Source organism: Leptinotarsa decemlineata, unplaced genomic scaffold, assembly GCF_025532065.1.
Source record: "Leptinotarsa decemlineata unplaced genomic scaffold, Ldec_3_MD MMD2_tig00001064_RagTag_RagTag, whole genome shotgun sequence".
NCBI lineage: Eukaryota > Metazoa > Arthropoda > Insecta > Coleoptera > Chrysomelidae > Leptinotarsa > Leptinotarsa decemlineata.
In genome coordinates, this window is record NW_027412558.1 from 14224581 (window position 1) to 14669518 (window position 444938).

A 444938-nucleotide genomic window follows, 5' to 3' on the forward strand; every position below is an offset into this window, starting at 1 on the left:
ATTCGAAACGTTGACAAGAAGACAATTGTTTTTCTTGAGATAATTTGATCCTGCTATCCAACAAACCTTTTTAAATGTAATTATATAATCAAACAATCATATTCAAAATATTGGTCTATTATTACCAGTAAAAATTATTGAATTTCTGACAAAAATGTGATTTTAAATGAAATTTAAAATAGGTTTAATTCAAAAACTACAAAATGAATTGGGAGTTTTCCAATTGAATCAGGCCAATCATGGGCAAGAAGTAACAGAAAAAATTACACATAAAAATGAAGTTGAACAAACAAATAGAATGTGCAGAAGTAATCAAAATGAAAATTCAGTCAAACATAGCAATTCTGTTAAAATATTGCTTTTATGTGATCAATTTGGTCATAAGTTAGGTGAAATGTTAAATCGCCAACTTGAAAATCATAATGTTTTGTCAATTATTAAACCGTTTGCTTGCTTGAACTGCATTATTGAAAACTTACCCCATTTAGCAAAAGACTTCACATTACATGATTCTATTATTATTTTAGGAGGATCAAATGACTTTAGAAATAAACAATATCCACTTTTTAGAAAATTAAATGATAAGCTCAAAAGCTGTCTACATACAAATTTGCATGTTATATCAGTTCCTTACTGTATGAGTAATGAGTATAACAAATTAATTTACAAATTCAATTACAAACTGAATGCATATCTATATAAGTTGAATAAATGTACACAAAATTTCGTTAATTTTATAGATGTAAATAATGATAAGGGTAAATGTTTAACAAAAAATGAATTATCTATTAAGATAGTCGAAAATATTAATTATAATGTAGTTGCAAATCAAAATTTAATATTTGTTTCATGTGACCAGGAAAATTTTCCCATGAGAACTCCAGAAAAATCAGATCTGTAGCAAGTGAGAGTGTGGATGTAAATGCTCAAGTTGAGGATAAAAATAAAAATAAGCATAGTTGGCACATTTTCTATACTAATGTACAAAGCCTTATAAAAAACTTGGATAATTTGTTGCACTGTATCTCGTTGCATAAACCTTTATTAGTATGTTTATCAGAAACTCATATTACATATGATATTGCTCTTCATGAAATTAACAAATGGATACGAGCTAGTACTTTATAATTCATCCAGCAGACATACGGGAGGAGTTGCCATATATATCAAAAGTGGATTGAAATTTGAACTAATTTTGAAAGATATTATTTTTATGAATGTTTGGTTTGTGGCTATCAGGGTTGTTGTAAATAATACTGTATACGTAATGTGTGTGGTGTACCATTCTCCCGGAGCATCACAAGCAGATTTTTTAGCATTCTTGGAAGAAAAACTAGAAGAGATAGTAAGTTGTAATTGTGATATTATTATAGTACGCGATATCAATCTAAATCTTAAGGGCACAGAGAACACTTGCACCCGAAAAATCAAAGAACTGATTAAATTCACGGGACTGTACCAATTAGGATTCATCCACATGATTAGGATTCATTCACCAAGGATTCATCCACATTAATCGATTATTTCATAACAAATAACAAGTTGTTGAAATTTAAAGTATCTCGTCTCCAAAGTGTTTCAGATCATTCTAATATTTTAATATCCTTAGTAATGTCTTTCATACTAAATCAACTTCCACTATTATAAGTAGGAGAGATTATAAATACTTTAATGAAATTAAATTCCAACTGTTCCTAATGAATACGTTATGGAATAATGATATTACTGACATCAATGAAATATCAAATTCATTCATCAATAATATTATTAGATGCCTGGACATACATGCACCATTCAAAAGGAAGCATAATTTCAATAATTTCAAATTGAAAGTGTGGTTTACAGACGAAATCATGGCAGATTTTAAAAAACGCGATTTTCTTCATAAAAAAGCAAAGGAAACCAAACTACAATGTGATTGAGATAAATATAAAATAAGTCGTAATCTCGTTACCAAAAAGATACGAATTGAAACTAAAAAGTATTATGAATCAAAGATTGACGAAAATAAAAAAACAGTAGGACTATGTGGAAAGCACTGAAAGGTTTAGTAAAGGGAAATAGAAAACAAGAGCTCAAAGGTATACAATTTGATAGTGTTCTTGTAACAAATGAAGCAAAAGTAGCAGGATATTTCAATTCATTTTTCGTTGACAGTTTGAAAAATCTAACCGAAAGTATAGTACCAATAAATGATTATAATCATGTTCTCAGTTATATTATACCAACAAATGAGATACTTGGGGAATTTGAAACATTGAATATGTGCGAGTTAAAAAAGATAAATTTTTCCCTCACGAAAAATAATACAGATGACAATGGAATTAATCTGAATATAATCAAGTTGACATTTGAAAAACTGGGAAATAGGTTTTTGGACTTGATAAATTTATCGTTAACTACTGGAACATTTCCTGATGGTTGGAAAATTGCCACCATCGTTCCTATTGAAAAAATTTAGGATCTGATTTTAGACCCATAAATACCCTGCCAATTTATGAGAAAATATTAGAAATCACAGTGAAAGAGCAATTGATGAAATTTATAGGGAAACATAATATTTTGATTAAAGAACAATCTGGCTTTAGGAAATCCCATTCATGTGAAACTGCACTGCAATTTCTAATCTCTTTGTGGAAAGTTGAGCTATCTAAAAAACGTATTATAGGTGTTGTCTTTCTGGATTTCAAAAGGGCATTCGAGACGGTCAACATTGAGTTACTTTTAATGAAATTAAATAAGTATGGACTAGATTATAAAGTATTACAATGGTTCACAAATTACCTCACATATCGGAAGCAGCTAGTTAAATATAATCAAGTGACATCAAGTACTTTAAATGTAATTTCTGGAGTCCCTCAAGGGTCAGTATTGGGTCCACTGCTATTCTTGCTGTACATAAATGATATTGTGATACATGTTAAAAGGTGTAAGATAAAACTGTTTGCCGCAGACACTATGTTGTACTGTTCTGGGATGACTAATGAAATCTCAGAATGTTTAAATGAGGAACTATTAAATATAAACGAGTGGTTATGTGACAAAGGCCTCAAGTTAAATGTTAATAAAACAAAATGCATGTTAATGGGTAGCAAATATCGTTTAAAACAACTGCAAGATGAACAGCTGTCATTGAATCTTTATATTGATAATGTCATCATTGAAAGGGTAACAACTTTTAAATATCTGGGAGTGGTATTAGATCAAGAATTGAACTTTAATGCACAATGTATGCAATGAAAATCTAAACAGATTACAGAAGCTTCAAAACAGATCCATGAGGGCAATATTAAGTTGTAATAAACGCACATCTGTGGAATACATGTTGGAAACACTGTCTCTTATGTCTGCTAAACAAAGTATAACACTAAATATGCTAATATTTATATTTGAAATTAAACACAATATGCTGCCAAATTATCTGAGTGATCAGTTGACCTACACAAGTAGTATTCATACACACTTCACTAGAAATAGAATAGGAAATTTTTATATCAACAGAGAACATATAGGTTGTGACTCGTTGTATAGTTCTGGTCTGATTGCATTTAATAATCTGCCAAGTCATATAAAAAGCTGTGATTCATTAAATTCATTCAAAAGAAAATGTAGTGAATATATTTCAAGTAATTGTCATCAATAATTCGTCTTGTTTTTTAGTTTCGTGTTTTTAAAATGTGACTTGTCTCTAATTTTATATATATATATATATATATATATATATATATATATATATATATATATATTTATTGTTTTGTATTTTTGCTAATAAAGAGTAATAATAATAATAAAATAAAAACTTCTAACAAATTTGGAAATTTGCAGTCCTCAATAGGAATTGCAAGTTGAAAGATGAGACTTCATAAATCTTTAGTTTGCACAAATTTCGATTTCTGAAGGTGTCGATCATAAGGGGGAGACAGATTTAAAAAAAAAATTAATTTCCATACATCATTTAAATGCATTCATTAAGAAATAGATGTTGATTGTAAAAATTATATCACAGATGGCTTATTTCCACAATTTTCATAATATATAGTTTTCTAAATGAAGACTATTGTTTAGATAAAATTATATATTTTTTCTTAGAAAATTTTATAGACAATAGAATGTATAAATAAGGTAATCAAAAACATCTATATAAAGTAAAAACACAGCACTAGGTGAAGATAGATTTCAAAAATCAATCAAGTTGCTTAATAACAATTATATCTTTCATGAAAGTAATATGGAAGTTAAAATTTATCTCAAATTCGAATCACATGTCAAATCAATTTTGTATCACTATCGCTTATCAAAAAAAGATGCTATGAAGGACAGGAGAACATTGCTATAGCAGGGTCTTCTGTCTCATAAGTTATCAGAACATCTCGAAATTTGTCTAAAAGTTGCAATAATTGGCTCCTTCTCAAATTTTCCAAGTACATGATTTCCTCAATGTGATGATTGCCTTGAAAATATTCTTTCCTGCACAATCTTGCGAAGAGTTTTAGGTCTTCAGGAGTATTGGTGGCAGGAATCTGGAATAATAGTCAGGACAAATATGAATTACATAAAATATAAATTAAATACCTTAAATATGGACGTTCTTTCCTCATCTGGGAAATCCAGAAGAAGCTCTTCTTGATAGTCCTGTTTGTCTTCTTCCGTGGAAGCGAAACTTGCACTTTCTAAACTAAAATTCAGTTCTATTATTTTCAAAATGTTACAAAATAAAGTACATGAAAAAATGTAAAAACATAAATTGAGAAAAACAGAAGGGTTCACAAGTATAAATTTTCCTGAAGATTATTGACTTTTTTATTGAATATTTGAGCTGTGAAAGAAGAAGAACTATAATGAAACTGTGGAAAAATTGTTCAACATTCAAATTAGAACTAGCGATGCGGTCCGGATTCGCACGGATGCAATGCTGATACTAAGTATACATATACACCCGTGCGATCGCTGCTATAATCATAAAGTGCTGCGAAGCGCGGCCTTCGACGCGCTATTTATAGGAACGCGCTGCCGGCCCGCCGCCGGTATGTCCCTGCATTTTTAATCTGTATAATTTATTTAAATCATATGCTGTGAAGAATCATATTGATCTATATCAAATGCACAATGTATTTAAGGCATTAGTCACAATAGTCCTATTCAATTTGGTTATCAAATTGAAAACAGACTAAAACGGGTTTTTGAAATTCGCGATTTAGAAACAGTCATATTTGATCATCAATTGAATTTTACACATCATAAAAACAGATTTTAAACAGACAGATATTAACTCCGTAGCCAGTAAATCTTTTCAATTATTGAGTTTCATTTCTAGAATTACTAAAAAACTATCTGTTATGTCTTTTAGAACATTATATCTATCATGAGTATATTTGATTACTCAAGACGCCTCATCAGTTGGTCAACATATTATCGAACTCACATCGATCAAATAGAAAGAGTGCATAGAAAATTTCTGAGGTGTATAGCATTTAGAATGAATCTGCCATATGGTTATATACAAGTTATGCAATATTTGAATATTACCAGCTTGGAAAGTAGATCAAGATCTGACTTGATTAATAAGATACTATCAAGGAGATTGATTGTCTTTCATTGCTCCATTCGATTTATTTTAAAGTTCCAAAAAGACCTAATCAAAACTCTGAGTTATACCAAGTTCCCTACCATCGCACAAATTATAGTTATCATAGTACTTTGTCACATTTTGTTAGATTGGGTAATGAATATTGCAATAGAGATTTAGAATTTATTGGATAAACATCAAATTCATTCAAAATCAATTTGAAAAGGTTATTACTATAAGTGTCCATCTATTACTGTAGTACTGCCAATTTGTTCATTTTTAGTTTATATTTAGTATAAGTATGTATATGTATTATATTTCATATGTAAGAAGGGGAAAACCCGTGTATAAAAATTAAATTAAAAAAATAAAATAAATGGATAAGGATTCTGGCTGTATTGCTTAAAATCGCTTTGTAAGCAAGCCATATATATATATATATATATATATATATATATATATATATATAAAATGGTTATTATGGGTAATCTCTTAACTCTGACAGATAGACATATTTCATCGTTAACTTTTTTGTAGACCTTTTGAAGGTGTACAATATCACGTAGGGTGTATCTATCACGTAGGGTTCAGCTAGCGTTTACTGGCACAAAAAAAAGGAGGTTAATTTACGACATCACATCAGAAACCTCTAAAATTATCAGTGTTTCTCTAGTAAACTATACATGTCATATACATATAAACTTTCCTCTAGAATCACTCTATCAAGTAAAAAACCTGCATCAAAATCTATTGCGTGGTTTTGAAGATCTTGGGGACAGACAGCGGGAAGCGACTTTGTTTTATACTACGTAGTTAGGACAAATAAAATTTGCAAATTACCAGGCAATTTTGTAGAAGACAATAAAGACACTTTATTTAATTTTGTGAATCGCTTTGGCGATTGCACATAGAAAACATTTGAAAACCAAATATTGTGATACATATTCTTCCATTCGTAAAAACGGCAGCAAATATTAAAAAATATCTAGGTTTCCCAAAAATCAAAATATATGTTCATATCACATGAAGTTCTATAGAATGTTTTGAAAAAATTTCTCTCGATATCCCCAAAATGCGACACCAATCAACACTTTATCTCATACAGTTAGTAGTAACAAATGCTGAAGGCAATACTAAGAAATAATTGAATTAAAAACTCACTTCACAATTTTGGAGGCAACTTCCAAAGTTTCAGATACAGTTGAAGCACCACTTTCTGACTCCGCTCTAGAATAATCATTGCTTGTTTGTTGATAATTTGACATGACAGTACTGCTTCTTGGTGATGGAGATGCTAGGTGTTTTTTGTTTTCATCCCTATAATAAAGAACAGGTCTGATTGAAGAAAATCCAAAAAAAAATATTCATTTCGTTTTTATAAAACATGATTATTTCTTTGAAAAGAAAGTTTTTGGCTTTCTACTACTCCATCTTGATACAAAAAAATAAGTATCTTCTGTATAATTCAGTGTTCATATAGAATTTTTTTCTTTCGTATAATTCAATGTTTATATGAAAGTAGCTGTTTCAGGAGGACTTTCTTTCAGTTTGTGTCTGAAAGTTACTTCTTTGAATGATCTACACATTCATGTATAGGGTTACTTATTTTCAAATTGATTACTTCCTTCCATTCTTTGGAAGATTCCTTATCCTTTTTTGTATCAACATGGTGTAGTAGAAAGCCAAAAACTTTCTTTCCCAAAAATTAATCACTCCTAAAAATATAACCCCTTCAATTCAAATGATTATTCCATTTCAACTGAAAAATTAGGATTTTTAAAAATCAAGAAAATTGGGTTACCGATTCATTACACTAAATTTGAATGATTAGAGTTTCCCAGTAAATCACCACTCTAACATATGAAGCATTACCCCTGCAATTTGTGGAATCTAGCTACCTGCTGTACCTGCTAGCTACCTACTGTAGCTGCCTCCGTGGTGATGTTGGGATATCCTAGAAATTCTAGGTTTCCCAATTGAAATCACAAATGTGCGGTAGGCTCCTGTTGGTGACTCTGTTCGTTTGTGCTGTTTTCCCGTTTTTGGCAACCAAGTGTTGACCATCTCTGCACATGGCTACACCACGCTGATGAGGCCAATAGCCAGAAGCACGTGTCCGTTGCCAATAATTTTTCTTGAGTGCTGTTCCAACTAATCTTTTTCTTTTTGAATTAAATCATAGACACTCAATAACACCTCCTCTTTTATATTTATATCATGGATCCGGAAGTCTCGCAGGTAGCTGTAGCTGCCTCCGTGATGATGTTAAGATATCCTAAAAATTCTAGGTCTCCTACTGCTCAAAGGTTTTGGCTTTCTATTTCTCCATCTATGATTCCACCTTATAGTGAAATTCAAATAATATTCATTATGAATAGTTATAAATGGTAAAATTTATCTCCTGAATAGGCCAATTTGAATTATGGTTCTTGCATCGATAATAGTGTTGCAGTTTTTGTGTGTGAGTGTTTTGTATACAGAAGGGGAAAAAATGTATAATAGGAACACTGAGCATCTCAAGAGAAAAAAACATCTGTGTAAAATCTGTTTTTCCGTTAACCAACTGTCGCACCCCTACGAACGATAACACTCAGAAGTTAAAACTTGCGCGAGCTAAGGATTAACGAGATTTTACCTTTTAACGTGTGATTCCTAACACGAGTTGGACGATAGCAAGTAAAAATTGATCGTTCAGACTAGGGCTTGAACCAGCGACCAACACGGCAGTCAATTCGAGTGAGTGAACAAAGCACCCACTGGAACCGCCTGGCTACTTGTACTTTTTTTATCAAGTATATTGTTGTTTGCAATGCAACTATTTTCATTCATTATAAGTGATCTTCATGAAACAGAAAGGGTATTTTCTGAAAAGTCTGTACTTATTTGTTAATACTAAAAACCAATGAAAAAATTAGTTCTCAAATTAAATTTGAATTGATTACTATTAAAATTCGTCATTTAGTGATTGTAAATATCTAAACTTTCCAATTATATTATAACCCTTGTCAGGACATAAGTGATTTCTGGTTCTATTATTTAAAAATCCTGTGTTAGTGGTAGACTTAGGGTTGTTTCTGATTTTACTAACAGTTTTACCGTAAAGCCTTCATAGTCTTCAACACAACACAAAATTAATTCAACATTATAAACAGAGGTGTATTCAGTTACTGTGATATTTGTATTAAATGCTAAAATCTGTCATCTACTTATATAATAATAATTTCTACTGAGCCAATCTTCAAGTCGGCCAGAGTGAACTTTGTCTGGACTATTGCAGCTCTATTAAACGAATAGTTGAGTCAAAGTTTTCAGTTTTCACTTGAATAATTTTGTGCTTCTTACCGTAGAAGCAACGAGCAGATATTTTTAAGGTCATAAACGGTAAGGAAATCAAATACTTCTACCTGTATTGAAAGCTTCAAAAAAGATACAATATTTTTGAATTATTTGAAGAAACTCACATATTTCTACGCAACTGTCCATTTTCCGTAGGCATATACTGAATGTAGGTGTGTAACTGAAGCAGCAGATGATGCTGTAACATCCAAATAATCGACTGAACCAACTGTGATTGTTGTGAGGGATGACACAAAGGGTTACATTTCTGTCCCAGTGAAGTAGGTAGCGAGTATTCGCTCATTACTCTAACCAGATTAAGGCCAGGAAAGGTATCACTGAATTTTTCTACCAGAGGCGAGTTCAGATGAACAGGGGCATTGGGGGATATAACGTATTTGTTTGTAGAACATAATGGAAATATAACTGTTGCCTTTGCCCAGTATACTAGATGTGCTGTGAGTTCAAAAACCTACAATAAAAAAATCAATTGATTAAAGTGCTTACTTTCAAGATATAACTGTGATACTATTCAATGAATATTCAACAGAGTTCAAATCAAACTGTGCTGTAGCTTACATGTGATAAAGTTAAATCCGAATCTACCGCTAAAGTCTGTAAATTTTTCAAAGGTGAATACTGAGATAACATCCTAACTAAAGATGGAGAACCATCTAATGAAGAGAAATCGTTCATTTGTTGCAATGGGTGGAGTAAAAGTAAACTGTGATATGGTCTAAGGGCATTCATACATCTGAAATTAGAAAAATATAAGAAACATTTCATTGCATTTAGTTAAATTAGTAAAAATTATACCTGTCAATATCTTCCGGTTCAACAATTTTTCCTCTCATATGCCATTGATGTACCTTTTGTGGTAAACAAAAGCTCAATGGTATCCATTTGTTTATCCTTAAATTCACCAGTCCTTAAATTAAAATTTAATATTCACTAATGATTAAATATAACATATCTCCTCTCTTGATATTGAACATACTAACACAGAAAATTGAAAGTAATCATTTCCAAATTGTTTTATAAATTTTTATTTTCGTCAATTGGCACATAAATCGTTATGAAATCAAATTATAATTCAAAAATGAAGACAACTGAATAATAGATAATATTAAAGAAAATTTATTTTTTGTGAAGGAATTCATAGTTTTTATTGACCTTCTTTGATTTGATTTGATTTGAGACATATATTTTCTTTGAGATTCAAATATTAAGTAGTTTAGGTTTTATATAACAATTTTGAAACCTGTATTTTATACAGTGAAAACAAATCAAATATTATTTTTTCGTAATCACTATATAAACAAACACTATTTTTGTAGTATTATGTTAAGTATGAATTATTAGAAAATCGTTTCATTTACAGGTCAAATAGAATGCATGCCTAATTTTCCTTAAATGATTGTAACCATGTTCAATGTTATTAATATTGTTTAACTTCATATTTACAAAATATTTTTTTGAAAAATTTTCATTAGGATTTCTTGCTTATATTTATTGCAATATAATTCACCAGGGATGATTACCAAAGTACATCTATATATCTTGGAAAACGATTCAATCTGTACTACTGCTTGAGGTCTGGTTAAATAGAAGATATCATTTTTTGAAAAAGTTGAGAGCAACATAAGAACAAATTGAAAATAGGATCTGGTTGATTTTGATGTAATGGGTACAGGTTTGTAATCTGGTTGATTTTGATGTACTGTGTACAGGTTTCAAGAAAGCGCTAGAAGCAACAGCCTGGTTGTTCTAAGGAAAAATGAAACACAAGTGGTCTGAAGTTTGGATAGCAAATCAGTATTTGCTTCTGATTTTTATCAATAGAAGTTGAATCGATCAAAAACTAAAAGAAAGGTCTGATACAGCTGTAAGCAGATGATACCAAAAATGAGACATCAATCAACCAGTTTTTGCCATGAATATTACATAAAAATGAAGACTAATAGAGCTACTATTATTCAATCCAAATTACCACATCGAACAAAGTTCACTCACCTGTGTTACATAAATCTTCGTACATCTTCTTGATGTTACTAGCTAGGGAACACTTCTCCAAAATAATTTGAAATGCACTTCCTGGTCCATTGGTATATATGTCATCATGTGCAGTTGTCATCAACTGTGTTTGTTCAGACACATAACCACATCTTTTTTCTTCGTATTTCAGAACTATTCCCATCCTTTTACTCAAGTCATGATAACATTTAACTGGAGAAAGGAAAAAGTATAAGTGTAATGGTACTCAATTGGGTGAAGTTTATTGAGTAAAAAGTAAAATTTGGTGTTTGCCCAGCAAGTTTCGTGCAGTTTCAATGGATCTACCTTAGACAACTCTCTGTCCTGTTACCAACCTCAGTTCTTTATTCCTCAGAAAGGTTTGGACTTAGAGACAGCACGAATACTTTGTTTTTGGGCTCTGGTTTCTACTAGCCTCAATTGCTTTGAAAAGTAGATTGAAACTATTTTAATCATCTTACAATTAGGTACAAGAAAGGCATATTTATTTTTTATGCTTTTTTCAAGGGAATGAAAGTTCATCTCCTCGAGATAAATGTGGTCAATATATCAAGGTAAGTAAAGAAGATGGATTGATAACCTTACCTACAGAATGACTAGCAAGAGCCTGCAAAGCAAATACGATGTTCACTAACATAATACCAGAACCATCCTCTTTTTCTTGTTTATTTCTCAGCTGCAGAAGGGTCGGATGGCTCACGAACCTCACGTCATTAACTTTGAGTTCGAACTTTTTGTTGCACAATTCCTTCTTCACCACAAACAAAGAAGAAAGGACTTCGTCTGTGAAACCTGTAAGATTTTCTCTGTTTATATTTGAACATAGCTGCGCGGGACTTTGGAGTAAATCTTCTGTTATCGGTAAGGTATACGGATTTTTTCTTTGTGAACTAGAAGTTTCCCTGTTCTTCTGTATGTGAAAAGGATAACGAAACAATAATCTGTCTCCTTTACTGTCTGACTTAACCAATATTATACTTATTGGGCTCACTTCCATATTTTTGGTTGTTTAATGTGGAATTTGTTCATTAAAAGGTTTCATTATTCAAACTATTTTTTATTTGCAGAGTAAGTTATCGGTATTAACTTTCAATTCATATCATTTCAAAATTAGGTTACTTCGATGTGACACATTTGTCATATTTAATAATATTTATTATTAATTTTTCTCTCTCTTCATATTTTCAATGGTGTGAAGCTAGCTACCATCTTCTAAATCCGCTAAAAGATGTCACCATAGCACAGAACATCTTCACCTCAAAAGAAGAAAAGTTATGGAGATGTTACAACTCCAAATAAGATTCATAAATATTTTATCACTGACGTCTTACAGCTTCTGCAGTATAATACAAATGCGCAGCATAATCACAACGAGATTTTGTTGCATGTACAGCAAAATTTTCAACTGTACCTGCAAAATGGAAAAATCGGAGAATTTCATCTTTCACGCAGCAAAATGTCTCATTCGTTATTCATTAATATCGTTATTGAATATTGAATGATTCATGAAAGTTCAGAAGAAAGTAAATGTGCCTGATAGGATTTTATTTTTTTTTAAACTAAGTGTTTAACAATTCTGGTGAATTTTCAAATAGGAATGAATATGAGTTTGAAAAATAGGTAATTTTCTGCCATAGCATTGATAACTGATGATTGATTCATCATCTTTGTGCTTATTGAATTATTAATAATATTTGACAGCTCATAAGCTCAAGCTAAATCCTAATAAATCTGCAATAATGATGAACGGAACCAAGAAGAAGAGAAGCTCACCAACTCCACTTTTCAAGTCCTCATCGAACATAAAAGAAAACAAGGTGAAAAACTCAAGATTGTGGTTTGATCTGGAACTTTGCTTCACTAAACATGCCAGCTATCGTCAACCTGATTACTTACTGAAGAGGCTTAGAATATTCTCAACAATAAATAGTTTCACCACAAGGAACAGTTCAGTTTTAGTTATCCCCAAACACAAATCTTCCATTTTCACGCGCTGCTTCTCATATAATGCACCTAAACATTACAATCAACTACCCCATGAGTTTAGATCTTATACAATAAAAAACTTTATAACAAGACTAATGTCCTATTCAGCTGTTTAGTCTCTTGTCCGTCCCGACCTTGGCATACAAAAAAGGAATTTTCTACAGTGGTTGCATACATTTTCTGATCTCGTCATGACAGTATCACTGTTAAGTCGACGTCTTTGTTATTATTTAATTATTGCCATTTCCAGGTTGAGTTGAAAAACAGCCTTGGCTGATACTCCGTCTATTCACCTTCATACTGAAAGTTTTTTTTCCTCTTTTTGTTTGTTTCAATTGTACTTTTATTATCATTATTATTATAATTGATGATCAATCCGTGTTAAGAATCACACGTAAAAAAGTAAGATCTCGTTAGTCCTTAGCTCGCACAAGTTTCTCAACTTCTGAGAGTTGTATGGGGGCGACAGCTGATTAACGGAAAAACAGATTTTAAAACAGATTTTTTTTTAAATTATAACCACGGCTGGTGCTAGTATTTGGGGGCAGTAACTCAAATATTTGAAAGAATAAAATATGCATGCATGTTCCCCGTTCTGGAAATTTTCCACATACGACGAAAGATCGAATGACGTCATTTCTCGAAGAAGATATACGAGAGTAGGATAAATTTTTTTCAAAATTATTTTAGGAACAAATTATGGCTATTGTTCAAAAATAATTTTGAAACTTTTTCTATATTTGACAGATGTGACGACATCGACGAAATTATTTAAAACAAAAATATTGAATGAATGTTTTCAATCAATTTGAAATAATTTCCCGCCAAAATATGACTTTGATCATGTGACATTGTCACTTGTCAACTTGTTTGTGTATGGCGAATGACAATATGTCACAATAGTAAAATGGCGAATGTGCGTGATAGTGATACTTCTCTGTGGCTTCATAATAAACTCGGAATTTCTAATGATTCTTGGACAGGTGGCTCAATATGCTCACAGCTGAATGCAGAAGTGTTGAGAAATATAAAAGATTGTTTTCCAGACCTGCAAACACAGGTCAAACTGAAGTTGTTATTAAGCTTCTTTCATATCCCGCGCAGAAACCTGGAAGAGGTATGTTTATATTGTTTGAAAACATAAACAACCTTCATAAGTTCTCATCTATTTGATGAGATAAATTTATTTAATTTTTTTTTCAGTGGAAAACTGAATTGGAACAAATTCTAGAAGTTGCTGTTGGTGATTCTGAATTGTGGGTAGCCATGCTAGCAGATGCTTTAAAAACATACCCATCTAGTGGGTCCTTGAACACTGAAATATCCGATGTTGATGAAGTTCGTCCAATATTCACGGATTTAGTAACAGATTTGCGAAAACTGGTTCGAAAACAAAATGAGCATACAATGCTTCCCATGGAATGTCATTACTTGAATAAAGCAGCTCTAGTCTCTGTGGTTAGTGACATCATATCTTAACAAATGGTTTTGGAAATATTCGTTTTAATGGCTCGCGATAATGTTTCAAAAATCTTCAATTGGAATTACTTATTTCTATATGGTGATCACAAATCTAGAATCAAAACATGGTGCTCTGGTTTACTTCTGGAGATATGGCTACTCTAAACTAAAATAAAACGATTATTGCAGGAACTCACTTCATATGATGACATATTTTCACAATCGCTTGTTGGTAACATTCATTCTCAAACTATTTTTTTTTCTGATGAAATGTTTAATTTCCTTAAATTTGTATCTCTGCAAGCTACATCATACTTGTTTGTGAAACTAAATGACACCTTCGACACGGGACTTTTTTATTGGTTCTATTGGCAAATGCTGTATAATTAAACTTGAAATAAATGCCATGTCAAATTTATAGGGCTATTGAAAAGCTAAGAATTGACAAGTTGTATGTATACGGGAATACACAATCATGTATATTCCTCTAGGCAAAGCTAAGTGTAATTTTGGAAATTTGACGCCATTTTCATTTATTGACTCAGACTTTTTGTGACATTGTCAACAAATAATAAAAACAAACATGATTCTGAAAATTAGTTAACGTTAGTAAAATTGAAGCTTTTTGATCTGAAAACACTAGAAAAGGCTACAGTTTTTACTACCAGAAGTGACTTCGCGAAATGGACAATTTTTCAACAGTTTCGATTTTTCATTTTTAGTTGCCATATCTTTGAAAGTAGATCGCAGCGCAAATTTTCTACTTTAGATTCTTGAAACCAGTCGGCAAAAATGCATAAGCCTGATTACAAATTTTTCAAAAACCAGTGTGAGCTTTGGAAACTAATATTTACAAATAGTTTTAATCTATTCTTGTTTCATTTCTAGGTAGGGCACAAACCTGAACCTCTAAAACACTTCACCATTAAAAAGAAACCAAAATCAGCTTTACTTAGAGCTGATCTTCTACAGAAATCTTCTGATGCAGCATCAAACTTGAACAAAAAATCATCTGCTCCTGTTATTCCTGTCAGATCAAGGGGTATGCCGAGAAAGATGACTGACACCAGTAAGTTTGGTACGATAAGCTTTGCTTTTTTCTTCTTTAATGCTTCTGCAACTTTTACTAATAGTATTCATAATAAGTAACCATTTCGACATGGTTTGGGAAAAATTACAGTGGAACTTTGGTATTGAAGCTTGCAAAAATTTCACTTTTCAATTGTTATATTTTTTTAGAAATATTCGTAGTAACGACTCATAATTTTTACTGAGAATACACTACAAAAACACACGCTTGTCTATTTTCCACGATATTTCTTTGACTAGTTTCAGTTATTACACCATTTTCAATTTCTAGTTTTGTAAATGGTGTAATAGCCGAAACTAGTCACTCAGTCTCTGTAATAAAAACCTTTCGTTCACCTGCCTCATCTACACAACTTCTTGAAAGTGGAATCTTCTACTGCAAGTTATGTCAAAATTGTTTACGAAACTAAATTAAACTTTGCTGGGAACTTTTTCATTGGTTCTGTTGGCAGTATTGCAAATTAAACTAGATATGAATACAATGTTTTCAAATTATATGACAATGGAAAAGATAAATATCATCTATCATATGAGTAGTCTCAGAACCTCTGTATAACCACAGATATATCAAAAACAGTTATGTCAGATGTCAAATGCAATAGATCAATGAATAAATCAACAACAAAAACCTTCTTACACCAGCAAAAATAAAAACATAGATGAAAATTGGTTTTGTAAGACTTCCTGCTCCTGTCATTTGAAGGTAACCTATCAGAGAAGTTCAAAAGGTTCAAAAAACATTTGGAAATATACCTTGTTGCTAGTGGCAAGGATGAGGAAGGAGACAAAATTAAGATTGCCTTTCTATTGAATCTCATAAGTGAGGACGGGATGGAGATCTTTAATGCATTGAATTCAACTGATGATCAGAAAAGGCCTATAAAACTGTACTTCAGGAGTTGGAAACATATTTTACGTCCAAGATAATGTGGTAAATGAAAGATTTGTTTTCTATGATAGAAAACAATAAGAAGGTGAAACTCTCGACCATTCTCTGACAGATCTTGGGAAGCTGGTAAAACTGTGAGTTTGATGAGTCAAATTCAATAATACAGAACAGAATCATATTTGGTATTTGTAGCAAGGCGTTGCATGAAAAATTGTTACATGTGGATAATTTGAATCTAAAGAAAGCCAATGAAATTGCCAGTGCAGTAAAAAATGTTCAAGTTATAAGCGGCAAAAGTAAAATTAAATCATCTATATGAATAATTCATTCTGGCCAGTCTCAACTTTCCTACACTGTAAGTATATGGACTGGCACCTATCAGAAAACAACTACTCCCATGATAGGTGTCAGTTCATATACCTACAGTGTAGGGAAGTTGAAATGGGCCTGAACGAATTTTTCCTATGATGATTTGATTTATAGCCAGTATTCAAGTATGCACACTGACTATATATGAAAAGTAAAATTGTTTCTGTGACTAGGAAGAATCTGGGATCACAAAGAAGCATTAATCGAATAGAAAATAAACGAGACAATACACATGTAAATGAGCCAAAAACAAAAAAAAATGGTGTTGACAGATAAATATTTTACCTAAAGATTTATTCAGCTTAGTAAAAACTGTAAATAAGAATATTGAACTGCAAAAAGTAAAATTATTCTTGAGGTTTATGGCTGTTGTAGAATTATACTCTTGAGGTATGTAAAAATAGACTGCTTCTTTGAAAACAATAAATTCAATATAGATTTGTTGCCAAATGCATAACTTATTTTTGATTTCATCTACTTAGCATCGTCCAAGTCCCAAAAATATTTACATGATTTTTTTGCCGATTCAGCTTCTAGATGATATTGTTCAGCTGTCGACATTGAATATTCATCACATTCATGGTAGAAAATTACCAGATGTCATTTAAAAAAAAGTTGATAGAATCCAATGAACAAAACATCGCCTTCAAAATTGGTTCATAACAGAACATGTGTAATTTTTCTTGTTTTTTTTGCTTGAAGTGAACAGCAAACATTTTTTTTTAATCAATGTATTTCCTAAAATACAAAAATAAACATAAAACATACCAAATAAACATAGGTTGCTTCATTGCAAAAAGGAATATGTAGTTTACATATATAGGGCTGATGTAACCACGTCAGTGACTTTAGAAGTATATGTTGAAACTTTGATAACAGATAAAAAAAATTACTCAATGAATTATTATAATAATTATTATTATTTGTACTGTCTAGAATAAGTTTAATGACACTTCATCCACATTTCTAATGAAACGGATTTTACCATGTAAATGGGCCAAAAGACAGGCCCTGGAGAAAAATGCCTCTGTTTTTACCAACCTTACAAAAAAAGATTCAACTTTTTGACCTACGTTTTTTTGGGTATCTGTTTATTGTGATATTGAATCAGTACAGAGCTATCTTTTCCTATTGTTGTTTCACATGATATCTGTTTTATTATTGATGTTTTAAATCTTCAAAAATTATAATATTTTCACTTCTTATAAACATGTTGTTTCCAAATTGTTTACCTAAATTTAATATAATATATGTTTTTATGCCTATCAAGTACATTTCATTTAAAATAACAGGGCCATAATGTGACAGAAATATCTGGTTATTAGTGTTTCTGGGAAAATACTGACTGTTTGATTTGGTTCTTGCTGCATGCCTTTAATAACACGTGGGAAAAATTTTGAATGTCATTTAATGTTCAATATCTTTTTTAGCTCCTCTCAAAGGCATTCCAAGTAGGGTGCCAACATCAGGATTTCGATCTACTGTCTCCAATAACAACACAAACAACCGGCCTCCCTTATCACGAGCACCGGCTGGCAGAAAGGAAGGAGGGGTAAAATTATTGGACATTGCTGATCAGCCTCTGGGATATGTTGCTGCAAAGAAAAGAAAGAAGATGCAAGGTATACTACTTCATTAAAAAAAGGAAATATGAATACTTCAACTCTGAGAATTAGACTCTGAAGTAGCTTTGCTAATTTTTTATTGATTGATGTATTTTCATTTTGTTGTAGAAATCGAAGATGCCAAAAAAGCTACAGAAAATGCAGCCCTACAAAGTCCGCCACCTGCTACTGGTACACCTGATTATGCTGCTGGTTTAAATTCTACCCCAGGATATGCTCCACCTACTCCACAACCCATAACAACGGCAGGTATGTATAGATTCACTAATTCCTCATATACATTTCTTTACAGATGAGAATACATTTAACTTGAAACTTTTTATGCTACTTGAATCCCGCAAGAGGCCTATAGTATTCATTAAATAAAAGCAAAACGAATTCTGAACAAGACAAAAAATAAAAGTTCAAGTTTTTCTTCTTCGGGAGGTTGCAACAATATAGGGAAAGTTCTGTGAGATGCCTTTAACCTGGTATAGCAACTCATGTATAGAATTTTCATGTGAATCAAATGACCAATATGATATACTTCATTTCATTCAGACCAAGTGTCGCGTTTTGCTATCACCTTAACTTCATCCACCAAGTATTGGTCTTCACTTTTTTGAGAAATATCTGACAAAAATTGTATGTTTTTTTTTTGGAAAATGTGAGCTATTCAGAAGGGTCACTAATAGTCATGATCTGAAAAAACATAGATTAATTAATTTCTAGAATATAAGTATTAAAATGTATAATATTCATTATAACTAAAATGGATTGAATCATAACTAGAATAAGACGAGAAGTCTAAAATTTATTAATTTAGCTGGTGATAACTGCAATAAAAAATATGCTGGTCAGTCTAAACATACCATCAAAGAACATGATACTCATCCAATCATAAAATAAAGAAATATGGTTTGAATCTGTTAAAAGGTTCCATTCTGAACTGCATATTGTTCACTCTTCAATAAACTACTGTCCAAAAATTAGTGGGAACTTTCCTGGAAAATAAATTGTTGATGTATGATTCAAAGTTGTTGATAAAAAAGATTGAATTAGAATTAGTGCAGATCATCTCCTAATGATGCCATGTTGGTTGTTGAGTATTGCACTTTTGGTGTGAGAGAGAAGTATTTTCATTGGATGCATCATACATTAGCGGTTCCAATCTACCTTTCACTTCTATTTTATTTATATCATCATATACATACACCCTTTGACATAAATAATTAATTTTTATGAAGTCATTTAAGTTTGGTTATTTGTGAATTGATTGGTATCGAACTATAGTAATTTGAAGGATGTTCCTATGTATAGAGTGCCAAATTAAAAACCTTACTTTGTTATTTATAGAAGTGCATGGATGTCAGTCAGAAATTGTTGGCATGCCTTCAGTAATGTATTTGTAGCAACATATTTCTTGATCAGAACTCCCGGCTGTGAATAATAATAATGATAATGGAAATGCCCGGAAGTGGTAGTAATAATTAGAACAGTAATAATAAAGTACACTTTGAATTTTATTTTCAAAGAGTATTGTCTAAAACTTCTTGGAAACTGTATTAGCAGTTCTCTCATAACAAGACAACATTTCAAATATGGTATTAGTAGATACCAAAAAGTGCATTTTTTCTCCGAAAAATTGTTATATCTCACATTCTTGATGTCAAATAATATTGACTGTTCAGCATTAATTGAAAAAATCAATTTCAATGTAGCAGTATGCAATAGAAATTCTTGGTTGTGTCATGTCTATTTTCATTTAAGAAATTATCGCTGTTTTAGCCCGATTTCTAGACTGATGAAAAAAGCAAAGCATCCACTTGATAGCTTGGACTTTAAGTACATTTTGAACAACTTTCAAATTGACGTTTATATCAACTTCAAATTTTTATTTTTCATTTCATACATTTTATTACTAACAGAGGTTACCCATTATAAATATATAAAAAGCCTGAATTTGATAGAGATGCTTCCCATTAAAACGACTAACTTGATTTATAAAATCATTCTTTTTTTCAGCACCTTCCGCTTCAGTTTTGTCTTCTCCACAACCAGCAGTAATTCAACCCCCTCCTACACCCATTGTCGCACCACCAACTCCTGCGCCAGTTCAACATGTCTCTCCACCTACACCGGCTCCTCCACCGACTCCGCAACCCGCCATCACTCCTCAGTTCATACAGACCATGCGACCCGTACCACCGCTATTGGCTACAACCCCGTCTGGACAGAGGGCCATCATCACAGAACAACCTCAGCAGGTGCAGACACAGCAAATCATACGAACGCCGGTATTGGTAGCTCAGAGACCTGTTCAGCAGACTCAGCAGACGGTCACACATATCAGAATCCAACCCCAGCCGACGACAAATGTATTACAAAGGAGGGGTTTGGCACTCACAGTAAGTTTCTTATATTATCTAGCTAGCAAATGCCAATGTGTCCAATGCAACAGTTTCATCTTAATAAAGATTTTGAATTATTTGGATATGTTGAACGATCCAGAGACAAATTTTCTATAAATACCTTCAAAACATTGTATTGTTCATTGGTACACTCGGTCTTGGAAAGTAATTGTGTAATATGGAGTCCTCTTATATCTGTGTTAAGAATCACACGTTAAAAGGTAAGACCTCGCTAATCCTTAGCTCCCACAAGTTTCGACTTATGAGGGTTGTTGTTCGTAGTGGTACGACAGGTGGTTAACAGAATAACATTTTTTTTTAAACTATCAAGCAGATATATTTAGGATTGTGAAAGTACAAAACAAATTTCTGAGATCGTGTGGATTTAAGTTCTAATATCAGAGATTCGATTATCAGTACTCCGCTACTCAGCTACTTTTGAATTTATCTACTTTAAAGCACCACCAAGCTGAAATTGATTTAAGATTTCTTTAAGACTTCAATGTAAATTCAAGAAAAATCGAAGTGTCGGAATTGTTCAAAATTTCTACTATTCTACTAGCTATGGCTTAAATGAATCCATTACTAGAATGCTTAGGCTAGCAAATAATGGCATCTATATTGATTTATTTGATATATCCTTATATTCTTTCAAAAATCAAGTTGATCGTATTGACCTACTATGAAAAAATTTCTGATTATTATTAACTAATTGATATTTTGTATTCTCTGTATTCTATATTATTTTTCAATTGTTTTTTTCTCTCACCATTCATGTTTATTGTAGAACACAATTCCTAAAATTCGATATCCAATTACCTTTTCTATTGAATTCATCAAGACATTGAGTTTAAATTTTTTCAACTCTGAAATATTCTTAGAAGAGATATTATGTTGCTGGTTTATAGCGCCTTGGCTGAGTCAATCATACACTATTGTATCATTGTTTGGGGGGGATTATTCAAGACTTACACAATTTAGATATGATTGAAACACTTCAATTAAAATAATGTTTAGAAAAACTTGAAGATATTCAACTGAGTCCTTATATGAGGAAACTGCCTATTTAACATAAGGAAAATATATGCCTATGAATGCTTACTATGGACAATGAGTAAACCCATTGATATAATTTATCACATGCAGAATACACGAATTATGGCAAGCCAATCTATAAATATACTACGATGCAGATTGACTCACAACCAGAAATTCGTCACTTACCTTGGTCCTAAACTATGCAATCAACTACCTACAAATATAAAAAATATCAATAGCCACAAAAAATTCAAAAAAGAAATAAAACTATTCATTAAAAACCATTATAATCAACTGAAAAATATCTTTGAGAACGACTGAATCAGAAACCTTCATCAGTGTTTACTCTACCTACATATGTCTCTACTCAAACTGTTTTCTAAAACTAAGTTAGCTTTTTAGTTAAATAGCATTAGAACATTGGTATATACCTACATCTTTTATGTTCAGATAAAATTTAGCAGCCTGAGGGGCACAATACAAGCTTAACTTAGGTGACCTCAGACTGCTAGGAATAGAATGTTCTAAATAAAAATCTATCTATGTATCCAGAATCTACCCATTACTTGTCGACAGACCAATAGGAATTTTTTGTATAATAAATATTTTTATACGATGGAGCAAATAATTTTTTGGCTCATTTTACAAAGAACTGGTATGTATAAAATACAAGACAAAGTTTAAATAGATCTTTGCAGCTACTTTTTACTCTCTGAATATTTCAGACAGTTCTCTCTTTTAAAATAGACATCATCTGTGCTTCACTTGTCAAACCCCAAGCTGATATGCCATATGAGATTGTAGAGTAAAATTGTGCATTACAGTAATGCAAATTTATCAACAATTCTACTAAGTTGGTAGTTGCTGATTTTAACAGTAAACCTCTTGTGGCATAACTGAATCTTACAAAAGATGATTTTTGTTGTTACAGATTAATTTATAGTTGAAAACCTGTCTTGCTTTCGGTATTTCCCATCCATCCATCTTTCGATATGAATGATATGAAATTACCAGATGAAATTAACTGCATAAGCAGTTTCATCAAATTATCTTCATATTATCTCCATATCTTCGTTAAAACCCTATTCCACTTTTATATTTTATGTCTTGTAATGTGCAGAGTATTTCTGTGAAAATAAATATGTAGTGACAATGGCGTATACAGACATTTTATATGGGTATTCTTTTATGATTTGTGTAAATTTAGAAAATAAATAATGAGAAAACGTATTATTTTACAGAGAGAACAAATGTTGGAAGCCCAGGATATGTTCCGAACTGCCAACAAAGTTACTCGACCAGAAAAGGCTCTCATCCTTGGATTCATGGCAGGATCAAGGGACAATCCCTGTCCCCACCTGGGCAATATTGTAACAATAAAGCTATCAGAAGATCAGGAAAATGTCCTTCAACCTGACGATACATACCTTACTATGTTGGTAGAGACTCATTTCCAAATGAACTACAACAATGGAGAATGGAAAAGAATCAAAAAGTATCGCCATGTCGAAAATATGGTTGAACAAATAACGCAGAGTGCTCCTACAGCAGCTTTGGTATGACAAAATGTTCATAGGTAGTCGTGAGCAGCAGCAAAATAGATTTCATCTTCCTGGCAAAACTAACAATGCAAGTTTTTAGGGTATTTGGGGAATTTTCAATATCAAATTGGTTGTTTATTTTTTCAAATGTCAAGTACAATTCTGCTAGTGTACTTTGAAAATTTTCAACCCCAAAATTGGGGAAGAACAAGAAATTTGCTAAATTAATCAGGATATTAAGAGAAAGGTATTTTTCTCATCATAACTAATTGAAAGCCTGCTTTAGATTCTGAATGTAGACTGAGGGGATGTGCTTTTAAAGTATTTAGTTTGTAAGATAATGAATTCTCCAAAACATATATACTGAATTTTTTGATGAATTGAGAGTACTTTTAGAGAAAATGTATATATAATAATATGATATATTATTTATTGTTTTTCTTTTCGATATATTGGTTAAAAAAAAGAGCTTTTTAGAAGCTATCGTTTTATTTGATAGAATGATTGTTACAATCTTTTGTGTACACTTTTGTATATATTGTTAAGATAATAAAAATATAATATTTTTTATTTCATTTTTTTCATTCACAGACTTTCTATCGATAAATTGAGTGAGGCATTAACGATAGGGTTTTCGGGAAGAAAGTTCACTATGGTTTATTCCGAGTTGAGGAATTCGCTGAGAATAAACGGCAGTCGACAATCCCAAGAATAACTTCTTGTGTGTTAACTGCTACAATACATATCTCTAAAGTTGTTTATTGAGAAAGAAAATTGAATATTCAAATGTGCAAAATTAGGTGCTGCCAGGAAGAACATAGCTATTAACATTCAAGTTGTCTACAAAAAAATATTCAAGAACTAAAGGAGGGTAATATGGACAAATCCAATTTCATCTTAAAATCAAGTACTTCTTCAAGATGCACAAGAATCGGAACTTGAATCTATTAATGTAATTGAAACTCAACGTAAAAATCTTCAGAAGCAATTGGCATGGATGACAGTGGAAACAAGTAAGTGTTCAAACAGAAGCGAAAATCAAAATGGGCAAGTCTGCTTCAACTTACTCTTTGGTATTAAAACATTTCTGGTACTCAAACTGCCAGTGGGATAAGAAAAGTCGATAGCATAAAAAAGGTCTTGACTCAATCATCACCAAAAAAATCCGTCCATAACTTCTCCAGTCATAATAACTCCCATGAAAAATTCCCTGTAGACGGGAATAGTAAAATAATAATTCTAGTTAGAGATATTTGATTTTTTGCCGTCTATATCCAAGAAAATAAATATCTGCACACAGCTTCTACAGTAAGAAGCACAAAATTATTCAAGAGGAAACCGAAAACATTGACTCAACTATCCACTTAATAGGACTGCAATAGTTCATCTCATTCATTTAGTGACATCTGAGCCCATCAAATATCTTTCAAAAAGCATCTAAGAGTATTTTCAAGGAATTTTATTAACACAATGATATGCATAATGAACTTTGGTGGTCAAGTTAGGGAATTTAATAAATTTCTTTTGTATTATATGATTTGAAATCTATGAAAGAACAAAAAAATTAGAATGAATAGCTAAAATATCAATTATATCAAGCAATAAAACCTGAAATGAAAAAACAATACAACGAATAAAATAAACAAGATACAAAATGAAAATGACTACAGAGTAGAGAGAATAAAAATATAAAAAAGAATTAAATGAAAATGAGCAGTCATCACTTGAAGACGATTGTACATACTAACAATCAAAATGTCGTGAATAACTTAGTTTGAAATCTTTTTTAATTTTTGCTTATTTTCATTTTATTTCATTTTACTTTGTAGTTATTTTCATTTTGTATCTTGTTTTTTTTCATTTGTTGTATTGTATTTTCATTTCAGGTTTTATTGCTCAGGTTATATAATTGATATTTTAGCTATTCATTTTGAAACATTCTCAACCACTTTCAAACAAACTTAGGGAATTTAATATTCTGTACAACCAAAATAAAAAAATGATATGAAACTTTGTGATAATAAATAATTATTGTCTTTATATTTCAATTTTACCATGAACACAAAAAAAGGTATTGAATATCCAGTATAAGGACACTTAAAAAACAAAATATCACAGTTAAAATACTTTTTATTTCCATATCACTATCAACACTTTTTTTACACAAAAAAAAGATTCACAATAAAAACTTGTTTTCATAATGCTTTATGAATTAGTAAATAATAATTTGACTACTGCCATATGGGTCCTACAATAAAATTCAATTGGAGTGAAACATCGAGTATGAAATTTAATAAAAAAGTGTGGTGTTTCACTTAGCTGATCTATTTTGCAGTTTCTTTTGCTCTGTACAGTACTGAAAATGACAAAAACAAAATAATTTTCAACACAGCATTACAGCTCTGCAGAGATCATTGATTACTAGAAAAAAATATTATAGGAATTGGCTAAACAGAAAATGAAAGTTGAAGTTTGATACTTCTTTACAGAATCTTGTCCATCTTTATACAGGTTCAAATTTAATCTATCACATATATTATGTCTTTGATCATTTGAGAATTGAATTTCATTTCCAAACTTTAATGACTCCATCATTAGATGAAGTAACCAAAAAGCATTTCGATGCTTTACACATAATTATATCAGAAATGCAATCTCTGTGGCCAGTAATTGGAAGTTCCGGGCCTGACCTAGGAGCCTCTTCCCCATTATCAGTTCTGACTGGACCATTCTCTTCGTAAGTAACCAGAGAGCCTAAAATATTATAGAATAAAAATAATAGTATATATAGTGTGCCCCGCTTTTCATAAATACACCCCTATATCTATGATGTTTAAAATGCAATACGAAACAGAAATCCGTCAAATTGACCAACTTATTTTTCCTTTAGGCACGCTGTTTTATGGGGAGTAATAGGGTCAATTATTCACGAATATTATACTAGGAAACAATGAAAACTGTTTTCAAATTGGGATTCAGCATCCACAAAAACCCATGTGCACAAAATAATTTTGGAAAGTGAAAAATCATCTCAATTCAAATCTTAGGTTAAGAGAGTTATTTTACTGCTTGATATACTTCACATATTAATCGATTTTTCATAGTTTAATTTCCTCAATTGAAAACTTGGGTTTTATGAAATAAAATATATTTACTGGAGAGAAGGGTTATAATTTTTATCAGTTCTTTCAAATCATATAAGGTGTATTCGTTTTAAAAATCTGAATTCGAGCGAGCAGATGCAGATTTGATACCACGTAATTACAGAGTGGACCGAGCGAAATATATTTAATGAAAGCTAAATTCATCTGAATGACAACTTAACATTTGTGATATTATTTTTCATCAGAAAACCTCTAACATATGATATATGGAGTTTTTTTCTCTCATAAATACCGGCAACAGATCTGCATTATTGAACGCTTGCCAATCGAAGCAAGCTAATTGAGTGCTCAGATTTGTATCAAACGAGCACACCTATATAAGTCGTGAATAATTGGGCTAGAGTGCATTAATTAATTTTACAATTTTGATAAGATTGTTGATAACCTGAAGAAGGCCAGCTCTAGAATACTACTATTGAAAATAAGGTTGTTACTGTAATTTCTCAACATCTATCTGGTACTTTCAAATTTTTCCTAGGTTCTAAGCATTGAAGAAAAAAGTTTTCTGAAAATTTTAAGCGTGTCATGTACATTTTTTCATAGAGCAAGGTATCAATTTCCAAAAATATTTTATAACACGTCTTTTGTTATATTAACAAGTTTTTAAAAAATTCAACATTGAATTTTATAAATTAATCTTTAATATCAATTCAAATTCTTTCAGTAAACTGTATTTGAAACTGTTGAATAATCAAGATGTTGAAATTGTGTTACATAAGCTTTCAAAACATTAATGGTAACAGGGCAACATCATAAAATCTCAATGGACTATCACACTGATATTTGGATAACCACCTTGATTTGAAATTAAAAAAATTGCGTGTTACTTCCTGACGAATGAACCATTTTCTTATAGAACTAATGAATAATATTGATTATATCATTTTTTTTTATTGTTAAGGTGTGTTGTCGACAGTGTATTTGCAAAAGTCACTCTACTACTATGTTAGAAAAAATATCTGTTGAAAACTTAAAAAAAAAAAATTTACCATCAATAACTCGACTTGTGTAGGCTAAAGTTATTCCTGGAGGATCAGTAGCAGCTGGTATGGCTAAATATGATTCACTAGGATTATCCAGATTCCAATATCTCAGTCTTTGGTCTGTTCCACCAGATAGCAGGTATGATGAGCGATCAATGGTACCTCCATGAAGAGCACATACAGTGTTCGATGTACCCTGATGATTAAAAAATTGCGATTGATTAGAATTAGAGTGGATAAGTTTTTTCAGAATCAAATCTTTTTTGAAGAATTTATATGACCTACATCCATTCAGTTTGCCTATTATCAGCATAATTGGTTTCAATAGAAATGAGTATGTTGAACCATTGTTATTTTTATTTATATATGGGGTTAGCCATAGAAAAAACATTAACCAGAAGTACTTTCAATTTATACCTGTAAATTTCTCAAAACTATCATCGGTTACAAATTATGTGAATATTATGACTAAACGTAGACTGGATAGTAGTTTCATTACAATTCATTATGAAATATTGCTCAAACTATAATTGCAAACAATAATGTGAATACTGAGACCACGTTTTCAAAAAAAAAAACATTAAAATTGCTCGATTTTTTACAAAAAATTAATTTGATTTTTTCGTTTGTTCTATACAAACAAAATGGTCCCATAAGATTTTCCCATATATTCACTTTTTAGTTTCAATTCGTCTCGGCAAAATTTTCCTAGTTATTACAAATTTTTCTTTCTGAAATAATTCCTAAACTATAGCAAGTACGGAAAAACTAGTGTTGTTAAATGTTTAGTATTGTTCTGTTTTTATTCTGTTATTCAGGTTGTTTAGCCTCTCAATAGCAACAAAAAAGGTTTTTAATTTTTTTTTTGGTATCAGTTTTTAGTTCCAACTTGTTTTCTGTAGCTGAAAATTTTCAAAGTTGATAAATTTTTCCTAGCCCAGGAAGTACCTATTTTGAGGCATTAATTTATAAATTAAGCATTTTACGGGTTAAACTTATATGATATTTTCAATGGGACTCGTTGAGATGAACATAATTTGTTCTATAAAATTTTTGAAATTTCCAATCAAAATGAGATTTTCCAAATTTTGACCAATATTTCCTGAACTACAGCAAATAGGGTAAAATAATGATGATGTATAATGTTTATCTTCTTGTGGCCAATAAATGTCCATATGTTTTTGACATTATTAGTTTTTAGTTCCCACTTGTCTCCCAATGCAAAAAAGTGGAAAAAAAATCAAGTACAATCATTGAAATCTATATTTTACCAAATAAATCCAGAAATATTACAGTTGCAAAAAAATTATTTGAACATTTTTTATAGAACTCTTTGGAGGTGAACAAAATTGGTTCTATGGAAAATTAAATTAGTTATCTGCAATACTGCAAATACATAAAAATATACTTTTCATATAATCATCAAGATTATCTGTACTATTCAAGTTTTAATAAATTGTATCAAACGTTCTGCAGTTTGTTGAGGGAAACAAAACAGGTCATAAAATTTTGGACATTTAAAATTTAAACAAAAAAAATTTAGAAAATTGTTCTTCCGTTTCACGAATTTTTCAAAACTAATCATTTGGAGATATAGAAGGGTGTTATGAGTATTGAAAATTTCAAACAAATATCTCAATTCGTTCTTCATATATTGTTGGCAAAAATGTTTAAGGCGGAAGAGCAGACTGATGGACAGATGACACATTTTCAAGAAATTCATTTTTGTCTACTCAAGAGATATTTCTCCGAAGCAATTAGGTTCATATATCTTCAAATAAAACAGTTTTAGTATACTACTCCTATAGATTGTAGTACAAAAACTGACAAATAAAGTGGCAATGCTTGAATATTTGCTACATTCCATACTATATAAATGGATTTATTTTCAATTACTGACCTGTTTAACCAATGGAGGCGATACACTGCCCCATAACGTCTGTTCTCTATAGCCAGTTTCAATGTTCCACATGGATATTTCATTATTGCCATGTACGCTAGACAGCACCCAAGAATTTTTTGTCGGGTGAGCTAACACTTTCCTAATCTTCACATTACCTACAATATTTTTGAAATGAGTTTTAATCGTGATAGACTTTTTTCACCAACCTGATGGATGATCGAAGTTCATTATAGGCAGCTGAAACCTCAAGTCCCAGGCAATATGGTTGCCAGTATTAGTTCCCAGTACTAACCAGTTCTGTTGAGAATCCAAGCAGAAAGTAGTGAGTACACTTCGTTTCAATTCATTTTCCAACTTGAAAGCCCTGCCGTTAGAACGAAGATCCCAACCAATCAAGTCTCCATACAAGGTTGAATAAACAATAATACTTTGAGACCCAGATTCCATGCACTGAACATCCACGGCATAACCATCCAAATCATCCACTTGCCAGGACTGCAATAATCTCATTCTGAAAACAAAGTCATTGAACTCACTCAACAAATATTTTAGTTATCCCACATACTTATTGCTACTTGAATCAACTCTAAGTATACTGATTGCACTGTTGTGGTAGGTTACTCCTAAAGATTGTCCCCCATCACATACAGTAGTTCCTGTAATCCTTACTCCATCAGCTAACTTGTAATGTTGCCTTGCTCGGTTAGCTATGTTTTTACCCTCTATTTTTGAACAATCCCATAACCTAAAAATATTTGTTATAAATCTTCGTTTTAACAAATGTTGGTATTTTAGAGTACTTAAAAATATTATTTAACTAGATAGACAGGATAAAGATAAGTGATGACAGCTACATTTTTTTATACTGACATACCTACCTTAGTGATACAAAAAGGTCATGTGATCTATCATAGATAATTTCAGAAGAAATAAAAAAGAAATGTTCACGATTGTGTCAATATTAGTACCCTAATAAATAATAAGTTTGCTTCTCAATATGGGGCCATCACCAAATTGAAAGCAAAATTATTCGATAAAGTTTCAGAACCTCAACTACTATTATGAACGAGGTAAATAATAAAAAATGGAGTGACCTAAATATCATTTTTATAGAGGTATCGTACCCAATCTATGGGTACGATACCTTTATAATAGGTACCACCTATTGAAAAATTACTCGAAGTGGCTGTATACGATCAGTTATTACATCATGTTGAGTCAAATTGTATTTTAATAAATAATCAGTCAGGATTTCGAAAACAGTTTTCATGGTCAGTCGGTAGCCAAGCGGTTCGGTGTGGGTGCTTTGTTCACTCACTCGAATTGACTGCCGTGCTGGTCGGTGGTTCAAGCCCTAGTCTGAACGATCGATCTTCACTTGCTACCGACAACCCGTGTTAGGAATCACACGTTAAAAGGTAAGACCTCGTTAATCCATGGCTCGCACAAGTTTCGACTTCTGAGGGTTGTCGTTCGTAGGGGTGCGACAGCTGGTTAACGGAAAAACAGATTTTAAACAGATTTTTAAACAGTCCGCGTTACAATTAACTTTATGCCATATAAAAACTCAATTGGATAATAAGAAATATGTAAGTACTGTGTTCCTTGATCTGAAGAGAGCATTCGAAACCATTGATAGTAAAATATTGTTGGTTAAACTCAAGCAATATGGGATAAGGGGCAAGGTATACCAATGGCTAAATAACTACCTCCAGCAACGTAGCCAAAGGGTACGTTTCAAGTCTGAAGTTTCGTCTGAGTTAGATAATGATGTTGGCATTCCACAGGGAAGTGTTTTGGGCCCATTATTGTTTCTATTATACATTAATGATATTAACCTCTTTGTGGAATGCGAATTCATTAACCTCTTTGCTGATGATACCTTAATTGCTTGTAGTGACGTCTGCCTAGATACGGCTATTCAAAAAATGGATAATGTTTTACAATCAATTAGCAAGTATTTGAGTTTGAATAAATTGAAATTGAATGTGTCTAAAAGTCAGGCTATGATATTCACAAGTAAATACAGATATGATACCATTAATATTAATAGCCTTAACCTAAACATCAATAATGAACAAATTGAAATTGTATCGAATATCAAGTATTTGGGCTTCCAGTTGGATGACTTTCTGAACTTCAATACCCATTTCAATTATATTCATAAAAAAATTTCAAAAAAACTTTATTTTTTCTCTCGTATAGCCCAGGAATTATCAACAGAAACAAAAATCACGGTATATAATTAAATTATTCAGCCGCATTTTGATTATTGCTCATCAGCCCTGTTTTTGTTTGATCTTACTAAGCTGAATATGCTACAAAAACTTCAAAATCGTGGCATGAGAATAATTCTGAGAACTAATCGTCTCACCCCCATAAGATCTATGTTAGCAACGCTTAATTGGTTCTCAGTCGAAAAAAGAATATATTATTTCACAATGATTTTTGTATATAAAATATTGAATAACCTGGCTCCTGTTTACTTTCATACATTTATAATATTGAATAGAGACATTCACACTTATAACACTCGGGGTAAAAATGACATTCACATTAGCAGCACTTCTTTTATCGCAGTACTATGAACTCTTTATTTTTCAAAGGTTTCCAAGAATTTAATAAACTACCAGACTTCATTAAAACATCATCATCGTTGAATTTGTTTAAAAAACAATTGAAAGAACTTATTAAGATGAAATAGATATCATTCTGAAAGCAATTCTTGTAATTCTATTTTTAAAATTGTGATTTCCGTATATTATTGTTGCATTGTATTTCTTTTTTTGTGTTTGTCTAATGTTGTATATATACACCGTTGATTTAATGGGGATATATATGTATATTAGGGTTACCTATTTTTAAATAAAGATCTATCTAGTAAATGTGGTAAGGTCACCCCCATCTTTAAGATGAATAGTCCATTTAGTTAAAGCCCATAACTAACCCATCTTGTTTTTCAAAATTATTTGAATATTATTTTCTAGGCATATTCTTAAAGCATGTCTTGGTAGAAATATTTTAACTAAATAATTTTCGTGGAAACAAATCAAATTCAACTGTTGTTTCTTCATTTTTGGAAAATAATTAGTATCACGTTAAGGTGGGGTAGTGCCCTGTTGAGATTTTTTGTGACCTCATTTATTTAATATTCACATCACTGACAATATTCATTTCATACTTCACAGTAAATAATTATTAAATAAATAGTAAAGGTTACAAAATATGTCATTCCAACAATATTTGAAATTCTAGTGAGAGCTGGTAAACCAATCGATATTCGAGAGTCTTTACTGAAGTTTACAAAACTGCTAAGGCTATACCAATTCATAAAAAGGATTCACATAATGATTTTGAAAATTATCGAAAAATATAAATATTGAGTGTTACATCTAAACTTATTGAAAAAAAACTGCAACTAATAGAATCATCTAGTTTTTGGAGAAATGTAAGATCCTAATGGATCATTAACATGGTTTTAGAACTTCTAGATCAGTTTAGACAGCTACGGTCAGTAAATTTGAGTGTATTTACAATGAAATTGATGACAGCAAATATGTGGTATCAACTTTATTCAAAGTATTTTATTATGTTCGTACTGATGTATTGGTTAGTAGATTATATAATGTTGGAATTGAAGTTTTTCTCCGCCAATGGATTAAGTGTACACAGAATCCCCCAATAAAATTGTAAATTTAATGAAATTTCTATTGTAATTTTGAAAAAAAATTAAATCAATGTAATCTGATATGTGCTAAATAGCCAGGCTCCATTAATGTTAATGCATAGTAATGAAAAGACCTAATATTGAAGTTTTTTTTTTATTTTGATGACGGAGACGAATTTTGGTCTCTGAAACTTTAGATGAGAACTTATAATTAATTACATAATTTTTTCAGATCTTGAAAAGTATAAGTTCTCAAAACGGTTAATAAATACAAGACCATAATCTAAATCATAGTAGTTTGCCATTTTTTCTGTGGTAGATGTGACTAAGTCAAGGAAATTTATTTAGGTTGAAGAAAATAGCTCTATAACTGATATATAAATAGACCTAATGACATCATTGTTATTCAAATGAAAAAAATTACCTCTTTTTATTTGAGGTGAATAATAACTTGCGATAAATAAACTTCATAGAACTAGCCACCATAACATTCACTATTACAAATGAGAAGAAATGAAATATAATATAGAAATATGATAACATAGAAAAAAATGTCTAGAAGAAAATAATAATTCTATACCTGACTGTACCATCTGATGAGGAGCTTGAAAAAAGAGGGGTATCGGGGAGTGCACATAGCTTAATCACAGGTCCTTTGTGGTCATGGAGATGACCTACCAAGGTGCCCCCTAACCGCCAACCTGGTGGCGGTAACTGAGGCCGCCATGTTGCCTGTTCGACCCATTCCTTATTCCTAAAATTAATTAGAATCAATCACAATTACTGGGCATAGACTGAAAGAAAATACCTAAGTACTTCATAGTAGAGGTCTTGCTGTCGTTTTTTCAAAATTGTGAGTTCCTTGTAACAGTTCGACTTGCGATCTATAAAATACAAAATTTTTTTAAATCCAAAATAGTTGAGGAATTGTTTGTATAGTCAATATAATCAAACATGCTTGCAGGAACTTCAAGTGTGGAAAAATTCTGGAAATATATTCAAGAAAACAACTCGACATTCATTTTACATAATGCTATAGAAATAAATTACATAAAAAATATAAATTTTACAAAATAAATTTTATAACTTTTATTTCACTAAGCTTATACAATAATACACTGTTATTATTCTATTAAGTTATGAATATACATTTTGAAGAAATGCAGGATATTTTGAAAATTTGAATCAGAAAAATCTATTTTGAATAAAAAAAATTTTTTTCAAAATTTTTAACTTAAAGATGTTGAACCCCCAAATGAAATTATTAAGTCCATTAATTATTCAAACTTTGCTTATTCGGGCTGAGTAGCCGTGTTCCAAGAGAGATATTAACTCCGAATGTTTCACCCATAACTATGATTGGCATCTTCAGTGGTCGCTGCCAAGTACTTTTTCTCGCGAAAAATGGTCAATCGCTCCTTGAATAATATACTATTATTCTACAGATGAGTCAAAGAAGTTGAAGCACTAAATCATTTCACCAAAGAAAAAAATTGATTTCAACGTTTTAACCTCGAATTCTCTTCATGCTCATGTTATTTTTTATTTAGATAGGTATAACTTTCATTATGACAATGTCTATAAAATAATTTTTTTGAAATTAATATCATTAATATCGTATACTCTTCCTCTTAGCCTTTGATGTTTTCAGACTATTTTAAATTTTTTTGTCTGATTGAAAACAGTTTTCGAACCTTCAGAATAAACGCCTTATTTTAAAGGTAGCCTTCGAAAGGTAGAAAAACTATTCATGGTCCCTAATACATTATCTCTAATTGTGCTTTTTTAATCGGAAAATCCCATCAATTTCAAGATCAAAATTATTATTATTATTATTATTATTATTATTACTAATCTCACATTGAAGTGTGTTTTTTAAATATGTTAATATATTATTTATTATCAAGAATCCGTTAAGTAATTAGTTAGTGCAAAGAGCAAAGATATAAATGAAATCTAAGGGAAAGGTGAAACTAGTTTTTTTTTTACTTCTGAAGATCTCAACCACTCGTGTTGGTGAAACGTTGAGAATACTCAAAACAAACGACGTTCAACAATTGCTGAAAATTACAATACTATTTCCTAAATTATCAACACTTCCTTATTTATTAGAACTCATTGGAATAAACAAATATTTACCACGGTAATTTTTGATATTTTCAGTATTTAATAGAATCAGTGTAATACGAAAAGTTCTCTGCAATATTTTGCTTTTTTATCAAGTATTTTTTTTAAATATTCCTCGAAAACACTTATTATTTTCCTTATTTCTCAACACGGAAAATAACAAGTAATCTGTATTTGATTTCGTTTTGGAAATAGAACCATCGAACGTATCAGCTCTGTACTATAGCACAAAGCTTATTGTACAAAATTTTACAGTTTTTGATTTGCACTCCAAAGATGGCTATTGTTTTCTCTGGCATGAAGGTCAAGGGGAGCTCAGTGCCAATTGTTTTTCATCAATAATTTGAAACTTTTTGATAAATAAAGTAATTCCCCAGCTTGAGCCAATCTGTTTAAAACTGTTTTTCCGTTAATCAGCTGTCGCCCCCATACGAAAGACAACTCTCAGAAGTTGAGAAACTTGTGCGAGCTAGGGACTAACGAGGTCTTACCTTTTAACGTGTGATTCCTAACACGCAACAATGCAACAAATATTGTTATTTAGTGACGGTTGTAGCGCTCAAAACGGTAATTGCACTTCAAGTAACACGTTAAATCTTGCACTCGAAAAAACATGTTTGTATCATCCAGAAATATTTAGAAAAGGGCCACACCCAAATGGAGTGTGACTCTATGCATTCTACCATAGAGAGGCAATTAAAAGGTAGAACCATTAATGTGCCAGCTCCTTATGTAAATTGGCTCGAAAAAATCTTAGACCGTATGAGGTGAGCTATTTAGATTACACTTTTTTCAAAAACTTCAGTAAACTCAATTTAATAAAATCAATTACACCTGGATTTGAAGTTGCTGATCCAACTGTTAACAATCTTAGAGCACTGAAGTATAATCCAGATGGTAAAATCGAGTTTAAGATTAAACATTCTGAGGAATTTCAAGATACGCCTATAATTCTAAATTAAAAGTATATATCAATTGAATTTCTTCCCTTATTGTACAAAGAATTGAAAATTAAATAAATAAAAGTTTGAGCATCTTATGTTTTTGAAAAAATATCTTGCCAAAGATTATCATAATATTTATGACAATATAAGACATGAATATCTTAACCATAATAATTACCATTTGATTCATTTTCAATATTATAATTTATGTACTCTTACTGAGCTTCTTCCAAGTTCTTCATGTTGTTTTATTTGTACTTATTTTCGATTCAATAAAAATAAAGTCTTAGGTATGTAAATATTAATGTTGTTTTGTTAGATGAAATCTGCATAAGTCCCTCTTCGTACTGGATATAACAATGAATTTTGCATAACTCCTTTATTTTTCAACAGGTAACTATTATAAAAAGAATCAATACTTGATAGCAGTTCCCTAAATGTATTTTTCATCCAAATTTCATTTTCACCCAGATTATATTATTTTTAAAGAATTAAAATCGTTTTTTATTCTCCTGTAAAATTTAGGTTCTTGGACTTGTGCAATTTTCACATTAGGCCGACATATAGCTATCTCTCTTTGATGTATTGTGTGCAGGCCATCATCCAAACAAGAGTTCGTGCTGATTGAATAAAAACTGTTTTGTCTTATTCACTTGTAGTGTATAATTTACAAACAAAATAATTTAAAAAGTAACTTACAGTGTATGAAAGATCGCTCATGTAAACTGGCATTTGACGAAGGCTCGGTGCTGTTATACTGATTATTTCCTTCGGGATGGGGTGATGAAGGTCTGCTAGAAGTCGATCTTGAAGGGGGTCCTCCGGAATTGGTACTTTCTGAATGTCGTGTCAACACTTCCGAACTATAATTCCACTCAGAATTAATGTTGGTTTCTAATGATCCAGAAGTGTTAGTTCTGTGCAGATTTCTGGATTCGGCAGGGTATTAGTTGGAATAGTTAATATTACTCAGGACAATTGGTTCAAGTTGATGCTTTGAGATAATAATAACTTAAATACTCACCTATGCGGCATGAAATCTACTTTTTGTGGTTCATCAAGATATATAATCAAACTTTTAACATTGCAGCTCAATGGGCTGAGTTCAAGTTTTCCTTCTGACTGCTTGTTTTGCTTACTGTCAAGAGCCCTTCTCGATTTATTAGTTTTTTTCAAAAGATGCCCCATTTTCAAAAAATAATTCTCCATGCTCTCATTCATGCCATTTGCTTCTAGTCTTCGAAACAACTGAAAATCCCTCATTTGAAGAAGAGGTGGTCACTAAAAATGTTAAGGACTTACACTTTTCAAACTGGTCTGAGAATCTCTGTGTAACCCAGTATTTGGGACTCTCCCAGTATTCACATAATTTCTAACTGACATTCTTTCTTTCATCACATCCAGAATAGCATCAATTTCTTCATGACAAATAACACTATCGTACACATTTCTTGGAATAGGGGTGACAAGAGAATCCATAAATTGTACATAACTGAAAAAATATAACATTTGAGAATTTTAAAATTCTGACCAAAAAAAAAATTTCCCCACATATTGAATACAGAAGCTCTTAATGAATGTCATGTGGAACATAGAAATTTTAATGTCAGTAGACAATACACGTCAATAGACAATCTGTAGATTCGAATTTTGACCTATTTGGCTCTCATCAGTACATTGTAGCCAAGCGCAAGGGTGAGTGCTAATTGGTTGCATGAAACACACATAATAAGTTAGAAACATAGTCGCAAGTTCGTCACCAGATTGCAATATTTATTTAATTATTCATTTATTGATTTACAGACTTGCGACTTTACACATAGACGCACATAGAGAAGGGTAAGAGAGAAAAAAGAGAAAATATAGGATGGGTATTTTGAAAGGTATGCTATCTTCTCAAAATGGGTATACTGAAATGTGTGATATCAAATGGTAAATGATTGTGAAGCTTGAAGGAAGATCTCACTCTCAATATAATAATTTGAAATTATATATTATACTCACTCCTGCAGTTCACATAACTCATATTTCATGTAAGGTCGCAATTTTGGCAACATCTTAGCTTGTACATCTAATGTTGACATCACATTTGCTGCTGAAGAAATAAAACCAACAAGAGCATGTCTTATCCATAAATTGGGATGCACTAGAAGATATGAACACTCAGTTATCAGTTCACACAATGCAGGTTTCGCGATCAGTCCCAGCTCTGTTATGGAAGACATGGCGTCTATGCTCTTTGCAATGACAAATTCAGAGGAATCCGTTAGACCCTGTGAAAAACTGAGTCGAATAACATCTTCACAGCATTTTGTCAACATACCTGTAGCAAAAGTGGGATCAGGATAGTAGCACAGTGCCAGCCAATATATGATACCAACCCAACAATAGTATCAAAGAAATCCTCACGTACTTCCTTATCCTCCTTGTCATTCAAAAATGTGATCATATGGGAAAGGATTAAATCACATGCTGAAAAATAAAATTGAATGAAGTGAATACCAGAGAGTGAATCTGTTTAACTTAAAGGATTAACAGATTTTTATCAACTGTAGCTTTTTCGCCAGATTCATATTTTTGAAAAAATCATTTCAAATTAATTCAAGATACTCGCTCTCTCTACAGAATATTCCAACAAAAAACTTCAGATTTCAAGATAAAACAGAAAAATTTCCCACAGACCCAATCAGTAACATTTTTCTTGTAATTATAATCTCCTAATTATGCCTGCCGGTCTCCAAAATGTGTTCTTTCTTTTCATGTAATCCACTTGTGAGCTTTTTATTTTTCTACATTGTTAAATATCCTATTTTTGTATTTAGGGTGTCATCGACATTGACTGCATTGGTCATGTCCTGGGTAGGCAATGTTAATAACTCCCCGAGCCATCTAGGGAGCATCATAGCTATTCGCAGTTCGTCAGCCATGTAACGTTGCAGAATCCTCCCAGCTTCAACTAGATAAATTCTCTCGAGAAAAATATCTGGTCTAGGTTAGATCAAACTCACGACTTTCCAATCGTGAGTCGGGCGCGCTACCACTGCGCCAATTCACCGCTTGAAGACATTTATTATTATTATTAAACTCAAATAAATTGTTCACAAGTTAACTTGATATTTTCAGTTGTTCTCGGGCATAACATAAAATTTGAAGAGTATTGAGACATTTTCAAAACCCAACAATGGAAAATGGGAAATCTGATTTTAAGCACTTTTTGACATTTTTTTCTTCTATGACATTTTTGTTTGTCCGCAAAGAAATGGCGTTGAAGACCATTTAATGTTTTCAATAATAGGAAATATTTAACTTATTCAAATCACATTGATGGATGAAGCCGTTACTACGTGGTAGGAAATCATAATGGAGAATGAAACTTTCTATGTTTTTTACAACTTTTATTTGTAACTAACGTTACTGCAGTTTCGTTTGAGTTTATTGTATAAGTTTGAAAATGTCCGAATAGGACGAAACTGCAGTAACATTAGTTACAAATGAAAATGGTAAAAAACATAGAAACTTTCATTCTTCATCATTCAAAGTACATTTGCTTAACATTTAAAATACCCTTATTACTATAAAATCAACACTCATATTAGTATGTAGGTATATATAAAAGAATTACATCAGTAAAGTATTCAAAATCAAGAACTAATATAAAAACATAACAAAATACAAACTAAAAACAATACAATAAACATATAAGGTCTTACTATAAACATATACACATTCAAATTCAGTTGCAGTCAACTTATTTCTCAATAGCATTTGGTGAACAGCTGAAAATATCTACATGGAAACACATTTCTATTTCTCAACATTTGAGTAATTGGTATCTCCATTGCTATCTCCAGTTTGTAGATTCATATTGAAACTAATTAAGAATACAATTTCATCAGTCAATATTACCTGTAGAAAAGCACATTCATTAATTACTGTCTGATTTTCTAATGTTAATAAATTGTGTTGATGAGGATGAGTAATCCACCCTTCGTAAAAAACCATCTTAAATGAATATTATTTGATTTTTATCCCAACAGCAAACCGTTATTTTAACATCTTCAAAAGGAAGAATAATCTTCCTCTTTTTTTTTTTAATAAATAAACATGAAAATAAAAATTGAGTGTTATAAGTCAGTTAGAAATTCTTCAACACTGTAGTACGTTTTTGCAAAAAGGAGTTTTTTAATTTCTTGTTTGAACCTAACGGATTTTTTGCATTCTTTAATCAAATTAGGTGACTTGTTGAAAAGTTTACATCCATTGTAATAAATACTTTTCTGGTAGAGACTTGTTAAATGCTTCGGTGCTGGTTACGAGTTTCGTAGATGTGATAAATTTTCTCTGATTCAAAAAACTTCCTATTTTTGAAAACGGAAAAGCAAACTTCATAGATGTAGACTGATGTCATCATTAAAACTAGGAAGTTTGCAAATGCTCTCGACATGCATCAGTTGAATTTAAATTTGCCAAAATACGAAGAGCTCTTTTTTGCGAGGCAAAAACTCTAGAAGCAAGGGGTGAAGTCCCCCAATGCATACAGCCATATTTAAAGTTGGAATGAAAGCTTTATTTGCTTAAATACTTCTCAGATGGGTGATGTTAGAAAAACGGACATTATATACTTATGTAAACTTGGTCTATACATCAAACACAAAATAATGTTTAATACAATTTGATATTTGATGTAAATTCAGAAGTATAAATGTAATATTTTCTGGTTTGATAATGAACTTACATGACTTTATCATGTGGTGCAATGCTAATTCCCTGATATTAAAACAAGTTCTCATTTGATATTTCACATCACACAAGGGATGAAACTCCACTTACCTTTAGTATTTCCGAAAAAAACACAAAGTTTTATGATACTGTACTCCATTAATGTTCTTTTTACTGTAGACTCAGTATCAGTGAGAAGAGCGGCGACAGTATTGGATACCATAGAATGAAGAGCATGTAGTTCCAACTCATAATTGAAAGTATATTCATCTCTCTGGTTATCAATATTGTTTTCATACCAGTTCTTTTCGATTTGATCCAAATACCTGTCAATTAAAAAGTTGAAGCATTATGGTACACAAAAATAACTAGGTATCAACTATTTTTCGAAATTGTGAGAGCTAATATCAAATAAAAATGATGATTTTTTCCTAATTATTTTTTGTCTGTCTCTATATCTACAAACCATATTAAGAACACTTTCTTGCACAGAACTGCTTTTTATAATTTTCAACATTCAATCAACTACTCTTTATTGTCCAAGAAGGTTACCGTGGGTGTTACAAGATGGCAGTGTTTCATTGGCTATTAAAAAAAGTTTCAATCTCTGCAGAGATTGGCTTCTCGGCTCATACCATGGTTTCACCAAATGGTGGATTACACACCACAAATTTAAAATGTTAGTTAAAAACTTATCTATAGAATAAAAACAGTTTTCCAGTAAATACACCTTTGTTTTTATTTTCAATTGGACATAATCATTCATATCTTTCAATAACTGCAGCAGTTTTTTATAAAAAAATACCTATGCAATTATAGATAATAGATGTTTGGAATTTTGCGAACAATAACAACTACCACTCTGAGACTATATCAATATAAAAAAGTGTATACCTTAAAAACTCACCTGATTGATAATTCAGCCAGAGTAGAAATATGTTGGGCGTATGCTGCTCTGACACTATAATCTGGATCGGTAGCTAATGGCGCTAGTTCAGGGAGAATGTACTCTGGAAATATATTCTCTTCGGATCTTGGAACTGTGTCAATCAATTCCAGACATTTAGTAATTGTTTCCAATGCTGCTATTTTCACTCTAGAAGAATTGTCTCGAACAAAGTACATCTGAAGAATGACAAATTTATCAGAAACCAAAAAAATATTTTTCAACAAATGTTGAAAAGAATTGGCGAAAGAGAAAAATAAAGAATATATCTTTCTATTTTTTTGGGAAAGAAATTTTTTGGCTTTCTACTACTCCATCTGATACAAAAAAAAGGGGATGAGAGAATCTTCCAAAGAAAGGAAGGAAGTAATCAATTTGAAACTCTATACATGAATGTGTAGATCATGCAAAGAAGTAACTTTCAGACACAAACTGAACACTGAATTATACAGAAGATACTTTTCTCTACTCAGTTTGTATTTCAAACATTTGTTGTGGAATAAGAATCAGATATCATTCACATGAGTTCTACCATTCTTATTCCACAACAAATGTTTGAAATACAAACTGAGTAGAGAAAAGTATCTTCTGTATAATTCAGTGTTCATATAGAAGTATTTGTTTCAAAAGAATTATTTTCTTTCGTGTAATTCAATGTTTATATAAAAGTAGCTGTTTCAGGAGGACTTTCTTTCAGTTTGTGTCTGAAAGTTACTTCTTTGCATGATCTACACATTCATGTATAGAGTTTCAAATTGATTACTTCCTTCCTTTCTTTGGAAGATTCTCTCACCCCCTTTTTTTTGTATCAGATGGAGTAGTAGAAAGCCAAAAACTTTCTTTCCCAAAAAAATTAATCACTCCTAAAAATAGAACCCCTTCAATTTAAATATATTTCTAATTTTCTACTGTTTCACTCACGAGATTTAAAACAACTTAGATGTTTAAAAATTATATCTCACTGACAAAGTCATTTATAAATTTTAAAGTAAAAATATAAAATGTTTAAATAACTTTCTCACCATGTATGGCAAAATTCTGTCTAAAATTGTTTCATTACTGGCATGAGATGCCAGTTCAAGCAATATCCAAAGGCTGTCTCGTTTCGACGAACAATCTTGTAACCCTCTTACACAGGAAGTGACCAATGATATTATAAGGACGACACCTTCACAATCCCGATTATCCGATTTGGAGTCCTGGTTTTCATTATTCCGATCTTGCTTTTCTTTCCTTTTATCTGAATCTGGGTCAACACAATTATAAATTCCTGCTATGTCATTCTTCAATCGCTTAATTTTCTCATCAGAAGTCAAGATTGGACTGGAGGAAAATATCAACATATAAGCCTGAAGAAACCCATAGAAATATTCTGGAAACAAAGTGTTGCGATATTCGTTGAGGTAGGTCTCAGCTGATTTTCTCTGTGTTGGGTCTTTATTTATCATACTTGAGATTAGAGACCTTAGGTCTGGGTTTCCTAATTTGTCTAAATGCTGATCTGGAGAGTATGTACCAGAGCAGTAGGATAAAAGCTGGGAGTATTCAAATGGGACATGAAGTTCATTCCAGAGTTCCAACAAAGCACATCTAAAATTTAAGATTGAAAATTGTCATTAATTTTTGTTTTCATTATCTAAAAACTATATATTTTGGACTTCTGGATCTAACAAATTTGAGGACAGTTTTAATACTTATACTATATATACTTATATATATTATACCCCATAATGATAATTTTATTCTTCCTAAAAGTTTAAACACAATGTATAGAAATTAATGTGCAATACTTATTGAACAGGTAAAGATATAAAGAAGGTCGTTTGATTAGAAATGATAAATATAAAAAATGAAGCGACTTTAATCAACTTACAAAATTGGATATATATGTTATTTATAGGTCTTCTCCAACTTGTCTTTATACTTTTTATTCTGAACTAAAAGTTTCTCGACAAAAATGGGTAAATTGGTAATAAAAACACCACAATCATAATAAATTACATAATTTATTGAAATAAGTCAAGGTTCAACACGACCAACCTGAAAAACTTCGAAACCCTTAGGTGACTATGGGATGCGGTAAAAAATATATAAAATGAGTAACAAAATTGACTGAATTTGTTGAGAGAGAACAGAAATTTGTTTAATTAAATGTATGCAGAATGCAGAATTGTGTGAGACACAGAATTAATCCAATACATTATTTTATACATACATGAAAATCATGAAAATAAAAGTTTTTTCATATATCTTGATCACCAATATTTTTTCAACACCAAAAATTATGCAAAGTTCCATAAGGACAACACAATTGAAAATTCTAAGATAAATTCGATAACTTACCCAGCTGAAAATATGTCCATAGCAGGTGTAAGAACTTCAGTATCACAAACAGATTCAGCAATCGAACTGTTACTATCTATAATTGTTGTGTTGGGATATAAGAACCTCTCGGGGGCAATGTAGCACACCCTTCTTCTTGACGTATCAAAGAAATATGAATAGTCTGCAGGATTGTCCACAGGAAGGAAGACAGGTTTGAAAGAGGCAAAATCAACAAGTAACACCCAGTTCCAAGATGTGACTGTGATGTTTTCTAACTTTATATCACCATGACACACCCCAACTTTATGGCATTGTGTCAAAGCCAACAAAATTTGAAATGTAATCCACCGTTTTTCAATGTTAGTTAAAAATGGTCTGGTACTCAATCTATCGTAGAGAGTGTATTTTACATATTCTCTCATTATAATCCCAGCTTGTTCTGTTACTATTATTCTCTGATAAGGAAGACAGTTGGTAGTAGAACTTAATTTTTTCCTAATTTCCTCTAGATGATCTTTATATTTTGAGAGAGGTAGAGTAGGATCATGTATTGCAAATACCTTGACTACTATCCAACCTTCTTGTGATTCAGCTCTTGCCACTTTAAGAAACCTTGTGGCCCCCAAACTGAAAAAAATTATGATAATCAATGAATTGAATGTAAACAGGTAATGAGGTACAATAAAATGTGGACATACCTTGCATCGAACTTCACATGGGGAAGATCCATAAGGTATCTATCAACAGGAAAAATCTGGGATGGGGCAATGCCCACAAGCTGATTTCCCATTTTTGCTTAGGAAAGTTCTTGTTTTTACAGAAAAAATATAGGTATATAAATCTCTTGTTACTCTGGAATAAGAATAAAACAAAGTAGTTATGGACCTTGTAGCATACATATTTTCATTGTTATATGGAAGTCCTCCAAAGAAATGGAAATATTACTAACCATTTAAATTGTAATCACATAAATCACACCAAATTTAACATAAAATCTCTCTAAATACTTTAATATTTTCACAAGACCAAATATGTAAATCTTGATCAATAAAACTGCAGTTGCATAAGGTAATCCATTTTAATTTTTTTTCAGAAAGAACTCAATGTTATAAAATAATGCTAAGTTATCAGATTTTTCCAAAATTAGCAAGCGAGAATAAGAAATGATTAAGACATCAAGAAAGGTTTGACTTCATTTAGTGATTCTAGTATATCATTCATTACTTCATCCTATAAACTATATTTACCAGAAATCAACTTGTAATCGATTGGACGACTTCAGTTATTATTATATGTTATGAATTCAGTTTCCTTCAAATGCCATCTTTAGAAAAGTGATATATATGAAAATTTGTATGTGGCTGGCTCAAGAGTTTTTTATAAGTGAGGTATACAATATACTAAGTCGATAAAATAGCATTTTTGAGGTGAAAAACGCTTCGCTAAATGAATAAAATAGTGGGAAATATTACTACAAGGCTACTTCACCTGTTTCTTTGTAAAAAATAAACAGTAGATATTGTGAATTGTATAGTGGTTGAAATTGATTATGCTTGTTCCAATCACTTCACCAAAACCTAGATGGTAAATGAAAAATAAACAGATACTTTCAAAGCCACCTTTTAGAAAACAAAGGATATAACAATATTTTCCAATGCTTCTTTGTTATATTTGTTTTGGTTATGTTCACCTTCAACAGGAATATAAAATTTAATGGAAATAGTAACTCAAATACCTTCAATGACTTTCATTATTCCATACTAGGTAATCCCCATGTATTTATTTCACATTTTGCCCATTTCCGTCTGTAAACCATTCATCATTTCGCTAAAATCTAAAAACAATAACAAACATTTTAGAAGATGTTATAGTGGCAATTGGCAACTTGCGCCGTCCAGCCAGGAACTAATAAAATTATTTTGTTGGCTAAACTGGTTACCTGTTTCGTTGTTTATGAAGTGTGCACTACGTTACACTGAAAATGTATCTATCTTTTTTTGCGATAGATACTTGCTCATATCCTCATCTTTGTCTTTGGATTGTATGTGGAACCTGATTTTGAAAATAAAGTCTAGGAAGATGTAAAAGTCATAAATGTCAAACGATCTTTAAAAAATCTGTCAGCGGAATTACAAGTTGTTTTTATCACTAATGTGACGGAAATTTGCCAACACCTCTGTAATTCCTATCAGACCAGCAGATACCACTGAAATAATTCAAATCCACATTGACCAGACGAAATATGTCCAACTGGTGTTTTCTTCTTAACTGATCCATAGTTGGAAAACTACATTCATTTCAGCCTCACCTTCAAATTCTGAAATGTTCAAATTAGAATCCTATATAACTCCGATTCTGTTGAGTTATGTCAATCGATATATTAGTAATTTCAAACTAGAAGATTCCCAGGTAAGCTGATAATAATGATTTTCAGTTTGGTATACCTAGTTGCAATTTTAGGTATCCTTGTGGGGTGGTGATGCATCTTTTCACAATCTAGAGCTAAATTTACAAGTTTTAGAACAGGAACTTCAGCTACCATTTAGTTTCGTGTCTGGCAGCATAAGAGAACTCTTGATACATGTACCATGGACGAAGTTAGCGTCCGAACCTATTACAATTACCATAAATACCATAGGTATAGTTTTGCAAAGAAAGTCATTTGGAATAATGAACATAATTTTTTTTTTCAGAATGTATTCTGAATTTGAAAGGAAGGGATAGTACTTCAAGAGCAGAAAGTTCTCAGTTGAGAGAGAAGATAAAGAAACCAACTAGTCATGGGTAAAATATGTAGAACTATAAACACATAAATACTTTTACTCACTAGTAAAGTATGTTTGATTGATTGATATTCATGCTGGCATAATTTTGGCATTGGGCATAATTTACTTTAGTGTTACCAAATGAATATCTAATCTTAATCATATCATTTCAGAAAAGAAGTCGAAGCACCGCAAGGTTACGTGCAACATCTCATCAATAAAATAGTGAGCAATATCAGAATTTACTGTAACAATGTAATTCTCAAATATGTTGAAGAAGATATAGTGCTATCTATGAATATCAAACTCTTGAAATTTGAGTCTGCAAATAGTAAATGGGAATCTGCATATACAGGTAAATAATTTGACTTTAGATACATCAGAAATGTACAAAACTAGATGGGTTTTTTCGTAAAATATTTACAGCTGCTTGGGAGTTTGTCCGTTTCTTGCTAGTCATTGAGAAATACTACAGCTCATTTTTTTCATGGCAACTATTCCAAAAATATTGTTCCCTGCATAGTTTGCACAAGTCACTTGTAGAAGTCTTTGTTTAGTAATATTTCAATACAGGTTTTTTTCAGATCTCTCTCCGGCAGAGGTGATTCTTCGAAAAGTTATCACCGTGAATGATTTGACTCTTTGTCTAGATAAACGGAATGCCTCAGGAAAAATTGAGGTTTATCAAGAGCCCATGCTATACAGATGTTCAATGACTATGCATTTACTCAAACATTATCATTCTGCTACAGCAAGTCGTGCATCAACAACTAGGCTTGATATTTACTGCAACAAGTGAGTAAAGTCTGTTTCGGATAAGAACTATCACATACTCCTTGTACATTGAATTTTTCAGTAATGTCAAGACATTTGAGAAATTTAGAAAATATCAAATCATCTGAACATTTACTTTATTTAATAACTTTAATAATACCAAAAAATATGCACCAGTAGAGTAGACTCATTATGTTGGTCAATGCAAAATAGTTGTCTTGAATTTAGTTGCAAAATTATATTTTATTCTTGATATATTTAAGCAGACTATTATAAAATTGTAATACCAGTGTAGTACAGCTGATTTTCTCCAAAGTTTTCAAACAATGTTAATTTTTGTGAGTTCTTCATAGCAAATAAAAACGACAATGAGATGTATATTTGAATGTTAATATTTATATTTTGTCAAATGGATAAAAATACAGGAATTAATATTGATCAAGTTTTTAGATTTGAATCAAGATTCGTATAATCTGTTTGTTGGTTCTAGAAATGGTGATTGGTACATACATATTAGTATACTTTTTTGTTCCTACAACAAGAAAGGTCTCAACTTAGATGAAGTTCAAATACTGGTGATACTTTTTTCAATTAATTTCAATAAAATACTATGTGGTAGGAGATCATGAAAAATGAGAATTAAAACATTCATACCAATAAAAATAATAAAAAATTAGTATTTATAACTTACTGCAGTTTCATCTTATAAAGACGTTTTCAAACAAATACAATAAACTTTTGAAAATGTCATTGTAGGACAAAACTGCAGTAATGTTAGTTACAAATACAAGTTGTATAAAATATAGCAAGTTTTACTTCTCATTTTTCATGATATTTTTTCCTTAGATTTTGAATATGTATGCATACCTACTCCATTATAAAGTTTAGTCATTTACTCTTTCTTTCAGAGCTTTTGAAATTTTTAAAAGATGGAATGATTCCTTTTTTGAATAGAAAATATATTTACCAATTGAGTAACGAGTGGAGGTAACAGTTATTTATATGACTTTACTACATATACTGGTATACCATCCAATTCCATAGATTTTCAATCATCTAATCCATTGATTATTTTTTAATATTAATAATGGTCTTTATCAGTGAAGTTCAAAATTGCCGTCTAAAGCACTACAGTTTTGTTCTACCACTTGACCTTTCTTTTCTTTTATTCAGATATTTCAAAAATAAGTAAAAAACCCATAAGATAGAAATATATAATTAGAATGATTGTAAATAGTCATTTATAAACTTTTTGTGATAGTTGGTATGATTTTTCATCTACTTTTCAATTACAGCTACTACTTTAGTTGCTCAGATATAATTTACAATTCTTCTTATCTCATTATAAAGTTAATGTTAATGTAGGCTTTCACGGCTGTCGTTAATGTTTTGGATGGTTTCCAGATTTTGCCATGGTCTTCTTTGGTTATAATCTCCAAACGTTTTGACTGCAACTGCGGTAGTCATCTTGCCGTGGTCTTCTTTGGTTGTCATCTCCAAACGTTTCGACTGCAACTGCGCCAGTCATCTTCAGTGGCGTGGTCGAAGTACTCTTCTTGACTATCAACTGAAATAAAGCTGCCTGCCACAGTTGCAGTCGAAACGTTTGGAGACTATTATGTGAGTGTACCGTATGATAGTTATTAAATTTTTCTAGTATGGAATTTAGTATGACAGAACAGCAAGTACCAATGTTAATCCGTCTCTTGATGCTGTTGTATGCTCTACAGCAAAGGCAATTGAAACCTGAACGTGGTGTTTCTCATGATAGTACCAATACCACAACTGAACCAAGAGGTAAGATTATTCAACATTTTCTGGATAAAAACCATAGTCTCATTAAAAATTCATATTCATCATAAATAATATTGAAGTAACCGGAGTACTTCTCAAAATAATCCCCATCCCATGATTCCAAAGTTTTTGTAATTGTGCTATTTGATTGAAAGTCAAGAAAAAAATTTTTGCAAACGTCCATTTATTATAATAGATTATCTTTAGAGGAGAGGTGCATGTGACATGATCGAATTCAGGTGAAAAACACCTTACCTTTGCCACTCATGTGAACCTACGACTTGATAGGTACGCGTGGCAGATACTTGACGAAAAAATAGCAACTAACCCAGCTAATGCCTCTAGGAAAACTGAAGTAAAACCATCAGGCACCTGTGCAACGTCTTCCATTTGGAAGATTTGTCACAAATCGCTTTCTATATATGAAAAGTAGAAATAAATTTCACTTGGTAGGGATGACCACCGATAGACCGGTTTCGGAGTACTTGCTACTCAGTACAGTACTGCAGCTACCCAGGCACTTTCCAATAGCGAAAACCCACCAAAAAGACCACGGTTAATGTATGGTGGTAAGCAGCTGGTGTGATTCACTATAACTTTCTGCAAACAGGCCAAAACATCACAGTAGAGGAAATCAACGAAATGTACCGAAAATTGCGTCAGCAGCAGGTTTGATCTGTTCCAAGACAACACCCGTCCGCATGTTTGATAAATCACCATCCGAAAATTGAACGAATTGAGCGTCGCATTTCTGCCTCACCCACCATATTCACCACACCTCTCGCCAACCCACTACCATCATTTGAAGCACTTCGATAACTTTTTTATTGGTAGAACCTTCGCCAATCAGGACCAGGCAAAAACGGCCTTCGTTGACTTCATCGAATCCGGAGCACACAATTTGTATGCTGATGTAATTTATCGACTTATGTTATGTTGGCAAGTGCACCGATTCAAATGGCACTTGTTTCGATTAAATTGTATAAGAATTCACTGATATATTACAGTTCAACGTAGACCCCTAAAACGGACAAATCTTTTGAAACAACCTAATACAAATAATATTTCATTTAATTTTCAATATCAATCGTGTTTCATAATTGTTTCTACAGTATCTGATAACATTTGTCGATTACAGAAAATCAAGAAAATGCAGAATCTTGGACTGGCTGGGCGTGGTCTTATGTTTCTTCAGTATTACCTGCACCCTGGGATGAGGAATGGAATGACGAACAATTAGAACATCACAAAGGGCACACTCTTCATTTCGGATTCTATGTTGACAATCTCTCCATTACTTTCAAGGTACAAAGTTATCCTTTGGGCCCTATTCCGTTTTATTGATGTTTTTAACAGTTTACTCATTCTCAATAAATAAAACAAAGTAGCCATCCGTCCTGCAAATAATTATTGAAGCACAATACAATGTTGATAGTAATATCAAACAGTGGAGTATATTTTCAGATTTTTTTTTATTGACTCTGCCGTTACTTGATGAGGATCCATGGTAATTTCACAAACTACACCGGAAATGATTTGATCTTCAAAAACTTTATGATAGCAAAAAATGTTGTGAAATTTTGATAATGAAGTTTCTTAAGATCGAATCGTTTCCGATGTAGTTTGTGAAAAAATATATTGTCAAAAAAACTCACCCTGCTATGAATGAATATATTTGAGTCTCCAATATTATCATGAGGAAAAGTGTAAAAAAACCCTCATTATTTTTTAGGTTTCCGAAATTAGTTCTGAGCGCAGCAGCTACTATACTCACAAAAAATTGCGCTATATGCCAATGCTTTGTTTACAACTTCAAGGAATCTATTCTGAAACTCTTATTCATGGCTTGAAATGGTTCAACTGTACAGGAGGAGTTAGCGAAGCTATTTTATTGCCGATAGGATTGTGTAGCTGTTCTCATATAGAAATTGTAGATGATATCAACCCTATACATTATTTGAAAATAGGTCAGAATTTTTTTATAACAATAATAATAGTTTTCTCAAAAGACATTATGAGCTTGATATAAAGACGATTTTAAATAAAAAAATTATTCAGATACTACTCCTGTATGTCACTGTTTTCTCATGTATTTGATATCCACTCGGACGCTGTCAGATAAATGGTTTCTTAATTAGCTTTTCCTAAAGCAGTAGAAATCTTGTTTCTACTATCAAAAATCAAATCCGACCAAAGGCATGAGGCGGCCATTTTGGCTTATCGTGTCTCCTCAAAAAACTTTCTCAAGCCCAATGATCACTCACAATTTGAGTATTGCAAGTGAATCTGGTACATTTTTTGATAAAAACTGAAAAGCGATAATGAAGAAGAAGTAAAAATTGTATATTAATATTCTTGCCAAACTTCTTCAAACTGAAATTAGTGGAAAAATTCAATAAAATACACGTTATTGGAAAAAATAATAACCTAATCAGTCAATGAAACACTTGAAATGCTAATAGTTGAAAGCTGTTGAGTATTTATCTATTTTTTTCCAGGTTCGGTAACAAGTTCACACAAAACAGACTGTCTTTTTGATGCGGAAGCTATTGAGAATAAAGGAAAACGAAGGCAATATAATACTTCCTGGGACTACCACATGACAGTTTTCACAGAATCTGTTCTCTTAGAACGCACACCTGCTTTTGCCTTTGATTACCTTTATCACATGGAGGTACCAAGTGATGTTTCTAGCGATAAATTATCAGATATGGGTAGTAATTATGAATTCAGGTAATAATTATAAATTATAAAATGAATTGATATACTTATATACAACTTTTTTTTCTTCAGTAATCTGTCAGAAAGGTCCTGTATCAGAAATTGCTTTGGGCCATTCAAACTACGTTTGTGCTCTGGATTCTTCCACAGAATGAGTTCCTTGCAAGTAGCAGGTTTGTAAATACAATGACAATGACCTCAGTAAAGTTATAACATTTCAATTACCTAACTCAGATTTTCTCTCTCTAAAGCAAGTAGCCTTGATTATTTCAAATCAATTTTGATATAATGACACTGTGCTCAGGTGAATTACTTTTTTTATCAATTATTATTGGAAAATTATGTTTAACCTGAACATTTGTCGTTTTATTTTTCAGCTTCTTACTATGATTATCCTCCTTACTATACTCTAAAACCTGACTTACCATTACAAGATCTGTTACCACCTTCTGAAGAAGATTTTGATGCTCTCAGTGAATTTATACCTAGTAGAAGTATGAGGGTTACATTCTTTGCTCCAATTATTGAACTGGAGCTCATGGATCATCCATTTTTTCAACCTCATAAAGGATTGTTATTCAGAAAAAGAAAGGTCAGTTTAGCAAATAATGTCTTTTGTAAAATAATTTTTCAAGATTTGGAATTTGAGATTTTCTCTCTTTTTCCTTTCCCTCTATCAATCTCTCTTCCACTCTCTCTCTCTCTCTCTCTCTCTCTCTCAACCTCCCCCCCCCCCTCTCTCAACCTCACTCTCTCTCTCTCTCAGTATACTTCTTAGAAGTTCCAAAAAGAATTTAATCTTAACTTACCATGTCTGTTAAATGTTGTATGTTGTGCGAAGATCTATAAAATGGAATGAAAAGATCGAGTCTGAAACAGACATGTAAAAAGTCAATTCTATATTTGTTGTTATTCGAATAGAACGCACATCTGTTCATCCAATTCAAAGAGAGTTTTTTAATGTATTTATTATTACAGAAGATGTCAAGTTCTGCTACAAATGAATCTCCAGTTGACTTACCGAAACTTACTTTAGAATGTCAGTTTCTTGACATTAGTATTAATTACCCGATGTATGTCAACCGTCTTGTTCATACAACTTGTCAACTACCAGATCCCCCTAAACAACTATTTGATGCCTGCTTCTCCAAACAAGATATAAAAATTTTGGGGGTTTGTAGTCGGTTAGTTCTCAATTCCCAACGCCATACAACAATACTGACACCGTCCAGCATGTCATACTCGAACAGGAGTATCTTGAAGCCTCAATATTGGACGAATCCGGACATTCCACATGACGAAACAACGTTCGAGTCTGAAAGTATAACTTTGAATGGCACCAATGCCAAAATGATGGTAATTGTATACATTATCGGAAAGTTGATGAAAATGGACTCAGAGGGAGCAGTAAACATTATGAATAATACTTCTATATTGTCGGATGCTTCTATAGATTACGGTTGGTATTATATTGATATTTTTTGAAATTGAAAAATTTTCATTTTAAATTTCGAGCTGTAATGTGACATTAACAATAATAATAATAATAATCTTCTTTAACATAAATTAGTTTGTATCATGAATACATTTTATGTTGAACAAAAGTCGTTTTTTGAGGAAAATCAGTTTTTTATTGATCTTCTTTGGATATTTTCACCTTCCAAAAACTGAAAAATATGTATAAAGTTCTTCATTCCAATTTTCATATTTTTCAGATTGTGGAAGGTGAAAATACCCAAAGAAGGTCGACAAAAAAATTTTTATATATTCTGATTCAGACACAATCTACAAACAGTTTGATCTTCCTATTGAAGATGATCACTTGGTGATCAAAACACGTGTCGAGGTGTTGAAATAACTGTTTGGTGTTGGGAAAAAACTACAGTAATATTCATTACTACACCAAAGGTTCCAAACAGTGCATCACAAGTACAATGTACAATAATAATATTATTAATATTAATAATGGATGTACACATTTTTCAAAAATGTAGACACATTTCTATATATCTATTTATTTATTCAAAGTAAATGCACAGAATCATATACAATTCCAAATGGCATACAAACAATTGAATAAAAAATAGAGAATATAAAAAAAGAAAAAAAAAGCATAAAGCAAAACAAAACAAATTAGAAACAAATTGAAACTAGCAACTGGGGCAACTTAAGAGTATCAAAAGTAATTGACATTCCAAATAACTTGCTTTTTGAACTTGCAATCTTGTAGTGGAAGCAGTGTTTCCATAATTGGTTTTATGATTTTGCATATAGAGAAACCATCTTTGACAGGTAACTCTGACACTGACATTAACGAACAGCCTCTTTAAAATATCTGAACAATCGATTGAATTGTTCATAATCTTGTGAAGGAAATATATCATGGAAAGTTTACGCCTATTCACAAGAGTTTGAAGGTTGACTATTGTAAGCCTGGTATGAAAATACAATCCCATTTTCCAAATTGAGAATTTTGTGAAACGCCCTTGTACGTTTTCTAACCTTTCTTTATGACTTATATAATGTAGTCATCGGACAGCAAGCCATGATGGTTAAACCTCTGAAGAAGCTAGCCACTCGCGCCAGCGAAACGTCAGGAAGAAATTCCAAAAACCCACAGCTTTCAAACTCGAAAAGCAACGACACTGAAAACCTCAGCCGTGAAAGTCTAAACCATTTTGTTCGATATCTGTCGATGTTTCACTTGAATAAAATATAAATAGTATTGGGCCTAAAACTGATCCCTGAAGTACACCTGAGGTCGTTTTTCTACTAGTTAGACTTCATTTCAATTTGAAATGATTCCAACTAGTTGTGAGTCACTATAATATTTGAATAACTGTAAATCATTTTCTCATAAAACTTTTTAGGTTTACCATACATGGAATTATGCGTAGAGGGTATTCGTTTCAAGAAGGTAATAACAAATGCAACAGTTTCCATGGACGTGAGTCTTGGATCTATAAAGGCTTTTATTTTTGAACCCGTCGATGTTATGAATAGCAGTAAATCACCCTCCAAAGACATTCAACAAGTATTATTTATATCGGGACCAGAACCTAAAAGTTCCACAGAAACCAAATCTGACACGTAAATTTGATTCAACTGTTGTATTTGAAGAGTTTTGCTACATTTATATTTTTAGGATGTCTGAAGAACAACCTCTCTTCACCGTATCTCTTCAATATCCCATAAACCCCGATGTGCAGAAACATCCTCCAATTCTATTGTTCAACCTCCAAGAAATTAGAATTTGTGTAGATCCCCTTCTGTGTAGATGGTTGCTTTACACACCAAAGCAATTTAAACCCAAAGTTGACCAAATAGGTACGTTTTTTTCAGTCACAATTTAAATGATGATGATTATATTTAATATTTATTCAAGATTCTTCGTATCATAAAAACAAAAACTATTCTGAAGCGAGCGGTAGTGCCATAGAAACTCCACGACGAGTGAGCAGTCAACTAGAATCCATACACAGTAGTTCGGATAGAGAACTACCTTTATCTAAAAAAGTTGAAGTATTGAAAGAGGAATCTGTCGATTTACAAGAAAAGGTTTATAATCTGCTGAAAAGATGGTTTGATGTTTGGAAGGGAATGTACCTTCACGGAGATATATCACAGTGTACTATTTACTTTCCTATGGTTTCTTTGTCGGCTGTAGGATCACAAGGTAACAAATCCTATTAAATAACTGTTAGAATCGCCTTTCTTTGATATCTCAAAAAGTATTTTTTATATTTTCCACAAATGTGTTGATTAGTCAATTTATTGATGATATATTTTGAAATATCTCATGTATAAGTTGAGTTTGGACTTAGGAGGTTTAATGATTATAAGTTACATGAAATTTCAGTCAATTATCTTATGCTACCATTCATATAAATATATTCAGTTCAATATTCATAAAGAGTAAACACAATTTATAATGCATAATCTTAAAGCTCATTTATCATCACAAAAAATTAAAATGGCAAAGGCATAGGTCTTCGGCTCAACCTGATACTGAAGATGTATTACACAAGTAATTAGAAATGTGATTTGGTAGTTCTGAACTCACCAATTATGTGGTACTAATGTAAACCCGAATAGAAATAAAACACGGTTTCCTGAAAATTGGTGAATCAAACGTCAAATTTTTTTGTAAGAATAGTGATTGGCAGCTGACAAGTTTGAGTTTGGAATATTTGAATGGGTATTGTTATACGATAGCTTAATGTGGTTGGATAATGAACAAATTCCACATAAATTTGACATTCTACTGTTTGAACTGCGGTTAGAAGTGGACGGTTCCCAGCTGCTTGCTCTTCAATGCCGAAAAAGGCCCTTTCTCTTGAACGTATAAGGTTTTCAGCTTATCCAAAAAGGAACAAACCATCAGAATAATGAATCCCAGATTGATGAGTGTTTTCACTGATAACACACACAGAATTTCATGTAAAACAAATTAATACATAGCCGACACAGCCGAAGTGATTATCCTGAATGGTTGATTTATGTCAAATAAGCATAAATTTTGGAAGTCAGAGTTGTCGACGGTTCGATTCAACTCGCTTGATTATATTCTATGTGGTCAATCCCTGCAATTTCTCTCGAACATTTTCATATTGAGGAAAATAAAAACCACATACGGCTTTCCTCAACAAACAGGTGATTGTTGAAGGGTACCTCTGTCACTTTTATATTGTTTTGAGGAAAACAAAAAATATGAACCAACTAGTTTTGTATTTCAATAATAAAAATATTTTATATATTACATATCTAGATGAGTAGAATCATATGATTTTCACAGCATTTAATCACTTACATTTTTTTTTTCATTAAATCATCAAGAAAGATATCCTAATAAACCTAACGTAAAGCAAGTAAGAACTTTGTAACTTTAAACTTTACAAACTCGATTTACCCGTCCGGTTCAGCTAAAGTTCCATTTATTGTGGGCCAATGGACGCAGGTCCCTTTTTCCACTTATTTTAAACATATAGATGGAAGAAAACACATAGTTATAATGAAGAACTGAAGTCCCTTTTTACACCAAAAAGTGCATCTCCCCATAGAGAACAAAACTGATTTTAACTCAAAATCTCAAAAAAGACTCGGTTCCCTTTGGACAATCACCTATTCATTTGTTTTACTGAATGTGGATGATAACACACCGGAGTAAAGAATAGTAGAGAAATGTTTGTGTGTTAGGGGCCCTCTGTGATTTTAATTTTTCTCCTCCAAATCATCAAAACTTGAAAGTAACTCTGAGAAGAATCGGCCAATTTCAGTATACATTTACTTTGATAATATATTTTATTTTCATCAATGAGATTAATTAATTGTAAAATGTATGGTGTCCAGTTTTTTAATCAAGTATGATTCAACTATTGACTCAACAATAATACACTTTTATTCTTATAGTATGTGGGCATACTTGAAGACTGGCTTTAAATCAAATTATCCAAAGAAACAATTCATACATGCCAGTCTTCCCTCACCTACACGACAGGTTTATGGACTGACACATATCAGAAAACAACTACCCCCCTGGGTAATAACACGAAGGGCGTTGGATTATATCCGACAGGTGTCAGTGTAGGGGAGTAGTTGTTTTATGATAGGTTTCAGTCTATAAACCTACTGTGTAGGTAAGGGAAGAACGAATTGTTCCTTTACATACACTTAACACAATCGTCTTGATTCAAAAGTAATCAACAATAATATTCTTTTCAGTTAACAGGTGTCAAAAATTTGAGTTAGTAGCAGTCAGGAAGTGGTTATTTTTGGAACATATTTTCAATGACATGATTTTTTAATAATATTTAGAGAATCAAAAGTGATCAGAATCATTTACAAAATAAGTGTGTTCATAAAGTATGAAAGCTGTGAATGCCATGAGGAATTTTCTAAATTTATGAATTGTTTAGTATATTAGTTACGAATAATATTTTATAGGATTAGGGCATTTGACCTGCATTCACTTGAAGTCTCTTGGATCATTTACTAGATATTTGTCTGAGTTAAGGAAGCTGTAAACATAATCGACTGAATTGTGCATTATCAACAAAATTGTCAATACTAAATTAACCGTTTCACATAACCAAAACAATTGTTTCATGCGAATAACATTCAGAATTCTCAATAAATTTTGAGATCTGTGATTCCTAAGAATTAGATCAAAATTTATATAGTAGACAATTCGTTTATTTTTCAATAATTTGTGTACCGTTTAGATTCTTTTTTACTATGATAATATTTCAGGAATACAGGAGGCTGTAGACGCAGCTGTGAACAAAGAACATCCTCCAGATATAATGGTTATAACATTACCTTTTGCCAATATTCGCAGCGCTCATAAACATAATATAACGAAATATTTGAAAACACTTCCTGTCACTTTACCGGAAAGCATTTGGTCTCCAAGTAAATCTAGTTTTCCTTGGACTATTTCTATATCTGATTTGAGCTGTTTCACCATACAATATGGAAATAAATTAATATTTTTGAAACCTGTGTCACTGAGTGCAACAGTTGGTTTATCTACGAGGCCTTCCAAGGTGGAAAACGAAGGATTAGCAGGTAGTTCAAAGACGGATATAGCTTATCTGGGTATTTGTGTGCATATCGATATGACTCCTATATTGATATCCACTTCAGAAGTTCAAGTATATCTTTTCGCAAGTATTTTGTATGGCCTGATGGAGGTGGCTACCAACCTGATGCCAGAAAAAAATAAACTGATGTCTAAGACTTCAGATGTGATTCCTCCCATTTTGAATAAGAATAGCTCAACGTTGTCGCCAACAGTTATCAGAGAAACTACATTGGATTCAATAAGTGAACAAACTCCTCCAAACAGTTTCATTCAAGGAGAAGGTGTAGATGATAGCGTGAAGCTTACTGCTTGGGTGCAGTGGACTATCACAAGGTTTACGATAGAGTTATTATCGAGTGAATATAAAAATAAAGCAGAGGAAGAATTAGAGTCTCTGCAGCCAAGATTGAAACTTGTGGTAGATGCAGAGGATATAGTGAGTTCTTTGGATTTTCAAAGCATCTATCTGAAAATTAAAAGTAAAATCGGGTCGATGTCTGTACAACATTACAAGAGGTTAGTAATAAGAACAATGGTGATATCATTAAATTATGTGATGGAATCTGCTGATACTTGAAAATCCATAAAGCATTCAAAAAAACACTTTGGTTGTGATATTTTCACTACACAGTTTTACAAAAACGCAACATGTGTTTCGCTATACAATAGTTTCTTCAGGTGTGGAAGTTTATAAATACATTTGTTAGATTTATTCTGGAGTTTAAGGATTGCGGTATTTGCAGATCCCCATATGAAAATTGAATATTTTAATCGAGAATATATGAAACTATAATATATGTTCATCAAATTTTTTCAATCAATATGTTTTCGTGTTCTATTGAGAATACCGATAATTGGTGAAATTTGTTTTGTTTTTTTTTTTTTAAGTTTGTCAATATGTTCATTCCAACAAGATTTTCATCGAAATAGAGTCCTAAATGTTATGTGTAGCTTTTGTATATGACCTCATTACTTTCAAATTTGATTGGGGGACATAATAGTTAGTTATTCTAGTAATGAGTAATAGATTTATACGATTTATAGGTTAAATCCTAGTTCAAAGTGGAAACCTGGTGCATTTCTGGGAATTGTGATGAGACTTCAAGAAGATGCTGGGTCCAGCCAACACCACGAAGATCATGGTTTCATAAACATCACGATAACTAGGGCAAGCTGTCAACATACTCATACGTTATGGGGTGCAGTGCAAAAACATCACAAACAGAAAAAAAGCGAAATTCCAAACCCTCAGTTATTATCTCAGTCCCGCTATATCACCGAAATTGTGGTCAACATACAACCAATAGGTTAGACTAGTTTTCTCATTCAAGAACACATTTCATCTGTATAATATTTTTTAGATTTTATAATATCCCCCAGTACATTGCGCAGCTTCTACTTGGTGATTGTGCCACTGCTCCAAATTCCCATAAATGAAGAGCCCAAAATTTCCAGCTCCAATACCACTCTGAATTTCAATAATCAAAATCTGCCATTGGCATATTTGGAATGCCAAGATATAAGGATAATCATGCCTTCCGTTGAGCTAGGAAACTCTGGAGCCGTACATGATGTAATTGTTTTTCAAGTGCAGAAGATTTGTTTGACTCCATCCGCTGTCAATCCTATTTGTAGATCGCCTATAAGGCCAGATATTTATGAACAAGCTGCTCATGCTAGGATTTTGAATATACCAGGTACTTAGAGTTATCAGAATGTGTTATCATAATCTTCTAACGTGACTTCTTGTATTAAAATCAAACAAAATCAATATCAGCATTGTTATTCTGCTAAATAAAAAACAACAAAAGTGGATTTAGTGGATGTAGTTCTAATAAAGGCTTCTAGATGGTCTACAGAATTAGTGGCATAACAAAGAAGGAAGGTTAAAATATAACAGAAAAGTTGGAACAGATGAACTGAAGTTATTATGACAATAAAAAAAATAATTTTTTAAAATAATTTGTTTATAATATTTTGTTCTCAGTATATTTAACTTATTTTCTGATTATGATTTGATCATACACGTTAAAATGACAGTTGTTAAAATAGATTTTTTGATATTTTATTGTTTCAGATTGAATAAAATCCAAGTGATTTGAGAAACTCTGTATCTTCTTATTACTTTTTAACATTAACATTCTGAACTGGATTATCAAATTATTGGGTGGGTAATCACTAAAAATATATAATAGAAAGAGTGTATGTTATTCATTTGTTCAATCAATCTCTTCTGTAAGTTTAAATTAATGGGTACTAAAGTCAGAGAAGAAAGGAAAATAATTGAGAAATCATTTGAGTCATGATCCACAAAAAAAAGAAACATAACAACAGCTTTGACTAACATATTGTATGTCTAAAAATTGATTTGAATGGATTTTTTGTAAACTACATGTACTCCTCATACAGGAAACTCCCAAAAATGCGAGTTGTGTCAGCTAAGGGTTAACATACCTTTTAACGTACGATATGATAAATATTGTAAAGCAACCATAAGTATTGCCAGGCTGCCATCGGTATTTTTGTTTTCAAACCTTTTCTTCATTATTTAAAAGTTTCATACCAACAACTTTTCAGGTAGTGAAGTAGAAGACAGGCAATACCAACTTGATCTAATTGGTATTTCGGTTTGTACAAGTACCTGGAATGATATAGTATCGATATTCACTCCTTTGGATACGTCTAATTTGAAAAGCATCAGTGAGAATCCAGCGTTGGAATGGAATAATCTGGAACATGGTCAACCTAACTTAAATCCAGTCTTGAACTTATGGCACATCACTGAAAAATTTGACATATCGATCATTGCAGCTCCGGCTATGGTTTACAAAGAAACCCATGTCATTTGCGGTCATTCTATAGAAGTAAACTTCATTACAGATATTATAACTAACTTATCGTTACATCAAATGAAGCTAGTTTCGGCTTTGTACGGCGAGTTTGTTATGTTAGTGGAACCGCCAATTCTTGACAATGGCTCTTTGAAGAGACCGAGTGTCAAATTTCCTTACTCTAGATTTGATGTGCCTTTCGAATTGGGAGAAGTAGAACCTCTAGAACTGTTGCGTGATTCTGGAATTGAAACCTCTGATATGAAAAGCCTAATGTCGTCCAAGTTTGCGAAAACACATATTGAAGTTGAGAAACGTGTCTTTCCAAAGCTTCTCAGTCCTCTTCCTCAAACTTCTGTCTCAATTCCATTCGATGTACTGATTACTGCCGGTAAAATTGGGCTGGCTGTGTATCAGTACGATAACACCAGTATGACATCAGTTTCACTTTCTAAGCAGAAAGGGAAAAAAAAGAAAATACCCAAAATAAATAAAGCTGATTTGGGCTATGAGGCAGAAGAAGAAAGTTTGGACGAAAAGAGTGAATCACACAAGAAGTACATTCCTTTAATTTATTTCTATATCAACCAGCCCAATGCCTTCATTTCATTGCATCAACTTGCCAGAAGATTCAACATTTCCTGTTTTGATCTGAATTTGAAATTGAGTGGACCAGAATATATTCCTATTGCTCGCATTCCTACCGAAGATGATTTTCCCATTAGTATTTTGGAAACCAGGTCTGGCGAACCGGATTCAAATACAGGAATATTCCCAGCTTTCTTTATCGTTACGTTTTCAAAGTGTCTAGGCAAAACTGCTACCCTGGACATTGAAATATCAAAACCTACTAAGGTTTTGTTTTCTATCGCTACTTGGGGATACTTGAATAACGTTAGAGATAAGGTTCGTTACTTAAAAATTATTGTCAATGTGAATAAATATTAATATTTTGATTCTGCAGATTATGGATGCATTTAAGGGAACCCAGAAAAATATTAATGTGGTCAAGGAAAGTGTACCTAAAACTGATGCCTTGCCAGTTATAAATTCACCCATACCTTATATTAGGAGTAAAGTAGGGGACACTTATAGTAAATTTCAAGAAATAAAGGATATTCTCAAGGGCACCAACAATGTAAACCTCAAACTCAATCAAATAATATTTTCAGTGAAGTCAGATTCAGGTCATGAGGTTAGTTGTGATGTTCCTTTAGTCTTTTCAGCCCATTGAAGGCTTTTACACTTTCTCATTACAGGTGAACCTTGGAATGGAAAAACTTGCAACCATTTTGATCCTATCTAGCCGACCAGAGAAGCTTTCTATAAACACAAAACTCAGTTGCCTAACCCTGACGGTGGTCAACGAAAATTATAGGAAGTTACTACTAAATCCCTGGACATTTTCAGTAGATGTTTCGGTTTTCTGGGAATCGTGGCAGAGTTTAGATAGTAACCCACAGATTCAGTTCAGTGCAGAAAGCGATTGCATCTCATTAGATATCAGTCCAGAGCAAATTCAATGTGTGGCGATGGTCGTTAAAGATATCAACGAGTTTACTTCAAGTTCACAGCTCCAAACAAGAAAAAACGATGACTCGTTATATGAGCCTATCCAAAGGAGGGGTTCAGAAAAAGATCAGCATTACAAAGACGATCTTAGAGCTGGGGCATTCCAATTTGTTGATGCGAACAATGAGAATTCAGATGAGCAACCATTACCTTATCAGGTATACAAACCTATGATAACTATTAAGGTCAAACATATATATTTTGTAGGCACTTTCAAGATTACCAGGGCTCTTTATTTTCAAATTTTTCATTCAGATATCCGTGAGGTCTGTCCAATATAAAACCATAAAACTTATTTTGTTCAAGTATGGAATATAAACTTGATATGAGTATTCAATAGAAATTAATTTTTTGAAATCACATGTTTATCACTTCTTTTGACTCATGTTTCATGAACCTAGAGATGATCATAAGTAAAACAATAATACTGATTGAAATCCTTTCTTACAGGTTATGTTTTGGAATAAGAATATTTCAGCTATGGCGTGGCGCTATCCTCAGCCTAGGGCTCTGACAAAAGTTCGGATATTTCCTGTACCCTATAAAATATCCATGGGCTTTGATGAAGACCTCCAGGTACTCTGCTATCTGGAATACTGGTCAGAATGCAGAAACTGCTTTCTCCCTTTTACACAGTTTCATTTATCTGAAAGTGAAATTTGTCACTTGGCATTACCTGAAGGAAGTCTACAACCTATTGTAGCTGCAACTTGGAGAGTGGTAATAATAATTATAACAGTAGATTGCCAGACATACAAAAATGAATATATAATGTAAATTTACATATACATATATACAGTGTCATCCCCAAAGTATGCACCATATGGGAAACTTATTTATTAAGGGTTTTTCGATAAAAAGTTATTCTTGATAAAAGTTTGTGCATCCCCTAAAACTGAACATGCACCAACAAAATACAGTACAACTCACGTAATATATGAGGAGCTTTCAAATATTTGATTTTGTGACAAGATAAAGTACTCTCATTTTGAAAAATCTCAGGAGATGTTATTTAGAAAAGTTGTTCAGTATTAAAAAATACATCTGGATTTGAAGTTATGGCCATCTAAGTGAAGTTTCATTTTTTTGACCATTTTTTTCAATGGGGACTACCAAAGAAAAATTTTGCTAAAATGATAAATAGACAGCATCCTGTATACGACAGTTCATTTTAAAAGCCTGTGATATTACAAATTACACAACTATGGTGTTGACCACGTTCAATTGTTTTGAAAAGTAAATTAATTTTCAAAGTTTTTGGTGCAAAGTTATTTTTATTTTTTGTGAACACCGAAAATTACTCAAAATTATACACTACTAGTTGTTGCCCGCGGCTTCGCCCGCGTAGAATTTAGTAGTTGTAGTACTAACTAGTACTATGTTGCTGTATCGCTGCTCTTCCAATGTTTTGACAGAATCAGAATCAACGAACTTGGGCGTGCGCAGCGTTATAGAACAGTGCTTTCAAAAAATTGTTCTACAGCGCCATCTAGTGGCGAGTTACAGAAAAACTGATAGCCTAAAAACCTTCTCTATGAAAAATTACTTATACATGTCAAGTTTCATCATGATCGATTAAGCGATGTAGAAGTTTATCACTTACCAACCAACCAACAAACATCCATTTTTATATATTAGACTAGTTGTTGCCCGCGGCTTCGCCCGCGTAGAATTTGGTAGTTGTAGTACTATTGTTGAATTTCTTATATGATACGCCTCTGTCATGTTTTATGACAACTGTCATGATGACAGAAGAAGAGAGATTGTCAAACGACAGTTAGAAATGTTGGTTTTTGTAACTCCGTAAATATACATTCATTAAATATATGCAACAGCATTTTCAATTACCAGAACCAGCACAGATTCGAGTGGTAGCGATAGGAGTACAGAAATAAGATACAAATACAGTCCACTTCAACAGCAAGGCACTCCAGCACCACAAAATTATACAACTATGTTGCTGTATCGCTGCTGTTCCAATGTTTTGCCAGAATCAGAATCAACGAACTTAGGCGTGCGCAGCGTTATAGAACAGAGCTTTCAAAAAATTGTTCTACAGCGCCATCTAATGGCGAGTTACAGAAAAATTGATAGCCTAAAAACCTTCTCTATGAAAGTTTCATCACGATCGGTTGAGCGATGTAGAAGTTTATAACTTACCAACCAACCATCAAACAATAATTTTTATATATTGGATTGTAACAAGAACTTAATATTCAATAATATCAATTCACAAAACATCAAAATAAAATAGGCATTTCGGAACAAACTCATTGATTTTCTGGAGATTCAACTTAAAACACTTATTTTGGACAAGAAAATCTCCAGGAAATCAATGAGTTTGTTCATAAATACCTATTTTATTTTGATGTTTTGTGATTTGATATTATTGAATATTAAGTTTTTGTTACAATACTGTATAATTTTGAGTATTTTTCGGTGATAACAAAAAATAAAAATAACTTTGCACCAAAAACATTGAAAATTAATTAACTTTTCAAAAAATTTGACAGTGGTTAACACGACAGTTGTGTAATTTGTAATATTACAGGCTTTTAAAATGAACCGTCGTATACATTTAAAAAAAATGGATAAAAAAATAAAACTTTACTTAGATGGCCATGACTTCAAATCTAGATGTATTTTTCAATGCTAAACAACTTTTTTATATAACATTTCCCGAGATTTTTTAAAATAAGAGTACTTTACTCTTTTTACAAAATAACACAGAACATGGATCAAAACCCGAAAATTAGTTCAGTATATTCCTGTCCGTGAGGACTTTAGATTCAACCAAGAAAATACTTTATTAAAACAGCTGCGTAAACGCAAGCGAAACATAAGTGGAACCACCTATTGGTATGACACCCAAGTCAACTTGCCAAGTTTTTATGTCAGTGTTGGTGGTTTGACCAATCAACCGACAACTGCGGTAGCAGAAATTTGGCAAGCTAACCTGAAATGCCATCGGAAAACGAATCCACATGATACTAGAAATGATATGAAATCTAGAAAAGTTAATGCAGTCAAGCTGCTGTAAAATAATTCCATGAAAATCAAAAAATAAATAGATAAGTACTTTTTTGATCATTCCCATATTGATTTCAATTTAAGAGCCACCGGTAGACAGCTGTTTCAGCCTATTGGGCATCGTCAGTACCGGGCAGGCGGTCCTCGATTGAAGACAAAATGAGAGGAAATGAGGAAAACATTAATGCGCAGAGGTTTCTAGAATTTTTAAACACAGAGTTTTGGGATACTATTCACGAGCTGCCAATCAATGAACGATCAAATTTAATTGTCCAGTTAGATGGGTGTTCAGTTCATTATGCCAGAGCTGTGAGGCAATGGCTTAACGAACATTTTCCAAACCGATGGATAGGCCGTGGTAGTCCGTTTATAAAGTGGCCACCCAGATCTCCAGACCTCACAGTTTTGGACTTTTTTCTCTGGTGACTTCTCACACAAAAGGTTTACAAAAACCGCTCAAGAGATAGAAATGAACTTTGTGCAAGAATTCGACAGGTATGTGCAGATATTAGCCCTCAAGAACTAAGGAACGTAATCAGAAACATTCGTAAGCGCTACGACACATGTATCGAAATACGTGGTGGATTGGCTTTCTCCTCTGGAATATGAGTTAGAATTAATTGTTGCACTGGATCGAAACATTTCAATAATTACTTATTAGTTTATATAGTTTATTAAAATTTTCTGCTTCGTTGTTAGTTGAATTGTGTGAATGTAATTCCGTTATTTTCATTAAAACGATTTACGCTATTTTTTATTTTTTTTCATCTGGCGGCACCTTATTATTGAAATCATAAAAAAATTAATATATTGTGACTGTTAGCTGTGTGAGTTTTCGAATTTTTGAGTTGCCATAACTTTGTTAATAATGAATATTTTTTCATGAAATTTTGGTCACACCTATTTAGAGGCACTCTGAATCCAGTGGCGTAGTGATTTTTTCAATAAAAAATTCGCTAATAAAAAATCCCGATTTTCGACTAAGAAAAAATATCGTAGTATGCCCTGAAACTTTAATAAACATTTCAAATTTTGTCCCAAGGTAGACCTTTTAGTACTTGACATTGAAAAAAAAGTATTGAAATCGATTTACAATATATATATATATATATATATATATATATATATATATATATATATATATATATATATATATATATATATACTTGGGAATTGTAATATTTTGAGGTTAAACAATTTTGTTGAAGTTTTTGCACAGTGAATATTTTCAGGTTATTACCATGGTCAACGACAAGGACGACCTATCTAGTAACAAGCTCATATCCCCCAGGGCTCTAGCCGCATGCATGAGAATTGACTCTTACTTCAACAAAACCCTCATTCCGAATATCACGGCAGCTCTTTACATAACTAAAATTGATATTTCACTATACAACTATTTTGACAAAAAATCACTGTTGAAATCACCAGACTGCTTGAAAAACTACACTTCTGATCTGCTGTTTCCCGAAAACCAACGTTTTATGACACTTACTTGGTATAACCTTACTGGTTATTTGTCAAGCTGGGAATTTGATGTTATTTCGACTGAGCTTAGCTCTGCTGTAAAGTGCAATGTCTTGGACTACAGTTTTTTGACGGAACAGTCATTTGTGGAGCCATTTACCTGCAAACTTGAGATCAACCTTGGGACTACTGCATGCTGCAATTTCATTTCCAGGCCCATCCAGGTAATTTAAAACAAAATAAGTATTTCATTTTAATATTTATTTATTTAATTTATACACAGAAATACAGAAAATAAGAATAAAACCCTAACGAGACAGATATAAAGACAGTAATTGCAGTACATAAAGTAAAGATTGTGTATAAAATAGCATCTAAGTGACTTAACACTTGTGTTATGCTACAAAGTAATACTAATTTTTGAAGAATTACAGTTGTGTACAGAGTCTTAGGAAACAATTTAGTGGCAGTGTATCTATTGGTGTTCTAATATTTTGATAAATTCAAAGTAATTTTCGAAGATAAATTTTTTTGATTCTATAGAGAAGGTTTTATAATTTTTAATACATTTTATCCTTAGGTATGAACTATTCAAGAACCAATTAGTACTTCATTTTACTTAACTATTCAAAAAGCACAGCTACTTTTTCTCTACAGAATGTATTTTTTGAATATCCATAAAAACTGATAAATAACAAGATATGCATCAAAGTTTGAGATCTAAGTAGTTTTTCCTTATTTCTGCTATTCATTTCTTAATCTCTTCAGTAATAGAGCTCGGTGTTATCGGACCAATTTATGAGAAGGATTATGAGGGTAATTACCCCCCCTCCTGACCCCAACATACAATACCAGATATCATCTTAACAAATCTCATATTATAGATATAAACAACTACAAAATGAACAAAAAAGTATTTATTGGCAGTTTTTAAGTGTCTCGTCCAACAGAAAATAGACCGTTCTCAGATTAGAAAAGTGATGAGATATTCTTTTCACATATTACCTGAACGAATTGTTCTTTTAGATCAGGGGTTTCCAAACTACGTCCCGCGGGCCAAATCCGGCCCGCCAGTGTCATCAATCCGGCCCGCGACAGCCAATGATTTACTGTCATCAATCTGGCCCGCGACAGCCAATGATTACCTAATTGTTGTTACTATTGCGGTGATAAGTTGAAGAAGAAAACACAGAATGACAATTACTCGGTTTTATTTACTTGCAAAGTGAAACTTAACGACAGAAATGATGACAAAGAAAACTTGAGTATCTAAGTTCAAGCATATTAATAACTAACAAATAATTGAAATGAATCACAGTAAAACAAAAACACTAATGAGATTTATGTAATTGTGATTTTCCACCGACAATACTTTGTAGTTGTGGATCAATTTTACTTGTACCAATTATCAAAATAGATTTAAGATGCTCATCGGTTAATTGAGATCTGTAAACATTCTTTGTGTACTTCATATTGGAAAACGTTTTCTCACACAAGTAAGTAGTACCAAAAACAGAAAACAACCCACGAGCAAATTTATGCAAATTATCAAATTGTTCCAGTGGAAGACTCTTATGAAATTCCAACAAAGATTAATTTTAATATTTGTTCTTAAGCATATCACTGCACCGTAAATCAATAATTTCCATTTGGACTTCTGGAGCCAGGGTTTCAATGTCAGAATCAAAAGGATTTTGAAAAAGCTTAATTTCATTCGCAATGACATCAAAATCTGAAAAACGAGTATCAAAATTTATCTTCAAAGCACTCAAAGTTTCGATTGCAAAATTGACGGGAAATTCAGTCTCTGTAGTGTTCATGTTTCAAAATGTGTGAAACATTTTTTACGTAATTGCGATTGAAATAGTATTATTTTCTGCCTGAAGGATTTGATATTGGTGTATACATCAGGGAGAAGCTGATTTTCTCCTTGCAATCTCATTTAAAAAAAATTCGATCTCTGCTCGAAGTTCAAAAAAGCGCATAAGGACTTTTCCGCAACTAAGCCAGCATACGGCAGTATGATATGGTAAATCATTTTCTCCAATCTGTTGAATAAACTCGCGGAATTGTCGGTGATTCAGCCCAGTAGATCTGATGACTGATATGACTGGTTTTAGAACTTCAGACATATCCAAACATTTTCCGCACAAGGACTGTTGATGAATGATACAATGTAAGACTAATGGTTTTGAACCACCATCATTTTCTACAGACTTTGACACAAGTGCAACCACTCCTTTATTTTTACCATACATATTTTTGCCTCCATCAGTTGTTATAGATTTCAAATTTCTCCATCGAAGGTTCTTTTTATTAATGGCATTTTCAACTCCCTTAAAAATATCTGCCCCAGTTGTCGTGCCGTGAATACTATCAATATCAAAAAGTTCTTCATACACTTCATAGCTTTTATCTACTCCGCGAATAAAAATCAACACCTGAGCAGTATCTGACACATCTGAAAACCACTCATGATGTCCATTTTTGTCAGACAGTTGAGATGATATATTTTCGGCGATGTCTTGCACCCTCCGAGCCACGGTGTTTGCTGACAAACTGACACTTTTAAGTAAATTTACCTTTTCGGAGCATATTTCTTCGGCTACTGCAATCAAGCATTCTTTTATCATTTCTCCATCGGTGAATGGTTTGCCACGTTTTCCGATTTCAAGAGCCACACGAAAGCTGGCGCGAGTTGCAGACTCTTGTTCAGTATTCGCTTTGGTAAACAAAGACTGCTGCGATTTGAGTCCGCGTTTCAAAGCTTCAAATTTTTCCTTCCGCAAACTTCCTCTATACTTGGAGTAATTTTGAAGATGTTTCGACTCATAGTGTCGTTTATTGTTATAGTCTTTGAGAACAGCTATGGTTTCATTACAAATTAAACATAGCGCCTTATTACTAGACTTAATCTCAAAATACTGAAAGTTCCATTTTTCTTGGAACCTTCTGCATTCACTGTCGATTTTTCGCTTCTTTTCCATACTAACAAATCACACATAAAAACAATAAGTCAAATCAAAATACTTTTATTGACGGGCTTACTTTATTTCACAATAGACAGTTTCACTTCCTTCGCCTTTCCTACGCAGAATAACTCGCAGTTGCGCCGCTAGCCTTTTTATATGCAATTATTACTGCCATCTCGAGGTGATCGGAATACACTAGCTAGAACCAGAACTTTCTCGAACCAACGCGGTAATTCCAAATATTTAATTACGCCTAATGCCACCTAGCGGGTAGCTGAAAAAGATAGTACATAGTACCACTACTCGCCACTAGATGTCGATAAGTGTCACAATACACAATAATAATTGAAATGCAATAAAGCGTAAGTTTGCTTAGGTCACGCACTTTGCGACTATCCTAGTCTAGAAATATAATTAAGGGCAGAAATTGGCCCTTGGAACAAACTGAAAATATCATTATGGCCCGAAGGCATCAAAGTTTGCAGACCCCTATTCTAGATGAAGATATTTTTTTGGCAAATTTTTGCACCGACTCTATTATCCCGGGTACTTCTCTCAAATTTTTTTGTACCTTTGAAATATCTGCACTTATTTATAATACCTACATGAATAAATTTTAATTTCAAGGTTAAATTTGGACCAAGTATAGCTCACACTCTGGCCATAGCAAGTCAATTATGGGACGAAACTTACAAAACAAATGATAAGGACAGAGATTTTATCATAATGACACGTTTTGTTATTTGCAATAACACAAATTCGAACTTGAGATTTGGACAAACATCTACTGACGAAGACATTCTGCTTTCGCCCAGACAATTTCATATGTACAGTTGGAGGTCACATAAGAAAAAGCAGCAGTTGAAGGTCGCCTTGGAGGAAAACGAGTGGGTGTGGTCTAATTCTTTCACAATTTTCGAGGATGGTATGCAAACAATACAATTCAATTCGGAAAAAAATGTTTCCATGTTCATTAATGTTGAAGAATTATCAGCTACTCAAAAAAAGGTGACAATTTCTGGGCAATTGGTTATAAGTAATATGCTAATGGAAAATTTCGAATTAAAAGTTATGGAAGCTGTTACCGAAAACAAGGAAGCTGTGTTCAAGAACACACCCACTCATATAGTTTCGGGAAGAAATTCTACTTGTTCTATTTTTATCAACAATAAGAAGAAGTACTTCTTGCGATTGCGATTTTATGGCCTTGAATCAGCTTGGACTGGTGATATTCCATTGAGAGAACATTCAGCTGGGTCTCAACCATGGCTAGTGAAAGGTAAAAAATATATAGACATAATTTGAATAAGTTGAACATGGGCCACATTTTTTTCAGTACCATTGCAAGAACGAGGTCAGTTTTTGAGCATTTGGTGTCGTATCATCGTACAAGACATCAAAAAAACTAAGAGAATGCTAGCTATGTTCTGGCCTCTTTTCACCGTAAGATCGAATCTTCCTGTCAATTCAAAAATTCATATTGAAACCCCAACTCTGAATGTCCATCTTGATTCCGTTGTGAAGGGCAAGGGAATATTGCAACAGCTGTATTGTCCAGGAACTATCGACCATTCTCACCAAATAACCTTTCAAATTGAGTAAGTATTAATTTTTTTGTCCATTGGTGTAAATATTTCATCAAAGTGATTTTTTATTACAATTAGTATTTGTTGGTAACCTGTATGTAGTTATATGCATATTTACAAAAGACTAACGCCTGACGACACAAATACATTTTCTATTTATAATAATTGCAGTATTAGATATGCAAAAAAATTGAAAATTTTTAGATTTATGTATTGATCGAACTATGTCATAGAGTACACATATTCAAAATATGATAAAGAAAATATCAATAGTCAAAGGAATTTTAAATAAGTAGAAATCTTTCTTATCGTTGAAATATTTGAAATTTTTTAAATTTCATTTATTCAAAACTTCAATATTTGTTTCCTGTTTGTGGCATTATTGCAAAATCGATTTTGAAATCCTTGAAAATTTCACAAAAGGAAGTGATAAATTCTATTGAATTCTGTTTTTCCAATAACCAGTTGTCGCTCTCCTACGAAAGACAACTTGTGTGAGCTGAGGATTAACGTGATATTACCATTCAACTTGTGATTGCTAGCACGGGAAAGTATTCACAAAAAAATATATTGACAAAATATAAAAATTATATTTCAAACATATCTTATACCGTCAATTCTGTTTGCCATGACTACCTCACAAGAAAATCAAACTATATAAAAACTCTTCAATTGAAAATCAAAGTAGGTGAGAATTTATTATTTTTCAGCAGAATAACAATTTACCTGCCTGAATATGTAAAGATCACAAACACTAAATTAAAAAAATAATTTATCAAAGAATTTCATATCTATCAAAAAAATATTAGTTTTATGACTAGGAAATACTTTAGTATTTCATCTAGTTTCACTGTGTATTATTTGTTATCATCTTAATTATCTCTATAAACATGTATGTTTCTTATGTTTTTAAAGTTATTACTAAATTATTTTACCTTTTGACTTATTTATTTTTCAGCAACAAAGACTCATCATCAAATCCGTATGTTCCCCTCAACTATAGTCTGGTGGATCAGCAGAAGTTTTTCAAAAAGTCAGAAAATGAAAACATAGATGGAATATTGGAAGTTTTGAGTAACTTCAATGATTCAAAATGGCCATATTTCGGAGAAGATTTAGAAGGTATTGATTGGGTGATTGAAGATCAACCTTTGACACATGTTCAGGTATGGTAGAACAGTATAAAAGGGAAAAATAAATAAATCACAATTTTTTTTTTTTATATTCTGACGACTTCAACCAGACCATTGTAAATATTTAAAATACTAATTTTCAATTTTCTTATACATTTTTCATTTTTGTTGTATTTTTCTCATTTATATTCACACTAAAATAATCTATTTCAGGTTAAATATGGGAATGCTTGTGAATATTCATGTTCCTTGTTGGTAGAACTTCTGCCTTGGTGTCTCACTGTAAACAATTTAGGAGTACCGATATCCATTATGCTGAATGGTACTGAACTTTGTAGAATACAGCATCACGGGATAGTGGCACCACCAAAATTAGAGGTTAGCTTCTTTTCAAATGTAGATTATGAATTGAAAACGATACATTTAAAATAAACGCATTTAGACTCATAAAAGATTATCTCGGGTAAGTAATTTAAGCTAATGTTCTCTATTATATATGCTTCTTGCAGGAAAATTTCAACCTAGGTATATGCACTGGGGGCTCTTGGTGCTTTTCTGAGCCTCTTCAGCTCGCCAAATCTGATTGGAGTCAAACCTTTTACATGCCAAAGATAACAGGTACCATTCCTTTGGAAGGATCAATAAAGACATCGGTTAAATGTGATCTTCATATTTGCATGATATCAGTTACCAGCTCTATTTCAAATGAAATCAGATTGTTGAAGGTGGAGTATGAAATTGAAGTAATTTTGTGAATGTAATGTTTGTTTTATTCAAGGTATCTTCCACTCATGTTCTGTCGAACCATATGTCCACCCAAGTCCAAGTTATTTGCTTTGCAGTCCCAGATAGAGATGATATCTATGATTTTCCTAAGAATATAGATCCCTATTGCTTCACTGTAGCTCCACATTCCCATAAAAGGTGAGATTGGTTATTCATTTAGCAAGGTAACCGCCATGAGTATTCGGTGATTGACCTACTTTGTTTCCATGTTTTTACAACTTACGACACTGATCCATAGGGGAAAATGAAAATTATTTGCTTCACACAAAAACAATAATTGCATTTGAATAAACAAACACGTGTCATTTTACAACCAATTCCATATGTTGACTAAAATGAGTTCTTTCACATCAACGTATCGAAATGTGTTTAAAAAAAATAGTAATTTATAGTAATTTTTGTAATTAATTTATTCATTTCATGTCATTCAATCATTCAGTTACATAATTTGATTTCCCTGCGATTTTAAATTATCATTAATAATTCTATCGTAGAACCATTTATTAGACAATATGTAGCCACCTAAACTAGGCTTGTGTCGTGGCTGTTTCAGACTGATATTGGTTGTGTTATATAATATATAATAAAATAATTACATAAAAGCTAAAATAGGTCGTTGGTTATATATTACTGCCACGACACAAGCCTAAACTAGGCTTGTGTCGTGGCTGTTACAGACTGATATTGGTTGTGTTATATAATATATAATAAAATCATTACATAAAAGCTAAAATAGGTCGTTGGTTATATATTACTGCCACGACACAAGCCTAAACTAGGCTTGTGTCGTGGCTGTTACAGACTGATATTGGTTGTGTTATATAATATATAATAAAATCATTACATAAAAGCTAAAATAGGTCGTTGGTTATATATTACTGTGCGAGGTAATAAGAGGAGAGAGAGCAGATAATTTAGCTCAAAGATATCCTGCAGTTGATCATAATGATTTTTGATGCAAAACTTTCAGTTCCTTCTTTAATGTACAGTAATTATTAATATTTTTTATATGGAGTGGTAGCTTATTTTATAATTTTGGGGCCAAAATAAGTTACAAATTTATGGTTATGACTCAATCTACAGCGTAGTACTGTAATTGCTCTGTTGGAGGTCATTTGCATATTATTTTTATGTGTAATGATGTTAATGGGGTTACTACAAAATCCATAATAAACATTGATGAGCGTATAATTTTCTGACTTTGAACAAACCACTTTGTTCGTAGAGTAACTCTGTAGAATATCTCCTATCCTTTTTCAAGGCGATTTTGATCAGTGTGTTTCGTATTACGTCAAGATTATGTAGTGATGTTTTAAATAAGCCACCCCATACTAAGATGCAGTATCTAATCATTGACTCCACCATAAGTCAGGATTTGTTGCTTGGATAAAACCAATAAAGTATTTATGAAACTTTATGCATAAAGGAAGGTTTCATATTGGACAATCAACTGAACTCATATCAATGGTTGACAAAAAATATTTTAACTGTTCTAATGGCAAGTCGAAATGGCACTATCTGGTTTTGGATTATGAATGACTTGGTTTTTGGCTCTGGGTTTCAATTAGTTGCCTGACAGTGAAAGGCAGGATAAATATTGTTCGGCGGTCGATGTCAAAGCTTGGCTTTGATATTTATGGATTCAGTCTTCTCTCGATTCCACAAATGGTGTCTTTGAGAGAAGAGATGACATCACCTTTACTCACTCATGCTTATCCTTCAATAATAAAAAAATGGTTGCAAAATTCAAAAAATTAAAATGTCAGTTTTGTAGTTTCAAAGTCTCTAATAAGAATAGTGAAAATTTTACGGTATATGGTTCATTGAATGTTTTAGTCATATTTATTTTAAGAATGTACTAATTTGTTATACTCAATTAGTGTTAAAGCAGTTTTAAATCTAACCTAAGTGATGTTACATTATCATGTGAATGTCTTATTTATTCATATGTTCAATGTTTTAGTAATTCTGGTATTTCTATCATCCAGTGGCATACGTTGAATCAAGAATTGGAGGGAAACATAGACTACGCCCTTTACGTATCTTTCAGTATCCAACCGCATTTAGGATGGTCGTGTCCTTTGAGGGTTGACAAACCGTTTCTGCGAAAATCAACGTGCATAAAATCCTCCAATTTCCCGATTCCTATTGTTTTAACATGTCAGGAATATAAGGGACAAACATTCATTGCTATCCATAACGATACCCGACCTCAACTTTTTATCGAAAACAGAACTGGAGCTACACTGTTTTGTGCTCAAGGGCTCGGAGAAGGAAGAGTTGCAACCGAGGTCAAGCATTTCAGATGGCACTGTAAGATTGAGAATTCGTCTTGTCAGTATTATACTATGCCGTTTTTATCCGAGAAGTTCCCAGAGTTACCTCAGAACAATTTTTCAGAGAAGATATCAATTGCTTGTGATCCAGAGAGTAAGTTATGAGAATATGTTTTTATTATTATCAGGGTTTTTTTCAAGTTTTTTACAAATAGAAGGGAAGCATTTTCTATAACAAAATTTCTTTGTTTTTTTCAAAATATTCGTTTTTTCAATTGATACACTTTTGCATGTATTCAAACCAATTCACGAAATGCCAATATTGATCAAATTGTACAGGATCCACGTCAAAGAGGTCTTTTTCTTACTTAAATGTTGATGCAAAATCGAATATATTACAATTTTTGATATGCCTAGGCATGCTTCTATCTCAGCGTTCATCACATGTCGACTTCCTTCAATCATCTTGCTTAATATGTATTTCAATATTTTTTGGAATCATAATCGATTTTGATCGCCCTTTCAAAGAGTTCCACTGACAGAAAATACTGCGAACAAATTGTAAACAATTTTTTCTTATGATGTTTCATTCCCAAAATTTTAACGTGACAATTTAATACATTCTTGTCGAGTTAGTCCTTATCCTAGCACCATAAAAAATGAAATTTTTAAAAGACATATAAGAATTTATGATCTTTGCCTATATAGGCCACTTTACTGAAAATGAAAATTTTTCCTATTTTTCTGTACCAATTGTTTGTATGTCGTTTTGTCAGGAAAGATTCTAGTCCTAATTAGTATCTAAATTTATAAAATCACAAGAATATAGGACACATTTCCCCCTCTCCTGAGTTGTGAATAAACACCAAGTTATTTAATTCAAGAAGTATGTTTTATTTGCCCATTCTTCAATTGAAATGTAATGTAATATTTTGATCATTTCTGGATGAAAAGTGACAGATAAAATTTTCTCTGGCTTATCAGAAAGAAAATTGTAGTAAAGCCACAATTGAAATATTGTCAATTGTTTTCCAAAATGGTTGGATTCATTTGCAATAAAATTACTGTATTGTCTGCATATATTGTATACTTTCACAATAATTTAAGTTGACAAATTTTTTTAATGTATGATATATATAAAATGGGACCCAAATATAATATTTGAGGAGTCGAGTTTTTTATGACATCTAGTACAAACTTTCATTTTTAAATATTTTTCAGGTGATTTAAACGATTTTCAGTGGTCTGCTTCCTTGAGCATCATTCATGATAACGAGCAATTTCTGAGAATCCCTTACTATGGAGATATCAAAGTTACCATAGTAAATACAGCTTATACCACTTTTCTAACATTGGATTCGGCCAGTCAAGTAAGTTGAAGACTTCAAATGGTTCTAGTTCACCATGTATTTATAAATCTGAATTCTCCAGGTTGAAATCAGTGCCAAAGATATAAGAGTAAGGTTATCCATGCATGAAAGTGAACAGCCAACGAGATTAATTGAAAAATCTTCAGTGAGTTTATAATATCTAAAACTTTCCCTGTCATATTTTTATTTTTTTTCATTCTATTATATATTTAAGCATATTCGTTTCCAGGAACCAACTGCTGTACTGGTGTCAGAATTGTTTGAAAATGAAGATATCCCTCGTTCTTTCTCTGACACATCCGTTAAAGGATCCAGCCCGATCCTCAAAAAAAAGTTTCCCAAACATGTTCATCGTTCATCATCCACCCTGGCTCTTGACAAACGCAGTTGGTCAGAAACTAATTTAACAAAATTATCTGTTACAACAAAGTCTTTGCTTGTTAAGACATTACCGATGAAAGAGAAATGGAATTCAATCGATTTATATGCCTTTATAAAAAGTTTTTCTGTTATATTCATATCCGATTCAGAATCTGAAGGAAATGAGAGGTGGGAAATTGCTAGTTTTGTGTGCGATAATATCGTTCTTTGTGTAACACAGGCAGAGGTGAGTGAAATATTTGTATGCTCCCAAAAATAAGTAAAACCCTTTGCTTTTGTTTCAGAATATGAAAGTTAAAATATCCGCATCTGATGTACAATTTGATAACCAACTGTGTTCGAGAGAATCTTATGATTTTCCAGTTGTTCTAATCGGGCAGGAAGTGAAAGAGATTAAGAAACTCTTAACCCTTAATGTTCCTATTAAAGTTTTGATAGAAGGTGCATCGGAGAAGGCATTAGTTATGATGGACTTCACATTAGAAACTTGGAAAGACCATTCTAAGACAAAGTTCATCACAGGTCAGTCCCAAGAGTTTTTCCTGAAAATTTTCACCTGAATCAATCAATCAATCAAAATCTGTTTTATTTTCTCATGAAGATTTTCCATAAATTGAAAGGGGTATATTTTTAGGGGAGATTAGTTTTTAAGAAACATTAAAATTATTTCTGGATGGAGGTATTGAATCATAAACTCTGAATTTTCCAGTTGGAATGATATGGTTGTATGGTGGAACAGGGCCTACCTTGTTGGAGTTGTTTTTCCTCATCTTCATACTTTTTCCTCAGTAAAATTAACTTACGCATATGATACAAATGCTGTAGGTTTGATGACACTGAAGATAGCATATCATTCACTATTCCACACAGTTATTCCATATGGAGTCTTGATTTGGAGGCATTCCACAAACTCAATCACAATTTCAGATGTCAGAAAAAAGCCATGAGAATCATGGTAAACGTAGGATGTAGGGAACACTGTCGCCCGCTTTTTATTCAATTTGAAAACATGCCACTTCCACATATATATATATATATATATATGTGTGTGTGTGTGTGTGTGTGTGTGTGTGTGTGTGTGTGTGTGTGTGTGTGTGTGTGTGTGTGTGTGTGTGTGTGTGTGTGTGTGTGTGTGTGTGTGTGTGTGTGTGTGTGTGTGTGTGTGTGTGTGTGTGTGTGTGTGTGTGTGTGTGTGTGTGTGTGTGTGTGTGTGTGTGTGTGTGTGTGTGTGTGTGTGTGTGTGTGTGTGTGTGTGTGTGTGCGTGCGTGTGCGTGCGTGCGTGCGTGCGTGCGTGCGTGCGTGCGTGCGTGCGTGCGTGCGTGCGTGCGTGCGTGCGTGCGTGCGTGCGTGCGTGCGTGCGTGCGTGCGTGCGTGCGTGCGTGCGTGCGTGCGTGCGTGCGTGCGTGCGTGCGTGCGTGCGTGCGTGCGTGCGTGCGTGCGTGCGTGCGTGCGTGCGTGCGTGCGTGCGTGCGTGCGTGCGTGCGTGCGTGCGTGCGTGCGTGCGTGCGTGCGTGCGTGCGTGCGTGCGTGCGTGCGTGCGTGCGTGCGTGCGTGCGTGCGTGCGTGCGTGCGTGCGTGCGTGCGTGCGTGCGTGCGTGCGTGCGTGCGTGCGTGCGTGCGTGCGTGCGTGCGTGCGTGCGTGCGTGCGTGCGTGCGTGCGTGCGTGCGTGCGTGCGTGCGTGCGTGCGTGCGTGCGTGCGTGCGTGCGTGCGTGCGTGCGTGCGTGCGTGCGTGCGTGCGTGCGTGCGTGCGTGCGTGCGTGCGTGCGTGCGTGCGTGCGTGCGTGCGTGCGTGCGTGCGTGCGTGCGTGCGTGCGTGCGTGCGTGCGTGCGTGCGTGCGTGCGTGCGTGCGTGCGTGCGTGCGTGCGTGCGTGCGTGCGTGCGTGCGTGCGTGCGTGCGTGCGTGCGTGCGTGCGTGCGTGCGTGCGTGCGTGCGTGCGTGCGTGCGTGCGTGCGTGCGTGCGTGCGTGCGTGCGTGCGTGCGTGCGTGCGTGCGTGCGTGCGTGCGTGCGTGCGTGCGTGCGTGCGTGCGTGCGTGCGTGCGTGCGTGCGTGCGTGCGTGCGTGCGTGCGTGCGTGCGTGCGTGCGTGCGTGCGTGCGTGCGTGCGTGCGTGCGTGCGTGCGTGCGTGCGTGCGTGCGTGCGTGCGTGCGTGCGTGCGTGCGTGCGTGCGTGCGTGCGTGTGTGTGTGTGTGTTGTCGTCAAAACACTCTCACAATCATGATTATTAATCAAGATCTGCAATGTTTATCGAATAATACAAGACATAAGTTAGCAGTAATATCAAGAGATATATTTTCAACCACAGTTTCTAAGCAATCCAAGAATATGAGTACGATGCTGTAGCTGATTCATATTGTAAAGCTGTGATAAAGCTTGTTCTTATGTTTGTTGACTTTTTATATTGATATCTTTATTTTTATTACTATTCATGTGACACTGTGATCATTTTAAGGAATTTTGATGTGCCAGTTTTATTTTTTCATAAAATTCATTACTTTAATCTAGAGACGTTGTTGTTCATTTTAAGTGTCTGAAATAGTACCTATAGTATATATGACTTGCCATAAATGTATTTTTGTATATAAAGTGGTCAAATAAATTACTCTACTCTACTCATTGAAGCAGTGATGCACAGTACAGTGAAGTTTTTACATGATCTGATATTATTGTTGTCAATTTAAAAAAAATTATAAGCTCTCATGAGAACTACACATGAATAACTTGTAATCCATTTTGAGAAAGAAATGTTTTACTTTAAAATTTGTATTCTATAACTTATATGAAAACAGTTAATCAACGATCTGCTGTCGATATTAACTCTCATTTGTAATGACTTATAGTCATGGGCGAGAGCTGTTACACTTTTGCAAAGTTTGTAATCAAAATCATAGCAGAATTGCAGTGAGTATAATCTTGCAGATGTCCTTGATAACCTAACTCCTCAAGTATCTTGGATAAATTAATTTTATCATTGCCACTTTGAACTATCTGTCCATGTTTTATTCATTTGATTGTTTTCACTTGACAATTCCCACGAAAGGAATAAAGCATATTATTTTTTCTGACATAGATAAGAAATCATGGGAAAATTTACATTCTTTTGTTTTTTTATTTATTCCAGGAGTGAAATCGTTGAAAGTAAGGGTGAATCCCATCTCTTGTTACATAGAGGACACATACATAACTAGGCTGATGAATTACCTCAGTGTTTTCATTCCAACAAGGCTGGTTTTATTGCCGATTAGAAAATCAATATTGAAACTCAATAATACCTCAGGATGTGTAAGGACCCTTATAATTTTCAGAATTTTTGTTATTATCATTTGTTTCAGGTGAACGTCCCTGAAATTGTGTCTTGGCAATGCGCCATCTTAGCCAGACCATTAACATTGCGGAAAATCCTCATAGAGCCACTGTCGCTCTTACTGTCTGTTCATTCCTCTGTCAAACTTTATATAGCTTTGGATCAGTCACCATTATATTTTGGACAATTTGAAAGACGAAGACTTCTTACTACTCACTATAGGTATGCAGGTTAGATAGTCATGTTTCCTTTTTTTTTTTAATTTTGCTCAATTTTTATCCTTCACATTTCAGAAATAAATGAAAAAAAAAAATAATGCACGAACTCTCAAAGTATATTTAATCATCTATTTTTTTTAGTTTCAGTTCTGATTTGTTTTTTGTTTTTTTTTTCGCTTTTTTGTACATAGTTATATTATAGTTTTTTATTATTGTTTTTTTGCCTTTCACAGTGTCATCCCCAAAGTATGCACCATATGGGAAACTTATTTATTAAGGGTTTTTCAACAAAAAGTTATTCTTGATAAAAGTTTGTGCATCCCCTAAAACTAAACATGCACCAACAAAATACAGTACAACATACGTAATATACAGTCGGTAGCCAAGCGGTTCGGCGTGGGTGCTTTGTTCACTCACTCGAATTGACTGCCGTGTTGGTCGGTGGTTCAAGCCCTAGTCTGAACGATCGATCTTCACTTGCTACCGTCCAACCCGTGTTAGGAATCACACGTTAAAAGGTAAGACCTCGTTAATCCTTAGCTCGCACAAGTTTCTACTTCTGAGGGTTGTCGTTCGTAGGGGTGCGACAGCTGGTTAACGGAAAAACAGATTTTAAACAGAAACTCAGTTCTCGCTTGGCTATTTACGAGAGGATTTTTATTTGCTGTTTCACCCATTCATTCATTCATCCAAAATAATGAAAGAACTCATTTGAAACTTAATTAAATATTTATTGTGAAGAAACAGAAAAAAAATAAACTCACTCAAATGTTAATAAAAATAATACATTAAAACAATCAAAAAACTTACATTATACTGCCACCCAGCAGGATTGAAGAAAAGGAGATGTGCTGCATTGCTGATGATTAATCGATACTCAAATGAATACTGAATACTGTCTGTTGACTGTTAACTATTAACTATGATCCATGATCTTGACCTCCCTCAATATTTATAAAGAATTATACGCTGACATTGCGACTTTGATCCGGTCACTGTACTGAGGTAAAATGCACAGCATGCAATCTGTGCCAACTTTGCGTATTTGGAGATTGTTTTATATTCTATATCCTGTGATCGGATCAATTTCGATGTCTATGAACTTGAAATATTAAAAGATGTAATTCTGAATACTGAGTGTTCTTGTGTTAAAATATTGAAGTGAGGTTGGAACATCTTTCAATTCATGTATTTACTTAAATGAATCTGAATTATTTCATGATTATTTTCTATATTTGACAATACGAGGAGCCTTCAAATATTTGATTTTGTGACAAGAGTGTACTCTTATTTTAAAAATCTCGGAAAATTTTATTTAAAAAAGTTGTTTATCATTGAAAAATACATCTGGATTTGAAGTCATGGCCATCTAAGTGAAGTTTTATTTTTTTACCCATTTTTTTAAAATGGGGACTACGAAAAACAAACTTTTGCTAAAAATTGGGTAAAAAAATTAAACTTCACTTAGACGGCCATAACAAATCTAGATGTATTTTTCAATGCTGAACGACTTTTCTAAATAACATTTCCCGAGATTTTTCAAAATAAGAGTACTTTACTCTTGTCACAAAATCAAATATTTGAAGGTTCCTCGTATATTACGTGTGTTTTACTGTATTTTGTTGGTGCATGTTTAGTTTTAGGGGATGCACAAACTTTTATAAGGAATAACTTTTTGTCGAAAAACCCTTAATAAACAAGTTTCCCATATGGTGCATACTTTGGGGATGACACTGTATAAACATGAAAGTTTCTAGCCGAAATAAATCGTTGCTATAATTTTTCAATGGTCTTACTTGTCGAGACCTGAAAGAGATAACGTCCAATTATTTCTGTTCCAAGGTTAGGACATGCTATGACCATGCATTACCTTTCCGGAGCAATATTTGGAGCAGGTTGGGTGGTTAGCTCGCTAGAACTACTAGGAAGCCCAGGAGGTTTAGCTCGAGCCATGGGCACTGGTTTAAGAGATTTTGTGAGCCTGCCTTACAGAGGTAAGAACGTAAACTTCATTGATCTTCATGGATTTAAATTTTTGTAATTTTTTTTTAGGTTTGGTGGAGGGGCCAATGGCCTTCCTCAGGGGTATCACCCAGGGCTTTGCCTCGCTAATGAAGCATGTGACGGCGGGAACTCTCCTGTCATTAACTAAACTGGCTTCGAGTGTGGCGAGAAACTTGGATAGGCTGACTTTAGATGAAGAACATCTCAAAAGGGCGGAGGAGCAAAGACGGCAAAGACCGCAGGGTTTGGCACAAGGTTTCATGCAGGTGGGTTGATGATGTAAAAATATTTTATTTGATAATTGATTATTTCATTCACACAAAATTAAAATATTATTTCGAATCAGTTTTAACTTTCATGACATTATTTCTATTTAATTAATTTTAATAACAGTCATAAAAATTGAAACCAAATTACTTGATTTTACCAAAAGTTCAAATAATTTATATCAATGTTTTCCAGATTATGTGTGATATTTTGAAAATTCAATAAAGGATCCATTATACAACCAAACTTTTTTTCAGAGTGTTAATCGAGATGAGTAATACAATGAAAAATGTGCAATAATTGCAATTTAACAATTACTCAAAAATCTATTCATTCAAGGAAAAAAGTAAATTGTCATGTTTCTAATTCTGGATTCTATGTTGATAGTACATACAATATGTCACATTGTAAGTGATACAGTTTTCAGGTAATGTTCTTGCTACAAAGGACTGATTAAAATACAGCTTCATTCATTGAATAGTAATTCATTTTTATAGTAATATCTGTAATAAATATCTGAACTAACTGGTCAACTATTTAGATTTAACAACCTTCATTTGTTTGTAGGGCTTGACCGGACTGGGTATAAGTCTTCTCGGAGCAGTGGGAGGCATAGCCCATCATTCCCTTCAATCTGTGATAACTGATGGAGCCTCGCCAAGGTCATTCGTGGCAGGGGTTGGTCTTGGGCTCGTGGGAATAGTTACAAAACCTCTGAGTGGAGCTGCAGAACTTGTTGCTCTGACAGGACAGGGTAAATAATATGTTGTTTAAACATTCCCTTCTACAAATCCGGCAACTGAATTTACTCTCAATTGTTCTAGAACTGCTATGTCCTTAGCATCGCTAACATTATGCATCATTAAGTGAAAAAGTTGGTTATGCATTTGGTTTTTTGGGGTACATGTTGTTGAAAACAGAGCTATCAGAGCAAAATAAGAGGGACCAATGAAGGAATGAATTGAATGTTACAAGTTCAGACTCACATTGTCTAAAGAAGGTGTTGATAATGAAATGAAAACGAGTTAAATTTCAAGGTTATTGTAAATATTAAAAAATACCCGGACCAAAATATTGTAAGTTGACACAGAAAAAGGGGAAAAATCAATAAGCAATGGGTGTAAGAATTCAAAAAGTGTATCAGCGCTAATTTGAAAAACATTGTATTGTGACCTGAAATGAAAATGAATTATGTAATAAATGTGTTAACAATAAATGAAATGTCAAGCTTATACAAACAACAAAAATTAGATGAAAATAAAATAGAATAATCAAGATAAATGATGAAAAAAGCAAAAAAAACAAACAAAGAAAAAATTTCAAAGCAAGTTACTTCACAGCGTTTTGGTTTTATTAGTATCCACAATCGAAATATTTTCTTATTTTGCATTTTTCATGATTTATGTTGATTGTTTTATTTCATTTCTATTTGAATTCATTTTTTTTACATATTTGACATTTCACTTAGTGTAAATTTTTGTTCTTACAATTTTTTGAATTTCTATACTCATTGCTTGTTCATTTTTGCTCATTTTTTTTGTATTTCAATTATCTAATCTGAATATTTCAGTTCGGTAATTTTTTAGTATTCTCAAAAACGTTTAACATTTTATTCATTGTCATTTTATTTGTTTTCCACATATTTCAAATCTGTTAACACCTTTTGCAGAAATCAGAACTTGTTACATTCACTAGAAATATTGTCAACCACTCTCAAACAAACATCAAATAAATTAATATTTGTTTATTATGGCTCTGATAATAGTAGGTAGAGTCCAAAGTAAAAGGATCTATTCGAGTCTCCACTGCAACCCCATGAGATTTTATTGGAGATTTTCACACACTCCTTTGTTGAATCGTCTCAGGTCGCTGTTGAGATTTGTGTGATATTCAATGTTTGTTTACTGTTATTGTCCATTTAGTGTCATAATAATTAGCGTTGGTCCAATCAACTTATATAAATGAGAAAGAATTTAATAAAAATACAATCTACTTCACAATTTTCACTCTTCTCATATTAACGTTCAGATGGTCTTCAAGAAGCAAAACACTTCTGAATGATAATGTAGTTCACAATGGGTGACTTATACAGTAATTATGTAATTATGAGCGAGAGACATCATGTGAATGATTAAAAGCTCCCTCATTATGGTTAGAAAATATAATAGAGTATATTTACTTGCAATATAAAATACACTGTGTACAGCTGCTGGACTGAGTCATGCCCAGTGAGAAGCCTCTCCCTCAATACAATAAGTATGTATGTACGATTTCTCCCACCGGCCATGACACAGTCCGGTAGCTCTACATGGCAAGTCGAACAAATGTAAAATACATCTACGTTGACTATATTTTATATAAATTAAACGTTCAAAACGTAAGAAAATGAATTTTTGAGTTATAAAACTCCTCCAAAGTATAGAAACTATTTTTGAATAAGCATTTGTCAACTCCATATTTGAACCTGAAATAACAGCTGATTCTCTGGATACAGTTAGGAAGTGCATTAAACAAAGTAATGCAATTGTAATAAAAACATTTTTTGTATATTAAAGTTTTGAATTTTGGAATTTGTAACTTATTACATCTTGTTTCACATTCATGTTGTTTAACTGTTGGATGTACTCTTTCATACGACTCTCTTCACAAAAGTTATGTAATAATTATCATTTTCCATGTACACGTGGGTACTTCCATATCGTTTCTTTCGTCAATAATTTAGTTTTAGGATTTTTTTCTTCGAAAAATACTTAAATTATCATTGTCTTCATCTAAATTATAAACGATAATAAAAATAAATCTCCATTTCTGGACAAAAATACTGTAGCAGATGCTGATAAAAGTTCATAGTGGTTTTAATTTCATGACTAACAACAAATATATGGGAATTCTCAAAATATCATAGTATACCTTTCTAGTATATGAATAAAAAAATTAATTATTCTTTTGACTATATCAGTTGATAATGTTTATCTTTCACAGGTCTGCTGCAAGGGGCTGGTTGGAACTCTCTTCCAGAACCACGATCAGTTCCCTTAGTATACAAAATTGAACACGGCACAAATTCACTTCTGAAATATAATTGGAAACATATCCATGCCATGTCTCCGTCACAAATACTGTATGTTGCAGAAGCTACGAACATCTCCAGTACCTCTCAGTATGAATCGATTGCTCTAATTCTGACAGTCGATGCTTTGATAATTGTCAATTTAGACGAAGATGAAACGCAAAGAGTAATAAGCCTTTCAGACTTAACTGTTTGTCCGAATAATGATCCTACTTTGCTTGTATTCAAACTGACTCCTCCTTTGGTTCAAGCAAAGTCTGAGGATGAATGTGCTGCTGAAATGGATCCTGTAAGTAGGGCCAGAGTAGCAGATTATGTGAAAAGCACAAAAGGTTTGTTGAATTTGCCAGAATCAGAAAATGGGGCTGAGCACTCAGAAATCGACATATCCCCCCTATCTTCACCTGGTGCCACAGAGAATGCTTCTGAAGAATCCACAGTATTAACGTATTATGTAAATTTGCAATGTAGAAATTATTTCCTTTGTTTGCTGGCTCTTGCCAAGCAGCAAAGACTAAATTATAATTTTCCAGTTTTATAGAAAAATGTAACTTTTTTACACCATCGTGATGAAATAAAATATATTTATTGTTGATGATTGTTTTTGATCTCGTTATAATTTATTCTAAAACAAATTAAACAAATACATCATTCTCTTTTGAAGGTCTAGTAACCTTGTTGCAAAAATGGTTTGTAAAGGTTGGTTGATGGAAGTTAATTGTTTGAGAATTCACGCGAAGTGAATCTGCAAATAAAATATATTTTAAGCTTTTATATCATATAAATTGTGCAATGTGATAAATTGATAGGTTTCGGTTAATTTAAAACTGTTCTTTTGAGAACATGTAAATAAAAATGTGGCGGAATCGGCCAATACTTGATGAAAATCCATTAAGTATTCAAGAAACACTTCATTGTGAGATTGTCACTAAACAGTTTTTAAAAACGCAACACTTGTTTCGCTATACAATAGCTTCTTCAGGTCTCTCTATTATACTATTGACATATTACACATTAGTGAAAATCCTGTCAGTTATAGATACATCATAAAAATGAGAAAACAGCGGTTGAAGTTGATTGGTTTTGACGAAAACCACGCTAACATTTTGTTAAACTATTTCTATCACCAAGATTCTTTGAGATCGGACGTGAACGCGAAAACAGCTAAAGACGAGTTTATTGAAAACACTTCCACTCGTTCTGGTGACTCAATGCTGACAGGATTTTTGTTCTGATGACAAAATGCTCTTAATGCTGACAGGATTTTTGTTCTGATGACAAAATGCTGCCAGGATTTTTGTTATGATGACAAAATGCTGTTAATGCTGACAGCATTTTTGTTCTGGCGAGGGAAAAAGGGCTTAACAATAGATCAATTTCACGCCAGTTTCTAAATTTATCAAGTAAAGACGAGTTCTTCAATTCATTGACATTGACGAATACTTCGTTTTATCCGATAAATTCATCTATAGCTCTATTTGAAACGTTAGCCCGTTTCTATTGGCTGAAACAACCCATCAGACATTTTCTGGTCAATTTGAGAACTCGCCCTAATATATTCCTGTCATATGTCAGAATTCACAGTCTTCAGTGTTATTCAACTATCAATGTCAAGTAGATGTCAATGTCAAATTGAATTTTTGTTGCTTGTTGCTGAAAACGTCAATACAAATATTGCAAATAAAAGTTCAACTTTTTCATATGCTTGATCAAAATTTCATTTACCAAAATGGGTGATGAAGAAGCCCCAATTTTATATGTACTTGTGGTAGGTTTTCATCACAAGAAAGGATGTCAGGTAAGATAAATGCCTCTCTATCACTGATTCATTGTTTGATTGATATAATAATATACAATCCACCCACATTTTCCGGTGTAGGTGGAATATTCGTTTCCTGAGCTTGTCCCGGGGCACCCAAATGAATGTCCACCTGGATGGAAATATTTGCCAACATTAGCACTTCCTGATGGATCTCACAATTTCAATGAAGACACGGTATTCTTTCATCTACCAAGTTTAACTAAACCCATTGAAACTGTATATGGGATCTCCTGTTTTCGACAAATACCTGTAGAGGTAAATACTAAAGTTGCTCATGTCTGGAGATAACTGTGTCGAAGCTTGTTGGCCGTATTCTGCAGTTTTTTTACAACTCACGCGTTTCGTCTACAACCATGGTATACGGAAGATGGTAAGGCAGTAAACACAGTTTTCTGTTTGTCCTTTTAGCATATATTACATTGTTCAGAGTACTGATTTCTGGTTTCATTCAATGGTCTGTGACATGACTTGATTCCTATTGAGTTAATTGATCTGAATCGTGTACAGTTCAGTACAGGTAGCCATAATTCATATGTTAATTTTCTACACTCTCAGATTACATAGGGAGGTAGAAATTCAGAAACACAGAAACGATTAACTGAAAGGTAGAGGGAATAAAAATAAGTCAAATTTGCCTATATGCACTAAACTCTACCTGAATTAGGCCATTTAACCCAAGATGCAGAAACGAAGCTGCACCACCGCCCATGGCCAACAACCCAAATCCCAAACAACGTAGTATGTGTTGTAAGGATGACTAAAATACTAGGTCTTTTGTCTTATCACCTTTCATAATGTCTAGAGTAGGCAATCAGGCTTAAAAATCTGCAGCCTTTGGTCAACATAGCTTTTGACATGATATACTTGGTTTGTGTAGGATTCCAAATAATTTTGTTTTTATTTTAGAAAATAAAGAATAAAACTTCAGATATTACAAGAGGTACTGTACAAAAGTCAGTGTGTGTTTTGAGTAGGATACCATTGTTTGGGCAAATACAGGTTAAAATGTGTCTTATAACTCATGCATATTTTGATGAAGGGGATTTCAGCAAAGTTTCGATATTAGAGGAAACTTATCATCATCTGAATTCTGTTATGCTTCAAAGTGATACTTTACAACAAACATTTGTGGGTAGGTATAGAATTTCATTTATATAGCATTCCAGCAAGAGTATTGCCGGAACTGAAAATACCTGTTAAATATGTTTAAAACAAATCTGTTTAAATCTTTTCCACTTCTCCATTATATACAAATAGGTAAACTTTTGAAAGAAATAAAAAAAATCTGTTCGAAATCAATAAAATTCTTAAATTCATCACAAATATGTGTTGATCATGCACAGAAGTTTCATAATGAGTAGCCAATAATTCAATACATTCCAACTTATAAAACAGACATCAATAAAAGTGTTCATTTATTCAAAACATTTTTCAAATTTGACGATTCTTTACTTTTTCAAGTCATGGCTGTACTTACTTTTATGTATCAACTGAGAATGGAATATCTTTCTAGCAAGCTGGGAAAAAAATTCATCCGAAACATCTACTTTCAAATTTATGAATTACATTGAAATTACTTTGTCTCGTTTAGTTTCTACTCCAAACATTCACAATGGAGTTAAAATGTATATCATACTTAGGCATTCTTGGATACATAGGGTAATATGAACGTGTATTCATATAAAATTTCACCTAATAGGGAATTATCAATTTCCAAATGTACTTTGATGATTCCGGTGAAATTATTAATAATCAACCCTCAACTCTACATCATCTTTTTTTTTGATAACTTAGAAAGTGTTTTTACCTGAAACTTTTAAGTACTTACAATTGAAAGTTTTTCTTGTGAATGAAATTTGATGTCATTACTCTTCCATATATTATGTTGTGTATCAGTTCTGTGAACAATATTTCAATTCCAGTATGTATGAGAAAAAGTTATTTTCATGTAATTCAATGTTCATAAAAAAGTATTTTGGTTTTCTACTTCTCCATGATACAAAAAAATGTGTTAAACTTCTAAAGAAACAAAGAAAATAATTAACTTCAATAAAATCTCTTAACTGAGATATATAGATCATGTACAGAAACAGTACACTTACATTGAACCCTGTTGACTTTGTCACTGGAAAAGACAAATCTGCTTGTGTCACAATGAGAGTTTTGTTGGAACTGTAAAAGAAATATTTTTAGGAAAAGTCAAGATTTGGGAAGTTACCTCCTTTATTCTGATGTATTCAAGTTTTTCTTCTTTTCTGCGGAAGTTTCTCAATTTCTTTGTAGTAATAATAATACTTCATTTATTGCACTAAGATACATTGAAGGGAAAATTTACAAACAAGTTAAATATAATGAGTAGGAAGCCAAAATGTTCTTTCCAAAAACTAATATCTGTAAAAAATATTCCCTTTTCATTTGAATTTATTTTACAATTACAAGAAAATATAATTCTTTTATATTGTGAAATCATAATTTTAACCATTTATAAATGGTAATTAGCACATGCTTCATATACTTCATATTTTGCCAAAACTAACATTCCTTCTAATCTTATAGTTGTGACGTTTGTTTGAAGGTGATTGACAATGTTTCGTGATGAATTTCACTAGTTCGGACTTCCATTGTCTACTATATAAAATGATTTGAAATCCCTGAAACAAGTAAAAAAGAATAATTAAGAAAGAATAGTTGAAAATAACAATATAACAATAACAAACAGATTTAAAACAGTTCGGACTTCCATTGTCTACTATATAAAATGATTTGAAATCCCTGAAACAAGTAAAAAAGAATAATTAAGAAAGAATAGTTGAAAATAACAATTATATTAAGCAACAATAAACCTGAAATGAAATGATAGTGAAATAACCTACAAGTAAAAATATAATAATTGAATAAATAAAAATTAAAGGAATGAAAAAAGAAAATAATAAAAAAGTGTAGAGATTCCAAGTCACGTTAGTTCACGACGTTTCGATTGTTGGTATCTACAATCGTCTTCGGGTGATGACTGGACTGATTCCTCCGAGAGATGACTATTTTATAGGTCGTTGAAATACTTTCACTTTCTCTACTTTCCATTTTCCGCTTCACTGATTCCGTGAGAGATGACCGTTTTGGCGGGAGTTGGTCATTTTTCGTTTGATGATGGGTTTCCATATGTTTCGTATATCTACGCTGGCCTGGCTGAATACGTTGTTGGACAACATGTATGCGGCTTCCTTAAATTTTCTCCTGAACCAATGTTCCTCTCTGTGCAAGATCTCAGCTTGGGACCACTCGATGTTGTGTTGATGGGTCCAAACATGGTCTGCTATTCCTGATTTGCTGGTTTCTCCTCGCTGTGTGTGCTTCTTGTGCTCGGCAATGCGAACATTCAATGGCCTCTTAGTTTCACCAATATAGGATTTTCCGCACTCACAGGGTATCCGGTAAATGCAATTCTTGGAATCGCAGTCCGCGTTTGGGGGCCTGGTTTTCGTGAGGCTGCTACGGATAGTGTTACCGGATCTGAAACAGGTTCTAATGTTGTACTTGGAACCAATTCTTCTTATCCTCTCCGATAATCCTCTGATGTAGGGAAGTGCAAGCACTGGTTGTGACGGCTTCTCTTCCTTGCGAGGCTCCTGCTGTCTTTTAGCCAAAGTCTTTTCTACCATCGCTTTGGAGTATCCATTCCGCTGAAGATCATTTTTGATGATGTCTAGTTCCTTCTCGAGACCTTCCTTTGTATTACAGAGCCCAAAAGCACGGTCTAATAGAGTCTTGATGATTCCTCTTTTTGTCGATTGATGGTGGTTGGATTCGTGGTTCAGATACTGTCCCGTATGAGTGGGTTTTCGGTATACAGATGTTTCCCACTTAGTGTCGGTCCTCTTCACCAAAACGTCTAAGAATGGCAATTCATTGTGGATTTCCTTCTCCATTGTGAAAGTGATGGAAGGTCTCACGCTGTTGATGTGTTTCAGAAAGGCGTCTAGTTCAGTATTCCCATGGTTCCATATTATGAAGGTGTCGTCAACATATCTCAACCAGACTCGAGGTTTCTTGTGGGCTTCTTCAATGGCCAGAGTTTCAAACCACTCCATATATATGTTGGCTATGACTGGTGAAAGTGGCGATCCCATTGGCAGTCCCTCATCTTGTGTAAAGAATTCGTCCTTCAGTTGGAAATAACAGTTTCGTACACAGTATCCTAGTAATTCCATAATTACTTCTATAGGTAGATTCGTTCTCTCATTCAGGTTCCCGTCTTCGGATAGCTTTCTCTGTATGATTTGGAGTGCTTCTTCGACCGGAACATTGGTGTAAAGGCTTTCCACGTCGAAACTGATTAGTTGATCTTCCTGTGTGACTTCAATTGACCCTAGTAGTTCGACAAAATGTCTTGAATTCTTCACAAAAATAGACACCAAGTCTATTTTATATAGTAGACAATGGAAGTCCGAACTAGTGAAATTCATATAGTTGTGACGTTGTTCTTGACGGGGTTCAATATACTTTTACTTGTGCATTTCTTTGTAAGTTTTTACTTATTTCGGACTGAAAATAAAGATTTTCGTTGGATATTGACATTTTTAATAATATTTTCTATGTTTAAGGATTGTCTGCACGAGATTTTATTTTACACTGGAAGCACAAGGCAATATTGTTATTCAAATTGCTACTTTTGGAAAAACGAGTTATTTTTTACCAGTCCCCAGTACATCCTCTCTGTTCCACCATACTCACCTTGATTTCTTTATTTCCTGAAATGATTGAAAAAGGATTGAGTCAAGCTGCTTGTATCAGGTATGTTCACACAGGTATTTCTTTTAGTTAAAAATGTTGACATAATGTTGTGAATGATAATTAATCATGTTAAAATAATATTTAGATAAAAATTAAAATGACTTTCAAAATCTTTCTTGTTCACAAAATTTTACAAGGAATGAAAACATCTTTACTATAAATATGATTCATATACTGGAATTACTATTTTTTATCTTTTTATGTGTTTTATTCCTCTTTCAATTGCTACTTTTTATTCTGTCTCGTTGGAAATGGATTAGTGGAAGAACTCGAAATCAACATTTAAAAAAAAATTGTTATTTATTTCAAAAGACAAGAGAACATACAATTCATTTTACAGATTATGTACATATGCTTACAGAATTTAAAATCTCATAGATTGTTAACTAATCATTTGAAAAAGAATGAGGATGATCTCAACAATTCTAAGATAGAATGTTTATGAAAGAATATATGGTCACAACACTATTTATACTTTGAATCCATCTTATTATAAAATATAATGTGAGTAAACAATGATTTTCAAAGTTATGACCAATGAATATGACAATGGACTAGGCTGATATTGTTCGCAAGATTAATTATGGAAATTGTGATGCCACATACATGAAACAAACAAAAAACCATCTAAGAGCCTGTTTGTACAGAAACAAAAATTGTGTTCTGATGCTTCTGCTTTAGTTAAACATTTGCTTGAAAATGCTCATGATTTTGAAAATAGTAAGGTTGTAGCTTCTGAATCTGGATATCAGGAAAGGATAATGCTGGAAATGCTTCGCATAAAAAAAATATTTCTGAAAGTAATCAAATTAACATTATTGGTTTATATCATATTTACAACCTGAGAAAGTTAATCTTCTTACATTTCTGTTTTGTAATTTTATTATATCTTAGAGCCTGGAGATAGCAAAAAGGGTATGTCATATAATTAAAAATGAACATATATTTCTACAGGGTGTTTCAAATTCTATCCTCACCATTGGGATCTCAGAAACTATGAGAGATACGTGTTTCAATCACCAAGTCATCATCTCCAAGAGGAAGATTGTCCTTATTTATACCATAGATACCTTTGCTAGGTACCTGCGTCTTCATTGTCTTAAAATGTATATCACAATAATGCTTTATCTACTAGTCAAGTAAATCTGATAACTAAAATTAATATTTCAACAAGCTTTTTTAGACAATTAAGACGCAGGTACCTAGCAGATGTAAAAAATAAAGGTTTGGTTTTGGAATAGAACCCCAGTAATATTCATAAAATGATTGTTCAACATATTTTTTTTCTGAAGCCTTTTTAAATATGTGATGAAATTGGCCTGTGCTCGATGGAAATTTCTTATAACGTAATTAGGTAGCATACTACTGTTAGTATTGAACAAGATTGAAGGAGCTATTGTGAAGTGAAACAAGTGTTTGGTTTTGTAAACTGTTTGGTGAAAGTCTCACAATAAAGTGTTACCCAAACTCACCTTTTTAAATTTACTTATTGTTATTTATAGAGTTGATTCACATAAAATTTAACAAAATCTGGTCCTATATTGGGTTCTTACTTTCAGGTTGTCCAGACCCATGTCTCCTATGCCAGAATATTCAGACGAAGATATGAGCCCTATTAGAACCAAAAGTTCCTTCAATGGATATTCAACTTCCAGTGGCATAGATAATACAAATCTTGATAAACTCGAGTTGCCTGACGAAGTTACCAAAGATTCCAGTATTGAAAATGATATACAAGTTAGCGAAAAGGTAGAAAATATAGAAGTTGAGGAAATTCCTGAGAAACAAGAGAACGGATTGTCTAAATCAGAAGAAAACTCTGCCGAGGTTGGTCTTGAACTGACAGAATCTATAAAAGTTGTGAGTGAAAATCAGTCATTAATGGCTTTATTAGCCTCTACAGTTTTTGATGACAAGTTTCAAGAATAAAATTGTAAAATCTTATTAATTTTTTATTTTTAGAGTAATAAGGATCCAACTTTGGAAAATGGTGAAAAAAACAATAGCCTTAAGAGGGATTTGAGTTCTGATACTATGTCCGATGTTGTCCAGAATAATATGACTTACCTCACCCAATTGAGCACTGAAACATGTGGGTTTCCCCTGGCAATTTTTACTCAAGGTTTGATTTAATCTTCTTGCCATTTCTTTTTCTACATAAGACGCCATTTGATTATTCATTTATTTTAGGTTCCTTATGCTTGCCTTACTTATCATTGCCATACTTAGATTTATTATCAGACGTAAATGTTAGGAGTTATGTGGTTGGAGCAACTAATATTCTCTTTAAACAGAAAAGGCAACTTTATGATATATTAGTTGATATTGAAAGTGGCAGAATTGAGTGTCAAGATTTGAATTTGAGGAAGTATTTACATTTAAGTACAGAAGATCTCAGGTAACTAATAAAACTAACATATTGTGTGGTTAGGACTCCAATTTCCCCCTCAATTAACCTTTATAATATTCTCAAAATTTTGATATGGTTTGATGAGCCTGCTCAAGACATACTAAGCAGGTGGTGGAGACATGCTATATTTCATGTTTATTGCAAAATAAAATTTTTAAAATCGTCAAATTCCATCCATACAAAATAAAAATTGTTCCGGAGTTATAAGAGATGGTCCTGACAGACAACTTGAATTTTGTAAGATTATGTAATGCTTAACAATAAACGACAGATACATTGTATTGAAGAAACAATAATGATGGAATAAGACACAGTTTGTTTGAAGGTGATTGATAATATTCATGTTGCATTTCATTAGTTCGGACTTCCATTGTCTAATAGGATATAAAAAATGATTTGAAACCCCTGAAAGAATCAATAAAATTAAAATGAATAGCCGAAAATAATTATATTAAGCGACAAAAAAAAATGAAATGAAATTGCAATAAAATACAAGCAACAATTGAAAATTGAACAAGGGATTTTCAAATAATTTTATGTAGTATTAGACAACAGAAGTCCGAACTAATGAAATTCAATACACTGTTTATTTTTGTAGTGAAATATAGTAATTTAATATCTCTCAAACGACATAGAAAAACTATTTGAAACTGGGCAGATAGGTATAACTTGTGCTTTAAAAAATCACATTAAAAAATTGGGTTCTGATTTAAAAAAAACATTGTTACCACGTCATATCTCAAATTTGGAGAGTACCAAGTAGATATTTTTTTCCTAGAAAAGTGTGTGACTCAAAATACTAATTGATGTGTTTGAGCATTTTTCCAAATAGGGGAAACCCGGGCAACGTGAATACCTTAAGCTTTTCTTGATTATTGTCGTTTAGTTATAACTGGGGAAATTGAAATGAGTATTTATATTAACCTCTGGTAGAAGTCCATTGTATCTCAAAATGGAGTGCAGTAGATTTGCGGAGACGACTTTAAATTTTATTTCTCGCAAATATTTATATTAAGTCTTCATTTAATGAACTCACTTAATGTAATAATAATTGTTCTTGATATCAATTAAACTATTAGATATAATGCCAGTTTTCAACAATGGCGTGAATATCTACTTTGCTCAGCACCCCGGGTAAAGTGGATTCAGTACTAGGGCAAAGTGAACAACATTATTTGTCATGGAACTAAACATTGAAAATAAAATAACCATCAAAAATTAAAGGAACATATAAACAAACCTTTTTTTTTCTACAATACTAATTTTTGTAGTTATTACAAACAAAGAAATTGAACTCATGAATAAATAAACATTGAAAATTGAAGGAACATATTGAAGAAACATTTTCTGCTACAATATTTATCATTTCAGTTATCACAAACAAAGAAAGTTAGACTTAAAATAAATAAATATCGAAAATTAATAGAACATATTGAAAAAACATGTTTCTGCTACAATACTAATCATTGCAGTTATCACAAACAAAATCATCACTTCGCGGTTACTTCGCGGCGATTAAATCCTTTTGCCCTTTCCACAGACGTCCATTATGGTGTTCTTAAAGTCAAGTTTGTATGACGTGCTTTGTTATGTTTATTTTACCTCTCAGGATACTGTAAATGGTTGCGTTTTGCATACTCAAATACTAGACTCATAAATTCATCCCGCGTAGAGCCAAAAAACACTGCGTCCATATCTTGTAGATAGGTCACCATTTCATTTTCTTGAACGACCTAACTGTGGAGAAGCAATTCCACTTTTGACATGTTGATATAGTGTGGCATAAGCTAGCCCATATTTTTTTGCTGTCCCTTTAATCGATCCTCCCGCTAAAGACAAATTTATTGCGGCCTGCATGTTTTCTTTACTCCAGGATCCTTGTGTTGTCTGTTTTTAAATTTATACGCCATCTGCAATAGAAAAAAACGCTATAAAGTACATAATTCCATAAAACTCTATAACTTGTCGTGACCGGTCAAAGTGAATACGGATAACCTCTAAAATACATTTTTGAGGTTATCCCAAATTACTAAAAAAGTAGACAATCTAAACTCGTCTACGGATAATTGAAAGCTACATAATTATTCATTAAATCCTGCTCATAACAAAGAACATGTCGCAAATAGTATTATAGTTATATAAATGAAACACTTACCTCTGTAAATTAATATTTTTTTTCCAAAACACACTCTGTCCGGTCACTGGCGCAGCGCGATGTGAACTCGTCCCGACGTGTTTGCCGCGCACGGAGTGGCAACTAGCGACCGTTGCTATGACAATACGGCGGCCGGTCAACGAACTATTTGGGAGTTATAGGCAATATTCGCTTTGTCCGGGGTATCTTCTTTACCCGGGTTTCCCCTAACTTGTTTTATTTGCTAAATGCATTGCAAGTCGTATTGTAAATGGCATCTTTCAGTTATGTTTTGAGTATTTTTAATGTAGAGTATGTTGTGGAGTAAATTATAAACTCGCATCGTTTTTCTTAAACTAAAGGTCAATTTGGAGTTTATTAGAAAACAAATATGGTTTCATTTCAGGTTTGCCGATTACATAGTGAAACATGTTTCAGAGGAACGTCATGACATATTCCTAGATGGGGTGGGTTGGGAAGGAGGAGACGAGTGGATCAGGACACAGTTCCGTGTATATTTGTTATGTCTTCTGAGAACTTCTATGCTGCAAGGTGTGCATCTCATTTACCTTTTTCATTCGTTTTATTTTATATTGGAATCCATTGATATTTTTTCAGATGGGTCAAGAGAAATAGATCATTTCAATTGTAGTTTTGTGAGTACTTGGAGAGACAGTCACAATTACAAAATGTGGTTAAGTGGTATTAATCCAGGAATTCTGGAGGTTCACCCTGGTCATCCTTTTGCAGGACAGCTGTCTGTTTCAGATATGAAGTTACGCTTGGCACAGTGAGTTAGTTTTCAAATATGTTCTCAATTACTGATAAAGTATCAGTACTGAAATTATATGAATTTGATATAGTGACAACTTTCTTGCTAGTAAAAAAATCGAATTATTTTTTCCAGTACAATCCAGAATACTGAAAGTGGCAGGAAAATAAATCAAGCCATGGCATCTACGGGAAAAGCTGTGGCAACCACTAGTAAAGCAGTTGGTGAGTGAAACAGAATAGATGGTTTTTTTGGTTTTGCAGTCTATAATTTGTTACTTCACAAACTTTTGAAAGAGCATAAACTAATTAATTGCTAGAATCTTGACTGGATTAGGGTTATCCACACAGGATTTTATAGATTTCTATAGGACTGTGAATTTGAGAGAGCTTGGATAATGAATAAATTAACAAAAATTTCTGCTCTACAATTGAAGTTTCTGGTAAGACTAGGAAAGTACATAATATTTGAAAAAAAATTGCTTCATAGGATTTAGATAGTTAGAATAATTTTCCAATCCTTTTGACACAAAAAAAAACAAATTGAAGCCATTCAAACCAAAAATTCTTCATAATCTAGAAATCACGAAATGATAGATGCATTGGCTTGAAAGAAGGTTTGGTGGAGGCCACAAAAATTAAAAATGTATTTCAATTTCATAACTTCTCCGTTCATTTCATACAGTTATTGAGAATGAGCGATTGATTTTTCCTAGTTCATAAATAAAATTATTTCAATTACATTGTGGTGGATATTATTCCGAATCAGCCATTTAGTCAGGGTTTTACTTATTTTCCATTAAATAGTGTTTTTTTAAAACTTCCTTCACCAATAATGAACTAATTTTACTATGTGAATCCAGTGTTGTGATCACATTTTATTTATTTCATTTATTTATTTATTTATTCAGACGGGAAATAACACAGCTGCAAATGACATAAAACTAAAGTATTTAATTACAATTTGTGTTCTATCAAGCAGATAGCTTTCCGTCCAACTGGCACTGAAAATGAAGCCTCATTCATGAAATTGGGTTTCCTAATAGACTTTTTGAATCTCTACCTAATGAAAAAAATTTGTTCCTATTGGTTGAAATATATATAGTGCTTTCACACTATATTAAACTTACAAAAAGATATTCTCTAATCTTCATATATTAGCAGAGAAATAAAAAAATTAAATAGGTATTTGTAGGTGAATGTAGCTGCTCTCAGCCAAATTTGCAATCATTTTTAACTCAGTGAGTAACTATTTAGAATGATTTTTATCTGAATTTACATCCAATCGTCAAAAATGTTTACAACCACCTTTAAATGAAATTTTTGCATATAGGTGGCGCCTTGAACCAAGCTAAAGGAGCATTCTCAAACTGGTGGAGTAATTTCATGGTTGGTCCAGAGCAAGGTCAAAAAATACCTGACTCCCAGGCAGAAGAAATTTGCAGTAATGATTCGACTGATAGTTTAGTGAACATTCCAAAAAGTATTAGTAAGGATAAACCCAATGGAAAAATTGAGAATGCATTAGTTTTAAATGAAGAAATATGCAAGGTGAATGGTGAGTTGCATATGGACAATGATCACCAACCAGGAACGGTACATACTGTCTAGTTCTTGGACAAAAATCTTGATAATCAAGATTGTAGCAATTTTTTTGGTGATACACAGATGAACAAATGCTAGTAGTCAGACAATATGAATGTTATAATTCAATATGAGTATATAACACGAATGTAATTGTGTTACGATGAAGTTGGTGATGAATATTATTTGATAAGAAAAATAGAATATACCAACTTGTGGGTATTTGTTATCACTACTCATTCTTGTCTTTTTTGTTTTATTTTGACATTCTATTTAATTTTATATTTTTATTATATATTTGTAATTTTTTTAAACTTTCAGATCAAATTTTATTTTTATATTGCTCAGTTATATTAAGGCCAAATAATATTTAAAACAGAAATGATATGGAAAAACCCAATGAAGTAAAAATATGTATACAAATTGACGCATATGTATCTAGTGCACTCACAATCAACGGGTAAATGTTGATACACATTTGTTATCGATATAATTTGTTTTTTAGTGGTCAATAACTTGAACATAACTTTTCCAAAACGTTGGTAGACTTCTATAGTAGTACATCTTGTAATAGATCCAAATACATTCAGGCAACTTGATTTGGTGTTTGATATGTTGTAAAAAAATTTGAATTTGAATAAAAGAAACGTAAATTAATGCATTTTTCAATATGGTAGTAGGAATAAATTTTATTGAAATCTTCGAGTTGAAAATCCGAGCTTTTGGAATAGTTTGGAGGGCTGGGATGATGCTTTCGTTGAAACATTTTTAAAGCACAAGTTAATTTTTACCTCTTAAGTTAATATTATTCTTTAAATTAAGTGGTGTTTTCTGGTTTATTCAATTATATTGAATATTCTGAGGAATATGTTTCCATTCATTTCAAAAATATACTTAAATTTATTTCAATTCATTATTTCAAACTTATTTAGTTCATTTTCAATACAAAGGTTACATCCAGCACAGTTTAACAAGGTTTAATCGTGTGTTACATTTTTGTAACTATAGGAGATTTCAGAGATCGATAAATTATTATTGAGGGCGACTTACATTGAAAATTAAATACATCATGAAGTAGTCAGTTTATTATTTGTTGGCATTAATAATGTCACTGTTTTTTCAAATGACTTGGTTTTCAAGTTGCAGAACATTATATGTGATAGAACCTAGATTTACGTTTAATGAAAAAACCTGATGTTTTTAAAGACTCTACCAGTTTCTGTAACAACTTCTATATAGTTATTCATTCCTTTCAATACATATTGAGCAGTACTTACCTATTATATTTATACTATAGTCTATTGTAGTTACCCTAGCTACTTGTTGTACTTTTATAATAATTCTTGATACCTGTGCAATTTTTCAAAAATATATTTGGGTCGCAGAAATCTAAAGTTACCAAACAATTGCTAAACATTAAATTATTAGCTCTTTGCGTGATTTATGCGACTCATTTATATTAGTATTCTGCCGACCAACTAATTTTTTTAATTTCCAGTTCATTAAATTATTAATGTTTTGTTATTTGTTAATTATAGATTATAAACTGTCAAAAGGCTGCTGTTTTTTTTGTTAGAAACAAACCTTAAAAAATTAATAAAATAGTATACTCAAGACACCTTAACAATACCTTTTTTTATTCAAGTGGTCGGTAGATTTTCGAGTGATATGTATGAATTTCGTTCAAATAAATGTTTTTGTTTCACAAAGTATATCTTTTACTGAAATATATCCATTTTACGAAAACAATATTCCCAGTATTCAATATAAATTCCTTGTATTATAACAGAATGACTTCCATTGTGTCTAATATTATGTAAAGTGATTTGAAATCCCTTAAAAAAACCAATACAAATGAAAAATTAAAAAGAATACCCGAAAACAATTATATTAAGCAAAAAACCCTGAAATGAAATCACAGTGAAATAAAATACAAGTAAAAAATAGACCAATTAAAATTAAAAAAAGAGTATCCAAGCCAAGTTACTTTACGACGTTTTGGTTGTTAGTATCCACAATCGTTTTCACCCGAAGACGATTGTGGATACTTCATAATGGAACATCATCATTATCAATCATCTTCAAACAGAATGACTGATTCTTCAAAAGAGTTGCTTCACACTTTTTCATACATATGAGGGAGGTCATTGTCTTCAGTATATTATGTGGTGGAATCGATCTATACTTGATGAAAATCCATAACGTATTCAAAAGACACTTCAATGTGAGATTTTCATTAAACATTTTAGCAAAAAGAAACACTTGTTTCGCTATACAATAGTTTCAGTTAATATGTTTTTGTAAAACTGTTTAGTGAAATTCCACAATAAAGTGTCTCTTGAATATTTGGCATTATTTACTCTAATTTTTTCAAAATTCAAATCACCACTTGGATATATTCCACTTATATTTTGGTGAAGAAAAAAAATGAATTTCAATAATTTACAGTGGTTCCTTTCACTGAATAACAAAAATGATGATCCTCAAATAACAAGGAAGTAATTTACTTGACCACACTTTCATTTATTGAACCTCTACGGGTAATCCATTAGTTGGTGCTCGATACAAACATATTTCATTAAAACATATACATTGAAAGGGGTATATTGTGTATGCATGATATACACATCTTTGTAAAGAGCTTATTTTGAAATTAATTGCTTTCTACTTCCTCTGAAAATATCCCACATTTTTTGTATAAAAATGGAGAAGTAGAAAGCCATAACCTTTCGTTACCAAAAACTAATCTCTCCTAAAAATATACTACTTTCAATTGTGTAACAGAAGCTATCCACCAGGAGAAGTCAACAACTCCAGCTCTGTGAGATTACGTGATTTCAAATATTTGAAATAGTATCATTAGCCATCACAATTCAACTGTAATTGAAATGAAATTACAGAAAAAAGAGGAAGAAAACCACAGAAAAAAGGGATAAAGCCACAAAAAATATTCTTAAATACAATTCTGACAAGCTACATGATAATAGTAATAAAAAAACTACCCTTAATAGGAAGACTCAACAAATTGTCTTTAGTCTGGATTGGCACATTTCAAAGCCAGTGCCATCTCTGTTTTAAACAGCAAAGCACATACTCTGCTGGACTTATTTGGTAGTTTGAACAGGTGAGAGCCTGTTGCTGGAACCCACGCGGGTTCCAGCACTCTTTTGACCTACTCCTACCCTTCTCTCTTTAGGCAGGGTATATTTGTGATCAATAAACATTATTGAATAGAATATTACAATTAGGAAAAGTGATTTAATGCAATAGATATATTTGCAACATTTTGGACTGCTACAATAGAAATATCTCTTCTTATATATTGAGAAAAATGTTTGAAACCTTTGAAGCTTTAAGGAATTGTTATTCACATTGAAATTAAATTATCAACAAAAATATGTGAAATGTAGAGTAAAATGGAAAATGAAAAGCATCTTTTTAACAACACAAGACTAGTTTTTATTGTTAACCATAATTACACAGTATTGAAAATATAAAAATTACTTTATTCTGAGATCGAACACAGTCCTTGATGTGCAAAAAAATGTGTGAAAAATCTCCGTGTACCACGTAAAACCATGACAAGCAGCGCATTTTTCCTAAAAGCGCATTTCTTCTAAACATCTACAAAAAGTACACAGATTTTTTCTCCTAGCTATATTGCAGAACTCATGAGGGATTCTGCTAGACAATTTTAAAAATAAGTGCAAAATTCTATAAGACTCATGTCCTCTGTAAACCACACGCATTTAAGCACATGAATCGATATAAATATTTGTGAAACATAGCGACTATTATACAAAATTTCAACAGCACACTTATCTGTAAATACAAAATTTATATTATCTTGATATTCACAAACGTATGTAATCGTATTTTCGTATGAGGCAACTTTAGTTACAAAAATACTACTCACATTTTATGAAAAAGATTTTTGCTTTAAATTTTATATGCAAATAAATTGAATGAATATTAATAAAAATCCCTTTCTAAGAAGATGCACTGAAAACAGTCTACAACTGAAGAATGTAGAGATGTTGTTCTACAAATCGTTATCAATCTCGAGGAACCACATTAATTTTTTGTGGTATTTTTAACTTCTACAACCTGAATAAAATACAAAATGGTAGTGGAGAACTTTATACAGGTGTAGAACAAACTTCTAATCACCCCGATAAGTTAGATGAGTACATTTGTATTTTATAAATTTATTCTACAGAAAGAGCAGCCTCTGCATTTACAATTAAAAAAAATTGAATGTATACCGTATATAATCTCCTTTTGAAACCTCCTAGACATGTGTTACATTTCTATCCTCTGAAACCTCAAGATGAGTATCAATGTGATTCCTAATTTTTTTTGTACAGGCAAAATTCTTAAAATACGACAAGTTACTGATAAACAGAACATTTTTCTTTGTGAAAAATATTTCGAATTTACGCAATAACTTATCGGGGTGAACTAGAAAATTGTCTTTTGTACACCTGTTCAAAGTTCTCCAATACATAATTTCTTTGAAAAACATTTTTTGTGGAAAAGAAGGTCAATGTTTCTTATTGTCTTTTAGGTTTATACTCTTCAATATCTGAAAAATGAAGCTAAGTTAAGAATCTGTTGAAGTGTAATAGAGAGCAAAAAAAGTTCACCCCAAAAAGTTACTGCATAAAATAAGAGACCACTGAAGAGACCAATTAGTCAGTAACTTAGCTTTCCCTAGATGGTTAACATTTCGAAAAATTATCCTTTTCCGTTCTCTAAACCCAATAAATACGTTAAGTACTAATTGAACTCGGTGGTTTATATTATACTTCAACTGATTTTCTAGCTTTGTTTATTTTTTATATTGTGGAAGGTTAAAAACCAATAAAAAACTCCATTATAATTATTTTTGCAGATTGCGGAAAGGGAAAATGCCGAAAAAGTTAATGAAAAAAAAGAAATCCTTTTTAGTTAATATCAGTTCTGATTAAAGTTCGTTCATTTGGTCTCTATTGTACGACATTTACAAATCAAATAAGGCGAACGACAAAAAATGCTGTTCACAAACAGGAATATACACAGTAAGTTTCTGAATTCAAATTCTGGTGATACCAAGATCATTGTCAACAACACCTCTGACATATTGGACTTCACAAGGACTATTGACCGTCATTATATTTTGATAACAACTATTCACGGAGTACACTTATAGTTACGTTTGAAATTTGTTTCTTTCCTTTTATTTTTGATAGAATCATCTATTAGAAATTGTTCAGTAATGTTTTTATTTCGCATTTGTTTACGAAAAATAACTCCTTCACTAGAACCTGAGAGAAAGCAGTTAAAACAAAAATAAGTACCCTGTGAGTTACAGATAGTTAATTTTTTATCAAGCATTCATATCTTAGAATATAATTCTATTTTATATTACTCATTTTTCGAAAATCTTTCTAACAATAACTTCCAAGAAAAAATACAATTATTATCATACAAAAACACACCTTTCTAGAGAAACAAAAAGAATTGTTTTATAACTTATCCTGCATATTCATAAAGACAAGCTCAAGTCGAATACCCATTGAGAGATTTATCAATCCACCAAATAATTATTTGAATAAATTGTAAACAATTTCCAATGTGAGCAGTACTTTTTCTAAATATGTATTTTATCAAAGCAAGTTTACATATTCAATACACTTACTTGTACTGGTTAGAGGAATATTTATGTACCCTGCGTATTCTGTTTTTCAACTATTTTTTTAAATATTCATAATGGATGGATTACACTTTTGAGCAATTAACGTATCTACATGTTGTAAGAAAATCAAAATTTGATGAAAGAAATTCAAAATAAGAACATAGGCTTTACGGCCGGAGCCACGATTAAAGAGAACAAAATCTGGCCTACTAGACAAAAGTTACATCTCGCAGTATACGCTGATGATGTTTGTCGCAGTAGCGTACTACTTGCCCGGATTTTGTTCTCTTCAATAGAAATTCAAAAGTCAAACAACTGCAGTATTTCTGATTCAAAACCTTTTGATGGAGTACAAAAAAAGTTTTCAAGATTATCGTTCATGTCAATCTTATACATATTTATTTCTGCACTACCGCAATAAATATTTCGACAATTACCCTTTTCTGAAATAGTTCGATATTTGGCCAATTTTCGTTAAAAAAAATAAAAATGCATGTAAAGTTTACATCATCATGCCCAATGCAGGAACAATTCAAATTACTTGGAAAATGCCTACTCGAGAATATTAAACAACATTTGGCGAAGATTTTCAATGAAAAACAACCAAATTTACTAAGAGAAATGAGAATTCCTTGATATTCACTAATAAAAATATACTCCTCAATGTTCTACAATCTCACAGCCAACTTCAGTAGGAAGTTCTGATGGGGCAATTGGCTACACCTCACTCACACTCACAAATCTAGGGTGCTACATCAGATAGACTGACAAATGCATTGATTGCAAATGGGAAGTGAAGGGGGTGAAACGAAACATGTAGAGGATGCTTACTTTTTGGATTTTTTATCTCAAGTTTCAGTGATGGAAAGCGTTAAAAACAAGGTGAACTTCTTTTATATATCCTTCTGTTCAGCTGAAAATAGTAAAAAAAAACCCTGATGCATTTCATCATTGAAATAAAAATTGGTTTACATATTGTATTGTTATTCAACCACAAAAAACTTCAAATGATGGAGAAATGAAAAGTAAAATTCAATTCATTTTTATCTAGAAGCAGAAAAAAATAACACTTGTTCCACTCAATCTCAAATAAAATTAACGTGAAGCATCAAGTTTCATCGGATTGTTCACTAGTAGTCCTATTTTGCCAAAGTATTGAAAAGAGTGGAATGAAAAATGATAGTAAATAAGCGCTGAACTGTTACTTGAAAAGTTTGCTGTTTACGCCTTTTTTCTAGTGATTTTGTTGGTTAGGTTGGTGGACTATACAGGGTGTAACTAAATAAGTGTAAAACATTTAAGGAAGTGATTCCTCATCGAAAAAAAGATAGGATCTTTCATATAAAGAAATTTCATTGGAGCATCCCTTGTTAAGATACAGCCCCTTAAAGGGGGTACATAATATTGAAATCAACCTGACGTTTTGTACTACCAAAAAGACACTTAGCCAGAAATTTATTTGGTTTACCCCATGGTTGTAAGGGGTGGAAAACGCAACCCCTAAAAATTATTTTCAATGTAACTTTTTGTCTCATCATTTGTTTACCAATTAAAAATTCATTTCCGATAGCCTGTTTTATCCTAAACAAAAAATGTCTCTTGGGTTTTTTGCCCAAAATAAACCAGTTCGCACCAAAAAATTATTTTACGAACAACTACAGAGATACATCGTCATAAATGCGAAAATACAAAACTAATCTATCTAGTAGGTAGCTATTAGCGATAGTGACAATTAAATTGGTATGACGCTGTCTGTTTGTGAATTTTCGAAATTGAATTGATACTAATTGTGTGTTTCTGTTCTTAATTGGTTACTTTAATAATTCACTTGTTATTAAAATGGCATACACAAATGGGGAAATGGCTGATTTGCATTACGTTTACTGTCTGTCGCAGGGGAATGGGTTAGAAGCTTCTTGAAGATATGCTGAAATGTATCCTCAACGGCAGCATCCTTCACATAGAATATTTGCTCGACTTCATCAACGAATACGAGAATATGGTTCATTCGACAAAAGAACGCAGGATTGTGGTCGCCATTGAGAAGTACGAAGACCACAGCTTGAGAAAGCAGTACTTAATTTGATTGAAGAAAAACCTACTACCAGTACTAGAAAGATTGCTTTCCAGCTAAATGTTGATCATATGACGGTATTTCGAATTTTGAAGGAACAACTCTTATACCCTTACCATCTGCAACGAGTACAGGCACTGTTACCGCGATATTTTCCGAACCGTCTTGAATTTTGCAATTGGATGCTGGAAATATCTCAATCCTCTCGATTTCTCTCTCTCCAGGAATATATATGAACGAATACGTGGCTCAATGCGCCGACGTCTAGACGCATGCGTAATGTCTGAAGGTAGACAGACATATTGAACATTTACTATGATTTCTACATGTGGTGTGTTATTAATGAATTAGTTTTATTTATTACCCTTTAATTGTTCAATGCAGGTACTAACTACAAAATAAAAATAAATCCAGTTCGCATTTATGACGATGTATCTCTATAGTTGTTCGTAAAATAATTTTTTGCTGCGAACTGGTTTATTTTGGGAAAAAAACCCAAGAGACATTTTTTGTTTAGAATGAAACAGGCTATCGGGAATAAATTTTTAAATGGTAAACAATTATAAGACAAAAAGTTACATTGGAAATAAATTTTAGGGGTTGTGTTTTCCACCCCTTACAACCATTGGGTAAACCAAATAAATTTCTGGCTAAGTGTCTTTTTGGTAGTACAAAACGTCAGGTCCATTTCAATATTGTAACTTTTTCAGTGCTTGTGAAAAAAATTGTTATACAAATTTTATGTACCCCCTTTAAGGGGCTGTATCTTAACAAGGGATGCTTCAATGAAGTTTCTTTATATGAAAGATCCTATCTTTTTTTCGATGAGGAATCACCTCCTTAAATGTTTTACACTTCTGTCCAGAATGTTACTGAAATAAATAATCAGTAAATTTCAGAAAACCAAATGCTTCTTACAGACAGCCATGCTGCACATGGGTTAATTAATGAACCCAAGCGTGATATCGAGACTGGTCTGAGAATTCCATGAAGAACTGGCAAACAAAAATAAATTTACTCTGTATTGAGTGTCAGGATACATATGACAAAAATGCTGATGAGCTAGAAGCAGAGTCTCAACTCTTTATATCAGGAGATGGGTCATTAAGCTCCATATACTCGGAAAACCTTTATAAAGAAACTACTCCTACAGAGCAGGGATCAGCTCGCAGGTACAGGGCTAATCACAAGACACTGTCCACGTAGTATTTGGTCCACCTGAAATAATAGGGATGTATGACAGACCAAAGGGATAGAGGCAGCTCATCATGTTTTATGTGAATGTGAGCCACTAGATCACTAGAGGCAAGCAGTTAATTGGACAACTTCAATGATATCCAAAATATATGACAATTATCCCACAAAACTAAGAAATAACTAAAACACAATCTAGTATTGAAAAATATTTGCTCACAAAAGGGGTAAAGCAACATATTCCCTCAACATATATGGTTTGATAACTTCAACTCAACTATTGTTCTCATAAAAGTCAGGTAGTGCAAAAATTCAAAATTCAATTTGAAAAATTTACTTGTTATCTTTTCTTGATGAACTTTCATCATCCTAGATATCTAGTTACTTTCCTGAATTATTTATAATGCATTTTCAACTGTCACATTATTTACTTAACAATATTTATTTTATACTGTTTTTTTGGAAATATGAACCTTAACTGAACTGAGTTCTCAAAAAAAAAATCCAGTATGTGTGTTCATGTAGACTGTCGCGTGTGACATCTGGATATTCTATTCTTTTTGACTCGTGCCAAAAGAAGTTAGAACTATCATGGTTAGAAGCGAGATTTTTATAGTGACTACAGCTTTCGAAAATGGAAAAGTATCATTTTCCGAAACTTTAACCACTTGAGAAAGCTAAGTATCAATTTTCAATTTTTTCAATTTGTAGTCAAGTTACTGACTAATTGGACTTTCCAGTAGTTTATATTACGCAGTAACTTTTCAGGGTGAACGTTTCAGTTTGCCTTTTAATACACTTCAACAGATTCTCTTTTGATTTAGCTTTTATTTTTTCAGATTGTGGAAGGTTATAAACCCAAAAAAACAGTATAGAACAATATTTAATTTCATAAAAAAATCAGTACCACAGATGCATGAGTTTTTCAATTATTTCATCAAAATGTTTAAAAGAAAAATGAAAAAAAATAAATATCTGTTGAAGAAAATATATGTATCATTTAAAAATCATACCAATGTTGTTAAAGATTTCAAATTCCTCACAAATAACTTGTTACGCCCATATTTAAATTCCATATACCTACATAAATATTATAGAAAAATATTCAACATCAATTATACAATACACCAAGCAAAACAAAGTATGTAATGTATGGAAAACAAATGAATAACAAATAATATAAATTGAAAATCAACAAAATTAAATTCAGTCGACTTTAAAATTCTGTAAATAAATAGAAATAAATAGAAGCGTCCATTGGACAAAAAATAATACAATTCACCTAGTGCCAAAAATATTTACGTATTTAATCATATATACACCTATTATTTGTCACACAAATTTGACGGCACTTACATATGCTTTTGTAATAATAAACGATTGCACAAAGTAACACTTAAAACTCTTACACATTTTCATTTCCTAATTTGAAAATTCATACAATGAAACGATTGACTGGTAGTTAGGACTGACAAAGTAAGAAAGTGGTCCCAATGTACTGCAATAAAAAAAGCATAAAAATTGTCAACAATACAGAAAAAATTGGTTTAAATGCAACATATTAGGGTATTAGCGACAAGAATTAATACATTTGGATTTACTTTTAAGCTAGCTAATTTTAGGGCGTTTTGATAAGGGTTCTGAGGGACTGCTGCAGACCAGTTTGGATGATGAGAAGTTGTCATTATTTCCATAAATACTCAGACTGTTTTCCATTATATCCTGTTTCTGAAAAATATGAATATAAGTTTATATGTTGAAGGAAGAACATTTTCAGTAGGCAATACATTATCGTAGCAGATGCTACTCTTATCAAAGAAGTGTAAATAACAAAAAACTATCTTCCAACACTCTTCCAAATAAATTAACTGTCTGTTTAAGATAAGGATAAGAAAATTTGAAATTGTCCGAGTCAGGTAAATTAGAAAAAATGACTATTTTAGAGCTTATTTAAATGACATTTCAACATTTAGAGCATTCCTATGGGTTTCAAAAGTATTCCAAAAGGACCAGAATTCACCAATTTTGTTTTTTTTCTGACGTTATTTGAAACAATGAACATTTTCCCATTGCCACTTTTCAAGTTGTATAAGATTTCGTCTACAGATTTACAATACAACATTTCGTCTCCAAAAAAAAGAATCACCCGTTATAATCGACAATGGCGACAATCGAACATTTCTAAATTTTGAAACATCGCTTAATCTAACTCTGAATGAAAAATGCATATTTTCTTCATGGCATATATCGTTCAAGTTGGTCTTCTGTACCTTTATGATGTTTTTTTTTTTCAATCATACTTCACTTCACAAAGAGAAAAATGTTAAGTATCACTTTATAAGTGAATGCATTTCAAACCGCTGTGATTTTTTGCGCGATCAATAATGATGTATTGTTGTGTGCTTTCTGGATTTTTGTTCTGCTGATGATCACAAACCAAAAAGGAAGAACACAAGTTGCAAAATCAGTATTTGCATGTTATGGATTTATTGTTGGTGTTGACCCTAGTATACACTGTGCCCTGAATTCGTAAGAATCGTAAATATTGTCGGTATATTTTGGTATGACAAGTTGAATGACGACAGGCTCCATGTTTCACGTTTCATGATCTTCAAATGATGAAAGACATTTTTAGATAATTAAAATTAGATACATAGACTGTGGCCATAATTTATTGTGGTGCAGAGTTCACATATATTCAAAAATATTTGCACCATATGCATATTCCTCATTAATAAGATATTGTATTGTATAATTAAAATGAAAGGATTGATATTCTATTATTATAGCTGTGCTGTCTTCACTAATATAATATAATAATAATAATCTTCAAACAAGAAACAAGAATGTTTATAACAGGGATAAAATTTAAAATAATGATTAAATAAATTATTTCAATATTAAATATCAGTTACATCTACAGCACATAAATACATAAATACAAACACAAATATACATATATACATACATATTTACATATATACACACATACATATATAAATTTCAATATTAAATTCTACAAAAAGGATTTGAAGCTTTATATCTTCTATAAATTATCTGCGAGAGCTTTCGACAGTTGGTAGTACTGTCATCTTCTAGGCACCCTTCAAACAGTTTGAAGTTGGTAGTACTGTCATCTTCTAGGCACCCTTCAAACAGTTTGAAGGGTGCCTAGAAGATAACAGTACTACCAACTGTCGAAAGCGCTCGCAGATAATTTATAGAAGATATAAAGCTTCAAATCCTTTTTGTAGAATTTAATATTGAAATACTCAAAATAAAGGAAAATTAGTTGCATCAATAAAAAAAAACATATATTTATTTTTGAATTATAATGGTAATTAAAAACAAAAAAATGTAATATGGAGATCAGAATTTCAATTAGAGGAAGAAAGCAGAAACTTTTTCAATTCCGATTTGAATTTTGTTTTTTGATTCATTTTAAATTTCTGTGGAAGATTATTATATTTTTTAACTCCTAAATGAAATATTGATTTCCTCCCAAATTTTGAGCGATATGTTTCAACTAGTAGTTTTTTGCTTGTCTTGTATTATTTGTATTTTGTATTTATTTGATTGAATTCCAAATTCGAATGTTTGTGATTTTTTCTAACAGAATGAATGAAACAACAAATTTTCAATTGAAAAATAGACTGAATATCTAAAAGATCACGTGGTATATATAAATTTGACGTAGGTTCAAGATATGGTAATTTGAATATACATTTTGTTATTTTATTTTGCAGTCTTTTGAGAGGATTTATTATTGATAAACTAGCTGTTCCCCGAATTGAAATTAAATATTGTAGATTTGAATATACCAAACAGAAATATATACATTTAAGATATTTTAATCGAATGAAATTTCTAATCCTAAATAATATTCCTAAAATTGGTCCGATTTTCTTTTTTAACATCTCAATATGAGTATTCTAACAGAGACTTTCATCAATGTATAGTCCTAAAAATTTTGTGTTTTGACAATATTTGATCATTTTGTTGTTAACAGTCAAATTCTCTTTGGTTGTGATTTTGTTCTTAGTTATTAAGATTAAAGAAGACTTTTCATAATTCAAACTTAATTTATGATAATTTAACCAAAAGGTTAGCAATATAATGTAATTTTTCATGTTATTGTAAACTTCTTTAGTATCACTAGAAAAGTAAAGCAATGATGTGTCATCCGCGTATAACTTAATATTTCCTTTCAACAATAATTTTGAAACAGAATTTATGTAAATCAAAAATAATGGCATAACCTTTTTGGGTAACAGCACTGGTTTTGAGCAGAAACTTGAAAACATGTAGTGAGAAGTATTTTGTTCCAACAAATTTCAAAACACATGGTATACCAACTCTGTACAATATTTTCTGCAGCTTGTCGTGAAATCAATAATTACACTACAAGAAACGTTAGTAAACTTTATATTCCTTCTTTCTCATTTGCTTGATCAAGAAAGATTCAATAATGAGAGAATTGAGAAAACCTGTTCTAGGACAGCAAGTGAAAAGGTTGAGCAAGTTTTGTGATTTCATTTTAGGTTAATTAGTTTAGTTTAAGTTCAAGTTTCGTTTGATTCAATCCAGATAATTTACATCTTGACAATTTCAATTCCTGTTAACACAAGTCTAATGAGATAAATGTTTTGAATGAAACTTACGATTCCTTCCAAAATCACAGCGATTGGCACCACGCCAGTTGCTTCGGCCACTTGATGTTCAATCAGATAAAACATGTATTCATCATAGAGCAATCTAATCAGATGGAACGACCCGAAACTAGCTGCAGATCTCAGCGTCAGATCCCTGATGACCATTGAACTGTAGAAACTCCACTTCAGTAAAAATTGTCTGGCGGCCTTAGAGAAACTGGGCTTTCCTTCGTACGGCTTCAGAGCACTCTTGACGACATTTTTCAACCAAGAAGCCCATTGCTCAAGCGAATTTTGCTGCTGCAAAGTCAACTTAAAATCGTTCTCGAAACGAGCTACGATCTCGTTGTCACACTGACACACCCAAGACGCCTGTTCTCTGACGCTGTGGAAATCGACGCGGTTCAGATCGGCCAGCATTTGACCTATTTGATTGCTGTTGTGCAAAACTGCTCGAGCGGCTTGAGCCAAGTGGTTGAGGGATGTGTAACGTCTCAAACTGGAGCTGAAAGCTGATACGGCCGTCAGTTTGATCTGCAACATTCCAGAAGGAGCACCCGCCATTGCCGATGTTAACCAGCTTTCCAAATCTGTCAAAGAAAATTTGGGTGAAAAGAGGGACCCTAATTTGAAGCATCAATATAGTTATATTGTTAGTGGTTAAACTTACATGGGTCGGTGAAAATTTTTTGTAGTTGAATTTTGACAAAAAAGTTGTATGAGTAAAAAATCAGGATGTACATAGTTATAGTTTTGAATTTGGGGCAAGAGCCCTCATAACATAACAAACTTCAATACATTTCACTGTTTTTTGGGTATATAACCTTTCACGATATGAAAAAAAAAACAAGCTTAATCAATGGAGAATCTGCTGAAGTGTAATGAGGAGCCAACTAAAAAGTTCACCCCGAAAAGTTAGTCAGTAACTTGTCGTATTCATAAATTTTGCCTACAAATTGAAAAAATCAATAAAAAAAATAACTATTTATGTCATATTTATGCGATAGACTACATGAATACATACACTGAATTTTTTTTGAGAATTCAGTTAAAGTCCATATTTCTATTTTCAACCTCTCTTTTTAGTACTGGCAACCAGGTATCATCAACAAAGCTATTTGAAATACATTTGTTACATGCTAAAATAATATATACAGATTATTTGACTTTTCTAATATTTTCGCGAGTATCTTTGGTGATAATTTTTGTTTCATTCCATTCTATGGCGTGATCACCAGATTATTTTTGAATATGCTTCGCTATTCCCGATCCTGCCATCTGTCTTCTCCTTATATATTCACGATGATCATCTCTTGTCGCATCTAGGGGTGTTGAGGTTTCACCTTATAACTCCTTCCACAGCAACAACGTATATTGTGAATACAATATTTAGTGTTTTCAACCATATTTTCAGGTTTAGTTTGGGTCAAAAGAGATCTTAATGTGTTGGTACTTCTGAAAGTTGTTGTTACATTATATCTAAATAGAACTCCAATTCGCTTTTACAAAATCCTTGACGAAACCTGCTTGTCAAAATTCAACTACAAAAAAACAATCCACTGACACATTATGTGAATACAAAAACCTCTTTCAAAGTATCCCCTCGTTTACCTGTATATTTTACCTTTTAACCACTAATGATATAACTGATGATTAGCCCCCGAAGCATGTAGGGTCCTGGTTTTAGAAATAAATTTTTTAGTATTCTTTATTAGAATACCTTCACTCCACTTCGAGGATGGACTACCTCAACATCTATATTTCTTTACCAAGCCATTACAAATTTCCTAAATATGTCTGAGAATGTAGTAATTTTATAAAACAGTATTTTGCATGACTATGCTACTAGGTACATCATCACTAACGTCATAGAAATCGTTCAACCAAAGGAGGTTTTTACGGAATTTCAAGTGTTTGACAGTTTATTATCCAAAATTTTGAAATAATCGCACATTCATTAAATAAGAAAAAAAGTATAATACTATTTTATATTATTCATTTTTTTAAAAATCTCTCTAACAATAACTTCCAAGAAAAATACAATTATTATTATACAAAAATGCAGCTTTCCAGAGGAACTAAAAGATTTCTTTAAAACATATCCTGCATATTCATAATATCACGCTCAAGTTAAATACCCCTTGAGAGATTCATCAATATACTAACAAACAAATATATCAACAATATAAAACTTCACAATTTTAAGCAAATGGGTATTAATCAATGATAATTATAATAGTTACTTATTTATTTTTGATATACCGTGTGACACAGACTTATGGTACACCCCCCTTTTTTTCTTTATTCTTTCTTCTATTTTTACGGAACTATTAATATTGATTATGCTTACAAAGAGGCATTTTTTGACGTAATTTGAGATTTTTTCAACTTCCGGTTTTTCCGGAAATCTCATCAACGTTTAATTTTTAAATAGAACACCCCGTATATTATTACATTTTTGAAATCTGCACAATTTTCTGAATTCAATGATACCCCATACTTGATATTTTAAGTGTTAAGACGCTCGGTTTATTTTTCGATCTAGAGAGCCATGAAAAGTATTTTCGCAATTTAATAAAGGTAAGTTAATGAGGTGGCTATGAATTACAAACAACTTTTGACATTTCTATAAGCTGACATTGTTTGTTAGTTACTGAACACATTGTTGTCAATCGGATTTCTAACAGAAATAAGTTAAAAATGCCACAAGTGTATAACAGAAACGAGAAAGTAGATATACTATTGATTTATGGGGAATGTCGGCAAAATGCAGTTGCGGCTCACCGGTTATACTCGGAGCGATATCCCGCACGACAATGTCCGGATAGAAATTATTTCAAGCGTCTTGAAGAGGAGTTCAGACGTGAGCCTGATCATAATGAGGGTAATGAAAATTTTATTATATCTGAAGAAATGGAAATAAATGTCCTCATGAGGTTGGATATCGATAAAACAGTATCTCTTAGGCAGCTGGCTTTTGAGTTGGATATCAGTCGTGAAAGTGTAAGAAGTATTGTAAAAAAACACAAGTATCGATCTTTCAAATATCAACTTCACCAACATCTGTATGACGCCGATAGCGTAAGAAGGGTGGAATATTGCAGATGGATTCTACACAATAATGTGCAGCCCAATAATGAGTTTTTGAAAACAACTGTATTCTCAGATGAGTCAAGATTCACCAATTTTGGTTTCTTTAATAGACAGAATACCCGATATTGGGCACAAGAAAATCAGAATTTGTTTTGGTAGGGAAATTTCCAAGAACGTTTTGGATTCAATCTCTGGCTGGGAATAGTAGGGGTTAGGATAATTGACCCCACAATATTTGATGGTCCTTTGAGTGGTGATAGATACTTAGGTTTTCTCAGAAATGAAATTGAAGGATATTTAGAAGATTTACCGCTTAATCTGGCAAATCGACTGTTTTTTCAGCAGGATGGAGCACCTCCCCATAATAATAGGATAGTGACAGAGTACCTTCGTGATAGATTTGGGGAGCAATGGATTGGAACACATTGTCCTATTAGGTGGCATGCTAGATCACCCGACTTAACCCCGTTGGACATTTTCATTTGGGGTCACTTGAAAAATATTGTCTACGCAACGTCCCCAACAACCCGCGAGGACCTGGAAGTACGAGTAAGACAAGCCATTCAAAATATAACGCCTCAACAATTGGCAAGTGTGATTCAAAATACCGCCTGGATGTTGACAGTCTACATTTCGAACAGCTGTTATGATTTATTAGTGTATTTTAAAAAAGTTTTGGTTCTTAAATGAATTACAATATGAGAAAATGAATGTCCAAGTTTTATTCCATACAATGATGTTGATTCGTTGTGCTGATTTAATTGAAATAATATTAATTCTTTTCACGTTCATGTCCCTCTAGATCGAAAAATGAACCGAGCGTCTTAACACTTAAAATATCAAGTATGGGGTACCATTGGATTCAGAAAATTGTGTATATTTCAAAAATGTAATAATATACAGGGTGTTCTATTTGAAAATTAAATGTTGATAAGATTTCCGGAAAAACCGGAAGTTGAAAAAATCTCACATTACGTCAAAAAATGCCTCTTTGTAAGCATAATCAATATTAATAGTTCCGTAAATATAGGTGAAAGAATAAAGAAAAAAGGGGGGTGTACCATAAGTCTGTGTCACACGGTATATATTACAATTTTTTCTTGAATGATAACAATGAACAGCTTAATCTTTTTTCATATGGTAATTTATTGTACTCAATCAAACCTTTGATTACTAATGATTTCATGGAATTGCGCTGGTTAGTTCTGTTTACATATAAAAGATCAAGATTTCTAGTATTGTGGTTATGTATGTTGAATGTGATATTAATGAAGGATTCAAAGTAGGATGGTGGCATTTTATTGAGAATTTTATAAATAAAAATCATAATCATATAAAAAAATCTCTGTGATACTGCAACAACTCCAAAATAAATGCAATACTAGTAACTTTAGGTAACCTAAGAATGATCCGGACTGCACGGTTCTGTAGTTTCTGTAACTCTGGTGTCTGATTGTCATTTAGGAAGTAAAGAATGGAAGAGCAATAATCGAAATGCGGTTGTATTATGGATTGGTATACAAGTATCCTGGTTTCCATAGTCAAATCTTTACTTATTCTTGAAAAGAAGTAAAGTTTCTATGAATTTTCTAATTAATGTAATTGAAGTGTATATTGATATAGTACATATATATAATATATATAGGGTGGTCCAATCATAATGCACGATGTAAATTGTGAGTCACACCTTAAAGCCAAATTTTTTGCCCAACTTAATTTGACACTTCTTTGAGTGTCATTTCTTTTCGAGTTTGAAAGCCGTGGATTTTTGGAACTTCTTCCTGACGTTTCGCTGGCGCGAGTGGCTAGCTTCTTCAGAAGTTTAACCATCATGGCTTGCTGTCCAATGACTACCTTTTCGGCTTCGTAAAGCGTATTTATGCCTTGTCAGGTAATCAGTTGTATTTGTACCTGTACTCGTTCCTGCACTTGAACTTGGAACATTAACAATCTTGTTTCCTGTTGTCCTGTTCGTTATTCTCGAATTCCTTAAAATGGGGTTCCGTATTTGATTGAGGTGCACCGCTTCTTCTTTTCGGTTGAAATTCTCCGTGTGTTTGTGGATCTCTATTGCCTCCCGTACCAGTCGGCTATGGTATCTCTGGTTGGGGGCAATTAGTTCTGTGTTTTCAAATAAAATTCTGTAGTCTCCTTCACTAAGTGCGTGTTCTGCCACAGCTGACTTGTCCGTTTGGCCTAGTCTACAGTTCCTTTTATGCTTTTTTAGTCTTGTTCCCATAGATCCTTTGGTGGTTCCGATATATACCTTTCCACAAGTACACGGTATGCGATAGACCCCTGCTGCTGATAAAGGGTCTCTTTCGTCTTTAGCCGACCTGAGACTTTGTTGTATCTTCCTCGTGGTTTTGAAGACTGTTTCGATGTCGATGTACGCTTTACGAAGCCGAAAAGGTAGTCATCGGACAGCAAGCCACGATGGTTAAACCTCTGAAGAAGCTAACCACTCGCGCCAGCGAAACACCAGGAAGAAATTCCAAAAATCCATGGTTTTCAAACTCGAAAAGAAATGACACTGAAAACATCATCCGTGAAAGTCTAAACCATTTTGACACTTCTTTTTTCCAGTATTTGACAAATTCAACCATGGAGAGGTACACAATTATACTTCTTCGAAAATGAGGTCGGCCAAGCAGTTACCGTAAATGGTTTTCGTTACCGCGAGATGATAACGGACTTATTGTGGCCAGAAGTTAAGGATATGAACCTGGACGATATGTGCTTCCAACAATTTGGTGCCACTTGCCTCACAACCAACGAAACAATGGCTATTTAACGCGATAAATTCAGTGGCCGTGTTATCTCATGTCGTGGGGTTGTTAATTGGCCACCACATTCATGTGATTTGACACCGTTGGACTTCTTTCTTTGGGGATATCTAAAAGTAAAAGTGTACGTCAAGAATACAAGAACAATTCAAGAGCTAAAGGATGAGATAATTCGGCACATTAACGACATTGTACCTCAATTATTCTTTGAAAACTTTTTATTTTATTTACAATGGTTGGACCACCCTTTAGATAGTAATAGAGAGCCTAGGTGTTTGAACGGCAAGTGAAGTAGGTACATTTTTTCAACTGTTATTTTAAAATTCATGAATATTTAATTTTGAATATACATTGCATAACACTTTTCTGCCTGAATTTACTATGGAAACTGATGGATATTCATATTACAATGTTCTCAAGTACATCGCTTTTAGTTAACCGTCCCCACAATGAGGTCGGTCAGTTACCATGAACCGTCAGGTGACTCTAACATCTAATTTAAAAAATTAAATAATGAAATGAGTTCTGATACAATACAATAAAATTCCTTCTCTTGAAATTACACCCAATTGTATTTTTATTAGATAACTAAAAAACTATGCATCAGAAGACATTTTCAGCAGTACATCATAATTTTATTCTTGCCAGTTAAAATGAAAAAATACTTACTTTTTGCAAAATTTCTTATACTTTGCGTCAAGGTAGCCGGTATAGGTTTCAGTACATCAGGCACCAAAACTTGTATCAGATTTTGATAAAAAACCAAATCAACCTGTCTCATAAACTGTTGAACTGGCTCCAAATTGCAAAGCGAAAAAAGTTTCGCTTTAGACAGATACTTCTCTTCCTCACATTCATCACTATTGTTATTATACTGAGATCTGAAAGCAAGATCGTATTGGATATTATGCTATTTCAACTTAGCAAAAAACTTACCTCCAAAATTCTCGCCACAGAGATTCAACGGTAGAAAACTCTAAGCTCAAAATAGCATCAAGGAATGCCTCGAGGTGTTCCCTGTATATTGATTTTAATGTGTCAACATCTTCAAAGCCGCAATCTTCTGGCAAGGGTTGACTGAAATGAATATCTGGGAATGCAGGTATAGCGCTGCTACCATCGCCAAGATACGAAACATGCTGGGACAAAGTGCTATTAGTAATAGAATCCGACGGGTCCGAATTACGTTTGAAAGGTCGGACAGTTCCCTGTGCCTTTCCTGTAGTATTTGTCGTATTGAGGACGACCCTGCTGCTCTGATCTTCTATGTTCATGAGAGCAGAGCCTGGTTTTACCCTGATTCCATAGTAGTGATATTTTGAATTTCCCCTAACAATTAAAACCTAATTAAACTATAACCTTATAAGGATTATTTTCATTATTACCTTGTTCCTAATCTACGTGTTCTCAAACCTAAAAATACTGATCTGATGAGCTTCCCAAAGGAAGCAGCATTAACAGGTTCCAGTTTGTTCTCGGCGCAATGTCTGAGATAATGAGCATACAGAGTAGATCGAGGCAAAGAAACTCCCTCTGCCGTTTCATAATTTTCCAGTAACCATTGAACCTATATTAGAAAAGCAAATCAAAAGACTGTCACTCCGATATGAAGTCGAGGAAGAGAAATACTTTTTATATTGGTTACACATCATAGAAAATTTTTATTGCATAATTAAAAAAATCATTACAAGGGAGCAAAAAAAAAAACATGTCACTATTGAAATATAACAATTTTAATTTTCAGAATAGGTTCCGCAATAGTGCATTAATTTACCTGTCTTCATATCAAGACTATTTTCTACTGATTTTTTCCTATAACACAAATACTAAACATAAATGATTATTAACAATTATGCTATGAATAATTTAACTTGAATACGTTAAAATATAAAAAATTGATTTTAACATCTATTTAAAAAAATTAACATTTTTATATGTGCAGAATAACCATATACTGTTATCTCAGTACTATCATGTTGCGAAACTATATTTTATGTCACTGATCAAGAACAAGAATAATTTTTAATTAGAATATATATGTTTTTAAAATTTTGATTAACAATATTGTTTCAATCAATTTTTTTCGACAAGTGAATAAAAGCGCACAGTTTGTATGTTTACAAGAAGGAAATGTATGAAAGTTTTCAAGATTTATATACATTTTTTGTAAGTTTATTGTTGTCAACTTTATATATTTGTTTCTTTCTTGAGGTCACGAGAGGTAATACCTCCAAACCGAAAGCGCGGTCTGCAGGTGATCTACTAGAATAATTTCAGCATGGTCCTGCTACTGGATGAACTAGAAACATCTGCTATAATTTAATATCCAGCGTGGAATTAGCCGGGGAAGTAGTTGTTTTCCGATAGAAGTTTACCAAACCCTATTGTGTAGTAGTTGAGGAGATCACCCGAAGGTGATTGTGGATACTAACAATTGAAACGCCGTGAAGTAACCTGGCTTGGAATCTCGTAAATTTTCATTTCATGAAACACAATTGAACAAAAAATAAAAATCAAAAATAGTGTTTCATTTCACTTTCATTTCATTTCAGTTTTGTTTTTGCTTAATATAATTGTTATTTTCAGCTATTCAGTTTTAATTCTTCTTTTTTACTAATTCTTTCATAGATTTCAAATCATTTTATATAATATCATACAATGGAAGTCCGAAGTGATGGAATTCAAATGTTATATGTGTAGTGTCGGTCCCGAATATTTTGTTACTACAGAGTTATTCATTATGTATCCAATATGTCAGATATTTTTAAAATAATGTTATTAACAAGGAAAAACTCCTTTTCGAGCTCTGAGGAAAAATTTAGTCAAATTTAAAAAGTTAACAAAGTATAAAAATAGAAAAACTGAAAATAATCGATACTGAAATAAATAAATAGAAGCCAATAATTTTATCACGGAACAAATATTATACTTTTTATCGACTTTTTCTGGGTATTTATTATCTTCCACAGTCTGAAAAAATATAAAAATTATAATGGAGAACTTTATACAAGCGTAGAAGAGAGAACTTTATACAAGTGTAGAAGGGCAAACTTTTTAGTTTACGTTTGTTTGAAGGTGATTGACAATGTTTCATGATGAATTTCACTAGTTCGGACTTCCATTGTCTACATCTTGATCTTCAACAGAATGGCTACTCCAAAGCGATGGTAGAAAAGACTCTGGCTAAAAGACAGCAGGAGCCTCGCAAGGAAGAGAAGCCATCACAACCGGTGCTTGCACTTCCCTACATCAGAGGATTATCGGAGAAGATAAGAAGAATCCAGTAACACTATCCGTAGCATCCTCACGAAAACCAGGCCACCAAACGCGGACTGCGATTCCAAGAATTGCATTTACCGGATTTCCTGTGAGTGCAGAAAATCCTATATTGGTGAAACTAAGAGGCCATTGAATGTTCGCATTGCCGAGCATAAGAAACACACACAGCGAGGAGAAACCAGCAAATCAGGAATAGCAGACCATGTTTGGACCCATCAACACAACATCGAGTGGTCCCAAGCTGAGATCTTACACAGAGAGGAACATTGGTTTAGGAGAAAATTCAAGGAAGCCGCATGCATGTTGTCCAACAACGTATTCAGCGTAGAAATACGCAACATATGGAAACCCATCATCGAGCAAACAATGGCCAACTCCCGCCAAACGGTCATCTCCAACGGAACCAGTGAAGCGGAAAATGGAAAGCGGAGATGAGTGAAAGTACTCGAACAACCTATAAATAGTCATCTCTCGGAGGAATCAGTCCAGTCATCACCCGAAAACGATTGTCGATACATACTAACAATCGAAACGTCGTGAACTAACATGACTTGGAATCTCTCAACTTTTTATGTTTATTTTCTTTTTTCCTTTCTTCATTTTTATTCATTTTTTGTTTCTATTTCTACTTGTATTTTATTTCACTATTATTTCATTTCAGGTTTTTCTTTGCTTAATATAATTGTTATTTTCACTTTTAATTCTTCTTTTTAGTTGTTTCAGGGATTTCAAATCATTTTATATAGCAGACAATGGAAGTCCGAACTAGTGAAATTTTTAGTTTACCCCGATAAGTTTCATATTTCAAAACTCCTTTGACGTCTGTCGAAGAAGTAAAGAAAAAAATAATCAAAAAGGAATAACTGCCAATATATTTGAATTTTTTTGTACATTTCTGAAGACGGAGGCAGATTTTGGCTTCCGAAACGTTAAAATAAGTATTGTATTATTTGTTAACAACTTTTTTGATAGGCAAAATTGTTAAATACGACAAGTTACTGATAAATAGAAGATTTTTCTTTGTGAAAAATACTTTGATTTTCACGCAGTAACTTATCGGGGTAAACTAAAAAGTTTGCCCTTCTACACTTGTATAAAGTTCTCCATTGAAATTTTTATATTTTTTCAGATTGTGGAAGGTAACAAATACCCAGAAAAGGTCAATAAAAAACTGATTTTCCTCCACAAAAAATGACTTTCGTTGAAATTATTATACCTCATTTAAAAAAGTAAAATGTATGTAAAAAAATAAATTAAAAGGTAAAAAAAGATCATTTGATGAAGAATGATAGAGTTGCGACAAATGTTCATGCGAAAAGGAAATGTGCGATATCATGAGCAAGAGAATGGGACAGGTTGGAGGGACTTACAGTTGCGGGTGACACCCTAGTGGCGTGTCCTAGGGCAGATCCTACGTCTTCGCCTGCTACTACTTGTCCTGCTGATTGAGAAGCATGCACAGTGGCTGTGGCAACGTAATTCGTTTCCTGCACCACCCAGGTTAGTCAAAGGGATAGAAAAGAGCACCCATAAGCAACTTAAGCTAGTTTATTAGTCATATTATTTTGACACATATAAATCATAAGTCAGACATTTTTTAGCATAAGCAAGTTTTAGTATGATTGCTAGTTTATTAGTTGATGATATTGCTATGAGAAACTATTACTATTTGTGATGAATTTTTGAACTGAATGTGATATATAAAATATGTATACTTGACCAATGAATCAGTTTTCATTACTGTTATGAAATATGTGAAATTGTATGCAGATATTTATGCAATCAAGCAAAAGTTATACAGTTTCTAACTGATTCTAAATAACAAAATTTCCAATCTTGATATACTATATTTAAATGAATTGACTAGAACCATTTCATTGAATCCAATTTTTTTAGGACAACAGAACTCTCAAAGTTATAAAAAATTGACTTACTATTTTCCAAATTCTTCTAAATTACACAAAAATAAACTTCTAGTTTACTATAATTTAATTTATTTTCAATGTAACAAGAATTGATTTCAATATCAAAATAGAAACGGTGAAATCACCCCATTAAATTTTGTTTGCAGTTGAGCTCATCCAAATAATCAACTGAAGCAAATGAGCAATGGAAAATATGATAAAAATATGTTGTTATCCAACGAAAACACTCCTTTCATAGAGAAGAAGTGTAGCACCCTTTCTTGATGAATAACGTCCTCAAATATGGAGTAGCGTAGTTTATTCAAAAAACATTTCGTTGTGAAATTTTCACTAAACAGTTTTACAAAAATGCAGCAGGTGTTTCGCCATAGGCGTGTCTTTTAGAGTACTTTATGAAGGTACATGCAATTATGTTGGAGTTTCTGCAGCAGTCAATCTGTGTCTTGGTTTATTTGAAAGATCATCTGCTCTCAGTGGTCATGTTGTATCTGGGGGGCTCATTTCGTTTCAGTGAGGGGGCCAAAAACATTTTCTCTGTATTCCTTTTAAAAAATACTGCAGTGTCTTCTCATAGACAATCGACTTCACGCTATAGTTTTTTAAAAATGTAAATTTTGTCCAACCTTGATAGCTATTCCTAGAGGAGTTTTTTATGTCCGCATTATATAACGTTTGTGTTTTGTATATGTATTCCAAATTGGAAGATTTTTTCGTGAGATCCACCAATGTTTAACAAATTAATATTTCATAATTTTTCCAAAATTATGAAATATTACATAGTATACTAATGCCATACAGTAGTTTGTAGTTTTTAATTAAAAAAAGTTTCTCGGAGGGGAAAATTCAATTTTGTTTCCACTATCTGCACTACCCACAATGTACAGCATGTTAACAAAAGCCAGTATTTTATGAAAAAGTATAATAAATTACTGAGTTTTATGAGTAATCAAGTCACCATCCTTAATATAGGTTTAGGGGATGGAATTGACATTACGTTAACCACCTTATGCAAGACATGACAGAATAAATGACATAAAAATCGAATTTTATGAGAGCCATACAGGAATTTTGACCACTGAATATGGAAGGCACTTTTCCAAAAATTAAAATTTTTCCTGTTTTCTTAAACCACTTTTATTTTCCAGCGTTCGGTCTAGAAAGATCCCAGTTGTCATTAAAATTAGATTTATAAAAGCTGCACAAGAATTTTTGATACATATACCCCCCTCTTGAGTTGGGTTTTAGCATTTCCAGGATTTTCCTGTTGACCACTCTCTTACGAGGTATCAAATGATCCTCTGAAAATTCAACATGGTCTTGCAGTCTAGAAGTAGCTTTGAAAAGTGATTCTTCACTTTTACAATTGTTAGGTAACGTAAAGGACAAGATGCTGGTATTAATGATACAAGTTGGGAGGACTACGACAAAATATGCTAGTTGTACTAAACAAGTTATTAAAATTCATTTCAAAGAACACCCGACTTATACTGATTTTACGAAACAGAAAAGTCTAATGTTGATTTACACCTTCCATTGCTCAAAATTGTTGAAGTAATCTCTAGACATTTTCGAAACTCTAGAAATAGCAAGCCTGAGAACTGTGAATACAAAGGTCCCATTTCAGTAACTTTTTTATAAACCATTTTTCCAAGTCAGAGTAAAATTCTCAGGAAATTTGATCTCCATGAATCATTGTCAATGGTGAAAATTGGGGTTTATTCGGTTGGATATAAAAAAGGCATTTTGGTATTTAGAAATTGGTTTATATAATCTAATGACGTCAACTTGTTTGTTGATACGTGCGTCGAGAAGAGTGTTACAGTTCTGCTGTGAAGAAGAAGTGTTTTTATTTTATTAATTCCATGACAAGAATGCCAAATATGTTAATGATTTTAAAAAACACATTAGCATTGGATAAAACTCCTCACATACATTTCTATGCAATGGTTTTATGATGAAAGTAAAATCACTCACCGCATTTGTTGTTTGCGGCGACACTCTATTAGAAGGTATAAGAGATTCGGCATCTACAGTATGTTGAACAACATACTGTCCTCCAGTCGTAGTATACCCAACAGTTCCGGTCACAGTGGTGGTACCAGCATTTGTAGCTGTATAGTACTGACCTTGTCCCTGTCCTGTATTGGTTATGGGATATAGAGTTGCCGATTCACCAACTGTATATACCGGATACGCCCTGGACAGAAATATTCTCTTAATTCTCATAAAAATGATGTATTGTTCAATGGAAAATTGTTACATGTTTATGGTTCTTATTGATTAGGTGGATGCTAAAACTCATTTTATTTTATCTTCGAATGAACACCGTTCCAAATTCCATTGTTTTTCAGCTATCAGTAGTGAACATAAGTTTCAATTGTTATTATCAGACTTTTCTCACAATACAAATTTCAGCATTTTAAATTTTCACAAATAAAAATTGCTAATGTAGGCTTGTTCTTGCAATGATTTCCCTTTTTACTGAATACTTATCATATGAAACTTATCATCAAGCCCTCTTTTCCAGTCGTGTTTAGTTAGTTACAATGCAAAAAACATTGATTATTCAATATCGATCTGTCACTTCAATGAAACTCAAGAGAACAAAATATGTAAGGAATATGAACATTCATTGTACTTACATTTGTGCTTGCCCTCCATTGGTCTGTGAAGCATATATTTCCGGTTCGACATACTGAATATGGTAACCTTGATGAGAAGCCACAGTGTCTCCTTCAGCAACTGAAATGAAAAAAGTAATTAAAAAAAATACTTGAAGCTAATAAATGAAATAAGTTATATTGGGATGGAAAGGTTTTGACTTTCTTCTTCTCCATCTTCATACTAAAAATGTGCGAAACTTCTATGCATGATCTAAACATCTTTGTAAAAAGTTTATTTTGAAATTTTAGCTTTCTTCCTTTTTCTGGAAGTTTCCCACATTTTTTGTATAGAGGTGGAGAAGAAGAAAGCTATAACCTTTATTTCCCCAAAAAAAATCTCTCCTGAAATATATACTTACTCTTTCAATTTTAAGTTTTATATACTTTTTTTTCTTTGTAAGGAAAAGTAAAAAATAAAAAAAATCAATTTAGGTGAATTTTTGACTGATTTTCGATTGTTTAAAATATACCTAAGAAAAAAATGTTCAAACATTCATAAAATTAAATATTAAAAATGTAAATAAATTTTCAGCATCTTTCAAAAACCCTTTTTCTTCTTAAAAATTACATTAAAAATAGTTTGCTAATATACCTATATGATGATAAAAGTTTTAATTAAAACGCGTTATTAAGATTGAATTAAAATGTATAATTTTTTTAGTATATTTTATTATATGTAATGCATATAATACCAACAAACTAAATAGCTACATAAGTTTCAACATTCCACTGAAAATCCTTATAAAATCAGAATGACAATCAACAACACTGACAATGTGATTTGATTTCATTTCCTATCTTTGATAAATAATTTTTCGAAAAAGATAAAGACACACAATTACCCATTTCAGAAAAATTCAAGTCAGACTCCCCAGTTGCTTTGATCTCAATAGTAGATATGAATATAGAATATGAATTTCCACAATACGAGATAATTCATCAATCGAACAAGTAACATATACATATAAATTCTCACATTACATTTTGAAGAGAAATATTTCTGTTCACTCCAAAAATCACTCAAAAACATCTCGACACACTGAAATAAACTTCCAAACTGACATCCAAACATCAAATATTCGATAGTTAATAAACCCTTGATAGCAAAGAGGAATAATGTGAATCAATTGGAACGTTAATAATGTGATCACAATATATGTGATGTGTTTCCCCTACCTGTTACATGGATTGTAACATACACTTAACATCACAAAGAGTAGACGTGAAAAAAGAGATTAGAGGTGGAAACGAGGATATTTTGGTAGTCTAGGCAAGGGCGGAGAGATTTCAAATTCTAAAAGGATATAGATCAAAAGAAAAAAGGGAATATTATAAACTATCATTAGTAATAACCCAAGGGCTGTAATAATTTCGAGCTAATTTCACGATAATTTTTGAAAACACGTAGTAAAAAGTAACACGTTTGAGAAAATTATAATAAAACTGTGGGTATCCATCAGTTTTCGTGGGCTATTCAGTTAGAAAATGTTTCTCAAATTATATTTATATTGATATATTCAAAAAATATACTTTTATACATGTAAATGAAAAACATTGAATTAAGACCCAATATTTTTTAAAGAAAATTCAACCGAGCTTGCGCATATGGATAGATGCAAAAACGGCAAAAACGTATCAAGCCTATGGTTGATGAAATAAGACAAACCCAAATGAGTTTTCAATGTCCCACTAAATTACCTGATATGACATTATTAGATTTTACGGGGATTCTCGAAATCCTCCCTCCCACCACTTGACCTTGAAATCACGTAACAAGTCCTTGACTAGATAACCTTCAAACTGTTTAAACTTGAACTGCCCCATATGACCTTGATAAGCCATGTTGAAGGTCATTCAACGTCAACATTTTTCATTCCGCCTTGATTACCATCAAGGTCTGACTCAACCTTGAACGTCAACCTCAAGTGTTTGCCGCATATGTTTCCCCACCATACAATCTTGGCCTTGAATGGCTACACTTGACCTTGAGCTATGTGCGCGCCATAAGACCTTGATGTTTGACTCCTCAATACATGACCTTGAGGGCTACAGAAAACGTATTTTCGACCCCCTCCCTTGTTGACAATTCCTGTAGGAGTATATGCTTAGAGTACATGAGTACATTTGAATAGGTGACGAGTATTTGGTGAGTTCAAGGCGACAGCAAGTTTCGACCAATCCAACATCATCATAGTCATCGAAGTAAACATATTTTATATTCTCAAATCATAATTTCATTATATATTCAAAATGGACGATTTGACTTTGAAAAAAGAGTCACTTCCCAATAATTATTATTCAACAAAATTAGGCTTTATAGCAGAAGCCTATAACATCCCTGATTATTCATAAAAAATATAAAATTTTGTCAAATTGTCAGTCTGCACCCATTGATTAAATTATCAATAAAAATAGACTAAAGATTTGGCGTCTAAATTTTAGAGAAATGTATCACTTTTAACACTTTGAAAAATGAAACATAAGTACTTGTGTTAGTTTTGATTATATTATGAATATTGTACAAAGCTACTGACCAAAAAGTAGAAAAAAGATATCTTGTAAATGCATACACCCAACATTTTTCGACTACCTATAATTTCGATACCTAGATTACATCCCTAGTTTTGTCCACCTATGCTTCAGTCACATAAGGAAATAAGAAACATGAATCACCTATAATCCGATATACACAGGTGACGTGTGCCAGTCGTGTGTCCAATCAGGTGCACCAATCACTCCATTGTATCATCTCAAATTTTATCTGACATACAAAGGGTGATGATACAGACCAGAGGGTTAGGGTGCTTTCAATAATATAGAATTAGTTCTTATTAAAATGAAACCCTTGTAATTAGAATCTGAGATTACAAACAAGGAACACAGGTGGTACGACTTTTTGGTTTCTAGTGACCCTTTATTCACAAAACGAAGGGGACCAATTACTGAATTGCAAGTGATACCATAAAAGGTGAATAATTGAATTTTTTCAAATCCACTTTATTTTGTTTTTTATATATGCACAAGATTTTATGATGTATTTGATGTGAGATGTAAATTGTGAATAGTACTTTATAAATGTTTTTATGACATTGGCATTGTTCAAGTAACAAAAGTTGATTTTTTTTAATATTTTATCGATTTGTTCACATGATAAAACCCATTGAATTGAACAGTATTATTAGTATTTGACGAAATAAAATATTTATATATACAAATGGTATGAACCCAAAACACTAGAAATATAAAAAAACAGACTTGTAATACTATTTTAAAAAATTGTTGACAAGGAAAACTATTGCATATTTAGGGCAAAAAACAACTTACCAGAAATTATTTGATATTCCAGCATTGATTGCAACCAATTCATAATTTACGGGAACTTTTTAACGACCTTTTATGGGAATTTTCATTTTTCACAATTCTTATACTTATGAATGTGGAACTTGAAAATATCTGAATAAGGTTGATAAAAACTTTGATTTTCTCCACAAAAAATAACTTTCGTTCTATACTGGGGAAACACTATGAAAATATCGTTATCTGTTGATTATGTTAAAGTATTTGAATAAATAATTTGTTTTGGATAGAAATAGGTCTTGTAAACAGGAAATACAAAGTATATTAGGTGAATAATTTCCATTGGTTCAATTTCCTGCTTGACAACTTTTGTTACAAAAATATAATATATATAAGTTTTTCGAATACTTTTAAGTTTTTGAGGGTACATATTTGACGTTTCAGATCGTTCAAACATAATTTGAAATGTTATTGACATACAACAAAAATAAAGTTCCTAATGTTATAGAAATGTTCATATTATTGCAAGATCTAGTAACCCCAGCATTTCTTTCACTTATTTACTTTCGTGATTGCAAATTTTTGTTGAAAAAATAATTATTTCAAGTCCTGAATGATTTCAAGGTATTTCACATATTGGACTGTATACAATTTCTACTGATGATGCTGAATCTAATACATATAATTTCTACAAACGATAGGAAGAAATATTTTGGAATCATCTGCATACGTTTTACCATAAAGAAAACATGTATGAATATCACTGATGTGAATCTGGAATTGCAATAGGCCCAAGTTGGATCCCTGACGAATAATTATCATTTGTGATTATTTGACTCCTTTCCTCTACTTAATATCGAAGACAATTTAGAAATTACCAAGTTTAGAAAATGAAATTGACATGATCATGTCAAAACCACCGTTGAAAGTAGACAAGAGTCAATTTGAGTTGTACCATTCAAATTCAAAAAACGCTTTATTGTGAGATTTTCACTAAACAGTTCAATTTCACTAAACACTAAACAGTCTCGCAATAAAGTGATTTTTAATTACGTTATGGATTTTCATCAAGTATCGGCCAATTCCATCATATACCATTCAAATGTTTCAGAACAAATTTCACACATATGAAAAAATTCGAGTACACAGATTGATTTTTATGAGGCTGTTGCTGTTTTCTATAATTTTTTGATGTTGTAGAATAAATAACCAATAATATGAAATCAATAATATGAAAAATAATATAAATAAAATGTATATAAAAGTAGGTAGCTGTTATTGAATGAGTATTTATAGGTATTTTCACCTTCCACAATCAGTATAAAGTTCTCCGTTATAATTTTTAATTTTTGATAGATTTGTGGAATTTTAGAATACTCAAAAAAGTCGATAAAAACATTTTTTGCAACATTGTTTTTCTTGTTGAAAGGTACTAAAAATGGTAACATAATCTCCGTGGCTGATGTTATATTCGTGAATATTCAGAAGCCTAACGTTTGAAATTTCACCCGAAGATTTTTTTGATAGACGAATACCTATAGACTATAAAAATAGAAATATTTTGGAAATGCAATACCAATTTTCTATTCAACAGAGACTACATTATCATAACATATGGTACTGACTGGAATAACTTACAATAGTTGAAATGCCTAATATGTTTGCAAACAAATTTTTTATAAGGAGTCAAGAAAAAACTTAATATAAAGTTATCCAAATGAAACAAAAAGTTTTATCAATTCGTATGGATGAATTCAAATGAAATGAAGTATAACAACCTGCTTCATTGGAAAAAAAAACAAAAATACTGAAATATTCATAAATTATAATATAACAGAAGAGCAAAACGAGGCCTTTTGAACTTATTTGGAATAATTATAGGTATCTCGAACGAAAGCGTAAAAGAAGCCATGCCTAAACGAATGGTGCTCTTACCTACTGTAGGTTGTAAAGGTGTTAAAGAAGTGTATGATCTATTGGCTGCTTCTGTGGTGAGCATAAAAATATTAATAGCCTAATTAGTACAGGTCGCCTTTTGGAAAAACTTTGTTAATCATGCATTATTGTGTTACTCCAGATAGAAGTCTGTTTATCTCTTGTTCTTCATTGTCTAAATTAGTCAAAAGTTGTTTTTTCTCTGAATTATTTGTAAAAATTATTCATCTCATACTTTTTTTAAGAATAGTTTAGAATTCTTAACAAAGTTGAAGTTTCAGATCTCACATTTCTCTATGGAAGTACAAAATTATCCATAAATTTCATGAAAGGAACTATGAGTTTTTTGAATATCCCAGTAAATAAACAATTCAAATAAAAATGGTCAATATATATTATATAAACACCTCCACCTTCTTCAAAATGATACATTGATATATTGGTATCGTCTTCATTATCAAAAGAAACATTGAATGTTCATGAATAGTTACTAAAAACTAAAATATAAATTAAACAAGAGAATACAAGTAAAATAATTATTATGAGCCACATTTAGGTGACTCAGGCTATATGAAAAATCATATAATCCTGAATATGAACTCATTTTTTCAACAGATTTCTTTGTTTAAGAGCAGTTTTAGATTTTTTTATTTCTTCAGGAATGGTATTATATATTGAAATTCCATCATGATAAATCGATTTGAAATAAGTAACTGATAACAATTTTGTTTATCTGGTGTTATGATTATGAATGTCATTGATTTCTACAAAATATTTGTTTGAAAATTTTGATTTATTTGTTATTGAATGAATGAAACAACAAAATTTTTGTTTGTATAGTATGTTCAAATGTGATAATTTTTTGGTTTATACAAATTTACTGTAGGTTCTAAGTACGATAATTCATATATGCATTTTATAGTTTCGTTTCGTAAATATTTCAAAGGTTCAATTGTGGATATTTTCAATATATTTAGTCCCGATAATTTTTCATCAATATATAATCCTAGGAATTTAATTGATTGATTGATACAACTGTTCAATAATGTTTTAGAAATATTCATATATGAAGATTTTTGAAAATTTAGAGTTAGTTTATGTTCTGGAAGTCAACCTGAAATTGTTTTCATATCTGATTTCATATCATCTTGAATTAAGTCAAACTAATCCGATACAATTTTGTATCATCAACAAATAATTAATTCAACTGATCCCTTCAGAGGTTATTTGTTAATGGGATTTATGTATAATAAAAAAAGGGGCTGGCCAAGAATAGATCCTTGCCACAATATTTTCAAATGACTACTACGAAGTGTCTCTATAATAAACTTACTTACCTACTTTTTATACTTCTATTAAGACTGATTTGTAAAAATATCTGAATTGCATGCTTCATTCGAACGTCATAACAAAAAATCTATTGGTAGGAATTTACTGTACTAACCTGTAACCGTTATAAAATGTGCAGACCCAGATGAAAGTGGGTCAGTTTCGTGTGTTTCTGTTTGATGATCAGCCGTTGCAGTGCTTTCGTTGCTAGAATCCGCTGCTTGTTCTAAAGCCGAAACATCTATGACAGGTACCCCATTCACTATTGTGCCCGATGATGTAGTCTGAAAAGGTAAGCACTGCAGTACAATTATAAAAACTGTTGATACAAACATATTTATAAAGGTTGAATACAAGTTATGATTAAATTTGTTTCTAAATTTTGTTACAGAACTCACCAGATACCTCTCAATCATTAGACCTCAGTTTTCAGATCATTTCAGCTCGAATTTCTAGTTGCTAGATGGTAAATATTATTGCCTAGTGATAAATTACCACAAATGGACAAAGCAACGATTTTATTTCTTGAAAACAAGCAACAATATTTGGCAGATTTATAAAAATTTTATCATTCAACTATTTTGTTGATTATGTTATATGTCAAAATCAGCACCTACTCTGTACTTTAATTGCCGTAATATTTTGATGTAAAGCATTATACAGAGCAAGACAAAAATGAGAAACTTTGTTTGAATATGTATTTTGTATTTGTGTGAAATGTATAGTAACTCTTAGTTTATGATAAGCAATGTAAGGCAAAGCAGAAGGTAAGAAAGTATTGTTTCATTGTATGAATTTAATTTAATTTGCATCACATTTGCATTATTTGTATAGAGTCCCTACTATGAGCATTCATGACCTGGCAAACGTTGATCAACCTTATAAATTATATCTATCGGGTATCAGATTCAATGAAAATAAATGAAAATTCGACAAAAAATTAGGATAACATTTTTTCAAAGAAATGAATTTTTCGAAAAAAAAAATTATCTCACTACTTATATAATATGAAAATTGGAAAGCTTAGAAACAATGTGCCGTTCATTCATAAATGTTTCATTTAGTTTCTAACTGAAAAAAAAATCATCTGAAACAACTATCTCCCCTAATTACATTGTTTTGCACAGAAATCATTTTTTCAATTTGTTCAGAGAATTTTAATAATAGACGAGCTGAAAATAATTGTTTTTACGTGAAATCTTGAATATTGTTATATTAAAACTTTTTCATCCAACAAAATGTTATTCAATATTCCTAGGAAATATCAGTAGTAGGTTTAAAACTTAATATTCTTCCTTTCTTTGGAAGCTTCCCATTCTATATATCTAATGAAGAAGTGAAAATAAATACTTTTTTAGTGTTTTTAGTGGTATAAAATAGGTAATATGAGTGAGAGAGCATTACCAAGACAATTCAGTATATCGTGATAATGGTATATTAAGTACAATAATGAGTATTCAACTCTTATGTGTATTTGACTAGGAATTAAAGCGACACAATCTAGATATTCCACGTTCAGTGTAATTCAGTCTTTTTCATTTTAGATATATCACAAAAAATATTAAAGATTTACATATTTAAAAAAAACCAACATGAATGATAATATATGGTAAAAACATTTTCTTTTATTTCTGATTTGGCTCGGTAAAAGATATTAGTGTTATATATATTCTATATAATCTGATAGCAGTTGTCACGGTTATACATAACAATTACTCAAATGTAGAATTTTTAACAAATATATTATATTTAATCGAATAGGATTTTCAAAAATAAATTTCTTCAATAATTTTTCTCATTAATATTTGAAAGACAATTTCCCATCATTAATGAAAACCACACTCTTGTGCGTCCAATTACCTGCAAATTATCTTTATTCAAAGGGAAATATATTTTTACATTTCAAAAATTTGTTAGGATTATAAAAATCAATTCACTATAGTTTGTTTCTAATGATACTATAATCGAGTATTGTTGGTTGCCTATTTTAGAAGCCTGACAAACAATCTTTATTCCTGATCTCGCTTTGTTTGCTAAATGAATAATTTTTTCGAAAAATCAATGATTTGAAAGTTCAACTTACTGACTTAACTTCACATATTACACAAAAACCTCCACACAGACTACTGGTTACAACACAACAACACTAGATCATGAACAATTTTTCACCTGACGATCAATACGTAACGCATCACTTAAGATGAGATCGTCTTACCTGAAGACTAGCAGGCAGTACGATAAGCTGAGTCTGTTGAGGCTGAGCAGGGGGAGTGGTAGCTGGCGTTGGAGTGGGAGGACTGCTGCTGCCTCCAGCTGCGAACCGAGCTGTGGTTGCCATGGTCGCGTCACCAAGGCTACTCCTGTCAGGATCTGAAACAGCCAATAGCGATAACTCAGCGGGGTCTTCAAGATTCAATTTTTTTTCCGTAGAGGAACTGAACATGAAGGACAATGATATTTATAAAAAGAAAAAAGAGTGAAAGGCCGGGTAGGAATGTTTTTTGTTTTGCGATTCACATGTTTGTAACGGGATGGATTGCCCTTCGTGATCAAACGATCAATACTCGATGAATCCAACAGAATTAGTAAAGTTCATTTCACTAAATGTTCACTGGAGGAATAATAGGAATCAATTTGATTGAGAAGAGTTCAAATACCAATTCATTTGTTGACAAGTCATTTCTAGAATCCAAATAATAGTTTATATACAAGTTCAACAAGTCAATAATTTTTTTACGATCATAAACTGGCCTTCAAACTGAATATGTTTCAATATATTGCAACATCAAAGATTCAGATAACTTAAAAATTGTATAAAAAATATTTTCCTCTGAAAAATATTATTAAACGTTATGTTGATGATAAACAAATTTCTATGTTTTTCATTTCTCTTTTCATTATGATCTCCTACCACGTAGTAACGGCTACATCCATCAATTTATTGATAAACAAATTCTTCAAACTTTGCACCTTTATTCATTTGTCAAAAAACAAATTGATTTTCGAAATAATCAGTGATCAACATAACTATTGAACAAGGCATTTAAAAAATATTCAAAAAATCCAAGGGTTTTGAATACCAGATCAAAATTACATAAAAGTTTACCAATTCTAAAGACAAAATTTAAAAAAAAACATCTTTTGTTGTAAACCATTATATTATTATCAATATTTTAGGTATTTCATACATTTCAATTTAAGCGAATTTGTAAAACGTTCTTTTGTTGATTTCTATATTTTTCCTTTCCCTAGTATAAACATTGTATGTTTCTTAGAAAATAAATTGTTATTATTGTTATAAAATTAATTTGTACGAATATAAACCATATTGTGTGAGGTTCCACAAGGGTGTAGCTTTTGAATTCAATAAGTGATGAACATTTTGTATAAATATTAATATGTATAAAAATCAATATTCAGAAAATATTAGCTTTCATTATGAAAACCATCAAATACTCAATATCATTCAAATGTTCAGTGCTCTACATAGACGAAAATTGCCTTGGTTTGAATATATCGAAGTTTTAAGTGAATAAATGAACATTTCTCATCACTGAAATACTTTTACAAAATTATAAATTTATTATCACAGAAATATTTTAAGTATTTTCATTCTTACACAGAAACGGCTATATTTATAAGGATATATTAGTTTTTGGTAAAGAAAGGTTTCAGCTTCTCCAGTTTTGTACAAAAAAGCGAGTGTGCTTTACACCACACAACTGAAGTAAAATTTCTTTAGCTCCATCTATATGATATATGTTTATACATTATATACATATATTAATTGTTTACAAATATATCAATTTATTATGGATTTTCATTGATAAATTAACATTTTTGAATAGATTTTTTATTTAATCTTATTATTTTTATTATCAGATACATCAGTAATTAATAATTATAATAATAATAATGTTTATTTTAGAAAATGCCACAATTATTTGTAAAAAAAAATAACAACATGTACTGTGGTTGATTGTAAATCGAGACAATAGTTATGGTATGAGAAATAAGATACATATGATTTTCTAATGAAAATTAGAAAGATATCTAGAGAAAACTTCATCGATTGTTGTTCCTTGTCTTGTGGTAGGCTCATTTCGATTATTATTCATTTAAAGTTCTAATTCATCTTGTAGAAAGTTCACCAAGAGTTGTCCATCTTCGGACAATAAAATCTCCTGCTAAAATTAGTTGCAATGTATGATAAGTTTTCTCCTAATTCTTCAGAGCCTACTCGACCGTAAATGTGTGCTCACACCTCTCTCTCTCTTTCTCTCTCTCTCTTGTCCCTACAATAATATACAAAGAGAAACTCTCTTCACCAACTCATACCTCCCTCTCAACCTCCGTTCGCCTCACCCAATCACACTTTTTGTCACGCATTCACCAGTTTACTTCTCAAGTTAAGCGCGCGTAAAGAAGTTTTATTTAAAAAATGTGGGAATGTTCCAATGAAAGGAAGGAAGCAATCAATTTCGAAAAATTATTTCTATACAAAGACGTGTAGATCACGCAAAGAAGTAACTTTCAGACACAAACTGGAAGAAAAGCCCTCTCGAAACAGCTACTTTCACATAAACATTGAATTACACCAGAGAAAAATAATTTCAAAACAAATACTTTTATGCGAACACTGAATTATACAAAAACACTTTTCTCTATTCAGTTTGTATTCCAAACATTCGTTATGGAATTGAATTAGATATCATTCACATTATTCATACACAATATAGTAAATGAAAGAGGTAAAAATTTCACTTAAATGGATTACTCTATACAAAGATGTGTATATCATGCAAAGAAGTAACTTTCAGACGCAACCTGGAAGAAAAAGCCCCCTCTCGAAACAGCTACTTCCATATAAACATTGAATTATACGAAAAAATAAATTAAAGAACAAAAACTTTTATATGAACACTGAATTATACAAAAACATTTCTATTTATTCAGTTTTTATCCAAACATTCGTTATGGAACTGAATCAGATATCATTCATAGGATTCCTACAGAATACTTTAAATGAAAGACATAAAATTTCACTGGCATGGAACAATGATAGGTCTAGATGTGTTGTTCTATCCAAAAAAAATCGGCTTTCTTCTTCACTTTTACACAAAAGGAGTGAAAAACTTCAAAAGGAAGGAAGCAAGCAATTAAGTTTAAAAGAAGCTCTTTACAAACATGTGTAAATCATACATAGAAGTTTCAGACACAAATCGGAAGAAAGAGCCCTCATCATCAAAGTTTCAAAAGTAGTTTTTCTTTCGTGTAGGTAATTCAATGTTCATGTGAAACTAGTTGTTTCGGGAGGGCTTTTTCTACCTGTCTGTATCTAAAAGTAACTTCTATGCAAGATCTAACAGTTTAAGAATCTGTTTTAACGTTAACCAGCTGTCGCACTCCTACGAACGATAACCCTCAGAAGTCGAAACTTGTGCTAAGGATTAACAGTTAATTTTGAACTCAATTGCTTTCTTTCTTCCCAACAGTGACCAACTTAACCATTCTACAAGGTTTTCAAATAAAGTGAAGTTTTCGAATATTAAATCAAATATTACAAAACAACAAATTTATTCAGTTTATTCAGTTCTGAAATATAGGATAATTTCCCAAACACCGAATAAAAATTCAGCAGAATGAGGCAAAAAAATAAAAAATATATTTTCCACATACAGTATTATTTTTTCCATGTTCCCATTTCAAGATGAAAACTCTGAGATTCAACTATGAAAAACAAAAATAATTAGGTGGAATAACGCTTAGAAAATAGCTCACCATTTCAGGAACAAGTTCTACTTTTATAATTAGTACTACATATCGTTATTGATAAAATAAGTATACTTAAGGTGTTCAACAAATGAAACAAACACACAAACATAAGGTTTGAGAAGTTGCCTTTACAAGAATTACTAGATTGGGACAGTCATTATTGTTAGGCTCTTTCAGGTTTAACATATTTTCTAAAATACTGCTCATCATGTAAAAACTGTAAATATTCTAGATAAGAGTTGTTATTCAAGGGGTGATGGACTCTGGACGTTTTAGTTACCAAACAACATCAACCAAGGTAAGTGGTTTTCGATATAATTCCTCAATAACAATAATATTTTTCAATTGACTTTTATGATAAAATTTCCAAAGTTCATCAAACATGGAAAAAATAATGTTTGCCAGCGCAATGTTTTTTGTGTGTGCAGTTTATATTAAAAGTTATCATTCAATTTGACAAACTACCTTAGGGACACTCATTTAAATGTTCAATGTATACAGGGTGGCCTAACTTTTTTTTGTAAATAAAACACCTCGAGATCTACCATATTCACTGGTAATTTTTCAATATTTTTATGAGAATTTTCAGCCGGACTGACAAAAATATTTTTTAATTTTTTCAAAAGGAGTTTTTTCAATATATGTTTTCAGTATCTCATTATTAATTACATATAATAATCAACTACCTAAAATTACATAAAAGCACATCAATTTTCATTACTAATGAAAAAATTCTCATTCTAACAATTCAAATTCAAATTTTTCACTTCGAAATCAAAATCGTTTGATTGTGAAATATTACAGTCGCATACTTTTTATTCCTACGGGTAATTCAGTAATAAAATACCACATATCAACAAAAACTATGAAAATAGAACCAACAAAAACACTTGGCCAAGAAAATCTATTAATTTTTTTCAGAGGTACTTGCATAGTTTAATTTTATGAAGACTGATATTGACAGGTTATTGAAAAAAGACAATTTTTTTATAAATGTTAAAGCAAAGTGTTAAAATATCCATAACTCACACTGTCTTTAGAAAAGAAAGAAATGCTGTATTTCGTATAAAGTATAATCATTATTCTTTTTCAGGAATGCGAGAAAAGTTAACGAATAAGGATAAAATAATGGTAGGATATGTATTTATTGAATTGAATTGATGGTCAACATTTTACCTCTCAGTGAAACTGAATTTCAAAATTTATTAATGATTCAATTCAAGATTTGTGTTACGTGTATTTACATAATTTGTCGTATTTTCTAAGTTAGTCTTGGGAATGACAAAATAGGTATTAATATTATTTTAAAAACAAATAACTTTTGAACGCCAGTTTCGGCAAAAATACCTTGTAAGATACCACTTGTTTCCGTTATTTTGAAAGCTTAAGGTCCCGCAAAGTTTTCAAAATAACCTAGGAATAAGGAAATATTTTTTCAACTATTTTCAATTCGAAGTTGGAAATTCAACTTTGCCTTGTTCGAATGCAAATTTTGCTGTAATTTTAGATAGCTAATTATTTTAAGCATGAAAGAACATTCATTCATTTTTCAAAAAATATGCTGAGAAAAATCCTCTCAAAAAGATATATGTAGGGCGGTCCGATCGAAAATTTTCATAGCAACATTAACGATTCATAACACTAAAACTTCAAAAAATCCCCTAACACATTTGGGGTAGTTCTGATAGATAGCAGCATTTATAAATTATCATATTTGAAACCAACATTGAACTTATATAGTCCAAACTATTTATTGAACTTAAATTCACTCTGTAAACTCAAGATCAACTGTTTCATTCATTCTGATGAGAATAATACAAAGAAATCAAACTTGAATTTTATCCGAATTGGACATATTTACAATCATGCCACAAGACAAACCAAAAATTAAATTACGAACAAATTTTGGAGAAAAGTCGATATATCACGATGGGGTCATTATATTTAATTCGATTCCAGAGAAAATAAAGAAATACTATTCCATTACAAAATTTAAATATCAATTGACAAAAAAATGTAACTAGTGGAATTTCATAGCTTCCATTTTTTTTATAACACTTGAATTCGTTTTCAATATGTACTTTCTGAAACCAATTTCATATTCGATTGCATTTAATTGGTCCGTGTTAGGAATCACACGGTAAAAATTAAGACCTGGTTAGTCCTTAGCTCGCACAAGTCGACTTCTGAGGGTTGTCGTTCGTAGGGGGTGCGATAGCTGGTTAATGGAAAAACTGATTTTTTTAAAACAGCCTGTTATTTTTTTTCGAAATATGTTACTTGTTTATTGTAAAATATCTTATTTCTGTTATTTTATAATACTTTGTAGTTAGCTATAGTCTCTAATCGTAAGCATTTAATTGTTTCTTGGGAAAATAAACTAAAAATTGAATCGAGTTGTTCTATCTAAATAATTTTTGGGCGATTTCGTTGTGCCACCCTGTAAATCAATAAATTACCGTTTTCATCTCATAAAATAATCTCCACACAAATGTCACGTCTTAGAAAAATTTCTTTAGTATTTCTATATTTTTATTAACCTTAAAAACATTAAAGAAAACCACTTTGCATCCATGATACTTTTTTCTTCCTGTCAATATTTCTTTGTGAGTTATACTTTTGAATTGACTTCGGATCGGAACCCTTTATGCGCTAGTAGACTGTAAAAATTGTTTGTTTGTGTATCAACAAAGGTGTTTTGCAAATACAATAGAAGTGAAGTGAACTCTCTGTAAAGTATAGTGTAATGAATATGGGAATAATTATGAATAAATCTATGATCAATACAAAGTCGGCCTGCTTCACCACTACCCATAAAAGGTAAGTCAACAAAACTAAATATAATTGCAATTTCTCTAAAATGTTCTAACCGCCGTTATTTGCTAAAAGAATATAAGAATGAGACAGGGACTGATTTGTAAACAGAAATCTAATCTTATAAATTACCTCTTTCGTATCGAAAGTTTGACAGTTCATATTTGTTGAAAGACATTATTTGTGTATATTGGGAATCAATAAATAATATGTTGTTCATTTTTCATATTGTGGATTTTTTTCAGTAAAATAAAATAATTTTAGTGATTTGATTTGTTAACACTTGGAGAACTTTGTACAGGAATAGAAATGGCAAATTTTCTGGGCACAATAAAGTAACACAAATAAGTACTTTTTACAAAAAAATCTATTCGACAGTAACTTTGATTTAATGTTGCCTATCAAAAATAATTTTTCGTCCATCTTTGTCATAAAACGCAAAAAAACATTACATTGCATTTCATATAAGTGCATTTGGTCATTGAAACGGTAAGAATGATAAATATTTATATTTTTTGATAGTGAACAATTAAATACCAAAAGAAAATGACGGATTCTTTTTGAGAAAAGTATAGTATGTTTCGCAGTAACTTTTCGGGGTGAACTGGAAAATTTACTTTTTACATCTGCAAAAATGTCTTTATTATATTTTTTCTATCGACACGTGGAAGGCAAAACTACTACACAAAGTCAACAAACTCGTCATGCTCCTAATGTTATATAAGTCCTTATTCAATGAACAAATTCAATGATGACAGAAATAGTTTCTATGCTGTATAAGAAGTTCGAAGCTGTTGATATAAACAGTTATTGTTAAATTTGAACTCGGAAATGGAAGATATCTAGACATGCCAGACAAGCTTGAGGGAACCATAATATTATCTGAGTAAATTTCGATTCTCTTACCCAATCTGTTCTATTGATTCCCACTTCGAAAGTTTCAATGACAATTCAAAATACTCAATAGGAATTATTGTGTTAGCAATCCAACGTTAAAAGGTAGGAACTTGTTAATTGACTAGCACAACTTTAGACTTTTGAGGGTTTTTTTCATGTGGGGACGTCAGCTGGTCAAGGGTAAAACCCATAATAAATTCTGTCTACCTACTGTCACTTCTCATTAGCCCCAAATGGTTCATTTAAAGAAGAACGAAAATATAGAAATATCTTGCCTATAGTATTGAATGAAGCATAATTGTATAGGTTTTCTTACGAACTTTTATAAATGGTAATCACTCAAAACAAATACAATGATTTCAAAAGATATTCACTCAGTTTCTTCGAGTGTAACACCATCAACGTCGGGTGGCAGAGAAATGGTATTTTCGAAACAAAGTAAATTTTGAAGCTAATAGACAAGTTTCCAGTCCAGATATAGTAATTTTGACCTCAGACTATACATCCCCAACTCTAATCATCTGATCCAGTTTTTGTAATTAAGTAATTATTCAACCAATTATAGTTTACAAGATAACTTTGAAGAATTCCATAATTTTAGATGAATTTATGTACATTATCAAGCTTCGTGAAATTTACTCATTATAATAAAGCTTACGAATTAGTTTTATCATCTGATCAGATATAGTCTTTGGGTACCATATTCAAATAATTAACATGTACAGTAACTATCGTTACTGCAGTTTCGTCCTATATGAACAATTTCAAACTAATATAATAGTTTTATTGTAGTAACGATAGTTACAAATAAAAGTGGTAAAAAACATATTAGAACGTTTCATTTCTCATTTTACATGATTATTTCCTACCACGTAGTAACGGCTACATCAATCAATTTAATTAATGTCCCTATTCGATAAATATAATATTATTTACATGGAAAGGTACACCATATTCTCCATTTTGATTTTAGAGACTATTTGCGAACATTTTTGCACCAACTAAAATTTGCTAGAAATAAACCGATCTAAGCACAAGCATTCACAGTAATATTCCTATTTCTTGAAAATTCAACCAAAGAAGGAAGTTATGAACTTGACCAATACTTTAATTCATATGTCCTCTTGGAAACAAATTATAAACCGGATTATATTTCAAGTAACTAATTATTCGCCAATTTAACTGCTCCTAAGTTTTTGACGACGAAAGTTATGTCCTCTTCATTTTGTAATTATCCCCGGAGATCGGATAGGGTAGCTTTGAAGATTAATTACAAGTTATTGATCCATACAGTATAACCTAAGGCATGAAATGACGAGTGATACAAATGCACAAAAAAGAAATATAATTTTTATTGATGATTTACGACGAAGATTATCTCACTAACAGGAAAATTCATAAATTATACATATGTTCCAACCTGTTTGAAAGCAATATCCATAACCCATACATTTTCAATTTATACCAATACTGCTGCTACCGTGCCAGGAATTGCACGTTAAAAGGTAAGACCTCGTTAATCTCTAGCTCTCACATGTCTCGACTTCTGATGGTTGTCGTTTGTAGGGGGGACGACAGCTGGTTAAAGGAAACGCAGGAATGCAACAGATTTTTCAACGTCAACACCCTCATAATTTTTGAGACATGTTTTTCCATTAATGCGAGCAATACCTCTTTGATTGGTTAGTTGATATAGGGTTTTTCATCAAGACTATGGTGAAATTGTGTTTTGGTATGGTATATCACATTTACATTTACAACATGCAATACCGAACTTTTACTGACATCGTTATGGGCAATAATATGTCCCGTCTATTTTTTTTTTTGTGGAATATCTTCGATGCCAATCAAAATTATTTATTTCTCATCATCGTGTTAAAAAGTCCCAAATGATGCTCGCAGTCAAAACATTTCTGTACCCTTTCTTCAGGATATTTGTTATTATTCTGGGTACTTGTCTGAATCTTTCTGTTCCAAATGCAATACTTCGTAATCATGATTGATTCCTCTGTCGAAGGATGGTTTCCAATTGTTGAATTGGTTTTCTCGTTCAAAAAACTGCTATGGTCTTTTATTATTTTGGTGAAAGTTCTCCTAATCTAGACAATATAAATTCTGGGACAAGAACCACAAGTCAACTAATGTACTCCCGATTTATCCGTTACTGAAGTTTTGTCTATATTGTTTTTTAATGAATGATCTCAAGTTGTTACTCATTCTGTAGTCTACGTCAAAATCTTTGTTTCTAAACTGATTTTATCAGTGGGTTCACAACCAGGTAAAAATGAATAGAGATGAGAGAAGTGATCGACAATTGTTCACTTATAAAATATATTTATATAATGCTTTTTGTTTTACAACTATCAAGTACATGTTGAAATCCTTTGTTATAGAACAATTTTCTTTTACATCAATATCTATTGTGGAATTGGCCGCGGTGGTAGTGCGCCCGACTCACGATCGGAAGATCGTGGGTTCGATTACCGCCTCGACCAGATATTTTTCTCGGGATAATTTATCTGGTTGAAGCGGGGATGATTCTGCAACCGTGTTAGGAATCACACGTTAAAAGGTAAGACCTCGTTAGTCCTTAGCTCGCACAAGTTTCTCAACTTCTGAGAGTTGTCGTTCGTATGGGGGCAACAGCAGATTAACGGAAAAACAGATTTTTTTTTAATATGAAATTTATATCACCCATGAATTGCGAAAGATATTGCAAAAAACTCTACAACCCTACATAAGTATATAACATTTGACTGCAACGGTGAATCGAATTTGATATTTTTTTTATATTAAAAAAACCTGTTAGAATCAGTTTTTCCGTTAATCAGCTGTCGCAACCTTCAAAAAATAGGGATTAGTTTTTGGTTTTCTCCGAAAGAAACTTTCTAGCAAAGACAAAATTTTGATGAAAACTCTGGAAAATGGGTCCATTTCAAGATCGAAGGTGATTTTTCAAAATTGAATTTTCTCATCTTCAATTAGGTGTTGTAATTTTTTATCAACTATTACTCAGTCATGATGGGTGTACAAATTGAGTAAGGAAAAGCATTCATTGTGCCACCAATATCCGTAGAAAAAACAAGTTGTTTCAAATTTTACTGAACAGTTTTTAATCAAATGGGATTAATGGGATTTTTTATTTGTATTTGAAGGAATAACTTTTGAATGCTCAAATTTTTTTTCTCAAGAATCTGCACCGATAGATACTATGCAACTTCATGTTCAAGTATTATTCAACAATTAAATAAAAAAATGAGTGATACTGAGTTTGATTTTCAGAACTGTTACATCATTAAGAAAGTTTACTGGAAATATCAACAAACCTTTCATGCAGAATCCCAACTAATAATAACACAGATCAAAGTGAATGAAACATACGAAGCCACCGAAAATCGCACAAAATTAATCCTCAGGATTACCACCAACTCGAACCTTTTGATATTCTAATCAAACTATTGCAACTAAACAGTGTATTAGCGAAGGCCCCCATTTGTAAGCCAGTGAAGCAAAAACAACCCTTATCCGTGTTAGGAATAAATATAAACGGAAAAATGTCGGTAAAATAGTACACCTGTCCTATTACTGGCAATATAAGGGCTATATATTCAGAGGCGTTTCTTTTGAGTTCGATTGAGGACCCATTAATTATTTATATGGAATTCTGTAAAATGCATTATTTTGTTCCATTCTGAGTGTGGAAAAAAATTATATGATATGTCAAGCATATATCATTTCAATTTTTCAATAATGGTTGATAGTGTTGAGGAAATTGTGGATGAATTCTCAAAATAGAAAGTATATCTGCTAGTTTTTTTGAACGTATCGTATATATCACAAGACGATGACGATCAAATTTAAAAATAATTCCTTCAATGCGTTCACATCCCATAATAAACTGCCAATATCACCGGGTCGAGTGATACCTTATTGAAAAAGCTGTTCGATTCCCTATCTTTACTGATTCACATTTGTATACCAGTCTACTCGTTTACAAGATGTGCGGTTTTGAAATGCCCACAATACGTTTTCAGAAGCACTTGTATTGTCACTTCGCGACATAAATTAATATATATATGTCGCCAATGTATCGCCACAAAAAATCCAAAGCACCCACATAGGGCGACCGAGGAGGTCAATCAATTTTATCCGGCGACCTCGAAACCTTAAATAATCAGGCACATTTCATCAGTAACGTGGAGGGGCATCACCTTAAAACATCATTTCCTCTTTAATGTCGACAGGATCATTCTCTATTATATTAGCAAGGACAGGGTCGATAGCCTTTTGAAGTCAATCCTGTTGAATTTCCAGGAAACAAAAAGGACCAGAGGGAACATGAAACCAGATTCTTGAGAAAAAGCATCGATGAACTAATAACAGATAGCACTGTTTCGGCTCGCTATAGGGCTCATCAGGGGTGCCACGAATGCATTACTAGACCCAATTGTCCTCAGAGGACAATACTGAGTAGTTAAAGGCGATGCCATCCACCCCTATGAAGACTCCATCTACGGGATCGACATAACACTCAATCCACGAATATCAAAGATAAACGGGGCTACCCAAAGCGATTGATCGATGTCAAAGCTTGACTTTTAGAGCTTCGTTTATCTTTGATACACATGGATTGAGTCTTTTGTCGATTCCAAAGATAGTCATCATCTTCACTTCATCAGGCTTGTCCTTTAAAGAAAAGGAGGTTTATTTTAAGGACAAAACTTCTTTAAAGAAAAGAAGTTTTGTTTTAAGGACAAAACTCAAGCACTACAGGAAAATGAAAGACTTCTTAAACAGTGGTATACTGAGGTATACTGAGTTGAACCTCAAAACGATGAACAGCCACAGTTAGTCGTGTATTTCTGATATGTACCGCTCTTGGTGGAATCAAATGTGCCAAGTCACTTGAACATTTCCCGTGAAAGTATCTAGAGAAGAGAGTCGAATCTCCAACCTTTCTTCGGTGTTCCAGGCTATCAAAGTTTTTAAGTGATGTTCGCGTCTCTAATCAGGCGGATGACTCTTTTTTGGATGGAGCAGAGCTCCATACATGAGAACAATACTCCAAAGAAGATAGTTTGAGCTAGTCTGTAGTTTTTCTTTGTAAAAGATTTATGTGTCTGTCTGTTTTTGTATTTTTAACTTACTATACGTACTTATTGTATCAAAATGGCCAAATAACTTATTATTATTATATGAAGATACGGCCGCCACGCGAAGCATAACAACGAATCCACTTGACACCTCATTCAACAAAATTGAATCAGTAGTTTAGATACTACTGCTGAAATCGTAACCCTTGTTAGGCCAGTTATGTTTCCCTCAAACAAAGGAAATGGATATCGAGAAAATTACTCTCAGGGATATAGTGAAATCACATTACCCATGAAAGCACTGGGTATAAATTTACTTTGTAAATTCTCGATTTTTCAAAAAGACGATGAGTTGAATTGTATCTATCGATTAAAAAAAAATGAACACCATAATAATTTTCAAAATTTCTTTTTCAATTCAACAAGTGTCAAGCCACCGAAAGACAAGATAAAGGAAACTGATAAGTCTGGGACCTATGAAATAAGGTATGAGAATAGACTGGAAAATTCATTGAGCTACATCGGAATAGGCAGCAATTTTGGAATATGTGGTTGAACCCAAACTTGATGATGAATGTATTTAACTTGGATCCCACAAGCCATGTGGGTACCGTGTGGGTACGAAAATAATTGGTACAAGACCAGTTCAGGAAATGGGTCAATAAGGAACATAAAAATATTAAGGAAAATCCTCACGAAGGGATCATCCGAGATAAGAACTGGACTTCTGAACACAATAAGGCTGTATAACAGAGACTTTAGCGGCAGGTTATGCAAAAAGGGACAGAAACAGCTCCTCAGGTCTCTCATTTTATCATAAACCGATTTTGAATCTGTGATTTCCTTTATTTTTCAACCAATATTTAAATTATGGTTAAGAGAAGACAATAGACTTGGGATATAGAAAAAACAATTTTCAAAATTGTTGGGTGTCAAGCAACTCGAAAGACAAGATGAAGGAAACTGATAAGTCTGGGATCTATGAAATAAGGTACGAGATTAGACTGGAAAGTGAGTCTTTCTAAATGATGACTCATCCCAAGGTGTGTACATATGTGTTGAAAATTAACAGCGTCCTCTACAGAGGAGATAGACGTCGAATAAAAGCCCCTGTCCCTGTACCTGTCCCCTTTATAACATCGGATCAAGAAGAACATATCGGTTCTTCAATCTTTGATCCTGTTAATGAACCTAAGCAAGGTGGTGCAGCCAGGAAGCGACTTGCCTTGTCAAGAGCAGGATATCCCATGAATTTGCCATGCACCAAATTCTTGAGCAGAAGGAGAATTTTCATCAAGAGAGGAAGCACACTCCCCCATGATCAGGTCAGCAAATGCTTCTGTTCAAAGGATAATTAACCAAACCAGAGGCGAAAAAGCTCTGTATGGCTGAATCTATTATATCGTCAGGTATAGTTGGCTTACAGATGTCCTCATATGGAAAGGTTGCTGCGGTTATTAAGATGGAAATCTTGCACCTTGAATATCCGACAACTTCAATATCGACCAAGAAACTGTAATTTCTTCAGTATGCCATTACGGTCACCACGGATGATTTTTTCAGAAAATGGTTCACAGGTACGATTGAGGAGTTTCACATTCCGGCCTGGGTGCCTACAGGTTACCTGCGAGCATCAGAAGAGCGTCTCCTGGCTGCTTGGTGCAGCCATGGAAGTGCGACCCCTTGATTGAGGAAAATCTATCATGATCAAAGTGCATGATTCTTCACAACTGACTTAAAAGAAATAATCGATTTCATGCAGAAGCTGGTCTTATTTGATCGAGTTCGGTTACCACCATTGTCAGTTCGGTTTCTTTTGTACTGATCTACTCGTTGTTTTCTTGCAAAAAATTACCATAATAATGTACTAGAAAAAAATTTCCATTCACGAGGTTTTTTTCACTTTCCGTTTGTCCGTAAGATGTACATGCCAATTCTCAGTTCTACGGTTGTACTTTCCAATGTCTCTAATCCTGTCTACGCCACTGATGGAACATAGCGTTACCTATACATACACCTGGTTAGATAATAACGGGTGAGTCACAACAACGGCTAGGGGAGAAAATATGAGAAACTTGTAGGCGCTTTTTTATCGTTCGTACTTTGGGGGTGGTACGAGATGGCACAGGTTTCACTTGTAAGGAAAATGTGAGGGACGCTTTGAAAAATGTTCACAGTTCATAGTTCGACAGTTTGGAACTCCAAAGTATTCAAACTTTTGATCGGATAATTTAACCGTAACGTCATTTCGATTGTTTTTAAGTTCAGTCATTACAGATTCAACGTTTTTTTTTTCTAATAAACTTAGTTATTGAAAGGAACTCTTTTGGGGAAAATCATTTTGATGCATGATCCTAGTTTGAATATTATTAAATATTATATGAGAAAAAAGTTTTCGGCTTTCTACTTCTTCATACAAAAAACGTGAGAAAATGCCGAAGGAAGAAAGCAATTAAGCTCAAAATGACTCTTCGCAAAGATGTATAGATCATACATAAAAGTAACTGTCAGATACAAACTGAAAGAGAAAGTTCTCCCGTTCACATGAAAATTGACATAAAGTAATGTTGTTATGAACGAATTCTTCACCTTGTAATATTATCCAGAACGGTGCTGATGAATAAGACAAGTGTCTTATTCCGAAACTTCAAAGTCCGCCATTGAGGATGATACTGTCCATGTAAGTGAAATATTTTATCGTAACTCTTCCATAAATTATATTGTGTAAAGTTCCTACGAATGATATCCGATTCAATTCCATAACAAATGTTTAGAGTACAAACTGAATGGGAAAAATGATTTTCGTATAACTCAATGTGATATGTATATGTGAAAGTAGTTGTAATGGAGAAGTAGAAATCCAAAAACATTTCTTCCCCAAAAACTAATCTCTTCAAAAAATATACTCCTTTCAGTTTGATAAATAGTACTTATGGTGCAGGGTGAGAGATACAAAATGTATTGCAAGGCATTCCTGCCAGCAAGGCCGTAGCCCTTGCTGGCAGGTATCTAGGGGATCAAGAGGGATCAATCCCCCTTGATCCCCCCCCCCCCCCGAAAGTTCAACAAGCAAAGGCCATCAAAAAATTATATCAAATACAACGATTGGCTTGTTTAAACATCATAGGAGCCATGAGAATTAATCACTAGTCTGTCCCTTCTGGACCTGTACGTTAAGAAGGTTGCGTTAATGGTCATGTTACGATTGCGCACGGCTGGTGTAAACTTCGAACTAGGAATGGGTCAATGTCAATTGAGGCTGAGCCTATGGCGAGAAGCGCTCACTGCGCAACCTCTGCTGCAGGCAACCAGTGATGCAATTGAACCCAGGTTTGTGTTCAATAAACCCTACAAAATACAAATAAAACAGAACACGAAGTCAGATTCTACAAATGCAAAACGCATATATACAGATGGCTCAAAAACCAAAGAAGGCTCAGGATGTGAAGTCTACTCCGGATCACTAAGCCTAAGGATTAGGTGGGGAATGGAAAAAAATACCAGCGTGGTTCAAACAGGCTGGTATCTCAATTGCCACAAAAACAATAACAGACAAGCCCTATTAACATTGAACAGACAACGTGTTACCTCAGGGATGTTAATAGAGTGCCACCAAGATTTAGCCAAAGCCTTGGTAGATAATAACATTATCCAGAGGTGGATTAAAGGTCACGACAGGAGTGAAGGTTATCGCATTGCCAACTCTTTAGCCAAGGAAGCGGCTGGACTAAGAATTTTAGGACCCAGTGGCACATACGGCCTGATGACTTCGACAATTGCGGAGCTAGCCAAACGTTACACCCATGCTCAATCCCTAAATAGATGGGATGGAATCAAAGGATGCAATCTTGCCAGGATAACCCTGGGCGACCCTGGGAAGCTGGCGTCGAAGAAATATCTGGCGATGACCAGAAAAAGTCTACGCTTATCAGTAGGATTTCTGACTGGCCATTGTCAACTAAGAAAACATCTCCATAATATGGGGCTAGTGGACATATCTCTATGCAGGATGTGTGAACAGGAAGATGAAACTGTCAGGCATATCCTATGAGAGTACCCCCAGCTATCGTCAATAAGAGACTCGTAACCTGCCCACCTTCCTGGAAAAGACAGGATGGACGATGACCTAGGAGGACAACTCCTCGGGAGGATGTACAATGGGTCACATGTGGCCTAAGTCCTGTGGGCCTACATTCACCCTCCCTACTCCTCAGACACAGATACTATTGGGATTATAAAATCCGTTAGAAATTTTATCAAGTCCTTGGCAAAACGAACCAAGTGCTTGAAAGAGAATATTGAAAAAAACTTCCCCGAAACACAATGAAAAAACCTTACGGCAATGTGCGTACAAACTTTTAAAGATCTTGGCAACACTACATCTTTCCACATGTAGCCCTGAAAGGACTTTTTCTTCTCTGAAACGCCTCAAAACTTATTTAAGAAACTCCACAAGCCAGGAACGACTAAACGGTTTGGCGTTAATGTCAATCCACCGTAGAATTGACATCGACACTGAGGAGGTAATTGATTTGTTTGCTGCAAAGACAGCTAGAAAACTAAATATGATTTTGTAAAAAGATGTTAATATTTCTGTAATGGTTTTCTAATAAACATATATTTTCATGTAACACCATTTTCTTTCTTTCGTTATTTTTATATTTCATGATTTTCTACTGTTCCACCAAACCAAATCCCCTTCGAAATTGTTTTCTGGCTACGGCCTTGCCTGCCAGGGAGAGAACTTTTCGCAAAAATCAAAAAATATAACAACTTTTCACATGAAAAACATTGTGAAACCTTTAAACCTCCAAGCCAGTATGTTGACCTCCAATTTTGTATAAATAGAAATGGGGGTCGAGTGATACCTCGAAAAAGCTGTTCGTTCGATTCCCTATCAATACTGATTCACATTTGTATATCAGTCTACTAGTTTAGAAGATGTGCGGTTTTGAAATGCCCACAATACGTTTTCGGAAGCACTTGTATATTGTCACTTCGCGACATACATTAAAATGTATGTCGCCAATGTATCGCTACAAAAAATCTAAAGCACCCACGTAGGGCGACCGAGGTGGCCAATCAATTTTATCCCTTTGTACTATCCGGCGACCTCGAAACCTTAAATAATTAGGCACATTTTATCAGTAATGTGGAGGTGCATCACCTTAAAACATCATTTCCTCTTTAATGTTGACAGGATCATTCTCTATTATATTAGCAAGGATAAGGTCGATATCACTCTGAAGTAAATCCTGTTGAATTTCCAGGAGGCAAAAAGGACCCAGAGGGCAAAATGAAACCAGATTCTTGTGAAAAAGCATTAATGAACTAATAACAGATAGCGCTGTTTCGGCTTACAATAGGGCTCATCAAGGGTGCCACGAATGCATTACTAGACACAGGGTAACACGAGAAAAATACTCCAAAGAAGATCTGATCTGAGCTTAATAAAGCATCAAAAGTTGCTAAGGTGTGTACAGTGTTCGATTCGGAACAGTGTTCCAAGCTTTTGAGAAGCAGCCTTTGCAATTTCAGCGACATGATTGTTCTAAGCTTTTGAGAAGCAGCCTTTGTAATTTCAACAAACCTATTGAAGCAGAAAGCGGAATCCTCTGTCATGACATTATTATATCCGGTTCGGAGACATTTATCTTTTTGGAGGAAACCGATGCCTGGGTTTTTGTGGCATTAAATTGAAGCTGGTTAGTTTCACCCCACTTCGAAATCACTTCTAGATCTTCATTAAGATATGCAACCCCCTGCTGTCAGTGAAGATGTGCATCCATAGCTGATGTCCCGGAATCCAAATGGAATGACGAGATAAGTGTGCTGTCGTCAGCAAAGCAATATATTGGATTCTTTTGTTTTTTCCAATAAGTCGTCGATATACAATAAAAGAGGGTTGGAGACAAAATGGATCCTTGGGGAACACCAGCGTGTCGAGTGTTAGTATTACTGTTGTTTTAGAATAGGCTTACACGAATCACTATGACGTAGACTGTCAAGCACACGAATTATTAATTTTTCAGTAACAAAAACCCTATTGATAATTGGTGCTTCTACATATAAGACTACATTAAAAGACAGAACAAAATTTAAAAAAAACGTAGGTCTAATAGGTGTTCTTCACTCAGTATCCTATCAAATTGACTGTAAGGCTATTTCTCTGAAGCATTGAGAAATTTTGAATTATTATTCAGATTATCCTAAAGTTTCGAAGGACTGTTGGATTATTCATAAATAGAAGAGTAATCAGCAAAAAGAGTTATCGAGATTATCCTGATATGTTCAAATCATTAATATAGAGCAAAAACATTAATGAACAAGACTTAAACCTTGTGAAACTCCAACTCCCAAATCACAGGTATCCGAGTTAATATCATACCATTTCACATACATGGCTTTTTCATATTTTATATAGATATTTTCAAAATCATATTTTGCCAAAGTTACAATTATTTTCCAATATCCTCTAAGATTTCTAGAGTAAAATCTGTTTGTGAATAATATCTGTAATTATTTTGAATGTTTGCCATTGAATGAGTTAATTTAATAATCCTCACAAATATTGCATATTTTGGGATTTTCATACACAAGTAGTATCTTGAACCCAACTACGTGCCTAAGTAAATTACATACCTTGGCCAAGTTCCCATTTCTGTTGAGTGTAATTTTAAATCAAAACCAGTGATGAATAAGATCCATAAATGATTGAAAAAAATTGTACATAGTAAGTGCTATCAAGTAGGTACTTAACGTGAAAGTAAAGCCCAAAATCATTTCAAAATCCTCTATCAAAGAAAAAACATCAAAACTGTGAAATTTTCAGTTCGATGTTTATTTATAAAGTGATTAATAGATAACATCAAATAACATATCAAACTCTTCAACCGACAATTGTGTATTATCTACTGTTCAAAAATAACCGCTAATATCAAAAATCTGTTACGTCTATGTTGAGCAGAACGAAGTTCGACAAAAGAGTGACATTCCTCAACTCTCAATAGAACTCCAACAATTACTTCTCAATCGAAATATAGCCAGGTATTCATATAATTGGGACCTAGAGAGGAATGAGAGTTATTACTATAGCGACACTCCATGGTAACGGAACTGGGGTTGATTCGCTTTCGCTCATGTACCACTTGACAGCAATCGATGCGAAGTTTAGAAGTTATATGGTAGTAAATAGAACATAACAATGAGATGGAAAATTGAAACAAGATTTTTTGATGGAATCTATCAAAAACGCAAATGAGATTTGAAAACTTCAAATTGAAAAAGTTATTTTATACAGATCTAAAAAGTTAGATTTTCTTGATGAAAAAGATAAAATAATGCTAAATCTTGCTAAAATGTACTGATCTATTGGCAGAATGAACACCTTTCATGAATTCTGGTAAAAAATACATTATCACATTGAAATTGATATATGATCTATAAAGTAGTTTTTTTTTCATAGCAGGTTTTGTTGATACTTAAAAACATCAATTTTTGTTATTGAATCGGTTCACTTTAGTAGAAAGTTCAACAGTAATAGAGAGGTAGTCAAAAAATGATATACATTTCCTAACCAACTGATAGGAACTCTTGTTATATTTTCTGGTACATCAAAATAGTCTTACAATAAAACTGTTTTTTATTTGAAATCCAGTTATAAGAAAAATGAAGGTTATGTAAAAAAATTTTTGGCACAAGTTAGGCAACAAATATTCAAGGAAAAAATAATGACATTTGATTGAAATGACAAGTGAAAACTAGATGTAAAATTGAGAAAGTTCCTCAAATAAGTGACATAACTCTCATAACATTTTCTATTGGTGAAACTAGTGGCAACCTCATGTAGTCCAGACACTACACGAGATCATGCAAAGAATTAACTTTCAGACACAAACTGGAAGAAAAAGGCCTCCTGAAACAATTAGTTTCATATAAACATTGAATTACATGAAAGAAAAATTCTTTCGAAACAAATACTTTTATATTAACACTGAGTTATACAGAAGTCTAGTCAGTTTGTATTCGAAACATTTGTTATGAAATAAAATCAGATATCATTCACAGGAGTTCTACACTATTTGTTTCAAAACAATTTTTCTTTCGTGTATGAAAGTAGCTGTTTCAGGAGGACTTTTTCTTTCAGTTTGTGTCTGAAAGTTACTTCTATGTATGATCTACACATCCGTGTATAGAGTTACTTATTTTAAAATTGATTACTTCTTTCTTTCCTTTGGAAGATTCCCACATTTATTTTGTATCAAGATGAAGTCGTAGAAAGCCAATAACTTTCTTTCCCAAAAATTAGTCATTCCTAAAGATATAACCCTTTCAATATAAATAAGATCTGATCTACTGAGTGTTAGAATACGAAACAACTACCATGTATTTTTATTTTTTCATTATTTCAAAGTGACAAATTGACAAAAATAATTGTGACTTTGATCTAAATAATCATTCTGGACACAGATCCTTCAATATAATATTAGAATAAACGTTAAAAAACATGAATAATGAACTACCACTTGTTACAGTGCTCACCTAAAAAAAAATCCCAAGCTATTTTTCATTCATTTCTACAATTATAATTTTATCTCATAATGCACAAGAAACTTGAAATAAATATATGTGACCATGATCATATAAATATTATTATATGTTCATCACTACTCAAGGAAGAGGATAAAGATAAATAACTCAACATTTGTAATATCTCATTACGTGTCATCGTCCTGCCAAGAACCAAAGCCGTACTACCTTAAAGAGTTCTTGCTGAAAAATCCGCAACGAGTGAAATTCTCATTGACCTGATTTTCGAGTGGAACATGTGAATTGACACTCCTTTTACTAAGAAACCTAAAATATGCACTTGCCTGGGATTGATTTTACTAATAGAATGTGGAGTTTCCAGATTACATTGAATTAGAATTTAGATTAGATTTGTATTTTATGAGGTCTGAGATTTCCTTTGAAAAAGTGGACAACAAAAAACTATTTCTTCTGAATTATTTCAAGTATAACTTTCAACAATTTACTCAAAACCATTCGTTGATGAAATAAAAGCTGACTGCGAATCACATCACTTTCAAAAAGAATCAGAATGATTTCAATTATTTGAATTTCCAACTTCTCTGATTGAAATTTTGAGATGTTATATGTTTGTCAATTTTTAACAAATACACAATCTCTGAGGGCAAACTGTCAGTTTTTAGTTTCAAGTAGTGGTTTTTATTACATCTCAGGAATTATCACTATGGAAGACCAAGTCTCAAAGTTAGAATACAATACAATACAATTGAAAAAAATAGTCAAAATTCAATAGTTTGTTCAGCACTGAAATAAAATGCTTTCAATTCAACAACTTATACAACAATCAAAACAATAAATTATGAATTCACTACCTGTTTACTTCATGAAAATTATTGACACTTTGAAAATATTTGAATTGTTTCGGTATAAATCTTCTAATGTTACCTATATAACTAGCATTACTAAGTAGAAATAATAAATATTATTTGTAAAATAATAGCACGGAGCGATAGAACTATTTATTGTTACTTGTAATAGTTTTAAAATTACTGAATAGCATATATTAGTTATCTTTTCCTATTTTTTTTTATTGTATATTAGGGAAACCTATTTCTGAAATAAAGAAAGAAAAAAGAAAGATTAAAGATTATTATTATTATAATAATTATATAATTTTCACAATGAATGTCATTTATTAAATTATTATGAAATCTGTAAAATTATTTTCAATTACTAACCTTTTTAGTCACCACCATATATTTTTGTATGGTCACTTTCAAATTCAAAAATAACATACAAATAATCTTTCTAGTAATCAAATAAAAAACAACTGTAGCAAATTAGTAGTGTTCTGATAATAAAATTGGTTTCTACTGAGAAAATTAGATATGATTTTCTCAAGAATACACAAAATTATCAAATTACTTCTGCTGAAAATAGTGAGCATGAACCTTTCATAACTCGACCCCAATTACTAATTTAGTCTTCCTTTGATATCTTGAAAACTAATTAAGGTTCACCCTTAGCCTAATCTCCATGTGATGTAGGAAGTAAGAAACAGCTCAATCATTCCTCAAATTATGTGAAAATTAGGAATGGGGCACCCAAAGCAATTTCTGATTTTTTTTCTATTCTCATCTTTCACAGACTGAAAAAAATAACTCATAATAGAGTTCCCTATACAGGTGTTGAAAGGGGAATTTTCTAGGTCATCCTAGTAAGTTTCTATGTGGAAAAAAATATTGGTACCATTTTTTAGTAACTTGTCGTATTGTAATTATAAAAAAATTGCACAAATGTTTTATAACACGTATTATTTGAAAGTTTTTAATCAAAATCTGAAGTACAGGGTGATTTCGTAACATGAGTTCGCTATCATCATAGCATTTTATATATCTTTATAAAAGATAGGTTTTTCAAATATCATCTATTTATAAAAAGTTATTGGATAAAAATGACTTTCAATACAATCAATAAGGTATGTTATTTTTTTTTTGTTTCAAGTTGTTAGGTTTTGTTTGCAAGCTCAGATATTTTTTTTTGAAAGAAGCTCTAACGTCACCAATTCAAAGTGTAGAATATAACAATGTTAATTACCAATAAAAGGTGTTAATGGTCATCTGCTTGCTACATGACTGTTATTTTTTTACCAGGGTATACAATTTATCTTGGTGTTTTCATTCGAAACAGATTGTTATCAGACAATTCATCAACATTTCATGTGAAATTCTAAACTCCCGTGAGGTCTGTTGAAGAAATATTTTTTTATAACTTTTTTCAACAGTAGCTAGTCTGAATCAATGAAGAGTTATACTTTGGTATTCCTTTTTCTTTGAATAATGGATAATCCATAGTGATGCCAAGTTCCTGTTGATAAAACTCAACCCCAAATTGAAATTTTATTTATACATAATCTTGCTATGACCAGAAATGTGTTATTATCATGCAAATTTCTGTCAGTATGGTAATTACAATTACTGAGCTGAAAATATTTTAATTTGATTATCTAGAGAAGCAGATCTTATCACGATTCTCCAGTGCTTGTTAAAATTAAAATTACTTGTATTATGATAAAGTCATGAAAGAACATTACACCTAATATTCAGCTCTTCAATCATTGGCTATTTCAATTGGTAAATTCTTGTCTCCTCCATAGTGATAAACTGTTCAATTGATGAAAAAAATCAGTCCTTTCTAGGTGACAAATCAACTACAGTTCTCTCAATATAAACCTGTTGAAGGAATTATGAGAATGCAACAAATTACTGCATTCAAAATCTAACAAAAATCAGACATCAGAAAAACGTTTCCAACTGATTTCTCAACAAGTACAGTGAAACTACCAAAGCCTAATATTCCTTTGAGACACATTGTAATTTCGAAAGCTCCATCACTACTTGTAGGGGAAAAGCGAAAATATCGTAAAAGAAGTACACAAACTAGTCCGGAATTGAATGTTCTTTCATTATTATTATTATTAAAAAATATTCGAAAGAATGGTATTTGGAATGACATATTAGCTACTTCAAAATTTTGAGACAAGTACTACGAAGTACAAACGGTAGTTTCAAATTTTTGTAGATGTAGGAGTTAAAAATGCAAATAAGCTGAGAATATTAAGACAGATAGTAGATAGTTATGTCTCAATATTTTTTATCCATGTTGACAATAGGATTGAAAATCTATTTGTTTTTTCAAAGTAATATAATGACAGAAATAGTTTCAATTCACTTTGATGAGATATATTGAAACTGTCATTAAAAAAAGTAACAGGAATATTTGGATTGGAAAAATCAAATATGATAAGTTATTGCTAATACGACTAATAACCAGTCCGTGCAAAGCTTATTGTTAAATCATCTGAAAATGGAATTTTTAACAGGTGATGATCGACTGTATTGTCAAACATGCGCCAAACTAACTGACTGTTATAAGGAAACAAGTATAGCTGAGGCTCCAGTCAATCTAATAATAACACTGATGATTTTCAAACAAGACTCAACCTCTAACGGAAGCAAGAAACTCTTTGGAAGGTTCGAAATAGATGAACATTTCAACCTAGCAGACCACTATTATAATATTCATGCAGTCATTTTTCACTGTGGTTCTGGCGTTGAATTTGGTCATTATTATGCCTTGGTCAAAGAAGAAACGGATTGGTTTAAGTTTGACGATAGTCGTGTCACGAAGTGTTCTGGTGATGCATTGAATTTATTGGAGCCTATGGAGACACCCCACATTTTGTTTTATAAGAGAGAGGACATTGTTAGATCAAGATCTTCAGATGATGTGGTGCTGCAGGTTTTTCCGGGTTTTCCTGCAGCTAAAAAAGCAAATGTGCCACTGGAATCAATGAAGTCGCCCCGGAGCGCCAATTAATTTTTATTATTGTTTTTAATTTATTTTTATCGTTGTTTTAATAAAATGTTTTCATTAGTAAAAAAAAAAGTTATTGATGAATAGGATATTTGTTTTCTGAGAAAATTATTTTGGTGTTGACACAGTAACTTTTCAGGTTGAACTAGAAACTTAAATCTTCTAAACCTGTGCATGTTTTTATTTCTACTTTAATTACCTACTTTACAAGTCTACAGAAGGTGAAGAAACCCAAAAATGATTTTCATTCCTAAATTCAAAGCAATTTATTTTTGCAAAATGAAAGCAATGATTCATTAAAACCAAAAATGTGTTCAAGTCAAAATTAGACATTGAAATCGTGCGACTAGTCTATTTTAGCGGTGCAAAAAAAAAACATAAAAAATGCTCAATTTTAAATTTTACCTAATGTTTCTATGTTGTTTTGGTTGCTAGGGTTATCTGTCGCCAAGGATACGAAAATGGGCCGAGATTTGACAGCTGGCAGAAGTTATTTTTCAAATGATGACAGTAGCTTGATTTCGAAATTTTTTGTCTTCATATTTACACGTTAGTATTGAGGTATATCTCCATATTTAAACTAATATATTAATAACTCACAGGAACTGTTGTTTATTGATTATTTAACACAACCAAAGTTCACAATGGACATCGTCGATAATGGAGGAAACTGCAATTGATTCGAATTACATGGTTAATCCGCAAGGCGCATAGTAATCAATATAACACAAAAAACTAAAAATATAGACAGAAAAACATTGATTGAAATACAATGCTCACCTTCCTTTATGTCCAGGCAATAGTTTATCATTATGTGATAAAAAGTTCAGTAGTTATGAAATCATAGGTAGGTTGTTACTGTTGCTATGGTAACACTACAAATTTTCACTTTTTCACTGTCCTTTTCATTCATTTTTCATTCATATATTCAGGTACTTACATGTTTACATTCACTCCCGTTCTTCAATGAAATATCATTTTCTCCATTACGGTAATCACATTCACTGCAATTTCTAAATTTTTGAGGAAAAATGTGAAACAGTCAATATTTACAGTTAATTTTGAAATCCATTTCTTTTATCTTTTACCCTCCATTATATTGGATACATTTCCATTACAAACGTTTGGGGGTTTCAGTGATTTTTTGTTTTAGAGGAAAACTCTGATTCTGATTATGTGCTGCCATCTTTCAAAAAATAATTCAAATCAACTGTAACATACTGTACAGGCATACAGGCCTTTGTATATAAACATTAATGGTTATATAAAGGTAACGCTGTAACTACTGCAAGAGATGGTTGGAACTTACTTAAACTAGATGACACTTCTATGCAACTTTCACTTACAATTTTAATTTATACGATGTCTTATTCGAAAAAATCATAGTGTTCTGGAGTGGAAACATTCAAAGTGTTATTTATCAGTCGACATTTCATTGTACAACGTTGATAAGAAAAATTATTCATCGTGAACTCTTTTTAGGAAATGAAAGGAAGCTCTCATGGGAAACAAATTCAGAAATTTTAATAAGTGATTATTCGTTTTTGGTTTCATTATTCAAACAACAAACAAGACGGTTATGATATTACCACAGATTAAATCTGATATTACCCAGACTCACACACGAGCGCCCTCAACAGTTACTTTCCCTAATCATACTCGTGTGAACTTCTGTTATGATATGCTGTTATGTAGCGAACGACTTTTACAGTATTATAGGTTGCATAACGCTAAGTACCACAATTTCTGAGTTTAGCACAGAGACGGTCCTACTTTTTTTATAGATTGGGTCTCTTGTGGATATAAAAAATGTTAAGTGATAATATATAAAATTTTCGTTTTCAACAGACAAGGAAATTATGATTTAATGAATCGAAGAGGTTTTTGTATTGAAGTGTATAATTTTTAAAATTCTTGCAAAGCGCTTTCGACTTTCGTCATCATCAGTGCTCACCTGAAAGTAAGTGATCTAGTTGAAAAGGGAATTTAGTGATAATTGAAGTTGTAAAATTTTTTAAGGTTGAGAAATTTGGAAAAAATTGTTTGAGATTACTGTCTTGTCAGGCAACAGGAAGTATCAAATTAAGTAAATTGCACATTTGTCATATTTGACTTATATAAAACAAAATAGGCTTATAGCCAAGAAAATACATTTTTGGATTGAGGCCATGTGATTCAGTCAAAGTATCATATGAAGAAGGACAACTTGAGACAGAATGTGTCAAGTGTCATGTTAAAATAATGGTACCAACTTTAGAAGTGATCCATTATGGATTTGATTGAATAAGTAGGAAATTATGTACTTTATATTTCAATAAAACTAAAGTTGCAATATAAAATATATACAAAAATTGTATTCTTGGACGTGAACGATTTAATGTTTTTAATTCTTTAAACTTTTGGAATAATCATTTCACTTCCGCTTTGGACTAATTTCTTTTGGATGTCTTGTTAAGAAATACATAATATATTAAAATATTTGACTTTATTTTTATTTTTGATCTTGTTTCTCTACGCCTTCTAACAACTTTACTTGTTTTTCTCTTCACTTGTTGATCTATTTCTTCTTTTCTATACTTAGTAAACTCTATTTTTTTTCCTTCCCTGCCCAACAAACATTTTGTTTTTCGATTAGGTCCCTGATCCTTCTGAAAGAAAACCGTTTACGATAGTATTTATCGAAGTGTAGAGTAAAAATTAAGTAATTTAGACGTCGAAAAAGGACATTTTCCTGAAGCCTATATCTTGAAATCGGTCAGACCTGTAAGAATAGACTGTTTTTTTCATTATCATAAATAGTTCACATGACTACTATGGATTGAAGGGGTTATATTTTTAGGAGTGAATAATTTTTTGGGAAAGAAAGTTTTTGGGATGAGGGAATCTTCCAAAGAAAGGAAGGAAGTAATCAATTTGAAAATAAGTAACTCTATACATGGATGTGTAGATCATGCAAAGAAGTAACTTTCAGACACAAACTGAAAGAATGTCCTCCTGAAACAGCTACTTTCATATAAACATTGAATTACACGAAAGAAAAAAATCTTTTGAAACAAATACTTCTATATGAACACTGAATTATACAGAAGATACTTTTCTCTAGTCAGTTTGTATTTCAAACATTCGTTGTGGAATAAAAATCAGATATCATTCACATGAGTTCTACTTTCAATGAATGGTAATAAATTGCACTTTTTTGTATTTCTTTGTATCAAGATGGAGTAGTAGAAAGCCAAAAACTTTCTTTCCCAAAAAACTACTATGGAATTCAACGTTTTTCGGTTGGTTTGCCAATCGGATAATTTTACTAAAATTAAATGGTAGTTACAGATACTAGTAAACAGCACTGAATTGGGCGGTTGTTCTTTGGGAGATTCAGCTTCTGTTACCCAAGAATTTGGTACAAAGCACATTCATGCTCGTTCGCGAGGGCGATAAGTCGTTTCATGGCTGCACCACGTAACCTCAGGTTTGTTAACGTAATCTACAGTTAGAGAACTAAGAAGCTCTTGTAATGAATAGGTAATACTTAGAAACGTGTAGGTAAATATTTATTGAAAGAATACCACATGATAATTACGCTTACAATATAAGAACATATGCTTTCACGATTAAAGAGAACAAAATCTGGGATGGTAAGCCGTGATCGAATAAAATCTAAAGTACCAAACGTTTCGTCTGACGACGTAAAAGACGAATCGTTTGGTACTTCAGGATCCATTCGAACACGGTCTAATGTCCCAGATTGTGTTGCTTTTAATAACGCTAACGTGCTTGGAATAACCCCCATTAACTTTCAAACTATGTATCTCCAAATTGGTAAAATAACCAAGCAACACCAAAAGCTCTATGAACTGTCTATATCAATTCAGTTAATCCTCTTGATCTCACCGATTTGAGGGGTTATTATAAGTCTTGCCAAAACATGACAAGTTTTTAATTTTTTGAGTGTTTTTCACTTCTCCGACCAGCTTAGGCAATCTGTTTATTGTTGGGAACCAGTTGAGAAAGATTAACGAACTAGTCAAAAATCAACTCGAGCTTGCCTAATATATTCGGACAATCTGTTCCTATTGAACGGAGAACACGTTTCTGCAAGGAAGTCATAGACTGGGTGTGTCTTCAAACCTGAAGATGCTTTGGTTATACTAACTTCTAAGGAAGAAAAAATTTGCCCCAATACATTGGAAAGGCATGTTTCTGCTGGATAAAAACATAATTCATTTCCAACTAAACTTGTAGAGCAAATCATTAGTCAATAAAAAGACTAGTCAAAATCAAACAGTTATTACAAAAAAGGATATTTATCTATATCTATCGCGATTATATATACAGGGTGGCCCACCACATTCGCCTCGGTATTTCTACGAAAAATGAAGAGAGTTGGGGAAACACTTTCAGCACAGTTATATGTGGGTCCATGAGGAGCATATTCCAAAATTACTTTGAAATGTACAGGGTGACTTCCAAAAAAGTTACATACCAAAGTTATATTTTTTCATGAAACACCCTATATTTTTTTATATTTTTAGATACTATAGACAAAATAAAGGTGAGTTACTAGTATATTTCCCATACTTAAAACTGACCGTTTCTGAGAAATTTTGAGAAATTTAAAAATACAGATCATAATTTAAAAATTGTTTTCACCCTGTAACGTGTAACAAGCTGCTCGTGATTGAATGTACTGCTTAGTTCAAAGGTTAAAGTTAAGCATTATATGAAATTTTTAATGCAATTCTATTCCGAGTGGCGAAAAAAATGCCTCAAAATTTAGACACACATTTAATTAAATAACTTCTTAAAGTTGAATGGTGGCGTAATTTGATGCAAAAGTAGATTTCCTTCAAAACTATATTAGGGTTCTCCATACCTATCTCTTCTGCTTTTTACACAAAACGCGTTTTTATATTTTACTTGTGAGTAATTTTTTTATCTTCAAAATGAAACACGCTGTATTGTAATAAAAAGCCTAAAAAGCGTTTTAAATACCTTTTTATTGTAGAATACGTAGATTCGCTAGAAGCACAAGTTTACATTTTCTAAAATAAGGAGTATCCGAGGCGAATGTGGTGGGCCACCCTGTAGGTATATTTTACTTAAAAGAGTGGACGAAAGAATTTGCGAATTACGGCAATTCTGGCCAATTCTGTCAACGTACGAGGAGTATAACCAACAGAAATTTTCGCGCCGTGTAAACACTTTAGATTTTGTGGTGGTATTGGCACATACTTGATGAGAAACTATAACGTTTTTTAGTAACACTTCATTGCTAGAGTTCACATAACCGCAAAACGTGTTTCGCATTATACCAATAGTTCTTTTCAGGCATATTTCCTAATGACAAAGTTATTGTACTGTAAAACACGTGTTGCGGTTTTGTATTCACAGATTACAAAACTATGTTAAGACATACTCGCCCCGTAAGTCTGACTTATACATCTTTCTGACGTCACACTTGTTATTGGTGCCTGCGGTTTCTTCAAATTTCTACCATTTTTCATCATTCACGATTTTTTTACACCTATTACATTTTTTTTTCATGTGTCCATCTGGCTTATTCTATACTTTTCAAATGAAAAAAGTCTTGCCTTACAATTTTGTTGCAACTGGATATAGACGGTTCATTCTATAAAGCATTTATTCTAGTAGAATTCATAATCTGACAATGATGAAAATACAGAAAGTTGTATTTGAAACAAATACGGCCAAGTTCCTGATATATAATGGGTTATTAGACTTTACTCGAATTCTATGAAAAAAAAATTAATGACATTTTCCATGGGAACTTATTCTACTTGAACAAAACAAAGTAATTTCAAGTCCAATTTACGATTATTTTTTTACCTCTAAATACTAGAGTCAGTTTTTGTTGTTAGTGAAAAATAGTTTTCAAAATATTAATCACATTCGATTATTTTACAGTAAGCTGTCAATTATAACCCTAGACCACAAAAAATCGATGAAAAGAATCATGAAAATCATTACCAGGTCAAACTGCGTTTTTTCTAAAAGTAAATAGAGGGCGACTTGACGTGCCGGTATAATAGTTTGTTTATTTTCCCACTGTTCGACTCGACACCGGCCCTGCTGCTGTCACCTAATCCATCTGTGTGTTGCTCTTCCACACTTCTATGCATGCAAAACATTTCAAAGTAGATCAATCTGCGATACTTGAAAACGCATGTCAAGTTACTTGTGCATTTATCAACTGTTAAGGAGCTCGCCATCACAGATTCATCTGGCCAGAGTGACAAAAGAAACAGTGATCCAGTGAATTGTGTTGTTTACATCCCGATTTGTTGACCAACAAACATGAAAAATGACCGTGAAAGAGAATTATTTATCGGTTAACTACTACTCGGTCGCCATCTTTTAAGTGACTTTTTCTTCGGTGTAATCTAGATTTTTGAATAAAGTTTACCCTAATAATGATTAAGTACTGTTGAACTCTTGTTGACGGCAACAAAGTGCAATATTTGCTCGGAGGTTCAGGAAGAACGGCGGCCCGTAAAAACAAAAGGTAAGTCGGCAGTTTTACGTCTTTACGGTAATACCTACTTGGGAAGATATTTACGATTCTGGTACTTGCCACTTTTATATCACGATTTTCACTTGTATTGTGTAACCGTTATGTATTATCTAAAGAAAGTCACTCAGAATGTAAGTGAATTCGTTTACCAGTAATTCCAAAATCGTGAATTTGATCGCTGATTTCTCAAATTTTCAGTTGGGCACAGGTGGATAGTTTCACGTACGAAATCCTTATAAGGAAATCGACATTTTTAAATAATTCTTAACCATTTTTCAATGGCAATATTCATAAACATATCTACCTATCAACTGTATAAATAGTTATATTGAAATGACATCTGAAAGAGATTTGCCATTTGGGAGTTCCTCTCCTACCTACCTACGAATTGTTATTTACCCGCATTAATTCAATGAAATAATTTGTACATTCCCTTCCAAAAATAACCATTAATGTAATCACGTGATATTGTTATAACTCAATGTGTAATTATTGAAACGTAAATGACGGTTCGAGAAATGAAAGTTTTACCACAAACTCAGCAAAAATCGATAAACAAATTGATAGAAAACATCAGAGAAATAACTTTTGCCTCTCTCCGATGACATCTTTTCTAATTTTTCACTGACTGCACAGTTTTCACAATGTGCGAGTTAATCCAAGTAGGCCATATTTAATTTTGGAAGCCAGGTGTTGAAGTCTGAGAATATCCCATTCTTATAAATCGCCTCTTAATCTTTTGACGGAGCTGTACTGGCTTAAACGATTATTTTTCATGCATACAACAGGAATATTATTATCACTATTTCCCTCGGATACGCTCGTTTCGAATTAGATTTTCTTTATTTTGTTTTGGTGGAACAGGGGCGGCTCTAACAGTTTTCTATGTACTGAAGTCTCACAGTATTATTCAAATACTAAAAGGTCTTCGTAGGTGAAGCATTGTAAATTATTGCAAATAACAAAGTGCAAAGCCTCATTGAGTATTAACGACAAGTACATACCACCTATACAGACCAGTACTTGAAATATTTATTTTGGCATTCAGGTTTAAGTGAGGATTTAGCAAATAAAATAAAAAAATACTTCATATACAAAAGTAAAAATGCAGTTACAAAATTCTAGATGTTCTACCTTTTCTAAGTCCAGTTATTATTTGAAGACGATTGTGTCTTATTCGAAACATCGTGAAGTAAACAATTCGTTTTCATTTCAGGTGACTATACTTTTTGGCAATATTCAATTGATTCTTTATTTTATTTGTTCTTCCATAGATTTGAAATCTGTCAACATATTTTTGGACAATGAAATTTTTTACGAAAATCTAGTGGTAGGTATACATTATTTTGTTTACTACTTGGCAGCAGTCTGACTTGTCCATTTGCAGCTCTATGGGCTTATGGCGATTTTCTCCCATTATTTTCATCATACTCATTCCAACAAACTTGTTCCCTGTACTAGTTCCCTCTGCAGGTTTTTTGCTAGATGTAAGTTTGATGATATGGTTTTAGAAGTTCGTGCCAAAGGAATTCAATTGCATTGAAAATTCAATGATATGGAGGAATTCGAACTCATCATATTCTGGGAACAGTTATTAAAATGAAAAATTCAATGTGATTTTTCACTTGTAAACGTCATTCAAAATCCAATATGCAACTAAGCTTATTAAATATGTCTTTGTTTGCAAATGGTCTAACGATATGTTATCTTAATTTCTGCTGGTTTTATCATTTAGGTCAATTGGGCATATCTCTGAAATAACTATTCATGATATGAGTGTTTGATTAGATTAGACTGTCGGGTAGCTAGCACATGGCCGATTCACTGCGACCTTTACAGATCTATTCTGATGCTCCTTGGTTGTTAGAGCTCATTGTCTAGCTTGATCTCTCTGATAGCCATATCCATAGCCTTGACACTGACCCCTTCATATATCTGACAGCCTCTGGTTTCTCTTTCCCGCATCTTGCGTGTCTCAGCCTTACTATCGCTTCGCATTCACAGAGCACATGCAGTCCGGTTTCGTCTTCTTCTTGACAGAATCTGCATTGGGTTTCTTCTGTCAGACCTATGTTGCTCATATGCTCCCGGAATCGGCTATGCCCCGTTAGTAGACCCACCACTACCCTTACTATCTTACGGTTGTAGTTTGGCAGGTCTTCCGTGAATCTGGGCGATGGTTTTTTCATGCACTCTTTCGCCTGCCTCATTCCTGGGAGCTTATTCCACCAATCTATCGATTCGGCTTGCATCCATGAATTTTTGGATGTCTTTATACATGCTTTTGCTACCCCGCAGAAGGGTTCTGGGTGGATCATAGCCTTGGATGCGCGTTCTCGGGCTAGAACATCGGCCTCCTCATTGCCCTCTCATGTCCGAGTACAAAAGCTAGAGTGACTCGATTTTGGGTACAGACAGCTTCCCACCAGTCTTGAGAAGACTTGAAATGAGCTAAGCGCCTTAATTGCCGGAGAAAAACACTTTACCGTCACTGCGAGTATATTAAATCGAACTGCTAGAATATTCCAACGCGTTCATGACTTTCATATGATCATAAATATCGGTAATAAAATGGGACTCAGTAAGATTGGATAATTTTGTTGCCTTGCTCAGGTGTAAACGGCAGTTTGGAGTGTCATTGATGAACTCAACACACTTTTTTTCAAAAAAAATCTAATTTCCTTTATGACTTCATTATGTTGAGTAAGAGTGTTTTTTCTATTTGTATTATGAATACGCTGTCTGTTTAAAAAATAATAGCAAAGGTTCCATACATATTCTGGCCCAAAATCCTATGCTTCATTTTGCAAATTTTCGGACCTCCGAACATAACCTTGTAGTACACCCAATCTAATTTATGATACAGTGACGTCGGTCAGCCAATCAGGAAGGAGGGAACAAATATCGGTTGGGTGGTTGTGTTAGATGAAATTCCACTCGGGGGTGAGGTTCGAAAAATAATAAAAAAAGATAAAACATAAAAAACGTTGAGGGTGACGTCGTCGGTGTGGGAGGTGGTGGCGTGGTAGAAAATGGTGGATATGGTGTTCTACAAGGTTCTGTTCGGAGGTCCGAAAATTCTCAAAATGAAGTACCATAAGAAAAAGCATGGTATTTTGGGCCAGAATATGTATAGTGCCTTTAATATTCATCAATTTCTATTTTGTCCCCTTCAAAATATTCCCCCCAGATATAATATACTTGTTCCAGCGTTTTTTCCAATCATCTAGGCAGTTCTGATGTGCACTTTTTGGTATGTCCTTGAGCTCTCCCAGTGATTCAGTTTCTATATCCACAATCGTCGCAGAACGCCGTCCTTTCATGAGTCTCTTCAATCATGAGAACAAGAGAAAGTCGCAGGGGGGCAAATATGGTGAATACGGTGGCTGAGGCATGATTACTGTGTTGTTTTTGGCCAAAATATTACGAACAACCAATTACGAGTGATGCATCATTGTGATGTATGTGCCATGATTATAAAGGTTTAGAAATGTTTTTACCGAGTTTTTTATTAGCCACTACACCGGTAGCTCGTGTCGATAAGCCAAATCGTCACACTTATACCTACTTACTTATTAGCTCATATCTTGAAAACAACCGATTTTGATGAAACTTGCACTGTTCCATAATTTGAGGTGAATGATAATTAAAAAAAAAAGAATGGTCACAATCCGAGTGATTATTTCTGAGAAACGTGTGGACATACATACATACATTTTTGCACAAACTCACATAATTTGTTTTAATTTCTGTTTGTAATAGCCTCCCTCGGTAAAAATAGTATTGAGTGAGCAAGTGCGACTTGTCCTCGAAAACTCATGTTAAGCTAGCAGAACCCCTTCGAATTTTTAGATTTAATTTTAGGCTCTTATTGCCCTCTATCGCTGATTTTCTATGCTTTGTGCTTTACCAGAACCAAATCGAAGTCCTTCACTTTTTGGGAAATTTGAATTTGCAATAATTTCAGGCTATTTCATTACGAATTGAATATTTTTTGCCCCTCGTTTCAATTGAATATTCGGGTGATTATCTCAGATACACCCGACAAAAGCCATAAATAATTTTTCGAAAATATTCTTCAACTGTGAATGAGAATGACATGATATATATTGACCTCGTATAACCCCCCCTTAACTCTGACTTTCGATGTGTTTTTGAAAAACAAAGGGTTATATTGAAAAATGTTTCGCATTGTCGCCTTTCCATGAGTTGCTTTTTTTAATAAAAATCCTTGTGCCGAAATTCTTCGCTTTTTGGAAATTTTGCAATAATTTCAGGCTCTTTCATTACGCTATTGAACAGTTTATAACCTCAGACGCTCACAGTAGATAGTGGAATAAATGTTTTTCAAATGTGGGATTGATAGAAATTTTAGGCTCCTTTCCCCATCCATCTACGACTTATTGGAAAATAAATCCAATATATGAAAACAAAAGAATCCAATATATTGCTTTGCTGACGACAGCACATTTGTCTCGTCATTCCATTTGGATTCCAGGACATCGGCTGTAGATACTCATCTTCACCGTCAGCAGGAGGTTGCATATCTTAATGAGGATCTAGAAGTGGGGTGAAACTAATCAGGTTCAATTCAATGCCACAAAAACCCTGGCATTGGTTTTTTCTATAAAGATAAATGTCTCCGAACCGGATATAATAATGTCAGGTCAGACAATTCCGATTTCCGCATCGATAAGTTTGTTGGGGGTTAAAATGGACACCAATATGTCTTGACACAATCATGGCTGGAATTGCAAAGGTTGCTTCTCAAAATCTTGAAACACTGTTCCGAACCAGAAAACTATACACCTTAGCAACTGTTGATGCTTTATAAAGCTCAGATGAGACCTTTGGAGTATTGTTCTAAGTATCGATCCGCCTCTAAGCATACCCTGAAGCTGCTGGATTCCATCCAGAAAAGAGCCACTCGCCTGATTAAAGACGCGAATATCACTTGCAACCTTGATAGTCTGGAACATCGAAAAAAGGTTGGGGATTTGCCTCTGTTCTATAGATAATTTCACGGGAAGTGACTTGGCACAGTTGATTCCACCAAAAGCTGTACACATCAGAAATACGCGACGAACTTTGGCTGCTCATCGTTTTGAGGTTCAACTCAGTACACCTCGAACTTCGCTGTTTAGGAAGTCTTTCATTTGGAGAACGGCGTTTATGTGGAATAAACTTTCTGAGAACGTTTTCTCAAATGGATTTAATCTCCAGCGATTCAAATCCAATGTGAATCGCTACTTTCGCACAGGCACCGCTCTTAGAGCGCTGTAAGGATTTTCCTGTAGCGCTTGTGTTTTGTCCTTTAAAAAATCCATCGCCGACTTTCCATTTGTATCTGAGGTATTTACCCGAATATTTAATTCAAACGAGGAGCAAAAAATGTTCAATATCGTAATGAAGGAGCCTAAAATGAGCCTAAAATTATTGCTAGTTCAAATTTTCCAAAAAGTGAAGGATTTAGATTTGGCTCTTCCAGCTCAAAGGTGAAGCTAGCAGAACCCACCGATTTAAAAAAAAAACAAGACATAAAAAAATTGGCCTTAGGAAACAATAGGAGTTTAAACTGAGTCTAAAATTATGATGTAGTCTGATTCAAGACTCTCTGTGGTTGGGTTCTGCTAGCTTAACGTTCAGTTATGACATTAAGACTATGTAATACACATTACGGAGAAAACAAATATTTCATATTTTTCTCTACTAGGACTACCCTATCTTCTCCATAACTCCTTGAAAATGTTGAGGAAAACGTTTGTTTCTCATGACTTCTTCTTCTTCTCGTTTTTGTCGTCTGGCTTTTGCTTCCTTGCTAGCGCAGTGGACCAATCTTCCAACTTCGACATGTTCGTTTAACAGTCCGTTTATATTTTTTATGTCACTGTGAATCTTCAGTTCGTGTTCGTTTTTCCCCATAGGAATTGTAATCTGAACCAGTTTCATTCACTGACGCTCATTCAACAAGGGCCATAATCGGCGTGGTCGTCAGAGGGCGCTGGAGAGCGAAAGGACAAGATGACAGTTCAACATTTAAACAGCTATTTGAGTGTCTGAGCGATGTATGTTTGATTTGGGCTTATTTTAGAAATTTTGAGTCCGTTTTGCGAGGTTTTGGCATATAGATTAGGTGTTAATAACATGGCACTTAATTACTGGGGACGTCTTTTATCCGTGAGTAGATCCGATTACAAATTTCCAAATACTCCGAATGATTACGAATTGCTGGTAATGGAATGTATCTGAAAAAAAAACAGTCAAATATGTGAAATATGATATAGTTAAAATCAGAAATAATACTCAAAACATGAAAAATATGCATGAAATAATATAAAAATTGTAGAAATACTTATTTGTAAAAAAAACAAATTATTGTGACCTGTAATGAAAAGAAATATTCAAATGGATTGAATAATGAGTTTAGATCAATAATATGTGAACAATAAAAATTAAGATAAGCCAGTTATCACCCGCGATTGTGAATACTAACAATCGAAACGTCGTGAACTAGTTTGATTTGAAATATTCATTCTTATTTCATTCATTTGCATCCTTTTTTATCATATATTCTCATCATTTTATCTTAATTTTCATTGTTAACATAGTCTTATTTTTTTCTCAATTTCTTGTCGCATAATTCAAATAAATTTGTGTTTTCCATATGTAAACAAAAAATTAACCAGCGCCCCACAGTGCCCTCTCGCGGCAAGCATTTTCCTGATTGCCCCATTATTTGAGTTGTTAGTTTTTTGTTTGGATTAGGCAGGCCACCTTTATGTTCCGACCGAAAATATGTTGTGAATACTATAGTGTTCTTCCTTCTACTTGTAGATGTTTTCAAAAGATGGTAGCACAAATTCAAATACTGATTTTGAGTGATTATTAATGGTGTAGTAATTTATAAGTCAACCACAACAGTTATTGTGGTTGAAAATGGGATTTTTGAATAAGTAATGTTGTTTCGCTGGAAATTAATAATTATTCATTGATTTATTTTTACTGCGGTCGAACTAACGAAAATGCTAAAGAGTTAAAAAAAGTTTTTTTCACTTAATTGAAATCGACATAATCGACTAATGTCCGCTAAGGAACTGCTGATTGAAGCCTCCGTCTTATCTTGGACAATATGGTTTTGTACGAAGTTCAGATATGAAAACAAAACTGGGGACTTACAGAAAACCAGTTGAAAACTTTGTATTTTAACGTTTTCAGATAGTATATTTTAGGTTGTTTAAAAACTGTTGTCCTTTTTTACGAGTCCACTTTAAACTGCAATGTCTCAAGTAAATGCTTATTCAATTGGCTTGTTTCATGCTATGAAAAATGATACTGGTCTGCTTATATCGAGTTAGGGGTATATTATACTTATCAAGCCTAATCGGTCCCAAAATCTCTTTATATTTGCAGAAGAAAGAATAATTCGGAAAATAAGAATTTAAATTGTCCGCGTGTTTGTTAACCAATAAAATTGATCGTGTTTAGAGCGGAGTTGCCAAGTGTATTGGTTTTTAATATATCCAATCACAGATCTGATGATCCAATTTGACAGACGCCATTTTTGTTGTTATTGTTGTCAACTCGGTGTGAATACAACTGTTACAATCATCCAATTAAAGAACGTTTTTTTGTAAAAGGTAGGTCTCGGCGGGTGCCTATTTTGCTGCATATTCCGTGTCATTAGTTTAAATTCCGAAAAATATTTTTTCAGGTTATTTTTGGATTGATATGTTCTGGAGTAATTCTACATTTCACTGTACATATTTTTGCTTCTCTTTTCATTCACCATACTGCTCCTTGGGCGAGATAAAATAAAAATTAAATCTAAACTTTTCATCCTTCGATAAAAGACAAAGTCTGAAATGAATGTCATATAAATAAAAGGGACCTACTAAATATACCACAAGGGACCTACTAAGTATACCACCTACCGTTTCAATTTTTCATTCTTCATTTCGGTACCAAATGCAAATTTTTCAAGTAAAATTCATCGATCATTTCAAAATCGACTCTTGGTCAGTTGTCGGGAGTCAGCATTAACAAAACTAGGCTCAACATTCATTTTGAAATTATTTTAACAAAAATACGAAGTTTGTGGAAACCGTTGACATTAGAAAGAGCACATTGTCGCATTGACTACAGAGGGCGCTCGCTGGCTGACTGGATGACAATATGGCTAATATACCAGTAACGTTGAATTTCTTATTTTTGGTGGGTAGCATGAATGCATAATTGATTTATTTTATTAGGATTCATGAGCATTCGAAAACCATTTGAAAATACAGCTCGCTTAATGCTATTTAGAATCATATTTAGATATAACTTGTATACTATATATCAGTTATCAAGGCAAATATTATTGTCCATTTTTATGCTCAATTCGTGGATTCGAGCGATCTTATTATTGCATATTTATTTGTTTGCTGGCTTTATCCTTAAAAAAATTAATGAATAATTACATTTCTTAGGAAAATGGGAGTACCCATATCACATTTTATTGGTTTTATTCGGCATTGAAAATGTATGTCATATCGGATCCATTCTGCTTATTTTTGCAACATTTAGTTTCAACTTTTTCTTAGCTGACAGCTCGCGTAGGTACAATTCGTTTTTTTCACCGAGTTTAGTTTGTGTGTGTTTTAAAAGTGTTTTAGAGATATATTTGCATATTAATATGGTGCATTCTTGTGCTGATTCTAATTGTGCGGAAAGGCACAAGAAAACAGAAAGCATATTGGTTTATAGATGAGTTATTTCATATATAATGAGTTTAGGTTCCCAAAGGATAAAATGATGAGAAAAAAATGGGTGAAAATATTGAAAAGAAAGAACTACAATTCTTCTACTCTTCCAAGACTTTATAGAAATCATTTAAAAAGTCTATAAATGAAAGGGAAACGAAAATATTGAATTTGATGACACAGTTTTTTATTTCAACTTCAAGTATTCTTCACAGAAAGTATTATCTTGAGTTAATACTGTTGCTGAAATTATGATACATTTTACTGCATTACATTTTATCATATGAGTAATGGTATCACCTCAGAAGCTTTTGTTGGATCAGTTCGAGTACAATCACTTCTGTCTATACTTGACCTCATTCAATCTTCCTCTCAAGTGTTGGAAGTTCCAACATATTACCCAAGAGAGCCTATAACGCTTGAATTTAGTAGCTATATTAGAAAGAGCAATATGCTTTCTGTAAAAATAGTTTTTTTTTGTAATAAATTACAGTTGTACAGATTGAGGATTGTAGAATAAATTGAATATTTGAAATGATTTTTTAATAATTTGCTATATTTTTTGATTTTATAACTGTATATTATCAATTAATGCATAAAATCATAGTTTAGGTAAATATTTTGTGATTTATCGACTTTGTGTACTGATTTTAGATATAGAACTTATTTCCAAACATGATTTTTTGTGTACATTTTATTCCATGTGGAGAATTTTTCATTAATTGAAACGTTAACGGGTTCATATACACTGCCATATTTAAATTGATAATCTTAGGCTCCGTAAATTTTACGATTCTACCACATTCGATTTTCAATAATTAATTACGGGAAAACTACGGTATTTAGAGAGATGAAACAAAGTGCACTGTTTTTCAATTTAAAATTCATACCAAGTGAACTATAAACCAAAAATCATGAAACGTAACATAAGTCGATTAATTCCGACAGCATAAAAATTGGTACTCTGGATTCGATGGGCGTTTTTGCCTGGTCCAGATCGGCGAAGGTTCTACCGTTGAGTAAGTTATCAAAGTACTCGAAAAGATTATAGCCGGTTGGCGAGAGGTCTGGGAAGTATGATAGGTGAGGCATAACTTCGCCACTTAATTCGTTTAATTTTCGGACTGTGATTTATGAAACGTGTGGACGGGCGTTGTCGTGAAGCAGAATCGGACATCTTCAGTTGACCAGTACCGGCTGATGCATTTTTCGGTACATTTCCTCGATTTCCTCACAATAGAACTCTGCTGTGACCCTGGTTTGGTCCGGTTGCACAGTTACAGTGAATCACTCTAGCCGCTGACTACCATACGGTGGTCTTTTTTGGTGGGTTTTCGCTCTTAGGAAGTGCTTATAGGTGTCCAACCACTGTCCTGAACATCTCCTTTTGTCGTAGATGATTCAATTTTCATCACACGTGGCGATCCGAGTTTTGGTTGTACAAAAGCAAATCGTGGGGCACCCACTTTTTGACCCTTCCAATACATTTTGAATACAAAAATCGAGTGGGAGCTGACGCCTTGTTCTTTCACCATTCCACGCACCGTTTGTGCGTGCGAAAACTCTGATTCCTCGACTGAATGGACTGTCGTATAGTTAGCAGCTTCAAATCTCTGCGAATGGCTTCATTCCGCACGAACCATGGAGCATTCACCAGCATCCTGATTAGTTTGTTTTGCAACCTTTCTAAAATGGAGAGGTTTCAAGGAGCGGTTTGTCACCATGCGCCTGAAGTATACATAATGATAGGCTTGAAACATCGTATTGTATAATAAAATCTTATTTTTAAGATTGAACATTGAATTTCTGTTAATCAGAGGATAGAGACCTAGGTATTTGACTCGCGTTTGCCATTCGATTTCCCTGTCTGAAATCGTGACTCTTGTGTCTGGAGAAACGTTACGTCTCCCCAAATCCATCGCCTCAGTTTTTTTCTGGATTCACCCGAATCTTCCATTCCAGGTACTAGAGTTTGAGGTCGTCCAATGCGCGATGCATGTAGACGACCGCCAACCCTCGACCCATGAAAGAAGCAAGGAGAGCCGTATCATCGGCGTAAAGAGGAACCTTCACGTGATCGAACCTCGGAAGGTCGCTCACATAAAGGCGGTACAATAGTGGAGATAGCACAGCTCCTTGAGGCATTCCAGCTTGTATTTCCCTGACGGGAGACAGGGTTCCTTCAACTCGGTCCTGCAATGTTCTGCCTTTCAGAAAGGACCTAATCCATCGGATCAGGTCCCGAGGCAGGTCGAAATCGAGCATTTTGTGTAGTAGACCTTGATGCCATAATCTGTCAAAGGCTTTCGAAATGTCCTGGAATACGAGATGGACTGTCTTCCTATTGTTTAGCTCTGAGTATAGGAGAGTGGAGTGTGCCCTCCTGAAGCCGAATTGTTCAACAGGCAGAACATTTCGCTCTTCAACTTCTTTGGTCAACCTTTGCAGCACAACACGTTCAGCCAACTTAGCCGTTGAGCAAAGCAGACTAATCGGACGATGATTCTGGGGAAACAGCGGGTTCTGGCCCTGTTTCGGAATCATGAGGACTACGGCATGCTTTCATCTTCGGGGGAAGTATCTTAGGGCGATTGAACTGTTGATTATATCCAATAGGGAGCTGTTTCAACAACCTATTGTTGATTGAATCAATTCCCGGAGCCTTCTTGGGTTTGAAGGCCCTAATGTATCCCCTCAGTTCTTCCTCCGAAGCTGGACGGATCACGTCGTCAACATTTTCCTGAATGGCTGACCATCTACCAGAAATACTAGAAATAATTCGAAAAATTAGTCGCAGCGAAAATAATTATGTTTGTCACTTTGACAGCTAACGTCAGAATCAATTGAAAATCGGAATTCTTTCAGATATCACTCCATCTAGTGGACGAGGTACCAACCAACTGCACATCCGTAATTTGCCCGATTCCTCTGAATAAGGAAAAACAATTTCTTATTAGTCAGTGGGCTATGCTTGAAGACTGGCAGTAAACAAATCTAAAGAAATGAACTTTAAACGTTCAAGCCAGTCTCGAATATAACTACACAGTAGGTTGAATGAACTAACGCCTATCAGAAAACAATTACTCCCCTGGCTAATACCACGAAGGGCGTTGGATTATGTCCGACAGGCGTCAGTGCAGGAATCTTTACAGAAAATTTCCTGCATATGCAATTGACAATACAACTGAAAGAGTCGATCTTCAATTTTGGAACGGGCACACTTGCAGACCTACTGTGTAGGTATATTCGAGACTGGCTTGAACGTTTAAAGTTCATTTCTTTAGTTTTGTCTACTGCCTGTCTTCAAGCATAGCCCACTGACTGATAAGAATAAATATTCATTGAGATATTAAGCTACAAAAACACATGACATTAAAACGGACAAAAAATTTTTAACAACCTAATAGTATAGTTCAAGTAAACGATATAGTGCAACCTACCTTCCAATAGCTCCCCTTTAATAATATAGTTAGGGAGCTAACTAATTTCGTTATTCAATAATCATTTCTGCGTCTTGCGTTCATAAGGTTTGTTTTTGACTATTTTACTTATAGTTGAGGAAGAAATCTCGGTTATATCTGATGTTGCTTGGTTGCTTGTAACAGTTTGAGATGTTTGAGATATATATATATATATATATATATATATATATATATATATATATATATATATATATATATATATATATATATATATATATATATATATATATATATATATATATATATATATATCGAATTTCGACAGTCAAATCGCGATCAGTTCCTGAACTGAACACGACCGCGATAACCTTCATCGATTTCTATTCGTCACTGTAACGTGACTTCAAATTTAATTTTATGACTCTTCAGCCAATCATAAAACTGGGTTAGTAAAAATTATCCAATACGAATCGCCAAGTCCACAGTCCACGTTGACTAGTTCGCTGCCGGTTCATTTCTGTGTATTGCTTTTTTTGACATTTGAGAGTACCGCCACCTTAAAAAGTGCACAAAATCGTTCACTTCGACTTTACTATTGGGTTAACTATCGTTGCAACGCGAAGCAGAATGGTGTGAAAATGAACGATGCAACCTTTGCACCTTGAAGAAAGGACTGCAACACTACACGTATGTCGGGAAAACCACAGAACCATAAACTTTCCTGAACTTAGGAGCATCAGTGGCCGGATTAACAAGTGACACGAAAACCACGAAAAAATTCTGTGTGGTTGCATCAACCCCAAAAGATAAAATAAAATATGTCCAAAGTTACAGATGGAGATAGAACGACCCCTATTTGGTGAAACAAATGACTTGTAGTATATCATCTAATAGCAACGAAAAAGTATCCCTGTGCAGTGTTTACAACAAAGTCAAGCAAACTAGTGACTCGGGTCGGAGTAACTTGAAGATGAGCCTATTGTTACACTGCGATGGCGATAACCATCCCCGCATTCCCGGAATTCTATTCGTCACCGTAACATGACTAACATGACTCGGTTAGTAAAAAATATCCAATACGAACCGACAATTCTATAGTCCACGTGGACTAGTTCGCAGCCGGTTCATTTCTATGTATTGGTTTTTTTGGCCTTTGAGAGTGCCGCCAACTTTATGTATGCACAGTATCGTTTACTTCGACTATAAAAATTAATGTTTGACTAGGAAGTAGAAATGTTGAAAATTTATTTAGTCGTGTTACTTTAAATGTTTTTGGATACTTTGTATTAGGAATCATCTGAATAAATTTTTGACAGAAAATAGGTCATAATTAAGTTCAATTCACAATTCTGAAGGTTTTTTAGCAAGTTGCTTCTTAAAAATACAACAGGCGAGCTCTTATAACACGTCTAGCCTTAGCAACTGCCGCAGATAGAGTAAACAATTAATATAACTGGAAATTTTACCATACTTCAGAGTACATGCCTCTGAGTACATACCAACTTATGAAAAAAATGACAAACGGACTCTCCAAACTCATGAAGTTCAAAAATTCTCGTTAATTTATGAATATACCTTGTGTATCTATTATTCATATTAACATTATTTTTAATTTCAGGCCTGGATGGGGCGTCAAAGGGACAAGCGCCATGGCAGATAACAGGTGTTTCTCTGGAGGCGGTGAGTATTACTCTTGTCTGGATTAACCAATTTTTCAAAACACGTGGCAACAGCGTCTGTTCCCTGCATCGTTTTTATTATTCAATCCAGATGACGGTGTGGTTTTATTTGGGCACATTTCGTGGCGGTATCTACCGGTAGGAGGTCGAACGAGGTCAATTGAATTCCCGCGGCGAGCTTTCCTTTGTTTTCATTGACGTACGTTCAGCTTCACGACCAGCTTAATTTTATTGCCGAATAAGAGGTGTGGTACTAATCGCAAAATCGCACGTTTCTTTGTGGAAATGAAAAGTGGTCAATAAAAAATATTTGAATGCGATTATTTCATTGAGAGATAATTAAGGACAATAATTTTGGACAATTACGACATTCTGTGTCTTAATAATAAGTGGCAAGATTATTAAAATTGAACAATTTTAGATCCTTGTCTAAGTTTCAAAATTCAATAATAAACTACTTCCACACAAATCAAATTTTTTCAAACACCATCAACCGATATTTGTAGTTGTAGGCCATTCAGTTAGATTCATTGACGAAAAAAGAAGTACCTGTTTGTAGACATGCGCATTATTTACGTTTGAATATTTGCCCTGAAAGTTGAAATTGGGAAACTTTCGAAGTCACAATTCAAAGACGAAGACTAAAACAGGGGCGTGAAATTTTGCATAAATGCTCTTTATAAACATACATATTGAACTTTGAATCAAAATTAAAACTGAATATAAGCTAGAGATGTCTTTTTTTTGTGTTTCTCATTTTTCATGATGATCTGCTACCACGTAGTAACGGCCACATCCATCAATGCATTAAAAGACAGATACAAAGATTGGGATTTCTAAATTGGCCCATATTCAGTATCTCAAGGTACAAATTTTCTTGACATAAGTCGAAGAAATTATGAAATGCAAATAAGCCAAGTTTTGATAAGACAACTGTAAAATATAGCTGTTTTTTCAATTCTGAATATGGGTATAGATTTGGTTTTCAAAACGTTGAGAAAAGTATTTGAAAAATTCTTTTAATAGAAGAACTTTTTTTTTCATAAAAAATGTATTGAATTTAGTTAGTGATTTATCTGAGTGAATAAATGTGCCCTTTCTACACCTTTTACAATTTTTGATATTTTTAAATGAAGAAAGTGAAAATTTCCACATGAAAATATTTCCTCTACAAAAATTACTTCTGTTCAGTCCAACTTCTTACTCAACAATTCTTACAAAATTCCATCATTACTTCATTTGTAACCGTCGATTTTAACCTCTTCGCATATTTTGCTTGCGGAACTAATCACTAATCTGCAACTCTATGTTAGGATCAACATTCCAGTATATTCGCAGATTATTTCTTTTCATTCGGTAAACGTTGCAATGATGACGGTGTGACATCACTATATTGTAACGAATCTGAAGCCGCCCCTGGCCGATATGCCGGCCAGCGAACAAACACATGACGTCACCGCGAAAGTATGCAGTCGGCAACCGCCGGCAAAACTCTAGAAAAGAACCGACTGCAGATTTCTAGAAAGATCGTTACCGATATATAAGTCCGTCTTCCCGACCCAAGGGGGAGTTCAGAAAGTAAATCGAGCGGTTAAACAAGAAATTCAAAAAGTGGGAATAAATTAAGCGTTAGTTGCTAAGTGTTGTAAATAAATTTGTTTTTGATAGTGAAATATTGTTGGACATGAATTTGTTTGAGACAGTAAATTATTTAATTTGTTACAATATGTTGTCGAACAGTTACGCAACGTCGTGGTACACAACGGTCGCAGTTTAACATTAGGCTCATCTTCAAGTTACTCCGACCCGAGTCACGTTTGCTTGACTTTGTTGTGAACATTGCACAGGGATACTTTTTCGTTGCTTGCTCCATGGAGTCAGCTGGATGATATACTCCAAGTCATTTATTTCACCAAATAGGGGTCGTTCTATCTCCATCTGTAACTTTGGACAAATTTTATTTTATCTTTTGGGGCTGATGCAACCACACATAATTTTTTTCGTTTGGCTTTCGTGTCACTTGTTAATCCGGACGCTGATGATCTGTAGGCGTATCCTGAGTTTAGGAAAGTGTTTGGTTCTGTGGTTTTTTCGACAAACGTGTAGTATTGTAAATCCTTTCTCCAGGGTGCAAAGGTTGCATCGTTCATTTTCATACCATTCTGTTTCACGTTGAAACGATAGTCAACCCAGTAGTACCGTGACAGAGTCTTGTTGATGCCGAAGTACTCACGCTCGATTCCTTTGTGGCTGGTTCAGACATCTGTAAAGTATGCTCTTCGTGCGTTTGGCTAGTGGACTTCTGATGCCTCTGAGCTGTAAAACGCCTCGTCAGTTGTACAGGTCTCTACACGCCACACAGGTGGAAACGGGGGGGTTCGTTGAATGGATTACTGATGATGGTATAACCCCCAAATAACCTGCCAAATAGCTAATATGAGTCTACCCCAACCATCCAATTCACAAGAAAAAATGATGACACAATAGTACAACTCAATAGAATGTATTATGATGATTCATATGAATGCAAGCACAATATATAAGGCACAAATGCACAAGAGTTAACGTGGAAATTGCGTTTCATTCATATGAATACGAACAGTTTCGACGGCAATATAACGGCATGTCTTTTAACGTGAACAAATAAAACAATATATTATCACCATAAGATAAGTAAGGCCTCGTAAATTACCCTGTATATATTTCACAATCTCGGGCCCTCAGTAGTTAGGTCGATTGTAATAAGTTATTTTTTGCAGATGATCTAAAAATATTTTTACCTATCGAAACTATCTGTCTGTCTGTTTAAAATCTGTTTTTCCGTTAACCAGCTGTCGCACCCCTATGAAAGATAACCCTCAGAAGTCGAAACTTGTGCGAGCTAAAGATTAACGAGGTCTTACCTTTTAATGTGTGATTTCTAACAAGGGTTGGACGATAGCAAGGGAAGATCGATCGTTCAGACTAGGGCTTGAACCACCGACCAACACGGCAGTCAATTCGAGTGTGTGAGTAAACAAAGCACCCACGCCTAACCGCTTGGCTACCGACCGACCAAAGACTATTATTAAAGACTAATACATTGCAATACTTAGTCGCTGGTGTGAAGTTAACAAACTATATCTCAATGCATTCAAATGTAGTGTCTTACAGTAGGAAAATGTCGGTCATCGAGTAAAATTATCGAGTAGATTCCATTTCACTGTCACGAAGTAACTCACTTAAAGAACTTGGTGTATATTTTGATCAAAATTTGTATTTTTCCAACCGCATTAGATCGAAAGTAAGTGAAGCATTGAGAGTTTATGGCTTTATAGTTCGCAATTGTAGATCTTTTTCAAACATATCTGCTCTATTCATTCTTTATGTATAGCCTACGTAAGGTCAAAATTAGAATACGGCTCTGTTCTATGGTCTCCATTCTACAATTGCTATAATACCTCAATTGAACAAGTTCAACGTCGTTTCCTAAAGTTTATTTACTTCTAATCTTATGGCATCTATCCTGATAGATGTATTCCATATGAATCTCTTACCATAACATTCCATTTTGAAAGTCTTGAATTACGCAGAAAACTTGCTCGAATAATTTTTCTGTATAAGATACTGCACAACAATGTGTATGCTACGGAGGTGTTATCTCTTATAAATTTCAGTGTGCCTCATTTTAGAACTAGAAGTACAAAAAATGTTCACAGCCGACTAGCCAGAACCAATTTTTACCTCAAGTCACCTATCTTTAGCATTTGCAATAATTTCAATTCAATTTCAAATTTGTGTGATAACAATTTTGATTCCCTAGAATATATTGTTGACACTGCATCTCAGTATTTCATGGAGAATTTTTAATTTTCTGGTATAGTATTTTTTATTTTACTTTCTTATATTATAATTTTGTTATTCATTTTTTCAAATTGTAACTTTGTAAATATAAGGACCTATATTACTTTTTTAGCATACTTAGTTAACCCTATAACAATAATAATAAAAGCAATAAGCAGAATATAATAGGATACCTAACTTGCATGGATAATCCTGTATACGCTATAAATTTACTATCATAATAGAGCAGAGATGAAGTAAATTCAAATAATACGTATATAAATAACCTTCTGTTTATTATAAATCTATGATCGTAGCAGAAAATCAATAAAAGAACAAACTTTGAATGAATATCTTGCGTGAAAACCCTGTATACGGCGTAGTGGTATCACCCTGTAGGTACTGTGGTGATGGACGGCTTCAACGAGTCGTCTAAGCGTGATAACCTGGAAATATTTCTCCTGCTGACTCGATTGAGTGGACACCCTGTATTTACTCCTCTTGTTGAGCAAGTTAAGCAGGATCCACCCTGTACGTCAGCTACAGGTGATTTATTTTCTTGTGTCTCCTCGATAGTCTTCAGAATCATTCTAGTATCAATATTTTGTTTTTATGTCGTGTCAAATGTCGAGTTGATTTAAACAATTTTTTTTTTGAAATATATATTTATAGATGTGATAATCATTTAATTGTGAAAAAAAAAGGAACTCACCAGAAAATTAATATCCCTAAGCCTATGCTCGATTCCTGCAAAGATTATGTGTTCTTCACACAATAACTTTCGAAGTAAATAAAAAACGAAGGAAAATTTCTAGGAAAATTTATGACATCATTTTGCCGTTTTATGTTACAATAAAATCTCGCTGAGCCCGGTCCCATTATCAAATTATATGGTGATGGCCAGGTTATAAAATTCTTTGGCACGAGCTGGAACGCAACCGGTATTACCTCATGAGGATTGGCTGCAGTTTTCTGCAGCGTTGCCACATTTGTTTAAAAAAAAGAAATCGGGTTTTCTGGAGAGTTTTGAAACTAAAGTGGAAGTGGAAACTGATCCATCAGTCTTCAGTAATACCAAATGTATATTTTTTTTCAAAGTTTTGAATACTCCTTCTTATTGTATTATTGAGAAAGTTGTACTATTTTTTTATTTTCAGCTTCACATGTAATTTCTATAACAAAAAATATGATTATTGAGGAGCTAGAAAGTCAATTCAGGTGGAAAATAAGTAACGATTGCTTTGATACTGCAATAAAAGTGCATATACTCTTTACATTGGCTTTAGTACTGATCTCAAATCGTGAAAATAGAACCAACGATTATAATTTTTGTTGTAGCAGTGTTGAAGGTTTTAGTGCAACAAAATCTACCCTCGTGGTAAAGATATTACCACTTTGTTTTTCATTCTTGTTGGAACTGTTGAATAAGAATGCGTATTGAACTCATGAACTATAATTGTACTTTACAACAATACTGAACGGTAAAAAGATTATTGACATAATTATAAAAAATATGACATAAGTCAATTTCAAAAAAGGAATGCCATGTTGCCTGACTTCGGGCATGAGTCGATAGCTAGAGTGCCACAATTCTTTCAAACGAGTCCATGGACATTTTTCAAGATTTAGAAATATACTGATCAACTTTTTAAATTTAGGCTACATTCTAAACGTCTATTAGCTCCTGCAAGGCAATATGCTTGACACAGAAAAAGGTGATTAGATTATTATTATTCCATCTTGAAACGAAAACGTTATTGGAAATATGAGTATATAATGTTTTATAACATGGGGACTCCTTGAAAAACGATATTATTGAAGATGATAAAATTAGGTCAACAATCATGAAATAGATAGATTTATTAGTCCTTTGTGCTATATTATGTAGATGGGACTGATCATATGTCTCAGGTATAGTATAGTATATCCTCAGTGAACATGAATTTCCACAAAATAAACAAGTCGTCAATCAAGGAAGTGATACTATTAGGTATTGGTCCACCATCGTTATTCATACTATTATTATGTTTACTTATTTCTACACTCTCATAGGCATCTAGATGCCTGTTGTTGTTAACTTGTCTAACTAATCTTAATAAATTAAAGTCAATGGAATGGTTTTGTTGCAAAATATGATGGGCGACTGTTTGATTTTTCTGGTCTTCCATATTTTAGGTGTGCTAAGTGTTCCTTATATCTTATTTTAATCACTCGCCTACTTTTGGACGATACCCTAAATATACAAAATTGTGTCAGATATTACTATGGCAGTTTCAACAATTCCTGCTCGAATATTAGTAATCTTGTTTGAATACACGCTATCGACTGCTTTTGACATTTTTTTTAATTTAATAGAACTTGATGAAAATCCATATTAAAATTTTATTGTATGATTTTCACTATAAAGGGTTTTACAAAAACCGCGACACGTGTTTCGCTATACAATAGATTTCTCAAGTGTAAAAAAGTTATTTTTTTGTTATAAATAGTATAAAAAATCAATCAATCAAAATATCGTAAAGGATACTTAGGATTCGAAGTTTCATAGTTGAATTTGCCAATACTTGAGGATACATGCTTAAATATAAAATCAAAGATGATCTGTGTCGGAACATTTTTATGTGACATTTTCTCAACGATTTTTCAGAATGTATCCTTTACTTTTATGAAACACTGAATTTTTCTATTTTTTATTATTCCAGTAATTTCCTGACAAAATAATCTTTACATTTAAAATTTTAGGTTGTCTTCATTCTATCGAATTTGTTATTTTAATTGTTTTGAACAAACATGTAAGTTATTGAAAGTATTGTTATTATTGAATTTTATTTCGGTGATAAATTTTCTAATTTTGTTGACTAAATTAACCACATCGGCAACGTCGCAATGACTCCGCCCGATGTGCTCCGTTTAAGTTCGTATCGTTTGATCGTTGCATAAGAGCAGTAATAAGAAGAAGAGGAACCGCTGCCGGCCGGCAACGATCGGCAACAAGAAAGAATGGCCCGACTACGATTAGTCAGCTATGAAAGCGCGGGAGTGGGACAGATAGTGAATGCATTTCGAGCGAGCTGACACTTGTTGAATGCTTTTCTCTCCGCTTTCCGTATACCGAAATGGCCAATGGAGGGATTTCGCAGATAGTACGATGTGGTGCGCTCCAGAGGCGTGCGCTTTTGTTGAATGGAAGAGGAACCGGAAAATTAAATTGTGCACAATTTACAATTTACAATTGTAACAATGTTACATCAGCATCGTACATTTAATGCAAATAATTGGTAATAAACCAAAACTAATCTAACCGAAAAATGATGATGATGAATATCCCACTTTTCAAAGTAAATGTTGAACAAAAATCATGAAGTTTTAGTTTTTTGCATAGTGATAGACAAATACTGCAATATAAAATATAAACTATATAAGTACCTAACAGATGCTCATATGAAAACTACAAGTGAAATTAACTATCAAGTATGAGTACATTTGAAATTGGAATATGACACGAATTACTATAAAATGAAATGTAAAAACACCAATATACCTGACATGTCAACAGTTGTAGGTGTTGAAGTAAGTAATAATTGTAGACGGAAAAATAGAACATAGGTAATCATTCATCTAAAAAATATGATGATATTCATTCGACCTCTCTTTTAATTGAAATGAAGTTTGGCGATGTTGATTTGTTGCAGGTGTAAGGTAAATACTGCGTCAAACCATTGCTTTATAAATTCAATAAGAGGATCAAACACAGAAAATGCAATACTTGATCTTTCCAGAGTATACAATAAAAGCCATGAACGAATCAACGAAGTGCTTTGCGATCTTCCTTGATCTCGCCAAAGCTTTCGATACTGTTTTACATAGCAAACTGCTTGATAAACTGACAAAATATGGTATACGCGGCTCAGTACTTGATCTCTTGAGGAATTATTTATCTGAGAGATACCAAGCAGTGAAAATTGAAAAAGAAATTAGCTCAGAGTTAAAGGTCGATATAGGAGTACCACAAGGAACGGTATTGGGTCCGATATTGTTTCTTGTTTATATGAACAGTATCGCTCAGACAAATGAATTTATGGGACATCGAATATGTTATGCAGATGACACAGCTCAAATTATCACAGGTGAGAATTGGGAAGAAGTAAATGACAAAGCAGAGTCGGGTTTGAAAAAAGTATTACTATGGCTAAACTACAATTCACTGAGTTTGAACATGAAGAAAATCAAATGCATAACTTTCTCCCCATCCATAGTTGATCAACCATCCCAATTTATTCTTAATATACATACTTCCACCTGTGATAACGATACATGCAGTTGATCGATTTTAGAAAAAACACCATCGATAAAATACTTATGTATCATAATAGACCAACACATACGCTGGTCTGAACACATATCCCATGTGACAAAAAGAATAAGAGCATTAAGTCACAAATGTTATATCCTGAGAGACATTCTCACAAGAAAAAATATGATTATTTTATACAATAGTCTCGCTGAATCAATCATCAGATACTGCATAGTCGCATGGGGTGGTGCTTTCATTACCACATTACAATTTTTACAGACAGCACAAAACATTAGTGATTAGGATCATACTGAAAAAAGATAGATTATTCTCCACTCTATTACTATACCAACTTGTTCAATATAAAAACACTCTTCATTTATCAATCATTACTACGAATGTATAGTACGCATAAAAAATTCACGGTGAAAAAACAAGGATGACCAGATCGACTCTCAACAATAACATTCAAGTTCATTCTTTAAAAAATCTTTGACCCAAAGATCATTCATGTATTTCGGTCCATAATTTTTCAGCCTTATCCCACCCGACCTTAGAGAAATAAAAAACTTTCAAAATACAGATGAAAAAATGTATATTACTAAACCTCGATAACCTCCGATAAAATTCCTATAGATGAAATTTAGTAATGGTATTTTTATTCTATCGATTCCGTGATGCACCTAAATGGCATGAAAGGAAAACCAATCCCTGTTATCTCCGTTGGTTCCCCCTCATTTTTACAAACATTTTTTTTTGATTGATTGCATACTCTATACTCGTAACTAATTCACAAATTTGAAAGCAACTGGAAGGGTGCCGAAATGCAATACAGGCATTTTTGCTTAGGCAATTTCTGCTCCTAAACCCGATATGCGCTTCTATATAGCAGTAACCAAAATATGTTTGTGTATAAGGTTGGAATCTTCCAAGGTTGATATCTCTGGCCTGGGTCTGCTAAAGAAAACACCCGCACCAGAACCGGAAGGTGTGAACCAACAAGTATCTGCTCTTGATATTTCCTTCTCCCGGAGGATCCAGTCCTCTCTACTAGGGAACAGTACTTTATAAGGCAGTTCGTAGTTGACAGTTGGAGGCATCAAGTCAGAGGTAATTTCCAGAATGCTGTGACTTCCAGTGCCAACCAACAGTCTCTTGCACTCTGCATTAAATTGATTTGTGAAATTGGTAATGTGCATTAGTCTATATGCAGTCCATCTAGCCTCTCTCTCCAGAAAAAAGTGGAGAGGAGATAGATCTAGAAGGATCTCCATGGCCGCTGACGGTGTGGTACTGATGGTACCACTGATGGCCAGACAGGCCTGTCTCTGTGAGCCAGGCAATTGCACCATAAGTGATCATTGGTCAGACAATCATTACATAAATCCAATGGAATTGTTTGGGACCTAAACCCTAAGCTTTATCACAAATCCTTCGACATGTCCATATGGTCAGTCTGGCTTTGTGTAAAACTTTTTTCAAGTGAGCGTTACAGATGAGTTTTTTATCAAAGACAATGCCAAGATATTTCACATCCGTTCTAAATGGAATGACCTCACCATTGAGGGAAAGTGGCGTTAGATCGTCCAATTTTCTCCTCCTGGTGAAGGGGATTATCACAGTTTTCCTGGGGTTGACAGACATCTGCTCCCCAGGCACCAACTGAGAACAACGTCCAACGTACATTTGAAGATATTACAAGCTACCCTTCCCGCCCTGGGCCTTGCCAAGATGTCTAGATCTGCTGAGGATAGCCCCTAGTGACCCTGAACCTAATGGCCTCGCCTTGAAGAGTCGTAGTTGCAGTTCTGTTTACCAGCATGGCATAGCCAGTTATGGTAGATTCTATACCTTTCCTAGCCAGAGATGATCCTATAGATTTAGGTAGTACATTGTCAAATGCTTCTACAATATCGATAAATACAGGAACCACAATATCTTTGTTGTCAAGGGATTGGGAGATTTTCTCTACAAGGTTGTTTAATGCTAAATCTGCCGATTTGCCGGTTTGATAAGTATACTGTTGGTTATTCAGGGGGGATGCATATAATGCCACCCTCCTGATGTGTCCGTCCAGTATCCTCTCTAGTCCTTTCAGGAAGGTTGTAAGGCTCAACTATAGTAGAATAGTAGTACACTTTGAAAAATATGCAAATTCAAGATGGCTGCTGCTACAAAATGGCGGATTACATATTACCTTATAATATTGAGGCACTAAATGAACTAAGAATTGGGTAACAAAATTAGAAACTAAAAATTCGAAAGCAAAATAAGTAAAAAAAAATATTGAACGGTTTTATTGAAAAAAATAAGATAATAATCTGTCTGTTAAAAATCTGTTTTCCATTAACCAGCTGTCGCACCCCTACGAATGACAACCCTCAGAAGTCGAAACTTGTGCGTTAAGGACCAATGATGTAGATAATGTACTAAGAACTAAAAATAATGGTAAGGTCCTAGGTAGCTGTCATCACACCAATGTCCTCAGCAATCTACAGTATTGATCAGATGAAAAAATAATAAAATCGTTGGGCGTAGTATTTACATATTTACTCAGGTTTTTATCTGACCATTACCGTAGATTGCTGAGGAGAGTGGTGTGATGACTGCTACCTAGGACTAGTTTTCATTACATTAGCTACATCATTTTTATTATTTTTTTCAATAAAACCTTCACCATAAATATTTTTTTACTTATTTTATTTATTTTTCAAATCTCGAATAATATAATTGCTTGTCAAGTCTTGGTTGCAATGTGTTTTGGGTCCTTTATATTTTCACAAATTTTTTCAATTATTCTTATTTCTTGTTTTTTTTAGGGTAATTGAATATTGCTGGAATGTATAATTATTTTTAGTTACGATGGATTTTATTAAGAAATTAACGGGTGGGATACCCGTTTGGTAGATTCTGTGAGTTTTTGAATGGAAACAGAAGGATTGAAGTGTTTTGTCTTTATGGAACAAATTCCATGACATAAAAAGAGCGTGAAAGAATCAGGACAAAATAGAGTAGGGATAGAAAATGAAAAAAGAATCGAGTAGAAACTAATGGATATGCTGATAACTATGGGATGAACACTATTTTTGAAGTATGTTTCTCCCACCAAGTATTCATCATCAGGAGTTAATTGTAACGATCCAAAACACCTGTCAGAGAAAGCTATTTTATGTAATGACCGTTTCCATTCAAGAAAATCTACACTCCATTTTTTCTGGTTGTTTTACCAACTCATTATTTTCATCAGTTTGAGAGATCAAAACTATATGACACACGTCCTGTTCGGTTTGCGGAACAAACATCAAGCAGCTCGGGAAGACTCGCAGGAGTTTCAATCTAACAGCAGGAACAGGATTTCATTCGCGTCGCTCGGATTGGCGCTGCACATAACGAACAGCTGGGTCGATCGCATTGTTGTACGTACGATCCTTGTCAGAAAGGAGCGGACCAAACGAAATGACAAAACATCGCGGATCGGTGTTGCCGATTCGTTCGTATTTTCCTAAGAAGTAGAGGAATAAAAATTTTGAAGATAATAATTTTCATTTCCAGAGATTGTACAAAAATAATTACAAAAACAAACAATATATATATATATATGTATATATATATATATATATATATATATATATATATATATATATATATATATATATATATATATATAAATATAATGGACACAACACTCCAAATGTGGGACAAACCGCGGACACGTGTTTCTGGCTATTGGCCTTATCAGCGCGGTGCAGCCAAGTGTAAAGATGGGCAACGCTTGTTTCCTGCTTTCGGCAAACAAGTGTTGCCCATCTTTACACTTGTATGCACAAAAGCAGGAAACAAGTGTTGCCCATCTTTAGACTTGGCTGCACCGCGCTGATGAGGCCAATAGCCAGAAACACGTGTCCGCGGTTTGCCCTACTTTTGGAGTGTTGTGTCCACTAATTGTTTCATTTTTTATTTTTATTTCATACCCACTCGATAAAATATCTCTTTGTATTTATATCCTGGACCCAGATGTCACACAGGTAGCTATAGCTGCCTACGTGGTCATGTTAGATGTAGCCTGGGAATTCTAGGTCTTCTAACTGGAACCACAAATACCAAACCTACGGTTTGAGTAGGTTCTTGAATCCTGTTTGGTATAGTTGTTTCGTTGTTCTTGGGTTTTGGATTCTCTTGGAAAATGGAAAAGTTTTTTCAATTAAGTGTCAAGACGTTTCGCCCCTGACTAGAGGCTTTTTCAATTGTTTATTTGAAAAAAATTTTTATAACACATTGGATATTTGACTGGTTTCCTAAAATATAATACAATTTTTTGTATTACTGTTGTTTTTCTTTTAAATTGATTTATTCGTTGAATGTTTATAATTTTTTGTTTTGTACATACCTTGCTTGAAATCACTGATTACTTTTCAAAATGTAAATAATGTTGAAGTGCTGTTCTTCTTATTTGATAGTGATTGTAAGTAAAGGTTCCGGTCATGTTTTCCTATGTTTTTGATGTTTATTTTTTGAGAATCGTATTGAGCTTCGTTGTCTTAAAATTGGCAGGTGGAGGGATCTTCTGTGTGTTTCGGTGATTGAAGGAGATGAATGTGTATTCAATTGTCTTTCTATTGTATTGGGTCCAATACAATATATATATATATATATATATATATATATATATATATATATATATATATATATATATATATATATATGTATATATATATATATATATATATATATATATATATATATATATATATATATATATATATATATATATATATATATATATATATATATACAGGGTGTCCCTGGACTTAGATGGGGTCAAAACTATGTGTTTTCTTCCATCTATATGTTTAAAATAAGTGGAAAAAGGGACCTGCGTCCATTGGCCCACAATAAATGGAACTTTAGCTGAACCGGACATGTAAATCGAGTTTGTAAAGTTTAAAGTTACAAAGTTCTTACTTGCTTTACGTTAGGTTTATTAGGATATCTTTCTTGATGATTTAATGAAAAAAAAAATGTAAGTGATTAAATGCTGTGAAAATCATATGATTCTACTCATCTAGATATGTAATATACAGGGTGTCCCTGGACTTCCTCTTTTCCTCTCGGGAATGTATAGATGGGGTCAAAATATCACCAGTACTTCATATAACTTTTTTTCCTAAAAGTCTTCGTAACCAAGTTACGGGCCCTCGAAGTTACAAAATGAAAAATGTTTTTCTTTGATAACTTTTCAAGTGAATATTCAAAATCATCCAAATTTTGGTAATTGACTAAACAAATGAATTCCGTCGATGAGCTTTCATGCAGGAGTCAGTTGTTTTGCTACAAAGTCAGGAACGGACTACCCCCGATGGTCCATACCCCAAAACTTTGAAATGACAGATATTTTTCAATATTTTTCAACAAAATAAGGTTACTTGGACAATTTTATGAATAAAAGTACTCGTGTGGAAAGTCGATCGGAGCAACGAGTCTTGATAAAAATGTAGTTCTACTCGACGACATCAAACCCGCTCGTCCACCATTATTTGAAATGAATAATTATCAAAGCCGAAATAATAATGATAACGTTAATTCAACAACATTTATAACAGGAATAATACAAAGTATGCTAAAATGAAGTCGTAAACAAAAAGTACAGTACCTATATGGAAGTTTAAGTCACAATTGTGGTAGCAGATATTTTTTCAAAAGAAATATCAAGTTCTGTAGATTCGTGGTGTTTTTAAAGTAACAAGCTACTCTACTATGAAATATCGAATTCATTCCATATTTTGTATGTACATAATACGTGTGGAATAATCACGTTTCGTGTTGATCAGTTATCTGAATCTCATGAAACTCAACATTCGAATGTTTCAAATACTTCTTCACAGCTAAACTGTTGAGGAGTTTCACTGATAATTATAATTTTATGGGAGAAATTCTTTAACACGAATCTAAATTTAGCTGAAAAAACGCACATCGGAAAAAATATTTACTATACTAATAAAAAGCAAACGAATGAACTACAAAAACGGCTGCACATGATCAGGTGAAAAATATCCAGGGAATAATTATGTTCCATTTCTTTCACAGATGTTGACAAAAAAAACCTTTTAGAAAGTTTTGATAAAAAATGAGAAACTGGAATGCGATTTTGTTTTGTTGAGTGGTGCGTTGTCATATGACTATCATTGTATTGTCAATATTCTATAGGATATTTTGAATTTTTTTGATATGGCCGAACAGTTTACATTCAATGAATATGCAGATATGCATGTATTTTATGGACGAGCATTTTGTAATGCTGCAGAAGCTCGTCGTCTGTATTCCGAGCATTTTCCCAATCGAACGGTACCGTCAAGAGAAACATTCGAGCGTGTCGATCGCAGCTTGAGGGAGACAGGTATGTAATAATTGATAATTAATTTGAGCACGTTGTTTTATTTCGATATTATTGTAGGTACAGTTTTGCCAAAACGAGGTGGTGAGGGCGCTCCTAGGACTGTACGTACCGTTGTATTGGAGGAAAATATTTTGGAAGCCGTCGCTGATGATCCTTCAATGAGCATCAGAAATCTATCAGAACAGTTCCATACATCCAAGTCCACTATTCATAGAATAATTAGGGAATAACTGCTCCACCCATTTCACATCCAGAAGGTACATGCCACGACTCCTCAAGATTTTCCAGCACGACTGGAATATGCCAATTGGTTCATGGATAGGCAAAGAGAGGATATGACTTTTATTAATCGAGTTTTATTTACTGATGAAGCAGGTTTCAGTAGAGATGGAGTTATCAACTCTCATAATCTCCATATATGGGCCGAAGAAAATCCCCATGGGATATTGCAAACCAAACACCAACGGAAATTCAACGTTAATGTTTGGGCTGGTATCATAGGAAACCATCTTATAGGACCATTCGTTCTACAGGACCGATTGAATGGAGAACGTTATTTGGAGTTCATTCAGAACGATTTGAATGGACTTTTGGAACATGTTCCATTGCAAACCCGAAGAGATATGTGGTTTATGCATGATGGCGCTCCTCCTCATTTTAGTTTGATTGTGCGTGACCATCTGAACCATATTTTCCACAATAGATGGATTGGTAGAGGTGGGCCATATTCATGGCCATCGCGGTCTCCGGATTCAAATCCATTGGATTTCTTTCTGTGGGGGCATCTAAAAAGCCTTGTTTACGCTACACCTATTCACACAAGAGATGCATTGTTGAATAGAATAACATTACATTGTGAAGCCATACGAAACGACCCTGGAATGCTATTTCAAGTACAGAGAGGGTGTCTTCGCAGACTAAGAAAATGTATAGAGAGAGGTGGTCATATCGAGCAGTTTCTGTAGCGGATTTTTCATTTCTGTTTGCTCTTGAGGCTCTTGAATTTCGTTAGTTAAACGTGTTTGCATTATAAAAATTCGTTATGAACATTTTACCTATCATTTCCATTTTCCTTAAAAACTAATATTTTCGAATAATGGTAGACATCTCAGGATAAATGTTGTTGAATTAACGTTATCATTATTATTTCTGCTTTGATAATTATTCATTTCAAATAATGGTGGACGAGCGGGTTTGATGTCGTCGAGTGAAACTACATTTTTATCAAGACTCGTTGCTCCGATCGACTTTCCACACGAGTACTTTTATTCATAAAATTGTCCAAGTAACCTTAATTTGTTGAAAAATATTGAAAAATATCTGTCATTTCAAAGTTTTGGGGTGTGGACCATCGGGGGTAGTCCGTTCCTGACTTTGTAGCAAAACAACTGACTCGCATGAAAGCTCATCGAAGGAATTCATTTGTTTAGTCAATTACCAAAATTTGGATGATTTTGAATATTCACTTGAAAAGTTATCAAAGAAAAACATTTTTCATTGTGTCACTTCGAGGGCCCGTTACTTGGTAACGAAGGATTTTAGGAAAAAAAGTTATATGAAGTACTGGTGATATTTTGACCCCATCTATACATTCCCGAGAGGAAAAGAGGAAGTCCAGGGACACCCTGTATATATATATATATATATATATATATATATATATATATATATATATATATATATATATATATATATATATGTCTTTAGTCAGTTGAAAAACTAATTCATTCACAATAGTAAATACATTGTCACATTATAAATAAAAAATATCTATATGAAAAAATACAAACATTCTGATTAAAAATACAAATGTATAAATAAAAAGTTACATAAGAAAGTCATACATAGGAATATACTATATTTTCATTAAGAAATCCTTCAATCGTCTCTTGAATATATTTATCGAACCTCTTCCTTGAGGGAGGTTATTAAAACAATCTACTCCTTTATAAAATAAAGAATTATGTGTACTATTTTTTTATATTTTTCAACTTTTATGTTGTTTCTGTTTCTAGTATTATGCCCATGTATTTCAGCCACATAAGTGAATTTATTCTGTAAATATACAGGTGAATATCCAATTTTGATTTTAAAAATAAAAATTAGTGTTTGGTACTCGAACAGTTTCTTCACTGCTAGCCATTGAAGGGTTTGCAACATATTTGCTATGGGTGTTATCCTCGAACATTGTAAGATTATTCGCGTAGCACGATTCTGCATCTTTTGTAATCTGTTTATTTCATTTTGATTGAGAAAGAACAGAATGGTAGAACAATAATTCAAATGTGGAAGGATTATGGAGTTGTAGACTAATAAGTTAGACCACTGGCTCATATATGGGGAACATCTTCTTAAATAGTTGATTTTGTAAGCTATTGTTTTGATAACTTGATTAGCATGTTCCTTGAATTTCAAGTTACTGTCAATAGTTACACCCAAGTACACGAATTTGTTTACCTTCTCTATATTACTGTCATTCAATCGTAAAAGTAGGTTTTCATTATTATGATCGCTATGTTTCCCTAATAACATCCATTTTGTTTTATTTACGTTCACCTTCAGCAGATTTGCAGAGCAATATCTATACACCCTATCAACATACTCATGTACATCTTTACTACAAATAAGTGAATTCTATATTCTTCTGCTATGGTTACAATGCCATTTAAATATATGAGAAATATCAATGGTCCCAAAATAGACCCTTGGGGTACACCTATATTATGATTTTGCTAATGTTGCCTTCAGAGACCACTGTCAACCTTCATTCCAGAAATTCAAAGTCATGCTCTTTATATTTTCCACCAAGTACTAGAAATTTATAGTAGGAAAAAAGTTGAAATTCAAACTTTCATGAATATAACACTTGCGGTGCTGGATATCTCAGACCACAGAGATTTATATTAAATAAATCTGCAAATAATTCTCTAGATACTGTTCTCTACAATAAATTACCATCCAGTTGGAAGATACTAGATATGCCTTGCTTCAAAAAAACAGTGAGCAAAATCTTGACATTTGATCGAATTTGGCGTGCTTTTTTGGTATTGGCTCTTCTGGGCTCCTCCATTTGGACGATTGGACTTCGGTTCCGATGTCATAACCATATACGCATGATTCGTCACCAGTTATGCCCCTTTTGAGCAAATCTGTTTCGCCGTTGACGACATTCAACAATTCCTGAGCGATGCTCATGCGATGGTTTTTTAGTCAAAATTCAGCAATTTTGGAACGAACTTCACGAAAAAAATTGCATGGCGTGAGCCAACTGATATGCCGATATCCTTAGCAATTTCTCTTATAGTGATTCGAAGATTCTCCATGACAATTTCCTTCACTTTCTCGATATCTTCATCGCTTGTTGGGGCGCCCAGGGCGAGCGTCGTCATTCACATCTTCTCGACTTTCTGTGGAAAGCTTGTACCACTTTAAACATTTTTCTCACTCAGAGTACAATCACCGTATGCCACTGTTAACATTTCAAATGTTTTTGAGCACTTAATTATTCGATTTTTTTTTCGATAGCAGAAAATCGCCGAACACACGAAACACTTCTAACTTGTATGCCTCTCACTAATAAATTAAACATGCTAAGCAACTGAAACTGTGAACATAGATCGAGACGAGTGTACCAACATAAAAAAAATGTCCCTAACCGAATGCACGTAGCTCACCTTATTTTCAATAGTCCACGTAAGTCCCGTTCGCGAATACCACGAATCATTATTTTTCGGTTAATGGCCTATTTAATGGCCAGCAAGATCACTAAATTAAACACTGTTGGAATATTTTCTCTGTGTGATTATATGGGAAATTCATATACATAGTCCGGAAACTATTGAGGCAACAGAGAAACAATATCGTCAAGAAATTTGCTTGATTACCCCTAAAATAGTAGATGGAGTTCAACAAGATTTTTTATATATTAGGGCATTGTGTGGATAGCAATTTGAACATTTAATTTGATTTAATGATTTTTTGTTGTGTTATTTTTTTAAAAGTTCAAATATAATTTGTTGTTTTCACAAATTCTCTATATATTTTGATAAATATATCTGTTATTAAATCTGATTTTACCATTTTTTTGTTATATATAGTGTAAAACATCATTCGAATTGTTAAAAAGGGTACTTTGCCATTTATATTTTTAATGTTGGGGTTGCCAATTACACGCACAAATGAAAATTGAAATTGAAAATCGACTCGTTAGAAAAAAATTTTGATATAGTTTTTACTCGCTTCAGATCTTTTGGCGTACTCCGTATATGCGTCTTCACCAAATCTGTTATTTCCATGATTTTCGAAGATATAACATCCAAATAAAACAAGATAATTTCCCAAATGACAACATATTCTCTACCCCTCGTAATCTCGTTTCGCCTCCCCGCAAACGAAATTGACACGGAGAATTTCCTTTCGGCGACGCGGCAACGCCGCTCTTTGCCTTGCGGAAAGTTACCGTGCTTTACTCTGTCGTGTCCTTGTTCGTATTTTTATGTGGTTTGATTAAAATTAAAAGCTGTTTTTGCAGTTTTCCCGAGTCGTATAATGTGACGCGGTCATAGACGGGCGCCATTTTTTCGGTGTCGACGTTTCGAGAAAAACCTTCCTCTGGCTGAACCGAGGAGGAAGATGCTATATGCCAGAGGTGAGTTTTCCTATTTGGAGTAATTGATGAATGGCGATGGAGTGGAATATGGCGAAGAGAAATCGTCAATTTGTAATAATCGTGCTTGGTTGCATAGCGTATCAATGTCAAGCGTGATATATTGCTTTCGTTGTATTGTAATTTCCGTAAGAGAATTGTTAGTTTGAGGCGGTTCAAGAATCTACCTCAAGGTAAACTTTATAAAAGTAAGGTGTTGAGGTTTTACAGAGCTAACCCTCAAGTGCGTCTATGCTCAAAGCAAAACCTTCAACACATATGAAATACTCGCAAAAATACGTTTCTTTCTCTGTTAAAGTCGTCAATTTTTTTGCACTGATTCATTATTTGATTTTCTGGAATCCCATTTCCTTTCTGCTCATTTCACTTCCAGACACGTTTTAGATTTTTTTGATAATATATATAAATTACTGAAAAAAAGGTTGATTGGGTAACAGGATCATTTTTTTCTTAAAAAACTAATTGCATTCTTGCTGACGTTTCGAATTCAATTAAATTCTTTTTCAGGGCTCCAAAAGTAGTTTTTTCGTGTTGATAATATTACTATTTCAAAAACCATCAGGCATATTAGAATTTTGTTGTTGCAATGTTTTTTCAAAATAGTAATATCATCAACACGAAAAAAACTACTTTTCGAGCCCTGAGGAAGAATTTAATTAAAGAAAAAATTGATCCTGTTAGCCAACCAACCTTTTTTCAGAAATATTATTGATCACTAAACTAGTTAACTGAATATATAATGTACATTCCTGATTAAATCTTGATTATTTATAATTACTTTTGCTTTAATTATGTTCCGACAACATTTGAATTACTCTGTATGATTTCAGAAAACATAATTTAAGCAAAAAGTGAACTGACGATTGTTTGAAATCAAGATTCTTGTAACTGTTCATATTTTTTGTGTCACATTTTGCCATTTTGAGGGTATCAAAAGCACCTAGAAGTCTAATATCTTAGGATATCTTAGGATTTCATCAATTTCAATCAATTTCATTCTATTCAGTGAATCAACTTACCTTTTACACATTTGCGGCCGGTAAATCGAACATTATGGAATGTGATACTGTAATGTGTTGCCTAGCAAAACTTTGTATTTTTGAAAACAATGACGTTTTAGTTTAGACTTTTGACCAGTTCTCACTCTAAATGATAAGAAATTTTACCAAAATTTGTATAAAATGTACAAGTCGTCTACACTATTTTTGCCATACTGACGAAAACAGATAATAATAGTAACAATAATAGATTCCAAATTACGATTTTTATAACTACTATTTAGCTTAACTAAAATTAGTGATTTTTTAATTCATCAGGGCCTATATCTATTGACACAGTTCGGGCACTTTTATAGTTGTAAAATAATTTTTTCTACCAACTTGAGTGAAAGAAAAATATTGGAAAACTATGGAATAGACTATGGAATTTTGCTCAACTAAAATAGGTAAAATTGGACCTTATCCGAAACAAGCACTTTTCCCAAACTATATAAATGCTAAACTATTCTAGACACACGTTTCGCCCACCATGTTGTCGTTTTCAGGAGATGAAGGAAACTGTTTTCATTACCTGAAGATGCGTGAAACGCGCGTCGAGAATAGTATTGCATTTCTGGTGTTTTGAAGACGCCAATTTGGTTGCTGAAACACGTGTTGGGAATGGTATTGCATTTCTGGTGTTTTAGAGAAGTTATTGTTTTGGATTTATTCTATGCCAGAGGTTCCAGTTTTACCTTTTATGATACCTTATATCTATATATACCCATTATTATAATCTTTAGGTATTTTTACTTGCGAAATATATGACTCTACCAACTTTAGTAAATGAAATATCATCTAGAGTAATTGAGCATACTTGAAGACTGGCTTTAAATCAAATTATCTAAAAGAACAATTCGTTCAGGCTAGTCTTTCCTAACCTACACCGTAGGTTTAAGGACTGACATCTATTAGAAAACAACTACTTCCCTGGCTAATACCACGAAGGGCTTTGGAACATATCCGACAGGTGCCAGGGCAGGATTCTTCACAGAAGAAATTCCTGCTTCTGGCCATACAACTGCCGGAATCGAGATCCAATATTGGAACGGGCACACTTGCAGACCGGTTTCGGGCTATTTGGCCTCTCGTTAGTGCAAGATAGTGTCCTACATTAACATGAAGTCGACGATTTTCCGTTATGAAAAATCAAATTCTTTCAGACTATCATACCTCGAACAAAGCTGAAGCGATCGATAAGCAACATATCTGCCGTCGCTCCCTCAGCCTGTAGACGAGGTAATAACCAAACGCATATCCAAATGTTCCTAATCCTCGTATAAGGAAATGAATTTCACCTATAGTATAGTAGTAGTGTGGGTGGTAAGTACCTCGTGTACAGGCATACGGGGTGATGGCAGATATGTTGCTTATCGTTCACTTCAGCTTTGTTCGAGGTATGATACTCTGAAAGAAATTGATTTTTAATTATAGGAAGTCATCGACTTCGTGTTGATGTAGGACACTACTTTGCACTGACGAGAGGCCAAATAGCCCGAAACCGGTCTGCAAGTGTGCCCGTTACAATAATTTAAAATCGATTTCAGCAGTCGTATCGCCAAAAGCATATGCAGGAATTAATTCTGTGAAGAATCTATTATTTTAAACTACTGAATGAAATTTGTAATTTAAATAATTCATGAAATATTATAAAAACAGAATAATTCATTACCATTGGCTGTTATTACAGTACTCTTGAAACAACTAGTAATGTAATGTTGAATAATATCATTGAAGAGAGAACTTTTGCATAATTTTTTTGGCCCTAACAATTGAAACACTTTAGTTTCATTGTTTGCATTATGGAATGCATAATTTCGTAACTGAATAATTTCGTTGAAACAAGAAAAAATGTGTTTTTGAGAGTTTCCTTAGGGGACGGTTACACTGGATGCGAATTCTGACGAACCCACAGTAGTCTGAATACATCGTGTTCTTCAGAACACAGTGGTTAATCTGCGAATTCTGAATATCAGTACGTCTCCGCGTTTCGGTCTTAATGTACGACAGTAGTGACGATATTGCTTAAGTTATTAATCATGGAAGGTGGCAGTCTACACAAACTATTTGCTACAAGAAAGGAATGAAGAGAGTACCGAATGTTGTTCAAAGATCTGTGTACCAATCCGAAATGTCTCTGTTGTGGTAAATATTAATTGTCATATCCCACAAACATTTATTATCGAAAACGAAGACTAATCAACTTCTCAATGAACATGATAACGCAATGTCCATGTCCCAAACGCAACAAAAACGCAAAAAGCAGGAGCCACAAAAGGTTTTGTCCACGGAGTCGAAATGTACGTGGCTTTCCGTCAGAACTAGTTTGAACGGTGGAAAAGTTCTGACGTGTTCGTGCCTGTTCTCAAGTAGCAGTTGCATCTAGAGTGAATACTCTCATTGCCACTGCTTAGTTTGATTCTTCTGGCGGTTGGTCAGATCTGTTTACGTCAGAATTCGCATCCAGTGTAACCGTAGCCTTACCACACCTTTTTCAGCAAAATAATACATGAAGTTGAAGAATGACCATCACATTATTCATTAATTTTTGATCAATAAACTGAAAATTATTAACATGGACAGCTATTAATTTTTCAACTCAGAAATGCGATTTGATGAGTACCTACCGTAATTTTATAAACACTGAAGGACCACGCCTTGTTTTCAATTGTTTCGTTCTTGAAAACGTACTTTGTCGGGACGAAGAATATAATCGATAGCATGAGCTCGGTACACTCATACACAAAATACGTAGTTTGCTCTCCAGAGATACACCGGAGTTGACTCGTGTGAATATTGCCGGTTCTAATCCCACTCCGCACATACCGGGTGGAAACGAGAATTAGTGGGGATGTGAATTTCAATTTCTTCTCTTTGGAATGAACACAGTCATTTTGGAACCAATATTATTTTTTCATTGTTCTTTGCTGCCTTTTTTCATTCTTAGTTATAATGTTTCCGGTTACAGAAATACATTTTTTGATAAATGGTATGCAATATTTGTAATATAACAGGAATTATTTTCAATTTGCTATACTATATTTTACTATTTATAACTTATGAGAGCTAATGAGAATTCAAGGAAATGACTAGAAACATCGAATTTATTGATATTTTTTTGTTAGGAATCACGTTAAAAGGTACGACCTCGTTAATCCTTAGCTCGCACAGTTTTGACTTCTGAGGGCTGTAGTTCGTACGGGTGCAGCAGCTGGTTAACGAAAAAACATATTTTAAACAGAAACAGATATGATGTTCTTGTAAACTCGTATATCCCATTTGTTCTGCAACACATCATTGTTTAAAGAAGAGCATTAAGATAAAATGTATAATAGAAAAAATTGAGAATAGAATTCCTATCTTCCTATCAAATTATGATGCATATCAACATGCAGGAGAATTTGTATTTGATATAGAAGAGAATAGTTACATTCCATATTGTATGTTTATGGATGTAAATTGCTAAGGAATACTTTTTTTATCAAAGAAGAAAGTAATACAACTAATGAAATTATGAAACAACAAAAGTTAATTGGCGCTCCGGGGCGACTTCATTGATTCCAGTGGCGCATTTGCTTTTTCAGCTGCAGGAAAACCCGGAAAAACCTGTAGCACCACACAATGTCCTCTCTTTAGTAAAACAAAATGTAGGGTGTCTCCAGAGGCTTCAATGAATTCAAGACATCGCCAGAACACTTTTAGTGACACGACTATCGTCAAACTCAAACCAGTCCGTTTCGTCTTTGACCAATGCGTAGTAATGACCAGATTCAACGTTAGAACCACAGTGAACAATGACTGCATGAAGATTATAATAGTGTTCTGCTAGATTGAAGTGTTCATCTAGTTCGAACCTTCGTAAGAGTTTGGTGCTTCCGTCAGAGGTTGAGTCATGTTTGACGATCATCAGTGTTATTATAAGATTGACTGGTGCCTCCAGCTATATGTACTTGTTTTCTTGTAATAGTCAGTCAGTTTGGCGCATGTTTGACAATACAGTTGGTCATCACCCGTTAAAAGTTCCAGTTTGGGATGATTTAACAATAAGCTTTGCACGGACTGGCTATTAGTCATATTAGGAAACGCTAGTTGTTACAGAAAATCACATACGTTTTTGCTACCTCTTGAACATTTACTACAAAGTAATCAAGTGAGGATTTTTCCAGCAAAAGATTTACAAACACAAGACGAGATAGACTGTACGGAATCATTCAATCCAGAGTGGTCAGGAGTATTGATTCTGCCATTTTCTTGTTCACGAAGAGTATTCAACAAGAACCCCAAGAATTCGGAACAATCCTCTTGTTGTCCTAACGAGTATCTAGTCGACTTCAAAGACCCCAGGAAATCGCTTGGTGGGAGAGATGATACATTGAGCTTGGTGAATAAGTAGGAAACATTCTCGTTCTCGTTCATCGTTAAAAACTAGTTCTTGAATTTCTTCGTCATGAACAACACTTGTAAAATGCTATTCATGTAGCAAGTGTTTCCTAAATCATCTAATCCATTTCTCTTTGCAAGATTTTCAGAATAACTGTCTACTGATTCGTAATGAAGAACATGTTTCACAGAATCTGTATCAGAACCATTTCTCAATCTGCAATCGATCCTTTCAAGTGATGAAGGGTTTCGTAGAGGGGTCGTTTCGGCTCTTGCTTCATGAAGCTCTTCCACTGAAAGGTAACCAGAACCACGAGGACTGCAGCTCATATATGGGGGGCAAGAATGACCGCACTGAAAAAGAAGAAGGTAGATCAATCACTTGCGAATTAACCTTGATAGGAGACTGATGTTAATACATTTGAGAAAAACATTTTCCAGGAAATAGGACACCTGCTAATTGAATCAAGAAAATCGATTTTCTTGAGTCGGAAAAATTACTTTTCTGGGTGCGATATAAGCCAATACAAAAAAAACCGTGGTATCAGAATCGAGTAAATAGTACAAACATCAATTTTTGATTTTTGTTTTTTTCTTCCCTAGGTAAAAAATAAAAAAAAAATATCTGATTTTCTAAATTTTAAATGACAATTGACATGATCTACTACAGTTCCTAACCTGAAATAGATAACCCTTTTGCTCTATAAATGAAATATTGAAATCATATCATTGCAATGAAAAATGTAGTTTTTTATATTAATATCAAAGTTCTAGGTCGTTTTCAAGTTGCTATAAATATTTCATGTGCTTTACAGTTTCACAAAAAACATTTATAAAACTTCAATATTTCGAATATAACTGGAATTCTATCCCAACACCAAACCGTTATTTTTCACCACCTCGACACGTGTTTGAATCAGCCAGTGATCATCTTCAAGAGGAAGATTAAACTAAGAGTTACTTTAATCTAAGAGTTACTTTAATCTTCCTCTTGAAGATGATCACTTAGTGATCGATACACGTGTCGAGGTTTTAAAATAACGGTTTGGTGTTGAGATAGCACTTCAGTAATATTCATTACTACACCAAAGGTTCCAACCAGTGCATCACTTTCATATTTCAACAAATAGAGACCATCCTCACTAACATTGTCAGTTTAACCTCCTCATCTACTCAATTCAACATTTCCAATGTTATTTTAAAAAATCATTTCGTAGCTTCCTGAAGATGACGATAGCCATTGAAAAATCGAAAATATAGTGTATATAAAAGTACGTTTGCGCTTTTGCTGCTATCCCAAATAACTTAAGGGCTTTGTTTTCAACTAGTCAGCACAGACTACCTTTCTCTCTCTTTTTGTATATATTTGAACCTCGACTGGACCTTGGCTGGATAAAAATAGTAAATCAAGGCATAGAAGGTCATATTTATCAGCAGATGAAATATCTCTCCACCTTTTTATGGAGATTTGGAGTAATTTTATCAAACAATTGGGATAAAGTCCCACCAAACTTCTCAGGAGAATGATCTTACAAGAAAAACAGACTTAGAACCCAACTACACTTTTATTGCAAGCTCCACAACGTACAATTCGTCATTTTTTTTCAAATTAAGAATTAGCTATAAGAAGTTTTTTCTTCTAACACCAGAGATTTCTATAACCGACATTTGATTTGAAATTTAACATTCATTTATTTTTTATTGAGGTCATTCATATCGATATTGATCACTTCAGATAAATCAACAGACTGATTGTTGTTTAGAACAGTATGGTGTTGAAATTCCAGGAGTGTATTATTTTTATCATATAAAATTTATATTGATACGCACATGGAGAAACTAGGTGATCAAGCGACCGATCCGTCACTGGCATCCAGACACATTCGATGACTAGTGCAGAAAAGCCAGGAAAGCTATTAGTAAACGAGTGAAATAGTGTAGTTATAATTTGATATTTGAATTAGCGCATCGATATATCATTGGTGATAATGGATAGTTAGTAGCGATAATTTGACATCGTCTAGAGAGGCTATTAATATTGTCACGGGTGTAGACATCCGGTGTTCATCACATTTAGAATAAAGAATTAACCTTGACTTCATCATATCGATATTATGAATTGAAAGGAGCAGCAGTATTCACAAGAATAACACGTTCTACATTCTCTTAGTTCACAAAGCACATTCTCAGTTTTTTTCGCATTGATCAGTTAGCCATTGTGGGTAACTAAGAAAGTGATATTTTTGACGCTGCATTCCGAAAAGTTCACTAACTCAAATGCCTGCCTCGATTTTTCATTTCTCCTCGTACGTCGAAGTAACTTCGGCCATTTTGTCTTGTCGACGATTTGGCACTCCCACGCATCATCATCGCTAGTATTCGTGCAGTTTGATGATCAAATCGGCAAATTCTGCAGCAAATTATGTATTTTCAATTTACGTCAGCATTCTTAAATGTAATCAATAATGCCAACCTCCCACGTTTCAGTGCCAACTGAAACCTCGGTTTTCAGGTACGATTCGTTATAAGAATTAATATTGGAACATGATATTTTTCTAACAGTGTTTGCCAGGAATGTGAATGTGTCATTTTTGAAATTACATATCTGTTGATTCGTTTTTAAAATCACGTGTTATGTGTCAGACAAAGGTGAAATAATGTTGCCAAGTGCCGATGGAATTATATTTTCATTGTGAGTTTTTTCTGTTGATGTAATGTCGCACTCTATTAAAATTTCATGGCGAACATTCATAATTTTAAACAAATTACGTAAAAAATGTTTAACGTCACATTCTTCAGTGTTATCCTGGTAACTGGTACCCGTGGTCATGGTCTGTGAGTGAAAAAATACCCTTTTTAACAATTTCATTACAAGAAATATTAATTTTTGAGTATTACCTCTCAGTTGGTTAAAAAATGCATTGAACAAGGTCTCTTCTGTTAATCAACTAGGTCTCATTTTTTAACGTGCGATTACTAGCACAGTGCTGGATAAAATCCCAGTTTGTGTATTTGAAGAGTACTTTTCCTCTGGCAAAATATACTAATTTATTTATAACACGTTCAACAATTGTTAAGTGCAGGAGCGGTTCCAGAATGTGGTTCTGAGGGGGTGGGTGCACCAGCACAATTATCTTTGATGAAGATCATCTGTTTTATCTGAAATAATTTTTGCTCAAGTGTTGAACGAAAGTTATTTTTGTGGGGGAAGTCTGAGTTTCTATCAAGTTTCTTTGGATATTTTCACCTTCCACAATCTGAAAAAATATAAAAATTGTAGTGGAGAACTTTATACTTGTAGGAAGGGCAAACTTTTTAGTTTACCCCGATACTTTCGTATATTCAAAGTATTCATCACAAAGAAAAACGTTCTATTCATAAGTATGATTTTGATCATCAAAAAAAGAGCTAAGAAATTATAGAGATACACATCCTGAAATTTCAGTATCTACAATGAGCTTGGAAAAATCTTAGGATATTCGTAGTTTTTTTTTCGTTGATTCGCTTTATTTCCTAACTTCTTCGACAGATGTGAAAGAAATTTTGAAATGTGAAATATGTCAATGTTGTTGACATGTAGAACATTCGATGTAGTACAATTTTCTGTTGCAAATTCGCATTTTTGTGCATTTCTAAGGAGTTGTTGGAAATACAGTTCTCTTCAGATATAGAATATACGCTGATTTTCCAAGTTTACGTATCCTAAAGTGGGGTTCAGTGGCAGTCTTTTTCGTCACTATTCAACTCGATGTTCATCATCTGATTTCAAAATGTCTTTTGACAATTTCGATTCTGTTAATAATTGTCTATTTCTGATGTTTTCTCGATGTTCATTTTCACGCACTTCTGATGGTCTTGAAGTTTCACCAATATAACTTTTACCACAAGAACAAGGTTTTTGGATTTTGTGTGTATAAATAAATTGACCTCAATGTATTCGTTGTTTTGTGTATGAGAAGTTCTAACATCTGTTTAAAAAATCTGTTTAAAATCTGTTTTTCCGTTAACCAGCTGTCGCACCCCTACGAACGACAACCCTCAGAAGTAGAAACTTGTGCGAGCTAAGGATTAACGAGGTCTTACCTTTTAACGTGTGATTCCTAACCTAACCTAACATCATACTCATTTGAAATTAGTCTTATCTTTTCAGATAGTCCGAGAATATGAAGTATAACGTTAGTTGTGAAAGATGTCGGTGGTCAATAATTGTTAACTTGGTGATTGTTTTTGTGATGCTGTTTGAATTTGATTGTTTATTTTCGTTTGAAGATCACAAAACATGGATCCTCAACACATTAAATTTTGAGGAAACAAAACAATTTTAAAGAGATTTTTTTTCCAGTTTTATTTTTGTTACCTTTTTTTTGACTTTTACATAACTTTTGGCAATTCATTGAAAAGGTAGAATCTGATTAAAAAAGCGATTTTTAATATTCTAATCAAATTTAATTTTTCCCAAAAAATGTTATTGTTGTTCTTGTCCCATATACGTGAATTTTCTTTGTGTGAGTTGCTGTTCATAATTATCCCCTTAGAAAGATAAATTCTTATTCCCGTGGAAAGAAACCAATTTTGTTAAATGTTCCTCTTTATACAAAACTATGCATTAGATAACTAATACCTGTTGAGTCTATGATGATTGATTCCATGTACTAATATTTATACTAAATTTCGAATATACTGAAACAGTAGTTTCATTAGTTCAGACTTCCATTGTCTAATATTATATAAAATGATTTGAAATCCCTAAAAAAACCAATACAAATGAAATATTGAAAAGAATAGCTGAAAATAACAATTATATTAAGTAAAAAAACCCTGACATGAAATTATAGTGAAATAAAATACAAGTGAAAAATAGTTCAATTAAACAAACAAAAAAAAATAAGAGAGATTCCAAGCCGAGATTCACGGCGTTTCGATTGTTAGTACCCACAATCGTCTTCGGGTGATGTAATCATCGAAACGTCGTGAAGTAACCTTAATTATTTTTATTTATTAAATTTTTGTTTAATTGTCCTATGTTTTACTTGTATTTTATTTCACTGTAATTTCATTTCAGGGTTTTTTGCTTAATATTTGTATTGGTTCTTTTAGGGATTTCAAATCATTTTACATAATATTCGACAATGGAAGTACCGAACTAATTAAATTCATCATGAAACATTGTCAATCACCTTCAAACAAACGCTGAACAGTAGTCATTTTTGTTGCTCTGAATGCAAAAAATCAATTTACAGTCTGAGTTCCTTTTCCATTTCAAATAACAAAAACTGTATAAATTTCGTTTTGCCTTTATAATTGGATAGTTATATTTACACACACATAGGCGTGCGCGCTTGCACGCACACACACACCCGGTGTAACTAAGTTGATCTAAAATAAATCTGGTAATCCTCTAAAGCAGAATTTCTATAGAAAACCAAGAAACGAGTAAGGGAACTGTAACAAGAATTTGGCACTGCCAACGTGTCAGGCTCGATTTTTATTGCAAAAATTTGGCATACGTTGATTTCTGTTAGAATATTGGTACATGGAATGTTTCTTCCCCGCTTGGGGCTTTGTTCACGAGATGGAGTTGTTACTAGTTAACAATCTCTCTCTGAGACGAAGGTTTCATGTATGTAGCGGAGCCTAGTTTAGTCCCAGACACTTTTCTGTCTAGGTAGGATATTTTCTGTACTGACGGGAGGTAATACTTCGAAACCGCGGTCTAGAGGTGATCTACTTGAATAATTTCAGCAATGTCCTGCTGCTGGATGAACGAGAATGCGAGACAGTCCTCTGTGAGGTAGCTTGCGTGAATGTCTTTGGATATAATTCAATGTCCAGCGTTGTATTAGCTGGGGAAGTAATTGTTTTCCATCAGGGATGAATGTTTCGAATATTCATTTGCTTATACGTAAGTATCTCTCCCCGATAGAGTCTTCAAATTTGTTTTGTTTCCAAGCATAACTGTCGGAGCACTATCAATATATCTACTGATACAATACAATACAATACAATGTTATAGGTATTTCTAGAAAGTTTTCTTCGAGAAAAAATTAAATATAATGAAATGTAAAATAAAATATGGGGTGTTCTATTGAAATAATCGTGTTCTGGTTTCGATTTACCATGATATCCAACTGAGTTGTCAATAAAATGGGGAATAAATTATTATTATTGGCATAACTTCTGAACTGCTCGGTATATACCCATATAATCCTTCATTTTTCACTTTTCTATCGATCAGAATTTGGGAAACAATTCATGACATGTCATTAAATAACCTAATTTCGATATGCCTCGCTTCTGCAGGGTACCCTATTTTTTGAAAATATTTCAAAAAATTCAACCCATTGACATCTGAAACATTTCTACAAATAATTTTTTGATGTTTCCACTCCTTCATCACAAACTTTCAATGGAAGCTCGATATAACATATCAGAGCGGATATTATTGCTCGGTCCTCGTATATCAGTAAATAATGAGGAAGCAATTTCGTTTCACTGCCTCCGAGTAGTTCTAGGTGATGCTGGTCGGGAGTGAATACGCGAGCAAACAGTCAGGCATCGCGACCGACCGACGACGTCAAAGCGCAGAATACAATGAAGAGGTTTCGCGATATAGTCCAGGAACCATTGCTACTATTCAGGTCGTAATGTACGAAAATCTGTACGAGGACTGTTGAAATTTCGCGGGCTACTTACATTCGATCAGCAATTTTTTTTATGTTGGTACACTCGTCTCGAACATATGTCCACAGTTTCCGCAGGTTAGCATCTTTAGTTTGTTGGTGAGAGGCATACAAGTTACAAAAGTGTTTTGCGTGTTGGGCGAACATGCAAAAACAAGGTATCGAAAAAAATGGATCAAATAATTTGCGTAAATTTTTTTGTAAAAAATGGAATTGAATGCTCAAAAAGAATTAAATACAGTGATCGTACTCTGAGTCAGAAAAATGTTTACAAGTGATACAAGTTTTTTACAGAAGGCCGAGATGTGAATGACGACGCTCGCCCTGGACGTCCGCTATTGTGGAAAAATAATTCATGGCTCTTGCCATGCTCACTCGTCATTGCTTGTTCGAATTTTTTTGGCCCAAAACAACACCATAATCATGCCTTTGCCACCGCCAGATTTGACCCCCCGCGACTTATTCCTGTTCTCAAGATTGAAGAGGTCCATGAAAAGACGGCGTTTTGCGAAGATTGAGATAAAAACCGAATCGCTGGGAGAGCTCAAGGGCATACCAAAAAGTGCATATCAGAAGTGCTTCGAGAACTGGAAAAAACGCTGGCACAAGTGTATTATATCTGTAGGGACTATTCGTTCTATAGAAACAATTAAAGTTTACTAAAAATTTCAATTTCGTCACGTAACCAAAAACGCCCAGCCATTAGATGTTAAAAAAAAATCTGTTTAAAATCTGTTTTTCCGTTAACCAGCTGTCGCACCCCTACGAACGACAACCCTCAGAAGTCGAAACTTGTGCGAGCTAAGGATTAACGAGGTCTTTCCTTTTAACGTGTGATTCCTAACACGGAATGTGACGTCATACTGTATTTCGCCAGTCGCCATTCCGTTTATGTTGAACTGTTTGCGTTTGCTGGTTCGAAGTTTCTGTAGTTTATTGTGATATCTTTGTCCAAATCAGTAGTTTCTACTGTATTAAGTGAATTTAACACATCAGTATTATTTACTATTAATTGTGTAAATTCGAGCAAACATTACCGACGACGGATTTACAAAAGGGCAAAAAATTCTTGTTAGATTTATAAATTCAACAACACACAAACAAAGCAGAATCAAGGTTAAACACAAATCACGAAACTTTACAACTTAATAATACCAATCTATTAAAAAAACAGGACCTTATAACATCTTACACAAAAGCGTTTCGCTGCAGCTGCTTAAATAATAGATTTAAACGGCAGTCAACGCCTGCACCTTATGCGTTCGCCCGGATTGATACAGTATGACGTCATGACAGTTCGCGTCTTTAAACGCTTGTTTGAATTAGTTTTTCAATGCAAGAAACTTTTTATATTGTTTATAAACTGACTATTGATATTTCACTGCTCATATTTTGCAATAGTTAATAGTAATCATAGCAGAACACATTTACGATGTAAACAAAATTTGCAAGTTCCTTATTGATGTATTACTGATCAAATATGTGAAATGAGTCAATAAGATCAACATTACACTGATTAATTCCCCTTCAAACCGATAAAATGATGAAACAATTGAAGGCTGGGCTACCAAAACGGCGATATAACGGTTCTTCCTAACAGCAATAAAAGTGACAGCCATGAAATCAACATCTAGCTGTCATTATTCTTGAATCATACTCGTACTTGATGCTCAGGGCCTAGTTATGCATCATTCTCACAATTTCAGTCACTGTCACTGTCCTAATCAAAGTGAACCAATAGAATCATATATTCAAATATGTTATTCATGATTTCATGACAGTTACAAATCTTCACAAGGTAGACTTAATTTCATTTACGTGTTCCACTAGAACTGTAGTTTCCTCGGTTGTATATTATCATGAATATTGTTATTGATTGTTACTTAGTAACGAGTCAGTGTATTCCAAATATTCAAAATATGATTGTGACTAGATATTAAAATTTTGGAAAAATGATTCTGAAGAAATTATAGGGTTTAATTTGAGATTATGATCATGATTATGACTAGAATAAAACTCACCAATACTATTAACAAATACAAGACACCGAAATGAAAAACGAATTGACTGACACACTTCACTGATTCACGTAACCTCACGAAAATAAGAACAATTCCTCCACCTTGAACAACAACAATTATATCTAGAAATCTCAAGATCATAATCGAAACTCTTCATATAATGAGACATTTTTAATTCGAATTTAATCTGAATTTCAACGAAATCGAAAGAATGCGTTACGTACTGGTGATGCAGCTAGCTGCATCAAGTAGGTGGGGTGCCGGATCTGCGATCTCATTTCAAGACACTATAGGTTTTAACAATGAATTCCTATTGTTGAAAAATACGAGTTCAGTCATTCACGTACTCGGTTTATACATATATTCGAACATTGTGTATGGTATTGCGAAATTTCGTTGTGTAATGGACATCGATCGATAAAATTTTGATGTCTTGTAATTTTCTAGGCATATTTGTGAAATTATGAAACAACGATAAATATAAAAACAACAATAAAAATTAATTGGCGCTCCGGAGCGACTTCATTGATTCCAGTGGCGCATTTGCTTTCTCAGCTGCAGGAAACCCCGGAAAAACCTGCAGCACTACATCGTCTGAAGATATTGATCTGCCAATGTCCTCTCTCTCATAAAATAAAATGTAGGGTGTCTCCAAAGGCTCCAATAGATTCAATACATCACCAGAACACTTCGTGACATGACTGTCGTCAAACTTGAACCAGTCCGTTTCGTCTTTGACCAAGGCGTAATAATGACCAAATTCAACGCCAGAACCACAGTGAACAATGACTGCATGCATATTATAATAGTGTCTGCTAGATTGAAATGTTCATTTATTTCGAACCTTCGAAAGAGTTTTTTGCTTCCGTCAGAGGTTGAGTCTTGTTTGAAATTCATCAGTGTTATTATTAGATTCACTGGTGCCTCAGCTATACTTGTTTCCTTATAACAGTCAGTTAGTTTGGCGCATGTTTGGCAATACAGTCTATTATCACCTGTTGAAAATTCCATTTTTAGATGATTAAACAATAAACTTTGCACGGACTGGTTATCAGTCATATTAGGAAACGCTAGGCATATTATCACTTCCGTTAAACTAAACCATTTTCCCTGTTACAGAGTTTAACCGACTCGACTTGGGTTGCACTCGGTATATAACCGTTAATAAAATGTTGTATTACATAAGCTCCCGGACTATTAAAACAACCAGATTTCAGCAGTGTATGTGGAAAAGATCAATGTTGGTGCGGAGTGACTACAAGTAGTGTGTGTAGATTCTACTGTTGAGTGCCGAATGCAATTTACCTCGGCTTGAATGGGGGACTCAGCGGCGTATGTAGTTGGGTGGGATGCGGTCTTATTTTCCATATGATTATAATTTTCTATGAATAGGTTTAGGATACTTACCTCGCGGAGCACCTTGCGTACAAAATTGAAAAGAAAAATTCCAGCAATCTGTTTGGTGTTGAGTTCGAGCTTTAAATTTAGAGAGAGCTTCTTTTTGCGTCAAGTTAGGAAGTTCAAAATCTATTTGTTCGACACACTATAAACATCAGAAGGTATACTTTACTTTCCGAATTAACATTTTCAATTAGAGTTACATTAGGTCTACGACCTTTCCGGAAGAAGACAATGTTTACGCTGTATTTACCTCATATTTACCACTAGAATGAAGATATAAATAGAATTACCTTGATGATGGCAATGATAGCAAAAATTAAGGAATTCTTCACCATGTAACCATAATATTTACTCACAATGAAAATAAACTTCCATCAGGCTATCACCAAATTTAAAATATTATCAAATCGTTTTCTGATTGCCTAAAATTCAATTGCGTACGAATATGACGCCCTTTTCCAAGTAGACGTATCAGTCGACATTCCCAAAATGTCCAACTTGAAAGTCTCAGGCACTTAGCTCAAAATCCGAAAGACTGTATGGCTATCGCCATTGGAGTTTTTTCTGATCTATCTGTCCATGATTTGTTATCTTTAATGATATTGATGAGTTTGCCTCTTTGGATTTAGTTTCGGAATACTGTGCTTTTGATTTATTTTTCGTGTGTTTTTATGAAATGGCTAACTATTTATATTTTGTTAATTAAAAGACAAGGTGCAACCAGCTTTCGACTGTATTTGTAATATGGTTTCAGAAGAATATGCTTAACTTCCATATAAGTAATGGATTACCCTCATGGATTTTACTTTGGGTAATTCAGACTACCTTATGAACATTTTGTCAGATAAACCAAATACATTTGTAATAATGCCTTCATGGAGCATCAGAATGTATCTAAAAGGCGAAGAAAATGTACAAATAAGTCTTCATCATCTGTTGAGGAGCAAATTTAATAATTGAGTGTATTAGACCTTTCCAACAACCTTTTTATTCGTTAAACATGAAGTTTTATACATAGTCAGTTATAGGTAAATATTCACCTTGATAATACCATATGATTAATTTGTCTTTGGTAAGTAAACTTTTCCTAGTCAATAATACCTAATATTTTACCTGAATTCAGATCAACTCGTTCCTTGAGGCTATCAACGCATTCTTGCAATAAAGAATCGTTACTTTTTCACAGGCTTTTTCCTACATAAGTTTATGGAATTTGAAGGAAAGTCATTGATGATAATCGTCCTTATTTTTGCCAATGTTGCTAGCTATGTGTTAGTTAATACTTTGTAGTTCAATATTCAAGGCTTATCTCTTTGGAGGCGTTTCTCCTCCGCGCATTTGGAATAAACGTCCTAAGTTATTGGTTGGGAATTGTACTTACTTTTCGCAATATCTATTGACACAGTTCCCGGATAGTCACCCTGAATACTATGTTTATTTTCAAAAATAAATATAGTTAAAAAAACTAAAAAACACGCTTTTAACGAACATCGAACTAAAAAAGTTACCAATATTTTTTTAAAATCAGCTCAAAACAATAACGACCGAAAAATACTAGTTTTATTGTGAAAAAAGCGAAGGGCGCTTGATATACATAAAATATGGCACAAAGTGCCCACGCTTTTTTCACAATAATACTAGTATTTTTCGTTCGTTATTGTTTTAAGCTTATTTAAAAAATTATTTTTTACTTTGTTCGATGTTCTTTAAAAGCGTGTTTTTTAGTTTTTTAAACTATATTTATTTTATCTAAACTTTGGGATCAATCAGCCGTATATTGTTTAGAAAAATGACCATTGATATTTTCCGATTCCGGAGAGGGAGCCTGAAAATAAGCTACCAAGGAAGATTATAAATAAGGCAGCAGGCGCGTGTGTTAATAAAAAAAATACTTTTTTCAAATGAAAAAATACATGTAAAGCGAGTTCGAATTATATCAAGAAGGTAATGTCGATAATTCTGTCAAATACAGATCCTGAGCTTGAGAGTTACAAACAAACAAACATACATACATACAGGTAAAGCTAATAAAAGCGTGTTTACAAATTAATTTTATTCCACCATTAAACTTTCTTTTGCTGAGATGCTTTTTAAAAAATGTTCAAAACCCAAAATAAAATACCTCCGTCGGCGCCAATGGATCTCGACGGGACGCCAGTTTTACATTTCAGCGACACGACGGTTTAAAGGCGGGCAGCCGCAAATGTGTCACGCCACCTTTTTCAAAGTTGTCAACTTTATACGGCCGTTCAAAACCGCGCCTAAGAACGAAACGAGAGCGGTGAATAATAATAAGTGATTATTATTATTACCGTCGCTTCGTTCGTAGGTATTTATCTTTTTCCAAGATCTGCTTTCCGTTGCTAATTTTAGGCGTGTTGATTTCGAAAGGGGTATTTTAGGGAAGTTATATTTGTGTGCGTGTGTGTGGGATATGGGGTGGATACGAGGGCTATTGATTTGTTAGAAGAAAAAGATTAATGTGGTTACAATAGTTCAATAGTCAATTCAATAGAGGGCGCGTTTACTTATGAAAGGTCCGGTGGTTCTGAATTTTTGATATGTTACATATATGGAGAAATGCACACTGGCCTTCAGAACTTCGCAAATATATTCTTTTCAGTGCATTTTTATCTACAAGAGAGTTTCTTCTAATGTTGTAGAGCAGTAACAATTCGGCAATTTTCTTGGAATGTCCAATTTTTGCTGACGAAATTCCAAGAACTTGGCAATTTTCGTGTGTTTCATTTTTTCTTCCCAATCCGCATCCGAAAATTATCCAATTTTTCAAGGAAGTCAAAAATTTTAAAAATATCTGATTTATCAAGGGCGTTGCGAAAAATCCTATTATTTAAGGAGCTGCAAACCGATAAAGATTGGAAACCTCTGTTGTAGAGAAAAAAGTTCACTACCAATTAGGATTATTACCTTATTACCAATAAGAAATCAAAAGTGAAAACTATCGAGGAGAGATACATACGTAGATATAAGTAAATAAATATTTCGAAATAAATTTCGAAATATTAATCTCTCCCAACTACCTACACAGTAGGGTCTGGTAAACGTCTGTCGGAAAACAACTACTCCCCCGGCTAATACCACGCTGGATATTGAATTATATCCGACAGACATTTATGAAAGATTCCTCACAGAGGCTAGTCTCGCAAATGTTTCTCGTTCATCTAGCAGCAGGACCTTGCTGAAATTATTCAAGTTGACCACCTGCATACCGCGGTTTCGAGGTATTACCTTTCGTCAGTACAGTTATACAGTCATCTGTTTAAAATATGTTTCTCCGTTAACCAGCTGTCGCACCCCTACGAACGAAAACCCTCAGAAGTCGAAACTTGTGCGAGCTAAGGATTAACGAGGTATTATCTTTTAACGTGTGATTCCTAACCTAACTAACTGATACATTTGAAATCTAAAAACGTGGTTATATAGGGAGTTTGTATGTAGGATGGGGAGTTTATTAAATAAACAGGGGTGCCAACTATAATAATTCAACACTGGAGACTATAGGAATTACCGGTGTTGAATTTTTTTAGTTGGCACCCTTGTTCATTCAATTACCTCCTCATCCATCTTACCCACAAACTCCCTATATAACCAGGTTTTTAGATTTTAAATGTATTATGGGATAAAACCCGAAACTGGTCGTAAAAATAAAATAACTAGTGGAAACGAGACAAAATAAACAAGTCATCAATTATACAAATTATCTTGATTTTCCAATTGCAAAAGCTATCTCTTGTATGCTGTAAATCAACAAAACCCATTTTTCTACATGTCATTTTAATGAGCTATCGCATCACTCATATTTTTAGTGGCTTTATGTCTATTGGACACGAAAGGAATTGGCTTTCTACTCCTCCTTTTTCCAAAATTTTTCACTCCTAAAAATTTACCCCTTTCAATTCAAACTGCAATAATGATTTAATTGAAGATCAAATAAATAGTTTGTATCTCGCTAGCAGGTTTGTCCACCATAACTTCAAAAATCGCCTTCACCAAAAATTACAATGTAGATATTTTTTTATGTTACTTTGCGCACTGTTTCTGAGAGATACGTACATCCGTTATCTAATATCTAAAATACTGGGTAGTGCTTGATTAGTGGTGTTTTATATCGAGAATAGGAAATCTTCATTACGGCTAGTTGTTTCTGAGTGATTCGACATTATTTTTTTTTTTATTTTTGAAAATCAAAACCAAGACACATGGGTCAATGTGCATCTTCCAGAATCAACCAATATGGGATGGGTGTAGTTTCAGTACGGCTTACAGCGTTGCTATAAATATTGCAATCAATTGCAGCATTCAGGATTCATTTATTTCGAAGAAATCTGAAAAAAATGAACAGATAGGAAAGAAGTGAAAATTTCTACTAGCAGCTCAAGTCGATGAAAAAATGTTTCATTTCATTTATGGTTCTAAGGAGAGCCTTCAATTTGTTTTTTTAGATGTAACAAATAACTATTGATGGCAATAATTATACAATTTTCAGACTATAAATTTCATTTGAAATTATTTTACAATGTCTTTCATTAATCATTAATATTTTCTGGTAAAACATCGATATTTTGGAAAAAACAATTACAATATTAATTCTAGAAAAACAAATATGAATGTTTCAGTTATTAGCACATGTTTGTAGACCCTTGATTCATCTGCCCATTTTTGAATGGTTATTTATATGTCTACTCAAGGAGTATATGTCTACTCAAGAGTTACCAGTCTTATATGCTATATATGTTAATGTGTTGTTTCGTTAGTAGTTTTTTCATCTAATGATTTTCCTGTACGTGTGGGTGTTGTGTATGTGTTAGTGAGATTTTTGATGTGGAGGTATATTTGGTTATTGGCCTGCTATGGTAAGCTGCTAATTCATGTTGATGATGGTGATTAGAATGGTCATTAAAAGTTGTCTCTGTGTGGGTTGGTTTGTGATAAATTGCGAAATTATGTTTGTTGTTGATTTTTGTAATTGGGAGATCTAGACTATAGACGTACTGAAAACAGTGAAAGGAAACAAAAATGAATAAATGGGTTCGTATGATTTGTGAATAGCATTTCATGTATGAGTTTGTGAGAATCTTCTGGAGGAAGACCGCTACTCCTTGGGTAGATATATAAAAAACAAAAGGCAAAAATAGATAACAACTCAAAGGTCTACAAAATAAAAATAACATGTGTATCGTGCCCAAAAGTTTATTCAGGAAGAAATTTCGAAACGAGAATCTCTGAACATAAAAGAAATTTGGAACTGGGGAAAATAGAGGACAAAATAGAAATTGGTGGAATATCTGAAAATCAATAGACACAAATGGCAAACAAGAAGATATATGTGATTGATGACTTGTTTATTTTGTGGTACCTACTTAATTCATGATCACTTCAATGAAATGAATAAAAACACTATTGTCTAATTACCACTAGTTGATTTTATTTATACGATCGGTTTCGGGTTTAACCCCCTTGATAATGGGGTTAAACCCCCCAACTTTTGTTATTTTCAAAACAATGGGTCAAGAACAATTTAGTGTTTTGATTTTACATTTCGTCATCTAAGTGGAAAGCAACCGGTGAACCTCGTCCAGAGCGCCCGAAAGCACAACAATCGGCTGGAAATGTGATGGCCTCGGTATTTTGGATTGTTGTGTAATATTCTTCGACTATCTTGAAGAGGGAAATACCATCAACAGTGAATATTGTTACGTTTCTACCCGTGGGTTCACCAATAATTTACTACGCTGAATAATGAAACTTAACTTTATTTCACTTTAAATACAACAAACTCTTCAACTAAAAATTTTAACTATTATTTTAATGTCTATCGCCTTACTAAATCACTTCACGTACCGCACTGTAACGTCCACTTCTCTGTGTACTTGACTGTCCGAATACTCTTGCAGCCAGCGTTTAAATATCGCAATCGAACATCGTGGAATTTTCGCCGAAGTTCCATTGACATCGGTGGCATGTTTCTTGCTGCTTCTCGAGCGCCAACAAAACATTGGGTATTCCCACGCTCTCAGCTACGTCACGTTTGATTTATGGTTACCAGTGGGGGCCGGCGTTACTTTTTTTCGGGCATGATCTACAATAATATATAGTGTTATTGGAGCGTTTGAAGGCCGAAATTGAGGAAAAACGATCCCATTAGAAGACAAAGAAAGTGATGATTCATCAAGACAATGCACATTGTCACAAATCAATGAAAACGACGGCAAGATTGCATGAAATGGGCTTAGAATTGCTCCCGCATACACCATATTCGGTTTGGCTACCAGCGACTACTGGCTGTTCGCAGACCTCAAAAAAATGCTCACCGGTAAGAAATTTCACTCGAATAAAGAGGTTATTGCCTATAGGCAAAAGATAAATCGTTCTATAGGCAAAAGATAAATGTTAGAGCAGCGCTGGAATGATTGCGACGTTGAAGAATAAACCCAATTTAAAAAAAAATGTGTTTCCCGGGACTTTTCAGCAAACGTGTTACCTGGTTTTCTATAGGTAATATTGTAATGTAATTGTTTTCTCAACCTACCTGTTTTACCAGAATTTACATTATTTATCTAATTAAGTTTTGTGATTACCTAATGTTATATAAAAAGACATTGTAGAATCTGTTTCTGTTTAAAATCTGTTTTTCCGTTAACCAGCTGTCGCACCCCTATGAACGACAACCCTCAGAAGAAGAAACTTGTGCGAGCTATGGATTAATGAGGTCTTGCATTTTAACGAGTGATTCCTAACACAAATACTTTGATAAACCAGTCAAACTAATTAAGCAACCGTGTAGTATTCATAATATCTATTGTTTGATTTTCATTTACTACGCACGCTTGTCGAGTTTACGACTCCAACTGACTTCCCTGTAAATTTAGTTCAGGAGAGAGTCTACAGAGGAGATGGATGTCGAGTTTACGACTCCAACAGGCCTCCCTGTAAATTTAGTTCAGGAGCTAGTCTACAGAGGAGATGGATGTTGAGTTTGAGACTCCAACTGACCTCCCTGTAAATTTAGTTCAGGAGCGAGTCTACAGAGGAGATGGATGTCGAGTTTACGACTCCAACTGACTTCCCTGTAAATTTAGTTCAGGAGAGAGTCTACAGAGGAGATGGATGTCGAGTTTACGACTCCAACTGACTTCCCTGTAAATTTAGTTCAGGAGAGAGTCTACAGAGGAGATGGATGTCGAGTTTTCGACTCCAATTGACCTCCCTGTAAGTTTAGTTCAGGGCGAGAGCTGCTGCGTACGCAGAGTCTGTCTCAGGTGGGGGAACTAACCCTCCATGAGCAGGTTAGCAAACGTTTGCGCTCAGGTGAGGTTTCACCAAAACCAGAGGCGAAAAAGCCCTGCACGGCTGAATCTAAGACATCGTCAGGTGTAGCTGACGTGCAAAAACCCTCATATGGGAAGGTTGTCGTGGGTATCAAAGTGGGAATCTTGCAACTTGACTATCCGACTACCTCATTAACAGATCATATGCTTAGTGCCTGCCCCACTGGGGACCGAATCAGGTCTTTAGAGTTCGGCAGAGCCGTACTCTTACCATCTGACCTGAAATATCACTCACCGCATAAACAAATCGGCTTAAGAAGCTGGGTTTGTTTGTCCGAGTGAGAATAGGTGTGAGCCACAATAAACCCTTGCGGGTTGCGGTGGATGATCGAATAGACCCACTCACTTTGGACCTAACCTACTACGTACGAACATTTTTCATATTTTTTTGACAAATGTTTATTTGATTACAAAAATTTCACCATTTATCTGCGATAAAACTAATGAAAAGAAGTTATTTTTCAAATCCTTACTCTTTCTTCAAAGCAATTAGGTGTCTGTGTCATAGAATGAAAAATTGACAATAATAATAATAATAATGTTTTTATTTCCAATGAAAAATAAAATGGTACATGGTATTCGCCTTATAGTACTCATAAATCTCAAGGGATAGTCACCCGAGGGTGATCTGCCACTCAACCATTCCTATTTTGAATATTATAATATAATTTATAACTCAAAAAACCAACCTAACTAATCCTAAAACATAACTCTACATCACATAGTTTTTGGCATTCGTTGTGTCACTTGAATATTCATCAACAACAACAACAACAACAAAAAGATAAAAAGTAAAATGGAAGATAGCGAGAAATGAATACTTGTCAAACGCAGGCTGGATAGAAAAAATACAAAGAGCGATATTTACAAAAAAGAATGTATCAAATTGTGTTACTTTTTTAGTTCTTTCTTGAATCTATCAATATCACTGCGTTGTTTTAGCGAATTGGGAATAGAATTATAAATAAACTTCTGAGTTTTGAACTCGTTTCACTCCAAGTATTCTAGTACAAAGGTTTGCTTTGAAGACTAGTATAACTATCCATAAATACCAAATTTATATAGTTAGTTTCGTTCACCCTGTATGTTTTTCATTTATTAATACATTCTCATTCGTTGCCGATTCGGTCTCCGTCGGTTTGACCCTGTACTCCGGGAGTATTACCCATGTCAGAAGAAGGAATCTTTGTCCTCGTTAAACTATTGATTTCCACCCTCTCACGTTCAAGTAAAATTGCTTTCCCGACTCACCATAATCTTGCAACAACGCAAACCTCCAGATTCTTTATTTAACCCATGAAATTCTACTATTCATCGTGAGAATGTAGGGCAGCGACATACCAAGTGAATGAGTTAGGTTTGTTAGAAATAGCTAGAGATTACGTAATGGGATTTTCGAAATTCCATTGTTGATTTGAATGATTTTATTGAAACTGACAATCATTGGCTTGAATTTGCCTTCGAGTTTTTTTTTGTTCGTATAGCGACTCTTGCGTACTGTGGGACACCCCTAATAGTTCGAGAAATATCATTATTCATTCTTCCTAGAAGTGTTAATTCTATTTCATAAAAATTAAATCAACTTTTTCTATCTGGCAGAATCGCGACAGATCTTTCCAAACTGCATTTAACAAAATGTTTGTTGTAATACAAGATAAAACTGGAACCTCCGATGTAGATTTAATCCAAAACAAGCACTTTTCCTAGTCACCAGAAATGCAACTCTCTTCTCGACCCGCATTTCACTAAACAATTTGACGTATTCAGGAGATGACTAAAACAGTTTTCTGTTGTGGTGATTGGGAAAAATGTTTTTTTTTTAAAAGTGTGACCATTATACCTATAAATATAAAAATAATATCAAAAATTTCCTGGTCCCTGCTTTCGGACCATTCACATATAGCTTGGATTCACAAATCCAAGCTTTTTTATTCGATATCAGAGGGAAAGCAAAAAATTATTTCCTAAATAATTCTCAGAGTAGTACGATAAAATGGAATATTCCTTTTTTGTTAATTATAAAATTATTTACAAAGAACGTCTGATGCTTTTTCATGAACCTATCCTATAAAAATTTAAATATTTATTTTTTGGGAAAGAAAGTTTTTGGCTTTCTACTACTCCATCTGATACAAAAAAAAGGGATGAGAGAATCTTCCAAAGAAAGGAAGGAAGTAATCAATTTGAAACTCTATACATGAATGTGTAGATCATGCAAAGAAGTAACTTTCTGTCTTTCCCAAAAAATTAATCACTCCTAAAAATATAACCCCTCCAATTTAAATATTTATATACAGTAAAATCCGCATAATTGTTTTTTTTATTATTAGATCAATTTGACATTTTACTTAGATGAAAAATATCCAAAATATAGTAGTCACTTGATTTGTATTTAAAAAATATATGAAAGTAAATGATATAACATAAAAACATAGACTCTCACAGCCGAAGTCACGATTGAAGGAGACAAAATCCAGCTTGGTCGGCCGCAGTCAACGCACATACCATTGATGATGTATGCCGCAATAGCAGACGAAACTTTCGGTAATTCAAGTACCATTCGACCACAGCCTCAAATATTTGGAAGGCTTCAATATCTCGAGCGATCATCAATATGGTTTTCGGAAACAAAGCTCAACAGGCGACCTTCTATCGTATGTCACCCATATTTGGAATAACGCAATCGAGAAACATGGAGAATCAAGAGCTGTTGCGCTTGATAATTCTAAGGCCTTTGACAGTCTGTGGCATTAGGGTTTGCTGGCCAAACTTCGATGATATGGCTTGTCAGATCATTTTTGTGTATGGCTCTTCAGCTTCATGAAAGAATGTTCCCTGCAAGTGGCTGTCGATGAATATCTCTTGAATACTTTTACCATCAACGCTGGTGTTCCCCAGAGATCCATATTGTCTCCAACCCTCTTTTCATTGTTTATCAAAGACTTATTGGAAAAAAACAAGAATCCAATATATTGTTTTGCTGACGATAGCACACTTATCTCGTTATTACATTTGGATTCCAAGACATCGGCTGCAGAAGCACATCTTCACCGGCAGCAGGAGATTAAATATTTTAATGAGGATCTAGAAGTAATTTCGAATTGGGGTGAAAGTAACCAGGTTCAAATTCAATGCCACAAAAATCCAGGCATCGGTTTTCTCTATTAAGATAAATGACTCCGAACCGGATATAATAATGTCAAGTTAGACTATTCCGCTTTCTGCTTCGATAAATTTGTTGGGGACACCAATATGTCTTGGCACAATCATATCGCTGGAATTGCAGAAGCTTCTCCAAAGCTTGGAACATTGTTCCGAACCAGAAAACTGTACACACCTCAGCAACTTTTGATGCTTTATAAGCTCAAACGAGGCCTTCTTTGGAGTATTGTTCTCACGTATGGATCTCCGCCCTTAAGCATACCTTGAAGCTGCCGGATTCCATCCAAAAAAGAGCCACCCTCCTGATTGGGGACGCGAACATCACTTGCAACCTTGATAGTCTGGAACATCGAAGAAAGGTTGAGGATTTGTCTCTCTTCTATAGACACTTTCACGTGAAGTGTTCAAGTGACTGGGCACATTTGATTCCACCAAGAGCGGAACATATCTAAAATACGCGACGGACTGTGGCTGCTCATCGTTTTGAGGTTCAACTCAGTTCACCTTGAACTTCACTGTTCAAGAATTCTTTCTTTTGGAGAGCTGCATTTATGTGGAATGAACTTCCTGAGAACGTTTTTCCAATTGGATTTAATCTCCAGCGATTCAAATCCAATGTGAACCACTACTTTTGCACAGGCACCGCTCTAAAAGCGCCTTAAAAATTTTCCTGTAGTGCTTGTATTTCATCCTTGAAAAAATAGCCTACCAGCCTAGATTTTGGTCTCCTTAAATTCTTCAAGTTGAAAGGGATTTATCTTCAGGAGAGATTTTTGCAAAAAAAGCTTTTTGTCTTTCTACTAATCGTTCCTAGAATATACTTATTTCAATTTGAACAAGATAACTACGGCTGTGATTGAATTAAATAACCGTGTGAATGTCTTCACGTACTGTCATCGTGACATGAGTAGATTTGTCTCCTAATATTGTCCAGACGGTGCCGATGAGATGATAAGTCAGGTGTCTTAATTCGAAACTTCGAAGTACACCATTTTATATCGATAGTCTTTCATATATCGTATTGTGTAGCGTTCCTATGAATGATATCAGTTTCAATTCTGTGATTTGAATTTTTCTCTGTCTAACGAATGGTGTTTCGCAATCGACAATTCCGTTCGTAGACGTGAAAATAGAAACTGTAAATATAGATAACTTTTCTACCCTCCTGCTTGCACTCCACTTATCTACTTGCTCAGAACCCTGCAGAAAGCCAAAATCCCAGAGCAACTTCAACTACCCAATATTATCATTTCTCACAGCTGACACTGAGAAGTTGATACTTGAATACTAACTTGAATGCATAAAATATGTGTAAAGACGGTGAAATATTCCTTTAGGGAAATATTCCTTTAGGAAGACGGTATGTATAGACTGTAAAATATGAGATTTCTCCGTCATCTGACTGTCACTGCAGCTTTCACTGCAAAGCACAAAAACAAAGCGGCGCTGTTTCGACTTGCCATAGGTCTCATCACCGGAGAGATGGCATAGCCAAGGCTCTGGTGCTGAGGTTTCTATAATACGCAAAGTATATTTAATAGGTGGCCTCAAGTATACGTAAGGTAACTAATCAATTCAGTTTATTTGTATGATTTTCACTATAAGGGTTTTACAAAAACCGCGACACGTGTTCGCTATACAATAATAGCTTCTTCAAGCGTAAGGTGCCTTTCTGCTTAAATCACAATGTACACATGATAAGAGCCAGAGAAATTCTATTTGGTAACATTAGAACACATTTTTTTTTAACTAAACCTAAACCTTTTATTCAACGTCACTCTCCGATTAAAGCTTTTTTCGGAATCATGCATAGAGATGGAGAAGGGCTGAATATAAGCCCAACGAAATCGACCATAGTATCATTTACCAAGAGGACCAAGACTGTAGGTCTAGGACCTTTAAAATTTCGAGGTGAAGAGTTGAAGCTGTCGTGGGAGGTCGATAACCTGAGAGTTATACAGTGCATTCCTTTAATGTCCCCCCTTTTATTTTTTGAACGGGTCAACTCAAAAAATTTAAATTTGGGATAATGAAATTATTGCATAAATACTTTACTTTGAAGTGACATTGACAGATGAAACTTTCAAGATAGCGACTGGGCGCCTCTTGTCTTGTGACACATATTTTTGAAGCTCCTGACGAATACTTCACAACCCTAGAATATGAAGTCAATATCTTCAACTACTACAAAATGGTGGAACTTTTAATAATTGCCTGAATACATTGACATTTAACTACATAATGTGAGGTAATAAGCTTGAGGTAATAAGTTCAGAAAATGTTCGAAATGGTTGTCTTGAACTTTTTGACATATGAACAGCCTATCCGATATTTCACGCCGAACATTTTTGAACACAGTAACTCAATATCTCTACAAATATTTATTATTCTCTGCCTATATCCAATATCGAAGCAGGTTCAGTTTCGTACACCTTTTGCTTTAAGAAGCCCCATAAAATAGTCCAAAGGTGTCGAATCTGGCGAGCGGGCTGGCCATTCTGTAGGACTTCGACCGCCAATCCAACGACCAATCCAAATAGTTTCTTACTTGTCTGGAGTAATGTGGTGGTGCTCCATCTTGCTGGAATACAATATCCATATCGAATTCCTTAGCATTCGCTTAGACGATTTCAGTGATGAGAGGGTCAACAGTAGTTTCTAGCATATTCAAATACGCCTCCTCTAAAAAATTTTGATCAATAAATAGAGATCCTACAATATGGTTTCCCAATATTTCTGTCCAAACGTAATTTTTTTCTGTATATTGGGAAAACCGAAAACTAAATGAGAATATTCTAACTGAACAATGATGTTCATTGTCGCACTGACATTTTTTGTTGTTCTTATTAACAAAAAATAACTCAACAAACCTTATCGGGCTGTTGGAATCGCCATATGGCAGTTAAAAAGGAATATTTTTAGAAATATCGATATTAATGTGTTTGTCTTCAGGAAATTCTTAAACGTTCCTCCATTTTGTAGTAGGCGAAGATATTGACTTCATATTCTAGGGTTGTGAAGTATTCGTCAGGAGCTTGAAAATGATGTGTCACAAGACCCCCTTTCCATTTAATTTTTCCCCAGATGGCGCCCAGCCATCTGGGGAAGTATTCATACATTAATTCATACATCAATTTCTTTATTCCAAATTTCAATTTATTGAGTTGACCCGTTCAAAAAATAAAAGGTGGGGGACGTTAAAGAAATGCACTGTTTTCTAATAGATCACAGGGTGACCTGAAACCAACGCCTAGAAAGAGTGGAAAGAAAGGCGGAGGTAGCATTGATGCAGGTTAGACGCACCTATGATACCTATGAAACGTATGCATCTATGGACTGGTGACCAAAGATGAAACAAAGGACCCCTATTAACAAATTAAGCAGTGTTCAGACTTGCATGTTTGGGAATAACGGGAGCAATGAAAACACTTCCAATAACTGCATTGGACACACTATTCAATATTTCTCCTTTACATTTTCTAATAATTGGAAAAGCAAGAGTTGGCCAATAGAGCCTGGATAACTACCGGGCTAGACAAAAATCTCGGAATATGTGAAGGAACGAATGTCTAACATGTTTTCGGACCACATGACTCTAAATACATGTTCGACACAAACCTCGCGGTTAAAGTATTAGACCGCGAAGAGTGGAGAATAAAGTCGGCAGGAACACCTGGTATACAGACGGGTCAAAAACCGAACATGGGACGTGGGTTGGAATACACTCTGCGGTAAGAAATCTTCATTTCAGTTACTCGTTCGGCTAGTACACAATCTTCCAGGCTGAGGCAGCAGGCTGCACTAGGGTCACTGACGAACCCAAAAGTGGCATCGAAACTGGTCTGGTAATGCCGTGAGGAACTGAGGAAACTGGCTGAAAGGGATAGATTGACTATAGACTAGGTGCCAGGACACTCAGGTATCATGGGAACGAAAAAAATGATACCTAGAACTAGCTGTGAGAGTATCAAAATTTTGAACTAGATTCAGAAACGAGTTCCCTGCTGGAAAAACACACCCGAGGCATGTACAGAAAAAAATTATGAAGGAATCGTACGAGAAGGGAACCGAAGAACTGCTCTACTCAGAAGAATTACAGGAGGCTACTCACTGGATACTTTTCATTAGGAGGGCACCTGAATAAAATAGGTCTGTATAATGGAGACTATAGCTGCAGGCAGTGCAACGGAAAAACAGAGGAAACTCGTCATATATTATCGAATGTTATAATTTAGATCACAAAAGGCAACAATTTATAGACAATCCAGAAAAATATGACATGCGTTCAGCAAGAGATCTGTACAGAGAAGGGTAACAAGACTTTGGAAATGGGTGTCATGAAAAACATAAGGAAAAACGCAATAAGCCCTTGAGGCTGGAGTGTTCTCCGAAGACTTGGAAGAAATAGACAATTCAGACGACTACCAGAAAGGGAAAACAGAAACTTAGAAACATAACGCTTGTTTGGCTTTTGATATTTTCGAAAATACTACCAAAAACAATTTGTTGAACAAAGATGATTGAATCAGAGAGAACATAATCGCAATAGAGAATGGCGAGTTGAATCAATATTTCAGAAAATAGAGACGCGTATTAAATAGAATAAAGTTGAATTTTGTCGTTAGTGGACAACAATGAAAAACTGTTGTGAAAAATCAACTCTTACTCCTTTCGAATAATTTTTCAGATAGTATTGGTGGTGCAATGAAAATATGTCGCATTGTATAACTTTTTCCAATTGTTTACTAACGCAAGAAATAAAATCTTCTCGAGTGCCTTTCACTGAATCAAATGTAAAGCAAGAAGCAAAGAATGGAAACCAAGTTTTTCCATCTTGAATTCCGATTCAAAATCGATAGTCGACAAAAACACACTGCGACACGTCAAGCAGGGCGTGTCCTTCGGTGGCCTTCCGATGGATCCGACATTTAGTGATACCTCACAAAAAAAAACAATCGCATCGCCGTCACACCTACATCGAAAATACGCACCTGAAACATAACACAAAATGCGCATATCAAACATGACCTAATCCGAGCAAGACTTCTGATCGATTCCCAGGTGCATGCATAGTAGATGGGGGTATATTTCCCCCCGCGCCGGCCCATCTCTGTCGGGGGGACGTGGCATGCCACCCACTCAAAAGGGACCTCTTCTCTCACGCTTCCGCAGCTTCTCTTATTGACCCGAAGGCTCGTTAATGGATTCCCTCAATACGATGCAACAACACCAGGGACAGGTTCGCAAAAAAAACGGGATGGTCGGATTGTGTCGGGCCCGGAAGAGGGGGAGGGGCGATTACGGCTTCCTTTCGAAATTTTTCGGCGTTTCACATTTTCGTCTCTAGCAGTATTCTCTTTTGGTTTAGGTCGGTCAAATTATGGCAGAGCACACTCATACATAGGTCACCATTAAAGTCGGCATTAGATGGGATTTTTTATTCAATAGAATTGAATTAAATTGGTTTTTGGCACTTGACACTGTTAGTACCCGTCAAAATATACATTTTTTCGAAAAAAAAAAACAAAAATGTCATTTCTCCAGCGACTTTTAATTGAAAAAGTTTACATGTTTATGACCGTATACCAAATTTCATCAATGTAGGACAAAAATATTGTTACGTTTACCCTGTTGGCTCGAAAATAATTGCTTTATTGTGTACAATTGAACTGACTTCATCTTTCTTCTACACTGACCATTCATCACTGAAATTCAGACTAATGCTCGAATGTTTATCGCCTAATTAGCTCAATTCACACTGCACTTTCCGAACTAGACTGTCTCTCTTACGTCGCGATAATGCCTATATAACTCAATGGAACTCTTTGGAAGAACTCTCGAAAAGACAAGGTTTTCTAGAAAATTCGAGGCCTGGACTATGTCGCAGTCTATCGAAGAAGACCAGCGCCAGACGGCGGTTTTTTCAGGGGATAATTTACAACATTTTTTGCAATTTTTCATGAATAACGCATTCATTCAGTTTATATTTACTTCTTCGTAAGTAACAGATCAGACGGATTAGTTTTTATATCAATTTCCATTATTTATAAAGAAAATTTGACTGAAAATATAAAAAATTAGACATAAGTGTTGCGAAATCTTGATAGTTTCGCCATTCAGAGTTATTGGCACAGCACTTCTTAGTTGTACTGATGTCCAGAGATGCTAAATCACAATGAAATGTTTTCTATCATAAATTTTCTGCATCAAATAACCCTACAGAAAAAAGTCCAATGGCGTCAAATCGGGTGATCGATGTAGCCAGTATCAATCCCAATCACTTCCTATAATGTCACCTCTGAACATTTGATTTATGCACTGCTTTAATGCAAAAGTTTGGTGTATTGGTGCGCGATCAAGCTGGGACCATAAGTATTGACTAGTAATAAGGTCCATAAGTCCTGTAATATATTCGATTATTAATTGAAAATATGGAAATCAAAATTTCTCCAACAGGACTGTTATACAAAATTTTTGAACAATAGCTCCAAGAACTGAACAGTATCTCAAATTTAAATTAAAAGTAGTTGTTTTGAGAGGGCTCTTTGTTCCAGTTTGTGCTGGAAATTTACTTCTTTGCGTGCTCTATACATCTGTGTATAGAGTTAATTTTTTGAAAAAGCAAAAAGTACCTAATTGAGAAAAGCAGAGTTTGAAGTTCGGTAAATGTTATTCTCTGTATTCATTTGTATAGATGTTATTCAATTTTTTCCAATTCCAAATTTATTCGATTAAAATATTCCCTGTTCCCTCCTCAAAGGTTTCATAGAGTTTTCAGATGTCATTTCTAATTGGATAATAAATAACCCCAATTGCAACTTTCGCTCATTTAACACAAATTTTCAATAAAATAGCACTCGTCAACTACTAGACTACTAAACTGTTTGCCGATGCTTAATGAAAATCCATAACTTATTCAAATAACACTTATTGTGAGATTTTCATAATAAAGCGCGGTTGTGGTTTGTAATCCAGTGAAAATCTCACAATGATGGGTTACTTAAATATAGTAGACTATTATCCTACCTAATAAGAACAAGCATATCACACGTAAATTCAGTACAAATTACGTTTGTTTCCTCGCTTTTGCCAGTTTCCTGCACGGTTTATAATTTTATATCGGTAATGAACCGCATAGTGTTGTTTTAGTGAAACGATATCGTCATTACCTCTTGGTGACATTGCGAAAATTGGACACGAGGCCCAGTCATTCATTCCATCGACTCGTCCCAGGGCGGCCATATTCCGATTACACTGCTGTTTAATGTAATATAACTGGATAACGGAGTGGAAATGATAGGCGGGGAACTCTTTTATACTCATATCGACACTGATGACAAGTTGAAAACGCCATTGAAATCATGAAAAGTTGTTGATATTTTTATCGATGAATTTTTAAGAACTGCTACTAATCATTTCATGTCGATGAGATGAAGGACCCGACACATTTTTTTCAAATCACTGAAAATGTAGATACAAATATAAGATAAATTATAAAAACAATAATACTGAAATATTCGGTAGAAGTAGGGGAGGGTGGGGCAAAACGGGTAGTCAGTTTTGGCTTGACTAGTGTCACTATCTGGCGGCTAGTGGCCGAACTGAGTCCTGTCGATGAGAAAGAAGCGAAAATTACAGCTACCGACTCCAAGCGCTCTTATTGTGTCTTGGGCCTAGTTTGTTTTTTCAAGCATTCTACTTAAATGTTTTTGCTTGTTTCTGACTGCGTTATTGGAGTTCTGGTGCTACATACACATCGTACATTGTATATACATAGTGAGAAATATATTGCCAATGAAAACTACAAATACAATAAAACCGGGTAGGTTAGATGGAATAGAACCGGATAGGTGAACCCATGAGGTCTACCGGTGCAGATAAACTTAACAATTACTTTACATTTGGGTAAATTGGTGGATGTAGCCGTTACAACGTGGAAGAAAATCATAATAAAGAAAAGAGAATTGAAACATTCTATTTTTTTACCACTTTCACTTGTAACTTTTTATTGTATAGGTTTCAAAATGTCCTTATAGGACGAAACTGTAGTGACGTTAGTTACAAATAAAAGTGGTAAAAAACATAGAAAGTTTCAATTCTTTTTTTTTTCTTTACATTTGGGTTTTGTAAGTGGACAACTTGACTTGTATGATTGTAATGTATAATTTTGTAAATTAAAAATTAAACACGTTTAAAAAAGTTGCTATTTATTTTTCCATACAACAACACAACTAGTGGTGTGGAACTGGGAGAATTCCTATTTTCTATTAAATAAATAATAAAAAAATTTAATTGAAGATTTTGAGATTTCAGAGTCAGGGTCCTTTTGGTAGATTACAACCATACCTTAATCAAAAATGCTCAACTCCAGAGATTTTGAAACCTTAGCTACCCGGTTTTACTCCACCACTTTTCCCTTGATGAAAAATAGTTGAAGACTATTAGTAGTGTAAAGTAGTATAAAACTATCAACAATAACAGAAATTAGAAACTTACAGTGTTACCCATTTATAATGGAAGCACCCTTTATAAAACATTTATTTTTCAACCGATTGTTGAACATGTTTTCAAATTTTATTGCTATATAATTTGAAAGTTTGAAAAATGCATTGAAACTATGTACAATTATTGCATCAAAATTTCTTTACTTATAACTTTTAATGAAGAACAGATTACAATGAAGGTACATGATGAATCGAAACATGCTGAATTCAGAATTTTGATGTAAGATCTGTTCAATGACTAATTTCCACCTTATTTTGACTTACATCATTTTAAAATTTCGTAATATCACCAATGTGAGATTTAAAAAATTGATATTTTTTTTCAATTTTCAACATTTGAAAATAATGAAAAATGGTTATGAAAACGAAGACTCATTCATTAAGTTTGGAGTTCTGGTAGGGAATAAATTTTTGATCTCTTCTTCACATTGCGAAGATTTGTTTATTGAGATCTTGGCATTAAAAACCTAACTTTAACTCCAAAATAATTCATGGTATTCATGAGTTAATGTTATACTTGTGTATTTTATGTGATCATACCTACTTTACTATTTGTATGTAATTTTGATTCTTCCTATACAGTTCTATTCGTCATTTGGGAAAACAAAGATTATTACAGAAAGTCAATTTTCAGGTTAATTGTTATGCTTTCTAAAAGTGGGATGAAAAAATTCCTTCGAAAATATCAGTCATTTTCTTGATAATTATCGCTAAGGGTTTGTCAAGTGGCAAGTACGAGGCTTCTTAATTTTTTAGTAAGGTCTTGTACCTCGAAGTTATGAAAATTTTCTTCAGCAATTTCGGATTTCGTAGCATAATATCTGATGCTATCTTTAAATGTAATGTTATTTTTGTCAAAAACACTTGTTATCGAAATACAAGGTGAACTACCTAATTGCCTTTCTAAGACTATAAAGCTGCTGCACCGTATATGAAAATGTATTGTAAGAAATCAATATTTCTATGAAATTTGAATTGTCGCTAATAACCCTCGAGGTTGATGCCACATTTAATGTAACTAAAAAAAAAAGGTAAATTATTTTTTTTATAGATATTGGTATGTAGGTTGTGTCAATTTGACTTGTACAATTTTGGGGGGAGTGGTGGCCTCTGTCTCCTCTTTACCCGCGCCTGGTTTGTGGTTTTAAGAGAATCAACAGCCATGTTCTCCAAGTTATTAGTGGAAACTCACACCTTGGTTTGTGCTGAATCTGTAAAAATGTTTTGAAGGTAATTTTTTCGTACACCCTCTCAATGAGTAAACAGAGTTGGGGTTAAATTCCCCGCCTACGATACGAGTATATGGTTTGCGGAATAGAGGACGGATAATTCCCAGTTCTACGTACACGAATAGGTATATGATTTGCGGGGGAGATCAATATCGGTTCTTTTCTCCTATTGATCATGATGGTAGGTAGGAGTCAGTGTACGTAGTTTTGTTAGAAGGTGACGAATACGGCACGATTGAAAAATAAGGGGAGGTTTGTTCGCAGATCAACAAGGGAGTGAAAGATTATATGCCGGATTATTTGTCACACCAGAGAAGTTTAGATTCGTGGCAGTTTCACAGAAAACCGATTCCTTTCGACTTATTCGAGGCGAACTGATATATTAATTTATGTTGATTCTAGGTTTCAAAAACGGATTTATTATATATGGTTCTGATCTTTGAATGTCTTACACACATTTGATTATAGATCTCTAGAGCTTTGTTTTTGGGATCGGATATTTCATTAGTTATAAGTATATAATAAGAAATATATTGTTTTCATTTAGATCAAAGGTCACTCGGGTATTGCCGGAAATGAAAAAGTAGGTGTGGCAGCGAAAGAAGCCACCTCTCTAGGATTGATAACTGATATCAGCTACCCGCAATATATAATCTCAGACGTTAGATATGAAACACGATTAAATTGGGGGAGACTCTGGAACGAATTCTCATCTATATCAAAAAATCATTCATTAATCCACCCACTATCCCTAAAAGTATCCCCCACATAGACAACTTATACTTTTCAAGATTTTACCCTACTACCATCACACGAATGAAAATGAACCATGGTAAGTTTCCTGCACATCTGCAAAAATAGGCATTGATGTGAATCCATTATGTGGCAAAATAAACTCCGGTTTGATGCCGGGGGGCAGGGGATGAAAAAATATCTGAGAAAGTATACAGATTATTTACCGTTGTATTCATAAGTTTTTTTTTTCAAACAGTTGATCTCTCTAATATTAGCGCGAGTTAGGACAATGTCAAGGTCTGTCCAAGTTTTTGAAGTCTCTGCAACCGATAGCGACTTATTTCATTCTAGTGTATGACAGAAATAATAGTATCACTTTTATAAAAGATTCCATAAACATGAGATGGAAAATAAGGCTTGTTGCTGCCCTACTGACCCATGTTCTCCCAGAATGTGTCATGTAGATACAAATATCACTTATCACTTCCCCAAAGCCAATGAATGTAATGTCTGTTATTCTAATAGGTGAAGAATCAGAATAAGTATTTCATTTTCTACGAATTAACATCAACTGGTCTACTTTAGCAATCGCTATTTTTTGGTCTGATGGTAGTTAAATTATGAAGTTTCCGAGAAAAGTTGAACATATTGAAAGCGTACAAAAAGCTTATGATGCAATGAGAGTATTATACAGGGTGTTCCTTAAACACATGCTAATATTTAAGGAAGTAGTTCTTAGACCCATTTTAAGGAAAAAACGTCCTATGAATGTATGTCCTAAACGCCTTAACTTTTGAGATACAGGGTGGCAAAGTTTTCAAAAATAATCAGTTTTTTAATAATAACTGAGATAATTTTGTAGACATCTTTGGCATATTTGGTACATATGTTCCATGCCTCAAGGCGCATTCTCTGATGTACAATTTACTTTATTTTCTCTGCCAGTGGCGTACGTTTCCAAATGTATATTTTTGGCGAAAAAAATACTACGCCACTGCTTTATTTCGAATAAAAAATCATTTTTAAAATCTCTATACATTTTTGAGCACATTTGATTTGCTGGGTTTTCTTTGTCCGACGCATGGTTTTCGCTCAAAAAACTAAAAATCGCTTTACTTAAGGATAAATTCCTTAAAAATCTGATGCGGTATCGTGCATCGACTGAAAGCAAACTAAGAGATCAAATTTGTTGCAAAATAATTGAGGATCTAAAAGGTATTTGTTTGTTGTCAGATGCACTGTTCTCAATTAAAATTATGTCATAACGCAGCACCGCTTAATAATTTTTGAAAACATAAATTTAGTTATCCTGGAATAAATGACTGCACCTCTTGGAAATATGGAGTTTGTCGATATGTGATTTCTTTTAAAGATTAAAAGCAGAAAAAACAGCGTACCCACCATAGCAATAAAAAACGAATTCTCTGTATGTACAAACGTCAGTAGCTAATATTGATGTTGGTTTAAAGTAAGGTGTTGGTGTTAAAAACTGTCACAGCGCGTTTTGATTGATTTTGAAGTGTTATTGAAGTTATTTTGGTAGTCCGCTGTTTTTCTGAATATCAGTAAATATGGTAAATTATACGAATGCGGAAATGGCGCAAATGCATTACATATATGGCCTTGCCGATGGTAATACAATAGAAGCCAGGCGCATTTATCAGGAAAGGTATCCTAATCGTGCCTTACCAGATAGCCGAACCTTTTCAAATATTCATCGTCGACTTGGGGAAACTGGTAGTTTCAAGAAAGGGACTCCGGAAGGTAGACCTCGTGAAGTAAGAACTCCTGAAATTGAGGAAGCGGTGCTTTGTCATCAAATTGTTTGGAGTATTTTGGTTGATTTTTTGTTATACCCATACCATATTTCAAGAGTGCAGGCATTACTCCCCAGAGATTTTCCACAGCGTGTGAACTTCAGTCAGTGGTATCTACAAAGTATTGCACTAAATCCGCAGTTTGAGACACAAATTTTGTTCACAGACGAAGCAAATTTTTCTCGGAATGCCATTCAAAATTTCCATAACAATCATGTGTGGGTTGAAGAAAATCCCCATGCAATAACCGAAACCCATTTCCAACACCAATTTTCGGTTAATGTATGGGCAGGAATTATAGGTGATCATCTAATAGGCCCATTTTTTCTACCAGGACGCCTTGATGGTCGTTCTTATTTACACTTTCTCGAAGAAGACTTACCTGGGTTATTGGAAGATGTGCCACTTGCGTTAAGGAATCGAATATGGTACATGCACGATGGCGCCCCTGCTCATTTCAGTGTAATTGTCCGAAATCATTTAAATACAGTTTATCCTAATCTTTGGATAGGTCGCGGAGGACCTCAACAATGACCAGCAAGATCCCCCGATCTCAACAGTTTAGATTTTTTTTATGGGGTCACCTTAAAACTCTTGTCTATAAAACTCCCGTTAATACTTTAGAAGATTTAAGAGAGCGAATAGTTGCCTCGTGTGAAACTATACGAAATACGCCGGGAATATTTGAACGGGTGCGTAATTCCATGCGTAGAAGGGCGGAAGCATGCATACTAAGTCCAGGTGGCCACTTCCAACAATTTTTATAATCAGTTTTGGTATTCTTACTAATTAACAAATTTGTGCTATTCGTTTAGACTTACTGTCACAAAATAAAATAAAACTCGTTTTTGTGAAAAATTTATTTTTTTGCAGATTATGTTTTCAAATATTATTAGGGAATTGGTAATGCGTTATGAAGCAATTTTCAGATTCTCATTCATTTTAGAATTAATCTAATTTCTTAATTTGCTTTCTGTCGATTTTTATTTTTTTGAGTGAAAATCATGCGTCGGACAAAGAAATACCAGGAGATCAAATTTTCTCAAAAATTAATGAGGATTTTAAAAATGATTTTATTTTGAAAAGAAAGCATTGGCGTAGTACTTTTTCCCCCAAAAAAATATTCAATGCGAAACTCGTAGGGATGCCACTGTTTGAAAAAATACAAATTTGTGTACATCAGAAAATGCACCTTGAGGCATGGAACATATGTACCAAATATGCCAAAGATGTCTACAAAATTGTCTCAGTTATTATTAAAAAACTGATTATTTTTGAAAACTTTGCCACCCTGTATCTCAAAAGTTAAGGCGTTTAGGACATACGTCCATAGGAAGTTTTTTTTTAAATGGGTCTAAGAATTACCTCCTTAAATATTAGCATGTGTTTAAGGAACACCCTGTATGTCCTCCTATAGAATGATTTTCTTCGAAAAAGTTTCAAATTCAACATCTACAACATCTACTGTCTCCCTAAAAAAGAACACAACTCAACCAGATTCTATTTTTTCATTCATTTTGTAGAATTGGAACTTTTTCCACGCCAGAACAAATACACTGTCTCCAAACGCGCCTTTCGCTAAACAAGTTGGCATCATCATAAGATGATGCTTTCGTTACTTCCGTTGGCATCATCGTGAGATGATGGTAACGGAAGCAACATGCATACTCAATTGGGATGGAACAACGTCTCTCACGAAGGAACCCTCCTTGAGGAACTATCGACAGATTTGGTTATCAAAATTGTTGGGAACGAAAATGCTACCTCACATATACTTACCGTTCCGATCTCAGTCTACTCCTTTGGAGTAGCTGTATTAACTCGGCGTAAATACCCGAAAAATGAGGCATCTCCATATGAGTTTGCATTCGAAGTCGTCCGTTCACGGTTATGTTTGCCCCGACAACAAAGAGGGCTGTACATTTGATTTTTGAGTATCTACATAATAGAATGATTTTGGTTCGAACTTGTAAAGTCATGAAAAGTTCGGATATCATTTTCTGCATAATCCGTGACTAAGAGGGAGAAGGAATTGGAGCGTTGGATTTAGTTAAACGAGCAATCTCAAACAGAATTAATCCTCCTAGCACTCTCCCGGAACTCACACTCGCGGCCCAAGAAGAATGGAACAGCATCCCAATGGATACCATTAAAGCCTTTATTGTTTCCATGCACAAGTGAGTTAACACCTTACCACAGAACAGAGGAGGACACACCGAATATAAATGCATTTTTGATTTCGCTCTTAAATGATTTTCTACCTCATTTCAGATTCTGGTAATCATGTTATTATGCACTATTTTCCCTTTATAATTTTTTCTTGTTTCTAGAGCGTGGAAAGCCAGTGCTCATCAAAGCACCCGATCGTTTATTTCTATTTAGTAATAAAAACGGAAAAACAGTATGAATGAAAAATAATGATAGGGAAAATATAAAAATGGAGAAAGAAGAGGAAAATGTGTTGAAGCTACTTTCTGCGTTTATTGGCCATTGGCCGTGATCTGCAGGTTTTTATCCACCGATTTTTTTTGGATGATAACCAATAATATTTTCCTAACTCGTTCCTCAGGTATTTCGCTAGGGTTGCCGGCGTTTTCGGTGTCTGATTCATCTCACGGAAGCCGCCGCCGGTTACCGCCCGCGGCTCGCATTTATCCCGTCACATACTCGCACACATCGAAAGAGACGAGGAGGCTCTGTAACATGGCGGATGGCGCTCATTAGCGAAGTTGGGCCGCAGTGCATCATCATCCGAGTGCGCTGTGTCGGGCCCATCGCGGCCCATTCTGTTCAGTTCCGCCGATACGGAGGCGGAGGACGAATGTCGTACGTAACGGGGTGAGAATTATTGTGCGCGCCAGCGTGAACGTTGTTAACCGGAGTTTGTGATTTCGCCACCGCGGTGGCTCGCCGAAGACGAGGAGTATCTTGCCGAGGTGGTCGGGAGGGTTATGCCATGGCCGTGCTCAGATCCGCTGCGGGTAAGGGCTGAGGTGTTCTATGTTGAAAATGTATTTAGTGTCAAGTATCGAAATCCACAGTATTTCATGTCCGAAATAGTTTTTCCACCAATTCTATAGTTCAGTTGTATATAGTATATATATCTTATATATAATATATATATAATATATATATATATATATATATATATATATTTTCCATATTCTCTGTTTCACTAATACCATCGTCATTTAAATCAATAATGAATTTATTTCCACCATTAATATGGAAGTGTCCAATCTCCATATAGTTTTTTCAACAAAAATTACTTTTTTTGTTTGCAGGCATGTTAGGCGTACACATTTTCTAACCATCAGTCCACGCTTTCGTAACTGTGTCATACAAAGTTTCGTCCAAATAGAAAATTTGCCGTTGTTTTTGTCTATATTCAGATATTTGTTTCAAGTTTTTGTTACGCAATTCCACTATTCGTTGAGAAAGGAATTTCAGTTAAATCTGATATTGCTTATAATAGTTTGTTTTCCTCGAAACCAAACTTGAGATGTAGATTCTCATATACATTGAAACATACTCTCTGTGTTTCAATATTCAAATGCATCCGAATCTTATTCACCGGTATCTCTTTTTCGAATTGTTCACCATCGCTATTGGAATCACTACACTGGAAAAAGTATCCGTTATTACTATTAGTACTTGTTCAAGAACGCCACATTTTAAACAGATAACAAATATTTCAAGTAATTCTAACTGCACCAATATCGAATTTCAACACTGAAATCGCGATCAGTTCCTGAACTGAACACGACGGCGATAACCATTCCCGCATTCCCTAATTTCCATTTGTCACCCTAACATGACTTCAAATTTAATTTTATGACTCTTTTATGACTCTTCAGCCTAAAGAGCAAGGATATGGTTTATTCATTCCCCTTATTGCTTTTTACTTTTTCCACTGTCAGGTCTTGTGTTTATTCTTGATCTTCATGTCGTTTCAAATGGATATTTCATGTAATTTTATATCATTACCACTTTGAGTCACAATTTAATTGTACGAATATTGTATATAAAGATAGCAAAATACTCGTCTAAATTGTATTCAAGAATGTGGCGAATATTCTGAATTCTCCAGTATAATTAACAAGATAAATAATGAAAAATGAAACAAGAAAATTATTTCGAGCCAAGAAAAAAATACAAACCAAAAATAGGTCATAATAACATGATTATCACAATCTGAAATGTAGAAGAAAACCATTTTAGACCAAAATCAAAAAAGCATTAATATTCGGTATGTCCTCCACTGTTCTGTAGTAAGGTATTAACTCGCCTGTGCATGGAAACAATAAGGGCGTCAATGGTATCCATTGGGATGTTGCTCCATTCTAGGAGGAGTTCCATTTCATTCATTTTGTAGAAGTCTTCAGAGTTTGCAGAAGTTGAGAACATCCACCCATTTTTTTTTGTTCACTGTGCCAAATGATTTTAAATGAGGGAAATGATATAGTTTGATTTTTTATGTTATTTTCCCACAGCCGCAACTTTGTTTCAAAGGCTTGAATGCATTTGAGTGCTCACTAGAACTAAATAAGCACCTAACTAACACTCTCTTGCTAGTCTAGGCCAAGGTCGTAGCCAGGGGGGGATTGAGGGGAATTGATCCCCGCCGAAAGTTCTACAAGCAACGGTCATCCAAAAATTATATCAAATACAACGATTGAGGGGGATTGATCCCCCCCCGAAAGTTTTACAAGCAACGGTCATCCAAAAATTATATCAAATACAACGATTGGCTTGTTTAAACATCACAGTATTCATGAGAACAATACCAACCGCGACAATGGAATTAATCACTAATCGTATTGCCGACTCTTTTGCCAAGGAACCGGCTGGACTAAGAATTTTAAGATCCAGTGGTACATACGGCCTGATGACTTCGACAATTGCGGAGCTAGCCAAACGTTACACCCATGCTCAATCCCTAAAGAGGTGGGATGAAATCAAAGGATACAATCTTGCCAGGATAACCCTGGTCGACCCTGGGAAGCTGGCGCCGAAGAAATATCTGGCGATGACCAGAAAAAGTCTACGCTTAACAGTAGGATTTTTGACTGGCCACTGTCAACTGAGAAGACACCTCCATAATATGGGGCTAGTGGACACATCTCTATGCAGGATGTGTGAACAGGAAGATGAAACTGTCAGGCATATCATATGCGAGTGCCCGAAGTTATCGTCAATAAGAGACTGTGTATTCGGCGAGTCTTGGCCTACACCTGCCGATATAAAGGAGATGTCTCCTCGTGACCTGTCCATCTTATTGGAAAAGACAGGATGGACGATGACCTAGGAGGACAACTCGGGAGGATGTACTATGGGTCACATGTGGCCTAGTGCGTGGGCCTACACTCACCCTCCCTACTCTACAGATACAGATGATACTATTGGAATTAAAAAATCCGTTAAAAATTTTATCAAGTCCTTGGCAAAACGAACCAAGTGTTTGAAAGAGAATATTGAAAAAACTTTCCCGAAATACAATGAAAAAATCTTACGGCAATGTGCGTACAAACTTTTAAAGATCTTGGCGACACTACCTGTTTCCACATGTACCTCTGAAAGGACTTTTTCTTCTCTGAAACGCCTCAAAATTTATTTTCAAAACTCCACAAGCCAGGAACGACTAAACGGTTTGTCAATCCACCGTAGAATTGACATCGACACCGAGGAGGTAATTGATTTGTTTGCTGCAAAGAAAGATAGAAAACTAATTATGATTTTGTAAAAAGTTGTTATTATTTCTGTAATGGTTTTCTAATGAATATACATTTTCATGTAACACCATTTTCTTTCTTTCGTTATTGTTATATTTCATGTTTTTCAACTGTTCCACCAAACCAAACCCCCCCAAAAATTGTTTTCTGGCTACGGCCTTGGTCTAGGCACGCGCTGCCCTTGAAATTACTTATAAATGTAGTGTGCGTATATAAAAATTTCGTAGAGAAATCAAGTGAAGTCTAAATGCTCTAAAGAACATGGATTCTTCTTTCTGTGACACATTGCGATCGCGGGCTGTAGTGATACGGCCAGGGGGTCGTATGCATATCTTTGACAAGACTGCCTCAATCCTTTCGAGTTTTGTTCCAAACGATAATATCTTGCTGCTAATTCGCGATGGTATACAAAGGATATCCTTTGACCGGTACAGTCGAAGTAAACGATATTGTGCATACTTAAACGCTAGTTGCACACACACCGACTTTGGACGGACAGTATAAAATCGGCCGATATTTTATTGGTAGCGGGTGCTTGCACACTCACCGGATTTTTATCAGTCAAACAATCAGTTGCTTTGTTGTCGTAATTAGCACGCACTACCAAAACGAAGTTAATGCGTAGTAACTACAATTTCACCGAGCATTCGAGACTGGAATGGTCGGTAAAAAACCGGTGAGTATGCAAGAGTGTATTTAGTCATGTACGCCACTACTTCCCGGTACTGCCGGCGATACAGTGGCAGTGGACGGCTGCTCACCGGTATTTTACCGGCGACGATCACCGGTAGGCATGTGTGCAAGGTCCCGTTCCCACAAGGGTTCACTATTGGAATTTGGACGACCGGTACAAAGTCGGCCGTCCAAAATCGGTGTGTGTGCAACTAGCGAAAGTTGTCTGCACTCTCAAAGGCCAAAGAAACCAATACATAAAAATGAACCGGCTGCGAAGTAGTCCACGTGGACAGTATAGAATAGGCGGTTCGTATTGGATACTTTTTACTAACCGAGTTTTATGATTGGCTAAAGAGTCATAAAATTAAATTTGAAGTCAGGTTATGGTGACGAATAGAATGCGAGGATGGTTATAAGAGTCGTGTTGTCAATGTTCAGTTCAGGAACTGATCGCGATTTAAGTGTTGAAATTCGATATTGATGCAGTTATGATTAGTTAAAATTTTGGTTTAAAATGTGGCGTCCTTGGACAAGTACTAATAGTAATAACGAGTGTGATAACAATGCAGAATTTTTCCTGTGTATTGATTCCAATAGCGCTGATGAACAATGCCAAAAAGAGATACCAGTGAATGAGATTTGAATGCATTTGAATATTGAAACACAGAGTATGTTTCAATGTATATAAGAATCTACATCTCAAGTTTGGTTTCGAGGGAAACAAACTATTACAAGCAACATAAGATTTGACCGAAATTACTTTCTCAACTGTACGTAAAATAGTCAAAAACAAACCTTATGATCGCAAGACGCGATGTGATACAGGATTACTAAAACATTTAGATGTTCATCTAATAAAATCATTGAAAAAAATAATTTCGACTGTTACAAAAGCAATGAGATTGCTACAACTGAAGTCATAAAGAAGAAATTGAATACTTCCGGCCATAACGTGAGCTGCTGTGACAAAACTCTTCAGAATTGTTTGAAGAAACTAGGACTTAGATTTAAAATACTAAACAAACGTCAAGCAGTTATGGAAAGCAGAAAAATAGTGGAATTGCGTAACAAATACTTAGAACAAATAACTAAATATAGACAAGAACAACGGCAAATTTTCTATTTGGACGAATCTTTGTATGACACCCACGACACAGTTACGAAAGAGTGGACTGATGGTTCGAGAATGTGTACGCCTAACATTCCTGCAATCAAAGGATCACGACTAATCATTGTGCATTGCGGAAGAAGTAGAGAATGGGTTCCGAATTCTTTGAAATTATGTGGAAAAAAAAAACTTGAGGCCTGCAATGTTGACTATCATAAGAACATGGAAGCTAATATTTTCGAACGTATTGGAAGGACAATATAACTTCGAAAATATTTACATCAAAAGTGATTCAATAGTATCGTCAGTACTGTTAGTCAATGAACCGTTTTAATTTCAGAAATCCGTTATTTTATAGAAAAAATCTTTACCTACACCAACCTCGTGAATATTTCAAGTCAATCTCGACAACCCACCTACCCTAAATTGTGTGTTCGCTATTGTGTATAGACCCGGACAATGCGGTCTTTGTAGAACCTCCATTATTCACCTGGCACAGGTTACACTCATTTTGTAGGGTTGTGAAATGATTGAGTTGCTACGACCCCCCTAGATGAAAGTGTCGTTTCGTTACCAAATAGTTATCCATGAAATACGTATTAATAATTTCAGTTACTACTTTGTAGAAACTGAAGGGGTGAATATTTTGAGATTTAATTTCGATACATTCATTTTTATTACGTATGTGTTTCTCCTCGATACAGTCATTAGACTTGTATTTTAACAACGTATTTATTTAAAAGCTGAACAAGTACCACATTTTCCATACGAAACGTATAGTGGCTGAATAATATTCAATACTGAACAAACACATTACTTGAATATAAAACAATTTGCAATAATGCGATAACTTATCATCAGTAAACATGGATTCCATGTATTTTTTCAAACCTCGGGAAAGGGGACATCAATATTTAAACATCATTACAGTAACTATTGGAATGTTTTGACAATTCTGTAAATGGGGGAGGTTTTATCAACGTTGGATTTTCGAATCGGCGTAGCCAAAAATACAATGGTATCTTGAGTTGAAATGTTTAGACTTCGAATACAAGTTATATAAATTAATGACAGGTTGCATTGAGACAACTGACATTTTGTATAGAAATTTTCACGGAATATGTTCGCAGTTTTAACGACAATTCTTTCAAAATACCTATTGTGTAAGTGTTGCCGAAAATAATAGTTTATTTGGAAAATACCAGACCGATAGTAAAACGCAAAGCAGTCTTCAATGTCGGTAATATTTATGTGAAATATAGGTTTTGCTAGAAAGAAAGAAAAGTGTTTGCCTACAAAGTTCTTCGTTGAAACGGTCTCCTCATGAAGTGAGATTAACTTGGAATGATGTGGATAAATGGTGTTATCTGTGCAGTTGTAAAGCAAGTCAACTTTGGCTCTAGTTTATTAGGAACTGTATAAACCTTTGGTATTTATTTCGAATTCTTTCATTCCTGATTTCTATAATATATAGTAAGATTAGATTGCTGATACATATAAATAAATACAGAAGCACATCTCTCTAAAAGATGTAGATGTAACAAGTAATATTTGAATGTTTGTGACTCTATTTATGACCCAGTTTGATATTTAAATCATTGAACCTAGATGCCGTCTACTCCGTTGTCCTTCCGAATAATATACACTCGAAGGGGCGATATTCTTGCATCCATATCGAATGTTGAATGGAGATATCAAAACATATATTTAATAAATTTATTTTATGCTCCTCCCGTGCAGGTTGAGAAGAATGTTTTTTTATGAAGGAAATTAGAGTTTTTATAGATCATGTTTGGCCTCATCAACATCGAGGGGTCCCAAGCTGAGATCATCCACAGGGAGGAACACTGGGTTAAGGGGAAGTGCAAAGAAGCTGCATATATGTTGTCCAACGACACATTCAGCCAAGCTAGCTTAGAGATACGCAACATATGAAAACTATTATTCAAGCGAATGGTCAACCTCCGCTAAATCGGTGTAGGGGAGAGACGGAAGAGGGGATAGGTGAAAGCGTTCGAATGACCTATAAATAGTCATCTCTTGTCCAGTCCAGTTAGACAGCTGTCAAGTTGACAAGTAGACTAATTTTCGTTGTGCTAATTTCGAAGTGTAGCATCTATCTTTCGAGATGAGGCAAGTTATAGAAACAATTTTCAATTTTACGAAAGTTCGTAAAAAGCCAAAAGAAGCAGGTCTGGCTATAATATCAATTATTATAGATTACTATGATATAAGTAGTACCGAACTAGTGGAAGCTTATAAATTATTTGCAAAAAGAATGGACTTGAATTTGAGAAACAAACAATCTCAAATTCATCACCTTATCGACTCCGACTTTGACATCATCGATCTGGACAGCTACGATATTATGTTGAGCGAAGAAAGTCAAACGGCAAAGGCCCCAGAAAAGAGAAAAAAGAGCCAAAAACGGCTCAACAAAGCAAACAGATAAAACCCAGTTTTTCCCAGACTATATGGACCAATAAGCCGAAATCAAATAAAACCACGCCCGCCTTACCACAAAAGCCGGGCGTGGCACTGGAAGATCAAATTCAAAAGCCCACTCAGAAAACTGAGCCGGCAAATATAGAAGAAACAGAAGTCCCGCCACCTGACTCAATGGAAGTAGGCGACGAAGAACTAGTAACAGACGCCTCGAAAAATGAGCGAGCAGGAACACAAAAAAGCGGATAAGCCTCCACCCATAACAATCCGCGCAAAAGAAAAGTGGAAAGCCTTTAACACGATTGCTGCTGCGCAAAACATCTGCATATTGCGGGCACACAACAGATGGAATTAAAGCCCACCTTAAAAATACAGATGATTATAGGATAATTACTCGGATCCTCGATCAAGAGAAAATACCCTACCACACCTATACAATGAAGAGCGAAAAACCACTCAGAGTAGTTTTTCGCAGGGTCCCAGAATCCATAGAGTGCGACTGAACTCCAGGGCGAAGGATTTGGGATCCTTTCCGTAGCCTGCCTGAGTAAAGCTAACAAGGTACCGATACCGTTCGTGCTTGTTTTAGTTCCAAGGAGCCAAAACAAAATATACGAGATCACCGAAATTCAAAACGTCCATGTAACCGCCGAAACACAGAAGCCGAGAAACCGAGCAGGGCAATGTTACACATGCCAAAAGTTCCGTCACACGCAACGCAACTGTAAAGCAGTTCCACCCTGCGTCAGATGTGCCGTACGGCACATGACCAAGGAATGCAAAAGACCTAAAAACTCGCCCTTGCGATGCTTCAACTGCAAGGGAGAACCCCCAGCGATCTTCCATGAGTGCCCAGAACGCCCTGAAAATAAAAGGGCCTCAGATAGGCCGAACGAAAACAGACAGACCACAAACCCAACGCCTGTCAGTAAAAACTCAATCAGGAGCGACGTCTCGTATGCGAGGGCCGTCTCATCGTCAGAGAACGCCTGCAGCTCTCCCGAAGGTCTCCCAACGGCCTTAGGGCAGCTGCAGGCGCTTCTAGTGAAGTTTCCGGTACTGCAATCCATGCTTGCTGGAAAATAAAACAAGAAACAGTGCCTAAACGGCCGCAAAGCCAAAGAAGTACGCTGCGACTACACACAAAGCAAAGAGCCAAAAGAAGACGACAGAGGACCATGCATCCCCTGCCGCCCCGCCACAGGAACCCAAGAAAAACTCGAAACAGCCGAAAGGATAAGGGGCCCTAGGCCCATAAATCTGACTTAAACAAGATAACGAATAAATAGTCCAGTTGTCACACGAAGACGATAGTGGATACTAACAATCGAATCGTCGTGAAGTACCTTGGTTTGACATTTTTTTTTAAATTCCCATTTTTAATTGTTCAACTTTTAATTTTTTACTGCTCATTTTTATTCTATTGCAATTTCATTTGACGTTTTGTTGCTCAATATAATTATTATTTTTACCTATTTTAATTTTTTAAATTTTATTTGTTCTATCAGAGATTTCAAATCATATTAGACAATGGAAGTCCGAACTAGTAAAATTCATCATGAAACATTGTCAACCCCTTGCAAACAACCGCACACTTTTTAGTTCATCCCGATAAGTGACTGCTTGAATTCAAATCATTTTTCACGAAAAGAAAGGTTTTATTTGGCAGTAACTTATCATTTAATGATGTTGACTATCAAAAAAAGAACATAGAAATTATATAGATACTTAACCTTTCGGAGGCTAAAATCTGCCTCCGTCTTCAGAATTAGGAAAATCTATCATTATTCGCAGTTTTTTCTTCGCTGATTCACTTTATTTCTGATCTTCCTGGACAAATGTCAAAGGATTTTTGAAATATTGAATATGTCGATGTGAGTAGCTGACTTCTGAAACATTCAATGTAGTACAAGATGTTCTCTGATATTAATTTGTTGCAATTTCACCACTATCCATATTTTTCTTCAAGACAGGTGGCCAGACACGATCCATTTCTAAGGAGCTGTTTAAAAAATCTGTTTTAAAATCTGTTCTTTCGTTAACCAGCTGTCGCGCCCCTACGAACGACAACCCTCAGAAGTAGAAACTTGTGCGAGCTAAGGATTAACGAGGTCTTACCTTTTAACGTGTGATTCCTAACACGGGTTGGACGATAGCAAGTGAAAATCGATCGTTTCTTCAGCGATTCAAATCCAATGTGAATAGCTACTTTCGCACAGACGCCGCTTTCACAGCGTCTTAAAGATTTTCCTGTAGTTCTTGTGTTCTGTCTTTAAAAAATGCATGATTTTATCCTTACTTCTGTGTTGTATGTATGAGCATAGATCTCAGTGTATTTTTTGTTTGGTAAGAAGTTCTAACATTTTATCTATTTCTAATTCGTCTTATCTTTTCAGATAATCCCGGGATGTAAGGTATAACCTCAGTTGTGTGATGTTTCAGTTGATAGGGCGGTAGCGAAAAGAAAAACCAGGGGGGGAGGGAATCCAAATTTTCCCAACATCACCAGTAAAGTTTCCCAACTTTCGAAGAAATGAAAGCCGAGGGATTAGTTACTAATATAATATATTAATGTTCCTACTTAGCTATCCAAAGATTGGCTGAATGCTTATATGCCCGTTAGGGTATGCACAAACAAAAATAAATTTTGGTGATTATAAAAATAATAATAGGAATTATTCTACTTTGGACCAAGGTCCTTGGTCTTCCACCATATCCACCATGTATAGGAATATTCAATACAAATGAACACTTGAATAATATTGTGCTTATTGTTTTCTACTATTATTTTTTCTATCTTCACGGCCCGAAATTTCCCAACTTTTCCAAGTCGAAAAAACAGCGAAAAGTTGGGAATTTTATAAAATTGTCACTTCAGAATTTGTGGACTGTTCAGGACTGTTTTCTTACTTGGGAGAAATTAAACTTTTTTGAAGATTTCAAACAACTCAGAATTCTCTTCAAGTTATGCATGTTGGGAAATCCCAACCTTTTCCTGGTTCTTTCTCTCTCCTTATTACCTCTTCTTTTCTTTTCTCTCATTTTTATTCATTTTCTTGCTATTATTTTTTTCTATCTTCATGGCCCAAAATTTTCCAACTTTTTCCCAAGGCGAAAAAGCAGGGGGGAGGCTCCCCCCCATGGCGACGGCCCTAGCTGTTGAGCTTATAATTGTTGAGTTGACGGTGGTTGAATGTGTGATGCTGTTTGTAGAATCACTTGATTTTTATTTCTCTGTTTCTTCCATTGCAGTTTTTATATTTTTTCAAATTGTGTAAGGTGAAAATACTCAAAGAAAGTCGATGAAAACTTCATTATTCTACCATAAATAAGTTCACAAACCACAAATCTTTACATATTCAATAATATCCGGTAAACGCTACATGTTTAATGTATATTTTCTCCTCCGACAAATTCCTCGAGAATCAATATTACCTTTTAGTAGTTTTAGAATGCATGTGCGGAATTCTAGAATTGTCTGACGGTTTGTTTCCATCTGCGGTTGTATCTGGAGAACGTGACGAGTTTTTGCATCGATCTTGCCGTCCTTTTCTTCGTCTCGTTACCAGAAGAATTTGCCGATGCGCAACTAAATTGGTCCCGGTGTCGCTAAGGTTTTATTTGTATTCACGATACGTCGAGTTGTGATCAATTTTTCGAGTAGAGGGTGAGTTTATCGTTAAGACGGTAAATGAATTCCGTTTTCAGCAATCTTTCTGGCACTCCTCAAACTGAACTGGTCATCCTGTTGTCTGTCTCTTTATACGGTCAGAGCGTCTTAACTCAGGTATTTCAGGTACTTTGGGTAAATTTGCCTGTATTTGTTCTGCTTCAGGTACTCTTCTTCGTGTTAGATCTTCTCTAGGAATGTGTATGGTTTTGTTTAATATATTGAATGTGAGATCTTGTTGTGTTTTGATTTGTACTTGTTCCTCGATAAGTGATTTATGACTGTTGAATTTATGGATGTTCAAGTTTTTCCAAATGTCCATGCGGTTTCCCTTGTATTTGTTTTATTAGTTTTATGTTCTCTGGTGAGGGGAAAATATGTTTGTTTTGTATGGCGTGTGTTGCAAGGTTTGATTTATATACTGTTGGATTCATGTATGCCTTTTTGTGCTCATTGTACCTTTGGATCAGTTTTTTCTTGGTTTGGCCGATATAGAATTTGGTGCAGTCTGAGCATTGTATACTGTATATCCCGTTTTGGTCTTTGTCTCCTTCTTTTTCATAGTTGTTTATTTTTTGTGTTATCTTCGTGTTCGGCTTGTATGTGATGTTGATGTTCAGTGGTTTGAAGATGTTTGTTAGTTTTTTGGTTTGGTGTCCTACGTACGTAAATGCTGTCCATCGTTGTGTTGTGTTTTTGTTTGATTCTGTTTTCCAGTTTATCTATTGTCTTTTGGGTGTATCCGTTTTCGTTCGCTATTTGGTATATGATTTTCCGTTCTTTGTTTCGGGCTTCATTGCTGAGTGGTATCCTTAACATTCTATATATGAATGCGTTATAGGCAGCCATTTTGTGTGATGGTGGATGGTTTGAACTTGCGGGTATGGTGGAGCTTGTTTGTGTAGGTTTCCTGTATATTGCCATTTGAAATTGTGTTTTGTTGTGGTTATATCTTATGGTTAGGTCCAGGTAGTTAAGTTTTGAGTTGTGTTCTTCCTCAATGCTGAAACATAGTTTTTGATTTATTTCGTTAACTTCTTTTGTTATTTGTTCTACTCTTATTCCATTGTTTTGTGATATGTACAGTCCAATAAATTACTGTTCATGTATCAGATTCATTTAATACTTGTATTTCAATAAAGCCTGAAATTTAACCAATTTTTTTTCAAAACAGGCACTTTAAGCACTTTTTTCAATCACAACACGCGTTCACCTATCACCAGAAATGCAATATTGTTCTAGACGCTCGTTTCACCAACCAAGTTGACGTCTTCAGGAGATGAAGTAATGTCTTCATAAAAAAACTGATTAATACAGTTGATTTTCTCTATAGAGAGTTCTACAAAAACCGCGACATGTGTTTCGCTATACAATAGCTTCCTCAAGCGTAAACTAAAAGTTACTTCTAAATTATAGTCGAAGTAATCTTTAATGTGAACACTTAAAGCTATCGGCGCCCTCAAAGGTCAATATAAAACCAGTACAAAGAGATAAAGCCGCTGCCAGCTAGTCCAGGTGAACTGAAGAATTGGCGGTTCGTATTGGATGATTTTCACTAACCTAGTTTTATGATTGGCTGAAGAGTCATAAAACTAAATTTTGAAGTCATGTTACGGTGACGAATAGAATGCGAGCCGTCGTGTTGTCAGTGTTCAGTTCAGGAACTGATCGCGATTTGAGTGTTGAAACTCGATATTGGTGCAGTTATAATAATTACTTAAAGTTTTCATTTGAATGCGAATAGTGTATTAGTTCTTGACAACGATTCTTCACTCGCGACAGCTCATCAAAGTACCTAATAAAAATTCGAGGAAAGATGAAATATAAAGTTTTTTAATGGATAACAATTTGCATTTTGAAGATAACTATACCAAAAACCAACTACTTGAAGTTTAACAGACAAAAACATTTGAAAAAGTGTATGCCCTTGAGAGTATTGTTGAAAAGTATGGACCCACCATACTGAGATATATATATATATATATATATATATATATATATATATATATATATATATATATATATATATATATATATATATATATATATATATATATATATATATATATATATATATATATATATATATATATATTGATTGATGCAACTAATTTTCCTTTATTTTGAGTATTTCAATATTAAATTCTACAAAAAGGATTTGAAGCTTCATATCTACTATTAATTATCTGCGAGCGCTTTCGACAGTTGATAGTACTGTCATCTTCTAGGCACTCCTCAAACTGTAGTTTGAGGAGTGCCTAGAAGATGATATATATATATATATATATATATATATATATATATATATATATATATATATAGGTATATATATATATATATATATATATATATATATATATATATATATATATATATATATATATATAATATAGTTATTGTGATTCTTATATAATCAGAAATTATTATTGAATAACACAATTATGGGGAACTATTGGAAGAACCTAACTTCCAATAGTACTATATCGCACTATATCGTTTACTTGAACTATACAACTATTTTATACCTTCTCTAACATATTACCTACTTGTCTAATTAATGAATCTAACATTAACTATATGAATTTTTTTTTTCCAAAGTACCGTAAGTATACTTAATTATTTTTACCTGGAAATAAACAGGTTCAATAACGGCGATCTATTCAGTTCAGTTTAATCGTTCGTGGGACATTTATTTCTTTGTGAATTTGTATATTTCAATACTCTCCAACAGATTTAGTTTTGAACCTTTCTTCTGGGAGAGGAGGGGCTTGAATTCATGGTTGAACTCATGTCCCTCTGTGATTAAATGAGTGGAATATGTGGAATTTATTTCTCCATTCTGGAAACTATTTTTATGTTCCTTTATGCGGGCTTTGAACATTCTTCCAGTTTGACCTATATAAAGCATTGGACACCACCCACATGATAATTTATACACGATTTTTCTGAAGTTGTTAGTTTTGAAAGCAATATTTTTACCTTTGTTGTGTAGAAAATCTAAAATATTTGTAGTGGGTTGGCCTAAGCAGGTTGAGGTTCTATAACTTTTATCCTCTTCTCTTCGAATTGCTTGACGGGAGATGGAGAAGTTTTTTCATCCCCTGAAGACGTTGGTAGGGAGATGAAGAAACATTTTCATCTGCTGAAGATTTCAGCTTGATTAGTGAAACGCGCGTTGAGAAAAGTGATTGGTGATTGGGAAAGTTGCTTGTTTTGAATTTATTCTACGTCTACGCCATCGGTTCCAGTTTTACTGTTTACCATTTTTTGATATTTGGGCATTCTGACTTGTCCATTTCTTCTAAGACTGGAAAGTTCTGGGCATCATATGCTTATTGCTTTTTTCTTTCTACCCATTTCAATAATCTCTTACTAGTTTTTACGGGTCATTTGTACATTTGTCATATTCTTCTAGATATAATAATGTTGAGAAAGTGAAGAAAATTGTTATGGAGAATCGTCGAATCGCTATTAAAGAAGTTGCTGAGGATATTGGTAATTCGGTTGGCTCATGCAATTTTTTCGAAAATTTTGTACATGAAGCATGTGGCTGCGAAGTTCGTTACAAAACTGCTGAATTTTTACCAAAAAAACCATCGCGTTAGCATCGCTCAGGAATTGTTGAAAGTCGTCAACGGCGACCGTGATCATGCCTAAGCCACCATATTCACCAGATTTGGCCTACTGCGACTTTTTCCTGTCCATAAGATTGAAGAAGCCTATGAAAGGGAGGCGTTTTGCGACGATCGAGGAGACAAAAACGAATCGCTGAGAACACCAAAAAAATGCATATCACAACTGCTTGGAGGATTGAAAGAAACCCTGGCGTAGTGTTTCACATATGATGGGGACTACTTCGAAGGCGACAAAATATAAATTAATGAATATATTATTATTTTTTGAGAAAAATTAAAATTCACCTTATTTTTTCAAAAATTCATGTATTCATTCATATCATGTATTCATATCATGTATAAAATTCAACGGTGGAAATATCTTGGAAATGAAAAAAAATCATCGAAAAATGTCCAGTTCTATTTAATTCAATGTTTTATAAATCTCAAATTAGATATTCTTTGAAATATTGCCGACGTATATGGAACTCCGCCCTTGAGATCGATCGCTAGATTATCGATGCTCGTTTGGCAAGTCAAGTTGGCATCAATTCTCTACTGTTTAAACCCATACATGGCACTGTTTTCTGGAGGTCCAGGAAAAGTGAAACTGACAGGAGTAATATTGTCAGCGTCAATGGTCACTTCCAATCATCTTGTTCACTGCAATTTATCGGTAGAGTAGATCGAGTTATAACCTTCGTACTCGCAGTCAATGCATGTACCACTGATGGTGTCTACCGCAATAGCTGACGAAACGTTTGATACTTTAGGTTTCATTCGACCACGGCCTACCAGCCAGAAATTTGTTCTCTTCAATCGTGACTCCAGTGTTCAAAGTCTATGTTCTTCTATATAGAAAAAAATGCTCAAATTTGTTTTTTTTTCAGTTCTAATCATTGTTTAAAAATCAGTCGATTCATTCAAATCGCAATTCATTTGATTCAAGTCACGCCAACCCTAATGTTTTGGGTATTCACGCAGCTTTTTTGAAAAACTGAAATTTCGTTTGGACATAGATCTTTTTTTTTAATTGAGATAAAAAAATAATTACAAGACTATTAGTTCTCGTGTACACCAGTGGACTGGAAATACATTCGCTGAACTCTCTACGATACCACAAATCTGAACTCAACGCCTCTGAACCTAGGTCGAAGCTCGGATAACATTCAGCTATCGAAGAATTCTTTCCGTTCGTCACGATTTTCTTGGCCTGTTAGGTAGTTAGAAAAATCGGTTTGTTGCCCCTCGAAGATAGCGACATCTGTAGAATATTCCGGCATTAGTCGTCTGCGATTTAGCTGTTAAATCGTTGGGATTTCTTGTGATGGCCTCGCCTGAGTCACGGTCAAAGGTAAACGTGCGCTTGAGGCGCACGGTGCCTTATGCGTTTTCTCTTTTCAATAATAATAATAATAATGAAAATTCACAATGATGAAATCCATATTATTCGTTAGTTCTAGAAGAAAATTGTTCACACATCAGGAAATAACACCCAAATTTTTACATTTGTTTGAAGGTGGTTGATAATGTTTCGTGGTGCATTTCATCAATTCGGACTTCCATTGTCTAATCCCTACTAATATTATAAATGCGAATGAAAGTTTGTTTGTTACGGTTTCACGCGAAAACTACTCAACCGATCATCATGAAGTTTTGTACACATGTTCTTGGAGGTATTAGAAGTAACATAGGATACATTTTGTTTAAAAAAAACAATTATTTTTTATGTAAGATAAAAACCCTTTGTAACGTAATACCGTCGCTCTGTATTATTCACAGTCACGACAATTTCCAATCCAATCCAATTGACTATAGGTTTGTTCTGGTTTTACGAAATTCAAGTTCTAGGGCGTCAGGATTATGCCTAATTGATATATAGCGTTCTGGTTTATTGAGGATAATTTCGGACTGATGAATCCTCTGTTCTAGTATCAACTGCAAAATGATCCTAAACTGTTTTGAACCGTCCCGAATCGTTCTTGCTCTCGAGGCGAAACTGTTGAAAACTGTTCCCGTTACTCATGCGCATTTGTGTGGAGATTTGTTTGGGCTATTTGATTTGAATAATTGATGATTGAGGTTAGATAACATTTGAACTGACTATAAGGATACGCTACATAACCAAATGGACTTGATCAATAGTATTTTCTAGTCTTCATCTCTTCATATATACGATAGGTGGCACAGTGGTCTCCTCAAAAGCGTTCTGGTTTAAACAAGTTTACGAGACTATTTCGGACTGTTTGAGATTTTTTGCTTGTACGCATCATGTCTTGCGCAGTTTCCAAACAGTTTTGGATGTTAGAACCAGAACAAACTTTATAATTTCAGCTGTTTGGAATTTTTCTATATTTATTGTCATTTTCTTCTATCACCTGCGAGGGAAACCGCGGGTAAAAGCCAGTATGATATAAATTGATTTGAAATCCCTAAAAGAATCTGTAAAAAATGATTAGCTGAAAAAACAATTGTATCAAGCAAAAACTGAAATTACAATGAAATAACATACAATCAACAATCAAAAAAAAATTGAACTATCAACACGAGCTGGAAAATAAAAAAAAATATAAACAAGAAATGAAAATTAACAATATAAAATTAAAAGATTTCAAACCAAGTTACTTCACGACGTTTCGATTGTTAGTATCCACAATGGTCTTCGGGTGATAACTGGACTTTTCTTTCGAGATCTGACTATTTATAGATCATTCGACTGCTGTCACCTATCCCCCTTCCCTTCCCTCTCTCCGCTTCATAGGTGTTAGCGGGAGCTGACTGATTAGCGGGGGTTAGTCGTGTTCCGCTTGATCAGAGGTTTCCGTATGTTACGTATATCTACGCTAGCTTGGCTAAATGCGTTGTTGGACAACATATATGCGGTTTCTTTGAATTTTCTCCTAAACTAGTGTTCCTTCTTGTAGATGATATCAGCCTGAGCCCACTTGATATTATGTTGATGAGTCCAAACATGATCTGCTATTCCTGATTTGCTGGTTTCTCCTCGCTGTGTGTGTTTTTTGTGCTCGGCAATGTGAACTTCCAATGGCCTCTTAGTTTCACCGATGTATGATTCTCCGCACTCGCAGGGTATCCGGTAAATGCAATTCTTGGAATCGCAGTCCGCGTTTGGTGGCCAGGTTTTCGTGAGACTGCTACAGAAGGTGTTCCCAGATCTGAAACAACTTGGACCCAATCCTTCTTATCCTTTCCGACAATCCTCTGATGTAGGGAAGTACAAGTACTGGTTGTGTCGGCTTCTCTTCCTTGTGGACCTCTTGCTGTCTTCTAGCTAACGCCTGTTCCACCATCACTTTGGAGTAAGCATTCTGTTGAAGGTCGTTTTTGACCTTGGATTCCTGGTTTAGATACTGTCCCGTGTGAGTGGGTTTTCGACGTCATGACACTAATTTCCCCACCCCCCTGCTTTCAAATATATCCTACTGCAGATTATTTTATATGTTAACTCGTGTAAAAACTTGTTAAAAGTGACCATATTGAAAGAGAGGCTGGCAACTCTTCCAAATATTTATACAAAGATATCCCCAAACTTTCACTAGATTTGCCAATAGCATTAGACTTACATTTTTTAATGGATTCATTGGCAAATCATACTTGATTCTTTCCCATAAGTTTTTGTGCAATAAAGTCAAATTGACATGTGTATTTTACTATTAATATGACTCATCGAAGAATGAAGGACGTTCATTTAATAACGGCCCACCCAATATTCATTAAGCGCTCTTTAAATTGAAATGAAACAAATTGTGTGTGTGTGTGTGTGTGTGATATCATCGAAAGTTTTCATTATGTGTGGAGTATAACATCGTTCAAATGTCCGTCACGGCTTATCTAGGTGGAGCGCATTCAAAATGTCAAATTCTCCATGACTGGCACATTAATCAGGCTAAATGTGATCGATGGCTTAGGTTATATTAGCTTTGAAGACCGCTGTGGTTTGTGGCTTATTCGCATACACCTGCGACTTGAATAAACTCCACAACAGAAAGTCTAACAGGGTCAAATCACATGATCTTGGTGGCCAGTTCACATCACCTCCACGTGAGATGACCGTATCCTCAAATCGCTCGTGCAGATTATTCAATGTGGCATGAGCTGTGTGGCACTACATTGAAACCACATGTCGTTGGTGTCAAGATCATCCACACTGGGATGGCCTGGCCAACGCTGAAGAAATATAGACCGATGACGCCGCCAGCACAAAATCCACACTGAACAGTAACTTTTTCGGGATGCATTGGACGGCTCTTGGATCTCATGTGGATTGGTATCGTCCCAAATTCGATGATTTTGTTTGTTAACGCACCCATCGCTGAAGATGATTTTTTAATGAAAATTAGGGATCTTTGTCAACTGCTCCAGAGCCCATTCAGCGAACACACGTCGTTGTCTATGGTCGTTTACCTTCAGTTCCTGGGTCAGAATTTTGTACGGGTGCAGGCCCAAGTCACGACGCAAAATTTGCCAAGCCGTGGTCTGCGAAAGGCCGAGTTCTTGTAAGCGACGCGATTTGTTTTAAGGGCAAAACACAAGCACTATAGGAAAATCTTTAAGGCGCCCTAAGAGTGGTGCCTGTGCGAAAGTAATGATTCTTATTGGATTTGAGTCGCTGGACATAAAAATGCATTTGGAAAAACGTTCTCAGGAAATTCATTCCACATAAACGCAGTTCTCCAAATGAAAGTGTTCTTGAACAGTGAATTTCGAGTTGTACTGAGTTGAACCTCAGAACGATGATCAGCCTATGTTGGTGTAATTTGCATGAAAATTAACATTTTATATTGCAAACATGAATTAATTTTACATCTGCCTTTGATTTGATATTGAGAATCTTCGAAGGTCAAGTTTAATTTTCATTGAACAAGTCAAGATTCTCCAAGTGTATCAACTATTTATTGTCGCCTTTTTTTAAAAACTTAAATATATATGTAAAATGATCAGTTTGAAACAGGAGAGTTCATGATATTGAGCAATTCATAATTTCGGCGTAATTTTTGTTGTATAGAACATTTTTTTAAACCCGTACACTAGTTGTTGCCAGACACTCGTGCTAAGTAACCTTACTCAACTATTTTTTGGTGGAAGATAACATATGTGACAGTGTGTATAAAAGAGCAAGTTTTGAAAAACATCAAAAAAAGTTAACGTCAGGTGATGGTTATTGAATAAAATTGCTTTTTGTAAATAATTAGTTTAACAGTCATAGTTATCGAATCAAAATAAAATGAGATACTATGACAGAAATTAGTAATATGACAACTTAAAGAAAAAAGGGAAATCGGCTCTTTCAAAGCAACATGTGTATGAAAGAGCTTGGTATGTGCTATGAAAGAGCCGGGTTCCTCTTTACAGAAAAAACAGTCTTCCAGCAAATAAAAATCACTTAATAAACTATTTATCTGTTATATAAATCTTATCAAACAAAAATTGCTCATTTATGTGAAAACCAATTATTTATCAGTCTTAAATAACAATCTACTAGTTCATAACTATTTAATATCTTGTTTTGAAAGGCCCGTACACCGCAACATCCAGAGGTTGGAGTCTATGGCTACAATGAGGTGGAAATATCAGCAGAAGTAACTTGTCCAATTTGTGTTGACACTTTTCCAGCGATGATTTTTGGAGTACTACATCCTGGAGCCGGCTCTTTCAAAGCCTCCACAAGTGGCTCTTTCAAAACATTTTTATTTTATTATATTTTTATTATAAAACATATTTATTTATATATATATATATATATATATATATATATATATATATATATATATATATATATATATATATATATATCAATATTATCGTAAAATAATGCTAAATATATGCTTAGCAATACAACATATCAATTTTATCAAGTCATGCTGCACTTTTCTTTGTAAAACAAATTGAGTGAACGCAAAAAAAATAGTTTTTGGTTCTAAAATCTTTGATGTGGTCTATCAACGCCATTCGTTTTCGCAGAACTGTTAAATTTTTGAGGATGACAACTATTCAGTGTTGCCATACAAACATTAAAATCAAATTATGTTAAGATTTTGGAAAGTGGTAGAAAATCACATCGGCTCTTTCAAAGCATGGCTCTTTCATACCCACTCTCCCCTAATAATTGGAGGTTATGTCCCGAGATTATATATTTAATTACTATTCTGAATTTTGTCTTCTTTCCCTTACGTGTCTATAAAAGTAGGTGAAATGTATCCGAAATCGAAGGATCGTCTACTATATTTTGCTGAAAGTGAAAAAATCTCATTGGCCGACATGTGTTTGGATGTGACGCATATTCGTCGATATTTCCTACCGTATCCCTAACCCGGCGTCCCGGCGAAATCAGCCGCATACCTCTTTGCCGTCTTTGTCGCTTCTCTTCTGAAATACATGATTGGGTTTACAAGTTTGTATCTTCTTCACATAATGCGGACAGAGAAGAACTACGACGAGAGAATGCCGATGCCGGTTGGCAAGGTATTGATTTCTGTGACCGCCGCCAACATGGGGGTCAGAGGCCACCATCGCCTTCGTCTTATGTGTATGTATATCCAGCTAGCTCTCCACAGCTCCTCTCGCCGGAAGAATGCGAGACCAGGAAATGGAGATCTGAACTCGTAGTCGGGTCGTTCAGCCGGATTATCTGTTGTAATCGAACGTTAGGCAGCGCTATCATCGACAAGTTCAATACTACGTTACTAGTGACATGTCACCGTGAGGTTGCTAAAGTTATACTTCCTAGTACATTACATTTATTTCTTGAGAGTATTCCGTTATTATTCTCTCAGCTGGAAAACAATAGGAATCTCGCAAGGAAAAGAAGCCGTCATAATCAGTGCTAATCCCTTCCTTAAGTCCGAGGGAGTCCGGAGAGGATAAGTACAACATTAGAATCTGCTCCAGATCCGGGAATATCAACTGTAGCAGCTTCACAATAATCATCAAACGTGGACAGTGACACCAATAAGTAACACCTAGCAAAAAAAAAGTACATCGGGAATAACGGAACATTTTTGGACTCGCCAACATAATATCTAGTGGCCCGTAGCTGAAACCATCCACAAGGAGGAACACTGGTCTGAGAGAAAGTTTAAAGAAACCGCATAATATTGAACAACGATGCATTCAGCTGGGCGTGAGTAGAGATGCGCAAATTATGGAAACCTCTAATGAAGTAAGAAAATGATCTATGTAGTACTGAACCGAGAAAGCGAAAAGATAGGGGGCAGAATCGAAACGACGCGACGTGAAGTAGCCTGATTTGAAATCTTTTTCTCGTATTTTTTCATATTATCACTTATTGTTCAATTAACCCAGGTAAAACAGGATATATATTTTGACTACCCTCCATCTAATAATCCTATTACATTCATGTTTATGAATAATCCCATCATTGTAGGAGTTATTTTAGAAGTGACAGATCGACCCCAGATCACGCTCTGTTTTCTAACCAGTCCCAAGACAAAGATAACAACTAATCAATAATAGTGTTTTATATTTAAACATCCATACGCTAGCGGATGTGTTCAATGTGATTTTTTCGTTACGTTGAACCTAGTCGCGATGTTGCCAGGCGTCGTTTTCACAAATGAATTTAAAATATTGACGTCGAATTTCCTCGCAGTTGACTGTACTCCGGGCAAATTAAGTATTTCGGTAGAATTGTCGATATAAAATTTGTAGAAGTATATTCGACGCTTTATATGAATTGTTAGATGAAATTATAGTAAGATATTAATGCCCTGTTTGGGGAATAACATTATATCAAATTCGTGTTTCCCAGTTGTCATCTTTTTACAAAAGCAACCCTTGAAAGTTGTACGGGCTAAGAATCAACGAGGTCTCATCTGTTAGCCTGCTAGGATAGACACTTTCGCATGAACCAATATCATTTTTATTTCGATAATTAGAATTTAACCAGAGTTTGACGCCGTAGTTTTGGCAACCTAGATAACTTCATTTCAGAACTTTTCTATCTTTTCAGAACTAATTTGAAAAAAAAATACAAGATTATTATCTAAACTGATATTATAAAATATTCAAACTATTTGTATGTTTGTTAACAAAAACTGCACAACCGACCTAATTTTGTTTTGCTTATAGCAAGTGACATGGGCTGTATTTTATTTCACGATAAATTACGGATCCCAACGAAAATTACAAAAATTTGCCTAAACGTAAATTATTTGTTGGGTGTCTAGTAAATAATACAGAAGTTATCTGGATACTGATAGAGATCTGCAATTTTACGAAAAAATCGAAAACACTTTATATATTGTACTTTGAAAATTATAACTATTATTGCTTTTGTTCTCTATTGAACAGAATAATTCCAATTAGGTCTACAATAATTTCGAAATAATTCAAGAATATCAAAAGAAACCAACAACTAACTTTTTTTATTTTCGATTCTCAGCTTAATTCTGTCCCAAACATTTTTGTCTTCTGGTATCTGTAGAGAAGAGAGGGTGAGTGTAGACTCAGGCCACATGAGACTCATTGTACATCCTCCCGAGGAGTTGTCCTCCTAGGTCATCGTCCATCCTGTCCTTTCCAGGTGTAGGCCAAGACTCGCCGAACACACACTCTCTTTGGCAACCTTGAGGTGTCTCACGGTGGCCTCCGCACAGGGTTTGAAAGGTGCAGCGATATTACTGTCGTTGCGCGGCTTCTTCAACCTTCTTGGGGTTTCCTGCAGGTGAGGAAGCTTTCCTGCAGGGGCAACCGGTTCCTTGCCTTCATTCAAGGCAGAGCCCTTGGCGCCCTCCGCAAGAAGTGCCCTTGCTGTTGGAGGTGATCTGCTATGTCCAGCCTCATTCCAAGCGGTAGATTGGGGTGGACATTTCTTTTCATCCCCAGACACCACCTTAGATTGAGGTGAGCACTTCTGTCCAGCCTCGGGATTGGTTTTTGTTGTTTCTATTGTTTCATTCATATGTGTTCTCACGAGTAGCAAGGGAAGAGTTGGTCACCTCTGGCAGAGCCCCGCATTACCAGGTAGGCTGATTACAATGAGGTTTCGCCCCGTTCACCCAAGGGGATCGTTCGTGACCGCTTATCACCCTGCGGCCATTCAGCTGTCGGCACGATTCCTTACACTTTAGCTTGAGTAGGCTGGTCCACGGTGGCATGTTTTGCAAAGGCTTTTAGGGGTTTTAGTTCCCCTCACCCTACTTATTTTTGCCACTGACTAGGAGTCCGGCGACCCCGTCCGTGAGGCCACATTGGCCTGCAGTCCTCCCCCTCCAGTCCTCCCTCCCCCTCCAGTCCTCCCTCCCCCTCCAGTCCTCCCTCCCCTCCAGTCCTCCCCTATGCGCCACCTTGAGACGCGCCCGATACGTAGCCTAACCAACTGGACATTTTTGTCTTATGATAAGATCATTTTTTGCAAAATTGTAATGAACTGTGATAATTTTGCATTACCAGCGATAATTCAAATATGAAACATTGTGGATGATGTGAAATGGACACCTATAAACTCGTGACGTGGATTTTGTTAGTATAATATATTATTACCTTAATGAATTTCTCAAAAATCAAAAATAAATACGCCATAACACTTACATGCGTTTCTGTTATTCACAACTCAGAAGAAGATAATATATATCTCCGCATTATAATAGAATGAATACCTTCTTATTCAACAACAGAACTCAATTTATGCACTAATAACTTTTCTTATTCACTGTCAGGCTTGTTCTTTTTGGGACACTTGAGTGGTTCAGCCTAGCATCACTGATGATACATTGGTGAGTCGAAATAGCGCTGTCTGGTGTTGGATCACAAATTCATATATACTCTTTCCACGTGATCTCCCAGACGAGGCTGCTTGTATAGAGTCATACTAAGGAACGACCTAATTTGTTTTTAATAATATGCGGCTGGGTATAGGATACATTTTTAGGTGGAGTCTAGGTAGATACACAAATTGGCAGTTTCTTCAGCCGTATCAGTAGTTCACATTTTACACACCACAGGCGTTAAAACGTAACTGACTATGCCGAAACTGTAACAATGAATTTCGCCAGCCGATTGCAGTTAAATCTGATTGGCCAGCTTAGGGAGGCTTGTTTATTTTACCCAATAGATGCAAATGTGCGTGGTGATCATGCATCTATCCTTGTTTGGGTTGCTTTTTTTGTTGGGTGGATGTAGTTTAGTTGCCTTGCAGTGAAAGACAAGGACAAGATTCTAACCTAATCTAACCTTGCGTCGATCCAATAGATAGCGTTTTCGTAGAGTCATCACCTTTACTTTTAGGCTTGTCTTTTTTGGAACAGTTGGGACCTTGGTGGGAGGAAAGAGAAGAGCGCTGTATGGTGTTGGATCACAAGTTCATGGAATACTCATTTATAAAGTTGTAAAGTTGAAAAAATCAACTATTCATTCTCTCAACACACTCAATCTCGGCAGTTTCTCTGCCGATCATCCCTCTACATAAATCATCTTTCCTCAAGCACAGTTTTTCATTATGTCAAGATTGACATTCTCATTGAATGTAGCAACTTATTTGAGATATTAGTCAATAAATTTCGTCTGAATTAAATCGTTTATTTCAAATTAATAAAAAGTTAAACTGATAGCTCTTTGAGCTGTTTGTAAAACTTCTATTAATCACTGTATTCGTTTGTATACGTTTAGGGCCAGGCAGGTTGTAATTAAAAAGCTGATTAATACTATTCTGTATCTTAATCTCGTATATGTAGATATAAATTTAATTCGGTCTATCTGTAATTATTTACTATTTCACTTTATTATGAAAACTTCATTGTTGTTCTTAATTTCTTTATAAGGTAGTACTCCATCTGTAAAATTCTATTCATCAACATTCATTTCAACTCCTAAATTCTGTGTAAAATCTATTTGGTATGGGGTGTTGCTGAAAAATGTGGTCACAATACAACATCTCTTTGGCATTCACTTTTAAATATTATTATTAGAATTATTTCAACTGGGTAAAAAATATAATATATAATTTTTGAACACCTCAAAGCTGTATTTAATGTATGAAATTGTATATTGTTTATCTCATGTAATAAGGTTGTGACTTACATATTTGAGAATGAATAAATCAATTATCTAACCAAATTTGGGACTGACTTGTGGAAGTCTCCCCAAGATTTGGTTGGGGCCACGAGAGTTGGGAGATTTAATTGAATAACCAGCATCATCATCCGATCTGAAATCTTTGGATTTCTTAATATTAATATTATAAAATTAGGGACTCGGTGCAATTTCATAGTTGAAAAAAAACTGTTCTATTTTTGGGGATTAGAAGGGATAATATTGAACATTTACATGAACAAATTTCATTCCTGAACATTAGCGCTTTGAAACGATATTTTCGAACACTTTGGATTTTTCGACGAATTTTCCTCGAGTATTACACAAGAATTGCGTTTATCCTTATCCGAGAGCCGACATTTTCAGTTTCGCGTGTAGAAAGACCGATCCGGCAATATGGAAGCTGTGTGTGTCGCACATACTCTTGTCGAAACTGTACCTCGGCCAGATCGGCGCGAGTGAGATATTCTAGACACCCCCTCGCTCCCCCGCTCAGCCCCTTTCGCTCTTTGCACACGAGAATCAACCTGATGACGGTTCCATTTTAACCAGAAAGTGCCATCTCTCTATTGCGACTACGACCGCCATGTTTGGATTCCAACATCGATAACTTCGTTTTGGGTTTGTTTAATTCAATTCATTTCTATTTTATTTGAAAAAAGTTGTATACAGTTTTTTTCATTCTGACCTATATCTGCTCTGACATTTGGTTACAGGGTATGATCTAGTAGTCTATTCATCGTATTTGACTATATTTCAATAGAAGGAGGTTCTAGAAGATTTGGAAGTTCTCATGTAACAATAAATCTGAAATAAAAACAATTTCACTGAAACTCTAATGCATAGGTTCAATTACAAAAATTATAATATTCCATTATTACTCAGCAAGGTTTCTTACAACAAACTTCAATCATATGTGGAAGAATAATAATGGACATGAAGATATATAAACTTTCGGAAATACACAAACATCACTAAATATTTCCGCAATAATGTAGGGTCTTCCATTAAGTGCGTCCTATCTTTGAATTTGAATAAAACAAAGTGTGTATGAGATATCATCGATTTTTTATTTGTTTGAAAAACCTGTTGATGCCATTTTGTGAGGAATATAAATAACATCCCTCAAATGTTCGCCACGGCTTCTTTAGGTGAAGCGCATCCGAAACGTCCAATGGGGTATGTTCCTCCTGACGAAAATCAAGTAGTTTTCATAAAAGAGCTCTAAAACCACGCATTTTAAACTTATCATTTCAACCTTTTTCTTTAAAAAATTTTTCAAATACTTAAAAAAGAGGAATGAAATAATGCATTCAACATTTAAAGGGATTCGTTTCTATTTCCCCATTTGGCAACATCGGTTATAGCTAATAAAGGACAATGAATCTGTTACCTGTATGAGAAAAACAAAGATGACATATTTCAGAGGCGTGCTGTTCTGTTTACTTATGTTCCGAGTTCCGAGACATTCTGTGACATATGACATTTTGTGCACCTAATCTATCTTCCTCTATATAAATAAATAACAAAACAACTGTTGTTTATGTGGCTTGTGGAGGTGTTATTGAACTATAATTTATATTTTGCCTTAATTGTTAATGTATTAAGATAATTTTCCTTTTTTAAAGTAGAATATCTAGGTACGTATAAATTATTTCAACTTGATATATGCGCTGTTGCCAATATGTGAATTAGAAACAAATCCCTTTAAAAATTAAAACCCAACATTTGAAACATCAATTTGAATACTTTTTGAAGTGAATTTGAAAAACTCATGAATTAAACTCAACTTTATTTTGTTCAAACTTACATTTGCTCTAATAACCCAAATTGAGGAACATTCCTCATTTTCCATAACTCTTTCGCATAAATCAGGCTAAATTTGACCGATGGCATGGGTTATTTTGGCTTTGAGGACCGCTGTGGTTGATGGCTTATTCGCATACAAAGATTACATGATCTCGATGGCCAGTTCACATCACCTCCACGTGAGATTACCATGCCCTCAAATCGCTCGAGCAAAATATCCAATGCGGCATAAGCTTGTTGAAACCACATGTCGTTGGTGACCAGATCGTCCAATTCAGGCCAAAAGAAGTTAGTAATCATCGACCTATAGTGCTCGCCGTTGACAGTGATGGCCTAGCCAAATTCATTCTCAAAGAAATATGGACCGACGACGCCAGTCTGAAATCAACACCAATTAGTATCGCTGAGGATGATTTTTCGATGACAATTAGGGTCACACCTCGTTGTCTATGGTTGTTCACCTTCAGTTTCTGGGTCAGTTCTCCTGCACACTCTCACAGACAGCGGCGATGTTTTTGATATATATTGCGTTTCGTTTACGTACTGGTGTTAGCCGATTATTTACTGAACCAGTGGACTCAAATTTATCCATTACATTGCGAATAGTTATCTCGGTAGGACGATTATGGCGACCGTAAAGTGAACGAATCGCGCGGTACGTTGCCCGAACAGAACATTTTGATAAAACAATTTTATTATTTGCACATGTTGTTGAATGCCGTTATTAATTATCAAAATTCGGAAGTCCTTGTTGGAAGACCCCATATTCTTCTTTTAATCGTATTTTTCATCATTTGAAAGCAATATTACAAAAAACAGAAAACATTATTTTCAAAACAATTTAAATTTAATATTCGGGGTTTGATATTCAACAATTTGATGTTGACTTTTTTAGTGCGGCATACGAGGTCCGGCTTTTAAAAAACGAGACTAGGCGCCTAGAGGGTGCCCTAAAGGGGTGGAAAAAAAAAACGAGTAGTGCGTTGGGTATCTGAAAATCTTCTTCATCCACGTAACAAAACACATTCTCGTCACTATTATAGTATTTGTGCCGTAGCGGTTTGAAACGAACGTATTTTTTTCTCATGCCGAGAACCATGTGTGACAAAAAACAGGAGCAACGTATCAATCTCAAATTTCTCGTTAAATTGAAAAAAACTCGACTGAGTACTATATATTGTTTCCAAAGGCTATGGGGACAATTCTCCATCTCGTGCGCGTGTTTTTGAGTGGTGTAAGCACTTCAGTGAGGGCCGAGAGAGCAAGGATGTCCAAATCAAAATTCAAGGCAATATTGATCGTTTTTTTCGATATTAACGTGATGACTGAATGGGTTCCAGGGGGTCAGACTGTCAACCAGACTTACTATTTGTCGAGCCGTTTCTTACGGGCCGTTTCTTACGAGTTCGTAAGAAACGGCCCGAGTGGAGAAAGATCAACTCGTGGATTTTGCACCAGGACAACGCACCTGCCCATAACGCGCTATCTGTGAAGCAGTATTTGGTCGATAAACTCGCCCCATTGCTCGAATACGCTTCGAACTCGCCAGATTTGGCACCGTGCGACTTATTTTTTGTTTCCGAAGATGAAATTTGCTCTTTGAAAGGGACCCTATTGGAGTCGATGGAAGCGGTAAAGCAAAAAACGGCAAAGCTCCTAAAGTCCCCCACCAAAAAAGATTTCCAGCACTGCTTCGATCAATGGAAAAAACGTATGAAGAGGTGTGTGGCGGGAGGGTATATTGAAGGGGAGCATTCGAATGTAGAATAAGTTTCATAATAAAACCATCCAGTCTCGTTATTTAATAGCCGTACCTCTTATTGTATAAGGATATGACCAACCAAAATCACCTCATATTTCCATAGAGATCATGCAATGATACTTTTTTCCCTAATAAAATAGATCGTCGATATATCAGTTGTGAACTGATTTCCTTCATCCTTTTGGTTCTAAAATAATACATTTAAAACAAATGTGCTTTGCTGGTCCATTGAGGATTTAATTGATTTTTGAAATTTGAAGAACTATATTTTTGGTCGTTGTATTAATACTTCACTGGAAAGATCACCCCTTTTTTGAATGTTTTTGTTGCACTCTTTGGTGAAGAGATCAGTTCTGTATTGATAGCCGATGATACCTATAATTTCGAAAACATTGAGGTGACCTTCTTCTGAACTTTTGTTATCTGTTTTGTCATCTGCGCTTACATCCCTTCACAGCGTGTCTAATTTTAGCAATTTGTTAATTTTACAAGGACCCCGATAACAAACGTCATTTCTTTTCCCGTCGTTGAGAAAGTTTACTATTCTTCTGTGTGAAGCTAATGCCAAAGTGTAAAATATTCAATTGGAATTCGAATTCAAAATAATTTATCACGATCTAACTGCCTTAAGTTGATATTCAACTCAACTCTAGGTATCTTATTTTCAGTTGAAAAATGATTGGATATCTTCAAACGAACCTGCGAAATTTCAGAAACTCCGTACTCCATACGACGGCAAACTTTTCGAATTGGGTCGTTGATTTTATTGATCAAAAGCTCTCCCAAGTTCGAGCTTTTCACTGAACGAGCTTTACATTAACTGCCTCGTCTTGAACCAGGTTTAGGGACTATAAACACCGCTCCAAATCGGGATTAATTTAACATGTGGATTGATAGGGGTGTGCCCATTCTTGAGTTTGCCGTTGGAGATGTTCTGAGAAACGACTTCTAGCGTCTATAATTTAAAATAATTTACTAAATTATTGTACTAGAAACTTCCGAATCACATCACAAAATAAAAGTATATACCTTTAATGAAATGAAAAAAAAGCACTTTTGGTCTAATTACCACTAGTTGATTTTATTTATACGAGCGGTTTCTGGTTTGATCCCGTGGCTATCGTCCAACCCGTGTTAGGAATTACACGTTAAACGTTAAGACCTCGTTAGTCCTTAGCTCGCACTTCTGAGAGTTGTTGTTCGTAGGCGTGCGATAGCTGGTTAACGGAAAAAGCATATTTGAAACATATTTTGCTATTCTGTATCTTTATCTCGTATATGTTGATATAAATTTTAAATTTTGTAAATTCTGCACCCTTTATGGATTATTGAAGAAATTGAAATGAAAATTTTGCTTCACAAAGTTTCAATATTTCCTGAAGATACTTTTCTTCAAAGGTTAGTTTTGGAATCAGTGGCATAATAAAGTTCATTTCTTCGACGTCTTCACTTCATTGAATAAATAAATATTCAATTGTTTATAAGAATACATGTAAAAAGTGCTAATTTATTAATTTACTTACCATGACTGTTCGAAAGTAGCAATAAATTGTGACACGGTATAATGAAAATATAAAATAGCGAAATTATACTGTAAATCAAGGTTTATTTTGGCTGAGCATTATTACTCTCAAAGAATATTACTGGAGTTTCTTTCCCAACACCAAATCATTATTTTTAACACCTCGACACGTGTTTCGATCTCCAAGTGATCATCTTCAAGAGGAAGATTAAACTAGAAACTAACGCAAAACTAACGCTATTTATGTTTCGCGTTAGTTTCTAGTTGAATATTCCTCTTGAAGATGATCACTTGGTGAAACTAACGCTATTTATGTTTCGCGTTAGTTTCTAGTTTAATCTTCCTCTTGAAGATGATCACTTGGTGATCGAAACACGTGTCGAGATGTTAAAAATAACGATTTGGTTTTGGGAAAGAAACTCCAGTAATATTCATTACTACACCAAAGATTCCAAACAGTGCATCATATTTATTACTCTTGTTTACCAGTAGGTAGATTTTAGTAAACACTATATTTTTTTGTTGTGACTTATTATTTTCTCCTCAACCAATGACGGGCTATAATTGAAAAAAGAAGAAAATTGATAGATATATTTCAAGTTGTAGCCCCTTTATTGAAAGTGGGATATTTATTGCACTTTCAGTGTGAGTCGAAAATTCAAATTGATCTTGTTACCTGTTGCAAAAGACCTACGAAAACAAAAAGGAAAAATAATTGAAGATGATTCTTTCCCGGTGTACATATCATCGATCAATAATCTGTTTATGAATCGAACAAATCAGAGTGAACTTGTCTGGTTAGGAGCGGAAAGTATTTGATATACCTAAAGTTTAATACATTAAAAGGAGCTATCAAAAACTACTCTATAATTCATGCACTGCCATGTGTATATATTTATACACTTCCATTGCGCATTCCTGGATCCGTCAACAAAACCTCTCATCAGAAGAGTAAATCGATACATTTATTTTTAGAGGCGTAAAATGTACTTTCTAGAGGGCTCTGGAGGAACCTGCGACTAGGCGCTTTTGGATTGTTTCTTGCCGGAATTGATCAAGCTGGGGCTACGTATTTTAACATGTTTCTTTTACATATTCATGAGCGAGGGAAAAATACGAGAAAAATTAAACGGTTTCGGAAGGGTCAAGGGCTAGAATGTTTTTTTTTTGTTAGAGGGTGAGGTTGAAGGCCAATGATAAAGAGGTGTTTATTTTGAGCAACCTGAAAAGAAAATAAATCAATAATATGGGTTTGAATGAATAGGTTAGGTTAGGTTGTCATATTTTAACCAAATAACAAAATTACATTCCTTCATATAGTATGTCAAAGTCAAATTGAATAAATTCATTATTTCGGTTACGGTATATATTTTAACAAATCCCCGAAACACGTCAAATTTAAATTATAAGTTGACATACTTCAACGGAAAAATGCCACCCCTACCTTCAACCCCCGTCGAATGACAAGTACAACCCCCAATTTTTAAAATGGGAAGTATAGGCTTGTGATATATCGTTTGAACGGTCTCTTCATTCTCTGTTCAAAAATATTATCGCTTTCAATTTTATTGCAACAATTAAGATAAAATAAATTAAAATCATGTGGTTACGGAAATTATATAAAATACATTCAAAACTTATAGCAATATACTCGAAACTTATTTCATGTTGAGTTATTGATAATAAAAAAGTAAGCAAAAACCATAGAAATGTTCCTTTTACATGGTATCCTTTGAAAAAACTAAATAATTTCCGTGGCAACTTTAGTTTAAAACGCATTGTTAACTTGTTTGGTATGTTACAACACTAGTTGTTAGTATTTTAATTTGAGTTTAAAGTTTGTTAACTTCAAGTCTGACAAATGGTTAGATTATCGGAAATGCACAAATCAATAGGAAGTAGCTCGCCTATTTCATGAGAAGTTTCCTAATTTATCGCCCATATCTCAAGGAACAGTAAGCAAAATAGAGAAGCAGTTTCGCGTGGTCATGTGAGCAGATAAATAAAGCAGCTGCCAATGCAATGAGTGATGAACTCAAATTAGATGTGATGCTTGAGTTTGAGGAAAACCAACATACATCGAGTAGACAGGCATCCACTACATTCAATGTTAGCCATACATCGATTGTATAGATAGATAGATAGATAGAAATAATTAATATTTTTTGAGAAAAATGAAAATTCACCTCATTTTTTTAACAAACCTCGTATCTAGCATGACGCCATCAAATGCTTTCATTAGATACCCATATCATAGGGGTTACTTTTAAAGTTATAAATTACTATTTATTATAATCCTCTATATTGAATTTGAAATTATCGAATTATATTGTTCGTGCTTTGTCATGTGAACCAAACAAACGTCAAACATTTCAGCTCACTGGGCCGAAGATAACTGGTTCAAAATTTAGTTTGAAGATTTCAACTAATTAACTAAAAAGTCAAATTAAATGAAATCTCATAACGAATATTTTCATTTCCTAAATAAACTGAATATTCTTTATCAATCAATTTAGCGATGACACCGAAGCAAACATTTCCTCACTTCAACGAAAAAGTTCCCTTCAGAATCTGTTCAGTTCTCCCTATTGAAATGTAACCTAAATATCCCGAAACAAGTTACCGCCGAATCAACCCCAATTCAAAATTTGCCGCGTCAACTTCCGCCCTCACGCTGGAAGCCGCCGCTACGCCGCCCCATATTCCGTGCAGAGGTAACGTAAAAGCGGTCCGTAGAGGAATGCCGAAAGCTCTCAGTCGGGCCATTTGTTGTCGGTGCACCGAGTGAGAGATGAAATCGATCCGTTGTACGACCGCGAGGTCTGCCGATTGTCCAGAGGCGTCGACCATAATGGGAACGAGGGGTTCATTCTCCTGGTGGAAAAAGTCCGCACAAATAATAATGCTATTTCGGCACAATATACCTGTTAAGAAAGATAGGATGCATTTCGTTTTTTTCTTGGCCTCTTTTTCATAAAAAATACATCTTTTATGAATCAAGACAACTATGTAAATTAAAATTAACTCTTTTTGAGATTGACCAACTCATGTTGTCTTATCATGAATTGAGTAGCTTCATTTGGAAAAATATAATAAAACAGTGTTCAGAAAACTTGAGTATATGTCAAATTACAAATTCCCTAGAAATTTGGAAAACATTTTGGTGGAATTGGTGACACGTGAATTGTGAATTGTTTTATAAGTGATACGTACTAGTGTAGGGATATCTTCAGTGAGATGTGTAGTATCCACTGCGAGAAGCAGTGTTTTAACGAGGCCAAGTGGAAGTTCAAACGTTAACCTTCGTGTGATATTAATTAACATTGCCATCAAATCAAATGATATTTTCTGCTTGTTCAAAATGACTAACATTTATGTGCCCAATACCTGAAATATTGGTGAAAATCCCTCGATTGAAAGTATGTTTATTTACTTTTCAAATGGTTTGGGATTTTAAGAAAGCTAAGTTTCTCTGCTATTCAACAGAGCAACAGAGGTCACAATGGCAAAGGGCTATTTTATCTGATACATATACAGTATTGATAGTGCAAAGGCTATAGCAACAGTCTGGAGAATATCTCTTCAAATAGTGTCTTGAAAACTCATCGAAGTTATCCCTAATCTTTTACCGAATATCAGTTTTAGCGATTAATTTTCTTTTTTTAATGGTAGTATGTTAACATCGTGAAGTTACTATATAGATCGATCTTCTAATAGCATACGAGCTAAAAACCATCATCGATATTAATACAACAAACTCACCAGGCAACAATCAAACGTATCCGTCCAACAAGCCATCAATATGTACTATCAGTTGTCAGTAGGAATTCTTAGCAGCTGCCGTTATAGGATCGTATGGATCACTTTTCGACAAATTATCAAAAAGTCCGAAACTCTCCGTAGTCACCTTAGGAAGACGTTTGCTTGCTCCATACATGTACAGAGTACATGCTCCTGTCGTGTGGAGTTTGGATTATGATGAGTGTCCACCACATTTTGATCAAAGCAAGGTGGCTTCTCAGTAATACGGGGCAAGCTAATATTTTGATGTGTAGTGTACTCATGGGACTATGCGTAGGTTTTTTTTTTAATGCTTTCTGTGCCGTTTTTGTTGGCGGATTTCTGGATCGCAGTCGGTTGATGTAGATTTCTGTTGTCAATGATCTTTCTATACTCGTTTATGAGAACGTCAGTTCTTCGTAGTTGATGTGATGGAATATGGCTTGATATTGGGAGCCATTGCGTGGAAGTAGGTTACATTACAGCAGCAGTCAATCTTATAGTATCTACCTCTACCTTTTTTACCATTCAGGGATTGTTATGATTGTTAATGGAAAATTTCCTGATAGATGCTGATTTGCCAGTATGTCCCAGACGATAATTTCTCTTATATTCAAGGAGCCCTGTACCTACTTATACTTCTCTTTGTGGTCCAAATGTAGACCGATCCTCCGCTATCAGGTGTAGACTGTAAGCTATTTGATGTATAAATAGTCAGGCCTTTTGAAAACCCAATACAAGTACATATAAAACGTGAGTGATTTTCACACATACGAAGCGAAAATTACTTCTGTTATCAATTACTACTGTTATCTAACAGTAGTTAGAGTGTTGAATCTTCTCATTCCCGCAAATATAAATATTTGTTCTAACGTTTCATGGTAGTTTTTGGAAAAATGTTTTATTATAGTTTCGTATTTCGTTCGTCTATCACAAATCTGAAATCAAAACTTGGCGCACCGGTCTACTTTCATGACACTATCCTTTCGTGATTGCATGCTTTTCACTCCCATTTTGTCGTAAAAAACGTTTGATTCCATCAAATTCTTTCAACATCTATGTTTGTGAAACTTAATGACAATTCACAAGAAACTTTTTAGTTGATTATGTCGGAATTGTTACAGAATTAAGCTAGAAATGACACCATTTTTTGTCATTTAGAACATTTCTTCCATAATCGATTCCATGTAAGTCGGTGTTTCATTCAAAATAAGGCTGAACTGACAAATTATATTCATTCACGTGAATAAACGAACGCATATGTTCTTCTGTAATGGATAAATAAAAGTCTGCAGCATGCCATTGTGAAAAGAAGGTATTGTAACAAATCTGAAGCCGTCCCTAACCGATATCTCAACCAGCGGATAAACACATGACATCACCCAGTAAGAATGCGGTATGACTCTCTGGGAAAATACTAGGCGAGAACAGAGACCACTAGGGAAATCTAGAACAATCGTTACCGATATAAAAGGCCGGCTCCCCGTTCAGAGAGGGCAGTATGAATTCAGAAAGCGAATCAAGCGAATTCAAACAGTGAAGATAGTGCGATAGTGAAATATTATATTATTATAGTATCATTTTACGGGTTTTTATTATCAGACGTGTGTGTGTGTTCCTGAAACAGAAGTTTGTGGTCGTATTTTCGGCCACAAAACAGACAGCCTAATTTCGACTTCAAATTTGTGACCAGCGGACAAACATTCCTAGGTCTTCATTGAAGTTTTTCAAAAATTATTACAAGCCTTTGAACTAAATTCTTATTCTTGTCGGAAGCCAGGCCGAAGCAAGGCAAACCGATTATTCGCTTAAGAGGACTACACTTATCGAGGATATAAACGGATAAACCTTTAGGACATGAGACACAACCTAAAGACTTTCTAATGACTTCAATATTATATATTTTTACTACAATAAATGACAACCCTCCATTCATTTTCCCCCCGGCTCTAAACGTTCCCGACGCCCCTGCGACTTGTCGGCCGGCTGGCTGGTCCTCGTTTCACGCTCTCACTTCACTCGATTCAACGCCGACCACCTGACCTTGCGGCTCGTTGTGTAGTTATAGATATAGGGATCGCGCGCGCTGCACTACGAGCCTCTACGTTTACATCGTTCACAGGTGAAAGAAGCGAGCGCGTCGCTCGGAACCGTACGAGAGGATGATTTGTGTAGGTTGATGCGATTTTTGGGGGTCCCAGTCCCAGTCGCAGGCGTCTCTGGAAGGATGAATGATAGATGGAGTGAAGAAAGTGTTGAAGGGCTCGTTATTTGTTTTTTTTTTGTTTTGTTTGGTCGGTCATAAAAATATGGCAATTATTAGTGGATATGAATTTGTTAAGTCAGTAAGTATATATCGCTACTGGGCAGAGGATATTGGAATTGTCGAAGAAGAACAAAGTTTCTACTGTAAATATGCTTACTTTATTCCACTGGAGAAGTAAAGACACAAAAAATTATATATCCTCATAGGAATGTGATTCCTAACTCGTCCTTTCCACGGTTATTCTTCCTCCGACAACAGGGAGGCCTTGGTTTGTTTTGAGTTTGTAGTGTCTCCATAATAGAATAACACCGAATGGAACCTGTAAAGTCATCAATAGTTCGGATCCCATTCTCTGAATAGTCCGCGACCATGAGTGAATCGCTGATGAACTTGGTTTAGTTTTCCACATTGAGCAAGGTGACAACTTTATGACCAAGTTGGAACCCATTCAGCAAAAGCTGAATTTCGGCTTATCAAAGAACCTTATCTTCGCTTTCCTAAGGTTAAATGGGCTGATTTCGAAAATTGTTGCCTGCCACGGTGGTGTTTTCTACATCTTAGTCTTCCACAGTGGCTGCAAGGGACATCAGGTGTGGAGCTTGCCTAGGTGCGCCCAAGACCCTTGTGCATGTGTCCAGCATATGTGGTCTCAGCCTATATACATCAATCAAACGTGACCTTACGAGTAACCTTGAGCCTTACTACGGTATTGGGGAGGGTATATTGAGCCGATATGAAAATTGGGAAATTCCGAATTCATTGGAACTATCTATTTCCCACCTGATTCTGGCTGATAAGTTTGATTTAGTTCTCATCATCCATCAAAGTAAGATCTTATTAATTAATAAGATATTCTCTTCTAACTCCGCAGGCTCCAGACCACACTGTTGAAATCGTCGTTCTGATTACTGGAGTCTTTTGTGAAATGATGCTCCACACTCGAATTTTAAGATAGTTCAGATTACCGCACTACGACAAAAATCTTGGCCGAACACAAGCAGAAGACGGTCATTCGTGGCTCATTGCGCCTGCTCGGGACACATTCTTCTCGGACCCAACAACCTCTTACCTTGCGGTGTGAGGAGTGATCATTGGTTATGATACCGGCAGCCTCCCTGTACTATCGGAGCTTCGGAAAAATACCAGAATGGGTTTTTTTTTTGAACAAAAAATTCTTGGGCGGACAAGTATAGAAGAGGGACATTTTTGATTTATTGCTTATTCTCATCATAGTAATAGATAGCTGAGTGCAAGCATTTGATATAACATTATATGAAGTAATCAGATGTCTTGAATTACTGATGGTCTTCTGGAGGATGTAATGGTCAATACATCTGGTGTTCAAGACAAGAATTGTACCATAACATTTTCATAATGTAACAAATCTGAAGCCGCCCCTGACCGATATGCTGGCCGACTCAGCGAACAAACACATGACATCTCCGCGAAAGAATGCAGTCGGGAATCGCCGGTAAAATTTTAGGGCCGAACCGACTACAGATTCCTAAAAAGGACCGTTACCAACATAAGCACGTCTTACAGACCCAAGAGGGCAGTTCAGAAAGTGAATCGAGCGGCTAAACAAGAAATTCCAATAGTGGAATGAAATTAAGCGTTAGTTGCTAAGTATTGTAATAAATAAATATGTGATTGATGAAATATTATTGAAAATAAATTTGTTTAAGACAGTCAATTCATTAAGTTGTTACAATAGGTAAACTTCGAATAAACAAGAGTTTCACATAGAGTTTTGCGCAAGGATAAACCTGTTGCTGTATAGAGTTTTCAGTGACAAGGATTTTAAACGGAGGAAATTGTCTATCATCATCCTAAACTTTTCACCGGCACATCATTGATAACAACTGCTATGTATAACTGCTGTGAATAAGAAATCCTATGTTTTTGGTGATAAAACTAATATTTCTGGCTTCGTCGAGTTCAGTTTCAAGTTATGGGAGGAACTCTTTCAAATATAACATCAATGATATTATCGAGCGTACTATGTGCTTCATTAAGGTCTTCATTAGGGAAACTACATATTTTAGAACACATCTTTTACATATTTACATATTTTAGAATACAGCGATGTAAATAATAAGAAACAGGGGATCGAAAATAGTCTCTTGTGGCACTCCCGCTTTACTTTCAACGTAGTCAAGAGTTTTTTCTTTTGAAATGATATCCGGTTTTCGATTTGTTGAATACGACCTTGAACATTGCAAGCGAACTATCGGGGAAACCGTAATATTTAAATTTTCTAAATAATAAATTATGATAAAATAGAACGCTTTCGAAAAATCTAAAAATGTTAACACATTAAAATTTTTATTATCAAAATTAGCAATTGCTGTATCTAGAACCTGAATGAAACAATAATTTTTTCTGCAATCCACTTTGACAAAAAGGAATCAGTGAATTGATTTGAGCATGTGTTATTAACATGTGGAAGTATATAATTTTTTCCATTACTTTGGACAGACATGGTAATATACTCATTACACGAAGGTCTGTTAGACCCGTTGATGCCTTGAGATATATCATAAATATATAAAAACTTCCCAACAGTTTTCACCATGCGTTCTCTAGACGGTGTTTTTATTAATCGAAAATTTTGAGTGAAAACGAAAACACCAAGATACTGGATGATATCATTGTTAAGAAGACGAATAAATTATGGAACGGATACAATTATGGCAGATTTGATAAATGATGACAGGGATTAATGGACAAGTGAGATCATTTAAATTCATACCCGCCACAGATTAACATTTTGGATAAGGTATTAATGTCACATGAAGTCACACACCAAAACAAAATAGTGAACTATTCAGTTCACACCACATAGCGAACTCTGTTTACAAAAACACAGACAACACACCGAAACCTTTTGATCTTTCTGCCTGCCGACGGGACATTTCGTTGTTGACATAAACAGTCTCCAACAATACAAAGGTTTCAAAAATGTTTCTTATTTTGACAACTCATGTTTTTGTTTTGTCGAAATTTACACAGTTGCTGTTTCGTTGTGGGTTTGTCTGTCTGGTGGAAATCCGTCTCAAGTCAGGAAACTGATTTTTTGTTTCTGTATACCGTCACATTTACTGTATTTATCGTGTAAAAACAATAAAGTGAACGAGAAAAACGGCTGATATTTCTCAAGTTTTTTTGGGTTATCTTTCATTCAGTCTCAATTCAATTGTCATATATTTGTTAGTATTATTTTGAACTGAAAACAACAAAATTTAACAAACATTTCAAAAATGCTTGTTATTAACCAGATAGTTTCAGCCTAAAATGAAGTATATATTTAAAAAGTCATCACCGATTGAAACATCATTTTCCAAAGCGAAAGTCGGAGGGTGAAGAATCGTTTCATTAGGGAAATGCATCCAGCCGATTTCCCCGCGCGTCAAAGGGTGGAAGTGTAAAGGTTTCCCGGCGGGATCTCGATAAAGAGGATAACCACGCCCTAGCTGTGCACTCTCTGCTGTTGGCGCTATTATCCTGATTGTGGACACGCTCGAATCCTTAATAGCTTCTGGAGTTCCGCAAATTTGGTTCAAGTACGCTAGGTGTCGACACAAGTTTCTCGTCGATATAGGGTGATTTTGGATGTGATCTGTTTAGCTGTGATTTACTTTTCGATTTGCACTGTTTCTGTCATTTCTCCATCTTCATACATTTTTTTTTATAAAAGTGAATTGCCAAAACGATTTCTTCCCAGGAACAATCTCTCCTAAAAGTACCTTCGATTCGAGCAAAATTCAAATGACTGGCATCAAATCATATACAGTGTGTCCGCAAAGTATGGAATAAATTCGATATTTCCAAAACCAAAGGTCGTTTTACAAAAACCTGAAAGACGTCGATTTTTAATTTTAATATTCTACATTTTACAACGAAATTTCATTATATAGGGTGATCTACATTAATGTGATGACGTCATCGGTAATTTCTTCAAATGTATTTGGTATCAGTTTTAGATAATCCGTAACGAGCTGATTCCGAAAAGATATGATACTTGGGGTCTAACGGACAGAATTGGAAAGATGTGCGCTTAGAAAATAAATTTTATTAATATCTAATAAAAGTAGAAATTAATTAATTATTTTATATTTTTTTTCTAATGATTAATTCAACAATGGGAAAGTAATCCAGTACATTGGTAAATGTACAGTAAATACATGACTTAATTTTAAATGTTCGAACTGTAGTCCTTGCTGTATTTGACAGTAACCTAAACGTTGAATAAATTCTTGTTGAACCTTATTTATGGTTTCTTGAGAAATATTGTTTTATTTCTGTTCGAATTATCTCTTTTAATTCTTGAATATTTGCTGGTTTCGTTTTATAAACAACATTTTTCAGATGGCCCCACATAAAGTAATCCAACGGATTCAAGTCTGGCGACCTCGCTGGCCATTCAATATGTCCACGTGCACGTCGTAAACATTTGGTCGAGATACTTTCGAACATCTGCAGCATAATGTGGAGGCGCACCATCCTGTTGAAACCATAAACTTCCATCAAAACTAATTCTGCTGGGGAATAAATTAATTAAAGTAGAACTTGAGAACTGAAGGTATGTTGGCCCGTCTAAAGTACCGTCGAAAAAGTAGGGTCCGATGATCCTGTTTCTCACAATGCCAGCCCATACATTTACCTTTTGCGGGTATTGTGTATGATGCTCCCGTATCCAGTGGAGGTTTCCTTTGGCCCAGTACCTACAATTCTGATGGTTGACCCCACCATTTAATGTAAAAGTGATTTCATCAGAAAAAATTATATTTTTTACGAGGAGACGGTCTGATTGACAGTTATCTATCATGGCTTCACAAAAGTCTATTCTTCAATCTGGATCATCCTCGTTTATTTCCTGTAGAAGTTCGATTTTGAAGGGATGCCATTTTTCCAATTTTAATATTTTGTGTACAGTTGTTTTACTGACCTCGATATCACGACTAACCTTACGAACAGAAGTGTGCACATCTTCTTCAAAAGCAAGTAGAATATCTAGTTTTGTATCACCATTTACAGAAGGACGACCTGATTTGCGAGAATTTTCAACTGTACCAGTTTCTCGAAACTTCTTTTCAATCTCACTTACTGCTGACTGCGTTATGAATCTTTCTGGATATTTTTCATTAAATAATTTACACACTTTCATCTGAGTTCGCGATCATAAGTATTTCAATTCTTTGCTTTACACTTAAATTCATTACTACTTCAAATTAATTCGAAGCAATACTACAGAAAATTCACGAATTAATACAACTATTGTCCTATTTAACAGTTACTGAACGTCAATCGAAATAATGACATTTCACAATAAAAAAAAACTAGCCGCGTAGTTTTTTGAAATTAATATGAAATACTTGTTAGCACGGTTACTGTCAACTACAGCAAGGACTACAGTTCGAACATTTAAAATAAAGTCATGTATTTATTACTGGATTAGTTTTCCATTGTTAAATTTATCATTGGAAAATAATATAAAATAATAAATTAATTTCTACTTCTATTAGATATCAATAAAATTTAGTTTGTAAGCGCACATTTTTCAAATTCTGTCCGTTAGACCTCAAGTATCATACCTTTTCGAAATCAGCTCGTTGCGGATTATCTAAAACTGACACCAAATACAGGGTGTTGCATTTAAAAAAAATTACCGATGATTTCATCACATTAATATAGATCACCCTGTATAATGAAATTTTGTTGTAAAATGTGGAATATTAAAATAAAAAATCGACGTGTTTCAGGTTTTTGTAAAACGACCTTTGGTTTTGGAAATATCGAATTTATTCCATACTTTGCGGACACACTGTATGGCTATGAATGTCTTTACATACTGTCTTCATAACACGAGTAGATTTGCCTTATCCGTGACATAAAGTCGTAATGTTATGAATGAGATAGGTACTTCACCTTGTAATGTTATCCAGAACGGTGCTAATGAAGCTATAAGATAAGTATCTCATTCCGAAATTTCGAAGTCCGCTATTGAAATACCTATTGATGTCATTATGTGTGGAATATAACATCTTTCAAATGTCCGCCACGGCTCATCTGGGTGGAGTGAATCCGAAACGTCCAATTTTCCATGACTCTGGCGCATTGAACAGGCTGAATTTGACCGATGGCATGAGTTATGTTGGCTTTGAGGACCGCTGTGGTTTGTGGCTTATTCGCATACACCTACGACTTGAAAAAACCACACAAGAAAAAGTCTAACGGGTTGAAATCGCACGATCTCGGTGGCCAGTTCACATCACCTCCACGTGAGATGACCATGATCTTAAGTCGCTCGTGTAGAATATCCAATGTGGCATGAGCTGGGTAGCACGTAGCGCCGTCTTATTGAAACCTCATGTTGGTGTCCATATCGTCCAATTCAGACCAAAAGAAGTTGGTAATCACCGACCAGTGCTCGCCTTTGACAGTGATGGCCTGGCCAACGTCGTTATCAAAGAAATATGGACCGATGGCGTCACCAGCCCAAAATCCACACCAAACAGTGACTTTTTCAGGATGCATTGGACGCTCTTGAATCTTATTTGGATTGATATCGTCCCAAACTCGACAATTTTGTTTGTTCACGTACCCATTTAACCAGAAATGAGCCTCATCGCTGGAGATGATGATGGAAATTAGGGTCAGTTGCCAACTACTCCACAGCAAACACATGTCGTTGTCTATGGTCGTTTACCTTCAGTTCCTGGGTCAGTTGGATTTTTTACGGGTGCAGGCTCAAGTAACAACGCAAAATTCGACAAGTTGTGGTTTGCGAAAGGCCGAGTACTTGTGAGCGATGCGAAATCGACTGCCTCAGATTCTTCTGCACACCCTCACAGACAGTGGCGATGTTTTTCGGCAGATCTTGCGTTTCGTCGACGTACGGGTGTTGGTTACTGAACCAGTTGACTCAAATTTATCCACCACAATTTTAATATTTGCATGTGTTATTGAACGCTTTATGCATCTGTGGTGATTTGGCAAAACATACTGAGTAAATGACAACTAATTTGGTAGATGTAGCCGTTATCAATCGCCAGAGTTTGGAATTCCCTATTGAAAGAAGTTTTATAATTCTGTGTAGCGTACCTATGATTGATATATGATTCAGTTCCATAATGTATGTCTGGTTTAAAAATAGGAAAAAGTGATTTTCGTAAAGGTCAATGTTCATAAAAAAGTTGTTGTTTCGAAAGTATTCTTTCTTTCATGTGAATCGATGTTCATCTGAAAGTAGTTGTTTCGAAAAGGATTTTCCTTCCAGTTTATATCTGGAAGTAACTTCTATGCTTGATCTACACATTTTCGTGAAGAGTTTATTTAAACTTGATTAGTTTCTTCCTTTCCTTGGAAATTTATCACAACGTTCTGTATGAAAAAGGAGAAGTGAACGCCAAAAAGATGTGTCATTGTTGGTTAATATGGAGATTCAAATGTGTTTTTTAAACATGTCCAAATGTGAAATCGGGTAAGAGACAATAATGTCCGAACACAGGAATATTACACAGTGATGTAAAAAAATGGAATTGTTATTCACATTTCGAATTATTTCTCTTCATTAAAATTGGCCCACATCTCTTTGTATCGTTGAAGGTCTAATAAAATTGTCGTCGTGAACAGAAGCCAAAAAGCTCCACGAGAAAACTCTTTCAGGCCGAATGGTAACTGAAAACAAGAAATATTAGTTGAACTTGTTTTCCATTTCTGTTCCAGAGTGTATCCATCCAATCAAACTTGTCCAATTAGGGCGGATTACAGCCCGCAAATGCACATAACCGGTCCAACTTCTCTCCCGACTACCAACTTTAACCGAGTTTCTGACAGACGCAGACAACTCACACGTTCCGTTTTCGTCGGTCTGGAATATATCTGGGAAACCGTGGAAAATCCCTCGGGCGTTCTCGGGCGTCTCTCGACAGGCAAGCCTTACACTAGAACAGGTGATGGAGTAGGTAAAATTCTAACCGCCCTTTACGTCTGCTCGTTCGAAAATCGATTTCGAGGTCATATCTGGTGCAGTTGGGGGTGAATTCGAATTAATTTTTACATATTCTAAAAACACTTTATTGTGTGATTTTCACTAGACAGTTTTACAAAAACCCAACACGTGTTTCGCCATACAATGGCCTCCTCGTCTAGTGAAAATCACACAAAGTGTTTTTAGAATACCTTAGTTATGGATTTTCATCAAGTATCGGCAGATTCCATCATATATCAATTTTTACATGTTTCTCAGAAGAGACGGTGGCCTTGTGTGAAGTGCTTCACTTTCTACAAAAAACTATTTTTGTTTTTAAAAATTGTCGAATCAAATCGAAATACACTTCATTATATATTTTTTTTATTCATTTCAGTATGACGGGTGTTGTCGCTGTGAGCCTGACCTAGAGATGGCGGTAGTTGTTTGTATTAGAAAGTACACAACCCATAAAGCTTATGTTTCAAGTTTAAAGACGCTGCGTTTTTTAGTATTTGTTTGACAGCCATCAATAGCGAACGTTTTCGGTGAATTTGTGCAAACAGAGAAAATTGGCCATCCTTATGTGGAACAATACTTGTATTCGAAAGGTCTTGGCCCAACCAATATAAAAGCTGAATTGGATTCGACTCTGGGTGAGTCTGCTCCTTCGTTTACAACAGTAAAATATTGGGTAGCAGAATTTGAACGAGGCCGTACAAGCTGCCAAGACGAGCATCGCAGTGGTTGACCAAATGAATTGACGTCACGAGAAAGCTGTGTGCAAGAGGAGTGTCGCATTTGCTCACACTCAAGAAAAAACAGAGCCGTGAAGATGTTTCAATGGGATGTTTAGCGAAGTTTCACAGTAACAAAGCAGAAATCATCTGCAGGCAAAGTTATGACGTCAGTTTTTTGAGATGTGCGTGGGATAATTTACATTGACTATCTTAACAAAGGTAAAACTATCAACGGTCAGTATTATGCGAACTCATTTCAACGTTTGAATGAAGAATGAAGCAAAAACAGCCGCCATTGGCTAATAAAAAAGTGTTGTTTCATCAAGATAATGCACCAGCTCACAAATCCACTGTCGCAATGACCAAAATTAACGAATAAAAGTTGGAGTTGCTACCTGTGGGAACACCCTATTCGTCAAATTTAGCCCCCTAGTATTATTTTCTGTTCCCAAATTCGAAAAATAGCTCGGTGGTCAAAGATTTTCCAATGATGATATAGTGATTTCGGCGTCGAACGTTGTTGGGAAATGTATATAAGAGCAGCAAGGAGATTATGTTGCAAAATAAATATTTTTTTTTCTAACATTTTTGTGTTTGATGGGTCGGGTATATGCGGAGCAAGATTCACATAATGATGTAAATAGAATCACTGAGAAAACTGAACTAGGCTTGATGAAAATCAATAAAAATTGAATGGCAAGAGAAAGGCACAATAGCCTTGGTTGATATTTGAGGACGGACCACTCCAAGTTTGTGGACATCAGTTTCGTCAGTCAATCAAAATAATAATAATAATAACAAATGTCTCTATTGCCAATAAATAAAAAACAAATCACATTTTTTGAATTGAAGGGGTTATATTTTTAGGAGTGATTAATTTTTTGGGAGTACAATTTATTACCATTCATTCAAAGTAGAACTCATGTGAATGATATCTGATTCTTATTCCACAACAAATGTTTGAAATACAAACTGAGTAGAGAAAAGTATCTTCTGTATAATTCAGTGTTCATATAGAAGTATTTGTTTCGAAAGAATTATTTTCTTTCGTGTAATTCAATGTTTATATGAAAGTAGCTGTTTCAGGAGGACTTTCTTTCAGTTTGTGTCTGAAAGTTACTTCTTTGCATGATCTACACATTCATGTATAGAGTTTCAAATTGATTACTTCTTTCCTTTCTTTGGAAGATTCTCTCATCCCTTTTTTTTGTATCAGATGGAGTAGTAGAAAGCCAAAAACTTTCTTTCCCAAAAAATTAATCACTCCTAAAAATATAACCCCTTCAATTCAAATAAGATTCCTCTTGGCTGGGATTAAATCAAATAGGTGAATGAATGTCATTACGATGTCATCGATGACATAAGCAGAACAAGCTTATTCCGTGACATTCAAAATCGTAATTCATGAATGAAGTGTGTGTATTTTCTATAATGTTATCCAATTTGGTACTGAAGAGCCTTGGGGCAAATGTCTTAAGGCGAAACATCGGTGTATACCAGTGAGGGTGACAGTGTTCTATGTGAGTACAATTTATTACCATTCATTCAAAGTAGAACTCATGTGAATGATATCTGATTCTTATTCCACAACAAATGTTTGAAATACAAACTGAGTAGAGAAAAGTATCTTCTGTATAATTCAGTGTTCATATAGAAGTATTTGTTTCGAAAGAATTATTTTCTTTCGTGTAATTCAATGTTTATATGAAAGTAGCTGTTTCAGGAGGACTTTCTTTCAGTTTGTGTCTGAAAGTTACTTCTTTGCATGATCTACACATTCATGTATAGAGTTTCAAATTGATTACTTCTTTCCTTTCTTTGGAAGATTCTCTCATCCCTTTTTTTTGTATCAGATGGAGTAGTAGAAAGCCAAAAACTTTCTTTCCCAAAAAATCACATTTTGTTTATGCAGTTAGGGCGAAATTCAGTTGTATGTAATAATGAGTATTGTACAATATGAAATATAATTCTAACATACATCTTCTCTTCCGTGTACATACTGTGGACACGCATTATCACAATGCTTGGGTTTTTTGCATAAAAAGAAACTCTGGATTGACAGGAATAACCAACGTATCGAAGTTCAAAGAAAGAAGGGCATTCAGAAAATTCTCAATAATGTATACTGTTACGTTTTCCGTGGGTTTGACAATAATTGACTACACTGTACAACTGTATACCCATCTTTATTTCACCATTACACTGACAATACAACACAAACACTTCAACTGAAACTTCGGACTAATACTTATTAGAACACTTCGTAGCATACTCTCAACTAAACTTCTCCTCAGATCTGTGTGTAGGTAGTTTATATATCGTAATGGAAGTCTATGAAAGCCGATAGGGACCTTCCTGGAAGTCTTTTGAAGCGACGCGACATCTAGAACGAAGCGCAAGTCGAGTTGAGGGCGACCTTGGTACATTGAGGAAGCTATTGTATAATGAAAATCATAGAATAAACTGTATTAATTAGATTTTATGTCTTAATGAGATAACAAAAACCAAATACAACGTATATAAATGCAATTGTTAATTAAAATAGAATGTAATGGTTATATAGTAAATACTCTTATAAACTGTTATAGAGTCTATCCAACAAGCAAATTATTTACTGCTTTTTTCAATTAAAAGTGGGTAAGGTTTACAGACCTTAACTCTTAATGGTAATCGATTGAATAATTTATCACCGTTAATAGTAGATGGAATCTTTGATTAAATTCAAAGTAGCAATGGGTTTTCTGAAACTTCAATTGCTATAGTGAGCAGCATAAGGAAATATTACTTTTCACTTGTTTAACATGTTCGTTATCACTATCACTTCGTTATTGAACGAATGTTTTTTATTGTGGAGGAAATCCGATTTTTTTATCGATTTTTTTTAGTATTAACAAATTCACATTTTTCAGTAAAGATTTGTTACAGTTGTTGCACAAACACACATCTATAACTTTTTTCGTTGCTTAGAAGCCGTCTGTCCGTACCAAAGATTTCAGTCCCCACATCTAATTCAGAGCCCATAGACGGATCTGATCTGAATCTAACACAGCTCGTTCATTACCAGTGATATCTGAGTGTCCTGGCATCCAATATAGAGTTTATCAATCACTTATCAATATCACTTTTGTGTTAAGGAATGTTATGTGTGTAGTCTGGGGCTGTCTGTATACCCATACCTTACTTAAATAAAGGGGCAGAAGAAAGCCTTAACAAATAATGCAGTTGATACTTATTTTATGTTATATTATTTCATAATTGTGTTTTTCCAATTAGAGAACTTTGTCTGTAAGTCAGAAAGTCTTTTTTGTGTACAGCCATGAGTTTCTTTATCAGTTTCAAACTGTTCATTTGTCAACAATGTTGATATACTCGCTTTTTATCGACTTTTGATTTTCTTCTTCTAAGTGAGTCATAAGTTTTTGCCGACAACCACAAAATATTAAAAGAGACTTTGGTCATTTACATCTTATTCGGTGTCTCATGAATGCATTTAAAAAATATTTTTATGTCATCAAATATTATTTTTATTATAATTGAAGGATCAAAGAAAATGTTTCAACGATATCACTGAATCATAAGAAGTTCACCAAACTATATGCGAACTCTTTCAGCCTATTTAAACGAAAACGCTGAGACACTCCGTATACTTCAGTGAAACACAATTCGTTTTCGTTTCCTGAGACTGTACGTTTGCCATCGGTAATTGAATCATTCAGCAGCTCATTGTAATACCACAGATAAGATAAGGATATATTTTTAAAAAATCTGCAGTGCTGGTTTTCAATTTACTTCAGTATTTAGTAGTTGGCCGTAATTCTTTAGTTTAGTGTTTATTTCTGGATGAAATCTAGATGAACGTTGTATGTTTCGTAACAAATGAAGGTAAAAAGTTTGCCATTTCTTGTAAGTGTTGACCATACAGTTGAATGACAGCTCGTCATCGTGTTGAAGTTTCTCTGATGTATGGCATCGTATCTTTGACGTCATAAATTCATACCCGGTGTTCCTTTTGAAATTTTCCAACGACTTCAGTTAAGCGGAGGGAATTGATTTCAAAATCATCTTTCATAGTATGCAATTTCGGGGCCAAAATTTAAAAAAAATATACTTTTTTGTTTTCAATGTTGGAAACATTTATTAATTTTTTTTTAAGAAGTACGCGGAGAAACATATAAAAAGAGTTTATGTCGATACGGTGTTAGAGAAACGCGTCTAGAATTTGAAAAAATGTTTGTGAAAATCTATCACCAATCTGTCGATTCGGCTTGCATCCATGAGTATATGGATGTGTTTATACATGTTTTGGCTACCCCGCAGAAGGGTTCTGGGCCAATCATAACCTTGGATGCGCCTTCACGGGCTAGAACATCGGCCTCCTCATTGCCCTTGTGACCCTCATGTCCGGATACCCAAGCTAGAGTGACCCTATTTTGAGTGCGCTCAGACAGCTTCCCACCAGTCTTGAGAAGACTTGAAATGAGCCGAGCGCTTTAATTGCCGCTTGGCTGTCGGAGAAAATGGCAATGGTTTTATTTGTGACCTTCTGCCTGTTCATTTCTTCTTTTGTGACCCATAATATATTGGTGGTTTTGTCTAGGCACTACTAAAATGACTTACCGAAAGAACCTAACCTAAATGTGGCGGAGTTGATAAACGGCATCCAATTTTTTGTTTTGCTTAAAGTCGATTTTATTTCGGTGTCGTCGACTACCATATCAACTACTCATAAACTAGTAGGTAGGTATGTCTCTTTAAATTATTATCTAGCGGTTATCTATACTTTGTCAATGATATCGGTTCTGTTTAGATATAGAATGCGATGAGTACAATTTGTTGAGTACATTATGTTCGAGAAGGTTTGAATTGTTCAATCCTGGATGGTCGCTTATATTTGCTTAGAAAACACAGGTTAAAAAATTGAGAACATTCAGTCTTTCATGACATGCATCTTGATATGTTTGTTGCCCCCTATTAGAAGATAAGATGGAGTGAGTAAGATGGCGAAGGCGACCTATAATTAGACCTATATGCACAGCTGAGCAAGATTTGAGGAAAATTGAATAATGGCTAAATAATAACAAATTGAGTTTTAATATACAAAAAACAAAATGTATTACCTTTTCCCTTAGATGTAACGATCAACCCAACAAAGAAATAATTAAAATTCATAAACCAGATTGCTCAGGTCTACAGTGCCAATGCCCCGAAATAACAAAGGCATCGTCGATTAAATACTTAAGGGATTTTCTCGACCAACACATGAGGTGGGACGAACATGTTAATCACTTGATCAAAATAATACGATTGCTAATGAATAAATTTTACAATCTGAGGGACATCGTATCCAAAAATAATATAATAACTCTATATTACAGTTCATCTGAATCTGTCCTGAGTTACTGCATTACAGCATGGGGCAGCGCCTTTCATGATATTCTCGACCCTCTAAAAATTGCTTAAAATTCTTCACTGAAAATTATTTACAAAAAAACATTTTTAACCATGTTACTCTACAACAATACACCAATAATTAATATAAATTCTTTATATATTTACAGAAGCATTATCTGGATCTATTTAAAAATCGGTAAATTAAAAAAAATTTAAAATGACATAAGAAGGTCAAGTATAGTCACAAATTCCACTCTTCAGGAAAACCCATTCCCAAAGAAGTATCTTTTATTATGGCCCAAAATTTTTAAACCTTCTTCTTGAAAACCTGAAAACTATAAATGGTATAAGAAAATTCAAAACTGCTTTGAAAAGTTATATACAAATAATAATAATAATATATATATATATATATATATATATATATATATATATATATATATATATATATATATATATATATTATTTGAAATATTTCATGTACAGGTGTTTTATTGAATGAATAAATTACTGAAATTACTGAGTTACTATCACGAGAAAGATCTTCGCGGTATGTACAGAGTGGGCGAAATTGGACACTGTCAAAGGGAAACTCCTGTTTTCAAACTAGATAGATGAAAACTGATGGCTGTGTCTGGTGGTCAAATTTTATGACAAACCTAATGGTGAAAACTGCATATCGATATCTATCATAGTTCTCCATCAATAAATATTGATAGCTCAATCGAAAAAATTAGTTTCTTACACAATTGTAAGTAAAAAAGTGCTTTGGGAATGTTTTCATAGAAACAAGAAATATTTGACAGGAAAAAAGTTACAGCAACTTTTCGAAAATGTACATTTTCGAAAAACATGCTGTAACTCAGAACCGATGATTGATCGATATGCGGTTTTCACCGTCAAGTTCGTCATAAAATTTGATCCTCAGACACAGCCATTAGTTTTCATCTATCTAGTGTGAAAACAGGAGTTTCCCCTTAAAAGTGTCCAATTTGGCCCACTCTATACAAACTGATAATTTATGTTTCACTGTTCCCAAATATCTGTTACAATTATCCTACTCACGTTGCCACATTTTTTATTTTAGGCAGCATCGACTACTGTGGTCATTAGCTGTTTTTCATTGAAAAGACTATCTGTATCTGTAGGATAGGGAGGGCGAGTGTAGACTCACAGCACTTGGGCCACATGTGACCCATTGTACATCCTCCCGAGGAGTTGCCCTCCTTAGTCATCGTTCATCCTGTCCTGTCCAGGAAGGTGAACAGGTCACTAGGAGACATCTCCTTTATATTGACAGGTGTAGGCCAAGACTCGCCGAACACACACTCTCTTTGGCAACCTTGAGGTGTCTCACGGTGGCCTTCGCGAAGGTTTTGGAAGGTGCAGCGATATTATTGTCGTTGCTCGGCTTCTTCAACCTTCTTGGGATTCCCTCCATGGAGGTACACAAGTGAGGGAGCTTTTCTACAGGGGCAGCCGGTTCCTTGCCTTCATTCAAGGCGGAGCTCTTGGCGCTCGACGCAAGAAGTGTCCTTGCTGTTGGAGGTGATCTGCTATGTCCAGCCTCATTGGGGTGGACATTTCTGTTCATTCCTAGCCACCGCCTTAGATTCAGGTGAACACTTCTGTCCAGCCTCGGAATTGGTTTTTGTTTTTGTTATTTCTGTTTTTGTGTTTTTTCATTCATTTGTGTTCCCACGAGTAGCAAGGGAAGAGTTGGTCACCTCTGGTAGAGCCCTGCATATCACCCTGCGGCCATTCAGCTGTCGCGGCACGATTCCTTTTTCCTTAGTTTGGGTAGGCTGGTCCAGGTGGCATGGTTTGCAAAGACTCTTGGGGGGTTTTAGTTCCCCTTACCCTACTTATTTCTGCCACTGACCAGAAGTCCGGCCACCCCGTTCGTAAAGCCACATTGGCTTCCCGGACAGGGCCTCCAGTCCCCTAGCCGTTCCCTTATCCGCCACCTGGGGACGCGCCCGATAGGTAGCCCAACCCACGGTTGAAAAGACTGCAAAATTTTAGATTCTTCAGGTATATACCCAAAGGATTTCAAAAATATCATTGTGTTTTTTATTACTCGTTGGATCGTCTCCTGCATGTGGTAGATAGGTACTCACATGAGTAAGTGCTGTATGATTTATCCGTAGACGATGTGAGCGTATCTTGGCTGCACTCAATGTAACAGGAGGATATGTGTGATCTATTACTTGACCTTGTGCTCTTTGTATATTACTGCAGTTTTTTTCCAACCCCAAACCGTTATTTTAACACCTCGACACGTGTTTCGATCATCAAGTGATCATCTTCAAGAGGAAGATTAAACTGATTTTGAGTTTAATCTTTCTCTTGAAGATGATCACTTGGTGATCGAAACACGTGTCGAGGTGTAAAAATAACGGTTTGGTGTTGGGAAACAACTCCAGTAATATTCATTACTACAGCAAAGGTTCCAAACAGTGCATCACAAGTACTTGTGCTCTTTGTTTCGCAGCAATAACAGTCATTGGAATAAAGTAAGTGTTGAACTCATTATAGTGCAGAGTCTATAGATTTTAAGCAGCAAACCGAGGTTGTACGTTCCGCAAAAATTTGAAATGCTTTACGATTTTGCGTGTTATCTTGGCAAAGGGGCTTTTTTAATCTTCTCCGTATCGTTACAATTTTAGTATTATGCACCGCCAAAGCGAGTATTTTTTTTTTCACCGAAGAGAAAGCTGATCGGGCCATGTTCCCGAAGTTGCGACACATTCGGGAAGGCTCTCGAAGGCATTATTAACCTATGACCACTCCACACATCGTGAGGTAAGTGATCATTGGGCCCTGAGTAGACAGAATGAGCCAGCTTTTTGCATTTGTCTGGCCAGGATTTCTGCCTTAGTGCGGCAATCCGTCATGATCTTGTGATTCGTGAAAGTGAAGGCATCATTTCACTACATATCCCGAATAATTCATGATATCTCCTCGAATGCAAGTACTTAACACTCCATTGTGTGATTTTCACTGGATAGTTTACAAACTCGCAACACGTGATTCGCTATACAATAGCTTCCTCAAACGTTTTCATACCCAGTCCCACGTGTACGTGTTGCTGTTTTGTAAAAAGTCTAGTGAAAATCTCCCAATAGTGTTACTCAAATAAGTTATGGACTTTCATAAAGTATCAGTCAATACCATCACGTATCTACTTGAATTCCAAATATTTTATTAAATCTCTACTCCTTGCATATTCCAAATTTCAACCCTGAAAACAACCAGGTCCAGTTTTCCGGGCGTAGCCCAGAATAGTGCAAGCTTTTTCAATTTTCGCCAGCTCCATCTGACGGTTGTAATTGGGGGGTTTCCATCCCACTTGGGTGGCGTTCGGGTGAAATCTACCCCTAGACCTCCAACCGATCAATGTTGACACAGCACGCGAGATATATTCATGACGTCACAATAAGAGTTGTGCCATATCCGGGTGGAGGAAGTACGCCATGTTGTTGTGTTTTCTGCAGTTTTTTTGTCAAGGACGATACAAAGAAAAATTATTTATATCTGTAGAAAAGAGCTTTCAAACAGTTCAAGTTTACCAACTAGAAATGATGTGTTCGGTGCTTTTTCCCACTATCTATTTCACTTTACGCGATTCAGGTTATTCAGATTAATATCACATATACAATGCATTTCTTTAATGTTCCCCCCTTTTATTTTTTGAACGGGTCAACTGAAAAAATTGAAATTTGGGATAATGAAATTAATGCATGAATACTTTATTTTGGAGTGAAATTGACACGTGAAACTTTCAAGATGGCGACAGGGCGCCATCTGGAAAAAAATGAATTCACTCTACTACACCTACTACAAAATGGCGGAACATTTGATAATTTCCTGAAGACAAAACACATTAATATCGATATTTCTAGAAATATTCCTTCTTATCTGACATATGGCAATTCCAACAATCCGATAAGGTTTGTTAAGTTATGTTTTGTTAATAAAAACGACAAAAAATGTCAGTACGACAATGAACATAATTGTTCAGTTAGAATATTCTCTTTTAGTTTTCGGTTTTACTAGTAGAAAGGTACCATGTCAACAATCTCTATTTCTTCCATTGGAAGAAAAAGTTGAAGCGATTTTTATTTACGGTGCGACGCGTTACTTTCACGAGACCGAAAGGATTTTCAATGAACGATTTCCGAATCGTCCTATCTGTAGAAAATATTTGAGGGGAATTGTATCCAAATTCACAACTACTGGTAGTGTACATAACAAAAAGCCCGCAGGTCACCCGTCCATTCCGGAAGAACAGCAAATGCAAATAATTGGTGAGATGGTATAGTAAATCCTGAACAGTCTACTTATTCCGTCGAGAATGTTTGAGAGGTGTCTCCTTCTACTGTGTGGAGACTTTTGAACAGGAAGATGACCCTGTTCAAAGAACAGAATTCTGCGAAATCATGACGGAAACCATTGCAAAGCATCCTACCTATCTTCACAATATTTGTTTTAGTGACGAATGTACATTTTTTTAAACGTCAATGTTCACAGACAAAATTGCCGTTATTGGAGTGACACCAACTCTCTCGTTTTCTGGGAAACACATACCCAATATCCAGGAAAAATTAACGTTTGGGCAGGAATATAAGGAAACCATATTGTAGGACCTCTATTTATTAATCAAAATGTAACAGAGAAACTGTATTTGAATATGTTGGAAACTGCTGTTGACCCTCAAATCACTGAAATCGTCGAAGCGAATCCTAATGAATTCGATATGGATATTATATTCCAACAAGATGGAGCACCACCACATTACTCCAGACAAATAAGAAACTATTTGAATACTACTTTTTCGGTCGTTGGATTGGCCGTCGAGGTCCTACAGTATAGGGCCAGCCCGCTTGCCAGATTTGACACATTTGGACTTTTTATGGAGCTATTTGAAGCAAATGGTGTACGAAACTAAACCTGCTTCTATATTTGTAGAGATATTGACGTTACATTGTTCGAAAATGTTCGGCGTGAAATATCAGATATGCTGTTCATATGTCAAGATGTTCAAGGCAATCATTTCGAGCATCTTCTGAACTGCTTATCACCTCATATTATATAGTTGAACGTCAATGTATTCAGGCATTTATTAAAAGTTCCGCCATTTTGTAGTAGTTGAAAATATTGACATTATATTCTACGGTTGTGAAGCATTTGTCGGGAGCTTCAAAAAGATGTGTCACAAGACCCCCCTTTCTTTTAATTTTTTTCCCAGATGGTACCCAGGCGCCATCTTGAAAGTTTCATTTGTCAATTTCACTTCAAAATTAAGAATTCATGCATTAAGTTCATTATCCCAAATTTAAATTTTTTGAGTTGCCCCGTTCAAAAAATAAAAGGGGGGAGGGACATTAAAGAAATGCACTGTATAGATACATATTTTCACTGAAAAATGTTTCATTAATTTGTTTGGTTTTCAACTTATTGCAACAATCAGTTTTGTTTTTATATCTTGATAGCATGTACAGTGTGAGTAGTAAAGTCTCTGTCATGTGGGTTCTCACTCAGTTTTATTCAAATTTTCACTTTGGCATTAGTTTTGCATAGATCTAAATAAAAAATAATCCGAAAATTAGTTGTCGCATGATTCGCATATTCCGTAATTTTTTTGTCTAAGAATTTCAAAATAGGGGTTATTTATCAAAATATCGAAAGTAATATTGAGTTTTTTAAAATATTTTGTAAACACCATCATTGTTGCTAAATGAGTCTCAATGCAACCTACATAAAAGTTATTTATCTTTGACAGTTCTCTATTCCAGATACAAGTATGTTTTTGATCCTCAATAAGGTACCTTCATAATATCTCTGTTTTTGAAAGGATGGTTTGTGACCGAAAGTATAACATTATTATTGAGATAAACAAGTACTTGGTGCCGTCAATAAAGTCTGCATTAAATGGAAAATAAATTTAACTTCACTAGAAGTTTTCAATAGAACTATTGAACTCAACTCTTCACAATTTTTTATTATCAATGTGCGTTACGGCTTGTCAAATGTAGGAATATCTTTCTAAATATTGATAAGTGCCGCCCTCTGAATTCGCGTTCGTTAGGAGACTGCGAAAGAGAGAGAGGGAGGGAATTTTCAAGTCCTTTCCTAGTTTTGACAAGGTACACTTTTAGACACAAATTACCTTGTCAATAGCCAGTTTAAATAAACTGCATGACAGACTCATTTTGTGACAAGCGCATGCGCGTAGACAAGTTGAGAAAGCGGTAGTTTGAAAATTTCATAGTTTTGTTCAATAATGGCTGGGAAACATGATCTACACAAACAAATCGGTTAGTAAAACAAATTATTTATGATACTATATTCGACCATAGTTTTGTCGAAGCACAAAATTGTGAACAAATGGAAAGGTTGCTTAAGTATAATGGACGTTCGCAAAAGGGTGAGCAGGGTTGAGAGGTTAGTCATCAATACAATGTTATACACGAATTGGAAATATGATGGGGTCATTGAATACTTTTATTTTGGTAAACTTTTACAATTCATTGTCACCACTAGTAGAAACTTTAAAATTAAAATAGATATTGAGTTGTTAACTTTTTGAGGTTAAATTTAAGGTCATATTTTCGAAAATATTGTTATTGTGTGAATTGAAATTGGAGATAGTTCAGGGGAGATTGGTTTGTGTATAAAGACGGAGCAGTAAAAAGCCAAAAAGCAGATTTCTCTATTTCTCTAATTAATCATAAACTACCTTATTGATTTATATATTTTTTTCATAAAAATGCAGGGAACAGAGCAGATTCTTTCATGATATATTCAATCGATCGAAAACCACTATCACTTGGACCATATTATAACTCACATTTTCTGATTTCGAAAATGTTTCATTAAGAACTTCACCTAATGATTTAATTATTTTCAACAATATTCAAAACAGGGTTTTGTAAAGTTCATAAAAAAAGTAGAGGTATTAGTTTCAGATGATTTATGACATGTATTAATTACTCTATCTCAATAACAATACCGTTATGTTGTTGTTTTTTAGGACAGTTACCATTAGAATATTCTCTAATAATTTTGTATCCTTTTGTACTAGAACAATGTTTTTACTTTCTTCGAATGTAATGTGGAAAACTATACGAAAAACACTGCTCATGCTAACGCATGCACACATAAAAAGTTTGTGATGAAAAGGCAAATCCCAAGAGGGGCTGACGTCATCAACTCAGGCTATTATTTGCATTTGAAAATTAACGATTTTGCTATCCTTGCAGAGAAATCTTATGATGAAGTCAGCTGAATTTTTTAAAACTCATTTCTTTTTCTCCAAAGCCAAAGCTTCCAACAGGGTTAATCATTTTTGAGTTGGCCATCCCGTATTCATAGTACTCGTACTAAACGTGCAGTTTAATTGAAAACGCTACTCCATTTTCGTGACTCAGTTGAATCCTGCTACTTCCTCAGTATTTTTAGGACACCGTTGAATGTTGTTTGCCAATTTAAGAAAATAGAAACGTGTTTTCACAATCGTTTTATTCTTGAACCAGTTTCTATTTTCGCCGAGAAAAATGTTGTGTCAAAATTGAAGTGACAGTCCGCTTTTAAAAGGTATGTTGCTATTCCTGTTTGAATTTTGTCTGTATATTATTAGATTATTGCTTTTAACGAATTGTTTTGAGTATGTTTGGAGTGGTTTCAATTTCCATGTTTCAAATGATTATTGTGATAAAAATCATCGCCTTCCAGTGTTTTCGAGAGATTTTTTTGAGTCTGTTATTTTCATCGGATAATGTATAAAATCGGAATAGCACTATTCTGTCACTATGATGAACCACGGTATGTTAAGACTGATTGAGACATTGATCAAGGTCCATAATTTTAACTTACAAATTTGATTCAATAAGTAAATAGATGAAGAGAGAAAGAGGCTGAGATAAGAATGACGACAGTAGGGAAATCGTGAGAGAGATGCAAAAAGAGGCAGATAGGTTATGCCTATTGCAACGGAAACTTGGTTTTTATTCCCTATTATCCTCATTTTTCAGACCTTCAGACCTTATTGAGACCTTTTAGATTCATCCTGCTACTTCATTATGAGTATATTGAAACAACTTGGACAATCAGATTTTTGTCTTCCATAAGAGATAATGTCAGTTGTCAGATCCCCAAAGATGAACGTTTTTTCAGAAACATATCATCCTTTGCAATGGAATGAATATTGCAAATTGTTATCCTTTCAAAAGTAAGTTGTAGCTGTTATATGATTCACAAGTTTATCTCAAATCATTCTATTTAAATATTTAGAACTGAATATGGTTCCTCTGTATGTGTTTTGTTTCTTGAGTAGCTGTGTTACAATATACAATTTGTAAAAGCCAAATGAAGTAAATTCATTATTTCGGTTACGGTACATCTTTTATCAAAATCCCGAAAACGTAAAATTTAAATTATAATTTGACATAATTCAACGGAAAAATGCTACCCCTACCTTCAACCCCCGTCGAGTGACAGGTACAATTCCCAATTTTTTTAATGGGAAGTATATAGGCTTGTGATATATCGTTTGAAAGGTATCTTCATTCTCTATACAAATATGTTATCGCTTTCAAGTTTATTGCAACCATTAAGATAAAATGAATTAAAATTATGTGGTTAACAAAATTCGATAAAATACACACAAAACTTATAGCAATATACTCGAAATTCATTTAATGTTGAGGTATTGATAATAAGAAAGTAAGCAAAAACTATAGCAATGTTCTTTTTTGGTGGTATCCTTTAAAAAACCGTAACGTTAGTTTAAAACGCCTTGTCAACTTGTTTTGTATGTTACAACGTTAGTTGTCAGTATTTTAATTTGAGTTTGAAGTTCGTTAACTCAAAGTCTGACAAATGGTTAGATTAACGGAAATATATACAGTTTTACAAATGATTGTTTACGGAGATAAAACCCGAACACAACAGAAAGTAGCTCGCCTATTTCATGACAAATATCCTAATTTACCGCTCAAGGTACAATAAGCAAAATAGAAAAGCAGTTTCGCGAGCTTGGTCATGTGGAGCAGATAAAAAAAGCAGCTGCCAATGCAATGAGTGATGAACTCAAATTAGATGAATACGTCGATTAGACAGGCATCCACTACATTCAATGTTAACCATACATCGAAAGTAAACATATTAAAAGAAAATAAAATGCATCCCTATATAAAATGATACCTACTCAGAAGCTCATGAAAGACGATTTTGATAGAAGAACTTATTTTTGTGAGTAAATGTTGGACGACAATATTATTCAATTAGAAGACGTTATGTTTTCTGATGAGTGTATTTTGTCTCTTAACGGTCATGCTAATCGACAAAATTGCCGCTACTGGTCAACGGAAAATCCTCACTGGATGAGAAAAGAACACACGCAATACCCTCAAAAGGTTAACGTTTGGGTAGGGATTGTGGAAAACCATATCATTGGTCCCTTTTTCATTGAGGGCAACTTGAATTGCGATAATTATTTGGCACTACTTTAAAATGATGTATGTCATTTCAAGTTTAGCAAATTTATATCCTGAATCAGGAAACCGTCAAGTTCCAGTGAATACGATATGATTTCAGTGGGATGGAGCACCACGACATTACCAAGTTAATGTCCAGCAATACCTCGATACAACATTTCCCAATCGGTGGATAGGGAGGCGAGGATCGATTGAATGGCCAGCGCGATCACCTGATCTTTCGTCATTAGATTTTTTTATGCGGATATGTACAGAACAATGTGTACAAAAGTAAACCTTCAGATTTGAATGACTTAAAAGAACGAATAACGCTTGCGATTAGGTTGGTCACACCTGATATGTTAAATAATGTTAGACAGTTTTAATTGAGATTGGGATGCTGCCAAGACGTTTGCGGTGAACATTTTGAACATCCACTTCGTTAATATTCAAAGTTTTTTTTCGAATATTATATTTTAGTATTTGAGTGTATGTTATCGAATTTCGGTAACCACATGATTTCAATTCATGTTATCTTAATTGTTGCAATTAATTCGAAAGCGATAACATTTTTGAATAGAGAATGAAGAGACATTTCAAACGATATATCACAAACCTATACTTCCCATTTGAAAAATTGGGGGTTTTAACTATCATTCGAAGGGGGTTGAAGGTAGGGGTGGCATTTTTACGTTGAAGAATGTTACATTATAATTTACAATTGACGTGTTTCGGGATTTTTTTTTAATATGTATAGTAACCAAAATAATGAATTTATTCAATTTGGCTTTTGCACACTGTATAATAACTTATGTTGCTCACTGGTTTATTGGTCAAACGCAGATAACTTTTTCCTAGGGAATAAATGATCACAGGCATATTTTTTTAAGTAAGAGGACAAATTAAACATTTGTAAATTTTCTTTTGGCAGAGGGGCAAAGTATTTTTCATTTCGAAGATGAGAATATTAAACTAAATATTTTAGATTCAGATGAAGTGTGAATTTTATAACAATTGCTCGATGACCAGATGAAATTAAATAAATACCCTCTGTTGAATTTGTTTTCTAGCATGACTGTGATGGGTATCCAACATTTGGAAGATAAGGGGCCATCCATAAAGTACGTCACACGTTAATGGGGAGGGAGGGTATCACCGAAGTGTGACATCGTGTGACAAGGGGTATGGGGGGTCAATAGTTTTGTGACGTCACATGTTAAAATTTAAAATACTAAAACGCAAAGTTTGGATGTGAATTGAAAATTTTAAAAATTTACGAACTTGATATATATTTATTAATAAGTTAGCATTCTTGCTATGAGATAATCTCTCATGCAACGTCATTTAACTTCTAGAGCGGCGTTGTAATACAAGTGAGATTCTCAAATTCACGAGAATTTTGAATTTGATATAATCGTTTATTATTTTCTAACTAGTCGTTTGTTTTTTCGGTTTTATGAAATGTTGGACTTTATATTGATTTTATTAGATTATTATTTAATAAAAATAAGTAAAAAATGAAAATAGCTGTTTTCTCTCGATTATTTTTAAATACATACATAAATTTAAAAAATGTGTGACGTCACATCAGGAGGGGGGGGTTATAAAAATGTGACAACCTGTGACAAGGACGGGGGGAGGGGTTCAAAAGTCCTAAAATTCGTGTGACGTACTTTATGGATGGCCCCTAAGGGTGTCAAACTAAATGTTTCAGGTTGAGATAAAGTTTAAAGTTAATGAAAAAATGAGAAATAGATCTTCCTATGTTTTTTATCACTTGTATTTGTTACTGCAGTTTCGTCTTACAAGGACATTTTCAAACTACTACAATAAAATTTATTGTATTAGTTCTTATAAAATAAAATGATTGAGGTGAATGATGAAATGAGGAAAAAATTTAAAAATTAAAAAATATTTCATACCAAGTTACTTCACAACTTTGCAATTGTTATCATCCACAATCGCTTCCGGGTGATAACTGGTCTATTCCTGATATTCGAGACTATTTATAGGTCACTTGGACGCCTTCACAACCCCCCAATCTCCCTTTTCCCTTCCGATTTTTGATTCAGTGTAACGCATATTATTTTCTGTTCATTTGAGGTGGCCCTGTTGAAGTACTAATGATAATGATCATCTGTAAGATCGTGGGTCTCCTGTGAATGCACATATTTCTAATCTCCTTGGCGTTATTTCAGGCGCTGGAGTGAAGATGGAGCATTTCCAGGCGGCGCTCGACCCCCGGAAACAGGAGCTCCTAGAAGCGCGCTTCCTCGGCGCTAGGGTGAGTTTCATAATGTTTATCTGTAGTCCAAAACAAAACATGTAATGTTATCAAAAGTCCATAAACTCCCTCAATATCCTTATGCGAATAAATGGTTGTCGCTCTCAGTAAGTTGTTGATGAAAGTGACCCAACGGTCTGAGGTTGTGGATCGTAAATATGGTTGTTCCCAGGGATCAATCCTTGGACCATTGTGTTTTCTATGTATATTTCCGATTGTGAATATTTTTTAGATGACTCACAGTACAGTGCATCAGAAGATGATCGTCTCGAAATTGAAAATGAAATAAAGATTTACAGCAGGGTTACTTTACGAATGGGACTGTTACAATATGTTAAAAAGTTTAGCCATATCATGTCATTGGAGGACAAATTGCGTTGGATCTGAGGAACCATTTATTCAAATAGTGATACATGATATCAATACAAAGTTTACTTGATAGAGATTATAAATGTAAGTGTAAGAAGCAAGTGTTTTTATACATTTTTGCACGAGTTAGAACTACAAACATCGTTAGTATCAATTATGGTAAACACTTAACGAACTCAGTGTCATTATTTTTCGAGTTTGAATGCTGTGGATTTTTGGAATTTCTTCCTGACGTTTCGCTGGCGCGAGTGGCTAGCTTCTTCAGATGTTTAAGTATCATGGCTTGCTGTCCGAGGACAACAATGACACTGAAAACCTCAGCCGCGAAAGTCTAAACCACTTAACGAACGTCAAGTACAACACTGAAGGCTTGAAAAAAATATTTATAATCCAGAAATTATATTCCTTGTACTGTGTACTTGACTGTCTCGATATGCCCGCCGCTCGCATTTAAATATCGTGATCGAACATCGTAGAAATTTCGCCAAAGTTCTGTCGAAGTCGGAAGCACTTTTCTCGCTGCTCCTCGAGTGGCGGGGAATCATCGCTCTCTTAGCTGCGTCACGTTTGGCCCATGGCTACCAGTGGCGGCCGGTGCTACTTTCCCCTGGGCATGATCTACAACAATATTCAAATGTTATATTCTACCATATTTATTATAACCCTAGAATAACTATGTTGTTTTCCTCCAATGACGTCACGGAATCTCTCTTTCCTATGGTACTTCTTTGTTTAATCTCAGTTGTATTTCATATCTTCTCCTATAGAATAAGCTTGGATTGATAGCAATTAGTTGATCTCTCAATAGCTCTGTATTCCATCTGCATCTATATCGAGTTAGTATAGATGACCACTCAATGCCACTTCTTTCTCTGTGTATGACTAGACGCGATGCGTGGTGAAATTTTTGAAAAAGCACTATTTTCAAGGGGTCTCTCTTGGATAGAGATTGATAACAGCTAAATTATTTTGCAGCTTTTACAACATTCAAATTTTGTGTTTTGTTAGAATCGGATATAGAAAGAAATAGTTGCCAGTATTGGCAATATATTCAATTCAGATCAGCTATTTTGGCTTACCCATGTATTGAGGAGCACATTATTTGCCCTGATGAATCAATGCACTGTAAAACTCTTGTCTTCAGGGGATTGGGTGTGTCACCAGAATCTTGAAGTACTTTAAATCTTCCTTCATTCCAATTTATTGTTGATATGGATATTCATCGCTCTTTCTGTGGTTTCCCAGGATTTTTTCTCTACGGAAGATCTACTTTTTAATCTACGAGCGAGACTTTCGCAGATTTTACTATTCACTAGTTTTTTATATCTGTTTTTCGTTAACCAGCCGTCGCCCCACTTCAAACGGCAACCCTCAGAAGTATAAACTTGTGTGAGCTGAGTTTTAACGAGATCTTACCTTTTAACATGCGATTCCTAGCACGATTCCATGAATCTGTATGTTCTGGTTTGCATTGCATAGAATTCAATTGAAGCTGCCCGAGAATTATCGGTATTTTTTTTGTCAGTTCAACCGTGAACCATCAAGAAAATGCGCTACAACCACTGTCTATGCCTCATGTTTAGTATGATGCGGTTATTGTTTAGCTTTTTCTATAATAGATCTTTGAGTGTCAATTATATAGCCTTGCCCAACACACATGCAGTTGACTGCATGGATCAAAGAAACTCAGTAAAACTCAGCAATGAGGAGCTAACATAGATTTTATAGAAACAGATCCATTAATATGAAGGATATCAATGCTATTATGACGAAAAAAAAATCTATAACTGCCTGCTACTTGCTTGTAGTTCCTAAAAAATTGGTTTTCTTTCCCTGTAAAAATTATTATACTTCCCAGCCGCTAGTAATGGTTTATAAGGCAAATATTCGACTTGTTTTGGAATATAACTCATTTGTTCTGGGCTCGACATCCACCAAACATTGGAGGAGGTTTTTTTTGCCTATTTCATACAATCTCCACGTCATATCCGTCTGCGGGCAATCGATTCAATTATTTAAACTAAGTTGTTGAAAAACTTTTGTTCAAGGCCAAGCTATCAGTAAACCCATACAATTCAGTATTCGCATGGAAACAGTTGTTGTGCTACTTCCCAAATATACCCCACTTTGTTGAATAGACTGGAGAATATTTATTTCTCTTTGAACAAAATATTTTCTTACTGTGACTGTACCATGGGAATTACATCAGCGAGAACGTATAAACATATTCAAACTGATAGATAACACGAACATTGTATACCACATACTAACCACAAATTTATTTTTGTTATATCTGTTATATGTCCATAAGAGAGCGTGTTTTAGGCGAGTCTTGGTCTACACTTGTCGATATAAAGAACATGTCTCCGAGTGACCTGTCCACCTTCCTGGAAAGGACAGGATGGACGATGACCTAGTCCTAGGAGGACAACTCCTCGGGAGGATGTACAATGGGTTACGTATCCTAAGTGCTGTGGGCTTACGTTCACCCTCTCTTTCAAAACATGACAATCTAAAATGAATCGAATTGCTGAAGACACATATGAACTTGTAGGGTTTTGTCTACACCTATTCAGTTTAGAAACATTTCATTTCTTTATTGATTTTTATTTTGTATTCTAAATTTTAGTTAGAAAATTAACTTATTATGACTGCATTATCGAGCAGTCGTCCAAAATATCCATCCATTTTTGTATTTTCTCATCGCATATCATTGAGATGCTCTCTTCTTTCGAAACGAAAGTTTATTGACGAAAAACAGATGAATATTTAAAACGACAGACACCACTTGGGATGTTTCGAGTAGGTACTCATTGTTAACACTTTTATGGATTAAGACATGGAATTCGGGTCCAAGTGGTTGATCCTTTTTGGCTACATTCATGACCCCCGACCATTTGTCAGTGATAATTGTTCGAGGGTTACTTCGAACACATTTCTTAGTCGATGCATTCAGTCTATTCAGGGATTTCGGCCGGGAACTAATACTAATTATGATTCTCCTCGCCATGAGGTTACACTGTTACTTTCTGTTTGTCGTTTTGTTGATGTTATTATTAATTTTATTATTTTTAAACGCTTTGTCAGTCTGATTGATAATTCACCCATCACCAGTACCGACAAACTCAATCTTTTCTATAAAATTGTCAAGAATGTACTAATTGAAGTCAAATAAACGACAATAGGTACTGCATATGAATTAACCCATCAACTGAATAAAAAATACGATATCACAAAATAATTTTTGTGCAAAATTTTCTGTCCGTTCTTAGCTCTGTTATGTTATGTCAGAATAGCCAAATAATGGCAAAGGGGCAAACGGGGCTGACGAATAAAATTATTAAACTTTGGAGTGTACAGGTATACAGAACTGGCGAATATGTATAATAAATAATCTTCTGCATATTTCTAGTGTTTTGAGTGAATTCATTTTGACAAACCATCAATTATTAACCTTCACAAACCTTTGAAGATATTAATGGCAGAAAACTAATGACAACCGACATTACTGAACATAACAAAGACATGCTCGAGAAATTTAATCGACTTAAAATATTTTAAAATTGTAGATGTTGCGAATGGACTACCTAACCATCTGTTGTTATGGTAATTGTGATTCATTGTTTGGAACCTTTGGTGTAGTAATGGTTATTACTGGAGTTTTATCCCAACACCAAACTGTTATTTTAACACTTCGACCCGTGTTTCGATCACCAAGTGATCAAGAGGAATATTAAATAAATTGATGGATGTAGCCGTTACTACGTGGTAGGAGATCATAATGGAAAGAGAAATGAAAATTTCTGTTTTTTACCACTTTTAATTGTAATACAGTTTATTGTATTAGTTTGAGAATGTCCATATAGGACGAAACTGCAGTAACGTTAGTTACAATTAAAAGTGGTAAAAAACATAGAAATTTTCATTTATGTTTTCATTAGGAATATTAAACTTCCTCTTGAAGTTAAAGTCCCTAAAAATCGTTTGTAGTTTTCAATGAATCCGGAAAATATATAGTTCTCGAAAAAGCTAATCAATTAGGGTTATAAAATCAAAAATCTCTACGGAATAGTCAAAATAACCTACAGTAAAATTTCCATTATCTGTTTTTAATGACCATTCCTACGTGCTGTTTCAAGTTGATGATCATGTTCTGCCTCTTCTTGACTTTCCTTCGAATTTCAGCTGAATTATCTCGAAGTTTACTCTCTGATTACTACAGTTTTTTATTATTTAAGACCGGCTTCTTAATATGCAATGATATAGTCAGGTACCTGCAATAGGTACCTGAATTACAAATGTTACCTTAATTATCAATACCAATACTAAAACAATAACTATTTTTCTTGTATAATATATCAAGATTACCAACTATTGATCCCCAGAAACCTACTTGTGGATTTTTCCAGTTACTAATGGATCCTAAATTAGTTGTCAAAATTCGCAAATTCAAAGGAGGAGATCTGCATAGTTCTAGTTCAGAGGTTCTCAAACTTATTTTGTCTACCGCCCACTTCAAGAATTAATTATTTTCTAGCGCCTCCCAATTTTTTTTACTTTACTACATCTTGAGAATCACAATCGCAGTCATTATTTTAATAATTAAAGTATGTGTGTCATGTGAAAATAAGACTTTCTGATGAGGGTAATGTAAAACACCATTTTGTAATATTACGAAAACTTTTATTCATGTTATTATTAGAACAAACATTTCAATTTGAATTTAAAAACTAATCTAATGTGAAGAATGAATTTGATGATTTTTAACAAGTTTGTTAATATCAGGCTCGAATTTACTCAAAAACAGCCGTAAGTCGCCGCGTACGGTAATCTGCAACCGATTTCTCTTTTTAGTTAGCAACGTTATCACAGCACTAAATTCACGTTCACACAAATACAGCAAAATCGTTGAACGATGGACCACAATCCAGGGTTCAATTGCGGGATTGGCTTTTGTAGCCAAAATTCTTGGTGTCCATTTTTGAATTTCATTTTTGTTTTCTCGTTCGTTATCAGTTCTACGAGTTCTTCTTCCAGCTGGGGTGATCCTGCTGTGTTGACATTTGAAAAAGAATCCAACACCCAGTCCGGTATTTCCAATTGTAAAATGTCCTGGAATCGTTCAGCGAAATCACTGTGGAGGTTCTCCAAATATTGGCAGTAAACAAGCAAGTCGTCGTTGTTGAAGGATACTGCTGACAAATTAGGGAAATTGCAAAACTCACGTCTGCCGATATTATTCTTGTATAAGAGCAATTTGGCTACAAAAGCAGCAATGACATTTTTTGTTTTAATCAAATTCAAGTCGTCACCTTGAAGTTGAATATTGACATCATTAAATAATTTATACAGGTCTGTCAAGTACGCAAATTCCTTTTTTGAAGTGATGAGGTTGTCGTGCAATTCTTTGTCTTTGTCTTCCAAGAACTCTATCACAGAGTCAAATAGATTGTAAATCGAGTCAGACAGTTACCTCTTGATAATCAACGCACTTCTGTGTGGAATAGCGATCGGTTGAAATCTTTATCATTAACATCTGTCATTTAAAGAATTGTTTCGGATTTTATTGACTGCTTTGATGATATATTGCAGTGATTGAGAGAGACGCTCAGTCAAATTTTTCGCAAACAAATGTTGCCTATGAATGACGCAATGTACAGCGAGCACATCTGGAATTTTATTTTTTAAGTACGCTATGGAGCCTTTGTGACGTCCTGTCATAACCGGAGCGCCATCCGTAGTAGCTGATATAATATTCTTCGGTGGAATTTCTTTCTCATCACAAAATTTTTCCAGTGTATTATATTGTATCAACTATTGCTCAAAGGAATTTTTCGGGTAATATCTGCCGCTGGTTTATGGAGAACAGTAGTTATTACTTCTTTTATTGCCGGTAAAATTAAATCCTCTCGAATAGTGTGAGGTTTACCTGTTTGAGCAATTAGAAAGGAGATATTGTAGGAAGCTCGGAGTCCGTCGCCGTCTTGCTTAGAAGCCGCTGAAAAAAGTTTCGACACAGTTGGCTGAGTTGAGTGTTTCTTTTCCAGTTCTTGAAAGTAAGTCACACGTTTGTCTTTTTTATCTGAATGCATTTTATTCAAATGATCGTGTAGCCTTGTGGGTTTCATCGCTTCATTCGAAAATGTTTTTCGACAAAGAAGACACAAAAGCGAAGATGGAATTGTGGGATTTTCAATAAATCCATATTTTATATATTCCGCGCTATACTGCCGTTTTTTTTGCTTCCGACATAATTTTATTGCTAATGACACCACTCACAATAATCACCACCGCACGTACAGCACTTTACCTAGCTAGTCGCTAACTGAATTCACTTGTTTTCGTAATATCGTCGTATGATATTACTGGCTGGATGGCGCGCGCGCTTTTATATAAGGCAGTGGGCGGGCCTAGTACTTTCGAGAATGGAGACTAAAATCTCCTCGCTTCGCATTGAAGCTTACCGCCATCTATTGTACAGTTTGACAACTATCGGACAGGAAATAGTTACTGTCCTAGCCCCTAGGTGGCGATACATTGCCCCTCTAAACCGCTTCAACGATCCCCCAATCTTCTTTGTGCCCTTTACTGCTCCCCTATAGGCCTCCAGCGCCCACAAGAGGGCGTTATCGCCCACTTCGAGAAAGACTATTCTAGTTGATCATTGACCGTTTTGAAATTCGATTATTTCCTATGTTGCACGAATATATAATTTTAATGTTTTCTTTATTTATTATGTGGTTTGTTTTTTGTAGTTATCCATATATAAGGAGCTGATTTTTTATATGATAATACATGCTCCCGGTATCTTATGTTGAAATTTCTGCCTGTCTGGCCTGAATTCTAGTGTATATATGCCGTTGAATAATATATTCCCTAAATTATTCTTACTGGTGAATAATGTAATTATATTGAGTTTTGAAAAATAGTTTTTTATATTTTCGTAGAGCTGTCTGTCCCCAATAGCTTATGCTAGCATATTTTTTGGCTTCTTTAGGTTTTTCATTATTTAAATATATGTAGTTCGTTCCTGATCAATTTTTAGTTCTTATTGGAGATCAGTTTCTCAATTAAGTTGACGGAAATATGGTTCAGATGCTATCTGCTTTATGATCTTCTTGATCTTCATTTCTTTTTAAATAAGTCATCAGTCAAACAAACTCTCTGGAAGATTTACACTGATTTCATAGGAATAAGTTTATTACTGTGGTATATCGATTTAATAGATGAATTTCACTAGTTCGGACTTCCATTGTCTACTATATAAGATGATTTGAAATCCCTGATTTCAAATCATCTTATATAGTAGACAATGGAAGTCCGAACTAGTGAAATTCATCATGAAACATTGTCAATCACCTTCAAACAAACGATTTAATAGATATTATAAAAAATGTAGGCTCCTATTCGTTTCCTAACTACTTCCAATTTTGTTTCGTTGGGTGATTTCGTATGTACATATTATTTAATATTTTTGTGTTTTTTTTGAAGTCGATTCATTTTTTTATTACTTTTTATGACGATTAGGAGAGGAACTTTTATATATTCCTCGTTGGAAGCTTGTCAGGTGTACCCATCAAATTTCATTATTTTGAGGTTTGTATTCTCGTTTGTATTAGAAAGATGTACAAGCTTACCTGATTAAAAAGTGAGTGGATATGCTTATACGTATTCCATTTTTTCTTCAAATGTTTTACTTTGTAGGTATTCGTTCATTGTGAATTATATTTCAAACTGCTAAGTCAAATGAACACTGTTTGGTGTTATCGATGGGCCAAAATAATCTTTAGTCCACAGGGCTAAACTCATAGAGACCGGTTCTGTCGCCGGGTTTACACAGCGGAATCTAAGTACTTCGTCTACCATTTTGAATTGATTAACTGTGACCTTTATGTATTATCCGATTTCGTCTTCGCGCATAAGCGCTTTCAATCCGCTCTACTGCGATAATTTTATACATTGTTTTATGAATTCTGAATTCGCGAGATAATTTTCAACTGTAGTGTACTGATCTAGATTCAACCGGTATGGTAGTTATAAATATTGAAACAACCATATTTATATCGATTATAAGTCAACTTTCTGCTTAACTTACGTTACAAAGTTTAGTTTGTTGAGTAGAAAATTAACCTATATATAATTAACTCGTCTCACATTTTCATAATTTCAAGTCAGTCAAACATAGAAAAATAAAATAATTATAAATTAAAAAAATGTTTTTTCTAAAAGCTGCATTTATAACAGCAACTAGTTGTTGCTCGCGGCTTCGCCCGCGTAGAATTTGTTTTGTCACATTAAGTTTCGTGACAGATCATTTTGAACAAACAGTTAAAATATTTTTTTACCAACCCAAAACTTCAGGTTTCCAAGTTCAAAACTGACGACCGACTTTTTTTTTAATGATATGCGGCTGGTTATATACAGTGTGACCCATTTAAAATGGAACCACCCCTGTAGAATGTGCATTTTTCAATCAATCTCAATTTTTTTTTTTATTGAAATATTAAGCATGAAAAACTGTATCTTGACACTAACTTTCACAATTTTAGTTTCATTTCCAAGGCACTCTATGGTTTTTTTTGTTTGTCAAAAACGGCAAAAGTTTATTAGGCAATTTTTGTTTTCAAATTTGACTACACCACTGGATTCGTAGTCGTTATAAATCAAAACTGTCAAATTTTCATTAAAAAATATTTCTTAACAACGAAGTTACAACAACTTCAATTTTGGAAACAAAGTATTTGTTTGTAATTTTTATTCAGATTATAGACATATTTGAGATCTGACAACACTGTCATCACCAAGTAGAACACCAGTGAATTTGTACAGTGAAAATCCGAAGTCAACAGCTCAATGCGTTCTACAGTTATAACTCTTGAAAATATGGTAATATGAGAGATTTGTGGTGCAAGCGTTTTGTAATAAAAATCTGACTACGCCACTGGATTTGTGGATAATATTCCCTTAAAATCATTCATTTGAGTGTAGGTTACGAGAAATGTATTCTAGAATAACAGAAAATTAAAAATTCATTTTCAAGTTATGCAGTACTTAGTACATTCTTCCGCATAGCCGCTAAAATCAAATTGATTTAAAGCATGGAAATCATTTATTCAATAATAAAACAGAGAGCAGGACAAAAATTGTTCCCTGTAAATTCTTCATAACTCAGCTAAAACAATCTTTTAGAGGAGATATCAATAATTTGAGGAAGCTGAACTCATTATGCAAAGGTTTTATAATAAATCAACAGTAGGCTGTGATTTTGACAGTTAATCATAAATAAAATAATAGTTGTTAGTTACGTGCATTTAATAATGGCTTTGCAATTATCATTAGAAGAAAGAATTGAAATTGTGAGAATTTCTGGGGACAATTATCATAGTGAAAGAGAAGCAGCTAGGATATTTAATCACAGACATCCAAATCGACTTCCCATTGACAGAAGCACCGTCAGTAAAATTAACAAAACATTTAAAGAAACCGGTGCAGTCAGCAAACATATTTGAAAAAATAATCACCGAAGAAGAAATTTAACCGAAGGTGCTGTTTTAGATTATTTTAGAAACCACCCAAACAGAAGTTTACGAGTCGCCAGTTTGGATTTAAACTTACCGAGAGAGACTATTCGACGATGTCTTAAACAAAACAAAATGAGAGCATTTAAACCTAAATTTCTTCACTCTTTAAAGGCAGGTGATGAAGTGAAACGTATGGAATTTTGTTTGTGGGCTCAAGGCGAGTACCTGAATACAAGAAATTTTTTAAACTGCATAATGTTTAGTGATGAAGCTTCTTTCAGCACCAATGGGGTAGTTTCATCGCAAAATGTTCGGTATTGGGCTACGGAAAATCCGCACTGGATCATAAATTGTAAAAGTCAATATTCCGAAAAAGTTAACGTTTGGTGTGGTATAGTACAAAATAGAATAATAGGTCCATATGTTTTTGATGGAAACATAAACGGGCAAAATTTTTTGGAATTTCTAAATAACCAATTATCGGACGAAATAGATGAAATGCCTCTTGCGGAACAAGTAAATTTATATTTTCAGCTCGACGGCTGTTCCGTGCAGATTCCGTGCAATTCGAGGATTGTTAAAGAGTGGCTAAATAACCAGTTTCCAAATCATTGGATAGGACGAGGTAGTGACTTAATTGAATGGCCACCTATATCGCCTGATCTAACAATATTAGACTTTTTTCTGTGGGGTATTCTGACACAAAAAGTATACAGAACAAGACCAACGAATCGAGCTGAACTCATGCAAAGGATACGACAAGCTTGTGCCGAAATTACAGTTCAACAAATAAGAAATAGTGTAAACAATATTCGGAAGAGATACGATAAATCTATTGAACTTAATGGAGGTTTGGTAGAAGCCACAAAAATTTGAATGTTTAGTTTTAAATCAATGTTTATTTTAGTATCAGTTTTTTCTTAATGGCAATTAATTGTTGAATAAATACTTTGAAACTTGTTTGTATACATTTTGTTTTCATCAGCTATAGAAGAAGGTAGACTAAGTTCAGAATCTCATAAAATGTGATTTTCCAGGTGCGCTGTTACAAAAGTACTATTATTTATTATTGGGAAACTTCCAAAAAGCTTACAAGTATGACCATTAATACTTCAAGATTCTATCAAGATTTGGTAAAAGCGCAATTGGGAGATCCCATGACATGAGATTCTGAACTTGGTCTACTACTGCGTAGCTTGAAAATGAACTTTTAATTTTCTGTTAGTCAATTATTCAATTTTTATTTTAATTTTCACTTCTCGTAACCTACACTCAAATGAATGATTTTAAGGGAATATTATCCACAAATCCAGTGGCGTAGTCAGATTTTTATTACAAAACGCTTGCACCACAAATCTCTCACATTACCATATTTTCAGGAGTTATAACTGTAGAACGCATTGAGCTGTTGACTTCGGATTTTCACTGTACAAATTCACTGGTGTTCTACTTGGTGATGACAGTGTTGTCAGATCTCAAATATGTCTATAATCTGAATAAAAATTACAAACAAATACTTTGTTTCCAAAATTGAAGTTGTTGTAACTTCGTTGTTAACAAATGTTTTTTAATGAAAATTTGACAGTTTTGATTTATAACGACTACGAATCCAGTGGTGTAGTCAAATTTGAAAACAAAAATTTCCTAATAAACTTTTGCTGTTTTTGACAAACAAAAAAAACCATAGAGTGCCTTGGAAATGAAACTAAAATTGTGAAAGTTAGTGTCAAGATACAGTTTTTCATGCTTAATATTTCAATAAAAAAAAAATTGAGATTGATTGAAAAATGCACATTCTACAGGGGTGGTTCCATTTTAAATGGGTCACACTGTATAAGAAAAATGTGTAGGTGGAGTGAATGGACACAAATTAGCAGTTTCTTCAGCCCTATCAGTACTTGACACTTTAAAATACCGTATATGCTCACACCACAGTAGTAATTGACGACTTCGACACTGTAACAATGAATTCCGCCAGCCGATTGCAGTTGAATCTGATTGGCCAGCGTAAGTTGTCTTGTTTATTTTATGCAATAGATACAAATGTGCGTGGTTATCATGTTTTAATCACGCATATATCTTTGTTGCGGTTTTTTTGTTTGAAGTGAAGTCTTTAATACTTTTAGTGTTTCCTTATCTTGTGTTTCCTGTCGGACAGTGTATGTTCAATGTACCAATGCTTATTTTTGTCTGACCGATATAGTAGTCCGGTCAAATTAGATAAAAAAATAAGAGTAAAACTACCTAAATACCCACCAAGCTGAAAATCAGTAAGATTGTTTAAAATATGATTAAAAATAAAATTTATGATTTTACAACTTTTTGAATCGTTATATCTCAAAAACGGTGACTCCTAGGAAAAAAAGTATTGATACATTTTTTGTGGACAATTTTATGATCTAAAATTTTTGTCTGAAGTATTTTTATTATAAAACTTACCGTTTTGCTGATAATCGCGAAAAACTCATTTTGTCGACCTTTGACCTTGAATAAAAATGTTTCCATACAGGGGATAGACGGGGAAACTTTCAAATTTTATTTTTAATCATATTTTAAACAATCCTACTGATTTTCAGCTTGGTGGAAATTCAGGTAGCTTCGAATGTCTAAATTGACCGGTCTACAGACTTTACCACAGTTACAAGGAATCCTGTAAACTCCCGCTGATTTGAATGGATCTCTGCTGTCTTTTGCTGATATCATATATTCCGATATTTTCTTAGTTGGTCTGAAGACGGTGTTAATTTTTTTCTTCTTTAGAATTTTACCGATTCGGTTAGTGACACGTGACACCTTGTATGTATGGCAGATTATAACCAAGATTATAACCAAAGAAGACCACGGCAAAATCCGAAAACCATCGAAATCATTGACGCCAGCCGTAAAAGTCTACATTCCTGAAATTTTGAATATTTTCGTAAAAAACCGTAGTTACAAACACTGAGATATTCAAATTGGAAAGAGAGAAATAATTTTTTTGTGTAAAACAAAAATGGAGGAAACTTCCAAAGAAAGGAACAAGAAATATAATTACAATGAGAACTCTCTATAAAAATATGTAGAGCAAACAGAGCGTTCTTTCGGAAGAAACGTCTGTGTATGCGCTACACATGTTCATAAAGAGTTTTTTTTGTAGCTCTTTGCTTTTTTCATTTCTTTAGACGTATTCTAAATTTTCTTTTCAAATATTTATTTTTATCTGTATTGTTCACAGAAAAGTAAGTTCTTTTGCTTAGTAACTAGTAAATTCAAAAGTTTAATTCAGTGAGATAATTATGTATCAAAAATGTGACCATTCAAGTTTTCCCGAAGTTCCGAACTACCAGAGAAATGGAAAAGTATACGTAGAAATCGATAAGCAATCAACAAATTATGTGTTGCAGCAAACCCTTCGGAAAAGATGATTTTCCTTTTACTTCAAATAAATTATGTATATTTCTATTTCATTGCAATATTCTAACCTAAATACCAGTGGTGAGAAGATGAAAGAACTGAAAAAATAGTTATTCCATCTCATCATATCCATGATGATTTTTCGGGAAATTGTATCAAATAGTTAAGAACAATGAAATGCTAACGCAAATATTATCTATGGGAGAAAAATAAAATATACACGGTTATGGCAACACTAGATAAGATTATGACATTCCTTCTTAGTGTTGTACTAATTGTATTGTGTTGGGAAGTTTCATTATTTTTTTAGGTGGTTTTCAGTTATTGGAGTAGTTTTTTAGTAGCTTTGTGGTTTTCATGAAGATACCCATTATAGAAATACTTTACTAATACTTGTATGGTACAGTAAGTACTACCGGGTTTAGGAAAAAAACATCGTTTATGAAAAAGGGCAACATATATGAACTTCAACCAATGAATGCAAAATAAGCAATGTTCCTAAACACCAAAAATCCAGCACTCTCATCTAGCATCTTCAGGAAATGAAGTAGACTTCATTTGAAGGAGATATAAGTAAAAGTTTCAAAATGTACTAACCTAGGCCAAATGAAGACTTTTGTGAGCAAATTTGTAATACCTTTGCTTATATTTTTCCAATTTTCGTAAAAATATCTGATTTTGAAAACTAAAATATAGCCCGTTATTCGTTGATAATGTAGATTCCTGCAGGTGAAAGAATTTTTTTAACAGGTTGAGTAGTTTTTGTGTTTATCCATTACTAAGGAACAAACGCGCAAAAAACATTTTTATCAATTTAGATTCAGACAAATCTTTATTTGGAAGAAACTAATGAACGGTCGTTGTAACGGCAGATGGAAGTATTTTATTGTATTGGCATTTGAACGGAAGTGGCACGACATGCAAGTAATGGGTCTTTTATTAAGCGCTTCATATCCTGAAATTTGAATAAAACAGAGTGTGTGGAATATAACATCGTTCAAATGTCCGCCGCGGCTTTTCTGTGTGGAGCGCATCTCAAACGTCCAATTTTCTATGACTTATCGCATAAATCATGCTGAATTTGACCGATGACATGGGTTACGTTTGCTTTGAGAACCGCTGTGGTTTGTGGCTTATTCGCATACACCTGCGACTTGAAAAAACCTCACAAAAAAGTCTAACGGGATCAAATCGCACGATCTCGATGGCCAATTCACATCACCACTCAAATCGTTCGTGCAGAATATCCAATGTGGCATGAGTTACGTGGCACGTAGTACCGTCATGTCGTTGGTATCCAGATCATCCAATTCAGGCCAAAAGAAGTTGGTAATCATCAACCTATAGTGTTCGCCGTTGACAGTAATGACATGGCCAATATGGACCGATGACGTCGCCAGCCTAAAATCTACACCAAACAGTTACTTTTTCGGGATGTATTAGATGCTCTTGAATCTCATGTGGATTTGAATCGTCACAAATTCGACAATTTTGTTTGTTCACGTACCCATTCATCCAGAAATGGGCCTTATCGCTGAAGATTATTTGTTGATGTCAGTTTACCATTCAGCGATTACATACACATCGATTACCTTCAGATCCTGGGTCAGTTGAATTTTGTACGGGTGAGGGCCCAAGTGACGACGCAAAATTTGCCAAGTTGTGATCTGCGAAAGACCAAGTTCTTGTGGACGAAATCGACTGCCTTCAATTCTCTTGCACACTCTCACAGACAGCGGCGATGTTTTCGGCAGATATTGCGTTTCGTCGACGTATGGGTGCTGGTTGATCGTTAACTGAACCAGTAGATTCAAATTCATTACGAATAATCATCTCGGTAGGAAGACCGTAAAATAGGCGAAGCCCGCGGTACGTTGCCCGAACAGAACACTCATTTTGATAAAACAATTTCATTACTTGCACGTGTTGTTGAATGTTCTATCCGTCTATGGTGATTTGGCAAAACAGACTGAATAAATGAAAACCAATTTGACAGATGTAGCTTCAACAGGATCTATAGACCGTTATCAATTGTCAAAGTTCGGAAATCCCTGTTGGAGGACCCTGTAGCTTATTGATTCAAACCATTAAGTTGATCTGCTCCATCTTTTCCATATAGTTAAGAAAAACATGTATACGAGTTATACGAAGACGACAAACTACTGAGCAAAATCCAACAATGAATTCAAACAAATGTAATTCTTGCGGTTGTATCTTTTGAAAACATGGAGTTGTACACCAAAGTACCTACAGATTAATGACATATATATCCATAGGCTTGCTACAGCTCTTCTCTGAGCTGGTTTTTTTCCTTTCGCACCATATAGCAGACCTAACGAACCTTCTGAACCGTACATACCAAATATCCACATCATTTGCGGTATTTGCACTGACCAGGCGGTGAGGCAAGTCCATCATCGCTTTTTATTCTCTACATTAATCGACAAATGCTCCGTTTAGCGAGAGAGCCGGCTCATCGCATTTTTGTATCGTGTAAACCGGTCGCAAAAGCTCGGAAAACGTATTTGCCTTTTTTTTCTCTCCCCATCTACGATCCTCCGATCCGGTGAATTTTTCCTCTTTCGAGCATTATCGCTCGTTCAAATTTCGCTGATAGTCCAGTCAATGAGTGCTCAAAGGAAAGGTGTAGAGTGAATGAAAAATAAGAGCGTTTTTGACTTCAGATCTTTATTAGAAGTAGTTGGTAGGTAAACATTCTAAAAGTTTCCGCTCCTGGGAGGTGAGCATTCAATGGTTGGGGGTAGAAAAACCATTTTTTGGGTTGTTCAATTATATATCGGAAACGGTGGTCTATAGAAAAATATGTTCTGGCTGGAAATGGAAGGTAATTCCTACAAAATCGTTTCTGTACACTTCAGCCATACATCCAAAGGTTTCCTTAGTATAAATTATTAAGAAAGATATTGTTAAACAATTGTTTTTAGTTCCTTCTGAAAACGAGTCTGAGAAAAAATGTCATGAATAAACTTGTAGAGCATTAAATTCCACTTCCATAAATTCCATACTGGTTAGTATGGCAAATACACAAGTCAATAAACATATTCTCGGACAGTCAAGCGGAAGCTCTTGGCTCCTACCGAGCAACGTCTAAATTGGTAGCAAATTGCTAAAAACGACTCTCCTCGAAGAAGGGTGCTACAAGCAGCTTCATCGGACCAGAACCTGTCTGTTGTGGCAGAATCTTCCAGGATTGGCTCACTCCAAGGCGTTTATTCACCCTTCGAAGCTTGATACCAAACAGTTGTTGAACTACAGTAGGGATGAACTACGATGTCTAACAGGCCTTTTTACAGGTCACTGTCATTTGAATCATCATATGCAGAGACGCGGACTGTCGGAAGACACTGTGTGTCGCCTCTGCTTGGAAAATGATGAAACAGCAGAACACATACTTCGTGCCTGTCCCGCCGGGCACCGAATCAGGTTTTTAGAGTTCAGCAGTGCCGTATTCGAAAATAGCGTTTACATATTTTCAATCCGACTTCTTGTGTTCGAGAAACCATGACCAATTTTAAATCGACGGAAAAGGTATCAACCCCTTTTGGTGACACTGTCACTGTTGTCCCATTGTTGTAATCGGTATTTTCTAAATTTTGAGACGTCAAGTTCTAAAATGGGTACTTTTTTCCTAATCTGAACGACTTTGTTTGTCTTTGGTTCTCTTACGATTACTGACTTTCCCATGCTGGCCTTCCTTATCTTTTGCGTCTGCTGGGGTGAATTTTAACAAAATCCATTTTACTTTTCTGATACGCTATGGATGTTGAGTGGCAACCTGTGAATGCCTGTATGAATAACAATTGGGCCCTGTTTTTCAACTTCAACTTCTGTGACAGCCGTTTTGAGAGATATACAATACTTTTTGCATTTTCTTTTTCAGACTTCATGAGCCAAGTCAATGTCCTTTCGAGTAACAGCTACCGATGGATTTTTGCGGTCTATTTTTAGCTATTTCTTCAATATCAACGTCAGCATCAGCATCCATTTTCCTGTAGCTGCGTCATCAGCTGATTCTTATTATGAAACTTGGAAAAGATATCTTTTTGCTTGACATTCATTCTACTTTCCAACCTGATATCTGATATCCTTACATCTGAGACGATATCAACGACTCTGTTGTATCTGTGTATCCATCAAAAACGATTACATAACCTCATTGTTAATAATGAGGCCAAATTTTTGCAGCTTTTTATTCTATTTCTGTCGGAGAACGCCAGTGGATAGGAAGCCTATTCATATTACAAAGAATTCTTCAATTCCTCTCTATTTCGAATTTCTTGGAAATAGAAAACGGGTGATCTTGACGTGTTATTTTTATATGTGCATGGCTGGTTTTCCATTTTTGTCACTGCATAACATAAGATTGTATGTATCAGCCACTATTTTCTTAGTCATGATTGACACAATTTTCTCAATGTTTGGAAGATCTTGATCAAACCATTGAAAAAAGTTGTCATTGTTACTTGTATTTCGAAATGTTGAATTTTTAATAATTATGAAAATAAAGTAGAAGAAGTATATATGAAATTATAGTACGCCAACTACAAGCACTTCGGCAAATACGGATAATGAAGTCACCTTGAACTTTAATGTCTCAGCATTGAGAATACAAGTGCAGTACACTTAATGAGACATGGACGGTGCGAGATCAGCATGCTGCGCAAACAAGGGTCTGTGTTAGGGAGGGAAATTATTCGTAAAATGTAAACAAGGGTTCTAAACGGTACGAATTTTGTGTGCAATTAGAGCGATATTGTAAAGGTATTGTAAACTATTTTCAACAATTTCCATCTAGTCTCTGATTAATAAAAATGTTTAAAATTGTCTATTATATTCCCAACTTTTTAGCTTTATTCTAAGTTAAAGATTGCAAACAAGACATGTGACGACGTCGAACAGTTCGTTAATTAACACTTTCATTGCCAAATGACTAGTTAATTTTTCGGTCTGTTTCGGCAGCACTCTGAAACAATTTGAATTCGTAGAAATAAGCTTGTCAACGACCTCATATAGTAATAACCTGAAAAGGAGCGAAAAAATTAAATTGGGAACAAATGAACAGCATAGACTTATAGAGTACAAATTCTCTATCGATCAGTATATTCCACGAAACAGTATAAAACGTATTTATTGAGATATGGAGTAACAAAAATACCTAACATTAAAAAGGACAATACTTTTGAAACAACCTAATAAATCCAAAATGAGCACTGTTTCCGAACACCAGAACTGCAACCCTCTTTTCGATGCGCTTTTCTCCATCCAAGTTGGCGTTTTCAGAAGATAAAGTAGATGAATTTGTTGAAATATTTAGGAGATTATGTGAAGTAAGAAATGGGCAAAGGTCTGTTTGTTGGGGACTTCACACAAAATCTGGAATTATAACCTCATCAGTTATTGGTAAATATTATTTTGAGGGCACCCGACGATTTTGAAAAAAATTGAGTGTACTTACGTATTTTGATGCGTAGATTACGAATCCGAAAGAAAAAAGCGGCGCTCTCCCTTATTTACAAAGTTACGACCCTTCAAAGTTCAGAAAAGGGCAACTTTTCAGCCTTCTTTTTCACAAGATAAACTATTCAAAAATACAAGCATTTATTCACTCGGTCATCTTTACACCTTATTCCTTCTTAATTGTCACTTTTCAATTCAACAATCAACATTTTCATTATAAAAAACTTAATTGGAAACAAATGCTTGCATCAGTCGTACCAACTATGTCATTAACCTTAAAAACGTAAAATAAGAGATATATAACCAAAAAGCAGCTCCGTACATTTTTTAACATTATTATTGAAAAAATGTTGATTGTTGAATTGAAAAGTGTCATTTAAGGAGGAATGAGGTCTAAAGGTGACCTAGTGAATAAATGCTTGTGTTTTAAAATAGTTTATCTTGTGAAAAAGAATGTTGAAAAGTTGCCCTTATCTGAACTTTGAAGGGCCGTAACTTTGTAAATAAGGGAGAGCACCGCTTTTTTCTTTCGGATTCGTCATCTACACATCAAAATAAATAAGTACACTCAAAATTTTCTTCAAAATCGCCGGGTGCCCTCAAAACGAATATTTACTCAGTCATTTTCTGAGACACATCAGTTCTTTCAGCCGTTCTTACATACTTATAAATATACTTTCAGTATGTTTGAAAACTGCCGCATATTTCATGCATTCTACGCCCTTCTTTTGAGCACTTATTGATTGTACTATTATCGCTGTTCGGAACTCTTCATTTCGCAAAATGTAGTTCCGTCTCGTTCTGGCTCGTAGACGATGAAGATGGGCACCGAAAGAAACGGTGTCGTTGCACCTTCGTGCAATGCGAATGTAAGGTACAGTCACGTCGGAAAGTGTTGATTTCAAGTGCTCTCGACTGCGCCACGCGGAGATTTGTTCAAGTCTAAGTCTAGGGGTCAGAGCTTATTTTGTTGGGTTGTGTTGTGTTTGGTGATGACGTCCGATAGTTCGGTTCGTAGAGAAATTGCTACAACATTTCTGTGCGGCTTTCGAAGATATGTTGGTGTACTTTTTGGTGAGTTGGATTCACTCAGCAGTACGTATTTGTAATGGGGGTTGCACATATTGTCATAATGACCGGCATAGAAGTCGCTAATTGAACAAATGTAAGGTATGGAAGCAAAACCAATATTTGCTGGATCAGCAAAGTTCATCAGAACTATTTCATTAATCGATCCTTCATAACATATACTATCAAAAATTACAACTTTGTAAAGTCCATCACCGTAACAAAACGTATAAAAGAAACCGTAGATAATCATATTGTTATAAAAACATATTGTGTCATTTCTTCAGAAGATCAACAAGCAAGTGAAATATCAAATGATAAAACGGCAGCAATAAAGAAAAATTTCAAATTCAGAATCGTCAGATATAAAAACGGGCGAAAACGCTAAAGAAGCATAACAACACTATACAGAATGAGCACAAAATAGAAAACCTAGTTTGTATTATCGCTACTTTATCGAAATGAATATACATGAGCTTGATTTAGATCTAATCGAATGAAAGACACAATCCGTTCTCCCAATTGTCATTATGACGGAATAGATATTCTATACATTTTCTCATCCATAGATCAAAACATTAAGTATATAAAAGAAGAAAAATTTGCTTCTACCAATAAGATTAAACGAGAGAGGCTATTGGATTTAATATCATTACTTTTCGAGGAGTCAAGAGTTTCGAATTGGAATATTTGGAATTGTAAGTATTTTTCCAAATCCCTCCTTTATATAATACAATATTTTTGAACGAATATATAATCTAAGTATCAGTCATAAACAATTCCAACTTCTTCAAGTATATTACTAAGTTATTACAAAAGATAAACTCCTTTCAACTAATCACTGAAATTGTTGATCTTCCAAAACTTTTCCAATTGTAAAATAACATAATCTGAATGAAATGCATTCATTTTATTTCAATTATTCTATTTCAGTAATAAACACAATGTGTGTCACATCTGAACCATTTTTTGTAATTGGTATTTTTCCACTCATTATAACATTACATAAAATAATTCAAAGTCATTCAATACCATATCCAGTATTGAAAAGGGTTAGTCTAGGATCCCGCTGCAGAATCACTACGTCCATAGCGTAGTTAACCAAACTCAGATTTTTACATACATTTGTGAATAGGAGAATACATTTACGACAGAGTGCCAGTCAAAATGTGGCCGCAAATATTTCTAATTAAAAAAAGCGAGTTTGCTTCGAACCACACGACTGAAGTAAAACTTCTTCAGCTCCATCTATATGTATGTATGTACTTACAATGGCTATATCGTGGAAACCAAGTAAATTATAAAAAATCTGAAAACAAATTTCATAATAGTTGATTGAGTAAATATGAAATAAAAAATTATTGAAACTAACAGAGAATTATCTTCAAAATCGGTTTTTCATTGTTAAACATAACTGAAAAATTTCAGATAAATTTCCAGCTAGGTCAGGTGTACCACAAGGATCGAATCTAGGTCCACTTCTGTTCATTATTTTCATCAATGATTTACTGTCAGTTCTGAAATATATAGATTGTCTTTTTTTGCTGATGATTTTAAACCTCTTCAAATCAGTCCAAACAGTCCGAGACTGCACATATCTGCAAAAGGATCAATCAATCAATCAAAATATGCTTTATTACCCAATATCTGAACATCTTATTGGCAAAGTCTAGTAAAGTAAAACATATATATGAGACAATTAACAAATATAAACTATAAAATAATGCTTAGAGACAAGAGCAGAGTATATGGACCGAACAATATTAAGCCCAGTTGAACAGATACAAATATAAGTACATGAATTTATGAATATTAGGTAAATGTAAATATATAATGCTACATAATAAACATTGATAGCCATTTCGTGTTGGTTTCAATACTTGTTTACACAAAGCTACATGCCAATTACTCGATAGAGCCTTGGTATAATAGGGCCTCCCAACAAGGAATTCTTTTACTTTCTTTCTGAATGGCTTTTCATTATATATTCGCCTTAAATTAATGGGGAGGTGGTTAAATACCTTCTTGCTATTGAAAATAATAGAATTTTGTGTGAGGGCTAGAGAAGGTGTGGGAAGAGAAACGGAGTGAGACTGACGTGTACTATAAGTTGAGGTGTTACTAAATTGATTTTTATATTTTTTGTGGATAAGACACACTGTTTCCAAAATAAAAAAGACATACTAAGGTCAGAATTTTTTGCTTCACAAATAATGGGCGGCATGAATCCCTGTAGCTAGCCTTGCATAAATATCTGATGGATCTTTTTTGTAGAGAGAATACCATATTGAAACGAAATTTTGCACAATTTCCCCAGAAACAAATGCCATAACGTAAATAGGACTCAATTTGTGCAAAATAAACTGATCTTGTGATAGTAGTGTCTAACTCTCTTGCAACAACTCTCACTACATGACATCCTGCTGCTAGTTTTTTACATAAGTAGTCGACATGGGAATCAAATTTTAGATTTTCATCAATGAAGAGCCCTAAAAATTTGTTTTTCTCCAAATTTTCAATTTTTACATTTTCCAAGTGTACTTCCCCTTTGTTACATCTAAACGTGACCATATTTGTTTTATCGATGTTGAATGATAAAAGATTGGAATCACACCACTCTTTAACCCGTCATATGTCGACGATGATTTGATCAAGTAAATTTGAGGTGGTATTGCTATGCTAGAGGATAGTGGTGTCGTCAGCGAAACATGTGAATTTACCACTTATGTCAACATGGACTAAGTCATTGCCATAAATGAGAAACAACACCAGTCCCAAAATGGAACCTTGTGGAACCCCACTGCCAATGAAACTTTCCTCTGATGAAATCCCATCTAATAGAACATTCTGCCGCCGATGAGAAAGGTACGTCTCAAACCAAAGTAATGTAGATCCTCTAAATCCGTAAACTTCTAGCTTGCGAAGAAGTAGCATATGGTCTACACAATCGAAGGCCTTGGTTAGGTCACAAAACATAGCCGCCGCAGATTCTCTGTCATTAAGATTGGTGTACAGGTTTTTCAGGAGTGAAAATATGGCGTCTTGTGTACCTTTTGAAGACTGAAAGCCAAATTGGAATAAATTTATCACATTGTTTTTCGAGGAAGGATATTACTCTTTTTTTACCAGTTTACCAGGATATTAGTAATATTTCAGATTGGAGTTTGAAGAAGAAATGTAAGAGTTTCATTGTATTGTTGCAACTCAGTTGTTCATCACGGAAGGATTTATCGCTGTTTCAACCAACCCTCTTTCATTCAAATAATGAAAGAACTCATTTAAAACTGAATAAAATATTTATTATGACGAAAACGAAAAAATTACGCTAAGGGTAGTTAAGAAAGAATCATCAAAAATCTTACATTATACTGCTACCCAGCAGGAACGATAAAAAGGAGATGTGCTGCATTCTTAAAATGCTCTGGAAGAGATCCATGAATATTGAATGGATTTCTCAATACTTTCTGTTGATCTTGACCTCCCTTAATATTTATAAAGATTCATATGCTGAGGTTGCAAGATTCCTCTGGTCACCTTACGAAGATAAAATGCTTAATACTGATTCATTAAAGAGAAGATGTTTCACAGAATCTGCTTCAGAACCATTTCTCGAGCTGCAATCGATCCTTCCAAGTGATGAAAGATTTCATAGAGGGATTGACCCGGCTCTTACGCCATGAAGTATTTTAGTAGCTTGATTTTTTCAAATAAAAATATTGGCGGCCACCATTTGAAAGACCATGATATCGTTCACATTTGAATATTGAAGTGAGAAAGTAGACTGTATTTATGAAATAATAAATGTGAGCATCAACACTATTTCTGATCCAAAGTTACTCACTATCTGGTGTACGGTTTCTGGTGAATGTTACTTCGGAAACACAAACGACAGGCATTTTGATTAGTATTCAAGTATCTCAATCTGTGAGAGCCATTGCCTGCAGAAATGACAGGTTACCCATCCTGCTACCGGTGGTCAAAAAATATCTGATCAGACAAGCACTAGTTTCAACATTTTTATTAAATTATTATATTATTGAGATCTTTTCGTGTTCCCATTAATCCTCTTGAGTTTGTGAGTAAGATCTGGATTAGTTACTACAAAAGTTGGAAGAGTTATTTTTACAATCAAATCATATAAGCCGAGGCCAGCAGAGCTTTTGGAAACAAAGGTGGAAACAAGATGGAGCAAAGGAAGCCAGAGGTAAGATCAAGGAAGTTTAAGGTGAATTACAAAAGATCCGTCGTGAGGTAGAAGAAAGAGCCCAAGACATCCGTTAGAACATTAAATCAAGTAGTGAAGAGAGCTTAGGAGATACCAGATAAAAGCTTGGTATGGTATGAACAAGTTTCTCTTATTAGTGAAAATAAGTCTTCGAAATTTCCAACCTTCGACCAGTGATATTCGTAGGCCAAAAAACGACCACATCTTGATAATGTTGCCTCTTGTCCAGGCAAGACAAAAAAATGCCGTCTCTTCTTGTGTCAACTAGTCGAGACAAAATTGCTTTCTTGTCTTGACAAGAACACTCGATAGAAAGTTGTCTCTCGACGAGACAAGACATTCTCTTGTCTTATATTGTTTCGTCTTTTGACTTTCTTCATTCCAGAATTTCCAGTAACCTGTGAGCATAGAAGATGTTGATTATGTCTTATCTTGTCTCGTGTTGACGATCCAATTTCTTGTGTTGTTGAGACGCGATTAATCAAAGGAAAACACTCTTCCTGTCTCGTTCTGTCTGGAATGAGAATCTCTTGTCTCGGCGACAACACTACTCCTTAATTGCGAACCTATGAGATTAAGCTTAAGAAATGGTACAGAAGATCCTGATAAAAAATGAAAAAGATTCCAGGGGTCGCATCAGCAAATTCGGATATCAATATTCAGTGATAACACCTTGAACACACCAATTAATTAACAACACAAATTCTGTAGTGATACTGATATTCGAAAGAAACAACAAGAAATGTTCAACCGAAGACTAGTTTCGTTAATAAAAAAAAAGTTCATCAATTATATTGATGGCGGTAAGGAAAGTAACGATGTTTGCCGCAGTAATAGACGAAACAATTGGTACTTCAGACCATGGCCTACCAACCCGGATTTTGTTCTCTTCAATCGTGACTCCTAGCGTGAAAGCCAAGTTTTTATCTTGTTCCAATTTCTTATTTCACTTTATTGTAACGTCATGAAATTTCTTTGATGTCATTGCAGTTGTTTCTCTGGTACGGATAGGGTGTTCAAACAAAAGATAGTTTGCTTGTTGCTGTTCATTTTTGTTTCCAAGTATTTACGCGATCTTAAAAGAAAATTTTCTAGAATAGATACCAAAACAAATCCCAAAAGTTATGGCTACATTCTACAACGTTAGGTAAATATTTGCAGCGTATATCACTCCGATGCACGACGGTGGTCTATTAGTTTCGGCAAAATACAATAAACCTTGGTATGTTTGAAATAATTTTTATCTAGATCTGCCATCTTATGTATCTGTCAAGTATTCAAAAAGGTGCAGTTTATACTTTATTTTACCATAATATTTTTTTTGCATGTTTGGATTTCATACCTTTGTCCCAATAAACCACCGTCGACCGCATATTTAATTTCATTTGAATGATGTCATCTGGCGGCGAACGGAAATAGTTTGTAGGAGGTTGTTATTTTATAAGAATAATTGTTAGCAGATGACAGTGCAATCTAGGTAGATCCCCGGTTTGATGTTTGGAGAAATATTGCTATGGATCGCTGGTTTGTCAGTTGCGATCGCGTCAAAAATTGAAGACAGAATGTAGACACACCATCGTGAGTACAATAAAAAGCAACAAAAGATAACTGCCGCAAATTTTAACACATACTAAAGAGCGTCCTGTAGGCTCCTCCATTTTTGGGTTTGGTGTTCATATGATGGCATCTTCTTATGTGCCCAGAAAGATAAAGAATGTGCTGATGATATCTTCGTGCCACAAGAGTGATACAGTCGTCCAATAACTGGTAAACCAGAAGTTATTTTTTATAATACTACTGCATGTGGAGTCGATATTGTGGATAAAATGAGCTCCAGTTATAATGTCGCAAGGAATACGAAACGATGGCCTTTAGTTGTGTTTTACGGTATTTTGAATATTGCTAGCATAAATACATTCATAATTACCAGGCACAACGACCCGAATCAGAATCATAGTAAACAGAGAAGATTATTTATCAAGAATTTTGGTTTGGAGTTAATAAAAGACCATATGCAGTCCAGAGCTACTATGTCAGGTTTACATTCCTACATTCGAAATGCAATAGCTAAACATACTGGAATCGACAGTGAAGAAAAACCTGACCCTCCACCCAAAAAAAGAGGGCACTGCAAGTATTGCAAGAAAAAACTCGTTATTTTTGTAAATTTTGTAAAGCTTGGCTCTGTATGAGTCACATAATATTGAGTTGTAGATAATGTGTTCAGCACCGGTCCTGAGTCCGGTATTGTCAATTCACGTCAATGCAGTTTCTTCAGTTCTTTTATTTCTCCAATTGACGAATTATTCAATCTCTGTATTCATTGCTTCTTTTTATAATGGATTATTCTAACAATAAAGCCAAAAAAGCATGGTTTTTGCATTTGTCAGTTTTTTTTGTGTTTATTATCAAAAGTAAATATATTGATTCGTCAAGTTATTGAAAATACCTTAAATCAACTTACGGAGACAACTTTTTGAAAATATCCAAAAATTTGGGGTGAATATTTGTTACATTTGAGTTGGTCCTAATAGACCACCCTCGTGCATGGGTGTTAGTCTGGCTGAGGTCATCCATCGGAGTGATATTTAGTAGAATAAATTCCCTTCCAGTTTCCAATATAAATGATACTTTGAGGGTTAGGTGAGTGGGTATATTCAACCCTCTACCGCAACCCGCAAGGGTGTATCGTGGCTCGTACCTATTCACACTCGACCAAATAAACTTAGCTTCTTAACGAAGCTTATTAGTTTGTATGATGAGTGGTCTTTCAGGTCAGGTCTTTCGGCTCTGCCGAACTCTAAATACCTGATTGGGACCCCAACGGGGCAGGCACAAATTATGTGCCCTACTGTTTCATCATTTTTCAAACAGAAGCGACATACACTGTCTTCCGACAGTCCGAGTCTCTACATATGATGATTCAAATGGCAGTCACCTGTAAGAAGGCCTGTTAGACATCGTAGTAAAGTAAAGGGTGAATCAACGCCTTGGAGTGAGCCAATTCTGGAAGATTCTGCCAGGAGTCCATAAATCTTCTTGTCATCCAGGTGTTCAATCTTTGTTTGGCAAAGCCTAAAGCGATGCACCTGCACCAGAACGGAAAGGTGATTTTGATCCATCTGTGAACCAACAACTATCTGCTCTTAACCTCTCAATCTGCTCTTACCTAGAGAGTACTAATAAATCCAAATTATTTAAAAAATAAAAGGTAAATCTAGAACTTCTGGCATAGAATTACTCCAAAAATTCGATTGTCATTTGTTTGCAAAATTCATGTCTCTGCAAGAATATTATCAACTACGACACCTATTCTGGATGCTTCATTTTGGATGACACGCATGGCAAGCTACCCCGTCCCATCACTTCGAATATTGGTTCTCTAAATCAATATTCATTCGTAAACAAAGCTCGAATCACATCAGAACAAAATTTAGATTATAAATATGCAGTTAACTTTGTTCTACGCTAATTGTGGTTTATGATGATGACGTGTTCATTCGAATATTCACCCGAGAAATTTCAGTCAGACCAAGAGTTACGTTAAATGAGGTTAAAATTGTTGGTTGTTGAACAGCTGGGTATTCTAGTTTGAGGTAGGTACACTCGTTTAAAAAAACTTCATAATTTTTTTACCTGCTCTCTCGACTCGGGTCTTTTATTTCACGATTCAATTTGTCGTTTACCTGAGTGTTCGGCGCTTCCGAATCTTTGAATAATGGATTTTCGGTCTTTGAAGATTTCATAACTCGCAAACGAATCCTTTGACCAGAAGTCACCGGTGTCGTTCGGATAATTTCGGCAATTTAGAGTAGTTTTATGATAATCTAGTCAAGGTTCAAATTTACATGAATTACGATGAGTTCAAGTATAGCAAAAAATTTCCGCAGTCGTCAATGTCAAATCAACAGACGTGTTGTTATATTCGTAAATTGCTGTTACGTCCTAAACGCGAGTGGGTTGTAGCCTTTCAAATAGTGAAGTGAGTGTTTGAAACTGTATCTTCGTGAACGAATTCCTCCGAGATGGTAGGTACTTGGCATGCCGGTGAAGAGCAAGTGAAATGTGAAATTACATCGTATAACATCGCAACGGAAAGTAGGTAACAAACACATTGTGATATCGCCACAGCTGAATATTTATAAATAAATCGTTTCCCCAGCGGTGAATGTTTTTACGTCGTACAATATAAAGATTATGTTTAATAATGTTGACATTGGTTCGCCTCAAAATCGTTATCCTCGTGTAAAACCGACTTTTGTGACATTTCATTATCACAATAGATTGGAGTGAGATGCTAACTTGGCCGCATTGAACAAACATATACGTTCGTAATGCTCGCGGGCGAGGGGGGAGCGGGAAGGGGAATTGCCCGAGAGGTGCTCGGATGCCTTGCGAAACAACTTTCGTGTCCAACTTCGTGCATATCCGATTTTTCTAATTCCTCGATATATTTCCACGTCGTAGTGTCGTAGAGGCTTTTAGTAGTATGCCCATAATTTGTTTGGTAGAATGCTCATACAACTGTCTGTACCAAGGTAGCCATTGTGTTTTGATGTAAAAAGAGCTGTGGTGTTTTATCTGATACGTTGGATGTTCTAAGAGTTCTGGAAGGATGATAAAAAATTAATTTCTCTTGAAAATCACTGAGTAGCTTTTTCGAATCTCTATTAGCAATCTATCGGATATAAAATGGTTTTGAGTTACCTTGTTCTATGTGGAAACCCACTATCTTCTTAGACAATATTCGGTCCGGAAAATGCCCCTCTGCTTTCTATTTGTATTGTTCAAGAAGTACCAAGGCATTTGAAAAGTATTCTCAGGCAACATCATCAGTTCCCCTTCGATTTTTAAATATTCTCAACAACCAGGGCGGGATTTGGAAGTCTGGAGGCCCTAGGGAAACGAAGGAGTGGAGACCATTATTTTTTGTCCTTGAAAAATATCCATTCTAGTGATTTCGTCAAATAATTTTTAAAATTGTGAGCTCGAAGGATAACCTGCAGGGTCAACCTTACTTCTCACTTGGAAACTTGCAGTCAGGGCTTTCTGACATATCGAAAACAATCTTATTATGTTTGTGCAAGTATTCTTAGTGAAAATGCAAAAATGGGAGAAACAATGTAAGAATTGCTGTTGGATATTTCTTTTGTGGGTGCCCCTCTCCTGTGGAGGCTCCAAGGCAGTAGCTCCGCCTGTCCTCCCCTAAATCCAGCCCTGATAACGACAAATAATTCGTTTATATAAATCAGTATCGCCTTATTCACTAATGTTTATTTCAAAAAATATTTTTTTTGTATCATTTAAGCCTTTATCTTTTCTTATTTATTTTCCCTTCAGTTCGTACAGTCTTCTTAATTCGATTTTCATTTCATTTATTATTGCAAGATTACCTTGAACATGTTGATAACTATGAGTATTTCTGCATCAATTGAAAAAACAAGGCAACATGTAAGGATTCCACTGATCTCTCAAAACATTAGGTATAGTCGAAGTAAACGATAATGCGCATACTTAAAGTTGTCGGCACTCTCAAAGACCAAAAAAACCAATACATAGAAATGAACCGGCCAGGAACTAGTCAACGTGGACTGTAGGATTAGCGGTTCGTATTGGATAATTTTTACTAACGGAGTTTTGTGATTGGCTGAAGAGTCATAAAATTAAATTGATAGCGTGGATAGTTATCGCAGTTGTGTTCAGTTCGGGAAGTGTTCGCGATTTGAGTGTTGAAATTCGATATTGGTGCAGTTATAATTACTTGAAATTTTTGTTATCTGTTCAAAATGGGACATCCTTGGACAAGTACTAATACGAGTAGTAATAACGAGTGTGATAACAACGTAGACTCTTTCCAGTGTAGTGATTCCAATAGCGATGGTGAACAATGCGAAGAAGATATACCAGTGAATAAGATTTGGATGAATTTGAATATTGAAACACTAAGAGTATGTTTCATTGTATATGAGAATCTACATATCAAGTTTGATTTCGAGGGAAACAAACTAATACAAGCGACATCAGATTTGACCGAAAATCCTTTCTCAACTGTACGTAAAATAGTCAAAAACAAACCCTATGAACGCAAGACGCGATGTGATACAAGATTACCAAAACCTTTGGATGTTCATCTAATAAAATCATTGAAAAAACCAATATACGACTGTTACGAAAGCAATGAGATTCCTACAACTGAAATCATAAGGAAGAAATTGAATACTTCCGGCCATAACGTGAGCTGGTGTGAATAAACTCTTCAGAATTGGATGAAGAAACTAGGATTTAGATTTAAAATAATAAACAAACGTCAAGCAGTTATGGAAAGCAGAAGAATAGTGGAATTGCGCAACAAATACTTAGAACAAATAACTAAATATAGACAAGAACAACGACAAATTTTCTATTTGAACGAAACTTGGTATGACACTCACGACATAGTTACGAAAGGGTGGACTGATGGTTCGAGAATGGGATCGCCTAACATGCCTGCAAACAAAGGATCGCGTCTAATCATTGTGCATTGCGGAGGAAGTAAAGGATGGGTTCCGAATTCTTTGAAATTATGTGGAAAAAACTTGTGGACTGTAACGTTGACTATCATAAGAACATGGAAGCTAATGTTTTCGAGGAATGGTTTGAAAACACATTGATCCCAAATTTGGATGCGAATATTGTAATAGTTTTTGACAACGATTCCTATCATTCGCGACAGCTCATCAAAGTACCGAATAAAAATTCGAGGAAAGATGAAATACAAAGTTTTTTAATGGATAACAATTTGTACCAAACAATTTGATACCAAAAACCAACTACTTGAAGTTTTACAGACAAGAGCATTTGAAAAAGTGTTTGGCCTCGAGAGTATTGCTGAAAAGTATGGACAACCATACTGAGACTTCCCTCCTATTTTTGTGTTTTCAATCCCATCATGTTGATTTGGGGAAAATTGGAACAAAGCATCAGGCGTAAAAATAATTTTTCAAAATTTGATAAGAAGGTAATGGAGCTAATTAAAGAATATCTAATATTACCAAAGAAGACTGGCAGAAAAGGATTAAAAAAGTAATTTTAGTTGAAAAAGACTATATGGAGATTGGACACTTCGATATTAATGGTGGAAATAAATTCATTATGATTCAAATGACGATAGTGTTAGTGAACCAGAGAATATATTATATAGTTATTGTGATTCTTATATAATCATAAATAATTATTGAATAACGAAATTAGTTAGCTCCCTAACTATATTATTAAAGGGTAGCTGTTGGAAGGTAGGCACTATATTGTTTATTTGAACTATACTAGATAGATTATCTGTTGTCGTTTGAGAATGTTTTTATGATTGATTATGCTAGTTAGTAGACACTTTCACAAACAATACATAGGTCTGAAGTTTCGACAACAAAGTGAACTTGATTATTTCCAAGATACATTTTTCATTAATAAAACGAGCTGTCAATACAGAACCACAGTAACATTTTGTATTGTTCTTTAGTTACCACACATTGATCAAATTCTTCAAATGACATTGTGTCGACTAACTAATTCAACTCAACCAAACGTTTTTGTTATTTCTTCTCATCGTTCATCAATAGTGGGCTATCCAGAGTACAAGCTTTTGAACTATATTTTGGCTCAACACTAAGTGAAGAAACCGAACAAACTCACGTTTTCGAAGGTGTGGGAGATAAATGATCTTGGAGCAAGGAAAAAAAGTCATACTTTTTTGTTGTACAGGAAACTTTGAAATGATATAGACAATTTCTTCTTGTACATAATTTATCTACAGTTATATGAGACGTTTCGTCAGCTACTGTGGCAGACGTCATCAGTGGTATGTAAATTACATGTTCAGTTCCATTAGACCAAAATTATAATTATGTATACTTTGACCCGTTACTTAATGAAAATTAATAACACTATCCATGATGATAATTATAGACATTTTTATAGAATTTTCACAATAAATTTCATTTGAGACGCGTTTTGTTGCACGGTAGCTCATTATTATGGATGGCAACATTGTAATTTCAGAGAAAAGATTATGAAACTCGATTCGAAAATTATGTGATTCAATTAATTTGTCCCAAAATATTGGATTAATTTATTAGGACTTTAATATACATCTGGTACAAGGTTTTAATCATCGATAAAATAAACAGTACAGTTTTCAAGGTCGAATCTGTTTGAAAAAGTTACTGCAAATATTTCTCTTGTAGGATTCCTCCTTAATAGATAACAGTTATTTTTATAATTTTCTTTGTCTACGGTTGAATTATATGTGCAGAAAAGTATTTTCCCTGAAGAAATATGGTAGATCAGATATTCATTCATATTTGTATAATTTATGTTGCTACTTCATCAGCAGATTATTAGATATCAAGAATGGAAATAGAAACAATTAGTGATTTTAAGTAGTGTAACTGATGACAAGACATGTTTTTCATGCATTGAACTTTTTTCATGACTCCTTCTACCAAAAAATATTGTCATTATGTTTATGAATGTTTGGATTTTTATGAATGAACTGACTTCTCAGACTAACCACAAGAATTGTGGTATGCCTTAATCATTTGATGACTCATCAACGATTCCGGTTTTGGTTTCAGCGCATGCATCAATCGATATCTCTTATTCTCCTTTCAAAGAAAACTCTATATTTCGCAATGATGTCGTTGGGAGCTGGAGAGTATTGATTTTCCATCTATAATTTTCAGTAGGAGTTTCCGAATAGCGGGTGAAGACATACATATTCACAGATTGTAAAGGTGGAATGATAAGGTTATTTTCGAGGTTATTGTTTGTTGTTCGGGTGCCCTTATGCTGTGTGAGTTATTTCTTCTTCAAGCTTTTTTCTATTTATTGAATTTACTTTGAATTTTCTATTTATTGAATTTACTGATCCATACAATTGATTTATAACTATTTTATCAGTTACCTAGTAATCTTGACTATACAATGGTATTAGGTTAAGTCCAAAGATCTATTCGACCCTCCACCGTAAACCGCAAGGGTTTATTGTGGCTCACACCGATTCACACTCGACCGAATAAACCCAGCTTCTTAACGAAGTCGATTGGTTTGTATGCTGAGGAGTATTTCAGGTCAGATGGTAAAAGTACGGGTCTGCCAACCTTTAAAAACCTTATTCGGACCCCAGCGGGACAGGCACAAAGTATGTGCTCTGCTGTTCCAAACAGAGGCGACACACAGTGTCTTCCGACAGTCCGCGTATCTGCATATGATGATTCAAATGACAGTGACCTGTAAGGTATGTTAGACATCGTAGTTCATCTCTACTGTAGTCCAACAACTGTTTGGTATCAAGCTTCGAAGGGTGAATAAACGCCTTAGAGTGAGCCAATCCTGGAAGATTCTGTCAGAAGTCCATAGATCCTTTTGCCATCCAGGTGTTCAATATTTGTTTGGAAACGCCTAGAGCGATGCCAATGACAGGTTCTGGTCCGATGAAGCTGCTTGCAGCACCCTCTTTTGCAAGCAGCAGCCTCATTGCCTTCCAGGCCAGTATGGCCAGGAATCCAGACCAGAGACAATCTGTTGAACCTTCCTATTGAGAAGAGTCGTTTTTGGCAATTTGCTACCAATTTAGACGTTGCTCGGTAGGAGCCAAGAGCTTCCAACGCCGCTTGACTGCCCGAGAATATTTTTAAAGACTTGTGTATGAGGTTGGATTATTCCAATCTCTCTGCACACAATTCAAAAGCGTAAATACAGTCGCATAGGTTTCTAGGCAGGTTGATTTCTCTGTCCTGGGTCTGCGACATATACAACGGTGTAAATTAGATTCATAGGGAAGCTGGCATATGCCGTCTGTTTCACTGCGACCTTTGCAGATCGATTGTGAGCTCCTCGGAGCTCTTCATCTACCTTGATTAGCATGATATCTTTAATGAGAGACCAGAGCCTTAATATTGAGAGCTCCTTATCTAGCTTGATATCTTTAATGAGAGACAAATGCCTTGATTTTGGCTAATACCACTACCCTTACAACCTTAGCAGGTCCTCTATGAATTTGGATGAGGGTTCCTCTATGAACTTTTTTGCCTGCCTCATTTCCAGCAGCTTGTTCTACCAATTTAGCGATTTGGCTTGCATCCACGAATTGATATATGTTTATATACTTGTCTTCTCCAGCCCACAAAAGGGTTCTGGACCTTGTGTTCATCATGTCCGGGTATCCAGACTAGGGTAAGCCTATTGTGGGAACCTAGCTCATTGACATTCATTCTCGACTTTTCTGATACATATATCTTCAAGACTATCGGTGATAATTAAAACTTTAATCATACAGTTTTTATGGCTGGAACTTTTTCTTACTCCGACAATTGAGCCAAAACATACCGCTAATCATTTTATTATGTCAATTTCACGTTGTCCATAACTGGACGTTTTAAATTCCCAGATTGATTAGCTTTAGAACGCCTGGACTTGATTTCGTGATGTTTGATTTGTTGGATTTGTCTCTGCTTGGAGTAACAGAATACCTAACTATTGTGCGTGCATGAATGATTGTTATGTCACAATAGAAGCAAAGATAGCAATATCCATCACAGTGTAAAATTTTTCATAACAACACCGTGATGCCATTAGCTTTTTGCGAAATAATCCACTGTGGGTGAAGAGAAAATTGCACGAGAGAAGCACCATGAATATTGTAGTGGCTCTCGAGCAACATGATGACTGTAAATAGTGGAGATCACCATATATGTAGTATGTATCTATAAAATATAGTTTTGTAAAAATCTTTAGTTTTTTGACACAAAATCTAGTGTTGAGCATGAATTGACCTGGCATTACTGACCGTCTTGATATGGTCCCACAACTACAGTATATCTAGGTAAAAGGGTAATATAACTCAGCTAAAAAGTTATATACCTGAATAGGAAAGTTATTGGTTACTTTTCGCTAAAAAATATTCAGTGTTCTGCTAAATATGGCTAAATGGACTATTCGCCAAACTATTACCATGGTTATTGCTGTGGTTGCACATTTACATCACCCACTTCTTTAATCTAGGGATATAAGACATTTGATTTTTTCTGTTGTGAACATCGTTGAAAAAAATTTTTCCAGCCTAAGAAGTAAATACTAAAAACTCTTTTTTGTGCTGTGTCCTTCGAACCGATATATTTTCTTGCGTGACCCTCATGCCACCTATGCGTAATGGCGCAGAAATATCAATCGTGAACTCACACTCCTATCTGTGAATTAAGCGCTACGAGCTTTCATTTATTCATTCCTAGATAAAAAGCAATTCATACAGCAGCAGTATATCTCGATCGGAGTGTCAGCCCGAACACACATTTAACACACATTACCCCTCCCTCGCGCTGCGGCTCCCCCGCATGACGGCGATTATGTTAATTGTTTGTTGTCCCAGTCGATCCGAACCGAAACGTAAACTAGCATGTAAGCGAGCAACGCGCGCTGATTGCGTGGGACACTCGATCGTCGATCTTTTTTTTATTCACCGAGCGCCCGCGATGCCGAGAGAGTTAAAATCGGGCCACTTGTGTGTGTTGCCGCGTTGTGAAGGACTGTTCCGAAGAACGATTCAAGCAGCCACATAGCGAGCAGAACGTTGAACTTGCCGCGCTGTGTACGGCTACGGTATTAAAAGAGGCGGGCGGACGAACTATTACGGCATACGACAACACAAAACAGCCGGTCGGTCGGCGGCGTTGCCACGTCGGAGGGCTTTCCTCGTGAACTTGATGACTCACGATAGGTAGGATTACGTTTTGAGCATGGCATGTTTATGTGTTTTTCGAAGGATTTACTTCTGGTGTAGATCGTGAATGGAGTTATTAGCGTGATGGTGTAAAAACTGTCTTTTTTAACTCGTCATTTCACGTTACTGTGTTTAATTATTTAAACTTGTTGCTGGCTGGCTGTATTGGATTGGAGAGATGTTTCAACAACTGCTGTTGTAAATATTGCGGTGAATCTATGGGTGATTGCGGTGTTGGCAACGTTGCGGGGTAACCCCGAGACAAGTGGAAGCGATATCTCGTCGACTGAGCTTGATCGTTTACAATCGTTTCACTCTCTCTCTTACGGGTTCGCTTGTCTTCTGTTTTTGCTCGGCGGCTCGTCCTTAGAGGCCTTGGGAGCATTTCTGCCAACTTTCGTGCGCGCCAATCTGTTTTGCGTACCTATGGAAGTGAACGTTGAAGCGTTCAGTATTTAATGACCTATTTCGATTCGTTTAGGAAGTCATGTTTTTTGTATACGTGGACGCATTTTTTTCATGGTGATCTGTTGTTTTCGTTGGTTAAAAAGCTTAATTCACTAGTCGCGTGTTGAATTATTTCTTGTCTGAGGAAGTTTGAATGTGCAAGTCGCGAGGTGGCCTTGCGACGTATTGATTAATTCTGTCGTTCAGGTATTTGATGGTGTTTTTATGGCATTATATTCCAACAGTTGTGCAGTTTTTTGTTGTATTCAACAAAAATATTTGTCGCTGACACCGGAACTTCAACACTCTTCTCAACACATTTTTCACATACTAAGTAAGAACTGAGCAACAGGAATGGGCTTCGTTTAAAAAGGTCCTCATATTTATGTCGTTTGACTTCTGAACATATATTTTCATATAGTGCAAAGGTGGTTCATAAAAAGTCGCGTGAACTTGAAGTTTCCCGAAAATTATTGTGAATTTCCTGGAAATTCTTTCGCTACTTTGGAGAAAGTAAATTATAAAAGAGGCTGTTTATTTCAAGGTTTCAGACCCGGCAGGCCAAATACGTCATTTTGACAAAGCTAATATTTTGTTATGTATTTAAGGATATATAGATACTTTCTTTTTTCAAAAAGAAACCCATTTCACAAATATGTTTTGAAGCAATAAGTCGTGAAAAACTTTTCAAATAATTAGGCAAAATAGGAATACAAGGACTATGTCTGGTGTCGCTGGAAAGTTATTTGGGGAAATTGGAATCAGCAGAATTATTTTAGAACATTTAAGACGCTGTATCACAAAATACCATTGCATTGCCTCTTCAGTATATATCTAAACAACTGCTCAGTCCAGGTACTTAGTGTACCTTGTGGTCGTTCATCATGCAAATATTTGAGCAGATCACTTTTAATTCACTAAAATGATTTCCGATCTTGAATCACTTCTAGATATTTCCATGGCCTTACAATCTCAAAACTTTTTTATAATCTGTGGCACATAACCCAACCGGAAATTCATTGTGAATTCTCTATCCAACATGTAAGAACAGCTTGGTATGGGAATACCCATCATGGAAGAATATAAAAATCTGGGCATGAGGATGGACACTCTACTCAGGTGCATCAAATTTGAGATTTTCTTATAGAATATATGGCATCCTCAAACCATTTTGCTTCAAACGAAATATTTTAGAAACGGTTATAACACTTGAACTTCGTAAGAGGCTCACTCTTTTCTGGATTCGTTTGAGATTTGCAACAAAACTTGAAATGAATTACCACATTATATTGAAATAGACGTATCCATATTCACTCAAAAAATGTATACGGAAATAATTCGTGGTAAAAAAAGATTCCCACAATACCACAATCTAGTTATTCAAAGTTTGTACTGTTCCATAAAAAAAAACAATATCTGGCAATAAAAATTCCACAATTCAGTTCAATGGTTAATTTTCGAAAAATGTCCCTTGTTTTCTACATACTTAAGCTTTTTATTATTTTTTCAAAAAATTTTTGTTGAGTATATTTTTGATTTAACGATTTAAATAAAACGGTCAGGATTCTCACATCCATCCAACAAAAAAAGCAATCCAAACAAAGAAAGATGCGTGATCAGAGTATGATCACCACGCACATTTGCATCTGTTAAGTAAAATAAACAAGCCTTCTTACGCTGGCAAATCAGATTCAACTGTAATCGGCTGGCAGAATTCATTGTTACAGTGCGGGAGTCAGTTACGTGGTGTGTACATATACGGTATTTTATATTTTAAAAATCTTAAAATATCAAGTACTGATACGGCTGAAAAAACTGCTAATTTGTGTCCTTAGAGTCCACCTAAAAAAATGCCTATACCCAGAATAGAATTTCGGTCGTTTCTTAGTGCTTCCCTGTACAAGCAGCCTTGTCTGGGAGATCACGTGCACTATGCATGATAATGTTTTGGAGCACTCTGTTGCTCAGATGGGCAGAGTACAATTCTAATCTTGAGCCTTATACTACTTGATATATCTTGTAAATAATTATTATTATTATTATTATTATTATTAAATTGTTGAAAAAAATGTCAAACTAGTCGACAAAGAGGCAACTAACTGGTGTCGATTACGTTTACGGTTTTATTTCCCCGAATGTAGAAACTTTATAGATGTCACATACTTCAACCGAATTTCTTCATTGTTTTGAAATGATGTGGTAACCAGTAACCGTCATGAAAAATTATTGTGAACTGATCCACGACCTACCTTTCTATCGAGGCAAGTCGATTACCATTCGCCGGTTGTGTTTTTAGTGACTTTCACGTTATTAAATTAACTGTACAAGCACGATGTCCGTCCTATGATGTTGGCGAAGAATTAAGATTACCGAGCAATAGAAAACTAGTAATTATGTTTCGAATTACTAACCAGCATCATACAGCCCAACAACAAGAAATCAATAGTCGCAACCTGTTACGGTGGTGTTTCTGTTTTGCAGTTATGTACTGGGATGGGAAAGTACAGTTTCGACTAAAGTTTTATGTACGATAGATCGGTCGCTTTACAATGAATTTGAATTTATATGGCGAATGTGTAATATAGTTATAATACGGAAACTCTTATCGAATTTCGAATATTTTGAAACATTGAAAAAAGTGCAGAAAATCCAATTGCCTTTCCACAATCTGAAAAAAATTTGAATTGAAGTAGATTACTTTATATCTACTGGTGTAGAAAGGGCAAACTTCTAGTTCTGAAAATTCTTCATACTTTCGTATTTTCGTCTTTGTTAATTTTATCTATTTCCACAAAAAATTAGAACCCACAAGTTCAATTGACCCTTATTATCCTCCTGTTTCGTAGGCCAAAATTTGCCTCTTTCCTCAGAATTAAAAAATTCAATATGTATATTTTCCTTCTGAAATTCATCAAAACTTTTAGTATTTTCAAACTTCCTCGACAGATGTTAAAGGAGATTTGAAAAATGATATGTCAAAATCGCTGTTCGATATTTGCAACATTTGTTCCAGATATGTAGGCTGATGCTTTGCGTTATACCTTTCAACATATCATTCATTGGCAGTCATTCTCGTCACCATAGAATATAAATTTGTTCTGACAGTTTTGATTCTGTTTACTGCCTATTTCTGATGTAATATGTGTATTCATTCTCGCGCACTTTTAATGGCCTTGGTGTTTCACTAATATAACTTTTTAATGTATATCGCCTTACTAGATCACTTCGCGTACCGCCCTGTAACGTCCACTTGACTGTGTACTTGACTGTCTCGATACCCTCGCAGTCAGCGTTTGAATATCGTAAACGAACATCGTAGAATTTTCGCCGAAGTTTCACCGACATCGGTAGCGTGACTCTCGCTGCTTCTTGAGCGGCAGGGAACATTGGGTACTCTCACCTACGTCACGTTTGGTTTATGGTTAACAGTGGCGGCCGGCGTTACTTTCTTTCAGCATGATCTACAGCAGTATGCATTGTTTTTATTCATACAAAAGCTTGGAATTCCTAGGTGTTGAAAGATTGGAATTCCTAGGTGTTGTATGTGTTTTTTTTATTTTGTAAGACATTTTAACATATATTGCCAATTCCTTTGATCTTTTCAGCTAGTCCTGGAATAGAAGAAGGTATGTCGGTGGTTGTTGAATTGGTGATTTTTGAAACGGTGGTTATTGCATTGGTGTTTCGGTTTGTGGAGCCATTGGCTTGTTAAATGGCTTTATTTTCCGTTGTATTCACTGTATAATCTACAAAAGAATCTGGATATGCATTCCTTTCAAACTCTTTTATCAGTAACATTTTTTCATCGGAATTTTATACCGATTATTCTATTCGCTTGTTCAAGTTCGCAGATAGTGAAAGCCCTAAGCTACCATTTTTGGTCAATTTCATTTGATTCGTCTGTACTTCATTAACTATTCTGTACAACATATTTTATATTCCATTTTTCAAATCGGATATCTGTCTATTTAAATTTTCCGGCATGCGAACATTAGACAGAGTCATTCGAAATTCGACATTAAAATTCATAATTAGGATATCAAATTAACTTTGTTATGGGAACAATTTATGTAGTATAAGGGAATTGAAACTTTTCAATAATCACGTAGACTGACAAAGGTCTTAAAATCACCTAAATTGTCGACGACTCAGCTATAGCCTGTCCAAAAATGAAACTACAGCAGCATACCTATATATATTAGTGCCATAGGCGTACTGGCATGCAAATCATTTACTACCAACGAATAGAATAAATGAATATACAAAGTAACACGACAAATATGAAAATATGTCGAGTAGTAACCAAGACATTCTCCAACAAATAAATATTTAGTTGAAGGGGATTGAAAACATTGGTTTTTTTGAAGGCGGTATAAACAGGTATTCCTTTGAATTATATCGTCAACAGACACACTGTCCCATCAATAGGGCCGACTTAGCGTTTTCCATAGGAAGAAAATACTATATTATTTTCTGTTGGGAGTTTAAAGGCAATGGTAGAGGGGTTAAGTCTTAGTGATATTCTTCAGTTTACTTCGAGAGCGCATTGAATAAAAAGCTATACAACATGGAAGCTAGTTGTTCGGGAACCGTGAAGCGACCGAAACTGTCAGGAATAAGTATAAATTATAAAACAATTGTTATGAATGTTTATAATTCTTTAAGAATACAATATCCGCCCAAAATAAAATGCAAGGAAGAAGTAGTGCAAAATTGCGCACGTATCACCGGTGTTAATAGATCGACAATTTTTAGAATTCTTAAGGAACTCAACGAAAACAACAGCTTTTTGGAGCCGAAAGTAGCACTGACAGAAAGTATTTGGTTATCAAGTTAGAAGTCAAGAACCCTATTAGGAGAACATTGCACTATTTTTTCATAAAAAACGAAATATCTACATTAAATAAAGTAGGTCAGTTATTCGTGAAGACAGTTTTTTCCTGATTTAAGAAGAACTAGATTATGGAAGATATTACAAAAGCTGAACTTCACTTTTGAAAAACAAGATAGAAAGAGCATGTTAATAGAAAAATCAGAGATTGTAAAATGGAAAAGAAACTATTTAAGGGAAATAGAGAAAGCCAAAACACTGGGTAAATCTATTTTCTATTTGGATGAAACAGGGATCAATGAGAGTCATACCGTGAGGAAGGTTTGACAGGATCAGAACATCAATACCCTAAAGTATGTCTCTCAGTACAGGCGAAGCCGAAACGTCTAAAAATGCAAAATCAAGTGTCTAACCGCGGAGACCTATTCTATTCGTATACTTATCTGGTGATGTTTCGAAGACTTCATCCATCATCATTATGAAAATTACAATCAATTTGATATTATCAGTGTCAATAATAATGATATCAAATTGATTTACATCAAAAAACGAATTATAACCACAAATTGTGATTGATTTTGTGTTTTGATTTAAATAGGTTCCATAAAGAAAATGGATAGTCTTTAAAACGTCACCAGATGATACATATTTATTTTTATATGCAGAAATTTTAAATTCAAGTTACTGCCAAATTGGATTTATTTAAAAAAGTTAGTTTATCAAAATCAGTAATGTTTTGCCCTTTCTACATTTTCCTTCATTTTTAAATTTAATATTCTGATTATTTTATAGATCTGTAGAGGGTAACAATCCTATATAAAAAACTATTTCAAATATAAATTGTCCTTCTCAAAATAAAATATTTAAGCAGAATTGGTTTTCACGATATTTCAATTATCTTCGCATCATACAGAATATATCATTAGAAAATGTATATTAATACCCCCAGTCCGACGCCTATCAATACTATATTTAACGCAACACTGTCGGCCGACTCATTTGATGTAATTTGCCGCTAGTCCTTATTTTAATGGCTCCTTAGTATCGTCCTCAAGGGCCATAGCGGGTGAAAATATCTCAGTGACTTTGGGATGAAGTCCAGTGCCACTTTCTTGGGACGACTATGTTGCTTCCCTTTATGTACCGGCATGTTTGCATTCTTGAAATTTTTTCAACCTCAGAAATTTCTCGATAGACTATATCTCTTTGGAATGTACCGAGTGCAAGGTATCATGAATGTACCGAGTGCAAGGTATCATCCAAATAAGAGCCCTCTTTGTTGAAGAAAAAGATTGCATGTGCATTTTTTAATCGTCCCTATTGACAAAATATCTTCGCGAAAATGACGCACCTGAGGCGGCTCTGAAATCTTGAACTAGAACCGTAATCTGCGCATCAACCGTTCTTATTGTCGAATCTAACTTCCCATACTATTTCCCGGCTCTAGCGATAACACCGGTATGGAAAGGGGAAAGAGGAGCGAGGGACGTGACTGCCTACCCGCCTATTGAATTCTAGAGTCGCTCGTTGCATAAAAATTGTTACGGAGCCGTCGAAAAGTTCAATATTCGCCGATGGAGGTTGCGGCGTTGGCGACGAATAATCGCCAAGAACCAACTCCACGCTGCAGGTTGCCAACCAAACAGATCGAAAGAAAAAAATTGCGTGATTCTCGTTTGCTCGTAGCTGCCGTACGATTTCCATATATGGAGCAATCCGGTTGTCGTGCATGTGCGGCATATTTGAATCCATATTTTTGAGGTGCTTGCTCTGTCGGTTGGCGGTTTTATCAGATTGACCTTTGGTTCGTCGCAATGGTCGACGTATTCGTAACGTGAGTACAATTGGATGTATATACGTCGCCATCCAATTGGTTTTATACTTTTATCACAGAATAGTCAATATTGTGGTTTTATGGTGTTCGGTAAATCGAAGAGGGGCGATGAAAATACCAGACAAATGTGTACGAGCAAAATGAGCAAAATTATAAGGAAGGTTGCCTCTAATTTTCATAAACGAATATCTACAATATTCGTAACGTTTGCCATTGGATACTTTAGAAATAGCGGCAGCTTATAAATCAACGGTAGTTGTTTGATACTGGCAGTTTGAAAAAGGCATGAAGAAATTACTTGGAAGGATTTTGGTGGACAATTTTAAGAAAGGCCTACGTTTGTTCAATTTTTAATATGCAGAATTTCGTTGTGTTCGTACTTCCTCCCGTCCAGTGATTAATCTAGTGGACTCAAACTTATATCTTGTGACTAGAAAGCTTATCGTAAAAAGTATATAGCAGCTGAAAAATACATACACATAAAACATAGAAGTTACGAAGAATATAATAACAGAGATTATTTCAAACAGTCTTTATCATAGGTAATAATGGAAATAATTTCCTCAGAAGTTACCTTTTGTTTTGATAGATTAATTACTGTTAAAATTAGTAATTTTCAAGAAATTAAAAAATAATTTGGGAGATACTATATTCTATTTACCATTACCATCACAATATAATATTCGACATCATCGCTATGTTCACATACAAACTTGAATATGTTGAGGGACTACTTTATATGAATCTCTTTTAGTTTAGAAGAATGTAAAAACAGAAAAAGGTACAAAAGAAGATTACGAGTAACTCATCTCCACCACCAACAGACCTGTTATTTCTGTGAATTTTCATGATATTAGGGAATAATTTGTGAAATCAAAACACACTATTTACCAGTACTGTCACTATCTGATAACCGACAACACTGCGTTGTTCACAAACTTGAAAAAGTTTTGGAGCAAATTAATTTGACCCCTTTGCCATCGCCCATAGCTCAAAAAATTCAATTCGAGAACTGCAGAATCTGAATACAATATTTTTACCGGTGACGAAATGTAGATATATATATATATATATATTTGTATATTCAAATATTTTGAGATGAACCGAATCCCAAACAAAAGTTGTTTGTATACGACTTCGATGGATATATCGCCACCATTCGTTTTGAGAATCAAGGAACTGTTAACAATTCGTTTGTGAAAAAATAATCAAATACAATTTGAAAAAACAACGTAAAACATCGCGACAATATTCATCATGACACGTTTCCACAAAGGAGGAGAAAAATATCGAATTACTGACTCATCAGATGAGATCAGAGCCTGAAAAACAACTCATTCGTGATCCAACACAAATAACTTTTTTTCCTAACAAAAAATACGTGGAAAACAATGTTTATCACGCGAAGGAGCTGTTGAAGCTTTTCAATACCATATTTTTGAAAGATCAATGTCAGAAAGGAAAAATTGTTTCGAGAATTGATTTCAATGCATGCATATGTCCCAATATTATTCTTCTTCAAAAACAATGACAGTTTTTTGTAAAAATTTGAAAGTTGCTACTGATGCTACAGTTTTCGATGAATGCTATGAATGTATATTCACAGCTTCAATTAATGTGAGTATAAATTATGAAAAATAATCGTTTCCAATGACTACCCTGTGGAACACCTGATTTAGCCGCAAAAAAATCTGACTGATGAACATTAACATCTACGCATTCATCTTCATTTTAATGTCGTTCTATGCCAATAGACAATCTTTCAATCAGAAATGTGTGGCTCTTTTTATAAAAAACCGTACTGAAATCTGCATAAGTCAAGTTCACTTGTATCTTATTTATCCACTCTGTTAGAGAAGTCGTATTGTTGTTCTATTACCTTAGTCTTCGTATCGCCTAAAATATCAAAAAATACTTTGGTTTGAAGCAAACAAAGTCAAAATATTACGACTTTTCACAACAAATTTCAGCCGAGAAAAGACAATAGTCGGACGGAGCCAGATCTTGTGAATGAAGGGGTTTTTCGCCTAAATCACGGAAAATGCAAATTGTATGAAAGGTAATTGCCCTATACAGAAACATACCTTTGGGCAACTTTAGCATCTACTCTCCATATTTCTTTGTAGATTGGCCAGTAACATCGAATAGTAATTCCCAGTTATTATTTCCAAGAAAACTGAAAAACTTTTCCAACAAGTTTTAGAACACAAAATGTATATGGTCTTATAGAACCAAAGTGTCTCCATTTCGTCGATTATTGTTTTGTTTCTGAGTTGTAGAAGTGTACCCAAATTTCGATGACAGTAACAACACGGCTTCAAACCGAGCACGGAATGAAAGCAATACTTCTATGCTTGTTCTCTTCTGGTCAACATTCAGACATTTGCTAATCTATTTCGCAGACATTTATATCATGTTAAAATCGTCGTGACCTAAATGTTTAATGGACTCTATCATATGAAATATTCAGTGCCTCAGATATTCGTTTGTTTGCATCGATATTTACGTAGGGAACACAAAACAGAGCTTTCCCGATCAGACTTTATCATCAATGGAAAATTAGTCTCTTCTGAAGATCACAATCCAATTTTACATAATTTCTAATAAAGGAAATAGATCGCCAAACATATTGAGAATTTTCTCGGACAGTCAAGCGCCGTTGGTAGCTCTTGGCTCCTACCGTCAACGTCAATTGGTAGCAAATTGCCAAAAAACAACTCTCCTCGATAGGAAGACTTAACAGATTGTCTTTGGTCTGGATTCCTGGCCATAACTGGCCTGGACGGCAATGAGGCTGCTGACTCCCTTGCAAAGGAAGGTGCTGCAAGCAGCTTCATCGGACCAGAACCTGTCATTGGAATCGCTTTAGGCTTTGCCAAGCAAACATTGAACATCTGAATGGCACAAAGATTTATGGACGTCTGGCAGAATCTTCCACGATTGGCCACTCCAAGGCGTTTATTCACCCTTCGAAGTTTGATACCAAACAGTTGTTGAACTACAGTATATGCGGAGACTTGGACTGTCGGAAGGCAGTGTGTGTCGCCTCTGTTTGGAAAATGAAACAGCAGAGCATATACTTTGTGCCTGTCCCGGGAAACCGAATCAGGTTCTTATAGTTCGTCAGAACCGTACTGTTACCATCTGACCTGAAAGACCACTCGCCATACAAATTAATCGGTTTCGTTACGGAACAGGGTTTATTTGGCCGAGTGTGAATAGGTGTGAGCCACAATAAACCCTTGCGGATTGCGGTGCAGGGTCGAATATACCCACTCATTTTAGACCAAACCTAACCTATATTGTGAATATCTTTGTGAACCTGCTCACCTTTTAACCTCTTTGAAATGCAATTTTGAAATTTTACAATTCGGGTGGACATCCTTTTTGCCAAATTTCATTGCGCAACTCTGGTTAGACTTTGATGTGAACATTTAGACTGACATTTCTAATAAGTTATTCTTTATTGCTACGGTAAGACAACCTTCTGTTTTGCTACGGAACCGATCCGAGGTAACAAACACCAGTACATCATTGTAACTCCATGCATGATGTTTTCGAAAATTCTTTAGGAATACATTGCAATACACTCCCATGCTTATCACCTTCCATCATAGTGAGCAATTTTAGACAACGCGGACGTACTAAACAAACGATTCGTATTTTTACGCCATCTCGTCGAACGAAAATCTATCGATTTCCGTCAGCGGATGTAGTCAGTTTAGGTATTGTATGTGGCCGTAATTTTGCAGCTTTCCATCCTCTCAAAGCTCGTGAGGTTGCCGTGAATCTAGTACCGAGTTTCGGATCAAACGGGACGTCATCTAAAGTGAAAATATCGTTTTTCGCGACAATCGAGTTCGTTGAAAGGAAAAAGTTTTGATGGTTTCGGGCACGTCAGTGAATGATTAAATTATACGATTGGGGTTAGATATTCTCACTGTGTGTTATTAGACGATGCAATATCATTTTAATTCCACGGTTTTCTATCGATGGAGGTAAGTGTGAGTGAGAACGGTTCTTGTGCGGATTCTTCAAATGATTCCAACTATAATAACCAACTTGTTTCAACTATCTATCGAAAATATTCTCATCTCCTGATGATGCTAACTTAATAAGCGAAACGCGCGTCGAGCGAAAGTATTTTTCTGCTGGTGAGAGAAAGGTGTTTTCACTAGATTCCACTAGGTTCTAAGTTGTCTGCCAGTTTGTTTATTATAAATAATAACAGACGTTATCAAATATTTGGACTGTACCTACCGACAAATTCATCTATTACTATTTGTGTGCGTGAAATATTGTGATGTGGTATTGATATGACAAAACTTTTTCCAAGTGAGAAATAGTTCCAATTAAACATCTGATAAATATTTGTCATCCTAGCGAGGACCACTTCGGGAAGGGAAGTTTGTAATGTCCTCCAAAAACACTGGAAGTTGTTTACAGTTGGTGCCAGACGGGGCAGATGTCTATAAACCCCAGTAAAACTGTTAGTTTCCTTCACCAGGGAGAGGAATCTCCCCTTTTCTTCAAAGGTGAGGTTATTTCATTTGCGATGAAGGTGAAATATCTAGATTTTATCCTGAATGTAAAACTCACCTGGAACGCTCTCTTAGAAAAAGTTTTACACGAAGCCCAGACTATTCCCATGACCATAACGAAGGATTTGTAGAATATCTTGGAGCCCCAAACATATGTGATGATTGTCAGACCACCAGGCTAATTGCCTGGTGGCTGAAAGCTTTACAGCAACAGGTATACCTAGCAAACTGTAGAAAAATCAGCGACTAAGGAAATTCTCCATATCTTCTTAGTAAAAAGCTAGATGGGTAGCATACAGAATTTTGGATATTGGCAATCGCATGTGGAGCGTCAGAGACTACTGGCTAACACTGAAAGTCGCAACATTCTGGGAATGTCCTCCGACCTAATGGCTCCAAGTGTCAACTGCCAACTGCCTTATACAGTCCTGTTCTCTAATAGATAGGATTGGATGCTCCGAGAAGAGGAAATATTAATAACAGGTAGCGATTGGTTCACAGATCTGAAACACCTTCATGTACTGGTGCAGGTTTCAACGGTCGCAGACCCAGGACAGAGATATCAATCTATTAAGGGACCTATTCGACTGTGTTTCATGCGAAAATTCACGCTACCTAATGATTTATTTATCCTCATAAGTCAATAAAAATATTCTCGGTAGTTTTGGAAGTTAGGAATTCTTACTGAACAACGTATAACTTGTTAACTATCAAAAAAGACTATTTAATAGGCAGTCTCAACAAATTGTCTCTGGTCTGGATTCCTGGCCATACTGTCCCGGAAGGTAACAAAGCTGTTGACACCTTTGCAAGGAATGACGCTGCGGTTTCATCAGATCAGAACCTGTCCATTCAGAGGCTTATATATCCTTTGAAGTATGTTAACAGGTCACAGTTGCCTGAATCATCATCATGTAAAGAGCTTTAGACTGTCGGAAGGCAGAGCATGCCGTCCCTATTTGGAAAATGTTGAAATAGTAAAGAACTTATTTATTGAACCAAATCAGCTGAAAATAATTTTTATAGTATTTCTTCCAAAAAATTTTTGACGGGATTTTTAAAATTGACTATTAATGAACCGATTGAAATTAATCAGACAGTAAATGTCAAGATACAAGAAATAAAATAAAATAAGGTCGCTTCTCAAAAGATTAATAATAATAATGATATTCCTTTATTTTATCATTTCAATGCACAAAGGTTACATAACTGATTAAAAACGTCAATATTTCAGTTGCATCGTTACATTGAACAAGAGCATGTCAACAATTACAAATTGACATATTCATGAATATATAAAAAACACCAATAATATAGTTTAAAAATAAAAAAAATATTAACATAAATAGAAATCGTCTGTGGAATAACAAAACTTACGAAGTAGGATCTTTTTCAGCCTTGATTGAAAAATATGAACATTGGGGAATAATTTTATATGATCATCAAGTTTATTATAAAGCTTACAACCAAAACAATACAGAAATGTGCGATGATTTCTATGACGGGTGTTATAGCAGTGATTGTTATCTATTGACAACTTATTTTTATTATTATAGATATAAGTGCAAGCTTCCAGTATATATTATAACCTGCAAACTGTTAATACACCAAAAGTTATAAAGTATTGACGACAACTGGTTCTCATATCAATACTTTCCATAATTTGAATTGCGTATTTTTGAAGAATGAAGATCCGATTCATACCGGCACTGTTTCCCCAATTGCAGTGGTCTTTCATATACTTTATGCTGTAACAACTACTTCTCAGCTTATTAGACAATAGTTCTGTATGACTTGCCCATTGCAGATGTTCGTCGAAAATTACTCCCAAAAGTTGCACCTCATCACTACAAGTTACTTGTTTTTCGGTATTTTCGAATAAGAAGGCGATCTTTGTTTGGAGCGCCCTAAAAATATTGTGACCGTTTTGTTGTGATTCAGTAACAGACAAGTCTTTTCAGACCACCGAATGATGTCTTCATTCAGTTTTTCTCAGTAGCATGTCTATGCTTTTTTCAAAAATTAGTAAATTGGTATCGTCTGCATAACACACTATTTTTATATATTGGTTTCTTTCCATTAGACTGATTATATCATTCACAAATATATTAAACAATAAAGGTCCCAATACAGATCCTTTTGGTACACCTTGATTTATTTCACGGTAACTACTCAGAACTTCCATTAAGTCTAACAACCTGACTTCTGTGATTTGAATATGATAATTTTAGCGGTATCCCCCTAACTCCATACGATTCTAACTTACTACATAAAAGCCTATATCATTGACTAAGTCAAAAGCGCTGGAAAAGTCAATGAAAAGACTAAGAGAATATTTTCCCTTATCAAGATTCTGTGCTCATATTTTTACAGAATCCATGTTGATTTCTGGATAACAGTCTCTGACTCCACAATAATGATGAAAGTTGATTAGTGATGACTATTTCAATGAGTTTACAGAGTCTTGACAATAAACTGTTCAACTTGTTCAGATTTTGATAAGCTTTCTGCCGCCAAACATTTGTCCTGATAGTTAATCTTTTTGAAAATAATAATTTGATATCATCTCCCGTTGACGCCAAAAAAGTGGGTGAAATGAAGTATCATCATCATGCTCCTAATGTGTTTTATTAGTAAATTGTTCAAAATTAATACATACTCGTATAATAAAAGTATGGACTTTCATTTAATATCGAAAATATCTGATTGTAAAATTCCACGGCCGAAAAGAACTGTGTCAATGCTATTTTCCAGGTTTGTTGGAGTGATTTTCTTGACGTTTCATCTACCAATGCGGTATTTGTTATCAAGCTCCAACACAGCAGGGATTGACTTAGAATAAGAACATGGTTATCCGCCGGACACGGTTTATTTAGAAGACACCTGAACAAAATAAGACTATAACTGAGACATTAGGTACATGCAGTGTATGTGCCGATTAGTACGGAAAATGAGATTAATGAATACGGTGTTATGAAATGATAGAAGAATGCAATAAACCCGTGAAACATTTTATGGAAACTTGGAATAAATGGTCGAAAAAAATCTGAAATGAAATAATTTCCAACTTTTCATGAATTAATTTCCAAATCTTCAAAACAGAGACTTGTTGGAGAAAGCATTATTGGTTTTGTGTGAAAAATTTCATGAGAAATGAAACTATATCGTATTTTATGGTACCATACAGTACATTTTCAGAGATATTTCAATTTTCATGAAACATATAAAACAGATAACTTTACGAAAGAAAAAAGTGTAGGCGTTTTATAAATAGTTTCATAATGAACATCATTATAAGAATTTATTGTATTACTGATAATTCGATAATTCCGGAAATATTGAGAGTTTTTGTTCCTTCAGATTTGATCGGAGTGTTTATGGCTTGTTCTTCATTATTAAATGAAGCAGCAGAAGTCCAAAAGTCCTGAAACATATGTAGATTTGTAAAATATATCAACAAAAGTCGAAAAGTGGTGGCAACCCTGAATACTTGTCTGCAGCCCCTTCCATCACACCTACTCAATAATAGTTGGATTTCGTTGAACTGCCGGCAGTTTCAATGCCGACCAGCCACCAGAGACCAACGACATCTATCGACAATAGCCGCAAACGCATCCATCCCATATTAGGTAATGAGAATCGGAAGATACATCGCCTCCCTCGCGCCACCCCTTTGCCGTTCCGTCTCCGACACGATTTGAGTCCGTTTTACAGATCGAATCTGCAGCCAACAGCAGCCGACGCCCAGCACAAGGCATCCGAAGAGGAAGAAGGAATGAAATGAAAGGATGAATACCGTGCATGCGACACCTCTCGCCTCTCTCCACCCCGCCGAGGTCCTAGTCCTCATTTCTAAGTCTTAGACCTCGAACATACAACATACTACACTCGTTTGTTTTATATTAAAAGAGAGAAGTCTTGATAATTTGTCGACATGCATTCGGCATTGTTTGCTTTCATTGTATATTTATAGACGGGTGAGGAGAGCTTCTCTATTTCATTGTCTTCAGCATTGTTATTAGTTTTTTAATTATATTTGTTTTTGTTGCAGGTGAGTGTCCCTAAAGAACCTAACGAAACAAAAGAAACCAATCTGAATAATGACGTAAGTAGCACTAGATAGACTTTAAATTTCACAGAACTTCATTATATACAGTTGAATCGTTACACATACGTCATCAATACCTGACGCGATGAAACACATATTAATGTGATGGAAATCCATAACTTATTCTAGTAACAATTTGTTTTCACTGGACAAATCATAAAACCCCAACACGAGTTTCGATTCACATTAGCTTCCTAAGCGTTTTCATATGAAAACGCTTGTATGTCGAATCGGAGATCAATAGTTTAACTCAGAAACTTGAAAACGTGTTTCGAACGAGAAAGCTAATCAAAACTCAGCCATTTTTTCTCTTTGCTGTTATCAGAAAATTCACTTTATTCCTATACTCTGTTTCCTAGTGAGAAGTAATTAATGCTCATAAATGCAAAACGCTAACGAATACAATTTTGTGATTTCGTTATGATTTGCCACAGAGCTATGGGCGGGTTTTCAATTCTTTACCGGATCCAACCTATTTTTGCATTGAACAACATATCGTGTTTTACCTGCAGTGGCATGCCTATGGGTATTTAATAAAAAATACTTGATAAAACTAATAACTATGTTTATTCATATACAGTTAATGTTGTTATAACATTTTAATTTAGAATATTTACATAATAATAAATAGGTATACCTATTTAAGAAAATATTAAATACAAGCAAATATTTTCGTGTTTAATCATTTGATAAAAATTCGATGAATCTTCGTTGAATGTTATAGTTAAAGGTTGTAGAATTTCCTCAACTACTTGGTCTAATTTCCACATGTTGCCCTCTTCTTTTAAAATATGTTCAGTACATTTTCGACATTTTTCGGAATCGACATATTTTAAGGACGCCTTGGAGAGTATTTTGACATCTTTTATTTCAAATATCGTGTTTCTTTCGCAACAAACCGTCGAGCCCAAGTTCAATATCCGGTAGACCAGCCTTCTAGAAATACTTGACGTGAAGTTGTAATGTTTTTGTCTTGCCACATGTTTGCAACGGTATATTCTTCGTTGACCGAAATTCGTCCAGATGAAAAATCTTTCTATTCTCACGTCGAATCTTACCTGACTTAGCAAATAAATTCATTATTTTCAATTGAGAGCGCATTCCTAACTGAAGTGGGGAATATTGGAGAGAAAACTGAAGTAGCTACTAATAACAACACCGATTAAGACGCAAGGGCATATCCTTCAGGTAATATAGTACCTAATAAAAGCAATATCAGATCGCATCGAACCATTAGGTTATCCTCTTTTCTAGCGAAAATTAAAAATATCTCAGGTACGCCTAATTTATTAAGATAAGCTGTGCGGGTGGGTAACTATGTGATAATTTAAACACTGGTTTTTCTAAAAAGTATTGAAAATTTTGGTCGAAATTCAAAAGCAAAAACAATTTTGGCTGTTTAATTAAAAAAATCTATTAATGCGACTGTTCCATATTTTGTTACACATCGTGTACATACAGCTATAAAAAGTATTTTGAGATTTGTTGCATCTATACTTATATTATTAATGTGAAAGTTTGTGAGATGGATAAATGTATATATGTAAGTATGTATGTTTGTGGCTCTTTCACGCCTAAACGACTGAACGGATTTACATGAAACTTTACATAAATACAGCTTATACATCAGAATCACATATAAGCTGCAATTTACTAAGGTTTTATGTAATTTTGTTCATAATATAACGATAAGTATTAAGTATGTCGGAAAAATTCTTGTTCCCTGAGAGCTATCTTAGAGGGCGCTGCCTATACCGTTGGGGTTTACATGCAAATAATGTTTCGTTTGATTGTTTATCTTGAATAGTTCTAAATGAAAGTCCGCGATAGCATATATCTACTTCTTATGGATACTCGGATACAATTAAATTGGATACTTTTTTACAATGCACATTTCAGAATATCTGTCAAATTCTTATAAAAATACAATTGTCGTTTTGAGTATTCAATATAGATAAACTTTGTCTTTTACACTAAGTAATTTGGACGAATCGCTTAAAAGTGGACAATGTGCGTGGGTAGAGGGGCGGTCTAAGCAATGAAGCGCCATCGCCGAGAACGCGACCCGAAAGCGGGCAGGTAGGTTCTTTGTATAGCGTAAATAAGCATCGAGAGAGAAAATCAGGAATTTCCATCCCCCAAGGGGGAAAAATAGGGGTTTGAAGATTGTATTGAATTTCATCCGTTTTGAAGTTGGAAACCTGAAGTTTCTGGTTAATGAAAAATATTGTAACTATTTGTTTAAAATGGTCTGTCATGAAACTTAATGTGACAAACCAATTTCTATGCGGGCGAAGCCGCGAGCAACAACTAGTCCAATCATAAACATAAAACAACATTGAATATTTGAAAGAAATAATACATTTTTAATTTTTCAAGCTACTCCATTATGTACTCCTATGAATCAGCGACTTGAAAATGATGTATCAATCCGCTGCTGAAGAAAGTATATTTTTCTTTGATTTACTACTATCCATGTTTATAGTCTATTTCAAAAGAGTGTAGAGTAATAAATCATGAAGTGTCATAAAATTTGCCTGAATTTCGTTGTCGTCCATGGGCGTAGGCAAATCTTAGGATTATTAAACTTAATAATTAAAGTAAATTAAAAATTACAGACATAGATAATAATAAAAGGCCATTTTTGGGAAGTAATTTGGTCTAAAACTAAGTACCTACATGTATTTAGGTAAGTAAAATTTCTTAAAAGATTAAGATTAATTTTAGTGGTTCTTGTAAACTTATTTAATATGCAATTTGGGTTCATATACTTGAGCATGATTTCTCAAAAAAGGGTTAACACTTAGTTCCGAGGTGCCATGTCATTATAATAATCCCTTTTTGACCCTGCCCACCAATCATGCAATAATACCTATTAAACCCAGGTAATTAAGAAAAAGGGTTTAAATATATTGTAATGGTGTCTTAAACATTCGAGTTATAATAGTAATTGTTACTACACCAATTAAACGTACAGTGATATTGTGATATAGAAATAGTGAAAAAGTTATAAAATGGGGACATTTACTCCAAAGAAAAGAAGTGTAAAAAATTCTCCGCTATCTGTTTGCGAAAAAGTTATAATTTTAAATGTATATGATTGCATAAAACACGATCACCCTAGTTTGTCTGTGCAAGAAAGTGTTGAGCGATGTGCCCGAATGACTGGAATTGGACAGTCCACGATTTTTAAATTATTGCGAGAAAGAAAGATATCAGGCCAGGTAAGTCCATGCAAGAGAAAATCAGGAAGACCAATAAAAATCTTAGATGAAGACACCAAATGTGACATTCGAAGAAAAGTTCATTCGTTTTATTTTAAAAAGGAAATACCCACTCTTGAAAAAATATTTATCGAGATAAGCCAAGATAACGATATTCCTTTGATATCCAGAAAACTTTTATGGAAAACTTTAAAAAGTATGAATTTTGCCTGGGAAAAGCACAATCGAAAGGCACTATTACTGGAAAGTGATGAAATTGTTTGCTGGAGACGAAAATATTTGACAACTATAAAGCAGTACCGCAGAGAGCAAAAGAAAATGTTTTATCTTGATGAGACGTGGATAAACGAAGGTTATATAGTCAAAAAAATGTGGCAAGATAAAAATATAACAAGTTCTCGCCAAGCTTTCATAGAAGGCCTTTCGACGGGTATTAAAGTGCCTTCGGGAAAAGGGAAGAGGCTTATAATTGCTCACATTGGAAGCGAAGACGGATTTTTAAAAGAAGGTTTGTTAAGCTTTGAGTCGTGCCGGACGGGAGATTATCATGAGGACATGAATTCGGATGTCTTCGAAGACTACTTCGGGGAAATGTTAAAATTTCTTTCAGCTGATTCGGTCGTGGTTATGGATAATGCAAGCTACCATTCAAGGCGCTTAGAGAAGGTACCAACTTCAGCTTGGAGAAAGCAAGAAATTATTAACTGGCTGTCAAATAAAGGTATTCAGTTTGAGACGAATTCAGTAAAGAAGGAACTACTAGCCATAGTAAAACAACATAAATCTCGCTTCATGAAATATGCCGTAGAAGATGTAGCAGAAAAGTATAAAGTAACTGTGCTGCGCCTACCGCCATATCGTTGCGAATTAAATCCTATAGAACTTATGTTCTATAGGATTGTTGTTAAACGTTTAGGGAAGTTCACAGTTTTAGTATTGTTCAAGTGTCAAATTGTAATAACGTATCCAGTAAAGTTCTTGTCGTTTTTGTGAATAAATTGATTTAAAGTCCCCACAAGTGTTTCAATACGTAAAGTTCGTTCGTGTGTGTTTGTGAGTATTTCCCGATTTCGGTTCGTATATATTTTATTGTTACATTTTATATTTTTTTAATAACACTGTTCTGCTGTATTAAATTTTTATTTCCTTTAATATAATTTTTATTAATGCATATTCTTTTGGCAATTATCCCACTAGCGCGCCTCTGGCTCAGTATTTATCCGTCGATAACAATGGACAAATCCCTTAAAACAGGGTGATACCTACCTGCTCTTTATGAAACGACATAATTTTGCAATGCGGACTAGGGAAGTGACAGAATTTATTGACGGATCACCCTGTAGCGCTTTTGAATACTTAATGAGATTTTATTACTCTACACTCTTTTGAAATAGACTATAGTTTTTTATTATCAGATTCCTCAACATTTCTTCATTATCTTTTATTTTTTCTAATAAAAGCCTCGCACTATCTTCTTTTCTCTGGTAGTAACTTGTATCACAAACGAATTTCAAATGTGTATTCAAGGTGGCAGTCTATAACCGATCGAGATAGACTGTAGTTTTTAAACACCTCTGACAAAACCGACCCTGTAGTAGGAAGGTAGTAACCCCTCAACTTTCACACAACATTAAATAGTGTCAACCTGGTCTTACAGACCATGCACAAGTACTGGAGTGTAAATTAAAATTGGCTAATATACAGTAATTCATTTTTTTTTATTTGAGAGGAATCCACAATCTTCACAAATTATGATTTCACTTGAGGAGAACTCATATTTAACTGAAAAATTCAAAATATCCGTAATAGTTATGTATACAAACTCAAAAAATTCTGAAAATGTTCTATATACATTTCTTATATATACTGCATATAAGCATTTGTTTCAAAAAATTGGCTGACTTCAAGTTTATTTACACACAATTTTGTCAAGCTTCCGCATTTTCTGAATGATAGGTCCCATATTGTTGCAACACTTGACTGGTCTAGTATTTCTGTTTGTGTTTCATAATCTTTGCCAGGTACAAACCTTAAACAGGGTAGGTACCTCATCTTCAGTCAATCAACTTTACAGTGTGAAAAAATGTTCTACTACTTTGTTCTACATTTGCAATTCTCTAGTGATCAACCAACAAGTTAGTCATGCGATTTTCAAAAATATCCTGTGAAAAATTGGTAAGAACATTCATATTTCTCCATCTTGTTCAAATGATTTATTCTCATGCGTAATTCAGATTGAAATGTAATCACGTGTTTCAAGTGTAGATAATTCACGTTACCAAATATAGCTCGTTGGCATTCAGGATAGATGTCTCTTCCATCAACTGAATTTTAATATCGGCAAATTTCGACTTCAACGAAACAAATGAATGATTGCTTGTTTCACTTGTATTTCTAAATCCTTGTATCTACCGCTAGCGTTTACAGCAAACAAAATCTTATCAACAGGAAATATTTTCAGAGGTTATCAAAATTATTTTCGTTTGCTACATACTCATTGAAATAATAACATGTACGTAGACACTGTTTGTGTACTTGTATTTCATTGAAATTTATTATCTCATCCTGTGGCCTACGTTAGTTCTTATTTATTATACAGGGTACTTCAAAAAGTTTCCATCCAATTTCTCTCCTGGTTGAACTAAACGTGATCTCTAAAACTACATATTCATAGTTTTTGAAGAGGAGCTCCTTTAAATTGTTTTTTATTATACAGTGTCCCCAAAAGAAGTACTGGTGGTAGTTTTTGAAGATAATGTCAGTAAAATAAAACCTGTTGACATGGGTCTTGCTTCGAAAGAATCTAACCCAAGTTATTCAAGAGAAATATACTGACCGAAAAGTCTCAGATTGAAAATTATTTCAAAAATGAAAGAAATTATGGTATAATATGAAATATGACAGTCGGGCACAAAATAATAATCCAGTAAGGACAGAAAATGTTATGAAAGTTGAACCTAGAGTAGAACAGACAATTTAAAACAATGTTTTTCTAGGTCATTATCGAAAATGTAAGTAACATTTATAGATAGATCTACTAGAGAAAGACCAATTTCGTAATTTCGTCAATACATATTAGATCTAGATAAAATCACATTAACAGTTAAGTAAATCATGAAAAGAACTCTATTCTACTTACAGTGTCAATCTTGTCATTGCAGTTAGCTCTGGAAATGAATATAATTTTTTTTTCTCTAGAATTTTGTTTCTTAGTACCTTTTTCCTCTTTGGGAATGTTTTGCCTTTAATTTTGTTGAGGATGAATGGTTTTAAAAAGATATATACTTTCTTCGACTTTTTCGGCGATAAATTTAGTGAGGCAACTTTAGCAGCTTCTCTAGTTTTTGATGATGTTGAAAAAGTCATTTTTATTTTCTATATCAATTTTTCTTTCATTTTTAATACAATTTAACACAAAATATCAAAAAACTGAGAAATCTACGTATACAAACAATAATTTTGACAGGTTTGAGTCAAATTTGTTTTGTTTAAAAAGATATGTCGGTGTATAAAATATTTTGAAAACCATGGTATGTTAAGTAATATATATGACATGCATATTCAAAGTCGCTGATAGCTCAGTGTAGATTCACTTTTACCTTCTAACCACGGGTCCCGGGTACGAATCTGGTCTTGGAAAATTCATTTTTTCAAATGTAGGTACAGAGCTGAATTGAAAATATTTGGTGGTTTACACGATAAAATTAAAAAAAAAAGGAATTTTTGTAGCAAAACAATTTAATATCATAGCTAAATCAAGAAAGCATCTGACATCAGTGATTAATGACTCATTAATCACTGTCGTGCTTAATGGGTATTATTAAGATCAAGCACACAGACGTATAATGGGTACATTATACAATAGTCGTGGATAAACATATTTATGAGTATCATGGAATAAATTTTCCTTGATGATAAATAATACCTGAAAATGATGATAAACGTGAATTCAGGTCTTTAAACAAACAATAATAACAGATATTGTTTGTCACATGTTAGGAATAAATTCTCCAAGAAATAAATTCCCTAATCATGCCATTTTTTCACGAATAGGACATGAAATGTTTAAAGTTTGAGCAATAATACATTCTAGATATGTTTAACTACTGAAAATAGTGTAAGAAACGAATGTGTAGGATACTTAATAGAATCATTAAAATTAGTCTGGGCGTAAAAATTATTCGCTTACGAGAACTACTTAACACCTCCATAATTCTCTTTTGATTTGACCTTGAATTCATTCTATTGAAAAACTTAATATATAACTTGGATAATAAACAGCTTCAGTTTTTCGACAGATTTGTTTACTTCAGCCTATATACTTTTTGATATGTCCATCCATCCCACTTTATTTTACCATGTTTTGGTGTTCAATATTTCATTCAGACTGAAACCTGATACTATTACATACCGTATACGACTCGCAATCTTTTTCATTAAGTTGTTTCTACTCAAATTTCACACTCTGGTGATTTTAAAATGGCATATTAAATACGGTCGAGTTACTCTAGTACTTCTTGTATCGTGTGAATAAGTGTGCTAGAAATAGTATCAATGGCTGTCGCTGCTCTCATCTGTACCTAATAGTTTGCAAATATTCGTGCAGATGTTGTCTATTGCCAGTCACGCTGTTTACCTGTGAGTCCTTCAAAGGTGACAATATTATCTCTACATTTTGTATAAGTCGGCAGGCACTCTATCACCATTATACCACGGCATCGACATCTTTGTTCTACCGGCGATGCTGTCTGAACAACACGCTGTTTTATATCACGTAGCCTTTCGCAGTCGGCTGCCATTTTTTTACCGTAGTGAATCGGTAGACATTTTGTTTGTTTCTCGATGCATCGAAATCTAGAATTCCGATGTACTGACGCGGTTATTTCAATGAAGGCGAGTTATTTTTAGAATCGTTAACAAAGTGATTAACAGCGGTTTCAGTATCTTTGAGTAAAGTTCTCAGCTCTCGGATAGGTTTTGATGAAAATCCATATTAAAACTCATTATTACAGGTTATTGTATGATTTTACTATAAAGGGTTTTACAAACACATTTAACTTATGAATTAATCTACCTGAAATAAACAGGTATAAATTCATTAACTATATGATTAAATTTAATAATAGGGAGTTATTCAGTTCAGTTTGATCGTTCATAACATATTGAGTTTTTAAATTTGTTTATTTCCATACTCTCCTACAAGTTAAACCTTTCTTCTGGAAATGGAGGGACTTGAATTCATGATTGAACTCATGCCCCTCTGTGTATAAATTATCATGTGGATCATGTCCGATGTTTTATATTGGTCAAACTAGAAGAATGTTCAAAGCCCGCATAAAGGAACACAAAAATAGTTTCCAGAATGGAGAAATAAACCCCACATATGCCAATCATTTAATCACAAAGGGACATGAGTTCAATCATGAATTCAAGCCAAAGTTCAAAAGTTACAGAGTATAGAAATAAACAAATTTTAAAACTCTCGAAATCTTACGAGCGATCAAACTGAATTGAATAATTCGCCATTATTGAATATGTTTATTTTCAGGCAAGAAAAGTTAAGTAGTATTACTGTATGTTTGGAAATTTATTCATGTAGTTAATGAATTTATAGTTGACCTTTTCAGGTAGATTCATTCATTAGAAAGTAGGCAAACAAGGAGGTAATATGTTGAGTATAAACTAGTTGTAATTTAGAAGTAACTTATTATTTACGCTTGAGAAAGCTATTGTGTAGCGAAACACGTGTCGCGGTTTTTGCAAAACCTTTCATAGTGAAAATCATACAATAAACTGTATTAATGAGATTTTGATGGTTTTCAACAATGAACTTGAAATATCGTTGATTAAAAAACAGTATTAGATAAGTTTATTGGTGGTCGATTTGATCATATCACAGGGAATATATACTGTTGAAATGCACGTTTTCGATGGATTAATTTATTCGTATTCAGAATAATAGGTGGTTAAAACGTGGGATGAATATCTACTACAATCAGTAACTACATACACCACTTATTATCATCAAGAAAGTCTATAACTTAGACAGGGTTGGCAAAAACCTGTTTAAAAAAAAAACAGGTTTTTTGATTCAAACTAGAATCATTTGGTTTAAATCAGGTTTATTTGATACAACAAAGTATTATAAGTCTAAATAGGTAGGTACTTAAAAACTCAATAAATTATTTCATACAATAATAGTAATAAACAATGAAAAAAATGATTAGGACAACTTTTGTACACACACACAAAATTAATTTAACAAAAAAACATCCTCAATCACAAAAAATTTTTTAATATTACTAGTGTAAAATTACAGTTCTGTTAATTATTGGTATAATTAAAAATATATAAAAAAAATCAAATTTTTATTTGTAGTTTATTGACCTGTAGTTTTCATTATCAGAATAATATCAACAATATAGAGAGAAAAACCTAATAAAAAAACCAGTTGGTTTAAACCTTGATTCAAACCATGGTTTCAAGCATATTGGTTTAAACCTGCCAACCCTGGACAACATAAATTTGAGTTTTTTCTAAAATAGCTGAACTGTAGTTAGCCTAGTTGCAATATTCACCCTACGAAAATATTAATTCTTCTACAAAATGTTTATTATATGGTGTGTATGTAGGCTTTCACAGCCGGTGTTCAACAATTAGTCCGATATTTCCGGGTTCATTAGCTGTTGTTTTATTTTAATGCGCATCGCAGTAAGGTGGAGCAAGCAATTCGACCGTTGCCGCCTTTGATATTGTCTGCCGCAGTAGCAGGCGAAACGTCAGATATAAAAACTTGCCGGCTAAAAAACCCGGAAAACATCAGACAACTTGTGTTAAATATTGAAAACAGATATTTTGATAATGACTTGGAGAATGAATTAAAATATTTGCTGCCAGGGCGTTTGTTCACATTGTTAATGATTTATAATTGTAATTTAGAATGTTCCATTAATATCGCTCTCTAAACTCAAAAATCGTTTTGATTACTCTTCACATTATATGTTGTTGCATATTATGTGATAACGAAGTTTTCTCAAAACGCGGTAAATATGGATATATTTTCTTAAAATCGAAAAATATAGTTTTTCTTCCAAATAAGTCTCTCAGAAATTGATGAAAATATTAAAAACTACCAGGGACGCGTTTGTTTCAATCTCAATGAGTTATTGTTAGAAAAGTTATATTTTTTTCACTTCACAAGGTAATTTAAGAATATTTTCTCAACTTTACAGCGTTGTCATAATATTCGGTTGTAGTATATGTTTAATCAAAGAATTTGAAGGTTCTGAGCTGCTAGTCAACCTTCAAGATATTATCATTTTTAAATTTGAAAAATATGTATAATACGTTCCTCATTTTAATTTTTTATCATTTAAGAAATTTGTTGCAAGGTGTTTTCCATATTTGTTGAAAATAAATCGGTTATTCACGAGATGCATTTTTGGCTGTTACATATCGACTTTTTTTTTATAGTATTCAAATAATCGTATAGTTTTTCATGATATCAACTCGACTGAAAATTAATCCGTTGAAACATTTTGGGCGATGCTCTCAGATCAGTATGTATAACAATTCTTTGTAGTTTATTTTTGGTGGATTGTTTGGAAACATTATCAAAGACTAACGAGTAATTTACACCAAACGGTGTTTAAATTAGAGTCACTGACTTCATTCACCATGTAATTGAGTTTTTATGGCAATTTCGAGTTTCACTGTTACATTTTTCAACACTTTTTCAGATAATAAATTTTCATATTCTTCCGCGTTTATAATATGATTTGCAACTGTAAATGATCTGAACCATTCATTTCACAATCACTTAAGAACATATAGTTTACCACTTTGATCTAATTCTTAACATACTTTCACTTTTATTGTAAATTCCCACAATGTTCATTTTGTTTATTTCGATACAGTTACGCCAATCGAAGATTATTCGAAAGTATAATAGATGCATTTAGTTTCCAGTTTTTCAATTCGTATTAGCATAGGATGGCAGTGAGTTGATTCTTTCATTTTATGGTATCTCTCTCATGTTAAAAGTAAATTTATTTAATATATTGAATGGGCCTAAAACATTTTTGTTGGCAGAACAACCAACAAATAAACTTTGAATGACGTTTTTGCTGTCTCTTGCAGTGGAATGCAAAAATTTTACTAAACAGATGAGGAAAAATTATAATAAAATAGGTTTATAGAATCACAGCATTGGCAACAATGTTTTAGTTTTAATGCAATATTATTTATTTAAATTCAGTGTCTACCGTTATGGAATTCTACTATAATCCTAAAATTTGTATTTTGAAACAAAGCTTCTATACCCTCAACTCATTTGCTTAGCAATATTTCGAAAATTATGAGTTAGCACCCATTTTGACCGATTGACCTTTGAACTCTTGTCCAAATCTTTTGAATTTCATTCAGAAAAAAACTCTAGAATTCGATAAATCTGTTTATTCATCGAATAATAAGGCTTACATGTTGTCAAACAATCAAATTTCACTGTATCACAAACGGAAAATATTAAAATTCAGTGTAATAACAATTTAAATATTGGAAAATACCCCGAATACGCTTTCACAAACACAGCTGCCAACGGACTGAGAATTAGTTATATTGTTGAATATTTCAAAAAAAAAACGCGGCACCTGCGAGAAAAAAAAAATCTCCACTGACTTTCAACGCCACCCGAGATTTGAGTTAGAGCACAACAATCGGCGAATGGAGATCACACGATACACACAATCTCGCGCACACAATTCACATTTCGCCTCCGGTTCCGGTTTTTGAGGTCGAAAGCACTTTTAACGATCCGACAGATTATCCTCGGCCGTCACACAAACAAGTTGGGTTCATCCTCAAACTGCGCTCGTTCATTTAGTTCTGTCCGCTCCTCCGAGGTCAACGGTCTCAAAACAATAACGCAAAGTAGGCCGTCGACGAGTTGCAGGTTCGCGCGCGAAATCTCAGCGAGCTCCATCGCGAACGCGTGCTCGCTTCGGCGCTGCCAGACGTGGAATGAAATGTAAGCGAAGTTCCGAAGTTGGCATCGGCAAACATTCCTGACCGCGTCTCGGCGATTAGTTGCGGAGCGACGTTGCCAAGCTGCGCGTTTCCTTGACTCGAGGTATCCGAACGTGACCCTGGTTTTCTATGTCCGTTATTGATCGGTATGGTTATGTTATATTTATTTGCCTTGTTCTGATGTTGGAACATTCGATTTATATCGTTCACTGAGTGTTATAATAAAAATACATTGCCGATCAATTTTTGATGTGAACTTTTGAGTAAGAAACAATTTTGGGGCATACCTATAATGATAGTGAAATATTGTTTCTCTAAAACAGTTCGCAGATTTGGAAGTTGAAATCATCAAATATGGTTATTGAAAAACTTAAATTTATTTTTCGATATAAATTGTGACATGAGTTGTTATGATTGATGACTATCGAAATTCAGTCACAATTCAGATTCACATTTTTCAGTAATAAAAGTTTTGCTTGCGATGAACTGTTTGGAACCTTTGGTGTAGTAATGAATATTACTGCAGTTTTATCCCAACACCAAACCGTTATTTTAACACCTCGACACGTGTTTCGATCACCAAGTTAGCATATTCAAGAAGATTAATCGAAACACGTGTTGAGGTGTTAAAATAACGGTTTGGTGTTGGGATGAAACTCCAGTAATATCCATATATTAATAAAAAAATTATTGAACTGCCAAAAAGCTTCATTTTTATAATTTCAGTTGAATTATCAAATCATGTCAGTATTGTTATGATTCCAGTTAAACTACCAGATTTTTCTATTTAAGGATTAAAGAGACTACAATTTCATTTAGATACAAGACAAATACCTACGAACTACTTGTCAGCTTTGTAGGTTGTTCAAGATTTGAAATTTTTTACCTATTCAATGTATGGTTGACAATCCAATAAAAATATTCTGTGAATATGAATATAACTCCATCAAGATTGCCCAGCATATTATTGGTATTGATTCATTAATTATCCACGTAATGATTTATGAGTTCACAATAAGGAATCTTCAATATCATGCAGAAAGATATTTGGATAAGTAAAACATGATCTGGAGTACTTTTTCAATAATTCCCTTTCTGGTGTTGGAATAATCAATGTCTCACCTTTCAACGTGCTAGGAATCGCACGTTATAAGATAAGACCTCGTTAAATTTGAGCTCGCACCAGTTTCGACTATTGAGGATTATCGTTCGTAAGGAGGCGGTAGCTGGTTGAAAGAAAAACTAATTTCTTGGAAGATAAAGCATGCACACATATAGTGACTAATAGCATGTAGGCTTTGTATATGAGGTTCAGTTTTGACATTAGAAACTGACCCAATGTTACACTTTGATGCAAAATATAAGAATGAGAATAATACTTATGATTGATTTATTTTTCGATTGCATTTTAATTTTTCAAACATGTTTCAAAAAACGTATTCAATACAGACGCTTATATTTCAGTACAAGGCACAGTGAACCTTTTTTAATTAGAATGAATAATTTCTTAATTCCCAACTTATCTTCATTTGATCAAGTTAAATGTTGTTTACCATTGAAGATGTCTTGAAATAATATGGCTATGACTATAGAAATTGAATATGTTCAGATTTTTATTGTACAATATTGAGATTTACCTATGAGTTAAGAATATGTGTGTATGTATATAGAATTAATTGGGAATAAAATCATGTTTTAATCTGTTTAACAGCCCACCAAAATTTGTAGGAAATCTATATTAGTGAGCACGAAGACCTATCCATCTATGAATAGACCTATGATATTCTGCACATCCAAATGTTGAATTTACTCTGATTTCTGTGATTATTCATATTTTGAAAAATTATATCCAACCGGGTATAATTTGATTTACTTCAAAATTATAAAATATTAATTTGGTTTAGTAACTGAATTTTTTGGACTATTACAGTCCAAAACCACCCAGCTTTTTTTGCCAGCTTTGCAGATTACCGTATATTTTTGTTATTGCATCTCTTCTCGTTCAATCAAAAAGATCTAATATCGATTTTATTGAGAAATTTTCGACTTGAAAAAAATCTCTCTAAAATATTGATTTTATTTAACAAACATGATAGTTGTTTCATTTAGTACTCTTAACTGTTATTCCTTTGTTGGAAAGAGAGTTCGGTCCTGACTAAGCCGGTTTACACAATGTGTGTATAGGAGCTACTCAATTACAATTAGCAGCTGTTCGGTATTTCAATTCATCAGACCTGCCGCCTTTCTCGTAACCGTGACAACGCCGATGATCGTTTATTCGGAAAATGAGCCCAGTCTGGCCGCAAGAGCGAAAGACCGGTGTCATGCGCCGTGAGTCGACAGCAACCGAACGCGGCGCCAGCTGATAGCTGAAGGCGCTGTTGCCAGTCCAATGGCCTCGATGAATGGCATTGCAAGGTCTGTCTCGGTGCAGTGCAGTGCTGGTGTGGTGGATATGTAGACATGTGCGGTGTGAGCAGCTACAAGCGCTATGGAAGGGCTTATCCAGGCTCTTCTGGTCCAGAGATACTGCTACAACTACGGCTACCAGGTAGGCGAATCGAGCACCGTCCCACGGGACGTTAGGCTCGTCGAAACACGTGCTCCCGCCGCCCATAGGCTTGTTGACCTACTCTCACGATTCTCATTGATTTTACGCGGCGGCCAGACACAGACGTTCTGGGGGATTTAACGCGCGCTCTTGGCGCGTCTGACGCATTAATTTGACTCGGTCGCTTGTTTGGTTATCTCATCAACCGGGATCGGGTTCGACTCGCGTGGTCGGCGATCGAAATTCTGTATTAGAGGAGCGGTTGCGATTTGATCGAAGTTCGATAACGACAACCGAACGATTGTCGTTTGTTTACAATAACAAGGCTAGCATAGGTTATGGTCGTCGCTGAGCCGATTCGAAATTGTTCGGGTTTTTTTACGATGTTTGATTACTTTCCGTGACAACATGAACCCGTTCCGTGTCTTTTTAGCAATGAAATAAATTACCCACTTGGAAGTTGCGATAAATGGAATCCATTGTTTTTCATCTAATTTCGACTTAAATTCACACACTACGATGAGTAGTAGCATAAAACATCGGTAAATGTATCTTGGAAATGATTTTTATGGAATGAAATGGACACGTTTTTAAATTACAATATGAGACAACGAACTCGTCACCAATTAACTCTGTTAATTGTTATTTCAGCATCGTTCGACGATTTCCGACATGATTTCGTAACCGTTTTATGCGTTTGTTAAACTTTGATGGATTGAATTGCGGCTCCTTTCGAGCTGACGGCGTAGTTTTCTTCTTCCTTTCTGTTCGATATGTTCGCGCGTCAAGTAGATTATCCTACCCTGCACATGTTTTGGAAAGTCTCTGGTACATTTCCTGTTCTCTCTCTACTTCCCTTCCCCAGGTCTTCTTGCAACGCCCTTGTTCTACAGGGTGGAAAGAGTTATCATTTCTAATAAGGGCTATTTATACAGTGTAACTGCAGAGAAATATGAAATATGTATGCCCTTTTTAGCTTGTTGACGATTCAGTAATTTGTAATCTGTCGTATGTACTTTCTGAGAGCGAGTGATAGGGAATTGTAGGTGAATGGGTAAATGAACCAAGAATACATTTCTTTATAAATTAGAAATAATTGTAGCTCTAGGGAGCCTTCAATTTAAAAAAAGGTTTCTCTAAAAGTGCTTGTCATCCAGAATACCATGGCACACATTTAAAATTGAAAGCATTTGCCGTTATCAACATACGCGACTTTAGAACTGCACGTTTGTCGAAAGATAGTGTGACGTCACGAGATATGCAGGATTGTCGGTACAACATCTGAACTGTTATAAAAAGAGGTGCAATTAAGAAAAATTCAAAGGCAGACACAAGTAATTTATCACAGGTGGACTTATTCATGGTCATGGATTATTTCAACAAGAATAAGGACTTATTTTTGTATAGAATTTAATGGTTAAAAGCGTTTCTAATTATTCAGATTTGGATATTTTGCAGCAATAAGAAATAAAAGTGAAACGATATGTTTGAGTATATTAGTATGTTTCGAGGTGTGTCTAGGTAATATACGTTCACAATATATAGCCAGATGAAACGGTACCAAACAAAAAAATATAATTGAACTTTCACGTTGCTTAGACCAAAACTTCTGAAACTATTGGTGATTTCTAGCTGGCTGCGCATTTCGTATATCTGGTGACATCACCAGATATACGCTAAACACATTCGTTAAACTGCTTCTTATAATATGTTTTCTGAAACATCGGATTCACTCAAGGATTTTTTTCGCCACTGTTCTGAACGTATGTGTCTATTTTGAAGTAAAAAAAGTGAAAATTAACCTATTCCACCTTTGTGAAACAAACGATTTTTGGCTTTTTTTTTTCTACAACAAAATTGGACATTCAAAATCATAGCATTCTTAGTATATATAGTCGGCGATAAAAGATCGTTATGAAACATAAAATGGTAATGTCGGCTAATAAATCTTTGATCTTGTTGAGAAGGAAACACAAGTTGTATGTGGAATTGGAATTTCCAGGAATGATATCACTATATGATATTTGGAATAATGGATAAAGTGTATCATATATTGATGAAGACATCAAACAATAAATATTTCCGAATGATGACTTGTTGGAGCTCTTCTGGATTATAAAATTATGTCGTTTAACAGTTAATAGTTACTAAAGAGTAAGTTTTTGAGTAGTTTATAACTGTTTGAATGTATTGTAGATTTTCATGAAGTTGTTTCATCTTAACCTTTTACGAAGATGTAATAGACTTTGGTACCATGGTTGATTTGTGAGAGCTGAAGCTAATTATTAGTTTTTGTTTGTTCATGAAAATACCTTAGAATACCTACTCGACCAACATTGGTTTCCGCTTTACATATCTTATCTAAATAAAACTTTCGTATTCCATTATCTGCTCGGTTATAAATAACTTATTTTGTTGAAAATTGTTCGGAGCTCTATGTTAATTTTCTTCGCGTTTTAGTAAGCTGTTGCTATTGGTAAGTGATCGCATCTATAATTTCGATCAAATCGGTTATTAATTTCCCGTTAAAATTTATTTTGATTATTTTTGAATTCAACGAAGCTTACTACGTACAGATTTATCGGTCTCAGAAAAGAAAGTGTCAACTTGTTGCGACATTTATTGTTGGTTTATTAAGGTGTGGTAATCGTCGATCACGTTCTACTTTTTCATTTTACAATAAAATGTTGAAGCGTTGCTGTGCTTTTGATGACGTGATTTTATCAGATGACCTTCAGTTGGATTTTAATTATATAAAGTTTCAAGTTTGGGTTCCAAATGAGTATTGCCTAGGTGTCAGTTCATCGAATTATCTTCATACAGTGCATTTCTTTAATGCTCTCCCCCTTTGGGATAATGAAATTAGTCGATGAATACTTTATTTTGAAGTGAAATTGACAGATGAAACTTTCAAGATGGCGACTGGGCGCCATTTGGGAAAAAAATTAAATTGAAAGGGGGGTCTTGTGACACATCATTTTGAAGCTCCCGACGAATACTTCACAACCCTAGAATATGAAGTCAATATCTTCACCTACTACAAAATGGCGGAACATTTAATAATTTCCTGAAGACAAGCGCATTAATATCGATATTTCTAAAAATATTCCTTTTCATCTGCCATATGGCAATTACAACAACCCGATAAGGTTTGTTAAGTTATTTTTTGTTTATGAAAACGACAAAAAATGTCAGTACGACAATGAACATAATTGTTCAGTTAGAATATTCTCTTTTAGTTTTCGGTTTTACTAGTAGAAAGGTACAAGGTCAACAATCTCTAAAATGGTCAATTCTCGTCCATTGTAAGAAAAAATTGAAGCGATTTTCATTTACGGTGCGACGCATAACTTTCACGAGACCGAAACGATTTTCATTCGAGAATGTTTGTGAGGTGTCTTCTTCTACTATGTGGAGACTTATTAAATTATCAATTATATATATATATATATATATATATATATATATATATATATATATATATATATATATATATATATATATATATATATATATATATATATTCGTTCGAGACATCTGATTTCATCGTAATCATTGGTTGAGAAATAACATTTGCCAAATTTAACACAAACACTCAAAAAAACATGTATTCTGACAATTGCCCAGCTACGTTGGTTATTAATTGTTTACATGCACTACAAAAAAAAGTATTTGTTTGGAGGTGTTTTTGTGGTATTTTTATTTAATCAGTCATCGGTTTCGTCAAGGATAATGATGTCTTGAAAGCAGGTAATGGAATCTTCCAGTTGTGAACCATATTTTGATTCAGTAATTTTTCACACGTAATACACACTATTCTAATGTTGAAATGAGAAGAGTGGAAAATTTTAGGTGAATTGTAGTTAATTTTATTTGTTAAAGCAACACTAATTGATTGTTTTAATACTAAACGAACTATGATATTAAATATCACATAAACGCTATGCCTCAACAAATACGTTTTTGCAAGATATTTGAAGATTGTATTTTTTATCATTGAATAATAATTTAACCTTGAACTTTTTTCTAATACTGGCTGAGTCGACACTCAAAAACAATTTTCTATTGATTTTTCCAAATGGAACACAGAATTTTCTATTCAAGATGTGATTTCTTCTTCGAAAGTCATTTTTAAAGTATATGGTTTCAAAAATAAATTATTTTCAACATCAAACTTCTTCAGTAAGCAAAATAATGAATTCTGGAAAAATTAATAGATCTTCAAATAACCAAAACTCTTTCGAGAATATGAAGAAAAATGATTTTTGTGATGAGTGTCCAGCAGACTCTATCTTGATAACTGTAAAGACTGTTATTGAACACAAAAAAATTCATCGTTACCTATGTTTATTCAGGATCGATAGTACCAAAAAATTTCGGGTCCTATAAAATTGTAACGTAGATTCTATAAAATAACGTTTCCGTGAAGAAAAAATAAATACGAAAAAGGTTATTTTCATATATTGAACTTCTTCAATACGCAATACTTCGTAACCATGATTGAACTTGTTTCTCTCTGTAAAAAGATGGCTTGCAAATGTTGATTGTGTCTTTTATTCTTATGGAAGAAGTCACCTAGTTTGGCCAGTATAAATTTTAGGACAAAAACTAAAGTCAACTTATGTGCACCCGATCTGTCCGACAATGATATTATGTCTTTATTATTTTTAATAAATTTGCTCAAATTATTATTTGATTATTTGCTCCGGCTACGTCCAAATCTTTTTCAAAAAATATGAATTCACTAATGTAGGGTAATGTCACATAATTCTCTTATCGTTTTTTGAAATTGGTTAGACCTGGCTCAAAGCTTGTTTCTATAATTTTTTGTAGCCGTTGTTGACAGAAATTTGTTTAACAAAAGTCAGTTCTCTTTGAAAATTGCCTTCTGAACGTGGAATATTCAATAGTCTGTGAAGAATAAATACTATTGAATGCTGCTATATTATGACAGTATGAATGTGTCTATGAATTATGTATGATGATAATATCCGTATAAGATGATTCGAGGAAAAATATAAAATCATGATTGATAATAATTTTTGTGATAGTCAAGTGTAGAATATTCATTGAGCTATTCACGTATATATCACAGGTGAATTCAATCGAAGGCTCGATGAAATTGACAAATTCTACAAACTTACTCTTTCTTGTAAAATGTCTTCGAAATAAGAAGCTTATTTGAATGACGTTTCAAAATTAACTTTACTGTAAACGACTCTTCTGCAACTTACAAAGTGGTAATGAGAAAGCGGTTTTTGTTTTTTAAAATTTTTGTACATCTGCTACTAACGATTATAAATATCGTTGAAAAGTCCCGGGCCTAAAAAAGAAAAACCTTTTTTTGTTGAAAATTGACTTTATTCATTAATTAATCTTCATTAAGGCCGGTGACATACTTCGCAATTTCCGAGCTGCCAGAAAATCGCTCGGAAATCGCGGACACTATCAGGAAGAGACTTGAGAAATATTTCTGTCTTTTCTCTCTCTCTCACTCTCACTGTTTTCTAACGAACGCGGATCTAGTGGGCGAGGTCAAAACCGAATTCTTAAAGCTCTTTTTATATTTGACAAGCTGTACTCCCTGTAGCGATTTTTACTCAGCAATTTCCGCTCGAAAACCGCGCTGGAAAAACCCGCTCGGAAATCGGAAAGTATGTCATTGGTCTTTGAGCCATACTCCAGCGCCGCTCTTACATTTCAATACCACTTTTGTAGAACGATTTATCTTTTGCCTAAAAAGCCGTGAATGCCATCTATGTGTTAGGCCCGAAACTTTTCAGCCCATGTAGTATACATTGTATTATTATTGCATATTTTATACATTCCCTTTGATTATACTACACTCGAATTGACTGCCGTGTTGGTCGGTGGTTGAAGCTCTAGTCTGAACGATCGATCTTCATTTGCTATCGTCCAACACGTTAAAAGGTAAGACCTCGTTAATACTTAGCTCGCACAAGTTTCAACTTCTGGGGATTGTCGTTCATAGGGTTGCGACAGCTGGTTATCGGATAAACAGATTTAAACAGATTTTTATATATCATTATATCTTTAAATCTCCATTTGTAGGTTTTATGACTATATTTTCAATGTTTCAGTTTTGTTAAGCATAAATACTTCGTATGCTCTGCAAATTTAATATTAATAATTTTTTACTGATTCTGTTGCTTTTGGAATGAACAACTTCAATCTTCGAATGATTCACATGTAACTTATATTTCAATATTTTCCCCATTTGATTTTGCTTTGTATGTTCACGTTAGATATGCAAAGAAAATGAAAAATGTTCTATGAGAAAGTGGAATAATTTTAAAGTAAAATGAAGTACCTACAATACCTTTTAAAACTAATTCAAAAGAATAAATACCTAACTCGCCTATTACTAAATTATAGTCCAAGAATGACTTGCAAAAAAGAACTCTTGATAGCTTTTACAACTTTTACCTTGAAATAATAATCTAAAGTCAAACGTACACAGAGTACCTACCTATACTGTTGAGAAATGTTTCAAACGGGGTTCTGAATCAGATTATATATTTTTTAATTTATAATTTTTATTCAGTTCTTTCAATATTCGTTATTTTTTTATTTCCATATTTTATAAGTTTATAAGGTATCAAACAATATAATTAAAATTTTGAAGGACTCGCTCGATTTCTAAATGTTCAGGTGACGTCACTTGAAATGTACACTCACAACAAAATACATCATTTTACCTGTTTCAAACCCACATAGGTATACATTCGTTAAACAAATACTCATATTAAACTTAGCAGGCGTTGGCAGGGGTATTCTGATTGAATAGACTTTATACGAAGGTCATTCCAAGTACAGTTGCACCAAAAACCCGTGTAAGACAAAGAATTTCAAACCAGTCCCATTTTAGTCTTACATGCACATGACAACAACGAATATGCATGTAGATGTATGGATGCATTTTTCCATCGGCATCATAAGGATATCGAGAACTTCGTGTATATACGAGTGCGAATTTCTTGATGAAGAATTCGAACTGGTTTCAGTCGTTTACGAGGCCGTGTCGTTATTTCAATCAATAATGTGATATTTGGTATATGAACTACTTTCTATTCGAGAATTCTTAGGTATAGCTGATATTACGAGTTCATTCGTTGTTTGTCATCTATTTGTCATTGAATGGTGCTAGCATGGGCGATTAATAAAAAACTTGAGTACAAGTGCCTGATTGAGGCAGCAAAAATATATTTTTTCGGATCTAAATCATCAATAGTTTAACCAACATACAGGCATATATCGCAAAAAATCAGGAATGGGCAAGTTATTCACCTGAAGACTAACAATCAAAACTTAGTAGCTCGATGTGTGAAATCGTTTTTTTTTGTATTTATATCAGCATTATTTAATTTTTATCATTTACATATTTTTTTACTATTCATTTACATTTTAGTCCTCGATAATATTTGTTTACACATGAGTATTTTTTTTAAACTAATATTCATAATTTTTTCATTTTTATATTATTTTAATTTTTAATGGCTCATCCGATTATTCCGTTCCTGATATTTTCAATATTCCATTCATTTTTGTGTTTTTTCTCACGTTAAGTTCAACCCTGAAAATAACAATAGGTGCACCGCAAGGAACAGTGTTGGGGCCAGCACTCTTCCCAGTGTACATTAACAGTCTATTTTGAGAGGCGCATAATTTGTTCTGCCGGTGATACGAAAATTATATTCACATAAAAACTTGGGAAGAGGTATATTACGGGACTGATATGAACATACAAAAAATACGGAGATGGCTCACTTTGAATATCAGGTTAGCATCATCAGGAGATGACAAAAATTATTATGATATCATCTCCTGGTGATCATAACTTGGATAGCGAAACGCACGTCGAGAGACATCATTTTTGTTTCGGTGGGGTGAGACTACTTCATTATTTTAAAAACTTATTGTTTGTCATTTAAAAAAAAAAAGGAAAGTAATACGAATTATGAAATAATAACAAAAATTAATTGGCGCTCCGGGGCGATGTGATTGATTCCAATGGCGCATTTGCTTTTTCAGCTACAGGAAAACCCGGAAAAATCTGCAGCACCATATCATCTGAAGATCTTGATCTGCCAATGTCCTCTCTTTCATAGAATAAAATATGGGGTGTCTTCAGAGGCTCCAATAAATTCAAGATATCGGTAGAATATATAGTGACACGACTATGTCAAACTTAAACCAGTCCGTTTCGTCTTTGACCAATGCTAGATGACCAGATTCAACGCCAGAACCACAGTGAACAATAACTGCATGAAGATTATAATAGGGGTCTGCTAGATTGAAGTGTTCATCTATTTCGAATCTTCGTAAGAGTTTTGTGCTTCCGTCAGAGGTTGAGTCATGTTTGAATATCATCAGTGTTATTATTAGATTGACAGTTGCCTTAGCTATATTATAGAATGTATATAGATGGAATGTGTAGGAAAAAACTAGTGAACGGAAAAAAACATTTGTTCGAAATACTAGTTTTTTCACATTTTAACTAGTTTCTGTCAACTCTGATATACAACAAAATGAAACTTGTGAAGCAAATAACTTGAGAAATGCGAGTAGACATGTTGGATTCAGATGTATATTTCGTCATTTCGTAGATGCTTACGAGATTAGTGAAATGATTGCTTCATATTGGCAAAAGCGAAACAATGTATTCCTTCAAGGTCTTATCGCATACCTACTTTACACCGTGTAATTGCCGTTGACAAAAACACTTGAAATTTGAAAAATCAAAGGTCACTTTCTCGATTTAGAGTTCATTTGTATATGAACATGATTTTTTTGATAGAATCACGAGCCAGTTAGCTATTTAGTTGTATATTTAAACTTCATACATAACGAGTACGTGCTTCATAATGGATTGATGATTCAGAGTGAGTCAGAAATTTGGTGTACTTGTCCAAACTATATTTTAAATGTCATCGCTGTAAGATACATTTTCCAACAGCTATGTGAGTAGGTTGGTGAAACCTGTATATCAACAATTTGATTTTTTTTGTGAGTGAAAACTTGTATCAACCCAAACCCAATATTGGTAATAATCGATTGATATTTGTTTTGGAATTATGTTTATACGGGTATTTATTTTATTGTAAGATTTTCTCTGGACAGTTGAAAATCCTCAACACATGTTTCGCTACCGGTATTTGTGAATTTGAATACAAGTTCCCCCAAATATTTTCTACAGATAGGACGATTCGGAAAACGTTCATTGAAAATCCTTTCGGTCTCGTGAAAATTACGCGTCGCACCATAAAAAAAATCGCTTCTATTTTTTCTTACAATGGACGAGAATTGACCATTTTAGATATTGTTGACGTGATACCTTTCTACAAGTAAAACTGAAAACTAAATGAGAATATTCTAACTGAACAATTATGTTCATTGACACACTGGCATTTTTTGTCGTTTTTATAAAAAAAAAAATAACTCAACAAACCTTATCGGGTTGTTGGAATTGCCATATGGCAGATAAAAAGGAATATTTCTAGAAATATCGATGTTAATGTGTTTGTCTTTAGGAAATTATTAAATGTTCCGCCATTTTGTAGTAGGTGAAGATATTGACTTCATATTCTAGGGTTGTGAAGTATTCGTCGGGAGCTTCAAAATGATATGTGTTTCGGTTAAGACATAAAAGAAAATTTTTGGCAACTCATTGAATGGACATGTACAATTTGTGCTTTATGTTATACGAACTGCCTTATAAAACTGCCAAAAACGACTCTCCTCGATAGGAAGACTTAACAGATTGTTTCTGGTTTGGATTCCTGGCCATACTGGCCTGGAAGGCAATGAAGCTGCTGACTCTCTTGCAAAGGAGGGTGCTGCAAGCAGCTTCATTGGACCAGAACCTGTCATTGGCATCGCTTTGGGCTTTGCCAAACAAACACTGAACACCTGGATGGCAAGAAAATTTATGGACTTCTGGCAGAATCTTCCAGGATTGGCTCACTCCAAGGCGTTTATTCACCCTTCGAAGCTTGATTCCAAACAGTTGTTGGACTAAAGTAGCGATGAACTACAATGTCTAACAGGTCTTCTTACAGGTCACTGTCATTTGAATCATCATATGCAGGGACTTGGATTGTCGGAAGACAGTGTGTGTCGTCTCTGTCTGGAAAATGATGAAACAGCAGAGGATATACTTTGTGCTTGCCTCGCTGGGGACCGAATCAGGTTCTTTGAGTTCGGCAGATCCGTACTCTCACCATCTGACCTGAAAGACCACTCACCATACAAACTAATCGGCTTCGTTAAGAAGCTGGGTTTATTTGTCCGAGTGTGAATAGGTGTGAGCCACGATAAACCTTTGTGGGTTGTGGTGGAGGGTCGATTAGAACCACTCAATTTAGACCTACCTACCTTATATAATAATAATTTGAATCATATGTTTACTTGATGACCAAAGATTTTACCTGAGTTCACGTAAAAACAATTGAAAATTTGTACATCATTAAAGAACATTTTTCCAACTCATCAAATAGATCAGGATTATGTAAGTTGACTTATGGTCCTTGCCCAAAACTTTATATCGGCCAAACGGAAAGAATCTTTCCCCAAAGATTGAAAGAACACAGGAGTAGTTTCTTGAACGTGAAGACCCATTCCGCATTTGCAAAACTCAATTTTTTGGAGTGCTTAGGAATCAATAGATTTAAGAATTATGATAATAGACCAAATGGAATTGAATTCTTCTCCTCTTCTGACTCCGTATTCTAATGTGGAAATTGGTAGTTTGTTTATTACATGTTCATTTAATGAGAGTAACATTTTCTTTCATGATGTTTGAAAATTTTAATTAGTCTTTACCTAAACTCAGGTAAAGTTAACTAGGTAGAAGGTCACATGATTCAAATTTTCATATAAAGCATAAATTGAAAAGAATTCAGTCAGTATGAAAGCTAGTGTATAGCAGTGGCCAGTGAAAATCTCACAAATTGTTACTTGAAAATGTTTTGGATTTTCATCGAGTATCGGCCAATTCCATCACACATTTAAAGGTAATTTCAATTGTTTTGAGGGTTCATCAAGGGTTATATTGAGTTTAGTAAGTTAAATTCAGTGCATTTGATTTGTAAATGACATGAGTATGCAATAACTTGGTAAAATCCTGAGATCGATTAGTATGTGAACTGAAAAATCTTAGTTTAAATTCTAATTATAGGATTTATGTGAAATGTCGAAATTTTTAAGTTCCGAAAATTAAAATTGGCTATAAAACTGTTGATGATTAATTGAGAGATATTCATTCACAAATGAAACCAAACCTCTTAGTCAATCGCGGATTTGTTGAACACGTATAACATAACCTGAATTTACCTAAGCATAACATCATAAGGATATAATAATATCTATGATCTAATGCAGTATGGATATCGAGTGTTTGTCATTTTACATTTCACATTTTTTTCCAAATAGATTTGGCTTTGTGTCGTTGTCGATATTGAATTTTTCAGTTACATTTTATCCTTTTCAAGAGAGGCCACATTAAGGAAGAGTCGATAAAAAATGTGATTAAGTTATCATGTCATGACATTTGTTTTTTATTAAATCACACATGATATGAAGCTATAATGTTTGAGTACAGTATTTCCCTATCTATAATTTACGTTTCGTAGAAAAATACCCCTATCCAACCCGCGAATACTAGATTACAAAGAAATCACTTAATTTTTTAAATATAGTCCTTTATTCAACTAATAAGTTTGCAATTGAGTTGAAATTTTGTATACATGCTTAGTTTGATTGACAATATATGTAAGTGACACCATTCTGCATCCAATATGGCGGACTAGCTTTTTAATACAAGTCCATGAAAAGAATACGGACAGTTTTTTCAAACAAAATCCAATATGGCGACGACCCAAAAATGCCGGGTAGTTTTTTATCCACTCCCATGGTACACGGGTATCAAATAAAGGGCTTGCTGGAAAAATAGGAAATATATAATGACGTCATTATAAGTCCAATATGGCGGACTATTTTATGCATCCCTATAATACAGGTATCAAATGAAAGGGTTTGCATGAAATGGTTATCCAATTGAAGGTTTCAAGCGATAAAAAAATAATACACAATATCGAAAAATATGATGGCTGCCAAATCAATTTCAAAGAGTTATAATTCGGCAAGAGTTAGTTTGGGTGGTGCTCAAACAAAAGTCCAGCCATAATTAAAGAATAAATAGTAAATTAATTGTTAAAAAACATTTTAAGGTACAAACTTTTATCAGCATGATCTGAAAAAAGAACCTAAGTATCAAATTAATTCAAAAACGTCAATTTATTACATTACACAATTTATAAAATATAAAAGCTTGTCGAGAGGTTTATTTGTTCAGATAAATAAGAACTGTAATGTGACTTGATCTTGTCATGAGTTATTCTTAGAAAAAACTATATGTTTTTTATAAAGTAGTTGAATGTCGCGACAAGATTTTATATCATATAAGTTGTTTAATGTGATAAATTGTTGGGTTTTAATCATATCGTCAATTTATTTAAATTTGTATAATGGTGGAATAAATTTAAAAGAGAATAAGTGTCTTGTGTGCATTGTGATGATGAACAAGAACGAGTTTTTCTTTTCTTAATGCAGAACATCCCATGTAGAAAATTTCATGATGAACAGTAAAGTTAATAACTCATTTCTAGTAATATAAAAATATAAAATTTCACTGCCGAAGTCACACTTAGAGAGAACAAAATCCGAGCTGGTAGGTCGTGTTCGAATGGAAATTGTAGTACCAAACGTTTCGTCTACTACTGTGGCAGACATCTTCGGTGGTATATGCGTTGAATGGGAGGGAGAAAATAGTGTCTCGAATTCTGAGTAACGACTGAAAGTCATTGCTATGTATGACACAAATCATCTGAAGGAGAAATACTACTTCCCTGGCTATTACCACGAAGGGCGTTGGATTATATCCGACAGGTGTCAGTGCAGGATTCTTCACTGAAGTTATTCCTTCATATGCTGTTGGCGATACAACTGCCGCAATAGGTTTTCAATTATTGGAACACACTTGCAGGACCGGTTTCGGGCTGTTTGGCCACTTGTCACTGCAAGGTAGTGTCTATTATCAACATAAAGTCGATGATTGCCCCACCTGCCTGTGAACGAGGTAACCAACCGCATATCCGAAATTTGCCCAGTTCCTCGTATAAGGTAAGAAAACTTTTCACATATTGTCAGTGGGCATAAATCAAATCATCTGAAGGAACAATTCGTTCAGGCCAGTCTCAACTCCCTACACTATAGGTTAATGGACTGACACCTATCAAAGAACAACTACTTCCTTGGCTAATACCACGAAGGGCTTTGGATTATACCCGACAGGTGTCAGTGCAGGATTCTTCGCTGAAGTTATTCCTGCATATGCTGTTGGCGATACAACTGCCGCAATATATTTTTAATTATTGGAACACACTTGCAGACCGGTTTCGGGCTGTTTGGCCACTCGTCAGTGCAAGATAGTATCATTCCTCGAACCAGGCTGAAGCGGACAACAAACAACAGATTTGTCATCGCTCTATCCAACGCCCTTCGTGGTATTAGCCAGGGGAGTAGTTGTTTTCTGATTGGTGTCAATCAAACCTACAGTGTAGGGAATTGAGACTGGCCTGAACGAATTGTTCTTTCTTTAGATGATTTGATTTATAGCCAGTCTTCAAGTATGACCACTGACTATATGTGAAAAATTATATGTATGAGTAATAAACCGTTTAACATAATACTCTCGATATATAGTTCCTGAGATATTGAAAACTTTCTCAAAATTCCACTTTTTTTTTAAACACTCTCAATTATTTTATCACAGTGTGAGAATTTATTAAAAGAAATAAATTTTATGAGAAAAATCAACAATATTACCAGTTTGTATCATATTCCGCCTACTTCTTCGAAGTGTATCTATAAAACCAGTCAAATCTTTGAAACTTTCTAAATTGTTATACAGTAAAGCACTATATATCCAAAACCAAATATTTGTATCTTTTTCCCTTTTGAAGGAAGTTTGAAATGTCTCTCTTGGATCACCACTATCATTACACAGGCGAAACTTTTTATTATATGCTCATAGAACCATTTCCATGGGACCTTCGAGATTAGACAGTTTTTAATACGGTGCGATATGTTGTCAATATCGTCACATTTCGAACACAAATTGGTGTCGCTAAGGCCATGTAAAGTTTTAGAACCTACCGGGTATATTCCACATTGGATAAAAACAAAAACTTCAGCAGTTGTGAAAAGCAATTGCTTGAAGTTTGACTCAGATATGACTCGAACTTCATTAGGATGATTCAAGTACGTTTCGGTAACTACCTCAGCATTCATGTATTCATGAATTGAAAACGTCATCACGACCCCAGAATATTTACGAGAGAACATTTTTAGTCCCGACATCTATTCTCAGTTCTTGGGATTCTTGGATAAAACCCGAACGGCTGCTGTGTCCGAAAAACTTCACTTCCGAGCGAATTTTTCGATCGGCTGCCTCATACGTTTCATCGCTTTTCTCGGGAAAATCCGAGCAAATGTCGCCATAAATGACAAAAAGAGAATAAGGCGACCACCGCTCCATCGATCCGATCTCGAACGCAAACATTTTGTTTAAAATTCACGAGAGTATGGAACTGGTATGTACGCCATGTTGGAAAACTTGTTTATGTCGAGGTGAATATATGGGGGATTATCAAAATAGTTCCGATTTTATGTGTTCAAGGCATCATTATGCGATTTCGTGTGAAGGGTGTAGTGGGAAAACGATCAGGTTCCATTTCAACAGATTCTGAGAAAAACTAAGTATTAGGTTTCGATGTAGGAATGTAGGATTTCACGGCTGGCTGCGTAATGTTTTGGTTGGTTTCCAGGTATTGCCGTGGTCTTCTTTGCTTATAATCTGCAAACGTTTCAACCGTAACTGCGGCAGTCATCTTCAGTGGCGTGGTCGAAGTACTCTTCTTGACGTGGCAACTGTCAGTTGATACTATGCCACTGAAGATGACTGCCGCTGTTGCGATTGAAACGTTTGCAGATTATAACCAGAGAAGACCACGGCAAAACCCCAAAATCAACCAAAACATTAGGTTTCGAGTCTACACAGTTTTTCTGTACGCAGTACAGTGTTCTATGTATTTAATAAAATAATCAAAAACAATGTTGTTGTGGTGATCACTGATAAACGGGAGGAATCTTGAATTGCTGAAACACTGGAAAGTTCTTCCTAGATATAGGAACATTATTTCTCGTGAAATATAATTGTTTTTCCTAGAGCCGTTGGGCATGTTGATACTTGATGTCATTAACCAGCACTGAAGTCTCAGTAAAGATGAAATATGGAATCTTGTTATTCTTTTTCCACTGGACTTTTTATATACTTTGCATTAAAGGATGAGAGTACAGCATATAATATCCTTCAATCTTGTTCAGCTAGTAAGTACCTCAGGGAACAGAGCTAGGCTCTGCGCAAATGAATAACTTATTTTCTATAAAAATTAGAAAATGTGTGATCAGCTTTGCAGTCCGTACTGTCATTTTCTATGAAGATGAAAAATAAGATAATAAGATTGAATAAGATTTGAAAAAAAGCCTAGTATCGATTAATCTTTTACATATTCTTTTACAGATTTCCCGCGAACTTGCCAATGTTTGATAAAATATCTCTGAAAATAAATCTGAAAATATTTTCTATACAGTCAAAAAAATACCTAGGATTTCATGATTCATGATAGCCATTTTAGATGGGACACTCATTTAAATTATTTACTCATTAAACTTGGGTAAGTTCAGTTCAAGGAGATATAACAGAAACAATTATTTCCCTTAGTTTTTGGAGTCACACCTAAATTATAGCATAGGATAGGTTCCCGTTTACCTGCCGACAATGTAGTACTTGTACCCAATTAATTTCTCACTCACACCCACCATTAGGAAACCAGAAAGAGAAATAACTTATTTTTTCGTTCATAATAAAATTAATTTGAAAAAACTGCTACAAATACTCAACACCAAAAGTGGTCAACAATTTACCTGAAACTTGTGCTATGCATGATTTGGAAAAAGAAAGTGAAGTTATTCAGTATTTTTATGGAAAAATTATTTCAATTTCCATATATAGGCCCTGAAACAACTGTGATTTTATTCAAGGACAAAACACAAGCGCTGCAGGAAAATCCTTAAGGCGCTCTTAGAGTAGTACCTGTGCGAAAGTAGTGATTCACATTGGATTTGAATCGCTGGAGAATAACTCCATTCGGAAAAACGTTCTCAGGAAGTTTATTCCACATAAACGCCATTCTCCAAATGAAAGAGTTCTTATACAGTGAAGTTCGAAGTTTACTGAGTTGAACCTCAAAGCGATGAGCAGCCACAGTCCGTCGCGTATTTCCGATATGTATCGCTCTTGGTGGAATCAAATGTGCCAAGTCACTTGAACACTTCCCGTGAAAGTATCTATAGAAGAGAGACAAATCTCCAACCTTTCTTCGATGTTCCAGCAGCTTCAGGGCATGTTTGGGGGCAGAGCTCCATACATGAGAACAATACTCCAACGAAGGTCTGATCTGAGCTTTATCAAGGATCAAAAGTTACTGAGGTTTGTACAGTTTTCTGGTTCGGAACAGTGTTCCAAGCTTGTGAGAAGCAGCCTTTGCAATTCCAGTAACATGATTTTGTGCCAAGACATATTGGTGTCCATTTTAACCCCCAACAAACTTATCGAAGCAGAAAGCGGAATTGTCTGACTGACATTATTATATACGGTTCGGAAACAATAATCTTTTTAGAGAAAACCGATGCCTGGGTTTTTTTGGCATTGAATTAAACCTGGTTAGTTCCATCACAATTCGAAATTCCTTCTAGATCCTCATTAAGATATTCAACCTGTTGCTGCCAGTGAAGATGTGCATCCGCATCTGATGTCCTGGAATTCAAATGTAATGACGAGACAAGCGTGCTGTCGTCAGCAAAGCAATATATTGAATTCTTGGTTTTTTCCAATAAGTCGTTGATATATAATAAAAAGAGGGTTGGAGACAATATGGATCCTTACGGAACACCAGCGTTGATAGAGAAAGTATTCGGGTGGTATCCATTGCAGAAAACGTTCTTTCAGTAAGCTGAAGATCCATATACAAGAATGATTCGACAAGCCATAGCATCAAAGTTTGGCCAGCAAAGCCTCATGCCACACACGGTCAAAAGCGCAACAGCTCTTGATTATCCATATTTCTCGATTGCGTTATTCCAAATATGGGAGACATACGATAGAAGGTCGCCTGTTTATCTTTGTTTCCGAAAGCCATATTGATGATCGGTCAAGATGAAGTCTATCTTATCCATTTCTACACATCTTTTCCTGACACTCTTTACAAAAATCTTCATTCAAGTTTGTAATGGCTTTTTGCTAGATGTTTTGTATATTCTTCTGGGCATAATTTGGGTTGTCATAAATTGCTTCCCTCGTTTGACCCAATGCTCATTCATAAATTGTGACCAAGGTATCTGCCTCTTTGTTGCATTTCCTACAAGTAAAGTTTTTGTTAAACACTTATATTTTGTCAATTTTTTTTTCTAAATGGACACTGAGTTGAGTAGTTTTGTAATTATTTTGAGTCGATATCTGCATTTTTTTTTCTCAGACGGTCCCTTTAAAAAGGGTTTTGTGTGTCCTCAGGTGTCCTTTTCCATTACTCTTATGATTATTATCGATCTAGATCCAAATCTGGTTCGTACCATAGATTTTGGTTTTCATATACTTAGCTTTTTCCGGGTTCATATATATGAAGTCGATGATCTAAGTGTAGCACACTCATCAGCTTTTGATAACTGATCTATTTGTCAAAGTCGTGAGTTCTTCACGGCATTCCCAGATCAGTTTTTATGTCTGCCTAGGGTTCTAATGTTCCAGAGTACAAACCTGGATTTCGATAGTAATATTGTTTAACCGTGGGAAACCGAATTCTATGGTACGGAACCAAATCAGGAAATGAGACGATAGAATTGAAGTTGATGTACAATCAGAATTACGTCCACAAGAATATGACACACGTCTAACTAAGGACTTGTATAAACTAGTTCATGAGACTAGCAATAAGCCCACGACGGCAGTGTTTCCTATGAATAATTGGTCAGACAGGTCTAAATGAAGGAGAAAAAATATTTCAGTCAGGCTGTCTGGATTTGTATCTAAAAAACGATAAAACATAATTTTTTAAAGTTTATGTCCTTTATATTTCAATGGAAAAGTATGGAGCCAAAAAAAGTTGATTCAGGCTGTACCCTGCTTTTTCATTCTCAACGAAATATATTCGCATTCTGAATCCTCTAATGTTATATTTACAGTTCAAAAACAAACTGGGACAATATCAACCTCTCGTTGGCTAATGAATAAGTTCTCTGCGGACTTTAATTAACGCTCTGCTCTGCTAAACGTGTGTGGGACCATAGATGAAATTTGACGCAGTGGTGCTCCTCTCCCTCGTAACATTTCCCTCCGTCCGGTTTCGACACAAACTTTACGTTCCAGACATTTACATTCTGCGGCCACCAAGAGAAGTCTCGATTGAAATATATATAATATAGTCGGCGTACAGTCCCGACCAAAAACCTCTTCTCAAAACAAATTCGACTCGTGTATGTACATGCTCGAACGTATTTAGAGAAAAGGTCGCGCAATCTATGTCGACGAAGTGGAGTCGGTTAGGAAGGGACGGGGGAGTTTATCCGACACATCTGTAATAATCAATATCGCCGCCCCCTGACCCCTGGCGAATTTTCTCGGTGTTTACCTATCCGGGAACGTTTCTATTGCTGATTTTGTGGTTGGTTGAATTGAAGAATGATCGCCTCTGTATCTGTTGATTTATTGATTCGTCCAAATTGGGAAGGTTAGAATCATGTATCTGTAAGCATAAATTCACTATTTTCGGGTGGCAAAAACCACTATGAAAGATATACTTATAGAAAAAAAATACAATAATATACGTTTTGGTGTATATACAACTGCCACCCAGCGCCTCCCCTCAATGCATGCCTATGCATGTATCTTTACAATGGTGGCCATACATCTATTCGGTGGAATCTTAGAAAGCGCTTGTACTAGATACTTCATTTCAATGGGAATTTTTACCCAAACAATAGCGTATCAAGATCGAAAATCAACTTTAGTTTTGTGGGATTGAAAACCCTGACATCATAATTGCAGAATCTGTATAGATATATTTTATTACCATTACTTTTCTGTTGGATATGGTATCTGTACAGCTTTAGCTAAAGTAACGGATATTTAGAGCATAGGTTTAAAAATATTCTCCTTTTCTTATTTTACTGCTACTTCAGTAAAGCATTTTCAACCTTCAATTACAAAGTATTACGTTTGCTTGAGGTTTCATTATTCTTAATGTAGCGGTTATAAATTTATATTGGAAATGTTACTTTCTTGACAAAGTATCCACATATCAAAATCAATAAATACTTCAAGAATTAGTAATTTAGGTAGTGCCACAGTGTAGTATACTTGACCCCCTGTGATTGTTGGCTTGTTTATATTGTGGTAATTCATGATCACTTTTGTCTAATTACCACTAGAAAATGGATGAAAGCATCGATACATGAGACAGCTTGTTGAATATAACGAATGCTGAAGAAATAAACAATATGAACATAGTGATATATGACAAAAGCAAAGTAATGATGAATGTTTTTGAAACAAAAAATCCGAGACGAACAACTAGAAATACTAGATATAATATGTGATTTTAGTACTATAATGATGAAGGTTGAAGAATTGAGATAGATATAGCAAAGCAACCAACCTATACGATACCTTTAATTGCACAATGTTTGGAAAAATAAAATAATAATAAGTGAATCTAAATGTACACCTATATCGTCATAGTCATCCTCCCCATCAATAACGTATACTAGTCAATCATGGATAGTTGAGATCTGATCTGAAATAGTATGCCTAGAAAAAATAAATGATCATTTGTACTTTTTATATTCGCCACTTTTTCGTGACCCTAATATAAAATCAAACACTTAAGAGTATTCGTGATGACTGATTTAAAAAATTGCTATTATTAAATTTGACGCCATCAATTAAATAATTGGTAGGAATGTATCTTTTGAACAAGCACAAAACCATTGAAATCTACTCTAAAACTGAGGCGAAAACAAACGCATACTTATAGAAATTACTACGTCTATCATCACATAATAATGACTGTTATGTTATCATTATCACTCTACATAAGGAGGAGCAAAGTCCGATAAGAAATGTTCGTTAATAACAACAAATAATAAAACAAGAAACGTTCACGGTACTTGATTAATGATCATTACATTCAACTATTTACAATTGTTGCTATACTTGTCAAATGAAACAACTTGAATTTATACAAAGTAGATCATTTCACTGTTGACAGTAACGAAAAATTTTGTTTGTACATTTGTTCTCGAATATTATGTTCAAATCTGTTAATAATAAAGGTTAATTTGTGTCGAACGAGACTTGTCAACCCGAAACAGAGCCTAATAAAATCGATAAATATCTAACGAGGTTTTGTTTGCATTTTTCTTTTGAAAATTACACTGAAACAAAAATAAACGCCGTGACATGCTGATTGATCCCTATCTTTGGGTACACTAAATTAACTAGTTGGGATACCCACAATATTTCTTCAAAAACTCGTCTTGTGTTCCACAATGGTCTGCGATGTTCCTGGACTTCACAGGCTGCTCGCCAACATTCCAGAATGTTCCGAAATGGTGTGAAAAGCTCTCGAATACTCTCGAGTGTTCTGGACTGTCCTAGAAATTTCTAGAGGGCGAAACATCAGCCCTGATATCTTCACAAGCATTGTCCTATGTTCCACAATAATTTGGGATGTCCCTAACATTCCAGATTATTTCCAAAAATCACAACATTCCAGAATGTTCCGGGATGTTCTGAAAAGTGGAATGCTTTCGAATGATATAGATTCTAGAAATTCCTAGATGGCGAAACTTCCGGTCCCTATAGCATACCCTTCAGGTAAAAATGAAAAACTTTTTCGTAGATGGGAAGATAGTGGACTAACACTTTTTCCCTTTCTCGATCATACCGGGACTAGCTTCTATGTTTTAACGGCACAGACAAATTGTACATTTTTTTTATAATATTTTCGATTAACGCACAAGCAAAATTCAACTGTGACACGTTGAATGATATTGTGCAGACAAGCTAAAATATAGATCGTAGCCATCAACAAAAGTATTGATCGAATGGCGAAAGCATTATTTCAAATGGTCGCCAAAGGACTTTTGACATGGGATATGGATCAGATACAATTGTCAGTTTTCGGAAACCTAACCTATGGCGTCAAGTACTTGAGGTATTATCTGATAGTTGCCTTTTTGTAGATACATTCTGAACTAACAAAGAACAGCCGATTTGATTTCAATCACAAACAAGTTGTCTTTTGTAAATCAACTGATATACTGTAAATGCGAGATCGATTCCTGCCAAAAAGTCACACGTCACATTATCAGACCTCTTTAATCATTGGCTCGCATAAGTTTCTACTTTTGAACTTGTTCGTATAGGGAAAAAATTAATCCGGTTTTGTCTGTCCAGGTTAAACAATTTTTTTCGACTATTTAGCTTAAAAAATAGGTGTACTATTTTCAGTATTTAAAATTTCAAGCTTTATTTCACTATATTCATTCGAAGTATGTTTAACATTGAACAAAATTAAGTTCTTAATTCGGTAGTCTATTAATGAATGCTAATAATACTATTTACTTTCGCTAATTAACCAAAGCACACTTATCGGTCTTGAAACATTTTTTTCATTAAAGTTTATGATAAATTTTATTATTTCCAGACGCCCTCAATATCAAATTGTGAAATAGTAATTCTATAAAGAAAACTAATCGTGTTTCCATGAATAATTAGAATATCAATTATCATCAAAAAAACGAACGTATTGGAGAATCAAAAATCTCGGCAAGTGACAGCTTAAGAAATGAGCAATGTTCACAAGTTATCATTTCGAAAGCAAAACAATGTAATATTTAGCATTAAAACTCAATTAAAAAATGCTCAACATACATGAGATATCGAAATTAACAATTTAATGAAAACATTCCAAATGCCTTTTTGATAAACTCGGAAGTGTGTGAGAAAAGCAGAAAATGCAGAGGTTGTCCTACGAATGCCTTTTTATCATAAATTTGTCTGCGAGCCGGTATATTGATTTTCAGTAATGCAGTTATAGTAGAAAATGGCAAGTGATAGCCTTAAGAAAAAGTATTACAAAAAGGTATATGAATAATATAAAGGTCGATATTGTAAGTAATAGATCAGAGATCGCATACCTACGTACTCATATTTGTCGTTTTGAACACTTGAATGGTGAGAAACTAATGTTTAGATGTCAGAATAAAGTGTCTAGTATTTCGTCAGTGTTTTGCACAAACTACTAAAAATCATTCGGTCGTATCAGCGATTCGTATTCGTTGGACTGAATCGATTAGAACGGAATCTAAAGAACGAACTAATTCTGTGTGTATCAGCGAGCATACCGTCCGGAAGATTTCACGACTTTCGAAAAAAATGGCGTTCGCCACAGTACTCGGATCGACATAGCACAAGGGTCGATAACCTACATTATTTAGCATTCTATTATGCCTTGTGTACCTGAACTCAATGGTCGTCGAGTACACGTTTATACTCACACACACAAGAAAACACATAACACAAACTCTTGCTCTCGGAGCATTATTAGCCGTTCTAAAAATGTCGTGTCTCACCGAGAGACCCGACTTAGTAGGCTGTGCATTGCATTGATTTAATCCGTCAGAAAATTATCTCGAAATGTCCGTCTTCGGAGATGGTAGTCGGCGATTGAACGGTTTCGCGTTGTTGCGGTGAAAACAATTCAGTTCAAGTGTTTTAATTGTGTCGGATGGGTCCCTCCCGAGAATCGATCCGCTACGATGGTTTATTGTTTATTGGTAAGGTTTTTCGTTTTTGTTTTGAGGCTCTATCGATTAATCCCTTCGTTTGCTTGATCTCGTTTCTATTATTCTCGTAAGCAGCGATGCCAACGTAGCGAAAAACGCGAAAAATCCGCGTAATTTTCTGTATCCTCGCTTGTTTTGATCCTGACGGAATAGGAAGTTGAAGGTTATTAGTACTAATAGTAATGAGAGATAAGTAATAATACAAGTTTGTTATATATATTCAGAACAAATGAAAAGAGCTCAAAAGATAAGAAATGGGTAATGAGAGTCCGGAAAAATCAATTATTACTTGTTTATTATAACTATTAACAAAAATTGAAGAACTGAATCTTGCTCAATACGGTATTTATTATGTGGCGCTGGAAATGGCCGACAACAAAACAATTGTGTTATTATTCAAATCGTTATGAAAGGAAAAACACTAGCAATACCGAAAGATTAATTCAATTCCAAAAGTCAACTTCGTTAGAAAAGATTTTTGGACTGGCAAAAATCGGTAAATTACAGGTTCATAACAATCAAAATATCTCATATGTCCATCGCAGGAAAGTAAAATAACAAACGATACTAAATTCAGGTTAGTCCATGACGCGATATGCATTTTAAGTTAGGTTAGAATTAAGGGAATGTCACAAGAGGGTGCTTCTAAATAGACTTCTATTAATACAAAACGTATCACTTGGTACTTATTATTTGTAACTTTTGCATTCCGTCACTGCCTTTTTCTGCACATGGTGGTTTTTGCCATTTTCTGCTTATTTTATATCCTGCAAGCAGATCAGTTTCATTTCTTAGTGTCCCAAGCCGAAGAATATTATTATGCCTACCTTGAGAGAAGTGATAGTAACGGTAGTTCCTCTGATATTTGATAAAAAACCCAATTCACTGGAAAAAAAAGAGAATTTTTTCATCGACATTGACAAAACACACTTTAACAATCACAAAATATAGAACACAACAGTAAAATCATTTGATCTAACAAATTAGTTGCCATGGTCTGCAGACTAATGAACCTAAAAACAGCAAATAATATGTTGAACACCGGCCATGGAAACCTTGATCTGAAAATTTCAGGTATCGAAGGCTTTTTTCTGTATGATTCAAGTATGCGTCTTTTTTTGCTTAATTATGTTTCTTCGTGCTTCATGTTCGGATGTTGAGAATGTTTGACACCAACTGGCGGAAAATAACTTTTTGTTGACAACACTGTTCATAAGTAATCTTTCCGATATCGCGGTGACATCTGTCATAACTCCTCATGCTATATACCAACAGTTTAGGCAAATATCGTTTCAGCATTCATTTATATTCTGATTTTAACTTGGTGATTGCTTATCAACGAATGGAAATTTCCCATTTTTTGCGATATTTCTAATGTAATCAGTGGCGTACTACGAGCGATTGTTTTGTTTATCGGATGTAATACTTTTGGGCATTCATGGGCGTACGCAAAATACATAATTCATTAAGTTGCAGTTTATTATGCCACAAAAAACTCAAAAATCTTGCATCCTAATAATAGTACTGAAAATTACAAAGAAACTTTTTTTTATTATTGTTGTGACAATAGTGGGGAATTTCGAAAATATTTGAATATTCTTCTTATTCTTCTAAGTAACAGACAAATAAAAGCTACTAGTATAAAGAAACTATCAAAATTATCCATTTTTTATGTATTGAAGGTGAATAATAACACATTTGTAATTAACATTGAATACACTTTTGGATGATTTTGAATATACTTTGAAAACTTTTTCGTTTCCGAAATCAACGCCTTTTTTTCCCTGGGGATCGAAACTGAAACAACTTAATTTTCTCCAAAACAATTACGCGTTTATCTCTTAAAACGTACGCTGCATAGGAAACTGCGATGATGTATATGACATTGTTTTCGATTGGTTTGATTTTCTGTTTTCAATGGACTCTCCTCTTGGGTTTTTTATTGAAATATATAATGTGTGATAGATAAAGTATCAAAAAAGTTTGGTGTTTTCATGACCTTGACGAGAGAATGCCAGTTTACAATACTTTTTCATTGAGAACACGTACGAAAAGTGTTCATAATTATTATTATTTTTTCAAAGAATGTTACGAAGTGCCATATATTTGAGTTATTTTAAATTTGCTGAAATTGAGTTGAACATAAAAGTGAAGTATAACAATCATAATGATTATCGAAGGAATATAATTGTCATTAATTTTTTATATTTTTTAAGTATATATCTAATTCTGCTGATGTAACCAATCAAGCATTTAAAACTGGACAACCTTAACCTTTATCATGAACATTCACACGGCAGTTCCTCGTCATAGGTTGGATTTCTTTTTTATTAATTTGCACTGATAACAGCAACAAAATCTTGTACCAGTCGCCATTCGAACAATATTTCGAAGTTGCGATTTTGCGCCTAGGAATAAAACAATCTAAAAATAAAACTCTATTAATAAAAATCAATGACTGTGACTATGAAAACCTGTACAGTTGAAAATTTAACAAGACAAATACCTACTACCTACCTACGATCCAATCGTTAAGAGTTTGCCAGCTGTTACTCTGAACAGTGTTGCCACATTTCCAGTATGTGAACATGGTGACGTTCGATTTATTTGTTTGTATCAATCACAGGGCGATCGCAATTTTTAAACTTTTGAACCTTAAAAACTGTACTTTTATAAATATTTCAAATAGCATTTCCATTTTTGAAGGTTATAAAATATTTTAACAATATTTGCAGCATTTGTAGAATTGACAGCTTGAAACTAAACTGTCATCATTGGCAACGTTGTTAAATGGTGTTTGAACTTTCCTTCAAACATTCCAAAGACTCGGTTTAAATATAGTTCGTCATAATCGAGGGTTTGGTTAAAACGAGAATACAAAACCAAGAATACTGACGACAAAGTAATTTTGGTTTAAAAATAGAGAAACACAAGGTTCACTCAAGTAAATACGCATCACATCATGACGAATAATGAAGTTATAGAAAATGAGGTTTCCGACGATCATGAGCGTACCAGATGTTGTTTAAAGGTTTGTGTGTATTCAAAATTAAAACTAAAGGAAAAGAAGGAAGATATTTTTGGACACTTTTCGAACTCCTTAACAGATAATTGATGGACAAATTGACGCTAAACTACAAAATCCTTTTCAATTTTGACTATTTTGTCGTACCATCAACAATCGATAACTGTCATTTGGGAAGATACTTGAATTTCAGTATCCTGTGAATTGTAATGATCTCCGTGAAGATTATTTAGCATAAATAAGATATGACAAAGAATTTTGGGTCAATCTCGCAATGTATAAAAAAGATACCATTCTATTAAAGGGCACTGTTGCCGAAAGGTGGCTCCAGGGTCAACTCAATATTAAGGAAAACAACAGAAATGGGTTAGGTATTTGGGCAGTAGATAAATAGAAATATGTTGTATGTGCCTATGTGAAAAAAATCATGTGAGTTCAAGTATTTTTATCTTGCTAATCGCTTTATGGATTCCATTTATTTGGCATTTCCGTATGTTTCGGAGAGCATTTTTGGCATTAATTTATTCCAGTGACTCACTAATAGTTTCACTTCGAATTATAAAACTCAGATGTCCCCTACTCCGCGATCTTTCGTAACAATGTAATAATTCAATCGAATTATGACCAGAACCCTCACATCAAATACCTTGAAATTTGAGATAAATCATTGAAGATGTTCATGACGTATACTCAGAAATTGAATATGTAATTTTCTTATTGTCAAGCTGAGTTTACTGCGTCAGTTTACTTGACCGACGCCGTTTACTGCGTCAGTTTACTTGACTGACGCCGTTTACTGAGTCAGATTACTTGAGAATGGTTTAATAAACCCAAACCGGCCTAACAAATAAAAATCTTAGTAGAAATAAGACAAAAAATATTTTCTTATCCTATATTTAATATGAATTTCCACAAAATAAAGACGATATCAATCGAACACGTAATTTTCTTGCGCCTGAAGCATCCTTTGCCACAAAAACAATTGTAATGTTTTAATATGGAATTTCCGAAACAATTACGAAGATAAGTATCGATAAACCAGGATATTTCCTATTTATCAGCAAATGGTTGATTTTCTCGACTTAATTTTTTAACCATACATATGCAAATGATTTATGATATGTAGTCCGTTGATCGATGGAATGATTACGTGCAGTTTGAGTGTCTACATCAAATTTTACAGGCAATATAAATTTGAATGTACATAAAAAATGTGTTCATTAACTTTGGACTGGAATACAATCTGAAATAAGCACTTTTCCCAAAATATCTATGATAATAATTATAGTCACAATAAATTTTATTCAAGATGCGTTCCGCTTCACACCAGCTTTATCAGTTACCGGTACATCAGATTATTCTACAATGTCGTTTATATAACAGTAGTTAATGACAAACTACTAGATAAATGAATTACCTCTATAATAAACACTTTCCTCAGAAATATCAGAATTACAATAAAACTCACCCTGATTGACAGATGAAGTGAAAAATCTAATGAAAAAGAGAGAGAGATAAAGCAAGCAAAGCAAAGCAAAGATAAAGCAAGAGAGAAAAGGAACACAAAAAAAGGGAATATTTTCTAGCAATTTCTAACACCACGGGTAGAGATCTATGGAGAAATTGAAAATTGCTGAGAATATCAAAAAATCCGCAAGCTGATATTACCCAAAAATTCAAAGACCCTAACATCATTATCTATTAATCTTTTTTTTAATAATATATCACATATTGATGCCAATATTTCAATAAGCGTCTACTATGAAAATAATAGAATATGTGAGAATGAATTTCATTTTCAACTTGTTGATGAATCGATTATTCTGGAAACACTAAAAAAATTAAAAATAGTTCCCCGGGTGTCGATAATCTGACTATAGCTTTTATAAAAATTTGCTGTCCATATCTACCATATCTGGTTCACATTTTTAACTGCATAACATTATCATCAAAGTATCCTAATTCGAGGAAATATGCGCGTATAACCCCAATTCAGAAAACTAACGACCCCCCAAGATCTATTAGTATATTATCGGTTTTATTAAAGCTATTGAAAAAATTGTAGCAGAACAATTCAGCCAATCCATTAATGATAATCACATTTTGCACACAATCATGTTTTAGAGCAGAGCATAGTTTAATCACTGCACTTTTTCATGTTACTGATGATATATTTCGGGCAATTGATAATTCAGAAGCCTTGATTATGCTTGGCTTTAGCAAAGCCCTAATACACTACTAACTATTCTAAAATCAAGTGGTATTTGCGAATACTTGCTCTAACTTTTCTACTCTTACCTCACACAGATCTATGGCAAAACGTGAAACTGGGAGATAAAATATCTGTTGCTAGAAAGGCCTTATCTGGTGTACCACAGAGTTCTGTCTTGTGGCTGCTTCTATTCTCAATATACACAAGCCAGTTTGGAAACTTTGTTAGTCATTGTGACATACACATGTACACTGATATTCAACTTCACCAAAAGTTTCCCATAGACGTTCTGAATGACCCGGCAGTGGCTATGAATAATGACCTGGACAACATTGCTAAAGTTGCTAGTCAGCATTCCCTAATGTTAAATGCGAAAAAATCTATAGCCTTGGTATTCGATAACAAATCTAATCAGACGGCCACAAAAAGTAACCTCCAGATAATTATTAATAATGAAGTTATTAGGATTTCTGATAATACAAAAAATCTAGGCTTCATCTTAGATGACGCTTTGAGATTTCAGGAGAATGTCAAATGTAATATACGGAAAGCATATATATAATTTCACAAAACATGTGAAATTATAAACTCTAATGTTTCAAAAGTATCTACCTTTAATTTTCTAATGAATGCCATAACTTATATAAAATACATGAGATTCGGTAACATCGATAATCGAGGTTATTCCTCTCGATCACTCATAAGAAAAACTTCTACGTCTGGTTAAAAGGTAGTAAGCTCTTTACCAACGTCAGAACTGTTTCGATCTTAGTTTCAACAACTAATTACTTACAATCAGATTCAAGTTCGGTCAAACATATATTTTTGTTAGGTTATTGAAAAAATGTATTGTCAATTGATGAAAATTCTGGAGTCCTCAATGATAGAAAATTTCCATATCAGGGGAAAGTCGCCACCTTCTTGTATGTAGATTCAGTATGCTGGATACACTGAAAAAATGAATCTGAACGAACAACTGTTGCCAGCAAAAATTGGCCAATAGATTACATCACTGGAGAGTCAATTTCTATAAAAATTATTAGTTTTTCACGTCTTGAAGCTCGTAATTCAATATATATCTTGGAGTAAATCTCCATTATTTTGTTGGTCGATTTCTAGAGATTCCTGAATGTACTCATGTCTCGTTTGAAAAGCTAAAAAGTAGGTTACAAAATTGCCTCTAAAATTTAGAAAACGTCTAGAAAAGATATTGATCGAATGTGAAATTGGTATATAACCTCCAGCCAGACTTTGAATATATATTCATTCCAAAGAATTTTTTGTACTGTCAGAGAATGAAAAGAAACGTACATTGCAGAAAAAATGAGCAAGAAGAGGACTGCTGAACGAGATGATAACACTGTCTCTGATATCAAGCAGAAAATGTTTCTACATATGTAAAATTTTGAATTTTTGGTTGAACCATGCAACTTTAATACAATTGATCAGTTGAAGAAAGGCAGCAAAAAGACGTTTATATGAAAACCTTCGTGAATCAGTCGTGTTACCAGTCCCTTCACCATATTCTGCCGTCAATATTAGATACATCTCAAGAAACGATTCAATATTTATTAGTTTCCAAATAATGATCTGACGAATTGATACAGTAACGCATGTTCTTGAAGGGGTCGACTTTTCCAAGTACGAAAACCCAGTCAGTGTAGTTATGAGCAGAAGGAAGACTTCTGAAATAGGTTATTTTCGTGTGCTCCCCCTATTATTCGAACAGTGCAACTGACCCTTTTAATCAGGCGTTAATGTAAAAGGACAAATGCGTAGAAATCTACCAGTTGCAATGAAGAAATCGTCTCCCTACATATCATACCTACATCGATGTTCTGGTTCATTCTAATTCTGTGGCCGGTGAGTCATTCATAGTTTTGACGTGGTAGTCAGTTAATCGTGTTTCACTGGTGGTGGAAAAATTCGTCGAACAACGAATTTGTTTCATTAAGCTGGATCTCAGTCTCGGATATTGTCAGGTATAAAGCAAAAACATCCGCCCTTTCAGCAGCGTAGCATGTTGTGTGATTACAGCCTCGCCCAAAATCCTAAAAACATCGGGCAGTTCACTTAAAGGTAGATAGAGATAATGTGAAACTTGTAAGTTTTACTTGTTTAGTTCATTATATTCGGTCGGAATGTTTAGAACGGATATTTCAATTTTATAGCATTGGCACTGAGCAGTATCGGTTTATCTAAGTCGGCGGCGTTGCCGATGTTCGCGATTTCGCGGGTGTAATTCGAATAGAGAGGTTGCTTTCTCTTTTAATTTTTTAGACGGGCGAAGTGCGGCAACGTCGCGTTTCCTGGAGTGTATTCTATAAACAAATTATGTTTGCCGTCGTTAACATGACTATTTTCGTACGTAATTTGTTATAAAAGGTTCACGTTTGCAGTATGATTCTTTTGTGAAAGTAGGTATATGTGCATTCATTTTTTTCATTTTCCTTGAAACTTTTAATTGGTCATTATTATCATCATCGAAAAGTACTTGGTTAATTAGTAGTAAATAAAGGATAAAGAGAAGTTCAATTCCGTGAGAACTGTAAAGTTTTTTTTTAAGAAGTAATTTTTATTCAAACAGTATCGTAAACAGTTGAGTAGAAAACAGTTTGAATTATTTCCAATGGAATCTGTTTTATTGTTTGATACGATTTCAATCGAATGAAAATTACCAACAAATAATCAATTTTGGGAACGGTATAAAAGTAATTTTGATGCTTTGAACTTGAATAAACTAAAATTTTCTGAGAAGGTATCAAAAGGTGTTTTGGTATCTAAAAGGTAATTACCTGTTTAAGAATGGACGATATAAAGTACCTGGGAATGTATGGATAGTACATTTACAATAAATAGATTGGAATTTGTCGACAACAGAAGTGCATGCCTAGAACAAAGCAAATTCATCTGATTATAAACTTATTTCTATATCGAGTGCAAAACTTTTTCTAACAAATATTATCAATTCCATCCACTTGTGTTCTGAATGGTAAGTCCCTAATACTTATTCCTACCTGAGTTGTATTATGTTGAAGTTATTACGGATGATAATTCATAACATGAATTTTTAAGAAAGAGATGACAAATTGATTGAAACCCGTGGCAGAGAGATACGTTTTACTTTAATCTATGGTTACTATTTTCCGTTATTTATTTATTTAGAGGATACTGTAATAGTGTGCATACGATATAATTAATTAAATTACAAAATTGTCAAATGTCATATATTTTTTCCATATTTGAATTCTACCGAAAAATATATTTCACACTATTCGTAGTTATTTCATTAGCGAATGATACGTTGACCTGACTTATTTTCACTGGACGAATCAAAAATTCAAAACTGTATTATCTAATTTTTTTTTAATGAATAATCTTAATTTTATTTTACATATGATTTTCCTTTGAAAAGCATTTTTAAGAAATATGGAAATATGGAAATATTTATGGTATATGGACTTAATCCATATACCATAAATATCCGTATAATTTAATTGAAAAACATTCCATTTTTCAGAAAATGATTTCAAATCATGAAATTTGATTATTGTCATATACTGAAAGGTTAAAAGCTTGAAAACATTTTTTTTCTTTCTTTTTTCATCAACATTAATTTACTTTTCTCAACGCCTGTTTCACTCACCAGGTTGACGTCTTCAGGTGTTCAGGAACATTTATTTTTTTATTTTTTGTTTTCATCAACATTGATTCCTGGAGACGTTTGATCTTGAAACCAAACCCACCAACTGAGTTTTCGTTGAAAATGGAAATGGTTGGTTTCTACAAAAGTACTTATCACTGCTCAAAACTGTATCACTTGTCTTAGAAAACATTTATTTTTCTCTTTTTTTCCATCAACATTGATTCCTGGAGACATTTAATCTTGTAACCAAACCCATCAACTGAGTTTTCGTTGGAAATGGTTGAGTTCTACAAAAGTACTTATCACTGCTCAGAACTGTCTTACCACAGCTGTGTCACTTTTCTCAACGCCTGTTTCACTCACCAGGTTGACGTCTTCAGGTGATCTGAACTTTTAGATCACCTCCTGATGTATCGAAGGTGTTTATGATGCGAGTTATAATGCCTGATATTATATACAAAAAACCCATGGTCGTTCAGTTACTATATAAGATAAGAGAGTGATTCATCTCCGTCAATTAAGTTTGACGACTGAAATACTTATTTTTAATCTGTTAAATTTGCACGATTCGTTTTCTGAGGGTTGTCAGTAATATCCAATATCGCAAAATTCTCGTCAGGGTTTTTATTGTGGATCATTTATGAATTTTGAATCAAAACAGTTTCATCTTGATTTTTAATGAATAATCTATATTTTATTTTACATATGATTCTCCTTTGAAAAGCACTTTTGAGAAATAAAGTTTATATGAGTTAATCCATATATATTCCAGTAATATTCATTGAGTGAAAATTATATTGGAATAATTATGTATTTGAAGACATGGTAATACAGACCTAGAAAGGAAACTGCCTTTAATTATGATAATATTGCCAACTATTTGCTCTTAATCTATTTACTACTTTTCTTGATGGCAAGTTATTTTAGAACACAAAATATAACTTGTAGATATGTAGTTTCAAGTATAGCTTCTTGTGATTTGTTCAACAACTCAGTGGAATTTATAACTGTTTCTAGATACAAATTCTTTAAAAGCTATGCAATGAAAAAAAAAAAAATGATTACCAGATATGGAGAATTTTTTAAGGAAAAATATGAGATTCTCACATAAAAAAGAACAGTGTGTATCTTTAGTTTTGGAGAGATTAAACTGATGAATGAAATTATCAAACTGGAATCCCTGAGTTTACATCGTCGTAAAATTTCAATAGATGTTTGAAATCTATTGATTTGGAAAAAGAAAATGGAAAAAAACATCTGACAGGAATTGAAGAAGATAAGTAACATGTGTACCTAATCATAACGTAAATGTGCAGCAAGCAATACGTCTTTATCCATTTTTATTGATTTTTCTGGGAAATTTCACTTTCCATAATCTGAAAAAAATTCTACATGATAAGTTGGTGCGTAAATTCAGTGAAGATTTCATAAAAAATATTTTAATCAAACGTCAAAACCTAAAACCATAAACGATTCATTAAAAAAGTTTCAATATCAAAAGGTTAATTCTAATTTCCTAAGTATTATTACAAGAGGTTTGCTTGAAAAGAACTATCATCAATATGTCTAATTTTTTTTCGAAATAGTTCAATGCAGCAAATTGTTCTAAAATGCCTCCTATAGCTAAAAATCAACTAGTTGTCCTAGGCAAGGACAATTATTAGTTTCTTGCAATCTCACTCGCCGTGGAAGATATATTAATAGAAAAGAATACATAGTAATAAATTTAAGGCTATTGGAATTACAAATGCAATTTGTAATGAATTTATTGATTATCTGACCTCAATGGAATGAATGATTATACCTTGTATTGTAGAATTAGGTTTTTACACCTGATTCTGACAGAAAATACTGCAATTATCACCATTATTTTTATTATTATTATATACTTATTGATCTATTTTCTGAAAAAAGCTAATTGAGATTAAATCTTCAGTTATGATTATGAAATAACATCACACCTATTCCTGTAATAGAGAAATGACGTGAACATATCAGATCTGTTGTTGTATGCCTTTAGTATTGATATTAGCTTCAATTATTATTTTAGTTTGTGTACCAAGGAAAATCTTTTTTGTGAATTCGCCGAATATTATTATTATTATAATTAAATAATATCATTATTTCCTGTTAACATCCATTGATTCAATGATTATGATTATCATTTGACAAATTGTTCGAGGGTTTCATCTCGATTTCTGGAATCACTTGAGTGTTAGATAATTTGATTATTTTCTTCGAACCTATAGAATAATGAAAAAAATTAGGGCCAGGCAACCAGAACAGAGTCTTTGAAGATGATCACTTGGTGATCGAAACACGTGTCGAGGTTTTAAAAATAACGATTTGGTGTTGGGAAAAAACTCCAGTAATATTCATTACTACACCAAAGGTTCCAAAAAGTGCATCATAAGTAGTTCTTTCAATTGAAAGGCCAATTCAACATTTGTGAATCATCTTTTGACAGAGGGGCACGAGTTCAATCACAATCATGACGTATTGTATTTGGAACAGAAAGGTTCAAAACTCAACCTTTTAGAATGTTTAGAAATCAATGGACACGAAAATTCGGGATTATTGCTCAATGATCAAGTAGATTTGAACTGTTCTCTTTTATTGAATTGAGTTTGCAATGAGGAAATTAGGAATTAGGACAGATCTTTAAATTAGGCAAAAAGATAGCACAGGTAAAAATCATTATTCATTATTCTCCAGTCCAATGAGTTGTTCCTTGATACCTAAATAGTTAAGGCAATGAATTTATCATGTCGATTTGCCAGGTAGTAAAATTCATAATGATTCAATTCACTATCGGTAGCCAAGCGGTTCGACGTAGGTGCTTTGTTCACTTGCTCGAATTTACTGACGTGTTGGTCGGTGGTTCATGCCCTAGTCTGAACGATCGATTTTCACTTGCTATCGTCCAACCCGTGTTAGGAATCACACGTTAAAAAGTAAGACCTCGTTAATCCTTAGCTCGCACAAGTTTCTACTTCTGACGGTTATTGTTCGTAGGGGTGCGACAGCTGGTTAACGAAAAAACATATTTTAAACTATAAAAGCACGACATAGAATTCGTACGAACAGTATTTTGACACCAGAAGATGATATCGTATAGCGAAACACGTGTCGCGGTTTTGTAAACTTTCAAGTGGAAATTTCACATTGAAGTGTATTTTTTGAATACGAACAACGAGCAGTGGATAAAACAACACGTCAGTGGTTTCATTATGCTGTTTGTTCTCATGCTAAATAACAGTCTAAGTTAAAAAATGGAAATAAATCGTTACAATTTTGGGTTTTGTGGGTTTAATAGGTCTAGTGCATTCATCCGAAAATAATACCATAAAACCTTAAAATTTTATCGATAAATTTCAATTTTTTGTCGAAAACGTTCTTATTTGAGAATTCGATGACGGCAACAAGCACGATAACAACTTGAGTCCGTAGGGCGAGTCAATTTTTTCCATTGCTAAAATAAATTGATGGATGTAGCCGTTACTACGTGGCAGAAAATTATAATGAAGAAAAGAGAATTGAAACTTTCTATGTTTTTTACCACTTTTATTTGTAACTAACGTTACTGCAGTTTCGTCCTATACGGACATTTTCAAACTTATACCATTAAACTAACAATGGTTGATTACATTAGCCCTCATATGGCACCACTGTAGGTAATAAAAGAGGTAATAATTGGATAGCTGAATTTTATTTACTAGTGACATTGCACCCGCAATGTTTATGCTTGTGAATATTCAAGGATTCCAAATAATTGAGTTTGCAACCCTTCTTTGCATAGTGCAGAATTTCCGTATCGTTTAGATTCGGATACTTGTGGTTGTATGCCAAAGAATGGTTTGAAAACGTCGAATCATTTTTTCCTAGTCTGAAGGACCTTTCATGTTCAGCATACCGTTTTTGTAAATTTCGTCCCACATAAACACTATTACACTCCGGATACTTAAGCTTATAAACTCCCGATTTCTCCAACTTGTCCACCTTATCTTTGGCATTGCAAAGGAAATCAGATAACCTGGCATGTAATCTGAATGCCACTTCCATCCACATTTTTTTTTCTGAAGAAACCCACAATTATCTCTGTTCTTTTTCCAAAATATGTTAGTTACCCATTTCTGATTGTTTGAGCTGGGGGTATATTAATCTGTAAGTGAATTTACGGCTTTGTTTTCTAAGTTCTGGATAGTATCTGCGTTGAAACCATTATTATAATCTATCTGTGTAATTATATCAATATCCCTAGCTAGATTGTTTGCAGACAAAGGCAGTGAGAATGCTCTGTGCAAAATTGAATTGAAGGCTGCTAATTTATGACTGTCTGGATGGAAATAATCCCATTACCATCCCAAGCGATTCTTTCCTATCTGGATGGAAAGAATCCCATTACCATCCCAAGCAATTCCGGAGTGTAACAGTGTTTATTTGGGACAATGTGGTCGAAATTTCCAAAAACGGTATGCTGAAAATGAAAGGTCCTTCAGACTAGGTAAAAATGATTCGACGTTTTCAAACCATTCCACAAGTTCCCAAATCTAAAGGATACGAAAATTTTGCACTATGCAAGAAACAATTTTAATAATGACACATGCTAATTCCATGACTGTTTTACCGCTAGTCTTCAAATTGGTAATTATGTCATCGTTTAGAAGAAAAAAATTGATGTAAAACTTTGTAAATGCTGCCTAGCATCGTTCCATCGTTTCTAGTCATTGAGAAAAATAATCATTTAATACAAGAATATATCCCAGAACCAATTTATTTTCGAATAATTTCTAGCATTCTTCAAATATATAAATTTCAATGATGACGGTTATTAATATTAAATTCATCAATTAAATACATATTTCTTGAAAGTTACGTATATTGTTAAAAAGCATGATACCGTAGAAGACCATGCTTATGTGGAATTAACTTCCTGAGAACGTTTTTCCAAATGGATATAATTTCCAGCGTTTCAAATCCAATGTGAATCGCTACTTTCGCACAGGCACCGCTCTGAGAACTCCTTAAGGATTCTCCTGTAGTTATTGTGTTTTGTCCAAAAAAAAAATACTCTTAATATTTGAAAACAACACGTTATACTGTCACACATCCATACTGGAACCTCATTCAAATATATTCTTGTCTTCTGTTTACAATATTAAATTACCAGCCACTTGAGTCATGTAAATGGTTTGTAGGTATCAACGGCAGGCCGGCAAACATTCGGAATTTTTCCAAGTACGAACTGTTATCTGTTTTATCTGTCAGCTGTACCGGGAATGACGTCCCAACTGTAACAATTCTCGAGTCGATTCAAAAAACGATTGGTTTACATTCGTAAACGTAGGCTCATTATTAATTCATGCAATTTATTGAATTAAATGTTAGTCAGTTTGTGCCAGTACTATCGCACACCTAACACACACATAGCCGATTTCTTTTATTTTCATTATATAGTTTTATTTTACGCAATCGCGAGTTGCTATTTTATTTGTGTCGGTGAGTTTTCGTCGTGTACTACCTTTGTTGAAAATGTCGGGCTGGAAGAGATAGATTCTCGGCTGTGTGACGTAGGCTGTACGATGCTTTTTTCTTCGGGTTTGTCACGGATTCTGCAAGGGTATTTATACAAACCATTCTGATTCTGAACGGTGTCCGGTTTCGAATCAAAATACGATTCGAAGGTTTTACAGTGTTTACTTTGATGCACGATCACGTTTTCAGCGAAAAAGTGTTTCATCATTAGGTAGGTGGAGTGATTAAAAATATTTTATTAAAACGCCACAGGCTCTGAACGACGGTATGAAAATTGTAATTGTGAAAAAATGAAATTGGTATGCAAGTAATGCCTAGCTATCTTTCCTAAAGGGATATACATCTATATCTATACTTCTATACTAATATAAATGTGAAAGTTTGTGACGATGGATGTATGTATGTGGCTCTTTCACGCCTAAACGGCTGAACGGATTTAGATTAAACTTTACATAAATACAGCTTAAACATCAGAAGTAACATATAGGCTACAATTTACAAAGGTTTTGTGTAATTTTGGCTCCCTGAGAGCTATCTTGGCGTGTGCTGCATAAAGCGTTGGAGTTACATGCAGATAATGTACCGTAAGATGGTTCATCTTACATAGTTCTAAATAAAAGTTCGTGATAGCATATATCTACCTCTTATGTGGTAGCCACTATATACAAAATACTGAGCCATTAATACAATTGAATTGAATACTTTTTAACAATGCACAGTTTAGAATATCTGTCAAATTCTTATACAAATTGATTGTCGTTTTAGGTATTTAATATAGATACATTTTGTCTTTTACACTATGTAATGTGCACGAATCGTTTAAAAGTTATCACGATAAGATTAACTTCTAAAGCAGTAAGCCATCATGCTTCGCTTCAACTGTAAGATAGCGGTGGGCGATGCGCGGGGGTAGAGGGGCGGTCTAAGCAATGAAGCGCCACCGCCGAGAACGCGACCCGAACGCGGACAGACGCGTGAAGACAGACGTCGTTGACGATTGTGTTAGTTTTGCGAATTTCTTTATAGGTAACATAATTCGATTCAGTTGGCATATTTTTTTAGTTACTGTAATTTTTAAGTAAAAATATAAATTACTAGCTGTTGTCTGCTCTTATATCAACGTACAGCCGAAGCTACTGAACCTAGAATCTTGAAATATGCAGGTAGGTTCTTTGTTTAGCGTAAATATACATCAAGAAAGGGAATCAGGAAGTTCCACTCTCAAGGGGGAAAAATAGGGGTTCAAACATTGTATTGAATTTCATTAGTTTTGAAGTTGGAAACCTGTAGTTTTGGGTTAATAAAATTTTGTAACTATTTGTTGAAAATGGTCTGTCACGAAACTTAATGTGACAAATCAAATTCTACACGGGCGAAGCCGCGGGCAACAACTAGTCTTCTATAAGTATCAATTCAATTGTTAGGAGAATGATATTCATTATACTTTTACTCTGTTATTTAATTTCTAAAAAAATTTCACATTTTTCATTATATATCAATTACTATCTTGAAAACGATTAGAGATGTAAAGCTAGTTGAATGTCACCCACGTTCTCTTAAAATCTATATATGTCTAATACGGACCTGCATTTTTTTTAAATATTGTTAATTTTTTATTCCACCTATAATTTTTATGACATGCTGCGTTTTCATTTTTATATCATTATCTTTGTTCAACAAGCTGTACAAGAAAAGAAGATAAAATTATAAAGTATCACTCTTCGGGAAACTGTCTTTAAATTACATGCATTATTTAAAAAACACTTTAATGGAAGATTTTCACTTTACAGTTTACAAAATCGCGCCACATGTTCCGCTATACAATAGCATCTTCAGGCGTCATAATACTGATTCTGTCAGTATTGTGACGCCTGAAGATGCTATTGCATATCGAAACACGTCGCGGTTTCGTGAACTGTTTTTTGAATACGTTATTATGGATTTTCATCAATTATCGGTCAGTCCAATTACATGGATGTTTCTTCGAAATGCATTCCGAGAGAAAAAGCCCATCTGAAACGTCATCGAACGTTGAATCACTTTTCATTCACAATTCACACGGCAAGTTTTCGTGCTAGAAATGCTATCCTATAACATAATAAAAGAATATCAAAATTATTTATTCTGTATTGATCGATATTATGCCAATTTTGACTACTAATGACATTCAAACGGAAAGTATCATTGTACCAAAATTCAAATGACAATACATGTTTTCAAATTGTCTTCATTTTTTATGCAAGTCCTTAGCAAGTTTACCAATCACATACCTATTTTTTTGTTTTGATTTCACTTAGATCTGGTGAAGTGCTATCGTATAATTTATTTTTCGAAATTTTCAAAAGCAATACTGTACCAATAGGTCACATGCTGAGAAATTTTTAATTTCAATGTAGACATACTTTTTAACTCGTATATCAATTTTATTCAAACCATAGCCAACAAGTAATTTAAGGCATACATCAGGAAAAATCGGATGTATTATTTTATTATCGCGCATTCCATTTGAAATATTTATTGGAAAACCTCTTCTGTTCTCTCACTTATTAAATGGGGACTTCCTTTCATAGGAATGTTTTTTCTGTTTCGTACAGTAAGATACTTGGATATCTTCAGAGGTTGAAATATTGCAACTTTTTTTGTAAATGTTTCTCTGCAATGATGTCTTACATAAATCATGACGCCCAGGGTACAAATTTCAATATTTTGTGTAGGTAGGATTCATTCCGGTTCGGTAGAATACCTAACCAAACCTGGTGACAGATATATTAAGGTGGGCCATGTACCTGTCTTAGGTAACAATAGGTTAGGTCCAAAGTGAGTGGGTCTATTTGACCCTCCACCGCAACCTGGAAGGGTTTATTGTGGCTTACACCTATTTACAGTCGACCAAAAAACCCAGCTTCTTAACGAAGCCGATTAGTTTGTATGTTGAGCACAAAGTATGTGCTCTGCTGTTTCATCATTTTCCAAGCAGAGGCGACAGACACACAGTGTCTTCCGACAGTCCGCGTCTCTGAATATGATGATTCAAATGACAGTGACCTGTAAGAAGGCCTGTTAGACTTCGTAGTTCATCCCTACTGTAGTCCAACAACTGTTTGGTATCAAGCTTCGAAGGGTGAATAAACACCTTGAAGTGAGCCAGTCCTGGAAGATTCTTCCAGAATTCCATAAATCTTCTTGCCATTTAAGTGTTCAATCTTTGTTTGTTCAATGTTTGTTAGGCAAAGCCTAAAGCGATGCCAATTACAGGTTCTGGTCCGATGAAGCTGCTTGCGGCATCCTCCTTTGCAAAGGAGTCAGCAGCCTCATTACCTTTCAGGCCAATATGGCCAGGAATCCAGACCAGAGACAATATGTTAAGTCTTCTTATCGAGGAGAGTCGTTTTTTAGCTTGAAATACAGTCGCACAGGTTCCTAGGCAGGTTAATATCTCTGTCCTGTGTCTGCGACTGAAAACACCGCAACCGGAAGGTATTTTTGATCCATCTGTGAATCAACAACTATCTGCTCTTTATTTTCTTCTCCTGTAGGATCCAGTCCTCTGTATGTACCGGTCTCACAAGTCAGAAGTTTTATAAATTTATGTTGACTAAGAAACAAGACGAATCGCCAACCGCCTTGGAGAACCTTTGATATTCGTGAATTGAGTTTACTGTTTTACAAATAACATAAGGGAAATATAAAAGCTTGTTTATACTCAGGTTTGTTCTTTTAGGGACAATAGTTCATTTGTGGTTTGTCTAGCACCACTTGAGATCTGTGCCAGCTCAAAACAGTCGAACGAACGCTTTATTTTTGGGCTCTTTTTTCGATTAGTTGGTTTGCAGTGAAAGCTGAAGAGAAAGACAAGACAAATCTATTTCGGCGCACCGCCTTTGGGAGTTTCGTTTATCATTGATATTTGTGGTAACTTAAAACTTTCATCTTGAAATTGTTGCAAGAATTCAGCTTTAGTCGAAAGTTTGTCTTTAAAAGAAATCAAACTTGTATTTTTTTTCGATTCATATTTAATCAGAAGAATATGGATTTTTTCATCAAGTTTTGTGTTTGAAAAACGCTTTTTCTATAGAATGCGCGTTTGAGGCAATTTTTTTGTTCTGGTGTTGAGAAAAATGTTTTCTATGTATTCATTTTTCACCAAAGGTTCAAAATCTACTTATCAAATCACTCTTTCTATTTCCACAGGAAAAATCTGAACAACCCAATAATAATACCACTTTCAGCTTTCAGATCAGTATCCCAAATTGAATAATTTTTATGTCTTAGTTTTGAATGCAGTTTAACACATTGTTAAAAAGTTCAGCAATATCCAAGAGTTAAATTGAAATTGTACATATCCAATAAAGCTGTTTGAGCTTTCAATTATACCTTTGGTGATGCTTAATAATAAATCTAAACTGATATTCATTGGTTATGAAAAGAGAGAACAGATGGATGACGGACGACCTTGCAAAGCGATGAATTCAATTGCAAGAAGTAAATCATTTGTGGATGAATTACATCCAATTCTTTGACTATTGAGATATTCTTGGATCAAATACAAGAAACCAAGAAAAGAACAATTACATTGAAAATGAAAGATGCATTTTACACTTCTGCATTTTTTTTCGGTTCGTTTACTAACAATAAGGCTTGCTGACATTCTTAACGCATTGATTTGAAAACAGATCACGGTTTTACCAACAATGAATAGAAGTGGATTCGAATATATTCCTTGTACTAAATTTAGATCAGATTTATAAATAACGGCTTTAGGTATTTTGTGATCCAGTCCGGGGTGAACGTATGAAAACTGCTGCTCTACAATCAGTTCAAGTGAGAACTGTATGTAATTCAAACCGATTTTATGCTATCTATTTTTCAGTCTTCTACCTAGTTGGTGTTGCAGAAGATGGCTTTGCTTTTGGGAATTCACTATCCGGTATAACGGGCACAACGCAAAACTTTAACACCATTCTTCATCATGGTGTCTCTTGTATCGGTTTACAAAAATTCAATCTGAAGCCCCGATCTAATTATTAGTACAGTTGCATAAAATTTTACAAGTTACCGGATTATCTAAGAGAGCAAATCTGTCGTAACTCAAATAACATTTTAGATTACTCACAGAAATAAATTAAAGTCTACTCATTTAGCAAATATTTGTCAATCGATCCCAGTGGCTATTTATTACATCTGTCCACGGTTTCAATTAATAATTGACATTCTTTGATAATAGTCCACTTTTGTTCTCAAAAATGTTTCCGTTCTGCTCAATTTATTTCTATTTCAATTTCATAATCCAGTTCTAAGTACTGTATTGTAATGAAAACTCCTCATTTTCGTTTTCCTGTTTTGATTTTTTATCGAATTGTGAAATTGATTGAATAGTGGTTTCTTGTCGACTTTTTATTGTACCTATTTGCCAATTTTTCATTTATTTTTCCACAATTTGTGATGAAGTTTAAATATTTAAAAAAAATTATTTCAATATACGGTTAATATAATTTTATAAATGATAAATTATAAAAAATTCAAAATGTATTAGAATTCAAGTAAAATTATTTCAATGCATTTTAAATTTTTAGTCCCCACTGATTAGTTACACAGTATATTGATCAATTTGCAACTTCTTCGATTCTAACATTTTCTTGACTTGATAAACGATGATTTAAGATCGATAATTGAAACAAGTGACATTTTCGAAATTTTAATTCAATATTCTGGAAGTAGGAATCGGAAAAATATTATAAATGTTAGTGAACCTATAAAGTTCTTATAAATAATTTAGCAGTATTTATTCGAAAAGTTCTATGATTGATACCAGATGGTATGTGGTGCAAAAAAAACATTTTAAACTTTGGCTTCGCGTTTACCACCATCATCTGTCATATTCATCTCGATATTTGAGTATTCATGTGTTTTTCTTTTTCAGATGTCAGCTGGATCTCAGATACAGATGGCACCACAGTCTACAATCAACGTAACACAACCCGTACATAGCCAAGACTCCAATATGAGTACAGGTAATTTTTTTATTTTTTTAGTTTATTTTTGGTTCTAGAATCCAACTTAGACCGGTTTTATTTGTTATTAGGTTGTGATGGATTCCACATAATGGAAAAACTATATGGATAATTCATTTTCATATTCAATTTTCTTTATAATTATGGTCAGATAGGTGATTGAGCTGGGTAAAAATGTGAATAATACTTGAAAAAAATTGGACTGAAAATTGTACCGAATTGTACCTGTTTAATTAAAATTCATTTTATCAAGTCCTACAAGGTGTGTATGACTTTTTTCAGCCACAGTTGACGTGTTTCCTGACCTAGAGTGTTTTTATTGAACTTGAGTGAATACAATTTTGATACTTATTTCCCTTTCCCCCCATTAACAGAGATTCAAGTAAACAAAATCTGAATATCTGGGAGTAAAATTCGAAATATTTATTGATTTCATACAAATCTTCCCTATTAGAAAGATTGTCACCTAGTGATATAAATTAATTAAAATTGGGTTTTGATAATAGTTCAACTTTGAAATTGAACATGTTCCAGAAAGTAGTCTAATTATGCCAAAGATTTGGATACCTTCACTATTCATTCGTTCACTATAATGCATTTTTTTAAGGTATTTGTAAAATATTTTTATAACTTCAGATTAAAAAGATATTTTGAATTTTATATCTCGTATGTTTATCTACGATATTGCATTTTTTTATATTCAACATAATAAGGGTTTAATCTTCCTCTTGAAGATGATCACTTGGTGATCGAAACACCTGTTGAGGTATTAAAAATAACGGTTTGGTGTTGGGATAAAACTCCAGTAACATTCATAATGAGAAACTGATGTTGTTAAATGTGAACGTAATGTTATCAAAAATGATGTTGCATGAATGTGGGTCCCTGCAGGAGCAGAGATTTAGGAAAATACGAGGGAGGTCTGAAAAGTTTCCGACATCAACATGAGCATAGCAGCACTCGTAAATAAAAGTTAGTAAATTTCGTTGTTCATTTTTCGACAGTTACTCATCGAAGTTTCAGCCATTTTGGACGCGCAGTTTTTATGTAACATTCGTTTGAGTGAGTTATGTGAGTGTTTTTATGAAATCGAGTATTGAGCTGTCATTGAATATTTGTTTTTGGAAGGCAATACGCCTATGCAAATCATAGATGAGTTGGATTCTGTGTATGGGGACTCTGCACCATCATTTACCACAGTGAAATTATGAGCAGCTTCAGTGTTGAATTTTAAAGTTGGCAACCTGGTTCGTTCAAATAGGTACCTGTCCTTCCATCTTACCCAAAAAACTCCCGATATAACTGAGTTTTCAAAGTTTACATGTCAGTTTTATACTCGATAATGGGGTTAAACCCGAAACCAGTCGTATAAATAAAATTAACCTAGGTAATTAGACAAAAGTGTTTTTACTCATTTCATTAAAGTGATCATTAATTACCACAAAATAAACAAGTCATCAATCATACATATTAGTTAGTATCTTAAGTAATTCAAGCATTCAAAAGATCAGACTACAACATTTTTAAAGTTTGAAGTTAATTATGGCTTGTGATGCCTTCTAAAGTTAGAATTTGTAGAAAGCAATCTGTCACTACTTCTTAAACAATTTTTTACTATTACTGAATGATAAAAGCTAAACATTAGTTTTTCTTAATTTTGTCTTCCTGCTTTACTAGAGTGGCAAATCAGTTTCTCAGAAATTGGAATACTATTTCAAACTAAAAATTATATTATAACTCTGTAATTTTTGGAATATTATTCACATATCTATATGAAGCTCTTCCCCCTAAGATTCAATTGTAGTGAAAATATAAAATTTATCGCAAATCTTCACATGAAAATGTACAGAGACGTGGAAAGTTCATTCAAATGAAATATTTTTCTTTCTTTTTAATTAACACGCTTTTATTAGCTTCACCTCTATGAATGTATGTATTTATTTATGTATGTATGTTTGTTTATTTGCTTGTAACTTTCAAGCTAGACAGAATTATCGACCTCATTGCTTGATCTATTCGCGGGCAGATGGCGCTGTACGTAACCTCCTTGATATAATTTGAACTCACTTTACATGTATTTCTTCATTTGAAAAAAGTAATTTTTTTGTATTAACACGCGCGCCTGCTACCTTATTTGTAACCCTCCTTTGCGCGCCTGCTGCCTTGGGCTTGGTAGCTGATTTTCAGGCTCCCTCTCCGGAATCGGAAAATATCAATGGTCATTTTTCTAAACAATATACGGCTGATTGATCCCATAGTTTATAGTTTTAAAAGACTAAAAAACGCGCTTTTATAGTATACGACATTGAAAAATGAAAAATAAATATAGGTTAAAAAAACTAAAAAACGCGCTTTTAAATAACATCGAATCGAAAAGTTGAAATTTTTTTTTTAAATAAGCTTAAAACAATAACGAACGAAAATTACTTGTATTATTGTGAAAAAAGCGACGAGCGCTTGATATACAAAATTCTAGTATTTTTCATTCGTTATTGTTTAACGCTTATTTGAAAAAATATTCTTATCTTTTTAGTTCGATGTTCTTTAAAAGCGTGTTTTTTAGTTTTTTGAAATATATTTATTTCTGATTGATTCGGCCGTTTCTTCATGAAGATTCATAGAAATTTCATAAACTACACCTTTCAATTTGATCTCCACAAACTTTATTTCAGAAATATATCACATGTTTCGCTAACACAGTAGCTTCTTCAACAGTCATCAATATATAGTCTATAATTACTTAGTTACCATAGAAACCAATTTATTGGCAATTTGCTGCTTCGCAATTTCATGGAATATACTCTATAAAATATACTCTAAAAAATATGTTCAGCTCAGTGGTTTCAAATCTAGCGAATATAGTGCTTCTTCCGGTGTTCCACAAGGTTCAAATCTGGGGCCGTTGCTCTTCAATATATTCATTAATGATATTGCAGATGTCATAGATGTGTATTTCCTTTTATATGCCTATGATCTAAAACTATTCTGCCTCGTTGAGAACATAGATGTTTGTGTGAACTTCTCAGCAAACGTAGGACGGGTTGTAGAATGGTGTTATCGAAATAACTTGTCACTGAACCCGGATAAATGTAAGGCATGTCTTACAGTTTGAAAACGAATATCTTGATCTTTGATTATTCAATAGAAAACGTTTCCCTGGTGAGACCAGAAACATTTACTGATCTTGGCGTCACATTTGACACTGCACTATCATTTAATAGGCATATCGATAATGTTGTAACCTCCTCCTGTCGTTTGTACGGATTAATTGCACGTAACATTAGTGATTTCAAAAAAACTTCGACCTTAAAAACTTTATTCTATGCTTTCATAAGATCAAAGTTAGAATACGCGTCAGTTGTGTGGAGCCCCTTTTATCAATATCACATTGATAGAATAGAAACAATTCAACGAAGATTTTTAAAACTGCTAAGCCTTAAAACCGATGGCATTTATCCTCCAATAGGAACAACCCACTCTGAATTGCTACAAAAGCATAACTTTTGCAGTCTCGAAAAAAGGCGTGAATATTATAGTGTTGCACTAACCTATAAAATTATCAAAAGCATAGTTGACTGCCCAACATTACTGGAAAAGTTTAATATTTGCATTCCTAGAATCTGTTCCAGACACCCGAGTACTTTCTATATAAAAACATCTCGCACAAATGTTCTGAAGAATTCTTCGATCCATACATACCATGTGTAAAGTGACACATTCTGTTAGCGATAATTTAGATATATTTAGTTGCAAATTGTCAAATATAAAATCCTACTTCCTAAAATAATTGTTTTGTCACCTATAATAAATATAAAATGTGTAGTCTTTATAGTCACTTGTTTGTGATGTATTTATTATATATACTCTGTTATTTCCTGCTCTATAATTGGGCTATGTCCTGTAGAGTATTGTATTACAAATAAAAATTAATAAAATAAATAAATAATATAGGATAAAGAAAATAACTTGTATCTGATTTCTACTGAGTTTCTTATTTGTTAATACCGGTTTCGGTTTGTTAAACCATTCTCAAGTAAACCGAAACCGGTCGTAACAAATTAAAAAAACCAGACAAAATTTATTTTCTTTATCCTATATTTAACATGAATTTCTACAAAATAAGTAGATGATCAATCGAAGAACTCTATTAATAGATCTATTTAAATGAAGTTCAACTTCAAACGATGCAAACTGAAAAGTGTTATTAATCAGGGAATTTCCAATAATATTTCCAGACTGTTCAGGTTATTTCTCGAAACGACCAGTTTCATGAAATTTGTGACGCATCTTCGTAATGATCACGTACTCTCAAGGTAATATTCAAAAAGAAAACGCTAAAAATATACCAACATCGTATGATTTTGTGTTCCGACTGTATCAAAATCGATTTTTATGCTCACTCCTGTACTCGTTCAGTTCTTTTACGTCAATAATTTCGTTGGATACATACTTTTTATTTGATATAGCTCGGCTCGACCTTGACGAAAATATATTATTCTTTTAATAATACTGTATTTTTCCATTTCATATTACTTACTGATAAAACGTCACAATAATCAATGTACACAAATTTCAGAAAACATCAGCAGAAGCTTCGATTTGCCTGGCGACAAAAAAGTATTGTAGCTGGTTGTGAATAATGAATATTTTAGTGCTAGTCATTGAACAATGTATCCTTGGAATTATTTTCGAATCATGATCGAGGTATTTGTAACATATTAGATCACTCTGAATCGCACTATATGGGAGTTTCCTAAATTATTCAGCGTGAACTGTAACTCCTTTCGTAAGACAGCTATGATTAATTCGAGTTTTTTTACACGTGATACATACCAAGAGTTGCCATGTACTATGACTGCAAACAAAAATTGACAATGAATTTCATTAGTTCGGATTTCCATTGTCTGATATTATATAAAATAATTTGAAACCCCTGAAAGAATAAATAAAATAGAAAATCAAAATGAATAGCTGAATATAACAATTTATTGAGCAAAAAAACCCTAAAATGAAATAACAGTGAAATGAAATACAGGCAAAAAAAGGAAATAAAAATTAAGAGTCGCATATAATTAGATAGGAGCGAAAGCTTCTGATAATTCCTCTTACATATTCTCAGTTTCACTAACACTGTCGTCATTTAAATCAATAATGAATTTATTTCCACCATTACTATGGAAGTTTCCAATCTCCATGTAGTCTTTATCAACTAAAATTACTTTTTTAATCCTTTTCTGCCAGTCTTCTTCGGTTATATTAAATACATCTTCTTCAACTCTATTGCCTCTATTTAGCTATTACCTCTATTTAGCTCTATTACCTTCTTATCAAATTTTGAAAAATTATTTTTACACCTGATGCTTTGTTTCAATTTTCCCCAAATCAACTGGATGGGATTGAAAACACAAAAATAGCGGGGAAGTCTCAGTATGGTGTGTCCATACTTTTCAGCAATACTATCAAGGGGGGCATACACTTTTTCAAATGTTTTTGTCTGATAAACTTCAAGTAGTTGGTTTTTGGTATAGTTATCTTCAAAATACAAATTGTTATCCATTAAAAAACTTTGTATTTCATCTTTCCTCGAATTTTTATTCGGTACTTTGATGAGCTGTCGCGAAGGATAGGAAGCGTTGTCAAGAACTATTACTCTATTCGCATCCAAATTTGGGATCAATGGGTTTTCAAACCATTCCTCAAAAATTTTAGCTTCCATGTTCTTATGATAGTCAATATTACAGTCCTTAAGTTTTTTTCCACATAATTTCAAAGAACCAAACTTATATACATTGAAACATACTCTATGTGTTTCAATATTCAAATGCATCTGAATCTTATTCACTGGTATCTCTTTTTCGCATTGTTCATCAGCGTTATTGGAATCACTACACAGGAAAAAGTCTACAATATTCACAATCGTTATTACTATTAGTACTTGTCTAAGGACGCCACATTTTAAACAGATAACAAAAATTTTAAGTAATTATAGGTTCGTTCCATCCAGCGTCAGAAACAGTTTCTGACAGTCAGGATTGTGCGCAGTAATGTGATTGCGTTCCAACGTGAGTTTCCAACCATTAGTAAACTATCAGTTTTCTGTTCCATCCAAGATTCAAACCTGTTCGAAATCAATCAGAATGGTTTGAGGATTATCTTCCAACCATTAATCTGACGCATGCGAATTCCGTATTACTGTTTCTGTTTTATGTTCATGCAACTTGCAAACAACATAACCTGCAAAAATTGTAATAAAATGAATTACATATTTGCTGGCGCAGGAAAAATTAGGAATTCTTCAAGTGTACCTAAAATATGAACATCTTTAATTACACAAATTAATTATTGCGGTGACCTACTTTTACCTCCCAGTTCCATGTTGATTAGTAAATGGAATAAAGATATAAAATACTACAACCTTATTTTACTCTTATTTGCTGATGATACCCTTGTATATACGGAAAACTGTGATTTAAAAGAAGCTGTACAAAATATCAATATATCTTTAAAGATCATTGAATTATATCTACAAGTGAATAAACTCAAATTGAATATCAATAAATCTAAGGCAATGATGGTTACAACAAATTCGAATCAAAGAAAGATTGATACTAACGACGTTAACATCAGCATATTCAATAATCAACTCACAATTGTAAATGAAATTAAGTACCTAGGATTCATTATAGACCATCAATTAAATTTGAATAAGCATGCCGAATATACCATTAGAAAGATATGCAAGAAAAAGTATTTTTTATCTAGAATTTCAAAATCTGTATCAACCTTTGCTAGACTAACATGTTACAACTGCATAATGAGGCCACACTTTGTTCTAACTCATATTGTGAGGCCATTTGCTCATTAAAAAACTGTATAGTACTGTATAGTTTTGAAAGCCCCGTTGAAACTAGATGAACTTTACATCAAGTTTGACAACTTTTATTTTTCAAAATTTGTTTTTATCATCAAAGAGGCTCTTAAAATATTATTATATGTATTACAAAAAAAGAAATTCGGTGACGAGTTTAATTAAAATAAATGATTTAGTACAGGTGTGCTTAAATTTTGATAAGTAGAAAAAGCAGGAGTGCGGAAAAATAGTGAAAATATAAAATACTTATTATGGGTTTGAAACTTGGTGTGTGGGTATAAAATTACAAAAGAAAATGTTTTTATCCTTTGATATTTTTGGATAATTTGAAGAATAATGTCATTTTTCGATGTTTCTTTTTTTAAATGTCAATTTTGACAGGTTAAGGAAATCACGTGACCTATTTTGTAGACGCCATTTGACATCATTTCTTAAGCAAAATCTACTGCCAAAATCAAATTTCACATAAAACGATAAATAAAAAAGTTTCCCATTTGATGCGGACTTTATCGGTGACACTGTATAAATTATTCATATATGCATAACTATATATTGTATATTAGGATTCCTAAAATAAAGTCTACTACTACTACTCTCCAGAAATACACTTGATTAGATTTATTTTTAAAGGTTATGTTGAAATTCCATGCCAAACTTCAGTTGAAGTATCAGCTGTCAGCTGTTCCAATCAGAAATTTCAAATTAATCAGAAACCAATATCTACCAGACATGCGCGTTGACAACGATTTACTAACTGTTGGAAATCTGTTGGTGACTCAAGGTTGGAACGAACCTCATAACTACCAATATCGAATTTCAATACTCAAATCGCGATCAGTTCCTGAACTGAACATTGACAATACGACGGCTTGCATTCTATTCGTCACCGTGACATGACTTCAAAATTTAATTTTATGACTCTTCAGCCAATCATAAAACTCGGTTAGTAAAAATCATCGAATACGAACAGCCAAGTCTTCAGTCCACGTATTCTAGCTGGCAGCGGCTTTATCTCCTTGTACTGTTTTTTTTTGGCCTTTGAGGTTGCCGGTAACTTTAAGTGTTCACAATAAAGATTACTTCGACTATACTTCACGACATTTCTATTTTTAGTATATCCATAATCGTCTTCTGGTGATGACTGGACTAATTCCTCCGAGAGATGACTATATGCTAAGTACTCGAATGACCCATAAATAGCCATCTCTCAGAGGAATTAGTCCAGTTATCACCAGAAGACGATTGTGGATACTAACAATCGAAACGTCGTGAAGTAACTTGGCTTGGAATCTCTTAACTTTTTATTTTAATTTTTTTTTTCAATTGTATTTATTTTTACTTGTATTTTATTTTACTGTCATTTCATTTCAGGGTGTTTTACTTAATATAATTGTTATTTTCTTTTTTGTTAGTTCTTTCAGGAATTTAAAAACATTTTATATAATATCACACAATGGAAGTCCAAACTAATGAAATTCAACATAAAACATTGTCAATCACCTTCAAACAAACGAAAAATTGAAAATAATACGCAACACAGATCATAAGGTACGAGGTATATCCAAGAAATAACGAGAATTTTTGTTTTTTGAAAGCAATATTCGTCTACATTAATGTTGCAGCTTTCAAAATGCCCAACATCAGATATTATACACTTATGCCAGCGCTTATTTCAATCCTCGAAACACCTCTCAAACTTAATGGAATAGCCTTTAGCTCTTTCAGCAATGCGCATCAATATGATCTATGCTTATGAAACGACGACCCTTTGAAGTTCTATTTATTTTTGGAAAAAGGAGAAAGTCACACGCAGTCATGTCTGGTGAACATGGAGACGGGGGCATCGTAACGGTATTGTTTTTAGCCAAAAATTCACGAAATAGCAACAAAGTGTGAGAAGGTGGATTATGGTTGTGCAAAAGCTATGAATTATTTTTCCACAAATCCGGGCCTTTTTTCGGATCATCGGCGATCATTCATAACCATTTTTTCATCGGTTGTTGATGTTCTGGGGCATTAGTCATCTTCAACTTCTTCACGGCCATCTTGAAAAGGCTTATACCATTTGTGAACCCTTTTTATTTACTCATAACAAACTTACCATAGGTCTTTGTTAACATTTCACACACTTTATTACAATTCATTTTATTTTTTACGCAAAATTTTATACAAATTCTTTGTTCCATTTGTTTTAACTAACGAAAATTGTCGAGCACTCAAAAATGGGGGTATGTATACCAACATAATAAATAAATGTCAATCAGACTTTTCGAACACATGAAAAGTAAAATCCCGTTATTTGTTGAAAACACCTCGTGAATGCATGTTTGACAGATTGTGGAAATTGTTGAGACCAGTATATTTCCAGTTTTGAATGGCATAACCTCAACTATATTTTCGCCCTATTTCGGAGGCTGAAATTTTGTATACCTATAGGTTGTATGTTGTAGATGTGCTTTAAGAAAGGATTTTTAAATATTCCAACTGGAGCGCCAACCGCGGGGAACTAGTAGTGGTACAGTTGCACCTATATGTATAAAGAATAAAAGGGGGAGCTTGGGAAAATGAATATTGTGCATAATATCATTAAAAACAATCGAGAACCATAATTAAGAAAAAGTAAGGAAATGTTAATATATAACTTCGTATCTTGTTTTATCACAAGAAACTACGAATTAATAATACACTACCAAAAAATGTTGCAATAAGAATGTTTGCTTCTATTATTAATCTACTTTCATTAATTGAAAAAAATGTTTGAAAAAAAGGGCAAGAGAGAGATTACATTTCGCTACATTGAAAGGAAAATTAATCAGACGGATGACTTTCTTTGAATGAAATCGGAAGCCTCAAGATGTGATTGGAGTGCGGATCTCCAAATATTGAGCAATATTCTAAAAAATGAGCTTCATAAATAAAGCACTAGAAGTGACTGAGGCTTATATACCTTCCCTGTTAAAACGTTTTAGGGTTGCAAGTAAATAAAAAAATAATAAAAAGTACTTAAGTGGAATGAGACAGTACCTTGGAGAAAAAGCAATTGATGTAAGATTTGAGAGAGAGAAAGCTAGACTCAGAAAAGGGGTGAAATAAAAAAACTTTTATCCCAATAGGTATACTGTTGAATACTTATAAGCATAATTTTGAGGTTCACATATTCGAAATATCTTGGAGTAGTATTTTACATAAGAAACTTGAGAACAGTAAAATTTGCAAGAACTCATCTTACACGATTTATCAATAATGAGGAGACACTTATTCTGGATGTATTCGGGGTATTTGCTGCCCGTCATATGTAGAAATATAAAGATAACGTATTACACAGATACGTGTTTATCATTGCATTGAATAATCTTGAAGGTCAAGTAAATGATCACCCATTTGCATGGGGCAGAAAACGTGGAATCTTCCAGCATTGTAAAACTAGCAAAAAATATAAGTTAGGACAATAATTTGCATTTCGTTAGTCATCATTATTATCAATATTTTCATGCATATGTGCCAAGGTTTTTAATTTGGCAGTATTTTAATCAAGTGCGCAGGTACTTAATACCATATACTTACTTAACTGGTACTCGTCCTGCATAATGAATCGAACATGCACATGACAAGACCTCGGGTTAAAACAGACTTCCAACTGTTTATTACTTTTTCAATTACTTACTATGTGAAGATTCAATAATATCCCACATATCTATAAATACATTGATTTCTCGGTATATATTAAACACATCCATTATGTTTCGCTTTGCCCTCTTCCATGAAAAATACATGAGTAAACATTGAATAAGCAACAAATGTCGTGGCTGATATTTTTAGGACGGTTAGTATTTAAAGTTCGAGAGATTATAATCCACCATTTTGAAACGGTAATTGGACGTCTACAGCGAATATCTTGCGATTCATTTGAGGCCAGCTATTTCTAAAATCTGTACAAGGAGTAATGATAATAATAAATTATGAAGTTTTTTATAAAATATTGTGAATAGATAACGAATTTTTCTTGGCTCGTAAATGTTTTGAATTTTTCGAAAAAAAAAAAAAAAGATTTTGTCACCTCATAGAGAGAAAAATCTGAAACATGACTTTTTTTTATTTGAATTACTGGTTGAAACATCTGACTATCGGACTTTCTTATAAGAGTCATGAATATGTTTCGTTTAGTTTGCTACGACAGACGTTTTTATTCAAAACAGTTTTGTAGTCAATAATGACCTTGAAGTAAATTACTCACCTACTTGTTGAAATTTCAATTTAAAAGCACAATTGACCATACATGCCGATATTCTTTTTTTGTTGATCAATCAGGCCATGATTTGAATCTTTTCTGCTTCTTTGAAGACTGTTTTTTTACTCGTATTGGGAGTTATTTTCTTTTCAGCAATTACCTTTTTGTTGTATGTACTTACGGAAATATAAATTTTAATTACACAACTTGTGATGCACTATTCGGAACCTTTGGTATGGTAATGAATATTGCTGGAGTTTTTTCCCAAAACCAAACCGTTATTTTCACCCTTCGACACGTTTATAACTGAATTATTTATAAAATATTTATTTATTTATTCCCAAGAAACTACAATGGTTTATACAGGGAATTATTTATGCAAGAAATATTCTTACATAAATATATAACTTCAAAGGAAGCTATTTCAGAATTGGTCTAAATTAATTCAGAAGAAAACAAACAATGATTGTGAATTAATGAAACAAATAGTTATTCGAAGCTTTTTTCAATTTTTCTGTATTGGGAAATTGTTTGTCATTTGATAATTTGTATTCAATTATTCCTCTGTAAAATATAGGTTTTTGTGGAAAATGCAGATTTGATTAGCTGTCTTGTTTGATGATCGTGTTAATTTCTATGTTTTATAAATTTCATAGTGTAATGTGTTTCATTTTTTATAACGGACTGTAGAAAAGTGCATACTTTTAATTTATAAATAGAATCGATGTCAGGTTCAAAAACAACGCACGGTGAATTGATACTTTGTATGTTCTCTTAAATTTTGAGGTATAATGAGGTAATTGAAGATTCGCTTTCAATAGATTGGAAGCAGGTTAAAAGGTGGGGGTAGAAAATGTGCCTTCAAAGGATTTCGTTGAGACATTAGCCATCCTGTATATTCTAACGCCCTCCACCCTTTGTTCTCAGTTTGCATGCCAAGGTCAGACGTGGACTATAATAGAATTTTTATCCGGAATTCTATATGTAAAACGTAAGCCATTTTGTGCAGAAAATTACAATCGATTCAAAGTTGGATACCGGGGTTCAGCTACCTGCTCTTTCTTTGTTGAAATAGATGCATGGAAAATTCTATTCCAAATTCTAACCACAAATTTAGGGATGAGAGATAGTTTGAGGTATTTTTGGAGTTTTGAATTTTGTAAATAATGTTTCGTAGAGGAAGAAATATAGAAAAGTGTTCTTTCTGGTAAATTGCTGTTAAATTTTGTTCAATGGTGGCAGAACTCGTTCAAAATATAATATTTTTGGTTATATGAATATTCGTAATACACCGAGTCCATGGACTATTCCATGCATTATTTCATTGAGTATTTCTGATTATCTAACAGATAGAAAGGCATGCCAAATTCTTCATAAATGAATTTATTGATCTTGATTCACTATAAACCTGCCTTGAAAGCTATACGCAATCTTTATTGTTTCAACTAGGCGACATGATTTCTTCGATATTTTGTTGTGAAACGTCAGTAGCTCTATAAATTTTTCGATATTTTGGTAAATCATTCGTGTCGAATTGAGAATGAAATTATTCTTTAAAAGTTGCTGGGACTGATTATGTTGCCCACAATCATGTCATTACATTTGTAGAGTGTATTTATTGTCTCAGATGTCCATTCTTGCGTTATGTAACAATTATTCTGAAGTTGAGAAATCAAAATTCATACCGTAAATTAATTAAAGAGTAGTAATGATTAGGTCGAGTGAAAGTCTACGTAATGAGTATAATTTAGTTCACGTATATTTGAAAAAACAAAGATTTTGTATTTGAGGTCAAAACTCCATTGAACTCTAATGGTTTATTGAAAATTAACGTACATATTGGACGTCGATACTTTCTATAAATCGATAAACGGTGGGTGTATGGAAAAAGTAGAGGTTGAAACATTGTGACTTTCAAATGAAGTGGCGAAGATTGAAAATTTATTCACCAGGTCTCCTTGAACAGTTGAAAAACGCCATTGAGTAAATTACCTAATTTTTTCTCATTTTTTCAGCTTGCATTGCGATTTGCTTGTTCGCTAATATGAGATTTGTTTCTGAAGGTTCCTCTCACAGCGATAAAGAGGTGGACCCGAATACTCCAGAAAAGGTACCTAGGACGCCGAGCGAGCGGAAAAGAAAACGGAAAGTGGAAGACAGTGGCGGAGCGCCGGCCGTGAAAGGGGGCGTTCGGAATTCATCTACCGATAAGAAAATCAACGAGTATTTCAAGCATTCGGGTAATAGTCATAGTCCTATTAGACACGGGGGTGCGAAAAGCCCCTCCCCTCAGCAACCCTATCCGATGGTAAGTTGATCTTTATGAATGAGTTGTTAACAAAATAATCGCAGTTCAGTATTTCGAATATTTTCTTTTTTAACTCTGCAATGTTTTGACATCTAAGAAAGATCAAATTTTTTAAGCTCGGACTCAAAAACATATTTAAATTGGGAAGCGAAAACTACTTAGGAGAAATAGATAGAAGTTTCCCACATTTTTTGTTGAAAGGCGGAGAAGTAGAAGAAAAGCCAAAATGTTTTTTTCTCAAAGCATTTGACCCAAAACTCATTCTGTCTTCCACCCAGAACAACGTCTCATTTCTGACAAAAGGGTGTTGTTATAGTGAAAAAAATATTTGAGTATTTAGAACACATCCACATCCAGAACTGATTATAGATTCAGATAAATATGTATGATACAAAAACACTTCCTATAATCGATTCGAATATAGTTGCAAAAGGTAAACAAATAATATGAATTGTGAATGAGCACAGATCTACACTGTAGGTGGATATGAAATTACTAATCAAGGATCTAATGCATGCAGATTCACAACGAAAATCATCTACATATGGAGTGGTACAAGGAAGCGATATTTCAAATAGGCATCTGAGTTCAATCAGATGTGCGCAATGGGTTTGACCAATCTAGACAGTAATTGCTCAAGTGGTACATCAATATTTTATCAAACTCCATCATCATATTTGAAACTAACGTGCTCCAGAAAAATTGCCTATGTATTGTCTAATCCATGTATTTATATTGAAACCAACATTCTATATAATACATCTGCATCAAACTTTTATTCCAGAAGCTTTTTAGAGGAGAAAGTTATTTTGGTGTTGCTCAACCTTCTAGAATTAATTAAACCCAAGTTCTGTTGCCCCTATGTACAATATTTATTCGAGAGGTGAATCAAAAATAATGTCTAAACCTCAAATCAATTGTTCTTCAGAGACTAGGTCCGATCATGCTATAAAATAAATAACTGGTGACTTTTTACGATGGAAATATTGCACTCTATCTGCTTTGGAAACTGATTGGCTTATCACCAGTTATTGAAGTTGTCGACATCTCTTTCAAGATTCTTATAGTCATTTAGTTATATCATCTGCCGAAAAACTTCACATTCATCTCCTTACAAAACAATTCCTATTGATGAAATTAGTCATGGTCTACTAGCCTGTCGAAAGCCTTGGAGAAGCCTGTGTGAATAAATAACATCCACCATGAAGATACATCCAATGCAGTAGATATACACTGAGAATTACAACAGATTTTTCACTGTTGACAAGCTTTTAAGAAAATCCACGCTGTCAACCAATTCATGTTTGACGTATCGTATGCATATACTACATCATATACAATCAGTTCAAAAAGTTTACTGTTGAAAAGTATTACAATTAGTATACAGTTTTCAATTATGGTTCTGTCATCTTTTTGATCATCTAAGTTTGCCAACTTTCCAGACAATGGGGAAACCAAATTTAGGGTGAGGTAATTTGAAAATGGTTTATAATGCTTTTGTGAAATTAATTGCACAATCATTTGGAGAAAATGTTTATACTCCATCAGACTCAATTGTCATTTCATCTCTTCAAAGCATAATTATATACTTTATTGTCAACAGATACTCAATTATAGGATAGTTTTGATAAAAAAACAAAACTATTTCATGGGAAACCACAATAATAAACATAAATCGGGGCTCTGTAATATGTATATTGAGATAAACGCGAAAAAAGAGGATACTTGTTATCCCTAGATTAACCAAGTTAAGTAGTACAAAAATATTACATTTAAGAAGTTAAAATCACAGGAATTTTTCTGCCAAATATTGATAATTCTATTGGAAATTAATTTTGAGAAGTTATTTTCAAATTTATTCTCAACTAATTTTATATTAAAATACGAATCTCTTCTGAAAATATACCCTTTACAATTTGAATATAAAAAGATATTCTACTAAAGTGTAGTTTGAAAATTTCAAAATACCAGTCAGGTTTTTGAAATTGAATGAATATTTATCAACCTGTAAAAGTATTTTCATATGAAAAAATATATTTTGTAGTGTCATAAAAACAGTGAAATATTTTTAGTGAAAAGCTGGGTAAAAACGGACATATTGATAAAATATCTGCAAATATTTTAACAGTAGTCCAAGGTACAAGGTACTGAGTAATACAACTCATTGTATTCTTAATTATATTTTAGGATGTGCAATGTTACAGGATCTGAAGTGAATATGCATTATATTTTAAAGTGTAATAGGCAATTGGGAATATTTCCAAATGAGGTAATTGTAGATGAATTTTCTTTGTGAAGTTTCTATTATTCATATTAGCAAATCTTCTGTTTGTAAAAAAGCAATCAATTGCTATGCAATATGTGCAACTATGTTTTTTATGACGTATTTTTCATTCACATTTTAATAAGACCTAAGATGGGTTATCAGTTCGAAGGAAAACTTAATTCAATTGAAGGTAGTGTTTTTGAAAACCCCAAACCATTTTGTATAACTATTTGAAAAGCATTTACTAGTTCATGAATTTGTAACTTCATAAACTTTCGATAAAATTTGATAATTGATCGCAGTTATCTTCATTTCAGTTACCTCCTTCCCCTCAGCAAGTGGGGATGTCATCCCCACAAGTATGCAATTCTGTTCCTTTTGAGTTTTATAACAAACCGATGAGGGTGCCCCCACCAGCAATGGTTAGCAAATTAATCCAGGTGAGTGTCAGATTTCAATTAGTAGTTCGTTTATTAATAGATTCCTAAAGCAAACGAATTGATTCTAGTGGAATTGATCTGGCAAAAATATGTTCGCAAATGAAAATTTCTGTGGTTTTGGAAAGTGTGAAATACTGTATTCAAGTCTCAGGTTGTGTATGAAATTCGCCAAGTTCAAGTGAAAACTTTAAAAGTAGGTTGTGCTTGGATAAATTGACACTTGTGCAAAAAATGAAGTCTATCAAGTCCAATTTATTAATTATGATTTCAAATTTATACATACATTCAAAAATTTACATTTGAAAAATTTGCAATGAATTATACAAATCCATTCTCAAAATACAAGCATTCTCAAAAAAATTATACTATTTCCGTGTTAGGAATCACACGTTAAAAGGTAAGACCTCGTTGGTCCTTAGCTCGCACAAGTTTCTACTTCTGAGGGTTGTCGTTCGTAGGAGTGCGATAGCTGGTTAACTGAAAAACATATTTTTTTAACATATTTAAACATGTGTTTTGATTAGCTATTTGTTTATTCATTTATTAGAGGCCATTAAGTAGATTCATTAATATTGTATGTTTATTCAGCAATAAAAAATGAACTTCTTTCAGCTATCATTATTCATTGTTCGTTTCAACATTTGTTCACTGTAAAATATCTTGTTGTCTTGATCTTTGGAATTGATTTATTATTATATAAATACATCCAACTGGTCTACATATGGATCCCACCATGGCGCTGAGAATTGCACCATAATATTTTTTTAAATTCCTGATATTGAATTTCATTTCAGTTGACAGTTTCAGTAATATCTACAATCATAAACTTGTTACCATTCGCTTTCTTAATCTAAAGACCATCATTCGGTAAATGAAAGTTAACATTTTTGTGAATACTAATATTTATAATCTTTCATAATTTTGGCCTCTTGTGGGAAACATGCATATACTAAATTTGTATACAGGTGGTCGGCAATTACATCAAAGATATTTGACATTGTTTTGTTATTTATTCCATCAGATCCTCTTTTTCTATTATTGAAAAATAAAAATCTTTTATAGTCTGTTCACTAAACAGACAAATTTTAGCCCTCGGCTCTTTTCTCAGAGGCAAATAAATTCTGTTTCTGTCCTGTTTGTGCCATTGTGTGTATGTTTTCAATTAATTTCATCTAAAATTAATAAACACAAGATGATGCTGCAATTTGCGTGTATATTCTTTCTCAATGAAATTTCTTTACATACCTGGGTGTTAAAATTCCATCTGTTCGTTGAACACACTATAGTCATACCTCGATACATTCAGCATATATGTTTCCTTTCTTTTACATCAATTGTACTGTCTGTCCACAGAGTGGAGGGCCAGCATGGGAAAATTGGAAACTCTTGGAAATACTAGTCGATTGAATTAGAAAAAGTTGCCCATTTTGGAGCTTATTTAAATGACGTTAGGAAATTCTCATCAGTTCTGGAGATGTTCTGAATGAACCGACATTAAGCCTTTTTTGTGACAATTTCATTAAAATAGGCAACTTTTCCCAGTTTATCCGACTTTGTATCTCTTATGGTTTCCGATTTTCCGTGTCGGCCCTCCTCATCTTCAACACACTGTATATCTAATTGATTTGAGAATAAGAAAATATGTTGAATATGGTTTTTGGCGTTCAGTATAAAGTATATCTACTAATTTTGATCAATATTTTTTCAGACTGAGTTAACGTGTCACAGGATACAAGAGTTCGAAACGCAAGCATCCTCCGACTTAGAATTACGTAATAACAAAATAGAAGAATTAACGCGGGGCAACGAAGAATTAAGGCATCAAATATCAACCCACCAGAAATCGATTGACCAGCACAAACAACAAGTGAATAAGTGCATAGAAGTTGTGAAAAAACTGCTCAAAGAGAAAAGTTCGATAGAAAAGAAGGAGGCAAGACAAAAGTGTATGCAAAATAGGTTAAGGTTAGGACAGTTTGTGACGCAGAGGGTGGGGGCGACGTTTCAGGAAAATTGGACAGACGGGCATGCCTTCCAAGAACTGGCAAGGTAAGAACTTGGCAAATAACAATTTCTAGTGGAGAAATGACTAGCAATGTTTTTATTCAACTAGAACCTCCAAACTTACTCAGTGAATTATTCATAATAATATCTGACAGAAAATGACTGGTTTCCTTACTAGTACCAACTAGGGATTAATATTTCCTTGTTTTAAGTTTATTGCATAAAGGTCATCCTTTTGCTACTATCAAAAAAATATTTATCGTTATATTTGAAAATTTTGAAGTGTTTTTCTGGAAAGCAATGAGATAGATCATGTCTAAAAATATCAAAGCCATCCAACTGGTACCTATTTTGGTTGTTTCAAATATTCACATAATTTGATAATTCTCCTAAAATTTCAAAGGCGTCAACTCTTGAAATGAATTATTTAGGCATCTTAGGTAGACATCACCTAAAATACTCAATAAAAATATCTTGAGTAAAAAAACATTGCAATCACTTATTTATAAACAAAAGTTGGTTTACTTGACAGATAGAAAAAGTCTAAAATGTTTTAAAAGTCATGAATATTGCATAATTTTTTTTTTTTTTTTTTTATTAGATATGATAATTGTTTTAATTGGTAAGATTTATGAAAAATTGAATAGCTTGAAACCTCTCCAATGGTCCTAGTCCAGACTACCCCAACTTCTAATGAAGGAAGAGAAAAAAAAACAACATTGTCCCTGAAAACTCTAAAAAAAAACGTTATGTACTGGTATGCGACAAGGAGCTTATTTGAGTCCATTATTATGTAATATATTGATAACGTTTACATGTTTTTTCAATGCATATTGTTCATGTGGAATTGATCTGAAAGTCTACATCAAAATTGAATTGTTAGAAATTACACTGAATAGATGAAAAATTTAGCTTCCATTCTACAACATACTCTTTCATTTCACCTAACTTTTACACGGAACATAGTGTCAGATAATTTATGTGTCGAGTAAATCACCTTATCTTAATTTTTTTTTTAATTTCAGTTTGAAGAATTGCAGTGTTCAAGAAAATTTGGTATATCATACTTGTTTTTTTTTATACTTGAATGTCATTAAAGTTTTTTCTTTATGTCATATTTTTGGTTTGTATAAAATGTGCTGTTTACAAAATATATGTGTATATATATACACATTCAGCATCTGTCTAAGCATTTGTGAGGAAAGCAGTTATTTAATTCGATTGTCCAATGTTATATTACAGTCATGATGATATACCCTGATCCAGAATTTCTGTGATGGTCACTACTTGTTTCAAGACGGGACTGATATTCTGTCAGACTCTTTCTTCAGATTGTTGCCAATTTATCACTGTTCTGAAACTTAGTCTTCTTTTCAGGCGGCAGGAAGAAATAACGGCCGAGCGAGAGGAAATAGATAGGCAGAAAAAATTGTTATTGAAGAAAAGACCTTCGAATACGGAGAGCGGCAGGAAAAGGAACAACTCGAATGCTCTGCACAATGGCACCGACTCAGGGTTCCTCAAGCCGGATGCCGTACCTGGTTCGCTGACGTTGCAGGAGTATTACGAAGCTGACGAAATACTCAAGCTGCGGCAGAACGCCTTGAAAAAGGAAGACGCCGATCTACAACTGGAGATGGAGAAGTTGGAAAGGGAGAGGAACTTGCACATCAGGGAGCTGAAACGGATCCACAACGAGGACCAAAGCAGGTTTAATAATCATCCGGTGCTCAACGAGAGGTATCTGTTGCTGATGCTGTTGGGCAAGGGTGGTTTTAGTGAGGTGCACAAGGCGTTTGATCTGAAGGAGCAGAGGTACGTTGCGTGCAAAGTGCACCAGCTGAATAAAGACTGGAAGGAAGACAAGAAGGCCAATTATATAAAGTGAGTGGTAATGTTTTACTTGTATCTTATCTTTTTGCTCCTATGTTTAGTAATAATTTACTTAGTATTAGAGTTTTCCTAGATGAAAGAAAACAGATATTCTGCATACAGTTGAATAGTTTATCAAATCAAATTTTTCATGGTTATAGTTCGAAAATATTTGAAAATAATGTAACATATTTATGACGCATATCTTTACACAATATTCACTTATTTATTTATTGTGAAATTATTTTATAGGGTTGAAAATATATTAGAATTTATTTATGGAAAACGCTTATATCAAAGTGATTTAGTAACAAGTTAACTCAATTCGATAAAAGAAAAAAATTTTCATTGTCTACCAAGCGAAAGTCTATATAACTTCACAAAAACAAACAAAGAAATCTAGGTACTTATAGATATATGGATGTTGAAAAACCCTCGATACAAAATCGTATTGTTTTCATAACTCATTTGAACCACTCTACATTACAAATGAATAAAGCAAAATCAAAAATATTTTGGAGACTAAGATTATGTTAATCAGATTCGTGGAATTACTGCTTTCAACCTCGTGATTTGTAGTTGAAGGGAATACGTCTTGCCAGTCAACTGTATGTCTTTTAGGAAACAATTTCATTATTTCCTTATCTGTGTGTTGTATTGAATTCTTTCATATCTCAGGAATCTCAGTATGAAATGTCTCATCCCACATATTCAATCAGTCTCAGTATGCAGGAAGGCTTTGCAATTCCCCATATGAGTTTCATTGAGTTGAGCATGCGGTGGTATGGCAGAAGAAATAAAACATATGTCCGCATACTCTACTTAATTATTTACTTATTCATATACAAATGGGGCAATCCCAATTCACTTCACAAAACATTTAAACTAATAGCATAAAGTGTCAATTACGCAATAATTAAATGATTCACTTGAGTTTTGAATGAGGGCGGGAGAGTGGAAAAAAAGCAATTTCATTAAAGACTTATTGCCTAATTTTAACATTCAAAAAATGGAATAACCTAACCTTACTTCATTATAATCATCTTCACATTTAATTTATAAACTTAAAAATTTATTTTAACAGTTTTACTGAGTTACAAGATTACAGTACTAAATTCTACAATGTTTTTAAAGCAGAATAAAACTTTGGTAATATAGAAGGAAATATCACTAGATGATCTTTAAATTAAACTAATCAATTTTAGAGCTTTCTAAGATACCAAGTCTATATGTTAAAACAAAGCTTTTTATCTAGAATTTGACACAAATCCTTAAAATTCGACTTTTCTTACTAGTGTCAGCTTCATTATACTCATAATTGGAATTAATTGGAAACTACAATCTACTAAAAACAATAGAGAAACACTTGCTCATTGTAAAGTACATGCAATTAGCTAGTGTGCATCTTCAGACATTTCACAATTTTTTTTTCAATTTCAAATCGTCAGCAAAAACATTGTTTTTGTTTATTTTTAAAAATCCAAAACAAAAGAGCAAAGTGACCAATACAAAAACTGTCTGTAGTATGCCAAAAGTCTTACGAGTCTTGAATATCAGCTTTCTTCTAGGATGTAGTTGGTATTTTATCAATAACATGCTAAACTAACGAGCGTAAAAGGAATTCTCTGTATTCATTTCATAATGGTAGAGAGACTGTTATTGGTTATTGAGGAATAATAATCTATGCACATAGATCTATTGTCATTTCCAGCATGTCTATAAAATCATTAATTTCAATTGAAAATTTTTGCATTCATTGTACATAATTGTGCTACCTTTTACTTATGTAATTTTCATACTCTTATTATTTTTGTATTCTTGTAACTGAAGATCAGTTTTAAAAAAGCCATGTTTCATCTAGGAACACAAGTTTGTATAAATATCGGCCCTTTTATTTGATATATGTTCTCATTTCAGAGCAGCATTGGAAAGATCCAGTGGTCTTTTTGAATTATTTTTTTCCATATGAAACCTACCTCAATATCATGACATTTGGTGACTGCAGAATAATTTCTTGTAACTTGAAGTGATATTTACAAACTTAATTGGAATCACTTCATCAGAGTCATCAAGAAATTCATGTCATGGCTTCAAAAAACTGTCATTCAATTTTGAAAGACTATGTACTATCTATAAATGATAGGGCACATATGATAAGGAATGTTATTGTTAATGTTACTGACAAGTTTAATAAATCTCTCTCAATTTCATTCAAGGGCAATGTTTCAGGGCAAGTTTAGGGAGTTTGCCCTACATATTTGATTTATGTTTATTTGTGATATAGAGTGAAAACCCAAACATATGAAGGTACACAAGTACCTTTCCAATTAACTTTCAGACAACAAGAATCAGTCTAACGAGACAGTTGAATTCCTAAAAGTTCAAGTTATAGTAATTGTATCAATTTTCTTTCACTCTTTTGAAACAAACCGTCCGAACTGCATATTTGTATGTAAAATGAAAAGGTGACTCTTGTGATTCATATTACAAAAATAGTTGGTTTTTTATTTGTTGGCTGGGATTGATGAACATAAATTTCAAATATTTTTTTTTTGTTTCAGGCATGCATTGAGGGAATACAATATACATAAAGCTCTAGATCACCCACGAGTAGTCAAATTGTATGATGTTTTTGAGATAGATGCGAATTCCTTCTGTACCGTACTAGAATACTGTGATGGACATGATCTAGACTTTTACCTGAAGCAGGTGAGTAAAGTAAGGGTCGTTTTTTTTTTCTTTTTATTCATCAGTCATTCATTCTCCGCTTTATCAAGTGTGTTCAAGATATTGAAGCAATGAAAAATGTTCCGTTATCCTCTGTCTTTGTCAAATTTTATTATATTTTGATATCAATCTAAAAAGATCTTGCGATGATAACTGACCTTGTAAAAATAAGAATTTTAAAAGCAGTTATACATATAATTCCACTCAATTCGATCTATACTGCATACAACTTGGTTCAAACATAGTGTTAACCTTGATGTTTAATTGAATTTCAAACTATATTTTTTCGGCGATTATTCCGCAGATATGTGTACAGTAATTTTGAATTAACATTTTCATGAGACTTTTTCATTGATTCAAAAATATTGCTTCTATTCCTTGACATATCACATCAACAAAAATGATGATAACCATGATCTGGAACTACCATGACAAGTCAAATTTGTTTCAAGACGGGACTGAACCATCTCACTGCAAACATAATCTTCTTATTAACATTTTACTCGTCTGACAATCACTTCTTTTTCGTTTCAGCACAAAATAATTCCTGAAAGGGAAGCGAGATCGATCATAATGCAGGTTGTGTCAGCTCTAAAGTACCTGAATGAGATTAAACCACCCGTGATTCACTATGACCTGAAACCCGGCAACATTTTGCTGACTGAAGGCAATGTTTGTGGAGAAATCAAAATAACAGATTTTGGGTTGAGCAAAGTGATGGATGAGGAGAATTATAACCCCGACCATGGTATGGACTTGACGTCGCAAGGCGCTGGTACATATTGGTGAGTTAACGTTTTTCATTGATCACTTTTCTCTGCTCATTGAGGAAATTTTAAATTGTTTTGTTTTTTCAGGTACCTTCCACCTGAATGTTTTGTAGTAGGCAAGAATCCCCCTAAAATTTCATCGAAGGTGGATGTTTGGAGTGTAGGAGTGATATTCTATCAGTGTTTGTACGGCAAAAAACCATTTGGGCACAATCAGTCTCAAGCGACAATTCTGGAAGAGAACACTATATTGAAGGCGACTGAAGTACAGTTTGCCAACAAGCCTGCAGTAACGAATGAAGCTAAGGTATATGACTTTATATATTGATATGCCGTATCAAACCAACTATGAATTTACCCTTCATTTATTCATTATATTCTGAAATTTCACACTCATTTCAAAATATCTATTTGCATATAAAAATGATAGTTGAAATCGAATATAACAAATTTTCTATTATTTGAATAAAATAAGACTGAATTTGAACTGATATTGGGCAGGAACATCTTGAAGATATAATTATCTGAACAGGAAATCATATTAGATATATAACCAGCTACATCACTATTATCATTTAAGAATAACATACTAGACATATTTTTGTTTTTTAATTCAATACCTTATACTGGGAATATGAAAACGATTCTTCATATAACTAACAGTAGGTATATTGAATCAATCAGAATTCTCAAAACTCGAGAGGGTCTAATTTTCCTCAGTCTGTTATACCATACAATCATCTTCGAAGTTTTCGAAGTTTCAAATCTGGTTTCTTCCAAACTATAACATAACCTTACTTTAAAAGGGGGAAACATGCTGATAATATTTTTTCCAGTATGTTTATTAAACATTGTACTGCTTCTAGTTCTTCCAATTCATCACATCTATGTGTTGAAAGAAATATAGCTATCTATTGCCCCATCAACAATCAATTCTACCTCCTATAACTGGTTAAATCGCAATTTTTACATGTTCAGGTGCACCACACAAATTCGTATTGTGTATTACCATTAACCAATAGAAATATAATCATGAACGTAACTTAACTAAAATTCAATTCACCTTTGTCTCCGACCTCTTTGGCTGGTAGAAATATCACGATCTAGTTGTTGGATATGAAATGAATGTGATACACCATAAAAATACACTAATATAAAAAGGAATGTGGTTGATTCACCTGAAAAAATACAAATTGTTGGACATACCGCAATAAATGTTTACTAATAATATTTATTTTTTCAGAGTTTCATTCGAAGTTGCCTGGCTTACAGAAAGGAGGACAGAATCGACGTCCTCTCGCTGGCGAGACACGAATACCTCCAACCCCCGATGCCTAAACATTCGCGACTCACGTCGAACCAACAACAACAACAAGCGCAAGCCCAACAACAACAGTCGGCTTCGTTTTCCGCGGGTATTTTTGGCGCTATGAACGCCTCCTCATCATCTTAGTGCAGTGCTGTGTTTATTTAAGTTAACGTAAGATTTTTTGGGACGTAGTGGCAGAGAAGTACTGAAATGAACATTATTCGATGTGTATTTCAGAGCGGGGACGAAGTGATTTTTTTATTAGACTGATTCTCTTACTTTTTTTGTCGAGTGCAGACATTATGAAAAGAGTTTGAAATGGCACGTTCTAGTGCGGACTACAATTTTAAATTCCTCTTGATGCTTGTAATGGCTTCCCTTGATAGAGTATAGACACGAAAGTTTGAGGAGATTTCTTGTAAGGTCATTTTCAGTTTACGAAAATACTTTTTTTTTGTTTGCTGAATTGCCTAATCATTTCTAGACATTACAGTATAACAACTGTGAACTCGGTAGTTGACAGAGATAGTGTTCTGAGAATTAATTATTTATATCAAAACGGTGTTGATTATTGAAGCTCATTGCATCTCGTATATTATGAGGATGCTTTTGTAAAGTCTCGTTTGGAGGAAATCACTTCACTTTTTGTGTCTATAGTCGAAAAACTGCTGTCCACTTGAGAATTAAGTGCAAAACAGATAGTTGTATGTTTCCTTTTATATATAATATTATATATAGAGAACATTTAAGTTATTTTATGAAGTGACCTTGCTTTGTATCATAGTGTGATTTTGGTTCGCCGATCCTCCCATTTCTAATTACCCATTTCTCAATATTCATTATGACATAGTTGTATATGTACAGAAAACCCCGTGTTTGCCTGTCAAGAAAAAATTCAAGGGATATTTCAATTTACTAGATATGGCTTGTTGGTGACAAACTCGTTTCTTTGAGTTTGTGTTTTTAATAAGTGAGTAGCAGCTTTGAGACATTCGCCAATTGATTTTAAAACAATGTTTTTTACGATTATTTCCACTCTAGAATTCAATTTAATTTTTTTTCGGAAATTTCATGAATATTAGTTTGACACAATTCTATATGTATGTGACGAGGAGGTTAAATGAAAACTATTTAGATGTTACATAATTGATATGAAATAGGTAGCTCATAAAACCATTGGTGACAGAAATGGTGAATCATTAAGATTTTCAGCTATTGTAAATTGAATTATACTAGCTTAGATTTTGGAAGGAAGCCATGTATGTAAATGAGGTGTCATGTATAGAAAAAATACTGTAAAAATAAATCAGATTATTATGCACTTTTTGTTTTCGGCAAAGCGTTAAATTATTCATTTGCATGCCTTCTATTTTGATGCCAAATCAGTTTTAATCTCGGTATTCAAAAGAAAATACTTAGATTCTAAGTTATATAATAATAGTAATGTGTATATAAGTGAAGGCTTAATATTTTGAATATCTTTCGAGATTAGGGCGCAAAATGTCTCAAACCATACAAGATTCAATTTTTCACTGGGCTTTTTCAAAACCGTCGCTGGATGAAGTTCTCTGTTAAGTGGGATAGGTCTTTCAAAATTACCTTGTAATTTTGAAAGACCAAAGTTGTGAGGAGTTCCAGCTTGTTTTGTGGACGCACAGACACAAAATAATGTAAATATCTTGTAATATTCGTGCTGCAATACAAGCAAAACATGTCCATATGGTTAAAACTCGCAATTAAAAATACATGTTACTTATTTATACTGTGCTGTTTGTGTAAAAATAGTGGTACTCGCCTACCACGGACTTTGTGATAAGAGTAGTTAAAGAAGTCATGTTCTAGGATTCAAAAAAAAATGTATCGTTATATTATTGTTTATTGTACTGTACCTATACTATTATTTTATACAATCGTTCGCAGTTTTTTCTTTGGTATATTATACCGTTGTACATACAGTGTGTATATTACTACACAGTAAAGTTTTCAAAATTAAGTTAATTTATTTCTTCTTCGATTTTACTATTAAAAAAATATAAGTTGTACTAATTTGAATACGACGTTTTACTTCAAATTCTTACAAGACCACAGTTAAAAAATAAATAGGGTTGGGTTGGATCAAAGAGCTAGTGAACAGGCACTCTGGGGCCTTGACTTCAAGACTATTTTAAATTTAGTGCTAGATGTTCATGTGGGAATGGGTGAGAATTTGCAAGAGATTTTACCACATTTTCTATAAATGCAAGGCAGTGGAATGAATGAGCTTTTCTATCCTTATTTTGACTGGAACAAAGATTGCTCTTGTTTTCAATATTTAAAAAAAAAAATGAATTCTTATTGATAAAATGGTGAACATTTGCGAAGTTTGTGTTAAGTCTCTAACATGGGCGTCTCCATTAATGTTCATTATGATTTGTAAAGATAGAGAAGAACCAAAACTCGTAAACAAATGTTTTATCAGAGTGTGGAGAATACAGTAAATTTTAAATTTCTCAAACACTTTTATTTCTAGAGGCGTTTTGCTAAACACCATGGGTTAATTGGTAAAATGAATATTACAAACTGGGGCTACAATTCTTATATCAACAGTAGGCACCTAACTTAATTGGTTAGTATTTACTACTAGACTGGTTAGTACTTACTACTAAATTAATAAGTACAAACTAATTAAGCTAGGTACCCACTGTGAAACGTGTATTTGTTTTCAGTAAACTAAATATTTGCTAATAATAGCAAGTATTCAGCTAGTAGTTGCAAATAAAATTTCTTGTAATAATTCTGAAATACAAATCATGAAATTATAAAACAACAACAAAAATTAATTGGCGCTCCTGAGCGACTTCATTAATTCCAGTGGCCCATTTGCTTTTCAGCTGCAGAAAAACCCTGAAAAATCTGTAGCATCACATCATCTCATTAAAATGTATTTAATGTTATATAATTGTATAATAACCGACAAAAAATTTATTTTGTCTCAATAAAATACAAGTATGTAATTGTTATGTAACACTCTTGCTAAAGGAAAGATTTTTTCCAAATTTTCCATTTAATTGCTTTCAACTAAAAATGCGGTTGCTATCGACAAATTAATGCCTAAATAAACAGTTAATATGGACCATACAAAATTGTCATACCATTGTCAAAAATACATAAATTATGATTTTTATATATTTTTCATTATTTTGACTCTGCTATTCTTGTGGTTATATCTTCAAAGTATTAGAATCACCAGTATTTAGTCGAGGAGTTGTTTGGATTGGGCAGTAGATATAAATTGGCATATATTTTATGTTATATTGTCTGTTACTTTCAAGGCTACTGCTTTCAAATTCATATTGATTGTTGTAATTTTAGCTTCATAGCATTTTTGACAAAATTGTCATTTCAAATCGAGAACATTTAAAATTGGTTTAGTCAATAGCAATTTGGAGAGAAGTCGCTTTCCATATCATTTAAATAATAATAACTTAAATAACACCAAGAAACATACATGTTTATATGTACAGGGAATTATTTAAAAAGTGGTGGCTTTTCTCCCTACGAAGACACCAACTATGATATCGACAGAAGAATCAATCCACGAATGTCAAGGACGACAAATGAGGCTCCCCAAGGTGGGGAGCAAATATTACCATCTACCATCTGTGAAACTGAGTAGTTTTGAAAATATGTTCATTTGAAGTTTTCTTCATGAAATATTACACTAACTCAATGACACTACTTTTTATTATATAGGTACTGTTCACATGTACTAAGTTAGGTTAGGTTCGAAGTGAGTGGGTCTATTTGACCCTCAACTGCAACCCCTGAGGGTTTATTGTAGCTCAGAAAGCATGCACTATCTCATTTTTTCCAGGCATTTCATTCGTTTGTTGAGTTAACTATGTTTATTTATTTATTTATTCAACGGGTAACCCCCAATTTTTATACAATATATTAACCTTAGAAAGTTAACTATTCTAGTATCTATATATCTAATAACTCAACCTACATAGAGAAAATTAAAATGAAATTGTGATAAAAAAAAGTCTTATAAATCTATACCATGTAGAGTATATCTGAGAGTGCTCTGAGAGATGTGAAAAAAATCAATATTGGTCCCATTGGCATTTGATAAAATTCCGGACAAAGGAGAATGTTTTCCATAATTACACCTATGAAAGTCGAGACTGACAGTTTGGTTGTTACGTGTTCTTCTCGGGGGAACATGCAGATTGACTTGACAGAGAAGAGTTGGGCAATTAATTTCATTCAACAATTTATGTAGGAATATTATGTCTGCATGTGCCCGTCTTATACTGAGTTTGAGCAATCCAATAGTAGAGCGAATGACTTCTAGCTGGCAAGTTCATTTTGTAGGCAACATATCTATTTGTTTAAAAACAAATTAAATTTTTGAGTCAAGAAACACTTCATAGTTATATTTTCATTGAACAATTTTACAATAATGCAACATGTGTTTCGCCATACAATCGCTTCTTCGGGCGTGTCTTTAATCATAAAAAAAAATTAAAAAAAAATTCAAACCAAGTTACTCACGACGTTCGATTGTTGTATACACAATCGTCTTCGGGTGATGACTGAACTATTCCTCTAAGAGGTGACTAATTATAGATCATTCCAGCTATATAAAAAAGTTTAAGGGTTAGTTGATGAAAATCCTTCTTCGTTCTCTCAGTTGATGGAAGTGTTTGTTTCATCAAATTTTACTCAGTGTATATTGTAGTGAAACCCACCGTACGAATTGTTTTTAATTTTGTCGCACTCTTGCCAGGTCTCATCAGTGATGCTAGGCTGAACACTGAGTTGTCCTAAAAAGAACGAGCCTAAAAGTAAAGGTGATTCTCCCCCTACAAAGACGCCATCTATGAGATCGACAAAAGACTCAATCGCCGAATATCAAGGCTTCCTAAGGCGGTCCGAGAACGACTGCCAAATGAGATTCACCGTCTGTCTTTCACCCGACAGCGCTGGTAGAGACCTTGGAGAGCCTTCTTTATCACTGATATTTGGGGATTGAGTCCCATATATGGAGTTTTCATAGGGGAAAATTCCATCACCTTTACTTTTAGGCTTGTTGTTTTCAGGACAGTTCAGTGGTTCAGCCTAGCACCACTGATGAGATCTGGTAGGTGGAAACAACGTTGTCAGGTGTTGGATCACAAATTCATTGAGTTGCCTTGCAGTGAAAAACAGAGCAAATATCGTTCGTTGGTAAATGTCGAAGCAGACCACCTTTGGGCAGCCTCGTTTATCCTCATATTCGGCGATTGATGCTTCTGTCGATATCATGCATGGTGTCTTCATAGAGGAATAAGCCACCACTTTTTCTTTTATTCCATCTATGAACATGGCTGTTACTTGCTATTATTGAAGTTATCATTATTATTTAAATGATATGGAAAGCGAATCCTCTCAAGATTGCTATTGACTAAACCAATTTGACATGTTTGCAATTTGAAAAATTTCAACTGCTGTAGACAAGATACAGATGAAAGATTCATGAAAGTGGGGGAGCAGAAATCTTGTCAAAAATGGCTATAAAGTTAAAATTACACCAATCAATACGCATCAAGAAGCAGTAGTCATGAAAGTAACAGACAATAAAATATATGCAATTTATATCTGCCGCCCAATCAACAATTCTGCGACTAACTACTGGCGATTTAATACTTTGGGGATATAACGACACGTAAAACAGCAACATAATAATGA

The 444938-nt window shown here is 34.0% G+C and overlaps 7 protein-coding genes and 1 non-coding gene across 50 annotated transcripts; 4 read left to right on the forward strand and 4 right to left on the reverse strand.

Annotated features, from left to right (window-relative positions):
• Positions 1–4057: 4057 nt before the first annotated feature.
• Nprl3 (GATOR complex protein Nprl3) lies at positions 4058–12089 on the reverse strand. Its single transcript, XM_023159621.2, has 8 exons — positions 11522–12089; positions 10916–11128; positions 9719–9830; positions 9482–9656; positions 9028–9374; positions 6728–6883; positions 4573–4675; positions 4058–4520 (listed from the first exon to the last, which is right to left on the reverse strand). Exons 1-8 carry the CDS (start codon positions 11931–11933, stop codon positions 4308–4310), a joined length of 1731 nt encoding a protein of 576 aa, XP_023015389.1. The 5' UTR covers positions 11934–12089; the 3' UTR covers positions 4058–4307.
• A 1701-nt stretch (positions 12090–13790) lies between these two features.
• Positions 13791–23894, forward strand: LOC111504899 (Negative elongation factor A). 2 transcript variants are annotated; one of them, XM_023159620.2, is made up of 7 exons: positions 13791–14039; positions 14126–14380; positions 15272–15452; positions 18161–18352; positions 18464–18604; positions 20360–20742; positions 23025–23894. In XM_023159620.2, exons 1-7 carry the CDS (start codon positions 13806–13808, stop codon positions 23343–23345), a joined length of 1707 nt encoding a protein of 568 aa, XP_023015388.1. In that variant the 5' UTR covers positions 13791–13805; the 3' UTR covers positions 23346–23894. The 2 variants fall into 2 exon arrangements, with proteins under 2 accessions (XP_023015388.1, XP_023015387.1); XM_023159619.2 differs by having other exon boundaries at positions 13804–14039; positions 15272–15461.
• A 1542-nt stretch (positions 23895–25436) lies between these two features.
• Positions 25437–45987, reverse strand: Vps15 (Vacuolar protein sorting 15). Of its 3 annotated transcripts, none has more exons than XM_074175728.1 (18): positions 45838–45987; positions 44801–44954; positions 44121–44729; positions 42800–43367; positions 41739–41956; positions 40943–41157; positions 38436–38584; positions 38117–38385; positions 37415–37604; positions 37137–37360; positions 36812–36975; positions 33850–33925; positions 33622–33795; positions 29940–30119; positions 29581–29885; positions 29372–29529; positions 27478–27667; positions 25437–26078 (listed from the first exon to the last, which is right to left on the reverse strand). In XM_074175728.1, the coding sequence occupies exons 2-18, from the start codon at positions 44890–44892 to the stop codon at positions 25891–25893; spliced, it is 3969 nt and encodes a 1322-aa protein (XP_074031829.1). In that variant the 5' UTR covers positions 44893–44954; positions 45838–45987; the 3' UTR covers positions 25437–25890. The 3 variants fall into 3 exon arrangements, with proteins under 3 accessions (XP_074031829.1, XP_074031827.1, XP_074031828.1); XM_074175726.1 differs by having other exon boundaries at positions 36812–37041; XM_074175727.1 differs by lacking the exon at positions 45838–45987 and adding an exon at positions 45591–45732 and having other exon boundaries at positions 36812–37041.
• Positions 45988–46189: 202 nt separating this feature from the next.
• Vps13B (Vacuolar protein sorting 13B) lies at positions 46190–87602 on the forward strand. 2 transcript variants are annotated; one of them, XM_074175724.1, is made up of 40 exons: positions 46190–46511; positions 46563–46740; positions 46796–46886; positions 47041–47222; positions 47452–47662; positions 49299–49438; positions 50574–50740; positions 51168–51402; positions 51934–52168; positions 52229–52329; positions 52534–52748; positions 53135–53615; positions 55027–55246; positions 55302–55483; positions 55542–55832; positions 58406–59255; positions 59784–60046; positions 60101–60436; positions 61317–62476; positions 62535–62765; positions 62830–63300; positions 63593–63862; positions 67405–67863; positions 71239–71890; positions 71948–72209; positions 73156–73363; positions 73544–73708; positions 73840–74055; positions 74109–74254; positions 76080–76546; positions 77614–77762; positions 77824–77907; positions 77992–78369; positions 78428–78665; positions 81268–81428; positions 81479–81672; positions 83511–83662; positions 83721–83938; positions 84507–84693; positions 86922–87602. In XM_074175724.1, exons 1-40 carry the CDS (start codon positions 46425–46427, stop codon positions 87548–87550), a joined length of 11562 nt encoding a protein of 3853 aa, XP_074031825.1. In that variant the 5' UTR covers positions 46190–46424; the 3' UTR covers positions 87551–87602. The 2 variants fall into 2 exon arrangements, with proteins under 2 accessions (XP_074031825.1, XP_074031826.1); XM_074175725.1 differs by lacking the exons at positions 46190–46511; positions 46563–46740; positions 46796–46886; ... (2 more) ...; positions 49299–49438; positions 51168–51402 and having other exon boundaries at positions 50603–50740.
• Positions 87603–88618: 1016 nt separating this feature from the next.
• LOC111504896 (late secretory pathway protein AVL9 homolog) lies at positions 88619–102230 on the forward strand. Of its 2 annotated transcripts, none has more exons than XM_023159616.2 (11): positions 88619–88807; positions 88889–89086; positions 89738–89963; positions 93433–93622; positions 95182–95449; positions 95585–95744; positions 95813–96020; positions 98573–98718; positions 98785–98956; positions 99074–99162; positions 100271–102230. In XM_023159616.2, the coding sequence occupies exons 1-11, from the start codon at positions 88739–88741 to the stop codon at positions 100546–100548; spliced, it is 2004 nt and encodes a 667-aa protein (XP_023015384.2). In that variant the 5' UTR covers positions 88619–88738; the 3' UTR covers positions 100549–102230. The 2 variants fall into 2 exon arrangements, with proteins under 2 accessions (XP_023015384.2, XP_023015382.2); XM_023159614.2 differs by having other exon boundaries at positions 88620–88807; positions 95182–95482.
• Positions 102231–104593: 2363 nt separating this feature from the next.
• Rfx (regulatory transcription factor Rfx) lies at positions 104594–162519 on the reverse strand. 7 transcript variants are annotated; one of them, XM_023159610.2, is made up of 11 exons: positions 162350–162519; positions 136641–136795; positions 134541–134724; positions 127844–127943; positions 127176–127398; positions 124647–124763; positions 121383–121564; positions 120934–121326; positions 120667–120878; positions 114128–114708; positions 104594–111194 (listed from the first exon to the last, which is right to left on the reverse strand). In XM_023159610.2, the coding sequence occupies exons 2-11, from the start codon at positions 136761–136763 to the stop codon at positions 111075–111077; spliced, it is 2235 nt and encodes a 744-aa protein (XP_023015378.2). In that variant the 5' UTR covers positions 136764–136795; positions 162350–162519; the 3' UTR covers positions 104594–111074. The 7 variants fall into 7 exon arrangements, with proteins under 7 accessions (XP_023015378.2, XP_023015376.2, XP_023015375.2 ...); XM_023159608.2 differs by lacking the exon at positions 162350–162519 and adding an exon at positions 162190–162284 and having other exon boundaries at positions 134541–134709; XM_023159607.2 differs by lacking the exon at positions 162350–162519 and adding an exon at positions 162190–162284.
• On the forward strand, positions 142832–441278 carry Tlk (Tousled-like kinase). Of its 32 annotated transcripts, none has more exons than XM_074175729.1 (13): positions 142832–143020; positions 181723–181784; positions 304508–304593; positions 356104–356157; positions 414341–414431; positions 427594–427838; positions 430407–430544; positions 432253–432593; positions 433926–434432; positions 436982–437138; positions 437682–437932; positions 438005–438224; positions 439161–441278. In XM_074175729.1, exons 1-13 carry the CDS (start codon positions 142947–142949, stop codon positions 439368–439370), a joined length of 2436 nt encoding a protein of 811 aa, XP_074031830.1. In that variant the 5' UTR covers positions 142832–142946; the 3' UTR covers positions 439371–441278. The 32 variants fall into 32 exon arrangements, with proteins under 32 accessions (XP_074031830.1, XP_074031831.1, XP_074031832.1 ...); XM_074175730.1 differs by having other exon boundaries at positions 436982–437129; XM_074175731.1 differs by having other exon boundaries at positions 430422–430544.
• On the reverse strand, positions 295417–295519 carry LOC111503508 (U6 spliceosomal RNA). The gene has a single exon (XR_002721883.2). It is a non-coding gene; the product is annotated as a U6 spliceosomal RNA (small nuclear RNA).
• Positions 441279–444938: the final 3660 nt, after the last annotated feature.

Coding starts and splice junctions, on each gene's coding strand:
- Rfx (XM_023159607.2), bottom strand. CDS start 162,220: ATGATAAACTATTGCCTGGACATAAAGGAAG. Junction 134,725..136,640: donor TACTGCCTGCTAGTCTTCAG/GTAAGACGATCT, acceptor ATTGTACTGCAG/TGCTTACCTTTTCAGACTAC. Junction 111,195..114,127: donor CTGTGATTTTGGAAGGAATC/GTAAGTTTCATT, acceptor CATATTTTTCAG/AAACAGGATATAATGGAAAA.
- LOC111504896 (XM_023159614.2), top strand. CDS start 88,739: ATGGGTGATGAAGAAGCCCCAATTTTATATGTACTTGTGGTAGGTTTT. Junction 89,087..89,737: donor TTCGACAAATACCTGTAGAG/GTAAATACTAAA, acceptor TTTTTATTTTAG/AAAATAAAGAATAAAACTTC. Junction 95,483..95,584: donor TGACAGAATCTATAAAAGTT/GTGAGTGAAAAT, acceptor TTTTATTTTTAG/AGTAATAAGGATCCAACTTT.
- Vps15 (XM_074175726.1), bottom strand. CDS start 44,892: ATGGGAAATCAGCTTGTGGGCATTGCCCCATCCCAGATTTTTCCTGTT. Junction 37,605..38,116: donor GAGTTATGTGAACTGCAGGA/GTGAGTATAATA, acceptor ATATTTTTTCAG/TTATGTACAATTTATGGATT. Junction 37,042..37,136: donor GTAGATTTCATGCCGCATAG/GTGAGTATTTAA, acceptor TGCCGAATCCAG/AAATCTGCACAGAACTAACA.
- Nprl3 (XM_023159621.2), bottom strand. CDS start 11,933: ATGGAAGTGAGCCCAATAAGTATAATATTGGTTAAGTCAGACAGTAAA. Junction 11,129..11,521: donor TCTTGCTAGTCATTCTGTAG/GTAAGGTTATCA, acceptor TCCTTTCTCCAG/TTAAATGTTATCATGACTTG. Junction 4,521..4,572: donor AAAGAACGTCCATATTTAAG/GTATTTAATTTA, acceptor CTATTATTCCAG/ATTCCTGCCACCAATACTCC.
- LOC111504899 (XM_023159619.2), top strand. CDS start 13,806: ATGACAATATGTCACAATAGTAAAATGGCGAATGTGCGTGATAGTGAT. Junction 15,462..18,160: donor GACTGACACCAGTAAGTTTG/GTACGATAAGCT, acceptor TATCTTTTTTAG/CTCCTCTCAAAGGCATTCCA. Junction 20,743..23,024: donor GGAGGGGTTTGGCACTCACA/GTAAGTTTCTTA, acceptor ATTATTTTACAG/AGAGAACAAATGTTGGAAGC.
- Tlk (XM_074175729.1), top strand. CDS start 142,947: ATGAATATGGGAATAATTATGAATAAATCTATGATCAATACAAAGTCG. Junction 414,432..427,593: donor AGACTCCAATATGAGTACAG/GTAATTTTTTTA, acceptor TTGTTTCTGAAG/GTTCCTCTCACAGCGATAAA. Junction 427,839..430,406: donor CTCAGCAACCCTATCCGATG/GTAAGTTGATCT, acceptor AATTGATCGCAG/TTATCTTCATTTCAGTTACC.
- Vps13B (XM_074175724.1), top strand. CDS start 46,425: ATGTTCAAATTAGAATCCTATATAACTCCGATTCTGTTGAGTTATGTC. Junction 62,477..62,534: donor TGAATAACGTTAGAGATAAG/GTTCGTTACTTA, acceptor TTGATTCTGCAG/ATTATGGATGCATTTAAGGG. Junction 84,694..86,921: donor TGTTGCTCTGACAGGACAGG/GTAAATAATATG, acceptor TATCTTTCACAG/GTCTGCTGCAAGGGGCTGGT.